Source organism: Homo sapiens, chromosome 4, assembly GCF_000001405.40.
Source record: "Homo sapiens chromosome 4, GRCh38.p14 Primary Assembly".
NCBI lineage: Eukaryota > Metazoa > Chordata > Mammalia > Primates > Hominidae > Homo > Homo sapiens.
The window spans coordinates 147,594,877-148,073,742 of NC_000004.12; the positions used below are offsets into that span (position 1 = coordinate 147,594,877).

At 40.8% G+C, this 478,866-nt stretch overlaps 3 protein-coding genes, 1 long non-coding RNA gene, 1 other non-coding gene and 3 pseudogenes across 17 annotated transcripts, besides 28 other annotated features; 4 read left to right on the forward strand and 4 right to left on the reverse strand.

The window, feature by feature from the left end:
• Nucleotides 1-11,842: 11,842 nt before the first annotated feature.
• Nucleotides 11,843-22,369, reverse strand: TMEM184C-DT (TMEM184C divergent transcript). Its single transcript, NR_186679.1, has 2 exons — nucleotides 22,212-22,369; nucleotides 11,843-15,085 (listed from the first exon to the last, which is right to left on the reverse strand). It is a non-coding gene; the product is annotated as a TMEM184C divergent transcript (long non-coding RNA).
• A 151-nt stretch (nucleotides 22,370-22,520) lies between these two features.
• On the forward strand, nucleotides 22,521-41,845 carry TMEM184C (transmembrane protein 184C). Of its 2 annotated transcripts, NM_018241.3 has the most exons (10): nucleotides 22,521-23,203; nucleotides 28,958-29,088; nucleotides 29,186-29,222; nucleotides 29,928-30,133; nucleotides 33,485-33,559; nucleotides 34,723-34,816; nucleotides 36,517-36,629; nucleotides 38,027-38,126; nucleotides 38,889-39,060; nucleotides 39,293-41,845. In NM_018241.3, the coding sequence occupies exons 1-10, from the start codon at nucleotides 23,081-23,083 to the stop codon at nucleotides 39,556-39,558; spliced, it is 1,317 nt and encodes a 438-aa protein (NP_060711.2). In that variant the 5' UTR covers nucleotides 22,521-23,080; the 3' UTR covers nucleotides 39,559-41,845. The 2 variants fall into 2 exon arrangements, with proteins under 2 accessions (NP_060711.2, XP_047271914.1); XM_047415958.1 differs by lacking the exons at nucleotides 38,889-39,060; nucleotides 39,293-41,845 and having other exon boundaries at nucleotides 37,997-38,072.
• Nucleotides 22,741-22,860: an enhancer, noted in NCBI's record as "active region_22001". NCBI's record gives its function as "activates an Ori minimal core promoter by ATAC-STARR-seq in GM12878 lymphoblastoid cells {active_cell/tissue: GM12878}" and the evidence as "EXISTENCE:reporter gene assay evidence [ECO:0000049][PMID:35858748]".
• Nucleotides 22,891-22,940: an enhancer, noted in NCBI's record as "active region_22002". NCBI's record gives its function as "activates an Ori minimal core promoter by ATAC-STARR-seq in GM12878 lymphoblastoid cells {active_cell/tissue: GM12878}" and the evidence as "EXISTENCE:reporter gene assay evidence [ECO:0000049][PMID:35858748]".
• On the reverse strand, nucleotides 42,909-89,287 carry PRMT9 (protein arginine methyltransferase 9). 7 transcript variants are annotated; one of them, NM_001350142.2, is made up of 13 exons: nucleotides 88,923-89,287; nucleotides 85,447-85,595; nucleotides 82,745-82,879; nucleotides 78,762-78,998; nucleotides 78,083-78,250; nucleotides 75,765-75,867; nucleotides 73,663-73,769; nucleotides 65,970-66,162; nucleotides 62,916-63,099; nucleotides 58,976-59,690; nucleotides 47,911-48,064; nucleotides 44,084-44,206; nucleotides 42,909-43,871 (listed from the first exon to the last, which is right to left on the reverse strand). In NM_001350142.2, exons 4-13 carry the CDS (start codon nucleotides 78,995-78,997, stop codon nucleotides 43,656-43,658), a joined length of 2,199 nt encoding a protein of 732 aa, NP_001337071.1. In that variant the 5' UTR covers nucleotide 78,998; nucleotides 82,745-82,879; nucleotides 85,447-85,595; nucleotides 88,923-89,287; the 3' UTR covers nucleotides 42,909-43,655. The 7 variants fall into 7 exon arrangements, with proteins under 7 accessions (NP_001337071.1, NP_612373.2, NP_001337073.1 ...); NM_138364.4 differs by lacking the exon at nucleotides 82,745-82,879; NM_001350144.2 differs by lacking the exons at nucleotides 75,765-75,867; nucleotides 82,745-82,879; nucleotides 85,447-85,595 and adding an exon at nucleotides 65,629-65,726.
• Nucleotides 60,623-61,281: an enhancer, noted in NCBI's record as "NANOG hESC enhancer chr4:148576650-148577308 (GRCh37/hg19 assembly coordinates)". NCBI's record gives its function as "activates a minimal SCP1, AML or CMV promoter by ChIP-STARR-seq in naive H9 embryonic stem cells {active_cell/tissue: H9 hESC(naive)}" and the evidence as "EXISTENCE:reporter gene assay evidence [ECO:0000049][PMID:30033119]".
• Nucleotides 103,548-104,048: an enhancer, noted in NCBI's record as "H3K4me1 hESC enhancer chr4:148619575-148620075 (GRCh37/hg19 assembly coordinates)". NCBI's record gives its function as "activates a minimal SCP1, AML or CMV promoter by ChIP-STARR-seq in primed H9 embryonic stem cells {active_cell/tissue: H9 hESC(primed)}" and the evidence as "EXISTENCE:reporter gene assay evidence [ECO:0000049][PMID:30033119]".
• Nucleotides 123,357-123,406: an enhancer, noted in NCBI's record as "active region_22003". NCBI's record gives its function as "activates an Ori minimal core promoter by ATAC-STARR-seq in GM12878 lymphoblastoid cells {active_cell/tissue: GM12878}" and the evidence as "EXISTENCE:reporter gene assay evidence [ECO:0000049][PMID:35858748]".
• Nucleotides 136,823-137,715: an enhancer, noted in NCBI's record as "H3K27ac hESC enhancer chr4:148652850-148653742 (GRCh37/hg19 assembly coordinates)". NCBI's record gives its function as "activates a minimal SCP1, AML or CMV promoter by ChIP-STARR-seq in naive H9 embryonic stem cells {active_cell/tissue: H9 hESC(naive)}" and the evidence as "EXISTENCE:reporter gene assay evidence [ECO:0000049][PMID:30033119]".
• Nucleotides 136,909-137,428: a silencer, noted in NCBI's record as "silent region_15741". NCBI's record gives its function as "represses an Ori minimal core promoter by ATAC-STARR-seq in GM12878 lymphoblastoid cells {active_cell/tissue: GM12878}" and the evidence as "EXISTENCE:reporter gene assay evidence [ECO:0000049][PMID:35858748]".
• Nucleotides 137,212-477,900, forward strand: ARHGAP10 (Rho GTPase activating protein 10). Of its 6 annotated transcripts, none has more exons than NM_024605.4 (23): nucleotides 137,212-137,579; nucleotides 227,851-227,946; nucleotides 228,020-228,081; nucleotides 252,275-252,346; nucleotides 262,677-262,778; nucleotides 269,970-270,080; nucleotides 271,836-271,940; nucleotides 280,145-280,274; nucleotides 284,356-284,462; nucleotides 286,962-287,056; nucleotides 311,762-311,843; nucleotides 314,856-314,901; nucleotides 318,198-318,263; nucleotides 344,949-345,023; nucleotides 351,741-351,828; nucleotides 360,440-360,498; nucleotides 370,148-370,253; nucleotides 371,804-371,963; nucleotides 428,387-428,537; nucleotides 452,016-452,175; nucleotides 468,272-468,424; nucleotides 469,540-469,631; nucleotides 477,117-477,900. In NM_024605.4, the coding sequence occupies exons 1-23, from the start codon at nucleotides 137,426-137,428 to the stop codon at nucleotides 477,203-477,205; spliced, it is 2,361 nt and encodes a 786-aa protein (NP_078881.3). In that variant the 5' UTR covers nucleotides 137,212-137,425; the 3' UTR covers nucleotides 477,206-477,900. The 6 variants fall into 6 exon arrangements, 5 of the variants coding, with proteins under 5 accessions (NP_078881.3, XP_005263272.1, XP_047272116.1 ...); XM_047416160.1 differs by lacking the exon at nucleotides 137,212-137,579 and adding an exon at nucleotides 213,194-213,316; XM_047416161.1 differs by lacking the exon at nucleotides 137,212-137,579 and adding an exon at nucleotides 227,515-227,604.
• Nucleotides 137,716-138,608: an enhancer, noted in NCBI's record as "H3K27ac hESC enhancer chr4:148653743-148654635 (GRCh37/hg19 assembly coordinates)". NCBI's record gives its function as "activates a minimal SCP1, AML or CMV promoter by ChIP-STARR-seq in naive H9 embryonic stem cells {active_cell/tissue: H9 hESC(naive)}" and the evidence as "EXISTENCE:reporter gene assay evidence [ECO:0000049][PMID:30033119]".
• Nucleotides 137,739-137,818: a silencer, noted in NCBI's record as "silent region_15742". NCBI's record gives its function as "represses an Ori minimal core promoter by ATAC-STARR-seq in GM12878 lymphoblastoid cells {active_cell/tissue: GM12878}" and the evidence as "EXISTENCE:reporter gene assay evidence [ECO:0000049][PMID:35858748]".
• Nucleotides 137,929-137,998: an enhancer, noted in NCBI's record as "active region_22004". NCBI's record gives its function as "activates an Ori minimal core promoter by ATAC-STARR-seq in GM12878 lymphoblastoid cells {active_cell/tissue: GM12878}" and the evidence as "EXISTENCE:reporter gene assay evidence [ECO:0000049][PMID:35858748]".
• Nucleotides 139,127-139,256: an enhancer, noted in NCBI's record as "active region_22005". NCBI's record gives its function as "activates an Ori minimal core promoter by ATAC-STARR-seq in GM12878 lymphoblastoid cells {active_cell/tissue: GM12878}" and the evidence as "EXISTENCE:reporter gene assay evidence [ECO:0000049][PMID:35858748]".
• Nucleotides 143,182-143,907: an enhancer, noted in NCBI's record as "NANOG-H3K27ac-H3K4me1 hESC enhancer chr4:148659209-148659934 (GRCh37/hg19 assembly coordinates)". NCBI's record gives its function as "activates a minimal SCP1, AML or CMV promoter by ChIP-STARR-seq in primed H9 embryonic stem cells {active_cell/tissue: H9 hESC(primed)}" and the evidence as "EXISTENCE:reporter gene assay evidence [ECO:0000049][PMID:30033119]".
• Nucleotides 147,032-147,081: an enhancer, noted in NCBI's record as "active region_22006". NCBI's record gives its function as "activates an Ori minimal core promoter by ATAC-STARR-seq in GM12878 lymphoblastoid cells {active_cell/tissue: GM12878}" and the evidence as "EXISTENCE:reporter gene assay evidence [ECO:0000049][PMID:35858748]".
• RNA5SP165 (RNA, 5S ribosomal pseudogene 165) lies at nucleotides 150,427-150,541 on the reverse strand (annotated as a pseudogene).
• Nucleotides 184,031-184,270: an enhancer, noted in NCBI's record as "active region_22007". NCBI's record gives its function as "activates an Ori minimal core promoter by ATAC-STARR-seq in GM12878 lymphoblastoid cells {active_cell/tissue: GM12878}" and the evidence as "EXISTENCE:reporter gene assay evidence [ECO:0000049][PMID:35858748]".
• Nucleotides 185,553-185,692: an enhancer, noted in NCBI's record as "active region_22008". NCBI's record gives its function as "activates an Ori minimal core promoter by ATAC-STARR-seq in GM12878 lymphoblastoid cells {active_cell/tissue: GM12878}" and the evidence as "EXISTENCE:reporter gene assay evidence [ECO:0000049][PMID:35858748]".
• Nucleotides 186,023-186,072: an enhancer, noted in NCBI's record as "active region_22009". NCBI's record gives its function as "activates an Ori minimal core promoter by ATAC-STARR-seq in GM12878 lymphoblastoid cells {active_cell/tissue: GM12878}" and the evidence as "EXISTENCE:reporter gene assay evidence [ECO:0000049][PMID:35858748]".
• Nucleotides 187,719-187,792, forward strand: MIR4799 (microRNA 4799). Its single transcript, NR_039962.1, has one exon. It is a non-coding gene; the product is annotated as a microRNA 4799 (primary transcript).
• Nucleotides 205,293-205,592: an enhancer, noted in NCBI's record as "active region_22010". NCBI's record gives its function as "activates an Ori minimal core promoter by ATAC-STARR-seq in GM12878 lymphoblastoid cells {active_cell/tissue: GM12878}" and the evidence as "EXISTENCE:reporter gene assay evidence [ECO:0000049][PMID:35858748]".
• Nucleotides 214,050-214,333, forward strand: RN7SL254P (RNA, 7SL, cytoplasmic 254, pseudogene; annotated as a pseudogene).
• Nucleotides 225,725-226,225: an enhancer, noted in NCBI's record as "H3K4me1 hESC enhancer chr4:148741752-148742252 (GRCh37/hg19 assembly coordinates)". NCBI's record gives its function as "activates a minimal SCP1, AML or CMV promoter by ChIP-STARR-seq in primed H9 embryonic stem cells {active_cell/tissue: H9 hESC(primed)}" and the evidence as "EXISTENCE:reporter gene assay evidence [ECO:0000049][PMID:30033119]".
• Nucleotides 226,226-226,726: an enhancer, noted in NCBI's record as "H3K4me1 hESC enhancer chr4:148742253-148742753 (GRCh37/hg19 assembly coordinates)". NCBI's record gives its function as "activates a minimal SCP1, AML or CMV promoter by ChIP-STARR-seq in primed H9 embryonic stem cells {active_cell/tissue: H9 hESC(primed)}" and the evidence as "EXISTENCE:reporter gene assay evidence [ECO:0000049][PMID:30033119]".
• Nucleotides 236,531-237,730: an enhancer, noted in NCBI's record as "CDK7 strongly-dependent group 2 enhancer chr4:148752558-148753757 (GRCh37/hg19 assembly coordinates)". NCBI's record gives its function as "activates an origin of replication core promoter dependent on BRD2, BRD4, P300/CBP, MED14 and CDK7 cofactors, with strong dependence on CDK7, by STARR-seq in HCT116 cells {active_cell/tissue: HCT116}" and the evidence as "EXISTENCE:reporter gene assay evidence [ECO:0000049][PMID:35650434]".
• Nucleotides 248,407-248,466: an enhancer, noted in NCBI's record as "active region_22011". NCBI's record gives its function as "activates an Ori minimal core promoter by ATAC-STARR-seq in GM12878 lymphoblastoid cells {active_cell/tissue: GM12878}" and the evidence as "EXISTENCE:reporter gene assay evidence [ECO:0000049][PMID:35858748]".
• Nucleotides 271,922-272,599: an enhancer, noted in NCBI's record as "OCT4-NANOG-H3K27ac hESC enhancer chr4:148787949-148788626 (GRCh37/hg19 assembly coordinates)". NCBI's record gives its function as "activates a minimal SCP1, AML or CMV promoter by ChIP-STARR-seq in naive H9 embryonic stem cells {active_cell/tissue: H9 hESC(naive)}" and the evidence as "EXISTENCE:reporter gene assay evidence [ECO:0000049][PMID:30033119]".
• Nucleotides 272,029-272,253: a silencer, noted in NCBI's record as "fragment chr4:148788056-148788280 (GRCh37/hg19 assembly coordinates)". NCBI's record gives its function as "represses an EF-1alpha promoter that drives an FKBP-Casp9 reporter gene in an ReSE screen in HepG2 liver carcinoma cells {active_cell/tissue: HepG2}" and the evidence as "EXISTENCE:reporter gene assay evidence [ECO:0000049][PMID:32094911]".
• Nucleotides 272,052-272,101: a silencer, noted in NCBI's record as "silent region_15743". NCBI's record gives its function as "represses an Ori minimal core promoter by ATAC-STARR-seq in GM12878 lymphoblastoid cells {active_cell/tissue: GM12878}" and the evidence as "EXISTENCE:reporter gene assay evidence [ECO:0000049][PMID:35858748]".
• Nucleotides 272,600-273,276: an enhancer, noted in NCBI's record as "H3K27ac hESC enhancer chr4:148788627-148789303 (GRCh37/hg19 assembly coordinates)". NCBI's record gives its function as "activates a minimal SCP1, AML or CMV promoter by ChIP-STARR-seq in naive H9 embryonic stem cells {active_cell/tissue: H9 hESC(naive)}" and the evidence as "EXISTENCE:reporter gene assay evidence [ECO:0000049][PMID:30033119]".
• On the reverse strand, nucleotides 321,660-322,488 carry RFPL4AP4 (ret finger protein like 4A pseudogene 4; annotated as a pseudogene).
• Nucleotides 338,860-339,359: an enhancer, noted in NCBI's record as "H3K27ac hESC enhancer chr4:148854887-148855386 (GRCh37/hg19 assembly coordinates)". NCBI's record gives its function as "activates a minimal SCP1, AML or CMV promoter by ChIP-STARR-seq in naive H9 embryonic stem cells {active_cell/tissue: H9 hESC(naive)}" and the evidence as "EXISTENCE:reporter gene assay evidence [ECO:0000049][PMID:30033119]".
• Nucleotides 386,451-386,500: an enhancer, noted in NCBI's record as "active region_22012". NCBI's record gives its function as "activates an Ori minimal core promoter by ATAC-STARR-seq in GM12878 lymphoblastoid cells {active_cell/tissue: GM12878}" and the evidence as "EXISTENCE:reporter gene assay evidence [ECO:0000049][PMID:35858748]".
• Nucleotides 457,133-461,246: an enhancer, noted in NCBI's record as "VISTA enhancer hs2100". NCBI's record gives its function as "enhancer in: facial mesenchyme[3/5]" and the evidence as "EXISTENCE:transgenic organism evidence [ECO:0001131][PMID:17130149]".
• Nucleotides 477,901-478,866: the final 966 nt, after the last annotated feature.

Sequence of the window (478,866 nt, forward strand, 5' to 3'; positions counted from 1 at the left end):
GGGAAATTGATGCTCAGAGGGTTTTCCAAAGTCACACAGTCATAGAAATGCCATCTTTGGTTAGGGAGCAGTGCCTCACACCTGAAGTTTCAGCACTTTGGGAGGCCAAAGCTGGCAGATCGCTTGAGCTCAGGAGTTTGAGACCAGCCTAGACAACATGGCAAAATCCCATCCACACAAAAAATACAAAAATTAGCTGGGTGTGGTGACATGCCTATAGTCCCAGCTATTTAGGAGGCAGGATTGCTTGAGTCCAGGAGTTCAAGGCTTCAGTGAGCTGTGATCACGCCACTGAACTCCAGCCTGGGTGACAGAGTGAGTCTCTGTCTCAAAAAAAAAAAAAAAAAAGAAAAGAAAAAGAAAAGGGCCGGGCGCAGTGGCTCACGCCTGTAATCCCAGCACTTTGGGAGGCCGAGGCGGGCGGATCACAAGGTCAGGATATCAAGACCATCCTGGCTAACACAGTGAAACCCCGTCTCTACTAAAAATACAAAATATCAGCCGGGCGTGGTGGCGAGCGCCTGTAGTCCCAGCTACTTGGGAGGCTGAGGCAGGAGAATGGCGTGAACCCGGGAGGGGGAGCTTGCAGTGAGCCGAGATTGCGCCACTGCACTGCAGCCTGGGCGACAGAGCGAGACTCCGTCTCAAAAAAAAAAAAAAAAAGGAGTGCCATCCTCCTGCAACACACCACCTCCCTGAGACCCACAGACAATAATACAACAGGCTTTAGGACACGCCTCTCTTGAAGTACTTAAAAGTGAGTTGAGAATACACAACACTTATACATGAAAAAATAACTCATGACACAAGAGAGTAAGGGAAATGTGTGACAGGCAGCTCAGAGAAGAATCCCTATGGAGTTCAGAAGAGAGATAAGGGTCAACTGGGAATATTAGAGAAATCTCATGGGTGGCTGGACTTAGGCTGAGCCGGAGTGAATGAGTTAGATTCAAATGGGAGACTCAGGGAAAGGAGAGAGTTGTGAGTGAGAAGGATGAGTAGGCACCGTGCAGAAGCAGCACTGGGCATGTTTACTGTGACTGTAAACAGAAAGATGGCCTGAGGACAGGATAGCAGGAACCAGGCCATATTATAGAGGCCTGGGGATGCCAAGAGCTATGGTTTGAATATGTGTCCCCTCCAAAACTCATATTGAAATTTAATCCATTGTGGCAGGATTGAGAGGTGGGGCCTTAGGGAGGTGATTAGATCATGAGGGCTCCATCCTTATCAAGGAATTAATCCGTTCATGGATTAAGGGGTGAATGGAGTAATGGGTTATCACAGGAGTGGACTCCTGACTTTATAAGAAGAGAAAGACCTGAGCTAGCACATTCAGCCCCTTGCCAAGTAATGCCCTGCACCACCTTGAGACTCTGCAGAGAGTCTTCATCAGCAAGAAGGCCCTCACCATATGCAGTCCCTTGACCCTGAACTTCTGAGCTTCTATAACTGTAAGAAATACGTTCTTTTTCTTTATAAATTATTCAGTTTCAGTTATTCTGTTATAAACATAAGATTATTGATTAAGACACCAGGTAAAAAATATGGAGTTCATCTGAATATATATGTGGAGCAAATGCAGGCTGTGAAAGTAGAAAATTGACATGATCAGAATAAGATTTTATCAGATTCATCCGGCAGTAGAGGGCAGGATTGCTTGAAGTAAAGAGAATAGTTAGTAGACTCCTGACAGGCTATGCCTATGGTAATAAAGATCTAACCCAGAATAATGAACAGGAAGGTGTAAACTACATTACAAAGCAAGAGTTGTCAAATCTGAGTCACTGATGGGTCAGAGAGGAGAAAGAATAAAGAAAGCTCCTTTACTGTACCTGGATAATGGGGAAAATGGAAACATGAACAAGAAACTAGAAAGTTGTACATAAGAAAATGACTAAAATAACTCAATATATCATCATTTCCCTAAAAATTATACATTGGGAAGATTTTTCTGAATGATGTGGAATTATGGATGTGTTCCCCCTTGGTGGACAAAAGTAACTCAAACCTTTCGGTGAGGAGCTATCTCTCCTCCACTCTCCTCAGCCCTCTCCATGACCTTATAGAACTAAAGCCAATAGTTACTGAGTGTAGAAGATATCTGCTGTTTCTGCCTGCTAAACATCCCCTCCCCCTGCACCTGGAAACACCATTTGTATTTCTTGTAGAGATTGCATTCCATGCAGCACAGGTGCAGTTGGACCCATTCTACCCCGCCCCCATCAATCTCCTCCTACCCCTTGTCCAGCTACAAAAAAGGGCACATAGCCCAGACCTGGCCAATTTGTTTACCCCATGCCATGTGCATAGCACAGTGATTCAGAAAGAGGTATGTGGCTGGAGCCAAGCCAATCACTATCCATGAAATTATTCTAGAGAAGTAACAGGAAGCACTTCTTTCTGCAACAATTAAAGTCCATATTAGGAGGTAGGAGCTCAAAATTAACACTGAAAGATTACAGAATGAGATGCAGACTAGGAAAGGGCCTGGCTAAAACTGGAGAAGAGAAACTCTCTCAGGCCTGCCTCTCTGTAGACCAGTCTGTTCCACTGTAGGAAACCTAACTGCTGACAATCCCCAATTTGTTGTCGGTGTCAGGGAAATCTGAGACAACACGTGTACCCAGCCACACTATGAACCCCTAGACCCAGCCACATCTGAACTTGGCTGAGCTTCTGAACTTTCCAACTACGTCAACAAATTTTTTTTCTTTAAGGAAATAAAATTAAATTTGGATCACTTGCTACCAAAAAAAAATGTTTAATGTAGCTAGCTTTACTAGCTTGTTATCAAAATGTGTTCTGCTTGTGCCCACAGCTCAATCTTAAAAATCACATTCCTGAAGTTCTTCCTTCCTTGACCACCCCAAGTATGTTACTCCTCCCCTCTCTCTGCCTTCCATGCCTAGTTTGTTTGCAGTTACCTTGAGGAACTTGTAAAAGGTTGCTCTAGTTGCACACCCTCCTATGTGAGGCCAATAACAAAGGAAGATCTCCAAAACACCTTCCAAAAAAGCAAAGCCACAAATGGCCAAGCCCAGATGACAATCACAGTCCCAGCTAATATCTTTATTGCATCCGAGTAAATACCTGGCAGAGAAGCCAGCCATGCCGTGCCCCAACATCTGACCTACAGAAACTGTTAGATAATAAATATGGGTTACTTTAATCCATTAAGTTTCTGGTAATTTGTGACTTAGCAATAGAAAACTTATAGAGGACAGATGCAACAACTTGTCCCTCACCTCGGAAGGGATATTTTCACACGCCCAAAATGAGTAGGCCCTTAGAAAATTGGAATGGAGACAAATTGGCAGATTCCAGTGAAGTTGGGGACCTGAACCTCTAAATTTGGTTGAGCCTTCTTTGTCAAGAGAAGCAGCTCTTCCAACTGTGTTTAAGGAAGTTAGTACACCTTGGTCTGAAGAACTTTCCTGGTATACTGCGGAGGAAGGTATCAAGCCTTAGGAAGATTGGACTTGGAGCTCCATCCTCAAACACAAATACAAAAGCCTTTAAAGAGACTATTGAACCAGCTATTCCAAACACATCAGGTTAAATAACTGTTAAAATAAAATAAAACAAAATAAAAAATGGTGTGAGTGTGTGTGTGCGCGTGAGCGTGCATGCACATGCACACATTTCCTGGTGATTCTGCTTCTCTGGCTCAATCTATAGTGGTAAAGTTGAGGACATTGTCACTAATCCATGTTCAAAGTGCATCCACCTTACCCCAAGGCTTGATGTTCTCATAATGTACCTTCCTTAAAGTGTCATTTTCTACCTGCCTGGGAAAGGCACAAGTCACATCTATCTTTCTCAATTTGGTTCAAGAATTTCAGGACATATTAGGCAATTTTAATAAAATCACTATGAGTTATCATCAATCTGTCCTTTATATATACAAAGAATGTTGACCGGGCACGGTGGCTCATGTCTGTAATCCCAGCACTTTGGGAGGCCAAGGTGGGTGGATCACGAGGTCAGGAGTTCAAGACCAGCCTGGCCAAGATGGTGAAACCCCGTCTCTACTAAAAATACAAAAAAATTAGCCGGGCATGGTGGCGGGCACCGGTAATCCCAGCTACTTGGGAGTTTGAGGCAGAGAATTGCTTGAACCCGGGAGGCAGAGGTTGCAGTGAGCCGAGATCACACCACTGCACTCCAGCCTGGGAGACAGAGCGAGACTCTATCTCAAAAAAAAAAATGTTGCAAGAAAATCTAAAATTTGTTTCCTTTAAAAACATTGTATAAAGTCAAGTGCAGTGGCATGCACCCGTAGTCCCAACTACTTTGGAGGCTGAGGTGGGAGGATCTCATGAGCCCAGAAGTTCAAGGCCAGCCTGGGAAACATAGCAAGCCCTGTCTCAAAAAGATTATTATCACTATTATTATTATATATTTTCTCAAAGTGTTGCCTTGATGTTTCCCTTTATTTTGTGTCCTTTTGTTTAAGAATGCAAAATATCTAAGATTGCAAAATATCTAAGATTGCTATCATTTCGGCTTGTGAAAGAAACACAAACTAGCTATAGCAGTTAGGGTTAAATCAGAGAAGCAAAGCCACTAGATTATTATGGGAATAAAAGATTTATTATAGGAATTTAGATCTCACACAAATGTGAGAGCAGCTGAGAAAGTGAAAGTCAGAGAATTTAAGAAAGAGTCATAAATGAATCCTCTGAAAGCACTGGCATGAGTAGGTAAACTGGAGCTTTCAGGGAAATCTGCGACACCAGATATACCCAGCCACTTTAGTGAGATTGCAAAGCGGGAGCTCTCAGAGAGGTCTACGGGAAGATGTTCCCTCTGTGTAGCTACCACCTCTATGGGTTTGCAGCCAAGCATCTGGGTAAGGGGGAGGAGGGAGTAGGTCTGCTTTTGGTGAGTTGGGCTGGCAATCAGGAAGCCGAGCTGGACAGTGTGGAGGAGAGGAAGAACAAGTGTGGACCCAGACACCTCTGTGTCTATCTATCTGACCATGAGACCTTCCAAGAATAATGGTCGTTGCTTCTTTTCCACCTTCCAAATCTCGTGCATCTTCCTCTATGGCCAACTCTAACCCAGAACCATGCATGGAATGTAATTCCCAGCTTAACCCACCTACCATGGTGTAATCCAGCACAATGACTAAGCAAAAGATGAATTTGTTATTAGAGTCCTGGGGCTCCTCACAGAACTGAGGACAGGAATGAGATTGGATCTCAAATTAGCTGGAAACAGGAGTTCAGATGCCATTAAGCTCTCTGGGTATCTTGCCTCTCTTGCTGCTCTCAAGTTACCTGCTTGTTTACCTGCCTCCCTTTAGACCGGCCTGTTCCACGGCAGGAAATCTAACTGCTGACAACCCCTAAGCATGATTCCCTGCAGCTTCTTCAGACATGTCAAGGGAAGAGAGACTCTCAGCTCTGTCTCTTCATGCCCAGTCCAATAAATTCTGAGAAGGGACTCATTGGCCAGAGGACTGGGTCACATGGTATCACGGCTGCTCCTGCTGTGCCATGTGGATAGGGAAGGGGAGAACAGTTTTCAGAAGAAAGTAAATGTGGAGCAAAGCAGCTCCATAGGCATCCACTGCAGGAGGAAAGATCTATTTATTAGTACTTACAATATAACAGATTCTATGCTAAGAGTTTTGCATACATTATCTCACTGAGTGCTTATCTCAAGACTTTGAGGTTGTTACCATTATTGTTCCCATTTTACAGATAAGGAAATTGAGACACAAAGAGATTATATCTTACTTAAGTCCCAAAACTAGCTATAGTAAGATTGGCCTGGCTCCAAAGAGGGCTCGTTGACTTCCAGTGTTCCAAGGGGCTCCAGTCACTCTGTTTGTCATTATGCCGTGGGCTTTCCCCCAATGTTGCATATTGACAAACTTCCCAAGCTATACTCTACTGTGTCCTTTCTCATTTCACAGGTGACAGAGACACAAAATTACCACCAATCTATACACCTGGAAATAACTCTGCCTCCTGGCACAGTGCTTTTTTCCTTATTACACACTGCCTTGCACCCTTGATCATCCACTGCAGTAAATATGATAAAAAGATACTTTCAATTTCTTTCTCATAGAACAAAATGTGTTCACTCTGGAGTACATTTAGTTTAGCATAATCAAAGCTAAAATTCCTATGTGCTATAATCATGTAAATTGCTATTGACACTACTTCAGATTCAAGAACTTCTACCAGAAAGGTCAAAGCAAAATGGAACAACAGCTTGGAAGTTCATTATTGTCCTCACAGAATTTCATTATCAACAACTAATACATATTGAGCATGCTATCACAAGACACCGTGCCAGGCATAATGAATAGATGTAAGTGTGTAAGACATAGTCTCAGCCTTTTAAAATCTGGCTGAGTGGGCTGGGTGTGGTGGCTCACGCCTGTAATCCCAGCACTTTGGGAGGCTAAGGTAGGTGGTTTACCTGAGGTCAGACTTTCAAGACCAGCCTGGCCAACATGGTGAAACCCTGTCTCTACTTAAAAATTACAAAAATTAGCCGGGTGTGGTGGCAGATGCCTATAATCCCCAGCTACTCGGGAGGCTGAGGTGGGAGGATCATCTGAACGTGGGAGGTAGAGGTTGCAATGAGCTGACATCGCACCACCGCACTCCAGCCTGGGTGATAGAGCAAGACTCCATCTCAAAAAAAAAATCTGGTTGAGTGGATAGAACACAGACATAGACTGTATAATCAACCATTTATGGTAGCCTATGAATGAATGAATACACTCAGTGAATCATACAGAATAGGAAGTAATCTCTGGAGACTGCAACAGTCAGAAAATTTATCAGGAGGAGGTAGGAATCGAAGCCTGGATTTTATCTAACATGTATTCCTTCAGTCATTCAATAATTTGCTCATTCACTCAATAGTTCTTCAGTTGGGCATCATGCTTAATGCATGTAAGAGTAAAGGGACAATGGTGTATAACCTGGATAAGAGGCATGAGAGTTATGGGAGATAATACGATTCCACTGGCAGAATATTTCAATTCAAATGTGCAGTGTACTCTACTCTTGCATCCACCTGTCACTTGTTGAGTGTCTCTTACCTGCTGAGAACTCTGCTAGATCCCTAAATGAAGCAAAATTCTGGTCACTGTCTGCAAATACTCACAAAACATTTAAATAATGTCTTTGTCCAAATAGTCCTTGTTGTGTAGCAAGAGGACTTTGTATCACACAGTGTAGGCTCAAAGAAATGGTACAAGGGGAACATGATGCATGCGTACTCAGGATTCTTGCCATCCAACTGTTGGAAAGAATATAACAGGACACACCATGGTTGTGCTCCAGGAAAAGGACACAGGTCCCCTGACACCTTGCATTCTTACAGAAGCATTAAGAGGGGCAGGGACCACTCAAACAATTTGGGAAATCCAGCCTAGTTAGTACAAGAAAAAAAAAATGTCCTTTCTCAGATATTAATTTGCATATCAGCACTGGGTTCAGCTAGAGGCCTTGAAACTTATACCCCTCCCTGCTCAGCCATCTTGTTGCCTTGTTGAGGGAGGGCCACTGTGCTCATCCAGGAATGAGATAACTTAAGTCTTCTCAGAAATGTAGTCCAGAGTAAGGTGAGATGGGAGGATAGACTCACAGATGGAAGTTGGATAGGTGAGGGGAAAGGGGTTGGGCACTTTTTTTTTAAGACAAGGTCTCTCTGTGTCACCCAGGCTGAAGTGCAGTGGGTGCTATCATGGGTCACTGCAGCCTCAACTTCCTAGGCCCAAGCAATCCCCCCACCTCAGCCTCCCGAGTAGCTAGGACTATAGGTGCGTGCCACCACACCCAACTAATATATATTTTCATTTTTTGTAAAGATGGGGGGTCTCCCTGTGTTGCCCAGGCTTATTTCCAAAGGCTTTTTTTTGTTTCTAAGACAGGGTCTCGCTCTTTCACCTAGGCTGGAGTGCAGTGATGCAATATAGCTCACTGCAGCCTTGAACTCCTGGGCTCAAGCAATCCTCCCACCTTAGCCTCCTGAGTAATCAGGACCACAGGCATGCACCACCACGCCTGCCTAATTTTTTTTTAGAGACAGGGTCTCACTATGTTGCCCAAGCTGGTCTCAATCTCAGGCTCAAGAGATCCTCCTGCCTCAGTCTCCTAAAGTGCTGGGATTACAGGCACGAGCTACCATGTCCGTCTGGGCATTCTAAACAAGGGGCAGACATAGGCAGATGTGCAGAGCCAGGAAAAAGGACGTCTAGTTCCCCACAGTAACTTAAGTGCTCAGTACAGTGCTGAGCAATAGTGGGTGCTCGGTAAATATTTTGTTGGATGGCTGAAAGACATTCAGGCCACCTGCATGCCCAGGGCCTCTCAAACTTGGTGCATAAAAGGAGTAGCAGTGTCTTAGGGAATATCCAGAGCACCAAGACAAAAACAGACATAGTTTTACCAGATTTATTGGTAAGTAAATTAAAACTCTAAACAAATTAAAACAGGCCGGGTGCGGTGGCTCATGCCTGTAATCCCAGCACTTTGGGAGGCCAAGGCGGGCAGATCACAAGGTCAGGAGATCGAGACCATCCTGGCTAACACGGTGAAATCCCATCTCTACTAAAAATACAAAAAATTAGCCGGGTGTGGGGGCGGGTGCCTGTAGTCCCAGCTACTCAGGAAGCTGAGGCAGGAGAATGGCATGGACCCGGGAGGCAGAGCTTGTAGTGAGCCGAGATTGTGCCACTGCACTTCAGCCTGGGCGACAGAGCAAGACTCTGCCTCAAAAAAAAAAAATTAAAACAAACATATATTCATATATGTTATATATAAGTGCATGGGTATACATATGTACATAAATCACAAAGTTCCAATAAATTATTCAAATAAAATATAAGATTTGAGATAAATTTGCCTTTTGTGGAATCTCCCTGCAATACTCAGACCCCTGGGAAACAGGCGTTCAATCTTCTCCGCCATTAGGGATATAAAAGTGGAAAAGCTTGAAAAGTAGTACTGGATTCCTATTGAGCAAAAGAAAAAGAAAAAAGCGGTGGCTCACGCCTATATCCCAGCACTTTGGGAGGCCAAGGCAGGTGGATCAGCTGAGGTCAGGAGTTCGAGACCAGCTTGGCCAACGTGGTGAAAACCTGTCTCTACTGAAAATACAAAAAAAAAAAAAAAATTAGCCGGGCATGGTGGTGGGTGTCCGTAATCCCAGCTACTTAGGAGGCTGAGGCAGAAGAATCGCTTGAATCTGGAGGTGGAGGTTGTAGTGAGCTGAGATTGCACCACTGCACTCCAGCCTGGCAACAGAGTGAGACTCCATCTCAAGAAAAAAAAAGAAAAGAAAACAGTGATTAAAATAGCAACTAAGAGATAAGTTGTAAGATTTCTAACCTTTTCCTGAAAAAAGAGCTGCCAGGTAAGGCTAAAGAAATTTGTTTATTAAATCAGCAATAAACTAGATTATGTGGTTTCCAAAATAAATATGATCTTTCATATTATACATGTAATATGTAAGATATGTTTATAAAAACAAATAATATAAATATTATAAACAGAAATATGAGTTAATATCAATAAGCTTTCACAACAAGAAAGTGTCTAGTGTCATAAACCATCTTTGGGGAAAAAACAAAACCCTGCTAGATCTAAGAGTTTGTGACTGTATATTCATATGCACACGCACACATATAATCTCCCACACTTAAACTAATCTAATTAAGAAACTACAGTCTCCTCTTAAAGCTGAAATTCTTTCAGGTCATGGATAAAGACAACAATGGTATGGCTAATGCAATATACAATAATATACAATACAATACAATGCAATGCAATACAATACAATAATGGCTCATTACTAGAAATATTAGGAATTACCTATAACTCGAAAGAAAACTGGGCCACCAGGCTTCATTTTGGTATTATATTTTTTTGCATAAAAGTATACTAGTCTTCGGTTTCAAACTTTGTTTTCGCTCTGCCTTCCTTCGCCTCTTTCAGAAAATACACAAGGCACGGCTCTGGGTTCCCTGAGCAAAACCAGACTGGTCAGCTTCGTGTTGCTGTAACCTTCAGATCTGGATATTGTCACCCATTTGCTCTTTCCAAAGACAAAGGGGGCCTATTTCAGGACACCTGGCCTGTTGTTTTACTTTTTTTTTTTTTTTTAATGCTGGTGAAAGTGTAGCTGAAAATTCAAATGGAAAAGAATTTCAACAGGTCAGCATCTTCTTTTCCACTGATTTTTATCTAAACAGAGTCTTGAGAATGCTTCTGTGCCAGATTATTATTCTGTGGCACAGCCAACCTTATCCCTGCAAGCCCCTTCATAATCAGTGTCGATGGCCACAGAGTTCATTCAACCCATAGTGATGAGAATCAAACGTGAAGATGGTTGAAATAATTGGGTCAAATCTGCAGCAGGCCACAGGAGAATGAGGGCACATTCAAAAATCATAATGAATCACATTCTCTGTGGGTAAAATAGGAATGATGATGATGTGGTATCAGCCAATTTCAGATGGACACTAGCAAGAAAAATGTAAATAATTAATATTTATATAGGTGCAGAATAAAAATAAATAATACTGTATCATATGAATGTAGGTAGATTTATGTCCCAAACATCTGATTTCCAGCTCATTCCCTTTCACAAAAAAAAAAAAAAGGAAAAAAATGTTATGCAGTAATGGAAGCATCAGGGAATTGGAATATTTTCTGTTACAGTATGTTTTAAATATTTTCTGTTACATTATGTCAGGTTGGAATTCTTCCATTTTTCACACCAAATCCATCCTCTCCCCTTCTCTGCTGTGCTCCATGCCCTGGGAGGCTGATCTGTTTGGACTACAACAGGCTTCCCTGTCCTCTGGCTTCCACCAGGTTTGGCCAAGAGCAGGCAGTAACCAGAGATCAGACAAGGGAGGAGAGTGAGGTTGAGCATTCATTGTTTCAGCTCCCCTCTAAGGGCTCATTCTTGCACAGAAGGTCACAGCTCTTTTCAGATGGCTCATTCACACAGCCTGTCTACCTCCCTTTAGAGGTCATTACTTCCTCCTTTTTGTCCCATTACTGCACCATCCCAAATGGTTTCCATACTCTTCGCCCACGCCTTTGTGAATAACCTGTTAAACTCTCTTCAAATCACTCAATTTAATTTACCATGTGTTTTCAGCTGGACTCTTGACTGAATCATATGATCACTAATCGTTTCTAAAAATTATTCCACAGTGTTCACCCAAAACAATTCTTTGACAACAACATAAAGTGTGTCTACTTCCCTTCAACCTGTACATGGTTTCCACTTTGACCATGGCCTGAGTCACTTGTCCTAAGTGACTCTATTTTGATATTTATGATCACAAACATCACTATATATCAGGCCCCTTCTTGGGGAGATAACGTTAGAGGGAGGGTGATTGGGTGGGCTACACATGAAAAATCTACTCTAGTATCTTTATTTCCAAAATCTTTACATTTCTCCCTCTATGTTATGCCAAGGAAATTTTAGCACCTTATCTTCTCTTTCATATGTAGGCTCATAGAAGCAGAGAGTAGAATTGTGGATATTAAAAGCTAGAAAAGGCAGGTGGGAGAGGAGGAGGGGAGAGGTTAGTTAATGAATACAAAATTACAGCTAGAGAGGAGGAATGAGTTCTGGTGTTCTGCAGACATTAGGGTGAAAATAGTTAACTATGATTTATTGTATATTTTCAAAAAGCTAGAAGACAGAATTTTGAATGTTCACAGCACAAAGAAATGATAAATGCTGGAGGTGATGAATATGCCGATTACACTGATTTGATCGTTACACATTGTATACATGTATCAAAATATCACATAAATATAGACAATTATTATGCATCAACTAAAAATAAAAGGAAAGATTTTTAAGTACTTTGACTTTATTTAGTGTTGACCAACACATTACACGTTTCAGTCATCTAGGATCACTCCAGCTGCTCCAGATAGCAAGATTTGCCGAAGTAAGAGAAGAGAGTGCAAGAGATTATTACACCAGCAATTAAATACTTCAGCCTGAAAGTGATATATGTGACTTCACCTCATAACCTATTGGCCAGGACCACATGGCCCCAACTGCGAGGAGGACAGCAAAGTGTAATCTTTCAGGTTTCTAAGAGGAGAAAAAAAACTAGATATGTGTGAGCATCACAACCATGTAACTTAGAGCTGTCAAAGGTGATGAAAAGTTACAATATTCATACAGTTTTCAACTTGGAGGATTGTAGTCACTGTATTTTGTGTTATTTAGTTGTTTCTCCCTCCCAACTTCCCACATCTTAAATGTAACTATACTAATATTTCAGGTTTCAGGTGACAGTATGTCTGAATTGATACCAACTCACAATAAGACATGAGTCTGAGCCTTGTGCTCATGCTCAGTTTACAAAATAGTTTATCGGTACCTTCTGGACCTGTTAGGGCTGCGTCTCGTAATTGCCATTTCCATTTTACAATGGAATACTACTGGGCATGCCCAGTTTTATGGTTGTGATCAGATGATAGTTAGTTTGTGGTAGGTGTTTTAGGTTGTCCAGTCACTAGACCACCAAGTGCTTTGTTCTGGGACTTGCCAGAGTCTCCAAACAGCATCTCTGCTGCCATGCTACAGTTCCAATGCCATTGAATCCATTAGGTCATAAGACTCAAGTGGCATGTCAACTTTCAACCCAGCCTGGACATGCTGCAGGTCTTATTCTTGTTCCAGGACTTCCTTAAGACTGGAAGCTTATAGGTTATTTCCTAAGTAGGTTAGTGCAGCATGCCCAAATGTGGTATATGTTGTCACCAAAATCCAGAGGCTTATCAAATACAGTGCCTTTTTCTTTGTGGTGGAGGGTGCAAAGTCCTGCCATTTGTGATTTCCTAACATGCTACAAACCACTGGCCTCTTTTCACACGTCACCAAAGTGGTGGCAGGGCCCTGAACTTTCAGAGGGTTTATCTCCCACCCTTAGCATATATATTTTCTACTTCCTTCTCACTAGGTCCAACAAACAACATGCTTATCAATGTAAAGAACTCGTGTGATGTTCCACAGAATACAATAAAGATATACCCTTGTCTCTGCTATATAAATGCAAACTGCTTCTGATTTTGCCTACTGGTTAGGATGGGAAAGAACGCATTTTCAGGACAACAGTTGTATGTCAGGTGCCTGGGGGGATCATTTGTTTCAGTAAATATCCTGTATCCAAAACCATAGCTGCAACTAACTTCACCACCTGATTAGGTTTGCAATAATCCACTGTCATTTTCAAGGCCCGTTAGGCTTTTGTTCCAGCCAAACAGAAAAGTTTTATGCAGATATAGTAGGAATTACTACCCCTGCTTCTCTCAAGGTCTTTATGGCAGCAGTAATTTCTACAATTCCCCTAGCAGGATCACTTACTGTTTAGTAGCTTGGTGAATTGTTTGGGAAGAGCTCCAGTGGCCCTAGATAGTCCTTCCTTTCATAGTAGCCTTCACTCAACAGGACAGGGAACCAGAATGGTATCCTGCTAGTTACCAACTATATGTGTATGCATATGCATGTACATGTGTATGTGTACATGCATGTGTATGTGTACCTGTATGCATATGTGTGTGTGTGTGTGTGTGTATGTATTCCCACCAGATATCCTGGGACTGGGATAATATACACTGGATGGGCCTGCAATCCCAGTAGGTCCACTGTTACATGAATTGGAGCCACAAATTCATCTAACACCTGACATCCATAAGCCCTACTTTGGCAGATGATTGTAATGTTTTTGGTCTGTGGCATAAGTGTAAAATCAGAGCCAGTATGTGATACTTCCCAGTAGGTTTTATATTCCCTTCTCCCCGTCCACAGACCCCTGGGTGAATAGCTCCAGGTCACCCTGTGGAAGACTTGGGAGGAAATCCACTGGATACACTATGGCTAAAGTACAGAGTTCTTCTTCAGAGGCAACTGGCCTCCATCTCTGTTGAGGGGCTTCATCCGTCCACTGGCTGAGTTCTGAGACTCTGGTAGGAAGCCATGAATCCTAACATGGTGTCTAGTTTGTTTCTGCCCAGTAGTCCTAGAGGTCTAGGTCTACTCAGTGGACCTCAGTAAGCTGCCCCTTGATTTCATGTCAAAACACTCCTATGACCATTCCTTCTCCATGATGCATTGTGCTAACTGCACATAAATTTGTCTTTGTCTATTAACAACTCCCACCTACCCTCTACCTCTCTGGAATCCCATTTTCTCGTTGTAATTGGGACATGCCATTTTTGCAGCATTTCCATTGTCTTCTCTGGAAGTCAGAGGACAGCTACCAAGGAAGGCCCCTTCCCCAGTGCTTGGTGAAGAGGTGTTCTCCAAACCTCCTGCTAGGTAGTAGCAGAGCTGGTTGCTAATAACAGGGCTTTAAAGAGACAAATTTAAAAGCCACTGCCACAAGTTTCTGAATGCTGAACCCTAGCATTCCACCGGAAGACCACAACTGTGCTGGATACCTCATTCTGCCTTCCAGCATACCAAGAGAGTGCATTACTAGGGGAACCTAGTCACTATTCAGACCATTAGTTGCAAGGAGTTTGGGAAATGTAGTTTCTAGCTGGATGGCCAGGTGCCTAACTAAAACTCTTTTACTATGACAGAAAGGAAGAACAGATTCAAGGAATAATTTCCAGTTCCCCACATTCAGCTCTCCTTCTCTACCAGTTCCTTCCCATCAGCATTTAAACATGTTCACAGATTGTTGTTATTTTCTTCCACTTTGGGAGGAAAAGTAAAACTCATTTCCATATCCCCCCTCACTATTTCTCTCCCTTTATTCTATATAATTAAATATTATAAAAGAATTGTCAGCTAGATGTGGTGGCTCACGCCTGTAATCCCAGCACTTCGGGAGGCCGAAGTGGGTGGATCACTTGAGGTCAAGAGTTCAAGGCCAGCCTGGTCAACATGGTGAAACCCCATTTCTACTAAAAAATTACAAAAATTACCCAGGTGTGGTGGTACATGCCTGTAGTCCCAGCTACTTGGGAGGCTGAGAGAGGAGAATGCTTGAACTCAGGAGGCAGAGGTTGCAATGAGCTGAGATCATGCCACTGCACTCCAACTTGGTCAACACAGCAAGACCCTGTCTCAAAAAAAAAAAAAAAAAAAGAATTGTCTTCGAATGCTTATCAGTGTATGTAGAAAAGTCTAAATTTAGCATAGGAAAAGGAGCTCTGGATATTAATACACAATATACAAAACTGAGACCTGTGGAATGATTGAAAATTGAAGACTTATTTTTTTTAACATCACCAGTGTGGTAAGCAGGATAATGACCATCCTCCCCCAAAAGATGTCCATGTCCCAATTCCAGAAACTGTGCATATGTTACCTCACAGAGCAGAAAGGGATTTTGTAGACATGGTTAAAGTTAAGAACCTTGAGATTAAGACATTGACCAGGCACAGTGGCTTACATCTGTAATCCCAGCACTTTGGGAGACTGAGGCAGGAGGATTGCTTGAGCCCAGGAGTTTGAGACCAGCCTGAGTAACATAGCAAGACCCATTTGTACAGTCAATCAACCAATAACAAAGAAGAATTGGGGAAAATATCTTGGATCATCTGAGTGCGCTCAATCTAATCACGTGGGTCCTTAGGAGTATAAGATGAAGAAGAAGGGATATTACATGAAAGGGACTCCACTCTCTGTTGCTGGCTTTGAAGGTGGAGGAAGGGGACTGACCATGAACCAAAGAGTGTGGACATTCTCTAGAAGCTATGAATGACCCTCAGCTGACAGCCAGGAAAGAAAGCGGGGCCTCAGTCCTACAACTGCAGGGAACTGAATTCTGCCACTGACTTCAATGAGCAAGGAAATAGGTTCTCCCCTACAACCTCCAGAAAGGAATGCAGCCTGCTGACCCCTTGGTTTTAGCCCTTTTAAATCCATGTTAGACTTCTGACCTCCAGCACTGTAAGATACTAAATATGCATTACTTAAGCCACTAAGTTTGTGTTCATTTGTTCTGGTGACAATGGAAAACAGATGTATCTTATACATCAGATAAGATACTTTTCCCCTTAAATCTTCTTCCCTGGGGACATTGATCACAAAGCGGTATTTCTGAGAATAGAGAGCATTTTAAAAGCTTGGTTCTAGGGCAATTGCCAGATTCTTATATCCTGACCTACACATGGTTCCAGGGAGAGGATGAAGCAAGAAGAGAAAAAACAAAGACCTTGCTCTTCTGTTTCCCTCTCATTTCCCAAACAAGAAAATTGGAAAATGCAAATCATAGAATTTATACTATTGGAGAAAAATATCTAGTTCTACCTCTACATAGTAAGGATACCTCATAAGTAGAGGCACCATTTATGGCCCAAGCCTGATGGACTCTATTCAGAGCTTTGCATGCACAGAACATTCCTTTTACAGTGTGGGAGGAGTTACACAGGCATGCGAACACACACATCCCACCCATAGAAAACCATCTAGAACAGGTGTTCATGAGTTTACACAAGGATGCTCAACAGCCTTAAATACACAAACAAAGTAAAGGTAAAACTCAAACTTCATAGAGACCACTCCTCATGTTCAAAGAAGAAAACTCCTCCACACTAGGACAAAATTCCCCATGAATTCTCTTTACCTTGTGTAAGTCAAAGCCTTCTTTCTATGGGGATCACCACAGGCTAGCATCTAATGGACAAATACAGTGCATAATAATTTTGATTTAAATCCTAAAAGAATTTGTCTCAGTATAAAAATATTTTTCCTTTCTCACATTTTTAATAATACACAGAATCTTCTTCCTAACCAGAAAGACCTTTGCTCCCAAATCTACTGAATTACCTAGTTTTAAATCTGTTAAAGTAATTTAAGTTTTTCTAGTTCCTTTTAACCTGAAACTTGATATTCTAGAAGTATCACTTAAATTGGTCTGAAAATAAAACATCAATGGAGATAAGAAAGAGAAAAAAAAAAGAAACTTCCCCACCAGATAGAGCTACTAGAAAGCTTACTTAGTGAGTAATAATTTATAGAAAAGGTAATTTATTATTTACTATGTTAAGTTGTTTGCACCGTTCAAAGTATCTTCTTCGCTCAGTGACAAAACACCACATATACTTCTAAGGCCTATTGGGTGCTCAAACTGCTTTATCACCTTTCTTGTGAGGAAACTAGACAGCACTATAGTGATTAATCCAGTAATTCTAGTAACACATCTTTAAAGATGAGGGCAAATGTTCTATTCATTTAAATATTTATTTCAGTAGTTTAAACAAAGAACCTTTATAAAGAAAACCCAATATAAAAGTTAATATACTGGGGGAATAAATGTGAATCAAGAATGTAAAATTTAAATCTATAAAGCAGAGGAAGCCATGAGAAACAATTGTTGGGCAAGCCTGAAAATGTGGGGAACAGTATCTGGAATAAAATAAGAAGCAAGGCCAAGGACAAAGGCTAGTCCAGGTCAGAAGCACAGATGGGACTGCAACTCCCAAATCGTGTGCTGAAGAGCGACAGCGTGCTGGAGTGAACTCACAGAAGCACCTTAGGATGTTTTATACTTTTAAAAGAAACACAAAAACATCTGTCAGATCGTATGCGAATGTCTGTAATTAGGTGTTTGGAACTAATTACTTAATAAGTGAAACTATTAGAATTTCTTTGGCTAAGGGACACCATGAAAAAACTAGTGAGATTCTAAGGGCACCATGAAACAAGAAAGTTTGGAAACTTCTGCCTTAGGGACATGCTAGGATTCAAAGGACATTGCCTACTCAGAGTAAAATTAGAGTAGCAGATGAAAAGTGGAAAGGACAGTGCCTCTAGCTTCTGCATACCTAATTATACACAGTGGGGCCTTTTCATAGCTCAATGCTAGCTCTAAAAACTCTTGTGCGCTCTCATTCTAAATTCACTGCAGGAGCCCCTTAAAATCACTGAATCTTGCTTTCAAACCAGCGAATTTCGTTCTTCCTTAATAACAAAAACAAAGCAGTAATTTTTCAGTGTTGGTCTTGGGACCAAACAGAGTTCCTCAAATATTTAGAGAAACTCTACTAAGACTTAAGTATCACCTTCCTCATGAAGAAATGAATGAACTTTATGGAAAGATTCACTCAGCAACTTCATAATAGCCCATTATCAAAATTTTAAAATTTACTCTAAATCAGGGGTTGGTAAACTTTTTCTATAAAAGTTCCATAGTAAATATTTTAAAATATTCTTTTACAACTCTTTAAAAATGTAGAAACCAACTGAAAGCAGGCACTTGAGCAGATATTTGTACACCCATGTTCACAGCAGCATTATTCACAATAGGCAAAGGGTGGAAACCTAGTGTCATATCAATAGATGAATGGATAAACAAAATGTGGCATATACACATAAAGGAATATCATTCAACCTTAAAAAGGAATGAAATTCTGATGTATGATACAACATGGATGAAATTAGAAAACATCAAGCTAAGTGAAATAAGCCAGACACAAAAGGGCAAATATTATATTATTCCATATATGAGTTACCAAGAATAGTCAAATTCATAAAGAGAGAAAGCAGAACAATGGTTACCAGGGCCAGAGGCAAGGGCTAATGGGGAGCTGTTTCATGAGTACACATTTTCTCTTTGGGTGATAAAAAAGTTCTGAGGATGATAGGGGTGATAGTTGCAAAATGTAAATGCAGTTAATGCCACTGAAATACAGTGGTAGGTAAAGTTGAAGCTTAGAAGTGGACAGAAACAGCTTAAAGGTTCAGATTTGAAAGTTTAATTTTACCACTTGTGCTACTTTTATTTTCTTCTGCACTCATTTGGTACACAGTAGACCATTTCCCCTCCCATGTGTTGGAAAGGAGAAAAAAGGAAACATTGGAAAATTAAGCATACTGTAAAGACTCAGATCTCTCCCCTGCATGCTTGCAACCTTTAAATCTAAAACTCACTTAACTCATGGATTAGTTAGCACAATCTCAGACTCTGGAGCCAACCTATCCCTAAAAAAAGAAAAACCTAACGGACTGTATGTAGGCTGCAGGCAAAAAAAAAGTCACTATAAGCAAGAAACTTCTTTCAGATTAGATAAATCGTACATAAATGTATAGACAAAAGACAACTGTTTCAGTTATCTATTCACTGGAAGAGATGTGTAACAAACAACCCTAAACTCACTGAAGTAAAACGACAATCATTACCCTCATGAATTCTTCAGGTCAGGACTTAGGACAAGGCAGAGCAGGCATTGTATGTCTCTGGCCATGATGAGGGCCTCGGCTGGGATGACCCAAATGGCTGAGCGGCGAGAATGGCTAGGAGCTGGAATCAGCTTCTCAGCTCACGTGACTGGCACCTAGGCTGGGCTGACTCAAAGCCTGGGCTCAGCTGTGACTGTTGATCAGTATTACCTTCAAAGGGTCTCTCTGTCTGTCTTGGGCTTTCTCACAAAATGCCAGCCTCAGGCAGTGGAACTTCTCACAGGAAGGCTGGGAGTTCCAAAAGGTAAATGTTCCAGCAGACAAGGTGGTACTGCATGGTCTTTTATGACCTAGCCTCAGAAGTCACATATGGTGACTGTGACCATTTTCACCAACTTCTATTGGTTAAAATCAATCACAAGCCCACATACATGTAAAGAGAGGGAACACAGACTCTATTTTGTTATCAGATGAGTATCAAAGAAGTTGCAGCCAGGTTTTAAAACTACCATGGACATATTTATAGAGAAATGGAGATACATGGCAAAGGGTTAACAGTGTCCATCCCCCAGGATCCCTCAAAGTGCATTTAATCTATTATCTTAATTCAGATTAATCCAAACTTATCCTTCAATAATAGCAAATTCCACCTATTTGCATGTGATGCAGCAGTAACAAACTTCAATTAACCTCTATAACTTGCATCAAAATTGACTAATAGCTTGTTTTTGACCCTAGCACCATCTGCCAATTTTAACCATTTCTTATTTTTCAAACACCATCAAGCTCAGATCCACCTTCAGGCTTAGGCTCTCATATCCAGAAAGAATGCAGAGAATGCCTATAGCAAGCAAAGCAAGTAGATTAGGATCACATCAGCATTATGGCCTATTCCCTATCCTTACTAGACTTTAGGATCTTACAGGTCAAGAGAAAAAAATGAAACAAATGGTAGGCAAATAAAGCTATCAACTTTTTATTCTCCAAAGTAAAAATATCTGAAGAACAACTACTATCTATTATCATATTAAAAAATAGGATAGACAATTTCAAAATAAAACATGGTCCTTAAGAGTGAAGAAATTTAACTAAATGAAAAATTCATATATCTCATCTGAAATGCTTTGGACCAGAAGTGTTCTGGATTTCAGATTTTTTCAGATTGGGGAACATTTGCATTATACATACCAGTTGAGCATCTCAAATCTGAAAATCCAAAATCTGAAGTGTTTCAAGGAGCATTTCCTTTGAGCATCATATAAGTACTCAAAAAGTTTTGGATTTGGGAGCATTCTGAATTTCAGATTTTCAGATTTGGCATACTCAATCTGTAATTTTGTTTTTAATTTCTCTGCTGAGCTGAAGAAATTTCACCATAGAAGAATTCCAGTTCGCAAACTGGTATGTGAAATCATTTGTGCATCTGTCTCATCTCTTCTCTCTTTTGCTTTTTTCTAATGGATTTAGATTTTTGCTTTAGGAATTCAAAATCTAAACAAGACAAATAAGTAAATGAGTATAATACCATATAAATGCTGTAAGAATACATGGGGAAACAAAAATAAAGGAAGGTCTCACAAATTAGGCAAAAAAAGTTTGCCCATGAGAAAGAATGGGAAAGATTATAGGCAGCAAAAACGCTGTAGCTGAAAGCACAGAGACAATCTACGCATACGGCATATCCAAGATAGCCTCTACTGTGTACCAAACAAGTAAAGAGTAGTTATACTTGGCCGTAGAGTAAAATTAACTTTCTCTTCATTATTCTTCTTTTTTATGAACTTTAACAACAGAGCAAGCATTAATTTAATGATCAGGAATTTTTTTTAATTAATTTTATTTATTTATTTATTTATTTATTTTTTGAGACAGAGTCTCGCTCTGTCGCCCAGGCTGGAGTGCAGTGGCTTGATCTCGGCTCACTGCAAGCTCCGCCTCCCGGGTTCACGCCATTCTCCTGCCTCAGCCTCCTGAGTACCTGGGACTACAGGCTCCCGCCACCACAACTGGCTAATTTTTTGTATTTTTGGTAGAGACGGAGTTTCACTGTGTTAGCCAGGATAGTCTCGATTTCCTGACCTCATGATCCGCCCACCTCCGCCTCCCAAACTGCTGGGATTACAGGCATGAGCCCCTGCACCCAGCCTTAATTTCCATTTTTAAAGTAAGCTTAGGAAGAACAAACATAAGGCCTATTTTTCCGGTAGAAAGTAGTTTGGGTCAGGTTGTAAAATACAAATGTTAACAACTGAGAAGTAGGCAGTGAAGTCAAGTCCAAACAGACGATACCAAAAAAGGGGCTCATAATATTCCTTAGGTGTCTCTGTGAGACTCCTGGGCTAGGTGTACTCAATGTTACAAGCCTCCTTATCCGTATGGTCATTAGGCGGAAATTCCCCAGGTGGCAGGTACTAGCAGGTCAAATGCTTAAATATAATGCCCTTTGGAGTCACAAAGACCAAGGTTGCTATCTCCACACTACCACTTAACTAGCTCAGTGAGCCTGGGCAAATTTATCAGCCACTTGACTTTTTTATCTGTAAAGTGGAAAAATGCCTACCTCTCAAAATTTTTGTGCAGAACAACTTACATAATGTAGGTAATGAACTTAGTACAGTGCCTGTCCCCCTGAAAATTACAATTACAATATAAAACGCATTTGTATATGTAATTGAGTAGTAGATATTTGTTTACTCTATTGGTTTAGCTAAAGGCTTTAAGCATATGAAACTCCTTTGTCAGATGGAATGTCAACTTTTTAAAACTTAAATGAGTGCAAATTTTTAACACAAGTTCCAAATGTAGAAGGGACATTCCCTATTTGCGGTTAATTCTAAAATGAAGCTACCTTTAGAATGATCCTTCTGTAGGATCCAGAAATAACCAAGCGGCCTAGCCCCTAGATTCTAGCAACTGACAGAAAACTAGGTGGAGGTTTCCCATTCTTCCTTGTCTTCTTACTCCAGCGGGCTTCTGTATCCACTCTAGATTGAATAGGGGATGTTTTGTGTAGAGATGGGCCTTCTCTCTTCCAGTCCAACTCTGAAGTAACCGCCCCTTACCCAAGCTTTCTTTAAACTGGAATAACGCCAGCAGAAGAATGTAGTAGGTGTGCTTCAAGTGTCCTCAAATAATTCCCGCAGCTTCCAGAATCCTTGCAATAGCCCGCTGGACCATCTGCGGCAATTCCACCCACTTCCACGCACCTGCTCTTCTTTCTAACCCCAGTACGCAATCCTGCAGCCCCGCCCCCACAGCTGACCAATCAGAGGGCGCAAAGTGAGTCGGATGGGGCGGGCCCAGTTTGGCGCTGACGACGAATCACCTGCCTCAGACAGCAGGGGCGGAAGCGGAAAAGAGCTGAAAGTCTTGGTTTGGCCTTGGGTTCCGCTGTAGGGGAGGTCCCGTGCGAAAGAATGAGGAGATCCTGGGGCCTTACCTACTAGCGGAATCGACTGAAGAGACGCCTGCCAGTGCGGGAGGTAGGAAGCTCGATCCCCAAAGAAAAGAGCGAGTGGGCAGGCAGCTGCGAGACAGAACCGGAGTGTGCAGGGTCCCTAGAGGCCGGTTCCTGGTCTGTGCTGCTCTCCTGGAAGCCATGGTACAGGCAGAGCTCAGGGCGATCCCCAGGTGAGGGCAGCGGCTCTGCCTGGGATTCCACCGCAGTACAACCGGGTAGATGCGGGGTGGAGAAGAAAGGATGTTGCCTGCACTGCTCGCCAATAGCACCCTGAGAGGCTACATTTGCAGAAGCAGCAGCAGCAGAAGACACAGCGCCGGTCCAGGAGGCGGCTCGAGCTGTTCGTAAAGTCGCCCGACAGCTTTTTCTCCGTAGTATGCGAGTTGACAAAACAGCCAGAGAACAGGGCTCCCCATTACAATCTTTTCGAGATCTTTTCCCTTGCTAACCGGATCTGATTTGTGCGAAAACATGCCTTGCACTTGTACCTGGAGGAACTGGAGACAGTGGATTCGACCTTTAGTAGCGGTCATCTACCTGGTGTCAATAGTGGTTGCGGTTCCCCTATGCGTGTGGGAATTACAGAAACTGGAGGTAAGAGGGTTCTGCACCATCAGCCTGTACACTTTCTTCTACCCATCTATGGTTGGGAAAGAGACACCCTTACCCCATTTCTGCCCTGACAGTCCTGAAAACCATCTAATGTAAACGAGCCTACTCTTAGGATATAAACCTGTCTAATTTCTTGTTCACGGTTCTTCAAGTCATGCTACAGGTGGAGGTGGGACCGGGTCGAGAAAATAGAATATATTAATATAGCTGCTTAGAAGGGCACTGTTTTGCAAGTATTCATCAGTTCCCTGAAAGTAAGGTAATTTTATTGCTGAAATCTGATCTGTTCAGACATTGGACGAAACTAGGTCAAATAAACTACCTTGAAAACCATGTATTGAATTTTATTAGCTTTTAACTAGCTTCTTGAATCAAAGCGTTCTAGTTGTTTTAACTTTGGTGTCTGTTTTTACTGTGGAAATTAGCTCTTACCCAACAAAGGTTTTGCAAAAAGTCCCTTATATATATTTTTTGATGTCATATGCTTATTGTGACATCAGTAATGTACTACAAGCTGGAAAACCCCAAGGTAAATAACTCAGATATAAATATTATATAATGAACTTTAAATTCGGAGTTAATAAAACCCACCAAGTACTTTTACAGAGGAACACCTATTACAAGAACTATAATAAGACCATGACTATTTTAGGCCCTTCTTTATTGTGGAAATGATTTTTACATAAACTGTATTTAATATACATTTGTGTTCTCTATTTACACTAAATTATTTTCTGATGACTTTCCCATACTAGCATAGTCCATATAGTTTTTTGTTTGTTTGTTTATGAGACGGAGTTTTGCTCCTGTTGCCCAGGCTGGAGTGCAATGGCGAGATCTCGGCTCACCGCAACCTCCGCCTCCTGGGTTCAAGCGATTCTCCTGCCTCAGCCTCCCGAGTAGCTGAGATTACAGGCATGCGCCATCACGCCCGGCTAATTTTGTATTTTTAGTAGCGACGGGGTTTCTCCATGTTGGTCGGGCTGGTCTCAAACTCCTGACCTCAGGTGATCTGTCCTCGGCCTCCCAGAGTGCTGGGATTACAGGTGTGAGCCACCGCACCCAGCCCCATATACTTACTTGTTGTTGTTGTTGTTTATTTTTATTTATTTATTTTTGAGAAAGAGTCTAGCTCTGTCGCCCTGGCTGGAGTGCAGTGGCGCGATCTTGGCTCACTGCAACCTCTGCCTCCCAGGTTCAAGCGATTCTCCTGCCTCAGCCTCCCAAGTAGCTGGGATTACAGGTGCCCACCACCACACCCAACTAATTTTTGTATTTTTAGTACAGACGGGGTTTCACGGTGTTGGCCAGGCTGGTCTCAACTCCTGACCTTGTGATCCACCCACCTCGGCTTCCCAAAGTGCTGGGATTACAAGCATGAGCCACCGCACCCGGCCCATATAGTTATTTTTAATGGCCATGTAATATTCTGCTACATTCAATATTTCCCATTTGTTAGATATTTAGGTTCTTTCCACAATTTGTCTACAAAAACTTAGGTATAAGCATCTTAATACAAATGGGATTTTCTTACTTTGAAATATTTCCGTGGAGTATAGTATAGGAACCACTTTAAAGGTTAATAATATGCATAATATCAGTCCAGTTTAAGACTTCTCTTAGTTGTTAGTTTCAAATGTAGTTTTTAGGTACCACTAGCTTTTAAGAAAAATTGGAATCTGTAGTCTGTACTTGTCCTAGCCAAGTTCCCAACATGTCTTGCTTGGACTCTTCTCAACACACCAGCCAGAGTAACCAGTTAAAACTTGGCACATTATGTGTGTCATCTTAAATCACTTCTAGTCCTAGAGTAAAGGCCAGTATTCCTCACTGTGGCCATCAAGGTCCAACATGATCTGACACCACTCCCACCTGATCCCCCTCTGACTTTTTCTCCTCAAGTCCTAGGCTTCCACTGCACGGCTTTGCTCAAAAATCCCAGGCATGCTCCCTCCTTGAAACTTTGCACGATGTTTCCCCTTCACAGAATTTCCTTTCCGTAGATATTATTCTCATTCCTTTATGTTCTTCAGGTCTTTACTCAAATGTCACCTGACTACTCTATTTAACATTGTCAACTTCCCCCCACCCCAACTCTTCATATTCCTTTCTCTGCTTTACTTTTTCCATAGGACTTACCACCATCTACCACGATACATATTTTACTTTGTTTTCTTTCCCCCTCTTTCTGCCCAAATGACTGAGTCCCAGTGATGAATCAGGCTTTGTATACTATATGAGAGAACATTACCTCCATAGAACTTGGTGGAGACAAAAGGGACCAACAAAAACAAATCAATAAAATTGTATAAAATGCTGTGGAGGAAACCAGAAAAGATCTGAGAAGTTACCATGCAGGGCAGTCTAATTGCATAACTTCAAAAGACCACTCTACCAGCTATGGAAAATAAAGCAGAAGTGAAGGGAAGTTAGAAAGCTCTTTATGGTAGTGAGAGGTGTTGGGTGCCTGGGCTATGATGGTTTATGGCCCCGGTAAGGATAGCAGGAGTGGAAATGGAAAACTGAATTGTAAGTATCCTTAGAAGTGAGCAAACAAGACGTAGCAGGAAGATTGGATTCCAGAGGAGAAGCAGTGAGAGAAAGGAACAAATCAAAGATGATTCTGAAGTTTTTTGTTTGAACAACTGTGTAAATGGTGGTGCTAGTTACTGAGATAGAAAATTGAGGGTTAGGAACAGGTTTGAGAGAAATTGAGTTCTGTTATGGACATTTAGTTTAATAAGAGACATTCAATAGGCATGTCAGATATGCTGTTGGATATGCACATCTAATGCTCAGAAAGATATGAGCTGCAGATACAAATGTGAGAGTTTATCTTGGTGTCCCCAGGCTGCCGTGAGAAAATACCATAGCCTGAGTGGCTTAAACTACAGAAATTTATTTTCTCACAGTTCTGGAAGCTCATCCCATGCCCATGGTGGGGCATATACCCATTTATTGGAATGGTAGGGTGACCATCTGCACTGTTTAAACTATTTTTCCCACTCACTTGGCTGACCATGTATACCTGAAGTGAATGTGCATGCTGCTCTAGTCTTTTTACCTCAGCACACTTTTTTTTTTAACCTCAGCACATTTACCTCATGCCCTTAGGTCAGTTCTACTCTCTCCCCTCAGGAAGACCTGGCCCAGAAAGCACTCTCTCCTATTCATCTCCACTCTCTGTTTTGAAGCATTTTGCTGAGGGAGAGTTAACTTATTCTTGGATGCTTGTCTTTAAGGGTTTTTTCTTTCCTCTCTTCTTTCCTAAAGTTACCCATGAAAAAAAATCTGTTTATCTCCTCCTCATTTCGTGAGCCCAAAAACTCAACTCATGGCTGATAAAGATTAAGAATAATATTACTGGTATCTACATCAATGTGTCTCAAATTTGAATAAATTATTTAGAGGTAAACATAAAATTAAAAAATTATATTGATAATTTCTGCAGATAGCTAGTGTTGAGTTATTCTATTACAATGTTACTTAAATATATACACACATAAAATAGGTTAAATTTCTTGTGCATGTAACTTTTATATAGCTCAAAAATCAAAACAACTGTAAAACCAATAATTAAAATTAATGACATTAATGTGGAGAGATGATGTTTTTCTGAAACTAAATTACCACTTGCACTGTAAAAATGATATTATGTGGTACAGGATTTTAAAATTTGGCCTGCAGTGACCAAGTCTCTAGTCACTTGTTTTATGATTGTTTAAAAAACAAAAACAACTTTCTTCTTTATAGCACACTGAGGACACTTGACCTTCATTAGTCACAAGCACATCATTTTTCTCTTAAGTGTACCACCAAGTTCTAGTTTTTGGAACTAAAGCAATCAAAATAAGCAATTACTTGGCAATACTTTTTTTTCTTTTTTTCTTTCTTTTTTTTTTTTTGAGCCAGGGTCTCGCTCTGTCACCCAGGCTGGAGTGCAGTGGCGCGGTCATGGCTCACTGCAGCTTTGACCTTCTGGGCTCAAGTGATCCTCTGGCACCCGGCTAATTTTTTGTATTTTTTGTAGAGATGGAGTTTTGCCATGTTGCCCACACTGGTCTCACACTATTGGACTCAAACCATCTGCCCTCCTCAGCCTCACAAAGTGTTGGGATTACAGGCATGAGCCACCGCGCCTGGCCGCAGTACCATCCTTTATAATAAAGGAGATCTAGAATATGCTTATCCTATTATTATTTTCTTAGATCATCACTGAAATTTCACTTCCCTTGGTTTCAGTAACCTGTTGTCCACCATGGTCTGAAAATATTAAATGAAAAATTTCAGAAATAAGTAATTTGTAAGTTTTAAATAACTTATTACAATATATAATTGTTCTATTTTCTTGTTAACCACTTACTGTGTGTCCAATTTATGAATTAAACTTTATCATAAGTATATATGTATAGGAAAAAACATAGTATATGCATATAGGATTTGGGACTATCTATAGTTTTAGGTATTCACTGGGGGTCTTGGAACCTAATCCCCACATATAAGTGGGGACTACTGTACTCAATTTTAAATGAAATGGATAAAAGCAAAAAGCCCTGTAATATGAGTGCTCAGACATTCCTTTTAGAGTCTTACGTCCATATATTTGCTTTTCATTTACTGTTTGATTAACGCCCCCACAATCAGTAAGACTTTGTATTAGCTTTTGGTTTGTTTTTGTTTTTGAGACAGGGTCTCACTCTGTTGCCCAGGGTGGAGTACGGTGGCACAAATCATGGCTCACTGTAGCCTTGAACTCCTGGGCTCAAGCAGATCTCCCACCTCAGTCTTCCTAGTAGGTAGGACTACAGGCACATGCTTCCACGCCTCGCTAATTTATTTTTTGTAGAGATGGCATCTCGCCATGTTGCTCAGGCTGGGCTGGATGGAACCCCTGGGCTCAAGCAATCATGAGCCACCTCACTCAGCCCTTTTCAAGCTTTCTATACATTTTAATGTGGAAATTTGTTGTTGTAAAAATGCATTTGTTCTCCATACTTTTGTTTTCTACCTCTTTTATCTTTGGCCCCTGGTAGAGGAAGAAAAAGTCCTGTTCAAACAGTGAAACTGGGCCGTGCACGGTGGCTCATGCCTGTAATCCCAGCACTTCAGGAGGCGGAGGCGGACGGATCACTTGAAGTCAGGAGTTCCAGACCAGGCTGGCCAACAGGGCGAAACCCCATCTCTACTAAAAATACAAAAAAATTAGCTGGGTGTGTAATCCCAGCTATTTGGGAGGCTGAGGCAGGAGAATCGCTTGAACCCCGGAGGCAGAGGTTGCAGTGAGCCAAGATCGCGCCGCTGTACTCCAGCCTGGGCAACAGAGCAAAACTGTCTCAAAAAAAAAAAAAGAAAAAGAAAAGAAACAGTGATACTTAAGGTTGTAGACCTTAGTTCTATTTTAATTGTAAACTGCTCAACCCTTCAAGCATCAAAAATAAATGCCCACCTTTTCCCCTTAAAAAAAAAAAAAGATTCATACTCTTCAAGGCAAGATTACAAGTTAATATAAAAGTCCCCCCTCCCCCACAAATTTTTTTCAATTTTTTAATTTTTTTTTTTTGTAGTGACGGGTTCTCACTTTGTAGGCCCAGGCTGGTTTCAAACTCCTGGCCTCAAGCGATCCTCCCACCTCGGCCTCCCCAAGTGCTAGGATTATAGGCACAAGGCACTGAGCCTGGCCAAGCTCTTTTGTTTTAATATCAGAATTTATATTAACATGTTATTTTGTTTCTTAAGGTTGGAATACACACCAAGGCTTGGTTTATTGCTGGAATCTTTTTGCTGTTGACTATTCCTATATCACTGTGGGTGATATTGCAACACTTAGTGCATTATACACAACCTGAACTACAAAAACCAATAATAAGGTATGTCTTAATAATTTTGATTCCACTACTGTTGTGTTGGCTTATTTCATAAATATGACATAAAATGTTTTAAATTTCTGTTTTCCTTTTCCAATAGGATTCTTTGGATGGTACCTATTTACAGTTTAGATAGTGTAAGTATGTTTCATTTTTATCTCATTAACTAAGGACTTGTTTGATGATACTATAATTACAGAATGCTTAAGATAATGAAAGTATGTTATTGACAAGGAGTCAGATTAATAAGTAAAAAGGTTCACTTGTTTCTAATGATAGAGAATATAAAGTATAATTAAAAATGTAAAATGTTATATTATAAATGTTTAAAAATCTATAGCTGTTTGCTTTCTTTTAAACTTTCAGATTGTTAAAGAATGTAATATTTTAAATTAATATACTACTCTTTTTATTTATTACGTCTTTTATTTGAATCAAAAATTTAAAAACCTTCCCCAGTGGATACACATGAAATTGTTGTAGATGACTGCTTCTAATATGAGTAAATATTAAAGGAAATATCTTTAGCAGCATTATCTATGATCATATTAAGAAAAACTTCAGATTTAAGAACACAAGTACTTACTTTAGCTTCTCTCTTTATTCATTATTTACCCCTCAAACACTTGTTTTTGTTTACCAATATCTAAGATGTTTATTGCTTTTAAGCATTCATTTCACAGATTGATAGCCCTCATAATGATAAATTTTAGAGAGTCCCATGTAAGTATATGACAAGACATCTCAAGCATAAAAATTAGCTTATTGTGAGTACCATGAATGGAGTGGTGATTCATTTTATCTTAGCTGCAACTATCTTTAACATCTGTGCTTTTTCATAGTGGATAGCTTTGAAATATCCCGGAATTGCAATATATGTGGATACCTGCAGAGAATGCTATGAAGCTTATGTAATTTACAACTTTATGGGATTCCTTACCAATTATCTAACTAACCGGTATCCAAATCTGGTATTAATCCTTGAAGCCAAAGATCAACAGAAACATTTCCCTCCTTTATGTTGCTGTCCACCATGGGCTATGGGAGAGTAAGTATGTTTGGTTTAATTCTTTTATGTTTTGGTTTTTCATTTAAGCAGAGTTTTTAAGTAGCAATCAGCTCTTTACAAGGCAGTGCATTAAGTATTAATAGCAGAACAATAAGTATAAGACAGCTCCTGATGCAGTTCATAGTTGTTTGAAGGCTAACAAAACAGTTTTGTAATCCCACATATATGTTAGTCTTTTTTACATTATTAATCCCAAATCCAAAAATTAAAGTATTGCAGGTAAAAACAGTAATCATTTAATCAATATGCTTTTGCAGTTGAGAACCAAGGTCTGCAGATCTTATGTAAGAACACACAGCTAGTTAAAAGACATAGACAAGATAATGTAGGTTGTAGAACCACATATGATATGAAGTAGGAGCAATAAGTAACAGTGTTTGGTAACATAATACATCAGCTTGCCTTATTATATGTTCATGTAGGACATTAAAACTTATGTCATTTCATTTTGAAAAATAAATTGAGTTTACAATTGCATTTATTATAGAAATGAACCACTTGGTATTTTTCAGCAAGCAAACATTTGGAAACAGTGTTTTAGAAAGATTAATTTTGCAATATCATAAAGGATGAATTGGAAGGAAGAAGATTCCAGAGATGGAGAAATAAATTAGGAGTTTATAATAATCTATTTGTGAAATAAAACTGAAAAGGGGGATGAGATTGGAATAGAAAAGAAAGGCAATAAGAGAATGCAACTGAAAAATCAATAGGACATGTCCACTAATGCAACCGCCCAAGGGGTTCACTTTGCCAGCCACCTAGACAGAACCGATTCATCAAGACGGGAATTGCAAAAGATAAAGAGTAATTCAGACAGAGCCAGCTGTGCGGGAGACAGGAGTTTTATTATTACTCAAATCAGTCTCCCTAGGCATTCGGGGAGCAGAGTTTTAAGGATAATTTGCTGGGTAGGGGGAAGCCAGTGAGCCATGAGTGCTGATTGGAGAGAGGTGAAATCATAGGGAGTCAAAGCTGTCCACTTATACTGAGTCAGTTCCTGGGTGGGGGCCACAAGGTGAGATGAGCCCGTTTATTGATCTGGGTGGTGCCAGCTGATTCAACAAATGCAGGGTCTGCAAAATATCACAAGCACTGATCTTAGGAGCAGTTTAGGGAGGGCCAGAATCTTGTAGCCTCCAGCTGCATGACTCCTAAACCATAATTTCTAATCTTATGGCTAATGTTAGTCCTACAAAGGCAATCTAGTCCCCAGGCAAGGAGGTTTGCTTTGGGGCAGGGCTATTTCTATAGCTTTGGGAGAAACTATAAACTAAGTTTCTCTCAAAGTTAGTTCAGCCTACGCCCAGGAATGAACAAGGACAGCTTGGAGGTTAGACACAAGATGGAGTCGGTTTAAGTTATCTCTTTCACTGTCTCAGTCATAATTTTGCAAAGGCAGTTTCACTAATAAATGAGGAATAAGGTGGAAGTTACAAGCCAAGGTAAATGGAGGTAGAGTGATCAGTGTAGACATACAACATAAGAATGGGTGCATTGCCTCCTATGCAGTACAGGACCATTTGTACAACGTCCTGACAAATTTTGTCTCTATTTACACCCTTGAAATGACAGGGAGCTACCTGGCTTTTTAAAAAAATAAGCTACTAATGTGTTCATTTGACAAATATATGTTGAGCACCAAGTACGTGCTAGTATAAAGAAATACCTTAGTGCACAGAACAGACATAGACCTCATGGAACTTAGTTTGGTTAGGAGAGTTAGGAATTAAGACACAAATATATAGTTAGTTATTTCAGGAAATGCAATGAAGGAAGAAGGACAGGAGGCCATGAGAGAATAGTAATGACAAATTAATATAGATTGGTTATCAAGGGAGACAGATTGTGCTCAACTCTGAAGGCAACAAGGACAAATGGGCATTTATAGCTAGAGCATGTTGAGGGGGTCAGCGAATGCAGAATTACGAAGAGGGGACATCAGGGCTAGGAGGATTCTCACTAAACTGAACAGAATTCTTGCTAAAGGCAGGCCAAGGCCTTAGTCATCCAAGGTGGGTGCTGAGGAATTTGATCGGATGTCAAAGGTGATCAGATATCAAAGGGGGCTGGGGAATGACTTAGCAAGATTCTTTTAGATTGACTGACACAGGACAAGGACAAGGCCCAAGGATGAAGCCAAGTTGAAAAGAGGCATCAGAGGCTTGTCTAAAGTTTGTCTAAATGAGAGTCTTTGTCAAATGAGAAACCATTTATAGGATATTATGCAGAGAACCGGTATCTAAATTTCATTTTCAAAGATTACTGTGTTTTTTTTTTGAGATGGTCTTGCTCTGTCACCCAGGCTAGAATACAGTGGCGTGATCTCAGCTCATTGCAACCTCCACCTCCCATATTCAAGCAATTCTCATGCCTCAGCCTCCCAAGTAGCTGGGATTACAGGCGTGCCCGGCTAAATTTTGTTATTTTTTTTGTAGAGACAGAGTTTTGCCATGTTGGCCAGGCTGCTCTCAAGTGATCCACCTGCCTCGGCCTCCCACAGTGCTGGGATTACAGGCGTGAGGATGGCTTGAGCCCAGGAGTTTGAGACTAGCCTGGGCAACACAGTGAAACCACATCTCTACAGAAAATTTAAAAATAGCTGGGTGTGGGGGCACACACCTACAGTCCCAGCTACTCAGGAGGATCACTTGAGCCCAGGAGGTCAAGAGTAGCCTGGGCAACATAGTGAGACTCCCATGTCTATAGAAAATAAATTAGCCAGGTGTGGTGGTATGCAGATATAGTTCCAGCTACTCAGGAGGCTGAGGTGGGAGGATCACTTGAGCCCAGGAGGTCAAGAGTAGCCTGGGCAACATAGTGAGACCCCATGTCTACAGAAAATAAATTAGCCAGGTGTGGTGGTATGCAGATACAGTTCCAGCTACTCAGGAGGCTGAGGTGGGAGGATTACTTGAGCCCAGGAGGTCAAGAGTAGCCTGGGCAACATAGTGAGACCCCATGTCTACAGAAAATAAATTAGCCAGGTGTGGTGGTATGCAGATATAGTTCCAGCTACTCAGGAGGCTGAGGTGGGAGGATCACTTGAGCACAGAAGGTCAAGGCTGCAGTAAGCCATGTTCACACCACTGCACTCCACCCTGGGCAACAGAATAAGATCCTATATCTCAAAAAATAAAAAAGGTATTTAGATAATTTGTTTCCTGCCATCCACATTCTTCTGCCACTGCTATTAAGGATGACTACATTGAAAGAATTAACTGTAAATATGGTATCATTCATCAAAGTGATTTTAATTTGGAGGCTTTGGGGAAAATCTGATGCTATTTAAATGAGTAGTTGAAATTCTAAGTTCTTTTTCTTTTGCAGAGTATTGCTGTTTAGGTGCAAACTAGGTGTATTACAGTACACAGTTGTCAGACCTTTCACCACCATCGTTGCTTTGTAAGTACTCGGATTTTATATGAACTTTTTTTTTCATCCTTGTGATCTTATGTGGGAACAACTAAGTAGAAAACATAGTGTTAATGTGCTTATTTATAATGCAGGTCTAGTCTGTTGTAAAAAAAAACACTGTATAGAAACTCACTCTATTAAAATAAATAACATGACCATTTATAGGCAAAGAGTCACCACAGGGGTCTCCTAAATATTCACATCCTCTCCAGAGCTAGCTGGCCGTAAAGCACTTTGAAAAAAAAATACCTTCTTTTTCAGATACATAGCTTGACAGAAACCCTATTGCATGAAGTTAAAGTATGCTACTTTAGGTTAATTACAGTTCTATTTTCTACATAGTTAATTTAGAATATATTAGAAGTACTCTAAGAAAGAAGTCATATTTTCTTTTAATATATTCTATCAAGGCTTAGAATTGAGGTAAAATGGGGTATCATTAAGCTACCTGGCAAAACTATTCCCTAAAAATTCAAGAACATCAAATACTTTAATGCCAATAGATTACATGTTTTATCTCCTAGTTGTTACTAACATTTTGCATGCTCACAGAGGAAAAGTGGAAAGAAAGACTTGTGAAAGAATTCTTTATTCTGCCTTTGAGCTAGCAATTATTTAGCCATTTAATTATGAAGGCATGCTTTATTTCCCTGCAGCTTAGAAATTGGGTAAGATTATAACAATACTGATGGTCATACTTACTTGAGGGGATCTGGGTCTTCATAAAATTTACCTCCAAGACAATTGAGGGGAAAAAATTAACAACTACAGTTATATACACCTGCATTATATTATGTTTAACAATCAAGCTTTCCCAAAATTAGACAGCATAGTTGTTTTTTTTTAAATTTAGTACTCTTTCTAGTTAAGTGTTATGTGTCTTATTTGGGATTTCCTTCAAGTTGAAGGAATATAGTAATATTTCTAGAAAAAAATGGGTTTTTCATTTTTGAACCACCTCTAGATCCAAAGTCAAGTGATTGTCAATGGATCTCTCAAATAAACTGACTTCTAAATTCTCTGTGTCCAAAGTCAAGTGATTGTCAGTGAGATCTCAAATAAACTGACTTCTAAATTTAAGTATTGCTATTGCTGTATTTTGAAGTACGATTTTGATTTAATCAGAGATATCTCATTTTTACTATTTTTAGAATCTGTGAGCTGCTTGGTATATATGACGAAGGGAACTTTAGCTTTTCAAATGCTTGGACTTATTTGGTTATAATAAACAACATGTCACAGTTGGTAAGTAAAATGTTCACTTTTCTTAAACTGTACTAAATTCGTATCTATAACTAAATTTCTTTAGACAAAGTTTCTTCTTAGGATAAGGCTTGCTTCTTTTTAATCTTCCTATAAATTAAATCTGAAATTTAATTTATAGAAAGACTTGAAAAAAATTTAATATATATCTTAATACATATATAAAGATATAATAACATCTTTGTTTATTATTTGGCAACTTATACCCTCACATGTTGACCATGTTTGTTCATTTATTTCTGTTGCTCATTGCATAGCTGTATGAGTATGTCATAAATAAAAGCACAGTGCTACATAAAAAAAAAAATACACACACACGCCCACATATACTGAACATATTCAGAAGAGAAAATATCAAATTGGTATTTGATGGTACAGGGTTTGAATAAAAATGTGAGAATAAAATTCTCTGTTATCATATATTTGAAGTTAAAGGAAAATTGAGAATGCCAAGTTTAAAAAAATGGATGATGTTCTAGAAACTGTATGTTCCAAAGACCTATGATGTAATGTCCTATTTGATCTTACAAGCTTAAAAAAATGTGCATTTTATTTAAATTCTTTGACTAATGCTGTCAGCAAAATAATTTAGATGCAGTGGTATGCATGGTTGGTATTAGAGCTTTATAATAAAAATTAAATGTCCATGTAGCTAAAGTTTTCCCACATGTTCATCCTCTTTGGAACCAGTAATTCTGTTTCTGGGAATGTATTCTAAAGAAGTGTTCAAAAGTATGTTTGCCTAAAGTATCTTTGTATATAAAGCCCATTACTTGTAAATAACAAAAGGCTGAAAGCAATCCAAAACCCAATGTTAGGGACTAGTTGAATGCACTGTGGTCTTTCCATTGGCCAAAATATTAGGCAGTTACTAAAAATAAGCCTGATGAAACATATAGAAGTTATGTATTTTAAGTGGAAAAAACATTAGGCAATAAAATTTTATAATTAGTTCATGACAGTTATTTAAAAACTGGCTTATGTGTAAAAAGGATGATTGGACACCATGAATCACTTTATTCTTTCTTTCTTTACTGGTTTCATATTCTAAAATACTTTGAATTTGCATTTTATATGATTTTAATAGGGAATAGTGAACTTTCAGGAAAATGTTTATTGTTATTCAGCACTACACTAGGTTATTACAGATTTCTAAAAAGTTAGTAAGTCTTGTTCATTTTAAAAAATAAATCTAGCTGAACTAATACACCGCTCTCAGGAAAAATTGTTTGATTCTTTACATTCAGATTTCATAGTCACAATTTTATTGAAATTGTACTTGTTTAATGGGTTACTTTAGTTACATAGGATAGACTAGGTAATAAGCTAAAGCCTCATAAAATGAGTGGTCAGAAATTTATGTTTAAAAGCCGTTACAGATGGATTTTTTTATTTTGGCTGAACAAGAGCCATTTCTTCCATTTATGTCAATCATTTGTTTATTGTTCCCTTTATGGAACCCAGGAAGTGAACACTTAAAAACATTTTTACGGAAGATGTTGTATGTAGTATATATTCATCTATAGTAAACTATGAAAGCTTGTTAATCTAAAAATAGAATAATAAAGCCTAGAAAAGTTTGCCTGAAACATTACTCTGTACCAGGTCTCTGGTATGTAACTTTAATATTTCTATTACCATATCTATTACTGAACAAGTTTAAATGTTAATCTTGTTTCTAGTTTGCCATGTATTGTCTCCTGCTCTTTTATAAAGTACTAAAAGAAGAACTGAGCCCAATCCAACCTGTTGGCAAATTTCTTTGTGTAAAGCTGGTGGTTTTTGTTTCTTTTTGGTAAGTGTTACTTTTTTTTAAATGTTCTCATTTTTTTAAGGGCAGTAAAAACCGTTGATTAAGGAGGATTTTTAAACAGTCTTAATGCGGAAGATAGATTAAAATGTCTCTACTTCTCTTTTTAAAAGTTCATCTTTTTAGCCCTTCTACAATTTTCAAAAGAAATAATTAGATGGTCGCTGTAACATTTATATGAAGAAAATAGTTTGAGACAACCTAAATATGTCAATACTAGAATAATTATTAAAATAAATCATGGCCCTGTCATATAATAGAATACTATGGAGTTTGGAAGAAAGCATGATGTAGAATATTTAATTATATGGGAAAATAATCAGTAAATCTTTTTAAAACAGAAGGTAAAACTATACATAGTTCAATATAGTAAAGAGGGCCGGGCACAGTGGCTCACGCCTGTAATCCCAGCACTTTGGGAGGCCAAGACAGGTGGATCACCTGAGGTTGGGAGTTCCAGACTAGCCTGGCCAACATGGCTAGTCTCTACTAAAAATACAAAAATCAGCCAGGCATGGTAGCAGGCACCTGTAATCCAAGCTACTTGGCAGGGAAGGCAGGAGAATTACCTGAACCCAGAAGGCAGAGGTTGCGGTGAGCCAAAATCATGCCACTGCACTCCAGCCTGGGCACCAGAGTGAAACTCTGTCTCAAAAAAAAAAAAAAAAAGAATTTAGTAAAGAGGTGGGTAATAGGGGTCCTAGAAACAAATACACCAAATTTAACAAGCTAGAAACAATACAAAAAGGGAAAAAGAAAAATCCCTGAAATCCCACCACCCAGAAAAGAATGATTAACATCTTGGTAAACCTGTGTCACATATAAAACTCCAGAGAAAGTTTCATACTATAAAAATTTTTGGAATTCGACAATGTTCAGTAGTATATTGTAGATACAGTTCTTTGTCAGTAAACAGAAATATTATTTTGTTTTGTGGAGGGGGTGATTTTTATTTTTATTTTTATTTTGCTTAGTATTCTGTTATGTGGATATAACTTTTTACTAATCTCCTTTTGATATTCAGGTTGTTCCTAATTTTTTTACCATTATAAGAAACACTGAAGTGAATATTCTTATGTATACAACTATGAAAGCATGTCCATGTCATTATTTGCTGTTTAAATTTTACCTGGGGCCATTATCTCTAGATTTGCTTGAAATGCTCAGCTTGACTCCCTATCTTGAGACAAAACTACTAGAAAAATGAATTTGTAAAGCAAATTAATATATTTAACATAGAGTTTCTTCAGCAATATGCTGTAAAGGCAGGGTGGTGGTGGTACACAGGTTGCACTGGATTTTTTTTTAATGGCACATTTTTAAAACTACTGCTCATTTTATGCTTGATATAGATTTGGCGTTTACCTTTTCCTAACATATAGGCAAGCAGTAGTTATTGCTTTGTTGGTAAAAGTTGGCGTTATTTCTGAAAAGCATACGTGGGAATGGCAAACTGTAGAAGCTGTGGCCACCGGACTCCAGGTAAGTAGTGCCATCTCTGAATTCAATAGAACTTTACTATTTGTTAAGCATTTTTACATATCTCCACTAAACCTGACAACACACAGGGTATGGGGCTATTATCCTCACTTTACAGGTGAGAAAACAGGGGAACCCTAGAGAAATTGGCCATAATTACTAATTTGTAGCAGATCCATGAATAAAACCTGGATTTCATTATTCCTAAGTCCAATTCTCTTTCCACATTTCTCCTTGTAGTCCTTGGGTGGTGGAATGCAATATACTTGATGTGATTGAGAATGAAATGTACTTTGCTAAGAAATACTTGAGGCTGGCCTGGTGCAGTGACTCACGCCTGTAATCCTAGCACTTTGTAAGGCCAACGTTGGGGGATCACTGGACCAGGCATTCGAGATCAGCCTGGGCAACAAAGAGAGACCTCATCTCTACAAAAAACTAAAAAATAAAATACTTAGCCAGGCATGACAGCACATGCCTATACTCCTAGTTACTTGGGAGGCTGAAGTGGGAGGATTGCTTGAATGCAGGAGTTCAAGGCTGCTACTTGAGGAAGTGCAAAATAGATTCACATTTTGGCATTTTGTCTTTTTTTGAAGGGGTCAAAAATAATTATTTTAGAAAATGGAAAAATGAATATAATCTGAGAAGAAAAAACACAGCTGTTTATCTTAGCACTTTTGAAAAGCAAGTAGAGAAAGATAGCACTCTACAAACCTAGATTTAAATCCAAAGGTGGCTGTTATCTTATTGTTGTTCTCATAGGATTTTATTATCTGTATTGAGATGTTCCTCGCTGCCATTGCTCATCATTACACATTCTCATATAAACCATATGTCCAAGAAGCAGAAGAGGGCTCATGCTTTGATTCCTTTCTTGCCATGTGGGATGTCTCAGATATTAGAGATGATATTTCTGAACAAGTAAGGCATGTTGGTAAGTACCAGCTATTTAATTCAACCAAATAGGTTGGGTAGGATATTGAATTTCTCCTACTAGGGCAATTTATTATCTATTTAGAGATGAAAAAAGACTTTAAAGCAGTACCACAGTGCAGGCTCATCAACTTTGGGGAGTGGGAGAGGGGGAAGTGGGGAGCTTATTTTTAGAATGGTAAGTTTATAATGGTAAAAATAACTTTTGACTAACAGAAAACTTTATATTAAAGGACGGACAGTCAGGGGACATCCCAGGAAAAAATTGTTTCCCGAGGATCAAGATCAAAATGAACATACAAGTTTATTATCATCATCATCACAAGATGCAATTTCCATTGCTTCTTCTATGCCACCTTCACCCATGGGTCACTACCAAGGGTTTGGACACACTGTGACTCCCCAGACTACACCTACCACAGCTAAGATATCTGATGAAATCCTTAGTGATACTATAGGAGAGAAAAAAGAACCTTCAGATAAATCCGTGGATTCCTGAACAGTATGGAAAAGCAAACTGTGCAACTACTACATTATATCATTACCTGGTATCCCATGGATTTTGTGCTTGGGACAGACCATAAATGATGGAAAATGTCAACACAAAAATAGCTGAAAGCCAGGTACAACTACTGCATTTATATATGTAAGTTTTGTATATCAAAAATAATTGGTCTAAATTTCCTAGACTTAGACTTGATTTCTTAACATTAGGGTATCGCATACTCAAATGGTAGACAATGACCCCAACTAAATCTTCCTGATGTTACACTGCTTTATCAAGAGGATGGACTTTTTTTTTTTTGAGACAGACAGAGTCTTGCTCTGTCACCCAGGCTGGAGTGCAGTGGCGCAATCTCGGGTCACTGCAAGCTCTGCCTCCCAAGTTCATGCCATTCTCCTGCCTCAGCCTCCCAAGTAGCTGGGACTACAGGCACCTGCCACCATGCCCAGCTAATTTTTTTTTTTTCAGTAGAGACAGGGTCTCACCATGTTAGCCAGGATGGTCTTGATCTGACCTCGTGATCCGCCGACCTCGGCCTCCCAAAGTGCTGGAATTACAGGCGTGAGCCACTGCGCCTGGCCAAGAATGGACATTTTTTAAAAAAACATCAGTACTTCCTACCACTGCTGCATGAGTATAATGCTCCGGAATTATCAGAAAGCATAATGCAGAAATACGAATTAGTGGAACTTAATCATGTGCCATATAAGCTTACCTAACAAACAGTTATATCCCTATTCCTCAACTGAATGTCTTTCAATAAATAAGAATTTATCATTTATTTTCTGCAACTTTTTTATGTCTCATTCTTTAAACATTAAAAACCCTTAATATTTTAACAAAAATTTCTTGATTAGAGGCACAGTGAAAAAGAAGTCAAAAAAAAAAGTTCTACTTTTCATCAGTGCTATTAAAGGTGGCAGCAAATGTAAATCTTGGCTGAATGGTCTTAATTACTCATTAAACCACAGTCAGAAAGACATATAGGTGCTATTTGGGAAAACTTTTTATTACCTAGGATGGGGTTTCTCTAATTGCTAATCACAACCCCACTGGGTCATGTTTGACATTTTATAATGAAAATAAAACAGAAAGTGCCATAGTATGTTACAGAAAGCAAAGATGAGTATTGTTTCTCAAAGCCTTTGCTTTATGTATTTATACACATACTCATTCATATCTATCTATATATATAGAGAGAGATAGTGGTTCACAGTAATCATACAAAGTCTTTATTCCATCCACTATTATAAACATTTCTATTAAAACTAAAACTGGGCTCTATGTAAAAACCCCAAAGATACACACACAAAAAAAATCTGTTTGTTAGAACTCAAGTGAATTCAGTAAAGTTGCAGAATACAAAATCAACATACAAAAAGCATTAGCATTTTTATACATAAATAATGAAAATAATGACCTAACTGAAAAATTAAGATGCCATTTATGATAGCATAAAAAAAATACTTACTTAGGAATAAATTTAACACCAAGGCAGTAAAAGATCTGTATGTACACTGAAAACTATGAAACACTGATGAAAGAAAGACACAAATAAATGGAAAGGTATCCCGTGCTCATGGATCAGAATAATACTGTTAAAATGGTCACACTACCCAAAGCAATTCAGAATCAATGCAATCCTATCAAAATTCCAATGGCATTATTTACACAAACAGAAAAAAATCCTAAAATTCATATGTAACGATAAAAGACCCTGAATAGGCAAAAGAATACTGAGGAAAAAATGTTGGAGACATCACATTTCCTAATTATAAATTATACTACAAAACTATAGTAATCAAGACAGTATGGTACTGGTATAAAAACACATACACAGGCCAGTGGGACAGAAGAAAGAGTCCAGATATAAATCCAAACATACACAGTCAACTAATTTTTGACAAAGACACCAAGAAGACACATCGGGGAAAGAACAGTCTTCATTAAGTGTTCTTAATGAAGATGCTGGGAAAACTGCACTTCCACATGCAAAACAATGAAATCAGACCCTTATCTTAGACCTACACAACAATCAATTCAAAATGGATAAAAGACCTAAATGTAAGACCAGAAACTATAGAAGAGAACATAGGAGAAAAGTTCCTGGACACTGACCCTTGGCAATGATTTTTTGGATATCACACCAAAAGCTCAGTCAACAAAAACAAAAACAAATGTGACTACATCAAACCAAAAAGCTTCTGACAGTAAAAGAAACAGTCAACAAAATGAAACAGTAGCCTACAGATTGAGTAAAAAATATTTGTAAGGCATATATATGGAAAAGGGTTAGTATCCAAAATTTATAAAGAATTCATACAACTCAATTTTAAAAATGGGCAAGACCTGAAAAGACATTTCTCCGAAGACGACACACAGATGGCCAACAGGTATATAAAAGGGTGCTCAACATAATTAATCATCAAGGAAATGCATATAAAAACCACTCGAAGTACTACCTCTCACCAGTTAGGCTAGCTGTTATCAAAAAAAACAAAAGACAACAAATGTTGTGATGGTGTGGAATAAAAGGAACTCTGTGCACTGTTGGTGGGAATGTAGATTGGTACAGCCATTATGGAAAACAGAATGGAAGTTTCTAAAGAAAAATAAAACTACCATACGATCCAGCAATCCCTCTTCTGGGCATATACTCAAAGTAAATGAAATCACCACCTTGTAAATATATCTGCAGTCCGTGTTCATTGCAGCATTATTCATAGTAGCCAACATGGAGACAACTGAAGTGTCCGTTGACAGATGAATAAAGAAACTGTGTATATATATGCCTACACACAATGGAATATTATTCATCCCTAAAAAAAAAAAACCAACGATATCTTGCCATTTGCTACAACATGGATGGGCCTGAAGGACACTGTGCTAAATGAAATAAGCCAGACAGAAAAAAAGATACTGCATAATTTCACATATATGTGGAATCTAAAAAAAAAATTTAAATATATAAAGAGCAAAACTGGTTATAGGGGGATAGGGAGAAATGGGGAATGTAGGTCAAAGGATTCAAGGTAGCAGATATGTAGGATGAATAAGTCTAGAGATCTATTGTACAACATGAGGATTTTAGGTAACAAATTTGTACTGTATTTGGGATTCATGGTAAATGAGTAGATGTCAGCTGCTGTTGTCAAAAAACAAAAAATATGTGGGTAACTGAGATGATGGATATGTTAATTTGCTTCACATTGTATACCTTAAATGTATGCAATAAAATTTATTTTAAAAATAAAGCTGGGTAGTATAATAATAGAGGTAACAAGAACGGGTAGTCTGGAGCAAAGATCCGTCTTATTTGTGACTTACAAAGAGCACGCAGTGTATAGGAGGCATAATAATGATCTTCCTTTATTTCAAAAGTTTGTAAAAATTGGATCAATTAATGTACTTATTGTACATCCAAATCAAAACTTTGAAAAATAGTATAGGATTAAGTCTTCCTTCAATTTAACTTTGTTTTGTTACCAGCTTTTAAATGTTCTTTTGCCAAAGTAGACCAAGAAAAATGCTGCCTCCTGAAGATGTATTCCCTAACTCCTTTACTGTTTTAATTACATTTAGCTTATAGCTTAAATTCTTTTTCAAGCTTGCATTCTCAAAACAAAACCTGAGATGTTTCAGATGTACACTGAGTATTTAAAGGAAGCAAGATTGGAATTTACAGGTAACCATAACCCTCAGTCTTCAGTGGAAGCCTTTCAGTGTTTCCCAATTACAAGTTTGGATTTAAGAAAAAAGGCCAAGATGCCTACAAAAGTAAAGTTTTGCTTTACTTACACATGTCAATAACGATAAGACTTTTAAAATCCCTATTCTGTAAAATCGAGCAAAAGAAGTTTCCTAATTTAAAAAACTAGTGATGTATCCTTTTCCAGAAAGCAAATCTGCAGCAGTATTTCTATAATAATGCTACCCTTTTATTTAGAATCTTTTAAAATATGCTTTATTAATGTCAATTTTAAAAAATATTTGACCATTACAAGGAATTTTTATATACCCCCACTAATTAAGACAAGAATTTTGTACTTGTTGATGCTCTATTTACACAGTTTTCATTGGAAAACTGCTCTTCATTGCTTTACTGTGATGCTGACATTGCTTTTGTGATGCTGAATGCTGAGTACAAGTTCCTCTCCCATTTCAACCTGGATGGGATTATCTAAAACAACTGCAGCTTGTTTCCAGTGGGAGGCTTCACTTGAAGTATCCAACCTAATCTCTTCATCAAGGTACATATGATACCAAAATGGAATAGCAGTCAGTCTTCCAGATTTACAAACGTATACCTATGAAAATAAAGAAATTAGGAAAATATCAGAGTGCATAGAGTAGACTTAGATAAGTCTCTTTTTAGTTACTTTTAAATACAAAAATTTAAAATACATTTCACTAGATTTAAATCTTTAAAGTAGCTAAAAGTATGTATAAAAGTATTACCTAATTTAAGATAATTATTCTAAACAATAACAAACGAAATCATTTTGCATGTTGTCCTTACCTTTACTTCTCTGTTAGAGGTGTTCAAATACGGAGTCATTAAATCTAGTCTTAAGAGTTCCACTGGCTTGCTTAAAGGTATACAGGGCAATGAGGATAGGTCCAAAAATACACGTATAGGTACCTAGAGAAAGTATAAATTTTTCACTTTCACTTTTTCTTTTTGTGGTCAGGGCTCAAGTTTTTCACTTTTACACATTCCTTTTGTGGTCAGGGATTGCTTTGTACTTGACTCAATAGTACTTGACAGAATGCTTTTTACATTACCTCCTTTATATTCCCACATCAAGCTAAGGCTGGCTTTCATTAGAACTTTCATTGTTCCAGTACAAAAAGAATGAACAAACCAAGGTTTAGGCAGGTTAGATAATTTGCTCTGGTTTCCATTACCTGTAGATCTTTCATTTGGATGAGAGCAGATTAAATTTTTTCTTAAGCCAAACAGCTCTAAAATTTTTAACCCAAGGATTTGCTTATGAAATAATGGTACAACACTAATTGAATTGTCTCAGAAATGATGCCAGATTCAATCAAACAATAGTTGATTTCATTTGGAAAATAAGTTTATTTCCAGAAGGCAGTGGCTCTCAATCTTGGCTGCAAATTAAAATCACCTGGGGAGGTTTTTAAAAGCCCAGCTGTTCAGGCCACACCCCAAACCATCTGGCATTAGGATCCCCAGATGTTTCCAATGTACAAAGTTGTGAATCACTATTAAGTGTTCTATCAAGTTTAGTAGCAACTGAATGCTACTATTAATACTAATGATTTTTAGCCTCATCCTCATTTGAAACAAAGGAAACTGTCATTTAAAAACCACTTTTCCTTGTATAAGGCGAAACAGGACACAGATACATTCACCTCTCCCTGGGCATCCTTGAAAGCATCCAGCCTTTATTCCCCATAAAAACTCAACAGTAACCCCACACCATTTCTAAGACTCCTTGTTATGCCTTTTGTTCCTATTTTTACATCAAACCAGAAGAAGCCTTAGATTCTCATGTCACCTCTTATCACCTGCCTCCTAATCCCCACACTGCTGAACCCATACCTCATAGTCGGCCCCCACTTTTATTTCTCACACTAACTGGTCCACTCCTGTCTTTTTTTTTTTTTTTTTTTTTTTTTTTTTAATATAGGGTCTCACTCTGTTCCCCAGGCTGGAGTGCAGTAGTACAATCACAGCTCACTGCAACCTCCGCTTCCTGGGCTCAAGTGATCCTCCCACCTCAGCCTCCCAAGTAGCTAGGACTACAGGTGCCCACCACCACACTTGGCTAATATTTGTATTTTTTGTAGAGATGGGTTTTTGCCATGTTGTCCAGGTTGGTCTCGAACTCCTGGACTCAAACAATCTGCCCTCCTTGGCCTCCCAAAGGGCTAGGATTATAGGCATGAGCCACCATGCCCGGCCCTCCTGTCATCTTTGCCAGTTCCTTCTATATAACCAACCAAACCAAGCTCATAACTTTATGAGTTCTCTAGAGTTCAGTTCCCAGCCCTCTCTATCTACATGCCCCCAAGCTATTTCATCCAGTCTTATGGCCTTAAATACCAGCTACATGCTGCTAACTGCCAAATTTAAATCTTCAGCCCAGAGCTTTCTCTGAATTCTTACCCAATTGCTCAGTGACCACAGCTACACACAAAGCCTGATCCTATTTTCCCCATTATCAGTATGGAAACTATTCTTCCAGCTGCTTTCACCTAAAAAAAAAAGGAGTCCTCTTTCATAGCCCACATCCAACTTATCAAAAATTCTACCTTTATTTATTTTTAGAGACAGGGTCAGTCTTGCTGTTGCCCAGACTGCAGTGCAGTGGCACAACCTTGGCTCACAGCAGCCTCAGCCTCTTGAGCTCAAGCCGTCCTCCCACCGCAGCCTCCCGAGTAGCTGGGACTAGAGGGGCACACCACCATGCCTAGCTAATTTTTGTAGAGAGACAGTCTCACTTTGTTGCCCAGGCTGGTCTTGAACTCCTGGGCCCAAGCAATCCTCCCACTTTGGCCTCCCAAAGTGCTGGGAATTCAGGCATGAGCCACCACACCAGCCCTACCTTTAAAATATATTGAGGATCTCACCATTTTTGCACCACTTTCACTGCTACCACTCCAGTCAAAGCCACTGACACCTCTCACCTGGATTACTACAATAATTTCATGCCTTTGCCTGGTCTCACCAGTGTTTTATTCCTAACACAGCAACCACAGCAAGCCCTTCAAAACATAAGTCACATCATGTCAAGCCTCTGTTCAATACCCTCCAGTTGTTTCCTACCCCTTTCAGAGCAAAAGCCACAGTCCTTACAAATGGCCAGAAGGTCAACATCTGGCCCCTAATACTCTGACTGCATCTCTCATCACTCTCCCTCTTGGTTGCTTCTTGCTGTTTTTGATACTCCAATCGTGATCTTGCCTCTAGCTATTTACACTTGCTGATCCTTTGATTTGTGTGATTTGCTCCCTTATTTCTTTCAGGCCTCTGTTTATCACTTACCCATGAGTCCTTTCCTTAGGTGTAACCTTTATAAAATAGTATATCCCATACGCCACACTCCCTTAACCTGCTTTATGTCCACAGCACTTCTCACCATCACAGCAGTCTTTTTACTTGTTCATTGTCTCTTCCAATGTAAATGCTAAATCCACGAGAGAGTAAACTTCTCTCTTTATTTCATAGCCCTATTCCCCAAATCTAAATGTACATGTAGTAGACATTCAGTAAAAATTTGTTACTCTATCACCCAGGCTGGAGTGCAGTGTCGTGATTTCAGCTTACCGCAACCTCCACCTCCCAGGCTCAAGCAATTCTCCTACCTCAGCCTCCCAAGTAGCTGGGACTACAGGCATGCACCACCACACCCAGATAATTTTTGTATTTTTTGTAGAGACAGGGTTTCCCCATGTTGCCCAGGCTAGTCTTGAACTTATGAGCTCGAGCAATCCGCCCCACCTTTGCCTCTCAAAGTGCCAGGACTACAGGTGTGAGCCACCATGCCCAGCCCATTTCTAAGTCTTGACTCCTTATTTCCTAAACAGAGGCTAACCCCCTTTTCCTTGAGCTCTGTTTTCCTAGGCTCCTGCATTCCTGCTCTCTGCAGTCTGATTTCTTAGAATCTGAGCATTAGCTGCTGATACTTATCAGCTGCCAGCCTGAGGTCTCAATGTAAGGGTTCAAGTTTAGAACATAGATCTTTTTTGGACAAAGACCACTCTTTTTCATAAGATTAAAACCTAGGACCCTTCTTCCATTTATGACAGTGATTCGAAGGCGTATCTAAAAACTTTTTTTTTTTTTGAGATGCAGTCTCGCTCTGTCATCCAGACTGGAGTGCAGTGGCACGATCTCGGCTCACTGCAACTCCTGCCTCCTGAGTTCAAGCGATTCTCCCACCTCAGTTTCCAGAGGAGCTGGGATTGCAGGCACGCACCACCACACCTGGCTAATTTTTTTGTATTTTTAGTAGAGGTGGGATTTCACCATGTTGGCCAGGCTGGTCTTGAACGCCTGACCTCAAGTGATCCACCCGCCTGGGCCTCCCAAAGTGCTGGGATTACAGGCATGAGCCACACACCTGGCCAAATATCTATAAACTTTTATCAGCAGTCATGACAAAATTCCTTGGTTATTGTAACCTCTAGGTTGATTTTTACCTATAATAAGTTCCTTTGTTCTAGGAACTTATTATAGGTAAAAATCTAAGTCACTGTGATTAATCCAGCTAAACTTTAGTCACTGTGTTTAGCTAGATTAAACAGTGACTAAAGAGAGAGCGATGGTAGACTGTTCAACAGCATCCTGGTTGAACTTCTCCTCTAGACACTTACCTGAAACTGGTTAATAAAAGGTGCTATATTTAATCCAAGAGTACGTTCTGTTCCTTGAACAGCATTCTCCTCTAGGAGTGTCTGTGATTCCACAAGCAACCCAAACATCAGCACATACTGAGGAAAGATCTTGCCTCCAGATTGTAGTAAACACCTAAGAAAAAAAGTACATATTTTAAAAAGCTCTTGGGGCAGGGCGACAGTGGCTCACGCCTGTAATCCTAGCACTTTGGGAGGCCAAGGTGGGTGGATCACTTAAGCCCAAGAGTTCAAGACCAGCCTGGGCAACATGGCGAAACCTCATCTCTACAAAAAATACAAAAACTAGCCAACTAGATCCACAGGTGGCATGCACCTGTAGTTCCACCTACTTGGGAGGCTGAGGCAGGAGGACTGCTTGAATCCAAGAGGTAGCAGTTGCAGTGAACCAACATCCCGCCACTGCACTATAGCCTGGGTGACAGAGTGAGACTCTGTCTCAAAAAATCATAAAATAAAACAAAAAAAAACCCTTTGTAATCCCCTACATTGTATAAACATCAGTAACTAAGAATCATGATAAATTAGTAAAGAGCTACAGATTACATAGAGTCTAATGGACTTTCTGTTATTCATGGCTGGTATTTCAGAATAGTAAACCACTAGAAATAATTTCCCAAGTCAAAGTAACTACTGATCAGTGAAAGAGAAAAATGACAGGTTAGCTATTTAAATGGACACACGTCTTTAGATTCAGGAAAGAGTCATCAATGGATGCTAAAACTAGTAGGTCAAAGTTTGATTAGGAAAATATCCTTTTACAGTCTCCAAGTATCACCCCCAAAAATGACTTATCACAAAGGGGGAAACAGTAACTTACTGAATGGAGAAATGTGTAGATACAACTTAAACCATGTGATTGTATTAACATCAAAAACAATGGGACAGGCTGGGCATGGTGGCTGATGCCTATAATCCCAATACTTTGGGAGGCCAAGGTGAGAGGATTGCTTGAGCCCAGGACTTCAACCCCTGCCTGGGCAACATAGCAAGACCCCATCTCTACAAATAAATAAACTAGCCAGGTGTGGTGGTGCACACCTGTAGTCCCAGCTACTCAACAGGCTGAGATGGGAGGATCGCTTGAGCCCAGGAGGTCCACATTGCAGTGACAGTGACTGCACCACTAAAGAGACATGAAAACTAAATGGAATATATGATCCTGGATTGGATTCCAGACCAGAAACAAAAAAGCTACAAAGGACATTATTGTGACAACTGGTGAAATCTGGATAAGATTTGTAGCTTAGATAACAGTATTGTGTCCCTGTAAATTTCCTGATTTTAATAATTGTACAGTGATTATATCAGTGAATGTCCTATGCATTCCAAGGTATTAGGAGTAAAGACACATTGTATCTATGGTTCAGGGAAAGAGCCTGAAATGTTTTTTCCTGAACAATTTAGCAGATGTGGCAAAATAGTAATAGTGTATTACTATTACTGAGTGTAAGGTATATGGTAAGTTCTTTGTATTATTCTTTAACTTCTCCAAAGGCTTAAAAATTATTTCAAAATAAAAGGTTACACACTCCAAATGCAAAATTTAAAAAAAAAAAAAAAGTCCAAATACTCTAATACTGGAGGAGAGAGAGTCAAGGGTTAACAAAATCCTTTCTCTTCCTACGTTGACCTTGGGTTTACCTTCTCTTTCCCTGAAAATCTTATAAGAATAGAATGTCAGCTGTGTTTATCAGGAACACTGCTTATGGTTAAAAAAAAAAAAAAAAAAAAAGAATGCCTCTTAATAGGTAGACTATATCTGGATGGAGAGAACTACGAACAAAGGATAAATGCCTGACGGGAACCCATACCACATGTGGGCTTCCCTGAGAGTGTAACCAGGTGTTCATATTGCTAGGCCGTGGAAGCTGTGCCCATGGGAGAAGAGTTGCTATATGAAGCTAAGGGCTGTTAAGTCAAGGCAGCTTCCACACCTACCTATGTAATCTTGTTTCCTCACACCTGAGCTATGTGCTATGTGTGAAGGGAGAGAAGGGTGGGTGGGCCACCTACTGACATCCAGTGAAATGGAGGTGGAGGATACTTTAAACCAAATAATTATTTTCATTTGCCACATTTACAATCAAATGTCAAATCTACATTTTTACTGAATATTCCAAGCTTGTTCCTACTTGAATTTCTAGAACAGGATACTAGGCAGGTGAACTTTATATTATCATATGTACATTTCACAGTATGTTTTTACTCCTAAGTTAAATAGAGTAAGAATCCACTTATAAAAATACAGAACTAAACATTTCACCAACACATTTTTTCATATCTTAAAAAGTAATTCATATACATTTCCAAAATTATATACTATGTAGTCTCCCTAAATAGATCATTAAAACCTAAACAAGCTAAGCTATAAAACACCCCATTCCTCAAAACTACTTTGGCACTACTGCTCTTGAATTAGATTTAAATTAATTCTCTGGTCTCTTACTAAACTGATTATCTCAATTTTATAACCACTTAAAAGATATCTAAAGCAAGGACAATTAAATTATAATGACAAGACATGGCAACTAAATGCAATGTAAGACTCTTGATTAGAACTAGACTGGGAAGAAAAGCAATGAAGAATATTACTGGGGTAATGGAAAATTTTAATATGCACTATATATTATATAATAGTGTTTTATCAATGTGAAATATCCTGAGTGATAATTTTATTGTGATATGTAGGGGAAAACATTTGTTCTTAGGAAACACATGCTAAATACTAAAGAAAATATGAAGTTTATGATGCCAGCAATCAACTATCAAATGGTTCAGTAAACTAAACAATAATCTAGTGTTCTCTGTTATTATTCTTGCAATTTTTCCTAAGTTTGAAAATTTTCAAAATAATACATTTGAGGAAAAGTTAACAAGGAAACAGTCTGCTCTTGTAACAGCTCACTCTCTCCTAAAGACAAGCTAACCGGAAGCCATATCCCCAGCCGTGATGTGAGGAGCACAGATTCAGCAAGGAAAGTTAGAGATGACTCCTAAGTGTAATGGCACCAGACTGATAAAGATAAGTCATGTTCCTGAACCAGGATAATCTCTCTTTACCCACTAAATGTAACGACATGATCCTTCTGAGTTGTAATAAATCCTATATTCATAAATTAGCCTAAAAATGGACTCCACCCTGACCCCAGTGCTTTACTCATTGTTGCTATTCCTTTCCTATCAACTTTTTGTCATAATAGGTAGTCTGGTAGAAATTCAGTCTCCACAGTTAGTGAAATTTCACACATCTTAATAAGATTGCACAGCTCTTAACCAAATTGCAATCTATGCCTTTACCAAACTGGCTAAAATTTTATGTCTTCCCAAATCACTGGAAAAATCTTTTTTCCTCAAAAGGATCAAGTTTAATCCTGAAAACTCATGTTATTATCTGAACAACTGAAGTTATCTGCTAACTGTGATCCATTTAAGTGAAGATCAGATCTAATTTTCTTCAAGATCACAAAGGTCTCTGAAAGGAGAGACTAGCCACAGAACTTTATGTTGCTTGACTAACAACCCTCCACTCCCCAAATAGCCAAAGAGGTATCATTCTATGAAATTAGCAAGCTAAAAAAGCACACAGGTTAATAAAAGCTAACCTTGTAGCTATGTAATCTATGGGAGAAAGAGAGTTGGAGAACGATACCATGTGAGTCACTTAGGTAGTCTTAGGAACCATTTCTATTTATAAAACATAGGTTGAGCCCAGGAAGTCAAGGCTGCAGTGAGCCATGATCATGCCACTGCACTCCAGCCTGGGTGACAGAGTAAGAGCCTGCCTAAAAAAAATAAAAATAAAACTTCTGACACAAAGTGGTGGTGGGCTGGGGAGGGGGGGGAGGGGGGTGCAGGGAGGAGGTTCCCACCCCAAAAAAATTCTCAGACACCTTTTGAGTGTACTACAATTCAAATCAATTCTGACACTACCTGGAGTTAGCATCAGGTGCTATAAAAGCTCAGTCCCACATGAATGCCCCCAGTTCTGATGCCAATTGTAGGTCCTAGTACTTTTGGCCATCTATAAATCTGAAACCACCTTTGCAAAAATTATGGCAGTGCAAGAAATCTAACATAGCTCACTCCATCTTGCTTCTAACCTCACAAACTGACGGACCCAGGCATAGGGTAAGCTAACTGTGGGAGAAATTTTAGTTTATAGTTTAACTTTAAAGCACGGATGGTAATAGTCCCTTCCTGAAATGAACCCCCTCCTTGTTCAGGGACCAAAACAGCCACTGTAAAACTAAGGAAAGGCCACAAGGTTAGGATTATGGGAGGAGCCTGAATTCTGCTAAAATGTAGGCACAGTTAAATGATACCCAGTCATTGTACCCTAGCTTGTTTTTCTATAATGCCCTACTGCTCAGGAATCATGGTGCCAGAGGTCACAAGATGTATAACTGCCCCAATTGCTCCTATAGATAACATCAGTATTGTAAAACCTAAGATTGGTCTTTGAGACATTTTTCAGACTCAAATACTTCTATGACTCCCACCCAGAAAGTTGACTCAGCACAGGAAGATCGTTTTTGACATCCCTATGATTTCATCCCCAACCAATCAGCAGTATCCATTCCCTAGCCACCAGTCCACCAAATTATCTTTTAAAACTAGCCTCTGAGTTCTCAGGGAGGTGGATTCGAAAAACATGTCCCATTCTTCCACTTGCCTGCCTTGTGATAATTACACTTTTCTTTTTTTTTTTTTTTGAGACGGAGTCTCACTCTGTTGCCCAGGCTGGAGTGCAGTGGTACAATCTCAGCTCACTGCAACCTCTGCCTCCCAAGTTCAGGCGATTCTTCTGCCTCAGCCTCCTGAGCAGCTGGGATTACAGGCACACATCACCATTCCCAGCTAATTTTTGTATTTTTAGTAGAGACGGGGTTTCACCATGTTGGCCAGGCTAGTCTCAAACTCCTGACCTCAAGTGATCCACCCACCTCGGCCTCCCAAAGTGCTGGGATTACAGGCATGAACCCACCTAAACTTTCCCTACTGCAACTCCTGCTGTTCTCACTGTATTGGCTTTTCTGGGCAGTGGGTAAGAAGAACCCATCAGGCTGTAACAAATCAAGGGTTCCCACAATGTCCTCTTTGAGTTCAATAATTTGCCAGAATGGCTCACAGAACTCAGAAAAACACTTTACTTATATTTACGGATTTATTACAAAGGATACAACTCAGGAATAGCCGAATATAAAGTATACATAGGGCAAATATGATATTGTGATTATAATAAGATACATATATATCTGGTCTTCATCTTGTTTCCTGCCCCAGAACTCCTAACACCCTTGGAACCTACAGAATGGTAAGAGTATCTTCTGTATGCTAATGAGATAAATGATGACTAAGGGCCCCTACCTAGCCCTAGGTTGGGGGCTAAAAGACCATGGCAAGATTAGAGGATTGGGACTTTCCATCCAACCCACTAGCCTCCAGAGAGAGGAGACACACTGAAGGTTGAGTTGATCACTAATAGCCAATGATGTAATCAGTCATGCCTACATAACAAAGCTTCCATAAAAACCCAGAAAGACAAGGTTCAGAGAGCTTCCAGGTAGCTGAACACATGGAGGTTCCTAGAGGGTGCCCAGAGAGGGCATGGAAGCCCCATGCCACTTCCCACATGCTTACTCTATGCATCTCTTCATCTGGCTCTTCATCTGTATCCTTTGTAATATCCTTCATAATAAATGAAATGGGCAAACATAAGTAAAGTGTTTCCCTGAGTTCTGTGAACCACTCTAGCAAAGTAATGGAACTCGAAGAGGTGGTCTCAGGAACTTCCGATTTACAGCCTGTAAGAAGTACAAGTGACATACTTGTAACTGGCATCTGAAGTAGGGGGCAGTCTGTGGAACTGAGCCCTCAACCTGTGGGACCTGACACTATCAACTAAGTGATAATCAGTTTAGTTGTCTGTTATGTATGCTTGCAATTTTTTTTTTCTCTGTTATTATCCTTGCAACTCAACTTATGTATGTGAATGAGATGAATGGTGACTAAGGCCCCCTCCCTACCCTTAGGTTGGGGGCTAAAAGATAGTGTCAGATCTTAGCTATGTTCAGATAAAATGACCATTGCCTTGAAACTCTGCTTATCTTTACTAACATTAAGTGTTTTGTTGTTACTTACATTACTGCAACTGCTAGGCTCCTCAGAAATCTTTTGCAAAGCTAAATGATACTTCAGAACCATCCATGCCTTCAGCAATGAAAAAAATAACGTTGTAACTCAAAAGTCTAACAAACTACAACAGACTGGGTAATTTATAAAGAACAGAAACTTATTTGGCTGACTGTTCATGGCAGAGGGCAGAGAGAGAGAGAGAGAAGAGGGGGAGAGAGAGAAGAGGGAGAGAGAGAGAGAAGAGGGAGAGAGAGAGAAAGGGAAAGAGGGCTGACCTCATCCTGTAAAAAAAACCCACTCCCATGATAATGGCCTTAATTCACTAATGAGGGCAGAGCCCTCCTGACCTCATCCCCCCTTAAATATCACACCTCTTAACACTGTTGCACTGAGGATTAACTTTCCAACCCATGAGCTTTGGAGGAGACACTCAAACCATAGCCATGGTTTTTTAAAAAAACAAAAAACGAAAGAGCTTACCAAACCTTCAAGCTTTCATCTGTATTTTAAACTAGCATGAGTGAATAGAACTTAAGAATGAACTTTTTTTTTTTTGAGATGGAGTTTCACTCTTGTTGCCCAGAGCTGGAGTGCAATGGCGCGATCTCAGCTAACAGCAACCTCTGCCTCCAGGGTTCAAGCGATTCTCCTGCCTCAGCCTCCCAAGTAGCTGGGATTACAGGCATGCGCCACCACGCTTGGCTACGTTTTTTTTATTTTTAGTAGAAACGGGGTTTCTCCATGTTGGTCAGGCTGGTCTCAAACTCCAGACCTCAGGTGATCCGCCCGCCTTGGCCTCCCAAAGTGCTGGCATTACAGGCATGAGCCACCGCATCCAGCAAGAATGAACATTTAAAAACAACTGCAGGCCAGGCACAGTGGCTCACACCTGTAATCCCAACACTCTGGGAAGCCAAGGCAGGAGCCCAGTTACTACAATACATCACATTAACAGAATGAAGACCACATGATCATCTCAATGGACGCAGAAAAAGCATTTGACAAAAATCACACTTTCATTATAAAAGCATTCAACAAACTAGGAATAGAAGGAAACTACCTCAACATAATAAAAGCCATATATGAAAAGCCCACAACTATCATGTTAACATCACCACACTTAAAGACTGACAGCTTTTCTCCTAAGATCAGATACAAGGGAAAGATGCCCACTCTTTCCACTTCTGTTCAACACAGTACTGGAAGTCCTCACCAGAGAAATTACACAAGAAAAAATAACATATCCAAATTGGAAAGGAAGAAGTATAATTATCTCTATTCATAGATGATATGTCATATATAGAAAACTCTAAAGAAAAACAACAACAAAAACCTGTTACAACTCATAAATGACTTCAGCAAAATTATGGGATACAAAATAAACATGCAAAAATCAGCTGCATTTGCATGTACTAGCAAAGGCTAAGCTAAATAGAAAATTAAGAAAAGAATCCATTTATAATAGCATCTAAAAAATAAAATACTTAGGAATAAACCTACCTAGGAATACTTAGGCAAAAGACTTGTTTGTACACTGAAAACTATAAAACATAGCTTAAAAAAAAATTTAAAGACACAGATGAATGGAAAGGCACACTGTGTTCATGGATGGGAACACCTGCAATCCATATCAAAACCCCAAGAGTGTTTTTTGTAGAAACAGAAAAATTTACCCTAAAATTTATATGGAATCTCAAAGAACTGTAAACCGCCAAGACAGTCTTGAAAAAGAACAAAGTTGGAGGCCTCACACTTCCTGACCTTAAACAAACTACAAAGCAACAGCAATCAAGACTGTGGTATGGTACTGGTATAAAGACAGACATACAGACCAACGGAACTAGAAACAAGAGCCCAAGGCGGGCACGGTGGCTCATGCCTGTAATCCCAGCACTTTGGGAGGCCAAGGCGGGCAGATCACAAGGTCAGGAGATCGAGACCATCCTGGCTAACACGGTGAAACCCCGTCTCTATTAAAAATACAAAAAATTAGCCAGCTGTGGTGGCATGCGCCTGTAGTCCCAGCTACTCGGGAGGCTGAGGCAGGAGAATCCCCTTGAACCCAGGAGGTGGAGCTTGCAGTGAGGTGAGATAGCGCCACTGCAGTCTGGCCTGGACAAAAGAGTGAGACTCCATCTCAAAAAAAAAAGAAACAAGAGACCATATAAATAAACCCACAAATTATGTTCAGAAAACATATCCGAAATATGTTTTCCAAAATATACAAAAACATGTATATTTTTATATACACCATATACAAAAATTAACTCAAAATGGATTAAACAACTGAATATAAGACCTTAAACTATAGAACTTCTGAAAGACAATACAGGAGAAAAGCTTGAGGACACTGGATTCAGCAATGATTTCTTGGATATGATATCAAAAGCTGTTTTGCAACCAAAGCAAAAGTAGACAAATAGGACTAAATCAAATTTTAAAACTTTTGCACATCAAAGGAAATGATCAAAAGAGTGAAAAGGCAACCTATGAAGTGGGAAAAAAATATTTACAAATCATACATGAAATAAGGGGTTAGTATCCAGAATACAGAAATAACTCCTACAACTCAATAACAAAATAACCCGGTTAAAAAATGGGCAAGACTTGAATAGATATTTCTCCAAACTATGTACAAATGGTCAAAAAGTGTATGAAAAGATGCTCAACATCACTAATCATTAGTAAATCCTGACACATACTACAACATGGATGAACCTTGAAGACATTATGCTAAGTGAAACAACCCAGTCAGAAAAGGAAAAATAAATACTGTATGATTTCACTTGTTTGAGGTCTCAAGAGTTAGTTAAACTCATAGAAACAGAAAGTAGATTGCTGGATGCCAGGACCCAGGGTGGGAGGGGAGTATGGGAAATTGTCATTTATTCAGTATAGAGTGTTTTACAATATGAAAGAGCTCTGGAGATAATTTATGTAACGAGGTGAATATACTTCACACTAATGAAGTGAAAAATGACTGACTAAATTTTAGGAATATTTTATCATAATTTCAAAACAATTTTTAATAAAATAAAATGTGGCTATAAAGTGATTATACTGAATTTTTTCGCACACATAGAAGAATTTGCAAATTCATGTGTCACCATTCTCAACAGTCACACTGCAACTACAAAAACAAAAACAAAAGAAGATCCCCAAAATGGTCCATTATTCAAAACATGTCTGAAATACATCTTTGGTACTAATTTAACCAATTTCTTTACTTTCTAATTTAATTAATTTAAAAAAAACTGAACTTACCAAATTTGAATAATGACATTATAAAAAGGCCTCCACAAAATTTCTGGCTATTTACCAAAAAATAAAAAATAATAAATAAAACCACCTTTGCCACTGCTGTTTCTCCTAATCAATGTATTGTTATGAAGGCAATTTCAAAAACAAACTTTTTGATAAAAATCACTCAATTAGCTGAGATCACGCCGCTGCACTCCAGCCTGGCGACAGGGCGAGACTCCATCTCAAACAAAAAAAAAAAATCACTTAATTATCAAAACTTACCTAATTGTACACATAGGATTTCATCAGTATGTATACTTTAAAACCTATGAACCTATAAGCAGTGGCACATGCCTGTAACCCTAGCTACTCAGGAGGCTGAAGTGGAAAAATCACTTGAGCCCAGGAGTTCAAGACCAGCCTGGGCAGCACAGTGAGAACCACCACAACCCCACCCTATCCCCACCCCATCCCACCAGACCCCATTCTACCCTACCCCGTGTCTAAAAAAAAAAAACGAAAAAACAAAAAAAAAAAATCTATAAACTAATACTGAACTCTCGTTGGTAGTTTTGCTTTCCACAGTAGTATGTGTTACCAAGTTTGAAACAATGTTATGTGGATTCTCCCTATGAGCAAATGAGTAAGTATATTCATGTTAGTGAGAGCCAGGCTGTTATTGCTGGAGAAAGAATATAAATATGAAAAAAGGGAACACTATAATGTACCATGTGATAGTGGATTAGAACTGAAGGTATCAGTATTCACTCATGATTTTATATAAATAGATAAATTAAAAATACCTGTATGTGTGATTGTGCACACATATATGGATTCATGCGTGTGTACATGCACACAAAAACACACACATCCTCTTCCTAGCCTTTTCAACTCAGAGAGCCTAAAAGCAATGACCAGTAGCAATAAGCATACAGACCTATCATTAAGATCTTGGTTTCAGCCGGGCATGGTGGCTCATGCCTATAATCCCAGCACTTTGGGAGGTCAAGGGGGTGTGGATCACTTGAGGTCAGGCGTTCAAAACCAGCCTGACCAACATGGTGAAACCCCGTCTCTACTAAAAATACAAAATTAGCTGGTGGGGTGTGCCTGTAATCCTAGCTACTTGGGAAGCTGAGGCAGGAGAATCGTTTGAACCCAGGAGGCGGAGGTTGCAGTGAGCCGAGATTGAGCCATTACACTCCAGCCTGGGCAGCAAGAGCGAAACTCCGTCTTAAAAAAAAAAAATATATATATATATATCTTGGTTTCAAAATATGGTTCTCCACTAAAAGGAACCAAAAGGAACCAGAGTCCCTTGGAGAAAGACTAATCCTAAGGCTGGGGTTGAGAAAAATTCAAGATGAAAGTAAAACATCTGGTTGCACCAAAGTAAGAACATGCTTAAAGAATTATGGGAACGTGTCAAAAAGACACAGGAACTAGTTTAGAGGACCTCCCACTGGCCAAACCAGCGATGATTTTAGCAGCAAATGAAGTCACACGTCCTGAAAAGTAATGCTTGAGGAGCATACAGTGATCTTGACTTATTTTTACAGTTAAGCGATTAAAGAACTTAAGGAATTTACATAAAATCTGACCTCAAAAAAAAAACAAAGCCAAAAGTTATTATTTTGTGTTTTACCTGGATATTGCAGCTTTTTCCATTATTTCCTGCTGAATGAGCCCAGATGGCTCAATGACATCCAATATAATTATGCTCCATAACTTGTCTGATTTTGGCCTTTGTAACATAGCAGATTCATCCTCCACATGTCTCAGCCAAAACTCAAGTGTTTCTTTAGGAAAGTGATTGGCTTCAGATATGAGGTCCAGAGCAATACGATGCTGGTCTTTCTCCACAGAACTGTATGGTTTAACCTGCCCAAGTGTGCCAGCAATAACAGGCAGAACAGAGAAGCCTTCGGACACATCTAACACGTAGAAAGGTTCAAGGATGTTCTGTACAGTATTACTCTGTCCAGTTCCAGAGCTCATCTCATTCTGACAGTGAGTATCCATGGTCTGATACAGTTTCTCTGGAGTCAGTGAAGACAAAACTTTGCTCATTGCCATTTTAAAGCCTTCATGATATGGGATGTTGTTAAGCAAAGCAATTTCTGTAGATTCCAATATACATGTCTGCTCTACAGCATCTGGTTTACTGGTCTGAAGGTTAGCGAGGGCACTACAAAGTTCAGCCTCATTTCCTAACGATAACAAGTCTTTATTCTGGGTAAAACTTTTTGCAACATCCATTTCACATTCCAAACCCAAGACACTAATACTCTGGATTCTTAAGTAACAGTCTTGACAAGATACTTCCATCATCACATGGTCTCCAGGCTTTATCCAGTAGTCTTCATTAAATAGTAAGGAAGAAAAAAAATATGGAGTACTTATAAGCCAGAGGATCACATAAACATCTCCATCCTCCATCTAGCCCCCCATTCTTTAGATCACTATAGAAAGGATTACAAATACTCATTTAATATACAAAAAACTAGGAAAACTCTACCAGATTTACTTAGGGAAAAACTGAAATTTGAATACTCAATTAACCAGTAGCATAATGGAGACATTTGAGAGCTCCATTATTGACTCTGAGACTATCAGTATGATAATGTTTTTAATGCCATCACTAGGTCTCTCCATATCCCCAAATTGGGGTGTTGGTGGAGTACTGCAGGGGACTCTATCATCTTTGGTAATAAAGGCTAACAACAACAAAGATAAAATTCAGGGATAAATATCAAACCTCACTTTAGCTTAAAGGGACATTCTTTAAGAGAAATGTCCAAAAGAACAAGGTAACATTCAACAGAATCGTATCAGTTATATTTGTTAACTGTAAGTATTTTAGACATTCTTGCATGTCTAGGAACTTCAAAGTATAAGGAAGAACCAAGTCCTACAATAAAGACCATATGATACTCCCTTCATATATGGGAAAACTTTTGTTTGTTTTGTCTTTTGAGACAAGATCTCACTCTGTCACCCAGGCTGGGATGCAGTGGTGTAACATGGTCCCCTGCAGCCTCCAACTCCTGGGCTCAAGTGATCCTCCTGCCTCAGTCTCCCAAGTAGCTGAGACTACGGATACATGCCACCAGGCCCAGCTATTTTTTTTTTTTTAAATAGAGATGAGGTCTTGCTATTTTACCCAGGCTGGTCTTGAACTCCTGGGCTCAAGTGTTCCTCTTGCCTCAGCCTTCCAATGTGTTGGGATTACAGGCGTGAGCCACTGTGCCTGGCCTACATGTGGTAAAATTTTAAAATGTAAATGTATAATCGCAATTCCTTCTCATTAACCCTGGAACCAGTTGAAAATACAAATTGTTATACTTTTTTGGGTTTTTTGGAGACAGTGTCTTGCTTTGTTGCCTAGGCGGGAGTGCAGTGGTATGATCACTGTGGCCTCAATCTCAGGGCTCAAGCTATCCTCCCCACCTCAGCCTCCAGAATAGCTGGGACTACAGGCGCTCACCATCATGCCTGAATTTTTAAATATTTTTAGTAGAGACCAGGCTGGTCTCAAACTCCTGAACTCCAGCAATCCTCCTACCTCAGCAGGAGGATACCAAAGTGCTAGGATTACAGGCATAAGCCACTAAGCCCAGCCATAAATTGCTATTCTTATGCTTAAACATGTAAATGTCCTTTCTCTAAGAAGGTTTAAAAAACAAAAGATCATCTGTCTAAGTTACTACAGGTATAAGAGAGTTAGAATAAACACAAGTAAAAAATGTCATTCACTGAGTGCCAGTCACTGTGGTCGGCATTTTATACCCACTATCTCTAAGAATCCCTATAACAGTGCTGCAAGATAAATGGTATCATCCCGTTTTTATATATGATACAACAAAAGCTCTGAGAAACAAGTGGCAAGGATGGCCAGGAAGGAATGAGTAAGTAGCAGAGACAAGAACTGAATCCAAATCTACCTAACTCCAAAAACAACATACTGGCTACAACAATATACTGATTCCAGGCCTTTATGACCTTGCCAAATTAGATCCTTGATTAAGAAACTAAACAGAAATAGATGTATTAACTTCCAGTTTAAGAAGGGTAGAGTTTTTCTGTGTGTGTGCGTGTGTGTGTGTGTCAGGATGTCCCTCTGTTGCCCAGGCTGGAGTGCAGTGTTATAATCTTGGCTCACTGCAGGCTCAGCCTCCTGGACTCAAGCGATCCTTCTTCCTCAGTGCCCCAAGTAGCTGGGACTACAAGCACTTGCCACCATCCCCAGCTAAATTTTTTCATTTTGTAGAAATGAGGTCTTGCAGCCGGGCACGGTGGCTCACACCTGTAATGCCAGCACTTTGGGAGGCTGAAGTGGATGGATCAAGAGGTCAGGAGATCGAGACCATCCTGGCTAACACAGTGAAACCATGTCTCTACTAAAAATACAAAAAATTAGCTGGGCGTGGTGGCATGCACCTGTAGTCCCATATACTCAAGAGACTGAGGCAGGAGAATCACTTGAACCCAAGAGGCGGAGGTTGCAGTGAGCTGAGATTGCGCCACTGCACTCCAGCCTGGGCAACAGAGCGAGACTCTGTCTCAAAAAAAAAAAAAAAAAAAAAAAAGAAAGAAAGAAAAAAAGAAATGAGGTCTTGCTATGTTGCCCAGGCTGGTTTAAACTCCTGGCCTCAAGCAATCCTCCCACCTGGGCCTCCCAAAGTACTAGGGTTACAGGTGTCAGCCACCATACCCAGCCTAAAAAGGGTAGTTTTTCTATATAATTCAACTACTTTAAACTTACTGAAACCCATCGAATCACTGTAAAAAAAATTTCCATACAAAAAAAAAATCTTTATACAGAACTTCCCTAGGGAAGTTCAGATTCATGAACTCTCTAAAACTGAAAAATTTTGTGCTTATATGAGTGTGTACATTTTTATGATGCAGGGCTCCACAGACGTTATCGGCTTCTCTAAGGAGTAAGAACTCCTGCACTAAAAGCAATACTTTTCCAGTACTTTCCATGAAATAATGGAGCAGGATTTCTTTCATCTACTGATAACTAGAAAAATCGGCCGGGCGCAGTGGCTCACGCCCGTAATCCCAGCACTTTGGGAGGCCGAGGTGGGTGGATCACGAGGTCAGAAGATCGAGACCATCCTGGCTAACACGGTGAAACTCGGTCTATACTAAAAATACAAAAAAGTAGCCAGGCGCAGCAGCGGGCGCCTGTAGTCTCAGCTACTCGGAAGGCTGAGGCAGGAGAATGGCGTGAACCCGGGAGGCGGAGCTTGCAGTGAGCCGAGATCAAGCCACTGCAATCGGCCTGGGCAAAAGAGCGAGACTCTGTCGTTAAAAAAAAAAAAAGAAAAAAGAAAAATCAGAGCTGAAGAAATAATGATAGGTTTTTCAAATGCTATGCAACAGAGTTGTGTTTGTCTCTCTTAACCACAAATATTACCTATTTCAAATTTCTTTTGAAAAAAAATGAAGTTCTGAAAGATTTAACCAACCTCCTTTGACTGAAACCTTCATATCCAAAGTAATTTTTTTTTTGCCACTGACTTGAATACTTAGAAGATTAAAGCAAGAGGTTAAAAAAAAAAATGGACAAGACCTACCTGCAAGGTCCTGTACGGGGTAGACAGCCTGTTCCCAACATGTTTCCTCACTAGGACTTGTGGATAAACTATGTTCATCATCAAGCTGGAGCACAAACCAAACCATAATAGCATCTAGTATGCCTTCTTTAATAACAGGAATACCAATCTTATCAGGCTTTTTAGTTGCAAGACTTTTTAATTCCTGAGAAAAATGTAGAAGGAATGAAACGGTTTTATATATTTCATATATACTTGCCTCAGTATCTTACCATTTTCCATCTCTGGAGTTCTTAGTCCTGCCCAGCTCCCTTAGGGATTCAGTATCTTGGCACACCTATAACCATGTAAGGCCCACTGGTTGGGAAGCTCTGACCTATTTTATTGGAATACCATGCAGCTATTATTAAAAAGAATGAAGCAGATATATATTGCTGATATGGAAAGAAGTCCATAATATATTGTTGAATTGAAAAGGTTAAGTGACAAAGCAGTGGAGATTGTTTTGTTTAGAAAATAGAGGGGGATGGAGGGGGGTAGAGAGAGAGAGGGAGTAGTGAGAGAGAGCATGTGTTTAAGAGAGAGAGTGAGAAAGAGAGAGAGTGAGTGTGTATGTGTGTGTGTGTACAGAAAAGAAAGTCTGGAAAGATGTACTTCAAACTAGTGACCTGGGGAAAGGGTTGAGATTTTAAAAAGGAAGAAAAATACTAGGACTTTTTCCTTTCTATCCTGTATTGCTTGAAAGTCTTAAACAGGCAGGCATGACTTTTGAAATTAAAACCTTAGTAAGATTTGTGTGTGGCTAAGAAAAATTAAAATTTTAAAAAGCCTTAAAATAATAAAAGGATAGTTCGGGGGTAAATGGCAGCTACAAACGTGTTACTTGCTATTGAAAGTCGTAACAGGTAAGGAATGCTCTTGAAGCTCAGAAAGCTCAGCCTCAGTAAGCAAGGCCAAATTGTTAAATTAGTTCCAGATCTCCTCAAGAACAATGTGGTAACAAATAATAAAGGAAAGCTTCTATTAAATTATAAAAATCTTAGGCTAGCTGGGCATGGTGGCTCACGCCTGTAATCCCAGCACTTTAGGAGGCCAAGGTGGGTGGATCATTGAGGTCAAGAGTTTGGGGCCGGGCACGGTTGCTCACACCTGTAATCCCAGCACTTTGGGAGGCCAAGGCGGACGGATCACGAGGCCAGGAGATTGAGACCATCCTGGCTAACACGGTGAAACCCCGTCTCTACTAAAAATACAAAAAAGTAGTCGGGCATGGTGGCGGGCACCTGTAGTCCCAGCTACTCGGGAGGCTGAGGCAGGAGAATGGCGTGAACCCGGAAGGTGGAGCTTGCAGTGAGCCGAGATCACGCCACTGCACTCCAGCCTGGGCGACAGAGTGAGAGTCCACCTCAAAAAAAAAAAAAAGAGTTCGAGACCAGCCTGGCCAACATGGTGAAACACCATCTCTACTAAAAATACAAAAATTAGCCGCTCATGGTGGTGGGTGCCTGTAATCCCAGCTACTCGGGAGGCTGAAGCAGGAGAATCACTTGAACCCGAAAAGTGGAGGCTGCAGTGAGCCAAGATCGCACCACTGCACTCCAGCCTAGGCAACAAGAGGGAAACTCTGTCTCAAAAAAAAAAGAAAAAAAAGAAAAAAAAATCTTAGGCTAAAATTACCCTCACAGAGTCTTCTATCTCCAAACAGGTTTCACTTACAACATTTATGTACTTGAACATTTAACCTTACCTATTAAAGATCTTTAGAGAATTCTATGTAACCTTTCCAATTTCTTTGGGCACTTTCTTTTCTTTTTTTTTTTTTTCTGAGACGGAGTTTCGCTCTTGTTGCTCAGGCTGGGGTGCAATGGCGCAATTTTGGCTCATGCAAACTCCGCCTCCTGGGTTCAAGCAATTCTCCTATCTCAGCCTCCCAAGTAGCTGGGATTAGAGGCACCCGCCACCACACCCAGCTAATTTTTTGTATTTTTTTAGTAGAGACAGGGTTTCACCATGTTGGCTAGGCTGGTCCTGAACTCCTGACCTCAGGTAATCCACCTGCCTCGGCCTCCCAAAGTGCTGGGAGGACAGGCATGAGCCACCTCGCCTGGCTGGGCACTTTCTTTATACAGAACATCCTCACGCCATTCACTAACACACACACTAGAGTGATAAGCTTCTCTTGCTTTTCCTAGGAATGTCTTAGTTTCAAAATAGAAAGTCTCAAGTCTTGGAACCCCCTTCAGTCCTGGACAAACCATGAAGGCTGGTCACCATAATGCACATACAACCTAGAGATTTGGATTATTGTTCATTTTGTTAATTTGAAATGGCAGCATGATATAGAGATAAGTCAGAAAGACCTAGGTTAGAATTCCTGCCCCTGTATTCACATATTGAATAACTTGGGGGGAAATTATTTAATGTGAGCAACAATTTCCTCATCTGTGTAACACAAGGATAATTATAATTGTATGGCAGTATGTCATAAGAGCTGCCTAAGAACACAAGTGAAAGCACCTGGCACCCTATATATTCCCAACAATCTTAGGAGGGGTTTTCTCTGTATTTAAATAAGCAGGCTGGCACAGTGGCTCCTATGCCTGTAATCCTAACACTTGGGGAGGCCAAGGTCAGCAGATCGCTTGAGCTCAGAGTCTGAGACCAGCGTGGGCAACATGGCAAAACCGCATCTCTACTAAAAATATAAAAATTAGCCGGGCACAGTGGTACATGCCTGTAGTCCCAGCTACTTGGGGGACTGAGGCAGGAGGATTGCTTGAACCTGGGAGGTCGAGGCTGCAGTGAGCCGAGATGGTGCCACTGCACTCCAGCCTGGGTGACAGAGCAAGACACTGTCAAAGAAAGAAAAGAAAGAAAGGAAAGAAAAGCAAGGAAACCAAGGAAGAAAGCAAATAATTTCAGGAAGAAATTCTAATTACCCTTTAATCATTTTCTTTACATACAATAAGTGGAATCTTCATGCAAACTCATAAAATAAAGACTGTCTGTCCTATATATTATTTTAAACAATGCATGAAATTTAATGCTTGAAAATAGTAACTGAATTTTTTTCACCTGAAGGTTGTTGAAATCTACTGTCATAATTTCAAAGCACTCTGTCAAAGCCAAATATCCTCCAGGAACTCGACTCATCTTTTCAGTTGTATAAGGTTCAATTGTTTCTTCAGTATCTACAGAAGAATAAGCCGGACTCTGAAATTTCACATTTGTTGGCAAATGGATACCAGCAATGTCCTTAATACCCACTCTGGAGAGAGAGAAAATAGGGGAGGGGTAGGAAGATGGATTTTTTTAGAATCAAGTAACATATCTAATACTGAGTCCAGAAAAAAATACAAAAATGAAATAAAACCTCATGAGCAAAGATTTCTTAAACATAACTACATAATACACACACATATAAAACCACTAACTATAAAGGAAAACAACTATAAATAGGTCTATAATAAAATTAAGAATGTCTGCTCACTAAAAAAAAAAAAAAACACCCTGTAATAAAGTAAAAAGCAAGCAACTAAGATATTTGTAATAACTATATTCAATAAAGGGCTCATGTCCAAAATATATTTTAAAATTCCTACATATCAATAAAAAACAAAAATGGGCAAAAGACTTAGACACTTCACCAAAGAACATATCCAAATGGCCAATAAGCACATGAGAAAAGGTGCTCAGCTTCAACAGCCACCCAGGAAATGGAGTTAAAATCACAATGCAGGCCAGGCGCGGTGGCTCATGCCTGTAATCCCAGCACTTTGGGAGGCCAAGGCGGGTGGATCACGAGGTCAGGAGATCGAGACCATCCTGGCTAACACAGTGAAACCCTGTCTCTACTAAAAATACAAAAGATTAGCCGGGCGTGTTGGCGGGCGCCTGTAGTTCCAGCTACTTGGAAGGCTGAGGCAGGAGAATGCAGTGAACCCGGAAGGCTGAGCTTGCTGTGAGCCGAGATCACGCCACTGCACTCCAGCCTGGGCAACAGAGCGAGACTCCATCTCAAAAAAAAAAAAAAAAAAAAAAAATTCACAATGCATACTACGCATCTGACAGAATGGAAAAAAACAAGTAGTCAATAGCAAGTATGGTAAGGATACAGTCTCATACACCATTGGAGTATAAAATCAGTAAGATCACTTTGGAAGACTACTTTGTAGTACCAATTCGAGCTGAGCATACCTATTCAGATTCATTCTTAATGTAGGAACCTCACAGTGTTTGGCATTTCCACTTCTGAGAATATAGTCAACAGAAATTAATACATATTATCACCAAAAGAATGTTCAAGAATGTTTATAGCTACACTGCTTCTGATAGCGAAAAAAAACTGATATAACCTAAACATCTATCAGTAATATAACAGACAAATCTAGTATAGTCATATAATGGAGTATGATTCCGCAATGAGAATAAACAAACTAAACACAAAAGAAGCTAGGCACGCAAAAACAAGTCACACTGTATGGTTCTATTTGTATAAAATTCAAAACAAGCAACACTAATCTACGGTGTTAGAAGTCAGATAGTAGGTGCTCTAGGGAGAGTGGGGCACTGGTAAAGAGATGGGGTTTCTTCCTGCACACTTTATATTATATAGCGGTAATATTCTGGTCCTTGATGTCAGCACTGATTACCCAGGTCTATCAACTTCATGAAAATTCATCAAATCATAAACTTATGGCTTACACACTTGCTATAACAATGTTTGATGTCAACAAAAATTTACATTGGGCCAGGCATGGTGGTTTACACCTGTAATCCCAGTACTTTGGGAGGCCAAGGTGGGAGGATCACTTGAGTCCAGGAGTTAAAGACCAGCATGGACAACATAGCAAGATTCTTCTAAGTAAAATAAAATAAAATAGCCAGGTATGGTGGTGTGTGCCTAGAGTTCTAGTTACTTGGGAGGCTGAAGCAGGAGGATCACCTGAGCCTAGGAGTTCAAGGCTGCAATGAGCTATGATCACATCACTGCACTCCAGCCTAGGCAACAGAGCGAGACCCTGTCTCAAAAAAACAAAAAAAACAAAAAAGAAAATTTACAATGAAAATTTAAACATTTTGTAAAAGGAAACTACTCCAACCTCATCTCACCTTACCTCATCTCAGTGGCACTTTTTTAAGAGAATTTGCCTTTATAAAATTTCAAAAGTTCAAATAATCTACTTTTACAGATTATTACACTCTCAAAAGATGAATCAGCAAATGGAACTACTAATAATTTTTTTTTTTTTTTTTGAGACAGAGTCTTGCTCTGTCGCCCAGGCTGGAGTGCAGTGGCACAATCTCGGCTCACTGCAAGCTCAGCCTCCCCAGTTCACGCCATTCTCCTGCCTCAGCCTCCCGAGTGGCTGGGACTACAGGCGCCTGCCACCACGCCTGGCTACTTTTTTGTATTTTTAGTAGAGACGGGGTTTCACCATGTTAGCCAGGATGGTCTCGATCTCCTGGCCTCATGATCCGCCCGCCTCAGCCTCCCAAAGTGCTGAGATTACAGGCATGAACCACCGCGCCCAGCCTACTATGATTTCAATAACTCAAAATTAAAAGTCACAAGTTGAAACAAAAAAGATGTGACAATTTTTTGTGTGTGAGACAAGGTCTCATGCTGTCGCCCAGGCTGGAGTACAAAGGTGTGATCTTGGCTCACTGCAACAACCTCCATCTACCAGGCTCAAGCAATTCTCCTATCTCCACTTCCTGAGTAGCTGGGACTACAGGTGCATGCCACCACGCCCAGCTAATTTTTGTATTTTTTATAGAGACAGGGTTTCGCTGTGTTGCCCAGGCTGCTCTCAAACTCCTGAGCTCAGGCCATCTGCCCACCTTTGCCTCCCAAAGTCATGGTATTAAAGGCGTGAGTCACTGCGCCCAGCCAGACAATTTCTTGCTAATGTATTATAAACTACGTGAATATATATTGTCAAAACTTCAAGCCATATGGTAAAAAGTCCACCTTCACAGTACTCGTCCTCTCATTTCTTCACTGTTAAAAGTTTAATGTGTATCCTTCCATACCTTTTTTTAATATTTGTATATAACACTCTATTTGTACATTACTGAAACATTCTGTATCATTTGTGAGTAGGTTATATTCATCATGCCTATTTATCTCTCAAAAGATACTTGTGTATCTTTATTAAAAATGAGAATATTCTCTTAATCACAGCAATCAAATTCAGTATTATCTAACCTACAGTTCATATTCTGTATTTGTCAACTGAATCAAAAATCAATAATGCAGGCAGGGCACAGTGGCTCATGCCTGTAATCCAAGCACTTTAGGAGGCTAAGGCAGAAGGATCCCTTGAGTCCAGGAGTTCAACACAGCAAGACAGCAAGACCCTGTCTCTATAAAACTTTAAAAAATTAAGCAGACATAGTGGTGCACACCTGTGGTTGGCAGCTCCTCAGGAGGCTGAAGTAGGAGGATCACTTGAGCTTGGGAGGTCAAGACTGCAGTGAGCCATGATTGAGCCACTGTGCTCCAACCAGGGCAACACAGCAAGATCAAAATATACATATATAGTTTTTTTCCCCAATACAGGTCATAGTTTCAATTTAGCTGTCCTGTCTCTTTAATCTCCTTTCATCTTAAACAGTTCTTCATCTTTGCTTTGTCTCTCATGTCACTGACATTTTTTAAGAAGGTAGGCCAATTGTTTTACAGAATGGTCCCAACTAGGGTTTGTCCAAGGTTTTCTCACAATTAGATTGCAGGCTGTACATTTTGGATGTGGTACTATATAAGCAATGCATCCTCAAAGCATCAAATCTGGAGCAATCTTACTGTTGATGTTAGCTTTAATCACTTGGTTAAGATGTTGTGTGGTCACCAGGGCCTGTTGGGGGATAGGGGCAAGGGGAGGGAGAGCATTAGGACAAATAACTAATGCATGCGGGGCTTAAAACCTAGATGATGGGTTGATAGGTGCGGCAAACCACCATGGCACATGTATACCTATGTAACAAACCTGCATGTTCTGCACATGTATCCCAGAACTTAAAGTAAAATTAAATTAAATTAAATTTTTTAAAAAAACAGGCCGGGCACAGTGGCTCACACCTGTAATCCCAGCACTTGGGGAGGCCGAGGCAAGCAGATCACCTGAGGTCGGGAGTTCGAGACCAACCTGGCCAACATGATGAAACCCCTCTCTACTAAAAAAAAATACAAAAAATCAGCCGGGCATGGTGGCAGGCATGCCTGTAATCCCAGCTACTTGGGAGGCTGAGGCAGGAGAATCACTTGAACATGGGAGGTGGAGGTTGCAGTGAGCCAAGATCGCGCCACTGCATTCCAGCCTGGGAAACAAGAGCGAAACTCTGTCTAAACAAAAAAAAAAAAAAAAAAAGATGTTGTCTGGCTTCTTCCCTATATACTTACAATCTTTCCTTTTGTCGTAATTTGAAAGATACTTTGAAACTATATAAATGCCCTGATCCTCATCAGATTTCCCTCCATTGATTTAGGATCTATTGATGATTCTTGCCTTCCAAAAACTAATTCTGCCTCATTTTTTCTATACTATTAGTTGGCATTTACTGTAAGGACGAGCTGTACTTTTATCCCCATTTATGTATTTATTAATCTGCTTAAGATACATAGAAATTCAGGGATTCTTATTCAGTGGGTTTCAATCCATTAGGGCCCTTATTTATTTTGGTGATTAAATTGTCCCAGATTTGGCCAGTGGGAGAGTCTTCAAGCATGCTGCTGTGTCCTTTTGCTCCCCTTTCCCCCACCAAATCCCTTTTTGAGCACTTCCTCACTTTCTAATACAGGATGCCCCAGAATCATATTGAATCTATTCCACCCCAGTACTGGAATCAGCCATTGCTCCAAGAAGCTATAGTTCCTTTTGGTGAGAAATGGTATTTAAAAACCAAGATCTGGGTTCTAGGTATGCTCACTGCTCCTAAGATTATGCCTTGTCTTTCTCACTTAATAGTATGCCATAAACTTCCTTCCTTGTCTATACATGTACCTTAACCATTTTTTTGCATAATACTACATTAGGTGACTGTTACATCATAATTTATTGAAATACTTTCTTACTAATATAAACATTCAGATAATTTGTTTGCTTTGATTTTTCCAATTACAGTATTATAGTGAACATCCTTGTACACACATCACTGCACACATGTATGAGTATTTATCAGGATAGATTCCCAGACACGGAAATGCTAGATCAAGGACACAAACATCTTTAGTGTTGCTAGAAAAGGCCAAATCAAGCTACTAAAATGTTGCACTAACAGTGTATAAATTTTCCATAAACCTATGAGAAAATAAGATATCAAACAACTTTAATGTGCTAACATAAGCAGTTAGAAATTGTTATCCCATTGGTTTTAATTTCCATTTCTCTGATTAATAGACAATTATATTCATGCTTTGTTATAAAAGTTGCAAATATTTATCTCAGTCTGTCACTTGTTTTTTAACTTTATAGTATCCTTCACCAGATAGATTTTTTTCAATTGTTTTAAAATGTGGTCACATTTGTCAATGTTCTGTGGCTTCTGGGCCCTACTCTGTGTTTTGCTTTGGAAGGTCTCCATCAAATAGATTTTTTGGCCCTCAGATGTTTAACTCACCCAGAATTAAAAGTAGGGATCTAACTTTTTTCCCCAAATGAAGCACACCATTTCCATTTCCTGAATAGTTTATCCCTTCCCCCAATGATCTGAAATATCACACCTGTATCATATACTAAATCCATATAAATTCAAAGGTCTGTATCTAGATTCTTTATTGTGTTCCACTGATGTATTTGTCTTTCTGCATCAATACATTGCTGTTTTTTACTTCTAGGTTTTTATATCTAATAAGGCAAGTTTAGTTTCCTTGGATATTCTTAAACATTTGCTTATTGAGAAGAGCATTAAATTCAGCTGATTAGGTGCCAAATGGCAATTTTTATAATAATGATTTATAAATGTTTCTACCAGGTAAAACAGTAGCACTCACATTTATTTTGTCAACACCTTTCTTCATAGTCCTCAACCCATAATGCTGAACTTTGTTTAAAAAAAAAAAAAAAAAAAAAAGATATTGGCCTCATTCATCCAGACCTACACCTATTCAATCAAACTGTAAACCCTTTTTATTTTTACAAAAGCTCCTATGGTGCTTCTACTGTAATCAGGCACTCATTTGCTAAATAAGTGAGTCAATAATAAAGTTATTCTTTTTCAAAATGTAGATACCAGCCATTTAATTTCTCCTTTGCTTAGACAAACAATATTAGTGGTCTCCTAAAGAGGAACTATTGAGGGAAGGGGTCCAGCCATGTTACAGCAAGAAATCTCAGCAAGACACAACCTAGCTTTTCTGGTGGGCAATGCAGTAAGGCATCCCTACAGCCTGAAAACTGTACATATTCTTTAACCCAGTAATTCCTTATTAAGGAATTTATCCTAAGAAAATAATAGAAACAAGTCCACAAGACATAAGTGCAAAGATGTTTATCCTACTTCTTAAAAGCAGAAAAGTGGAAGCAATCCAAAAATTCTAAACTCCAGTAACTACAACACCAAGAAGTTGATTTTTTAAAGTCATGAACCAAATCTATTACATGAAAAGGCTCACAAAGGAAAAGCAAATATATTTACTGAGTTTTTAAACAAAATTAAATTTACACACACCTACATTTACTTAAATGGAACTAATATTCAACCAGTACATTCTAATTCAGCCAATCTGCTAATTAAGTCCACTGTCTGGTTAGTGCCCTGTGTCCTACCAATCTCTAAACATTTTTACTATCTCCCTGTAACATACAAAGAAAAAGAGTAAAGGAATATATAACAAAGATGAAAAGTAGTTACTTACTGGTGAGGGGTTCACAGTGGTTTTCATTTTTTTCAAACCACTTATCAGTATGTCCTAAAATATTTATATGCTACATTTACGATTAAGTTATTGGAAGAAGCTTAGAAAGATCCTAAAATTCCATCCAGCCCAACTACAAATCATTACAGTATTAGTGAAATTATTAAGAAAAGGGAAATTGAAGTAATTAGACCAAAATTTATTTTCACAGTGGAATCTTTCATTCCAACTTCACCTAAAATCAGTCAGAACTTAATATTTTTCTACATGAATATATCACAACTAGAGTCCTAAGTTGTATCAAAATTAATTTTCCATTAAAAAAAAACTGGCTTTAACCATGAAGTTTCATTTAAAATAGGCAAAAAAAAAAATAAGACCAGTGTAAGCAGCATGAATTTAAAGGTCACAAAACTACAAATCCTCACCCAAATACATATTCACTAACTAACCTCTGTAATATTCTCTTTATAATTACTATTTTTCAATATTTACTATTTAAATAGTCACTTACTGATATGGTTTGACTCTGTGTCCCCACCCAAATCTCATCTCAAATTGTAATCCCCACAAGTTGAGGGAGGGAAGTGACTGGATTATGAGAACGGTTTCTTCCACACTGTTCTCATGATAGGGAGTGAATTCTCACAAGATCTGATGGTTTTACAAATGGTAGTTTTTCCTACACTCACCCACGTGGTCTCGTGCTGTCTCTCTCTCTCTCTCTGCCCCCCATAACCTGCCTGCTGCCATATAAGACGTGCCTGCTTCCCCTTCTGCCATGTTTGTAAGTTTCCTGAGGCCTCCTCAGCATTCAGAACTGTGAGTCATTTAAACCTCTTTCCTTTATAAATTACCCAATCTTGGGAGGTGCTTTATAGCAGTGTGAAAATGGACTAATACACTTACCTATGATGTCTTCTTATCTCTGCACATTCTACTGCCATCCCAAATATAACAGCACTTGCTGGTATAACTTTCCCATACTTTTCACAATTAGCACTTTCACCTTTGGTCTAAAAAAAATAACAATAAGAATTATGTTATCACATGTATGTAAAAATGTGTGTGCATAATGATAAGCTATGAAAATATAATTTAAAAAACCTAAAAAGACAATAAGTAAGGATAAAGTAAGTTAAAGGTTTTTTTTTCTTCCTTAAAAAATATTTTTGGGCTGGGCACTGTAGCTCACGCCTGTAATCCCAGCACTTTAGGAGGCCAAGGCAGGCGGATCACGAGGTCAGGAGATCAAGACCATCCTGGCTAACACGGTGAAACCCCATCTCTACTAAAAACATAAAAAATTAGCTGGGCGTGGTGGCACGCGCCTGTAGTCCCAGCTACTTGGGAGGCTGAGGCAGGAGAATCGCTTGAACCCAGGAGGCAGAGGCTGCAGTGAGCCGAGATCACGCCACTGCACTCCAGCCTGGGCTACAGAGCAAGACTCCATCTTTAAAAAAAAAAAAGTATTTTTGGCCAGGCCTGGCAGCTCACACCTGCAATTCCAGCACTTTGGAAAGCCAAGGAGAGAGGACCACTTGAGGCCAGGAGTTTGAGACCAGCCTAGGCAACATAGCAAGACCCTGTCTCTACAGAAAAAAAATGTTTTTTTTAATTAGCCAAGTGTGGTGACATTGCGAGGCTGAGGTGGGAGGGCCACTTGAGCCCGGGAGTTTGAGGCTGCAGTAAGCTAAAAAACGTGCCACTGTGCTCCTACCTGGGCAAGAGAGTGAGACCCCATCTCAAAAAAACAGAATAAGTATTTTCATTGCTATATATGTATGAATATATATATTTTTTTCTCACAATACAAATGCAAAGGATACAAGAAAAGAGGGAGGATGGGGGGGAAAGGACTGTAAGTCTGCATAGAAAAAAAGACTTGGGTATGACTTTGATCAAGAAATCAGTATCAATACCTACTTAAAAAATAAATTGCTTGGCCAGGAGCGTTCGCTCACACCTGCAATCCCAGCACTTTGGGAGACCAAGGCAGGTGGATCACTTAAGGCCAGGAGTTCAAGACCAGCCAGGCCAACATGGTGAAACCCTGTTGCTACTTCAAAAAAAAAAAACTGCTCTTTTCAACCTTTAACTAGCAATTTTAAATCCAAATAATTTTCTGTTAATATTGAATTTTTATTACATATTAAAATCCTTTCATTGATAACACATATCATATAAACCAAATCAATGATTTGTGGGCTACAATAGAGGATTTCAATGCAAAATATAATTTGGCAATTATAATAGTCCTGTCCAAGCCATAGCCTGGGTTCAACAGGTACCTGAAAACAGAACCAAACCAGCTATTACTATACTCCCTTCTGATAATTTGCCAAAATTCTAGGCAGTGAGGTCTGTAAGACTGAAAGTACCTCCGTTTTTCAACCCTACTCAAGAATTCCATAGTCAGTCCGTCCATAAAGTAATCTCAATTCCTATGAATTCTTCCCTGGAGTATTTTTGCCTGTATATCTCATTCAGGCACATAATTATACATTGAATCATGTTGTTAGTAAATGTTTTTATGTTGTTTTGTTTTGTTTTGTTTTGTTTTGTTTGAGACGGAGTTTCGCTCTTGTTGCCCAGGCTGGAGTGCAATGGCGTGACCTCAACTCACTGCAACCTCCACCTCCCGGGTTCAAGCGATTCTCCTGCCTCACCCTCCCAAGTAGCTGGGATTACAGGCATGCGCCACCACACCCGGCTAATTTTGTATTTTTAGTAGAGATGGGGTTTCTCCATGTTGGTAAGGCTGGTCTCGAACTCCCGACCTCAGGTGATCCACCCACCTTGGCCTCCCAAAGTGCTGGGATTACAGGCATGAGCCACTGCACCCGGCCAGTAAAAGTTTTTTGCATAGATTTCTTTCCAACCACACAGTATGTACACCTTGGCAATGGAAAATATATTTCATATTGTTTTGTAAATATACTAAGGATTCAATAAATCTCTGATGAAATAACGAATTCTTAATCAGTTGTAAGTATTTTCATACTGCTTACCTTTGGCTGTAAAAGTAAATGCTCCCATGCATGAATCAAACTCTCCACAATTCCTTCTCCAAATAAACCTGCATCGACAGTTTCTGTTACAACTAGGGACACTCTATAGAATGATTTTTTAAAGATATATGTAAGTAAAATATCATGCTATTATATAAAGATGTCAAAGCTGAGAGGAGAAAGGAAGAGTATATTATAGAAACAGTCCATATGTAATATATCCTAATACATTTCATTTTTAAGATCTACTACTGAATCTTGAGGAACTTTACTCGAATGTTCCTTAAGCTCCTTTGTTCTCCACTGGCTCCTTCTCCTTGGTTTGGAAGATGGAGGGTGGGGGGAGGTGGGGAATGACAAACTTCACTTGGCCTTGTTCTCTCTCCAGGCTATTTTTTCATTGCCTACATCTTTAAGAGTGGTTCACACCCATTACCTTTATCAGTCTCTTCCTTAATGCCAAGCAAGAAGACTTCCAACTCCAACAGTCTATAAAAATATTCTCTACCATCAATAACTCCCTACTTATCAAAATGAATCCTCTTTCTCAGTTATCATTTTTTTATCTCCAAATAACACTGATTGCAGGAGAGAGCCCTCCTTCTCAAAATCTATCTCTACCTTCTATGATACTGCATCATCCATGTTTGCCTCCTATATGTTGACTGTGCCTCTCTTATCACTTCTCTTGCTTTACCCACTGCCTGAGTCTTAGAAAAAGCCTCGTCCACAGAACTCTGCTCTTCTGTCCATTCTTTCTTTCTAGAAAACTTTACTCAAAGACATACGAAAATAGTTTCTCCCTTCTCTGAACTCCTTCAGCATTTATTGCCAGTATCACTCATTTATGTAGTTAGAAGATAAGAAAAGTTTCATGAATATTCTTTATCTTCCTATCTAGACTGTAAGTTCCTTGAGGGTAAGAATGACTTTGGTATCCTCCACAGTGGCTAAACCCAACTTCTTATATACAGAAAATATCCAGTATTTATGATTGCATACACTTAGAATGTGAAAGGTGTTTCAAATCATCTGGTCCAATACCTTGAGGTCTAGACATTTGCTTAAGGTCAAAATAAATTAATAATAGTCTAATCTGGAATCCATAGCTCCTGGTTCAAAACCAATAGATCTTTCTACAACATTATCTGTGAGAAAAAGGTAGATTAAATTAAGGTAACTTTGATTCATGCTGACTCATGTCCCTCTCAAAATTCATACTGAAGGCCTTAACCCCGAAACTGACTATACTGGAGAAGGAAAGGCCGTGTAAAGACACAACAAGAAAGCAGAATCTGCAATCCAGGAAGAGAATCCTCACAAGAAACCAAACTTGCCAACACCTTGATCATGGTCTTCCAGCCTCCAGAACTGTGAGAAAATAAATGCCTATTGTTAAAGCTACCCAGTCTGTGGTATTTCGTTATGGCAGCCCAAGTGGAACAAGACAACTGAGGACAGTGTTTTTAGTGTTTTTTTCTATAAAATGGGTATGACATTTGCATTAATCTAATAGGAATTTTTTCATGAGAATAAATGTAGAGACGATTGAAAAGTGTTAGGTACTATGTTAAGATAAATACTATTATATGTATGGAAGAAAACTTTTTAAAGTCATAGTTGATATAAGGCACAAAAACATCTTCTTTCAATACAAACTGAATTGAAGTAAGATTGGAAGTTAAACCCAGAAGAGACAGGTAAAGTAAGTGCTACATAAAGAAAACTTTGTCTCTAAAATGACTAGTGTGGAACCAGATCATTTTCAAATTCCTTCTAGCTCTAAAATTCCATCACCCTTGTGATATGGATCGGAGTGAGAAAACATACTAAAAAGCCAAGACTTATATGACTTATATTCAAATCATTTAAAGGGCCCATGCCAAAATATACTGACAGCTGACATTTCCAAAGCTTTCATTTTAAACAAGTATATTAACACAAAATGTGATAAGTCCATTGAATCTGAACTGCTTGTGTTTTCTTTTTAAGTACAACTTTTTAGCAGTTATTGACCACACAGGATGAATTATCCATTTTTACAATGAGAACACTGAAATTAACAAAGGTAAAGTAACTTGCTAAGATCAAGTTTATTTGATCCCTTGCCACAAATTTTTCTCAAGATCTTTAAATATTTTTAATAAAGAATATAATTTTATTTAAATATGTCTTATAATAAACTATCTTATCCTATATCCATATCTTTACAAAATAAGGGTTTTGTAGCATTTTGTTTGGACTAAAAGCTAGAAATATATCTTAGTTTTTTAAAAATAGAGAAGTATAAACACTAAAATTAGTTTACATGATAATACCTTTCGGGAATATGTTTTGGAATCTCTATGTCAAGTGACTTCGTATGTAAGAGTTTGATCCCTGCTTCCATCTTGTTTGCTGCCACGACATCACAGGCAAGTTCATACATGGTCTTGGATAACTCACAGGCATACACGGAATGTGCTCCAGCTTTTTTAGCAAACATGCTACAAGGGAAAAAAGTTCTCCATCAAGAAAAAATAATCTACTGTATTTTCTCAAATTTTAAGGAAATGATGATGCTAAAATGTGGGGTTTTTCCTTTTATTCTTTAACACAACCATTACTCACTCTGCATTAAAAAATAAACTAATATTCTTGTCTAGAAACAAATCATACAATAAACCATGGGATCTACTCTATTAAAGACACAACTGGCATTGTATCTTTAATGAATACTAATGGGCTTTAACTTAGACAACTAGATTCCATCAGAATGTTAACATAAAAAAGACTCAAATTCATTATTCAAAATTTCAATAATCCCAAATTTTTCTTAGCAGTTATGTCCAGTTCTTGATAAAAGTTATAGTAAAAAACATAATAGTTACATAAATAACCCTAACAAGATTATAAGAAATACTTTTAAATTCCAATGTTAAATTTTCCATATCTGGCAAAATCTTTAATTTACATTAGAATACATGTATATACCATTAAAATGCAATTACTACCAACCTTAGTATTCCAGTTCCTGCTCCAATGTCCAAAACACTTTTGGACCCCAAACAAACTGCCTTTTGGATTGCTGCATTATAAATTGTATTCCTCTTGGTGTCATTAAGCATGATAAAGTGCCAGCGTTCCACCAACCAGTTTGCAACACGATAAAAATTCTCCTTTGCATCACTGAAATCAGGGTTTAGCTTCACTGCTTTATGAAAATACCCAGCTGCTTCATCCCTAAAGCCCATTCTAGAGTAAAAAATGACAAAAGACAAAATATATTCAACTATATGCTACCAACTGCAGTACCTTTGTTTATGCCACTCACTTGGCCTGGGAATTCCATGCCAGCACCCCAAATCCTGCCAATCCAAGTGCTACCTCTTTTGGGAAGCTGTCTGTGAGGACTGCAAGCCTCAGTATTTCTTTCTTTTCTGAACCACTACATTTATATATTCCGGGAGACAAACAAGTACCTGACTATAAATTACTGTTATACTAATGTATAGCAGAAGCTCTCACAGTCATCCTCCATTTAGCCAACTCCATTCCCTCTGTACAACACACTAATGCCTATGGCTTAGTAGGCTCCTCTTTGTGGGGGCCGGCATGCCTTTTGTCTCAGCAACTGAGTTGAATAGTCATCAAGAGTCAGTTGTATTTGCTGCCAGATCAGTTTATGTCAGTTGTACTTGTTATTATAATTACGTATTTTAACTAAATATCATACTAAGTAAATAAATATCACCGCAGAAAGGGAACCATTGTGCCTACAGACACTAAGCTAAATAAATGCTCTGGAAGAAAATCAAAGGCAAGTCACTTAAAATTAAGTACTATTTAATTATATGTGAGCAAATAAAAAATAAAAGGAGAAAAAAAAACCTATCCAACCCTCTAGAACAGTGCTTCTCAAACTATCTGTAATGAAGAACCTCTCCTCCCTTTTCTTCTTAATTTTTTATTTTTAAGACTAGTCAAGTGCAATACTGAGAAGGAGAGAATCCTCCCTTTCTTAAACATCTAATTGTTTGCAGACTGATATGGCTGTATTGCACATGATTCATATGGAGCTCACGTAATATCAGATTTCACCAGCACCCAAACTGATCTATATACTCTCTTCTGCATTACAGTTTCCTAACCATATGCTTGGATTTACAGCAATGTCAAGTTGCTACACCCATTTCCAAACACTTACTCTCAATTTCTATACTTACCTGTCATTAACCAGTAATCTGTGGGTGAGCAGCAATGTGTGGACCACACATGGAACAGAACTGAGCTAGTAGAACCCTCTTCATTCACAGTTCTTCATAAGTACCTTTAAGCATTCTGCCAAGTTTAGAGAAACTTTTTTTTTCTTTTTTTTGAGACAGAGTTTCGCTTTTGTTGCCCAGGCTGGAGTGCAATGGCACGATCTCGGCTCACTGCAACCTCTGCCTCCCAGGTTCAAGCGATTCTCCTGCCTCAGCCTCCCAAGTAGCTGGGATTACAGGAATGCGCCACCACGTCCGGCTAATTTTGTATTTTTAGTAGAGATGGGGTTTCTCCATGTTGGTCAGGCTGGTCGCAAACTCCCGACCTCAGGTGATTCACCCACCTCGGCCTCCCAAAGTGCTGAGATTACAGGCGTGAGCCACCGTGCCCAGCTAGAGAAACTTAATCATACTATTCATTCCAGGTATGGTTTAAGCAAAAGAGACATTCTAGAAGTCCAAACGGGACTGCACTCTAACAAAAAACAATGGTCCTATGTCAAATAAGAGACATTCATGATTTAGGTGAAAATTTCAATGTTTTCAGTTAATATATGTTATTTTAAGTTATCTTGAAGGTAGAACTATCTTGTTCTTATTTGCAACTACCATTGTACATAGTATAGTACCATGTACATTGTATGTAATCATTATTTTTTGTGAGACTAATTCAGCAATGGGTATTAAACACACCCCTAATAATTTCCTGGGTTTGTGCTTCCCTTAGGTTTGATATTTAATACATTATCAATTTCCTTAAACTGAAATTCTAATCTAAAAAATATATAATCTACTCCATTAAAGCATATCTCATTGAAAGACCCAATATGTATCACTGATATGATACAACGTATCAGTGAAACATAAGAATGCCAGAATGCCCTTTTTCTTTTAACTAGGAAAAACATTATCTTCTTGATTAGCAATTTAAATACATTTTGTTTAAATCTGATGCTACTGGACTAACAAAAGGTTGTGAAGTTGAGACACTCCAGACACATTTTATTACACAAATAAGTGTCAGGAGAAGCAGCTATCATTTACTTTGGAAATATTTTTCTCCTGGAAGATTCTTTTGGTGGGGAGTAAATGATACGCTATTTTTGATGACAAAAGGAGTATAGAACAAGAACCATTGTAAGTCAAGAACAAAGGTAAATTCTATAGCAAAAGCCACATTCACACTATCCCGAATTCTGAACTGCTACCGTCCAAATTAGAAATTTTGCTTAGTTACATCTCCCCAAAGCAAACTAATACCAAGTATTTTTTGTCTCAATGACTGGTAACTGCTCAGACTAATGTCCTACAACAACAGGTCACCAAAAGTTACAATCTGTCAAAAGTATGTAGAGTTCCACTTTTCTGTTAAATTGAGTTTATCCTGAAACATAAGTCTTGGAATGTTATGATCACCGTATGTGTATAATCTGGAAATATAATTGAATCCTATAGAGTAACTCTCATTATATAAAGAACAAAAGAAAACTTTGGAATTAAAATATAGATTTTTTTAACTAATTTGAGGAGATTATTCATAAAAAAAGATTTTTAAAAATATTTTCAAACAAATTTCATTTAGGTGGAAAGAGGTTGCTAATTTGTAGAAAATGGATGCTGTAGCTGATCAGGTTAGCTGTTAACATGAACAAGTAACCCTCAGTTAATTATCTGCCTTATTTTTCTAATTATTAACATACTCTACAATTAAAAACTATCAAATATTTGTTTTTTAAAGGAGAATTCATTGTCACTCCCTAGGCCATGTTAATTAAGACTATTAAAATGCCTTGCAGTTACATTACTGAGACTAGCTAATAAAGTTTGGCAAAGTGTTTCTTATATAGAACTTTTCATTGAATAAAACTTAATACAACTTGGCTGCACGTCATAGCTCATGTCTTTGGGCGCCACTTTGGGAGACCGAGGCGGGTGGATCACTAGAGGTCAGGAGGTCGAGACCAGCCTGGGCAACATGGTGAAACCCCATCTCTACTAAAAATACAAAAATTAGCCGGGCGTGGTGGCATGTGCCTGTAATTCCAGCTACTCCGGAGGCTGAGGCATGAAAATTGCTTGAACCTGGGAGGCGGAGGTTGCAGTGAGCTGAGATCCTGCCACTGCACTCCAGCCTGGGTGACAAAGCAAGACTCCGTCTCAAAAAAAAAAAAAAAAAAACTTAATATAACCAAATAAGGAAAAGAATGATACTAGAGAACAATTACTGAACATGTAAAGGGATCTTTCTATATAAAATAGGACATTATAATCATGTTTCCTAAACAAGAATTCTCCCATTATTTTGTACAAGGCAGTGAAATTAGATGTATTAAAACAAACCCAAAACAAAAATTTTTTGTTTTCACCAGTTTTTCCTAACTATAAAGTTTCTATGGAGAGTACACAAAAATTCCAAAGAAAAAAAAGGCTGTTCTATGAAAAAGTTACATTTCATTTACAAAAACACTTATGTATACATAAAAAACTCACTACTACTTTGTTTATATTTTCAATTTATTAAGCAGCCTCAACAGAAAGTCATTCTGTCTTGACAGGTAGAATTTTTTTTTTTTTTTTTTTTTTTTTTGAGATGGAGTCTCTCTCTGTCACCCAGGCTGGAGTGCAGTCGCGCAATTTTGGCTCACTGCAACCTCCACCTTTCAGGTTCAAGCAATTTTCCTACCTCAGCCTCCCGAGTAGCTGGGACTACAGACACGTGCCACCACACCCGTTTACTTTTTGCATTTTTTTTAGTAGAAACAGGGTTGCACTATGTTGGCCAGGCTGGTCTCGAACTCCTGACCTCAACTGATCTGCCTGCTTCGGCCTCCCAAAGTGCTGGGAATATAGGCATGAGCCACCATGCCCGACCTAGAATTTTTTCAAATAAGCAACTGTTAACAAAAAATTCTACACATCAAATCTCAAAATTTTTTCTGAGGAGAGACATACGATCCAAAATTGTAATAAATATTCATACAACTTATTGTGAATGACCATATAAAGAGTTTACATTAATTATCACAGGGGAGTACATTTGTCAGGTTAATGATCCATGTTCTTCTTAAAAGTTATTTATAAAACATTATTTCTCCACACTGAAAAAAAAAAGCATAATACTGAGTTGATTGCTCTATTAATTTAATGTCTTAAAACTGTACAGAGTACATACACTGCATTCCCAGAGCCCTAGCCCTGCACAGTCTAGTGAGCCACGCAAGGGCCCCATGGGCACCAGAGACAAAGGTAGCAGATTGATTGTTAAGAACTAATGAACTCGAGATACGTTTAATAAGAGAAATTCTGTGGTCACTTAGGAATTTTGTAGTTCATTATTCATAACATTAAGGTTTTTTTTAGCTGGATGTGATTTGAGGGAAAGAGAAAGCAATTAGTGAGGAAATGCATGAAAATACCTAAAAGGAACATTTAAAATGAGATTAACTAAATTCCTACGAATGTGAGCAATTGTCACTTTCAAACTTGGCAGAACCATGCTGAGTCCCCATCACTCTGAAACGTTCAAACTCAGAAGCAATGTTAACCATTCATTTTATTTCCTGTACTTTCACAGAATTCTTCACGCACATGTACTAGTATGCAGAGTTAACATAGCAGGCCTGACTGCCATCCTTTGAAAGGCCTGATTACAAAACTGTCCCTTGGCTGGCATCTGGGAATTTGGATTTGGGGAGGGTTCTCACTATCCTAACTGATAGTATTCCTAAACTGATTATACAAACAATGTGGTTTATGCTCAACAGCTGACCTGCTTTTCTTCTGGGAATCTAGGATTTTAGTATATGCCAGGCAGAGGGTACCCAAGTGTCCAGCTCCCAGTAGAAACCCTGGGCACTGAGCCTCTAATGAGTTTCCCTGGTTGGCAACATTTCACGTGTACTGTCATAACTCACCGTGGGAATGAAGTGCATCCTGCGTGACTTCACTGAAAAAGGAACTTTGGAGGCTTGCACCTGGTTTTCCTTTACACTTTGCCCCATACACATTTACCCTTTGCAAATTTTGCTTTGTATCCATTCACAGTAATACACAAGAGCCATGACTAGGACTACATGGTGAGGCCTGTGAGCCCTTCCAGCAAATCAGCAAATCTGGGAGTGGTTCCAAGACTCCCAACATGTAAGTTATCAACTTATTGCCAAATTCACCCTTTTTTGCCTGCTCTGTGAAAACTGTATCTGGCCCTTTAATATTCTCCCACCAGTTGGCACAAGGGTAAGCTTTGTTGGTAAAAAGTGCGGAGAGGCCGCGTGCAGTGGCTCAAGTCTGTAATCCCAGTGCTTTGGGAGGCCAAGGCCAGAGGATCGCTTGAGCCCAGGAGTTCCAGACCAGCTTGGGCAACAACATGGCAAAATCCTGTCTCTACAAACAAGACAAAAAATTAGCCAGGTGTGGTGGCATGTACTGCAATTCCAGCTACTGGAGTGCAGGTGGGGGCGCTGCTGAGGTGAGATCACCAGAGCCTGGGAGGTCAAGGTTGCCATGAGCCATGATGGTGCTACTGCACTCCAACCTGAGCGACACAGTGACACACTGTCTCAAAAAAAAAAAAGTGCTGGAGGCCAGGCGCAGTGGCTCACACCTGTAATCCCAGCAGTTTGGGAGGCTGAGGCGGGTGGATCGCTTGAGGTCAGGAGTTCGAGACCAGCCTGGCCAACATGGTGAAACCCTGTCTCTACTAAAAATACAAAAATTACCTGGGTGGGGTGGCAGGCGCCTGTAATGCCAGCTTCTCAGGAGGCTGAGGAACGAGAATCACTTGAACCCAGAAGGTGGAGAGGTTGCAGTGAGCTGAGATCACGCCACTTCACTCCAGCCTGGGCTACAAAGTGAGACTCTGCCCCCAAAAAAAACAGTGCTGGAGAGACACTGTAGCAAGAAAGAGTTTTGCTTCCTGCACAGGGCTTGTCTAGCACCAAGCTCCTGAAATGCATGGCAGCTAGCAGCATCCAAGGGTCAGCAGCTTCCCCAAGGCTTCTTACCCTACTACATGGTTTTGTAATGGAGTACCTCTGATAAGATACTTCCCCATGAGGCTTTCTCTGGCATCCCAAGAGGCAAAACTATACCCAGGTCCAGAAAACAAATTTACAAGAAGTTCCCTGGCAAGGCACTACAGTGACTTTTCTGCCATCCTAAGAATCACAGCTGTGCCCTCTCCAATAAGGGGTGGCACTCAGCCCAGTGAGGGGAACTCTTCCTTGGATATTCTGTCTTACTCCTAAGGGCAGTGGCTATTATGCCGTATATTACAAAATATTAAAACTGCTATGATTATTATATATCTGCTATTCTTTTCAATTCTCCTTAATAATTCTCCATATTAAACTTTCCCTGTTAAAATTACAGTATGATTTATCCCTATCCAGACTAATACAGAATAATTCTTAACAAGTAATACTAAAATCACTACAAACCTGAAGAGATGCTCCCCCATACTATTGCAAATCACTTCATCATCAGGAAACAGTTCCAAGGCCTGCTCATAGCAACCAAGTAAGTCTTGTATCCGACTGAGAGCATCAAGCTCTTCAGCCCATCTGAAAAGTGTGTACTGAAAAGTTTCCTTTACAAATAAGAAAAAAATTATGAATTAGTCAATAACATAAAAGATGAAAGAATATACATCATTAGTTGAAGATTCCAAGCAATCGAACTTAATCACTATTGAACAATCACCTTAAACTTCATTTAACTTTAGTAGGCACTGTTTTCTGAACAAGTGCACAAATGAATGAATTTTACCACCTACATGGCAATAATAAGCAGAATTAGTCTGACCACTCTCTAAACTCCCCCCACTCTTAGCTGCTGTATCACATTCTCCTTATTCTCCAGAACTGCCTCACTTTTGTCGGCTCCTGTGTTTTTGGAGTTTGTCCTTGGCCCTCTTCTTTTTTCACTCATCCATCCCTAACGCATTTATTATCACCCATGTGTTAATGGATGCTACATTTACATCTCTAGTCAAGACCTTCTCTTCTGAACCTCAGACTCATAGATACAGCTTCCTATTAGTCATTTCAACCCGGCAATGGATCTCCAGCCATTGCAAATGTAGTCCAACTCAAATATTTCCTGAACAATCCTTGTGCAAAGAACTGAAGCAACATAAATCTTGTTCTTATCCTCACAGAGGCCCTATAGAGAGAAATTTAATTTTGGAAAAGTTCAAAATGTTCTACACTGAACTCATCATACTCCTCTGACACAGGCTATAAGATTAAGACACCACTCAACCTCAAACCACAAAGTCACCTTATAATGGTACCTTAACTCCACATACACTGTTTCAAACCTAGCCAATGCTCTCTCAATATCTTTAAATCTGTTACCTCCTCTCCATTCCCACAGTTACAACCTAATCTGGCCCTTGTAACCACTTGCTGGACTACAGCAACAGCCTTAACGCTGTCACTCTAATTCCAACTGCATCTCCCTCCATCCATTCTCCATGCTGCAATACTGTGGAAAGAGGGAAAGCTTTAGTCATTAAAACATTTTAAATCATCTTCACATATTTTATACAAAAGCGTTGATATTTGGAACTGAATCTTGAGGGAGTTTACTAGAGAGACAAGGATAAGAAAGGAGATTCTGGCCGGGCACGGTGGCTCATGCCTGTAATCCCAGCCCTTTGGGAGGCCAAGGCAGGCAGATCACCTGAGGTCAGGAGTTGAAGACCAGCATGGCCAACACGGTGAAACCCCATCTCTACTAAAAATATAAAAATTAGCCAAGCACGGTGGCGAACACCTATAATCCCTGCTACTCAGGAGGCTGAGGCAGGAGAATTGCTTGAACCCAGGAGGTGGAGGTTGCAGTGAACCGAGATCGCACCACTGCATTCCAGCCTGCGTGATACAGTGAGACTCTATAAAAAAAAAAAAAACCCCGCACAGATTATATGAAATGGATCAGAGGGTCTACAGATAAGTGGCTTGGTGTGGCCGGAGTTTGGGTATGGGGAATAGAGTAGCAGGCAATGAGCATTTTACAGGGGGCCCATACAAACAAACACAGACTTTGTTCGGCAGGAAACAGACTAGTTGCTTACCCTACTGAATGTCAGGCATTGCACTACAAATTTTAAATATACTTTTTTATTTTTTCTTTTTGAGATGGAGTCATACACTGTCGCCCAGGCTGGAGTGCAATGGCACAATCTGGACTTACTGCAACCTCCGCCTCCCGAGTTCAAGCAATTCTTCTGCGTCAGCCTCCTGAGTAGCTGGGACTACAGGCACATGCCACCACGCCCAGCTAATTTTTTATTTTTATTTTTTTTTCTGAGACAGAGTTTCGCTCTTGTTGCCCAGGCTGGAGCGCAATGGCGTGATCTCGGCTCACCACAACCTCTGCCTCCCAGGTTCAAGCAATTCTCCTGCCTCAGCCTCTCGAGTAGCTGTGATTACAGGCATGCACCACCACGCCCAGCTAATTTTGTACTTTTAGTAGAGACGGGGTTTCTCCATGTTGAGGCTGGTCTCGAACTACTGACCTCAGGTGATCCACCCGTCTCTGCCTCCCAAAGTGCTGGGATTACAGGCGTGAGCCACCGCGCCCGGCCTAATTTTTTAATTTTTAGTAGAGACAGGTTTTCACCATATTGGCCAGGCTGGTCTCAAACTCCTGACCTTGTGATCCACCCGCCTCCGCCTCCCAAAGTGCTGGGATTACAGGCCTGAGCCAGCACACCCAGTCTAAATATACTTTTAATACCCAGTAAACATTTTTAAGAGAGGCTGCGTCCCTGTTTCACAGAAGAGGAAACTAAGAAACAAGTAACTGAGGAAAGATCACTTGAGTTGATCCATTTTTCTATTGCTGCCTACCAAGAGAAGCAAACTGTATCTCAACATATCATCTCCTCCTCAAGTAGGACAGCTGGTCCTGAAATTTACACTAAGTTTACATGAACTACAAACATCTAGACGCTACTGACATTTAGTGGGTAGAGATCAAGGATGCTGCCAAACATACTGCAATGCACAGGACACCTCCCCTCCCCCATAACAAAGAATTATCCCATTCAAAATGTCAATAGTGCTGAGGTTGACAAACCCTCAGTCTAAATGAAGCAAAGTAATTGCAATTTTAAGTTAAATCATTTTTCGTAATTTAGATTCTAAAAGTACTTCAAAAAAGAACAGCATTTCAACAGAGTAATTGTTGCAAATAATCCAATAATTGAAGTTTAAAGAACGCATCATTAAATGATAATCACTTTAGGCTAATTACACACTTTATTCAACTAGAGGCCCACTATATTCCTACTACACACAATATAACAAATCCAAAAGCCCTCAAGCCAGGGCATGCTTAAATTAGATATAAGGAGAAGAGGATCACGTGAGACCTCATTTCCAATTCGAGGGCCTTTAAAATTTTAAACGAGATGAAAGTTTTGAAACTGAGAAATGACAACATTTGACTTTTGTTGCAAAAAGCTAGCTATGTTGACACAGACTGCAGGAGAGAGCTCAGTTGAGAGCCGACTGCAACAGCCGGCAGATGACTGAAGCTCGAACCAGGGTAGTAAAGGGGAAGATGGTGAGAACTGGTAAGATTCTGGACATATTTCGAAGGTGAAGACGGCAGGATTTTCCTCTGGGCTGGTCGTAGGTGTGAATAAACGAAAGATGTCAAGGTTGAACAGTAAACATTAATAGCAAACACCCAACCAAGCACCCTAGCCCCTCCGCCTTTTTTCTTTTCTTTTTTTTTACGAGGACGTTGGATCGGCCAGCAAGTGAGAAAAAAGGGCCCTAAATATTAACAGCAACCACCCACCCAGGCACCCTAGCCCCTCCGCTTTTTTTTTTTTCTGTTTTTTTTTTTTTTTTTACGAGGACGTTGGATCTGCCAGCAAGTGAGAAAAAAGGACCCTCACCTTCACGTCGTGTTTCAGCTCCGGCGCCAGGCTGAGCACGAGGAGGTAGTGGGCATAGGCAGTGCCGAAGTCCTGGACGCCCAGACAGTGCTCTGCGCTCTGCAAGGACCGCGACACCAGCTCGTCCCGGCCGGCTGCCCCAGCGCCACCCCCGGCGTCTCGGCGGGACCTGGGCCGCGAGTTCGACATGGCAGTCACCACTTGTATGGCCAAAGGGAAGATATTTTGTAAACGTAATTAGAAAACTCTCTCGATGCTACACTTCCAGGGACCAGACAACTGCTCAAAAAACAGCACAGCAAAGTTACCCTCCGCCGCGGGTGAACTCGCCAACCCCAGCCCAGGCGGAAGCTCCGCCCCGTCCTGGCCCCGCGGGCGGCGCAGACCGTGACGCATACCCCACTATTGCGCACCTGGCCAGCGGCGCACGCTACGCGAACGTCAGCGCGCCCGACGTGGGCACGTCACTGCTGCCCATTCCCGCAGGAGCGACCACTGTGCGTGAGCATAGGAGAACGTCTGTGGCAGGACCTGTCCGGTCTTGCGCCCTTTTTTTTTCCCGGCTGAAAGCAGAGCTTTCTCTCCCTCTTGCACTCCGGGAGTGTGTGGCTTTCGACTGCAAGACCCTGTTGTACAGACCCAGGCAGCGCGAAGCGCCACCCGCTCATGAGGGACGGTCAAGCATTTGTGATGATGCTTAAGACATTTTGGATCGTGATGCACAAAATTTCAAGACCTGAAAGAACCTGGAGATAACAAAAGCATCTCAGACGTGGTAGAGGAAATGCTTTCACAGGCATTTCAAATCATTCTCACAAAACCTGGCTAGGTGGACCTTTGGATCACACTCGTCTTAATGATGGCAAACGTGGTATCTTGAGAAGTGACTTGCTGGAGGTCACACAACCAGCTAGTGGCATAGGCATGGTTCAAATCCAAGTTCTCTGACCACCTATCTGTTCAGTTATAAGATGAGCTTAGGGGTTATTTCACTGTTCGTGTCTTATCACTGTATAGTGTTTACATTAATACAAAGTTTTTCCACATTCAAGTGTGGCCTCTAAGATACAGATTCGAAACTCAAAGGGAGGGGAGCATAGTTATTACGGCTGAAAAGTTATTTTTGTCCCCATTTTCAAATTCATTAATGGATAATATCTTAAATCGAGCATTTTGCATATCACACTAATACATTTTGAGGGCTCCTCTAATTCTCAAAAACACGTCATGCATTTTTGCCTTCTCTTCTGATCCAATTATCTGAACTACCCTTTTTTCTGAGCACTCGCCTGTGTAAATCCTAATCCGTTTTTCAGGTTCCAGCTCACTACATTGTGAGCTATTCTTAATCACTTTTGTGACCTTTGCACCTAGCGGATTATGATGCAAAGTAAGGACTTTGATTTTTTCTTCTTTCTTTTCTTTCTTTTCTTTTTTTTCTTTTTTTTTTTTTTTTTTTTTTTTTTTTTTTTGAGACAGAGCCTCACTCTGTCGCCAGGCTGGAGTGCAGTGGTGCGATCTCGGCTCACTGCAACCTCTACCTCCCAAGTTCAAGCGATTCTCCTGCCTCAGCCTTCCGAGTAGCTGGGATTACAGGCATGCACCACCACGCCCGGGTAATTTTGTCTTTTTAGTAGAGACAGGGTTTCTCCATGTTGGTCAGGCTGGTCTCAAGCTCCTGACCTCAGGTGATCCGCCCGCCTCAGCCCCCCAAAGTGCTGGGATTACAGGCATGAGCCACTGCACCAGGCCAATTATTTGCATTTTTTCGTGGTTTATCTATAACTTCAAGATTTTCTGTACATAGAATAGGTCATTTGAAAAAATGGAATGACACAAATAACATGGAACATCTGGTCACCTTAAGAAACTGGAATTGGCAACAGCCTTTCATGCTAAAAACTCTCAATAAATTAGGTATTGATGGGATGTATCTCAAAATAATAAGAGCTATTTATGACAGACCCACAGCCAATATCATACTGAATGGGCAAAAACTGGAAGCATTCCCTTTGAAAACTGGCACAAGACAGGGATGCCCTCTCTCACCACTCCTATTCAACATAGTGTTGGAAGTTCTGGCCAGGGCAAACAGGCAGGAGAAAGAAATAAAGGGTATTCAATTAGGAAAAGAGGAAGTCAAATTGTCCCTGTTTGCAGATGACATGATTGTATATTTAGAAAACCCCATCATCTCAGCCCAAAATCTCCTTAAGCTGATAAGCAACTTCAGCAAAGTGTCAGGATACAAAATCAATGTGCAAAAATCACAGGCATTTCTATACACCAATAACAGACAGAGAGCCAAATCATGAGTGAATTCCCATTCACAATTGCTTCAAAAAGAATAAAATACCTAGGAATCCAACTTACAAGGGACGTGAAGGACCTCTTCAAGGAGAATTACAAACCACTGCTCAATGAAATAAGAGAGGACACAAACAAATGGAAGAACATTCCATGCTCATGGATAGGAAGAATCAATATCGTGAAAATGGCCACACCGCCCAAGGTAATTTACAGATTCAGTGCCATCCCCATCAAGCTAACAATAACTTTCTTCACAGAATTTGAAAAAACTACTTTAAAGTTCATATAGAACCAAAAAAGAGCCCGCATTGTCACGACAATCCTAAGCCAAAAGAACAAAGCTGGAGGCATCATGCTACCTGACTTCAAACTATACTATAAGGCTATAGTAACCAAAACAGCAAGGTACTGGTACCAAAACAGAGATATAGACCAATGGTACAGAACAGAGCCATTAGAAACAATACCACACATCTACAACCATCTGATCTTTCACAAACCTGACAAAAACAAGAAATGGGGAAAGGATTCCCTATTTAATAAATGGTGCTGGGCAAACTGGCTAGCCATATGTAGAAAGCTGAAACTAGATCCCTTCCTTACACCTTATACAAAAATTAATTGAAGATGGATTAAAGACTTAAATGTTAGACCTAAAACCATAAAAACGCTAAAAGAAATCCTAGGCAATACCATTCAGGACATAGGCATGGGCAAGGACATCATGACTAAAACACCAAAAGCAATGGCAACAAAAGCCAAAATTGACAAATGGGATCTAATTAAACTAAAGAGCTTCTGCATAGCAAAAGAAACTACCATCAGAGTGAACAGGCAACCTACAGAATGGGAGAAAATTTTTGCAATCTACCCATCTGACAAAGGGCTAATATCCAGAATCTACAAAGAACTTAAACAAATTTACAAGAAAAAATCAAACAACCCCATCAAAAATTGGGCGAAGGCTATGAACAGACACTTCTCAAAAGAAGACATTTGTGCAGCCAACAGACACAGGAAAAAATGCTCATTGTCACTGGCCATCAGAGAAATGCAAATCATAACCACAATGAGATACCATCTCACACCAGTTAGAATGGCGATCATTAAAAAGTCAGGAAACAACAGGTGCTGGAGAGGATGTGGAGAAATAGGAACAATTTTACACTGTTGGTGGGACTGTAAACTAGTTCAACCATTGTGGAAGACAGTGTGGTGATTCCTCAAGGATCTAGAACTAGAAATACCATTTGACCCAGCCATCCCATTACTGGGTATACACCTAAAGGATTATAAATCATGCTGCTATAGACACATGCACTCGTATGTTTATTGCGGCACTATTCACAATAGCAAAGACTTGGAACCAACCCAAATGCCCATCAGTGATAGATTGGATTAAGAAAATGTGGCACATGGCCGGGCACGGTGGCTCACGCCTATAATCCCAGCACTTTGGGAGGCCAAGGCAGTCGGATCACGAGGTCAGGAGATCGAGACCATCCTGGCTAACACGGTGAAACCCCGTCTCTACTAAAAGTATAAAAAATTAGCCAGGCATGGTGGCAGGCACCTGTAGTCCCAGCTACTTGGGAGGCTGAGGCAGGAGAATGGTGTGAACCCGGGAGGTGGAGCTTGCAGTGAGCCGAGATCATGCCACTGCACTCCAGCCTGGGTGACAGAGCGAGACTCGTCTCAAAAAAAAAAAAAAAAGAAAAAATGTGGCACATATACACCATGGAATACTATGCAGCCATAAAAAAGGATGAGCTCATGTCCTTTGTAGGGACATGGATGAAGCTGGAAACCATCATTCTGAGCAAACTATTGCAAGGATAGAAAACCAAACACCACATGTTCTCACTCATAGGTGGGAATTGAACAATGAGAACACTTGGACACAGGAAGGGGAACATCACACACCTGGGCCTGTCGTGGGGTGGGAGGAACGGGGGAGGGATAGCATTAGGAGATAAACCTAACGTAAGTGGCGAGTTCATGGGTGCAGCACACCAACATGGCACATATATACATATGTAACAAACCTGCACGTTGTGCACATGTACCCTAGAACTTAAAGTATAATTAAAAAATAAAAAAACAGAGCAAACCAGAAACAGAAGGAAAAAAAAGAAACTGGAATTGGCTGGGTGCGGTGACTCATGCCTGTAATCCCAGAGCTTTGAGAGGCTAAGGCTGGAGAATCACTTCAGGCCAGGAGTTCAAGACCAGCCTGAGCAGCATAGCAAGATTCCACTTCTACAAAAAATTTAAAATAAAAAAGTTAGCTGGATGTGGTGACACACATCAGTGGTCCTAGCTACTCAGGAGTCTGAAATGGGAGGATCTCCCAGGAGTTCGAAGCTTCAGTAAGCTATGATTGCACCACTGCACTCTAGGAACAGAGCAAGACCGTGTCTCAAATAAGTAGATAAACTGGAATAGTAAATATATTTTGATTACTATTTTTTGTTCCTTTATTACCTCAGTACTGGTTGAGGCTGAGTTACTTAAGATTCTTCATCTTTATGAAGATTAACTGAATTTATTGTAATTACCTTTCATGCCTTTTGGAAGAGCCCTATATTCAGAGAACCCAGAAGTACAATGAAAAACAAAGGCAGAATGTAGGTTATACTTTTTTATTCTTTTTTTTTTTTCGAGACAGAGTCTTGCTCTATTGCCCAGGCTGGAGTGCAGTGGCACGATCTTGGCTCACTGCAAGCTCTGCCTCCCGGTTCACGCCATTCTGCTGCCTCAGCCTCCGGAATAGCTGGGACTACAGACGCCCGCCACCATGCCTGGCTAATTTTTTTTGTATTTTTAGTAGAGATGGGGTTTCACCGTGTTAGCCAAGGTGGTCTCGATCTCCTGACCTTGTGATCCACCCGCCTCGGCCTCCCAAAGTGCTGGGATTACAGGCATGAGCCATCGTGCCTGGCCTACTTTTTTATTCTAAATCAAAGATTTCTTTAGAGACATTGAAAGCATCACTTTTTTGTTGACAATAGCCGTTTTGCCCCTCACAACTATTATCTTTACCTCTGAGAGTCTATTTGGTTCCTTCCTTTGCATTTCCTTTTTACCCTCTTTTAGGATTCTAAGAAAAACCTCAATGATATAGAAGACCACTGCTGACTGGGAGGCAGGTCCAAATGTGGTTGTGTTTCATCGTATTCTGGGCACCTTGTCAGCAAACCACACATGCCAAACACAGAAGTAAAACCAGCTGAAGGGCTCTTAGTCAAATTTCCAATGTGCAAAAGTTTAAGGTTAACAGGTGGGAAAAATGCTCGTAGAAAGTGTATTAAAAAGGAGCCGGGAGCAGTGGCTCATGCCTTAATCCCAGCACTTTGGGAGGCCAAGGTGGTCAGATGACTTGAGGTCAGGAGTTCAAGACCAGCCTGGGCAACATGGTGAAAACCTTGTCTCTACTAAAAATACAAAAATTAGCTGGGCGTGGTGGCGTGAGCCTGTAGTCCCAGATATTCGGGAGGCTGGGGTGGGAGGATAGTTTGAGCCTGGGAGATGGAGATGGAGGTGGCAGTGAGCCCCAATCATGCCACTGCACTCCAGCCTGGGTGACAGAGCCAGACTCGGTCTCTAAATAAATTAATTAATAAAAAAGAAAAATATAGCATATTAACAAGGGACAAACAGCTTGTTGGACACAAACTATCCTGTGTTTATAAATGTGGAAGTTCTTTTTTTTTTTTTTTTTTTTTTTTTTGAGATGGAGTCTCACTCTGTCACCCAGGCTGGAGTGCAGTGGCGCTATCTTGGCTCACTGTGTACTCCACCTCCCATGTTCAAACAATTCTCTGCCTCAGCCTCCTGAGTAGCTGGGATTACAGGCGCCCACCACCATGGCCTGCTAATTTTTTTTTTTTTTTTTGGTATTTTTAGGGGTTTCACCATCTTGGCCAGGCTGATCTTGAACTCCTGACCTCATGATCCACTCGCCTTGATCTCCCAAAGTGGTGGGATTTCAGGCATGAGGCACTGCGCCCAGCCTGGTTCATTCTTTTTTTCTTTTTCTTTTTCTTTTTTCTTTTTAGAGACAAGGTATCTATCACTCTGCTGCCCAGGATGGAGTGCAGTGGCACGATTATAGCTCACTGCAGCCTCAAACTCTTAGATCAAGTGATCCTTCTACCTCAGCCTCCTGAGTAGCTGGGACTACAGGTCCACACCACCACACACAACTAATTTTTTAATTTATTGTACAGATAGAGTCTTAGCATGCAGCCCAGGCTGCCCTCGAACTCCTAGCCTCAAGCAATCCTCCCACCTCAGCCTGCAAAAGTCCTAGGACTGCAGGTGTGAGCCACTGTGCCCTGTGAGGTTTATACATTTTTCTGTGATCTGGTTTGTTTTATTTTTGGTTTGGAGCCCTGTTCGCAACCCTTTGTGCATTTTAGGATTATTTAGGGAGCTTTTAAACAGTATCAGTGCCTAGACCTCATCCCCAGAGATGCTAATTTAGCTAGCCTGGAACAGGGCTGGGCATGAGTATTTTTGCTATGGTTATCTATAGATTTAAAGATGTGTGGTGGCTCATACCTGTAATCTCAGCACTTTGGGAGGCTGAGGCAAGTGGATCACCTGAGGTCAGAAGTTGGAGACCAGCCTGGTTCAACAAGGCAAAACCCCGTCTCTACTAAAAATACAAAAATTAGCCGGGCATGGTAGCACGCACCTGTAGTCCCAGCTACTTGTGAGGCTGAGGCACAATAATCACTTGAACCTGGGAGGTGGAGGTTGTAGTGAGCCAAGATCGCACCACTGCAAAAGAAGTCATTAAATATCTGATTAACCTGAAATGGAGGCGCTAAGGAGAACTAGAGAAAGGAAGAATTGAAAAATGTGACAAAAACAAAGACTACAGGACTTAAAACAACTACATGATAGGAGTAGCAGGGACATAAGAAAAAGAGACAGAGTGAGACTCTGTCTCAAAAAAAAAAAATTAAAGATACTCTCTTTAAGAGATATGTTATAAGACATAAGGCCAATGTAGGGAGTGAAAATATAATTTTTATGACCTGTTAGAATTGTGAGGATTCTCTCAATTGAATTATTTTGAATTTAAGTAATTATTATACGATGAGGAATAGAATGTTCATCTTACTGAATTACCTGTTGAAGAGAAAATTTTATAATTGGATCAACAAAATACTATGGCTACAGACCAACTGTTGGGATTGAAATTTACTTTGATACATTCTCACTGCTAAGTATTTCCAGCTTATTCAATATATTTAACTAAAATTAGGATACTTTGTTGTTTTATAACAGCCCTTTTCTAATTATTCCATATGCAATTTCAAAATCTAGAAGTCAATTTAAATATAAAATTGTAATAATGGCCAGACTAATGCTGGGTTTGGAATCTGAGTGTTCTCAGTGTACAAGGTCCTATAATAATATGACAGCAGAGTTCAGAGATGATATGAGGGAAAATCCACTTGAGCGCTACTCTGTACCAGGTCCATTCTCACTCTGCTATAAAGAACTACCTGAGACTGGGTAATTGACGAAGAGAAGAGATTTAATTGACACACAGTTCCACAGGCTTAACTGGAAGCATGACTGTGAGGCCTTAGGAAACTTATAACCATGGCAGAAAATGAAGGGGAAACAAGTACCTTCTTTACGTGGAGGCAGAAGAGAGAACGAAGGGGGAAGTGCCGCACACTTTTAAACCATCAAATCTCATGAGAACGAGAATAGCAAGGGGGTAATCTGCCCCCATGATCCAATCACCTCCCACTAGGCTCCTCCCCTGACATGTGGGGATTACAATTCAACATGAGATTTGGGTGGGGAGACAGAGCCAAACCAGATCACCTGGTTTAGGCAAAGCATCCTTTTTAAAATTTCTCATTGTCCCCTGATCATAATGCTGTCTCAGCACTTAACCTATTATGTCCAAATGGTCTGTTTGTCCTCCTGACTAGAAAGTGAGTTCCTAGGCCTCAAGGAAGTATGTCTTATTCATTTTTCATCACTAGCATTCAAAATAATAACTAGAACAAAAGAAATCATTAAATATCTGATTAACCTGAAATGGAGGCGCTAAGGAGAACTAGAGAAAGAGGAAGAATTGAAAGATGTGACAAAAACAAAGACTACAGGACTTAAAACAACTACATGATAGGAGTAGCAGGGACATAAGAAAAAGGGAGAATTAGGCCGGGCGCAGTGGCTCACGCCTGTAATCCCAGCACCTTGGGAGGCTGAAGCAGGTGGATCACCTGAGGTCAGGAGTTCGACAGCAGCCTGACCAACATGGTGAGACCCTGTCTCTATTAAAAACACAAAAATTAGCCAGGCGTGGTTGCGGGTGCCTATAATCCCAGCTACTTGGGAGACTGAGGCAGGAAAATCGCTTGAACCCCGGGAGGCGGAGGTTGCAGTGAGCCAAGATTGTGTCATTGCATTCCAGCCTGGGTAACAACACTGAAACTCTGTCTCAAAAAAAAAAAAAAAGAAAAAGGGAAAAATTGAAGATGATGCCAGTACTTTTGGCATAAGCAACCAGGTGGTGCCATTAACCAGGATATGAAGTGTAGAGAAGGGAGATGAACAGATTTGAAGAGAAAAATGATTAGTTATGTCAACCAAAATTAAGGCTGTTGAGAGAGAAATAATTTGATAAAGGTTTACTGAAAGCCAAATACGAAGATTGACCCAGGAAGACACATCAACAAAGTTGGGAGTGTTCCAGAGTCTGTTACAAGTTGGAAAGCTTTTATAAGACAGTGTAGGAGAAGGTAGGGGGACTTCTCATACCGGAGTTGTGTTTTTTCATTGATGGGTGTAACACAGAGGTTATAATCATTGGCCACAGACTGCAACATATAGGCTAAAATGTCTGCGTGCAATACAATCAGTAAAACTTTATGATTCTGGCCAGGCACGGTGGCTCATACCTGTAATCCTAGCACTTTGGGTGGCTGAGGCGGATGGATTGCCTGAGCTCAGGAGTTCGAGACCAGCCTGGGAAACATGGCAAAACCCCGTCTTTACTGAAAATACAAAAAATCAACGGGGCACGGTGGGGCGTGCCTGTAATCCCAACTACTGGGGACACTGAGGCACGAGAATCGCTTGAACCTGGGAGGCGGAGTTTGCAGTGAGTGGAGATCATGCCACTTCACTCCAGCCTGGGCAACAGAACGAGACTCTGTCTCAAAAAAAAAAAAAAAAACTTTATGATTGAAAAATAAATTGGCATTCTTTTTAGTGTTAGTAGGTTATACATTAATCAGTAGGTCAACAATTTGAGGAAGTCATAAGATTCTTTATTCAGGGACAGATGTCACCATGAATCACAAGACCTTAAAGAAAACTAACAAATGTGACCCATAGCTTATCAGTTAAATGGCTGTGTTTGAGGTATCTGGACATCAAGTGAAGATGTCCAGTGGGCAGGTAAGAAAGTATGTTTAGACCTCACTGGAAATATCTGGTCTAGATATAAGTATTTGGATGGGTTTTGTTTGTTTGTTTGTTTTTAGAGATGGAATCTTGCTGTGTTGCCCAGGCTTGGTGCAATCATGGCAAACTGCAGCTTCAACCTCGCAGGCTCAAGTAATCCTCCTACCTCAGTCTCCAGAGTAGCCGAGACTACAGGAACACGCCATCACACCTGTCTAATTTTTGTGGTTTTTGTAGAGATGTGGTCTCTCCACGTTGAATGGGCCAGTCTGGAACCTCTGGGCTCCAGTGATCCTCTTGCCTTAACCTCCCAAAGTGCTGGGATTACAGGCATGAGCCACTGCACCCAGCTGGAAGTTTTAACTAAGTTGGTAGGTTGAAGTTGTAGCAATGATTATAATTCTCCTGGAAAAGTGTGTAGAAGGAGGAAATATGCATCACAAAATGCAGAATGAGGAAAGAGTGGCAAAGCCTCCTCTGAAATTGCTAATAGAAGAAAGTAAGATATTGGATAAAATGAATAAGATTTTATAGAAATGAACAATCTTAAGAAATGGCTTATAAATGAGTTGCCAGTAGGACCAGGGTCTCTCATAAATCTAGTTAGAGCAATAGCATATAGAATAAATAAATATAAAAAATGTGAATAATTACATTTTTCTCAATATAGTAGTTCTCCTTATCCATGAAGGATACATTCCATGACCCTCAGGTGATGCCTGAAACCACGAATAATAACAAACTCTATATAGACTATGTTTTTTCTTATACATACATTCCTATGATAAAGTTTAATTAGGCACGGTAAAAGATGAAAATTAGGCTGGGCGCAGTGGCTCCTGCCTGTAATCCTAGCACTTTGGGAGGCTTAGGCAGGTAGATCATTTGAGGTAAGGAGTTCAAGACCAGCCTGGCCAACATGGTGAAACCCTGTCTCTACTAAAAACGCAAAAATTAGCTGGGCATGGTGGTGCGCGCCTGTAATCCCAGCTACTCAGGAGACTGAGGCAGGAGAATTGCTTGAGCCTGGAAGACAGAGGTTGTGGTGAACCAAGATCGCACCACTGCACTCCAGTCTGGGCAATGGAGTGAGACCCTGTCTCAAAAAAAAAAAGAGATGAAAATTAATAATAAAATAGAATAGTTATAATAGGGCGGACCCGGTGGCTGACACCTGTAATCCCAGCTCTTTAGGAGGTCGAGGCAGATGGATCATCTGAGGTCAGGAGTTCAAGACCAGCCTGATCAACATGGTGAAACCCCATCTGTACTAAAAATATAAAATTAGCCGGGCATGGTGGTGCATGCCTGTAATTCCAGTTACTTGGGAGCCTGAAACAGAAGAATAGCTTGAACCCGGGAGGCGGAGGTTGCAGTGAGCTAAGATTGCGTCATTGCACTCCAGGCTGGGCAACAAGAGCAAAACTGTGTCTCAAAAGAAATTAATATTATTATTATAATAATATACTATAATAAATGTTATGTGAATATGGCCTCTCTTTCTCTCTCTCTCTAAATATCTTATTGCACTATATCATGGGTAACCGAAACCACAGAAAGGGGGGATCTACTGTATATTATAATTCATCTTTACGATAAGGATTTTTTAATGACTTGATAAAAGTAAAAGTTGAAAAGTTAGAATTTTGTGGTTTTTCTCCAGGACAGTCTGTGTTTTGATTCTAATAAAAAGTGCTAGTTATCTATATAAAAATATAATTTAATATATTGATATTTGTTGAATGCATTCTGTATAGTAGGCAATGTTTTAAGTAATTTAATGTTTTACCAGCCAGTATCTTTCCCTCTTTTTCTGGGAACTGTTTACATTAGTCAGCTTTTATTAGATTATACTACATAACAAACAACTCTGAAAATTCAGTGCTGTCTTAGTCAATTGGTAAAAAATAGCTGAGACTGGATAACTTATAAATAATAGAAATTTCTTTCTTACAGTTCTGGAGGCTGATAAGTTGAAGATCAGACCGATGGCAGCTTTGGTGTCTGGTAAGGGCCCAGGCTCTGCTACCAAGATGGCACCTTCGATGCTATATCCTGTAGAAGTGATAAACTCTGTGTCTTCACATGGCAGAAAGGATGGAAAAGGCCAAAAATGGCCTGGGTTGTTTCCACCGGCATTTTTTTTTTTTTTTTTTTGAGACAGAGTCTCGCTCTGTTGCCCAGGCTGAAGTGCAACGGCACGATCTCTGCTCACTGAAAGCTCCACCTCGCGGATTCCAGCGAATCTCTTCAGTCTCCCAAGTAGCTGGAATTACTGGCGCCCCCCCCACCATGCCCAGCTAATTTTTGTATTTTTAGTAGAGACGGGGTTTCACCATGTTGGCCAGGCTGGTCTCGAACTCCTGACTTCAGGTGATCCGCCTGCCTTGGCCTCCCAACATGCTGGATTACAGGAATAAGCCACCGCACCTGTCCACCACCAGCCCTTTTAAAGCATCACTAATCATATTTACAAGTGCAGAAGTCCTCATGACTTAATCGATCTCCTAAAGGCCTCAACTTTGAATACTATAACACAGGTGAGTAAATTTTAACATGAATTTTGGACACATTTAGACCATAATAAGTACCTTAGAAAAGAAAGGACTATTTCTTGCTTATATTACATGTAGACTACAAATTGCCTACAATGCTGCTCAGATTTTGAGAAGGCTATGACTCTGCACCATGTATTCTCTCATCCTGGATTGCAGATTGAAAAAGCAGTTCCTATGTGAAACCTGCTCATTCTCATGGCAGAGAGGGAAAGCCATGGAACTGCTAAAAAATCATGATGCTTCTTAAAGTTTCTGCAAAACTGTATGTATGTCATGTCCTCTCTAGATCGGGTGCAGTGGCTCACACCTGTAATCTCAGCACTTCGGGAGGCCAAGACAGGCAGATCACAAGGTCGGGAGATCGAGACCATCCTGGCTAACACGGTGAAACCCCATCTCTACTAAAAATACAAAAAATTAGCCAGGTGTAGTGGCACGCACCTGTAATCCCAGCTACTCAGGAGGCTGAGGCAGGAGAAATGCTTGAATCAGGGAGGCAGAGGTTACAGTGAGAGGAGATCGCGCCACTGCACTCCAGCCTGGACAACAGAGCAAGACTCCATCTCAATAAATAAATAAATAAATAAAATAAAAATGTCCTCTCACACTCTATTGGTGAAAGCATATTATTGTGGTTAAGTCCAACCCCAAAGGGAAAGGGATATCCACTCTTCCTGCAAGGAAGAGGGCACTTCAGTTTGCATATTCATGGAAAGAACAGAGTGAATACTAGAGGACGATATTACAATTTACTACACTGTTCCTCTGTCAGCTTAAGCTCTGTTCTATCTCCCACTCCTCAGATCAGTAGTAGCATGAAAATAACAGCCCAAATTCCTGGTACCAGAGATGGAAATATGCACATCATGTACAAATTATCTGTTCTGACCTGTTTGGTGGCTCCCTGGAATACTGATTGAAAGGCTTGTCTTTATTTCACCTAACTTCTAACTAGCCTAGGGCTAAAGCTTCTTGCCACAGGGCATTTGCTGAAAATATTTAGTCTAACGTCTAAATATTTTCCTAAGATGTCTAAATAGGTTCCTGCTGCCTGTGGTGATAGACAATAGCTAGGTCAATCAATAGACTAATCAAAATGCTTAGGAGGGAAGGCTGGAGAATGAGATGGTCTATAAGGGTTTTCAAAAGTTCTGACAGATTCCTGAGAATCAAGAAGGTCAAATGCATGCTTAGGGCTATGCAAATACCCCGGGAAAGCTGAAAAAGACCCTAAACTTACCCCTCCTCCTGACCATGAGGCTCTAAAAAAGTAGCATGTGAAGGCTAAGGCAGAGTTGTAAAATGCCTGGTGAGTCTTGAAAGCATGTCACAACGAATACACAGAGCCCCACTGCAAAGACTGGAAGATTTTTTGGTTCTAGGTGTTTAAGAAAATCTCTGTTCTCTCATTAGCTGACCAGTAAGCTAATGTAACAGAGACTTCAGGATCCACATGTAACAAAGAACAGACTATAAAATTAGTTCAGAAAATTCACTAAACAAACTATAACTACAATACTAGCACAACAACACACCCTAGGGAAGGGGGAGGAGCTGATTTCTAGAATTGCCATATTATAATATTTAAAATGTCCAGTTTTCAACAAGAAATTATAAGGCATGCCAAGAAATAAAAAAAAATATGGTCTATAAACAGGAAAAATAAATTTATAGAAACTATGCCTGAGAAAGCCTAGACATTTGGGCTTTTTTAGGCAGACTTTAAACAGGCTATTTTAAATATGATCAATAGCTAAGCCATGTCTTAAGAACTAAAGTAAATATACGAATCATGTCTTGTCAAATTGAGAATATCAATGAAGAGATAAAAATATAAAACTGTCACGTCACAGTGATTTTTAAAAACAGGCTGGGCTGGGCGCGGTGGCTCACACCTGTAATCCCAGCACTTTGGGAGGACAAGGCGGAAGGATCACGAGGTCAGGAGATCGAGACCATCCTGGCTAACACGGTGAAACCCCATCTCTACTAAAAATACAAAAACAAAATTAGCCAGGTGTGGTGGTGGGCACCTGAAGTCCCAGCTACTAGGGAGGCTGAGGCGGGAGAATGGTGTGAACCTGGGAGACGGAGCTTGCAGTGAGCCAAGATCTTGCCACTGCATTCCAGCCTGGGCGACAGAGCGAGACACCATCTCAAAAAACAAAACAAAAAAACAGAGGCCGGGCTCAGTGGCTCATGCCTGTAATCCCAGCACTTTGGGGGGCCGAGGTGGGTGGACCACCTGAGGTCAGGAGTTCGAGACCAGCCTGGCCAACATGGTAAAACCCCGTCTCTACTAAAAATACAAAAATTAGCTGGGTGAGGTGGCAGGCACCTGTAATCCCAGCTACCCAGGAGGCTGAGGCAAAAGAATCGTTTGAACCTGGGAGGCGGAGGTTGCACTGAGCCGAGATTGCGCCATTGCACTCCAGCCTGGGGGATAAGAGCAAGACTTCGTCTCAAACAAACAAACAAACAAAAAACACAGAATCCAGGCCGGTATGGTGGCTCACGCCTGTAATCCCAGCACTTTGGGAAGCCAAGGTGGGTAGATCACCTGAAGAGTTCGAGACCAGCCTGGCCAACATGGTGAAACCTTGTCTCTACTAAAAATACCAAAAAAAATGTAGCCGGAATTTGTGGAACACACCTGTAATCCCAGGTACTCGGGAGGGTGAGGCAGGAGAATCACTTGAACCCAGGAGGTGGAGGTTGTAGTAAGCCGAGATAGCACCATTGCACTCCTGCCTTGGTGACAAGAGTGAGACTCCGTCTCAAAAAAAAAAAAAACAAAAACAGAACCCAACTCCCAACTATATGCTATCTTCAAGAGATTCACTTTAGATTAAATACACAAATCAGTTGAAAGCAAAAGAATGGAAAATGTATTTCAGGCAAACAGTACTGATAATAGAGCTGTTGTGGCTATACTAATACCAGACAAAATAGACTTTAAAACAAAAATTGTTAGACAAAGAAGAACATTATATAATGGTAAAAGGGTCAATTCATCAAAAGACATAACAATTATAAGTATATATGCACCCAACAAGAGAGCCCTGAAATACGTGAGGCTAAAACTGACTACATTAAAAAAGAAAAGGACAATTTAAAACGATAGTCAGGGGACCTCAATACCTTACATTTAATAATGGATACAACGATTAGACAGAAAATCCATAAAGAAATAGAAGATATGAACATCACTATATATCAACTGGACTTAAACATGTGTATAATGATCCACTCAACAACAGAATACACACTTCTCAAGTGCACATAGAAAATTCTCTGCAATAGTCTATAATTAGCTCATAAAATACGTCTAAATAAGATTTAAAAATTAAAATCAGGCTGGGTGTGGTGGCTCATAACTGTAATCCCAGCACTTTAGGAGGCCGAGGCGGGTGGATCACTTGAGGTGAGGAGTTTGAGACCAGCCTGGCCAACGTGGCAAAACCCCATCTCTACTAAAAATGCATAAACTGGTCGGGGGCGGTGGCTCACACCTGTAATCCTAGCATTTTGGGAGGCCAAGGCGGGAGGATCATGAGGTCAGGAGATCAAGACCATCCTGGCCAACATGGTGAAACCCCATTTCTACCAAAATACATAAAATTAGCCAGATGTGGTGGCATGCGTCTGTAGTCCCAGCTACTTGGAAGGCTGAGGCAGGGGAATCACTTGAACCCAGGAGGCAGATGTTGCAGTGAGCCGAGATTGTGCCACTGCACTCCAGTCTGGGCAACAAAGTGAGACCCTGTCTCAAAAAAAAAAAAAGAGATGAAAATTAACAATAAAATAGAATAGAATTATTTATTAATAATAGAACAGAAAAATAATAATAAAATAGAATAGACTCTACCTCAAAAAAAATAAATTTTAAAAACAAGAGCAAACTAAATCCAAAGCAAGCAAAAGTGTGGAAATAAATTATTTAGAAAATAGAAAAACAATAGAGAAGATAAATGAAACTAAAAACCAATTTCTTGAAAAGATTAACAAAACTGGCACCTTTAGCTAGTCTGAACAAAAAAAAAAGAGAAAAGAGTCAAATTACTAAAATCGTAAATGAAATATGAGACATTACTACCATTCTTACAGAAATAAAAATAATTATAATGAAATGCTAGGAAAAAATTGTATGACAACAAATTAGACAACCTAGATTAAATGTACAAATTCCTAGAAATACACAAATTAGCAAAACTGACCTATGAAAAAATAGAAAATCTAAATAAACCTATAACAAGGAAAGAGATAAAGCTAATTTTTAAAAACTTTCAGCAAAAAAAGCCAGGACTCGGCTTGGTACAGTGGCTCATGCCTGTAATCCTAGCACTTTAGGAAGGCAAGGTGGATGTATTGCTTCAGTTCAAGAGTTTGAGACCAGACTAGGCAACATGGCAAGACCCTGTCTCTACCAAAAATAATTTTTTTTTTTTAATTAGCCAGTCGTGGTGACACTTGCCTGTAGTCCCTAGCTACTCAAGAGACTGAGGTGGGAGGATCACTTGAGCCCAAGAGGTTGAGGCTGGAGTGAACCATAATCATGCCACTGCACTCTAGGCTGCGTGATATGGTGAGACCGTGTCTCAAAAAACAAACAAACAAATCCCAGGACCAGATGACTTCACTAGTGACTCTATCAAATAGTTTAATAAGATTAACACAAACTGACATCAGCAAGACAGCCAAGAGTTGCCTGATGCTCATATTCCCCATAAAAATGGAATAGAACACCATCCTGGTTAACATGGTGAAACCCTGTCTTTACTAAAAATACAAAAAATTAGATGGGTGTGGTGGTACCTGCCTGTAGTCCCAGCTACTAGGGAGGCTGAGGCAGGAGAATCTCTTGAACCCAAGAGGCAGAGGTTGCAGTGAGCCAAGATCGCACCACTGCACTCCAGCCTGGTGACGAAGCGAGACTCCGTCTCCAAAAAAAAGGAATAGAACAATAAATAAACAGCACTATTTCAACTCAAGTGACTGAAGAAGTACACTGGAAAGCACAAGGCACCTTGCATCTACAACACTCTCTCCATCAACAGGATTGGCTCAGAGCCAGGGAAGTCTTTCTATGGGGAAAAGATAAGCTGGAGACTTCATTACCACCACAGATGTCAGTAGTCCTTCTACAGGAGGGTCCCCCAGTTTTCACAGGTTCCATATCCAGTTTAGAGAGTTGCCAGGAATTTACATGGCTGCATTGCTCCAGAGTAGGAGCCCATATTGTGCACCCACATCCCCACAACCTAAAGTGCTGCAGCATGGTGCCATCTTGAATATGGACCCACTGCTAAAGTGTGTCCTGCCCTGGAGGCCAATATCCACTGCCTCTCTCTATCCCTGAGGCCCTGTCATCATTCTACCACAAAAACACAGGTGCCTACAGCACCACTACACCAGCTTCCTGGAGTCTAGGCCTGACAGAATGACCGAGACATGGGGGCACACAAACCCATGTTTCACCCCGCCCCCCAAAAGATGAATCTGCACAGTTGAAGGCTGGGCGCGGTGGCTCATGCCTATAATCCCAGCATTTTGGGAGGCCAAGTTGAGTGGATCACTTGAGGTCAGGAGTTGGAGACCAGCCTGGCCAACATGGTGAAACCCCATCTCTACTAAAAATACAAAAATTAGCTGGGCATGGTGGCGGGCACTTGTAATCCCAGCTACTCAGGAGGCTGAGGCAAGAGAATCACTTGAACCCGGGAGGCGAAGATTGCAGTGAGCCAAGGTCACCACTGCACTCCAGCTGCACGACAGAGTGAGACTCCATTTCAAAAAAAAAAAAGGAGAGAGTAGAGCAGTGGTTATCAGAAACTGGAGATGGGCAGGAAGAGAGGAGGGTAGGAAGAGAGGAGGGTAGGAAGAGAGGAGGGTAGGAAGAGAGGAGGAGGGGATGACTTTGGTCGAAAGGTACAAAGCTACAATTAGATTGGAGGAATAATTTCATAACTTCTGGTATTTTATTGCACAGTAGGGTAACTATGGTTAACCATAGGGTATTGCATATTACAAAATAGCTAGAAGAGAGTGTTTAAATGTAGTAAGCACAAAGAAGATCAATGCATGAGATGATGGATGTGCTAAGTACCCTAATGTAATAATTATATAATATATACGTGCATTGAACTATCAAATCGTACGCAATCCTTATGTACAATTACAATGTGTCAATTTAAAAAAATTTAATATTAACACAAGTTTTTCTAAAAGTCTTCCAAAAAAATAGAAGGGAAAGGAACACTGAACTCAGTCTATGAGTCCAGTAATACCCTGATACTAAAGCCAGACACAATATTTGAAGAAAAGAAAATTAGAGAATAATATATCTTATGCATATATACGCAAATATTCTCAATGAAAAGCTAGCAAACCAAATCCAGCAGCATATAAAAAGGATTATACATGATAATCAAGTGGGATTTATCCCAGGAATGCTAGGCTGATTTAACTTATAAAACTTAATCAATGTAACATATCAAAGAAATAGAATGAAGGGGGAGAAAACCCATGCAATCCTATCAATAGACCCAGAAAAAGTGACAGAATCTAAATCCTTTTTATGACAATAGCACATAAGAAACTAGAAATAGAAGAAAGCTTTCTAAGTCTGCTAAATAGCATCTATAAAAAGCCCAGAGATAACATATGTAATAGTGAAACATTAAAAGCATTCCTCCTAAAATCAGAAATAAGACAAGGATGTCAACTGTCACCATTCTATTCAACATTGTGCTGAAGATTCTAGCTAGGGCAATTAAACAAGAAAAAGAAATCAAAGGTATACAGATTTGAAAGGAAGAAATAAAATTATCACTGTTTGCAAGTGAAATAATCTTACATAGAGAAAACTCTAAAGGATCTACAAAAAAAACTCTTAGAGTTACTAAACAAGTTCAAGAACATTGCAGAATACAATATTTAGAAATCAGTTGCATTTCTATGCATTAATAATGAACAATCTGAAAATGAAATAATAAAACAATCCCACTTATGAAAGCATTAAAAGAATAAAATACTTGGGAATAAATTCAACATAGTAGGGTTGTACACTAAACACTAAAAAATATTGCTGAAAGAAATTAAAGATCTAAATATATGGAAAGGCATCTACTGTTCACAGATTATAAGACTTACTATTGTTAAGATGGTGATACTCCAAAGTGTTCTATAAATTCAGTGCAATCGCTGTCAAAATTCCAACTGTCGACCAGACACGGTGGCTCACACCTGTAATCCCAGCTCTTTGGGAGGTCGAGGCAGGTGGATCACCTGAGGTCAGGAGTTTGAGACCAGCCTGACTAACATAGCGAATCCCCGTCTCTAGTAAAAAATACAAAAATTAGCCAGGCATGGTGGCGGGCACCTGTAATCCCAGCTAATCGGGAGGCTGAGACACGAGAATCACTTGAACCCAGGAGGGTTCAGGTACCTCACTGTACCTCACTGCGGAGGCTGCACTACAGCCTGGGTGACAGAGTGAGACTGCCTCAAACAACAACAACAAAAATGCCAATTGTCTTGTTAAGAAATAGAAAAGTTGATCCTAAAATTTATATGGAATTGGAAAGGACACAGAATAGCCAAAAAAACTTGAGAAAGAACACAGTTGGAGTCCTCACTCTTCTTCATTTTGAAAGCTTACTACAAAGCTATAGCCATCAAGAGAGTGTGATACTAACACAAGGCTAGATCAACGGAATAAAACTGTGAGTTCATAAATGAACCCATGCTTTTATGATCAGTTGATTTTTGTTTTTGTTTTTGTTTTTGTTTTGAGACAGGGTCTTGCTTTGTCACCCAGGCTGGAGTGCAGAGGCACAATCACGGCTCACTGCAGCTTTGACCTCCCAGGCTCAAGCAATCCTCCCACCTCAGCTCCCCAAGTTGCTGGGACTACAGGTGCATGCCACCACACCCGGCTAATTTTGTTATTTTTTATAGAGACAGGGTTTTGTCGTGTTGTGCAGGCTGGTCTCAAATTCCTGGGCTCAAGTGATCCTCCCACCTCAGCCTCCCAAAGTGCTTGGATTATAGGTATAAGTCACCATGCCCAGCCAGCGATCGCTTGATTTTTTTTTTTTTTTTTTTTGAGACGGAGTCCCACTCTGTGGCCCAGGCTGGAGTGCAGTGGCACGATCGCAGCTCACTGCAAGCTCCGCCTACCGGGTTCACGCCATTCTCCTGCCTCAGCCTCCCAAGTAGCTGGGACTACAGGTGTCCGCCACCACGCCCAGCTAATTTTTTGTATTTTAGTAGAGACGGGGTTTCACCATGTTAGCCAGGATGGTCTCGATCTCCTGACCTCGTGATCCACCCGCCTCAGCCTCCCAAAGTGCTGGGATTACAGGCGTGAGCCACTGCGCCCAGCCTGATCACTTGATTCTTGTCAAGGGTACCAAAACCATCTGGTGGGGAAAGAATTGTCTTTTTCACAAATGCTGTTGAAACAAGTGGGTATCCATATCTAAAATAATTCTGAAGTTGAAAACTTGCCTTAAAAATATACAAAACTTCAAAGTGGATCAACAATCTAAATATAATAACAAAAACTACAAAACTTATAGAAGAAAACATAGGTGCAAATCATCATGACCTTGGAATTGGCAATTTTTAAGAAGACTTTATTCTTTAGACCAATTTTAGGTTCACAACGAAATTGAATGGAAAGTACAGAAAATTTTCACATGACCCTGACCCAGCAACATGCAGCCTCTTTTAATATCAACATCCCATACCAGAGTAATGCATTTGTTACCATCAATGAACCTACTGTAAAATAAATAAATACTAAATAATAAATAAATAAAAGTGTAGGACTTCCAAATTTATTTTGATAAAGAGAAAAGTTAAACCCTAAAAGCTGACTCACATAACACGACTGTTTTTCTTCTGTGGTGCATGACCATTGCTTTCTAAACTTTGTGTTGAGATGTTATACATTAACCAGAATCCCTATTCTTAATTCAAACCTAGACTAAATGCTGTAAAAATAGAGACCCTATGACTGTTACAATAAAATGTTAAACAACCCTGTTAGAGTGTAATCAATAGTAGCCCATCAAATCTCATATCTATATGTTAGTCTTCATATAGAAAATGTTATTTTGTTCAACACCTCTATTTTGCCTATATAAACCATCCTCATTTCTCATTTTTCTCCACATCAGGTCACTAATCACCATTCTTTTATTTTCCCCCCCGAGGCTGGAGTGCAGTGGTGCAATCTCGGGTTATGGCAACCTCCATCTCCCAGGTTCCTGGGTTGAAGCAATTCTCCTGCCTCAGACTCCCAAGCAACTGGGATTACAGGGGCCCACCACCACACTCAGCTAATTTTTGTATTTTTAGTACAGACGGGGTTTCTCCATGTCGGCCGGACTGGTCTCAAACTCCTGATCTCAGGTGATTCACCTGCCTTGGCGTCCCAAAGTGCTGGGATTACAGGTGTGAGCCACGGCACCCAGCAACTAATCACCATTTTGTGTGTGTGTGTGTGTGTGTGTGTGTGTGTGTGTGTGTGTGTGACAGAGTAGTGCTCTGTCACCCAGGCTGGAGTGCAGTGGCGTGATCTCGGCTCACTACAACCCCTGCCTCCCAGGGTCAAGTGATTCTCCTGCCTCAGCCTCCTGAGTAGCTGGGATTACAAGTGCCAATCACCATTCTTTGGTGTAGCTCTGCTACCCAGATGGCTGCCCTCACACTTGGCTTTTAAATAAACTCTTTTAACTAGATCCTAAGCTTTTTGACTATTTTAGGTTGACACTATATTGCAAATCATCTCCTGCTCTGTTGGTTTCATCATACCTCAATAATAAAAAAAGACATCTTAATTTTAATTTTAATTTTAATTTTATTATTTGTAGAGATGAGGTCTCCCTATGTTGCCCAGGCTGGTCATTATTGTTTTAAAATATCATTTTTAGGCCAGGTGTGGTGGCTTACCCCTGTAATCCCAGCGCTTTGGGAGGCTGTGATGGGAGGATCACTTGAGCCTAGGAGTTCAAGACCAGCCAGGGGGAAAAATGTGAAAGATCTTAAATTTCTGGCCAGGTGCAGTGGCTCATGCCTGTAATTCCAGCACTTTGGAAGGCCAAGGTGGGCAGATCACCTGAGGTCAGGAGTTTGAGACAAGCCTGGCCAACATAGTGAAACCCCATCTCTAATAAAAATACAAAAATTAGCCGGGCGTGATGGTGCATGCCTGTAATCCCAGCTACTTGGGAGGCTGAGGCAGGAGAATTGCTTGAACCTGGGAGGCGGAGGTTGCAGTGAGCCAAGATCACAATTGCACTCCAGCCTGGGTGACAGAGCAAGACTCTGTATCAAAAAAAAAAAAAAAAAGTTATGTTTACACTACCCTGTAGTCTATTAGGTATGCAATAGCATTATGTCTTTAAAAAAACGTGCATGCCTTAATTAAAAAATGCTTTATTGCTAAAAAAAAAAAAGGCAAACCATCACCTGAGCCTTCAGCAAGTCGCAGTTTCTGCTCATGGAGGCTCTTGCCTCAATGTTGATTGCTGCTGACTGATCGATCATGGTAGATGTTGCTGAAAGTTGGGGTGGCTGTGGCAATTTCTAAATAAGACAACAATAAAATTTGCTATATTAATTGACTCTTCCTTTCGAGAAAGATTTCTCTGTAGCACATGATGCTGTTTCATAGCATTTTACTCACAGTAGAACTTTAAAACTTGGAGTCAATCCTCTCAAACTCTGCTGCTCCTTTAGTAACCAAGTTAGAATATTTAGATAATATTTCATAAATATTCTAAATGGTTTGTTGTCATTTTGACAATGTTCACAATATCTTCACCAGGAGTAGATTCCATCTCAAGAAACCACTTTCTTTGCTCATCTATAAGAAGCATCTGTTCACGTTCTGTCATGAGATTGCAGCAATTCAGTCACGTCTTCAGGCTCCACTTCCAATTTTGCCATTTCCACCACATCTACAGTGACTTCCTTTAATGAAGTCTTGAACCCATCCCCCCAAAGTCATCTATGAGGACTGAAATGAACTTCTTTCAAACTCCTGTTAGTGTTCATATTTTGATCTCTTTTCATGAATGTCCAGGCAATAGCATGATCTCAGCCCACTGCAACCTCCGCCTCCCAGGTTCAAGTGATTCCCTTGCCACAGCCTCCCGAGTAGCTGGGACTACAGGCACGTGCCACCACGCCTGGCTAATTTTTGTATTTTTAGTAGAGATGGGGTTTCACTATGTTGGCCATGCTGGTCTCAAACTCCCAACCTCAGGTGATCTGCCCACCTTGGCCTCCCAAAGTGCCAGGATTATAAGTATGAGACACTGCGCCCAGCCTGAAATTTAAGATCTTTCACATTTTTCTCTTGCACATAGCAATGATCGGAATGACAGTGGGAACCAGGAGAATAATTTCTGTGCATTTCTTTTTTTTTTTTTTTTTTGAGACAGAGTCTCGCTCTTTCGCCCAGGCCGGACTGCAGCGGCGTGATCTCAGCTCACTGCAAGCTCCGCCTCCCGGGTTCACGTCATTCTCCTGCCTCAGCCTCCCAGGCAGCTGGGACTACAGGCACCTGCCACCACGCCCGGCTAATTTTTTGTATTTTTAGTACAGACGGGGTTTCACCGTGTTAGCCAGGATGGTCTCGATCTCCTGACCTTGTGATCCGCCCGCCTCGGCCTCCCAAAGTGCCGGGATTAGAGGGTTGAGCCACCGCACCCGGCCATTTCTGTGCATTTCTATAGGAAACTGGCTAAGCAAGTTCAGAGTCAAAATCCTTAAGCCACTTCATGGATTTAGGATACAAGAGGAACCTGAAGTTAAAGGACAGAACACCTAAACATACCTCCTGGTGAGACACCTTGCTTTTCTCCCAAACAACTCAGGCTGGACAGACACAAAGATGTTATGGGGCGGGGCGGTGTGGGGGAGTCAGGCTAGTCCCAGGGAATTGTGGAGAGGAAGAGTCAGGTCTCAGAAGTAAGCAAGTAGGACCTGATGCCTAAGCAGAGGGCCCTGGGGCTGTGTCCTATAGTAACATGGATGGGGCCAGAGACTGGAAAAGCCCCAGCAGAGAAGAATGTTTTTCGTATTTTTATCAGGGAGCTATTGACATTGTATATGGACTTGTTCTGCACATTTCAGTATATTTACTATCCCTGCCCTATGCCTACTAAATGCCACTAAATCCCGAAGTCACTGTGACTAGAAATGTCATGCACAGTTCCAAATGCCCACTAGGGGGCCTGTATCACCCTTGATTGCCATTTATCACATATTTGCTAATAAACACACTTCCTGATTAATGTAGTGGGATACAATCGGATATCATAATTACTATTTCTCTTCTTCACAGGTTTTACAGTTTCTCTCCCAACCACCAGGCATCCCTCTTCACCCACTAAATCAAAGCAATTGGTTGCTTCAGGATAAGGGTGACATAGCCAAGAACGAAGATGACAACTGCGTTTCTGAATGGAATTTTAAAATCAAAGGTGAAACAGTAGGCTTTTTATTATAAGAGCCAGGTTTTTGTTTTGTTTTGTTTTGTTTTGTTTTGTTTTAAGAGAGGAAACAAGTTTTCAAAGTTCTAAATAAGTTAGAGCTGGGAGGACTCAGGGCGGAGTGATTATACCATAAACCAAATCATCAGGAGGTATGAAGTTGTTTACCAAAAGAAAATAAAAGTTCAACTTGCTGAAAGAGAATCTGAGGGCATGTTGTCAGAGGCATTTGAACCAGAGTGCCTCCATCTTGAATAGGGGCTGGGTAAAATGAGGCTGAGAGCTACTGGGCTGCATTCCCAACAGGTTAGGCATTCTAAGTTACAGGATGAGAAAGGAGGTCAGCACAAGGTACAGGTCACAAAGACCTTGCTGATAAAACAGGTTGTGGTAAGGAAGCTGGTGAAAACCCACCAAAACCCACCAAAACCGAGACAGTGACGAGAATGACTTCTGGTCATCCTCGCTGTTCATTATATGCTAATTATAATGCATTAGCATGCTAAAAGACACTCCCACCAGTGCCATGACAGTTTACAAATGCCATGGCAATGTCAGGAAGTTACCCTATATGATTTAAAAAGGGGAGGAACCCTCAATTCTGGGAATTGCCCACCCCTTTCCCGGAAAATTTATAAATAATCCACCCCTTGTTTAGCATGTGACCAAGAAATAAGGCTGGGAACAGTGGCTCACGCCTGTAATCCCAGCACTTTGGGAGGCCGAGGCAGGCGGATCACTTGAGGTCAGGAGTTTGAGATTTGCCTGTCCAATATGGCGAAACCTCCGTCTCTGCTAAAAATGCAAAAATTAATGGGGCCTGGTGGCGCGTGCCTGTAATTCCAGCTATTTGGGAGGTTGAGGCTCGAGAAGCATTTGAACCCTGGAGGCAGAGGCTGTGGTGAGCTCACTGCATTGCACCACTGCATTCCAGCTTGGGCAACAGAGTGAGACTCGAAAGAGAGAAAGAGAGAGAGAGAAAGAAAGAGGGAGAGAGAGAGAGAGAGAGAGAAAGAGAAAGAGAGAGAGAGAGAGAGAGAGAGAATAACCATAAGAACAGCCCAAGCAGCGGCCCACGGGGCTGCTCTGCCTATGGAGCAGCCATTCTTTATTCCTTTACTTTCCTAATAAACTTGCTTTCACTTTATGGATTTCTCTCGAATTCTTTCTTGCGTGAGATCCAAGAGCCCTCTCTTGGGGTCTGGATTGGGACCCCTTTCTAACAATGTGACTAGAATGTAGATGCTGGTAGGTGCCCAGGAAAGAACTGTACCCCCTTCCCACTTTCCTCAATCAGCTAAGAAGGCAGGAAATTCCCCAGGGGGATAGTGAAGACTTTAGAGCAGAGAGGGTCTTCGCCTTGCTTCCAGCAGGCCTCACTGAGAGGCCCCCGCTCACCACACACGGAGGAAGGTGTCTCAAACAGATACTCCTCCCCACTCTCCAGGACACTGAACATCCCACAGTTTCAGAAGCCTCCCCACCAAAGCAATACAGAAGTGGGTAAAAGTGGGCAGGGCCTTGTGGTGGGAGTGAGGCTAGCAGACACAGAGCTGCAGGGAAAGGGGCTGACCGCCAAAGGCTAGCGGGAATGGCCCATGCCAGCACATCCTGAGTCAGATGCCTCTGAGGTCTATACAACATAAATCCCCAGGAAAAAAGAAGGAAAAGAAAGATGGGCGAAACCTTGGACCAACTTAATTTAAATATGTAAATTGCAAAGTTCTCATAGAAGGTTAAGTTTCTGTGGGAAAGGAACTGACTTAGTCCATTTTCTATGCTTAACAGAATACCTGAAAATGAATATCTTTTTTTTTTAAATAAAGCCTTTTTATAATTTATCTTTTTTTTTTTTTTTTTTTTTTGAGGAGTCTCGCTCTGTCGCCCAGGCTGGAGTGCTGTGGCACGATCTCAGCTCACTGCAAGCTCCTCCTCCTGCGTTCATGCCATTCTCCTGCCTCAGCCTCCCTAGTAGCTGGGACTACAGGCGCCTGCCACCACGCCCGGCTAATTTTTTGTATTTTTAGTAGAGACGGGGTTTCACCTTGTTAGCCAGGATGGTCTCGATCTCCTGACCTTGTGATCCACCCACCTCGGCCTCCCAAAGTGCTGGGATTACAGGCGTGAGCCACTGCGCCTGGCCTAATTTATCTTTTTTTTTTAAAAGAGCCATCATACGGTGAAGGAGCTGAGCCAGCTCAGGTTTCTCTTCCTCTTCTCTTAAAGCCACTGGTCCCACTTGCATGAAAATCCATTAATCGATTAAGCCATGAATTTGTGAATTCATGAATGGACTAATCATTTCATGAGGGGAAGAGTTCTTAAGAGACTGTCACCTGTTAAAGGCCCTCTCAATACTGCCACATTGTGGATTACGTTTCAACATGAGTTTTGGAGGGGGCAAATATTCAAACCATAGCAGAGGCTTAGCAACCAAGAGCAGTACTAAGGACATAAAGAGTCCATGAAATTTATCCTCAATATACCAGTGAGTATTTATACCATCTTTTTTTTTTTTATTTTTATTATGACCATTTTTTTGAGACAGAGTTTCGCTCTTGTTGCCCAGGCTAGAGTGCAATGGCATGATCTCGGCTCACCGCAACCTCTGCCTCCTGGGTTCAAGTGATTCTCCTGCCTCAGCCTCCTGAGTAGCTGGGATTACAGGTGCACACCACCACACCCAACTACTTTTGTATTTTCAGTAGAGATGGGGTTTGTCCATGTTAGGCTGGTCTCAAACTCCCGAACTCAGGTGTCCCAAAGTGCTGGGATTACAGATGTGAGCCACTACACCTGGCCTATCCCCTCTTTATTTAAGCCCTTTAAATTCGCAGGGAGTACCTAATGTCAAATATCAGCAGTTTAGTTTGTTCAGGATTAATTATTTGTGTAGTTTTGATGACTATGTATTGAAAACAAGTGCTCCTTTTACTTCTGTGTGATTGCAAATACCACTGAAGTAGCCCCTAACTATATAGGGGCCGAAAATTGCCATTATCTAATCCATTGATCATCTAATCTATTGATAATGGCAATTTTCAGCCCCTATGTAGTTAGACAGATTGCAGTCTGTCCAATTTTATTTTTATTTTTTACACTTATTGAATTAGAAAAGCATGTCCATTTTTAAAGCAATGAAATATCTACTCCATATTTGTGCTAAGTATAGTTTTAAAATTAACTATCACAAATAAAACAGCAACAGCTTAGACTTCAGGGTAGTTTTCTTCCTAAGAAATTCCTAAATTTCTTAGGAATTCTCAATTTCTAAATTGCAAACCACAGTATAAATTCAGAAAATTCCACTTTAGATTTGAATACAGCTCCAGGAGAGGATGATTGTCTCTTTGTTATACTCTTTAGAGGTTTGTTTTTTTTTTAATCTGTCATTACATTCAGATTTTAAATTCAATAAACATACACGATATACATCTCTTTGGAGGTGACCAAAACAGACATTCCTCTTATTTCACACACACCAAGTAAGCCTACAGTTAATGTTGCTTTGATACTGATGAGAAACTCGTATTTTATGTTAGCAATTTCTACTTTTCTGTCTCTACTGAAAATTCTTCTGAAAAGAATTTTAACTTCTTTTCAAAGAATGCCAAAATAGTCTGGAAAAAAACCCAAAAATCCAAGAAAACAAAACCCCAAAAAACAACAAAAGTCTTAAGCTTTTGGCCGGGCGTGGTGGCTCATGCCTGTAATCCCAGCACTTTGGGAGGTGGAGGCAGGTGGATCACCTGAGGTCGGGAGTTCGAGACCAGCCTGACCAATATGGAGAAACCCCCGTCTCTACTAAAAATACAAAATTAGCCAGGCATGGTGGCGCATGCCTGTAATCCCAGCTACTCAGGAGGCTGAGGCAGGAGAATCACTTGAACCGGGAGGCAGAGGTTGTGGTGAGCTGAGATCGTGCCATCGCACTTCAGCCTGGGCAACAAGAGTGAAACGCCGTCTCAAAAAAAAAAAAAAAAAAAAAGTCTTAAGCTTTCATAAGCACATAATCAGATCTTTCCATCTTTCATGGGGACCGTTGATTGGTAAATTCTGTTTTATGTTACAAAAGAGCAAAGTGGCTGTGTTCTAATACAGTTCTAGTTTTGCAACAAAAGTCTTGTAAAATTTTATATTCTCATTATTAAACGTGGATTTTAAGGGGCAGCCTCCATGCCTTATGACAAAACTAAGTGATAAAGGAATGTGCTGGTCAATCTGTTTTATTGTATACTTGATACCTTTTATGGTTGCATTTCATTACCTGAAATTTGGGGAAAAAAGACTAGAAGCTTGGCTTTTAGGTCACTTTTTTTTTTTTTTTTGAGACAGAGTCTTGCTCTGTCACCCAGGCTGGAGTGCGGTGGCGCGATCTCGGCTCATTGCAACCTCTCCCTCCTGGGTTCAAGCGATTCTCCTGCTTTAGCCTCCTGAGTAGCTGGGACTACAGGCATGCACCACCATGCCCGGCTAATTTTTTTGTATTTTTAGTAAAGATGGGGTTTCACCACGTTGGCCAGGCTAGTCTGAAACTTCTGACCTCAGGTGATCCGCTCGCCTCGGCTTCCCAAAGTGCTGGGATTACAGGCGTGAGCCACTGCGCCCAGCTGCTTTTAGGTCACTTCTGATAGCCTTGTATTTCATTCTATTGCTTATGAGCTTTGTATTCTGCTTTTGTGTTTGTTTTACTTTTCAGTGAAAATAAATAAATAGCTCAAGTGGGATCTATGCTTTAGTTATGTAAAGAATAGATTGCAGCAACATGGAATCAGCTGGAGGCCATTATCCCAAGCGAATTAACGTGGAAACAGAAAACCAAATACAGCATGATCTCACTTATAAGAGGGAGCTAAACATTGAGTACACATGGACACAGAGATGGGAACAATAGACACGGGGTTTACTTGAGCGCGGAGGGTGAAAGGAGGGTGAGGAGCAGAAAACTACCTACCGGGTACTGTGCTCACTACCTGGGTGATGAAATCTTTGTACATCGAACCCCAGCAACACACAATTTACCCACATAACAAACCTGCACATGTACCCCCAAACCTAAAATAAAAGTTAGAAGGAAAAAAAAAAGAATAAAGAGAGAAGACTTCTTAGACTCCTTAATCATATTATTTTTGTTGTCTGGGTAAAGATGGCTGAGGCCTGATGGCCTGATAGACTGATAGAAAGACAGTTATGAATTTAGAATTTCTTCTCTTCTTTTGATCACTTCATTCAGCAAGTAACGAGAGACACATAAAACAAAATTCTAAGGACTAAGTTAAGCTCAATATTTAAAGTCCAAGAAAACTGTGAGTTAAAAACTGGATATTAGGCACTGAACAGGACAAGTAACATATTTCTTGTACTTTTAACTGCTTTTTCAAACAAATTAAAACGGATAGGAAGCTCTTGGGAAACTCTTTTCAGTCATTGCAAAAAAATAGCTCAACCTATCCTAATCTGGCAAAGATTTAGAGGGCCTAAATTCCTAAAAGCATTAGGGGATTTTTTTTCCCCCTAGTTCCCAAGTATGCTGTATAAGAGTAATTTCTGTGGCTGGTCACGGTGGCTCACGTCTGTAAATCTCAGCACTTTGGGAGGCTGAGGCAGGCAGAGCACCTGAGGTCAGGAATTTGAGACCAGCCTGGCCAACATGGCAAAACCCCGTCTCTACTAAAAATACAAAAATTAGCCAGGCATGGTGGCGCATGCCTGTAGTCCCAGCTACTCGGGAGGCTGAGGCAGAAGAATCGCTTGAACCCAGGAGGCAGAAGTTGCAGTGAGCCGAGATCGCACCATTGCACTCCAGCCTGGGCAACAGAGTGAGACTCAGTCTCAAAAACCAAAACAAAACAAAAGAATGATTTTTATTATACCAAATTCAGAGTTAAAACATCTTTATATTCATTTGATATACTCTATGAGTGCATTTGCAGCCTTTAAAAGAGACGGTTGCTTAAGCTGACACTGCAGAGCATTGCAAGAAGTGTTGATTAAAATCTCCACATTTGTTCTGAGTTTGTGAATTCCAAGGAGGTTGGCTAATAGCAAGTAGTGGCTCTTCCACAGCTACTCAGCCCTGGATCATGGCCACCTGTGTGTCATTCCTATGCAATGACTGTTGTTAATATTTTGGTGCATATCTTTCAAATCTTTTCCTTTCATTGTAGATATTTTTTAATTTGCAAAGTCGATCTCATAGCCTTACTTTCTATTTTATAATTTTTTTCACCAACAACATGTGATTGATTTTTTAAAAACCATGTTCAACACTGTAAGATTATTCATCATCTCTCCTAGTTATAACATAATTTATTAGTTTCCTGTTGTTGGACACTTAGGCTATTTTAAATTTTTGCCTAGTGTAAATATTGTTGTGATTCACATCCTTGAACTTAAATCTTTGGGTACAGCCTGATTATATTCTATAGATAAGTTTCTTGAAGTAATGTTACTGAGTCAAATGGCAAATGTTACCACCATGAGATAATCATTGGAAATAATCTGGTGCATATTTTTGCTCTGTTTTGAAAAATTAATGTGTATGTACACAAATGTAAGTTTATATAACCTTTTATTTATTTATTTATTTATTTATTTATTTAGAGACAGAGTCTCGCCCTGTTGCCCAGGTTGGAGTGCAGTGATACGATCTTGGCTCACCACAACCTCTGCCTCCCGGGTTCAAGCGATTCTCCTGCGTCAGCCTCCTGAGTAGCTGGGATTACAAGTATGTGCCACCACACACGGCTAATTTTTGTATTTTTAATAGAGACGAAGTTTCACCATGTTGGCCAGGCTGGTCTCAAACCCCTGACCTCAAGTGATCTGCCCACCTCAGCCTCCCAAAGTGCTGGGATTAGAGGAGTGAGCCACCATGTGCGGCCAGTTTATATAACTTTTATTTTATTTTATTTTATTTATTTATTTATTTTGAGACGGAGTCTCACTTTTGTTGCCCAGGCTGGAGTGCAATGGTGAGATCTCGGTTCACTGCAACTTTCACCTCCCTGGTTCAAGCGATTCTTCTGCCCCAGCCTCCCAAGTAGCTAGGATTACAGGCACACACCACCACCCCCAGCTAATTTTTGTATTTTTAGTAGAGACGGGGTTTCACCATGTTGACCAGGCTGGTCTTGAACTTCTGACCTCAGGTGATCCACCCGCTTCGGCCTCCCAAAGTGCTGGGATTGTAAGCATGACCCACTGTGCCTGGCCAACTTTTTATTTTTATTATTTATTTGGAGACAAGAGTCTCGCTCTGTCGCCCAGTCTGTAGTGCAGTGGCAGGATTTTGGCTCACTGCAACCTCCACCTCCTGGGTTCAAGAGATTCTCCTGCCTCAGCCTCCCGAGTAGCTGAGATTACAGGCGCATGCCACCACACCCAGCTAATTTTTGTATATTTAGTAGAGACCGGGTTTCATTATGTTGGCCAGGCTGGTCTCAAACTCCTGACCTCAGGTGATCCACCTGCCTCGGCCTCCCAAAGTGCTGGGATTACAGACGTGAGGCACCGCACCTGGCCTATATAACTTTTTTAAAAAGTTGTTGTGTTATGTATGGGGGGCTGTATTGAAGGTTTTTAAGCAGAGGAATGACATGATCTGATTTTCATTTTAGAAGAATCATTCTGGCTGCTATGCTTCAAATAGACTGCAGGGAGCAAAGATAGAAGAAAAGATAAAAGCAGGGAGTCTATTTCAGTAATCCAGGAGAGAGATAATAGTGGCTTGCAGCAGGAGACAGCAGTGGTGGGAGTGAATGGTGGTCAGATTCTGGATATATTTTTGCAGGAAGACAGATTGCACGTGGGGTATGAGAGAAAGAAAGGAGTTCAGATTAACTCCAAGTTTTTTAGATTTGAACAATGAAGGATGATGTTGACATCAAGTGACAGGGAAAAGGCTAAAGATGGAGCAGGTTTGGAAAGAGAAAAGAACAAGAGGTCAGTTTGGAGATAATAAGTTTGAGATATCAATTAAGTATCCACATGGAGATGTCCAGAAGGCTGTTGAATAGATGAGTCTGGAGTTCTGGAGTGAACAGGCAGGCATTAGAAATATAAATTTGGAAATTATTAGCATATGGATGGTTTGTAAAGCCAGGAGACTGAGTGAGATTACAAAGGGAGATACAGACAAAGAGAAGAGAACCAAGACTCAGAAGAAGGAGCATTTCAACATGAAGAGCACTTACCATGCACCAGGTAAGGTTCTATGTGCTTTGCATAGATTCTAGGTTGACTCGTTTAATGTCTAAAAGAACTCAGTGAAGAGGTATAGTTTAGTATAGAGGTTCCATTTAGCAGAGGAAGAATCAGAGGCACAGAAAGATTGTCAGTAAATGGATAAATTATTTCATGATATGAGTTGATAAATCAGTTTTACCTTCCTTATTGAATAATGCAAAGTTAATCTGAAATAAGTCATGTAAAATTTTTTTGCACAGGTTTTCTTCAGTATGTTTCAAAAATCTTAGTAGTACTAGAAGACATTTCAGTTATATTTTAAATAATTAGCATGACTAATCTGTTCAAAGTACTTTTCTTTCCAGCTGACAACACGTTTTAGGAAAGAAGATTGAAGGGGGTAAAGAAAAAATGCTTATGTTCAAATTAGAAAAAAGGAGAGCCATTTTTAGTGTTCAGCATTTCTAAAAGACACTGTCTTTAATTGCTTTCACATATATCTTCCTTAAGAACCATGCATTCTCTAATTATATTTAGGGATGGGAGAGGTAAATCAATAAAGAGAAATTGTCATTACTCCTACTACCTCACCCCATAATATATATTCAGAACTTCGCAAAGGGGCAGTTTCTAAGGCTATAACTTGTCCTTAACACAAATGTGCATTAGGCAGGGAAAGACAAAAAGCATGATGGTGGGGTAGTTCCTACAGAAGGCTTCCAGTTGAAAAAAATATTTCAAATCATCCCTTTGGTACTATGGATATTTTTATATCTTGAGACCAAGATACAGGATACATAAATTTGCAGTGCTCTCTTCTACCTTCTCCTCTTCCTTGGGAAAAAGGTTAATGTGAAAGGGGAGGTGGAAAAGGAGAATCTGCAAGACATTTTTTCAGGCAGATCAATTTTGGGAAAAAGGAGAAATAGAAGTTGAGGATCTGGAAATAAATTACCCATACCAGTTGTCCTTGGAAAGTCTTTACATATATTTGGGGATTCCTATAACTCAGGTTAAATACTGTTGTCTTAAATAACCCCAATATGGAGGGAGAAAAGAGAGTTATCTAAAAAAACCAGGAGTGATTGTAGAAGCATTCCTCTACTGAACACAAAATATGAGACAATGGACAGGTGTGTAAACTTACCTGATACTAGACAGCAGCATGACCCTTGAATAATAATACCAGGAAAAGCAGAATCCAGGATGAGTTTAGAGGTGTGAAAAATAACCAAAAATCCCCAGAAGAGTCTTTTCAAGGTCATGCTCTTACAGAAGAACAAAAACAAAAAGACTCTGTTCAGGGAAAGATGATGTAATATTGAAAAGATAACAGAGAAAGCAGAACTAACATCTCTTTTTTTCTGTTCTCTCAGTAACTATCTTCAAATGGAAAGGTTAAAAGAAGAACGGTCAAGAGTGAAACTAAAGCCAAGGCAGGTAAGAAATAAGAGGAGCTTTTAAAAACACTTAGTTATTTTAATAATGTATTTAATTTATTCCCAGATAAAGTATATCCTAAGATATTGAGAGAACTTGGGTTGTAATCATGCAACTAATGTTAAGTCTTAGAAAGTAATTTTATGGGGGTTGGGTGTGGTGGCTCACACCTATAATCCCAGCACTTTGGGAGGCCGAGGCAGGCAGATCATGAGGTCAGGAGTTCGAGACCAGCCAGCCTGGTCAACATGGTGAAACCCCTGTCTCTACTAAAAATACAAAAATTAGCCAGGTGTGGTGGTGCATGCCTATAATCCTAGCTACTGGGGAGGCTGAGGCAAGAGAATCGCTTGAACCCGGGAGGCGGAGGTTGCAGTGAGCCGAGATCGCGCAACTGCACTCCAGCCTGGGCGACAGAGCAAGAATCCATCTCAAAAAAAAAAAAAAAAGTAAGTAATTTTATGAACAGAAAGTCAGCATAGATTCATTAAGAATCAATACTGTCAAACTAACCTTACATAAATCTAAGTAATAAAACGTAATAAACTCAACACCTAAGAACTCATTACTCAACTTAAGACCTAGGCTTTGTATCTTTTTTCACTAAACATTATATTGGAGCATTTCTCCTATGTCATTAAGTATTCTCCTACACTGTAATTTCAAAGATCCACATAGTGCCCAATTATATTAATATTTTCTAAGTTACTTAAGCAATTCATCTTGGTCAAGTCTAAACTGTTTCAAATTTTTGGCTTACAAAAATCAAGCTGGCAAGCCAAGCACTGTGGCAGGTTCCATAGTCCCAGCTACTTGGGAAGCTGAGGCAGGAAGACTGCTTGTGCCCAGGAGTTTGTGGTGACAGTGAGCTAAGATTGAGGCTATGACTGAGCCTGTGAATAGCCACTGCAGTCTAGCCCAACCAACATATGGAGACATGGTCTCTCTCTCTCTCTCTCTTTTTTTTTTTTTTTTGAGACAGGGTTTCTCTCTGTCACCCAGGCTGGAGTGCAGTGGTGCCATCTCAGGTCACTGCAACCTCCACCTCCCAGGCTCAGGTGATCTTCCTGCCTTAGCCTCCCGAGTAGCTGGGACTACAGGTGCGCACCACCACACTCAGCTTGTTTTTTGTAGAAGCAGGGTTTCACCATGTTGCCCAGGCTGGTCTTGAGCTCCTGGGCTCAAGCAATCCACCCACCTCAGCCTCCCAAAGTGTTAGGATTACAGATGTGAGCCTGTCATTAGTTTTTTTTAATCATGTAGGAGTTATGATCATTTTACATAAAACTTCGTAAATTATTTTTAGAAATTTAGGTTAAATTCTCAGAAGAGGAATAAATGAATCAAAGGGCAAAACATTTCAAAAGTCTTTTAATAAGCACCATCAAAATTGTCTCTAGAAAGATGTACCTATGTATAGTCTCACCAACAATATATGAGTGCCTATCTTTCTAACTCTTATCAATAATGGAAAACTTTGGTAGAAAAACCCTTCTTTGGTAATTTTTTATTGTGGTAAATACACATAATACATATTTTACCACTTTAACCATATTTAAGTGTATAATTCAGTGGCATTAAGTACATTCATAAGGTTGTACAACCATCACTACTATCCATTTACAGAACTTTTTCATTATCCCAGTAGAAACTCTATACCCACGAAACAAAGAAAAAGTTAAAAATATTTCTTCAATTTTGCCACTCTTTTGCTACATGTTCTTCAATCCCATCAGTAGTACTCTTCCCTCTTCCTAAGATATTGGAATTCGAATGAATTAGTCAGAATAGGAAAGGCTATTCTGTGGTAACAAACAATTCTAAAATCTTCTGGCTTACACTACAGAAATCTATTTCTCACTCAAGTTACAAATTCTGTGCCAGTCAGTGAGTGTCTCTGCTTCACACAGTCTTTCAGAGTTCCAGGCTAATACAGGGTCCAAACATTTCATAGATTTTCTATCAGGAACTGGGGGATTTCATAGTTACAAAGGCAGGACAAGAACATACCGGAGAGCCTTGCACCAGAAATTAAATGCTTCGGTTGAAAAATCACGCATTTCCCTTCCACTAGAGCCAGAAGAACACAGTTAAAATGAGTAACACAACAGGGGCTAGAAAGTCTATCCCTCCCTTGGGCCCTAGAAGAGAGAACTGGATATGGGTGAGTACCAGAAGTCTCTATATCTTCATTCACATCCGCATTATATAAAGCTGGCTTCATAACTCCTTAGAAAGTTCTCTTTTCTTTTTTTTTTTAAGACAGAATTTCACACTTGTTGCCCAGGCTGGAGTGCAATGACACGATCTCGACTCACTGCAACCTCCACCTCCCAGGTTCAAGCGATTCTCCTGCCTCAGCCTCCCGGGTAGCTAGGATTACAGGCATGTGCCACCACACATGACTAATTTTTGTATTTTTAGTAGAGACGGGGTTTCATCATCTTGGCCAGGCTGGTTTCGAACTCCTGACCTTGTCATCCACCCACCTCAGCCTCCCAAAGTGCTGGGATTACAGGCATAAGCCACAGTGCCCGGCCCAAAGTTTTATTTTCTATTAATGGAGATCACACATTAATGTTTCATTTTTACCCAAGAAATCCTGAAATAAGAAAATAAAATAAAACAATTAATTTAGAAGAACAGCCATTTGACATAAGTGAAAAGTCACGTTTCACAGAGTGGTATGTAAACATCCTGTTGTAGCTAAACATGTTAAATTGCCATCTTTGGGCCTAGCTTTCTTAATAACTTCTACTTTTTGAAGTAGATGCAGATGTTTTCCAGCAGCCTTGGACCCTCTGGTTTTCATGTGATTAGTCATGTCACAGAAGAAACCCCATGGTGGATGATAAACGTTAAAACTCTTTACAGGTTGGGTGCGGTGGCTCATGCCTGTAATCCCAGCACTTTGGGAGGCTGAGGCGGGCAGATCACAAGGTCAGGAGATCGAGACCATCCTGGCTAACACGGTGAAACCCCACCTCTACTAAAAAAATACAAAAAAATTAGCTGGGCATGGTGGTGGGTGCCTGTAGTCCCAGCTACTCGGGAGGCTGAGGCGGGAGAATGGCATGAACCTGGGAGGTGGAGCTTGCAGTGAGCCGAGATCGCGCCACTGCACTCCAGCCTGGGCTTCAGAGCAAGACTCCGTCTAAAAAAAAAAAAACACAAAAACACAAAAAACTCTTTAAAAATTCATGAGCAGCTTTTTTGAGAAATGGGATATCAGTACTTCATTTTTCGTTAAATATACTCTCTTCCCTTTAACACATTTCTGCCAAAAGCTTTTGTTTTTGCAAAAAAAAAAAAGTATTACCAAACCATAAAGATTTTAATAGCTGTAGATTTGTATAATATAATAAAGGACAAATAGCTATAGCAATAGGGTTCTACCACTCTCTATGAGCTCTATGGCAGCTCTGCTCAGCCTCCATTTTCTTGTACATCTTACACTCAACCTGTAATTTTCTATGCTTCCTGTTGACCCTGCTGACTGGCCTGGCAACTTCGTTCATCATGCAGGTTACTGCCCGGGCCACTCTGAAACTAGTTGGTACACCAAAATAGCCAGCAAGGTTAGCAGTATCAACTGCTTCTCCTCTGGCCAATAATACTGCAAGGGGTAGCTGTCTCTACCCGATTGTATCTCAGAGAGCTTCATTTTATCAGCAAGTATCCTTCTTACTATTCTTAAAAATAAGTGTTGGTTACCTTGCTTCTGGAAACGTCAGAAAAAGAAAGATGGGTTGGCTGGGTGTGGTGGCTCACGCCTGTAATCCCAGCACTTTGGGAGGCTGAAGTGGGTGGATCACCTGAGGTCAGGAGTTGGAGACCAGCCTGACCAACATGGAGAAACCCCATCTCTACTAAAAATACAAAATTAGCTGGAGTGGTGGCACATGCCTGTAATTCCAGCTACTTGGGAGGCTGAGGCAGGAGAATCACTTGAACTTGGGAGGCTGAGATCACGCCATTGCACTCCAGCCTGGGCAACAGAGTGAAACTCCATCTCAAAAAAAAAAAGGAGTGAAATGGGTTATCCTTGGTCATCTGTCAGATTATCCACGTGTTAAAGTGAGAACTCTGTTCACTGCACATGTGTCTCACGCTACTACTAGATGTCACTACTAGATGAGACCATGGTAGGAGTTAAAAACAGAATGACGGTCCAGCAAACCCATCCTGGCCTCTTTTTTCTTTTCTTTTTATTTTTTTTTGAGACAGAGTCTCACTCTGTCACCCAGGCTGGAGTGCAGTGGTGCAATCTCAGCTCACTGCAACCTCCACCTCCTGGATTCAAGCAATTCTCCTGCCTCAGCCTCCCAAGTAGTTGGGATTACAAGTACCCACCACCATGCCTGGCTATTTTTCTATTTTTAATAGAGATGGGGTTTTGCCATGTTGGCCAGGCTGGTGTTGAACTCCTGATCTCAAGTAATCTGCCCACCTTGGCCTCCCAAAGTGCTGGGATTACAGGCATGAGCCACTATGCCCGACCTCTTTTTAAAAGCTTCTATGCATTATTTGTAGTAGAACCCCATTTAAAAATGAGAAATCCAGGCCAGGTGTGGTGGCTCATGCCTGTAATCTCAGCACTTTGGGAGGCTGAGGCAGGAAGATCACTTGGGCCCAGCAGTTCAAGGCTGCAGTGAACTATGGTTATGCCATGATACTCCAGCCTGGGCAACAGAGGGAGACCTTGTCTCTTAAAACAAACAAACAAACAAACAAACAAACAAACACACAAAATCCAGGGGAAACAGGCCAAACGAAGCGCATGCCAGGACAATAGGTATAAAGCAGACCAGTTCCAAACAAAAGAGGATTTAAGGTCATGCTACTTAGAACTAAATAATCTAAGATGATAACTTAATGACTTGTTTCTCCAGTGTGTGCCATGAACCACCAGATTCCCCTTTTAGAATATAAATGGGAGTGTTCTGTTTTCTGTTCAATCTCAGCCAGATAATCGATTCTAAACACCCCATGACTTCCCTGAAGGTCTGTTTCCTTCTACTACCAATCTAGGAGTCTACTAATCTCTGGTTGCAAGGAAGAAACACTGATTCTGTCAACTTAAGCAAAAGGGTATTTGATTTGAAGCATACGGAGGTGTTAAGGAAGTCTTAAAGAACCAGCTTTGGAAGAAGCCTGGTAGCCTCCCCAGCAGCAGGTCTATTTCAACACTCCTGGCTGGAAAAGATGAACTCTGTTTCTTCTGTCAGTGCTTTACTACGTTCAAAAGTCAAAGTCTTGGGAAAGTCTGGTTGGCCAAGCTTAGGTCACGTGCCCAGCCCTTGGCTGTGGCAGGTCTGAGAGGAAAGATTTATAGAACAAACCTCTAGGGATCTCTCTGGATTCCCTAGCATGAGGCAGGCACAGGAATTTTACAAAGACTACATGTTATGTGGGAAAATGATTACCCCGGTGGAAATCATGGTAAAGTTGGGAAGTGGGAATGAATGCTGGGCATTCCGAAATGCCAGTGTCCATTATTTAGAGTAAAAACGATCATTTTAATGGCATCAAAGCACATAAACCCAGGATTCCTATTGAATTAATATATGCTGATTTATTTTACTATTTTCTAATTGTTAAGTGGCTGCTGCATTCTTTTTTTCTTTACTGCAACAAATAGCCTTAAGCATATACTTTTTTTTTTTTTTTTTTTTTTTTGAGATGGAGTCTTGCTCTGTTGCCCAGACTGGAGTGCAGTGGCACGATCTCGGCTCACTGCAACCTCTGCCTCCAGGGTTCAAGTGATTCTCCTACCTCAGCTTCCCAAATAGCTGGGAATACAGGCGTCCACCACCACACCCAGCTAATTTTTGTATTTTTAGTAGAGAGGGGGTTGCACCATGTTTGCCAGGCTGGTCTCAAACTGCTGACCTCGTGATCCTCCCACCTCTGCCTCCCAAAGTGCTGGGATTATAGGTGTGAGCCACCATGCCTGGCCTTTTTCTTTTTTAAGTTTTTATTTATTTATTTATTTATTTTTTGGGATGGAGTCTTACTCTGTCACCCAGGCTGGAGTGCAATGGTGCGATCTTGGCTCACTGCAACCTCCGCCTCCAGGGTTCAAGTGATTCTCTTGCCTCAGCCTCCCAAGTAGCTGGGATTACAGGCACCCACCACCACGCCCAGCTAATTTTGTATTTTTAGTAGAGATGGGGTTTCTCCATGTGTGTCAGGCTGGTCTCGAACTCCTGAGCTCAGGTGATCTGCCCGCCTCAGCCTTGCGAAGTGTTGAGATTACAGGCGTGAGCCACTGCACCCAGCTGAGAAGATATGAATTTCAATGTGGGAGGACTGGAGAATCTCCCCCACATACCCACCCTCCCTCTTCCCCATCCCAGTTTCAGTAGGAACGCCCACTTCTCAACCAGGCTGTCAGGCTGGCTGGAGGAAGCAGCAGTGTGCTTTGTTTTAGAATTATCCTCTTGTCAGCTTATTCTGCATGGCTAGAGTATATCAGATTGTAAACGCTTGAGTTGAGGGACTTTTTCGCCTTAGCACTTGCTTACCACAGTGCTTTCCCCACCCCGTGTACTCAATCAATATTTGCTGACCAAATATCCCTAGTTAATTGTACTAGTTCTAAAACTTCCTTGAGGTCCTAAACTCTTCCAAGCTTTGATGCCCAGAAGTACTGGAAAAGGTGAGCTCTCCTGAGAAAAAAAGCAGCGAAGCCCGAAGCCCACGCTCAGTGTTCTCAAGGATAGAAGCAGGGCTGGTGCTGAGCAGGTAGGATGGGCCCTCACTCCCTCTTCAGCCTCATCTCAGCCCGTGCTGCTCCCGCCACATGGCCACAGTTTCAGCTACTTGTACTGGTTCTTCCACAAATCCTCCTCTGGGAACGCTTCTTCCCTCTGCACATCACATCCACTTCACCTCTGTCCATTCACTCTTGGTGCTTCAGGTCTCAGCTCAGTTGTCACATCCTCACTGACATCTCAGAATAGTCCAAAGTCCCCTGAAGAGCAGGCTTCTTCCTAGTGCTTACCAGAGATTTCACTTGACATTTATATTTGCAATGTTTTGATATATTTTCTTTCACTCTGATTGGAGGATATTAGTCCATGAGATCATGAATCATGCTAGGTTTTTGTTTGTTTGTTTGTTTTTGCTATTGCTGTCCCAGTTCTAGGATAGTACCTGGCACATAATGGGTGCTTAGTAAATGCTGGAGGCACAAGTAGTAGTTTCTTTTTTTTTTTTCTTCATGTCTGTTTTTTTTTTTTGGAGATGGAGTCTTGCTCTGTCACCCAGTCTGGAGTATAGTGGCCACGATCTCGGCTCACTGCAACCTCTGCCTCCCAGGTTCAAGCAATTCTCCTGCCTCAGCCTCCCAAGCAGCTGGGACTACAGGCGCATGCCACCACACTCAGCTAATTTCTGCATTTTTAGTAGAGACGGGGTTTCACCATATTGGCCAGGCTGGTCTTGAACTCCTGACCTCGTGATCCACCCGCCTCAGCCTCCCAAAGTGCTGGGATTATAGGCAAGAGCCACCACGCCCAGCACAAGTAGTAGTTTCTGCACACCACACTGCACTGGTGCACCCACTGCAATCCTGGAATATACAGAGATCCTGGGGTGACTCTCAGCAGAGCATACCCAGCTTAGTGTTCATAGCATAGCCTTTCTCAAATTTCATTACTCAGACTGCTAGTCACAAACTCTCAATAGAGGTGGTATGAAGAAAAAGGTTCTTTTAAAAATATAGGTGTAATTAAAATGTCAAACATATTTGGACCATTATTATTATTCTGTGAGACCATATGTCTTTAAGGAAAGGGTATGGCTGGGTGCAGTGACTCACGCCTGTAATCCCAGCACTTTGGGAGGTAGAGGCGGGTGGATCACCTGAGGTCAGGAGTTCAAGACCAGCCTGGCCAACATAGTGAAACCCCGTCTCTACTAAAAATACAAAAATTAGCCGAGCATGATGGCGCATGCCTGTAATCCCAGCTACTTGGTAGGCTGAGGCGGAAAAATCACTTGACCCCGGAAGGGAGGCGAGGGTTGCAGTGAGCCAAGATAGCGCCACGGCACTCTAGCCTGGGTGACAGACAGAGACTCCATCTCAAAAAAAAAAAAAAAAAAAAAAGAAAAGGTTATTATAGGAAGACGAGTGACATAAAGGGGGAGATGAAGGAGTCCTTTACTCTTCCTTCATTATGCTTTCTTTCTAAGCGTGCAGTTCAGTGGCATTAAGTATATTCACATTGTTGTACAAGCATCACCATTATACTTTTATAGGTTACCAGTTCACAAACTCGTTGTGTAGTATCCTCATATCTTGTTGGATCAGCCTGCCCCATGCTCAAAGGTGACCCCTTAATGGCCCAAGCTACTTGGCATTACCCCCTTCTTGGGCTCAGTGATCAATTGAGCGGCAGGCCTCCAGGTCCAAGGGACTCAGGGAATGGCAGTCTCCTGAAATGCTTTGATTCCCAGATTAAAGTAGTTGTGATAAGGGAGCAACTTTCTAGCTCAGGAAGGGGTATTGTCTCACCTGTAGGTGAGTCTGGAAATGTTGATGCTATTTGGTTCTCATGAAGGAAGCTTTCTGGAGGCTGAAGTCAATTCCTAGAAGGCAAGCAGAGCCAAGAGAATCATAGAGAAATGGAGCTGGAGTGCTGATAACTGCTTCAGAAGCTTCAACTACCTCGCTGTGGAGGTTTTCAGTGATGTGTTTCAATAATTAAGCTATTTTGGCATTTTTGTTTCTTTTTGTGTTTTGTTTTTAATACTTGTGAGAGAAAGCAGCTTTACACAGTCTGCAAGAGACCCAAATAATTATTTTAAATTTCTTCTATTTACATAATTTAGTTTTTGGCATAGCTGTAATTTATATACCTCACTCACAAAGGTGTCAGCCTGCAGCAGAGACTGCTAGGTTCCTGCTCAAAATCTACTATCCCTTTTCTCTTTGTAGGAAAATTCACATTTCACTTATGTACCCGGGAAAAAGACCACATTTTTCATCTTCCCTTGCAGTGAGGTGTGGCCATTTGATTAAGATCTGGTCAATGAGATAAAAAATAAAATGTTGTGTGAGATGCACAGGAATGCTGAGAAAAGAAGCTGATTCAGTGAGGACAGGGGCCCTTCTATCCTTTCCCTTCTTTCCTCCCAGAAGGACCTCTAGGAGCCATCTTGTACCATGAGGTGACATTGAGGATGGAAGCCAGTGCTTCCTTGGGGACTCTGGAATCATGGACTCCTTTTTATGAGAGAGAGGGAAATCTAAACCCCTTATGGTTTAAAAACCAGTGATTTTGGATTTTCTGTTATAATGTGTCTGAACCTAATTCTGACTCACAACCTGAAACATATCCAAGGATTCAGTAGACCCATATTTAACTTTACAGGTAGGTACTTTGTGAGTCATCACAACACAAAAACTACAGTATGGTATGCAGCAGAACCTACATCAAGGGAAGGTTTCCTATCTGTTAACCTCTATTTCATGTAGACTGAAACTTGACCAGCTTGCATTGATTCAAATCCCTAACTAATCCAAGCACTGAGTAAAGCATAAAAATGCCATTTGGGTGTCAGTGCCTACATGACTTAAGTACTTGAATGTCTCCCAGGCATCTCAAACATTTCATGAGTTTATACTGAAACGCATCCTTCCAACCCAGTCATCACCAACACTGCCATGACAGCTTCTTACCTCATGTTATCCTTTCAGTAAGTGGCATATCCATCCACCTAACTTACCATGCCACAAGCCTGGGGGCCACCGCTGACCCCTTCTTCCTCATTTCCAATATCCAGGCTATTGTCAAGTCCCAGAATCTCCTTCTAAAATATACTTCATTTCTGTCTATTTCTCGCTGTTTCCTTGGAGGGTCACCTTGGAGGATTGAGCTATTCCATTTCTTGCCCAGACAACTCCAACCACCTTCTGTCTGGATTTCCATTCTCCACACAGCAGCTAGAGAGAAAACACAATCCGGATCATTTTACTACATGCATAAAACTCTTTAAAGGCTCCCAACAGTGTTGGGATACAGTCCCAAATCCTAAATAAGACTTAGAGGCTCTGCACCATCTGACCCTGCCTATCCTCCACCACCTGGCATAGTTGTGAGCCAGTCTCTCTCACTGGGCTTCAGCCACCGACCTGTTCATCTCTTGAGTGTGCCATCTCAGGGGCCTGCACAAGCTGGTCCCATGTCTGTACTACTCTGTTCCTACCCCTATTTAACAGTTAACTCCTACTGATATTCCTGGTCATTGATTAAATTATCATTTTCATATCACTTCCTCAATGAGGCCTTCCTTGACCCAGCCCCAATCTCCATCAGGTGTTCCAATTATAATCTCTCACACACCCTTCACTTTAACTGCATGGTGCTTCAATTTTCAATTGGATATATATGTGTGTGATTTTTCTTTTTCTTTTTTTTTGGGATGAGGCCAGTCTCCCCCAGAGACCAAAAGCACGGTGAGGACTGTTTTGTGTGCTGCTGCATCATGAGCACCTAATACGGTGCCTAATACATATAAATGATCAGTAAATATTTGTGGGAATAATTGATTAATTAAGATGAAACCTGGAAACTCAGTAGCATCTGCTTTTGTGGCCACTTTTCTTGAGTTCTGTCTTACATGGTTTAAAACCATGATTTAAGGGCTCTCCTGCCCCGAAAATCTTTCCCACATTGATGGAATGTAATCTGTCTCCTCCTCTCCCTCATCCCTCTCTTCAGCCCATCCTCCACACTTCCTTCTTCCTTGAGTCTCATTATTATCATAATTTTCAGCAGGCACTTTACAAACACAATTTCATTAAATCTTCTCAAGCAACCTGCAGCTGCAATGTCATCATCTCCATTTCACTGATGGTAAGTCTGAGGTTTACAGAAAATTACCTTTGCTAAGGTTGCACAACTGTTAAGTAGTAAAGCTGGAGCTGGAACTACTAAATATCTATCTTTCCACTGTCCACTGTACAGAGATTTCTCTTCAGTTAGTTATACTTATTCATTCCACATTTACTGATCACTTGTATACCAGACACTGCATAGGCATAGCTGAATAAAACAAAATTAATCAGGCCCCTCCACTCATGGTAATTATTGTGGACCTATTTGGTAATGAATTAAGATTCATATTCACTAGCTCTTTAACACTGGGTGTACATGTGTGTGAAGTGATAAGTAATATTTTTTATGATGTTTTGACATTGTTTTAAACAACTTTTTTTTTTCTCCAAATATCTAAAGAACTGGGCACACTGAATAAACCAGAGTTTTTACGGCTTGAAGTCTAATGTGGTAAAGGAGAAGCAGTTCTAGAGTAGTTCATCTTAAAAAAAATTTTTTATTGAGATATATTTCACAGACCAAAAGAAATCCACCCATTTATCACATACAATTAAGTGATTTTGAGTATATTCAGAATTGTGCAACCATTACCAAAATGTAAATTTAAATTGTTTTCGGCCAGGCTCGGCGGCTCACTCCCATAACTCCAGCAATTTGGGAGACCAAGGTGGGAGCATCATTTGAACTAAGGAGTTTGAGAAAAGCCTGGGCAACATAGTGAGACCCTATCTCTATGAAAAATAAAAATATTAATAATTTTCATCACCCTGAAAATAAACTCCTGACTACATATACCCTCCACTCTATCCCCCAGTCTCTAGCAACCACTAATCTTTCTGCCTCTATAGATTTACCTGTTTTGGACATTTAATATAAGTAGATAGTATTGGCCTTTTGCAGCTAGGTTCTTTTACTTAGTATAACGTTTTCACCGTTATTGTGCCGTAGCACGTGTCAGTACTTCATTCCTTTTTATTGTAGATTAATATTTCATTTTATGGACAAACATTTTGTGCATCCATTACACAGCTGACAAAGGACATTTTGGTTGATTCTACTTTTTGGCTATTACGAATAATGCTGCTATGAATATTTGTGTGTAAATATTTGCGTGGACATATATTTTCATTTCTTTTGGGTATATATCTAAGCGTGGACTTGCTGGGTCACACGGTAACCTCCATGTTCAATATTGAAGAAGTCTCAGCAGCCCCTCTATGAGAAAAGGTTTGGGTTTCTGCTCTGAGGATTGAGTGTGGTCAGTGCTTGGCTGTTTCGCTAGGCCCTCATTTTTGTTTACACCCCCTCTCTTCTTGTCTTTCTTCCCCTTTATTTGCCTCTTTTATTCTCTTTTCTGTAGACTCCAGTCTCCTGCTGGTTTTAGTAGGAACTGAAGCTTTCACCGCCTAAAAGTTATTTGTAAAACACTTTGAACTCTCTGGAGGATGGACATTAGAGTAATAATGTTTATCTGTGGGTTAGGCACTCCTGGTGCTGTTTTGTAACAAAAGGGCTTATTGAGTAGGAGGCTTATTTAACTTGTTCGGGAGGGTTACCCTCCTACAACATGCTGTCCAAACAGATTCTTAATTACCCAGCTGAGAGTCTGAACGTCTTGAGGAATTACTTTGAAGTTTCTCGTTAATATTACCATCATATCATGTAAGTCTATATCGCGAGTTTGTAGATGTATGGAGTTCCTAGTGGGTGCCCGGCACATAATAATTGCTTAATAAATTGCGATTATGAAACGTTACTCTAATGAACTATTAGTGTTTTTTTTTAAGAAATACTTTTTTTTTTTTTTGAGACATTGTCTCGCTCTGTCGCCCAGGCTGGAGTGCAGTGGCACCATCACGACTCACTGCAACCTCCGCCTCCTGGGTTCAAGCGATTCTCCTGCCTCAGCTGGGACTACAGGCACGTGCCACCGCACCCGGGTACTTTTTGTATTTTAAGTAGAGACGGGGTTTCACCATGTTAGCCAGCTGGTCTCCAACTCCTGACCTCAGGTGATCTACCCGCCTCCGTCTCCCAAAGTGTTGGGATTACAGGCGTGAGCCACCACGTCCGGCCTAAGGTATACATTTTAATACTTTAAAATGCCTAACTTTTTTTGGGACACACTGGAGTTGTTTCATAACACACAAAATAGGCTTTTTGAGGGCACTGACATAAATTCTCATTGATCGTCACCCCCACGCGGTGAAAACCACACGTTACCTGGCATGTTTTCCGGTAGTTATTTTTAGAATAATAAAGATCGTCTTCACCTACCCCAGCAAATTTAATGTGCTGAACACAACAGAAACAACTTTTCTGTGGTTTAGCCAGCCCTCTCTCTTCAACTAAGTTATTTAGTGCGGATACGCAGAGAAGTGTAATAGGAGCTGCTGGGCCACCAAGAAAACGCTCTTGCCATTGTAAGGCTTCGATCTCAAGCGGAGATTTACCACGCATCTCACTTTAAACTGGGAAAGGAACCGGGATAAGGAAAAGAGCCCCCTGTGCGAGTTCGTTCCCAGCTCGGGGTTGGGGGCGTCCCAGGATAAATGAGATAAATGAGTTAATCATCTCCTGCAAGGCAGCCACTTCAGAGTTATGTCGCCCGCCTGCGGGGACTAACGACTGCAATTAAGACGCTCCTTCTCGGTCCCGGTCGGGTTCCGTGCAGCGGGGAGCCGACTGTGAGTCACCCCGGCCCCGGGAGCCCAAGCAAAGGGGAGGGGAGAGCGCCCAGGGTGGAGGGGAGCCGCGGGGCGAAATTCTAGCCCCAGGACGCCTCGGAAGGAAGAGGAGGGGCAGCTGCGCGTGGGGAAGAGAAGGAAGAGGCGTCCAGGGAAGGGAAGGGAGGAAGAAGGAAGGCGGAGGAAAGAGAAGGGGACGAGCGGGAGCGCGGGCCCGGCCGGGTGGCGCCTCGGGGAGTGTCTGCCGCGCGGGGGCCGGGCGGGGCGGGGCCGCGGGCGCTCAGAGCTCGGCGGGGGCTGCCGGGATTGGGGCGCCGCAGCTAGCGCTGGTCTCGGTGGCAGCTCCTCCGCGCCGCAGGACTCGGCTCTACGGGACATGTCCGTGCCGCGCTCGCCGCGCGCCCGGGCCTGCTAGCTCCTCTGTGCTCCCTGAACGCGCGGCGCCGCACCTGGCAGCGGCCTCGGAGCTCGGCTCGGGCAGGAGCGCGCGGCCGTGCGCACCGCGCAGCGACCGCTGCCGTCATGGGGCTGCAGCCCCTGGAGTTCAGCGACTGCTACCTCGACAGCCCGTGGTTCCGGGAGAGGATCCGCGCTCACGAAGCGGAACTCGAGAGGACCAACAAGTTCATCAAAGAGCTCATTAAGGACGGGAAGAACCTCATCGCTGCGACGAAAAGTAAGCGGGGACGCGGGCGCGGACGGGCTGCGGCGTGGCGAGGCGGCTGGGGGAGCCTCTCTCGGCAGGAGACGGAGGGTCTTGTGTCCGGGGCCAGCAGCCAGAGGAACGGGGAATTCATTCCGGACCAGCCCAGCTCTCTCGGAACCCCGGGGGGTCCCTGGAATCATTCCTCCTCGAGGCAGCGCGGCGAGTCCCCATTCCCGCCCCTGCGGCTCTGCGGCGGCGGGAACCAGCTGCCAGCGGGCCCCGCCTGGGCCCCGCCTGGCCCCGGCCGAACACCCCTCGCTGAATGCGCGCTCCGCTGGACCGACCCTAGGCACTCCTGGCCCGGAGTCAGGTTTCATTGCTGCCTAAAGCTACTCACAATCTCTTACAAAACCGAGGCATCTGTTTGCCTAGTTTTGTTTTGTGACTTCTCAAAAGAAATTTCTTGGGGATTCTTTGAAACCCTGCGGGAGTGTTGAGTTTTCCAGAGTCCCCTTAAGCTTCACCTTTTCCCTCTCATTGTCTGATCTTCCCCGACAGTCCTGTTCCAGGTCCTTCACGTGCCAAACCAGAAAGTCCACCTGGCTTTATGCTGCTTCCGCACATTCCTCCCCTGCCGTGCTGAGGAGGGTTCAAAGATTGGGGTTTGGAAGGGTGAGCGGACAGCCTGCCCTCTAGCCTAGGCGGGCACTGCTTGCAAATAGGGAATTCCACCCCGGTTAGGCTTGGTGCCTTCCTCCCCTGAACTTCTGTCTCTTAAACTCGGAAGAAGACACGAGATACAGGAGAGATAACTGTATTTTAGTGTAGTTGAGGAGAGTCTTTCTAGGAGAGAAGGGGCCAAAATTCATGCAGAAATACTGAGTTAGTGATGCTACTGGAAAATGGGGCGGAATTAGCCCCAGTGAGGAGCTGGGCAGCCTGACCATCCCTTGGATCCATAACCCCTTCGGAGGATGGCGGTGAATGTCCCCTTTCCCCCTTTAAAAGACCTGTCCATACAGCAGACAGGGACTTGGGCAGTATCCAGCCTTGAGGGGCTGGGTTCTTAGGGCCTTCATCACTCACCTAGATTCTCAGTTCAGTAATTCTCAGCCTTAGGTATTCGTCCCTTGTACATTTGTTTGTAGATACCACCTCTGGGGAAAATCCCCCATCTCACTGTTCTCCCGACCGCGCCCCGCCCCATTTTTCAGTAAGGGCGATTAAAACATATTGATTATACTGTCTCGGGCACCCAGCATGGTGCCTGGTACAGTAAATATGCATTTAATGAATAAGTTGAAGTACATTTCTGTGGGAAGAATTTAGTGAGCCATCCCTGTAATTTTGGAGGCAAGTCACTCAACTTCTCTGGATGATCTCCAAGGTTCCTTTTGGTTCTCTGACCTCTTTGGTGTTGCAAAATCAGGACTGGGACTCACTTAGGGTTTTTTTGTTTTGTTTTTAAGTCTCTGCTGCTTGAATCAGAAATGGGACTCTGGGACATGTGACAAGTGGGCTTATTTGGTTGAGGGCTCTCCAGGCCCTTGGCATCTGGTATGTGTGTTGGGTGGGAAGTAGGGGGGCGCCTATACATATGGAGGAGTGAGCATAGAAAGGAGGAGTTGGGAGCGGGGGTGCAGAGTGAACACGAGAGAATGAGGACTGAGGACTCTTTCTGTAACTTGATGTTAACCAGAGTCAGTGGCCGGGAGAATGTACCTTCTCTCTCATTGGTTGTAGTAGTTCCCTCTGGAGCTAGAGAGGTGTGGAGAGAGGCAGAGGGCAAAGCCAGTTTGGCCACTGGTAGAAAGCTATTTCTGTGACAGCATATTAGCTTTCCTGCCATCAGGACACATGCGTTAGGTTCCAGCAGCAGCCAGTGCATCTGGGGGGCCAGATGTCAGCTTTCCTCCAGACTGTAGACTTTCTTGAATTTGTGAATTAGTATCTTACTCATTTTGATTCTCGTCCTTTAGCATAAGAAACATAACTTGTAATCATGCTTTGAGAGTAATTGGGAAGTGTCTTTTTTTCTCGTTATGTTCATTAAGAATTTATGTTTAAATTCTTTCCCAGAAGGTGACAGGAACACAGCTGTAGCTCACATGCCTTTTCCCGCTTGCTCCATAAAGTTTACTTCTAGTTCCTATCAAAGACTAAGAGCCTTGGACTAAAGTCAGGGGACCTGAATTTAATTCTTCTTCACTGGTTAGGGCGTGGCTATAGGAAAATTGAGCAGGTCTTATTCTTTTGCGTCCAACTTCCCCTGTCTACCTCTTAGGGGAACTAATAAGGTTCTGCAGCATTTGAAAATGGCTTGATGAGGTTATTTGAAACTGCAGTCTAGGTAAATGGTTCATCTAACCAGTTGAGCTTTTGTATAACATCAGAGAGTCAAGGGATGACATTGGGTGGAGGATCTACAGAAAGAATAAAACCCACTAGGTCAGATTATTTATATTTCCAGATATTTTATATTTTATTTTACAAAAATGACCTTTTGAGCATTTCGAGAAGTGTGTATTTAAGTGATTTCTATTTTTAATTGCCCTGCACGGTGTCTCCTGTTTGCATTACATTCTTGGAAGATTTCAATATGTAATTTTGATGGCTTGATGCTTTGAAGTCTTCCATAAATATTTAGAGTTTTGAGGCCTATGCGACCTGAAGGCTTACTGCTGAATTCAATTAGGTAGCAATCTGCAAATATTTAGCACCTATAATTTGCTAAATACTGGAATTAGATACGGATTTATAATGGGGTAGAGGCCCTTGCCCTTGAGTTTACTGTCCTGTAGTTGAAATTACTTCAATCTAAGGAACATTTTTGAACTCCTTCCTGCACTGTGCTAAATTCTTGAAGAAACAAAGGATATAGACACATACCTGTGACAAGGTTAAACATTTAGTGACAAGTATTCTAACTTTTCCAGGGACAAGGGTTTGTATGTTAGAGTGGAGGAGGTTTGTGAAAGTTTTGGAACTCACTGGTGATAAGGAGTAGAACCTTATCATATTGGAAACCAGAAGAAACCAGAACACTCGAGTGTTTGAAGAGACTAGTTTGGCTGGAATGGTGGTTTTTCAGGGAGTAGTAGACTGGGATGGATGGAGAGGTCAGTTTTAGATTATGGAGGGCCATAAAAACAAGGTTAGGAATGTGGACTTTATCTTGTGGAGAGTTACTGAAGGCTTTTCAGCAGAAGGCTGACATAATAGCAAAGAGATGGTTTAGAGACAGTATCGCACATTTGTGTGTAGGGTGAAGTTGGGGATAGCGCTAGGGGTGGGGAGGAACTCCAGAGAGAAGAGCCAGTCATTTTAGTGGTGGATTTGGAGATTATTCACTCAATTCAATGAATTCTTTGTTCAAATGGCTTTTTTAGTTTTCTTTTTAAAGTACTTTCTTTTCTTAAAATAACCAGTGTCTTCTTTAAATGCAGTTTAAACTTTTGTAAGCCTTCGTGATGTCTATGTAGTTTCAGTTGCTTATGATTCATACAGGTAGATAGCACAGTTGCCAGAAACAGCAATAAACCATATATGCTTTTCTCATAAATTTTACGTTAGGCAGTCTTGAGAAAATGTATCTTGTTCTTTAGAGAAAATTTTTTAAAACTAACAGTCCTTACAGTTATTAAGCACTAATACAGTGATATAAAATGCTCTGTAGTGAACTTAAATTGTCTAGCTGTGTGTGTGTGTGTGTGTGTGTGTGTGTGTGTGAAGCTAAAGGGGCCCTCATTAATGAGTCTGCTGTTACTAAACATGCATGGAAAAGGATGTAAAGGGCCTTGTTAGTGGCAGAGCCTGGACAAGAATTTAGGTCTTCCGACTTGGTTTTGGTACTTCTAGCCTTGGCATTTTAATGGTTTTTGCTTTGTTCCTCTTAGGAAAAACATAAAAGTTCTCTTTGGCTGTCTTTATGTTTACTGTTTCAGAGAAATATTCTTTTGGGGAAATTTCTTAAGTTGCCATTACATTAAACCCACTGAGATTTGGAAGACTAAAAATAATTTTCCTATTTTGTAAACTTGAGCCTTGGTTTCCTTTTTTTTTGTAAAATGGGACTGATACAGAAAGCCTTGAGGAATAAATAAAATGGTGTGAAAGTGTTTTGAAACACAAATGTAAAATGGTTGTGTAGACACTACTGCTGGTTCAGCCAACATTCCTTTTCCCCTCTGACAATCCAGATTTCATTCAAGTGTCTGCATCCTTTTCAGATGACTCAGGGGAAGGCATTTCAGGGTAATTCTGATTAATCTAACTCAGTGGTTCTCAATCGTAGCTGCTCAATAAAATCACCTGGGGGAACTGTTAAAGCAGTCAGGGTTAAGAAACTATAAGTCCGTTATGATAAACCCATTTTCTGGGTTGGTAATTATTAGAAGAATGAGGTTGTATCCCAGTTCTGACCAAGGAGACGTGACAGGAAGTCTGGGTACTGCAGGGGGAGGCTTCCTTTTGTCATAGGAGACGCGAAGAAGGATGGTTTTCTACTTTTCTGTATTCTCTCATGATGCCTGGGACTGCTACCCACTATCTTGGGCCTGAGGGTAAGTGGCATAGCGCGCTAACTGAATCTGGGTTCTTGATGCTGTTGGGAGACCTGTGGGATTTTCTATGCTTTGAATGTCTTGTTAAATGACATAAGACAGTTTTGAGTTGGGTTTTCTGCTACTTAATGCCCTAGGTTTTTTATTTATTATTATTTTTAGATTTTTAAAATTTTATTTGAGATGTGAGTCTCGCCCTGTTGCCTAGGCTAGAATGCAGTGGTGCAATCTTGGCTCAGGGCAACCTCCGTCTCCCGGGTTCAAGTGATTCTTGTGCCTTAGCCTCCCAAGTAGCTGGGATTACGGGCACGCGCCACCATGCCCAGCTAATTTTTGTACTTTTTTTTTTTTTTTTTGTAAAGACAGGGTTTCACTGTGGTTGGTCTTGAACTCCTGGCCTCATGTGATCCGTCCACCTCGGCCTCCCAAAGTGCTGGGATTACAGGTGTCAGCCACTGCGCCTGGCCTTAATGGCCTAATTTTGATAAAGTGGTGTAATTGTAAATTTTGTGATTATGCTCCCATCAAGTGGAATTTAGAGAGATACAGAAAATAAAATGCTATTTTAAAAAGTTAATAAATTGCAGGGTAATTTTTTCCCGAATGGAAAGGAATACTCATCTACACTCTTTGCCTTGAAGAAGTTACCATAGAGCCCCTACAATTTGGGGCATCACCTGGGATAAGTCCAACTGTCACTTGGGGCTTTATTACAGTGGCTGGTCTCCAGTGTGAATGTAGACCGGCTGTGAAAATAATTACAATCAGACTTGAGCCAGGGTGGGGACCCAGACAGGCTTGAAAAGCTTGAAATGCTTTACTCACTGCAGGTGGTCTTTGACTCCATTTAGAGTTGTTCCTATTTAGAGCTTCCCACCAGGCCACCAGCTGAGCCATGGTTATTTAGAACAGATTTTTTACTAGCCAGTCAGCAATCTAATGTTCTCAGTGTCTTTTTGTCACATTGCCTTTCTCTGTCCTCCCATCTGCTGGGGTTCCTTTGACCAGCTCCTTGTCGCTGTGTTGTTGTTGTTTTTTTTTTTTTTGAGGGGACTAGGGTACATTGTAGACTTTTGGATAAAGAATACAGAGAGGAGGGTATTTTTGTGTTTAATCTTTAAAATAGCTGATGGAATATAATATAGAAGATTAAGAGCATAAGCTGAGGTACTAGCCTGGCTGGGTTCATACCCAAGCTCAACCACCTGCTAACAGGGGATCCTTGCTCAAGCTGCTTAGCTTTTCTATATCTGTGTTCTCGTCAGTAAAATAGAAATTGTAGGGCTGGGCGCGGTGGCTCACGGCTATAATCCCAGCACTTTGGGAGGCCGAGGCGGGCGGATCACGAGGTCAGGAGATCGAGACCATCCTGGCTAACACGGTGAAACCCCATCTCTACTAAAAATAAAAAATAAATTAGCCGGGCGTAGTGGAGGGCACCTGTAGTCCCAGCTACTCGGGAGGCTGAGGCAGGAGAATGGCGTGGACCCAGGAGGTGGAGCTTTCAGCGAGCAGAGATCGCGTCACTGCACTCCAGCCTGGGCAACTGAGTGAGACTCTGTCTCCCCCCCCCAAAAAAAATTATAATACGACCTACTATATTGGATTAAAAGTAGGATTTGTTAATACATGTAAAGCATTTAGTATAAGTGCTCAAAGGTTAACAATTATGATGACATAACTAAATTACAGGCATATATTTTATTATCAAGGCCCTGTTCTTGCCTCAAAATAGCTGTTCTGCACCCTAGACCAGGTATCTAACCTTTTAGTGTTTATTACCCCTAACAGTATATTTCTCCAAAGCACCATTACCAGTGACCAAGAAGAGAGACAAAATTGTCAAACCCTGGAAAGGCTTCCAAATTTTGATTGTAGTTCGGGATGCTGGAAAATCTTGAAAACACATTGGTGGCTGGGCTCAGTGGCTCACGTCTGTAATCCTAGCACTTTGGGAGGCCGAGGCGGGTGGATCACTTGAGGTTAGGAGCTCAAGACTAGTCTGGAGAACATGGTGAAACCCCATCTCTACTAAAAATACAAAAAAAAATTAGCCGGGTCTGGTGGCAGGCGCCTGTAATCCTAGCTTCTCGGGAGGCCGAGGCAGGAGAGTTGCTTGAATCCAGGAGACGGAGGTTGCAGTGAGCTGAGATCACGCCATTGCACTCCAGCCTGGGCAACAGAGCGAGACTCTGTCTCAAAAAAAAAAAAAAAAAGAAAAGAAAATACATTGGCAAATCAGAGCTCAGTGGTATCTTGGGAAAATATTTTCTAGAATTTATTTTTGATTCACAAAGATTTGAAGATAAAGTAGAATGTGTTGCTAAGGTCATTGCAAAACTAGTAAGCAATCTATAGTCGAGGTTCAGGCAGTCAGCAGCAGGCCTTTCCTCCAAGTGACTGATAAGGAAGAGTTGATGACAGAGTTCATCTCAAGGTATTGACATGACAATATAAGTGACTGCAGCCTTCAAATACTTCAAATTACAGAGATACTTTTTGAGGACGTGAACTCAAAATTAGGGTTTCTAGCGTCTGACATGCTGGAAATCCTAACAGCTTGTATTTGCTATGGTAAATTCACAATAAAAGAAGACGACCAGAGACATCCCTAAGAGGGATTTTCCTAAGAGCTGTTAGGTAATCCTGTTCTCTACAGTGGAATACTCAAAAGTGCTCTGGACAAATTCCCAAAGAAGCTGTTTTGAATTCTGTGACTTCAATAGCTGTTTGTCACCTTATATCTTGGGCTTTTTTTTTTTTTTTTGACGGAGTTTCGCTTTTGTTGCCCAGGCTGGAGTGCAATGGCATGATCTTGGTTCACTGCAACCTCCGCCTCCCAGGTTCAAGCGATTCTCCCGCCTCAGCCTCCCAAGTAGCTGGGATTACAGGCGCCTGCCACCACACCCGGCTAATTTTTGTATTTTTTGTAGAGATGGGGTTTCACCACATTGGCCAGGCTGGTCTCGAACTCCTGACATCAGGTGATCCAGCTGCCTCGGCCTCCAAAAGTCCTGGGATTACAGGTGTGAGCCACTGCGTCTGGCCTTACTGGGTTACTTTTTTTTTTTTTTTTTTTGAGACAGAGTCTTGCTCTGTTGCCCAGGCTGGAGTGCAGTGGTGTGATCTTGGCTCACTGCAACCTCCGCCTCCCAGGTTCAAGCAAGTTTCCTGCCTCAGCCTCAGCTGCACACCCTGTAGCTAGTATTATAGGTGTGTGCCACCAGGCCTGGCTACGTTTTGTATTTTTTGTAGAGATGGAGTTTCACCATGTTGGCCAGGCTGGTCCTGAACTCCTGACCTCAGTGAATTCAGAGAGATTAGTAGCTTGTCTAAATCACAATTTGTCATTGATGGAGCTGGAATGTGAACCTAGGTTTGTCTTCACTCCAAAACCCTGAACCACAGTAATGAGCTGTCTCTGTAAAGGGGTGTAACCGTGGTCTTCTGCTAGGGAAGTGATAATCGATCTTGATTATCTAGAGTGTGTGTACATTTGATCTAGTTAGGATATTCTTTTTACATTAGTATGATGACTGATTTAAATTTTGTTAAATTTTAAGACCCCTCTGGGGCCATTATTATAATTTAAACTGATTGCTAATTTGTATTATGAGTACAGTATAGACATTCCAAGGTCGGGTTGATTTAGTATCCATTACAAGACACAGACCTCCACTCTGTCTCTCTCAATCTCCACCTTCCTCTTTTCCTCCCCATTCCTTGTCCTACCCTTCAGTAGAGTAACTTTTAACTTATTCTTTTAGTATTAGGCTTGTTTTTCCTTTGAAAAGTTTGAGATACTTTAGAAATATAAAAAGATAGTCTCACAATAAACATTCATTTATTTTTCCCCCTCCCCCCAGCTTAATGAAAGCATCTTGTATACCCATTCTTTTCCCCAAGGGGTAGGACCTATCTCAGATCTGGTGTTTATTGTTCCTAGGCATTTTGATACAGTTGGGCACATCCATAAACAATATATAATGTGTTTGCATGTGTTTAAACTTTATATAATGGTTTCATCCTATACTTTTTTCCCTCTGAATATATTTGTGAGATTCATCCAATTGGATGTATGTAACTTTATTTCATTTAGTTCAACCTTTTTTTCCTACAAGTGACATTTAAAAGGACTTTGTTAATTGATGTTCTATGATGATGTACCTTCTACCTATGCATTTTTTGGATGATAAAACTAAATATATTTAGGGAATATTCATGATGAAAGCCTTATTGAAATTTGTTTTATAAATTTAGGATACTAGCTTTCAAAACAGTCAGTAATTAATAAATCCATGAATCTTAAAGACATTTAACCCATTTTCTTTTTGGTATTTTGTTACCAGCCCAGCATGGATAATCAGAGTAAGCCAGTTCATGTCTCAGGACTATATGAGAACTGGTTTGAGTCAGAAACAAAAAATCTTTAAAAGCCATTTTGCTTCATTGAAATTAGACTTCTGATTAGAAAGAGAAAAATGATGTTTGTATAAACACAATGTACATGGAGAATTCTGGTAACTGTCAAGCTAGTTGGGGCAGATGAACATGATTTTCAGGCAGGGACTGGATGGTATCTTGTGGTAAGCCCCAAAGCAAACACTGGCAGGTCTGCTTCCCTTACTTATCCTAACACAGGAATGTAATTGCCAGGGGGATGCTTTTGTATTGAGAAGGCCTTGATATTGTTCTCTTTATAAACACATACACACACACACAGAGAAAAACACCAGACACTTTACATTCTAAAGGCAGGCATCTTGATATCGTTCTCTTTACACACACACACACACACACACACGCACACACACACACACACACACACACACACACACACACCAGGCGCTTTGCATTCTAAAGGCAGGCATCTCTGTAAACTCTGAGATGGACTGGAGTCACACCCCAAGTTGCTGCCATAGCTAGGCCTGACTCCCTGGTCCAACTAGAATTTCCTCCCTGTGTTTCCTCAGAAAGACATTAATCCAGTGCCACTTAATATTTCAACGGTGAGTGTGATTTCTCCTGACTTGTTGACTTGTTTACCCACAGGCATCTTCTACCCTCACTCTTGGTGGCAAGTCATGGTGAGATGTGTGGCTGGAAGAACTCAATTTGGCCACAGCAGTGTCACCTCAGGTCAGAATACAGGATGTGGAATGGTCTCTTAAAAAAAAAAATGAGTGCTTTCTTTTCTGACTGTAAAGTTGGCCTCACCGTTTATTAGCTGTGTGACTTTGGGCAAGTTATTTAAGCCTTCAGTGCCTACATTTTTCTTTATTAGTAAAATGGCCCTAGTAAGAACTCTGCCTCACTGGTGGTGGTATTTAATCCTCACATTACATATTAAAAGATCTTAGGACTCTGCTTGGCTATGGTAGGTGCCTATTATTTTTATTATTATTATTAAAATAACTATTTTCCTTTGGTTGAACTTGAGCACAGTTGTGGCTTTACCCATAGTTACAGGAGAAATAGTCTGTGAACACTTTTTTTTTTTTTTTTTTTTTTTTGAGATGGAGTCTCGCTTTTGCAGCTCAGGCTGGAGTGCAATGGCACAATCTCGACTCACTGCAACCTCTGCCTCCCGGGTTCAAGCGATTCTCCTGCCCCAGCATCCCGAGTAGCTGGGATTATAGGCACCTGCCACCACGCCTGGCTAATTTTTTTGTATTTTTAGTAGAGATGGGGTTTCACCATGTTTGCCAGGCTGGTCTTGAACTCCTGACCTCAGTGATCCGCCTCTCTCGGCCTCCCAAAGTTCTAGGATTACAGGCATGAGCCACTGTGCCCAGCGCATGTTTTTTTCTTCCAATCTAATCATATTTTGAAGCACAGAGCTGAATATAGGCCTCTCATTTATACATAGGAGAAATCATCCATAATAGTGTTGAAATCTGATGTATTACTGAAAGCCTTTTTTTTTTTTTTAAAGTTTTGGGGACAAAGCCAGAAGTACAAGGGAATACAGTGTCCTTGACATGACATTACATTTATTTGAGAATCGGGCAGATTCTCTGCCATACTGATCGATAGTTTTTTTTTTTTTTTTAATTTTTATTTTTGGAGACAGTCTCACTCTGTCACCCAGGCTGCAGTGCTGTGGCATGATCTCGGCTCACTGCAACCTCTGCCTCCTGGGTTCAAGCGATTCTCCTGCCTCAACCTCCCGAGTAGCTGGGATTACAGGCGTGCACCACCATGCCTGGCTATTTTTGTGTATTTTTAGTGGAGATGGGGTTTCACCATGTTGACCAGGATGGTCTCGAATGCTTGACCTCGTGATCCACCCGCCTCAGCCTCAAAGTGCTGAGATTACAGGTGTAAGCCACCGCGCCCAGCCGATAGTTTTGTTTTTATTTTGTGAAATGCGAATCAAAGGCAGCACAGCAAACATACTAAAATAGATAGGTCTTTGAAACCAGGTTTACTTACTGTGTGACCTTGGGCAAGTTGTTTAACTTCTCTGTGCCTTGATTTCCTCCTCTGTAAAATGTGGATAATAGTCAGCTGGGCACAGTGGTGCACGCCTGTAATTCCAGCACTTTGGGAGGCTGAGGCGGGCGGATCACCTGAGGTCGGGAGTTGGAGACCAGCCTGACAAACATGGAGAAACCACATCTCTACTAAAAATATAAAATTAACTGGGCATGGTGGTGCATGCCTGTAATCCCAGCTACTCTGGAGGCTGAGGCAGGAGAATCGCTTGAATCCGGGAGGCAGAGGTTGCGGTGAGCCAAGATTGCGCCATTGCACTCCAGCCTGGGCAACAAGAGTGAAACTCCTTCTCAAAAAAATAAATAAATACATAAATAAATAAAGTGGATAATAGTTACATGTTTAAAATGTTGCAAGGCTTAAATTATTTTTAAAGTACTTAAAAAAATTGCCTGAACCATAGTGAACTCTCTCTGTGTTTGCTAGGCGTAGAAAAAAAATTAAAAATATATTCAGTCATCACTAGAACAACCTTATTTATGACAGTGGTGGAGTGGTGTCATCTTGTCACTGAACTCTAGCTATGGTGGGCTAGTTGCTAGAGGTTTGTGAGAAGAAACGTGTATATTAGTGCAGAAGAGTTCTAGTGCAGGAGACAGCAAATTTATTTAAAAAGCAATTACATTCACATTGTTGAATCAGTATGGGATGCGATGACTGTAGTTAACAGGACTACCTAGTTTGGGGGTTCCAAGAAGACTTCAAGAAAATAAAACTTCTAGGCTGAGACCAAAAGGAGGGATCAGAGCTTTCCCTGCTGAGAGTGGGGAAGAAGTATTCTCCAAGTGCAGGGAAAATGCATCTGAGAGGTCAGAGAGAGCACATCCTGTGGATGGAAAAATGGTGCTCAGGTGGGCCAGGGAATCTGCATTGAGGATAAGAATGGTGCTGTCGAGGGGGTGGGGGAGGGTCAAGAAGGCCCTTGGAAAGCAGGTTGAGGGCTTTACTCTAAGGACAGTAGGAAGTGATCGAAAAGTTTTGTGTAGGGGAGTGGTGTGAGTTGAATTGTTGTAGAAAGCTTTCTCGGAGTGCAGTTGTGCAAATGAATCGGAGGAAAGCAGGACTGGAGGTTGGGGGGTCAGTCATCCAGGCCAGAGACTTTGGTGGCAGAAGAGGAGTCAAGACTTAGCAGCTGCAGGCTATAGGGGGTGATTGGGTGTGGGGGCTGCCCTGACACCTCAGGTTCTGGTGTGGGCTGGTGAGTGCAGTTCACTGAGGTCCTGCCACAGCAGCAGCTTTTGTGGGAGAGAGGATGAGTTTTTGGTTTTGGATGTGGAGGGCAAGGTATTTCGTAGTAGCCAGGAGACATGTTCAATAGTGTGTTTCTTTTATGGGTGTGTATTTCAGGAATGGGGAATACAGCTGGAGATAAAGATTCTGGAGACACACCATATGGATGGGAAACGATGCCATGCAGCTGAATACCGAGGCTGCCGAGAGAGAATGTAGAGGGAGAAGGCAGGGAGAGGGTCAGGGCAAATCCGGAGGAACTCCATCTTTTAAGGGGTAGGTGAAAGAAGAACTTGAAATCTGAGAAACAGTAGCCATTGACAGAGAGATGGAAAACCAGGAGAGGGTCTCAAAAGCCAAGGAGAAAGAGTGTTCAGAGAGCAGGAGGGAGTAGACAAGGCCATGCCACAGAGAGGTCAAGTAGCTTGAGTCAAGGTGACATTGTGTTGGCCACACACTGTCATTGGTAATAGTGGGAGAGTAGTTTAGGTGGCCAAGCAGAACTGGGAGCCTGCTTGCAGAGGGCTGAGAAGGGAGTGTGAGGAAAGTCAGTGAACTTGGGTACGGATAGCTCTCCTAAATTATTTGGCCTGCCATCCAAATACTTCAAAACATTCAACCCTGTCTTCAAGCAGGCTTGACCCTGCTTAGCATCTGAGATCAGACAGGGTTGAATGTGTTCAGGGTGGTGTGGCTGTAGACCCAGATTACGTGGTCAGTGGGAGAGGAGGAGATGGAAGATTCAGGGGTCCATCTCAGAGCACAAAGTGTTTGTTTGTTTGTTTGTTTGTTTTGAGACGGAGTCTCGCTGTGTCACCCAGGCTGGAGTGCAGTGGCGCAATCTCAGCTCACTGCAAGCCCCGCCTCCTGGGTTCACGCCATTCTCCTGCCTCAGCCTCCCGAGTAGCTGGGACTACAGGCGCCCACAACCACGCCCTGCTAATTTTTTGTATTTTTAGTAGAGACGGGGTTTCACCGTGTTAGCCAGGATGGTCTCCATCTCCTGACCTCTTGATCTGCCCGCCTCGGCCTCCCAAAGTGCTGGGATTACAGGTGTGAGCCACTGTGCCCGGCCTTTTTTTTTTTTTTGAGATGGAGTTTCGCTGTTGTTGCGTAGGCTGGGTGCAGTGGCGTGATCTCGGTTCACGGCAACCTCCACTTCCCAGGTTCAAGCGATTCTCCTGCCTCAGCCTCCTGAGTAGCTGGGATTACCGGTGTGCACCACCACACCTGGCTAATTTTTTGCATCTTTTTAGTAGAGATGGGGTTTCACCATGTTGGTCAGGCTTATCTCGAACTCCTGACCTCGTGATCTTCCCGCCTCTGCCTCCCAAAGTGCTGGGATTACAGGCGTGAGGCACCGTGCCCTGCCACAAAGTGCTTCTTATTTATTTATTTAATTATTTTGAGACAGAGTCTCACTCTGTCGCCAGGCTGGAGTGCTGTGGCGTGATCTTGGCTCACTGCATCCTCTGCCTCCGGGGTTAAAGCGATTCTTCTGCCTCAGCCTCCCGAGTAGCTGGGACTACAGGCATGCACCACCATGCCCAGCTAATTTTTGTATTTTTAGTAGAGACGAGGTTTCACCATGTTGGCCAGGATGGTCTTGATCTCTTAACCTTGTGATCCGCCCGCCTTGGCCTCCCAAAGTGCTGGAGTTACAGGTGTGAGTCACTGCGCCAGGCCTGCTTTTTTTTTTTTTTTGAGATGGAGTTTTGCTCTTTGCCCAGGCTGGAATGCAGCGGCGCGATCTTGGCTCACTGCAACCTCCACCTCCTGGGTTCAAGTGATTCTCCTGTCTCAGCCTCCTGAGTAGCTCGCTTGCCACCACTCCCCGTTAATTTTTGTATTTTTAGTAGAGACGGGGTTTCACCATGTTGGCCAGGCTGGTCTTGAACTCCTGACCTCAGCTGATCCGCCCACCTCAGCTTCCCAAAGTGCTGGGATTGTAGGTGTGAGCCACCGTGCCTGGCAGCGTGCTTCTTAATATAGAAGGTGGGATTCATATTCTAGGTGAAGAAGTGGTGGGAGGGTGTACCTTTCACCTGTTTCATGACAGAGGAGATGGTAAATGATGTCTACACACTCAAATTGTAGATTTATGGCAGGACATCGAGGAAACTGTCAACTGATGGATTTATTTTCCCTGAGGTAGATGACAAGATTCAGTAATTCTGTTTTAATCTCTCCCCCACCACATTCTTTTTCTGGTTGATATTAATACTACATGACTTGTAAGAGTGGTTTTCCTCATAGTCTGTTTGAACTGAGTGGGATGGCATACAGATGTTAAGCTGAGAAGAGGTAATGGGGTTAGGGGAGAAAAAGGAGTTAAATGTTTGGGTAAACAACCCTCATGATACCCAGAAAGGCCGCTGTTTCAGGCTTTATTTCACACTTTGTTCTGTTGCACTTAAAAGACCCAAACGGTCCTTCATCTTTTTTTTTTTTCCCCCAAAGTATTAAAACCGATTTTCTCTTTTATCTCACCGGAGTCATGCTGATTCTCTTTGGATGTCTACAGGGAATAAAATGCCTCTGGCAGCACCTGGGAAGATTGTAGGACTTCCAAGTGTCTGCCTCTTTGTCCAAGAGAAGAGGAGGAATAGAAATTGTAAGAGTTAAAAATGGAATAATTATCTATTATCTAAAAATATCTTCTCTTGCTCTTTTCTAGCTAACTACTTAGGTTCAACCTAGTTGAAGAAACAATGCCTAGAAGAAATAAATGCTTACAAAAGATACCCATCAGTGGGTGGTATGCAGATAGCCCTTGTCTTCCCTTCAGGGCTGGACACCCTGACCGCCATGGAGGTGGCCACACAGCATCCCTTCAGGGATGTGGAGTGTGGAGACCTTCAGATGCTTCAGAGGGAGGATATGAGTGGAGAAGTTCTTTGCATGTGTTTCTAGAGCTAGAGTTGGTGTCCTGTTTTTTTGTGGAAAGGATAGAGTTTAAAAATTAATCTGAACTTTTTCTTCCCCTTTCTTCAGATTATTGTTATAAAAATACTATGGATGCTCATTTATTTCAGCTGTCAGTGAGAGGAATCAGACTAAAACCTTGTTGAAGCAAAAGAAAAAAAAAAGAAATTTTGGCTTGTGGGTGAAGACTGAAGACTAAAGACCTTTCTTACTGCACTGGGAATTCCAGAGAATACTGACTCTTTTTCCCTAGACCAGTGGTTCTCAAATGGGTGATTTTGACTGTCTAGAGACAATTTTGGTTGTTACTTTAGGGAGATGCTATGGTTTCTAGCGGGCAGAGGCCAGTGATGCTGCTAAACACCCTGCAGTGCACAGGACAGCTCCCCTACAATGAAGAATGATCCAGCCCCAAATGTTCGTAGTGCTGAGGTTGAGAAACTCTGCCTTAGAAATAGGGAGCCCATGTAATCTAAACCCAGATACTCTTGAGAAGTACAGTTATGCTAAGACAATAACCATGAACTGGAATTGCTACAAGTATACCTGGACCTGTGGTTGCTCTACATAAAGGCCTTATCAGTCCTGGGTCACTTGCCCGGCATAGACCAGTCACTGAGATGTGGTGGATGTTGTACTTTGGCCAGCCTGAATCATGTGCCTACCAGTCGGGTGAAGAAGTGGGCAGCAAGTGATTGCTCGGACAGAATGCCACAGCTCACAACAAAGGGTATAGAAACTAGTAAAAAAAAGCTGATGTCTTGTACCAAGTTTTAGTTTTAGAAAATAAGATCTGGAGATCTGTATAATATGGAGCATATGATTAACAATATTGTATACTTACAATTTTCCTAAGAGGGTAGATCTTATATTAAGTGCTCTTTCCACAAAGGGAAAAGAAAACAAAAACAAAATGATACAGGGAGTGGGAGGAAACTTTTGGATGTGATAGCATTGATAATGATGGTGGCTTGATGGTTTCACAGGTGTATGCTTATCTGCAAACACATCAAGATATGTACATTAAACACACAAAAAGCAGTAGATAGGCTGGGCACTGTGGCTCAGGCCTGTAATTCCAGCAATTTGGGAGGCTGAGGCAGGAGGATTGCTTAAGGTTAGGAGTTTGAGACCAGCCTGGGCAACATAGACCCTATTTCTAAAAACAGGGTTGGGGGCGTGGGGGCACACACCTGTAGTCCTAGCTACTTGGGAGGCTGAGGTGGGAGGATTGCTTGAATCCGGGAGATTGATGCTGCAGTGAGCTGTGATCATGCCACTGTATTCCAGCCTGGGCAGCAGAGTGAGACCCTGTGTCTTAAAAAAAGAAAGCTGATGTCCTATACATAAGATAACTTTTACTTTTGAAACTCACTTTATTAGACCTGTTTTGATCTGGGCCTAGGGACTGCACATGGCAAAACAAATGAGGACTATATGAAAACAGTCAAAATAAGTATGCCTTCTATTTTTTTCCCCGTTGCTTGGTTGATTAATTTTAACCATAATAGAGGAGGTGAGAGAGATGAAATTGGCAAGAGGGTGGAAATGAAGACTGTGATTCCTGTAGCTTGCCTGGATACAAGGACAAGGTTGTTGGCACAGTGAGGTATCTATGCCTTATAATAGAACCCCTGACCAGAGGAAAAAATTTAGATTAAAATACTTAATATTTATAACACCTTAGCTTGTTGTAGGCCAAGAAAATATTTAAAGAATTAAATAGCAGTTTACTGGCTTAATTTAAATTTCTGACACTGATAGTTCTCCTATTTATTTTTGAAGAAACAAAGCATTGTTAAGAAAAACTAATTTTTGTGGGTATCATTAATCCAGCAGAATGGATTGAATAATTTTACATTCTTTTTACCTTTAAACAAAGAAAACATTTCTTGAATGGAAATTAGAACATATGTATTTTCTAATTTTGTATGTTCTTGATTTAATTTTAAATTTGAAATCAATTGAGAAATCCTTTAAGCATCTAGAAAAGTTGTCTAAATTATTTTCTTCTGAAACTGTATTATAGTCTCTGGAAATATTTTCCATCTTTCGAGTTTATTGTGTATGCAGGATAAAATCCAACGTAAGGATTTGACAGTAGGTAGCTATTTGCACTATTTTCTGTTCATTGCAATAAGAGAACTGAGACGGTCAAACTAAATATTTGTTATGTAAACTCTGAAATCTTTTAGAATCGACTGTTGTGGCTTAATTGATACTGTCTAAAAGGCTTGAATGGCTATGCAAATTAACCTGTTGATGAACAGCCATGTATCCAGAAACAGAATGTATCACTTAACCACAGCGAACAGTGTTTTGTTTGCAATAAGATGGTTGAGTGCTTTTTGGCAGTGTTTACCTGAGTGTGGCAGGACTGATTTATCTTGACAAGCAAAGAACAAAAAGATTTTAAAAAGTGCTTCTTTGTCCAGAAAACAAAGAGGCAACTTTGTAAAGACCTTTGTATTTTTTGACCTTAAAATTTTCATTCCAAAAGCTTTAAATTTGAAAGTGTAGTTTTGAGTCAACACAGTTTCTCGGTTTAATGTATGCAGTGAGAACAAAATGGAAAGGAGTGGAGAGGGAGTTGTACCATGGTGGAAGTGAATGCATCAGGGAGCATTTGACCCTTGGAAGGTGTTGGAGGGTCACCTAGAATGAAGGGAGGTGTTTAATTTCTTTCTGACTGTGGCGTCAGTTTAATGAATGCATACCAAAAGTCAGAGTGTACATTAGGAAGAAAGAATGGAACGGGATTAATACATAATTCAGCTTTGTGTGTGTGCATTGTGTTTGTGTGTGCATAATCTAATCGTAGTTTACATATAACTAAATTAAGAGGGATTGGTGATGATTTCTTTAAAGGGAATAGTCATCACCCAACCTATTTGTTTTGTGTGCATTAATATCCGTTTTTATGTGTTGGATTTGCTTAAATGGAAGTACATATAAAATATCTTTTTTTTTTTTTGGGGGGGGTTGTAATCTCACTCTGTAACCCAGGCTGGAGTGCAGTGGCGTGATCTCAGCTCACTGCAACCTCCGCCTCCTGGGTTCAAGCGATTCTCCTGCCTCAGCCTCCTGAGTAGCTGGGACTACAGTCACGCACCACCACGCCTGGCTAATTTTTGTATTTTTTAGTAGAGATGGGGTTTCACCATATTGGCCAGGCTGGCATCAAACTCCTGACCTCGTGATCCGCCTGCCTCAGCCTCCCAAAGTGCTGTGATTACAGGCGTGAGCCACTGGTGCCCGGCCATAAAATATCTTCAATTTAAAACAATGAGCTTTGGAGGGCTCATTGTGGGCAGGTCGCGTGAGGTCAGGAGTTGGAGACTAGCCTGATCAACATGGTGAAACCCCATCTCTGCTAAAAAATATAAAAATTAGCCGGGTGTGATGGTGCGTGCCTATAGTCCCATCTACGTGGGAGGCTGAGGCAGGAGAATCTCTTGAACCCGGAAGGCAGAGGTTGCAGTGAGCCCAGATCTGGCCACTGCACTCCAGCCTGGGCAACCGAGTGAGACGCCACCTCAAAACCAAAAACAAAAAAAACAAACAATGAGTAGATCACTATTGTTTTAGATTAGAGATGTTAGATTTTAATTGACCTGATATATAAGTTTAGCTATTGTTAAACATTATCTGAGAAGTACTAAAACAAGTTTACTGGAATTAATGATAATAATGGTGGTGTTTGTAGTAGGAGTAGATAATAGTTGTTGTTTTTTTTTTTTTGAGACAGAGTCTTGTTCTTCCACCCAGGCCAGGGTGCAGTGGCGTGATCTCGGCTCACTGCAACCTCCGCCTCCTGGGTTCAAGCAATTCTCCTGTCTCAGCCTCCTGAGTAGCTGGGATGACAGGCGCATGCTACCACGCCTGGCCATTTTTTTTGTATTTTTAGTAGAGATGGGGTTTCACCATGTTGGCCAGGCTGGTCTTGAACTCCTGGCCTCAAGTGATGTGCCTACCTCCGGCCCCCTAAAGTACTGGGATTACAGGTGTGAGCCACTGCACCTGGCCTTTTTTTGCTTTTTTTGGAGCACTTGTGTTTCAGAGACTGTGCCCAGTGTTTTCACAGGAGTTAGCATTTCTCACAGCAGTCCTCTGATAGTTAATCTCGTAATAATTGCCATTTTGCAATTTAAGAACGTGGGTTTAGAGAGGTTGACATTTGCCCGAGGGTACTCATCTAGGTAGCTGAGGCTCCTGCAAGTTATACACTTTCTGAAGCCTTTAGTTTTTTTTTTTTTTTTTTTTTAAGATGGAGTGTTGCTCTGCCATCAGGTTGGAGTGCAGTGGCATGATCTCGACTCACTGCCACCTCTGACTCCCAGGTTCAAGCAATTCTCCTGCCTCAGCCTCCTGAGTAGCTAGGACTATAGGCGTGCGCCACCACACCCAGCTAATTTTGTATTTTTAGTAGAGACAGGGTTTCACCATATTGGCCAGGATGGTCTTGATCTCCTAACCTCATGATCTGCCTGCCTTGGCCTCCCAAAGTGCTGGAATTACAGGCATGAGCCACAACGCCTGGCCAAGCCTTTAGTATTATAGAAGAGCATGCATTATTGTCATTGATACAGTATTTCACAGATCTGATTTGGGGTGTTATCTTGTGTAAAGTCGTGGGGTTGTAATGTCTGCAAAGCTTACTTTCGGGAAATTAAAAATTTTCTATCAAGTGATAGAAACTTCCTTTAAGCTATTAAAAGTTATAGGAAAGGAAGTCATTTTCATATAATCTGGAATAGTGGCTGTGCTATTTTATTTGCATTACAAAAAATTGAAAAAAACGCTATTGTTTGCTTTTAAACAAAGCAGACTTTAAAAAGTAATGTTACTGTTAATGATTTAATAGAGGGTACACAGGTTTAATCTGTACTCACAGTTTGATCTTTTTTTTTTTTTTGGTGACGGGGTCTCATTTGTTGCTTAGGCTGGCGTGATCTTGGCTCACTGCAACCTCCACCTCCTGGGCTCAAGTGATTCTTGTGCCTCAGCCTCCCGAGTAGCTGGAATTACAGGTGTGCGCCGCCATGCCTGGCTGATTTCTGTATTTTAGTAGAGACGGAGTTTTGCCATGTTGGCCAGGCTGGTCTCAAATTCCTGACCTCAAGTGATCCTCCCACCTTGGCCTCCCAAAGTGCCGGGATTACAGGCGTGAGCTGCCGCACCTGGCCTGCTTTACTATTAATGCTGATCTGGGCCTTTGATTAAATTTGCTGCTTATCTCATGCCTGTGTTGCCATTTTATTTTCTTCCCAAATAATAGCCATTCCTTTTATTTTTAGAAGTATTTTTATTCTCTTTGGTGATGGTATTCTCAATGTATTTAATCTGAAGTAAATTTTCTCCAGATTCACCTATGAGGAGCCTGCTACCCAGAAGGTTAAGAATTTTGTCCAAAGTCATATGGCAAAGTAATAGTATCAGTGAAGACACTGTAGTCAGTTTTAAAACATTTCAGAGTTTAGCCAGTAAATACTGAATTTAGTAAACCTCAATTTGCGTATGGAAAGCTGGAAATAAAACTCGTCTCCTGACTGCTGTGTTGGAGCTGGAAGGAATGTCCAACCTTCTTACACCATAGATAAGGAAACATGAAACATGCCTGCAGCGGCCACTTAGATATATCTGCTCTGTCCTGTCAGTTCAGGAAGCTCATTTCTAGTGTTGAGTTTACTCTGAAGTCAATTTTCTTTTCTTTTCTTTTTTTTTTTTGAGACACAGTCTGTTGTCCAGGCTGGAGTACAGTGATGTGATCTCGGCTCACTACAACCTCTGCCTCCTGGGTTCAAGCGATTCTCCTGCCTCAGCCTCCTGAGTAGCTGGGGCTATAGGTGTGCACCACCGTACCTGGCTAATTTTTTGGTTTTTTTTTTTTTTTAGTGGAGATGGAGTTTCACCATGTTGGCCAGGTTGGTCTTGAACTCCTGACCTCAGGTGATCTGCCTGCCTCAGCCTCCCAGAGTGCTGGGATTACAGGCGTGAGCCACTGCCCCTGGCCTGAAGTCAATTTTCTTATGTTTGTTTGCAGTGAACAAGTAATTAAGGAAATGAACCAGTAAATGAGAAAATTATATTTGAGAGAATGATTTTTTTCCCCTTTCGAAACTATTTTCATGATGCTCACGTATTCATGAATGTTGAAAATTTACATTGGGATGAGAGTGAGAGAGTATTGAGGCTGCACCGTTTAATAATTCCACATGTATGAGAGTCCTTCCTCTTGATGCTTAATTTGTGGTTAGAGAGATTAACAAATTGAGCAAAGATGATGTGACATTATTTCATAGTTTGGGGCTTCCATTCATCTGCTACTACTCGTTCTAAGAAAGACCTAACGTTCCTAAAAACTTTGATACCCCTCACCTTGCCTGTGTTCCAGGTTCCAGTAAACTCCTGGCTTACTGAGGGCAGTGTCTGTCTTTCGTCCTCCAGCAGTGTCTAGAACAGTGCCTTGCTCATAGGCACTGAGTCAGTACCCATCTGGCTCCTGGAATGTTTGAGTTGGAAGTCCCAGAAGTCTAGAATGTTTATTTAGGTTAAGCTAAGAAGCAGATGCAAGTTGAGGGAATTCAGGGCCTTTAATTCTTGTTCTGTTTCCAGGTGTCATTTACATAAGGCATACGATGCCTTTTGTAAGTAACTCCATACCATTTGTTGCTATTGTAGTTCCTCTTGCAAATTCCTGCTGAGTACTTTGATGCACAGGAGGTGAAAGGGGCTAGAAAGCTGTTTTGGCCTTAGTTGAGTTGATGAAACTTCAGAACGTTAAGACAGGCTTAGAAAGGAGTCAGTGTTCTGGGGCACAGTTGGGATAGTGTTCAAAACTACTGAGGGCCCCAAACTGCCTCCAGATAGAAAGAAAAGCTCAGTGGGGGTTGTTAGAAATTTAGTTCCTTTGGATGAATTTCTGTTGTCTTTCCTTGATGATAGTTTATATTCAACATACTGAATGTAATTGTATTCAATTTTTTTTTTTGTCTTTCACCAGCTAGAGAATTTGGGTGAAATTTTACTGTTACACATGTGCATTAGCACTGAATTTGTTTAACATAAAGCAAAATAACAGGAAAAAGACAAATATAAATGATTTTGCTACATAAGTTGTACATTCTTCTGTTAGAATTATAATGAAGTCCCTGAAGAAATATTAAAATCCGGCTGGGCGTGGTAGCTCACGTCTGTAATCCCAGCACTTTGGGAGGTGGAGGCGGCTGGATCACCTGAGGTCAGGAGCTCGAGACCAGCCTGACCAACATGGTGAAACCCTGTCTCTACTAAAAAATGCAAAAATTAGCGGACGCCTATAGTCCCAGCTACTTGAGAGGCTGAGGCAGGAGAATTGCTTGAACCCAGGAAATGGAGGTTGCAGTGAACCGAGACTGCGCAGTTGCACTACAGTCTGGGCGACAAGAGTGAAACTCCGTCTCAAAAAAAAAAAAAAATTCTTTCAAAATGACTGCTTTAAAAACATTCCAAACAATAAGGATATAATAAAAGCAAACTTATTATTTAAGTAAAACCAAAGATGTAACATTTGAAGTTTTTGTTATTTTAAGAACAAAAATATCATTTTGTTCTCATTAAAATTTTTACTTATTTTTACTTGTTAAATTTTCTCTTACATAACCAGTCTTTTGTGATCAACTCAGTCTGGGCGTTCTGTGTTCATGGCATTTCTTCCCAGTTAATTCATTCTAGAAAACTGCAAGGTGTTTTGTTCCATCTGACTGTTTGTAAACAGGAAGGGACCCTAGCTACTCGGGAGGCTGAGGCAGGAGAATCGCTTGAACTCAGGAGGCGGAGGTTGCGGTGAGCCGAGATCACGCCATTGCACTCCAGCCTGGGCAACAAGAGTGAAACTCCGTCTCAAAAAAAGGGAAAGAAAAAAAAATACCAGTTCCATGTTATCAAGAAGAAAGAGAGGGCTGTTTTGGAAAACACTAACATCATTGGCCTTTTCTTTGGCGAGCTGCTGGAATATTTTAGGAAGTAGCTGTACTTTTGCTCTTATAAACACAGTTAAATAGATACTGCCTCTTGTCCTTCTCTTGCCCTTATATAGTGTAGGTGATATTTTTCTATTTGGCTCTTTTAGAAGCTGGACTATCACGAAAGAAGGTGGGGTGTGGGTGTGTGTGAGTGGTTGTGGGTGTGTGTGTGTAGTGCATTATGAGTCAGCCTCTGTGGCTGTTTGCTGTGTATTTTGTCCTTGTTTTGTATTATTTCACATATGTGTTGAGGAGCAATGCATCAGTAATGAATGTAACAGAAGAGCTGCATGTAACAGAATAGCCAGTTATCAACTGGCTTTTAGACCTTGACCCTGTTGGTAATTTTTTTTTTCTGTCACATAATAAGTCAATAGTAGGTGGTTGCTGGCTAGTTGTCAGTGGTGAGGATTCTAAAAATTTCTTGCCTTTTTCCTCATGGTTGCAAGATGGCCTAGTCATTACACCCACCCACTTACTAGGAGGCAAAAAAAAAAAAAAAGAAAAAAAAGAAAGGGAGGATCTGTATCCAAGGCTTTCCCAGGACTCTCCAGTCAGCTTCTGCTAATACCTCATGGGCCGCAGTTCTTAATTGCTCTCCCTAGCCCCAAGTAAGTCTGGGAAAAATTTGTTTGTGGTCCAGCCCTTGTTGTAGAGGAAGGTGTGGGTGGTGGGGGGAGTATAAAATATTGGAATGGCTGTTGAATAAACCATTTCTGGATCTTCTAAAAACAGTTACACACTCTAGAGTGGGCATCTCAGGAGTGTTTCTCCATTAACTTCAGTTAATCAGCAGGTCTTTGATGAGCACTGTTAGTATGAACTATACCATAGTCCCCCTTATCCGTGGTTTCAGTTACCCATGATCTGAAAATAGTACATGAAAAATTCCAGAAATAATTCATGAGTTTTAAATTGTGTGCTGTTCTGAGTAGTGTGATGGAATCATGTGCCATCCTGCTCCATCCCACCTGGGATGTGAATCATCCCTTTGTCCAGGGTATCCACACTGTATGGTTGTATGTATAGGAAGAAATAGTGTATATAAGGTTTACAGTGCTATTCATGGTTTTAGGCATTCACTGGGGATCTTGGAATATATCCTCCCTGGATAAGGGGGGACCACTATATTGTTATTGGTCTTAGGGAGTTAGAGGGAGAAATGCAAATGTGTAATGTATTGTCTTATTAGAATTTACAGTCTGGTTATGGGAATACAACACAGAAGGTTGTGTAATTGTTTTTTTTTTTTTCATCAGATTATAAGAAGAGGGAAGGGCATTCATGAATGCCTGGTATAATGGAAAAGGCTCACCTTGAGGAGAGGGGCCTTGGTTGGTCTAGGCTGGTGGCAGTGCAGTTGCAGAGAGAGTGAGAGCGAGAGAGAGAGAGAAATGAATGATGCCAGAGGGAACCTGGGCTATAGTGGCTTCTTTAAATTTACGGAAAAATATAAATCAAAGATGATAATCTTTTCAGCTTAGGAGATGAGGCAAACATTGGATATCAGAACCTGAAAGTTAATGGGAACACAGGACAGTCTAGCCTTTTTTTTTTTTTTTTTTTTTTGAGACAGAGTCTTGCTTTGTGGCCCAGGCTGGAGTGCAGTGGTGCCATCTGGGCTCACTGCAACCTCTGCCTCCCGTGTTCAAGCAATTCCCCTGCCTCAGCCTCCCGAAAGCTGGGACTACAGGCGTATGCCGCCATGCCCAGCTAATTTCTTTTGTATTTTAGTGGAGATGGGGTTTCACAGTGTTGCCCAGGCTGGTCTTGAACTCCTGAGCTCAGGCAATCTGCCCGCCTCGGCCTTCCAAAGTGCTCGGATTACAGGTGTGAGCCACCGCGCCTGGCTGGGGCAGTGTAGCTTTGAGAGAAGGCTTGGTGACCCAGCTGGTCCTCCCAGTTTTGCTGCCATGTCCATCATCTAGATTTCCCTTTACCAGCTTTCCATCTGCTGTAGCATTGACAACTTCCATCCGTTCATAGCCTCTGCTTCCTCTGAACATTGGCTTACTCACGGGCCTCTACGGTGAGTGTCCTCAGCTTCACCTTCCACGACTGCACACCTGGGTACTTAACCTGTTCTTCAGTCACCTTCCTAAGAGAATCTGGTTGGCCCAGCTAATTACCATTGTCCTTGTTTCGGAAGAGGCTGTCAGGCCTGGCTCACGCTGGTCATTGGCCAACCTGTCTGTTCCCTTCCCTGGGATCTGGTGCCCATCCCTGTCCAGTCACCTGTGATACAGAACAGGTGTGCCCGAGACTGCTACCTCACCAGGGCCAGGGAGAAGAGGGGCAGGCACCATACAAATACAAGCCTGGTACGTGTGCCATAGCTTGCTTTGTGCACCCCTATTGGTTTTATAAACGTTACATTAGATAAAGGAACTGTTTTCCACCTCTATAAAGAATTTGGTGAGACCAGCCTGGCCAACATGGAGAAACCCCGTCCATACTGAAAATACAAAAATTAGCTGGGCGTGGTAGCACATGCCTATAATCCTAGCTACTTGGGAGGCTGAGGCAGGAGAATTGCTTGAACCCGGGACGTGGAGGTTGTGGTGAGCCAAGATTGCGCCATTGCACTGCAGCCTGGGCAACAAGAGCGAAACTTCATCTCAAAAAAAAAAAAAAAGATTTTGATGTAGTTATGTATGAATAAACCTAAACCTTTGGCTAATTTTTTTGATATTTTAATTCTTTTAGCAGCTTATTGAGATATAATTCACACACCACACAGTTCATCCATTTAAAATGTATAATCAATGGCTTTTAGTGTAGTCACAGATTAGTGCAGCCATCACCACAGTCAATTTTAGAACATATTCATCACCCCAGAAAGAAAGCCTGTCCCCTTTTGGCTAATACTTTTTGATGCTGATGATAACAGGTCCATGCCTCAGTGTGTTGCTCAGGGAGGCCTTTCTGACTGTGCTGTTTAAATGTGCATTCCTTCTCCATTCTTTGTCCCCTGTGCCTGCCTATTTTTCAGGCAGGTTGTTAGAATACAGGTGGTGTATTTTTTTTTAATTTATTATTATTATTATTTTTTAGGCTGAGTGTGGTGGCTCAGGCCTGTGATCCCAGCACTTTGGGAGGCCGAGGCAGGAGGATCACTTGAGGTCAGGAGTTCGAGACCAGCGTGGCCAGCATGGTGAAACCCGGTCTCTACTAAAAATACAAAAATTAGTTGGGGGTGGTGGTGCGTGCCTGTAGTCCCAGCTACTTGGGAGGCTGAGACGTGAGAATTCCTTGTTCCTGGGAGGAGGAGGTTGCGGTGAGCAGAGATCGTGCCACTGCACTCCGGTCTGGGTAACAGACTCTGTCTCAAAAAAAAAAAAAAAAAAACCGAAAACAGGTGGTATATTTTTTATGCATCTACTTTTTGTCTATTTTCTTCAATGCAAGGTTCATGGAGGCAGAGGTTTTTGTCTTAGAATAAGTAACACATGGTAGATACAAAGACAATTTGCTGAACAAATGGTTTATTACTTTGCTGATAGTAATAAACTATTGTAATAAAATAGTGATAACACTGTGTTACTTTGTTAAACTTCCACTTACCAGTTTTATCTGAGAACTCCGTATGTTGTCTCATTGAAGAACTGTTATCTCCATTTTACTCTTAGAGAAACAGAGGCTCAGAGGTGAAATAACTTTCCCAAACCAGGAAACTGCCAGAATGAATTTATAAGTCATTGTTGTCTATGAATACAAATATAATGCAAGGCACATATATAATTTAAAATTTTCTAGTAACCCCATTAAAAAATTAAAAAACAGGTGAAGGTGTAATGGCATGTGCCTGTAGTACCAGTTACTTGGGAGGCTGAGGTGGGAGAATCCCTTTAGGGCAGGAGTTCGAGGCTGTAGTTTGCTATGTTTGTGCCTGTGAGTAGCCACCACACTCCTGCCTGGGTAGCATAGTGATACACCGCCCCCCCCCCCCTTTAAAAAGGAAACAGGTGACATTAATTTTAATATTTTACTTAATCTGGCGTATCCAAAATATTATTTCAACGTGTAACCAGCATAAAAATGATTGAGATATTTTGCATGCTCTTTTTTTCAGATAGTCTTTGGACTTCACTGTGTATTTAATTTAATTTGATTAATTTATTTTGAGACAGGGTCTCACCCTGTCGCCCAGGCTGGAATGCAGTGGTGGGATCTCAGCTCACCACAACCCTCGCCTTCCAGGCTCAAGTGATTCTCCTGCCTCAGCCTCCTGAGTAGCGGGGATTACAGGAGCCTGCCACCATGCCTGGCTAATTTTTGTATTTTTTAGTAGAGACGGTGTTTCACCATGTTGGCCAGGCTGATCTCAGACTCCTGACCTCAGGTGATCCACCCGCCTCAGCCTCCCAAAGTGCTGGAATTATAGGCATGAGACACTGGGCCTGGCCTTTTACTGTGTATTTTATACATATAGTACAAATCCATTCAGCCCAGGTACCTTTCAGTGCCCACTAGCCCCATGGTCTTGCATCTGTAACCTTGCTGCTTCCCTGTATTCAGGCTGTCACTCTTCCATTTTGGGAGGATAATACGCAGTATCTACACCTGACATTTGTGGAGGCTGACCATTTACAAAAAGCTTAGGTTTACACACTCAGCTCATTAGATTTTCACAATAACTGAAGGAGGTAAGTGCGTCGGGTTACAATATCCAGTTAGTATAGAAATGTTTACAGATGACTATGTCAATATCTAGAGAGCTTAACCAGCTTGTCCAGATTTATCAGGTTTCTACTTGGCAACGTCAGGGTTTGAATCCAGCAGCTCCCGTGAGTCCACATCACTGTGTGCTGCTTGTGGACAGAGCGGCAGATTGGGGAGAGGCAGAGTCTGGGTGGGAAGGTAGAAGGGGAGGGGCCATACTTTTCTAAGTGTGGGGTAGTCCTTCAACATAAAGGGTTTGTCTGTCCCCCAAGTCCATACCTGGTGTTCTGATGGACTTACTCTGTTGGACATACACAGAGATTCCTTGTGCATGATTTTAGCCTTGGCTCATTTTGACCTCTCCCATTTTTCCCTCTTGTTTTGAACATTGCCCTTTATTCCCTACCCTAATTCATGTCTTATTTCTTCTTTTAGGCTCATTCAGGCTGGTTTCCCTAAGTCCCAGTTGAAGGGGGGCTATGTTAGTCTCCTCTGGGAGGGATAGGAAAACTGCTCTGCTGTGAATGGCCGGTGGGGCTTTCAGTGGCTGAGAGATGGTAGTTCCTGGGTGGCTGCCAGCCTGCCAGACTTGGGCAAACTATGTGTATTGGAACAAAAGGCTGAGTGTGAAATTAATAGCTCTCAACTGAGAACTGTAAAAGAGCTGGTTGTAGGTAAAAAGAGGCAGTTTATTTTGTAAGTTAGAGTTAACTTTTTTTTTTTTTTTTTGACACAGAGTCTTGCTCTGTTGCCCAGGCTGGAGTGCAGTGGTGTGATCATAACCCACTGCTGCGTCCACCTTCCAGGCTCAAGCAATCCTCCTGCCTCAGCCTCCCGAGTAGTTGGGATTACAGGCATGCACCACCATGCCCAGCTGATTTTTAAATTTTTTGTAGAGACAGGGTCTTGCTATGTTACCCATTCTGGTCTTGAACTCCTGGCCCCAAGCAATCCTCCCTCCTTGACCTCTGAACACTCTAGGATTACAGGTGTGAGCCACTGCACCCGGCGTAATCTCTATATAGAGTTAAATTTGTTTAAAATTTTAAAAATCTTTTCTAGGTTTTTCTCCTTTTAGTAGTAATCGCTGTACTGACCACAAGTGGGTTCTGTGTATGTTTCACATTTGTATGTGGCTTCTTTGGTACTTTTGGGTGGCGCCAACAGCATTTGATTTCAACCTTGTGGGTCTGAAGCATTATTTTAGTGGTTCCTCTCTGATTCTCAAAACTTGATATTTGAATTTATCTCTTTCTCTTTTCCACAGGTGAAGGAGCAGTCTTTCAGGAAAGGAAGGAATGTTTTTGTTGAGTTAGCAATTATATCAGGCATTTAAATTTACTCTCCATAAAATATAATTGCCTGGAATTCTGTAACCAAATAACAGCAAACAGAATGAATTGGGAAATCTGCCCATTTGGAATATACGGGCTAGTTTACCTTTCATAGTAGTAGAGTTTTCTTAAGATTTTGTGCTGATTGGCACTAAGTGACTTTGAAGGTGATTTTAAAGACGGCATTACTAGGAAAAACGAAGGAGAAAAAGTTAAGTGAATTAAATGAGTAGCCACTTGCTTTGGACTTTATGTAGCAGTAACAGCAGCAACAGCATCTTTTCTTGTTCATTCTCTTGACTCTACTTTTCATGCTTACACCCAGATCAGAAACTGCCAGATTCTCCATTAGAAATTCATTCCCTCTTTTTTTATTTTTATTTTTTGAGACAGAGTCTTGCTCTGTCACCCAGGCTGGAGTGCAGTGGCACAATCTCAGCTCATCGCAACCTCTGCCTCCTAAGTTCAAGCTATTCTCCTGCTTCAGCCTCCCGAGTAGCTGGGACCATAGGCATGCGCCACCATGCCCAGCTAACTTTTGTATTTTTAGTAGAGATCTGGTTTCACCATGTTGGCTGGGCTTGTCTTGAACCCCTGGCCTCAAGCAGTCTGCCTTCCTCAGCCTCTCAAAGTGCTGGGATTACAGGTGGGAGCCACTGCGTCCTGCCCAGAAATTCATTCCTTTTGAAATCTAGGTATGCCACAAATTAATGTTATTTCTAACTGGTTATACTCTTTAGCATTGGTAGACCTAAAGATAATTAGTTTTAGAAGGTATGGAATTATAGCCTAGTGGAGGTTTAACAAAAGGAAAACAAGAGTTGATTGGGTAGGTGAACTAGCAAAAAAAAGATAATTGCTTATTTATTTATTTATTTATTTTTATTTATTTATTTATTTATTTTTTTTGAGACGGAGTCTTGTTCTGTCTCCCAGGCTGGAGTGCAGTGGCGCAATCTCGGCTCCTGCAAGCTCTGCCTCCCGGGTTCACGCCATTCTCCTGCCTCAGCCTCCCAAGTAGCTGGGACTACAGGTGCCTGCCACCACGCCCGGCTAATTTTTTTTGTATTTTTAGTAGAGATGGGTTTCACCGTGCTAGCCAGGCTGGTCTCGATCTCCTGACCTTGTGATCCACCTGCCTCAGCCTCCCAAAGTGCTGGGATTACAGGTGTGAGCCACCACACCTGGCCGCTTTTTTATTTTTTAACTTGACTAAGTGGACTGTGATGGGGAGTGGGGTAGATTGTTGCTCATCAGAACATCTGTCGCCCTTATCTACTCTGGATTCCATTTGCTAGGGGTAATGAAGGATAACAAAAGACTTTTATGGTTAAGGAGACAGGACATAAACTTTGACAGGACATAAACATAAGGAAAGTAAAAGCAGAATGAGCTAATTATATAATATGAAAACAGAAAACCCATAATAAAACTGTATAAGATTTATTGCAAGATGGCTACTAAAGAACAGTGGTTCTCAACTTTCAGTATGTATTAGAATCACTTGAGAAACTTAAATACTAATGCCTTTAAGAAAATGACTGTTTTTTTGTTATATTTTAATTGGTCTGATAATCTGTAAGTTTAGCTATTGTTAAACATTATCTGAGATGTACTAAAACAAGTTTGCTGGAATTAATGATAATGGTGGTGTTTGTAGTAGGAGTAGATAATAGTTTTTTTTTTTTTTTTTGAGACAGTCTCGCTCTGTCGCCAGGCTGGAGTGCAGTGGCGCAATCTCAGCTCACTGCAACCTCCGCCTCCTGGGTTCAAGCGATTCTCCTGCCTCAGCCTCTCGAGTAGCTGGGACTATAGGCATGTGCCACCATACCCAGCTAATTTTTGTGTTTTTAGTAGAGATGGGGTTTCACCATGTTGGACAGGATGGTCTCGATCTCCTGACCTTGTGATCCGCCTGCCCTGACCTCCCAAAGTGTTGGGATTACAGGTGTGAGCCACTGCGCCTGGCCTGGCCTGGCCTGGCTGAGTGATTTTATTCTGCCTGCTTTGGGATGAAGGCTGGGCATTGGTTTGTTTGAGAACCCTGCAGGTAATTCTAACATGTAGTCAGGATTGAGAATAATTTTTATAGACAGATGGTGATTCCTTTTTTTTTTTTTTTTTTTTTTTTTAAAAACAGAGTTTTGCTGTGTTGCCCAGGCTGGGGTGCAGTGGCACCATCACGGCTCACTGCAGCCTCAACTTTCTGGGCTCAGGTGATTCTTGTGCCTCAGCCTCCTGAGTAGCTGGGATTACAGGCGTACGCCGCCATGCCTGGCTAATTTCTGTATTTTGAGTAGAGACAGGGTTTCACCATGCTGGCCAGGCTGGTCTCAAACTCCTGACCTCGGGTGATCTGCCTGCCTCGGCCTCCTAAAGTCCTGGGATTGGGATTACATGGTGAACCACCATGCCTGGCCCAGACAGTGATTCTTGATCTTTAGTGGGAATCAAAATCAGCTGAATAGAGTTGGATAGGTTTCCTGGAAGGTAGGACGTGAGCAAGTTTCTGAGTAATGTATAAAGCTTGTGAGAAAGCTGGGTGGGAAAATACAAGGTCTGTTTGGGGTATTGATCGAGCTAATTTTGGTGGGGGAGTAATGTGAGATGAGGGTGGGAAAGTAGCCTTCAATACCACTTTGAGTTTAGATTTCATATTTTTAGACTTGGAGATAGGTGAGGCTGGAGACCCTAGTCTGAGCTTGCCAGGAGAGAGGTGGGTCAGTAAACAGCACCTGAAGACCAGGCACACCTAACACTATAGGAAGTGCCTGTTCTGTGGGAGGTGACTTTGAAGTGTGGCTGATCTCCCATCGGCTCCCATGCAGTAATAGTGACTTTGAGGTAAAAAAAAAAAACCTCCAAATCTGGAATCAATTAAAATTCAGCAAACATTTATTTTTTTATTTTTTGAGATAGAGTCTCACTCTGTTGCCAAGGGTGGAGTGCAGTGGCGTGATCTCAACTCCCTGCAACCTCCGCCTCTTGGGTTCAAGGGATTCTCGTGCCTCAGCCTCCCAAGTAGCTGGGGTTTATAGGCGTGCACCACCATGCCCAGCTGACTTTTGTATTTTTAGTAGAGACGGAGTTTCGCTATGTTACCCAGGCTGGTCTTGAACTCCTGGCCTCAAGTGATCCACGTGCCTCGGCCTCCCAAAGCGCTGGGATTAGAGGCATGAGCCACTGCACCCAGCCCAGTAAACATTTATTAAGTGTGTTTTATATGACAGATGTGCTGAGGAGCTGTAAGTTTATTTTTCAGTAACATGCTGAGAGTGTTTTTAAAAGTAATATTTTGGGCCATGGAACCCTTTGAGAAATAAAAGTAGGAGCTGCTTTTCCACAAAAATGCCCAAGTACAAGTAATCTTGCATAAGTTTTAGGGCTTTTGGATACTCTGAAGTCAACTCATAACCTCTGTAGGTGTTCGTAGATTCCAAGTTAATTTTTAGAATAGACTGTGGACTAATGATGGACCATGTTGGACAGGGAAATGGGGAAATCTAGGAGTCCACGCTATTTTCAGTTTTTCTTGTTAGGCATAATTTATCATTGTGAGTCATTTAAGATCTATTTAGCAAATATTTTTGAATGAAGTTTACATAATTCACAGCCAGGTGTTTCCAATATCATACCTGGAAATATAAAGTACACATTAGAACAGGGATGGGTGTGTGTGCTGTGGTGTGTGTGTGTGTGGGGGGGGGGGTGTGAGTGTGTGTATTTCAATGTGCCACGCCCATTTTCATTCCTGACAGACTGCAAAGTAATGGGTGTGTCTATTGTGTTACGTCTTCTGATTAAAACACAAGGTGGGATATAACTCAGCAATTCTGAGCATTTGCTGAAGAATGCTAGTGCTGATAGAAGTTTCATGAGGTTGGGTGTGGTGGCTCATGCCTGTAATCACAGCACTTTGGGAGGCCAAGGTGGGCAGATCACTTGAGGTCAGGAGTTCGAGACAGGCCTGACCAACATGGTCAAAGCCTGTCTTTACAAAAAATACAAAAATTAGCTGGGTGTGGTGGCACATGCCTGTTGTCCGAGCTACTCGGGAGGCTGAGGTGGGAGGATTGCTTGAACCCAGGAATTTGAGGCTGCAGTGAGCCATGATTGCACAACTGCACTCCAGCCTGGGCGACACGATGAGACCCTGTCTCGATAAAAACAAAAGAAGTTTCATGCAAACAGTATCTGAAGTCAGAATTCTTCTATAGCTCATGACATGTTCTATCCCATTTTGGAGATACACAATGCTGTGATTACAGTTATCCCTCCATATCCTCGGGGGATTAGTTCCAGGAACCCCTTGAATACCCAAATCTGCAGATGCTCTCAAGTCCCTTATGAAATGGTAGTATTTATTGGCTGGGTGCGGTACCTGTAATCCCAGCACTTTGGTAGTCTGAGGCCGGTGGATCACTTGAGGTCAGGAGTTTGAGACCAGCCTGGCCAACATGGTGAAACCCTGTCTTTACTGGAAAAAAAATAAATAAATAAATTAGCCAGGTGTGGTGGTGGGTGTCTGTAGTCCCAGCTACTCAGGAGCCTGAGGCAGGAGAATCGCTTGACCCTGGGAGGCAGAGGTTGCAGCGAGCTGAGATCATGCCACTGCCCTCCAGCCTGGGCGACAGAGCAAGACTCCATCTGAGGTGGGTAAAAAAGGTCGTATTTGCATATAACCCACCCATGTCCTCCCATATGCTTTAAATCATCTCTACATTACTTACGATACTTAATACAATGTAAATGCTATGTAAATAGTTATATTGTATTGTTCAGGGAATATAAGAAGAAAAAAGTCAGTATGTAAGCAACCATCAGTTTTTTCCCTCAAATTGTTTTGATTGCAGTCAGTTGAATCCATGGATGCAGAACTCATGGATATGGAGGGCTGTCTGTATAACTGTGTGTGGGTGTGTGTGGGTGTGTGTGTATATATACACATACATATATGTATGTGTGTATATGTGTATGTATACACATATATATACGTATATACACACCCACCCACACACACCCACACACACTGCACTCCAGCCTGGGCGATAGAGCAAGACTCCATCTCAAAAAATATATATAATATAAATATATATTATATACGTAACTATATTCATGCATATATATTTTGAGCTCATATATATTCATACATATATTCACATATATATATATATATATATATATATATATATATATATATTTATTTATTTATTTATTTATTTTATGATGGAGTCTTGCTCTGTCGCCCAGGCTGGAGTGAGTGCAGTAGTGTGATCTTGGCTCACTGCATCCTCCGCCTCCCAGATTCAAGCGATTCTCCTGCCTCAGCCTCCAAAGTAGCTGGGATTACAGGCGCCTGCCACCACGCCCAGATAAGTTTTTTGTATTTCTAGTAGAGATGGGGTTTCTCCATGTTGGCCAGGCTGATCTCAAACTCTTGACCTCAAGCAATCCACCCACTTTGGCCGCCCAAAGTGCTGGGATTACAGGTGTGAGCCACCGCGCCCAGTCTACCTGTATGTTAAAGCAAATCCAGCAGCAAAGAAATCTGTTCAGCTTTGTTTAAACCCATCAGTTCCTAAGTTTATTTAACCAGGGCCTCTCTTCTCAAAGCATTCTTTTCTTTCTCAAAGGACAAAGATTGGTAAATACTAGTTTAACTTCTAATTAAAGTTGGCTGGGTGAAACATAAGTGAAGCCTTAATATGTGTGGGCTGCAGAATTTATCTTTTTTTTTTTTTAATCCACATGGCAAAAATCATATAGGGGTTCTGAGTGGTAACTTAGTTTCCCTGCATGTCTAGTATCAGAATTTTGAAAAACATTGTGAGGACTGAGAGTTACCTAAATAATAACTTTAAAAAATAGCTGGTTTTGCTCCTATAAAGAAGACTGAGCCTATATTAAAAGATTATCAAGAATCGTCTTGAAAATCTAGGCATAAGTGTGCACCTGTAGTCCCAGTTACTTGGGAGGCTGAGGTAGGAGGATCGCTTGAGTCTAGGAGTTCGAGGCTGTAGGGTGCCATGGTCATACCTGTGAATAGCCACTGCACTCCACTCTGGGCAATATAATGAGATTACATACCTGAAAAAATAAAACATGTTAGTTTTCTTCTAACCTGTGGCTTTTGTCCAACTGGAGTCCTTTCCCTAGCAAAAAGGCAAAATTGAAAATAATTGTGATGGCAGTGGAGGACCAGTGAATAACATATTTGTATTATCAAGGGAATAGCTCTTAAATAACAGGACAGACACATTAGAGCCCTTTAGAAAGGGAGCAAAGATATGAGATTATCAAATTATGAAATGTGTTATATATGAATATACTAGGGAGTACCTTTCCCTGCACCCATGGTGCAGTATAAGTCTTCAGGCATGAAACATATATTTGTTAATGGACTATTCCGGGATGACTTTTAAATATTTACACTGAATAAATACCTGTATCTGGTTGGCCCATGTCCTAGCTGCTGAATATTCAGGAAAGAATAAGGGATGGCTCCTGACCTTGAGAAGCTTAGATTTCTGGTGAAAGTAGCTTTCTCAGTGCAATTATACTGTGAGTGGCATCTTCTTCCTCTCTGGGCCCTCCCCCTGGTTCCTGCTCCCCACTACTATTGCCACAGCTGAGTGTCAGGCTGAATGAATCATGGAGCTATCTGAGGATGGCAGTACTTACATTACTTTATTACGTTGTAAAATACTTCCTGATAAGAACGTACTAGTGGTTTTTTGAGTGTCTGGAAACATTGTAAACCTGTCAAATAATTCTAAAGATTCCGCTGTTAACATCAGCTTAAAGATTTGTTAGTAACGTAACTTGCCAAATTCCTTGCCCCATCACAGTGGTCTCCCTAATTAAAAAAAAAAAGTAATTAAAGGTTGAGATTTAATGAATTTTACTTACTAAATTTTCTCTGAAGCCAGAGACTTGAACATAATGAAATAATTGTTCATTTTTCAAAACCATAATATTTTTGTCCTTTTAAAGTAGAAATGGATGGTAGAAATTGTAGAAGCTGAATAAATTTGGTGACAACTTTGTTTTTGAGTTTGTTTAAACATTTAAGTGCTTAAAAATGGGGGCAAATTTTCTTGTCTTTTTTTTTTTTTTTGGCAGGGAATCTTGCTCTGTCACCCAGACTGGAGTGCAGTGGTGCCATCTCTGTTCACTGCAGCCTCCGCCTCCTGGGTTCAAGCGATTCTTCTTCCTCAGACTCCCAAGTAGCTGGGATTACAGGCACACACTACTATACCTGGCTAATTTTGTATTTTTAGTGGAGACAGGGTTTCACCATGTTGGCCAGGCTGGTTTTGAACTCCTGACTTCAAGTGATCTGCCTGCCTCGGCCTCCCAAAGTGCTGGGATTACAGGTGTGAGCCACTGCGTCCAGCCTTCATTCAGCATATGAAAATTAAAAAAACATAAAAAAGGGCAGAAATGAATTATGCAGCATGATTTCATTATTGCTCTCAGGAACTGGATAATGCTTTAAGGTAGGACTAATCTGTTTCAATGATGAGACATTTTCTCACTATACATAGCAGTTCTGGTCATTAGTGAAATTACTCAGTAAATGTTGAAGAAGAAGGAAAAATGAAGGTATCCATCATGATCCTAATTACCACCAATGAAGGTAATTAGGGAAATTACTCAGTAAATGTTGTTGAGGAAGAAGGAAAAATGAAGGTATCCATCCATAACTCAAGATGATCCCCTATTTAGAGAATAAGTATACATTCTACAGGCATCTAAGGTTTTCATGTTTCTCTGTTCTGTTTGGTTTTAATGGTATAATATACATTAAAAATTGTGCATCAAGGATTTTATTTCAGGTATGTGCTGCATTGCTTCTCTTTATGTAATAAATTCCTTGTTAACTGACATTGTTTCCCGGGGATTTCCGTATGTTAACAAGTTCTTTCTACAGAGATGATTAATACTTACGGTGATCACCCTGAGGTTCCACAAAACCCTCTTGAATCATCAGAGATGACATTCTACTCATTGTAACTTTAATGCCATGTATTTATTGTCTTTTAATTGTTTTGAAAGTTGGGCATCTGTTTGAGATATTTTTTTCTTTTGGTTATAATGACCCGTTTCCTGAACTTTTCAGATAAGAAACTATAGGATACTATCATGGAACCTGTTTTCTCCTGTACCCTGGTTTTAAAACCAGTGGCTGGAATTAAGACATGTGTTGAGGGAGGAAAAGGGAAAAGAGAGGAGCCTGAAGGGACTGCCACTTTTCTCTAGCAGTGGAATAAGGAGTACTTCATTGAGCTAAGAATAATTAATGTGGAGTGTTGAAAGATCATTCTGTATTTTATGCACATGTTCCAGATAACAGCATAAGGACCTATGAAAAGCAAGAAAAAAGTTTTCTGGGGCTGTCATCTTTGATCACATAGAGATGGAGTGTGTGTTCATACACCAGCCATTCCTGTCCGTCCTTGCCACCACTGACTTAGACCAGGTGACACATGGGCCTTAGTATGAATGTTGTAATTGGAGAATCTGCCTCAATTTTGAGCTCAACTCCAGTCTGTAGACTTGCTGATACAGTAGTATTTGTCTATCACAGCACTTAGAAATGATAGCCTGTGGTCAGGTGCCAGTGGTTCACGCCTGTCTGTAATCCCAGCACTTTGGGAGGATCATTGGAGGTCAGGAGTTAGACACCAGCCTGGCCAACATGGTGAAACCCTGTCTCTACTAAAAATGGAAAAATTAGCTGGGCATGGTGGTGGGCGCCTGTAATCCCAGCTACTTGGGAGGCTGAGGCATGAGAATTGCTTGAACCCGGGAGGCGGAGATTGCAGTGAGCTGAGATTGTGCTACTGCACTCCAGCCTGGGCAATAGAGCGAGACTTGATCTCAAAGAAATGGTAGCCTGTATCACATTGTTTTATGGCTATATCTCTGTATCCTGTATTTAACTTATAGTCATGTGGTGTTATGAAAAAAAGTAATCAGTATATATTGAGCACTTCTTTGTACCAAGCTAAGTAATTTGGAAAGACTTGTTTGTATTTTGACCTGGATTCAGATTCCACCTCTGCTACATACTGGCTTCATGACCTCAGTCAAGTTACTTAGCCCATCTGAGCTTCGGTGTTTGTTTTTTTCTGTATGACAGTTGTATGATTCTGCTAGGACAGCCATAGCCGAGTACCACAGACTGGGCAGCTTAAATAGCAGTCTTATTTTCTAGTAATTCTGGAGGCTAGAAGTCTGAGATCAAGGTGTTGGCAGGATTGGTTTCCTCTGAGGCACCTCTCCTTGGCTTGTAGGTGGCTCTTGTCACATGGTCTTACCTCTGTGCCTGTATCTTTGTCCTAATCTTCTTTTCTTTTAAGGAGACCAGTAATACTGGATTAGGGCCCACCCTAATGACCTCATTTTAACTTAATTACCTCCTTAAAGACCCTATGTTCCCTGTAATCCTAGCACTTTGGGAGGCCCAGGTTGGAAGATCACTTAAGCCCAGGAGTTTGAGACCAGCCTGGGCAACAAGGCGAGACCCCTGTCTCTGTTTAAACAGAAAAAAAGAATCCCGTGTCTGAATACAGTCACATTCTGGGGGGTAAGGAATTCAACATGAGTACTTGAGGGACATGTCCAGCCGCCTGTAACAGCAGTGAAAATGACATGTGCTCAAGTGGGTTTATTTTACTTTTTAATTTTTGTGGGTACACAGTAGGTATATATATTTGTGGGTTATCTGTAATATTTTGATACAGGCATGCAATGTGTAATAATTACATCAGGGTAAATAGGGTATCTATCACCTGAGGCATTTTTGTTGTTGTTCTTGCAAACAAATATACTCTTTTATTTTAAAATGTATGATTATTTTTGACTATAGTCACCCTGTTGTGCCAGCAAATACTAGGTGGCACAATTTTTTTGTACCCATTCAAGTGTTGTGTTGTTGTGAGGATTAAATGAAATAGTATATGCATGTGAGCTTAGTGCATGCATAATGTTAGCTTTCTCCTTGCTAGAGCGGGGTAGAATCTTGTTTTCTTTATATTCTATCCAAGTATAAACAGTAAATAAATGTCAGTGAAATTGTGTTTTAAGTATGTAGGTGCCCCTTTTCATAATTCTCATCTTCCTCGCCTCCACTCTTGCAACTAAATTAGTATTTTTTTCTTTTCTTGAGATGGAGTCTTGCCTTGTCACCAGGCTGTAGTGCAGTGGTGCTATCTCGGCTCACTGCAACCTCCACCTCCCAGGTTCTAGCGATTTTCCTGCCTCAGCCTCCTGAATAGCTGGGACAACAGGCGTGCGCCACCACGCCCAGCTAATTTTTGTATTTTTAGTAGAGGTTGGGTTTCACCATGTTGGGCAGGATGGTCTTGATCTCTTGACCTCGGGATCTGCCCTCCTCGGCCTCCTAAAGTGCTGGGATTACAGGCGTGAGCAACCGCGCCAGGCCCTAAATGAGTAATTTAATGCTAATTTAAGGGGATCTCTCCTGAGAAGTTCTCTCTACTTCTGCTCTCTGCGCACTGGGACGTGCCATCTCCACCTTTAAACTGCGCTAGGCCCTTGTTCCCTTCCCAGTTGGCAGGATTATCTGAGACTTCTCTAGATAAGAGCAGTGGACTTCAGCTCCCTCTCCCTAGGTTCCGTGTTTCCACCTGGCGGTAGTGTGTATCTGCCAGTTGACACTTTACATCACACAGTTTGTGATTTTTAGGTCTGCTCTGCCTTTCTCCTCTCTCCTCTCTGCAGTTTTTTATCTTTTTTTTAAGCCACAGTTCTACAGACAGATGGGAAGTTTAGAGCAAGGTAGGATAGGCGAGTGAGAAAGCAACATGAGAAAAATGAGTATAGGCTTATTGACTTAATGTTCTAGCTCAGACTTGTACCACAGGCCTGTGCCTTGTGGCGAGTGAACTGTAATTCCTCTGAGGATGTCTCTCTTGAATGTTTGACAAGGCATTAGCAATCATCTGTCGCCCAGGGAATTCCAAACAAAAACAGATGAGTTTAAAATCCTAGGGTATAAACGGCCACAGAATTGTTTAACTTGTTGACTTCTAGGGGAAAATATGTATTCTACAAATGTTATTACAGAGTTTTTACAGGCATTTTTATTATTAATGATGGGAAGCTTCCTGGAGCATTCTCTTAAGTCTAGTGGGGTTACTAAATGTAGTTTTCCAACTGGAGCTTGGTTTCCTGAAAGCTATTCTTGGTGGGGTGGATGAGTGCAGCTGTCGTATCTCTTAGTATTTCAGTTTGAGTCATTGGGTGGGCGGAACTGATTAGAATTCCAAAAGCAATACATATAGGAGTTAGGTGGAACTCTTTTGGAATTAAGTAGGAAAGATTTTGACGGAACTCCTGCATTCCAGAGTTCAGTGGTAAAAAGAACACTTTATGTACAGAGTATTTGGGTAAATGTCTTCTGCATTTTGCTTTAGTTTTTTCTTTGTTGGTAGAAGGGACACTTTATATTAAGAAGCTGTTACAATGTATTGTCAAGATAGAGTTATTTGAAAATATTTAAAAATAGCAGATTTCCCTTCTAAACATGCTGACTTCTTGTAGGTTAATGTGACGTTACTTTCATTAATGTACATATGTATGTATATATTATCATGTCTTCTTTTAAACACTTTACAGAGCTTTATAGTAAGTTCACCCAGTTCATCACAAGTTAGAATTTTGCTGCATCCTATATGCCTCACGGGAAGAGACATTATCTTGTGGAAAGTGGCTTTTGTGCTAATAAATAAACATCCCTTGGAATGTTACCCTCCATAGCAAAGGGGCCATGGAAGGCTCTGTGTTTTAGGATTACAGCTGCCCAGAGACAGCTTGGGAAACAGTGTTATGTTTTACAGCATCTATTAGAAATCAACTCGATGTACACTTAAATATTGTATTCTGAGTTATAACACAGCAAACTGACATTGTAATGTTTTCCAATATGTGATTTTCATTGTTGCCATGATGTCATAAGGATTTAAAAACAGTTATCTGTTTTTCGTGGGCAGAACTTAAAACAGTGTTAAAAAGCATGCACTCTGTGTACCAAAAGCCTTAAAGTGGAATGATAGGGAATCCCTATGGGGTAAAGAGAAGATTCTTGATTCTCTACCTTGGTTCTTTAGAATGTGAGTCAATACATTAAGAACCTGGACTGCTCTGAAACAGAGGCACATTTGAGAGCTCCTGGAAACCCCTTTATAGGATTATTTCCTTGTCTTTGTTCTTTAGTCCTTGATTTGTTGTCAAGTGAAGCTTGAGATATGTCTTGCAGCCATTTGAGAAGCAGCACATCTGGTTAGAAGCAGAGACTGGGGAACCTGATTGCCTGGGTGAGTCATTCCTGGCTCTGCCACTCCAGCTTTGTGATCTCAGGCAAGTTACCTCTCTCTGCCCCAGTTTCCTCAGCTGTAAAATGGGATAATAATAATATTCATAAGATAGTTGTGATAATGAAATGAGTTAATAAATGTAAGGCAATTTAGGATAGTGCCTGGCACATAGTTAGCCCTGTATAAAAATGTTGACTCTTATTATCTTGGTACATGTTAAATTCCTATATTTGACCATGTTCAGACCAAGTTGATATCCACTTCCATTTGTTCCACATTCCTGACCTAATTTGTCTTGGGGTCTCCAGCCAAAATCTAAGATTCCCCAGGCTAGGCAAGCATGAACTCTTGTTCTTAGTGGAATCTGTGTGGCAGAATTTATTTCTGCAGGTATCCAATGTTGTTGGATGGGTTTGGTTTGCCTGTAAGAGTGTGCAGGTGGAAAACATGACCTGGGTTTGTGTCTGTAGGGTTTAAAGTATGTGTTTAGGACAAGGGTTATATAAGGACAATTTTGAAGTCAAAGTTTTAATCTCTTTTTCTTCCCCTCAGGTTTCTTTATTCTATAACATATTTACTTATTTATTATAACCTTTAGGGCTCAGCCTCTTTATTTCCTGTGACTTTGTTTATTTCATGAGAGGGTGACCACCCAGGATTTACAAAGCTTCTTGTGTGTTGTGGAAGATAGTATAAAATTCAAATAATGCTTTTACCTGAGCACTAGTGTGTGTTTCGTTTCTTCCTTGAACTTGCTTAAAGAGGTAAGCAAGATTACCTCTTGGGGCAAAGATTCTTGGCAGAGATGAGAAGAACATTTTGTCATTGACAGAGTCTCAACAGGACCCCCAGCTGACATAGAAACACTTGTTTTGCTGTCTTCTCCATGCTGATCCTTTGCCACAGCCCTTTCCTCCTTGATGTATTTTTTTTTTTTTTTGAGACGGAGTTTCGCCCTTTTGTCCAGGTTGGAGTGCAGTGGCATGATCTGGGCTCACTGCAACCTCTGTCTTCCAGTTTCAAGTGATTCTACTGCCTCAGGAGTACTCTACTTCTGAGTAGCTGGGATTATAGGCTCTCGCCACCACGCCTGGCTAATTTTTGTATTTTTAGTAGAGACGGGGTTTCACCATGTTGGCCAGGCTGGTCTTGAACTCCTGACCTCGTGATCCACTCGCCTCGGCCCCCCAAAGTGCTGGGATTACAGGCGTGAGCCACCGCACCGGCCTGATGGTCATTAAGTGCCCTCAGCATTCTCACTCCTGGAGTCCAGGCCTAAAGCTTGCATCCCTCCTCCTGGCCAGTCCCCAGCCTTTAGAAATAAATAGGCTTTAAATGAGTTCTGCTGTTTGCTGTTCTGCCCTAGGCTGAGGCTAATGGAGGTGGTCTGTCTGCATGAGCAGAGCTGTGTGTGAGAGGCTGCTAGGAGAAAGCAATACCTGTTGTCTTAGGGGCCAGCTTCAGGGGCCAGTGACAGTTAAGACTCTTCCTCAGAGCTGCATTAGGGGCCTATCAAGCCTTGCTCTCACATATGCAGAATAAGCACCTTGTAGCCTGGCCTGGTAGGAGAAAGGTGATTATTGTCAGTACCCCTGGTCCTTGTTTCCTTTTCACCCAGAAGGCAGAGTGGGTATATGGAAAGATCACAGGCTTTTTGGCTACGCTGACCTGGTTTTGAATTCTGGCTCTGCCACTCAGCCTATTAGTACAAATAAATAATGCACACTGAGTCTTAGTTTCCTCCTCCCTAGGCATGGGGGCTCTAAATCCTTTTGCACAGAATTATGGTATAAAACAGCATGTATGCAGCACATCTGGATAGTGGCAGGCTCTGATGATGATAATAATATCACTAATACTGATAGAATGCTTACTATATACCAGATATTGTCATGAGATATAATGTATGTTATTTGACCCTTCCCACAACAACATCTCCGTTTTACACACTAGGAAACTGAGGCATAGAAAAGTTCCGTAAGCTGGCTATGATGGCACCGAGCACAAAGCCCAGATTTAAATCCAGGCTCCGAAAAGTTAGCTCCACAGTTTTTCAGATGGAGAATTTTTTGAGATTTCTAAGACTTTTGATAATATAAAATACCACTACTTGCAATCATTTATGGCCTCCTCGTAATCATTAACTTGTAGCTGGTGTATTTATCTTGTGTAGACCTGCTAGTGGCAACAGATACAACCTACTGCTAATGAGGAAATTGCCCTTTTGCGAATGAATGATGGAAAAAAAAATTCTAAGACGGAGTCTTGCTCTGTCGCCCAGGCTGGAGTGCAGTGGTGTGATCTCGGCTCACTGCAACCTCTGCCTCCTGGGTTCAAGCAATTCTCCTGCCTCAGACTCCTGAGTAGCTGGAATTACAGGAACGCGTCACCACACCCAGCTAATTTTTGTATTTTTAGTAGAGATGTGGTTTTACCATGTTGGCCAGGCTGGTCTCGAAAGGCTGATCTCAAGTGATCCACCCACCTTGGCCTCCCAAAGTGCCAGGATTACAGGCATGAGCTACCGTGCCCAGCCTGAGTGATAGAATTTTAATACTTGTTCTGGTTCAATGTGAAGCATATTTCTCCCTTCAGAGACTTACCTGTGGGGCTCCCCCAAGACAGCAAGCTGACTAGAAATCATTGTTCTAGAACTTTTGATAAATGTGCACAAGAGAGACTCTCCTATTCCCTTTGTTTCCTTGCCCATGTGACTTGAAGCTCTGCTGCTTCTGTTGGGTGAAGGTTTGATAGGGAACAGCTGCCTCGCTCATGGGGCAGCATTGGGAGCTTAGTGCACTGGGACTTGTATCGCAGCATGGACTTCACCTTGCCTGTTGGAGGCTGAGACAGCAAAATGCAGTTCGTCCAGATGCTGTGAAGAGTTTCGAGGACTTTCGTTAGGACGATAGTACTATGGTAAAAGCTTTGGGGTGGGCTCTGTCCTACGAGAGAGCGTGTCTTTCCTTCCTGGTGGCCTGCAGTGACATTGACGCTCTGGAGATAAGTGGCTATATTCATCACTGATCTGAGCAACCTATGACTGGGCGTGTCCTGGCAGCAGAAAATAACTGCTATGCTGATAGCTGTTACAGTCAGTTTTCTTCTTGGACATAAATTTACATTAATGTTAAACTGTTTTAAGGTGCATATGCATGATTTGCGTTTCAGCTATGTATCTCTGGCCTTTTACCATTAGGAAATTTGGTTTTCTGTCTTTGCTAATTGAACTAGAGTCTGTGTGGCTGGATAGAATCGTCTGGGTAGGGTGTGATTTTCTTTTTTTTTTTTTTTAGACGGAGTCTCACTCTGTCACCCAGGCTGGAGTGCAGTGGCGCGATTTCGGCTCACTGCAAGCTCCACCTCCCGGGTTCACGCCATTCTCCTGACTCAGCCTCCCTAGTAGCTGGGACTACAGGCACCCGCCACCATGCCTGGCTAATTTTTTTGTATTTTTTGGGTAGAGATGGGGTTTCACTGTGTTAGCCAGGATGGTCTCCATCTCATGACCTCCTGATCTGCCTGCCTCCCAGAGTGCTGGGATTACAGGCGTGAGCCACCACACCTGGCCGGGTAGGGTGTAATTTCCAAAGTTGACCTCACGTTGAACCTAAGGCTTAAAGATATAACCTTCCTGTCAGACGGTCAGATCTCTTAACACTGGATCACACTGACTGACCTTTAAGGGTGACTCATGTCTGTGTCATTTCCAGCAGCATCTTTAGTATACCTCTGGAGGGATAGTTTCCTTCTCTAAGTAGTAAAAGGTGAACCAGGAGGTGTTGGGGGAGTGGACTCTGCTTTTCATTTCTTTGAATAATATACATGAAATTATACATTGTGGTCCTTATTGTGCCATCAATTTTGTGTTTTTAATAATCCAAGTTTCTAAAGACACTCTTTCCTATAGATGGGGAGATAAAACTTGAGGAATTGGAATCCTCATGCTAGAAAGGCACGTTGCAGGTCCAGCCAGTGTGTAGTTACTGTTCATTAGTCTATGCATGGCACTCAACTAGATGACATGAGGATCCAGACAAGTCTTGCTTTCTGCCTTCAAGTTGCTTATACTTTAGGTGGAGGTATCAGTGATGTAAAAACTACATGGGTTTGTGACAGGGGAGATCCTGCTAGAAGTGTCGGTTTAGCGCTGAGAGGAGCAAAATGATTTGAAATAGATGGCATTTTTTCATGCCTGCTCAGACAGGATTTTTGCATGTGTGTGAATTTCCTCACCTTTGAAAGAGTGGGTGCTGCCTGTTGTATGATAGATGTCTGACATAAAATGCCTCTTTTTGCCCCTCATATCACGTGGCCTAGTGTAATTGGGGGGTTATTCTGGGAAAACAATTAGATATGCATTGTGTTTACAGTGTGCTACAACTCTTTAACCTGGGACATAACTTACCGAGATCTGCCATGACATGAGCCGCTTTCTCACAGTCCTGTTGGAGACCTGCCTGCCAAGGGCACAGAGCATTAAATGGTGGGCAAAAGTTATGCTAACTGAAGTCTGTTTTGTCTTAGGGTCTTTCACAGCCCTTTTTCATATTTCAGTTTTGTTAAAGCCCTAGAGCAGGGATGAGAAATTTGTAGTAAATATGCACGTGTTCTCTCCCTCATACCCCAAGAAGCTGCTCATAGGGGTGTTGCTAATCAAAATGTCCTATTCCTGCCTGGGTATAGCCTTAGAGTATTTCTTAACACATGATTCCTGGATGTCGCTCCTTTTTGCTCCAAACTGGCACATTTTATAAAATCTGTTTGTAATCTCCTTTGCAGTGTTATCCTCTTGCTCCATTTCATTTTAATAAGTGTTGAGTGAGTGGTACAGGGAATGAATTCTGTTGGAGGCCAAAAAATAAGAACACTTAGAATGACCAGTAAAGAGTTTATGGTGGAAGGACTTAAACTTTAATTTGAAGGGTAGATAGGATTTAGGTAGGTGGCGGGGAGGAAGCTGTCCTGTGAACTAAGGTACTGAAAAGGAAAGTAGAAATCATGACGTGGGAATAGCGAATATGTGTTTGGTAGATGTGGAGGGTTTCTTCCGGGCAGTGGTTCCCAGGGTTTGTGTGTATCAGTCATCTGCTGGACTGCATCTTCAGTTTCCATTTCAGTAGGTCCTGTGGTAGCGCCCTGGAATTTGCATTTCTAGCAGGTTCCCAGGTGATGCTGATGTTGCTGGTTCAGGGGCTGCACGTGAGAACCACTGCTGTGGGGAGCATGTAAGCTGCGGCCAGAGGAGTCATGCTGGAGCAGAGGTGGAGGGTAGGACAGCCTGGCACCCACCTCCAGGGACCACTCTTGGCAGGTGTGCACTGCGTTGTGACTTGTATGAAGCAGTGGCCCTGGGCCCAGGGATCTTGAGTACCAGCCTAAGGAGCTGGCACTCTCTTTAGGCAGTGGGAAGCCATTGACAAATTTTGATCAGGAGAATATTATTGGCATCTCCTTTCAGTTAATTTGGTAGATGGGGAAGGGTCCTGAGGGGGGAAAGCAAGCTGTAGCATAGTGCAGTGTCCCCCAGATGGATTATCTCAGGAGTGCATTTGGGAGAGAGAATTGGAAGGCTGGATGTTCAGTGAGGAAGGTAAGGAAGAGAGAAGAATGCAAAGGTGACCCAACATTTCCTTCAGTTTGGGAGTCTGGGGAGTGGTGATCACATTGACAGAAAGGGGAAGTCAGAGCAAGAGCACAAATGATCAGTTACTTTAAAACTGAGTTTAAGTTATTTTCTTCCAAAGATGATTGCCTATCCTGTTTTCAGAAGGGTCTATGAATGTACCATGCCTTTTGTTTTGTCTGTAATGTTTAAGCTTTTCATGATTCTAAATATGTAATCTGTTGACCCTGAAATTTCCTCTTATTCTGAGGTTTAAATGGAAGAATGTTGTTTAAAAATGCACTAAGCCATTTCACTGTAATTTTCCCTAGACACTTACACCCTTATAGTCTTGCCCGAGTATGAGTGGGACAATGTCACTTTTGCTCTTCGTACATAAGCCTTGTTACATGGGATTGCAGTATCTTTAATTTTTCTGGAAGTTACTAATTTCTAATTATCTGAACATTATGAACACTTACAGATTTGTTTATTTCAGTTTTCCCCTCATTTTCAAAGTAATATGTGCTCATTGTAGAAAAGTTGGAACATAATTATAAAATTAAAAATCTGTGAGCTACCCATAAATTACTCCTTTGATGGCTGCACTCGTTTCACTTCCCCTTTTCTGTGGCTGTGGGTGGATCTGGGAGCAGAGCTGGTCCCGTGTCTGGATCAGGGCCGAGGCTCAGCATGCCAGTGTGTGGAGTTAGGTGACAGATTCTGCCCTACCTCTCCTCTCCTACCCAGTATCTAGCTACACCCCAACTTTGCATGCGGTCACATTACTGGGAGTGACAGTAGCCCCGCTAAGGGTGAAACAAAATGGTACCATAGTGGAGGAGGGAGCCCGGTCAGCAGGCTTGAAGGAAAGAGGGCAGTGTTTATAGAGGTGATGAAATGCTGTGCTCAGCTTGGTCTCATTTGCGTGTCTTTTTGAGACTTTAGGGCCTTGGGAAGAAGGAGACTAGGAAAAAAAGACTGAACTGTATTATCAGTGCAGGGAGCAGGCAGCCCTGTTGTGGGATTCCCCTCTTCTCCTTTGCATGGAGAGGGACTTGAGAAGGGGAAGTCACTTGCCTATCCAGAGAGAAGGAAATACCCAGGTCATAACAAGCCTGCCTCATCTTGTGGGTGGTATAAGCAGGGCAGCAGCCATGGGGTGACAGAAAAGGCAAGTAGTAACAGAACTTGAGACACAGCAGGGTGAGCAGGTACCTAAAGGAGTGCTGCCGGCATGGCATCCTCTGAGAGCAAGTCCACCTAGGGTGGACTGGGCCAAGGGAAGATGCCTCACTAGGCTGGTATCATCAATTTTGTGTGGGTTAAGCCATTTGTCCTCCACCTCCCACTTTTGGGAGAATGAGAGAAGACGCTCCAGAGAATGAGAGAAGACGCAAGGGCTCAGATTTGCATTTGATGGTGGGAAACTTAACCCTATAGATTTAGGGAGTAACTGTTAGTGACCTAACCTAGGACTACTGGCGGGGCCGGGCAAGGTGATTCACGCCTGTAATACCAGCATTTCGGGAGGCTGAGGCGGGCGGATCACGAGGTCAAGAGATCGAGACCATTCTGGCTAACATGGTGAAACCCCGTCTCTACTAAAAAATACAAAATTTAGCTGTGCCTGTAGTCCCAGCTACTCAAGAGGCTGAGGCAGGAGAATCACTTGAACCCGGGAGGTGGGGGTTGCAGTGAGCTAAGATTGTGCCAGAAACTATTGGGGGATAGGTAGGTGTGGCAACCGTTTAATTTTTGACCAAACTGGGACATGATTTCATATTTACATTGGGCTGGACCTGGCAAGCCAGGATGTAGGCTCACCCTACATATGGGGAATATGCAAGTCATATATACACATTTAAAAATACGGGGAGCTACTTTTACATCTTAAATACCGCCTTGTCAAGACCCTCAACTATGTTCATACTATGACATTTTTGTTTTGTTCTCCATTTTTAAAAAAGGGTATAGTAGTCCTTATTATGACTATGTTGCCATACTAAATGTTTTACTAAGAATATCGTTAATGGCTAAGTGTTTCACCTTCTAAATGTACCAGTTTTCTTTCATTTTTTTCTTTTCTTTTCTTTTTTTTTTTTTTTTGAGACAGTCTTGCTCTGTCGCCCAGGCTGGAGTGCAGTGGCGCAATCTCGGCTTAGTTTTCTTTATTAATTGCATACAATTACTAATCTAGATTTCTTTCCAGCTATTTGTTATTATAAGTGATAGCAAAGTACATCTTTACGCGTCAGTATTTCCATAGTTAAATTCTTAGTCAGATTTGTATAATTCTTGATACATATTGCTAAACTCTAGGTATCTATTTTAAATCTGAGTTTCCACATTGGAAAACTGACAGTTGAGTTTCATTGATTTCTGAAATACGGTAAAATAAGTGGCTTTTAAAAAGTCGCTGAATAGTTTTACCGCTTAGTATGTCTCTTGTGACCTTGCCTTGCAAAGGGGTAATATAGCAAAGTAACAACTTGAATGAAGAGAACAGTTTTATTGCTAGTGCAGCATTTGCCACATTGCCATAAGGTGAATGTCCTGCAGAGAGACTGAATCATACTGAATTTAATTGTGGTGGGTGTGTGGGGTTTAGGCATACAAATACTTGACTCTGAAAATTGACAGTTTGGCACAGTATGGTTGAAAGATCATGTATTGGGCGTGTTGAACTACGTTGAGTTTTCATGAGGAGCAAGACTCTATGTCTTTGAAGTTGTGTAGTGTCATGGAGTGCTGGTGGCATTTTCCACATGGCATATGCGTTTTATTATCAGCATGAAATTAATACATTTTCAGGAGTGGGTTCTTCCGGTATGAGTCATTTACTAGTTAGAGAATACTTTGTGGAAACAGTTGTCAGCAGAAAGAGTCGTCTTAACATCAGCAAGAACTAAAGCTGAGAAATCTGCTTTGTGAGAACTGTGTACATCGCTGGGTCAAATGACCTGAAGGTGTTTTGTAAAGCCCTGTGTGGTAATCGGTTCAGTCACTGCTAATATCTAAATGCAGCATGCCAGTCCTGAGATGCAGGGACTGGCATGCTGCATTTATATATTAGCAGTCTGAGATGCCCAGTACTGACTGTGGTACAACTTGTTCTGAGGGGTCAGACCAGTTTGCAAACAGGAAAGAAGAGACTTCTGGAAAATTTATGTGTGTAAAGACTTCCTGGTTAGTTTGACAGCATTCCTGAGTTATTCACAGCTCAGCTAGTCTCTAAAGACTCCAAAGACCCAGGAAAAATTTTCATATATATATAAAAACAACATAAAATATATATAACATATATTACGTATTATATATAATATATAAATTATATAATATATAAAATTATATATTATATAAATTATATATAATATATTAAATTATATATTATATAAATTATATATATTATATAAATTATATACTATATGTTAAATTATATATATAAATTATATACTATATGTTAAATTATATATATTATATAAATTATGTGTTAAATTATATATTATGTAAATTATATGTTAAATTATATATTATATAATTTATATAACACACATTAAATTATATATTGTATAATTTATATAACACATTAAATTATATATTGTATAATTTATATAACACATTAAATTATGTATTGTATAATTTATATAACACACATTAAATTATGTATTGTATAATTTATATAACACACATTAAATTATGTATTGTATAATTTATATAACACACATTAAATTATGTATTGTATAATTTATATAGCACACATTAAATTATGTATTGTATAATTTATATAGCACACATTAAATTATGTATTGTATAATTTATATAGCACACATTAAATTATGTATTGTATAATTTATATAGCACACATTAAATTATGTATTGTATAATTTATATAGCACACATTAAATTATGTATTGTATAATTTATAGAACACACATTAAATTATGTATTGTATAATTTATAGAACACACATTAAATTGTGTATTGTATAATTTATAGAACACATTAAATTGTGTATTGTATAATTTATAGAACACATTAAATTGTGTATTGTATAATTTATAGAACACATTAAATTGTGTATTGTATAATTTATAGAACACATTAAATTATGTATTGTATAATTTATAGAACACATTAAATTATGTATTGTATAATTTATAGAACACATTAAATTATTATATTTATATAACACACATTAAATTATGTATTATATTTATATAACACACATTAAATTGTGTATTATATTTATATAACACACATTAAATTGTGTATTATATTTATATAACACACATTAAATTGTGTATTATATTTATATAACACACATTAAATTGTGTATTATATTTATATAACACACATTAAATTGTGTATTATATTTATATAACACACATTATTATATAATTTATATAACACATTAAATTATTATATAATTATATAACACACATTAAATTATATATTATATATTTTACATAACATTAAATTGTGTATTATATAATTTACATAACATTAAATTGTGTATTATATAATTTACATAACATTAAATTGTGTATTATATATTTTACATAACATTAAATTGTGTATTATATATTTTACATAACATTAAATTGTGTATTATATATTTTACATAACATTAAATTGTGTATTATATAATTTACATAACATTAAATTGTGTATTATATAATTTACATAACATTAAATTATATAATTTACATAACATTAAATTTTATATTACATAATTTACATAACATTAAATTATATATAATTTATAAATTATATAATACATATTAAATTATATATAATTTATAAATTATATAATATAAAGTTATATATAATTTTTAAATTACATAATATATAAGTTATATATGATATATATTATATAATTTATATTTATATATATATTTAATTTATATATAATATATACTGCAAAATATATATAATATAAAACATATATTTTATAGTATATATTATATATATTATGCAATTTATAAAATATATATTATAAATATATATTATATATTTAAAATAGAATAAATATATATTATATATTATAAATATAAAATATATATTATAAAATATATATTATATATTATAAATATAAAATATATATTATAAAATATATATTATAAATATAATATATTATAAAATATATATTATAAATATATATTATAAAATGTATATTATAAATATAATATATTATAAAATATATATTATAAATATAATATATTATAAAATATATATTATAAATATATTATAAAATATATATTATAAATATATTATAAAATATATATTATAAATATATTATAAAATATATATTATAAATATAATATATTATAAAATATATGTTATAAAATATAAAACATGTTATAAAATATATTATGAAATATGTTATATTTTAAAATATATATTATGAAATATATGTTATATATTATAAAATATATGTAATATATATATGCAGTTGATTCCAAGATGATGAAATGTATGGACGACTATTTTCTAAAAAAAAAAAAAAAAAGAATAACATCTAAGCTAAAGGGAAAGAACAGCTCTGAATATTGACTTGTTTAGCTTTCATTAGTACTTAACATTGAAACAGAGTTTTTGAATGTTCAGGCATCACTAAATCTAAAAATAAAATCACAAGGCTGTAGTTTTGCTTTTAGATTTCCCAGTTTTCAAGTGATGGCTTGTTGTGTTTTATTTCTTCTGTTGTGTCTCCAATCCAGTGCTCCATTTTTGCTTCTTTCTGTTCTCTGGTCCCGGATTTGACATGTATTGGTACAGATTCCCAGTTGCTTTCAAAAGGTGCCTTGAGAACTTTAGGCATAAGTGAAAGCTGTATTGTGCCCGTCAGATCAATAGTGTGTAACTTTTAGAACACAAATATTGCAAAGATAATGTTTATGATACCATAAGTCCTGCCATGAATTCCCTGAGCATCCCATGGGTGTATGTATATGATATCTAGGACATAAATGACATGTAGTTTATGCTTTCAAACAGAAGTCATCCAGACAACCTTCCCTCCCCCTACAACATTATCATGTCTGAGCTCTTTTTTCTTAAAATGAAAATACTAAGCTGCTTGAAGAAATGTACTGCTAAGAGGACAGGCATTTGATTTTCACTCTGTCATTGTTAGCTGTGACTTTGGCCAATTAGTGTGGATTTTCAGCAATTATTTCATATAAGGAAGATTGTACTCTGAGATTTTAATATAATAGATTTCTAAATAATTATAAAGGCATAGCTCATAGTTGACTTAAGTGATGCTCATTTTCTTTATCCTTTAGATAGGCAAACCACTCCCTATTTTCATAATTTGTCACCAAATACATTTTTCAAGTCTCTAGTAGTGAAAAACTGAGTGTATTAACTCCTTTTACAGGTCAAACTTCTTTCTGATTTCGGGAAAATTGAGATTTGTGTGTTTATTGACAAGAATTTTTCTGAGGTAGATTGTTGAAAAGCTGTTGGTTTCCTAATTTCCAGGTGCATGGTTGCTTTTTTGGTTAAAAGTAAGACAGGGGGAGACCCTGGGCTGAGGAGCTGTGAAATCTCTAAAGAGGTCTGTGAAGTAGGTTATTAAGAGGAAGTAACCTTATTAGCTGGTAGCTGGAGAGCCTGGAAGCCTCTCTTAAGCAGCTGCATCATATCCAAGAACTGATTTGCATTCATGTTACTATGAAAACAGATCAAATTGTGTCTCTAAATGTGTTTGTTTTGTGAATCTGGAAACAACAACATTCAGGTTATGTGACCACCTGAGTAACTGCCCGGTGAGACTGGGAAGTCTAGGAGCCTGCTGCGGCATCCTGAAAAGCAGCTTAGTTCTTAGCAATGGCAGGGAGAAGTGGCGTGAGTCTCAAAATCTGTAGGAAGGATTTTCTTTTTCCGCTTTTTCATTGATCTCTTTCCCTTAACCCAGATACTTTCCCATCTGCAGGAGCAAAAGGGGGGAAAATTCCATGAAACGTTGAGTTTCAATGTACAGCAGTAGGAAAAAAGTTTTAATGTTTCAAAGGATAATGGAGGATAAATGGTAACTTAAAGCATTGGTAAATATTATGCAGGTCGTGCATATGGGATGGCATACATATGGGATGGCATAGATTAGTTTTTGTGTTGGAATTTATTCAACAGTGATTACTATCTTGAACCTGTAAGACCTGTTAAAGCTATTTGAGGGTATGGGTGGAGGAAAGGTGGGTTACAGAAATGAGTCTGTATTCAGCCTGTGCTGTCTTTCCTCCTGCCCTTTCTTTGTTCAACACTCCCTGCTCCACAGTTCTCTGCTGTCCTCACTCTTGTGACAGTGGCCTTCTCCAGGGTCACACCTCTGACCTCCCTGGACTCAGTTTAGAGGATGCTTTTCATTTCTTATCTCCACCTCTTGGGAGCATGTGATATGTTGTCAGTCACTTTTTTGTTCCTGAAGTGCTTTCTTCTCTATTGTGAAGGGACCTGGAGTGCTCGGCCTGTGTGCTGAAGAATGTGCAGCTCTTCTCACTAGTCATATCTCCTCAGCAGATGACCAAGGTGGAAGCTAGAAGATCAGGGTTGTCACATAATCGGGTGCTGGAGGCTTTAGAAGCAAGGAGGGTATTTTCAGTGGGAGGATCAGGTGTGACATTCTGGTAGAAGTAGTATTTATTTATTTATTTTTTCTTTTCCTTGGGATTTGAGATGCACTTGGCACAGTGAGGGCTCAATATTTGAATGAATAAAGGCAGGGTTGAAACACACAGATGAGGGAGGAGTATTTTCAGTTTAGGAAACACATGAACACAACATCAGCAGGGGGAGAAGATGAAGCTCATGAAGGTGAAAATGAATCACTCTCTTGGCTGAGTGGAGTGATGGAAGCGGTGGGGGAGGAGGCTCGCAAATGTGTTCTTGCCAGACTGTGGAAGGCTGTGAGGATCAGCTAAGGAATCTGGGGGACTCTGGGCAGGAGAGGTGGTTGGAATTGGGAAAACTAATCTGGCAGCAGTTTGTTGAGTCAGATGGGATTAGAATGAGAAAAACCTCATTTTGGTCTCAGCTCTGGAGGGGACCAAAGTCTGAGCCCACTGCCTTCGTGCTTCCCTGGCTCAGCCCTCACAACCAATTCCCCTGTTGTCCTTCTCATTTCACCTGGCCACCTGGTGCCATGACCAGTGACCACTGAATCCTGTCGCCTTGTGTGCACAGCCTATGGAGTAGTAACAGAACCTCATCTTTGGAAGTCATGATGCCTGGGGGGAAGACAGCAGCAGCGTGACTGGAGTTAATGTGAGGCACCCGACCTGTGAGGGTTAGAGGGTCTGTGACTTAGAAAGTGAATAAGGAGGGTACCTTTGATAGGATTAGGAATAAGGGGCTTAAGGCAAAATCAGGGCTAAGAATTTAAAACCCAAATAGTTCCCGGATGTGAGAAAACTTCGTGAGAATTTACTTTAGGATTTATCATCGGTTCCTCTCCACATCTCTTTTCCTTATATCCACAAACCAAACACACCCCTGCCGTTCCACATGGACACCATAAATAGCTCCTTTTAAAAAATTTGATTTTTTTTTTTTAAAAAGCGTTTCTGAAGGGCCAGGCATGGTGGCTTGCACGTGTAATCCCAGCACTTTGGGAGGCCTAGGTGGATGGATCACGAGGTTAGGAGTTTGAGACCAGCCTGACCAACATGGTGAAACCCTGTCTCTATTAAAAATAAAAAAAAATTAGCCAGGTGTGGTGGCATGCGCCTGTAATCTCAGCTACTCAGGAGGCTGGGACAGGAGAATTGCTTGAACCTGGGAGACGGAGGTTGCAGTGAGCTGAGATCACGCCATTGCACTTCAGCCTGGGTGACAGAGCAAGACTCCTTCTCAAAAAGAAAAAAAAAAGTGCTTCTGAGGTCCAGTGAAGGTATGAAGGAAAACTTGTGAAAGCACTTTTGTTTGTCCAGTCCTTGGTGAGATTAGGGGTGAGACCAAGGGTAAGGAGATCAGCACATGGGGCTGGGAAGGGCAGGTTCCTCCATTAACCTCTACCAGCCTGCTCTGCTCCTTTTTACACATTTGCGGTATTTGGTGTGTAGAATTTGCACAGTGGGTTATAAACAGTCTGATTATCTCAAATGATATCCATGCTTGATCTCTCTTGTTGGTAAAAATGGGGAACAATATTCTTGAGGTATTTGCTGAGAGCTCTAATTATCAGTACTTTAGCAGATTCCCATGACACCAGGAAATCTAGATATTTTCACATGCTTGAGAAAACATTCATGCTTTATTAAGCTACAAGCTGTACAGCAACATCTGGAAAGTCACTCAGATGGAATAAAACCAGGTTTTGGTTGAAACATCAGTTAATATTATGAAAGAATTATAAACATGATGTTCATGCCATAAACTTATCCGGTTCTTGCAGCAGCAGCTCTCTTCAGCTAATGAAATTTTCACAGAACTGATGATATCACTGAAAACTGCAAGGTGGTGACTGCTTTTGTGAGTGTGACCTCCCCTCTTAGCGTCTCCCACTGTCTTTGGGAGTGAGCACTGGGGAAGGAGGCTATTTTTGTGAACACTATCTGCTGCTTTCCATTCAGTCGTGGAGAAGTCAATTCAACTGTAAGCTTAAGTTCAGCATGGCATAATTATTATCTAAGCAATATTTCATCAAGGTGCATTTCTATTTAAGTGGGCTGAGGGCCACTTGGTTGTGTTTTCCACATATTTTATTTATGTTTGAGTCAGAGTCTCACTCTGTCACCAAGGCTGGTGTGCAGTGGCACGATCTCAGCTCACTGCTACCTCTGCCTCCCCGGTTCAAGCGATTCTTGAGCTTCAGCCTCCTGGGTAGCTCGTATTACAGGCATGTGCCACCATGCTTAGCTAATTTTTTTGTATTTTTAGTAGAGATAGGGTTTCACTCTGTTGACCAGGCTGGTCTTGAACTCCTGGCCTCGGCCTCCCAAAGTGCTGATTACAGGCGTGAGCCACCATGCCCGGCCCACATGTTTTAAATGACATATTTTAAATGACATTCCTAACTAATGCAATATTCTGATTTAGAAACTGAAGACACTTTGGCCACCTGGCCAAATCTCACATTTTAGATAGTTTTCAGGTAAATGGAGACTAACTGGCCTGCCCAGTGCACACAGCTAGGTGGTATCAGAACTCTGACCTTTTGTATTTTCACTTCCTATTTGGGTCTTTACCAAATAAGCAAAGCTTCATCTGTAAAACAGATGGAAGTCATTAAAAATCAGAGCATTCCTGTTGGTCCAGGGAGACAGGATGCAGATGATGTGTGGGAGTCTCATCAGCTCCCCAAGGCAGGGATTTATGAGGGCTCACATCGGAACCTTTCCTATTAGCAATTAAGAAGGTGTGTTCGTAATGAACAGAAAGGTGTGTTGGTGTGTGGATTTTTTTTTTTTTTTTTTTTTTTTTAAATCCTAGTCTCTTAGCTCAGGCTGCCATAACAAAATACCACAGACTGGGTGGCTCCAACAACAGACATTTAGTTCTCACAGTTCTGGAGGCTGGGAAGTCCAAGATCAAGGTGCTGGTATATTCGGTATCTGGTGAGGGCCCACTTCCTGACTTGCACGCCACCTTCTTGCTGTGTCCTCACTTGGGACACGGGAAGAGAGAAAGAGAAAACACATGCTTGAGTCTCCTTCTCTTACAATAATTCCATAAGGTGGGCTTCACCTTTGTGACCTCATCTAAACTTAATCAACTCCCAGAGGTGCCACCTCACATGGGGGTTAGTGTTTCAACATATGAATTTTGGGGGAAACGCAAACATTCAGTTCGTAACACCTAGTAATACCTTTAAAAAATGGGCTGTCTGGCAGAAAGTATGTTCTCAATTGTTGAGAAGATCCAGTGTATCAGTAATTATTATTCATACTCTCAAATATTCTAAGATGTAACAAAACATTTGAAAATATTCAGAGGTGACTAGATTAATAATTCGACTTTTTTCTACCTGCTTGTCCAGTTCATTAAGCAAATATTTACTTGAGCACCTCTTATGAGTCAGGCCCTGTGCTAGATTCTGTGCCAAAGGGATAATAAAAACCTGAGCTAGAGTAGCCCACATTTGGTGGCCAATGTTAAAGTTATATGCTGTTATTTTCTAACTATCATATTCAAATAAGTTTTATCAAGTTTCCTTCTGGTCGTGTCTTTCCTTTTGGATGAAATATTGTAAACATAGTACATAGAGAATACTATACTGAATACTTCAGTACTTGCATTTGGCCTTATCAGATTTTAATATTTGAAGGAAACAAGTCAAAATATTTTTTAATATAAGTAAATCTCTGTGAGAGTTGAAGGCTCCTGTGACCCCTCCTCATCCTGTGTCCTTACCATTCTATAAGTAACCACTATTGTGGATTTGGGATGTTTCATTGCCACATATGTTTTTATATGTGTACATATTATACATATTATATATGTATGAGTTTATGAGTAATGTAAGGTATATTGTTTTGAAACTTTATGAAAATAACAGCAAACTGTACATATTCTTTACTTTTTTTTTTTTTTTTTGAGACAGAGTCTCTCTTTGTCACCAAGGCTGGAGTGCAGTGGTGCGATCTCAGCTCACTGCAGCCTCTGTGTCCCAGGTTCAAGTGATTCTCCTGCCTCGGCCTCCTGAGTAGCTGGGATTACAAGCGCCTGCCACCATGTCTGGCTAATTTTTGTATTTTTAGCAGAGACAGGGTTTTGCTATGTTGGCCAGGCTGGTCTCAAACTCCTAGCCTCAGGTGATCTGCCTGCCTCAGCCTCCCGAAGTGCTGAGATTACAGGCATGAGCCACTGCGCCCGGCCTCTTCTGTACTTTAGGAGGAAAAAAAGCCACATTATTTTTTCCTTTTTGCTACATTCTGTAGTTCTTTTTTAAAAACCTAACATATAGCATTCCATTGAATGGTTATTCCGTGTGTGTGTGTGCGCGCGCGTGCGTGCGCGCGTGTATATATATATATTTTGTTTGTTTGTTTGTTTGTTTTTTGTTTTTCCTCCCTGCGGGGCATGGAGTTGCCCAGGCTGGAGTACAGTGGTGCAATCTCAGCTCCCTGTAACTTCCGCCTCCTGGGTTCCAGCGATTCTCCAGCCTCAGCCTCCCGAGTAGCTGAGATTATAGGCACCCGCCACCATGTCCAGCTAGTTTTTGTATTTTTAGTAGAGATGGGGTTTCACTGTGTTGGCCAGGCTCGTCTCGAACTCCTGACCTCAGGTGATCCACCTGCCTTGGCCTCTCAAAGTGCTGGGATTACAGGCATGAGCCATCGTGCCCAGCCTGTCCTACAGTGTCTTAGTCTGTTCTGTTGTCAGATATTTTTGGAGTGTTTCCAAATTTTCATTAATGTAAATAGCACTGCTGGTGAACATTCTTATACATGTCTCCTGACGCGTGTATGATGTGTATGTGCGTTTCTCTGGGGACATCACGTGAGAGTAGAATTGCTGTGTGGTAGCACGTGAGCGTCTTTCACTCCAGGGTTGTCTTCACCTTTACTCGATAGTACACATTGCTTTACACAGTAGTCAGATTACATTCCCTCTGCATTGTACTGGTGATTTTGTTGAGCTGCATCTTTTCCAGTATTTTGTATTGTGAAACTTTTGAGTTTTTGCTCATCTGTTGATGTAAAAGTGATACCTTATTGTTTCTAACTTGAATGCTGCATTTTCCTGATTGGAGTGAGGTTGAATATCTTTTCACGTATTTATTGGCCTTTCAGGCTTTTTCTTTTTGAGCTGCCTATTTATAACATGTCCTCTTCCTTCCCTCCTTCTTTATTGGTGACAGGGACTCAGGTTCAGAGAAGTAGATTAATCATAATCCTTGATTCACAACCCATTATTATCATTTGTGTTTGCATGGCCCTTTTATTTGCTTTATTTATAATATAATGAACACCTACGAGCTCATCAGGTTCTGAGACATTACCAACAACTTCCTGTGCTTCTCCTCACTCCGTCTCTCGGCCTCTTCCCTCTTTATATATGCTACCTGAGCTTTATTATTCCTTATCTAGTTCTCTTTGTGGTCCTCTGGGGCCTTGCTTTTCTTATTCTCCATTATTATGATTTATCCAAGTTGTTGTGTTGGCTTTGGTCTCATTCCTGTTCTTTTGTAGTGTCTGCTCTGTTTTGCTTATGGGGGATTTTTTTCTTTTGTGTTTTTAGTTTCACTCTGTGAACTCCTTTTCAGCTGAGCTTTCTCTGTAGGAGTCCTGGGGAATGTGGGTTGAAGGTGTATTAAAAATACAAGGTAGTTGGCCAGGCGAGGTGGCTCACTCCTGTAATCCCAGCACTTTGGGAGGCCGAGGCAGGCGGATCACTTGATGTCACCAGCCTGGCTAACATGGTGAAACCCGTCTCCACTAAAAATACAAAAATTAGCTGGGTGTGGTGATGCATGCCTGTAGTCCCAGCTACTCTGGAGGCTGAGGCAGGAGAATCACTTGAACCTGGGAGGTGGAGGTTGCAGTGAGCCAAGAGATTGCACCACTGCACTCCAGCCTGGGCGACAGAGTGAGACTCTCTGGAAAAAAAGAAAATGTGTGTGTATGTATGTGTGTGTGTGTGTGCATATATGTGTGTGTGTGTGTATATGTGTGTATATATGTATATATGTGTGTGTGTATATATATGTATGGTAGGTGTTTCAGTTCACAAAATACTTAGCAATATTGGGGTAAAATATAACACACACATATATATATATATATTTTTTTTTTTTTACAAATGTACAGTTGTGATTATAAATTCTGGAAAGAATACCCAGGATGTGCCAGTGAAGAAAGAACAGAATTTCAGAGCAATATCTTAGGAGTTGAACTTGCATCAGAGTGAGAAACAAAATGCCTGGAGCCTTAACAGTTATATCTAGAAAAAGAATGGGGCCTTGAAAGGAGGAGTTGGACCTGGGATCTCCCCGCATAGCTATTTAGCCAAAAATACAAAGAAGTTTGTCCATCTCAGCCTGGACTCAGAGTAGGGAATAAAAGTACTCAGATCCCCTCCTAAAATGAGAAAGTATCAGCCTGCCCTCACTTCTGAGGCTTCATGTGTATACTGCTCAACTGTCCAGGAATCACCAAGTCAGGGAGTTAACATAATGCGGAGCCATGGATCCTCCTCTGCTGAGGCGCCTTGCAGAAACAAATCATCCGTGCCTGTGTACGTGCCTTCCCCCTTAACAGTAAGCTTCTTGACCTTTGTACATTGATACGTATTTGTGGAATGAAGAAGTGAACAAGTAGAAACACATAGGCATTCTTAACAGAATCTAAAGTTCCACCTGCAAAGTAGGTTCAGCACCTTAAAAAATAAAGTGTAGAAGGGACATTATTTTGCCCAGTAAAATGTTTAATTTTCAAACAGTTCTACTATTCTTAAAATGTTCTGCAGATCACAGACTGCAGTGATTGAGTAGCCTGCTGTTGTGTGTGTTGTGAAGGATACAAAGACTGCCAAGTGTTTTACCCTTCGGGAGCTGTAAGTGTAGGGGAGGGACAGGCTCGAACACAAATAATTATGGTGGAAAGTGCAAAGTAAGTGCCACAGGAAATTTACAGAGCGGTTATGGTTTTGCAGAGGTTGTGAGTGATTCATTTCACTTCAGAAATTTGTTCATTGAGAGAACACTTAGTAGAGCTTCTTGTGTTGTCAGCATTAGGAGGATTATAAGAATACCTAATATTTATTGTGCACTCACTCATGATTAGGCAGGCAACATTTTATGTCAATCTTTGCAACATAATGTTAATTCTCACAACATTCCTATGAAGAGGATCCTATAATTATCTCCATGAAATTTTTTTTATTGAAATGTACCACATATATATGTGCACTTTTATGAGTATACAACTGGTTAGGTTTTCATGAGTCACATTCACCAGTGTAAGTAGCATCCAGAGCAAAACAGAACATATACACACTCGACAAGTGTCAGGGCTTCAAAGCCCCCAAGAACCATAATCTTGACTTCTAGTAGCAGATTTTTTGGGATTGGTTTTTGTGTTTTCTGGAAATTGAGTTATATGGTACATATTTTGTTATGTTTCATGCTATTGCATGTAGTTTGGGATTGTTCATTCCCATTGCCATTGAGTATTCCATTATCTCCATTTTACAGATGAGGAATGTTGAGACTGAGATGTTAAAGTAGCCCAGGATCATGCAGTAACAAACATGTTACAGTACCATTTAGTGTTTTTTGAAACATGATTTTAATGTTCTTGTGGTGTTCTATCATGTAAGTATAGGACAGTGTAACCAGTTCCCCTTCTGATAGACATCTAGGTGGTTTCCAACATGTTATCACTCATACTTTACCATAAAAATTCAATATTTAAAGTACGTTTTGAGGTTTCCAGCTGCTTTTGCAGTTGACTATAGTCAGTTCCATATAGTGTGGCAGCTAGTGAAATATTAATTTCCTTTGTGGCTTTCTTTGTAAGGTAGCAGCTGCCGGTCAAGGGTGGCCTTTGTAGTTTTTTTCCTTAGAGACAGGGTCTCACTGTGTCACCTACGCTGGAGTGTAGTTACACCATCATAGCTCACTGCAGCCTTGAACTCCTGGCCTTAAGTAATCCTCTTGCTTTGGCCTCCTGCAGCGCTGGGATTACAGGTGTGAGCCACCATGCTATGCCCATTTGAGTTTTGATATGTAATCTACTTGCCTTTTGAAAGTGCCTTGTAAGAGTACTACTAGTGTGTTTACTTTTTTACCTTTTATCCTACGTTTGTCTTTTTATACCTCCTCTCCCTTTTTCCTACAAAACTTCCTGTAAGGAGATCTTGGTTCTGCTGCAGTCAAAAATTATATTTTTTCCTTGAGGGTTAGCTCTGCTCTTTGGCCTGCTAATGAGTCTTACAGGGTCTCTGTGGGTCCTTCAGAGGAGATATATTTTTACGAAACATTCTCCGGTGCAGCAGTTTACAAACGCAACTTCTGGAGTGTGAGCTCTTTGAAGGTAGGAGCTGTGTAGTATTCACGTGGTGCTTGGTACGTAGTAGGTGCTCAGTAAATGTGAGGTGACTGGATGAGGAGCTGCTGGAGCCTCAGATTTTTATTTATTTTTTATTTTTTTAATTTAATTTAATTTTTTTTTTTTTGGAGACAGTCTCACTCTGTTGCCCAGGCTGGAGTGCTGTGGCGTGATCTTGGCTCACTGTAACTTCTGCCTCCCAGATTCAAGCTATTCTCCTGCCTCAGCCTCCCGAATAGCTGGGATTATAAGTGTGTACCACCACCTCCAGCTAATTTTTGTATTTTTAGTAAAGATGGGGTTTCACCATATTGGACAAGCTGGTCTCAAACTCCTGACCTCGTGATCCGCCCACCTCGGCCTCTCAAAGTGCTGGGATTACAGACATGAGCCATCATGCCCAGCTTCCTTTTGATTGACCTTTACAATATTATGTTTTTTTGCTTTTGGGAACATGATTAATTTTTAGACTTCTCAAACAGAAATAGAAGACCTAGAGCTATTTGTTTATAATTTCCCCCCCTTCTTGTAGTAGAGGAGGAATTATTTAGTAATGTGATAGAAAATAAGTTTATAATAGTTTTGTAAAAATATTAAGTTTCTTCTATTTTCTCCATTCATTGAACATTTGTTGAAACCTTGCTGGGTCCCATGCAATAGGGATAGAAAGATGAATATAATTAATCCTTGCCCTTGGGGAATATATAATCTAGTGGGAGAGACAAACACACGTGTACTTACCCATTGTGGTAAAATATATTTATATATCTGTGAGCATTTTTTTTAAAAGCGTAGTGGAAGGAGACACCTGGGAGGTTGGGAGGAGGGCCCTCCTGGAAGAGACAACAACGGAGCTTCCTCTTAGAGGAGGTACATAATTCCTCCTCAGTCTGGTACCCAAATACTGGTTCATCTCTTTTTTTCCTTATTTCTTTTTTTTTATTTTTCTTTTCTTGAGAAGGAGTCTCACTCTGTCGCCCATGGCTGGAATGCAGTGGTGTCATCTCGGCTTAACTGCAAGCTCCGCCTCCCAGGTTCAAGCGATTCTCCTGCCTCAGCCTCCCGAGTAGCTGGGATCACAGGCGCCTGCCACCATGCCCGGCTAATTTTTTGTATTTTTAGTAGAGACGGGGTTTCACCGTGTTAACCAGGATGGTCTCAATCTCCTGACCTTGTGATCCACCCGCCTTGGCCTCTTAAAGTGCTGGGATTACAGGCGTGAGCCACTGCGCCCGGCCTGTTCCTTATTTCTGGAATGCTAGTACTGGCCATAGTTATAACATTCTATGATTTCTAATGTAAAAACCTCGTTCTTGTCTTTTCCCTCATGCCATAGAGCCCTTCCACGGAGGCTTGTTGATTTTAGCTCTGAAATGATTGTAGGATGTAGTTTTCCTCTTTCTCTTCCCTTCTCTCTGCTTACATTGCTGTCTCCTTGGTTTGGAAGGACAGTGATGGAAATAATCTTTGTGTTTGAAGCATCCGGCCTGGAGCATGGCATATCATGGGGTTCAAAGTTGTTAAATCAAAAGGAACTGAATAGCCTGTAACTGGTTTTCTCTCCTCTAGTGGCCTTTTCCTTTCATTTAATTCTATTCAATGTCCTCAAAGTTATTCAATTTTTTTTTTCTTTTGGTATCACTTCTGTGTTTAAAATTCTTCCATGACTCCTTATTACCCTCCAGATGAAGATCCAACCTCTTAGCCAGGTCTTTACACTGACCCCAGCATGCCTTCTATGTTCCTCACCCTTCCACTGCCACCATTTTACTGTGTGCATGTCTGGAGTTGTTTGTTTTTCTCATGGTCCAACGTACCCTCCCCACTTTGTTTTGTTTTGTTTTGTTTTTGTTTTTTTGGAGATGAAGTAGGCTGGAGTGCAGTGGCACTATTTCTGCTCACTGCAGCCTCCGCCTCCCAGGTTCAAGTGATTCTCCTGCCTCAGCCTCTGGAGTAGCTGGGACTACAGGTGCGCACCACCACACCCAGCTAAATTTTGTATTTTTAGTAGAGACGGGGTTTCACCATGTTGGCCAGGATGATCTCGATCTCTTGACCTCGTGATCTGCCCGCCTCAGCCTCCCAGAGTGCTGGGATTACAAGCATGAGCCGTTGCGCCTGGCCAGCCAACACGCCCGGCCCCCTCCCCATTTTTTATTTGTCACTTCGGTCTGATGTTTTGAGATCCAGTCTTAACCCTGCGAAACCTTCTCTGCCTTTCCCAGAAAGAGTTAATTGTGCCCTCTGCTATGTTCCCTGAGGGTCTGTACAGTCAATCTTTTTTAGTGGCATCCCATCTCATCTAGCTCATCCCACCCCAACCCATCCCATGCCATCTCATCCCATCCCTCTCCTCTTTGTCCTGTTTCCCCATTTCATCTGTCTCTTACATTTTCCTCTGCATTTCTGATTAGATCGAGGACCAAGAATTGTGACTGATGCTTCTTTGTCCCCTGTTCAGGTGTTTCTTAAGTGGCAGATGAATAGTTCCTCCCTGTACTCTCCTGTAAACATACTTTTTGCTTTTACATCTCTTCAGTTTTGCTTTTACTTTTTTTTTTTTCGTAAGGGATACATTCTTTCAGTAGCTTTATTTAAATGTAGTGTGTGGACCGTTTGTTGTGACCTTCTTTGAAATTTTCTCTGATCATGGCAGCCCAAAATATCGGTACCTGCCTCTGAACCATCTTCGTTGTCTCTGGCTGTGTTACTTATACAACACCTGCTATTATTATTTGTATTTTTGTTTTATATGTTTCATCCCTCCTTAGATTATAAACTCTGAAGTTAGAGGTCATCTTATAGACAATTTTGAATCTTCTGTGTTAAAAAATATAATTTTGGCCAGGTGTGGTGGCTCATGCCTATAATCCCTGCACTTTGGGCAGCCTAGGTGGGTGGATCACTTGAGTCCAGGAGTTTGTGACCAGCCTGGCCAACATGATGACTTTGGGCAGCCTAGGTGGGTGGATCACTTGAGTCCAGGAGTTTGTGACCAGCCTGGCCAACATGATGAAACCCCGTCTCTACTAAAAATACAAAAGATTAGCCTTGGCTGGGTGCAGTGGCTCACGCCTGTAATCCCAGCACTTTGGGAGGCCAAGGTGGTGCATTACGTGAGGTCAGGAGTTTGAGACACTCTCTCTCTCTCTCTCTCTCTCTCTCTCTCTCTCTCTCTCTCTCTCTCTCTCTCTCTATATATATATATATATATATATATATATATATATAGACTTTTTACCCCCCCACGCTTGAAAAATGTGCTACTTCCTTTAGTCTCCATGGTTTCAGATGGGAAATCCATTGTTCGAATTGGTGTTCCTTACAGATCATGTATCATTTCTCACAGCCTGCTTTCAAGCAGATTTTTTTCTTTGTCTTTAGTTTTCAGAAGACTAGTTATTGATGTTTACCATTGATCCTAGCCTTGGCCTGAATTTCTTTTTGTCCTTTTTTTTTTCTCTTCGAGATGGAGTCTCACTCTGTCACCCAGGCTGGAATGCATTGGTGTGATGTCGGCTCACTGCAACCTCTGCCTCCCGGGTTCAAGCGATTCTCCTGCCTCAGTCTCCTGAGTAGCTGGGACTACAGGCATGCATCAGTATGCCTGGCTAATTTTTGTATTTTTAGTAGAGACGGGATGGGGTTTTGCCATGTTTGCCAGGCTGGTCACAAACTCCTGACCTCAAGTGATCTGCCTGCTTTGGCCTTCCTAATGCTGGGATGGCCTCTCTTTGTTTATTCTGATCATAAATTTGCTCAGCTTCTTAAATCTGTTTATGTCTTTTACCAAATTTGGAATGTTTTCAGCCATTATTTCTTTGAATATTCTTTTAGCCCTATTCTCTTTTTCCTCTTGGGGCTCAATGATACAAGGCTGGATGTTTTGCTGTTCCACAGGTCTCTGAGGCTCTGCTTATTTTCACAGCCTGTTTTCTATTGTTCTGATAGAGTGAATTCTGTTGTCTTTCCTCAAGTTCAGTGATTTTTTTTATCCTGTCATTTTCATCCTACTATTGAGCATATCAAGTGAGTTTTTGTTACTGTACTTTTCAGTTGTATAATTTATATTTGGTTTTTAAAATAATTTCACTTCTGAGATTTTCTAGTTTCTCATTTGTTTCAACAGAATTTATAATTGATTATTGAAGCACTTGTAAGAGGGTTGCTTTAAAATCCTCATCAGATAATTTCAACATCTGATTTATCTCAGGGTTAGGGTCAGTTTTTTGGCTAAAATGGGAATTTGACTTGGGATTTTCCTGGTTCTTGGTATGGTGGGTGATTTTTGACTGTATTCTGGACATTTTGCCTATCTTTTTTTTGGGGGGGTGCGGGCAGTGGGAATGTTCTGAATCCCATTTAAATCTTTTGTTTTAGCAGGCAGCCACCCAGTTAGTCTTAGCACACAGGTCCTGCCCTACATTTGTGGGCTGTGGTTCCAATGACAGTTTAACTTTCAGAGCCTTTGTGGTGTTTGTCTGCTTGGTGGTTAGATGCCGCTAGGGCTGCCGTCTCATTTCCCCCTGCTGTTATTGCTGGCTGTGGAGGCAGAAGGGATTTCCCTAGGCTGGGCTACTAGGTGTCTCCCAGTGGGGGAAACGTAGTCTCAGGACCCTGGAGACTGAGGGACTTTCCTGACTGTGGCATAGTCCCCCTTCCTGTGGGGGACAGAGAGCTCTTGAGCCAGACACTTGTTGAGATGGAATCTCTCTACCTGTGCCCCACGGTTTTCCTCATGTCTGTGTGCAATGGAAGGGCGTCTTAGGCCCATGTGACCAGAGAGGCTTCCTGGGCCAGGTCACTTGTGGCTGGGGAGTCTTGTGTCTGCCCTATTGCATATGTCGAGGCTCCCCTAGTTATTGTTGGTGGGGCTTTAGGTTGGTCCTTCTTTTGGATGGTGTAGGACTTATCTGATGTGAGGGGGACTCGTGTTTGATCTGGGTCATAGGAATGAGCCTACCTGAGCTGCCTTTTGTTCTCATGTCATGGGTTGGGAAATGGTGGGTCTGGGTGACCACTTTGCATAGGGGGATGCAAGATACTGTTTCACTGAGCTGTTCTTCCATTTTTGGGGTCACAAACTGGTTTGTTTTCTTCTTACCATCTTTCAGAGTTCTCCTTTGGTTATCTCCTCTGCTATTTCCAGGGTTTATAGCGCTTAGTAGGGAGGAGCAGAGAGACATAGTTTTCTATGCTGTCTTGTGCCTTGTCATTCATTATTTTTTTCCTTTTTCTTTTTTGACACAGCGTCTTACTCTGTCACCCAGGCTGGAGTGCAGTGGCACAATCTTGTCTCACTGCAACCCACGCCTCGTGGGATTAAGTGATTCTTGTGCCTCCCAAGTAGCTGGGACTACAGGTGCCTGACACCATGCCTGGCTAATTTTTGTATATTTAGTAGAGACAGCGTTTCGCCATGTTGGCCAGGCTGGTCTTGAACTCCTGGCCTCAAGTGATCTGCCCACCTCTGCATTTGAAAGTGCTGAGATAACAGGCGTGAGCCACCGTGCCCAGCCTTATTCATTCTTAGATGTTGGAATTTTAAAAAGCAATGAAAAATGTCAGCAAAATTTAGCATTTATTTTTCTACGTTCAGTAAAACATATCTCTCAGGGGTCTTATGGAGGTAAGGAAACATGAGAACCAGTTAGGTTAAATGACTGGTCCTGGGGCTCTATTGGTCGTTAATTACAGAACACAGACTAGAGTTAGACTCCTCTTAATGAATCCACTATTTGTTTCTTTGTAGCAAACTAAGTTGAAGACTTCTCTATAAGAAAAGAGAAGAGAACCATTGCTGTGCTGTAATGCTCTGGGCTTTATAATGTTAACACACAAAATAATTTATATATCAAGTGGAAAACCTCTCAGAATACAGGAAAAGAATCCAGTGTTCAATTATATTAAGAGTGAATAACATGCTGTGTTTGTTCCAATTTTAGTATTCATCATTTTTTGTAAAGTGTAAAATAACATACCGTCTGTTTTTTACTATAAAACATTTGAATGGCCTTATAAAATGTTTCTTGCAAAAGAAAGTTCTCTCACTGGTTATCATCACCATTTGTATTATACTTCAAAGAGAGTAAAGAATATAATGAAGGTTGGTGGCACCACCCAAGCGAATTAATCTCATAGCTTAGCATTATGTGGGACTTTTCATCAGGTCATCGCTGTTTACTCCACAGACATCAGATACCTCTCAAAATAGTTCTCCATGAAGCTTTTTTTCCTCTGCTGCAGAGATGGAGAAATGGAGAAACCCAGAAGTTAACTGTTAAGTTGTTTGTAATGTTTTTTGAAGTCCCCAGGGATTTTACAGAAAATGGAGCCGGAGTTGAACTCATCCCAAAACTCTTTGGATGTCTGGGATGGGAGGCATTGATTTCTCTCCCTGAGGCACAGCAAGAACTAGGCAGAGTAAATAGGACTAAACACTGGCCCTGTTTAATGTCGCTTGAGTAATGATGCTTGAGTAATGATGACTGACAGGTCGGAGGAGTGGGGCGTATGAGGATGGACTGACTCTGTTTTTCTTCTTTCCATATGGACTTATTCCTTTTGCTTCTACTTTTGTTTTTCCTTCCTGTTCCCTACTTAATAGTCTTGCTGAAAAATATATCTGACCTGTATTGAAGAATGGAATTAAACATACTGGGTTTTGGAGAACTTTTCCCATCACTCATAGTAAAACTCCAACATAGGTGATCCATAGGCTAAAATGAGATGTTCAGAAGTTAGGGTGAAGCTTCTTAAAAAAGTGATAGTGTGATGATGGTTGATTTTGCAAACTTGTTTTCTCTAAAGCATAATATAGCTGAGCTATGATCCTAAAGGTAAGGTGGTAGGTAGTATTAATGCCAGCAATGTACTGACTGTTTACTGGCTCAGACTCAAAGACTGTTAGCATTGGGCAGGGCCCCCTTTGGACCATGTTTGTAGCCTCTCTGTCCTCAGCAGAGTGTCTCTACAATATAAATAGTGGTATTTGTGTCTCGTAGTTACTTGTAATGAAGCAGCCTGTTGTATTGCAGGTGGCCAGCTCTGCTTCGCAGGAAACCAGCTCTGCCTCCCTGTAACTTCTACTTACACTGGTTTTTTGTTGGGTCTCTAGGACCATGCAGGGTGAATCTAATAATTGTTCTTGTTAATATCTGTCAAAATTCAGAACAGATGTTGTGACTTTACCTTCTCAAAGTTGTTTCTCATCAATCTTGAAGACTCCTTATCCTGCTGTTTTCTGCATGTTCTGTTTTGCCGGTATCCCTTCAAAATGTGGTCCTCCAAATGAAACATGGTGCCCCCAAAGTTTTGGAGAACTCCTTTGCTGTGTGGAAGTGCGGACTGTGACATGTAAGGGTTTGGGGTCTGTAAATTCTATTTATCAACCTCTCTCCACTTTTTTTCCCTTAGTTTTGTTTATTGCTTTTTTTTTTTGAGATGGAGCCTTGCTCTGTTGCCCAGGCTGGAGGGCAGTGGTGTGATCTTGGTACACTGCAACCTCTGCCTCCTGGGTTCAAGCGATGCTCATGCCTCAGCCTCTCAAGTAACTGGGATTACAGGTGTGCACCACAATGCCAAGCTGATTTTTGTAATTTTAGTAGAGATGGGGTTTCACCGTGTTGGCCAGGCTGGTCTCGAACTCCTGGCCTCAAGTGATTCACCCGCCTTGGCCTCCCAAAGTGCTGGGATTACAGGCATGAGCCACTGCATCCAGCCTATTTATTTTTCTTTTTTTATTGATACATAACTGTACATGTTTATGGGATACATGTGATATTTTGATACATGCATACAATGTGTAATGATCAAATCAGGGTAATTGGGATATCTATTGCCTCAAACATTTATCATGTGCTTTGGGAACATTTCATATCTTTTCTTGTTATTTTGAAATATTTTTAATTATAGTCAGCCTTCTGTACTGTCAAACACTAGAAGTTATTCCTTCTGTCTAACTCTGTTTGTACCCATTAGCCAACCTCTTTATTGCCCCTCTCCCATGCTTCCCTACCTCTGGTAACCACCATTCTTCTCTCTACCTCCATGAGGTCAACTTTATTGGCCCACACATTTGAGTGAGAACATGTGATACTTGTCTTTCTGTGTGTGGCTTGTTTTACTTAATATAATGACCTCCAGTTCCATCCATGTTGCTGTAAATTACAGCATTTTATTCTTTTCTGTGGCTGAATAGTATTCCATTATATCTATCTATAGACCATGTTTTCTTTATCCATTCATCCATTGATGGACACTTAAGTTAATTCTATGTTTTGGCTGTTGTGACTACTGCTGTAGTAAACATGAGGTGTGCAGGTTTCCCTTTGATATGCTGATTTTCTTTGCCTTGGATAAATATTCGATAGTGGGAATGCTGGATCATATGGTAGTTGTATTTTTAGTTTTTTTTTTTTTTTTCTTTCAGGTTCAGGGGTACATGTGCAGGTTTGTTATATAGGTAAACTGTGTGTCACGGGGGTTTGGTGTACAGATTATTTTGTCATCCAGGTAATAAGCATGGTACCCAATAGGTAGTTTGTTTTTGATCCTCACCCTCCTCCTACCCTCCACCCTCAAGTAGCCCCCCAGGTCTGTTGTTCCCTTCTTTGTGTCCATGTGTAGTCAGTGTTTAGCTTCCACATATAACTGAGAGCATGCTATATTTGGTTTTATGTTCCTGCATTTGCTTAGGATAATGGCCTGCAGCTCCATCCATGTTGCTGCAAAGGACATGATGGTGTTCTTTTTTTTATGGCCATATATTATTCCATGGTGTATATGTACCACATTTTCTTTATCCAGTCTACTGTTGGTGGACATCTAGGTTGATTCCCTATCTTTGCTATTGTGAATAGTGCTGCGATGAACATAAATGTATGTGTGTCTTTATGGTAGAATGATTTCTATTCCTCTCTGGGTATATACCCAATAATGGGATTGCTGGGTCAAATGGTAGTTCTGTTTTAAGTTGAGAAATCTCCAGACTGGTTGAACTAGTTTATATTTCCATTAGCAGTGTATAAGTGTTCCCTTTTCTCCACAGCCTTGCCAGCATTTGTTATTTTTTGACTTTTTGGTAGCCATTGTGACTGATGTGAGATGGTATCTCATTGTAGTTTTGATTTGCATTTTTCTAATTATGAGTGGTGCTGAGCTTTTTTTTATATGATTGTTGGCCACATGTATGTCGTCTTTTGAAAAGTTCTTGTCCTTTGCCCACTTTTTAATGAGGTTGTTTTTTGCTTGTTAATTTAAGCTCCTTATAGGTTCTGGATATTAGACCTTTGTCAGATGCATAGTTTGGAAATATTTTCTCCTATTCTGTGGGTTGTCTGTTTACTCTGTTGATAGTTTCTTTTTGCTGTGCAGAGGCTCTTTTGTTTAATTAGGTCCCATTTGTCAATTTTTGTTTCTGTTGCAGTTGCTTTTGGCATCTTCATCATGAAATCTTGGCTAGGTCCTCTATCCAGAATGGTATTTCCTAGGTTTTCTTCAAGAGTTTTTACAGTGTCAGGTTTTACATTGAAGTCTTTAATTCATCTTGAGTTAATTTTTGTATATGGAGTTAGGAAGGGGGTCTAGTTTCAGTCTTCTGCCTATGGCTAGCCAGTTGTTCCAGCACTGTTTACTGAATAGGGAGTCCTTTCCCCATTGTTTGTTTTTGTTGACTTTGCCAGAGATCAGATGGTTGTAGGTGTGAGGCTTTATTTCTGGGCTCTCTATTCTGTTCCATTTGTCTGTGTGTCTTTGTACCAGTACCATGCTGTTTCGGTTACTGTAGCCATGTTGTACAATTTGAAGTCAGGAAATGTGATACCTCCAGCTTTATTCCTTTTGCTTAGAATTGCTTTGGCTATTCAGGCTCTTTTTTGGTTCCATGTGGATTTTAGAATAGTTTTTCTAATTCTATGAAGAATGTCAATGGTAGTTTGATAGGAAGAACATTGAATCTGTAAATTGCTTTGGGCAATATGGCCATTTTAACAATATTGATTCGTCATATCCCTTCTCTTCATTTTTTAAAAAACTAGTTCTTAGAAAACCAAAGCAAAATAATAATTTATAATTTAAATTAGGCCAGGCATAGTGGCTCACACCTATAATTCCAGCACTTTGGGAGGCTGAGGTAGGAGGATCACTTGAGATCAGAGTTTACGGCAACAGTGAGCTATGATCACACCACTGCATCGTGGGCAACAGAGCAAGACCCTGTCTCTTTAAAAAGATATAAAAAAGGTAAATTAACTATCTTACTCATGTAATATTGCATACAGTGTGGATAACACGCCTATGAAACTTTATGCTAACACAAAGGGCTAATAATCCCAAACTGTCTCAAATTTAAGATTATTTACTCTCCAACCCTGAAGGCTAAAAAGAAGCCCATGTTTGTACTTATACAATATTTTCCACCCAATGAGCCCTTTATTATAATAAAATTTTTATTTATAAAATCCATACTTTAAGCCTTTTGTTTATATTTATTTAACTCACAAGAACTACCATGCACACATACTGACGGAGCTGAGTGACTGAATCCAGGCAGGGCAGATTTGCAATGCTGAGAGCTCTCCCCACCCATCTTACCACCTCAGTGTCCAGAGTCCAGGCGGCTTTCCAGGTCGGATCAAATTTACTCTAAATTTGTCTAAATCGGCTCTCCAGACATTATAGTTACATATATCTATTATCTCACTTTTCATAATGTTAGTCTCATTTAGACTTTTGTGTTAGTTTGTCCAAAAGTGTTTCAATACCAGATTATAGTAATGCCAGATTATAGTAATCAGATAACATATATTATTATATATGAATATTGTATAATATATAATTCATTATTAATATAATCTGGCATTATATAGTACCAGATTAAGTAATCAGGGGCTTTTTTTCTGTTTTTGGGGGGGCGGGGGATGGAGTTGCTGCTTATAGATCAATGCCTGTCTGAAGACTGTTGCTTATGATAAGGAGTTTGCTGCTTTCATCAAGAAAGTATTGCTGTGGGAAAATGTTAGTTAAACTAAACAAAGGTGCTTAGTGACTTGGTTAATTTACATTCTATACAGATTCCTTGTCTGGCAGGTACCCTGTGACAAACCCTTCAGGCGCCAGCATATTATCTTTTTTGAGACAAGATGTCATTCTGTTGCCCAGGCTGGAGTGTGGGGATGCCATCATAGCTCACTACAACCTTGAATTCTTGGCCTTAAGTGATCCTCCTGCCTCAGCCTCCTGAGTAGCTGGGACCACAAGTGTATGCCATCCTGCCCAGCTAAAGGGGCCAACATTTTGAATAGCATTGCCTGTAGGTGCCACGAAACTGCCCCTGCCACCCAGTTCTAAGAAGTAGATCCATTGGTTTTCCAAGTCTCTAGTAAGCGTGAAACCCGGTGAAAGGATGCTACGCCTAATTCATATGTCAAATTAAACCTAACAGCCCAGTGCCATTTAGTGTGGGGGCAGGTAATTCTGCTGAACAGTTTGAGAATGAAACTTTGAAAATGGCAAGGTCATGAGTTAGGAATTGGAGAGACCTGGCTTTGATTCTGGTTTTACTGTGTGACATATTTTGCTTCCCTTGAGGTCTGTTCCCACCCCCCAATTCATGAAATGGAGACATAAGATCTACCTTGTAGGATTTCTAAGGATTAGGAATGATTTTTATATGAAATATCCTGCATAACAGTAGATGCTTACTATTGTTAAGAATTTTGAAATGATAATTAAAGCTCTAAAAAAGAAAAAATATAGGTGATTGTATTAGGTAATAAAAAGTATGACATGAAACTATTGTTCAAAAGGTGATACAAGAAGAAAAAGGAACAGAAGAACTTATATTCCAGAATTATTTTTTTTTTAAATGTAGGAAAATTAGAAAATTAAAGAGAATTTTTCTGAAATGGTCAGGAACGTAAAGAGGTCGGTGTATTTTAAGTGTGTAAGTGACAGAAGGAATTGCCTTCTTCAAAATAATGGAAAAACATTTGACTACCTAAAAATAGAGAGTTCAAAAGCATAATCCAAAAAAAGGCCATAAAGAGGAAAATATTTGAAACCAAATTATTATATATCAAACTTGTAATAGAGCAAATAAAGACTGTATATCAATGGCATTTTATACCAGAGACATAATTGTAATCAAATAAGAAAAAAGCACACAAAATCAATTTTGAAAAAAGTTGAACAAATAGAGTAATGAACCCCATATCACTTGGTGACTAGAGGATGCTAGCAGTCTCCTGCCTAGTGTCCTTTGAACTGGAGCCTGAATTGTATTAATGGTCCAGAAAAAGTTCATGAAGGTCCTCGTCCTCCTTTGGTTGTATGGGTGTATAGGGGAAGAGAGAATCAATGATGAAGTTAAATCCAGAGTATCAGTAATAAAAAGGTAACGGGAAAATGTGCTTTATAGGCATGTGGATCTTTGTTCAATGAATAATTATTTCTTACATGTCTTTTTGTGGTCTTTTCAGTAATCTACCGATTTAGAATCAAAGCTAGTTGAAGTTAGAAAGTATGGATCACACATCCTGCCACTGTGTGCATCTACTTTATATACAACTAACAACTGTGGGACCCCAGTTACAAAGGCTGTCGGAGGTGAGCCCACTGAGAGCTGGCAGGGGGTTTCTTATGCAGGTTGTATGTGGGTTTTGGAGAAGGTGAGAGAAGTGCATTCTAGGAGGAAGGCAGAGCATGTACAAAGACTGCAAGGAAGGAAAAAACTTTGGCATTTTTTTTTTTTTCCAGGAACAGAAGGGAGGCTGTTGAAGCTGGAGTTAGGTTAGCTTAGGGGTTGATGAGGCTGCAGAGTGAGCAGAGGTCAGATCATGCAGGGTCTTTCAGGCTCTAGGAAGGAATTGGATTTTATCCTGAATACAACAGAATGATACTGAAGGTTTTAAGCAGGGGAGTAAGGAGATCCAATTCATATTTTAAGTTAAGTTTTGCTGCTGTGTGGGAGTTGGGTTGGAGGAAAGAGTGGGAGCAGAGTAATGTGTTCACAGTGGAGATAGAGAAGTGAGCAGATCCGTGGGATGTTTGCATGTAGAGTGAATGTGTAGGGGGTTAAGGGAAAGGCAGGAATCAAGCATGATTTGTCATAGAATGATTTCTTGCCAAAAATGACAACCTAAAAACATTTGGCATTTTGGAGCATTCTCAACTCTGGGCCCCCTCTGGTTCTGCACTCTTCTAGGACCTCATTTTAGCTGCCTTTTCTCCCTCTGCCCCCTCCCTTCTGTTCTGCTCTCCATTTGTGTCTCCTTCTTAGTTTAATTCTCTATTTTCAACTCTAGATTTCCTCTACTTTTTCCTTTTAAAAACTATTCTTGCCAGCTGCCCTGGTGGCACCTGTTGTCCCAGCTTCCCAGGAGGCCAAGGCAGGAGGATCTCTTGAGCCCAGGAGTTCCTGGCTGTAGTGTAGTGTGCGATGTTAATCAGGTGTCTGCACTAAGTTTGGCATCAGTATGGTGACCTCTTGGGAGCCTGAGGAGGAGCCAACTGGCCCAGGTCAGAAATGGAGCAGGTCAAAACTCCTGTGCTGATCAGTATAGCATCATGCCTGTGAATAGCCACAGCACTCCAGCCTGGGCAACATAGCAAGACCTCGTCTCTATAAAAAACAAAACACCATTCCTTATTTAATTTTAATCACCTTTCTTCAAATAATCGACAGTCAAAATTTCTGGCCCTGACCTCTATCTGCAGCCGTTTGTGGAATTTGTGTAGTTAATCTGCTGCATTCTGAAATAGCTAACATGCATTTTTTTTCTTGATCTTAAATTAGCTTCCTCTCTTGACTTCCCTTTTTCTTTTTAATGGTTCCACCAATCTTTGTCATCCAGACAGGATAACTTAGTAATATTTGATTCATTATTTTCCTTCACTGCAATTCAACATGTAAACTCCAATATTGGTTCTAGGTTGTTGATGAAGAAACTAAAGCTCAGAAGCATTGTCACCTGCCCAGAGTCACACAGCTGGTCACTGGTGACACGGGTTTGTGAGCCCCACTCTGACTTCAGACCCACATTCTCAATCATTGCACTATACTGTACACCAGCGGTCCCCAACCTTTTCGGCACCAGGGACTGGTTCCATGGAAGACAGTTTTTCCATGGATTGGGTTGGGGGATGGTTTTGGGATGACTCAAGTGCATGACATTTATCATTAGATTCTCATAAGGAGTGTGCAACGTAGATCCCTCACGTATGCATAGTTCACAATAGGGTCACGCTCCTCTGAGAATCTAATGCCCCTGCTGATCTGGGACCCAGGGCTTGGGGACCCCTGCTATACGCCAAGGAGATTTAGGATAACGCTTTTCCAAAAGATACCTAACTTTACTTTGTTTTTAATATATGCTAAATTTTAAGGTTGAGACTACTGCTATTAACAACTGTCATTCTATTATTTAGTATTTTCTCTATAAGTATGTCACATATAGTATCTCTTTATAGAGATTTTCAATTTCTTATAGCAGCTTATTTACATTCACCCTTTTTGAGCGGGAAGAAGAAAGGAGTGATATTGAGTGGTGGGCACAAGATTCTCCCTTTTTTCTTCCCTACCATTACAGGCGAGAGATCATTTACCCTTGCTCCTGCAAATACTGTTTCATTGTTCGAAACATAGTTGGCCATCTGGCAAAAACTGTTATTTAAAACTTGCATTCTTTTATTACTAGTGAAGTTGGAAACATTTTTTGGTGTTTACTAGTGATTTCTATTTATTTTGTGAATTGCATTCATTGTTCACAGTTAACATTATCCCCATTATTATCATTGGCCCTTAGCTCTGAAACTTGGTAGAGATGAATTAAAAGGTGCAACCAGTCTTCTAACTTCTGCATCAGAAATTGGGTTGAAGATGTCTTACATGAACCTGTGGCTTCTGAGTATTTAACAAACTTTTATATTAACCATCTGAACGTTTACATCTCATCTTTAATACAAATTCTGGAAGTGGTGGTGCAGAGTTGCCAGTCTGAGAGATTCAGGCTCAGCTGGAGAATGTGTTGGGCCTGAAGTAACACAACTGTAAACCTATTTGTGGAGAACCTAAATGCACATACAGTGATTTGCCTCCACATCAAAGACCTCTCTGTAGTGCCTTAGGGTATGGTGAGGGCAGTAGTCCAGATAGAGGGCCCTCAGTGACTGTCCCATCTTTTAGAACAGAGCCCACAGGGTTGGGTTCTTGCAAGATCTATCTGGGGAATCTTCCTAAAGCCATCATGACAGGGTCTGTCACTTCATTAACTCAACAAATACTAATTGAGCATCTACTCTGTGCCTCATTTTGTTCTAGATCCTGTGGTTATGGCAGTGAACAAAATGAATAGAAATATCCCTGACCTCAGAGTTTCCCTTCGGGGACAAGTTTAGCTCCCCTGGAGGCTCTCCATACTTGACTTTCTCAAGTCTAACTCTTTCTTTGCTTCCTAGCTCCTCGCCTTAATCCTCTTTTTCCTGTGGCCCTTAGATCAAGCCTGGCTTCCTCTTCATTTTCAGTGTTCTGCTACTAAGTTCAACAGCTTCTGTTAATAAGGGACTTCTTTTATTCCTGGCTTCACCATGTCCTAGCTGCAACCCTCAGTCCCACCCAAGTCAGACTGGTAAGTGCGGGCCCCAGGCCCCCAGTGTCCTCTTGTGAGAATTCTCTTTGTCTTCTAGTAGCTCCTCGTTGGAATACTGGCCATTCTTTTAACACATTGGCTTCTGAAATAAGTGTAGAACATGTGTGAACCCACTGTGTATATTGGGGTTCACTGCTCCCTAGGGAGTTTGGTCTACCTGAGGCATGTGATTTGTGTAGATCCTCAAGTAACAGCCCAGGGATGACAATCTTGACTTGTAAGCATGGCCACATTATCCTGCAGCCCTGACTGTCCTGATAATTGGGTACCATCCATTCTTTTTGTTTTACTTAAAAGCAGTTTATGCTCAGTGAAGAATATTTGAAAAATACTGACAAATATGCAATGGCTTTTTTTAAAAAAAAAAAACAAAAAACAAAACACTGGTTAAGGTTTTCTTTTGAGGGGGGAGCTTACCTTCTAAACAGCTGTTTTATGTGCAACTGCATACTTTTCTCCTGCTTTCATTGATGTTTTACAAGTTGACATTTGTGTCTTATCTGTAACCTGCTTGCAGATTGGTCGCTAGCCACTTGCAGAGTGCAATTAACAAGAGTGAGCTCCGATATAAAGATGGTGATTTATTTCCAAAGCTAGCTTAGAGGAAGAAGCACAGGTGTCCCACCTCCAAATGTACCCCTTAGCTTTTGGAGCAGAAAGTGGGCACTTTTAAAAGTCAAGGGAGGGTGTAAGCAAGGTGGGGGATACCTGTGTTAGCTTGGTGCCTTATCAACGAGGCGGCTGAGCTGGTGACTGCTGGGGTCTTCATGGGTGTGACTAGGCCCTAAACCCCTCAGGTGGGAGAGAGTAGTGGGAATGTTTTTCGACTGTTCTCTCGAGGCAACCTCCTGATGGGTGAGAGTTGCATAGCAGGCATGCCTTGGTCTGTAAATTGACTAACTCTCGAGGACTTGGATGAACTTAGTAGGGAATGGCTGGTGAAGGAGGGAGTAAAAAGCTATTTTTTAGCATTTCTAAAAGGCTGCGTAGGAAGTGGGGAATGAAAAAAAGAAAACATCTCTTTGAAAAATGGGGTACTTGGTTACATATTTATGTAACACCTTCTCCCTCTTTGAACACAGCTAGTTTTCAGGAGGTCCAGGCCCGTGTCAGTATGCTCTAGGGTGCTGTGGATGATGTTGATTCTGGGGTCTAGCTTGACCTTGCTTGTGAGGAATACTTCACAGACCTCACTACCCAGCCAGCACATTCATTTTCTAACAGCCACATTTCCAGATTTCCTTTCCTTCCTTCTTTCCTCCTGTTGGCTTTGTGTTCCTCAGTGTAGCTCTCCGTTTCCTTCCAGTCTTCCTGGGAACTGTTCCTTCCCCAGGAGCTGCCCATAAAGCCTTTTCCCCACCTCTGCTTCTTTCTTCTCTTCTAATATTTCAACATAGTCAAGATATTTTGATTATTCACATACATTTTACAAGGACATTGTAAAGAAAGGGCTTTGTGGCCCAACTGTGGTCTGAGCAGTGTTTGTTCCCCACACCGAGGCAGCATATTTTGATGGTTTAGACTGAGAACTGAACCCAGGACCCAAAGCCTGGCTTTACCATTTAATGTGATCTGACTTCTGTGCCCCTTCTTATGCTTGTCTCTAAAATACAGTGTGAAAATGTCCATGTAATTTGTTATAGTGAGCATTAAATGCACTAGTACATGCAGAGTACTCACTTGGAGCAGCGACTGGCACAAAGGGAGTGTTAAATAAATATTAGATGGTTATTGCACATACTTAACCTGCTTGGAAGCACTGGTGTGAAACAATTTTCCAGTTAATAATGAGTGTTCAAATTTCTTTATGTTGAACACAGTTCCTTATGTTTCAGTGGCCCATCTCATGGACTCAGGTACTGCCTGTTGCAATTTTTTACATGGATTGGTTTCTGCCTTTAGGAGCCTTTTTTTTTTTTAAATAAAAGAATTGTATGTGTTAATGTAGTAAAGTCTTCAAACATAATTTTGGCCTTTAAGGGATGTTTTTATACTCACTGGCCTATACCCGAGTTGTCACTCATGGCCTCTGCTAGCTACTTCACAGCTCCTGTGAAGGACACTGCTCTGCCCACAGCCCCTGCTGGGGAGAAAGCTCTCTGAGGACTGTGTCCTCCCTCTTCTCCTTTTCCTGGGGTGGCTGATTTGATTGGGATGGGACACCAGATAGCTACCTCTGTCATGGCCTTCCGTGGGAAAAACATGAGCCAAGCCAATTTGATTCTCTTGAGAATTTTAATTTAGGAAATCAGAAGGAAAAAGCCGTGGGAGCCGAAATTGAAAGAATGCCATGAACTAATGGCATGAGGACAGGCCTGCCAGGCAGTGACATGGCAGCAAACCCAGAGTCTGACAGCAAGAATTAATAGAAGTAGAAGAGAAGATGTGACAATTGCACGCGACAGAGAAAACTAAACACACAGAGAGAAGCCAAGTTAGGTTAATGGCAGAGGCCCAGGGAGAAGATCTCAGACATAGCTGTACTGTGAGTTTTTTCTCAAAGCAAGTTGCTCACATGTTTTCCTGGTCTCTTCGTAATTGTATTCTCATTATTTAAGGCTTTGCATTCAAAAGGTCCTAACTTAACAGCAGCTATATAGCATATGTAGTCCTTTCCTTTCCCATCGAAAGGATTACTCTCATTTTGTTCTTATTGCCTTAATACCTCTTCTGCAATTTAAAGTGATATAAATTTAACTCACTTTTTAGTACTATCTTCAAGTCTCCATATTCCATGCTGTGTTTTCCTGATAGCAGTAATTTATTTTCTTCTTTTTTTTGGAATATGTCTTCTATTGCACTCCTGTGAAATTTGCAAATCTGGACCCCTCCGTTCCTATGCAACACGGGCTGGTGATTTCTCTCAGATCTAGGGCATGGACTCCTTAGGGCAGCAGCCTCACCCTCTTTGTATTCGTACAGCACCATGGGCTGTGCTGAGCAAGTGATAGATGCCCAACAAGTCGTTGGTCGTTTCTTGTGGTTCATTTAGTTCTTATCATCGTGGCTTGTCTTGGATCACAAAAGAGGATGTTTTAGCCCTTTGCTAGGATGCATCTTTTTTTTTTTTTCCAAGCTTTAAATTTATTTGAAGGAAAATAAATATTAAAGAATTTGAGAGAAATGAGGGAGTTATACAGTAACTGTTGGCTTTGATTGGGAACTAAGTTTCTCATTTGTGCCGTGAATGTTGTTACTCCAATGGCAGAGGAGTGAACAAACTCATTTGTTAAGCGAGATGAACACCTGACAGCTAAATCCCTACTAATATTTGCTTTGGGCCCTAAGTGTATTCTGTGGTTAACAAGGTAACTTGTCTTGACATTACTCCCACATGTGGGAGTGTTTTTCTTTTGGTATTCCCTTTCTTAGCATATTTGGGAAACCACTTTATTTGCCAAGTTACTATATTTGCTACCAAAATGTTTGAATAATGCTGTGTTTTGTCATTGAGCGTAACTTCCATGATCTTTAAAAACAATGCTTTGAAATAGTGTTCTCATCTGTATATTGTTTCTCTTGTGTCCTAATTTCTTCTTTTTATAAGAACACAAGTCATATTGGAGCAGGGCCCATTCTTAATGACCTCATTTTAACTGATTACTTCTGTAAAGACCCTAGTTCCAAATAAGGACACATTCTCAGGTTCTGGGGGTTTGGATTTCAGTATATAAATTTGGGGAGAACACAGTTCAACCCATAATACAGAGGAACCACCACCCTACTAATTACCATAGCACCCATTAAACCAGGCTTTCTTGGCGTCGAAGCCAAGAAGCTTAAAAGATTTGTTTGCCCCTAGAGTCCACAGTCATTAGGTTGAGACTTCTGAGTCTCACTAGGTGTTGGCATAGTTACCAGAAAATCCTTAAAGGACCCTCCTCATCTCTCACCTGGATCAGGACAGGAGCCTCCTAACTTGTCACCCTGCTGCCGCCCTTGTCCACCTTCAGTCTGCTCTCAACACATCTCTGGGTTCCACTACTTCCTGGTTGTATGACCTTGGGCAAGTTGGGTAACCTGTGTCTGTGTCCTCTTCTGTTGTAGTGATAGTTAACCGAATCTACAAACGTAAAGTGATTAGTAGAGTACCTGATGTTATAAGGTGTGGTAGCCAGAATGGTGGCCCTCCAGTGATGTCCTGTCCTAATCATCCCTGGAACCTGTGAATATGTTATTTTACATGGCAAAAGGGACTTTCAGATGTGATTAAAGACCCTGAGATTATTGGCCGGAGGCGGGGGGCGGGGGGAGGAGGTTATCTTGGATTATCGTAGGGCCCATTGTAATCACAGTGGTCCTTAAAAGAGAGAAGAGATGTGATGACAGAAACAAAGGTCAGGCTGGGCACTGTGTCTCACACCTGTAATCCCAGCACTTTGGAGGGCCAAGGCAGGGGGATCACTTGACCCTAGGAGTTCAATACCAGCCTGGGCAATGTAGTGAGACCCCATCTCTACAAAAAATAAAAAAATAGGCGATAGGCGTGGTGGTGGTGGTTTCATGCCTGTAGTCCCAGCTACTCAAGAGGTTGAGGTGGGAGTTTCTCATGAGCCCAGGAGTTCAAGGCTGCAGGGAGCTATGATAGTGCCACTGCACGCTAGTCTAGGTGACAGAGTGAGACAGTCCTGCTGACACCTTGATTTTAGCCCCATGAGACTTCCCCCATTTTAGACTTCTGACCTCCAAAAACTGTTAGATAATAAGTTAGCGTTGTTGTAAGCCACTGCATTTGTGGCAATTTGTTACTACAGCAATAAGAAATGAATACGTAAGTGTCAGCTGTTTTATCTGGTTTTCCTGTTCCTACTGTAAATGAGATTTTCTTTAAACAGAGGAATCTGTGGCCAAAGACAGTTGGAAAATGAGTGGGCTAGGTGGTCGCCAGCATTCTCGTCCTATCTCCCATCCTGATGTGGCAGGTACTCTCTCCAGACAGTGCCTAGCCCCAGTAGTTTCTCAGCATTTGTGGAATGTTTAGGGAAGGCTGGATGGTGGTCTCCAGTGTGGAGCTGCCTGTGGGATTCTCTCCAGTCCCCACATCACTCCTGAAGGATTCTTCATAATTATTTGGCTATTTTGGTGTTTGGTTGTCTGTCATGTGCAATATTGGCCTTGAGCTCTGTGCTCCAGGTTTATGGGTTTCTTTTGGGGCCTATGCACCTTTGTGGGCTCTCCTTGTTTTCCTTTTACTCCATAAATTTGTCACTTCAAGTCATTCAAGTGACTTCAGATGTGTATTCTGTGATAAGAATTCATTACACAGACACCCCAGGCAAGCTGGACTCAGAGTTAGGGCCAGGAATGCTTTACCAGAATAGAGCCAGAGACAATGTTGGCCCATGAGCTGCTTCTGGAACAGCCTGTGATTTGGCCTTTAGGCCTAACCTAGCCCTGTGATGCATTCTGGGCTTATGAGTTGTTTGCAGCATTTTTTAAATCTAAAAAATGAGTTAGTTATTTGCTTTATTTTTTAACCTGTACAGAGAAGCCATAATGCCATTTTTGCATATAGTACCACTGCTGGTTTTGTAAAACAGGAAAACGTGAAGGAAAATATGAAGCTAGTCTACAATCCTAGAGGAATTTCATTTCACTTCCAAGTTACTTGGATTAATGTCAACATTATTTCACTGGCATGAAGGGTACTAAATTCTTAGAGTCTGTACCCTGTTCCTCTTTAGATAAAACATGAAAGAATTTTGGTGCGTGTTTTGATGTGCAGAGTCAGGGGCAGCTCCCTCAGCAGACCTTTGCGTAGTTGATAATCTAATTATGTGGCTCTCTACATAAAGAATATGAGCTTCCAGGTGCAATTTGTCTATTTTAAAAAGGGCTATGGAATCTATTATGATTTATAAAGAATCTTGTATTCAGATTTAATGAGTGACAAGAGTATATTTATTAACCATACCCTTTTTCTTTTCAAGCCCAGGATTATAGAACATGCTGCATTTCTAAAAGCATCCCCATTAGTGCTTTCGTTGCTGGGGTGGGAAGTTGTAGGAGTTAATAGTGACAACTTCATGACGAGGGCTCAGGCTTGTAACTTAAGGGGTTATCCTGCACTGACAGTGCTGCCTAGATGGGCAGTCAAGGTAGGGTGACCCAAACAGAGATGCTCCCCATCCCCCCAGCAGAGTGTCTGTTTGTCTAATATCTCATGGTCTTAACTAAAAATTGTTGATAAATAGGTGGCTCTGCTATAAGAAATAATTTTCTCAGTTGTAGAATCAAGGACAAGCAGTGGCAGTTCAGGCCAGAATCTGGAGGCTGTCCACACCTGAATTCAAAACGAGGTTGGCTCTCTCCATGTGGTATCCTACCTCTCAAACTCAGCACATCTCAAATATAACCCCTCATCTCTCAAACTGCTCCTAACCCTGGGAAGAATTAGATCACCTACATTGTCTCTCCTATTTGCCTGTGGATCAAGACACAAAAATTCAAGTCTGGAAGACTCTGAAGTGGCAAGTTCATTTGAAGGGTGCAGGTCACATTCATTCTTTTATGTTAGCTGTGCTTTTTGTGCACAGTCAGACTTGGCATTATCCACCAATATATAACAGCCTTGAGGGTATCTCAAGAGCAGTATTAATTCACAATACTCAGGAATTAGCAGGCAGAAGAGAATAGGGGGCATGGAGTTACAAATAAATGATTTTTCCATTTAATTGCAATTCTGCACTAGAGTCATTTAGAGAGCCTGATGGTTTCACACCAGTTGAGATCTGGGCAAAAGGACCTGGGAATAACGTGAAATCTCTTGAAAGATTGAATGGTGTAATGGAAAGGACATTGGTGGGAGTCTGAGAAACCAGGGAGTTGATCCTTTGCCTCCAGGACTTATTACCAGCAGTGTAAAGAGGTCTGTGACTTGACTGAGTCACTAAACTATCTCTGAACCTATTTTTTTTTCTTCTTCTTTTTCTTTTTTTTTTTTTTAAAGGTAACAGCAACACCTACCCTGCTGGTGTATTAAGAATAATTGAAATAATATTTGTAAGTCAATTAGCGTAGAGCAGGCGCTCAATAAAGGTTAGTTGGTTAGGCTGGGCGCGGTGGCTCACGCTTGTAATCCCATCACTTTGGGAGGCCGAGGCAGGTGGATCACCTGAGGTCGGGAGTTCAAGAGCAGCCTGACCAACATGGAGAAACCCCATCTCTACTAAAAATAAAAAAATTAGCTGGGGGTGATGGCATATGCCTGTAATTCCAGCCACTTGGGAGGCTGAGGCAGGAGAATTGCTTGAATCCGGGAGGCGGAGTTTGCGGTGAGCTGAGATCTTGCCATTGCATTCCAGCCTGGGTGACAAGAGTGAAACTGTCACCAAAAAAAAAAAAAAAAAAAAGTTAGTTTGTTAGTTTCCTCTATTCTCCCTGCCCTGCATCTAACCCAGGCAGAGATGTTGCTGGTCTTTGTAACTAACTTAGTCAGAAACTGCTTGAGTTTTATGTGCAATGATATTGGAAAGAAAATACATTTAATGGACTGCATTAAGTTTAGCAAACTGCCTTATGCTTTTGTTTTGAAAAGAAGAAGACATCTATAAAATATGAACTGCATGGGAAAATAAATTTAAAATGTATAAAGTAATGGAAAGGAAATTACATTTATAATTATTAAAAGAAATAGAATATGGTGTGGTCAGATTTTTAACAGTGGAAATTTTGCATAATGAACTCTGGTAAAACCCTAAGAGGAGATCACCAGAAAGGGGAAAATGAGTGATAGAAATGCTTATATTTTAAAATGAAGAAATGATATAACTATAATTCTTAGCACAGGTACAAAGCATGCTCTTTACATAGGGAGAAATACATCAGATTAGTTATGCAAATGAGCCCCAATTTAATCTGTTACAAACATTTTCAACTAATGAAATTAGGCATGAAATGCTGAAAAATTGGTGCATTTCAGTTTTAACTTTCCAGAGAACCTACTATTCTGACCATATGAAACACCATCTTTAAAATAACCTGCAGCCTTTGATCTAGTGATTTTGGATAAAATAATGAAACAGCTCCAATGGAAGACTATATAGCTTATGCCAGTCTATTCATAGCAATATATAAAAAATACATAGGTAAGTAAATATAAACAAACATGTTCGTATATATTATGTGTAAATGTGCACATATAAACAAGATCCTGTTGCGATCTGGCAAAGCAAACAGCAAAATAGAATAATGTGTATGTGACTACTAAAAATTATAAGCCCACAAACTATCAGTATTTGGAAATAGGTACATGAAATAAAATCATCCTATTATATCTTTTTTTATTTTTATTTTTATTTTATTATTTATTTATTTTATTTTATTTTTTCTTGAGATGGAGTCTCGCTCTGTCACCCAGGCTGGAGTTCAGTGGCGCTGTCTCAGCTCACTGCATGCTTCGCCTCCCGGGTTCCTCCCGGGTTCACACCATTCTCCTGCCTCAGCCTCCTGAGTAGCTGGGACTACAGGTGCCTGCCACCACGCCTGGCTACTTTTTGTATTTCTAGTAGAGATGGGGTTTCACCGTGTTGGCCAGGTTGGTCTTGAACTCCTGACCTTAGGTGATCCGCCCGTCTCGGCCTCCCAGAGTGCTGGGATTATAGGCCTGAGCCACCGTGCACAGCCTATTGTATCTTATTTACAGGTTTGGCTGCTGTTTCAGGGATGTAGAGAAGCATAAGACTGACAGCCGTCGCTTCAGGGAAATGAGGTTCCGGAGTGGGAAGATAGGTGACAATGCGCAAATATTGACTAAATAAGTTTGGGTGAATGAGTAAGTGCTATGAAGGAAATAAGACGGCAGTAGAATGGAGAGGGCCACGGTGCCTAGGACTAGCCCTATCCTAGGAAGGCTGAGGTGGGGAGGATTCCTGAGCTGAGCCATGGTGTTGGAGGAGTGGGCTAGTAAAGATGTAGCCTCAGGGAATAGCAAGTAAAGGGTTTTCAAACTGGAGTGAGTTTGGCATGTGTGAACCAAGAGCAACCAGTGTGTCTAGATCTTAGAGAACAATTGCATGTTTGCCTGGTTTACATTAGGAACTAAGTTATTTTATTTATTTACTTTATTATTTTGAGACAGTCTCATTCTCTAACCCAGGCTGGAGTGCAGTGGTGTGATCCTGGCTCACTGCAACCTTCGCCTCCTGAGTTCAAGCGATTCTCCTGCCTCAGCCTCCCAAGTAGCTGGGACTACAGGCAACCGCCACCACGCCCGGCTAATTTTTGTGTTTTTAGTAGAGATGGGTTTTCACTATGTTGGCCAGTCTGGTCTCCACCTCCTGACCTCAGGTGATCCACCTGCCTTGGCCTCCCAGAGTGCTGTTACAGGCGTGGGCTACCTCGGCCAGTTTTTTTTTTTTTTTTTTTTTTTTTTTTTTGAGACAGGGTCTCCCTATTGCCTAGGCTGGAGTTCAGTGGCATGATCTTGGCTCACTGCAACTTTCTCCTCCTGGGTTCAAGTGATTCTCGTGCCTCAGCCTCCCAAGTAGCTGGTATTAAAGGCATGCACCACCATGTCCAGCTAATTTTTGTAATTTTAGTAGAGATAGGGTTTCACCATGTTGGCTGGGCTAGTCTCAAACTCCTGGTCTCAAGTGATCTGCCCACCTTGGCCTTCCAAAGTGCTGGGATGACAGGCGTGAACCACCACACTGGCCATATTTTACATTTTAACACAACCAAATTTTATTAATTTTTCTTTATCAGTTATCTTTTCAATTACCCTCAAACCTAATGGCTAAAATAGCAGCCATTTATTCCATTGTGCGCTTTACTCACTGGGCAGTTACATGTCCCTCCAAACAGCCTCATGCATGTACAGGGCTGGCTGGCTGGCTGGCTGGTGGGCTGCTGCTGCGGCAACTATACGGGGCCACTGAGCCAGGAGTCATTCATCAGTGAGCCGGCGAGCCTGGGCTTGTTCTCGTGAAGGACTGAGGGTTCCATGAGAGTGGAGCAGAGGTGTGTAACATTCCTTGAGGTGGAGGCTCTGAATTGGCACAGTGTCACTTTCTCTGTATTCTATTGGCTACAAGACTAGCCCAGGTTCAAGGGGTGGGAAATAGATGAGTTTCCATGGGAGGAGCTGCAATGTCAGTGCACTGAGATGTGCCTGCAAGGAGGGCTGGAGGATTGGTCCATGCTTGCAATCCATCCCATTTCACCTTATGCTTGGTGCTTTTCTTCTATACTTTAGGTGTAAGAAATTAAAATCCTGTATGATCCAAAAGTTTTACAGTTTTGCCTTTTCATATTTAGGTCTTTCAGTGTTCACATATTATTTTTAAAAATTGCAAACAGCACGATAAACATGAATTAGAGGAAAAATGAAGTTTCAGAAACTTACAGTGGGGAATGTTGAACAAAAGGTTAGAGGCTGTGCACGTGGTGGAGCAGGGGCTATATGGGGAGCCTTTGTATCTTCAGCTCAGTTTTACTGTGAACCTAAAACTGCTCTAAAAATAGTCTATTAAACAATTTTATTACCATAATATGACTCAGTCTTCATTATGACAGTAATGTGTGAAGGAGACACACAGGAAGACAGCAGCTGTGTGAAGTGCAGAAGTCAGTCAACACCTTCTTAGAAAGTGCTTTAAACCAGAGGCAGGATTGTATACTGCTCAGGCCATGGCCTTTGGACCAGTGGTTCTGAAGAAGAAGCAAGCCTTCGCTGCTATTGTTTGTAGCTGTGCCAACCTTATGCAAATTACTCAACATCTTTGAGGTTTGGCTTCTTTGTTTGTAAAATGGTATAATAATCTTTATATATCTCTTGAGAATTTTTGAATGAAATGAAATGTGTATCACCTAGCACGGTGCAAGGCCTGTAAAATAAATGTTAGCCTATTTTAGAAGTAGAGTTTTCCACTATTAATCTCCAATTAAGATGAGGACCTCTGTAGGTCTTTTGCAGAATTAATTCTTCCTACCATTTCTTCTTGGCCTTCAGTTACTTCTCTGATGCTGTTTTCTATGAACATTCTTTTTGAATCTTCTGGGTTTCTCTGGCTGGAGTGGTTATTTGGCAATTGGTTAAGAGCAGCTGGTTGGCTGACCTTGGGCTTTTGAGTTCCTTATGTCTGAAACCATGGCAGGCAGCCAGATTGCATCAAGCCACTATCAGGTGTGTGTGTTCCTAATCACAGCCTGAACTTCAGAATTGGGCAAGTCCTGACTGGAGTGAGCAGAGAAAGGGAGAATACTTTAGGGAACAATGTGAAATAATCAGATCTGAGGAAGAAGGAGGTAGGGGAGGGAATAAACATTTTTTCAGCATCTGTTCTGTGGCAGGGTATGAACTAGAAGTCAGAGGCTACCCAGAGCGTGCCAGGTTGAAGATGGCGGGCCATTTGGCAAGGGAGTTGGGTCATGCCTTCTCATAGATTGAGCGGAGGAGAGCTCTACAGCTTTACCAATTTTAGGAAGAATAAATTTCTTTTATGCTTTGACATAAAACAAGAACCCAAGTCATCATTATACTTTTCTTTCTAGGTCTGTCAGTGGCCCAGCGGAAGTTTGCTCATTCACTCAGAGACTTTAAGTTTGAGTTTATCGGTGATGCTGTGACAGATGATGAACGATGCATAGGTAATTAAACATGATATTTTGGTTTGTTTTCCTTTGCCATGGCCACCAAATAATCACTCCTTTCTTCTTACAGATGCTTCCTTACGTGAATTTTCAAATTTTTTGAAGAATCTGGAGGAACAGAGAGAAATTATGGTGAGTTGAGAGGGGTGTAAATTAATAAGTCAGCTTTCAAGGGGGAAAAAAATCTGGATTTGGAAGCTTGTTCTGGTAGAAGTTGTGAAGCATTTATCCCTGGGTACAGTAGTGCATTGTAATGGAAAGATGAGGTTTCCGGAGCCCTGATTTCTAGTTCCTTGAGGGTGCTGACCACGGTCAGAACTTGGAGAAGCTGCTGGGCCTCTCGACCAAGGCCTTACTTCTTCATCTGTAAAGTGGACAGTAGGACTACATCACTGCTTTCTAGCTTTTTGTTGCAGCAGAGCACTTTAATTTATGTAGGCTCTCATGCAGAAGCTTAATATATCAGCGGGATAAAAGCAGAAAAGCTTATGTAGAAACAGAGGACAGCTGGGCAATGTTAGTGCCTGACTCATACTCCTGTAGATTTCTAGGCTGTGTGGAAAGGGAGAGAACTTGGGCCTTGGAGGTCTTTGAGATCCCACTTTGCATCAAGATTCATGATCATAACAAGAATAAGAAGAACTACCCTTGGCCAGGCATGGTGGGTCATGCCTGAAATTCTAGCCCTTTAGGAGGCTAAGCTGGGTGGATTGCACAAGCTCAGGAGTTCGAGACCAGCCTGGCCCACATGGTGAAACCGCATCTCTACAAAAATACAAAAACTAGCCAGGCATGGTGGCATGTGCCCATGGTCCCAGCTACTCAGGAGGCTGAGGTGGAAGGATCACTTGTGCCCAGGAGGCTGAGGTTGCAGTGAGCCGAGATTGTGCCACTGCCCTCCAGCCTGGGTGACAGAGCAAGACCCTGTCTCAAAAAAAAAGAAAAAACAAAACAAAAAACAAAAAACAGCTGTCCCCCATGGGGTGCTCTTCATATGCAGTGCTGTGCTGAGTGCCTTGAGTGTATGATCTCATTTGCACTCAACTGTAAATTTTGGGGTTATTGAATATTGTCTGCTTTTCTTAAAAGCTTACATTACCTTCCTAATGATATTCTTTAATTAAACCAGATTTACAGCAGAATTGCTACCAGGTTGTGACACACCATCTATTCTCACCATTTATTTCAGGCTTAAAAAAAAACACAGATTCAGGCTGGGCGAGGTGGCTCATGCCTGTAATCCCAGCACTTTGGGAGGCTGAGGCAGGCGAGTCACCTGAGGTCAGGAGTTCGAGACCAGCCTGGCCAACTTGGTGAAACCCCATCTCTACTAAAAATACAAAAAAATTAGCTGGGTGTGGTGGCATGCACCTGTAATCCCAGCTACTCGGGAGGCTGAGGCAAGAGAATTGCTTGAATCTGGGAGATGGAGGTTGCAGTAAGCTGAGAGTGAACCACTGCACTCCAAACTTGGCAACAGAGTGGGACTCTGTCTCAAAAAAAAAAAAATACGGATTCTTTTTTCTATATTCTTGAAAATGAGTACTATCTAGAATTACGTTATAGTGTAAGTGTATGAGTGGGTCTAGATGTGGTAGAAATAATACTGGACATATTAGCTAAGTTGGTTTACCTTGACTGTGTGCCAGTGCATTAGTCCGTTCTTACAGTGCTATGAAGAAATACCTGAGACTGGGTAATTTATAAAGGAAAGAGGTTTAATTGACTCACAGTTCCGCATTGCTGGGGAGGCCTCGGGAAACTTACAGTCATGGTGGTGGAAGGCAAAGGAGAAGCTGGCACCTTCTTCACAAGGTGGCAGGATGGAGTTGAGTGCAGGCAGGGGAAATGCCAGATGCTTATAGAACCTTCAGATCTCACAGGAACTCACTGTCATGAGAACAGCATGGGGGAAGCCACCCCCATGATCCAATTACCTCCACCTGGTCCTGCCCTTGACATGTGGGGATTATGGAGTTTACGCTTTCGTGTAAGATTTGGGTGGGGACACAGAGCCAAACCATATCAGCCAGGAGCTGTTCTAAGCTGTTTACCTAATGCTAAGTCACTGAATTCTCACATCAACCCTATGAGATAGATTCTGCTGTTGTTCCCCATTTAAAGGATGAGGAAACTGAGGCACATTACCTTGCCCTAGATCACATGGCATCTAGGAGGTAGAGCTGGTATGTGTTAAGAAGCAGGCACTCTGAACTGCCCTCCCTGTCACTGCAGCTGGCTTCGTAGGTGTCACTCTAATTTCCTGGGTGGTGGCTGGTGGGGGTTTATGTTGGCTAGGGCTGCGGGAGGACACTGATTTGGATTTAAAAAGTGACAGAGGGCTGGGCGCAGTGGCTGATGCCTCTGTAATCCCAGCACTTTGGAAGGCTGAGGTGGGTGGATCACCTGAGGTCAGAAGTTTGAGACCAGCCAGGCCAACCTGGTGAAACCCCGTCTCTACTAAAAATACAAAAATTAGCTGGGTGTTGTGGGCACCTGTAGTCCCAGCTACTTGGGAGGCTGAGGCAGGAGAATCAGTTGAGCCCGGGAGGCGGAGGTTGCAGTGAGCTGAGATGGCGCCATTGCACTCCAGCCTGGGCGACAGAGCGAGACTCCATCTCAAAAAAAAAAAAGTGACAGAGACATATGTCCTCAAAAGCCCTAATATAATTTGCACTCATTCCTAAATTTTGAGGTAATTTGTGTGTATATATTGTAGATACTGTAGAGGGTGTGTGAAGACAGTGTGGTCCCATGAGGTTTTTCTGGCACACACTGACAGATACAGTCATTATTCATGTGATCCTGTAGTCATCAATTTTTCAGCTATTTAGGAAAGACTAAATAAGATGGTGAATAAAAATAGTGCCATGACATCACCTTTCTAGTACATGGAGCCGATGTGTGGGCTGGTGAGGTACGTGTTCTTAGTTTATGTTAATAGTGTCAATTTTTTTTCTTAACCCTCTTTGATAGTTGTACTTCCCTGGCATCCTGAACATTGAGCGCATACCTATTGATCTCTTTTTATGTTCCAGTTGCTGTTGAGAATCTCAGGACAAAGGTAAAGGCAAAGAAAGCAAAAGTCTCTGCCTTCATGGAGGTTAGATTCTAGGCGGGGGTAGTGAAGTAGAAATAAACCTGTAATCCATTGGCAGGCAGTGAAAAATGCTACAAAACAATACAGGGCAAGGAGCCAGGTGGGGCGGGGCTACAGCATATCTGGAGTGGTGAGGTGCGGACTGCCTTTTCAGTAGGATACTGCACAAAGGGCATCATCCTGGTGTCTGGAGGAAAAGTTCTGAGCAGAGTGGTGCTGGATTTTAGCTCTACAGAAATAGCGTGTGACCATTGTTAGGCTCAGTATTCTGTTTCTGTTTTAGGTTCCTAGAAATAGAGCGATGAGGTCCAAAAACAGGAACATGGTATTGGCTCCAGGCTGTGTGGAGTAGACAGCATGGTTTGCAGAGCTGTTGTTAGCCAACTGGCTGGTTTAAGCTCCAGCTGTGATGGAGGTTGATAGGGTCTCTGTGTTAGACAAGGTTGGGTTCCCATGCAGGGTAGGAACGAGAATAGGGTGGTGTCTGTATAAGGCCATGAACCTTAGGAGTGGTGTGGTGTGTCATACACAACTCATTGTGGGAACAGAAACACCTGCTGGAAAGCAGGACGCTGTCCAAAGCTGGGGTGGGTGGCAGCCACAGCCAACCACGGAATTAACAGGACACCTCCTAATGCTTTCTTCCTTTTTAGCTTGGAAAATTTCAAACATGTACCAAAGTCGAGAGAAATATACAATGAAACTACATGGACTCGACATCCAGCCTCAGACCAGTCTCGTTTCTCCTGTGATCCCTACTCCCCTTGACCCCCTGCTCTCCTCATTATTTTGACAGAAAGCCCAGTTTCATTCACAAATACTTCAGTATATATCTCAAAAAGCAGACACTTAAAAAAACACAGTATCCTTATCACAATCAGTAATTTCTTAATTTTGTGAAAAGTTAGGTCATATTCAAGTTTTCCTGATACTCATTCCAATTCTGCCTCTTTCCCTCCCCAAGCCCCGCCCTCAATAACAGTTGGTCTGTTTGAATCTGAGTCCAAACATATTACATTTGACTGATACATTTCCAAGTCACTTTCAATCTATAGGTTCTTCTCCCCATCCGCTTTTTTTCTCCTTTACAAGAATTCCTGATCCTTTTATATTTGCCTCGGAAACCTTTAAAATAGTACTTTCCTAAGTTATCAGTGAGTTGCAATAATGAAATTAGTAAAAGTTGAAAAGTTGGATTCTTAACCCATATTGACATTGTTTGGGTACTTCTCATCTTGATAGTCACTGATCACTTTTTTTTTTTTTTAAAGTGGAATCACTGTGGCTACCTTTGTTTCTTTAAATACCTTTGAATGCTTACTAAAACATAACTGATGCATTGCAGAACACTCGCCTGAAACTTTTGAGGAAGAATAGATACTTGCCTCAAGAAATTTCCAGTGTGATACTGGAGAGTAAGTGGTAAAGAGCTAATTAAATAGCCTATACTAAGTGCTTCAGACAAGGAATGGGAAAAGAAAACAATATACAAAGTGCGCCAGCAAAGATAATGTGGCTCACATGGAGTGGGCAGCCCCTAAGCTTGTGGCTGTTAGGAAAGGGTTTATGGAAGAAGTATTGGAGCTAGAGTTTGTGGGGTGGAGACACAGCAGAGGGCCTTTGTATAGTTTAGTAAGCCCATACCCCCGACACCGGGACAAGGAGAAAAGGAATGTCTTTAAGCAGCTAAAATGGTTGCCAGTACATTCTGAGAACTTTGAAAGACTCTTGTTTTACTTAAATTTTTTTTAACTTAAAAGTTTTAGAAACCATCAGCATGTTAAAAGCCACAGATTAAGAAAGGAATGCAAAATGACTGTAAAATGGAGGTAGAAATAGTCTAAAATTGGTTCCAAGGATTTCATAGTGGTCACTTAATCTTTTTTTTTGTTTGTTTTTGAGATGGGGTCTCGCTCTGTCACCAGGCCTGAGTGCAGTGGTGCAATCTCAGCTCACTGCAGCCTCCGCCTCCCAGGTTCAAGCGATTTTCCTGCCTCAGCCTCCTGAGTAGCGGGGACTACAGGTGTGCGCCACCACGCCCAGCTCATTTTTGTATTTTTAGTAGAGATGGGGTTTCACCATGTTGGCCAGATGATCTCAATTTCTTGACCTTGTGATCTGCCCGCCTCATTCACCCAAAGTGCTGGGATTACAGGCATAAACCACTGTGCCCATTCCACTTTATCTTTAAAAGCAATTAGTTTAGTATTTTCTGAAATCCTAAATTGAATAATGGTGCAGCATAATATTAATAATTGGATATTCATAATTAAGACTGAGTCATTAAAATGTTAAAACTACATATGTCTATTTTAGAAGGCAAACAGTAATGTCAACTATTTTAAAATGTTTTCTGAATCTTAAGGGTAAGATGAGACTTTAGGTTTTAAGGGATAAAGTCATCTGTGTGTATGCTCAGCAATCCCTGTTGGTTTTGAGCCACCAGTTATATAAGTTCATACGCCTCATCTCTATGCTTAAATAGGCTGTATTAAGTATACAGTTCAACAAATAGTGTGTGCCTGCCACATGCCAAGCACTGTGCCACATGCTATAAAGATAAAGACATAAGTAGTGATTCATCCATTGGAGGAGATGGCTGAAAGAAGGCATGTAATTTCCAACATGCTTCGTGGTAATCAAGTGATTGAGAAATTCAGGGAAGGCATCTTGGAGAGGTGATATCTGGGCTGAGTTGAAGGATGAGCCTTAGCTATGTCTGGTTTCCTCCTTGAGGGGAAACTGTTGAAATTTCGAAAAGAGGGAAGGATATGTTTGCATAGCCCCTTCCTTTCCCCCCTACAATGTCCAGCTTTGTTCCTACTAAAGTGAATTGTTGGAGAGAGAAGTAGAGCAATTGCCAGTCTAAGAAAAAAAGTCAGTGTTTCCCTCCACACTCAAAGAAGTGTAATTTCTATGAATACACATGCCTCACCCTTTAAAAAGTCAAGATAGTTTTTTTTTTTTTTGAGATGGAGTTTCGTTCTTGTTGCCCAGGCTGGAGTACAGTGGCATGATCTCAGCTCAGCTGCAACTTCTGGCTCCCAGGTTCAAGCGATTTTCCTGCCTCAGCCTCCCCAGTAGCTGGGATTACAGGCACCTGCCACCATGCCTGGCTAATTTTTTTGTATTTTTTTTTTTTTTGAGATGGAGTCTTGCTCTGTTGCCCAGGCTGGAGTGCAGTGGTGTGATCTCAGCTCACTGCACCCCTGCCTCCTGGGTTCAAGCGATTCTCCTGCCTCAGCCTCCCGAGTAGCTGGAACTACACGCGGGTGCCACTATGTCCGGCTAATTTTTTTTGTATTTTTAGTAGAGACAGGGTTTCACCGTGGTAGCCAGGTTGGTCTCGATCTCCTGACCTTGTGATCTTCCTGCCTCGACCCCCCCATCGTGCTGGGATTACAGGTGTGAGCCACCGCGCCCAGCCAATTTGTTGTATTTTTAGTAGACATGAGGTTTCACCATGTTGGGCAGGCTGGTCTCAAACTCCTGACCTCGGGTGATCCACCCGCCTCGATCTCTGAAAGTGCTGGGATTACAGATGTGAGCCACCGCGCCCGGCCAGGACAGTGTTTTTGAGTGAGTAGTTTTTGCTGATCATGTTGCCACCCTTGACTCTGGAGGTGAAGAACTCAACCTGGGGAGTCAGATCTGATACAGTTAGTGGCTGCAACTGCTCTACTCACTTCTGCGCGTGTTCTCAGAGGAAAGGGCTGTGTGGTGTGTTGCTGCCAGAATTCCAGAGATGTTCTCTCTGGCATGGCAGGACATGTTGTACTTATCTGAGGTGGGCAGCTGTCCAGGAATCTAAGGACTTTTAAAATAGTGCTGTAGTGTTTATGTTGTTCTTTTAAAAGCCCTTCATATTGCGTTTACTTCTCTACATGTATTCTTTTATCAGATCATTGAGTTTCATCCCTAGCCTAAAATGGTTGCCCAGTTTCTCAGGATTCTGGCAAATAAGGGCAATTGGTTGAGACCCAGAGGTTCAGGAAAACTGCGGGGAAGCGGGAGTGCCAGGAGAGAGAAGGTGGAGCTTGCCTGATGGTGCACAAAAGGTGCCTGAGATGGAGCTGTTCCGCCTCCCTCTCATCCTGGGGGTGCTGGGGGCAGACTGGGCTGCTAAGGAGATGTGAGGAAGTGTCTTGTCCACGGCTGCACCCCTTTCCCCATTTGGGCAGGAAAGCCCTTTGCCTATGCAGACTCTTCAGGCTTTTGAGACCCTTTTCTTTTTCTGTTGTTTTTCTCTACCACAGACTTTACCCTTGTGAAAATACCAGGCCAGGGATCACTTCCTGGGTGACCTGCCCTGACCTTTTGCCCCTATAGGGAAGGTACTAAGCTGCTGCATACCAAAGGCTTTTGTTAGCATTTAGATGGTCGGTCACAGGCAAGACGTGATGCCTGCTCTCTCAGCCCTGGCCTGTGCTTTACTGCACCCCCTTCTCATCATCCTTTCATGCTCTCAAATCTCCTCCATAAGTTTTTGGACTTTTGACACGGATTTTTGTTCCAAACTATTAGGTTGGTACAAAAGTAATTGCGGTTTTTGCCACTTTTTTTTTAAATGGTCAAAACCACAATTCCTTTTTTTTTTTTTTTTTTTTTTTGATGGGGGGAGCCTTGCTTTGTCTCCCAGGCTGAAGTGCAGTGGTGGGATCTTGGCTCACTGCAACCTCTGCCTCTCATGTTCAAGTGATTATCCTGCTTCAGCCTCTTGAGCAGCTGGGACTATAGGCACTTGCTACCACACCCAGCTAATTTTTGTATTTTTAGTAGAGACGGGGTTTCACCTTGTTGGCCAGGCTGGGCTCGAACTCGTGATCTCACGTGATCTGTGCGAATTGGTCTGCCAAAGTGTTGGGATTACAGATGTGAGCCACCGCACCCAGTTGAAACCACAGTTAACTTTTGCACTTACCTAAATATTTTTTAAAAAGTGTTTCAGAGTATTACTAAAAGAATGTATGATGGTTAAAATGAGTTAAATGCATTCCACCTTTTAGGAGCAAATATGCTATTCTTTCTTTAGTATGCCCTAGGGCACTTGTCATCAAAGTATGGTCCCTGGTCCAGCATCACTTTAGGAACGTGCAAGAAATGCACATTCTCAGGCCCACCCCAGAACTCTACTGAGTCAGAAACTCTGTCAGCTGGTCTTTCATGAAACTCTCCAGGTGATTCTGAAGCAGGCTGAAATCAGAGCTACTGGCTTAGGGTGCTAGTGAAATCTTGGCTGGCAATCCTTTCCTTAGGGTTAGATCTGTCTGGACGTTGGATACACTCTAAATTGTTTCGTGATGACTGTGTCCCTGTCAGGAGGTTAAAATAGTGATGGAAAGCCTAAGCTTTGACTTCTCATTTCCAAAGGATTTGAGACTATAGCTGGTTTGTGTTAATGGAATAGGTTTAGTAGGATTTTTAGTGTTACTTACTTTGTATTTAATATTGCTTGTGAGTTCTTATAGGATAAGTACCTAAGGCATTAGATGCCATTAAAAAGATTATGCCTTTAGTTTCATCTTATTATATTTACAGTATTTTATATGGCATGTGAAGCTTGTTTTAATCAGTTCTTTTACAGTTTATGTGGATTTCTGTTGGCAGGCACATTCAGAATGGAGGAAATTCATCTTGAACTTATTTGTGAGAACATTTCTCAGTTTGGTTTAAAAGTTGTCAGTGACCTAATTTTATGAAGACTTTTTCCTCCTTGGAACTGACCTTTACAATTGGACAGCATTGCTTTTTCTTACAATTCTCTTTTTCCCGTAAGCCTGTTATTCAGTCAGATAGGGATGTCTTTGTAAAACCTGTTTTTCAGGAATGTACCGTTTGAGAGTTTAATTTACTGACTCAGAATCCTATAGAGATCACAGTCAGGAATAACTCAAATCAAAATTCTAAAATGAGTGAAGATTATCTTAGGCAGGAGGCCTGTCTCCTTCTTGGACCCCTTTCCCTGCAAGGCCTTGCCCCATGACTCAGTGTCCTCTCTGTTGGTGACTCATTATCATCTGTGGCCTTCCAGCCTTGTCATCATCAGATTCTACTTCCCTGTTGAAACTTACATTTCCTGAATTTCATATCCTTAGGGTGTATTCTCTGCTTCTGAGGAATCGGCCAACTCTGCTCTCTTCTTCCCCCTGACTGCCCCGCCCGACATACACACACCCACCCACACACACACAAGGGACCCTAGAATGTAACCAGCCCATTTAATTGTCTAATCCAGAGGAGTGATTCGATTATTGGGAATGTGTGCAGCTGAGTCTGCTGTTTCACTAGGGAAATATTTCGGGATGAGCCAAGGTACCTAGGATCAGCCTTTAGACCATGTCATGAAAATATTAGATGGTATAGCCTTGAAAACAAAGAACTGAAGAGAACTTAGGGAGACATATTTGACCACTTAATTTTTTTTTTTTTTTAAAAAGAGGAGTCCAGGCACGGTAGCTCACGCCTGTAATCCCAGCACTTTGGGAGGCCGAGGTGGGTGGATCTTGAGGTCAGGAGTTCAAGACCATCCTGACCAATGTGGTGAAACCCTGTCTCTGCTAAAATTACAAAAATTAGCCAGTCGTGGTGGCGGGCACCTGTAATCCTAGCTACTTAGGAGGCTGAGGCAGGAGAATCGCTTGAACCTGGAAGGCGGAGGTTACAATGAGCTGAAATCGTGCCACTGCACTCCAGCCTGGGTAACAGAGCAAGACTCTGTCTCAAAAAAAAAAAAAAAAAAGGAAATTGGAGCTCATTGAGGGTGGAGTTTCTACATCACTAAATAAGGTTGTGACAGAGATGAAAATAGAATCTTTCACATCTTCTAGTATCCTAACGACATTATGCCTTACCTTTTTCTCTTTGTAAGACATAATATTTTTCCTTCCACCTTTGAACATTAGTGAAATGGATATGTATCTTATAGTTGCTATCCACCAGGCAGCAGTCATGAAACGGACATGAGGTTACTTCTCTTTTACTCTTTGGACAACTGTAGCTCCTCAGTATTTCAGTCCACAGACCACTTAAGGAAGAAATATGAATGCTGGTGGTGGTTTGAAAACCTTCCGTTGAGACCTGGTTAGGTCAAGGAAGTGCTGGTATCAGTATCCAAAGAGTGGGTGCCTGCCATCATCTTGGAAGAAAATCCTGGATACAAGAATGGAGCTCCTTAAGAGCACCCTTTGAAGAAATGATGCATCTCCAGTATTTTCAGTGGCACAGAGGAAAAATATGTGTGGTGATACGGTTTGGCTCTGTGTCCCCACCCAAATCTCACCTTGAATTGTAATCCCTATGTGTTGAGGGAGGGACCTGGTGGGAGGTGATTGGGTCATAGGGCCAGTTTTCCCCATGCTGTTCTTGTTATAGTGAGGGAGTTCTCACGAGAGCTGATGGTTTAAAAGTGGCAGTTTACCCTGAACTTGGTTTCTCTCCTGCCACCATGTAAGACGTGCCCTTCTTTCCCTTCCCTTGTGCCAAGATTGTAAGTTTCCTGAGACCTCTGCAGCCATGTGGAACTGTGAGTCAGTCAAACATCTTTTGTTTATAAATTACCCAGTCTCAAGCAGTAACTTCATAGCAGTGTGAAAACAGACTAATTCATGTGGGAAAAACCAGATTTTGATGACTGAGATGAAAAGTGATTCAGAGGAGTTGGACTTTGAAGAAGTTTTAGAAATATCTTAACAAAAGTAGTTTGCTTACTTCTTTATGCACAAGAGGGATACATGATGAAAACATACCTTTCAAAGAGCTTTTTCAATGTATATAAAAGTGCTAAGTGTTAAGCTATTATTTCAAGATTAGCAGGATTTTTTTGTGGTAGGATATAAAATAATGGAGTGTTTTACAGTTGGTGGTGATTAGATTCAATGATATATATATTAAGTTGGTGGTAGAGATTGTGTTAGATATTCAAGAAAATGCCAATGTAGTGGGAAAATATGGTTTCGAAGCTGTGGCAGCCATGGGCACCTCTCAGATAGAGGAAGGAGGAGTGACATTGACTATCAGGCCCAGCTGCTCTGTGGTACAGTTGTGTTAGTGTGAAAGCCATGCCTCCCACGTTCTGCCTATCTTTGTCTGTTTTCTGTTGCTTATAACAGAATACCTGCAACTAGGTAAATAAAAGGAATTTGTTTCTTACAGTTATGGAGGCTGAGAAGTCCAAGAGTGGGGGACCCAGGTCTCTCTTCCTTTTTCTTTCTATAAAGTCACCAGTCTACTCCTGTGATAACCCATTAATCCATTAACTCATTAGGCTGGGAATGGTGGCTTACACCTGTAGTCCCAGCACTTTGGGAGGTGAGGCACGAGGATTGCTTGAGCCCAGGAGTTCAAAACCAGTCTGGGCAACATAATGAGACCCCATTTCTGCAGGGGCAGGGGGAAGCCAGGTGTGGTGGTGGCACGCATCTGTAGGCCCAGCTACTTGGGAGGCTGAGGTGCGAGGATTGCTTGAGCCTGGGAGGTTGAGGCTGCAGAGAGCTATTATTGTGCCACTGCACTCTAGAGTCTGGGTGATAGAGTGAGACCCCATCTCAAAAAAATTAATAAAATTCATTAACCCATTAATTCATCAGTGGATGAATCCATTCATCTTTTAAGGCCCCACCTCTCAATAATGCCAGACTGGGGATTAAGTTTCAACTTGTTTGAATGTCCCAAGCCTTCTAACGGCAGCCTTGTTAGACTTACCCCAGAATGGCACTGCAGCCTCACCCACACACACAAACACACAGACACATCCACCCACCCACACTCACACCCACACCCATACACATACCCACCCACTTCCACCCGCACACCCACCCACCTGCCCCCACCCTCACACCCATACACACCCACCCATCCGGCTTGCTTTCCTTCCCTGTCTCCTTCCCCTGGGTCAGACCTGCATCACTGTCTGATGGCCCCTCCAGTCTTCCCTGGCTCCCTCCCCATTTTCTCTCACAGATGTTTCCCCTAATAAATTTCTTGTGTGTCTCATCCTGTCTTGGTGTCTGCTTCTTAGAGGACCTGGACTAACAAAAATGAACCATTTGGAGTAAAAGATTCAGGGTACTTAGCATTGTCATTCATCGGTTGCTATTATCACTATAAGCAGAAAATGTTGCTTTTATGTAGAAATGCTGTTCTTTAAATTATCTAAATTTATAGGAGAATCCCACTTCATTTATAAATATTTTGAGTGCCTACTATGAGCCACCGTGTTCTCACACCTGAGGATACAATGAGGAAACCCTTGTCCAGAGTGCTCAGCTAGTGGCCGCCTGGTAGAGAATGAGTTCCCAAGAGTTTTTCAACCCTGCAGCCCTTGTTTTTTACTGTTGACTGCCACTTTTTTCTCTTAACCCGTGCATCACAGATGGGCTGGAAAGAAAAGCTTTTGTCATTGATTAAAGCCATTCTTTTCTGAATGTTTCTTTTCTTCTCTCACATTTTTTCTTTTTCTTTTCCTTTTCCCTTAAGTCTTGCTCTGTCGCCCAGGCTGGAGTGCAGTGGCAGGATCTTGGCTCACTGCAGCCTCTGCCTCCCAGGTTCCAGAGATTTTCCTGCCTCAGTCTCCCTGAGTAGCTGGGGTTACAGGCATGTGCCACCATGCCTGGCTAAATTTTGTATTTTTAGTAGAGACAGGGTTTCACCATGTTGGCCAGGCTGGTCTCAAACTCCTGACCTCAGGTGATCTGCCCGCCTTGGCCTCCCAAAGTGCTGGGATTACAGGCATGAGCCACTGCGCCTGGCCTATTTTATTTTCTTGATTTAACAGTTTATTGCCTTAGTATGCACGAGGTTCCATTTCTAGCTGTGCCACTGAGTCATACCATTCACTTCAGAAACTAAAATTTTCTCTTATGTAAAACAAAAAAAAAATTCAAAATTGCCTCATGAAACTTTAATTTCTATGGGGTTTTTATTTCCTCTCATAATAATATTCTTCCCAAGTATTTATTTTGTTTAAAATATCGAAGCGAGGTTCTTACTGTCCCTTATGCACAGAGGGAAGGAAGATCAAGTTTCAGCATCTGCTGCATATCCTTATTAGGCAGACTCATTCCTTAAATACTCAGTAGCTTTTGTTTTATGATTCTCATTTTTTCCTAAGTGTACTTAAAAACAAATCTTTACAGGTAGATTGTGTTTGATTTAAATAATCTGAATAAAATTTCTGCTATCTTTTTTCAGTTAATGTCCTTCAGAATGGATGCTAGCTTTTCTTTTGTGGGAGGCAAACACACCCTAACATACTTGTTCGTAGAAGATAGATACTAAGAGAATCGTAGACTTTGGTGATACATTGACCTTTTTTTTTATTTTTATTTTTTGAGAGAGCCAGGTCATAGGCAGATATTCAGGGAATTAAATCAGAGACCAGAAGTTGTCAGAATTTCAGCCTTAATCCTCTTTAATAGGACTAGGTTTCAAGTTTTTCACAGTTCAGGATTGAAAGTTGATAAAATTCTTACTGGGGACATTTTATTCTTGGATTATCTGTATGAAAGCAGAAGTGTGATAATTGAACTAGTCGATTTGGGATATATACTTTAAAATCATAGTTTCTAGCTTATTATGTGAGTCGTCTTTGGTCTGAAAGAATGAGGCATTATTCAACAGCCATTTCCTATTAATCGGCTCCTGATTTTCAAGTTTGAACCCTGTGGAATTAATTTATAGCACCTGAGCACCTGTGTCCCAGTTAGAGCTTTGTGCGTGGGTTCCTTAAATCTAAGTACCAAGTAAGCTAGTACTTAGCTAATGAGTGTGAGCTATTGCCATCATAAAATTGAATTTCGTTTTTACATTAGTTTCTCTACTGGGAAAATTAGATTAGCTTGAGCTGTGCTTGAAAATAAAATACCATACTGGGATTTGTTGGGAAGTTACAATTGCTTCAAGTATGATGTGCCTTTTTTTTTTTAAATTGTTTTAGGTAGGGAGAAAGTATTATTCCTGGCTTTATAGTTGAGAATATTCAGGTAACAAAAGGAAATTGTTATTTTCTGTCATCTAAAAATAGAACTAGTTAGGGCAGAGCCAAAATGAAAACACGTTGGCCTCCTATTTTTCCGTGCTGGAGGGCCCTCGTAGCGAAATCGATTGTGAAACTTTTTCACTTTTTGTCAACATTAGTCTTTTGACTCTTGTTCTTTCTCTTATGTCAGGTATTAAAGTGGGGGAACTTTATTGGCCATCTTAATCTTTCTATTTAAACTTGAGCCTAGAATGATGGGGAAGGTATAGGCCGGGGGAGGCTGGATAGATGGAGAAAGAGGTACCAAAGGGTGAGTGTGGAGGGAGAGTGATGTAATTAATTGATAATGAATTGGTTTAATTAGGGGAACTCTTGTGTTAGGAGTATAGAGAAAAGAATACGAAAGCATTTTGTCAAGATTGTTTATACGGTTCTGAAATTCTAAAAAATACTAATCCTTTATTAGTCTGGATTCTCAATTGCAAGCACTAGCTAGTTTGAACATAAAGGAAATTCATTAAAGGGTATTGGGTTTCTTGTAGTATCTTTAAGAGATGTGGGGAACCAGGAATGATGCCCAGGTTGTACCACAGAGCTGGGCTTAGAGCAGATGCCACTATTGCTACTGGATGTGGACACTACAGTTTGCACCAAGAGCCTCACTGCCCTGTGGCTGTTGGAAGAACTGCTGCCTCTGGAAATTAGACTAGTTGCTGCCACCTCGCTAGAATCTCTGGTCACTGTTTTTTTTTTTTTTTTTTTAAAGCAGTAGCTTTTGAATCCAAGTCTTGGATGGGACCATCTCATTAGTGGAACCCTAGCTAGGTGTCATTACCTTACTGCAAGCCAGTGTCTGTCATTTTTGGCTTTTATGGTGGGAGGTGGACTTTGTTTCAGTGGGAAGGAGAATTCCTCAAACATAGGAAGGGGTTTCAAGTGCTGGGCAGCCCAAAAGGACTGATGTTCCTGTATGTGCCTGATTGTAAGACAACATTATTTTCCCAGAAGATTAAACATAATAAAATTGTTTCAGACAACTTGAACACGTATACTTTTAGGTATGCATATGTACATCTGCTAGATAATCAGATGTCTCCCTTCATCATTTACTTGATTAAATATGTGTCCATATTTAAAATCAAATAATAGGCAAAGTCAGCATATATTTTAGAAACATTTTCTGCACTTATTTAATAAAAAATTTGTCCCAGCTCTTGGCACCTTTGAGATTAGTATATTCATCATGGATACATTCTGAATTTTTCAGTACAGCTTTCCAGAGCATTGATGGCCACATCTGCCTGAGTTCTTTGAGCTATAGCACCTAAAATCTTTCTGATGCTTTCACTGGAAATTTTATCTCAAGCCAAAAGTATATGTTAGCAGCCCATTTGGACAGTCTCTTTAAAAAACTTATTCCTGAACCTGGCACAGTGGCTTGAATCCATAATTCCAGCTACTTAGGAGGCTGAGGCAGGAGGATTGTTTCAGCCCATGATTTCGAGGCTGTAGTGATCTGTTATCACACCATTGCACTCCAAGCCTGGGTGACAGAGTGAGACCCTTGTCTCTTAAAAAAAAAACACACACACACACACACCAAAGACTTAACTCTGGGATATGTTTCCATGATTTCTCTTCCTCCTCTTCTTCTTCACAGGGTCTAACTGTTGCTTGGGCTGGAGTGCAGTGGTGTAGTCACTGCTCCCTGCAGCCTCAACCTCTCGGCCTCAACTAGCCTCCCACCTCAGCCTCCTGGGTAGCTGAGACTACAGATGCATGCCACCCCACCTAGTTAATTTTCTGTATTCTTTATAGAGATGGGGTTTATGCCTTGTTGCCCAGGCTATGATTTGTTTAATGTAACCACTGATCTTATTCCTTTTAAAGTGAGCTTTATAAAATTACTGAATACAAAATTTTGAAGTCATCTCTGGAATTGTAACTAAATATCTTAAATTTCTTAGTGTCCCTTTGTTTTTGTAACTTAGTCCTGTTTGTAATCTCTAAGTATCTGAAACTAAATGTGATTAGGGCTATTTTAGGCTAAGATTCCTCAAACAGTTGTTGATCAAAATAATGGGAAAGTCCACTCCTTTAGAAGACTCTTAAGAACTCTTACACGAGGCAAGTTCTTTTTTTTCCTAACAGATCATTTTGGGAAAAAGATTCCTTTATGTTTAGATCTATCGTATCTATCTATCTATCTATCTATCTATCTATCTATCTATCTATCTATCTATCTGTCTGTCTGTCTATGTATATATAAAGTTTCTAGGCACCATTTAAGATTCCGTTTCAAGGAAAAACAAGAGCTGTGTTTTTGCTGAATGGTTTCTTTGCTGCTATTCTTGACATTAGAATTGGAAAACAGAATTTTCCCTTTAGTTTAATGAAATGGGAAGTATCTGGAAGGTCATGGGAGAAAATAGGGGAGATATTCCTTTGTTCTCAGATTATGCATTCCTCTGGGGTCAAAAACACGTGGAATCCAGGCTTAAAATAATGAGTGTTCTGGGGAACGGATGTAAAATTCCTTCTGTTTCACTATACTCAGCCTATCCTTGTTAGTACTGAGTGATTAGAAAGGCATGATTTAGTAGTTATACTGACTTACTCAGTTTTACCTAGACTGAGACTTTAGAAAATTGTTACTAAAGATACTATAGGATGTAGGTATGCCTTTGTTGTGTTTTTACTGGGTATGGGGTTATAGCCCTAAGTCCTATTGTCTTTAGAATTTATGACATCAGAACTTAGACTTTGATTTCCAGTGTGGGGGAATGTAAAGTTGTTGGAGTGGTTCCTCCCCACAGTGGAGTCTGATTCTCTGCAGGTTGGTTGTTATTCTCAACAGATTTTTTAGCTCTAGCGTGGACTGTGGAGGATAGATTAAGATAACATAACTTTCCTTTCCTTTTTAGACATTTAAGATCCTTACATCCGAATGTCTGACGAAAAAGGATTTCAGACTTGAGTAATTGTGGGAAACATTTTAATCCTCCACACTGTTACATAATACTCTTTTTACTTTGAATTGTGAAGTTCTAATGGATTCTCTAGTTTGCTGTTGTAGCATGATTCTCAAAACTACAGCATGGAAATGTACTTTGTACTTCTGTGTCTCCCAGCTCATTTAGAATCCCAGATTGATAGAGATGGATGAGGACCTCCGCTGTCCTCTTGGCCAGCTTTCTCCCAGTGCAGGCATGTGTGAGAGGGTATTCCTGGTCATGGGTCATCTAGTCTCTGCTTGGTTATGTGGAGGGAGCTGGAGGTCACCACCTTGCCAGGCAGCCTGTTTCATTATAGTTCTCTTGAGTCCCTATGATAGGAAACCCAAATCTGCTACTCTGCAGCTTCTACCCATCAAACCTGGCTTTGCTCCCTTTAAGCAAATCAGAATGATTTTTTTTCTTCTCTCATGCAGTACCCATTTAAATATTTAAAGACAGCTTTCATGTTTCCACTAAATGTTCTCTTCCTCCCCACTCACATGAAACATCTAGTTTTTTTTATTTCTTCCTCCTAAACCTTTTTAGCATTCTGGTTACATTCCTGCTTTACCCCAGTTGGAAATGGCTGTTTTAAAATGTGGTAACCATGCTATTGAGGTAAGCTCTAATCTAACGGGGGATGCAGTCGAGTGCTTACCTTGTTTGGATTCAGGCGGTATGTGTCATCAGTGTATGTTACAGGGTCAATTTGTGGCTCCATTGGCTTATGTTAAACTTTCAGTTAAGAGAACATTTTAGGAGATTTGAGCCCAGTATGAAATTCATGTGACCTGTTCTCGAGACATCTTGCACACCTGAGCAGTTGCCTTTCAGCATCCTGTAGATTGCTTATCCCAGGCAAATCCTAACGGCGCTACTTTTGAGTCCCTCTCTTTAGCTCGAGAGCTCCTTGAACTGTGATTCTTTTATCCAGCATTCCTTCTTCCTTCCCAACTTCTGATTGGCTGCAAATATTGTAAATGTATATTTTTTAAAAATACAAGATAAGCGTAAGAGCATTGTTTTGCCATGATACTCAAGATGATCCTTTCAGGCAGGGTTTGGCAAACAGTGACCCATGGGCCTGACCTACCTTGCTTCCTCTTTTTGTAAGTCAAGTTTCGTTGGAACACACTTGGACCCATCATTCATATGCTGTTTGTGGCTGCTTTTGTGCTACCACAGCAGAGATGAGTAGTTGGAACTGCAGCTGCATGGCTGCAAAGCCTAAATTATTTACTACCTGGTCTTTTATGGAAAAAGTTGGCTGACTTCTGCTGTGAGGAGAGAGCATCTGATTATTTCATGTTCAAGAAGCTTCCTTTTGTTTCCAAGCAGAGCTATCCAAAACCCTTTCCAAGGCTCACTAGCCAAGGCATTTTGCGACTTCTTTTCTTGGCTGGTTCAAGTATTTTATAGGAATATGATTATGTAATCTGTATGTGTGGTTATAAAATCACATTCTGTACTTGTTCTCTTATCTAATTTCTAATATGTTAGTATTTGAAAACTTCTCAATATTATTACTTCATCCATCTCCTTGACATTGGGAAACTGTCATCACTGTAAATTGCCTTTTAAGTTTTAGGGACAGTCCTAGATTTGGTATTCATTTGTTGCTGGGGAAGAAGGATCATGTTTCACCATTAGGAAACATCAGTAACACTTACTACTAACAAATATTATATAATATTTCTGTGAAATTATAGCAGGAAGTGAGAGATTCCGTGGAGCTTCCAGTCTATTTTGAGAAAAGGAAATTCTTGTTGCTCAGTTGACATTGCCTTATTGAAACATTTATTGGCTTCTTTATTATTTTGTTCTTAAATATAATTTTTAGGTTCAGTTTAGAAGTTATAAAATCAGGCTTTGCTAAAGAAGGAAAATCATAATTTTAAGCTCTTCAAAGTATTTTTAATAAAAAAGTTTTTTATAAATGAGTTGGATATAGTGTTATTTGCCACAACTACTACTATCCTTGTTTTGGAAATTTGCTTACCGATCTGAAGATAGTAAGGCAGAAACCCTTATATTCTTCCTCCCACGTCACCCCCAAGATGGAGTCTTGCTCTGTCACCCATGCTAGAGTGCAGTGGTGCAATCTTGGCTCACTGCAACCACTGCCTTCTGGGTTTGAGCGATTCTTCCTGCCTCAGCCTTATGAGTAGCTGGGATTACAGGTGCCTGCCACCATGCCCGGCTAATTTTGTTGTATTTTTAGTAGAGATGGAATTTCACCATATTGACCAGCTGGTCTCAAACTCCTGACCTCAAGTGATCCACCCGCCTCGGCCTCCAAAAGCGCTAGGGTTATGGGGTGTGAGCCACCATGCCTGGCCGTGAAACCCTTATATTCTTTTTCTACTCTAGTGTTAGCCTTTGGGGCTCAGACGGATATTGCATTGAATTCTCCAAATGAAGGAAAAATATAATGACCTAAGATTGCTCTTGTGTAATCTTTGTAGCCTGGTTCTTTTGGTGGAAGACAGTGTTTACTCCAGAGTATGGAGTTTTGGGGTTCTTATTTTAAAATGCCTTCATGTGTCTATATTATTTATAACCTACCTCTACTTTCTGAGCATTTCCTGGGTCCCATTCTGATGGCTAATGGAGACCATCCGATATCTCTAGCCTTGTCTCGTGATCCTCTCTGATTTCCTCATCTGCTTTAGTGACACCGAGCTGCTTAGGTTCCATGCCCTGAAATTGCTGTTTTCCCCTCTCCACATGGAAGGCCTTTGCCTGGAGAACACCGTCCCTCTGTTTCAGGCTGAGCTGTGCATAATCTCCTTCAGGAAGTCTTCTCTTACCCAGGGGGCCTTCCTCCTCTGCTCCCCAGAAGCTCTGCGCAGCTTGCCAGCACTTTGTCTGCCACGTCATACTGTGCTGACGTGTTCACATCTCTTAGAAACACTCGCCTGGGATGAACTCAGCCACCCACCTTTTCCCTTCCTTGCTGGAGAAAATCCCACAATAAGGCAGATGATAACTTCATAAACTCCTCCTCACCTATCTCAAAAGGACTTCTTGTTTCTCTAAGAAGTGTTGTCTCATTTGTAATGATTCTTTCATTCATTCTTCAGTTAGTTGGGCGTGAAACTTCTCATGTCCAAACTCTCTGCAAGTGACCTTGTTTTGTACTTTATGGAAAAAATAGCCATTTGGTAGCAACTCTCAGCTTTTTGTCATGAAGCCCACAAACCCGTTTGTACTGGGCACCCCTTTTCTCCTTCTATCACAGGGAAGGAAGGATTTTGACTCGTATGACAGGCCAACCCTCCATGCATGCTCAGCATCCCATCTCCTCCCGTGTCAGAGATTTTGAACCATTCTTTCTGGATTCTTCACATGGGCATTTAGACATGCTCTCATCTCTTAAATACCAGCTGTCTTAAAAGAATACATGCCTTTACTTTATGGCATGTTCTCTTTCAGCAGTCATCCTCTCTCTCTACTGCCCCACCTGGTCATTCTTTGAGGAAGGGTTGTTCCCCACGTGGTCTCACCTGTCAGTCATAAATCAACTCCAGCCCAGCCCTTTCTGCCACCTTGCCATGGATATTGCTGAGCTCTCATTCTTTCTTTAAAACGTCTCTGCAGCCCACACAGCTGAACTCCTTTTTTTTCTTTTTCTTTTTCTTTTTCTTTGAGACGGAGTTTCGCTGTGTTGCCCAGGCTGGAGTGCAGTGGCACGATCTCAGCTCACCGCAACCTCTGCCTCCTGGGTTCAAGCGATTCTCCTACCTCAGCCTCCCGAGTAGCTGGGATTACAGGCACTGCCCGGCTAATTTTGTACTTTTAGTAGAGACAAGGTTTCTCCATGTTGGTCAGGCTGGTCTCAAACTCCTGACCTCAGGTGATCCACCTGCCTCGGCCTCCCAAAGTGGGATTACAGGCGTGAGCCACTGCACCCGGCCTGAACCCCTTTCTTCTTTTATCCAACACCTTGGTAGCTTTCTCCAGTTTCATTGCCATCGTTTACCTCTGTTCTTTCATTTCCTGATCTGAGTACTTGGTCTGAGACATTTCCATTTTTCTACCGTCCTACCTCTCTACTTGCATGACTTCAAATGCCATCTACTTGCTGATGAGGACAAAATTGGTATCTCTGACCTAGGTGTCTCTTCTAGGCTGTGGACCTGTGTCTCTGACAGCTGGTTTTACTAAGATCTTGGGCGTTTCTCAGCATCTGGGATTTAACATGAGCCCTTAGTGTGTGCTCCCAGCTGCTTTCCCTCAAGATTTTCCCTGTTGCAGTAAATAGTGTCCTTTATTTTTTATTTTTAAATTTATTTTTATTTTTAGGATTTGTGAGTACATAATAGGTATATATATTTATGGGGTTATATTAGATATTTTGATAGAGGCGTGCAATGTATAATAGTCACATCATGGAAAATAGGGTATCCATCCGTTCAAGCATTTATCCTTTGTGTTACAATCTAACTATACTCTTTTAGTTATTTTAAGATGTACAATTAAATTATTTTGAGTATGGTCACTCTGTTGTGTTATCAAATACTAGGTATCATTCATTCTTTCAAACTATTTTTTTGTACCCATTAACCATCCCTACCTCCCCCCTACTATACTTCCCAGCTTCTGGTAACAACCCTTCTACTCTCTATCTCCATGAGTTCAATTGTTTTGATTTTTGCATCCCACAAATAAGTGAGAACATGTGATGCTTGTCTGTCTGTGCCTGGCAATAAGTAGAATTGTTATCTCTTCATTTGTTCATGCCAGAAATCTGGGAGGGATCCTGGAAATCTTCACCTTTTCCATTCGGTCAATCTCTCATTACTTTGACACCACCTGCAAATATCTCTCAAATCTGTCTACTTGTCTTTACTTCTGTTGTTGGTTGCCTTCATTTGAACCACCGCCATCTCTTCGTGTACCACTCTAGAAGCCTCCTAACGAGTCTGTCTTCCGGTTTTCTGTACCTTTCATCTCTCCCTCAGCAGCCAGAGTAATCTTGAAAAGCTCTAATTATCATTCTGTCAATTCACTGCTTGAAAACCCTCCTGTGGCTTTCCACTGTACCCCCAATAAAATGCTAACCTTTCCCAGAGCCCACAAGGCCCGGCACGCTCTGATCCCCTGCCATCACTCAGCATTACAGGCTCACTTCATTGCTCCTTACGCTTCAGCCATTCTGGCCTTTTGACATTCCCTGTAATGCTCAAACTCCTCACCTTCATCCTTTGCCTCTGCTGATCTCAGCAGGAAACAATTTCCCTTGCCCTTTGCACCACGGATTCCTTCTCACCTTTTAGGTTTTAGCTTAAATGTCACTACTTTGAAGAAGCTCTCTTTGCACACATTTCTCCTTAGACCTCCTCTAATGCATTCCTCACTGTACTCCTACTTTTCTTCATTGGAAGGAATTACTAGAATGTGCGCTTATATATCTCCTTAGGTGTTCATGTATCTGGCTTACATCTTCTCTACTGAACAGTAATTTCCACGAAGGCAGGGGGCTGTGCTTGTTTTGTTCATAGCTGTATCCCCATCACCTGGCATTGCATGCTTAACAGCTGTTTATCTCGTAAAATAGATAAATATTTAAAGTTTATTAAGATGGCAACTTTGGAGAAGCACCTCTTTGGTACTTTTATTGCCATGTTGCATGGTGGTTATGCTTGGTGGGCCCAGACCTACATGACTTGGAATCCCTATTCCTATCTTCTGTGAACTTGAGCAGTTGTTAGCTTCTGTGATCCCTGCAGTTCATTCTGGGCCGACTTCTTTCTTGAGTGTACCAGTTTCACAGAAGACATATTATATGGAGGTTTATTTGGGATCACTAGTTGGGTAGATCCAGATGTGGGAGCTTAAAAAATGACACAGGTGCTCATGTAAGTGTGCCTTAAGTTATCTATGAGACACTGTGTGTAAATTCATGCACTGTGAAAACGTATGCTAGCACTTCTTGTATCTGTACTCTCAAATGGAATGTGGGACATTCCATATTATTTGGGGAGTCAGGATTCCTGGCTGGTGGTGCTTTGTAGGACTCTTTGGTTTGCCATTGCTGTAGGTCACATGGTCTAAAATGTAGAGAGGATAAAATGATATTTTGAAAGATGATCCCTTTTCCCTGACTAGTTGTTGCTCTTAATTCTTTCTTTTAGAGCTTTGTTGCCCCAGCTATTTTACACCCAAGCAGCAAATTATCCAGGTGGGAGTGAGGGGAATCCAGGGGTCAGCCTGGGGTAGAAAGTTGAAACTGAGCATCCTGAATGTGGGCATAGTCGCTTATTTTGAGTGTTCCCTACGTTAGAGTATGAAGGTCTCTTTGGGAGAAACCCTCACATAATGAAACACTGCTGAGGAGCCTTTGGTTACATTAAGAATCTTTTCCTATTCCAAATCACTTATTTTTTCTGTAATGTTAAGCTTGGATTTTTGATCACCTTTCTAAAAAGAGGGATGGCACATTCTTAAATAGTGTTTCGAGATTTTCTTTTCTATTTTGGATATTTCTGGTCTCCTGGAAGCAGAGGGTGAGAAGCCACTACTCTCACCACTATATTGTTACTAAGTATGTTTTCTTTTGATGAATATTTTCTTTTATTTGCATTTTCAGCATTTTGTGGCTTAACATGAAAATCCCCAAACCAGCCAACATAAAAAGAAAATGTGGTTGTGGCTGGAGTTTGTGTGTGTGGCTTCTCTCATGTGAGCTTCCCTGATGTCATGTTTGCTAGCACGCCCAAGCATTTGACTTTTTCGTGAGCCTCCAGTGACTCTACTTTGCTAATATACCTTAAATCCTTAGGAGGTTTCTGTAATGAAGGGCAGACTGGTTGTATTTGAACAAGTAGCTACAGTCCTAGTTCTTTACATAATGTAGTCTGATTATCAATAAAGGAATGTAATTGAATTTTAAATTTCTAAGGAGGGGGAAGGAAAAAAACAATCTCAAACAGAAGTGTTCTGTTAATGAATGTGATAGACCCCTTTGTTGTTTACAGACAGCCGTCTTGCTGTTTTGTGGAAGAGAGTTGGGGCTGTGTTGTACATTTCACTGGCAATCTGCCCACCTCCTCTTCCCTGAAAATATTTATGGAGTTCTAGTGCTTTAATAAGTTGAGAAGTGATTTAATTGTTGCATTGGCAGAGTGAGATAAAGCCGTTAAATACGTTCATTTTCTTTCTGGGTGGGATGGAAGAGGGAAATGAAATACTAATTTTTTCCTTTTTGGAAACCTAATGCTGTGCTCTTTTGTTATCACTCTTGTTCTCTAGGCATTAAGTGTAACTGAAACCCTGATTAAACCCTTGGAAAAATTCAGAAAAGAGCAACTTGGAGCTGTAAAGGTTTGTGTCTAATTTGAATACACTCAGAAAACATAGATGCCTCTGCTGCTTCATGGTACACTTTATTCACATTTGGCAGCTTTGAAGGAGATGCCGGAGCAAACCATCTGTTGTTTTGTTTGAAATGTGCTTTTCCCCCTTTGGGGGATATGGAATTGGAAACAAAACAAAAACACCTGGACAAGATGGTAAAACCTCTAGTAATCTTCTTGGGCTACACCTTTCCATATAGAGTTTTAAAAATACCTGTAACCAAACAACACATTTGCTCTGAATAGAAGGAGCTTATTACTGGGGGGAGTGTAGTTATTTCTGTGCGCACCTCAGTTTTATGGAGGAGTGTAGCATTACAGTAGGGTTTAAGATTATAGACGCTGCCACACTGTGATGCCGTTGAAACTAGGAAGAGACTATTAAGTTACTGGGATGTAATTTCCTTCAATTTAACAAAAATTTATTGAGCCTCTATTATGTGCAAGTATTGTTATGGTATTGTGCATTATATTGTGTGTTGTATAGTACTGTGCTGGGGATTCAAAGGTGAGTGAACCACAGACTTTGTACTTAAGTATCTGGGATTTAACCGTGATTTCCAGGAATAATGCAGTGGTTTTGCCACAAGGAGCCTGAGATATATTTAGCAACTTATTTAAAATGTGCAATCTGAGCTTTGAAATTACCCCAGAGAAATAATTTCCACCGGTCTTTCCTGAATTTTGTGTATGTACTTGAGAAAGAAAAAGTAACATTTGCATGCTGTTGACCATTTTTGGCTTGGCCCAAGGAGAGGGGAATTAACATCAATTTTAGGTAGGGAAGGGAGTTTTTATATTTGTATTTTTTTCCCCCCACGTGGCTGGGGATGTGAGTTTTTTTTTTTTTCTCTTCCTAAAAGAAATGACTAAAATCCCTTGGTGGAAATAAACACTGTGGCCTCAGTAGCTTAACCACACAGATGAACCCAAGGAGTTCCAGCTCTGTAATTGCTGTTTATGGAATGAATTCTCATTTAAGTGACTTGTGAAAATATTAGACATTTCTTTTTGGCATACCGTATTACAGTTTTTAATGAAGGGCTACGAATTGAGGCTCAGACCCTGTGAACAGTGGGAGATCATTGGGGGCACCACCCCAGGCTCCTTCCTTGGATAGTTTGCCGTGCTGCAGGCAGCTGGGTTGTCCCCTCTGGCTTTGCAGCAGGAGATCGGAGGTCAGCTTTCACTTCTGCGACCTTGACTAAGTAATTGGCTTTAGTTTCTTATATGTAAAATGAAGGACTTGGGGGATCTGACTACTGTTTTATAGTTTTATGATTTTGTTTTGATTGTGTCTCTTTAAGCTCTTTAAAGCTTGTTGCATTTTGGTTCATTCTCTTTTAACATTTCATTGGCAGGTATTCCGTGTAAACAACATCCATTTCTTATTTTTCTCATTTGAATTGGATGGTGCTATATGTGTGACGGTTATATTATGGAAATGAAAATTGAGTGCGAGTGAATATATTTACTTTTACTTGCCATCTATTCTACTGGAATTTAGAAATGTCTGACCTTGAATCTTCTATTGACTCATTTTCCCCCCTAAACTTTCCAGCTTCTGATGTTAACATTTGTTCAGAGTATATCCTGCAAAGCAACTTGCACAATAAGTAATCCTTTTAAAAGGAGAAATGGTTACAATAGTTTATTCTGTGCTTTGAGCTGTTTAATGACCAAATTCTTTCCTGAAGTCCTATTTCTGTATCCCTCCCTGTTCTTCTGGCTTCAAGTTTATAAAGAGTTTATGTTATGTGCAGTCTTGCTCAGTACAGTATGTGTGTTGACTGTTGTACCTATGGATGTCACCTGTGAAGAGCCCGTCATTGTAGGTCATAGGGAGAAGCCCTTTTTCCTGGTAGTTTTGTGTACCATAATAAACAGTAGAGAAAGGTGGTTGTCTGTGTTCTGTAATGATATGTAAACTATGTAAACATCTGTCCTTTTCATTAGGTTGTTAAATCTTTAAAAGACTCTGCTTTTTTTTTTTTTTTTAAATTCTCTACCAGCCCCTACCCTGCCTTAATACATAAAGTATCTAATAAATAGCCTATCCAACTGATAATTCTAGAAGAAACAGGAAAGGGCTTAAGTTTGGGTATTTGAATTACTTTCCACATCTGTGCTGCCTAAACATTCAGTCATATTTTGTCAAGCACACAGTCTTGTTCCTCTGATTAAATCTGCTTACATGGGATACTTCAAAAAGACTTTACTCTCTTAGGTTAAAGAGCTTTTTGTAAACAGCATAAAACAGTTTTCACGTGGGGATTTAAGAAAAAGGTCTCTAAAAGTTGACCACATCAGAATTTTTAGATATGGGGGTCAACATTTTGATCTTTCCCCGTCTCCTGTTTCCCATCTGATAATGTTGTAGCCCTTGCCTGAAGCTCTTTCAGTTCCCTGTGCTTTTACCTTCTCCGGTTTCCAGAAGCCCAGTTCCATGTTTAACTGTGGTTTAAATCTATTCTAAGTGGCTAGGTGGTTTTTGTAAATTGGATTTTGAAAAGCCCCCAGGTATTGTCTACTGTTTTGCTTATATTTGGATATGCTCTCCTTGAGCCCTATCTGTTTGGTTTGGACGTATCCCTCCATTTTATGGGTTCTGCTGCATTTTCTTATGTGCTTGCTAGGTTCTAGCTTTTGTTCAAAAAGCCCTTTTGCTATCACAGTGAGAGGTGAAGCCAGCTGGGCTTCTGGGTCGGGTGGGGACTTGGAGAACTTTTCTGTCTAGCTAAAGGATTGTAAACGCACCAATCAGCGCTCTGTATCTAGCCAAAGGTTTGTAAATGCACCAATCAGCACTCTGTAAAAACACACCAACCAGCACTCTGTGTCTAGCCAAAGGTTTGTAAATGCACCAATCAGCACTCTGTAAAAATGCACCAATCAGTGCTCTTTGTCTAGCTAATGGTTTGTAAATGCACCAATCAGCACTCTGTAAAAATGGACCAATCAGCACTCTGTAAAATGGATTAATCAGCGCTCTGTAAAATGAACCAATCAGCAGGCCGTGGACGGGGCCAAGTAAGGGAATAAAAGCTGGCCATCCAAGCCAGCAGGGGCAATGCTTGGGTCCCTTCCCATGCTGTGGAAGCTTTGTTCTTTCACTGTTTGCAATAAATCTGGCTGCTGCTCACTCTTTGGGTCCACACTACCTTTATGAGCTGTAACACTCACCACGAAGGTCTGCAGCTTCACTCCTGAAGCCAGGAGACCATGAACCCAGCGGGAGGAACAGACAACTCTCTATGCGCCACCTTTAAGAGCTGTAACAGTCACTGCAAAGGTCTGCGGCTTCACTCCTAAGTCAGCAAGACCACGAACCCACCAGAAGGAAGAAACTCCGGACACATCTGAACATCTGAAGGGACAAACTCCGGACACACCATCTTTAAGAACTGTAACACTCACTGCGAGGGTCCGCGGCTTCGTTCTTGAATTCAGTGAGACCAAGAACCCACCAGAAGGAACCAATTCTGGACACAACAGGACACAGGTTGTTGCCTGATGCATCACGTCAAGAGTTTCTCTAAGGCCTAGCTGAGTTCTTATTTTCTTTTGAAGCTCCTTCACCCTTTTTGAGCTTGGCACTTATTGCCAAATGTCCCACAGGACTTTGTGGGTAGCTACAGGAACCAGTACAGATCCTGAACAACTTAGGGGCCAAGTATGTTGAACAAAAACTCTGAGAAATACCAGAACGTGATAAGAGTTAACATGGGATAAATTGCTTTTTTGGACATTTGACCAAGTAATGAAAATATGGGTTTGGGCAAGCAGCAGCACACAGATGACAGGTGGATGCAACTAACTGGATTGAGAATGGAATCTATTCAGATGCTATCTTGGAAAGAGCCAATTATAATTTTATCCAAATAGAAGAAGAATTTTAGGCAGAAAACTTAATAGATGTTCATTTCACAAATTATGACTTATCACCTAAGCTCATTACCAGACCTCTACTCCAAATTTCTTTCCAAGACTATGACTAATAATTTTTTTTTTTTTTTAAAATACAGGATTTCATTCTGTTGTCCAGGCTGGGCAGCAGCCTTGAACTCCTGGGTCAGATGATCTGAGCAGCCAGGACTACAGATGCCTGCCACCATGCATGGCTAATTTTAAAATTATTTTTGTAGAGACGGTCTCTCTGTGTTGCCCAGGCTGGTCTTGAACTCCTGGGCTCAATTGATCCTCCTGCCTCGGCCTTCCAAAGTTCTGGGATTACAGGCTTGAGCCACTGTGCCCAGCCTAATGAATACATTTTAAATACAGACTTCCAAAGATTCTATAAATTACTACAAAACATGAGTAAAACTTAAACCTGTCTGGATAATTTCTCATATTACATTGTATTTAATAGAGCAGAAACAATATTGATTTAGTTTAATTACATTTCTTTCATTCAGTAATAAAACACACTAGTGCCTATCATACAGCATAGTATTAGAGGCCCTGAGATACAACTAGGAATTACAACACTGGCCAGCCTTCAGGAAGTTAGCAACTTTTTGTGAGACTGTCAAAAAAGCAATAAAAATATATTGTGGAAAGTGCTGTAATAGCGGTAAGCATAGGTGTCCTGGGATGTACTCTACCATCTCATCTTTGGAGCACCAGAAAGTCTTTCAGGAAGAGTTAATTCTTCCTGGTTTGAATCCTCTTTCGGTGCCTTAATTAGCCATGTGATTTGGGACAAGTGACTTAAGGCCTCTAAGTCTCAGTTTCCTGGTCTGTAAAATGAGACTTACGACACTTGTCTCAGGAGGTTATTGTGAGAGTTGAGTGAATTTGATAATGTACCTGAAGTGTCTAGTTTGGGACCTGGTATCCATAGAGTAATTTTATTATCCCATTCATGACTTGCTCCCCATCACCTTGCCAAACAGGAGTTGCTCAGCTTTTTGTCCATTCTCTGCATTCTGGGTTTAGGGGTGACAAGCCATAGCATGTGGCTTATGACCTTTATGGACAAATAGTGCTAAGGCACTGGATTAGTGACTCTGGAGCCACCACTGAGGAACCGAGGTGGCACTTTGCCAGCGTTGGTGCTGCTGCAGTCCTGTGCTGGCCGTTCACTTGTGCTCTGACAGGTGTCTGCCAGGCACCCTTCTGGGTCTGGATTCAAGTGCTCCATTCTGTGAGGATGAAGTTGAATTCTCATCTCTTTAGAGAGGCTAGAGGAGCTTAAAGGAAAGGGGTGGGTTGGGGTAGGATAGGGCAAATGAAGTGTCAAGTAGGAACGAGTGACACTTGCCTTGGGAGTTAAGGGAGGGTGTGCCTTCTCCCTGCTGGAGTGGGGAGTCCTCACTTAACATTATCAGTAGGTTCTTGGAAACTGAATTGAAGCAAAGCAACACATAAGGAAGCCAGTTTTACCATGGGCCGATTGACGTAAACAAAAGTTTTTATGTCATATTTCTGGTCTCAGAACATCACCAAACTTTTTTTTTTTTTTTTTTTTTTTTTTAAAATGGAGCGGAGTTTCGCCCTTGTCACCCAGGCTGGAGTAGAATGGCATGATCTTGGCTCACTACAATCTCCGCCACCCAAGTTCAAGTGATTCTCGTGCCTCAGCCTCCCAAGTAGCTGGGATTACAGACATGCGCCAGCACGCCAGGCTAATTTTGTATTTTTAGTAGAGATGGGGGGTTTCACCATGTTGGTCAGGCTGATTTCAAACTCCTGACCTCAACATCACCAAACTTCTCAATACCACAACACTTTTAATATTAAATATTGAAATAAATGTGAGCTATACATACATTTAAGAAAGATTAATGAAAACAAGATAATCATTTACTCACTCCTGTTCAGGGTCGCAGGTGGCTAGAGCCCATTTCAGCAGCTCAGAGTGCAAGGTGGACACCAGCCTTGGACAGGGCATGATCCCACACTCGCTCACACAGTACTATTTAGACATGCTGGTGAACTGACCTAAGAGATGTGGGAGGAAATAGTAGATACCCAGAAGGAATCCACACAGGCACGGGAGAACCTGCAGACTCCACACGGACAGTGGCCCTGGCCACGAATCGGTTTTTATTTTTCCCTTATTAATGTTATAATGAAATGATGCTATTCAAGGACCTGCCATATTTAAGTTCTTCTCTAGACGAGTCCAACAGTAAACATTATTTAATTTTGTAGTTTGAAAATAAGCCTTTTCCATCTCCTCATCCTAAACAATTGGAAAATAAAGAAAATTCAAAAAAAGTCATCTAGTAACAAATTCTTTCCTCTTCTAAAGCAAAATAATCTGGTACCCTATAGAAAAATGGGCAATTCACAATTATGTTTAAACTTTTATGAATTCTTTGTGTTCTTTATCCATTTTTCAGTGGAAGCATTATTGTGTGTTTTTTGCAAAAAACTGCTTAATGAAGAATATATTTTGTGTTACAAATGTTTCCCTACGTTCTTACATATTGGTTGTAATCCTCCCCCCTTTGCTGTGTGCCCTTTGCTTGATTATTATGATTTTTTTTTTATATTGGCAAGTTCTTATGGCTTCTTTCTTTCCTTTTTTGCTTAGAAGATCCTTCTCTATTCTGAGATTTGTTGAAAATACTCTCTATGGCTTCATTGTTTACTTGTGACTCTTTCAATCCATCTGGAATTAATTTTGATATGAGATGAGGTTCTCTTTCTGCTTCCCAGTAAACAGTCATGCCAGCACCAATGGTTGAATCGTCTCTTCCTTTTTTTAAACCCAGTGATGTGTAATGACAAATTTATATAGTTTTTGACCTCTAATGGTATTCAGAAGATCTGGTTATTTGAATTGGGGTTCTTAGGTTCTTCTCTTCTACCATTTATATAACGTATGTCTTTTTTTTGACCCAAAATGCTGTTCTAAGTAGTAGCTCTACTTTTAAAAAAGGTTTTGCATGTGCAATTTTATAACAGATTAGAAAGCTGACTTCTACCATATTCAACTTATAAATTTTGTTTGGCTTCCTCGTGTTGTTACAATTAAGAAAAAATGTGTTGCCACCATAAAAATCATTGGATTTTTCAGCAGTTCCAGAGAAATCAGAAGACATGGCCAACATACTGGGCTTGTGTTCTCAAGAGGCAAAAATGTTCTGGCGCTGAGTAATGGCTGCCTTCTTCTCTGGAGTAGACGAGGACTATCTGGTTTTCATTGCCTACCACTCCTGATTGCATTTCTCTCCCAGCCTGTTTCACTCATTAGATTACTGCCTGGCCCAGACTCATTTCAGTTTTTGTAATGTCTGATTTATAAGAAAAGTTTTCATATTGTATTTAACTTGATCCTTGTTGGAACTTTTTGGATTACGCTGTTACATTTATATATTTTTTTCTGTAATGCAGTATTGGGGGAAAAAAAAAGCTCCATTCTTTATTGAATGCTACTTGAATAGTTTCCTTTGAAATTTGTATCATTTCAGCACAAGAAATCATATGAGCACAAAGAAACAATAATACTCTATAATGACATTAAGAACAAATGCAGGAAGAAATAATTACCTGCGTTTTAAGATTCAGAAACAAAACACAGCAGCATTTGTATAATACCATACCATATATGGACGAAGATATTTCTATTCTAAGCTTGGTGGGTGTGATGTTGTTATTGTTGTTTCTTGGCTAAATTCTTTCTTCATAAAGGCTTGATGTCTCCTTTTTCTTTCATTCCCAACTTTACCCACATGTTGATTTTCATAGCCTTCTATTGCTGAGTGTGCTGGGTGTTTTGACCGCTGATTAAAGCGTCACCCCTTCCTCGGCCCCTTTCTGTGATTCAGATTAAATCAAATAAGGTGGTAAAAATGTTTTCCATGTTCCTGGTAAGTACTAGTCTGCAGTGATAGTGCTTCTTACTATGTGACCTTGCTTTGCAGCAGTCTTGTGGGCAAATGCAGGGGCCTGACTTCCATTTGTCTTTTGTTTAAGTCTGAGAAACAGATGCTCAGAGAATGTTTGTGACCTTGCTACAGAGTCACAGAGTAATGAGTGGCTAGGACTGCAGCTTGGGTCTTCTGACACCTAATTCAGTGTGTACTTCACAGCATCAACTTTTTAAAATAGTGGACATTTTTAGGTAATGGGCATCTGTTTGTTTCAGTTTATTTTCTGTTAGTTGTTAAAATAGTGGAAGAGCATAATGAAAAGCAGAAAAGAGAGTAACTATGTAATATCAATACATTGGACTTAGTTGTAAATTAAAAAAACCTAGAGCGTAAAGAAAAATAAAGTCTTCTGATCCTCTGTATCAACAAAAGAGTGACTATTAAGTAAAAGAGGTTAAAATACAACTTCTGCTTTTTTTTGGTTCCATTTCTACACATGGGTGAACCATAGGATCACAGAATTTTAGGTCTGGATCTATGAGGCAGTTAAAGAAAAGTCCCTGATCTTTTTGGTAAGAAAACTTAGGTTCTATATTGTCAGATGGTTTTTTTTTTTTTTTTTTTTTTAAGTTGTGCAGCTAGTTGGTAATTAACCTTGGAGTAGAAAAGGGAAGAAACCTCAGTTCCTGAGTCTCTCCTCCTCCATCAGTGTGGGGGAGTTAATTGAGGGCTTTTAGATGACCTGACAGGGGACATACTGTCCTGGGTTTCCAGAAGAACAGCGTGTGGTCCCATGTGGTGAAAAAAGATAAATAAAAGAAGTAGAGAATTAACATGCTTTGTTTAATCTCTTTGCCTAACAGGAAGGAAATCATACCAGAAAAGGCTGGAATAGTTCATTATTTTTGCTTTGGAAAATACAAGTTGGAAAATTAGGGAAGAGAATGTTCCTTTTTTAGGAGGTGTGGAGAGTTAGGGAGAATTTGAAATTAATGGAAACATTTTGACAGCATGAGGACATGGTGTGCTCTCATTGATACTCAAGAATGTTTATTAAAAATCTGTCAAGTTGGCTGACAGCTTTAGGGGAGACACCCATCTTCTCTGCATTTATAAATGTGTATACTTATTTTCTCAAAAAGCTTCTATAGCAAAAGGAATGCAAGTATGTCCTAATTCTAGACAGTACCTAAGAAATGTTTGTGATGTTAACCAAAGGGTGAGTACTGGTATATCAATATTATTTTAGGCCCTGTTGACCTATTGATACGTATTTTAAATAGCGTTACAGAAATCACTGGAAAGGTTTGGGAAAGTAGATGACATTTCTGGTAGACAATCTTATTGCTATACAGGTCGATCATCCTGAATCTGAAATCCGATATGCTCCAAAATTTGAAATGACACTACAAGTGGAAAATTCCACACCTGGCCTCTTGCTCTCTGATGGTTCAGTGTACATAAGCTTTATTTCATGTACAAAATTATTAAAAATATTGTATAAAATTACCTTTAGGCTATGTGTGATAGGTGTATACAAAACAGAAATGAATTTCACGTTTAGACTTAGGCCCCATACCCAAGATACCTCTCTTTGTATACACAGATATTCCAAAATTCAAAAATATCCAAAAATCTCTACCACTTCTGGTTCTAAGCATTTCAGAGAAGGGATACTTAACCTGTATTCATACTGGACCATTAGGGAAGATCTTTCCCAAGATGTTTTTTTTCCAACACTGATTATGTATTATGATTTTTTGAAAATCTAGAGTAAAACATACTGATTGATTGAGACAGAGTCTCACCCTGTTGCCCAGGCTGGAGTGCAGTGGTGTGATCTCGATTCACTGCAACCTCCGCCTCTGGGGTTCAAGTGATTCTCACGCCTCAGCCTCCTGAGTAGCTGGGATTACAGGTGTGTGCCACCACACCCTGCTAACTTTTGTATTTTTAGTAGGGACGGGATTTCACCACGATAGCTGGCTGGTCTCGAACTCCTGACCTCAGGTGATCCGCCCGTCTTGGCCTCCCAAAGTGCTGAGATTACAGGTGTGAGCCACTGGCCTATTATTCCATTTTAAACGAATTCCACGTCTGTGCCAAAATCTGGAGCAAGTTTGCTTTTTTAAGCTTTATGTTATTTTTCTTACGTATTTTGTTTCATTCGGTTGGTGAGGGGTGAGTGACGTGGAATTAATTTTTAACATTGCTAAGTCTGAAGAACTGAAAAATAACATAGGCTTGGAAAAAAGTCCATTAAAGGAAGAAATAAAAGTGTCTCTTCTATCCTAATGCTGTCTTGATGATTAAGCAGTAGGCTTGGTACAGATATGTTTTTTTAGATAGCTTTATCACATTCAGAGTGGTGCTTTGTTTTATTTTCAGATATTTTTCATAATTTGAGCTTCCCAGTGGATTAACCATGTGTATCCTTTTGTTTCTGTTTAATCATAGTTTTTTTTTTATTTGTAGGAAGAAAAAAAGAAGTTTGACAAAGAGACAGAAAAGAATTATAGTCTAATTGATAAACATTTGAATTTATCAGCAAAAAAGAAAGACTCACATTTACAAGAGGTATAATTTTTTATTTTTCTGTTACGTTTTCAAAATTTGATAAGCAATACATGTCTTTTAAAAATGTGCTTTAATTTGGATAACTTTTCATCTGGCATTATATAGAGATAACAAAAAGTGAACAGGTATTGTCATAAATTAAGAAAAAAGTCCTTGTGAAACAAGAAAAAATAATGAATACATCTTATAGTGATTAATGAGCTATGGATTCATAGTAGTAAAATTTTTGTTTCTGAGCATTATTTTATAGGAACATAACTTTAAACCAGCATTAGTGAAGAACAGATATATTATTTGCAGGAATAGATCAATTAATTGGCTTTTGGGAGTTCTTGAAGAAATGAATTGAATTTAATAAGCTCATATACCATTATGCGTTTATGTGAAGGCAGCATTAATCTTATTTAATGCTGAGGATTCAGGAGGTTCAACTTTGTTGGAAAGAGAGCATCTGTTTTACTTGTATTAATAGACTCATTTATTTTGGAGGCAGCCATATGTAAGCAGGAAGGAATTTATATTTTATTTTTCATTTTCTCTTTGTTTACTTCTAAATCCCCTGCCATTTGTTTCTCTCACTCACACACTTGGATGGAAACTCAGTTGTTTACAATTCAAAACAAAATGCTTTTATTAAAAATAATGCTGTTTGCCATTGTTAGGATTTAGTCTCATCCCACAAAATTGTATTTTTTTTTCTTGTTTTTTTAACACATAAGGAATCTGGACATTATGTACTACTGTCATAAACACTTATTGAAGTATTATCAAAATGACACAGTATTAAGTCTTGTGTAAACCTGGATTATATTTAAATGTTAGCTATTTAGTTACATACTCTGTGTGTGTATGGTTTGTTTGACATTATCCACATGTGACTTTTTCTTTTGTGTCTCTAATACCTTTGACTGACATTTGGATGGCACTTGACAGTTCATAAAAGAGAAAAGAGCTTTTACACCTCTTCGTCCTTACTGCAGTACTTTGGGTAGGGCTCTGTTCTCTCCTTGTTGCATATTATTGTGTGCTCCCTCATCTCCTGCCCTCTGTCAATTTTGAGATGACAGCTGCAGCTTTTACAGGCCCCCTTTATGCTAGCAGTTCTCTACCTGTGTTTGCTCTCACCTCCATTTTCAGGTATCCAAAAAAAGATCTTCATTCCCCAAGTGAATTTCCAAATCCACTTCACTTTCTCATTAGGTATTTCATTTTAAACTTTGCTTAGGCAACATCTTTGGAGTCACCTTGGCCCTTTCTCTTACACTCCCCATCTAGTCCATCAGTATGTCATCTTTAGTTCCAGAATATAATCAGAGTGTGTCCACTTCTCATGACTCGCTCTTCTCCAAACCCTCCTAATGGCTTCTCCAGAGGCCCCAGGGCCACAAGATCCTATATGTTCTGCACCCAACCCAGCTGGGGTCAGCATAGCATATACTCAGGGCCGTTGTATTTGTTTTCCTTCTGCCTGGTATGTTTTCAACAGGGATCCATGTGTCTCAAACCTTCAATTACTCTTCCAAATACTCTCCACTCAGAGGTCAGTTTATTAAAAGTTTTTCCTGACCTTCTTATTTAGAATGTCCCCTTTACTCTGCTTTATATTTTTTTCATATTCCTTTTTTTTTTTTTTTTGAGATGGAGTTTTGCTCTTGTTGTCCAGGCTGGAGTGCAATGGTTAGATCTTGGCTCACTGCAACCTCCACCTGCCGGATTCAAGCGATTTTCCTGCCTCTGTCTCCTGTGTAGCTGGGATTACAGGCGCCCACTACCACGCCCAGCTAATTTTTTGTATTTTTAGTAGAGACAAGGTTTCATGATGTTGGCCAGGCTGTTCTTGAACTCCTGACCTCAGGCGATCCACCCACCTTGGCCTCCCAAAGTGCTGGGATTACAGGCACGAGCCACAGGGCCCAGCCTATTTTTTTTCATAGTCTTAAAACTGTTTGACAAACTGTGCATTTGTTACGTGGCTTCTTCCACTAGAATGTAAGCTTCTTGAAGGCAACAACATTGTCTTATTCAGTGTTCTATCTTCAGTTCCTAGAACAGTACCTGTTAAGGAGTAGGTACTTAATGTATATTTATTGAATGAACTAGTGTGGAGATGCTTGTACAGTGAGCTGGGGCTCCAGCAATTTATCAGTCCCAAGGATAATTAACCTCTAGAAACATGAAGAGATCCTAACGATGAATAATTTGTTTCATTTAAATTACATACACTTTTTAATCTTGCTCTGTTTGCTTTTTACAAACTTACATGCTCTCACTGAAGCAGCCTTCTATTTTAAGTGTGAAGCCCTTAATAGGGGGGATGCTTTTTAAAGGGGAAAATGTTAGGTTTGGATATTCATTACTTTTGGCAGTGGTTAATGTAATGCTAATTTTCAGTGAATTGAGATGCTCAAGAGATTCATAAGAGTTGCAGAGAATGATACTGAACAAAGGCTTAGAAACGTACATAATTCATTCTCTCCTCTTGCTTCAATTGAAAATAACAGGAGAAGGCCGGGCGTGGTGGCTCACGCCTGTAATCCCAGCACTGTGGGAGGCCGAGGCGGGTGGATCACGAGATCAGGAGATCCAGACCATCCTGGCTAACACGGTGAAACCCCGTCTCTACTAAAAATACAAAAAATTAGCTGGGTGTGGTGGCAGGTGCCTGCAGTCCCAGCTACTCAGGAGGCTGAGGCAGGAGAATGGCGTGAACCCAGGAGGTGGAGCTTGCAGTGAGCCGAGATGGGGCCACTGCACTCCAGCCTGGGCGACAGCTCCGTCTCAAAAACAAAACAAAACAAAACAAAACAAAACAAAAAAAACCAGGAGAAAATTGTGGCATATACCATGCTGGCTATTTTGGCAGTTCTCTGAGGCCTTGCTGCTATACCTCTATGTTTATTGGGCATAATAGCTTCTACCTCCATCCACACCCCTACATTCTACTTAATAGTTGTACTGTAACAAGTATTGGATATTTGAGAAAATTCCATTTCTGTTTATTTTTGAAGTCTATTTTTTCTTCCCAAGTAGCCAAATGATATTTCAGTATAATAATAATCTACTTGAGAAGCAGATTTCCTAAATAACTTTATGTGAGACTTGTCTACTTTCTTACATATATTTACAGCAGGAATGGCTAGAAATTAGTTGATAATCAAATTGAAATTGTGTATTTGTTAAAAACTAGTGATTTGCTTGGAGTAGTAAAACGTATAGTGATTGCCTTTTAGATTTGGTCAGGCTGAAGGAAATCATTTTGTGACCCTAGTTACAACTTGGACGTCCATGGCATTCTTGTAAGTGAGGGCTGTTGTCACGGAATTTTTAGGATGTCTCTTTTCCAGCCAGAAATCTCTGTGTCTGGTGATGCCTTTGCCCAAGTTTTGCTCTGGCCCGCTGGGCTTGTTCTGCCTGCTCTTCCTGGCAGGCTGCACTCGGCTTGTGCTACTGGCCTGGATCTCATGCCTGCCAAGGGCGAGCCAGGCACGGAGTGGCGAGGAGTTCGTGAGTGAGTTCAGGGTCATCCGGCCACTGTGCACAGCCGGGCATGCCGACTGTGGTGGGGCAGGCAGCTCCAGGCACAGGCACTGGCTCCGTGCAAGGCTGTGGCTGGACCAGGCATACTGCAGGTCGCTTCCATTGTGGGCACTGGGAACACGGTGGCACCCGGAAACTTGGAGACACCAGGAACCGCAGAGCCCCAAAGAGGATGTCACAGCCCTGGCTTAGGGAGCCCCTAGGTCTGGGCTCCCCGAAGGGCCGCAGCTCTTCTCTCCTTCTCGTCGCCCACAATGTAGTGAGCAGGGGAGGGGGAGGATCACCCCTGTTTGTGTTACAGCTCTTTCAGTCTGGCCATTCCTTGGGTCCCAAGTTCTTGTCCCACATCCAAGAGGAATGAGGTATGGAGACAACTGGAGGGTGAGCAAGGTACAGGGGAACTTCATTGAGCAACAGAACAGTTCTCAGGAGACCTGAAGTGAGTAGCCTTTTTCTGCAGGCAGGTCGACGTAATGAGTGTCCAGCTCTCACTGGAGAGGAGACCTGTAGTGCATAGCTCCTTTCCACAGGCAGGTCATCCTGACTAGTGGAGGAGACCCCCAGAGGGTTGCTCCTTCCAACAGCTGGTAGTCCCCATGTCTTTCTGAGTCTGGCTGAGTCCAGAGTTTTTCTGGGCTCAGAAGGGAGGAAGTGTGCTGATTGGCCCATGCGCAGCCATGAGTGGGCCTGGAAAAAGCACCGTAAGTTTTCATCCCAGGCTGCAGACTCCACCTAGAACTGGCAGCCCAGCGGCTCCCAGGCTTCAGGCCATCCCTGGCTTGAAGCTGGGGTTTCACCAGGGACCTGTCTGTCCCTTCCCACCTAGGAACCTGTCTCCCGCAGCTGTCAACATGTCATCCATGGCGCCCAAGGTATTTGTGCCAAGAGGTGCCTGCAGGCCCCTGTTAAGCTGCTCTCAGCCCCCTGGCCTCCCTCCTGTGCTTGTTGGCATCCAAAGTCCAGAGGGGGCCGAGCTGGAGGTTGGGGTTACCAGGGGCGCTGGCATGTCAGAACCACCCTGTGTGCATGCATACCCGGCTGGGTGGCAACAGTACCTGGGCTTGGCTACAACTTTGCTCCACACTGCATCAGGCGCCGGGAGCCGGGAGAGGCCAGGGAGCAGGAGCAGGCACTTCTTGAGCCTGCTGGTGGGGCAGTGGGCCTTCGCCGGCCCCCAAGAGCACAGGGATGCCCTGGTCCAGAGCTGTGGCTGCACGGCTGCAGCTGTGTCTGGGAGCATGGGGCTCCTGCCCTGATAACTCTGTAGAAGTTGGGGCTCCTGCCTGTTTCTGGCCCCCGCGGGCACCATGGAGTGCGCAGCCCTGGCTGCACTTTGCCCTCTGCAGCTGGTGTCCTCACAGCGGCTGCTCCAGACTGGCCGCTGCTGCCATCATTGCCAGTAATCCCAGGGATTCTGGTGATTTAATCACAGAGCATGTGGCACAACAGTTCTGGATTTTCAGAACATTAAGGGGGTGGTGATAGAGGTTGACTGGTAATGCAAGGGTAATTACAGTAGCAAGAACAACCAGGAGAGAGAATTTACTAAAAGATAAAATCAAATTGATAAATCTGATGCTGGTATAAATTTCTTCAAGAGCCTTTGCAGTAATAACAAATGAGGAAATCACCCTTCTTATGTCTTTATTAAATAGTCAACAAAATTACAGTGTTTTTGCTGGGAGATGTGCCAACTAACTGCTGATGGCTGAACTATCAAACTCTGGTTATTGGAGGCACAAAAATATGATTCAGATGAGTGTTAGGTAGAAATTCTCATTTTAGCTTAGTAATATATATTAAAGTATTTGCTGAAATGGTTTTTATTACATTTTGAAATGTGTTTCAAATGTGTTAAATGCTTTTCAAAAACAACACATTTTTGGTTATAAAACGTGAATAAAATTTCAATAAAATGTATGATTTTATTTTAAAGTCTATGGCCCAGTGGTATTAAGTACATTCACATTGTTTTGCAACTGTCACCACCATGCATCTCCAGGGCTTTTTAAAAAATCTTCCCAGACTGCAGCTCTGTACCTATTAACAATAACTCTCCATTCTCCCCTGCTCCAGCTCCTGGCAGCCGTCGTTCTGCTTTCAGTTTCTATGAATTTAACTACTCTAGGTGTCTCATGTGAGTGGGATCATATAGTATCTGTCCCTTTGTGACTAGTTTATTTCACTTAGCCTGATGTCCTCAAGGTTTATCCATGTTGTAGTATGTATCAGAATTTCCTTCCTGTCTAAGGCTGAATAATATTCTGTTATACATATGGATTGGCTACATTTTATTTACTCATCCATCCATCCATGGGCATTGGGGTCACTTTGCCCCCTGCTGCTATGAACAGGGGTGTACACATATCTGTTCGAGTCTCTGCTTTCAGTTCTTTTGGGTATATGCCCAGCTGTAGAATTGCTGGGTCATGTGGTAATACTATTTTTCATTTGAGGGAAAAATTTATTTTAATTTTTTGCTGGGAGTTGTGCCTGTTAACTGCTGGTGGCTGAACTATTGAATTCTGGTTAATGAAGCCACAAAAATATGATTTTGAGGAGTGTTAGGTAGAAATGTTCATGTTAGCTTAGTAACACGTTATGTTTCAATATTATTTTACTTAAAGCACTATTTTTCACAGTGCTTGTACCATCTTGCATTCCCACTAATGATGCACAAGGGTTTCAGTTTCTTGACATCCTCACCAACACCACTACTTTTCTTTTTTGTACAGTAGCCACCCTAGTGAGTGTGAGGTGGCATCTCCTTGTGAGTTTGATTTGCATCCTAATGATGAGCGATGTTGAGTGTCTTTTCACATGCTTATTGGCCTTTTGTATATCCTCTCTGGAGAAATGCCCAGATAAATATTTTTAAGAGTAAAATTAGCTAAGTTAGGAAAAATATCACATGATACCTAGTAAGAATGGTTTCTTGGACATGAGTTCTCTCTCCACTATTCTCTGTGGAGTCCTGCTCTTCTCCCAGTTCCTTTCTAGTTAGGCAAGCTAAGCTGGAAGCTTTTTTTGGAATAGCGTCCTGACCAGCTGGTGCCCCCTTCTCTCCCAGGGGATCAGACGTTCTGAGGGCCGCAGATGGGCGTCCAGCCCTGGCCCGCCTTTGAGAGCCGGGTTCTTGAGATGCTGCCATGGCTGGCTCCTTCTCACTTGCCGCCATCACTCCCTGAGCGCTGAGGTGCTGGGCCCTTTCTCAGGCAGACTTTATTCCTAGAGGATTTGTTCATCGAAATGTTTGTTGATTGTGATTGCATGTGGTTCAGCCTTGGGGCATCAGTTGTGGTTGGGGTGAGTTTTTCAAGAAGAGAAGTCCCTTTGATCTTCAGTTCTTGGGGGTCAACTTCAACAAACAGAGTAGGAGTCACAAGCTTTTTCTGCAAAGAAACTGATAGTAAATATTTTAGACTTCTGTGGACCATAAAGTTCCTGTTGCACCTGCTCAATTCTGCTGTTGCAGCAGGAAAGTAGCTGCAGACAATACATAAATGAATTGTCGTACCTGTGTTGCAATACTTTATTTACAAAATCAGGCAGCACACCGTATTTTGGCCCATGGACCACAGTGTGATGACCTCTGATGTAGCGTTTCACTTTTCACCATCTCCAGTTTGACTAACCTCTGTGATTTTAACATAGGCAGATATCCAAGTAGAGCAGAACCGGCAACACTTCTATGAACTGTCTCTCGAGTATGTGTGTAAGCTGCAGGAAATCCAAGAAAGAAAGAAGTTTGAGTTTGTGGAACCTGTGAGTATTGCCAAGTTGTTTGCTGGTGGATTTTTGCAATGTAAGATAAGTATTTATTTTCCTAGATCTGATTTATGGTTTATAGTTACTAGAGGCCATAGTGCATAAACATGAAAGAGACATATTAAAAAGGGCAGACACAGATAGCCATGAAGTCAAGGAATTGCCTCTAAATCAGTGGTTCTCAGCTGTATTTGCACTGATAATACACGTAATATTCCCATTGCTACATGATCTCAAGGAAGGCAACCATGTGCAATTTCTGCCACCTTAGCCTATAGCTCTATCTTTTAAAAATTTCTCTGAAATAATTTATACTAGAATGAGTGAACATGGGTTGTTTATACCGGTTCAAACTTTGGTACTTTAAACAATCGTTTGTAACATGACTTCAAACACAATTCACAATGCTTATGGCAATCTAAGTTTAGAAGCAGGATATGGAACATTTGAGACAATTTTGTGAGTTACTCTAACATTTCTTTTTACTTATATTAGAAACACATGATTTTTGTTTGTGATTATATAGATGTTTTCTAGTAGCTTCAGTTGTTTATATATGAAGATGTATGCACATGAATGTATATATCATAATGTAAAGGATATTTCATGTGGATTTCAGCAAAAAAACACTGGATCTCATTCTCAGGATTCATTTTAATTTTAATATCGACTTATTGAATGGTTTCTTTTTCTTAAACAGCTTTATTAAGATAATATTCACACAGTATACAATTTACTCATTGTGAGTATGGTTTATAGAAACAAGAATAACCAAGTAATGATTAAAAATGAGCATTTGTGGAGCTATGGTTTAGTTGGAGCGATAGTCATTAACCTAAACCATTAGAGAAAAACTCAACCTCCTCAAAGCTTTCTTTTTAATGTGAAATAATAATAATGGCCTGCTTTTATTGGGCATTTATAATGCTCAGTCTCTGTTCAAGCCATTGTTCTAAGTGTTGTACCGAACTCATTATTCCACACTATAACTCAATGAGGAGATAAGGAAATAGAAGTAGAGAAAGGCTGAGTAATTTGCCTAAGGTCCCATAACAGGTCATGGCTGACGTTGGGAATGGAGCCTGCTGGGTGTCAGAGCCCCAGATTCCTAACCACCCACGGTGTGGCATTTGGAAGAAAATGAATCTCAAGATTTCCTTAACTGTCTCCCCAGATCACTTCTTTTTACTTCTAGATTTATTGACTTACATGTGGAGCAGAGGCAACAGCCCTCTAATTCAGAGACAGGTTGGGAGTTGGTAGGAAAGTAAAGGTTTAATTACGGGTTTGAGGCTGCCCCTGGCAAGTCATGGAATATCTTTGTCAACAAAACACAGGGGTTGCAGTCTGCTGGATGTGGCTGGGGAGAGCCTGGAGCTCTTTGATTCTGTGATTTTACTTTCTTAAAGATTGTGTCAACCTATAGTGATAAGATTTCAATTACAAATATTGGGATTCTCCTGACTAAAGAGGACAAATGGATGACTTAATAATTCAATTTTTCCTGCAGAACATGCCATATAAGCTGTCTAATGGCTGTGATATTTAAGGGAAAAAAGCATCATTTTCTATAAAGACCAATTAATAGATAATATGTACTTGTGTTTACTTGAATATTAGTGACTTCCCTTTAATCAGTTTATTTCAGTGGAATAACAGTGAGATGGCGGGGGGAACACTTGGTTGTTTATATGATTCTTTTTTTCTCCTGAGTTTTTTTGTGCTAATATCTCTTTTCTTCCTGTGTCTTAGATGCTGTCATTTTTTCAGGGGATGTTTACCTTCTATCATCAGGGCCATGAACTTGCCAAAGACTTCAATCACTACAAAATGGAACTACAGATCAACATTCAGAATGTAAGGAAGTGAAAGCTTTCTTTATAAAAAGATGTTTGAAAAGTATTTTTCATTTGTGTGTTGTATGAAAAGCCTTAATTAAATGAAGACAATGCTGATCTGTTTGTACTGAGAAACTGAGGGTATGCTGCCACCTGCTGGTCAACTCTTGGTGTGACCAACTGCTCTACAGTTGGTTGAGGCTTGGGAAATTCTGCCACCTGGCGGCTTTTCCTGCAGTTTCTGGGTCAATTCTAAGGATAAGCTTTGTTATGTTAACTCTAAATCAGCTATGTCTGCTACAGACAAAAGAGCACTCCACTTTAAGGCATTGAATTTATAATGCACTACTTAACTGGGCATCTTGATTTTTGTTCCCAGATAGGCTTATCATTTGAGTAGAATTTCTTCCCTACATTTTATGCATATTTACTAATGCATTGGTGTTTACAGTTGCTATTGGTCTTGAATATTTTCCTTTGGAAAATGTGTGCTTTCTGCCAGGTCTCGGATAAAGAGATTTAGGAGAATGTTATTAAGCAGTACACTATATGTCATTTTGATCAGGTGGTATATGTTTTTCCTCTCAGTGCTAGTTGATCCTGGAAGCGTCCTCACTGACAAGCTGGTCAGGGTATGTTGAGTGTAATTTGAGGTCTCATTAGGAATGTAGTGAGATAGCTTTGTGACAGACTCACAGCACATAGTGAAAGACACACAGGTAGATGGATGGGAAGCTGTGGTTGTTGCCTGCTCTTCATTTCTTTCACAATTAGAAGTTGAGAGTGGGCCGGGCACAGTGGTTCATGCCTGTAATCCCAGCACTTTGGGAGGCCTAGGCGGGCAGATCGCGAGGTCAAGAGATTGAGACCATGCTGGCCAACATGGTGAAACCCTGTCTCCACTAAAAATACAAACATTAGCTGGGTGTGGTGGAGTGCGCCTGTAATCCCAGTTACTCGGGAGGCTGAGGCAGGAGAATTGCTTGAATCCGGGAGGTGGAGGTTGCAGTGATCCGAGACCGTGCCACTGCACTCCAGCCTGGGCGACAGAGTGAGACTCTGTCTCAAAAAAAAAAAAAAAAAAAAAAAGTTGAGAGTGAATACCTTTTGTGTAGATTTTGTTTCTAACTTTTTTTTTTTTTTATGTACAGTTCCTTATACTAAGGAGTGTAGCTGATAAAACCTTATTTTTATAATTTATGTGTCAACTTGTATTTGAGGATTGTTTGGACATTCAGCTGGGCTAATGATAGAGTTCTGGAGTAGATTCTTTTTCTGCTGCTGTGGTCTCACAATTTGTGAAAACAGTTATAAAATATGTGGTATGACTATAATGTGACAAAACTTAAAAATCCAAAATGGGTATGTGTGGATTCATTCTAGTCACCCCAAAATTGTCCCTGCAGGTAGTAGAATATTGAGTCTAATGTTGTTGAGTTTTTTTTGTTTTTTTTTTTGAGACAGGGTGTCACTCTGTCGCTGAGGCTGAAGTGCAGTGGCACAACCACTGCTCACTGCAGCCTCAACCTCCTAGGCTCAAGTACTCCTCCTGCCTCAGCCTCCTGAGTAGCTGGGACTGCAGGTGCATGCCAGCACACCCAGCTAATTTTTTTTCTTTTTGGTAGAGATGGCATCTCATTGTGTTGCCCAGGCTGCTCAAACTTCAGGGTTCAAGTGATCCTCCTTCCTCAGCCTCCCAAGATCCTGGCATTACGGGGGTGAGCCACCATGCCTGGCTGATGTTGAGATTATTCAGAATATTTTTGCAGGCAGCAGAAAACAGTTATGTAAAAAGAACAGTAGATAGTTCACGTAAGTGGTCCCCAACCTTTTTGGCACCGGGGACTGGTTTTAAGGAAGACAATTCTATAGATGCAGTGGGGGTGGGAGAAGGTAGGGGATGGTTTCGTGATGAAACTTTTCCACCTCAGGTCATCAGGCATTAGATTCTCATAAGGACTGCACAATCTAGATCCACGTGCGCAGTTCACAATACGGTTCATGCTCCTATGAGAATCTGATGCCACCGCGGATCTGACAGAAGGTGGACTCAGGCTCACCTGCCGCTCACCTCCTGCCATGTGACCCGGTTCCTAACAGGCCATGGACCGGTACCTGTCGGCAGCCTGGGGGTTGGGGACCCCTGCTTGAGATTATAACTTATGTTTTCCCCTCTGCTTACTGGCTATATAATCTGTGGAAATTCACCTTGTCTGTCTGGACCTCATCTGTTAAGTGCAGGGCTGGCCAGAATGAGAACCTTCAGGCAGGACTGTATATACAACTTCTAGAATCAAGGTAAAATGAAGAAGATAGTGCCCCTTATTTAGAGATAATTAAGAGTTTCAGATCAGAGGCATTTGATCATTAAAGCAAGCAGAAGCTCTTCTGAGCGCAGGGCCCTGTGGACTGCATAGGTGAATGCCCTGAAGCCAGCTCTCTGCCTCAGACTCTGGGGTGAGCTGTGGGGAAACATCAGTCTCTTGGGATGTTGAGTGAAACTCCTTGCACGGCTCGTTTATTTGTGGAAGTGTGTTTATAACACACCTGTTGGGGGGGCGTCTGTTTACCTTATATAAACCAAAAAACTTTCAGAGGCATTAAATATTTAGATGGGAATGAGCAATATTCTGTCTGGAAATCTTATGAGCAAACCTTGAAGCTAAGCTATCATTTGAAATGTTTCACAAAATGACCTGATTGGAATCCTTAATATATTGAGAACTTACACAATTGACAACAGTGATCATTTTCTGTAGAGAAATGGGGAAATGACAGTTTATTGAAAAAAAAAAAGCCTTTTTTGTATTCTCTGTCACTTAAGGATGTGGTCATCAGTAAATCTCCCTACATTCTCAACTTTTTCTCTAAATATTCCTCTCTTGATTTTATTTGGCTGTTTCTTAATAAACACTCTTACAACTCAGAGTTTCTCTCTGCGTCACCTTCAGTATTGAGAACACCTGATCTAGGTGGCGTCTTTGTTCTTCAAAATTTTAGCTTTTAGCTAATTTTTTATCAGAAACACAAGCACTTATGAAAAGCAGGTCACTCATTCTGTATCATCTGCTATACCTCAGTGATGTTGTAATTTGCTCATTTCTTGGCCATTCATCTCATTCCTTGATGTCAGTTTTTTATTATAATAAAGAGAAAATGCTGGGTATATAAAACAACATATTGTTGAAAAAAGTCCCAGTTTGTGTGTGTGTGTGTGTGTGTGTGTGTGTGTGTGTGTGTGTGTGTGTTTCATTTATTTGTTTGTTTGAGAGGGAGTCTCGCCCTGTCACCCAGGCTGGAGTGCAGCGGCCCAATCAATCTCGGCTCACTGCAAGCTCCGCCTCCCGGGTTCATGCCATCCTCCTGCCTGTAGTCCTAGTTCATGCCATCCTTCTGCCTGTAGTCCCACCTGCCACCATGCCCGGCTAATTTTTTTGTATTTTTTGATAGAGACGGCGATTCACCGTGTTAGTCAGGATGGTCTTGATCTCCTGACCTCGTGATCTGCCTGCCTTGGCCTCCCAAAGTGTTGGGATTACAGGCGTGAGCCACCGCGCCCGGCCGCATATATGTATTTTAGGAAACATAATCAAATGTTAACTGCCTCTGCATTATAACATCATAAATATTTTGGTCATCTTTTAAGTATTTAATTTTAGTAAAAAAGCAAAACTTTATAATCAGAAAAAGGTAAAAGGTATTTAAAAGCGAAAACCTATTTTTCCCCATCTGATAATACCTATTGTATTGTAAAAGTGGCTAGACTTTTTTTTTTTTTTTGAGAAATTGAGTCTTCATTTTCTATAATCTAGAGTAATAAATGGAAATCAAGAAAGCAGCAAGATGGCTTTTAGGAAATGGGTTTTCCAGAAGAAATTTGGAAATTGCCTCAAATTTAAAGAATATTTTAAGAAACTAATTTTGCACTTTTGTGATTTCTGTCTCCCGAAGAATGTGGGGAAGAAGAGACTAGAATAGAATTCTTCCTGGAAGGAAATACAGTGTGCAAAATTTTAGGATTTGTAAAGAGTCCCTAGAAGATAACAAGAATGGGTAGGAAGTATTTAAGAATATGGGCAAAATATTTTTGTCGCAATGTTCTAAGGAAAGTAGAATACCAAAACTACAGACTGTGTGTGTGTGTGTGTGTGTGTGTGTGTGTGTGTGTGTGTGTGTGTTTGAGATGGAGTCTTGCTCTGTTGCCCAGGCTGGAGTGCTGTGGCCCAGTCTCGGCTCACTGTAAGCTCCGCCTCCTGGGTTCACGCCATTCTCCTGCCTCAGCCTCCCGAGTAGCTGGGACTACAGGTGCCCGCCACCGTGCCCGGCTAATTTTTGTATTTTTAGTAGAGACGGGGTTTCACCGTGTTAGCCAGGATGGTCTCGATCTCCTGATCTCGTGATCCGCCCACCTCGGCCTCCCAAAGTGCTGGGATTATAGGTGTGAGCCACCACGTCCGGCCGTGTGTGTGTTTTTAAAAGAGATTAGAAATGGCCACATCAAAATATAACAGCAGTTACTTGAGGGGTGGGCTTGTGGTTAGCTTTAGTCTTACTTATCCCTTTTGTTTTTGCCCCCCAAGTAGGACTATTCGTGTCCGTCTCTCTATTTTACAATGATATGGTTTAGTTTCTATAATCAGAAAAAAGTTTTTTAAAGATGTTTTCTCTTTCAATCAGATTTAAAATACTAAAATAATAAGGCTTAATTTAAAGCTAGTTTATTTGGAAATGTTTAATTACTAAAGGATGTAAAGAAAACAAGGCAGCAGTGATCTTTTATTGGAAAGATAGCATTAGACAGTGTCCTACCGTATAGATTATTGTGAGGATTAAAGAACCATGTAAATGCTCAAATGTTACCTATTGTAACGTTTGGGGTCTAACATTATTGTAATTAGAAGATGCCTTCATATGTACTTGGAACTTATAATTGGAAATTGCAAGGTTTTAGCCATTCTATTGATTTTATGCAAAGTTTTCAATTCATAATTTACCTAAAAATGGTACATTTAAAAAATAGTGGCTGGGGATGGTGGCTCACGCCTATAATCCCAGCACTTTGGGACATTGAGGCGGGAGGATCACTTGAGCCCCAGAGTTCAGGACCAGCCTGGGCAATGTAGTGAGACCCTGTCTCCACAAAAAATAGAGAAAAATTAGCTGGAGGTGGTGGCACATGTGAGTAGTCCCTGTACTCGGGAGGCTGAGGTGGGAGGATCATTTGAGCCTGGGAGGTCGAGGCTGCAGTGAACTGGGATTGTGTCACTTTACTCCAGCCTGACCAACAGAGTGAGACTCGGTCAAAAAAAAAAAAAAAAAAAAAGCCTTCCATTCCCAGTGCAGAAAATAAACCTCTGAGGAAGTTGGGTGGTGAGGGAGAGGGGGACCTCATGGAGGCGTCTGCGGCAGGGATGGTGGAGTGGTGATGAGACAGAGGTGGCTGCTGGGGCATTTGGGAGATTGCTTATGCTGAGCAGAGATGTTAAGTGAGCACGTAAGCAGACATGTTGAGAATGAGAACCAGGCTTCTTACTGTCTGGGAAAAAATTCACAAATTTGGAAGGAGAGAGGCTGGAAAGAAACCTGAAGAACTGGAGTAGAATTAGATTTCTTGGTAGGAAGTCATGGGTTTTCAAATATATAGGTAGATAAAGAAGTAGTGATTGTGTGTTTATATAAACACGTGTGCTCTGTGTATACAGTTGACCCTTGAACTATGTTGGGGTTAGCACCCCTGCGCTATTGGATGTCTGCGTGTAACTTTTGACTTCCCCCAAATTTGACTACTAATCGCCTACTGTTGATCAGAAGCCTCACCCATAACAGAAATAGCTGATTACCACACATTTTGTGTGTTCTATGTATGATATACTGTGTTCTTACAATGAAGTAAGCTAGAGAAAAGAAAATGTTATTACAAAAATCATCAGGAAGAGAAAATATACTTTAAGTGGAAGTGGATCATCATAAAGGCCTTCATGTGTGTCTTCATAATGAGTAGGCTGAGGAGGAAGAGTTGCTGTCACAGGAGTTGTAGATGGGGAGGAAAATCCATGTATAAGTAGATCCACAAAGTTCAAGCCTGTGTTAAGGCTCAGCTGTATGTACATCTGCTTCCTAAGGCTGTCTGCTGAGAAGACTTAGAAGTGAGCACACTGTGCCCAGATCTTGTCGCAGGAGTTGTAGATGGGGAGGAAAATCCATGTGTAAGTAGATCCACAAAGTTCAAGCCTGTGTTAAGGCTGAACTGTATGTACATCTATTTCCTAAGGCTGTCTGCTGAGAAGTCCTTAGCTGTGAGCACACTGTGCCCAGATCTTGGTTTCCAAATATTAAATACCCTCCACTAAAAAGAACAAGAGCTCCTTTCCAGGACTGGCGCAGGGAAAGTATAAGATGAGCCTAGGGTACCTTATTGGACCAGAAGGTAAGGAACTGGTTGAAGAATCAAGGGGACCAGTCAAAAGACAGAAGCCAGTTCGAAGGGACCTCCTGCTGCTCAAATCTAGGGCAATTTGAGCATGAACATAAATAATAGCATTATTGGCTTAAATAGAAGTGTGTGTACATGTTCACACCTGTGATAGCATCCATACATGTATGGCATGCACATATATGCATATGTGTATATATATTATACACACATGGGGGGAAATGAGGGTTGATGAGGGTTGGAAGGAATCTCAGCAAAATGACCAAGGAGGGGAATAAAGTCAGGGTGAAATTATTACAAAGATGGGGATAAGGGTGGGGGATGGTGGCTCATGCTTATAATCCCAACAGTGTGGGAGGCTGAAGCGGGTAGATTGCTTGAGCCCAGGAGTTCGAGACCAGCCTGGGCCCCATAATGAGACCCCTGTCTCTACAAAAAAACAAAAAACAAAACACACACACACACACACACACACACACACACACACACACACTCTTGGCCTGGTGTAGTGGTGTGCGCCTGTAGTCCCAGTTCCTCTGGAGGCTGAGGTGAGAGGATGACTTGAGTTCAGGAGGTTGAGGCTGTGATGAGGTATTATCATGCCACTGTACTCCAGCCTGGGAGACAGAGTGAGACCCTGTCTTTAAAAAAAAAAAAAAGGGGGGATAAGAAAACCTGGAGAAATGGAAGGCGAGAGGGAACCTAGCCGTCAACAACTGAGTTCTACTTTCTTTGCGGGCTTACACTTTCTTACAGGACATAAGCTGATATTTCTCGCAGCTCTTAGTTTGTGTTTAAAAAAAAACAACAAACCTCTGCAGACAGGTTTTCCCTTTTACAATCTACATTTATCAGACTCTCCATCCCTTTACAAAAAAGATGTGCCATTCTAACATTTTGCCACGCTTAGGACCCTTGGCAGCCCCTTTTATTGTAGGGAGGAAAGAGGAGAAATTTCAATAATAATTTTCTGTCTCAGTTCCTCCACAGTTTCACATCAGCAGTTTTTTGGTATTAATACAATTATTTTTGAGCCTGGATGAAAGAAGTGTCCAGGAACACGGTGGTGCTGACTCGTCACAATTGCCTTGCTAATTCTGTCACTTCACCTTGTATATATGTTTTCGGTGTAGCCGTTTGACAGATATTGGCACACCAAGTGTCCTGGGTTTCAGAAATGTGATTTGTCTCTTCAGATATCAAAGACATTATTTGTGTAGGTGAGATTTTTTTTCCCCCTTCTGTCTTCAGGGAAGAAATGTCATTTTCAAGTGCAATTGCCATGACCTGGAAAAACTGACACTTGTATTTATTAGTTTGCAAAGAAGAATTAAACTTTTTCAGATTCTGAGTATTTACAGACTGCTAATGTAACAGTAACAAAACAGATTGATTGAGTCAGATTGGTTGTTGCAAAGGAAATTCTTCTCAGGTAGCTATATTAAAACCTAACTTATGTTTTAAACCTAAAATTTAGTAATAGTGTGAGACCTGAAGGCAGGAATTTTTATGTTGAATAGTAAAATTATTAATGGTGTTAGAAAGCCTCCAAAGTAACCTGTAGTAACCTTGGCTTATACTCCTCTGGTAGCTATTTTACTGCTATTTTTTTTTCTTTGCACATGAATCTCAGGAGGCACACTGGAAAGAATGGGGGTATTTTGAGAAATTTATAAAAAAGTTATTTAGAGTTAAAAAATGTAATTACATTTATGCAGAGACTTTAAAATGTTCATGAGAAAACTCATATGAGAACTTAACATTTATGTGTGTTTTTTAATCCATTTCAGACACGGAATCGATTTGAAGGAACAAGGTCAGAAGTGGAAGAGCTCATGAACAAAATCAGACAGAATCCCAAGGACCACAAACGAGCAAGTCAGTTTACAGCCGAAGGCTACCTGTATGTCCAGGAAAAAAGTAAGAGGCCCTCCAGCAGTGGCTGCGTGGCTGCTTAAAAATGCAAATTATTGAAAACTCTGCTATTCTTGCCATTACTGTGACATTTTGGGCAATTATTCCTACCTCTTTCTCTCCCTGCTCCTATCACCTAATGGGTGTATATTTCATGTTTAGGAGAAACACATTCCAGCCCTGGAGAGAGGGGGTACTGTGAGGTTAGGAGTGGCTGTGAGCACCCTGTTCTTCAGACACCCCACTAGCTTCTGTTTTACACTGTGTGCACCCCAGGAACATGCTTGTAAGAGAGTCAGAATTTGGTGTAAGGCTGAAAATGAGCCAGAGTTACGAGGGTATGATGTTTTTTCTCCTTCCCCCTCACCTCTACCCTCATCACCAATGCACACAGGCACACACATTCATTCATACACACGTATACGTCCTCTCCCTCCCATAACCCTGCCTCTCTGTCATCTTAAGGTCAAGAGGGACATATTAGTATTTTTCTTCTTCCTTCATACCATTTTTGTTCCCACCAGTCTGAGATAGCTGGTTCTTACTAAAATCATCAGGAAGATTGCAGATGGTGATAAAAGATATTCCTACGTGGCATCCTAACTTGTAGGCTTTTTAGTCTTTGTTGCTGTCTTAGCAAATATGCAGTGCATAGATTGTTCTCATTTTGAAAATTAAAAGACCTGTATTTCTTTCAGACTTTGAACATTTGGTCTTATTTTAACAGCTAAGTTCTTAACGTTTACTACGTCAACTGTACAACCCAATTGCTAGTTAGCAGAAGGGATGAGAATGTGAAATGGGTCTCTTTACTATTTCCCTCCCTCTCCACCCTTAACTGTGATTAGGGTGTTTTACAGTTTTCACTTCATTTAAGTGTGGCTGATTTACAGGACTTTCAATCCGACCTAAAAATTTAGTGGTAGACATGACTCAGGGAACGGTTACAGGGTATCTGTGCTTTGAATAGAAGTTAATGTTCTATGCAGGCAGCAGGATGGTTGTGCCTTTTCCATTTGCCCTTATTTAATCTGGAATCTCGCAGCCTTCACCTTTTGTGAGCAGTTGTATGATATGGCAGAAGTCTCCATTTTTCTCATACATTATCTTCTTAATCTCAGTTTTTAAAATTGAATTTGAAAGAAATAAATTAAAACTCAAGATAGGGCTGGGCGCGGTGGCTCACACTTGTAATCCCAGCACTCTGGGAGGCCGAGGTGGGCAGATCACGAGGTCAGGAGATCGAGACCATCCTGGCTAATACAGTGAAACCCTGTCTCTACTAAAAAATACAAAAAATCAGCAGGGCGTAGTGGCGGGCACCTGTAGTCCCAGCTACTCGGGAGGCTGAGGCAGGAGAATGGCGTGAACCTGGGAGGCGGAGCTTGCAGTGAGCCAAGATCGCGCCACTGCACTCCAGCCTGGGTGACAAAGCAAGACTCTGTCTCAAAAAAAGGAAAAAAACAAAACAAAACAAAAAACCACCTCGATAGTCTTGAGAATGTTAGAATTATTTGTATTATATGCCCAAGTGAAAATCACAGGAAACTTTAATTTTTAGATTCATCACTGTTGCCTTTGAGAGAAATTGGACTGAAACAACATAACAGTAGTGGTAAAATTCTTTCCTCATTTACTGTATACCCAGCACTGTGCTAAATTCGTATACAACTTGTCTCATTTATCCATAAAACAGCCCTATGAAGTATAAGGTACTATTACTGTTGCCCATTTATAAATGAAAATGGAGGCACTGAGAGGTAAATAATGTTCCCTAGGTCATACAACTACTAAATGCTGGAGTTGTCATTCTGAACCTGGAGTCTGTGTTGGTAATGTCTCCCGTAAATTGCTTGGCGCTTGAACAGGCGTGAAAGAGCATCATTAGTGTGTATGCCCAGAGCTGGTTGAATAGGCCCTGTTGGTTGTCAGAAGGGAATGGTGGCTTAAGTAGTGGAAAGACCTTGATATTTGGGGCCAGAGATTCTGATTTAAGGTTTGGCTTTGTCATTTTCCAGGCATTTGGGCTAAGCTTAAATTTTTTTTGGATTAAATAGACAGTATCATCCTCTCTGGGCAGTTTTTTTTTTCTTAGAGTTAAATAAAATATCTGTGCAATATTTTTTTTGTCAACCATAGAACACAGTACAAATGCTGGTTCTTTAAAACACAAAGCAATGTTTCCCAAATTCAGGTCTTTGGACTGATGATGGTCTGAGATAAAATTGATAGTGGTCTGGTAACCCTTTTCATCTATTACCCCTGTCCCAAATAATGTAATTAGCTTTTCCTAAAGCTAGCTAAAAGCATTCCTTTTACATGAGTTATTTTTCCCCTCCTGGGCTTTTTTGATTTTTAGGTGTAGAAACTTTGTTTGTTTGTACATGAAATTACTGTGATAACAGATGTTAATTGCTTTTTTAAAAGTGTCTTGACTCAGTAAAGTAAGAAATTGTCAACTTCTGCTGGGCCTAACCTTTAATTTGTTATGGTTGGACTTTTATTGGCATGTGAAGTTCCAGATGCTAGAGGTCCCTCTGACATACAGCATTGTCCTGTGAGCCCTGATGGTGGTACTGCTGACTTAGTAAGAGTGGAAAAGGGGTTCAGAGAGTGTTCTGGGGCATACTTGGACAGTCACTCCTATTGAGTCTTAGATTTCTTATTCTTCATACTTTTTTTTTTTTTTTGCTGAGATTACAGGCATGAGCCACGAGGCCCAGCCATTCTCTTGGTTCTTAAGATTTTTTTAGACCTTACTGATTACAGTAATGTTAAGCCAGACAATACCAATGTTATTTTATTTTATTTTTTGACAGTGTTGCTCTGTCACCCAGGCTGGAGGGCAGTGGCACGATCTCATCTCACTGCAACTTCCGCCTCCTGGGTTCAAGCCATTCTTCTGCCGCACCCTCCCCAGTAGCTGGGATTACAGGCACGCACCACCACGCCCAGCTAATTTTTTTTTTTTTGGAGACAGAGCCTCTGTCACCCAGGCTGGAGTGCAGTGGCGCGATCTCAGCTCACTGCAACCTCTGCCTCCTGGGTTCAGCCTATTCACCTGCCTCAGCCTCCCGAGTAGCTGGGACTACAGGCGCGTGCCACCACGCCTGGCTAAATTTTTTGTATTTTAGTAGAGACAGGGTTTCACAACGTTGGCCAGGATGGTCTCCATCTCCTGACTTCGTGATCCACCCGCCTTGGCCTCCCAAAGTGCTAGGATTACAGGCGTGAGCCACTGCGCCTGGCCCATACTTCATTTTTAAAGGCTAGCTTTCAATCATCAGTAAGAGCAGCTGCTTACTAGGATGCTGTTCATGGACTTAAAGCACTAGGTGGATTTTTAGACTAGATGCTTCTTAGCACTATGATTCTATAATTCTATCATTTTGAGAGGCCAGAATTAAATCCCAAACCATCTCATATATGGGATGGAACTTTTGAAACCCTTGTGAGCTCTTAATACCTAGAAACAAACAAAAAATAGAGCTTACAATTAAGAGATTTTCAGATAGGACATAACTGTTGATTTTTCTAGCAAACTATTTAAACAGTATGTCTTTAAATCACTTCTGTCTTGCTAAATCTTAGAGGTTTGTTTCAAAGTATCTCTTATTTTCCTTCTTCCTCTTTTTTTTTTTTTTTTTTTTGAGTCGGAGTCTCGCTCTGTTGCCCAGGCTGGAGCGCAGTGGCGCGATCTCGGCTCACTGCAAGCTCTGCCTCTTGGGTTCACACCATTCTCCTGCCTCAGCCTCCCGAGTAGCTAAGACTATAGGCGCCTGCCACTATGCCTGGCTAATTTTTTTTAGTAGAGATGGAGTTTCACCGTGTTAGCCAGGATGGTCTCGATTTCCTGACCTTGTGATCCACCCGCCTCGACCTCCCAAAGTGCTGGGATTACAGGCGTGAGCCACCGTGCCCGGCCTCCCCTCTTCTTCTTAGAACTAGCAGTATTGCTGATTTGTTTCATTGATTCAGCTGTATTCGTTGCTGCGTTTTAGACATTTCCTCTTTAGTAATGTGTTTATAGCTCTGCAAATCTGCTTATTTATGAGGGAAAATATAAAGGGCTGTTTTTTTGTTGAAGGGCCTGCTCCGTTTGGTTCCAGTTGGGTCAAACACTATTGCATGTATCGAAAAGCAGCAAAGAAGTTCAACATGATCCCATTTGAGCACAGATCTGGAGGGAAACTTGTAAGTATTTGATTCAACATAGAATAGATTATAATCTGTCAGAGGTAGTGTTTGAGGGTGTCATTTTAATGGTTTATATTTTAATGGTTTATATTCATGGATGGTAAATAAATTGTTAGTATTAAAATCTTTGTTTTGTTTTTGAGTGAAATGGGCCAGAAGACAGAACAATATATATGTTTTCTGAATTACATGCATGGGTTTTAAACCACTAGATTTTTTTTTTTTTAAGTTCTGGGATACATGTGCACAACGTGCAGGTTTGTTACATAGGTATGCATGTGTCATGGTGATTTGCTGCACCCATCAACCCATCATCTACATTAGATATTTCTCCTAATGCTATCCCTCCCCTAGCCCCCAGCCCCCTCACAGACCCCAGTGTGTGATGTTCCCCTCCCTGTGTCCATGTGTTCTCATTGTCAGCTCCCACTTAAGAGTGAGAATATGTGGTTTTAACCACTAGATATTTTTTAGGTGAACAATAGAATCCTTTTTATGCCACTGTTTGGAAGATAAAGGTAACACTGACAGCAAGCTTTCATGACTCAGTGGTTCCTCAGCATTTATACAATGGAACTGACTTGCTGTTCATAGCCTGAAAACAAAGAAGAGTGATCTACGATAAATTTTACTGTTGTTCTGTTCATCTTACAAAGTTCTCACATAGGTATTCACCATTTAGTTAACTGTTCCCCCTGAAACTAAAACAGCAAAGCATGATAGTAAGAAAAGAGCAAGAAGACCTCACAGAGTTGGCTGTGTAGGAAAGGTGATCTTTATATGTATTTTAAATGGAATCTGCAGCTTATTACAATAATTAATGGCCTAGAGACAAAGCTTCCCACCAATGTTGAACATAATTGATAACACATTTTAAGAAAGCAGCTTAATTCATTGCTTACTGGGTGAATGGGTATGGTTTTGCTTAGGTGAATAAAAAAAGAAAAACCTATGTTCACTTCTATTTACTTGTACTATGCCTTTCCCTGAAAAATATTTAAAGCAGCTTTTAATAAAAACACATTTATATAATAATGAAACAGACATGGAAAATTAGTCATGGTGAGGAGAAGGAAGTGAGGAGATGGCTCTTGAAGCATCAGGTTTGAGACTGAGTTTCCTGTCAGAGCCAGTTCAAGTCCTAAGATATTTCTGCTTAGTGATATCTTTCTGTTTTAGCCTCCAAATAATAATGATAAATATGTTATGGAATATAACTGTGAGATTTTGAATATTTGTGTATCTTAATGTTTGTTACTTAGAGATCTTCACGTTCTGGAAAATGTTAAAATGTTCAATAAGTGTGTACTCACACTTTATATAGTTGTTCTTTTACTGAGCACTTGTATTTCTGCATTGCAAATTAAGTAAAGATAAATTCAGGGTGATTCACATAGGGAAGAGAGAAATTGCATAGATTAAATGGTTCTAGCTTTAGATTATGAAAATATTTAATCTAGGGTTATCGGTGTACTTTTAGGCTGACGTGTATGGAATTGCAATTTTTATAGGCCAAAAATAGTCACATATTTTTTGTGACATGTGGTAAGAAATAAATTTTTACACTAAAAAAAAGAGTACAATAAGAGACTAACAGTATTCCAGTATCTTAAAACTGTACTGTTAATCTACCTTTGAAAATTAACATTTGGCCAGGGACACTGGCTCACGCCTGTAATCCCAGCACTTTGGGAGGCCGAGGTGGGCAGATCACTTGAGGTCAGGAGTTTGAGACTGGCCTGGCCAACATGGTGAAATCCTGTCTCTACTAAAAATACAAAAATTAGCCAGTCATGGTGATGCACACCTGTAATCCCAGCTATTTGGGTGGCTGAGTCACAGAGTTGCTTGAACCCAGGATTCGGAGTTTGCAGTGAGCTGAGATTGCACCACTGCACTCCAGCCTGGGCAACAGAGCAAGACTGTCAAAAAAAAAAAAAAGTAACATTGGTATTGTCTGGCATAACATTACCATCATCAGTAAGGTCTAGAAAATCTTAAGAATCAAGAGAATGGCTGGGCGCGGTGGCTCACGCCTGTAATCCCAGCACTTTGGGAGGCTGAGGCGGGTGGATCATCTGAGGTCAGGAGATTGACACCAGCCTGGCCAACATGGTGAAACCCTGTTTCTACTGAAAATACAAAAATCATCCAGGTGTGGTGGTGCATGCCTGTAATCCCAGCTACTCTGGAGGCTGAGGCAGGAGAATCACTTGAACCTGGGAGATGGAGGTTGCAGTGAGCCAAGATCCTGCCACTGCACTCCAGCCTGGGTGAAAGAGCGAGGCTCCCTTCTCAAAAGAATCAGGAGAATGACAAAAATATTAATATTTTAGATTCTAAATAGCATTTAAATAAGCCAGTTTGAAAGAGGATAGGGTAAAGAGAAGGACTTAAGATCTTGAACCTTGCTCCCCTGCTCTCCAGTATAGAATGGCTGAGTGTGTATATACTTATCCTGTAGGTTTTGAGAATGTTCAAAATGATTATTTGCAGGGGGACGGAGAGGTGTTCTTTTTGAAAGAATGTACCAAGAGGCATACTGACTCCATTGACAGAAGGTTTTGTTTTGACATAGAAGCTGCTGATCGGTAAGTTATTGGAATTATTGGACATGGTGAAAGAGTCGTTTTAAAAAAATGATTTAAAAAAATAGAGGTTAGTTGCAACTGTGATTTCTGTGGCCTGGGAGAATGTTATCTTGCTATATTTCCAGGCTGTGTGTTCATTATAAGCTGTTTAGTCTTGATCACCGGGTTTAGCTATGGGGTGATAGTTTCATCTTGATTTAGTTAGGAGTCATTCTAACCAGGGTTGTCACTTAAAAAATAACCTTGGAGGCCAGGTGCAGTGGCTCACACCTGTAATCCCAGCACTTTGGGAGGCCGAGGTGGGCAGATTATGAGGTCAGGAGTTCAAGACCATCCAGGCCAAAATGGTGAAACTCTGTCTCTACTAAAAAGACAAAAAAATTAGCCAGGCGTGGTGGCATACACCTGTAGTCCCAGCTACATGGGAGGCTGAGGCAGGAGAACCATTTGAACCCAGGAGGCGGAGGCTGCAGTGAGCCAAGATGGTGCCACTGCACTCCAGCCTGGGCGACAGAGTGAGACTCCGTTTCAAAAAAAAAAAAAATTGCCTTGGAGCTTTTCATTGTTGATCCAAGCCTAATTTGTAGCATGAAGAGAACAATGGCGAGAGGAACTGGGTGACAAAGCTAAAAAGGGGTGATAGGTAGCTAGCTACTAATACAGAACAACATTCATTTGTGTGTGGGGGGGTTTTCAGTGTCTACATCCTGTACGTGATGGAGGGTCTTAGGCAAACTCCTTCTGTTTATTCAAAGGTGAATTCTTTTTTTTCCTTATTGCATGACTTCCAGTTATTTAGTTGTAAAAGAATCTTTGCCAGAGAGGAAGAAGTAGAAGAGAAAATTTTGTTCATCAGTATTACTACTTGTCTGGCATTAATTTCTATGTCCTCCAGTAGCATTAAGGAAAATCCTAGTGTTCATAGAATATTTGCTTTTTAATGGCTGACAGTACAGTGATTCCTTGCCAGCCCTGGTTTTGGCAGTGATAGTTTTTAGGTAAGGCTGTTCTATGTTTGTATAATAAAAGCTTATGAGATTTGTTAAAGCAAAAGTTCAGGTCAGAACCCAGGAATACAAAAGTAATTAATGCTGCTTCCTCTCTTAGATGATATAGTTGAGTCTCTGGGAGTAGTGCAGAGAGGAAGGATTAGTGGTTCACTTTGTAATAAATGAATTGAAGACCATTTATTGTACATAAAAACAGGCCCTTAAGCACCATGATAAGTTTGGCACTACTGTGAAAAGGACAAGTGGTTAAATAAGCGTTTTGCCAAGATAGGAAAAATATGAAAGAGAATGTCAGTGAAAAAGAGGTTGGGTCTTGCTATGTTGCCCAAGCTGGTCTCAAAACTCCTGGACTCAAGCAATCCTCCCACCTTGGCCTCCCAAAGTCATAGGACTACAGGTGTGAGCCACCATGCCTGGCCTAAATTTCAAGCCAGTAAGAACTCTTCCAAACTTTAAGAAGGGAATTAGTCAGTGTAACACAAGTCGAGCATACATCTGTGCGCACACACCCATGGGTGGCATTGGATTCCTTTCTGAGTGCCACTGTTCTAAATGCTTCTGTGTTTTATCTCAGCTAATTCCTTGCCATAGCTCTCTCAGGTAGTTGTTACTGTTTCCATTTTATGATGAGAAACTGAGGCACAGAGCATTTGAGCAATTTCCCCAAGGTCACGTAGCTAGTGGGTAGTTGAAGAGCTGAGATTTGAGCCCCTGCATTCTCCTCCTAGAGCCCCACATCTTACCTTTTTCTTTTTTCTTTCTTTTTTTTTGAGACGAGTCTCACTTTTTTTGCCCAGGCTGGAGTGCAGTGGTGTAATCTCGGCTCACTGCAACCTCTGCCTCCCGGGCTCAAGTGATTCTTCTGCCTCAGCCTCCTGAGTAGCTGGGATTATGGGGGCACACTACCAGACCCGGCTAATTTTTGTATTTTCAGTACAGACAGGGTTTTGCTATGTTGGCCAGGCTGGTCTTGAACTCCTGACCTCAAGGGATCCACCTGCCTTGGCCTCCCAAAGTGCTGGGATTACAGGCAAGAGCCACTGTGCCTAGCTTGAGCCCTACCTCTTAACCACTGTGCCATAAGTCTCTGCAGATTACCATATAATCAGAATGTTTTCTAAATAATTGACAAAGATGAGCTAGCAGTCTACTAGAGAATATGTTAAGTGAGGTGAATCTGATTAGTTGTGAAAGCAGGGTACTTCTATAATGCAATTTAATCATTTTAATCATCCAGAGTCTCTGGTTTTCTCTGAGACCTTGATCATGCCCAATTTTCTTTTCTTTTTTTGTCAGCCATGATCCTAGCTATGATTGGAACCACTCTCCACCCCTCAAAGACATTGATGAGGGATTCCTATGGAGGTGCTTACACATACGAAGGATAATACCTGTAGGGAGACTCTTGGAACAGGGGAGGACTTTAGGTCAGGGATCTATTCTAGTGGTTTTCAAGTACTTTATAGGGAGACTCTCTTTTCAAATAAAATTTCATGTTAATGTGTATATAAAGCAAAAAAAGTGGGTTCCCTTATTAAAGAGGCATAGGGGCCTGGATTCCTCCCCACCTTTTAGCTTCCGTCTTTTTTCTTGCAAAAGTCTCTAATTTACTTCCATTGAGGCTCACAGCTCCTTTCTGGGAACTCCTGGCAGGGGGACCTAATCTAGTTTAGGTGGCTAAATAAAGGCACACAGAGGATCTGACATCTAAATTCATAAACTAAAGGGTTATCTGGAGTCAGCTGGGATTGAGAGTCATGTGCCAGGTAGAGTGAGTGTCACATGTGGAGGCCTGGAGACAGGAGAGAGCATGATGTATTTGAGACACCTAGCGTCACTAGTGCAAGAGCCAGAGAGAGTGGGAGAAGAGGCTTGAGATGGGGCAACGGCCTGAACTTGAAGTTTTTGAACTTAATCCATTAAATAGTTTTAAGCAGGGCAGTGAGTGACAATTATATTTGTATTTCTCAAAGCTCATTCTGGCAGAGTAAGAAAGATTTGGAGGTAGCAAGAGGGGACAAGAGGAAGTAGTTTAAGGACAGGGTGAGAGGGCCAGGATTGGTGTGGTGGCAGTGGGGGTGGAGCCAAGTGGGGTAGATTTCTGGGGATAAACTGGATGTTGCAGTAGAGGGTGAAGGAGTGGGGAAGGTTTCTGGCTTGAGTAGCTAGATGGTACCATTCACTAAGGTGGGAAACAAAGTGGGGGCATAAGGATGGGGGAAGACAGTAAAATTAGTTTGGGTCATTGTATTAGTTCATTTTCATACTGCTATGAAGAAATACCCAAGACTGGGTAATTTATAAAGAAAAAGAGGTTTAATGGACTCACAGTTCCATATGGTTGGGGAGGCCTCATAATCATGGCAGAAGGTGAAAGAGGAGCAAAGGCACATCTTACATGGCAGCAGGCAAGAGAACGTGTGCAGGGAACTGCCCTTTATAAAAACTATCAGATCTTGTGAGACTTATTCACTGTCATGAGAATAGCATGGGAAAAACCCATTCCCATGATTCAGTTACCTCCCACCAGGTCCCTCCCACAACATATGGGGATTATGGGAGCTACAATTCAAGTTGAGACTTGGGTGGGGACACAGCCAAACCATATCAGTCATGTTGAGTTAGATTGCTGTGGGTCATTATGAAGAGAAACCTGGGAAGAAATTGGGTACAGAGCTTGGCGGCTATGGCAGCATTTGATTTGTTATTCACGTTTGACCTCCTGAAACTCTCTATCCTTTTACTTCCATGACAGTTAACCATTCTGGTTCTCCCTCAGATCTCTTGGTCCTCTCCAGTTCAGCTGTTGCTCCTTTAAATGTTGCCATTTCCTATAGTTGTTTTTCTGTATCCATCCATTCTCATGGTTTCACACTTGAAAGTATATCTCTTGTAATATGTAGTTTCCTTACCCTTTTCTGTGTTTTGAACTGCTTCTAGAATGTTTAGCTCCCTAATCCTAAAATCCGAGATCTATAATGCTTCCAAATGCAAAAATTTTTTAGCACTGGCATAATGCCACAAGTGGAGAATTCCATACCTGACCTCATGTGATGGGTTGTAGTCAGAACTTCATTTCATGCACAAAATTATTAAAAATGTACAAAGTTACCTACAGGCTACAGGTATAAGGGGTATATGAAACGTACATGAATTTCTTGTTGAGATTTGGTTTCCATTCCCAAGATACCTCATTTCGTATGTGCAAATATTCTAAAATCCAAAAAAAATTGAAATCCAGAACCCTTCTCATTGCAAGCATTTTGGATAAAGGATACTCAACCGGTGCATTGCCAATTCTGCTCTTTTTACAAGTCTTGGTAATTTCAGTATGGCTTCAGATGATGCTTTCAGCACTTGGCTTCTTGACTTGTTAAGTTCCTCTCCTTCAGTGACCTTGTTCTTTACCGTACCTCAGCCATTCTCTCCGGTGTTCATTCCTTAGACTTTGTCATTGCAAGGAACTGCAGTCCTCCGCAATCCTGATTGCAAGACTTTCTCTTTCTACCACCTTCTTTCCTAATAAGTACCCTTAGATTCCCCAGTTAAGCCCTACAGTCTGTTGTTCGTCGTGCACTCACTTTCTTCCTTAACTAGTTGAAATTTCATAGTCACTCATCACAGTCCCTTTTTAATACCCTTCACTCCACTGCTTCTTTCCTTCTTTATTTTGCTTGTTTGCACAATCCCAACTTAAGATTCAGTTCTGCCTTCTCTCTTTCTAGAGAAGCAATTTCTACTGTATTCATGGGATCACTTCAAATACATGACCACTGTCCAACAATAGGCGGCCATTCATGGTAGCCACTGATCATACTGTGTTTTCTTTTTCTTTTTCTTTTCTTTGAGATAGAGTCTCGCTCTGTCACCCAGGCTGGAGGGCAGTGGCACCATCTCTGCTCACCGCAACCTCCGCCTCCTGGGTTCAAGCAATTCTTATGCCTTAGCCTCCTGAGTAGCTGGGACTACAAGTGTGTGCCACTATACCTGACTAATTTTTGTATTTTTAGTAGACGGAGTTTCAGTTTCACCTTGAACTCCTGAACTCAAGAGATCCACCTGCCTCGGCCTCCCAAAGTGCTGGGATTACAGGCGCGAGTCACCCTGCCCGGCCCATGCTATGTTTCCTTAGTTGCTGTATACTCCCAGTTGAATATTTTATATTTTCCTCTCTCTCTTAAGCTCTGACACTGCCTTCCTTTCCTGATGACTTTGTGTCCTATTTTGTTGTGAAAATAGAAGCTGTAACAAGAGCTGTTTCCCGCTCTAGACACCCACCTCCACCCTCAGTGCCCAGACACCCTGCCTTTCCTCCCTGCCTGTGGGAGCTGCCTGTGTTCCTGATGGAGGCCAACTCCTCTGTTCAGGTGTTTCCATTTCCTCTTCCCATCTTCTCTCCACTGCTCCAGGATATTACTCAAGCAACTCTACTTTTTCTTTCTTGTTAACATTAGTTTTGGCTCCCGGCAGCAAGTGAAATGCTCTTATTTCATTCATCTTAAAAAAACAAAAGCCACTACAGCCACCATCACCAATGAAACCACCCTTCCCTTTCATTTACTGCCCATTTTTTAACTCCTATAAACATAACAATTCTTCAAAAAGCTATCATATTTATGGTCTCACATTTCTTTCCTGGCCAGGTGCGGTGGCTCATGCCTGTAATCCCAGCACTTTGGGAAGCCGAGGTGGGTGGATCACCTGAGGTCAGGAGTGCAAGAGCAGCCTGACCGATATGGTTAAACCCCATCTCTACTAAAAATACAAAAATTAGCCGGGTGTGGTGGCGGGCGCTTGTAGTCCCAGCTACTCAGGAGGCTGAGACAGGAGAATTTTTTGAACCTGGGAGGCGGAGGTTGCAGTGAGCTGAGATGGCACCACCGCACTCCAGCCTGGGCGACAGAGCGAGACTCCATCTCAAAAAAAAAAAAAATTTTTTTTTTCCTATTTCTTCCCTCTTCTCTTTTGAGCTGTCTACTGAGGCCTTTGCCCTTTCTCTCCACTGCAGTTTTTGTTGAAGCCATCAGTGGTCTCCCTGTTGCTGTGCCTGGTGGTCGATTCCCAGTGCTCATGGTCTTTCCCTCGCAGCATCCCTGACATTGCCCATCACTCTCTCCTCCATCATACACTTGCTTCAAGGACATCACACTCCCTCTCGCATCACTGGCTTCTTCACTTTTTGTACTTCTTTGCCAGTTCTTCATTTCCCAGACCCCTGGATGTTGGAGTTCAGCCCTTAGATGTTTTCGCTCTTCACTCACACTTTTTTATGACCTTGTCCAGTCTTACGACTTTATGTGCCATCCGTATGTTGATAACTTGCAAATTTATTATCTCTACCTGGATCTTGTCCCTGACCTCCAGCTTCTTATATCCAGCTGCCTACTCAGTATTGCTTCTGGGGTGTCTAAAAGGCATTTCAAACAGTGTCGATGTGGTGAATGGTGATTGTTTTTTGAAAGTTTTCCAATAAGTCTTGGGAGTGGGAGTGGGGGTAGTTACATTCCTCTAACATGTTATATAGGTAAATGAATTCATTCCTACCATATAAATACTAATATGTAAATCTTTATTTTTTCTTAAAAGTCATACATGCTTATTTTAAGTCCAAAATTTTCTAAAGCTCCTTGGTTAACTTGGAAAATAATTTTTTTGTTGTGTTCATATCCTTTAGTCTAAAAGATGAAGCTGCTTTTTAAAAACAATTACAGACCCCCCGCCCTTTAATGGTTTATTTCCTCATTTCTAAACAGAGAAACATCTATTCTGGTTTGCTGTTACCAGTAGATACTGTTTGGGGTTCCTTAATTTCCTGCCATTTTCCACCGTCTGTGTCTTACAGTTAGTCTCATGTGGAGCAAAATCTGCTGGCAGAAGGTGAATGTACTTTGAGATCTGTGATTTTGGGGCTTCGAAAGCATTATTTAGTGAAAAGTGTGAATGAGATAGGCTCTTCTCTTGTCTACTCTCCTGATTCCTAGGTAGAATCAGGAATCAGGGAATTATAAGAAATTTGTTCCTTGTCTATTAGATTATGAATTCCATGAGGGTAGGAACACTGTCTTACTTAGTGTTACTTGGTATCACAATACCACATGTAATGCTTTATACATGGTGGACATTTAACAGATTTGTACTGGATTAAACGAAATTGAATTGTTGCTCAAAAGTGACTGAACTGTGATTAGATTCAATCAAGCAACTGTCAGTCAACTATCCTTTTCTTCTGCACCACACCGCTATACTGTGAGCTCTAGTGTCTTCATTCTGCTTCAAGAAAAATAAACCTAACTTGTTGTGGAGTTTGTGGGTATTATAAATGGATTTCTGATGCAGTTTGTACAAGGTTCGTATTGGGTACCTTCTTTTTTTTTGAGATGGAGTTTTGCTCCTGTCACCCAGTGTGCAGTGCAATGGCACGATCTCGGTTCACTGCAACCTCTGCCTCCCAGGTTTGAGTGATTCTTCTGCCTCAGCCTCCCAGGTAGCTGGGATTACAGGCATACACCGCCACGCCCGGCTAATTTTTGTATTTTTGTTAGAGATGGGGTTTCACCATATTGGCCAGGCTGGTCTTGAACTCCTGACCTCAGGTGATCTGCCTGCCTCTGCCTCCCAAAGTGCTGGGATTACAGGCATGAACCACCACACCTGGCCCTCATATTGGATACCTTCTTATAGCAATTTCTCAGTTGATTGTATATGTCTAATGTAAACATACTTTGTCTTCTTTACAAGTATCTGTTTTTGCTATTTTTTTTTTATTTCCTGTGTTGGGAGGGCAGCTGGGTAGCATTTTGAAGTAGATGATATTTAATAAACTGCACAGTGGAGGCTGGGCTTGCATTTGATCTGTGTAGATATAAATCAAGAGCTTTTACTTATTTGTGGCGTTATTTTAGATCAGATTTGGTTGCATGTAACAGAAAAAGTCAAAACAAAATGGCTTAAACGGGGTTAAAGTTTATTTTTTTCTCTTGTTTGGGAAGCCCAGAGGTTGCCAGATCACAGCTGATATAATCCTGCTCTCTCGAGCATAGTTTACTTTTATCAGTCACCTGAGGCACGAGACAGCATATAGCACTGTTCCATTTATCACATAGCACTGTCTGTGGTTGTAGGGACATTTTCCAGTGGTTGCATAGACTACTTTTGCTCACAGACCATTGGCTGGAATGGAGTTATGTGGTTATACCTAGTTGCAAGGGAGGCTTCTAAATCCTAAGGTTGGGAAATTGCTGTCTTTTGTTTTCAGAGGTCCATGAGTTGTTTTAGTACTTTACTATTACTGAGAACCAATGGGAGAATGGCTAATGGAGGGTGGGGCGGAGCTCAGCTAGCCATTACTACTTTGATTATCAATGGTTAGATGGATGTGTGCTTCATTTTTTTCTCCCTCAATTTACCAAAGGGTTACTTTGAATTTTTCTTAGCTAAGAGACACCATTTAAGACCACAGATTTGAAAATAATGTCTGATAAGGGACTTGTTTCTAGAATATATAAAGAACCATTGTAACTCAATAATATATAGACAAATAACAATGAAATGGTCAAAAGACCTGAATTTAGACATTTCTCCAAAGAAAATATGCAAGTGGTTGGCTGGGTGCAGTGGCCCATGCCTATAATCCCAGCACTTTGGGAGGCCGAGGTGGGCGGATCACCTGAGGTCAGGAGTTCGAAACTAGCCTGGCCAACCTGGTGAAACCCCATCTCTACTAAAAATGCAAAAATTAACTGGGTGTGGTGGTGGGTGCCTATAATCCCAGCTACTCGGGAGGCTGAGGCAGGAGAATCACTTGAACCCGGGAGACGGAGGTTGCAGTGAGCTGAGATCACGCCATTGGACTCCAGCCTGAGCAACAGAGCGAGACTCCATCACAAAAAAAACAACAAAAAAAACCACAAGTGGCCAATAAACACATGAAAAAATGCTTAATATTGTTAGCTGTTAGGGAAATGCAGATCAAAACCACAATGAGATACCACTTTATATCTACTAGGATGGCTATAAATAAAAAGTCAGATAATAACAAGTACTGGCAAGAATGTAGAGAAATTGAAAATCCTCATACACTGAGAGTGAGAATTTAAATGGAATGCTGCTTTGGAAAACAGTTTGTCAGTTCTTCAGAAAACGAAACATAACATTGCCCTCTGACCCAGAAATTCTGCTCCTAGCTATACATTCAAGAGAAATGAAAGCATATGTTTACACAGAAACTTGTGAATGAGTGTTCATAGAAGCATTATTTATAATAGCCAAAAAATAGAAACAACCTAAATGTCTGTTAAGAGATGAATGGATAAATAAAAGGTGGTATAGCCATATGATGAAAAATGAATACATGCTACTGTATGAATGACACTTGAGAACATAATGCTAAGTGAAAGAAGCCAGTCATAAAAGGCCATGTATATATGATTCCATTTATATGAAATGTGCAGGACAGACACATCTATATAGATAGAGAGTAAATGAATGATTTTCTAGGTCTAGAGGTTTGGAAAGAAATGGGGAGTGATGGCTAATGGGTACAGGTTTTCTTTTTACTCCCTAGGGTGATAAAAATGTTCTAAAATTGATTTTGGTGATGGTTATGCAATTCTGTGGATATGTTACAAGCTGTTGAACTGTACATTGTCAGTGGGTAAGTTTTATGGTGTGACTTACATCTCAATAGAGCTATTTTAAACAATGGAACACAGCTGCAAATGAATACCTACCATAGCTAAAAGAAGGGTCTTAAATCACTATAAACTATCACTACATGACGTCAGCCACATTTCAGAGACCATGGGCTATGAAATGATTAGGTCTCTCATTTTTTTAGGTTGGAGACATTGTATTTTGTATGGATGTTTTCTCCATGGCAAGTTGTAGTCTGTCAGGAGGTGTAGCTTTCTTCCCTGAAGGGTGGAATATCACCCTTCCCCCGCCCCAACAATTGTGTTATATAACATGCTGTTAGCTTCGCTGGCATGCTTGCCACATGCCACTTTGTGCTGTGACCCCCCCACACATTTGCTTGATAAATAATTACCCGTTCTGTGAAAGTTCTCCCACACATCACATTCAGGCACTGCTTAAAGAAAATGCTTCCCGTTTTGCTCTCATTAATCTGACATTTCGAATATTATATTTGGTTTCATTTTGCCTGGTTCCCATATCACTCTTGAAAGGATGGCAAGATGCTTCTGACTTGTAGAATTCACTTATTTATATTTTTATGTTGAGGAAGAGAGGAGGAAATCACCTATGTATCTGAAGCACTGGCGTTTTACAGTGATTTTATACCAGCAACTTTATTTAGTATCTGTTTGCATGATGCTGTACCGTTTCTCAATTTAAAAGAGTGAGTTAAGAGCATGTTGCCTTCAGAAGCCCATGCAATTTGACTGAATATGAGAATGTTTGTATAACACATTAACTGTACTAATATTTGTAAGCATTTTATAGAGCCTCACATCCAGGCACCTAGACAATTGTTGACTGTTTTTGGCACTGAGGATACAGCAATAAACTAGAAATTAAAAGACTTGAAATTGAGGGAACTCACAGACCAGGAGGATTTAGAAGCAAGTAACAGTTCAGAGGTCTAAGGTGCTGTGGGAGTTGAGCAGCATGGGGGAGTGTGGGGTTGGCTGGGAGTGTGGGGTTGGCTGGAAGAGCTTACTAAAGAAAGTGATTTTTAAAATTGACTCTTGAAGATGAGGTAACCAGTTTGGAGACTCAGAGGAAGGGGGGCCCAAGGCAAAAAGGAATCACAGGAAGTATGGAGAACACATGTTGAGATAATCCTTTAAATCAGAGGTTCTCAACTGTGGGCGATGTTGCTCCTAGGGGACACTGGGCAATATCTGGAGACACTGATATAATGTATTTTAACTGTGTGTTTGGGGGCTGGGGGTTAGAAGAGGGCAGGGAGTTGCTACAGACATCTAGAGGGTAGAGGGCAGCTGTGCTGCTGAACACCCTCCAGGGCACAGGGCAGGCTTCTGCAACAAAACATCATCTGCTCCAAAATGTCAGGAGTGCCACTGTTGAGAAGTCCTGATTTAATGCATGTGATAAGATAGAGACCCCTACAAATACTTGTGGAATTGAATGGAAGTAAATTTTTTTTTTTTTGAGACGGAGTCTTGCCCTGTCCCCCAGGCTGGAGCGCAGTGGCGTGATCTTGGCTCACTGCAACCTCTGCCTCCTGGGTTCTAGCGATTCTCCTGCCTCAGCCTCCTGAGTAGCTGGGATTACAGGTGTGAGCCACCATGCCCAGCTAATTTTTGTATTTTTAGTAGAGACGGGTTTCACCTTGTTGGTCAGGCTGGTCTTAAACTCCTGACCTCAGGTGATCCACCTGCCTCAGCCTCCCAAAGTGCTGGGATTACAGACGTGAGCCACTGCTCCCGGCAGGAAGTAAACTTTTTAAATGTAAATTTTTTTTTATGTAAGTGGAATTATACCTTTTTATTGAAATATATATATTTCAATATATATATTATTATTCTCTCTATATATAATACTATTCTATATATATAGAAATACATATTTCAATAAAAAGGTATAATAAGAATATATATATTTCAGTAAATATATATCACATGTATTTCACATATTTCATATGTATTTCATATATATTTATATATTTATATAATCTATATATAGAACTATATATATATATTTCAATAAAAAGTAACCATAGTTTAATTTGGTTATAGTATAAGCAATGAAGTAAAGCCAGATGGAAAGGGCTTTGTGTCTTGACTCTTCCATGTGATTTGTTCAATGATGATCAGTTACTCGGGAACTACCAAGATACCAGTGTAGAAAGAAGAGCAAAGTAAGTTATTTTAACAGAATTTTAGTGGAACTGATAGAACATGGAGTGGGTAGAATTAGAAACAGCATTTCTAGTATATAGGTCTCTGTGTTTTTCATAGAATGTAAGAATTTTCCCTAAAGATGATACTGTTGATGGTGATGTATTGAAAGACACATTTTATATGGGCTGTGATATTTAAATGGAAATCTGAATTGACATTAATATGGATTTATTTTTAAATTGTATGCTGAAGGATACTGGAGCATGGGCCATAGAAAAATTTTTAGCTTTTCTGAAAATAAAGCCAGAATAAAAAGTTTTCTACAAGAGTTTTTGTGGAGATATGTTTTTATTAATCTTGCATAAATACTTTGGGTGTGGGAATTGCTGGGGTATGGTATATGTATGTTTGACTTCTCAGGCAATTAAGGTTACAAAGTAATTTTACCCTCCCATCAGCAGTGTATGAGAGTTCTATTTGCTCCACTTCCTTACTAACCTTTGGTTATGTTACTCTTTTTCATTTTAGCCAATTTTGACTAGAGATGTTGAGCACTTCTTCCTGTGCTTATTGGCCATTTATGTTTCTTCTGTCATGAAGTGTCTATTAAAATCTCCTGCCCATTTAAAAATTGTGTTGTTGATCTTTTTGTTACTCAATTGTAGGAATTATTTAGAAACAAATCATTTACCGGATATAATAATAGTGAATATTTTCTCTGATCTGTGGCTTGCCTATCTTTTTCTTCAGTGTCTTTTGATGAGAAGAACATTTTAACTTGAGGTTGAATTTATCAGTTTAAAAACATTTTATTAAGGGCTTCTTGCACCAAGAAATATTTTTTTTACTCTATGGTTTTGAAGAAATTTTCTGATGTTTTCTTTTAAAGCTTTATAATTAGTCCATGACTCATGAAGATTTTTGGGGTATATATGGTGTGAGACATGAGGGTTGAGGTTTGTTTATTTTTTCCCCAGGTGAATAGCCAGTATTTCCATCACCATTTATTGATAGACTTGCCTCTCATTTAATTGTTTTGGCACCTTCTAAAAAATCACTTGACTGTGCATCTGTAGGTCTATTTCTAGATTCTCTACTCTGTTGCATCTCTTTGTCTGTTCTTTTGCCAGTAACACACTTACCTTGATTACTGTGTCATTAGTCAGGTGGTACAAGTCCTCTGTTCTTTTTAAAACAATTTTGGCTATTGTAGGTCCTTGGTGTTTCCATATAAATTTTAGAATTAATTTATTTTTATAAGAAAACCCCCAAAACCCATAGGTCAATATTGTGAATATAGAACCTTACAGTTCATGAACTTGATTTTCCATTTATTTAGACTTTCCATTTATCCCAGTAATGTTTTACAGTTTTCAGCATAGAAGTCATGGGCATTTTTTTTTTGGTGTTAAATTTTCCTAAATATTTTATGTTTCTGCATGATAATTTAAAATATTTGTTTTACCTTTAATTTCCAACTGGTCACTATTAGCATGTAGAAACATACTTGGTTTTTGTATCTTACAATATTGCTAAGTGCACTTATTCTGTTAGTTCTGGCAGTTTCTTTAGGATTTTTAAATGTACACAGTGATTTTATATGTGACAAAAACAGCCTTAGGGCCAGGCATGGTGGTTGACACCTGTAATCCCAGCACTTTAGAAAGCTGAGGCAGGAAGATCACTTGAGCTCAGGGTTAGAGACCAGCCTAGGCAATGTAATGAGATAATGAGACCCTGTCTCAAAAAAAAAAAAAAAAAAAAAAATTAGCCAGGTATGGTGGTATGTGCCTGTAGTCCCAGCTACTCAGGAGGCTGAGGTGGGAAGACAGTTTGAGCCCAGGAGGTTCAAAGCTGCAGTGAGCCATAATCGTGTCACTGTACTACAGCCTGGGCAACAGAGAGAGACCCTGTCTCAAAAAAAAAAAAAAGACAGCTTTATTTCTTCCTTTCCAATCTGTATGCTTTTTATTTCTTTTACTTGCCTGCCTACACTGCCTGAGATTGCCTGTAAAACGTTTGGCAGAAGTGGTGTTATTGGCCATCTTGCCTTGTTCCTGATCTTAGTAGGAAAAGTGTTCATTATTTAAAGTGTAATATTAGCTGAAAATTGCTTGTAGATGCCCTTTTCATTTTGAGGAAGTTTTTATTCCCAGTTTTAAGCATGAATTGGTTGGAATTTTGACAAAATGTTTCTCAGTGTCTCTTGAAATGATCATTAAATATGTTTCTTTAATCTTTGGATGTGAATTACACTGAATTTTGTAAGTTAACCTCACATTTCTGAGATTAAACTCTACTTGGTCATGATGTACTAGCTTTTTGTACCTGCTTCATCCATTTTGCTAGTATTCGGTTAAGGATTTTTAAATTTATGTTCATGAGAGATGTGTGCGTTATGATCTTCATTTTTTATGTCCTTCTCTGGTTTTGGTACCAAGGTTAAGATGGCTACAGAAGAATTGGGAAGTTTTCCCTTCTTCACTGTTTTTTCATAAATGTGTGTGTCATATTGGTATTAAGTGTTTGAGGTAATTCACCTATGAAGTCATCTTTGCCTAGAGTTTTCTTGGTGAGAAGTTTAAAAATTTTAAATTCATTTTATTTAGAGGATATAATGATATTCAGATTTTCTATTTTTCTTGGGTTTTGATAAATTGTGGTTTTCAAGGAATTTATTTTCTCTAAATTGTTGACTTTATTGGCATAAATGTCATATCTACTTGTTCCTTTCATATCTATAGGATTTATAATGGTAACTTATGCTTGGTAGGGATTTTTGTTTCATATTTTCTTGATAAGTCTTGCCTAGAGGTTTATCAATTTTGTTAATATTTTCAGAGAATCCATATTAACCACTTTTTATTTCATTTGTTTCTGAATTTATTTTTTTTCAACTTTGGATTTAATTTTTCTTTTCATTCCCTAAGTTAGAAGCACAGATCATTAATTTTACACCTTGTTTTTGAGATGGGCATTTGAATCTATAAGTTTTCTCCTAAGGACTGTTTCAGCTGTTTTTATTATAATTCAGTTAAAAATTATTTATTTCCTTATGTGATTAGGCTATAGATCGAAAACGTGATATTTAGAAGTATTTTTTAAAAATTCCAAATGGCTGGAGATATTCCACATGTAATATTATTGCTTTTTTTCTACTTAAGTATTCTTTTGGTCAGAGAAAACAGTTTATAGTCTATCAATATGTATTGAATATCGAAAGGATTTTTTTGCATATGTGCATAATGACCCTTTTATGAAATATCTCTGTGCTAATAATTATCTTAAACTCTACCTCTAACAGTAATATAGCTACACTTGCTTTCTTATACTGTTCGTACAGCATGTCTTTTTTCACCCTTTTCCTTTTATCTGATTCTTTATGTTTAAACTTTTTTTTATAAACAGCATATACTTGAGTTCTGTTTTTAAAAAAATATGCTAGCCATTGCTTTTTAAGCAGAGTTTTAGTTTATATATAATAATTATTATTTTATTATTATTACTATTTTTTTGTAGAGATGGGGTTTTGCTATGTTGCCCAGGCTGGTCTTGAACTCCTGACTTCAAGCCATCTTCCTTCCTTGGCTTCCTAAAGTGCTGTGATTACAGGCATGAGCCACTATGCCCAGCTGATCCATATATAATGTTTGATACGTATGGGCTTAAATCTGCCATCTTGATTTTGATTTCTAGTTTCCATGTTTGCTTTTCTTAGTTTTTTTTGCTGTTGCCTTTTCTAATGATTTTTAGTTATGCCTTTTAATGTATTTTTTAGATAGTGTCTCAGAGTATAACATGCATTTTAAAATAATCATAATATCTGCCTTCTCAAAAATAAAGACCCTTAGAACAGTGGATGACTTCCAATCATCCTTTCGCTCTCTGTGCTCTTGTTACTATATATTCTAATTCTACATACACTATGAATGTGGGAATTACATAGCATTTGAACTACATATGTTATGAAGTAATTATACATGACTACTTTTATTTTATGAAATCAGTAATCAGTGGTCTTTTAAAGAAATTTACTGTTTATTTACATACAGGTATATGCATACATGTGGGTGTAACTTTTTTTGGCTATATGTGTATATTTATTTATTTTTTTGAGACAGAGTCTCGCTCTGTTGCCCAGGCAGCGTGTTCTCAGCTCACTGCTAGCTCTGCCTCCTGGGTTCACGCCATTCTCCTGCCTCAGCCTCCCGAGAAGCTGGGACTACAGGCGCCTGCCACCACGCCTGGCTAATTTTTTGTATTTTTAGTAGAGATGGGGTTTCACCATGTTATCTAGAATGGGCCATATTTTTTTTAACACTAACGTATTTGTCCTTTATGGTTTTCTTTATTCTTTTCTGCAAAACTGGGTTTTTATCTTGTTCCATTTCTTTTAAGTTCCTTAGGCTGCCTTAGGCTGCATTTCTTGTAATGCAGGTCTGCTAGAGAAGATTTCTTTCCTATTTTGTCTGTCTGAAAATGTCTTTTATATTGCCTTCATTTTTGATGGATATAGAATTGTTTTCATAGATTTCCCCTTATACATCTTAAAGAAGTCATTTCATTGTCTTCAGGCTTCCGTTTATTTTCTGATGATAAGTCATCCATTTTTCTTATCAGTCTCTCCTCTCTCCTCTGTTGTCTTTCTCTCTTGCTGCTTTCCTTATTTCTTTTTAAATAATTTTTATGATTTTTTTTTTTGCCTTGCCCAGGGTTCCATTGAGGTTCTTGGATGTGTAGGTTTGATATTTCTTACTGCCCGGTTTAGAAAATCTTAGTCATTATCTCTTCAAATGTGTCTTCTACTCCATTTTCTGTTTATTTTTTGGGATTCGAATTACCTTATGTCAGAGCATTTGATACTGCCCCTGGAGATTTCAGATTCTCTGTTTCACTTTTCCCACCTGATTTCCATTTGTGTGTGTTTGGATCATTTCTGTCCATCTTCAAAACCATTCAGTAGGAAGTTTCAAACCTTCCCACATCTTCCTGTCTTCTTCTGACCCCTCCAAACTGTTTCAGCCTCTGCCTAGGTTATCTTTAGAGAGAAAGAGAGATGGGGTGGGGTGGGATGGGTTGAGGAACTGCCAAACACTTTTAAACCACCAGATCTTGTGAGAACTCAATCACTATCAGGAGAGCAGCACGGGGGAACCACTCCTGTGATCCATCACCTTATACCTTACACCAGATCCCTTTCTCGACATGTGGGGATTACAATTCGAGAAACCCTCCAGGCAGGCCATGCCATCTCTGAGTAGGACACAGAGTAGGTGGATTAGGACACAGAGTAGCCCATTGGATCCACCTCAGGGTGGTCTCTCAGTCCTGCTCTCAGACTTCCTCATGAGCGCTTGAGGTCCCACGGACAAGAGTTGGAGGGCGGGTTCAGACTCTCTGTGTCTAGGTCTCCTAGGAATTCTAAACATCACACCAGCCTGTGTTCTACCTTTAAAATTTTGTTAAAATTCCACTGTTTTCTTTGTCTGTGATGGTTTCCTCTTTGTCTTGCTGCTCCACCATGGATGAAAGCAGCTGGGGTGTGTGTGTGTGTGCATGCGTGTGTGTGTGTGTGTCTGTGTCTGTGTCTGTGTGTCTTTGTCTTCTGTCCAGGGAGTGGCTTGTCACTCTTTGGATTTTCATTCATTAGGTCTTTTTTACATCTTTGCTCTTAAATGAGTTTTTGAAAAACAATGGTTTCATAGGTTCTCCGTCTTGTTCTTATTGGTAGAGTGGGAATGATGTTCTCTGATAATTTTTTACATTCCAGGTGGAAGCAACAGTTCTCTAATGATTAATTGCTTGAATTCACTTTCATTGGAACATACAATCTTCTGACTGTCATTGCTCGTGTGCTCTATTAGAAACTTTTTTTTTTGGTGAACAGAAGAAAGAAGTTACTATAAAGACTTGACCTTGAGTAAAATTAGGCAACATGCTTTTATCATCTCTGGAAAAAATGCATGATTCATAGATTTATACTTTGTTTTTTTCCCAGAAACTCTATGAGAAACTGATTACATTTCTATAACTTTAAAAACTTTTTTTGGCTTCAGCAGTTTCCCCTTCTCATAATAAAATGTAGGGCAGAACTTGTTACGTGCTGGGTTTTTTTTTTTTTTTCCTTTTCAACATTCCTCTTAGAAAAGCAATAGAATATTCCTGATTGTTACCATTATAAGTTTTGATATCTGCTTCTTTGTTTATTCACTTAAGAGCTACTCTGTTTACAATAATGTCTCCTTAGACTTGTGAATGTTTCTCTCTGCTTTTTTCGTTGTGTATTTTCTGAATTTATAAGCTCAGTAATCTGTCACTTAAAACACAAGGGTAAAGCCTGTCTTCTACATGGTTTGATAGAGCTATAGAACATGCAGTTGAAAGAGACTTAATAGATACAGAGTGAAATGTAGAATACAGATAATAGGCAGTTTCTTATGCTTGGGCTGAGGGTGGTGCCTGATTGGTGATACCATGTATTTGTATTTGTATTTTTTTTCTGAATGAATGAATGAAAGAGGTTGAGATGCTGATTTATGAATTTAAGAATTCTTTTAAAAAGAATTTATGAATTTAAGAACTTGTTTAATATTGTTTCTTCAGATTCCAATTCCCAAACTTAGGTACTACAGATAATAATTAGGGTTTTAGATAAAGATTATCCTGGCAGCTTGCCCTTTTTCACTTGGTTTATTTTTTTCGTTCATGAAATTTATACTTTTGCCTGTGTATTCACCAGGAATCAGTTCTGACTTGCTGTATGTGATGAGTTATCCAGAGCTTAAAATGGTATCTGGAACTTAGTAGGTACTCAGATTGTAGTGTGGTTTAAGTGAATTATTAGGTGAGTGAGAAAATGGCAGTGTTCTCAGCTGAACCAGTAGAATGCATTGCAGCAATATGGCTCCAAGAACCCCCAGTCGGAACTTTCTCAGTTCTAATTCTTGCTCTAATGGAGTCACTAGTGTTAGCTTCTCCATGAAACAAAGATGTGATTGCTATTTTTTCCCTCCTTCCTCCCTTTCCACCCTTCTCTGTCTATAAATAAATTCAACAACAACAACAACAACAACAACACGCCTTGAGACAGGTTCTTGTTATTTTGCCCAGGCTGGTCTCAAACTCCTGGGTTCAAGCAATCCTCCTGCCTCAGCTTCCCAAAGTTTATTTTTTATTTAAATGCGAATAATCCAATATACTTTGCAAAGTTTTCTGTTCTTTACTATTCTGAGATTCACCATATTTCCTTTACATCCATTAAATTTTATTAATAAAATATGTCCTTTGTTTCAAAAACTACAGAATTTTTATATTTTGGTTTAACAGTGTGTTGCTATTGATTTTGGCAGTTTGAAATGTGTCCAATGTTTCTCAAAGTCTCATTCTTTCTTAGTGATGTCCTAAGCAATTGATTATTAGAAAAGAAAAACTTGAGAAATTTGAAATGGTTGAAACATGTTCTAGCAAACGTTTTATTTTTCCTACACTAATACTTTAGAGGCAGGGAATCAGTAAATAGAAAATGAATATGAGCAGTCTTTGTGAGAGGGTGGGAACCCAGCCTTATTTAATACTAGTGGCTGATCCCTTTAATGTTAAAGTAATGCGTTGCAAGTGTGAAGTGTTCTGAAGAATGTAGACTGTGATGAGTTAATTCTCAATAGTGGAACTGTTTTGAGTTATCATTACATTATTTGCCAAAATATAAACAAATGGAATTCTTTCCTTGTGAATGATCCATTTCTACTTAATCTCTCATCTTTCAACAAATTTGTTCTCTGCTGGCTTCCACAAAGGGCTGTGTGGCTCAAGTTTGAGTCGTTGTGCTTGGAGGCAAGACATATAATACTACTTTACTTTTTACGCTTCTTTGGATTTTTATCCAGAAATAATATGGCTGTTTAATCTGAAGCCTGATAATTGCTTTTTCCCTTACTTCAGTATTTGTACTTCTAGTCATAACTCTTTAAGCCCTTCATCATTCAACAGTTATTTCTGTGTTTTAGGTTACTAGAATCAGTCATTCTTCCTGTCCAGCATCTGTATTTGCTGCTCTATGTGTAACTGGTGAAGAATATACAACCATCTATCTTGAGTTAATATTATTTTTCCTCCACATATGAGCATCAGTGGAAAACTTTAGGGGAAAACAAAAAGGAACTAGAGAGGACAAGGAATTTCCTTAGGCTCATGGCCGACTTTGAGAGTGTAAGTATATGTAAGTATATTAGGTCCTTACTTGCTGCAGTGGTTCGTGATTGTCACTGAATTCCTTTACTAGTTACTGATGGTATATTGTAGTTGATCTGTCTTCTATTTGTTATTCTTGGAGCAACAGCTTTCATACTCATCATTTTGTTGCCCATGACATGTAGAAGCACTTCTGGAATATTTCCCAAGCCCATTCATTGTTTCTTTTTTCATTTTTGCCATTTTGTATCATCCTTTTAGTCTTCTAATATGTTTTTGCATTCAACTCTTGCCTATCTTCAGTCCATTCTCCACCCAGCAACCAGACTGTTCATGTGCAATTTTAACCTGATCTGGCTGTTCCCCTACTAAAAACCTTTAGTGGCACTTAGGATAAATTAAATCCTTAGCATGGTGTATTAATTCATTCTCACACTGCTGCAAAGAACTGCCTGAGATTGGATAATTTATAAAGAAAAGAGGTTGAGGCCGGGCGCAGTGGCTCATGCCTGTAATCCCAGCACTTTAGGAGGCCGAGGTGGGCCGATCACCTTGTCAGGAGTGACCTGGTCAGGAGTTTGAGACCAGCCTGGCCAACATGGAGAAGCCCTGTCTCTACTAAAAATAGAAAAATTAGCTGGGTGTAGTGGCTGTGCACCTGTAGTCCCAGTTACCCAGAGGCTGAGGTAGGAGAATTGCTTGAACCTGGGAGGTGGAGGTTGCAGTAAGCCGAGACTGCACCACTGCACTCCAGTCTGGGAGACAGAGCGAAACTCCATCTCAAAAATAAAGAAGGGGAGGGGAAGGGAGGTTTAATTGACTTAGTTTTGTAGGCTGTACAGGAACAGGAGGCATGGGTGGGGAGGCCTCAGGAAACTTATAATCATGGCAGAAGGCAAAGGGGAAGCCAGTATGTCTTACATGGCCAGATCAGGGGGAAGAGAGAGAGAAGTGGGAGGGGAGGGCGGGGGTGTGTGGGGCAGGCTATATACTTTCCAAAAACCAGATCCTGTGAGAACTCTCATGGAAGCAAAAGCAAGAAGGGGGAAGTCTACCCCTATGATCAAGTCACCTCCCACCAGGCCCCTTCTCCAACTTTGGGAATTGTAAATGCTACATGAGATTTGGGTGGGGACCCAGAGCCAAACCATCCCACATGGCCAGGGAGGCCCTGTGTGGCTGGACCCCAGTCTGCCTCCACAGCTTTCTGTTGTGCCACTCTCCAGCAGGCTCATGGCGCCAGTGAGGAGGCTGATCTTAGCTCCTCCAGAGTGTGCTTTTGGTCTTCTATGCACCTTCTCAGCTTAGGGGACAACTCTGCATTCAAAAAAAACTTTTCTGAGAGACTACTTTTTAAAGAATAGTTTTCAGTTCACAGTCAGAAGAGGAAGATAGAGATTTTCCTGATTCCCCCCAACTCCCACACATGCATAGCATTCCCCATTATCAACACCCCCACCAGAATGCTGCATTTGTTAGAACTGTGGAACCTACCTTGACATATCATAATCACCCAAAATTCATAGTTTACATTAGGGCTCACTCTTGGATTGTACATTTTATGGGTTTGCCCAAATGTGTACTGAATGTATCCATCATTCTAGTATCATACAGAAGATTTCACTGCCCTAAAAATCTTGTGCTCCACCTGTTCATCCCTTTCCCTCCAGTCCCTGGCAACCAGTGATCTTTTTACTGTCTCTGTAGTTTGACCTTTTCCAGAGTGTCATCTACTTGAATCACACAGTGTGTAGACTTTTCAGATAGGCTTCTTTCACTGAGTAGCATACATTTAAGCTCCCTCCATGTCTTCTCATGGCTCAGTAGCTCATTTCTTTTTAGCACCGAATAATACTCCATTGTCAGGATGTACTACAGTTTATTCATTCACCTTCTGAGGACATCTTGGCTGCTTCAAAGTTTTGGTGGTTGTGAGTCAAACATAATTTGGTAGTTGTGAATAAACATCCATGTGCAGGTTCTTGTGTAGACATAGTTTTCAGTTCCTTTAGGTAACTGCCAAGGAATGTGATTGCTGTGTCCTACAGTAAAAATGTTTTTACTTTTGTAAGAAACAACCAGACTTTGAAAGTGTACCATTTTGCATTGCCACCAGCAATGAATAAGAGTTCCTGTTGCTCCACATCCTCTTCAACATTTGGTGTTGTCAGTGTTTTGGGTTTTGGCTGTTCTAGTGAGTGTGTTGTATTTCATTTTAATTTGCATTGCCTTGATGACATCTGATAGGGTGCATCTTTTCTTTCTTTCTTTCTTTATTTTATTATTATTATACTTTAAGTTTTAGGGTACATGTGCACAATGTGCAGGTTAGTTACATATGTATACACGTGCCATGCTGGTGTGCTGCATCCATTAACTCGTCATTTAGCATTAGGTATATCTCCTAATGCTATCCCTCCCCCGTCCCCCCACCCCACAACAATCCCCAGAGTATGATGTTCCCCTTCCTGTGTCCATGTGTTCTCATTGTTCAGTTCCCACCTATGAGTGAGAACATGCAGTGTTTGGTTTTTTGTCCTTGTGATAGTTTACTGATAATGATGATTTCCAATTTCATCCATGTCCCTACAAGGACATGAGCTCATCATTTTTTATGGCTGCATAGTATTCCATGATGTATATGTGCCACCTTTTCTTAATCCAGTCTATCGTTGTTGGACATTTGGGTTGGTTCCAAGTCTTTGCTATTGTGAATAGTGCCACAATAAACATACGTGTGCATGTGTCTTTATAGCAACATGATTTATAGTCCTTTGGGTATATACCCAGTAATGGGATTGCTGGGTCAAATAGTATTTCTAGTTCTAGATCCCTGAGGAATCGCCACACTGACTTCCACAATGGTTGAACTAGTTTACAGTCCCACCAACAGTGTAAAAGTGTTCCTATTTCTCCACATCCTCTCCAGCATCTGTTGTTTCCTGACTTTTTAATGATCGCCATTCTAACTGGTGTGAGATGGTATCTCATTGTGGATTTGATTTGCATTTCTCTGATGGCCAGTGATGGTGAGCATTTTTTCATGTGTTTTTTGGCTGCATAAATGTCTTCTTTTGAGAAGTGTCTGTTCATATCCTTTGCCCACTTTTTGATGGGGTTGTTTGTTTTTTTCTTGTAAATTTATTTGAGTTCATTGTAGATTCTGGATATTAGCTCTTTGTCAGATGAGTAGGTTGCGAAAATTTTCTCCCATTTTGTAGGTTGCCTGATCACTCTGATGGTAGTTTCTTTTGCTGTGCAGAAGCTCTTCAGTTTAATTAGATCCCATTTGTCAATTTTGGCTTTTGTTGCCATTGCTTTTGGTGTTTTAGACATGAAGTCCTTGCCCATGCCTATGTCCTGAATGGTAATGCCTAGGTTTTCTTCTAGGGTTTTTATGGTTTTAGGTCTAACATTTAAGTCTTTAATCCATCTTGAATTAATTTTTGTATAAGGTGTAAGGAAGGGATCCAGTTTCAGCTTTCTACATATGGCCAGCCAGTTTTCACAGCACCATTTATTAAATAGGGAATCCTTTCCCCATTGCTTGTTTTTCTCAGGTTTGTCAAAGATCAGATAGTTGTAGATATGCGGCGTTATTTCTGAGGGCTCTGTTCTGTTCCATTGATCTATATCTCTGTTTTGGTACCAGTACCATGCTGTTTTGGTTACTGTAGCCTTGTAGTATAGTTTGAAGTCAGGTAGCGTGATGCCTCCAGCTTTGTTCTTTTGGCTTAGGATTGACTTGGCGATGTGGGCTCTTTTTTGGTTCCATATGAGCTTTAAAGTAGTTTTTTCCAGTTCTGTGAAGAAAGTCATTGGTAGCTTGATGGGGATGGCATTGAATCTATAAATTACCTTGGGCAGTATGGCCATTTTCACGATATTGATTCTTCCTATCCATGAGCATGGAATGTTCTTCCATTTGTTTGTATTCTCTTTTCTTTCATTGAGCAGTGGTTTGTAGTTCTCCTTGAAGAGGTCCTTCACGTTCCTTGTAAGTTGGATTTCTAGGTATTTTATTCTCTTTGAAGCAATTGTGAATGGGAATTCACTCATGATTTGGCTCTCTTTGTCTATTATTTGTGTATAAGAATGCTTGTGATTTTTGTACATTGATTTTGTATCCTGAGACTTTGCTGAAGGTGCATCTTTTCTTAACGCTCCTCTGCCATTTGTATATTCATATGTATATTCCATATGAACCATTAATTCCATTTCTTGATATATACCTGAAAGAATTGAAAGCAGGGGCCTAAACAGGTATTTGTACATCCATGTTCATAGCAGCACTGTTCACAACAGGCAAAAAGGTGGAAGCAACCCAAGTGTCTGCGGATATTGTGAATGGATAAGAAAAATGTGGTATATACACACACAATGGAATATTAGGCTTTTATGTAGCAATTGAAAGTTATTGTTCAACAGGTACAGAGTTTCAGTTTTGCAAGATGAAAAAAGTTCTGTTAATGGATGGTGGTGATGGTTATGTAACATTGTGAACATATTTAATGCCATTGAACTCTACACTTAAAAATCGTTAAGATGATAAATTTTAGGTTACATGTATTTTACCACAGATAAAAGTAAAAAAAAAATGGTTACAACAGTTAAATCTTAGGAAAAACTTGCCTTTTAGTGGCCAAGGGGTAACCTGATATGTTACTGGTGTCTTTCAGGCCTGGCGTTTCCTTGACCATGCAGGCATTTTCCGAAGAGGAAAGGAAGCAGTGGTTGGAAGCTCTGGGTGGAAAGGAAGCTGTAAGAATAATCAATGGTTGAGTTTTATTTCAAAGCCTTTAGAGTTGACTTGCATTCATTTTTATGTTATTTTTGTGTAGTATTTGAGAAAAGTTCCCTTCTATAACAGGTATTCCAAAAATCATCGTGGAAGCATTCAACATTCTAGTAATTTGGGTTGGGCAAGCAGCAGTACATATAAGACTAGTGTATCATTAGTTTTTATTTCTGTATTTTCTTGACTTGCCACTCTGATTTGCTTTGCTTGAGGAGGTCATCTAAATTCTCAATTTCATCTTTCCTACTTGACAGTACTTTGGATGATGAACACAATAAATGCCTGCAATGCATTTTGATCTCAGTGGAGATGGAACAGGAAATGTGAGATAGTGCAGGCAATATTATAGGTGACTGCTGTAATTGTTTTGCTTGATGTAACAATTTAAAGTTTCATCTAGTAGTTTACAGTATGCAGTATTATGTAGCCTTAGTGGATGGGCCTCGGTATTCAGAGTGCTTTGAGGAATAAATTGAAGGTAGTGGTATAGATCCAGAGGCACCAAGATTCAGTCTGTTGGCCACTATTGAAACACTACTTTCATTTTGATGGACTAGTGGCTTTTGAGAGTTGAGAATGTGGCAGATCATGTATTGGGGATTTAGTGAGGATAATTGTAGAAAACGCCACAGAACCAATTTAAATAAACTCTACTTAAAGTATTATGTATGACTCTAAATAAACTGCCATTGCAGGTGCCAGGCAGGCTTATCTGGAAAGCATTTGCCAGTTCAGCATTGTTGAGGGAAAAAAAAAGAGAATGGTTTGAAAGTAGAGGAGGGATCATGTAGAGCAGAAACAGGTTTCAGAATAGAGCTTATGAAATGGGCAAAAGCTAATGTTATCTTGTGGTAACAGAGAGCGCATTGGTGAGTGTATAGGAAAAGAGAGCAAGGAGGCTGATCAGTAGCGCATGTGGCAATCTTGAAGTACTTGGAAAATGAAAACCTAAATTAACATAGTATAAAAATTGATGCTATATTGGGGAATGTATCACTCTTACACCACCCCCGCCAAAAACAAAGCATCCTTGGTCAGATTTGGGTGTCGTCTTACCATATTTGGGATGCATTTAGCCTCTGTAGTTTTACTTCTATTGATTGATCGATGGAATCTCACTCTGTTGCCCAGTCTGCAGTGCAGTGGCGTGACCTTGGCTCACTGCAACCTCTGCCTCCTGGGTTTAAGTGATTCTCCTGCTTCAGCCTCCCAAGTAGCTGGGATTACAGGTGTGTGTCACCATGCCCAGCTAATTTTTGTAATTTTTAGTAGAGACAGGGTTTCACCATGTTGGCCAGGTTGTTCTTGAACTCCTGACCTCAAACGATCCACCCACCTTGGCCTCCCAAAGTGCTGGGATTACAGGCATGAGCCACCACACCCAGCCTTATTTCTATTTATTCTTAATTTGTTGTTGAAATTTTTAGCTGTGAATCAAGAGTATTTACAGTGTTTATGGTTACTGAGACTCCAAAACAGGTTATACTAGTCTTCTTTAGTAAAGACAGCACACTCACTGGAATGTATCGCCCCAGAGATGCAGGAAGTATATTGGATTTGCATCCATTAAAATACAGAAAAAAAATAATGGTACTTTGGAAAGTCAGTTTGCGTAGCGAAAAGACTAAGTCATTGAAAAATGAGTCTGTTGGCAATGTCAGTGTAACCTTCAAGACGTATATAACCTCTCTTTTAGAGTCAGGAGCCAAGTGATTAGTTCAGAGATACACAGACAAAGGCAAGTCTGCAGAAAAACAATATTCAGCTATGTATTTATATGGGGACACTGAAGGGACTGCATATTTTTGGTGGGTGTTGTAAGCCTTGCAAATAATTTGCCAGCCTTACAGTTCTTAAAGGTTGCCTAGAATTATCACCGTGCTATTTCTGCTGTACTTACTTAAATTATGGGCAGGAGTTATCTCTTTAGGTAAATACTGATTTTTTGAAATATTGGTGAAAACATGAGCTCCATCTTAATGGTTAGAATACAGCAGTTTCCTTATCACTCCATAGCTGTACGGCTGAGTATTTCAAGTATACACAAATTTTCAATAAGTCCCTTTTAAGGACCCTGCCCCCTTTATCTTATTTTTGCTCATTTGGTATACCTCAGGGAGAGAAAAAGTAGTCTCAGAGATGTTCCTTTTTGTTATTTATCTTTGCATCTGAGCATATGATAGTGTGTTATTAACTGAGAAAACACAGCGCACTATCTGCCTGAAGTTAGTGTTGGATCCCACATGTTTAGAGCTCACTCCCACAAGACTGCCTGAGTTCAGGTGCCCATCACAAGTCTGGACCCTCCCATACTTCTGGCTAACTGGCTATAAATTGGGGGTTCCTGTGAACCCCTCATCAGTTTAATAATTTGCCAGATTAGCTCACAGAACTGAGAGAAATACTTATATTTAGTAGTACATTATAAAAGTTACAACTCTGCAAGGGCCCAGTGGAAGAGATGCATAGGATAAAGTCTGAAGTGAGGTTGAGGTGGGTGCACGGAGCCCCCATGCCCTCAGTGGGTACACCAGCCTCCCAGCACTTCCTCATGTTCACCAACACGGAAGCTTATCAGAGCTTGTTGTTTCAGAACTCAATTGCCAGCTCACTGCTGAAGAGATTGGTGGGTAGGGCTGAAAGAAATATCAGTGGGTCTTTGTGGTATTCAGCCCCATCCTGAGATGGCCTATCCAGGGGCTCTATAAGAAGTCACCTCATTAGCATAAACTCACATGTGACCAAAAGGATCTTGTTATGAATAACAAAAGATGTTCTTATTACTCAGGAAATCCCAAGAGTTTAGATGCTCTGTGTCAGGAAGTGGGGATGCAGACCAATTTCTTATTCTATCACATTAACCAGAATCAAGCTTATAAAAATGTATTTTTTTTTGTATGGTCCTCAGTGTGCCTACTTGAATAATTTTTGCTGATTTGATTAAAAAATTCTGTTTTTCCATTCTCTTTTATTAGCTGTCCCATAGTTTTAATACAGCCATCATCCCAAGACCAGAAGGAAGTAAGTGCTCATTTATAAAAATGATTGTATCCTCCTTTTCCATCTATTACTTTGTGTACATTATGCATGTCAAGCTGTTGCTGGGAGCTTACTCTCTGCACCCTCTATTAGACAGAGGGGTATTACACGTAATAATCCTCTATTGCATGTGTTCTGTTTTACTCAACGGGGACCTCCTCAACATTTCTTGGACTACTGTAGCCCTTGTTGATCTTTCCCATCTGTGGGCTTTTCTTTTCTTTTTTTTTGATACAAAGTCTTGCTCTGTTGCCCAGGCTGCAGTGCAGTGGCATGGTCTTGGATCCCTGCAGCTTCAACCTCCTGGGCTCAAGTGATCCTCCCACTTCAGTCTCCTGAGTAGCTGGGACTACAGGCATGTACCACCATACCTGGCCAATTGTTTTTATTTTTAATTTTTTTGTTGTTGTTGAGATGGGATCTTGCTATGTTGTCCAGGCTGGTCTCAAACTCCTGGGGTCAAGTGATCCTCCTACCTCTGCCTTCCAAAGTGCTGAGATTACAGGCGTGAGTCACCTTGCCTGGCCTATGGGCTTTTTTGTGAGTCTTTCTCAAAAAAAAAAAAATTGTACAAAATACTTTCTCTACATTTACTTTAATGTTTATTAACAATCACATAAGAGTTTCAAGTATGCAACCTTCAACTTCTTGTCTGAGTTAACTCCTGTGGGTAAGAGCTGTTTATATCGAGGCCCTGTTTCCTAGCCTTGATATGCTTTATCTTTGTAGTGTTTGACTACAGGCTATACAGATAGTTTATCAGTGCACCTTGGACAATAGCAACAACAATTAAATTTATTCAAATATTCAAGGACAACGATCTTCACATGCCACTGCTGTACTTGAAGAAAATGAAACATGCCCAGCTCTGTACCCTTGATTTTTTTTTTTAACTTACATAAAAACGTGATCAGATCTGCTGGGTTCCTGATGAATTTACTTTTGACATATTTGGAAAAATTAAGCTACATTTATCAAATGTCCACAGTTTGTAAACACTGTGGTTATGTAACATAGGATTCCAATATAATTGTGATCACTTGAGCCAGTGTTTGAATAAAACACAACTCTTGTAGCCTGGCACTGGTGATGGACAGGATGCCACAAGCAGCACATCCCCTGAGGCACCTTCTTACCCCTCTTCCTTCTTCCCTTCTCCCTCTCTCCTTTGTTCTTTTCTTCTTCTGACACCTTTTCTTCCTTCCTCCCTCCTCCTCTTCCTCCCTTTTCTTTCCCTTTCCTCATTCCCTCCTCTCCCCTTTCTCTTTCCTTCTTTTCTCTTTTTCCCTTCTTATTGCAGAGACGTTAAAACATGTCTTTTTTAGAAAACACGGTTTTGCTAAGCAGAAATAAATACTTCCATTTTATAAAGCTTTGTGAATAGTGAATTCTTGAGCAGAAAACCACTGCCCAATTCATTAAAATTCTCTTCAAGCTTAGCACTATGGGTTATGTATGAAGTTTATATTCATGGATTGTTCTTGTAACCCTTCTGAGAGCCAAGGATTAGTGTTACTGTTCCCTAGGTTCTAAATGCAGTGGCTAAGGGTACTTAACTTAATTTTTGTTGTTGTCGTTGTTGTTGGAGACAGAGTCTTGCTCTGTCGCCCAGGCTGCAGTGCAGGGGCGCAATTTCAGCTCCCTGCAAGCTCCGCCTCCCGGGTTCACTCCGTTTTCCTGTCTCAACCTCCCGAGTAACTGGGACTACAGGTGCCCACCATCACGCCCGGCTAATTTATTGTATTTTTAGTAGAGACGGGGTTTCACCGTGTTAGCCAGGATGGTCTTGATCTCCTGACTTCGTGATCCGCCCACCTTGGCCTCCCAAAGTGCTGGGATTACAGGCGTGAGCCACCGCGCCTGGCCTCTTAACTTAATTTTTGAAACAAGAATTGTCATTCATTAAGGATATACAGATATGCCAGCCTAATCATAGATAAGCATCTATATTAGAAAAAGTATAAAAATTATATTTCCAAAATAGTTTGCTCTGCCATATGAATCATCTGTTTTAAATTTATTATGAAAATAATAAAATATTATTTTAAAAGCTTGGAGCATGGTGTAAAATATCAAAATTTTAATTCAAGCTTATTGCCCAAATATTTTTAAAAAGCTTTTCTTAAAATTTTTCCTCCTAGGTTTTTTTTTTTTAAAGGATTGTGTTCTTAGATTCTCAAGTAATTTAAGAACATTCACGTGTGTGTGTGTGTGTGTGTGTGTGTGTGTGTGTGTGTGTGTGTGTATAGTTTTCTTTAACTGAGCTGCTGTTGGAATTTTTGGCAAAATATATCTTAACTGTGTCTAGATAGCTTCCCTTAGAGATTTGTATCACTTTCTTTTTGACTTTTAAAATGAATTGTAGTTATTAATTTTAAAATTATTTTACATTACAAATATGTATACTATTGGTAAATAGAGATTCTGATATTCCAGCAAGTGCTCTAAATATATGAAATTCCTTCCAGGCACAGTGGCTCACACCTGTAATCCCAGCACTTTGGGATGCCAAAGTGGTCAGATCACCTGAGGTCAGGAATTCAAGACCAGCCTGGCCAACATGGTGAAACCCCATCTCTACTAAAAATAGAAAAAATTAGCTGGGCTTGGTGGCGGGCACCTGTAATGGCAGCTACCTGGGAGGCTGAGGTGGAAGAATCGCTTGAACCCAGGAGGTAGAGGTTGCACTCTAGCTTGGGTGACAGAGTAAGACTCCCTCTCAAAACAAAAACAAAAAACAAACAAACAAACAAATATATATATATATATATATATATATATATATATATATATATATATATATAAAATTCCTGTGTATATTATTTAAATAGGAAATACATAGCCTTAAGCTTTTTTTTTTTTTTTTTTTTTTTTTGGGGAGACAGGGTATTGCTCTGTCACCCAGTGCAGTGGTATGATCATAACTCACTGCAGCCTCTACCTGCTGGGCTCAAGCTATCCTTCTTCAGCCTCCTGAGCAGCTGGGACTACAGGCACCCATCATTAAACCTGGCTAATTTAAAAACATCTTCAGTAGAGGTGGGGCCTCACCATGTTCCCCAGGCAAGTCAGGAACTCCCAGACTCAAGTGATCATTCTCCCTGGGCCTCCCAAAGTGGTGGGATTACAGGTGTGAGCCAATGTGCCTATCTGCCTTTAGCTTTTTAATAGTAATCTAAAAATTAGTTTGGATTTAAATAATTTTTCCTATTTTTAAAAGGAAGAGAAATGTGATAAATAATAATTGTACACTTAATGTTTTAAACTGTTTCTTGTAGATGCACAGTTGGATAAGATGGGGTTCACAATTATCAGAAAATGCATCAGTGCCGTTGAAACACGAGGTAATATGATTGAATCATTTCATTCATGAGAGGCTATAGGTATGTAAAATCTAAAAGTCATTAAAAATACTTCTTGCTTTTAAGTGTTACAGAATGAAACGTGTTAACACAAATGCTCATTCTGAGTATCAGAAGGATCAGTTATTCATTTACTATGACAATGAGGGATTTTCCTTTTTATTTACATATTTCTTTCCTATATGAAAACATGAGGTCAGTGTTGAAATGAGAATTGTCTTAGTCTGTTAGATCTGCCATAGCAAGATACCACAGATTGGGTGGCTTAAAGAATAGAAATTTATTTTCTCGTGGTTCTGGAGGCTGGAAGTTCAAAATCAAGGTGTCAAATTCAAGGTTTCTTCTGAGGCCTCCCCACTTGGCTTGCAGGTGGCCCCCTTCCCGCTTTGTCCTTAGAATGCCTTTTTTCCTTTGCACCCATGTCCCTGGTGTCTCTTTTACATGTCGAAGTTTCTTCTTATAAGGGCCTATTAGATTAGGGCCCACCCTAAAGGCCTCTTTAAAGCTCCCATCTCTAAATACAGTCACATTCTGAGAAACTGGTGTTTAGGGCTTCTACATAAGAATTTTAGGGGGATACAGTTCAGCCCATAAGAATCCTTAGAAGAATCAGCAGTGATGTACAACTCATCGTAATCACTTTTGGTTGAAGCACTCTGAAGATACTCTCCACCCTCCATTGTTGTGTGGGTCCCTGTTTAAAAAAATCAGCTTGCCAGACGTGGTGGCTCACGCTGGTAATCCCAGCACTTTGGGAGGCTGCGGTGGGCAGATCACCTGAGGCTGGGAGTTCGAGACCATCCTGGCGAACATGGTGAAACCCCATCTCTACTAAAAATACAAAAATTAGCTGGGTGTGGTGCATGCATCTATAATCGCGGCTACTCGGGAGGCTGAGGCAGGAGAATCAGTTGAACCTGGGAGGCAGAGGTTGCAGTGAGCCGAGATCGTGTCACTGCACTCCAGCCTGGGTGATAGAGCGAGATTGCATCTCAAAAAAAGAAATCCGCTTTATTGAGGTATAATTTGCAGTCAGTACAATTCACTGATTTCAGCTGTACAAATGGAAGAGTTTTGAATTGAAAACATACACAATTGTGATACTTTATTACATACACAGAAAATTTCTGTTTCCCTCACTGAGTTCTTTTCTGGCACCTACCTTCCTCCTTTCCTGTATTTGCTGCGTTGCATTTTTATTTTTATTTTTATTTTTTTAAGATAGGGCCTCACTCTGTCACCCAGGCTGGAGTGTGGTGGTGGAGCCATAGCTCACTGCAGCCTCAAATTCCTGGGCTCAAGTGATCCTCCTGCCTGGGCCTCCCAAAATACTGGAATTATAGACATGAGCCACCATGCTTGTCCCTGAGCTATTTTTTAATTACGCATGTTCTGCGCTCCCCCCCCCCCCTTTTTTTTTTTAACATCTTCAGCATTTTTGTACAAATGGAATCATGCAGTTCATAGTCTTTTGACTCTGGCTTTGTCTGTGTAATGCTTTTGAGATTCATCGGTTGGGTGGATACTTAGCTCTGTAAATTTCTGTTTATTGCCTGGTAGTATTCCATTATATGGATATAGACCACAATTTGTTTATCCATTCACCTATTGATAAATATTTGGGTTGTTTGTGTTTCTGTTTTAAATTTAGGGAAAACTAATTCCTCCGCTGACCAATAACCCAAAACATTTTTTTTTAAGTCTCTAAGCAAAAATTGGGCCCTTTTGCTATGCAGCCATTCCAGCAGACTTTGGAGATACTAAATATTAAACATTGCAAAACAGGCTATTTCTGGAGGTTGACATTCTCTTTGTTTAGCGATCTAGTGAAGTATGTATAAATGGAATATTTAATTCACTCTCATATATTCTGTATTCCAGTCCGACTTTGGATGCCTTAGTGGGGTGAAGTACTGCCTTCACATTCTCTCTCCAAACAAGGTCTTTGTTATAAAGACAGGACTGCCACCTATGAAACTAGTGTGTAGGATATCGGCGGAGTAGGAGCTGTTGTATGATTTGGGGATTTGCCCATCAATAACAACAACGTATGCCACAGAAAGCCATTCTTCCCACATTCTCTTACAGTGGCAATTCACACTGGCAGGTTTTCATTCATTTCAATCTGCACTGAAGCTGAGCTGGCAATTTGTTTCTTATCCTGGTACCTCGAAAGAATTTCAGAAAAAATCCCTGCAATTTTAGTATCTTTCACTTGACACTCATGTTTCTTTTTTTCTGAGTTTCTTAAGTAGAACTTTGTGTCATTTGCATGCTTATTAATTTGGATAAATTCTTTCCCAAAAGGGCATGTTTTATACATACTTATTTCTGCCTGAATAGATGCAGATCTATCTAGAAGGCTTTCTGATTGGTATGTGTAGTTTTATGGAGTGTTACATACATTGAATGGCATAAATATATATTGGAATCTGGAGGCATTGAATATGTTTTTATAAGTATATAGATGTTGAATAGGTCTACACATTTTATGTTAGCTTTTCTCATTTAAAAATAAGAGACAAAAAGCATATATTTTTCTTTTTGAATATTTTTCCCCCCAAAGGTCTTCCATTACTGAAACTTTTGCTTTCAGTGGAGTAATAGACTAAAAATAAGAGTTTAAAAGAATCAACAGAACTTATTATTGAAAATGATGAGGACAGCTGGGGGCACTGGCTCACACCTATAATCCCAGCACTTTGGGAGGTTGAGGTGGGAGGATTGCTTGAGCCCAAGAGTTCAAGACCAGTCTGGGCAACATAGCATGACCCTGTCTGTATAAAAATTTTTTTAAAAAAATTAGCTGAGTGTTATAGTGTTTGCTTGTAGTGACAGCTACTCAGGAGGCTGAGGCGGGAGGATCACTGGATCCCAGGGGTCGAGGCTACAGTGAGCTTGGAAAACAGGTAAAGAGATGGAAATAGTTGGTAAATAGCATTAATAACTATTGTACACTTCTTGAGTCTATGTGACTGATGACCAGAAGCATTTAATGAGATCTAATTGAAGAATTACTTCTAATCACCGTTTCCATGTTCTAAATATGATTATCTAAAAACTAGTATTTCATATGGTTCGGTTAAAGCCATTAGCCTTTTTCTTACCTTTTCATTTCATGTCTTTCTGTTTTTGATCTGACTGCTTAGAACATATTTATTGGAACATAAACATAAACTCAAAAGACTACTGTGACAATACTTACTATTTTATGGCATTTTTCTTAAGCTATCTATTCAGTATGTGTATGACTTATGAAATGTTCCATATTTTCCTCTTGTAACTTTGTCCCATGGGTTGCACCAACCGGAAAAAGTTTTTAGCTTTGAGCACGAAGTAATTTTTCTCTAATTGTTTTTGTGGCCAAAAGTTTATTTGCCTTGGCTCAGAATAAACTGGAGAACTGGCAGTGCCCAGATTATTCACAGGACAAATACTCAGGAAGCCTGAACATCATTAATTGCATTCACAGGAGCAATTTCTGTGGCTCTGTAGCAGAAACTTCAGTGAATGGTAAAGATACGGGGTCCATCGCTGATGTTATAAAAGGAAGTGATTCCAAAAGTCCACATCCAGGAAAATTTCTACATGGTATAGCTGCGGGGGCATATCTAGAGGGTAAAGGCACAGTGTACTGCCTGAGAGGAGCTCTTTTCGCAAACCTAGAGCCTGGAAGCCAAGTTCTGAAGACAGTGGAATTGCCCCTTGTTAGTATAATTAACAGATTGTTAGCAAACTCCCAGATCCCATTCTTTGCTTGCCCCTACATCTGCCTCCCAGTAATGGTGGCCAGAGGTGAACTGAGGGGAGCCAGGATACAGATTATGTGTTTGAATCTCTCAGCGTATTCTCTGTGATTCTTTTAGAAATGTCTCCAACAAACATAACTCTGGTCATCAAAAATTAGAAATTGATTGTTCCTGTGTCACCATCAAAGATCGCATGCACTTGGAACATCAGCATCCTTTGATTCAGGAGTAGGATAGCTCTCAGCTGGGGCTCTACTTCCTTTATTTGGAAACTGTCTTCCCCAGCTGGTAATTGGGCCTGATGGCATTCTTCAGAGTGACCACAGAGCAGAAGAGCCACAATGAACCTCCCCCATCAGGTTCCTTGAAAATTGAGCTAATGTATTGAAGGCAGCAGACAGAGCCACAATTTAGGGACATGGGTTTTTCAAGATACGATAAACAGACAACACATGTACATCTCTAAATTGTTCTGTCATAGCCACTTGTCTCCTCCACTAGGGTCGCCTGTGTCCTCCAGCTGCTTCCACTGACAGCTCGATTGTGAAGTGAGCTCCACTTACAAGAGGCTTGTATATAGAGGGTCCCTTCCCACTGTGTTCACATTCTACTAATCCTCCTTAATTCAATCAGATTTTGATTTAATTCTGCCATAAGTTAGTTTTTTTCTGAAGCCATAGACAGATTAGCATAAACAAAGGAGATCATTTTAACTTAAGAGTTTCAGAAAGTAGTATGGACAAAATATTATCTTATTCTAGATTAGGTTGTATATTTTATAGATGTTGATAGAAGAATAGGATTATGACTAAAACTTTTGAAATGAAATATTTGACTTTGAAATTAATTTTTATGAATGGAGCTAATTTCATGTAGTTTTTGATCATGAAAATAAAATCTCATTTTGATTAATTTATCACATTTACTCAGAGGTCTTAAAGTCGCATTTATTAAACCAGTCCTTTATTCAAAATGATGAATAAGATGATGAAGATACCCACTTAGAAGTTTATTGTAAAAAAATCATAAAACTGTTCACCTGCAATCAGGCAGCCTTAGGAGAGCCTGTATTTTGTTTGGTTTTGTTTGGTTACGGTATCAAAACCAAGATATTTTTATAATCTTACTGCTTCTACAACATATGTATATATAAAATGAGATACATTTATTTAAATACACTGGATTTTGGAGGCTGAATAAGAAAAATAATTTAAACTCTCATTAAGATTTTTTTTTTTTTTTTTTTTGAGACAGAGTCTTGCTCTGTGGCCTAGGCTGGAGTGCAGTGGCTTGATCTCGGCTCACTGCAAGCTCTGTCTCCTGGGTTCACACCATTCTCCTGCCTCAGCCTCCTGAGTAGCTGGGACTACAGGTGCCCGCCACGAAGCCTGGCTAATTTTTTGTATTTTTAGTAGAGACAGGGTTTCACCGTGTTAGCCAGGATGGTCTTGATCTCCTGACCTCGTGATCCACCTGCCTCGGCCTCCCAAAGTGCTGTGATTACAGGTGTGAGCCACTGCACCCAGCCCTCATTAAGATCTTTGAATAATGTTTTTATGATCAGTGTAAACCCATATCGAAAAATGATAACACATTTTGCCAATTGAAATCATTTTGACTTGGTTCCTTTTACTTTATTTAGTATGACTACTGGAAAATGTATAATTGCATAGGTGGGTCACATTGTCTTTCTGTTGGCCATCCCTGGTCTGGACTTAGGGGCCCTTCATCTCCCTAGCTGTCCAGCCTACCTGGGGCACAGACCTATCACGGCAGCTGTGAGGTTGAGTAAGCCAGTTGGGGAAATTTAATTCACTATCACTGGGAGTAGCCCAAGCTATGATTGAGTGAGAAAAGAAAGAATATGTCATGTCTCTCACATGGGTACTGAGAATCTAGTTCTGTCTGTAGCTCCTAGAGCAGAGGACCAAGCATCTCTGAGGACACACGTTGTGCCTGGCATTGAGCTGGCCTCACACAACACTTGCTCTATTAACTATTCAATTATTGGGACCTTACTCTCTCATACTTACCTTTTGTAGAAAACTAAGAATTAGAAATTACATAAGATTGGACTCATTTTTCCTCTTCTACTAAATTCTCTTCTGGCCTCCAATTGCTTCCGAAGGTGGCTCAGTTCTCCTTACCTCTTTCTTAACATGTTCTTTTGAAAATGACATTTGACGTTTTTATTAAAAACTTTATTTGTGATATTATTGCAGTATTTGCAAGGCTTCAGACAAATGTCTAAACTGTACTATCGTTCTCAGTACTCTTAAGATGACATTTTTAGTGTATAACATATCTTAAATAACAAATAATAAATATATGACCTATGGATATTAATATATTTTGGTAGGACTGGCAGTTACTTATAAATTATTCTAGTTTTGAGATAAGAAAAAACTCCATTTTGCTACAGTATCAGCATAAATTAACAAACCATACTTTTCCATAGAGTAGTTTGCTCATGATGTTTTGGCATGTGTGGGAGTCACATCAACTCGTCTTTCATCCGTTTACCAAATATTTGCTAATAATACATACCGGCTCTACCACTAGGAAGTGACTGCTTTTTTACACTGAGCTAAAAGACTTCCTAAAGCAGTTGTTCCCAAACTTTGCTGCACATTGAAATTACCTGGGATCTTTTAAAAACAATTTTTTTTTCTTTTTTTTTTGTGGAGATGCAGTCCCTCTCTGTTGCCCAGACTAGAGTGCAGTGGCATGATCTTGGCTCAGTGCAGCCTCCGTCTCCGCCTCCCGGGTTCAAGTGATTCTTCTACCTCAGCCTCCTGAGTAGCTGGGATTACAGGCGTGTGCCACAATACCCAGCTAATTTTTTTGTATTTTTAGTAGAGGTGGTGTTTCACCATGTTGGCGAGGCTGGTCTTGAACTCCTGACCTTAAGTATCTACCCTCCTCTGCCTCTCAAAGTGCTGGGATTACAGGCATGAGCCACTGTACCTGGCCTTAAAAATGTTGATGCCAGGCTCTCATACCCTGTCAGCCTGACTTAATTGCTATTGGATGTGGACTGGGAAGTAGGATTCTTTAAATTTCCGCAGATGATTCTAATATGTAGCAAAGTTTGGGAGACCACTGTCCTAATGGGAGAGTTGCTTGTGTGCTGGAGAAGTGGGATACACCATTGTTATCTTCATGTTGATAGTGTCCTGCTTCATGGGGAGCTTTTCTCTGAACGTCTTTTAAAAAACAACATAACCTCGCTGGGCACAGTGGCTCATGCCTGTAATCCCAGCACTTTGGGAGGTCGAGGTGGGTGGATCACCTGAGGTCAGGAGTTTGAGACCAGCCTGGCCAAGATAGTGAAACCCTGGCTCTACCAAAAATACAAAAATTAGCTGGGCATGGTGGCGGGTGCCTGTAATCCCAGCTGCTTGGGAGGCTGAGGCAGGAGAATGGTGTGAACCCGGGAGGTGGAGCTTGCAATGAGCGGATTGCGCCACTGCACTCCAGCCTGGGGACAAGAGTGAGACTCTGGAAACAAAAACAAAAAACCCAAAATCCCTGCAACCTAAATCCAAACAAATCATCAAAGTCCCAAAGAAAATAGCAGAACGTTCTTTTTGTTCCCTCAATAGCAGAAGACTTATCGTAGCTAAACCCTAGTTCTAATCAGAAGCCAGTCAGTTAACCAGTATTTATTAGCATCACAGGACATGCATAGTCATGCTCTAGGCCTCTGGGATACGTGTTCAACGTTGGTTACATACAATCCTTGATTTATTAGTGGCTGACAAAACAAAAGATTTGTAAGTAATTGAAGTGTACCAGATGATCAAAATGTTGCAAATTTGCACCGATTAAGAGAATATGAGTGCATGTTGAAGGATTGGGAAGCATGTGATGTTAATTGAGGACTGTCTTTAGGAGTAGGCTTCCTCAGATTTAAAGGATGGGAAAGTATATTTTGGCGTTTAGAGGAAACTCAGCAAAGATACAGAGAAAGGGTGACTGAGAAAAGACAAACTTGGTTGTGAAGGAAACATGGAGAAACAGTAAAAGCAGGCAATCAGGCTTATGCATTTGATTGTAAAGGAACTGGGTGAATACTAGAAGGTGATACGTAGCAAAGAAACAGGCATTCAAAAAGTAAATATGAAAACTAATATTGGTAGTCATGCATGGGATGCCCCAGGGTTCTGCTTAGGATGCAGTATTTATAAGCGAGGTAACTGATTCTGGATAATAGGTTTGGCAGTGGGGTAGATAGTGCAGATACAGCCGAATGATTTTGCTGAAGTTGTACCAGTCACATTTAGCAGTTGGTTGTATATAGAGGATAGGAATTCTGCAAGGAATTTTACCTTGAAGTGTTAGTTTGGGTAATGAAGGATGTCAAGGAAATTGAGAGGTCCATGATCTCATAACGTATATCAGGAGCACTAGGGGTGCTTCTTGGAAATTCAGATAACTGGTCTCAGTCTACATCTGTTGAATCAGAATTGTTGACGATTGGGTCTCTCTGCTTTAGACGATGAGAGATCCAATAGGAATAGTCAGGTGGAGAGAAGAATTTTCTGATCTTCTGCCTTTCGGGGACAGAAGATGCCCCAGGGGCTTTCCTGAGAGAGTAGGGTTTATGAAGGCTCTGGGTCATGGTGCCATATAGCATTTGGGATAATGACAGAGAGCATGTGGATGTAAGGCAGAACTTCTATCCTAAAATGTGAGGTTGAGGGAAGAAATAACAAAATGGCTAAATGTAGTCATGTTTCATTGTGTCAGAAGCCAAAAGCAGTTACAATTTCAAATGTGTTTTAGGTGAATCCCAGACAGACTCAGAAGTGTTCATGGCAGCTCCTGTTCACTCATCCCACCGTTTTACCTCCAGTCCCTCCCACCTGCCGTCTCTGTGTGACATCTGGCTTCTGGTGCCCCTGTAGTCGTTTATTCCTATGTGGGAAAACATTCCCCTTATTCTCAAGTAGCTTTACACCACCTTTCCTCCACTGTCTTGGTCTTGCTGAAAACCAACATTACTAACATTACTGTGCAGCCACCATGATTTGTAGCTCTCTCATGATGGAGTCATCTGCTCTGCCCACATCTCTGGAAAAAGATAATGGGCTTGGCCTTCTCCCCTGCCCCTCCTGCACCTCCTGCACCTCCGACATCTCTCACTCTTGAGCTGAGTTCTGCAGGGCAAGAGGAATTGTCCAGGTTTGCAAGGATGTGGGGTGTCAGAAGGAAGGAATTTTGGCAGAGGGGTGAACGAGGGTCAAAGGGTAGATGATGGAAACAGTGTGATACATTTGGGACCCGAGGGCCATCAGGCAAGTTAGGAGGAGTGGTAGGAATGGAGAGTGAAGGGAGGGAGGGAGGCAGGCACTCAGATTACTCTGCTGAAGGGTTGCCTTGCCTTTGAGTGATAAGGACCTATCAGGGTTAAGTTCCAAAGTGGTGCAATAAGATAAGCATTTGGAAGGATTCTTAACCTCTCAGACCCTTAGTTCCTTTAAAAAAAAAAAAAAGTTGGCCGGGCGCGGTGGCTCACGCCTGTAATCCCAGCACTTTGGGAGGCCGAGGCGGGCGGATCACGAGGTCAGGAGATCGAGACCATCCCGGCTAAAACGGTGAAACCCCGTCTCTACTAAAACTACAAAAAATAGCCGGGCGTAGTGGCGGGCGCCTGTAGTCCTAGCTACTTGGGAGGCTGAGGCAGGAGAATGGCGTGAACCCGGGAGGCGGAGCTTGCAGTGAGCCGAGATCCCGCCACTGCACTCCAGCCTGGGCGACAGAGCGAGACTCCGTCTCAAAAAAAAAAAAAAAAAAAAATTTTATTCATACTACCTCCCACCCAGCTTTGTGAGGATTAAAGAGTGAGTCTTTGCACATAGTAGATATTCATTAAATGCCTATCTTCATTTCCTTCTTCATCCTTCTCCTGATTTGTTTTAATCTTGAAATGTGCATGTGCCTCATTTGGCAGTTATATTGCCTGGTATTTTAAGTTATATTTCCTATGTTTACTTTGTTTCTGGAACTTTACTGTTTACTCAGAGAAAATGTCTTATTTATCCTTTGCTTGCCTCTTCTCATTTCTAAATACAGGCATGCCTTGCACACATAGTAAGCACTCAGTAAGCATTTGCTTTTTGCTTCAGTATTCAGATTTGACTAAAATTCCATATTGGTAATATTGTGTGTCTCAACAATTTCTAAAGTTATTGGAAGAATTTATATGTGGTTGGAATTGGTACTTTCACATAACATGTAGGATTGTTTTTCATTCCTTTATGAATTTATGTCAGCATCTTTCTGAACTGTGGGTAATATATTAGACGTAGAAAAGTACATCATGTTATGTGTGAAAGAGTCTTATAGTTTCAGAGATTGGAGTGTAATTACATCATTTCTTTGAGTAAGTACAAATGAGCCGCCCCCCATGAGCAGTGCATTGTCTCTTTCTGGGCCTGCATGACACCTAGGTGCATGTACTGTATGATATGCAAAAACAAAGTAACACTCTTTTGCTTAAAAACATCTTTTAGTTGCTATTTTTAAAATAGTCATTACCATTTAAAACTAAATTTGGATGCCACTTTTGTTTATGAAGTTTCTCTTAAAAAATCTTCCATATGTGGATAATTTGAATATTCACTTTAATTTTCTAGAGTATGGCATTAAAATGTCGATCTAGGCAAGCTGTCAGTTATCAAATTCAGCATTGTAACAAGCTGTGAATTCATGGGATAGAAGTAGGAAGCCACATACAAGATTTGACAATCTTTCATTTGTTGCATGTAAAAGCAAATTTATCTTCCTTTGCAAAGCAAAGTTTTAGATTTTTGGAAAACCTTACCGCTTGAAGATTGCTTTGCCTCCAGAGCACTTTAGAATTGTATGGGGTTCTCAAGATGGGCTCTGGTAGAAGATTACAATGTATAATTTCAGTATTAATCTTCAGGGGTATGGAAAGGAAGATGTCCAGAGTGAACCTGAAACATATTTTACCAATTGCGCATTAATTTTAAATTGCCAAGGGCAATGAAGAAAATAAAGAACAGCTGTCCTCAGAAAATTTACAGCAAGTAAACTAGAGTTTCTCTCTGTCTCTGTTTTAATCAAAATGGGTGTGAGGTGAGCGTGGGTGGAAATAGAGGACAGTCTTCTGTGGGAGGGAGTTGAAGAGTCTTGTGGTGTCTGCAGAAATGCAAATGCAAAATTGAAATAATAAATCCAGGCACATCAGGACTGAATATTCATTTTCACAATTAGTAATCTTATTTGTTTTAAGGAAACTCTGAGAAACTATTTGTTTCCAAATGAATGGTCACATTAAATTAATAGGGGCACATCCTTCCTCTGAGACGGCGAACCCCGAGTCCTTGCCTTTACCCCTCGTCCATGTGGTTTAGGGTTTGGTTTAGGACTGTTACTACTTTCCTGTTGTCCAGTGACTGTTTTTTTTCAGCCCATGAATTAAACCTTCTTTTCTCTTTGTTACCTATGGTTTTATACGTTTTCCTCCTCTTTAACGCATCCACAGAATAGAAATGAAGAAAATTAATAGGACTTTATTCTATCCTTACAATAAATCATCTTGCTTCTGGGTGTATTTGGGGTTGGAGGTTGGGTAGTTGTCAGAAAATGACAATGGTATATTTTCAAGTAGTGCTGAAGGTGTTTTTAGAACAGAAGAAACTTGGTGGAACTGTCTTGCTACAGAGTAGGCATGCTAGGCTTTGTTTTTGCATTACATTCTGATGAGGTCTGTGACATTTTATGGTACACTGTTAGCATAGTGGTGAAGAACATTAGCCCAAAAGACTATCTTGATTGTAATCTCAGTTTTACTCCTTATTAACTCTGCCTGTAACCTCTCTGTGTCTTTATCATCTGTGAAAAGGGATAAGGATCAGATCTCCTTCATGGGGTTGTTGTGAGAACTAAAAGAGAATGCTTAGGACATTGGCACCTGTTGAATAGCCAGTAAGTGTGAGTTGCTTATTTAGAGATAAATCCAGTCATTGAGGCCAATTATAATTAAGTAGTCTCATTATTGATTTAAGGCTCTAGGAGATTGAAGAACTTTCTATTTTTTTTTTTTTAAAATAGCAATTTACATTGGGAAATAAATCACCCAAATTCACTTTATCTGTTAATTTTATATGGCTCTTAGAACAAACAGCAAAATTAACTGGTTTGGCTTTTAACCTCTTCCTCTTCAGTGATTTGTGGACATTTGAGCATTAAGATATCCTGAGCAGTAAAATAGCCAGAGGCTCAGGAAGAACACCACGGTTTTCAGATTATCTCAAGCTTTTCCTCAGAAGCCAAACAAACACCACAAAACACCCTGAAAACCAAAAGCAGGCATTCTTCCTCCTGGGATTTAGTACCTGCTGCTACAGCTGCTCTGAGGTGGAGAGGCAGAGGGCAGCAGCGAGACACAACATTAGGCCTTTTCTGATGTTTCCCATCTCTGCAGCAGAGGAATGAAAAGGAATCTTGCAAAAAGCAACGGCCCACTTTTGCCTTGAGTTTGAGTCTCTTTTTGATTTATTGTAGTAAAATTTTGCTAGTACTTAAACCTGAGCTACATGAGTGATGAGCTTGAAAATTTATTTAGCTGTCCCATCCTTTCCAGCTTACTTTAATACTTACCTATGCCTGGGCACACACATGTTAGATGGATTTTAGTTGTAATTTTGGGGTATTTCTTACAGGGAAGGTATTAGAGGAAAAAATACTAGAAATATGGTTCCTGTTCTTAAAGATGAGCTTCAATCTAAATTCAAGACAGAGATTTTACTCTACTTTCATGTTAACCAGTTATCCTGCATAGTTCCACGGATACTAGTAGAAGACACAAGACTCCTGGATCTTTGACACAGGACAGTTTATTACTGTCAGTAGCTAGAGCAGTGCATTTTGTGCTCATTCCCTGAGCCCTGATTCCTCAGGGCACTGCAAAGATGGCCAGGTGATACTTATGGATGATACAGTTGGTTGTGTTATAGGAGGAAAAACTCTGAATGCAGAAAACTCAGATCTTTTATAATGGCCAGCAAGGAAGCCTTTTGCTCTAGGAGACACCATCTCTATTTGCTAAGGCTGCAAGCAACCCTGCTCTTTGCTCCAGAGGGTAGATATTGGAACAGAGGGTGCTTCCACCATGCTGGGGTGGTGTTGGTAGTGGTGAGTGGGTGGTATGATGTGGGGAGATGTTTGTGAGCAGTTGTATCCAGAGGGTGGCAGATCCCAGGTGCTGTGCTGCATTGTCTGCCTTAACTCTTTCTGTAGGCTGTGGTGAGCTATTGACAGATTTGGATGGGAGTGTGTCTTGAGATCTTTGACAGAGAATAGAATTGGTGGGAATAGAATGGGGGTAAGATGGAAGGCAGGGCGGTTGCTTGAATTTGGGGAGTAATTCAGATAAGAAATGATGGAGGTTTAAACTAGAATATTTGCAGTGGAAAGAAGGGATGGATAGGAAGAGAGACTTCGCAGACAAACAGAATTTGATGACCTGCTGGATATTGGAAGTCAGGGAGAGAGGAAAGTGAAAACGAACTCTAAGCCTCCCAGACCAGGTGGATGAGACCTTTAGCCAAGGCAGAATGCAAGATGAGCAGTAGGTTTGGGAGGGATAGAGACTGGTTTTAGATATTCTGAATGCAAGTGGCATGTTATAAGAAATAGAATGAAAGCAAGAGGAGAGATGGCAGGAATTATTTTTAAAGAGGTAAGGTTTTGAGTGTCTAAGTCAAGATGATAGTGGAGAAAAGGACAGAATCTTTGTGAATGCTTCTATTTTGATGATGAGAGGAAGAAGAATAATGGAGACATAAGACAGAGGGATAGGAGGCGAAGGAAGAAGGATGGTTGTAAGGGAATCCATAAGAGGGGAGATTCCAAGAAGGAAGAAGTCAGCTGTGCCAAATACTCTAGAAAGGTCAGGTTGGTGGAGGAACAAGAAACAACCATTGGGTTTAGTGGCTGGAAAGTCAAACTAGATAATAGCGAGGTTGTACTTGTTTTTTTCTTAGGTGTTATTTTCTCATAAGAACCATGTGAGACAGGTGGTATTATCCCCATTCGCATGAGCCCCTGAAGTGAAGAAACGTGATTTGATTTGTCTAAGTCTCAGAGGTAGAGAGCAGTATACTACAACTTGCTTCCAAGACTGTGTTTTAAATACCCACGCTCTTAACCACAGTGAGCATGAGGAGATGGAGACACTATAGTCTGACCTTTTTTTGAGGATGTTGGAGAGATGAAGGAAAGAAAAACAGAAGACAAGCTGTTAAATAACAAAGTTTAAAAGTTTGAGAGTACTGTAGGAAAGGGAAGTTGGGAGGGAAGATTTAAGTATCACCCACTGAAAGTGTTCATCTAGATTCAGGATTAAGCCATTCTAAAGTTAGACCTGCCTTTTTTCCATAACAACTGCTTCATGGATTCTGAAGGTGCATCCTTGGCCCAAGAGAGATGCACTGTCTTTGCTGAGGATTGCTGCAACACCTCGTGAGGTCTCTTCATAGCAGGCAAGATGTCAATACAGAATCTGCATATGACAATATATTAAAAATTTTAACGTATTGCATTTTATGTTTTTGGAGTATATCACACTCTCTCACACAGTCTCCATAAAACTCGGTAGCTGAGCAGATATATATTAATAGGCTCAGTTGCACATGTGGTATCAGAGGCCAGAACAAGGTAGGATAAACCTGTCACAGGTCACACAACTAGGCAAAGCTGGGGTTTGGAGCCTAGTCTCCCGACTCTAAGCCAGACTTATCCTATGGCAGCAGAAACAGGGTGAGAGGAAGAGTTGGTGGACAGTGCAACTTATTGGTGATAGGGGAGCTTGATCCTAAGGGAAGGCGCAGAGGCTGTGAGATACTCCTTTTGCCAAGGTTCATGCTGTGAGGAAAAACTGAAGGGCACATTGAGTGAGTCACAGCCAGTGCCTGTATTAGATACTGGGATCGGGAGACCTCTGGGAGAGTGTGGGGCCCCAAAGGTTACTAATGAAATCGGAAACTCCCTGTTACTCCGTCGCTTTCCTCTAGGCCCTGTCTCGGCACTTTGCCAGTAGCTTGGGTAGAAAGAATAGCAACAAGTCTAGGGCATCTGGTCTGAAGCTAAAATGCTTTCTCTTGTGTTGCCTAGAAACTGAAAACGAGGCCAGCCACCTGTAGTATACAGTCCATTTTGACCATAATACAGAGGTTACAGCTAGTAAACTTTCTACCTTTCGTATTTGAGACTTGGATTCGGGAGGATGAGACTTAGCATCAAGTCTTAGGTGTATCTTTAGAAGCCTAAAATTGTCAGTACTTCCAAAAATACGGGTTTAGACCCAGAAGTGAGTATTTGCTTTGCACTTTTTAAAATATTTCTCACTTTTCTCCTGGGATGGGACAGTAGTGAGTGGATGTGACAGACAACCCCAGTGGGCACAGCCACCCTTACGTGCCAAACTGTCTGGTTTCTGTGTTGAGTCTCTGGTTTGTTTGGGAGTGGGAAGACTGTGGGAATGAGATCCTAAGACCTTTCCTGAAAGTGCCTGCTGGTGGGGAGGCTAATCATCACAATACAGAAATGCGTTTACACAAAGAGTAGGAGAAGGCGAACATGCCAGTGAAAGCAAGACTTATATAGGAAAGGGAAAAACAGATTAGTTGGTGGCAAATAATAGCTGTCTGTAATGTTTTTCTATCTGCTGTTCAAATAATTATCATCCGGGGAAGAACTTACAAATGTTATTGGTGAGCAGGAATTGTATATTTTCCATGAGTCATTCTCGTTAAATAAATTTTGACTCTCTTCCCAGCATGTGCTTTATTTTATGAAAATGGGCTTATAGATTAAAGGCCTTGGTTAGGACATTTATATGTATCGTGCCTGGCTATTTTGAAATTAATTTTGAGTTTTATACTACAATTAAAGCTTGTAATGATTGCTTGGTATGTGTGAAGCTCATGCACTTGCTTTGTAAACATTATCTCCTTTAATGTTCACAGCAACCCAGTTCCCATCATTAACCCCATTTTCAGATGAAGAAGCTGAGCACAGAGAGGCTGAATAACTTGCTAGGTCACATAGCTAGAAGGTGGCAGAGTTGGAAGTTTTCAGGATGTCAGTAACCTTAACTTGTAATAATTTATATTTTGTAACCTTAACACATTTGTATTTCCAAGATATGTTTGTTTTTTATTTAAATGGAGGTACCAAGGTCCAGAAAGTTTAAAATGTTATTCAGTATTATGTTGAATCTCATCTTTGTACAGCTCTACTTTATCTGCTGCCTCAATGCTTAGGAATTATCCCTTACCCTGCTGCTTGGCAGTATTTAATGCACTGTAAGTGTTACAAATAATGCATTCTTTTCCCAAAGCTTTAGAATTATGTAAATACCGTATCTTAAATTTATGATGGTGAATATGTCCCTTTGATGGAATAGAGAGAATCATTCTTCTGTCTGCTTATATTTAAAACCATTTTAATATAAATACACATTTTTGACAGAATGTTATAATGTTATGAATTGCTGAGTATCTTGGAAGAGTATCTTTGTGTATGAACCTGTTTATTTTTATGTAACCCAGTGCAGCAGATAGCCTAGAAAGTGCTTACTATACTTAAACAGACATTTAAACATTAGTGCTTACTGAGGACTAGTTATAAATATATGTAAGGAACACATTATCACATTTTTGTAATCCACCTATGATCTGAAACAATATTCATGAGTCTCTTCATTGCTTTTCTTAATATTACCTTCATAATACATCATTCTTAGCCAGATTGCTAGGTATTTCCTCACAAGTTTTTCTAATTATTTCATGAAGAGTGCGTTTTTCCTTCATTTTCAAGAATATTTCAAGATTAGCTAATGTTAGTAATTATATATGAAAATATATACATATAAGGCATCTAAAATAATGATTAATATTTTTATGTGCATAAAAGCATGTTTGTTTGTTGTATAACCCATAGAGAAATCTGTCTTTACAGTGCTAGAGGGATATGCAAACCTATATTTGCATTTGTGCATACACATGTGTGTATATATATGCACATGTGCCTCATTAATGATGAAATGTTAGACTTTTGATGTAAATCCTGTGAATGCCAGTATGAACATTAATGACCTTTTGCCCCTGTTGTCAACACACGTGAGTGCAAATAAATGATTCAGTCCCTCCACAAATATTGATGAAGCATCTCATTCCATGCCAGGCAATCTGCTGGTTACTAGATGAGAGCTGAATGTTAGTTTACAGAACCATGGAATTTGAGAATGTATTTCTGTAGAATCATACGGCTGCAAAATCCTTTTTAATCATTTCATGCCTGTTACCATCAAAGGTGTTTATCTTTCACTTTGAGCCCTTCTCCTTTGTTGTTGTATCTTTTTCTGTCATGTATTTTATTTCCGTATTTCCCTTACTGATTAATCATCAATATATTAATTGTTCATTTATTTTTCAATTCATTTGTTAAATATATACCATAGGCTAAGGACAAGTTGAGGTATTAAGAATATGGAGCTATCGGGTATAAAAACTGCCCCTGAAGCTGAAAAGATAAGAAAGAACTTCTTGGCCTATTTAGTTTCAAGTTACTCTCTTTTAATTTTAATTGTCTGTTTAATTTTACCCTGTGTCTTCACTTGATTCCACCTCACTGCCTAAAATATAAGTACTCAGCAATTCCTGTGAAATTAACAGGAAATTAAATGTTATGTAATTTCTAGCCTATCTTCTCATTTATTTCCAATTTTTCCTCCCTTTTATTTTGTATTCTCCCTGTTTACCATTTCTATTTTTTAAAAATTACCTGTCTTTTCTCTTCTGCTTCCTTTATTCTAATGGTACTTTGTTTTCAAATTCATCACATTTATTTGCCAGCTGTAGCTACTCTAGCCTTTATCTCTACCTCTCTTGTTTACCTGCATTTATCAGCCCTCTTAAGTTTTATTTTTCTTTTGCATCTGATTTTTTAACTATCCCAGAACATCTTATTTTCTGTGTTGCTTCTCCAGCCCACCTACAGGGACAGTGGATGCCTGCTAGTGCTCAGTAGTTCCATGCAGGTGTTTTCTGGAGCTGTGTGGTCTCTGGCTCTGGTAACACCATTTGGGTTTGAGAGGGAAACAGCTGAGCAGAGATGATGATGAAACTTGACTGCTTCCCACTTTTTGACCCTCTCCTCTAGGAAGATGTGGGTGATGTGAGTAGTGCTCTATGACAGTGTTGTGGGAGATTGGAGGAGACAGATGGTAGGAAGTAAGACACATTTGATTTTACCTTATCCATTTTGCCCAGAGACAGCTGTCATCAGCTGCTCATCACTCTAATGGAGATAAGCTTACCTTTTGTTTGCTAACTATCAGAACGAATCTCAATCTAATTTATTAAGAGAGAAAAAAAAAAAAAACTTGGGGCCTGTAAACACATTGACCAGGTTACAAATTTTTGTTAAAAGTTAGACAATATTGATATCAATATCATCACTGAGCATTTATATCTGAAAAATCACAATAATTTGGATATTTTAACTTTAATTTTTCAGTTCTAAATTGTGATGTCCATTTTGGCCCAAGTCTATATCTATAGTTCTATATCAAATTCAAGTCAGATCAACCTAGCTATACCTATTCTGTGCCCACCTATTCTATACAAGGCACCATAAAAGCTATTAAAAGCAAAAACCAAGGTTGACCAAGTATCTTTCCAGGCAATACCTCTGTATTTGGAGAGAAGGTGGAATACAGGTTCACGATTCTTCATCTGAAAATTCCAAGGCTAGGTGTGTTTTGGAATTCAGACCTTTTTAATTAAAAAAGATAATAGATCATTCAGAACATAGGCACAGGCAAAGATTTCATGACGAAGATGCCAAAAGCAATTGCAACAAAAGCAAAAATTGACAAATGGGATCTTATTAAACTAAAGAGCTTCTGCACAGCAAAAGAAACTATCACCAGAGCAAACAGACATCCTACAGAACGGGAGAAAATTTTTGCAATCTATCCATCTGACAAAGGTGTAATATCCAGAATCTATAAGGAACTTTAAATGAGAAAAACAACCTCATTGAAAAGTGGGCAAAGGACATGAACAGACACTTCTCAAGACAAGACATACATGTGACCAACAAACATATGAAAAAAAAGTTCAACATCATTAATCATTAGAGAAATGCAAGTCAAAACCACAATGAGATACCATCTCAAGCCAGTCAGAATGGCTATTATTAAAAAGTCAAAAAACAGATGCTGGTGAGATTGTGGAGAAAAAGGAACACACTATCGGTGGGAGTGTGAATTAGTTCAGCCATTGTGGAAGACAGTGGCGATTCCTTAAAGACCTAGAGGCAGAAATACCATTTGACCCAGCAATTCCATTACTGGGTATATACCCAAAGGAATGTAAATTGTTTTATTATAAAGACGCATGCATATGTTCACTACATTACTTTTCACAATTGCAAAGACATGGAATCAACCCAAATGCCCATCAATGATAGACTGGATAAAGAAAATGCCGTACATGTAATATACCATGGAATACTATGCAGCCATAAAAAGGAATGAGATCATGTTCTTTGCAGGGACATGGATGGAGCTGGAGCCCATTTTTCTTAGCAAAGTAATGCAGAAACAGAAAACCAAATATCTCATGTTTTCACTTACAAGTGGGAGCTAAATAATAACACATGGACACATGGGGGGAACAACACACACTGGGACCTGTCAGAAGGCGGGGGTGGGAGGAGGGAGAGGCTCAGGAAGAATAGCTAATGGATGCTGGGCTTAATACCTGAGTAATGGGATGGTCTGTGCAGCAAACCACTATGGCACACGTTTACTTATGTAACCTGTACATCCTGCACATGTACCTCTGAACTTAAAAGTTGGAGATAAAAAATGGAAAAAACAATAAAAAGGTAATATGGGACATACACTGAATAGAATATTACATCTCCAGGCAGGTTTGGTGTGGAAATTACTTTTAACATGTGAAATATGAACATTCAGTCTGAGTGGAAAAAATACTTAAATAACCTGATTTCAGGTCATGCATTTATACTTTTTCAGCTTCAGGATTTCTTTTTGATTTTTAAAAATTATTTCAATCTCTCTGTTAAATTTCCCCAATAAATTTCTGAATTGATTTTCTGTATTTTCTTGAAGTTTGTTGAGAAGGAAGCTCATCTTCTTTAAATTTCTTTGAGAGATTGCATGTCTTCATCACTTTAGGGTTGGTCTCTGGTGCCTTATATTGCCTGTTAGGTGAGGCCATATTTCCCTGAATGTTCTTTTAAAAATTGTTTATTTTTTTAGGGACAAGGTTTTGCTATGTTGCCCAGGATGGAGCCCAGAGACTATTCACAGGTGCAGTCATAGCACACTATGGCCTTGAACTCCTATACTCAAGCAGTCCTTCTCCCTCAGCCTCCCAAGTAGCTGGGATTACAGGCACTCGCCACTGTGCCAGTCCCTGAATGCTCTCGATGCTTGTGACAGTGTCTGTGCATTGAGGGATTAGCTGTTTATTTTCATCTACCCAGTCTGGCTTTGTGCCTGTTCTTCAGAGGGCCTTCCAGGATTCTAAGATGACTGACTCTTGGGTTTCCTGAGCCTGTGACCACTGTAGCTGTCTCAGCACTAGAGGATGCTCTAAGCCCAGGCTTGCCACGAGTCTCTTCAGGACTCAGAAGTTGACGTGGCTTTCTGCCCCAGATGGACCTGGGGAAGACCCAAAAAAGATACTGGGACTGTGTGGGAATACTGGCCAAGACCTGAGTCCAGAAGACTGTTCTAGTGGCCCAGATGGATGTGTCTCCCAGCAGGTCTCTGCATGGGTGGGATGAATTTCTGACTATAGCAGAATGGGCTGGAGTTGATATGAGGCCCTCTTGGTATCTGCTGTGGGGCAGAGGCTGGAGAGCCAGGCTCTTTGGGTGTATGTCTCATAGTAGGTCTCAACATGAGATTGTTCCCTGATTGCAGTGGGAGGGGCGGGAGCTGAGCCTGGGTCCCCTTAGGATCTGTTGTGGGGCAGAGGTTGGCAAGCCCATCTGGAAGCCTCAGGCTCCCAGGCTGCGAGACATGGGTGAGTTTCCCTCTGGGTCCCTGTGCAAGCAGCTCTGAGTTGGGACCTTGGCTGAGGGGCCCTGGAGCCAAGCCACAGGGCAAGTCTCAGGTTCACTGCTGAGACCACTGTTAGTATGCAGACGAACCTTTCTGCCAAAGCACCAGTGTGCAAGATTCCTTTTGGACCCCTTGGCAGATAGTTTCAACTGCAGGCTCAAGGCCAAAGAGGGCTGTAGCTAAGTCCCTTGGAGGACTGGACCATTGTCAAGCTTGAATCTAGGAGCAAGCTTGTGGCACATCAGCCACCTGGATGTTGGTCTGCACTCTCAAAGTGACCCTCCCAGGTCTTGGGCTCCACCAAGGTTTCACAAACTTTTACCTGAATCCTGAGATTCCCACAGAGAGACTTTGATGGTGGATGGATGCAGAATTCTTACTGTCATATGGGGATATGAGCAGGTTACTTTCTGTGCCACCATCTTGGTGATGCCACTCCTCTATCCGTTAACGCTTTTGATTTTGGGAGTTGTGACTAAGATTGTGGACTTGTTTTAAGATGTACCCTGGTGGGTGCAGTGGCTCTTGCCTGTAATCCCAGCACTTTGGGATGCCCTGAGGCAGTAGGACCACTTGCACCAGGAGTTTGAGACCAGCCCAGGCAACATAGTGAGACCCGCTCTCTACAAAAAATAGATTCAGCCTAGTGTGGTAGCATGTGCTTGTAGTCCCAGCTAGTCGAGGGGCTGACATGGGAGGATGGCTTGATCCAAGGAGGTCAAGGCTGCAGAGAGCTGTTATCACACCACTGCATTCCACCTGGGTGACAGAATGAGACCCTGCCTTAAAAATAAAAAATTTTAAATGTAATCAAGTGTTAAATTAAAAGGAATCAATTATGAGTTATGTTTAGAAGAAGGGAGTATCACTGTGGGCTGGTGTCAAAAAGGGGATTTTTATCCGGTTTTGAAGGTTTAGATGGGAATTTTACTCACTGTCGAATCTTGGGCAACCAGAATAGCACCTGGCACATATCTGATGAATAAATATATGACAGTTGAATAAATCTGTGAAGAGAAGGGGAAGAGCATTCCTGCTGGGGAGACTTCAGCCTGAATGTAGCCGCAGAGGATGCAATGAACTTGGTTATTTGTGGGTGATGGTCGAGCTGTCTGTTGTGATTAAGTTGAATACACTGCAGTCCCTGTAGGAAGATGAGGTGAGGCCCGTCATGGATGTGTGCGTGTGTGTGCCTTACATACTTGTTAAGGCTAGAGGATGTGGGCTGGATCTGAAGGCTGGCTCTTAAATGGGGATCCAGGGGACATTAGATAATAATAGTGGTTTGAAAATAAAAAGATAGAAGACAGTGTTCAGAATGGATTATAGTTGTGTGTTTCTTTTTAGGGATTCCGTAATAAATGTGTGTGCATGAAATTCAGGACTGTGTTGAAGAGGCAGACATTAGTCTGAAGTTTGAAGAAAGAGTGGACATTGACTTGTTGCATTTGGAAAGTGACAGGGAAGAAGTCAAAGATTTCAAATTTCTAATACTTGTTGATCAGAAATAGTGATCCCTTTGGTTGACAGGGAAATTTGGAAAAGAAGCTGGAAAAGGACATGATAAACTCACTAATATGCCTTGGCATATTGGTTGGTTTATATCCTTAAGATGTATTTGATGCCTTTTATATGAACATATATGTGTTCATAGATAAAAAGTATGTTCCAGCTCTCATTTAGTTCAGAGCCTTTGAGAACAGTGTAGCAAGAAATAGAAAATCGAACAAGACTTGAGTGTATGTATTTTACGTGCGATTTCCAAGCTGCTTTTGTGCAAGGTTTATTTAAATTTCATTTAAAAATGTAGAAACTGTGTTGAGTAGCTTTAATTCCCCCTTGCACCTCTCAGTATGCATTAGCAATTACTTCTCTCAGGTTGATGAATTTGAACTTGATCAATTATTTGATAGTAATTACTGGCACAGAGTGATTATTATTGCCGAAGTGACATTCTTATTTCATCTCTCCATATAATTCAGGCCGTTTTCACAGAGGCATGTTTGCTTGAATGCAGAGTATGATTTGCTCTTTTGGCTTCTACCACTGAGGTCAAACTTTTTAAGCTTTCTTAGCTAGAGTAGTACTGAAACCCTCTGGTATTTTAAACTATCTGGATGTGCCCTTCTGGCTTCCAAAAAGAAGGAAGGATTGAGGCTCAATCTTTTTTCCTGTATCGGGCTCAAAAGGTCTCTGATTTTTGTGTTTCTTAGCAACTTTCTTTTCTTTTTTCCAACTCCTGGCAGGGCTGTGCGGCCTCCTTTTCCTCTCTTTTTTTTTTTTTTTTTTTTTTGAGATGGAGTCTTGCTCTGTCGCCCAGGCTGGACTGCGGACTGCAGTGGCGCAATCTCGGCTCACTGCAAGCTCCGCTTCCCGGGTTCACGCCATTCTCCTGCCTCAGCCTCCCGAGTAGCTGGGACTACAGGCGCCCGCCACCGTGCCCGGCTAATTTTTTTGTATTTTTAGTAGAGACGGGGTTTCACCTTGTTAGCCAGGATGGTCTCGATCTCCTGACCTCATGATCCACCCGCCTCGGCCTCCCAAAGTGCTGGGATTACAGGCGTGAGCCACCGCGCCCGGCCCTTTTCCTCTCTTATAGTTGCTGAATGTTCGCCCTCAGGAAGGTGTGTCTCTGATGCTGTGACTCCTTAGTGTTCTGAGTAGACTTAGGTAGACTAAGGGCTAGCCTTTGCTCTTCTGGTTCTTTAAGCTCTAATGAGATGGAGAGTAATTATTAGCTTGCTTGGGCTGCCATAATAAAGTATCACAGGCTGGGTGACTTAAATCAGGGGTCCCCAATCCCCAGACCGTGGCCTATTAGGAACCAGGCCTCACAGCAGGCGGTGAGCAGTGGGCAAGCCTTATGGCCTCAGCTCCGCCTCCTGTCAGATCAGTGGCGACATTAGATTGTTATAGGAGTGCAAACCCTATTGTGAACTGCACATGTGAGTGATCTAGGTTTTGTACTCCTTATGAGAATCTAATAATAAATGTAATGCTCTTGAATCATTCTGAAACCATCCCCCCCACCCCAATCGGTGGAAAAATTGTCTTCCATGAAACCAGCCCCTGGTGCCAAAAAGGTTGGGGATGGGGGCTGCTGAATAAACAATAGAAATCAATTTTCTCACAATTCTGGGGGCTACAAGTCCAATATTAAGCTATCAGCAGGGTTAATTTCTTCTGAGGCCTCTCTCTGGCATGGGGATAGCTGTCTTCTCCCTGTGTCTTCTCATGGTCCCCCTCTGTACATGTCTGTGTCTTCATCTCTTCTTACAAGGCCTCCAGTCATGGTGGATTTGTGCCCACCCTGGTGACCTCATTTTAATTTAATTACTTTTTTTTTCAAGACCTTATTTCTAAATACAGTCACATTTGGAAGTACTGAGGATTAGGACGTCAACAGATGAATTTGTGGGGATACAATTCAGCCTATAACAGAAGGAAAAATAGGACATTTGTAAAACTTAAAAAATAAGGAATAAAAAGCAAAGAGGATTTATATTCCTTTGGGTATATACCCAGTAATATAAATCGTCCTGTTATACACACACATGCACATGTATATTCATTGCAGCCCTACTCACAATAGCAAAGACATGGACTCAGCCTAAATGCCCATCAGTGATAGACTGGATAAAGAAAATGTGGGGTCAGGCGTATTGGCTCATGCCTGTAATCCCAGCACTTTGGGAGGCGGAGGCAGGCGGATCACCTGAGGTCAGAAGTTCAAGATGAGCCTGACCAACATGGTGAAACCCCATCTCTACTAAAAATACAAAATTAGCTGGGTGTGGTGGCATATGCCTGTAATCCCAGCTACTTGGGAGGCTGAGACAGGAGAATCACTTGAACCTGTGAGGTGGAGGTTGCAGTGAGCCGAGATTGCTCCATTGTACTCCAGCCTGGGCAACAAGAGTGAAACTCCATCTCCAAAAGAAACAAAATGTGGTACATAAAGTACCACGGACTACTATGCAGCCCTAAAAAGGAACGAGGATCATGTCCTTTGCTGGGACATGGATGGAAGTGGAGGCCATTATCCTTAGCAAAGTAATGCAGGAATAGAAAACCAAACACTGCATGTTCTCACTTATAAGTGGGAGCTAAATGATGAGAACTCGTGGACACATAGAGGAGAACAACACATACTGAGGCCTATGGGAGGGTGGAGGGTGGGAAAAGGGAGGGGATCAGGAAGAATAATTAATGAGTACTAGGCTTAGTACCTGGGTGATGAAATAGTCTGTACAACAAATGCCATGACACAGGTTTATTATCTATGTAACAAACCTGTACATGTACCCCTGAACTTAAAAGTTAAAAAAAATAGTATATGTAACTATAATTTTTAAAAAAAGCAAAGAGAAAAAGAAGGAACAAAACTTGACAAGGAAGAATGAATGCTTTTGTGTGTGTGCTGTGAGTTACAATCTGTAGGACATGTGTTAGTATCATCTCATTTCCCTCCCAGCATAACATAGGGTATAGGATGCAGTCCTTGATCTCAGATACAGCATAGAGACTCCGAGAGGTTTCCTCTCTTCCTCATGAGTGACTGAACTGACTTGAATCCAATTCTTTAGACTCTGACTAGTATTCTTTTCATCACTCCGAGCAGGGAGGTGAAAAGAAAGTAAACCCTCGTGGTCAAATTCCATGGCCTTTTGTTGTGTTATTCTGTTTTGGAAACTTTGGGGATTAGAGGCATCATCTGCCTGTCAGCCAGTTGTGTTCTTGTTACCTTTAACATTCGTAGCGGAGAAAATAAACACACAGCCAGAAAGCTGCAACTCATTTGAGAAGTAAATATAAGTCACATTTTTTGGAAGTCATTATTATGAAAATTTTCAAGCATAAAAAAGTAGAGAGATTGGTATAATGAATTCCCATATTCTCATCCAGATTCAATAATTATCAAGATTTTGCCACAGTTGTTTCATCTATCCCTTTTTCCCTCTTAAAGCAAATGTAAGGTTACTTTTAACCCTTTCAGGATGCAACTTTAAACAAATGGAGATTTTCTTACCCTTAATGCTACTCAGTTTGCTAATTGCATCAAAAATGTCTTTTCGTCATTGATTTGTTCAGATCAGAATGCAAATGATAAGGATATTTGTTCAGCATACCAAATTAGGTTTGACAATACATTTTCTTTTATATGTCTCTTGTTTTCAGGGACAATTTGTTTTCAGATCTCTGTAGAGAGAGAGGATGCATTGATTTGGTTCATTTTGCAGTATACTTTGTGGTGATATTGATTTGAAGTTTCACAGCTCCTCACTGGACAGGACATGTAACAACTTTAAAAAAAATTACAGTTTTGCTTTAGTTTTGAATGAATTTCTATGGTTTTCAGAAATCATCCAAACAATGATTTCTATGTACTAATCATCACCGTATTTTTAAAAGGCTAAAACTTTTGAAGAAAAATGTAAACAAGTAAATACAGTAAACATAAAAGTTTTAGTGCATCTTTACAAATTGGATTGGTATTCATTTCAATGTATCCATGATACTTAACTAACTTACTAACATTGAGGCATTTCATTTTTGTCCACATGGAACATTGTTTGCTGAGATTATTTTTTTAACCACAACTTACAGATAAAAAGCTAGTAAAACAAGTTGTTAAACACTTGATTTTTTCAAAGGTTATTTTTATAGTTAACAGGAATGCTGCTAATGTTAGTTAGCAAAGATTTTGAATGCAACTGTTTGATGGCTTTTAAAATATGATAGTCTTCTATTTTGCTAATAGTTTGTTTCTTCCCATAGGTATAAATGACCAAGGATTGTACAGAGTTGTGGGGGTGAGTTCAAAGGTCCAGAGACTTCTGAGTATGTTGATGGGTATGCCTCTTTTCTAATCATTTTTCCATGTGTTATTTGTGTATGTTCATTGACTTCACAGCTTAATATTTCATAATAATGTAGAGAATACTTGTCATTCCATTCCTCTACTTTCTACAGGAGTTTTCTGCTGAGCAGAGACAATTGACCCACAGAAGTAGATTAGTATTTGCATCAGCATAGATTGTCTATTACCTCTTATTAAGAAATGAAAAAAGAATGCACCCCCTGGTTGACTATCTTCCTGTGCTTGCTTCTCACAGGGAAGTGGCAGTCAGGCCTCTATGATTTGCGTGGCTTCCAAATAGCCTGTCCAGAATTGTGACAGTACATTTGGTTGGACAAGACCACTGGGACTCGCTCATTTTTATGGAGCTTCCAAAACTGTCATTTGACAGCAAGGGTCTGATTCTCAGGGATTCATTGGTATTCACAGTGGCTTGTTTGTAGTTCACACCAGGCTCTCCTCCAGAACCATGCATGCTCCATCTGTGCTGATAACACAGTGTTCTTTGGCATCGCAGACTAGAGGAAGCCAGAAAGTGAATTCATTTCATTACCCCAGACATTATGTGAATGACAAAGCGCTTTTACATTACACACTGCTGTCAGTTCATTGCCACCTGTAAGACACTCCACTTCTCCCCCACCCCAAAACAGGCTGCCTCTTGAAGAGTGATGATAACTCATCAGGCTAGAGGGCCTGTGTATCAAACCAATCTGTCATTATGATCTTGCTACATATTAATTTATTTGATACCTTACTTTAATTAATCAATATTAACAATGCCCTCAGGTGTGCTGTGAATGCATTCCAACCTGTCTGCATCTTAAAACATTACAGCAAAGAGTCATTTTTAGGAAGCATGAGCCAAGTTGAATAAAATCAACTGCCATGCTACAGATAGGATTGCTTGTTTGCCTATATTTGAATTAAGGATTTAATAAGCAACAATCTTTTATAAGCTATTAACCACAGGAGAAATTGCCCGTCATCAGTTGGAGAGCCTTATTAGAATACATTCACTTCCATAAGCTGTTTTCATTTTCTGCCTCTCTGGTTTAACTTGGGTGTGCAATTTTGGCAGTCAGATTTTCCTTTTTACCAATAGTGGTCTCCAAATTAAATAGACTCAGGTTGCCAGTGGTTCAGTAGCAGCTGGAAGAATTTAATGGGAGTACAGCATCTGCTTTTACTTAATTTTAAAATTGGAATCACTTCTTTCATTTCCAAGATGGTGTTATGATGATTAGAACTGGAAGAGTATATTGATAACAGAATGGGAAATGTGGACTGAAAGGCACATTTTGCTGGTAAATTGGTCCTAAGGACCTGGCATTATTTTTATTATCATCTTGTTCCTGTTCAAGGAAAGTTTGAACAAGGGTTTTTCTGTGGTCACCTTGAAGTGCTAAGCTGTCTCAAAATTTGTTGGTCATCTCATAAAATTCTACGTGTACAGCATTGCTAAACTCAGCGTGGTAGTTTGCTCTGCTCATGGGAAATGTCCCAAGCCAGTCCTTAACTTACAAGGTGTTTTTAAATATCTAAACCCTCAAAAAATTCGTGACCTGGAAAACTGTTTTTACTTTTCATGGGCCTCAGAGTAGAGAAGCCCAGGACATGAGTGTGACACAACCTCACACATATTGCTGGCAAGGGAAATGCTTATGTTTTCAGTAATACCATTCTGCAATCAGAGGAAAGTTAGAGAATTGATGTGAGACAGATACTGACTTGTTACCTCCTCATTAAGCCATTCATTTAAGAGGGTTACACAATATACATTTGTTTTGAGTAATCTATAAATAATTCCTAGTGTGAATTTAAGATTATCAGTCAAAAACTTTGGATTTTCATTAGCATTAATACCATTTTCTTATTACCTTATGCTACCAATACAAACCTTAGCCCTTGACAAAATATATTTATTTGCTATTTCCTAATCACTTAAATGTTTCCTTATTTCTTTCCTTTTATTCTGATGGAGTGGACTTGTCTCTTTTTTCTGGTGTGTTTTTTCCCTTCATATTGAACACTGATTGAGTGTTCAAATGGAAATAATTTAACGCCTCTTCCAAAAAAAGGGTTTTAGAGTTTTGAATAGTCATGTCTACATAATCTTAGGGGCATTTTTTTCTCCAACTTTTCCCATTTTGCTCATTGTTAGAGGGTTACATGTATATCCTGAAGAGGAAAAAATTGTGTGGGTCTGCCAAGTTTTTAACTTTGCTTTTTTAAAGCAATTAGTGTTTATTATTATTCCTGCAGGTAATAGGTTTATTTCAAATTTGAATTTTTTCAAGGAACATTTTGTTTGTAATGCATTGTCTTTGTAGAAATGGGAAATAATTTAATTTTTAAGTATTTGAGAAACAGTCCCAAGCCATGTACTATTTTTTGAGGAGAGCTGCCATTTATCCAATTCTCTGTAGTTCTTGAGAGCTAATTATTTACTTTAGAATTTTTTATTGCCATTTTTACACAAAGTACTTTGTATTGTTTGTTAAAGTGTTTTAAGTCTTATTTAAATACTCATGTAAAAGTTTATAATGATTTCTAAAAGGGTATATGCTTAATCTCTTGCATGTTTTTTCACTTGTCTCTTTTTTCTGGTATGTTTTTTCCCTTCATATTTCATATTAAAATAGCAAAATGTTTCTTTCCACTATCCTTCTCTCCGTCCTCCTTCTCCTGCCCCTTTGTTCCCTCCTTATCCTCTTTATTCTCTCCCCCTTCTTTCCTTCTCCCCTAATTCCCAGCTGGCATGAAATAGCAATGACATTGACCATAGAAAACTGTCTAAATAGAGAGGCAGTTATTCTCCTCGAGGCCAGGTAAAGGAGCAGGCAGCTGCCTTCCTCCATCCGGTGATGAGAGGGTATTCTTAGTTGTCTTCCCCTCTGGGAGCCTAAGGCAGCTATCCGCTGGATTTCCAGCAGCCTCTAAGCCTTTCCCTGGACCAAGCTTCTTAAGCTGCTGAAAGAACATGCCCATATAAGCAGATGCCTGCCTTTTTCTTCCCCTTTGCAGCCTCTAAGACAGGGCGCACAGATTTGGTAGAAGTTGTTATTGTTTTTGTAAAGTAGAAACTTAGCACAGTTTGGAAAGGCAGGGAGAAATATCAGATGAGTTGTCTTTAGGTGAGTCATGGTTTTTTAGTAAATGGAGTGAGAATGTAAAATATCAATTACAATAGTTCATGGTAGATTAGAACTGATACGAGGTAGAATTGTTATACATTCTTCCTTCTTCCCTACTTTAGTTTAAAACATCAGAGTGGAAGAAGAGGAAATTGTGAGAAAATGTGGTAGTAGTTTGTGTGGTCTGGTGAGCTCAGTGGTTAATTCTAAATCTGATTTGCAAGAAGGGCTGGATGACCTTATTTTCACACATAAAACCACAGAAAACAAGAAATGAGAAGAGTTTTACTTGAAAACCATTACCTTGTTTCCTTTGTAGGACAGCTTTGTTGCATAGATTGGGGAAAAAAGTGAACTAACGTAGCTGAAAAGTATAAAACATATTTTCAAAATTCATCCATTCACTGTGCTTTTTCAAGTACTTTAAAATTGGACCTAAGTCAGTGTTGAGTAGGGTGCTAGCAGCTGCATAAAATTGCACTTTGCATTTAGGTTGGACTGCAGATTTTCAGTTTCAAAAAAATGACCAGTGGTTACGTAAGCGTGAAACATTCACCCAAATAAAAAGTCAACTCTTTTTATCTGTGCTTGTTAGTTTAGATTTTTAACAAACCCATAAAGTGTCCTTCCTTGGTCAGAAAGGAAGCAAATTGTTTTTATCTTTCTTATGGTAGAACATGTATTCTGAATGAACCCTCCAAATGTATTTTCACATTTGAATCCCAAATAATTATTAAATTCTGCCTAGTCCCAGTGCATTCACTGATTCTAAAGGACTGCTAGGGATGATTGAGCTATTTGAAAACAGTGAAAATTTAAGAGAGAATTAGTAACATAGACACTGTGTAGTCATTTGCTTCTGATGTGACAGCTGCTTTTTATTCCATGAATTTAGAATGATGGCTTATTTTTCCATAGACAGAATATGATTCTCAAAATACGGAATCATAATTTGGTAGAAAGCTGGAAATAAAAGATTTCCTTTAGAAGCCTCTTGGATTTTAAAAAGGTGGTTTGCTGGTAGCAAGTTGATTGAAAATGTTATCTGACTTGTATGTTAAAACGAGATTTAAATAATTGATTTAATGAGAGAGAGAATATTCAGTTACTGAAGTAATTGGTTGGCAAAGTCTTTAGAACAGAATTATTTAGTCCTAGTTATAAAGGATTGCACCTTTAATCAGGGGGCTTAATTTGATTTCTTGAATGTATCTGTGGCTTGTCTGACAAGCTCAGTAACAAATGAGTTCAGAATTGTAGGAACTGATCAAAATGTAATCAGTGTCAATTGCCATTGTTGTAGTTTATTGCATATTGCTGTCAGTTGCTGTAATCAAGAAATGTTGAAGTGCTTTAAAAGTCTTCAGACCTTTGAGTAATTGACCTCATATGTATGATGCTATGCCTGTGAAATAACCATCACTTCCTGTTTTACTTTATCTTCAGAAAGTTTCAGCCCAACATTGAGTTGTCATCCACCCTTCATCATCCCAAGCCTAAAACTTTTTAAGTAGCATGCACGACTTAATGTGGTGGTACCATTTTGACAGGTTTTTCTTTTTAGTGTTTTTAAAAAGGAAATGCTAACAAGATGTTGCCTTCTCTATGAAGACAAATACAGTATAAGGGAGGGAAAAAACCCTGAAACAACGAGGTTTTTTTTGGTCTTAGTTAAGACATCATCGTGGAGTGAGGGAGAAATAGTCTTTTCCATGAACCTCTTACTTTCTCCTTTGCATAGTAGGTGTGTAGAAAACCAGGCAAATTGATATTGATGGCTCAATATCATTCGTCGTAACCCATTTCCTGCCTCCTCCCTTTGGGTAGGTACCATCACTGCTTGCTTATACTTTTCAGTGACTCAGCAGTGGCAATAACCTGCTACGTTTAATTATTTATGGAAATCTGTATACGTTCTTCATTTGCCTTGATGCTCTCAATCGTTCTGTGAGAGCATTTACATTATCTCCATTGTGCAGATGAAGATCTGAAGTTCAGATAGGTTTGCAACTCGCTTGTGGTGGTATGGCTGGGCCAGGTTGTTAGAAGCGTGTAAGCCCAGCTTTGTGATACCCATGCTGCATTCCTCCCTGCCGCCATGCCACAGCTGAGTGTACCAGCCCAGAGTTCTAAGAGTCAAAGAAGCCATCATACTCCTTAGGGGTTTGCCTTTCCTGCCATCCTTTCATTTTATTTCTACCAGAATTGACACTTTCCATTCCACAATTTACTAACTCTCCCATCTCCTTTTTTTTTTCCTGGTGCCATATACCTTTTCTTTAGAACTTACTAGCCGTTTTGAATTTTCTTCTTTTACTTTATAAAGAAGCAGCCCTATTAACTGACTTACCATTTGAAAGGATGTTTGTAAGAAACACATAATTACACGCTATTTGGATAAAGAAAACTAGTTTAAGTTAGAATGAATGTCTAGAGTGTTGAACAGAGGCTTCCAATAAATATTTCCCGGATGACTATATTATAGTGTTAATGTGAAAGGTTAACTGTAAATGACTTTTTAAGTCTCTGTGTAGTTATTTTCTGTTTTGGTTGATCATATGTTAATTTCAGAAAGATAGTCTAATGAACAGAAATCCTGAAAATCTGAGACCAAGTTTATCATCCTTTCACCAGTTTGTTGCCATTCTGATAGTCATTTGGCCATTCATGGTGCCACCCTCGGTTTTCTGTGTCATGATGATGCAGGATTTTTTTGCTCCTTGGTTCAGCTAAATCCGTGTTTTTGTGTCATCACCAGGAAAAATTAGACATGCGGACACAGTGAAGGGTGAGGAGAGTGGAACTTATTAAGCTTAAGGGGAGTGCTCAGCAAAGAGAGGGGGTCCCACCAGCGGGCTCCCACCTCTCATATTGAACGCAAGGCCACCACACATGAATTGAAGAGGTCTGGCTCCTCCTTTGCATAAGGCGGGAATTCCCAGTAGCTCCACCCTGTTCCCCCAGTGCGCGTGTGGGCCCTTAGTCTAAGCCACTCCACATTGATTTATTTCCCTTTCTAAGCATGTGTTAAAAGACCGAAATTTTTACCGTGGGCATGTATAGGCAAGCCTTATGTGCACAATGACCTGGGTGGATCGGAGGTTCTCTGGGGACTCTACCCTACTTAGTTGGCTGTCTCCTGCCTCTATCAATACACAGTATGAGGGCAACAATGCCACCTAAAACACCTCAAACCATGTGCATACAACTGAAAGTGCCGCTTGCTATAAGCCAAGGCTACTGAGTGATACTGTTAACGATGATGATGATAATAGCTATACATGAATTACATTGTGGATGTTGAAATAATATACTATGTCTAATTCTTCCTTACTCCCAACCCATCTCTTATTTTTTGCTTTGATCTCTACTACAGATTTTACGAAGTGCCAGAAGTGTCTAGTCATAGAACATAGCTTATAGTATTTTAGAGAAATCATATATATAATGTTTTCCTAGGAAACTGCAGGATTGTGGTTTGCCCATTTAAAAATGGAAGCTTTGTGAGCTAGACAAGAGGACCTTTGATGATCAAGGTTTTAATTATTTTTTTCTTGTTTGCTTGCTCACTAGATGTAAAAACATGCAATGAGGTGGACCTGGAGAATTCTGCAGATTGGGAAGTGAAGACAATAACAAGTGCCTTGAAACAGTATTTGAGGTAAGCTCCTCTCAGTAGCAAGAAAGAAGAATGGACTATTTGGATCTGTAACATAAAACAGATGCCAATTGTGTACATAAATATCAATAGTTAAATTAAGCCTTATTTTAAAAAGGGAAAATTTATCAGGTGTCTCAGTGTCCCAGAAAGAAAGGTAACTAGTAGATGCACATCAGTAATTAAGTAAATTGCAACAGAACAGAAATTGACATAGACTTGGGTTTTGAAATAGACATTTTTTGTGGATGTACATTTTAGGAATTAAACACTATGAAACAACTCGTCGAGGCTGATGATTGAATGAAGGCTATTTATTGAATTCATTGTGTCTTTATATTTTATGCTGAAATGATTTTTTAAAGTTTAAATGATTTGAACTTAGGCTTATGACAACATGTCAATGCAAAGCTCTTTGAAAAAGAAGTTTACTTGGTGAGGTTTTAAGATAAAGTTGTTTTCTATTTATAATAGAAAACATTTAGGACTAGAGTTAGAGGGTAGCATTTTTTTATGAGTCACTGTCTTTTTTTTTTTTTTTTTTTTAAAGAAAAGAACTTAATGATAAGCTCAGGGTTAGATGAAGAACAAGTATATAGACAGTTAAAAGAAAATGAAAAAAGATCACAACTGTAGTTTTTTTATATGCTGTGGTTCTGTTGGGAACTTAGATTTTCCATGGCAAACGAATGGCCTAGGACCAGTTCTTTTTTTTTTTAAGATGAAGTCTCGCTCTTTTTGCCCACGCTGGAGTGCAGTGGCACGATCTTGGCTCACTGCAACCTCTGCCTCCCAGGTTCAATCAATTCTCATGTCTCAGCCTCCTGAGTAGCTGGGATTACAGGCTTGCACCACCACGCCTGGCTAAGTTTTGTAATTTTAGTAGAGGTGGGGTTTCGCCATGTTGACCAGGCTGGTCTCAAACTCCTGACCTCAAGTGATCTGCCTCCTTTGGCCTCCCAAAGTCCTGGGATTACAGGTGTGAGCCACCATACCTGGCCTCAGGACCAGTTCTTTTTAACCATACATAGGGTTGTTTTTCAGGTAAAAGTTATTTGGGTTCCAGTGGATACATTCGAATCAACTTATATGACGTATTTTGTATTTTTAAAAAATTATGAAAAATTTCAGATACATAAGATGAGAGTTTAGTGTAATGAACCCTCATGGCTCTATTATCCTGCTTCTTGAGTTATCAACATTCCATCCTTCTTAATTCATTAATCTTCCTACCTGCCACTGTTTTTTTTTTTTTTTTGAGACAGAGTCTTGCTGTTGGCCCGGGCTGGAGTGCGATGGCACAATCTTGGCTCACTGCAACCTCCGCCTCCCGGGTTCCAGCAATTCTCCTGCCTCAGCCTCCTGAGTAGCTGAGATTACAGGCACTCGCCACCATGTCCGGCTAATTTTTTGGTATTTTTAAGTAGAGACAGGGTTTCGCTGTGTTGGCCAGGCTGGTCTCCTGACCTCAGGTGATCTATCCGCCTTAGCCTCCCAAAGTGCTGGGATCTACCTGCCACTTTTTAAAGATAATACTTTAAAGATTTTCTGAAACATCATATTACTGTACCCATAAATACTTCAGTATTTATCTCAAAAAGTCATTTTTAAAAAGTCAGTCAAAATATAATTATTATGCACAACAAAATTAATATCCAGCATTCAGTCCATGTTCAATTTTTACCAACTGTCTTCAAAAAGTCTTTTCATATTTGGTTTAAATCCTGCAGGATTTAAACTGTGCCAACTTTTCACTTGGTTGATAGGTTTTAAGGCTATTTTAATCTCTACATTTCCTCCCTTCCTCCACCACTGGCATTTATTTGTTGATGAACCTGGGTCATTTTTGATTATATCTTCATGATAACATTTAACATGTTTCTTTAGCCATGCTGTGTCCTGTAGATAAAGATTTTTCAAATGGGCTTTGTTAGAGTCAGGTTTTATTTTCTTTATTTCAAGAATGCATTGTAGGCCGGGCGCGGTGGCTCACGCCTGTAATCTCAGCACTTTGGGAGGCCGAGGCAGGCAGATCACAAGATCAGGAGATCAAGACCATCCTTGCTAACACGGTGAAACCCCGTCTCTACTAAAAAATACAAGAAAAAAAAAAAAATTAGCCGGCATGGTGGTGGGCGCCTGTAGTCGCAGCTACTCGGGAGGCTGAGGCAGGAGAAGGGTGGGAACCCAGGAGGCGGAGCTTGCAGTGAGCCAAGATCCAGCCACTGCACTCCAGCCTAGGAGACAGAGCGAGACTCTGTCTCAAAAAAAAAAAAACAAAAAAACCCCCAAAAAACAGAATCCATTGTAGTGGTGGTATATTCTTTCTGTTGTTTCCCATCAGGTAGCCTGGGTTGTCTGGTTGTCCCACTTTTTAATGATATAAAATTTATCCGTGGGTGATAGTTATGTATTACCTATTTTCAAGTGCTTTGTGTAAAGAAGATGTTTTCAGCCACTGTTCTAAATTTTTTCTGAAACTGTTATGTGCACTATTGTTATTCCTGATTGATAAAGGGATGTATACTTATATCAGTATTGCCACTGATAGTGACTAATTGTGGTTTAGATGAGGATTATGGTAAAAATGAATCTTGTTACTCCCAACTCTAGGATAAGAATTTAAGTTCCCTGAAGATAGGCATCTTTTAAGTCTTGTTCACTGCAGTATCCCCAGCAACTTGGAGCTGTGGCTGAGAAATTAGAACAGTGTTTCTCAACTGAGGATGGTTTTGTCCCTCAGTGGGATGTTTGGCCATGTTTGGAGACATTACTGATTTTCACCATTGCTGGTTTGCAGTGCTCCTGGCATCTGGTGGCATCTGACATCCTGCAGTACATAGGACAGCCCACCCTCCCCCCCACAAATAATTATTTGATTCAAAATGTCAATAATTCTGAGATTTAGAAAGCTGTGTTAGACACATGAAGGAAAGAGTAGGTAAGGGATATAAACATATAATGAATTGCACATATTAACTTGACCAAGAGACGTACTGCCACTCTAGGAGATAGCTTTAAATCCATTTTACTGTTTAGTAGACTCATAGCTAGTGCAGGTAAAGGGATTGACTGAGATGACTCAGTTATTGGTGGAAAACTAAGGGTGGAAATCCACCTTTTTGGCAATAAATTGCATTCTTTTTTCCTCCATTCCGTATGGTTCTTTTCTTTTGCTGTGTGGGAGGAATTTGTTTAATAAACTAGAGGCCCTTTTTATTTAGTACATAGGATTTCTTTTTGGATCTTGATATTCTCGGAAGCTGGTTCCTTATTGCCCCTGGTCTTGTGTTGCTTTTTCTGTCTTTTTATTTTATTACCTTGCTTCATCCTATGGAATTTCACTTTTAAACAAACATTGCCTACAGAACGACATTATGAAATGTTATTATTATATAACTTCACTTCTAACAAAATACACATTCTGCCTGAATGTGATAAAGTGAATTATCATAAGATGGCAGATGCCTTGGGAGATTTGAAAGTTGGGTTGCTGTTCTTTTCCCCTATGTTATTTTTAGCGATGGAAAATGCAGTAATTAGGATTTAATTGACCCTTTTTTTTCTCTAAATTTTGGTGATGCATCAAATGGGATAAAACTGGGTTTTTATCTACCTCCATTTTGGCAGCAGGGTTCTGGCCCAAGCAAGTGTATTTCTTTCTGCATGAGAGGTAATACAGTGTGATGGTCAAGAGCAGGAGGTCTGGAGCCAGCCTGCCTGCCAGGGTTGGAGCCCCAGCTCTGTCACTCATGGCACCATGGCGTGAAGCTGAATATAGCTTTTCTCACCCAAAAAAGCTCTTGCCCTTGAATTCTTCTCACTGCAAATAACCCAGCTATCTTATTGGATGGGATGTTGGAGGTGGAGGGAGGAAAACAGCCAAAGCCCCAAAGCACCAAACTAAAACAAGAAGCAGGTCCTCCAGGGTCTTGGAGAAGGAAAAGTATGTGCAGTGGACCGATGTGTGGCATCCCTCTTTTTCTTCTACTGACGAGGCAATTTTTTTTTTTAACTTCTCATGTTTTAGAGAGCTGAATACCAGCCCTCTGAATGATTTCTTATCTATGCAGACCATTATTTCGATTTTCAGAGATGTGTTCATTACAGCAGTTTTCTGTTGTGAGGGGACAAATGAGTGGTTTTGTGATGTTTCTAGTCAAATGATTTTACCTGGAGGAAACTTCTTTTAAGCCTGGAAATTGTAATGGGACTTTTTGGGAGGGAAATGCCAGCTTAGATAAATATTATGATTTATATCCCCCAACAGATCCCAACGAGTGGCAAAGAGAGGTGGCTCAAAAACATGTCGGGTGGGAGGCTGAGAGTTGCAGTGACTCAGCATAATACATTCTGTATGGGGAACTTGTCATTTTTATGGCTGCTTCCCTAATGTTAACAATATTTATTTTTTTATGCTGCATTGCCTAGCTAGACATATGGCAATGATATAAGTAACTTGTAGAAGATATTCAGATACAAATTCATTTTTATTGGAAAAGAAATGTATTTCTAAGGTTTCTCATTCCCCCCCTCCCTCGACCCCACTTTTCTTTTTAGCACCCTTTAACTTTCCTTCTCTGCTAGATAACCATTTTTCTTCTTTGTTACCTCCTGCTTGTCTATATTTTGAAACAAACCCCCTAAAGACTTACTTCTGATTGGCCCTTCTTTCTCCTTATTTAGGCTGTGGTATAGTTGATTTTTTTTTTTTTTTCATTTTCTTTGTGAAATGGGAATGTAGGGGGAAAAGGAGAGGGAGGGGAAATAAGAGCAGGACTTTTTCACTCATGCATTAAATTTTAGTTTATGGTTGTCATTTTGTGTTTGTATGTATATACTATAGCATCGTAAATTGTATGTAAGGAATATATGTACCTTAACATTTTTTTCTTTTATTTTTCAATTTTCTTTTCAAAACATTAAAAAAAAATAGAAACAGGGTCTCACTTTGTTGCCTAGGCTGGTCTTAAACTCGTCGTCTCAAGTGATCCTCCCACCTTGGCCTCCCAAAGCACTGGGGTTACAGGTGTGAGCTACCATGCTTGACCTATTTTTATTTGTTGTTTAAAGACAGCTTTATTGAAACACAGTTGACATACAATAAGCTGCATATATTTATAGTGTAAGTTTCGGTAAGTTTGATATATGTATACCTCTGAAACTATCACCATAATCAAGATAGTGACCCTGTGCATTATTACCCCCCAAAGTTTCCTCCTACCATTTGAAATCTCTCTCACACCCTACGGAAGTAGCCTCATCCACTAAAATGTTACTTTGCAATTCCTGTAATTTTATATAAATAGAATTATATAGTATATACTTGAAGTCTGTATTATTTCACTTAGAATAGATTCTTCTATGTTGTAGCACATACCAACAGTTCATTCCATCTCACTGCTAACTAATGGACCATTTTATAGATACACCAGCATTTTAAAAAATCAGTTCATCTGTTGCAGGATATTTAACTTGCTTGTAACTTTCGGCTGTTGCACATAAAGCTGCTAAAAGCATTTGTATACCTATATTTGAGTGGACGCAGGCTTTCATTTCTCTTGGATAAATCCCAGGAGTGGAATATTTAGATCATGTGGTAATTATGCTTAACTTTTTGGGAAACTGACAAACTTTCTTCCCAAGTTGATGTATTTCTTTACATCCTCACCAACAATATACAAAGGTTCCATTTCCTTTTCATTCTTGCCAACTCTTAAGCTGGTCAATCTTTTTCATTTTAGCCATCGTAATAGGTATTTGGTAGTGTTTCATTGTGCTTTTAGTTTGCACTTCTCTAATGACTAGTAATGTTGAACTTTTTTCCATGTGCTTATTTTCCATTTATATATTTTCTTGGGTGAAGTGTCTGTGCATATCTTTTTCCCAATTTTTTACAACTTAGATTGTCATATTATTATGTTTTAAAAGTTAAAAAATATATTTTGAGTACAAGTCCTTTCTTAGATACCTGCTTTACAAGTATTTTCTTCATTCTGTGACTTGTCTTTTTGTTCTCTCAATAGTGTCTTTCAAAGAGAAGTTTTAATTTTGATGAAGTCTAGTTCATCAGTTTTTCTTTTTATGGACTGTGCTTTTGTGGCTATATTAAGAAACCTTTGCACTTATTCAGGGTCACAAAGGTTTTCTTTTTTTGTTTTCTTCTGTAAGTTTTATAGTTTTAGGTTTTACACTTAGTTCTGTGATCCATTTTGAGTTAATTTTTACATAAGATATGAGGTATGAATTCAAGTTCATTTTTGCATAGGGATCTCCAGTAGTTCTAGTACGATTTGTAGGAGTGGCTATTTCTCCTAAATTGTCTATTGATATGATCATACAGTTTTCTTTTCATTTGGTGAAGTACATTGATTTTTTTTTTAGATATTATGCTAGTATTGTATTCCTGTGATAAACCCAACTTATGATATATTATTTTATTTATCTTGTGGAATTTGATTTAGTAACATTTTATTTAGAATAGTTGCATCTATGTTCATGAGTGATATTGGTCTGTAGTCTTCTCATAATGCCTTTCTCATAATGTCTTTAACTTTGATATTAGGATAAAGCTTACCTCACAGAATGAGTTAGAAATTATTCCCTCTTCTATTTTATGGAAGAATTTGTATAGAATCAGTAGTTTTTCTTTCTTAATTGTTTGGTAGAATTCATTCAGTGACATCATCTGGCCCTAGAGTTTTCTTACTGGCAAGATTTTTAACCACAAATTCAATAGGACTACTCAGGTTATCTGTTTCTTCTTGAGCGAACTTTGGTAGTCTGTGTCTTTTCAGACATTTGTCCATTTCATCTGAGTTGTTGAATTTATGGGCATAAAATTGCTCATAGTATTTCTTTATTTTATTTTTAATATCTTTAGAATCTGCACTGATTCTGCAGTCACCTTTCTCATTCCTGGTGTTGTTTGTTTTCTCTCTTTTATTTCCTAATCATTCTGGCTGGATTGATCAATTTTACTGATTATCTTAAAAGATATGGTTTTGGATTAATTTATTTTCTTTATTTTTCTGTTTTCGATTTAATTGATTTCTGCTTGATTTTTATTATTTCTCTTCTTTTGCTTACTTTGGGCTTAATTTACACTTCTTTTTTTTCCTCATAGCTCATTAAGGTACAAAATGAAGTGCTTGGTTTACCACCCTTCTTCTTTTTTAATATAGGTGTTTAGTAGCATAAAATGTCATCTTAGTACTGCTTTACCAACATCCCTCAAATTCTGATATGTTGTGTTTTTATTTCGTTCTTTTCAGAATACTTTCTAACTTCTCTTTGAGTTTTCCAGATATCTTTCTGTTATTGATTTTTAATTCAGTTTTTGTTGTAATCAAAAAACAAACTCTGTGTGTCTTAAACCCTTTTTATTTTTTGAGATTTGTATCATGGCCCAGAATATGGTTAATCTTGGAAAATAAATGGCCTGTATGCACTGGGAATGTGTGTTCTGCTTTTGAGTGGAGTGTCATTTAGGTGAAGGACATGCCAGTTGGATTAAGTTGGTTGATATTTTTGTTCAAATCTTCTGTATCCTGATTTTTCTACTTGTTCTGTTACTGAAACAGAGAGGTGTTTAACTCTCTGATTATAGTTGTGGATTTGCCCATTTCTCCTTGTAGTTCTGTCAATTTTTGCTTCAAGTGTTTTGGGGCTCTCTTATTAGATCTGTTAACATTTAATATTGTTTTGGCTTCATGATGAGTTGACACTTTTGTCAATATGAAATGACCTTCTTTATCTCTGGCAATATTCTCGGCTTTGCATATGTTAAAAAATTTTGTTTGTGCATCTTTGATTTTTTTTTTAAACATTTGAAGCAGAATTTCTGAGTTACAGGATTGTAACCTTTTAAAAGTTCTTAATATCTTGCGAGATTACCCTCCAGAAAGGCTGTACAGACCGACACTTGTCTAGGTATTCTTTAAGTGTTTATAAAGCTAGTTGCTCTGATCTTTTATAATTTTAAGATATGTAGCAAGGTGGACTGAACTGTAGCATTTCTGTTGATCACAGGATAAAATAAACTACCTTATGTAACTTGTTTTGTAGACTCTGAAAATGCTGTGTATATTTTTAAAGTTGTCATCAATTTTATTTCATCTCTCATCTTATAGGAATAAAGATAAATTCTTATTTTTATAATATATTTAATCAGAGAGGATTTGAGTTTGTTTAATCTTTTCTATGTATTTTGTGTGGAATCTTCAGCTAATATCTTAGAGATGAAGTTTCAAAATTGTTTGCTTACATTTGGTTAGATGGTATGTTTGGCTTTAAATACATTAATGTGTAGAAGGAAGTTTTATATATAAAACCAGATGTTCACAAAGCTACTTTCCGTGATTAGATATGAAATACTGTATGCTTAGGTCTAGTAGGGATTTGTGGCTCCCTAGGCTTTGATAGTGCTTGGTGCCAACAGCAGTTAATAAAGTGATCCGTTTATGTATCTTTTTTGATATGTAAAGGTATTCCCTAGGGAAGTTTTACACATTAATTAAGAAATGCATAACAAATTTAACATCCTTTCATAAAAAAACTCAGAAGTGACTTGTTTGGATTTATTTGATAATTCTGAGCTGTTCTTTTCACACAGGAGTCTTCCAGAGCCTCTCATGACCTATGAGTTACATGGAGATTTCATTGTTCCAGCCAGTAAGTATTATGTAAAGGTATATAGGAACAGTTTTGTAGTTGGTAGTGAGCATAAACGAAAAATTTCCATATGAAAAATTCAACTTGTTATTGCAGTTTGTGTTAAAAATAGAAATCGCTTTAAATGATGTTTGGTGCCTCCCCTCATCCTTGGGAGGTGAATAAAAGGGACAGTATATTCTTTCATTTATTCACATACATTAATTATTTCCTATTATGTTACTGGATATGTAAAGCCAAGACAGGATTCTTGTCCCATGAGACAATTCTATAGCAAGTACTGGGGCATACTTCTCATTATACTACAAAATGTACAATAATGGCATGAGCAAAATGCTGAGGGAACACAGAAGTATTTAATTTGCGAAAGGTTGTGGAGATGAACAGATTTGGAGAGATTAGTAGTTTGGAGGTGGCTTCACATAGACAGATACTCGGATCTAAATTACAGACAGAAGGAATATTATGAGATAATGCCAGAACTCCAAACAGTATTTGATACAGACTGAATAATATACAATCAAATGTTAAATGAAAAAGGCCTATAGTTGGTAGAATTTTGTGATTGAATTTTTTGTGAGTCATACTCATTTGAGGCTTTGTTTTCTGTTATATGGCTCACTTTCTATCTTTGACACGTGTTGTTTAATCATCATAGTCTTCTGAAGTACACTGGTGTTAGGTATTTAATAGTGAAGGAAATGAAGGTTGAGACATGTTAAGTAACTTGCCAGATTATAGGGAGCCTTATTTAAAATTCAGAACCCTAGTTCTACTAGCTAAAACCTGCAGTATTGGTTTTCACAGGTGCACTGACAGTAGCTGTAATTGTATTTTCATTTCCTTTTATTTTCTCCTCTTGGATGTATTCCATAGTTTAATCTGTTGAAAAACTTAGAGCATTCCCTTTGGGACCAATGTTACCGCTGCCTGAACATTGCTTTAAATGTTACCTTCTTGTGAGGTCCTTGCTCCAGCCAGTGTAAAGGTTCCTCCTGTGTTGCAGGAAGGAGGAGTGTGTAGGCCCCATTAGACTCTACATATAAAAGAGGCTTTTGGAAAAGCAAAAACTGGTTCTATTCGTTTTTGTTTTCACATGGGGAGAGGATTTTTTAAAAAAGAGAATTTGTGAGATCAAGGGAGTGGGGGAAAATTTTTTCGGCAAAAACTCAAGTAAATGCTTAGTTGTTTTGATTTCTTCCCTGTGGCATTTTTGGCAAACTGGGGAAAGAGAAATTAAACTTAGTTGGAGGACAATTGTTTCATGTTGTTTGCCTTAGAGACTGGAAAAAGCAGAAGAGTGCCAATTTTAATCTAGAATCCTTTGAGAATTAGAGAAAGATAAAGTGATTATGGAATAAGGTTTTTTTTTTTCCTTTTTTTTTTTCTTTTATTATTATACTTTAAGTTTTAGGGTACATGTGCACATTGTGCAGGTTAGTTACATATGTTTTAAATGACCACAATCATTAGTATTATTACGCCCCATAACTGATGGCAGTGTTTTTGAAATTTGAATATCAGTGTGTTTTACCAAATGAAGAGGTTCCTAAGAGGTAGGAGCTTATATCTTAAGAGGTAATAAAATCTATGGTGGTAGAAAATAAGTTTAAAGAGTTTGTTGAAGGCATCTTTGAGCAGAGTGGTGAAAACGATTGCAGAAACGCAGACAAGATCATCACCTGTTGGACCAGTACCTTGTGTTTTGCTTCCTGACTTTGTGGGAATGCTGTGATAGTCTTCACAGTGATTTGGATGACAGGACCGTCAGAAAGAAATACTGTTTCTACTGTAATCATTGGCATGGATTTGCACCTAAGTGCCGTTGTGGTTGGAATGGGACCTGTAGTAACTTGATTTAATGAGAAAAAGTACATGTACTAAATGGGTGTATTTTAGGGGCCAAGGTTTCCAATGTAGACTTTAAGTTTTTATTTTAATCTCTTGAGTACCCTTCTCTGCACTCATTGCCTCTTTTAGAGAGTGTGGGAACAGATCTCCTAATCTTTTGCATATGGACTTTTAAGGATCGAATAAAATAGTTACAGAAATCAGGTGGCCAAAATTAGTCTCCCCTTTTGAATGCTGTTGGAAAATCGGGATTGTGGTTAAGCTGTCATTTTCCGTGAACAGTGACACAGCTTACCTGGTTTTGCTCAAGTGTCTGTTAGCTGAGCTGACTGCTAAAATTACTAAGCATCAGCAGTCTTTGTTACCACCTCTCACACCAACTTGAAAACTAATTTTTGATTCTTCTCAGTCATGTGCAGTGGTTTCCATCTGTTCTGTGGTGATGAGATAGTTTCTTCTCTTCTACCCTCCCTGCTGAGAGTTCTCAAGGTTTCTCCTGGGTCCCATTGTTTTCTCTCATCAGTTTCTTTCCTGTAGTTTCCTGTTGTGAACCTCCGTGTTAATTTCTAGGGTTCATGATACAAATATAAATTTCATTTCTATTTTGTCACCACAAAAGGCACATTTGTTTTATGTTCCTTGTTCTGAAAAAAAGATCAACTTACTTTTAAAGGTTGACTGCATTGGAAAAGTTAAAACATTTTTTTCTTTGAGAAAATTAAGAGAGTTAATGTAACTTTCTCCGTTAGCTGAATTCCAAACTAAACTTATAAAAGGAACCCAGTAGACGATCCATCTTGGGGGAGACTATAATGGACTTTTGACATGGAAATTTATAAGACGAAAATGTAGTTACCTGGTCTATGGGGAATACAAAAGATTGTGTCCACCACAGGCAGGCATCTAGCTGGATGTCTTACTGCGTGATGTCTGTTACCTTTGAGAAAGTTGTAGGCTATGATCTGTGTGTCAGCCTTTTGGCCTCAAAGTCCTTGCTGTATCATTTTGATAAGAGTGGACTCATGCCTCAGGGTTGGAGTCATGGTGCTTAGTACGAGAATGACAACTAAAGGCTGAATGCCTGTTGTATCAGAAGAAAAATCTCTTCACTGTCAGTTAAACCAAAACACTTGTGTTGCTATGTTCAGTGTATTTCTTCCTGTAGTCAAGTTAGTTGGGAAGCAAAATGATTACCACAAAGGTCTTTGGTTATTTATCATGAGAAACATAACTATAATCGGATCCAAGACATTGGTGTTTACCTAACCAGAATGTTCTATCGTTTTTGATAAACATATCTGGGAAGCAAGACAAAAATCATGTGATTCTTGCTGGGGAAGGGCTTAGGAACCCAGGAATTAAGGGAACTGAATGCTTAGTGGCATGCCTCCCTCTTAGCTTGATGTATTCATTTCACGGTAGATACGAATGCCACAGGAGAAATGCAACACTTGATGTCTGTTGACTGAAGCCCTTTATCCCTTGGGAAGTGCTTGGATGGTTACTGCTAATGCCTTTCTAAAATTACAGTATCATTGACTTTTGACATTTCAATATTGAAATAATTTAGCATTTATCTGCCTCTGTGTCTTCGATAAGCTCCATGATCACATCTTTTTCAGTTTCTGTTAGTTGGCACAGCATCATAAGCAGATGGACATTACAGTGTGGTAGATGCTGATTTGTAGTTACACAATTAAAATGCCTTTTCCACTACAGTAAGCTCCTAATTCCCTGGCATATTTCAAGAATTTGGTATTATGATTAATTTAGTATCCTAGTTTTTTTTTTTAAGGTAGGCTGTTCATTCTTTGTCAATCAGTAGCAATTAAAATAAATTGCATTAGCATAAGCAACTTTAGATGATTTATCTTCAAAAACTTTTTTTGGAGTACCTTAAAGGTATTATGTTGTAGCTACATAGAAATGATTGCGAATAGAAAGCTCTGATGATTAATGTCAAAACAAGATAGAGAAAAAAATGGTTTTATTTAAAAAGCCCAGAGTATTTTTTTTTTTGTTTTTGAAGAAGAGGGAAAAAGACTTGGCAGAAATGGATGTGTGATTTTAAAATAGATTAGGATGGGCTAGCAGGAGAGAGACTGAAGATAGTGAAAGGTTTTGACTCTATTTTTCTTTTTTTAAATTTTTTAAAATTATACTCTAAGTTCTAGAGTACATGTGTACAACGTGCAGATTTGTTACGTATGTATACATGTGCCATGTTGGTGTGCTGCATCCATTAACTCGTCATTTACATTAGGTATATCTCCTAATGCTATCCCTCCCCGCTCCCCCCACCCCACGACAGGCCCAGGTGTGTGATGTTCCCCTTCCTGTGTCCAAGTGTTCTCATTGTTCAATTCCCACCTATGAGTGAGAACATGCGGTGTTTGGTTTTCTGTCCTTGCGATAGGTTGCTGAGAATGATGGTTTCCAGCTTCATCCATGTCCCTACAAAGGACATGAACGCATCCTTTTTAATGGTTGCATAGTATTTCATGGTGTGTATGTGCCACATATTCTTAATCCAGGTTTTGACTCTATTTTTCAAAATCAATTCCACTATTTTAAGAAATGAAGAATGTAATTCATAGAGTGTGGGAAACTGTTTCTCTAGCTTCTGTTTCTAAATAATGAATCCTAAAGTATTTAAACTAGGTTTTCACTGGAAAAAGATGATTATTAATGGCAAGATAGACTCACAAGTTAGTAGGTTTTTAGTGCAAAGTTTTCCAGACTTTTTAATTTTTGCGATATAAAATTCTTATCCTCAGTAGTTGTCCTTTTACTCCTTTGGAATTTCTACTATTTTGCAGAGTCTCTGCTTTAAGTCTATTTTTAAAAATCAAAGCTGTGAATTGAAATTGTTATATTGTTTTTATTTTCTCTAGTGTTGATTAGTATCTTGTTTTTTATACCAGATTAAGAACTGGATTATAATTTATTACCTAACCCTTTAGACAGTTGTGTTTTTGTTTCTGGTGATAAATTTAGTTTGTATCTAGAAGTTTTTTTAATGATATAATATGATTTGGTTGTGTTATTTATGTGCCTTTTAATTTCTTAGCCTTTTTGCATCCTTTCTGTTTAGCAACAGCTGTCTTAGTGTCCTCAGTTGTAAAATATCATTTCTCATTCTCAAATACTATTATTAGGGGTGTAAACTGGAACAAACTTGTCTTTACAAACATTGGAAACAATCTAAGTGTTCATAAAATCGATGGTAAGGTGTTCCATTTAATGACACTGAAAAATATCTGTGATACATTAAATAAAATAGGTTGTTTAGGCATTTCATTACCAAAAAAAGGAAGGAAAACTCTGCAGGATTTATACTTAAAATTTACCAGTTTATTTTAGGATGAGATTTATTATGGGTAGCTTTAAGTGAACTTTTTGTTGAAATATAACATGGGCTCAAATAAGTATACAGCTTAATGAATTTTCACATGTAATCAGCCCCAGATCAAGCAATCAAACATCATCAGAAGCCCTTTCTCTTGCTCATGTGGTCATTATCCACTCCCATGAAGTGTGATCACTCTCCTGACATTGTAGGTTGAGGCTGCAGCATTTGGACTTTATGTAAATGGAATCAGAGTATATTCTTCTGTATCTGGTTTCTTTTGCTCATTTTGTGAGATTCATCTCTGTTGTATGAAACATTCATTCATTTTCATTGCATTCTGTTTGAAGAAGCCACAATAGATTTATCTGTTCTACTGTTAATGGACATTTGGGTTGTTTCCAGTTTTGGGCTAATAGAACGCTGCTGTGAGTATAGGAGTATGTGTCTTTTAATGAGCATTTATGTGCATTTTTCCTGGTTATATACCTACGAGTGGAATTTTTGGGTCGGTCATAGGGTATGTGTTTGTTCAGCTTTAGTAGATAACTGCCAAACAGTTCTTCAGAGTGGTTGAACCCTTTAATGATTACCATCTAGTTAGCATGTGGAAGTTTCAGTTGCCTCATGTCCTTGCCAAAGCTTAGTATTCATTTAAAGCCATTCTGGCAGGTGAGTATTACTCTTTCATTGTGTTGTTAACTTCTGTTTCACCGATATAGGTTTATTCTGTTTTCATAGGTTTTTTGGTCACTGGAATAAATATTTTGTGAAATTCCTGCCCCGGTCTTTTGCCCTTTTGTCTGTTGGATTGTCTCTTTTTTCCCTGATTGGTTTGTAGTTCTTTCTAATCTGATTGCATGCTGTTTCTTATGTATATATGTATTTCAGATATTTAGTACTTTGTACTAAGGTCATTTTCTCTGTGTTGTCCAAGATTTTAGTATTACAGGTATTTAACTTTTGTCATAAGGAAAACTATTATCCTTTTGAAAAAATAAATGCCCCTTTCTTGATCTGCTTTACCTCTCTTTCCCATTCTCTTGTTTTTTTTTGCTTTCTGAACAGGTGTTCTGAAATCCCACTCTTCTCCCCTTCTCCAGCAGCTTCCTCTTTGTTTAACCTCCTCATTTTAGTAGAAAGGGGCTCTCAGTTGATAAAACTGGTGATACCCAGGGCCCCTTAATCCCAGTGTTTCCATTCCTTGACCTCTCCTTACCTCTCGAGTCCACTGGCTGTGCCCAGCCTTTGCAGATTTCTTCTCACTTGCCTTCCTGATGACATCGTACCTCCCTGGTCCTCCCACCTCTTCCTCCTCCTTGGCTGCATTGCCTGCTTGACTTAGCCCTTGACTTCACATCTCCCTGTACATCTTTGGAGCCCTTTTCCCCACAGTGCCCTCAGTTAGCTTTCTGTAGAAGTTCGGCAGCTTTGTCCATGAGCTAGTGGTCACACCTCCTGGAGAACATTTCTAGCCTTGATCTCTAAAGCCTCCTACTGTTTCCAGCTACTGCTAAATACCAGCCATTTGAATGTCACTTCCTCCATTCCCTCCACCATCATCTCCTTCCTCAAGACAGCTTTGGCTGCTGTGTTTCTGTCTGTTGGTGGAATTGGCCCTGTTGCCAGACTACCCAGATGTGAAACACTGCTCGTCTCTGCCTTCTTCCTTCTGACCCACTGCTAGTCTGCTGCTAAAACCTGTCAGTTCTGCTTCTTCCATCGTAGCGCTCAAATAATAATAGTAACACGAACAACAACAGTACTAATGGCTAACAGTGATTGAGTGCCCACATGTGCCAGCCACAGAGGCTAAGTGCTTTATGTATGTTACAGCATTGAATCTCATAATGGCCTTTTAAGATATTGTTTCATTTTGCAGATGAGGGAGCTGAGGCACAGAGAGGTTAGTTAGGTAATTTGTTCAAGACCACTCAGCTATCAGTTAGAAGCAACGACTCCCAGGTGTAGTGACGGTCCTGACATACAATCTTTTGACTTTATGAGGGGCTTATTAGGATGTCCCCCCATCATAAATCATAGGGCATCTATATTTCTTTGTTCTACTTCCCTCTTTGTAGTTCTACCACCTACCTCACTCCCTTTATTTTTATTTTTTTGAGATGGAGTCTCTCTCTGTTGCCCAGGCTGGAGTGCAGTGGTGCTGCAACCTCCGCCTCCTGGGTTCAGGCACTTTTCCCACCTCAGTCTCCTGGGTAGCTGGGATTACAGGTGCACACCACCACACTGGCTAATTTTTGTATTTTTAGTAGAGATGGTCTCACTATGTTGGCCATGCTGGTCTTGAACTCCTGACCTCAAGGGATCTGCCTGCCTCGGCCTCCCAAAGTGCTGGGATTATAGGCATGAGCCACTGTGCCTGGCCACCACTCCTTTCATTTCTTTTTTCTTATCTCCCACATAACTTTTTCCTCCTAATTAGTTCTTTTTCCTATTCTAATCCATCCTTTAAGAAAAATATCAGGCATACCTTCCCCAAATATAACTCTATTCATATCGCTTTCTTGCTTTGTTTTCACTTGACTAATTTAGAAGCCAACAGTGAGACAACTTCTTCAAACTGGCCTTTGCAGACCAGAGTTGGCCTCGGGCTACCTTTCTATCTATACCCTCGAAGAGCTGTCTCTGCACAGGCTCTGTGCTTTTTGTCATGCTATTTACTGAATTTGGAATGTTCCCCTTGCCCCTCAGTCCTGCCTTTCCTTGAACCCTTCCCCGTTCTTCAGGACCCAATCTCCAAGGGCTCTCCATTATGAGACCCTTCCTGAGCTTCCCTGGCCAGCCCTAAGTGAAACTACAAAACCGTTTCTAACCTTCTTTTCTGTCAGCAGTAAATTTAGAACCTAATTCTCTTTTGTCACTTCTTTGACGCCTGTGAAAACTAGCAAAATCTTCAACAACAAACATTTTATTGATTTATTTGATAGTTTTCCAATCAAGAACACAATAAAGGGAATTGGGGTACACTGTTAATAAGAGCCACGTATAATAATTCCAAAGTTTGGGGGTTAAGGGATTGTGTTTTCCAGGGCTGTTGGAACAAAGTACTTACTACTAACCAAGTGGCTTCAAAGAAGAGGCATTTATTCCGTCACAATTCTAGAGTCTGGAGGTCTGAAATCAAGACGTTGGGAGGGCCGTGCTCCCTCTGAAGACTGTAGGAGGGATCCCTCCTTGCCACTCACAGCTTCTGGTGGTTGCTGGCCGTCCTTAGTATCCCTTGGCTTGTGGGTCCTTCATTCCAGCCTCTGCTGTGACAGGACAACCTCCGCTGTGCTGCCTGTACACGGTCACTATCCCTCTCTTTGTTTTCTTGTAAGGATGCCAGTCATATTGGATGAAGAAGCCCCACCCTACTTCAGTTATGATCTCATCTAAACTGACATCTGCAACAGCTCTCTTCCCAAATAAGATCGTGTATTAAGCACGCCTTTTTATTCTGATGTTTTGACATCTGGGGCCTCACTGACCCGAGGAAACTGCCCCTCCCAGGGCTGGCCCATTCCTGGAGATATTAAACTTCTGCAGGCTTTTCACATGGAACTCTCCAATCCAAAGCCCCGTGACCCCCCTCCCTACGAGCCTCCTCTGCGGGCCCTTACGCTACAGGCTGTACTCTCCTGCCCTTGTCACTTCAGTTCCGAGTATCAGCAACTAGGGACAGCCCTTGTGCTGCAGTGCCCACTGAAATAATTTAAACCAGCCGGTCCTCAACCTGCGCACCCTGCCTTGCCCATTCCTTCCTGCAGAAACTACAGTAGAGGCTTTGCCCGCATTCCCCGTTCTTCCTCTGCCTCTTGATCGACGCTGGTGCTTCCCCACGTGGCTGTGCACAACATGCCATGCCTTCTGTTTCTAGGGCTCTGTGAGTCTAAACTTTTCCCTTCCTGACAGTCATTTTCATGCATGCCTTAGCATACCTGATGTCATTAAATCCCAAGTACAGTTTAAAACAGCCACACTGCGAGTTCTAAGGGCTAGAACTTCAACATATTTTTTGAGGGGGTTATCCTGTTCAACCTGTAACATGCAATAGCCTATTTGCTGATATTTTACTTGCATTCCATTGTGGCGTGACCCAGTGACTAGACCCCATCGAGTAAACGATGAACAGACATGAAACACAGCATGTCAGAAGGAGAAGCTTAGCAGCTGTCCGTTCTGTAATATAAACCAAGGAAAAGGCACCGATTGCAGCCACACTGAAATTACCTCATTAGGGGAGGCATGAGAAGATTCATCATAAGGAGAAAGATTTTTTTTTCCTTTTAACGGTGGCAAAATATGTTTACATTCTCCATGTTTGATAATCTTGAACAGAGGAGCTGTTGTCATTGTCTTGGGAAATATATTTGATTCTGAGTTCTCTATTAACTATTGTTTTCTTTTTCTTTATTTTTTTCTTTATTATTATTTTTTTTTTGGAAGAAAGCGGCAGCCCAGAATCTCGTGTTAATGCGATCCATTTCTTGGTACACAAACTGCCAGAGAAGAATAAAGAGATGTTGGATATTTTGGTGAAACACTTAACAAAGTAAGCCTCTTTTTCTTCGTTTTAACTTTCTTCACTTTGCTCTAGGTGCTGGGTAGTGCTCTGGGATTTGTGACGGGTGGAACTGGGGACCACACCTGGAAGGGCAGGCTGAACGTTTGACTCATTGTGTGTGTTTTGGATAAGACTGTTGAAATATGCTTTCATGAAGCTGTATAATTATTTGCTTAACATCTCTGCCAGCAACTCAGGGTTTGATTTGAAGTGAAAGAAGAGAATATTATACATTACCCTATACACAGATTCTGGAAGTGTGAATATAAGTTTGTTAGAATATTTAGCTTGGTTTCACACCTACCTACCTCTAAATTTGAACATGTCCTTTAAGTTGGCTTAATTCAATAATGGGTAGTTATTTTATAGATTTCATTCCCTTTTCCTCCTCCTTTTAAAAACCGGCAAAATCAAATCAGTGGAGAAATTAGCCCTTTCTTTAAGTATAGAGATCATTCTAACTGTAGAATTTTAGACGTGAAAGGAAGCTGAAGAACGCTATATTTTAGAACCTTTCTTTTACATATAAAGAAAATGAAGGTCAGAAGATACTGTGATTTGCCAAGGGACCTACTGCTAGTTTAGCCATTTATTCATTTGGTCAACAAATATTTAGTGAATGCCTTTCTTAGGTGCTAGTGGATACATAGTTGAATAAAATAGTCTAAGTCCCAGCTTTCATGAAGCTTACTTTCTAAGGGAAAATATGAAAAACAGATTACAAATAAAAATATAAAACAGCTTCAGATGATAAATAGCAAAAACACAAAGCAGAGTAAGGGGACAGAATATATTGAGTGTGAGACTATAAAAAATGTTATGCAAAGGCTTTTTGAAGATGGTATCTTTGAATTGAGACCTGAATTAAGTTGCAGGGCTGCTGAGAACAGTTGTCTATGTGATTCACTGCACAGTGATACTGGGCTGAAAGAGTGATTGTGGGTGCTCTGACCAAAGTCTGCATGCTTTTACAAAGGTGCTACGCAGTCTAGTATTCCTTGGAAGCAAAAGTATAATATTCTGGGGAAAGAGTGAGTTTTCTAAGAAGAGGGGAACAGTAAACTAAGGCTTTTGGGGGAAGCAAGATTAGCACATACAGTTGGCTCTTTGTGAGTCCTGCATGGGCAGATTCAACCAGCTACTGATCAAAAATCCAGTATTCCCTGTGGACATGAGGGTTGACTTTTCTTTATCCATGGGTTTCCTGGGTTGACTTTAGAACTTGCACATCTGCAGACTTTGGTGTCTGTAGGGATTCTGGCATCAATTCCCAGGGGATACTGAGGGCCAACTGTGCATGGAATTATTAAGAAAGCCATTGTGGTTAGACTAGAGCACCAAAGAGAGGGAAGTAAAGGAGTAGGCAGGAGCATCTGCATGGAGGGTTTCTCAGATCTGGTTATTTCAGAGGTAGATGTTGAGGGTGGTTAAGTCTCTTGACCCCTTGCTTTTAAGGAAATACAGAGTTGCAGACTATTTACAGTCCACAATTTTTGCTCCTTTGGTTAAACAGATTCCTCCCCCCTTACCAATTTCAGTGTTTCAAATCACTCCAAGCAGAACCTGATGACTGTGGCAAACTTAGGAGTGGTGTTTGGACCAACTCTGATGAGGCCACAGGAAGAAACTGTCGCTGCCCTCATGGACTTGAAGTTTCAGAATATTGTTGTGGAAATCTTAATTGAAAACCATGAAAAGGTAAAATTTTTTTTTTCTTTAAGAGACTTTGTTTTCGGCTTGTCGCCATGTACTACACAACGATCCTCTTAGATTTCCCTTTTCTCTCTCTCTGTTTAAAAAAATTCTTTCATTCTCACTGTGATGAGCTTGGTTCTAAGAAGTTCTCATTGAGCTTCTGTCTTCTGATGGAGTTCCATAAATCTGAAATTTATCTGGTCTTTTGTTATCTCCCTGGTTTAATGAAGAAGCATTTAATCCAGATGTAAGTGAATATCAAGGCAATTGTGAACTATTTAGGACTTTTGTTGCTTTTATTCCCATCTTTGGATTTCTCACTCAAATTCTGTGTGGCACAGCAACCCTGTACTCTTGATAAAGTTAGGGCTTTGCAACTTACAAGAGAAAATAAGGCAAATAAGGTTGAAGGGATGTGAGATGGGGCCAGAGGACCATGAGCATCATTGAGAGTAGGGGTTGAGGGGCAGTGAAGCCAGCCCCTGCTCTGCACCTGGGAAACCGCCTGCCTTGCAAAGAGTCTTTCTGGTTACACCTAGCTGTTGTGAATGACAAGTAAAGGAGGAGAAATTGGGGAAGGGTAAACTCTTCAAATATGCTTAGGCATTGCATCTGGGGAGCAGGGAAGGGTAAATATTCCTGGGGTGTGGTGGATGGGGTTGACCCAGGTGATCCATGTTGGGGTGAGCAGAAACTGCTTTAATATACTCTTCCCTCCCACCATACCCACTCAGCATATTAACTACTAGAAATAAGTACTGTTTATGATTGTCACTTTGGGATCACTTTCCCAAATTACTGTTATTTTCTCCTTGATTAGATATTGTCTATGGCTACTCTTACGATACAACAGAAGAGTCTGGTACTTGCAACAGAGACCAGATAGCCCGCAAGGCATAACTATGTACTGCCTGGGGGATCTGCAAGGCTTTTCTGTAAAGGACCAATCTAGAGCAATAATTTTCAACCCCAACAAATCAGAATCACCTGAGGGCCTCTTGTAAGTGGCTGCATAGCCATGCGTATTCTGTTAAATTTTTGCCTTCCCAAGAATTATGATAAGTAGCCAGCAAGAAGAACTGCTAATCTAGGGAGGAAACGTCTCTTCTTTATTAAGAACTTAGGAGAGGACTTCAGTCTGGAACACGAAAAGAAGGTTTCATTAATATTTGAGAGGGTTTTGTTCATAAGAGTTAAAACAAGACCTGAGTATGGCATTTGTTGGTGTTAGAGCTGGCCCATGGCAGTTTGTGTTTGAATTGAGAATTGCAAGGAGCTGGTGTCTATTCAGTTTAGCTGGGCTTCATTTATATGTAGGGATGAGATAATCTATGGGGGAACATAAGGAAAAAATGGTTTTAGGATGCTTTCGGAGTGCTGTTCTCAATAGGACCACCTTGAGGGCCTGCCTCTCTCCCGCTGTCTCAAGCCCCCTCAAAGTAAAGCTTCCACTTATTAAGAAAAATGCTGCTGACTCATAGTTAAAAGTGTACCTTTATTTTTATAAGGATGTAAATACAGTTTTTAAAAACACTTATTCTTTAGGGCAGTACTTTTCAATCTTCTTGGGATCACAGGCTGCTGAGAAGCTGACAGAAGTTATTACCCCTTTTGTTAGTAACCCAGATAAATGCACATAAATCCTTCTTTCCCCTTAATTGTTCTAACAGTTTCAGTGGGCTCACCTGCATTCCTGAATCTGTGGACTGTAGGTTAAGTATTTCTGGTTTAAAATGAATAATCTCTTAAGTGACTTGCTTTCTTACTTGTTTCTCTGTAATCAAGGGAAAACATGATTTTAAATACCACATTATTTTCTTTCAAGAACTTTTAGATTTTTTTTTCTTCAGTCACCTGTAGATGAGCACTTTGCTAATAACATTCCTGACTTCTGCCTCTAAGATGGGGAGCTTGAAAACTGTTAGAATGCTTGGTCACTCATTTGTTTATTAAAAAGATTTTTTTAAATTGAGATTGCATCATATGCCAGACATGTAGTAGGTGCCGGATGTGCAGATGAATATTCCAGCTCCTGTGGGAAAGCAGGTCGTCATCTGGGGGCGGAAGCCATGTTTTGGGACTCGGATCCTATAAACGTACCCCAGTCTAATATGTTACATAACTTATTTTCTTGTCTGTTTCTCTCTGCTAAGATCCTTGAGGCCAGAGATCTTTTTGTCCACTTATAGTAATACCTGGTACATATTAGGTGTTAATACTTATGGAGTGAAATAATGAATTCAATACATTTTGAGGGGGTTGAAGGACTGGGAAAGAGACAGGCAAACAGAAATGTAGTCCCTTTGGGGAAGGCATAGCAAGAGTATTTCTTGGGTACTTGTTGCATTGGCTGTTTGCTGGAGCAGTTCTAGCTTGTTGCTAATGTTGGGTTCTCATGGAAAAGATAAGCTTGAAAGCTGATTGGGGATTTTCTTTACCATTATGGTAAAAGCAGCTTGTTTATGGATGTGAGAAGTTTTGTTTTGCCTTTTTTTTTTTTTTTTTTTTTGCCAGTGGTGGTGAATTTATGCCTCCTTTTATGATCCTGTCAAACTGTTATTAAGCCTCATTAGTGTGCACTAAGCCATCCAGACAGCTCATGGAAAGATGGCTACTGTTCATTTTTAGAAAGAAAAATAATTAGACTACAAGCTTTGAGACAATGTTACAGTAGCTCAACAATCATTTGATTAAATCCTAATTAGGAAACCTTTATGCAATTTATTTGTGAAAATACTGGCTCTGGGTCTTGCTCTTGGATAAAAGGATCTCCATTTCATGCTGCAACTGCCTGTTTTCTTCCCTTTTTGAAGCTGGGGAGATAAGTACATGATTTGTCTGCTGGGAAGTAGATAGTGCTGCTTTCACCTTGTTAATAAATCTTACAGGAATTTTCCAGTAGCGTCGGCAAGCCTGTTACAATAGTTACAGCAGACGAAAGTGGCCTCGCTTTCAGAGCTTTATAGAGCTAAGCAGAGGTCTTTCGGTTTTCCTTCTCTTCCTTTCTGTGGCTAGATAGTTCTATGAATGCACAACCAACGTTAATTAAGTGCTCTCAGGCTTTCTATTCAGAAGGGAGCAATGGACATCGAGTTTCAGATTCTTCACTGTGTGCTTGGGTTTAGGGTTGGAAGCAGGGTTGTGTGGCAGGGTTGGAGGGTTGGAGATGGGGGATGTCAGTTTGGATTAGTTAACAGTTCTGAGAACCTAAATTTCCCCATTACCTCGCCTTGTCTCTCCCATTTCATCTTTGAACACTTCTACTCCCACTCCTGGCTCTTTGTTCCTGCTCAGTTGGACTTCACTGCAGAGTCCAGGCTCTGCTATGAGGAAGAATATTTTTGCTGACAAGGGTGCTTGTGCAGGAAAACTTCATATGGATGCGTGGATCTATGTTAGCCACGGGTTTCCCTGGCAGCTGACCTAAGTATACCCTTCAGAGGATCCTAACATTTGACTGTAGAGTGGGGAGGGAAGGATCTAGTCCCTCTTAGTGTTTCAGGACAAGATGAAAACGAGAGAGGGAGTAAGGACAGGAAAAGTTGAAAAGAGTAGTCTGAGAAAGGAAAACATTACAGTAATGGATGGCGGTGGGGGGAGGGTGCAAAAAAGGAAGGTTAAACTGGGGAGGAAAGGAAGAGGCCTATGTGTGTCACTGACAGTGGCTCTGACAGGCGAAAAATGGCGAGAAGGAAGTCATTTTCTTTTCCTCAGTTATTTGTTTTTCCTCCCTAAGAATGTGAAAAATGTTGACTCCAGGAAAGTCACTAAAGCAAAGAGGAAACTTCAACATGTAATTAAAGCAAGATTGCTCTAGATGAATTTCGGAGTTAGAAAAAGGCTCCTAGTTAATCTGCTTTGGAGATGACAATTTTTCCTAGCCTCCTTGCTGTTTTTATAAATCTGTGTATACTTTATAGGAAACTTAATCCATATGTTTTAGCTTTATTTACACATAATAAAGATGTAGACTGAGCATGGTGGCTCATGCCTGTAATCTCAGCACTTCGGGAGGCCAAGGCGGGCAGATCACCTGAGGTCAGGAGTTCGAGACCAGCCTGGCCAACATGGCAAAACCCCATCTCTACTTAAAAGAAAGTACAAGAATTAGCCAGGCGTGGTGGCGGGCACCTGTAATCCCAGCTATTCAGGAGGCTGAGGCAGAAGAATTGCTTGAACCCAGGAGGTGGAGGTTGCAGTGAGCTGAGATTGCGCCACTGCACACCAGCCTGGGTGACAAGAGCGAGACTCTGTCTCAAAAAAAAAAAAAAAAAAAAAAGAGTTCCTGGGCCAAAATATTATTAAGGTCTTTCTTCCTTTGTTAACGAGAAAATTTTATTTCCCAGGTGGCAAAGGGTGCTGTGAACTTTTCAAGGATTTTCAAATTGGGGTTGTGCCTTAGGATTTGTGAGTTTTGCATAAGTTCTGTTCTTAACAGAGTATACTTGTTATGCATTAATTTGGTGCATTTTTTCCCCCAGTGCCTGCTGTGAGTCATTCATGGTGTGAGATTTGGGGGAAGTAAAGACAGTCCAGTAGGGGAAAGAAGAAATGTCCAAAAGTAGCTACAAGATATGGCAGAGAATAAGCGCTTTGAGAGAGAGACAGAGAGAGAATGAGCGAGAAAGTGGCGGAGACTTCAGAGGAGAGTTTATGTTCAGCTGCAGGGAATCTGGAAAGTTTCCCCAGTAAGTGTTTTGAATCAGTTTTATAATGGAGTTTGAACAGGTGGAGATGTTTTAAGAGGACATTTCGGGTATGGGAGACCATGTAATCAGAGAAACACAGAGAGGAGGTACGTGTTCTGGGAATGCAGCTCTTGTTGGAACATGGGCAAATGGCAGGAGATGAGATTGGAAAGAGATTCGGGCCAGGTGTGGGAGGTTGAGAATGCCGCTTTAGGACTTTTGCATTTACTTTTATAGGTACTGGGGCCACTCATAGTTTTCAAGTAAACTGCTTCACAAAACTTAATCTGACAGCAGGATTTGCAGTAGGAAGTAGAGGAATGAAAGGCTAGGAGAGAGGTTATTTGGCATAGTCGAAGGGCATGGGAGTGAGAATGGGGAGTTCCAGGGTGGACAGCATCATTTGGTGAGGTGGAATAGGCAAAACCCGGGGACTGGGTTTGTAAGGGGTCTTGGGGAAGGTGTGATAGAGATTCAATCCTGGGACAATATGGGTGTCACTAATAAAAGGAAGGAACAAAGGGGTTTGGGGGAGGAGTAAGATGAGTTCAGTTTGTCACATGGTGAATTGTAGTTATCTGTTCAAGATAAGTCCATTAGACAGAGATTTGGTGCTCAAACTTATGAGTGAATTTAGGGGTAGAAAGTATAACGTAAGGTATAGTTAAAGACATGAGATTGGCGTAAGAAAATATTTATTGGATGCTCATGATGTTACATGCTTTGGGTCTACTATAAAGGGTATTAATGTAATTCTAGTGTATGAGGATGCTTCTTTGTGTATCCATACACTTAAAAATATATATATAAAACATAAAATTCCCATTGCATAAATATATGTAATAGTATCCCTGTATGGGTGAAAATTCTTATGTATATTATCTCTTTATACATCTGAGAGAAGTGAGGGGTGAGAGCTTAACTTGCTCATGAGCACACAGCTAGTAAAAGTGAAGTGCTTGGGTTTGAACTGAGATTGACCCCCAAAGCCTTTGCTTTTCATCACTAGGAGAAGACAGTAATATCCTTGAGAAACACCAAGATTTTCCTGTTAGGGGTAATAGAGGAGCCAGAAGAAACCCAGGCAGGATCAGGTCAGTGCTAGTGTCAGGGTTGTCTAGGGCCTTGTCAAGGATGCCAGATACGTCCCATGAGATGGGCAAGTATGAGGACAGGCTAGTGATGTGAGCTCATGAACCAGTGGCATGAGTGAGCTCTTTCAACAGTGACATTTCTTTTTTTTTTTTGAGACGGAGTTTCATGCTTGTTGCCCAGGCTGGAGTGCAGTGGCATGGTCTTGGCTCACTGCAATCTCTGCCTACCGGGTCCAAGTGATTCTCCTGCCTCAGCCTCCCAAGTAGCTGGGATTACAGGCATGTGCCACCATGCCTGGCTAATTTTGTATTTTTTAGTAGAGATGGGGTTTCTTCATGTTGGCCAGGCTGGTTTCGAACTCCTGATCTCAAGTGATCCACCGGCCTTGGTTTCCTAAAGTGCTGGGATTACAGGCATGAGCCACCGTGACTGGCCTAATGGTGACATTTCTGTTGAGAGCCAGAGTGTGGATCAACTTGTAAGATGTATGTGAATGAGTGTTTCGGAATGAGTGATATTCAGTGTCAATTTTTTTTTGTTGTTTTTGTCATATGACAAGAATAAAGCAGGAGGAAAAGCCAGAATAGACATGGAGGGGAAGGACAGAGCAGGACCACTAGTGCCTGAGTTTTACATGGCTCACTGGTCACCCTCAGAGTCTAGTGACCTGTTAGCTTATGTCTGAGGTAGGGAGTTCTTTAGAGGAACTTAAACAGGGAATGAACCCTCTCAGGAGTCACTGAGTCTGTGTAGATTGAGTCTATTATTTATTTTTAATTTTCGTGGGTACATAGTTGGTGTATGTATTTATGGGGTACATGAGATATTTTGATAGAGGCATGCCATGGGTAATAATCACAGCAGGGGAAATGGAGTCTCCACCACCTCAAGCATTTATCCATTCTTTGTGTTACAAGCAATCCAGTTATACTCTTTTAGTTATTTTTAAATGTGTAAGAAATTATTGTTGACTTCAGTCATCCTGTTGTGCTATCAAATACTGAATTTTATTCTATCTAACTGTATTTTTGTGCCCATTAACCATCCCTGCTCCCCCCGCCACTGCTCACTACCCTCCCCAGCCTCTGGTAACCATCATTCTGTTCTCTATCTTCATGAGTTAAATTGTTTCAGTTTTTTGCTCCCACAAATAAGGGAGAACATGTAAAATTTGTCTTTCTATGCCTGACTTATTTCACTTAACATAATTACCTTCAGTTCCATCCATGCCATTGTAAATGACAGGATCTCATTCTTTTTTAAGGCTGAATAGTACTCCACTGTGTATAAGTATCACATTTTCTTTATCCATTTGTCTGTTGATAGACACTTAGGATGCTTCCAAATCTTGATGATTGTGAATAGTGCTGCAGTAATCATGGGAGTGCAGATATCTCTTTGATATACTGATTTCCTTTCTTTTGGGTATACACCTAGCAGTGGGATTGCTGGATCATATGGTAGCTCTATTTTTAGTTTTTTGAGGAACCTCCAAAGTATTCTCCATAGGGGTACATTCCCACCAAGAGTGTACAGGGGTTCTCTTTTCTCTACATCCTTGCCAACATTTTTTATTGCCTGACTTTTGGATAAAAGCCATTTTAACTGGGGTGAGATGACATCTCATTGTAGTTTTGCTTTTCATTTCTCTGATGATTAGTGGTGTTGTGAACATTTTCATATACCTCATTCTTATATTTTATACATTATAATGTAATAAAAACTTTTGTTTGTAATTTGACTCCCTCCTCATCTCCCCCCACTTCCTAAGGGCCCTTGAAGATTCTGAAGAGCCTGTGAAAAGCATCAAAGATCATATTAATCAGGGTGGTTTTCTTTTAATATCTGTCTTAATACTGAAAAATTGGCAATTTATAAAGTAAGGAATATAATGTTACTCTCAGAATTACTTAATATAAGAATACAATTCAGATTACATTGATCTTATTGAGGGTTTTAATTGGATTTTCAATGAGATATGTAAAATGTGCTTTGGTTGACCTTAGCTTTGTGTGGTACTTCAGTGTGCTCTGATGTTTCATTGATTTCCTGATGATCAGGAGGTTTTTTCCTAGTACTAGCCTGTATTAGTCTGTTTTCAGGCTGCTGATAAAGACATACCCAAGACTGGGAAATTTACAAATGAAAGAGGTTTAATGGGCTCATGGTTCCACAGGGCTGGGGAGGCCTCACAATCATGGCGGAAGGGGAAAGGCATATCTTACATGGCAGCAGACAAGAGAACTTGTGCAGGGAAACTCCCCTTTATAAAACCATCAGATCTCATGAGACTTACTATCATGAGAATAGCACAGGAAAGACCCACCCCCATGATTCAATTATCTCCCACTGGGTCCCTCCCACAACATGTGGGAATATGGGAGCTACAATTCAAGATGAGATTTGGGTGGGGACACAGCCAAACCATATCATAGCCTTTATGTATTACAGTTTTTGTGGATGACTTTGTGCCAAGGGACAATTACATTTCATGTACATTAAACATTTCCTGGACAAGGATTCTTTATAACTTTGTAATAAGCATTTTAGCCTTTGTAATAGGGATTGTGGTAGAATGTGTCTTTTTTTTGGTGTGACAGTGGAGGCCATTGTGGTGGTCTTGCTTTGTTGAAATGGCTGATGGCCTTGTACTGCCCAGAGGTGTCTTCATGGCACTTTGATTTATCCTTGTTTGTAACATGTGCTTCAAAGTCCCCGAGTAGTGTGTGTCCTCCAGTCACGGAGGAGCCTAGACAGAGCAGTAGGGAGAAGGGCATATGTGTTTCCCATATGTCTTAGTCTGTATTGTGTTGCTATAACAATACTTGAGACTGGGTAATTTTGAAGGAACAGAGATTTCATTTCTTACAGTTGCATAAGCTGGAAAGCCCAAGGTTGATGAGCTGCATCTGCCAAGGGCCTTCTTGATGCATCATCTCATGGCAGAAGGACAAGAGAACATGTGAAAAAGGAGTGACAGACAGAGTGCATGTGCAAGTGAGTGAGGGCCAAACTTGCTTTTCTAACGAACTCTCTTGATTACAAACCTATGCCTGAGATAACATGAATCCATTTGTGAGGGCAGGGACCTCATGACCTAATGACCTCTTAAAGCTCACATCTCTCAACACTATTACATTGAGGATTATGTTTTCAACATATGAACTCTGAGGGATGCAGTCAGACCATAGCAGTGTCCAATGTAATCACCAGAATAATGTTACGTGCACATATAGAGGAGTATCACACTGTGTTGTTTCACTCTTGTTAACCCTGCAACCAACTTTATGACCTGCATCTACCTCTCTTTGCCACGATCAGTAGAATGCATTGGTGCTCCTAGGTTCATTGGTGTAATTGGATTCCCATTCAGTCTCAACTTGCTGCTGTCCCAGTGACAGCCACATGTGGGCTGTTTTTGATGAGGAGTATCCACTGCTTCATTCCTGTGGCTACAAACACAATATATGTCCTATCCCTCTTCCGTAGGTTGGTCTCTGTCATTCTTTAATATATAAAGAGATTGAGTGAGTAATATCCAAACCATTTTCCATCAAGTGCAAGAGTCTTCCAGTCTTACAGCATGCTTGCCATTTAATGGGAAAAAGAAATCTCTTTAAAAAACATCTAGCCAAAAATGCTTCTTGATTTAGCTTTGCTGGCACTGGGTTGCTAGGCAGCACTAGTTTTTATGTGAGAGAAAAATAAATGTCTTAAACAACAACAACAATAGCAGCAGCAATAATAAAGCTGCAAAGTTTCTAAAAGCTTTGTGTCTGCCTGAGTATTGACTGTTCAGTGTAGAAGTCAAAATCCCATAGCAAGAATATTTGACAAATTTTCAGACTCCCCCCCATCCCCAGTTTTCATGAATGTTGACTTGTTTGGCATTGCTATGAAAACTTTACTGTTTTGTGTGTGGTTTTTTTTTTTTTTTCTTCTTCTCAGCAGGGCTTTGCATTTTCTGGAGTGTTTAAAAAGAGACTTTAAAAGCACAGGAAACTTTCTGTCTTCCTTTCTCTTTCCTTTAAGGAGAGAAGGAAAATAATAATGACATTGTCTTCCTTATTCTGTTTTTCTTTAGCTGTGGCATTGGAAGCTTCTGCTGTCATGTGGCTCTGTAAATGGTAGATTGTATTTTCCCTTGGGACCAGAGTGGTTTGATAAGAGCAAATTTAGGAGAGAGTCATTCTGCATCATTTTAGTGCCCAGTATAGACAAAGCACTGGGGAAAATTGAAGGGCTCCAATATAAAGTGTGCATAGATTTATTCTGTGTTGTCTGAGAAAGCATACTGAGTACAAGTGAGCAGTACTTGCCATGAGGTGAGTTTTTGATTCACTAGAAAGAAGAACTTCGTAATATTTATAATAATGAGAACATGTTCATGTTAGGGATGGGATTGAGGTGGAAGAAAGCAGGCCTCTGAGGTCCTGCCCACTCTGAAATTTTCTGCCCAAGCATCTGGAGATGCGGAGCTGCAAAGAGAGCTCCTCGGAGCCTAGCTTAGTGTTTAGAACTTGGCATTCAATCAGTATTTGCAGAATAAAAAATGATGATGAAGAATATCACCCTATTCTTCATTGCATTTTTAGGTTGTTTATATTCCCAGGAACAACAAGACTACTTGGAAGGGAAGATAGGAAGGAAAGAATGAGAGGGCGAGTGTGGTGGCGTATGTGTAGGTCGGCTCCAGGGAAGGCACCATCAGGTGCCTTTTCTTGAGGGGAGAGGGTAGTTTGGGTATATATGGGCTTGGTTTTTTGCCTTGAGCTAGTGCTCACTATGTATTTTTTCTTTGTAAAATAAAGCTTTTAGAGCTGTCTTTTTTGTATCTCTCAAGATAAAATTGGGAGCAATAATAATTATAATAGCTAACACTGATTGAAAGATGATTGTGTGCCAGGCACTAGGCTGGGCTCCTTATATGACATTTAATTGGACATTCCATAGACAGTTTAGTATAATATGGCATAGTAGGCTCTAAAGTGGAATTCCTGGAGTTGAAATCTCAGCTCCACTCAATTGTGTGACTTTTTTTTTCCATTTTATTTTAGATTTGGGGGTACATGTACAGGTTTGTTACAGGGATATATTACATGGTGTTGAAGTTGGAGCTTTGATCCTGTCACCCATATGGTGAACATAGTACTCAACAGGAAGTTTTTCCACCCTTTCTCTCTCTCTCCCCCTCCCCCTCCCCTTTTGGAGTCTCCAGTGTCTATTACTTTCATCTTTATATCTGTGTAAACCCAAGATTTAGCTTCCACTTATAATTGAAAACATGTAGTAGTTCGTTTTCTGTTTCTCCATTAGTTCACTTAGGATAACAGCTTTTAGCTGCATCCATGTTGCTGCAAAGGACGTGATTTTGGTTTTTTAACTTTGTTGCTGCATAGTATTCCGTGGTGTATATGTACCACATTTTCTTTATCCACTCCACTATTGATGGGCACTCTATTGATTCCATGTCTTTGTTATTGTGAATAATGCTGCGATTAACATACAAGTACTGCATGTGTCTTTTGGGTGGAATGATTTATTCATTTATTTTTTTTGGATATATACCCAGTAAGGTATTGCTGGGTCGAATGGTAGTTCTATTTTTAGTTCTTTGAGAAATGTCCAACTGCTTTCCACAGGGGCTGAGCTAATTTGCATTCCCACCAACAGTGTATAAGCATTCCCTTTTTTTCCCACAACCTCACTAGCACCTTATTTTTTGACTTTTTAAATAATCGCCATTCTGACTGGTGTGAGATGGTGATATGGTTTGGCTCTGTGTCCCCACTCAAATCTCATGTTGAATTGTAATTCCCAGTGTTGAGGGAGGGACTTAGTGGGAGGTGATTGGATAATGGGGGTGGATTTTCCCCATGCTGTTCCTGTGATAGTGAGTTTTTCTCAGATCTGATGGTTTAAAAGTGTGTGGCACTTCCCCCCTTGCTTGCTCACTCTCTCCTGCTCCGCCACAGTAAGGTGTGCTTGCTTTTCCTTCGCCTTCCACCATGATTGTAATTTTCCTGAGGCCTCCCAGCCATGCTTCATGTACAGCCTGTGGAACTGTGAGTCAATTAAGCCCCTTTTCTTCATAAATTACCCAGTCTCAGGTAGTTCTTTATAGCAGTGTGAGAATGGCCTAATACAGATGGTATCTCATTGTGGTTTCAATTTGCATTTCTCTGAAGATTAATGATGTTGAACAATTTTTTCATATGTTTTTTGGCCATTTGTCCGTCTTCTTTTGAGATGTGTCTGTTCATGTCTCTTGCCCACTTTTTAATGGGGCTGTTTTTTCTTAATTATTCATTTCAGTTCCTTATAGATTCTGGAAATTAGTTCTTTGTCAGATGCATAGTTTGCAGATATTTTCTCCCGTTTTGTAGATTGTCTGTTTCCTCTGTTGAGAGTTTCTTTTGCTGTGCAGAAGCCCTTTAGATTAAGTCCCGTTTGTCTGTTTTTGATTTTGTTGCATTTGCTTTTGGGGTCTTCATAAATTTTTTGCCTAGGCGACTATCTGGAAGAGTATTTCCTAGGTTTTCTTCTAGAATTTTTAGAGTTTGAAGTCTTACATTCAAGTCTTGACTCCATCTTTAGTTAATTTATTGTATATGATGAGAGGTAGTAGTCTAGTTTCATTCTGCTGCATAGAGTTAGCCAGTTTTCTCAGCACCATTTATTGAATAGGAAGTCCTTTCCCCCTTGTTTTTTGTCAGCTGTGTCAAAGGTGACTTGGTTGTAGGTGTACGGCTTTATTTCAGGGGTCTGTGTTCTGTTCCATTGGTCTATATATCCTATTTTTGTGCCCATACTATGCTGTTTTGGTTATTGTAGCCTTGTAGTATTGTTTGAAGCCGGCTTTGTTCCTTTTGCTTAGGATTGCCTTGACTGTTGAGGCTTTTTTTTTCATTCCATGTGAATTTTAGAAAAGTGTTTTCTAATTCTCTGAAAAATGACATTGGCAATTTGATAGAAGTAATGCTGAATCTGTGGATTGCTTTGGGCGGTATGGAGATTTTAATGATACTGATTCTTCCAACCCATGAGCATGGAATGCTTTTCCATTTATTTGTATTGTCTGTGATATCTTTCAGCAGTGTTTTGTAGTTCTTCTCACGGACATCATTCACTTTCTTGGTTAAATATATGCCTGGGTTTTTGTGTAGGTGTGTGGCTATTGTAAATGGGATTGCATTCTTGATTTACTTCTCAGCTCAGATGTTACTGATATAAAGAAATGTTGATTTTTATCTGTTGACTTTGCATCCTGTATCCTGAAACTCTGCTGAAGTTGTTAATCAGATCTAGTAGTCTTTTGGCAGCATCTTTAGGGTTTTCCAGGTAGAGAATCATATTGTCAGTGGAGACAGATAATTTGACTTCATCTTTTCCTATTTGGAATGCCTTTGCTTTCTCTTGCCTGATTGCTCTGGGTAGGACTTCTAGTATGTTGAATAGGAATGGTGAGAGTGGACACCCTTGTCTAGTTCCGGTTCTTAAGGAAAATGCTTCCAGCTTTTACTCATTCAGTATGATGCTGGCTGTGGGTTCATCATAAATGGCTTTTATTATTTTGAGGTATCTTCTTTCAATGCCTAGTTTGTTGGTTTTTTTCTTTTTATCATAAAGACATATTGGATTTTATCAAATGCTTTTTCTGTGTCTATTGAGATGATCATATAGTTTTTGTTTTTAATTCTGTTTATGTGGTAAATCACATTTATTGATTTGGGTAGATGAACCACTGCTACATCCCAGGAATAAAGCCTACTTGATCATGGCAAATTAACTTTCTGATATGCTGCTGGATTTGGTTTACTAGTATTTTGTTGAGGATTTTTGCATCTGTGTTCATTGGAGATATTGGCATGTAGTTTTTTGTTGTTGTTTTGTCTTTTCCAGCTTTTAGTGTTAGGATGATACTGGTTTCAAAGACAGGGTTTGGAAGGATTCCCTCCTCTATTTTTTGGAATTGTTCCAGTAGGATTGGTACCAGCTCTTTTTTGTAAGCCTGGTAGAATTTGGCTGTGAATCCATCTCGTCCAGGGCTTTTCTTGGTTGGTAGGTTTTTTAAATTACTGATTCAGTTTCATTACTCCATTATCGGTCTGTTCAGGATTTCTCTTTCTTCTTGATTCAATTTTGGGAAGTTGTGTGGTTGTATGTTTCCAGGAATTTGTCTACTTCCTCTAGATTTTCTAATCAGTGTGCATAGAGATGTTCATAGTAGTCTCTGGAGATCTTTTCTATTTCTGTGGTATCGGTTGTTATGTCACCTTTGTTATTTTTGATTGTGCTTATTTGGATCTTCTCTCCTTTTCCTTTGTTAATCCAGCTAGCAATCCTATCAATCTTGTTAATCCTATCAATCTTGTTTATCCTTTCAGAGAACCAACTTTTCATTTTATTGATCTTTAGTATGGTATTTTTGGGTCTTGGTTTCATTTAGTTCTGCTCTGATTTTAGTTATTTCTTTTCTTTTGCTAACTTTGGGTTTAGTTCTTGTTTTTCTGGTTTCTTTAGGTACAAGGTTAGGTTGTTAATTTGAGATCTTTCCACTTGATGTAGGTGTTTTGTGCAGTAAACGTTCCTCTTAACATTGCTTTTGCCATGTCTCAGAGATTTTGGTATATTATGTCTACTTTTGTTTGTTTCAAAGAAGTTTTTGATTTCTGCATTAATTTTGTGGTTTACCCAAAAGTCATTCAGGAGTTAAGTTGTTTAGTTTCCATGTATTTGTGTGTTTTTTAGAGTTGCTCTTGGTATTAATTTCTATTTTTATTCCATTGTGGTCTGAGAAGATGCTTGGTATGATTTCAGTTTTTAAAAAGTATATTGAGACTTGCTTTATGATTCAGCATGTGTTCAGTCTTTGAGAATGTTACATGTGCAGATGAGGAGAATGACTATTCTGTGGTTGTTGGGTATTCTGTAGATGCCTATTAGGTCCGGTTAGTCAAGTGTTGAATTTAAGTTCAGAATTTCTTTGTTCATTTTCTGCCTCTGTGATGTGTCTAATGCCATCAGTGAAGTGTTGAAGTCTCCTCCTATTATTATGTGGCTGTCAAAGTATTCTCTTAGGTCTAGAAGTAATTGTTTTATAAATCTGGGTGTGCCAGTGTTGGGTGCAAATACATTTAGAATAGTTAAATCTTCTTGTTGAATTTAACCTTTTATCATTATGTAATGCTCTTACTTGTCCTTTTTTTTACTGTTGTTGGTTTAAAGTCTATATTTTCTGATATATGTATAAGAGTAGGGACCTCTGCTCTTTTTCGATTCCATTTGTGTGGTAGATTTTCCTCCATCCCTTTACTTTGAGCCCAGGGGCGTGATCATATGTGAGATGGGTCTCTTGCAAACAGCAGAAGGACGGATCTTGGTTTTAAAATTCAATTTGCCACCCTATGTCTTTTATTTTTAGTCTTTTTTCAAAAGACAGGGTTTTGCTCCATCACCCGTGCTGGAAGTGCAGTGGTATGAGTATGGGTCACTGCAGCTTTGACTTCCCAGGCTCAAGTGATCCTTTTGCCTCAGCCCCCTGTCTCTTCTGGTTTATAAAGTTTCTTCTGTGAAGTCAGCTGTCATTCTGATGGGTTTCTTTTTATAGGTAACATGATCCTTTTCTGTAGCTACCTTTAAGATTTTTTCTTTTGCGTTGATCTTGGAAAGTCTGATGACTATGTGCCTTGGACTCGGTCGTCTTGTATCTCACAGGAGTTCCCTGGGTTTCTTTTCTTTCTTTCTTTTTTTTTTTTTTTTCTTTTTGAGACAGGGTCTCACTCTGTTGCCCAGGCTGGAGTGCAGTGGTGCAATCACGGCTCACTGCAGCCTTGACCTCCTCCCAGGCTCAGACAACCCTCCCATGTCAGCTTCCTAAGACTGTAGCTGGGACTACAGGCATGTGCCATCACACCCAGCTAAATCTTTTTTTTTTTTTTTTTTTTTTTTTGGTATTTTGTGTTGAGATGGGGTCTCCCTATGTTGCCCAGGCTGGTCTCGAACTCCTTGGCTCAAGCAGTCCTCCTGCCTTGGTGTCCCAAAGTGTTGGGATTACAGGTGTGAGCCACCACACCTAGCCTGGATTTCTTATATCTGCATTTTAACCTCTCAAGCAAGATTGGGGAAATTTTCCTGAATTTTATCCCCAAATATGTTTTCCAAGCTGCTTATTTTCTCTTCTTTTCTCTCAGGAATGCCAATAAGGTATACATTTGGTTGTTTTACATAATCTCGTATTTCTCAAATACTTACTTACTTTCTTTTTTTTCCTGAATTTTCGAGACAGGGTCTTACTCTCGCCCAGGCTGGAGTGCACTGGTATAATCACAGCTCATTGCAGCCTCGACTTTCTGGGTTCAGGTGATTCTTCCGCCTCAGTCTTCCTAGTAGCTGGACTCCAGGTGTGCATGACCATGCACTGCTAAGTTTTTGCATTTTTTGTAGAGATGGGGGTCTCACCATGTTGCCTAGCCTGGTCTTGAACTCTTGGGCTCAGAAGATCCACCCGCCTTGGCCTCCCAAAGTGCTGGGACTACAGGCATGAGCCATGGTGCCTGGCTGCTTTGTTTTTTTTTTTTTTTTGAAGCAGAGTCTCACTCTGTCGCCCAGGCTGGAGTACAGTGGCACGATCTCGGCTCACTGCAACCTCCACCTCCCGGGTTCACGCCATTCTCCTGCCTCAGCCTCCCGAGTAGCTGGGACTACAGGCGCCCGCCACCACGCCCAGCTAATTTTTTGTATTTTTAGTAGAGACAGGGTTTCACCGTGTTAGCCAGGATGGTCTCCATCTCCTGAGCTCGTGATCCGCCCGCCTCCTCCTCCCAAAGTGCTGGGATTATAGGCGTGAGCCACTGCACTCGGCCTGTTCATTTTTTAAAATTCTTTTTTTTTTTTTCAAATTTTTGTCTGGGTTCATTTGAAGCACTGATTTTTGAGTTCTGAAATTCTTTCTTTTGCATGGTCTCATCTGCCGTTAAGACTTCCAACTGTATTTTGAAATTCCTATAGTGAATTTTTCAATTCTAGAAGTTCTGTTTTGTTCCTTCTTAACATAGCTATGTCATCTTTTGAATCTTGAGTCGTTTTTGTGTTGTTTCTTGTCTTGGATTTCAATTTTCTCTTTGATCTTGTTGCATTTCTTTGCTATCCATATCCTGGATTCTTTATATGTCATTTCAGACATTCATTCCGGTTAGAATCCATTGCTGGGGAGTTAGTGGGATCCTTTGAAGGTGACAAAACAGTCTGGCTTTTTCTACTGCTGGAGTTCTTATGCTGGTTTCTTCTCATTTGAAAGAACTGATGTTTTCTTTTTTTTGATTTTGTTATTGTTTGGATGAGAGTTCTTGATTTTTTTATTCTTTTTGTCCTTGGGGCTGTTACTGTGGTGTATATTGTGTGTGATTGTTTGGCTACGTTTCTGGGTATTTTCAGAGTTCCAAGGCTGTTTATGAGTTCCTTGGTTGCAGAGAGGTTCCTACAGTGGCTTTCTCCTTTGTTGCTTGTAGGGGTGTAATTTTGTTTGGTGGTGTTGTTTAAGCTGCAGTCCAGTAGATGGCGCTTAAGAGTAATAGCTGCCTGGGGAATGGGCAGAGGGAGGCAACAGAGAAGCATGAAAAGCGCCCTCCCCCAGTACACATTCGCGTTCAGCGGCTGGAGCCACTGGAGAAGCCCCAGGAAGCAGTTTCTTTCAGCCCAAACTCTCCAGGCCCCAGCAGGAGGACGCACTGCCAAGTCCGCCACAGCACATTGAGGAGGCGGGAAGGGAGTATGAGACGACCCTCTCTCCATGTTCGTTCCAGGGCTGTGGTGGTGCCACCTTTAGCGGCTAATGCCATGCCCGTGTTTCCTTTGACCCACGGTGGCCTTTGGAGGCTGTGCTCCCACCTCCCTTGTGGGAGGACCACACCAAGAGTTGGGTCTCCAGATCTGGCTGTTTTCACTGGCAAGGTGTCTGTTTGAGTTCTGTGGTTATAAATAGCATTTCTGTGGTGGCTTGTGAGCAGGCTCACTGCCTCCTGTAGGACCAGGGGGCAGTGGTCTCAGGAGACTAACCTCGTTCCTGAGTGCTGTGTGCTTATGTCTGATTTCTTATTGTGTTGTGCCATTCAACGTCCAGGCCAAGAAGTGGCTTTTGGGTTAAGAGCCAGCTGTGGCCAATATAGTTGAGTAGAAACTTGATCCTTGTTTACTGGGGAAACTCTCTGTTGCCTCAGGGCCAATCTGTGGAGTGCACAGTGGTCTGAGCGCCCTGCTCCAACCTGGAGGAGGGCTTCAAGATGGGCAGGCCAGACCAGGCAGGCCCACCTACAGGTCCCCCAATGGCAGGTCCGAGCATCAGCTTTGAGGGGTGGTCCAATGGGTGGCTACTAGGCACATAGAGATGTGCCTAGGTGTGGAGCTGGGAACCTCACCTGGTCTCAAGTTCTCTGCATGAGGCAGTGGAGCTGCCTAATCTCATCCAGGAGAGTGGGTCCTCCAGGTGCCAGGAGATCTGCTTGGGTATGGAGCAGAGAGGGCCCTGCTGCACCACAGTCTCTGCACAAGAAGGGAAGGGTAGCTCTGGCTGCAGATCCAGGCAAGTGGGTGCTCTGAATGCCTGGAGATACTCCTGGGTGTGGGGAAGAGAGGGCCTCACTGTACCACGGTCTCTGCACAGGAAAGATGGGTGGCTCAGGCTACTGATCCAGGTGAGCAGGTGCTCTGAATGCATGGAAATCTGCCTGGGGGTGGAGTGTAGAAGGCCCTGCTGCACCATAACCTCAGGAGAGGAGGCTGGGCACCCAGCAGGGACACATGCAAACCAGTTCCAGGCCACCAAGCTGGCTCTGTCTGCACGCCTCATTGCCCAGATAAACCATGGCTACAGCGACTCTCCTCTTACTTTTGGACCTGTGATGGGGGAGAGCACAATTCTAGTACCTACTGTTGGGTTACTTTCTATATTTGTTGCTCAGTTTTGGCTGTGGAGGCCTTTCCCCTGCTGCAGAGCAAATGCTGCAATATTTGATCCAAGACTAAATTGTCTGCATGACCACACTGCCAAATTGCTGAAGAATGACTGCCTTGTTTGAGCCTGGATTAAAAATGGCATCCCCTTGTCATTCCTGGTTCTGAGAAAATACATGCAGCTTTTCTCAGTGTGTCCGTCTCAGCGTCTGTAAGCTTTTCCCCAAGTTAGCTCCAAGGCTGAAGAGAAACAAAGTGCTCTCCCTCGGCCTGGGTTGCGCGGATCCCTAGCAGTAAGGGAAATGACAGCGGGAGGTCCTCTGCCTCTTATGTATTGAGGCTTCACTCACTTTTACCAGCCAGATGCCATCATGGAGGCTGTTTGCCCACCTTCTCCTCTCTGGAGTCTGGGGTGTCCTTTGCTGTTGAAGTGGATTTCCGTTTTCCTGTTTGAATTAAAGCTCACAGGGTTTATCTTTATGCACTATTTTGCTATTTGCAAGTGGCTGAGGTATGCGGAAAGCCTCTCATCTGCCATCTTGGGAAAAAAGGTCATGTGACTTTTGAGGGACTTAAGTGACCGGTTTAACCTCATTATCAGTTTCCTCATCTATGAAATAAGAAAAACGGAACTACCTCCCTGATGGAGTGGTTACAGGGATGAAGTGAGCTACTCCATGCCTCTCACTGCCATTTCCAAATGAGACACATGAAGCTCATGGAGGGTCATCAACTTGCTCGAGGTTATAGAACTAAAAATGGCCAAACTGGGATTTGAGCCCACTCTGTTTCCAAAGCCTGTCCCTTAGCTCTTCCACTGTTGTTGTCTGATGAAGTATATACAAATATATGCATTTAATATTAAATGACTGCAATTACTTGTTTGCTTTTCGAGAAAATCAAGGGGTTAACTGATTTTTACAGCTAGAGGGTAATGACAGGAAAGCAAACTCCTCTCCCCTGGTCACCTACCCTCTCCTCATACTGCTTTTAGTGTGCTGTCTCCAGGGTGACGTACACCCCACAGCCAAGACAGTCTCTCTAGGATCTTCAGACAGTGTCAGGCCTCTCTGGTTACCATCTTCCTCCTCATCTTCATCACCATCAATATAATTCATATAGAATAAGAGTATGTCTCACATTTACTAAGTGCTCATATTCTGTAAAGTACATCATGATTCAGATCCTGCTCAACAACTCTGAAAGGTAGACATTACTTTCATCCCTGCTTTACAAACGGAGGAAACTGAAGTTTAGGTGAAGAATTTTGCCAAATTCACATAGTTGGTAAGTGGGGATTCAGACCCAGGCTGCCTGGCTTTGGAGGTGGATTCTTAAGCCCTAGACTCTGCTGCTGCTCCTTCCATTCGAAATGGCTTTAGGTAAAAACCTTTTGTCTTCATTGTGACTGTTTAATAGGCTACACTGATCCTCAGAAACAGCAGATAACGGGATTATTGCGGATTGAACTGAATCACTGAAAATAGAATATTTTGATGTCTCAAATATATTTTCAGAAATCTAAAATTATACCAGATAGACTAAGTGGGGAAAGATAAACATGGAGTATCACATAATATATGAAAAACTAACTTTTCTAAACTGTAAACAAATGTATTGAGAATAAGCTACATGCTTTCAGCAAAATCATTGTAATTAAGAATGATAAAGTATACATTAATACATATACTGTTGAAGCTTCTATAATCATATAGCCATTTACATCAGACTAGGATACTTGTAGAGAAGTTTTTAAAAAATTTTTTCTGGAATGATTTCCTTCCCCTTCTAGATCGGCAGGATTGGGAGAAGGGTATTTTTCTAGACTCTGAACGCATAGCCACTTCCTCTTTTTACCTTTTTCTGGGTCCCTCCTCAGTCTGTAGTGCCCTGTAGTCATTTGGTACAAGTATTTCCTTCAGGCGACAGCCCAGCAGCACTGAGAACTGCTCACTGTGGACATGAACCCCTCCTGCTGTGTTAGTGAGGCTTGGTGCCTGTCTTCTCTGGGTCTGCTGCTGACACAGAGCTAAGCACATGAATTATCAGACTGCGATCTGAGCTGAGACAGATTCTCTCTGCTAGAAATTGAGAATTAGGATTTGGGGAGACTGAGCCAGTTACTATGAGGTTGTCTCTGGGCTTTGGGGCTGAAGACATCTCTGTGCTGGGTCAGGTGTAGGCAGAACAGAGAAAAGGCAGTGATGGGGAGAGAATCTGGCAGCTCCTCAGGAGGGAGAAGAGGAGTGGGAGAGAAGTGGAGACTTGCTGCCTTGACTCTTGATGGCCTCTCATTACTAATCCAAGGCAGTCTTGAGTCCCAGCTCTTGTTACTTCCTGCTGATTCCTTTTAATAAATCCACTTTTACTTATGCCACTTTGGCAAAGTTTTGGTTGCAACCAAATCATCTCTCCAGCAGTGTGAGAAAATACAGAGTGTGAGGCACTTGCAGTTCAATAAAGTTACAGATACATAGTTTACTCAGTGAGTTTGGTTTAACTCAGTGTAGTTTTTATTTCCCTTACTGCAGGTGTCTCCTGCCTGTCCCTGAGGCTGGCTGCTTCTTAGGCCCAGTCCTTAGGAAAACAGATGGAGCGTGTGTGTCTGGTCAACATAGTTTTAGGTAGAAACTGGCTCTTTGAAGCCATTCAAACCTGAGCCTATTGGTTGACTCCCAAAATTTTATGGCTAAAACTTGTTTAACTTTATTTTTCAGTTTTCTCAGCCCACAGTTTAAACCAGAAGTAGCTTTCCTCTGAACTTCCACTAATTTCATTTACTAGATCATGTTTTCTGAGATCTTAGTCTCTATTCTGTGCCTTGCATTCTTCCACATCTCCTGGCTGGTCCTCTGGCCTGCCGGTCCTTTGGTCAGGTAGCATTTTACAGTTCCCTCCTCCATCTGACAGCCTTTTCCTCTATCTAGCTCTGAAGCTTTAGTACATTAAGACCCACTTTAAAAATGTGATGAGAGCTTTGGGTTCTGTTTCCAGAAAATTGAATGTTTATATATACACACACACCAAAAAGTGTACACTTTCAGGAATTTTGGGGACTTCTCAGGTTAGGAACCTAGAACCCTGGGGAAACCAAGAGCTGCAACATGATCCATAAAAAAATGGGGTCTAGAACATTTCTTCAGAGTCAGCCTTTGTGGCCTTTTAGTGTTGACTTTTCCCCCACACTTCCGTGTAGGAACTGAGAGGAGAGGAGGTAAAGATGCCCCTCACCTCAGACTCATGCTTTATTCTGTCAGTGATGCTGTGTTCCTTTCCCCACCTGGGGCCAGCCACCAAGGAAACCTCCTATTAAAATAATCATTCCTGAGTTTGGCCATGGAAGGTATGAGCCTATACCAAAAGACGTTCTACTTAAATAATGTAAGATACCCACCTTCCATTGTTTTGGATGCTCCTTATCGGGGACCTGCCCCGATAATCACGTAGGTTCTTCTCTATTTTCCTAAGTGTCGACTGGCTTGAGAAATAAAAGGACAGAGTACAAAAGAGAGAAATTTTAAAGCTGGGCGTCCGGGGGAGACATCACACATTGGTAGGATCCGTGATGCCCCACAAGCCACAAAAACCAGCAAGTTTTTATTAGGGAGTTTCAAAAGGGGAGGGAGTATACGAATAGGTGTGGGTGACAGACATCAAGTACTTAACAGGGTAATAGAATATCACAAGGCAAGTGGAGGCAGGGCGAGATCACAGGACCACAGGACTGAAACGAAATTAAAATTGCTAATGAAGTTTTGGGCACCATTGTCATTGATAACATCTTATCAGGAGACAGGGTTTTGAGATCAACCGGTCTGACCAAAATTTATTAGGCGGGAATTTCCTCTTCCTAATAAGCCTGGGAGCGGTATGGGAGACTGGAGTTTATTTCACCTCTGCAATCTTGACCATAAGAGACAGGTACGCCCTGGGGGGACCAGTTCAGAGACCTACCCCTAGGTGCGCATTCCCTTTCTCAGGGACGTTCCATGCTGAGAAAAAGAATTCAGCGATATTTCTCCCATTTGCTTTTGAAAGAAGAGAAATATGGCTCTGTTCTGCCCAGCTCACCGGCGGTCAGAGTTTAAGGTTATCTCTCTTATTCCCTGAACAATTGCTCTTATCTTGTTCTTTTTTCAGGGTGCCCACATTTCATATTGCTCAAACACACATGCTGTACAATTTGTGTAGTTAACGCAATTATTACAGGGTCCTGAGATGATATACATCCTTCTCGGCTGACAGGATTAAGACATTAAAGCAAAGACAGGCATAGGAAATCACAAGGATATTGATTGGGGAAGTGATAAGTGTCCATGAAATCTTTACAATTTATGTTTAGAGATTGCAGTAAAGACAGGCATAAGAAATTACAAAAGTATTAATTTGGGGAACTAATAAATGTCCATAAAATCTTCACAATCCACATTCTTCTGTCATGGCTTCAGCTGGTCCCTCCGTTTGGGGTCCCTGACTTCCCGCAACACTCCTGATATTCAGCCTTCTGCCTGAATGAGGAGGAGGAAAGAAATTGATTGGAGGGCAGATGAAGAAGGCACCCCGTCCTTCAGGTCAGGTCTTCATGGTGCAACCTCATTATCTCATTTGAATTCTTACGAATGTCTCCCAAATTCAAAACATTCAGAAGCACAAATGCTGCATTTAGTTAGTGATAACCAGTAGGTAAGCGTTTGCACAAATCTCAGTTCCTGTATCTTTGGAATGGCAAACAGTAACATCCTACCTAACTAAACATTTTGACGAATGAATGTTAGCCAGAAAATGGCTAAACTAAGGGCTAACAGTCTTAGCTCAGGCACACTGGGGCATGACAGTTCTAGTTCTGCTAGACTTCAATTAATCTTCCAATTTCCAAGATAACTAAAAGTCAGAGTGGGCAACGTGGCCACTTGATGAAGCGGGCCTCTACAGAGGGTCCTCCAAATAGGAGTCTTTCGATGGAATCAATCCAAATGCCCATGAGTGGTAGACCAGATAAAGAAAATGTGGCACATATACACCATGGAGTACTAAAAAGAACAAGATCATGTCCTTTGCAGCAACATGGATGGAGCTGGAGGTCTATTAAGTGAACTAACATAGGAACAGAAAATTATCACATGTTCTTACTTATGAACAGGAGCCAAACATTGAGTACATAGGGACACAAAAAGGGAACAACAGACGCCGAGGTCTACTTGAGGGACGAGGGAGGTCGGAGCACGAGGATCACAAAACTGCCTATTAGACCCTGGGCAACATGGTGAAACCCTGTCTCTACAAAAATACAGAAAAACGGGCCTGGTGTTGTGGTGCATACCTGTGGTCCCAGCTACTTGGGAGGCTGAGGTGGGAGGATTACTTGGGACCAGGAGGTCGAGGCTGCAGTGAGCCATGATCACACCATACACTGCAGCCTGAGTGACAGAGAGAGACCCTGTCTCAATAGAAAAACAAGAAAAACTACCTATTGTTTACTATGCTTTTCACCTTGGTGACAAAATAACCTTTACACCAAACCCCCGTGACACACAATTTGTCTATATAACAAACCTGCATGTGTACCCCTGAACCTAAAAAAAAAAAAAAATAAATAAAAGAAAACAAATAGAAGTCTTTCCATTAGGTCTAGGGCCCGCTTCTCTGGGTATGTTAGCGGTCCTTAGGGCCACGTCTTTGTCTGGAGATTTACTGGAAGGACCCGTGAGACTCTGCATTTAGTTGCACTCACAGTTAGATTGAAGGCAGCCCTGTAGTGAGAATATGCAGCCAGATCATAAGAGAAAAAGACACAGGTGGCATCTGCAGCAATCCAAATCCACATCCCGGCTTCCTCATGTTTTTTCCCAGGAGGGGCCTTACGGAGCTTACTCTTCCCCAGCAACAAAAATGTAGCCCCAAGTGGATGATGTTTCAGTCCAAGAAAGCCCAGGTATTAGAGACTAAGTGCCCAAGGTTTTTGTTGGGAGATAGTCACATGCGCATCCTTTACCTAGTGTGTACCAAAATTCCAGGCTCCCAGAAGGCGAGGAGGTATTCAGCATGACAACTGCACATGCACAGTTTTGTACAAACAGTTTGGGCACATGGGATACACCCTAACCATTTAGGGAATGTTTTATATCAGTTTATAGAACTGTGTACCAGCCAAGTTCCCAGATGCCAAAACAGGTCCAAGTTTGCAGGCAGGCCTTTCTAAGGATAGTAGGCTCAGGCCTGCTGTGTTTACTCTTTTTCTGCACGCTGAGTACCTTTTAACTGCCGTAGTGAGGAACTTAGGAGCAGGGAAGAGGATGACATTCTGGTTCTCCTGCAAGGATGCTGTCATAAAGATTCATAGCCTTTCCTCTTTTGCTTTGGCAGGGTCTCCCCGTTCTATAGGTGAAGTGCGAATTGTCAGCCACATTCAAAAAGTGCAGGATTAACTTCAGTGTGGAGCCTGGGAATCCAGAAGAATGTGGCCATTACGGGTTAAGGAAATTACAAGCCATGCAGTCTTATGTCACTGGATTAATTTGGCACAGGATGAAAAGTCCCTCAAAAGCGCTCCTTGTTTTAGCTTTCCAGTTGGTTGATTTCTCTTTGAGAGTGACCCTGGAGGGCAGAATCAGCTCTGTGAGCTTTCTTTCTCCTTCCACCCCTAAGCCTGATTGCATGCTGTCGTTCGGTCCCCACATTTTTTGGAGAAGCCAGGTGTTGCCACGTTTGTCCTGCTCTCTCGTCTACATCTGGTCAAACTTCCCCCTTCACACTGAGTCACACTGACCACCCCTCCCAGATCTGCTCCCTCTATTTGTCTTTTGGATTTTTCTCTAAAAAGCGTTTTATTTTGTATTTTTAAATTTAATTTTTTTTGTGGAGGAGTCTCGCTCTGTTGCCCAGCGTGGAGTGCAATGGCGCTATCTCCGCTTACTGCAACCTCCGCCTCCCGGGTTCAAGCCATTCTCTTGTAGCCCTCCTGAGAGGCTGGGATTACAGGCGCCCACCACCAACCCCAGCTAATTTTTGTATTTTTAATAGAGATGGGGTTTCACCATGTTGGCCAGGCTGGTCTTGAACTCCTGATCTCAGGTGATCCACCTGCCTCGGCCTCCCAGAGTGCTGGGATTACAGACGTGAGCCATTGCACCTGGCCGAAAAAGCCTTTTAATAAAAAGGTTTAAAACAATTTCTAGACTTCTGCCATCCAGTATTAGTGCCATTTTCCTCCTCCCATGAGCCATCTTCAATTCATTTAAGATGGCCATGGAAGGTATGAGCTTGTACCACGGGACTTTCTACTTAAATAATGAAAGACACCCATCATCTATTGTTTTGCGATGCTCTGGTATTCAGCCTTCTGCCTGAATGAAGAAGAAAGTAAGAAACTGATTGGAGGGTGTATTGAAGAAGGCACCTCTGTCTTTCAGGACATTATTAGTCATTAGTCATTACTACTTCTTATGCAGATATTTGTAGAATTACCTTCTTTCTAATATCTTACCTATGCATACCTAATTCATAATGATTTGGGAGCAGGGTTTGGCTTTTGCTTTTGTTTATATCTTGTTCTTTCTTGACCAGATAGTGATGAATTCTTTTGATTGTCATGCAGTATTCTGTAAGTTTTTCTTGATATGACAGAGATACATTTATCTAGAATTCTAGAGCAGAGTCAAACCTAATCATTGGAAGCTCTAAAGATCTGTACTCTGCCTGGAATTTGCTTCACAATAATTTTAAGGGTGGGAATATAGATGAACTAAGATTGGTCATGAGTTAGTAATTGATTCGGCTAGGTGATGATGTATGTAGGAGTTCATTATATTATTCTTTTTCCTTACATTTATGTCTGAAATTATTCATAACAATAGTTAAATGACCTGATACTTGTTGCTAGCATCCTTGTATACAATTATTAATTTATTCAGCAAACATTAAGCTGCTATGTGAACAGGTACAAAAGATTAAAAAAGCATGTCATGCTTTCTAGAAGTCCAATATTTAGTGAGAAAGTCAGCTGTGCAACTGTGACACAGTAGAAACCCAGTAGCATGGTCTGGAGATCGTCTGAGTTTGGACCTACAAGGAGCCTGTCGTTTGCTTTGTTCAAAGCCAGGTTAACACCATTTCTGCAATTTAAAGACTTCGTGTACTAAGCATTTATTTGTGAGTCAACATAGTTGTGTCTTCAGAAGATTTACCTATTCCATTCACAGTAGTAGGCCTGCAGAGGATATAATGGATATAATTATGAAATACAAAACTCTTTTTCCTAAGCATTCTAGTCTGCTTGGGGGAGAGGGTAGGCATTAAAGGCTCAGTGAGGAGCTGGTGTTTCAGACATGGGCAAGCTCTAGTTCATGCAAACCGTGAATCAACAGCCAACCCTGAAAGGGTAGATAGTATTGATGTATCTGCAGTTTACAGATCAATGCAAGAAAATGAAGCTTGGAGAGCTGAAATTAACTTGCCCAAGGTCACACAGCTTGCTTTATTCATTTATAGCCTGACTTCTTCCAAAAGGGATTTCGGGCAGCTAAGCCACACAGTTAGAAAGTTCCTTGTGGTCTTTCTACTGTCCCAAGAAAAACAAGGCTGTATTTTTTTCCTTTTGAGCTTAAATGATGCATAGTGTTTCAGTCAACATTACTACATGGATGGCTTCAAGTTTAAATTGCACAAAAGTGCTTATGTATGTCTCTGTTGGAATGTGTGGGAGTAAGAAAGGAAATCCCTGTATTTGATTTCATAAAGTCATGAGCTTTATATAGTTGCTTGAGCCACACATGCCGGTGCCTGGCTGTGTGCACAAGAAAGTTCTTGTTAATCCTTGCACAGCTGGTGTGGTGTTTGTCGTCATTATTACTTATTCTTAATTACCAGAAGTGCACATGGGCTACAGATTTTAGCCTGTGCCAAAGTAAATCTCTAAAGTAGTTGGATTAATAGGTTATGGGGAAGATTTATAATCCTTTGTGAATGATACTAATTCTGTATATGTTCATATAAAGAAACAGTTGACATCAGAAACTCAAAATGTAGATCGTAATCTCAATGTTATTCTCAATATCCATCTCCTGTACTCTTTAATTTGTTGCTGAATCAACATTGCTTTATTCGTAGATTGAAAATGGAATTTATTTCTAGGCTATCCCATTCTTAGGCAATTGTCTGTCTTTCTCTGCCCCAGCAATACGTAAAAGTTGAAACATTCTCCTAGGAAAGGCTTCAAATACTTGATTTCTCTGGAATGTCATTTATGTTTAGGTGGAAATGGGGGGAAATGACCGCTAAGAGGATTAGTCATTATTTTCATCATTTAATGAAGGAATTAGATTATTTGTGCTTAATGTGCTAATAAGCACAGAGTAAGCTGTACTTATTGATGGGTCGACGTGGAAAGGTCCTCTGAGTGAGAATTGTTTCTTGTGTGTAATCGTATTATTCTGTGGTTCCCGCAGAACTGTGTTTCTAGGGCCACAGACAGATCCACAGTGTAACTTTTTTGGAAGTCTATGTGTTTTTATCCACATTCTATGTAACTTAAAACCCTTTTACTTTATTTTATTATTGAGATAGATCCAAACTGTTATAAATTGTTTTTCATTCTCCATTGCTACCCATTCTTGGCAGCCTTCCCATTCATTCCTCTAGGTCAGTGATAACCAGTTTTTATGTTTCACATCCTTTTGAGGATTTGATGAAAAATAATCCACTTTCTGAAAACATACCAGTGCGTATACACCATTCATATACGATTTAAGGGCACACAGTACCTCCAAAGTCTATGAATAGACTTGGTTAGAAACCCTGGCTCTAGGTGAAAACAGCAAGGGTGATATTAAAATACTGTAATAAAAATATGTGATCTACTTACAGTGTGGAGTGTGGGAGGAGTAGGGAAGCTTATCAAGTTAGAGCTTGCCACATGTTACCGTATATTATGTTTTCCTTATGTATTTACCAGCATTATTTCTTGTCTACTTATTATTATCTAAAACAGATATCTCAAACATGTTTTAAGATGACAGAGTAAAGACAGATTTGTCAGCCTTACAATACAGACCACCAGTAGGTTAGAAGAAAAAATAATAACCTGGTATCAGTCAGAGACAAAGGCTAGAGACCAGCAAACAAAATTTCCAAAAATTTGCATGGTCCATCTCTCTCTCTTTTTTTTTCATGACGGAGTCTTGCTCTGTCACCCAGGCTGGAATGCAGTGGCGCGATCTCTGCTCACTGCGAGCTTCGCCTCCTGGGTTCACGCCATTCTCCTGCCTCAGCCTCCCGAGTAGCTGGGACTACAGGCACCCGCCACTACGCCTGGCTAATTTTTTTGTATTTTTAGTAGAGATGGGGTTTCACCATGTCAGCCAGGATGGTCTCCATCTCCTGACCTCGTGATCCGCCTGCCTCAGCCTCCCAAAGTGCTGGGATTACAGGCATCAGCCACTGCGCCTGGTGGTCCATCTCTTTTATACTCCCAACTTGACCTTCCACAGGGGGCCTGTATGTGTGAAATACTCAAAAAGCTCTTCTTTAGAAGTAGGTGCAGGAGATGGTTTGGGCAGCTTTGGGTAAAGACTTGCAACTTCCACAAAGGTACAGTCTCCTCCTGATTGTCCTCCTCTTTTCAGAGAAAGGAGAGAATAGCTAGGATATGGCCTATGGAAACCTCTATCATAAACACCCAGAGTTAGCCATCTCCAGCAATAAACAGAAAGGCAGTCGAAAACAAAACATCAAAATGGAAACTAAATAAAAAATGAATTGCCTCAGGAGAGGAAGGTGGGAAAGATGAACCCTGAGATAGAGGGGGATGTTTTGTTTCCTACCCTCATAACTTCCAATGTGATTGTCTTAACATGACCATCTCATACTCTGTCCATCTTGTGCCTTGAGAATGCTAGGAAGTGGATGATAAACTGGCCCAGACTGGCCATCTGAGACTGAGACTCCCTGGGGGACTGAAGGACCAGAGCTTCTGTTGGAATCGTGTACAGCCCAGTCAGGGGAGTGAACACAGCTTGAAGTGTGTTAGCAAAACCACAGCAATGAGGGCAATGACCAGGCTGCATAGATGCCTGGCTGAATCCTCATCCTCCCTGTACCCATTTGTTATGGACTAAACTGTGACCCCTCCCAAAATTCATATGTTGAAGCCCTAACTTTAACCATTGTAACTGTATTTGAAGGCAGGGTCTTGAAGGAAGTAATCAGGTGAAATGAGGTCATGAAGGTGGGGTCCTAACCCTATAGGCCTGGTGTCCTTAAGAGGTACATGCACAGAGCAAAGGCCATGTTGTGAGGGAACAGGGAGAAGCAGCCATCCACAAGCCAGGGAGGGAGGCCTCAGGAGAAGCTAGCCCTGCCAGCACCATGGTCTTGGACTTGCAGCCTCCAGAAGTGTGAGAAGATAAATTTCTGTTGTTACCCTGTCTGTGGTATTCTGTCATAGCAGCCCCAGCCGACTAATAACCATTCTCTCATGTGACAGAACACTGAGCAGGCAAAACTGTAGTGCACGGAAGAATAACACAGATATCCAAAACATGGGAAGAGATTCAAGAAGTTGTCACCCCTGGTGTAGTGGTGTGAATAAAAAGTGTTAACAAAGCTGTCCACTTAAAATATTTGTGTAATTGAAATTAACTAACCAAAATACCCAGTGTGGAATCTACAAACGTATTGCAGCAGGAGGGAAAAATGTAAACTGTACATCAATAATCTATTTTGGAAGAAATAACTGATCTAAGAAAGAGAAGAAATGAACTTACTAAAATTAATCTCTATAGAACTATTCAGTAAAATGGGAATTCAAAAATAAAGTGACTAAATATGATTCTTTAAGGGAGCTTGCTGAGCTAAGACAACAGACATCCAAAACAACATTTCAAAACAAATGAACAATTTAAAAATGGAAATGAGTAGAATCAAAAGTTAAAAAATGATCGTTGATGAAGCAGTCACAGTGAATGAAAGGAGAAAGACAGATGAGAAGATGGAGAAAGCATTGGATGTGGAGGACAAAGATGGCCCATCAGAAGGCATCAACACAGGTATAGAACCAGACACGTAGAACAGAAATAACTTTAATGGTAAAACAACAGAATTTTTTTTGTCAGAATCAAAGAATAACTTAACCTGGTCAAAGAATCCACTAAATTTCAAGAAAGATTAATTCTGAGGTTGATAAGTCTTGAGTATCAATTTCTGGCCACAAAGGAAAATGCCAGATTTCAAAAGGCAGAAATAATCACTTTTTTCTCATCCATAATAGTTCTCAAATTTAGGAATTACCAACAGTAATAATAGGAGCAAAAAAATTAGTCCCAGTAATAAGGAATTTTTAAAACTTTCATGTTTCATGGATTGAAGTAGAAACCTTAAAAATTATAGAATATCTAGAAAAAATATTACAAAAACAAGCATATCAAAACTGAAATGGCAGGGCAAAACTTACATTCTGAGAGAAGTTTATAGCCTTAAGTAACTGTATAGCTGAGTCAGAAAAAAATGAAATAAGCATTCACCTACTCCCCAAATTAGAAGATAATAACACATACAAAAGCAGAAATTAATGAATTAGGAAAGAGAAAAAAAGTAGCGTTTATGAATCCTAAATTTCAGGGGGGATTGGGAAGGATAAAAGAGATAAACTGTGGGCTAGTCAAGGAAAGGGATGGGGAGAGAGGGCCTACATGTATAAAAACAAATACAGAAATAATAGATATACAGTGCATATAATTTTAAAAATCTGAATGAAGTTAGTGAAATAAACTGAGAGAATTTTCAAAGAGCAATCATCTATTCCCCAAAAAGCACCAGAGTCAGATATTTTCACTGCTGAATGCTTTAAAACTCAGAAGAAACAGTTAAATCTTTGGATATTGAAACTGGTCTACACCATAGTGAAGGAAAACTGCAAATTCTTTTTGTGACGTCAGCAGGGCACTAATGCCAAGTCTGTGAAAGATAAAGTTGTAGATCAGTTTTACTTACCAATATTATATAGAGTTCTTAAATAATATTTCAGCAAATAGAATCAATACTTTATAACATTGCAGTTTAGGTCGTTTTCATCCCTGAAAGGGGATGATATTGAGCCACAAGCATGGCTCAGGATTTGAAAATACATTAGTATATCCTACTATTAAGTGAAAAGAGAAAGTCAGCAGATTCCTAAAAGCATTTGAGAAAATTTACATTAATTCGTGATACCATACTTCAATGAAACAGAAATTGTAGCTACTTCCTAAATATATCTTAAAATTTGTATTTTAGCCCTTAATTTAGTATTCTGTTTAATTGTTGAAATGTTTATAATATTGACAACATGACTTACTATTTCTATTAACTATTGCCCTGGAAGAACTAGACAAGAAGAGAGAAGAGAGGGAAACGAGGTGGTATCTAAAACCTGGAAGGGGAAAATTTTGCACTATCCACAGATATGATTGTGTACATAGAGAGCCCTGGAAAACAAATGGAAGAACTGTTATGCTAACATTGAGAGACAGGACTAGCTGGATTTCCTAGGTGGACTAAGAATCCCTAAACCTAGCTGGGAAGGTGAGGGCATTGACCTGTAAACACGGGGCTTGCAACTTAGCTCACACCTGACCAATCAGGTAGTAAAGAGAGCTCACTAAAATGCTAATTAGGCAAAAACAGGAGGTAAATAAATAGCCAATCATCTATCACCTGAGAGCACAGCAGGAGGGACAGTGATTGGGATATAAACCCAGGCATTTGAGCCATCAATGGCTACCCTCTTTGGGTACCCTCCCTTTGTGAGCTCTGTTTTCACTCTATTAAATCTTGCAACTACACACTCTTCTGGTCCGTGTTTGTTACAGCTGGAGCTGAGCTTTTGCTGGCTGTCCACCACTGCTGTTCGCTGCCATTGCAGCCCCACCACTGACTTCCATCCCTCCGGATCCGGCAGGGTGTCTGCTGTGCTCCTGATCCAGTGAGGCGCCCATTGCCGCTCTGGATCAGGTTAAAGGCTTGCCATTGTTCCTGCACAGCTAAGTGCCCATGTTCGTCGTAATGGAGCTGAACACTAGTCACTGGGTTCCACGGTTCTCTTCAGTGACCCACAGCTTCGAATAGAGCTCTAACACTCACCACATGGCCCAAGATTCCATTCGTTGGAATCCGTGAGGCCAAGAACCCCAGGTCAGAGAACACGAGGCTTGCCACCATTTTGGAAGCGGCTGGTCACCATCTTGGGAGCTCTGGGGCAAGGACCCCTGCCCTGCCCCCCTCGTTTACAACATGATGGGGGATTAAAAGGAATTACCAGAATGGATAGCTTCCTTACTACAAGAATCAGAAAATACAGTGGGAAAAATAGCTCCTATTAACAGTGTTTTTTTTTTTTTTTAAATTATACTTTAGTAGGGTACATGTGCACAACGTGCGGGTTTGTTACATATGTATACATGCGCCACGTTGGTGTGCTGCACCTATTAACTGGTCATTTACATTAGGTATATCTCCTAATGCTGTCCCTCCCCCTCTCCCCACCCCATGACAGGCCCCAGTGTGTGATGTTCCCCTTCCTGTGTCCAAGTGTTCTCATTGTTCAATTCCTGCCTATGAGTGAGAACATGTGGTGGTTGGTTTTTTTTGTCCTTGCGATAGTTTGCTGAGAAGGATGGTTTCCAGCTTCATCCATGTCCCTACAAAGGACATGAACTCATCTTTTTGATGGCTGCATAGTATTCCATGGTGTATATGTGCCACATTTTCTTAATCCAGTCTATCATTGATGGACATTGGGGTTGGTTCCAAGTCTTTGCTATTGTGAATAGTGCTGCAATAAACATAGTGTGCATGTGTCTTTATAGCAGCATGATTTATAATCCTTTGTGTACATACCCAGTAATGGGATGGCTGGGTCATATGGTATTTCTAGTTCTAGATCCTTGAGGAATCGCCATACTGTCTTCCACAATGGTTGAACTAGTTTACAGTCCCACCAACAGTGTAAAAGTGTTCCTATTTCTCCACCTTCTCTGCAGCACCTGTTGTTTCCTGACCTTTTTAATGATTGCCATTCTAACTGGTGTGAGATGGTATCTCATTGTGGTTTTGATTTGCATTTCTCTGATGACCAGTGATGATGAGCATTTTTTCATGTGTCTGTTGGCTGCATAAATGTCGTCTTTTGAGAAGTGTCTGTTCGTATCCTTCGCCCGCTTTGTGATGGGGTTGTTTGTTTTTTTCTTGTAAATTTGTTTGAGTTCTTTGTGATTCTGGATATTAGCCCTTTGTCAGATGAGTAGATTGCAAAAATTTTCTCCCATTCTTTAGGTTGCCTGTTCACTCTGATGGTAGTTTCTTTTGCTGTGCAGAAGCTCTTTAGTTTAATTAGATCCCATCTGTAAATTTTGGCTTTTGTTGCCATTGCTTTTGGTGTTTTAGACATGAAGTCCTTGCCCATGCCTATGTCCTGAATGGTATTGCCTAGGTTTTCTTCTAACTTAGGTTTAACATTTAAGTCTTTAATCCATCTTGAATTAATTTTTGTGTAAGGTGTAAGGAAGGGATCCAGTTTCAGCTTCCTACATATGGCTAGCCAGTTTTCCCAGCACCTTTTATTGAATAGGGAATCCTTTCCCCATTTCCTATTTTTGTCAGGTTTGTCAAAGATCATACGGTTGTAGATGTGTGGTATTATTTCTGAGGGCTCTGTTCTGTTCATTGGTCTGTATCTCTGTTTTGGTACCAGTACCATGCTGTTTTGGTTACTGTAGCCTTGTAGTATAGTTTGAAGTCAGGTAGCGTGATGCCTCCAGCTTTGTTCTTTTGGCTTAGGATTGTCTTGGCAATGCGGGCCCTTTTTTGGTTCCATATGAACTTCAAAGTAGTTTTTTCCAATTCTGTGAAGAAAGTCATTGGTAGCTTGATGGGGATGGCATTGAATCTATAAATTACCTTGGGTGGTATGGCCATTTTCACGATATTGATTCTTCCTATCCATGAGTATGGAATGTTCTTCCATTTGTTTGTGTCCTCTTTTATTTCATTGAGCAGTGCTTTATAGTTCTCCTTGAAGAGGTCCTTCACATCCCTTGTAAGTTGGATTCTAGGTATTTTATTCTCTTTGAAGCAATTGTGAATGGGAGTTCACTCATGATTTGGCTCTCTGTTTGTCTGTTATTGGTGTATAAGAATGCTTGTGATTTTTGCACATCGATTTTGTATCCTGAGACTTTGCTGAAGTTGCTTACCAGCTTAAGGAGATTTTGGGCTGAGATGATGGGGTTTTCTAAATATGCAGTCATGTCATCTGCAAACAGGGACAATTTGACTTCCTCTTTTCCTAATTGAATACCCTTTATTTCTTTCTCCTGCCTGATTGCCCTGGCCAGAACTTCCAACACTGTGTTGAATAGGAGTGGTGAGAGAGGGCATCCCTGTCTTGTGCCAGTTTTCAAAGGGAATGCTTCCAGTTTTTGCCCATTCAGTATGATACTGGCTGTGGGTTTATCAGAAATAGATCTTATTATTTTGAGATACATCCCATGAATACCTAATTTATTGAGAGTTTTTAGCATGAAGGCTGTTGAATTTTGTCAAAGACCTTTTTTGCATCTATTGAGATAATCATGTGGTTTTTGTCTTTGGTTCTGTTTATATGATGGATTAAGTTTGTTGATTTTTATATGTTGAACCAGCCTTGCATCCCAGGGATGAAGTCCACTTGATCATGGTGGATAAGCTTTTTGATGTGCTGCTGGATTCGGTTTGCCAGTATTTTATTGAGGATTTTTGCATCAATGTTCATCAGGGATATTGGTCTAAAATTCTCTTTTTTTGTTGTCTCTCTGCCAGGCTTTGGTATCAAGATGATGCTGGCCTCATCAAATGAGTTAGGGAGGATTTCCTCTTTTTCTATTGATTGGCATAGTTTCAGAAGGAATGGTACCAGCTCCTCCTTGTACCTCTGGTAGAATTCGGCTGTGAATCCATCTGGTCCTGGACTTTTTTTGGTTGGTAGGCTATTAATTATTGCTTCAATTTCAGAGCCTGTTATTGGTCTATTCGGGGATTCAGCTTCTTCCTGGTTTAGTCTTGGGAGGGTGTATGTGTCAAGGAATTTATCCATTTCTTCTAGATTTTCTAGTTTATTTGCGTAGAGGTGTTTATAGTATTCTGTGATGGTAGTTTGTATTTCTGTGGGATCAGTGGTGATATCCTCTTTATCATTTTTTATTGCATCTATTTGATTCTTTTCTCTTTTCTTCTTTATTAGTCTTGCTAGTGGTCTATCAATTTTGTTGATCTTTTCAAAAAACCAGCTCCTGGATTCATTGATTTTTTTGAAGGGTTTTTTGTGTCTCTATCTCCTTCAATTCTGCTCTGATCTTAGTTATTTCTTGCCTTCTGCTAGCTTTTGAATGTGTTTGCTCTTGCTTCTCTAGTTCTTTTAATTGTGATGTTAGGGTGTTAATTTTAGATCTTTCCTGCTTTCTCTTGTGGGCATTTAGTGCTATAAATTTCCTTCTACACACTGCGTTAAATGTGTCCCAGAGATTCTGGTATGCTGTGTCGTTGTTCTCATTGGTTTCAAAGACCATGTTTATTTCTGCCTTCATTTCGTTATGTACCCAGTAGTCATTCAGGAGCAGGTTGTTCAGTTTCCATGTAGTTGATCGGTTTTGAGTGAGTTTCTTAATCCTGAGTTCTAGTTTGCTTGCACTGTGGTCTGAGAGATAGTTTGTTATAATTTCTGTTCTTTTACTTTTGGTGAGGAGTGCTTTACTTCCAACTATGTGGTCAGTTTTGGAGGAAGTGTGATGTGGTGCTGAGAAGAATTTATATTCTGTCGATTTGGGTTGGAGAGTTCTGTGGATGTCTATTAGGTCCACTTGGTGCGGAGCTGAGTTTAATTCCTGGATATCCTTAACTTTCTGTCTCGTTGATCTGTCTAATGTTGACAGTGGGGTGTTAAAGTCTCCCATTATTATTGTGTGGGAGTCTAAGTCTCTTTGTAGGTCTCTAAGGACTTGCTTTATGAATCTGGGTGCTCCTGTATTGGGTGCATATATGTTTAGGATAGTTAGCTCTTCTTGTTGAATTGATCCCTTTACCATTATGTAATGGCCTTCTTTGTCTCTTGATCTTTGTTGGTTTAAAGTCTGTTTTATCAGAGACTAGGATTGTAACCCTTGCCTTTTTTTGTTTTCCATTTGTTTGGTAGATCTTCCTCCATCCCTTTATTTTGAGCCTGTGTGTGTCTCTGCATGTGAGATGGGTTTCCTGAATACAGCACACTGATAGGTCTTGACTCTTTATCCTATTTGCCCAACAGTGTCTTTTATCTGAGTGTAAGCCTAAATCAGCAAGTGAAGAACACCTATGTGAAGAAAGCTGCAAAATTATGCTAAGAGACGTGAGAGAAATCTCCTTGAGGGGAGGAACTACGTGGTTTTCTGTACTGCTGGCGGGGGTGTGAACTGGAACATCCTTTCTGTGAGGGTTTGGCAGTGTCTATCAAAGCTTGAAATGCACTTAGAGCCAGGTCCAGTGGTGCACGCCTGTAATTCCAGCTACTCAGGAGACTGAGGCTGGAGGAGCCCAGGAGTCTGAATCCAGTCTGGACAACATAGCATGACCCTGTCTCAAAAATAAAAAATTGACTTAAGCTTTGAAGGGCATCTCTCTGCTATCAAATACTCTACAGATATTCTCTCAAAATTTTGCAAAAATGCAAAGCACCTTCACTGCCACATTGTCTTTTAATGCAAAAGTCAGAAACAAATAGTCTTCAACAGGTGGAAGAAACATTCTGTAGCCTTTTGAAAAGAATGAATAGATTTAAATAGTGATAGTGATTGTGGCAGACTCACCCTAAGATGACCTCCAGTGACCCAGGCCCTTGTGTGCAAGTACCTGTAACTTGATTCTACCCAGTAGAATACAGCAGATGTAAATCTTTTATTATATAAGATTGTCTTAGACCAGAGAGAGAAATTCTCCCATTTGCTTGGAAGTAATCAACCACGTGAACTGTCTGTGGAGAGGGCCACGTGGCAGGAAACCGCAGGCATCCTCTAGGAGCTGAGGCAGCCGCCAGCCCATAGTCAGCAAAAGCCACGGCCTTTAGTCCTGCAACTGCAAGGAAATGAATTCTGCCAACAACCTGAATGAGTTTGGAAGCAGATTGATCCCCAGTTCAGCGTCCAGAATACAGCTTGGCTGACACCTTGATTATAGCTTTGTGGGCTGAGGACCTCCAGAGCAGAAGACACAGTTTAGCTGTGCTTAGCCTCTGGACCCATGGGAACTTTGAGATCATTGATAGCTTTCTTATTTAAAGCATGAGTCAGAAAATATAATAAGAGTAAGCATTTTGTTTTCAGCTGCTGAGATTATGCTAATTTGTTGCACAGCAATAGAAAACTAATACACTGAAAAATGGAACCATCTCCAAGACACTGGTATCCTGTCTCACTCTGCATTAAATTTAAAAAAAGAATCTCATGCCACTTGCTGATCCAACTTGCTCTTCATACCCTCACTTATTACACTTCAGGCACACTGGCCTATTTGGTATTCCTGGAACATGCTAGGCACATTTATGCCTCAGGGTCTTTGCACTTATTTGTTTATTCCCAGTGTCTATAACGCTGCATGTCCCATATTAGGCATTCAGTTAGTGTGTGAATAAATAATAAATATTTAAGTGTGGAACCGTATCTACTAGGATCCCTTGTGTATTCACATACATATATAAGCTAGGTGTGCTGGCTCATGGCTGAAATCTGATCACTTTGAGGGCTTGAGGCAGGAGGGCCACTTGAGCCCAGGAGTTTGAGACCACCCTGGGCAACATAGCGAGACCCCATCTCTATTTAAAAAAACATATATAGAAATATATATACAATAGTGAATTTTACAATATTCTGTATGTATCAGTATTATCAATTATTATGGCCCTTTTGTGGTTTTCTTCTTTGACTAAAAAGCCAACTAAATGGCTATTAAAATGTATATTAAAAAACAAATATTCTAGTTCTGTATCTCAGAGTGTAGAAATATGTCAATTTGACTAATCTGTTGGGTAAAACTAGAAGTTGCTGGAGGGACCAGGTTTTAATTTGAAGAAACTTTAAACAGTGAATCTGATTCTTCTTTGAGTTTGTACACCTTAAATTCTTATGTCCTTTCTCTTTCATGATTGAGGTTCTTGTGTCTTGTCCTTCGATGACAAAAACGTGAAGCAGTGAGAGAAGTATTTACATGTGTATGATCTATTTAATGTATTATGTTAATTGTGAAGCATTTACATGTTGAAGTTACTTTGGGAATGATTATTTTACTCATGCAAATTACCGTCTCATTACACAATATTAGGTGAAACAAATACATGTATCTCTTAGTGCAGATTAAAAGTAGCCACAAATTTCTTTCACACTCCTTCCGCAGAGATATGGGGGTCTAAGTATCTCTTTCCCTTAAACCTGAGTAGAACTCGAGACTGTTTTGATCATTATACTATGGCAGGAGTGACTCTTAATTAAGGCCCTAACACTGGCAGCTGCCACTTCTTTCCTCCTGGAACGTTCTTTTCTGGAGGAAGCCAGCTGCCGTGTTAAAAGTTCAGCCACCCTGGGCCTGCCAAGCATTGAGGAAGCCCATGCTCACCGTGTAGAGAGGCTACAGAGACGGGGAGAGATACCCGGCCTGCCCTAGCTGTTCCAGCTTTCCTGTCCAGGCACTGGACATGTGAAGAAACCTCTTGGTCATCCCAGACGTTAGCAGACATGACGTGGGGAAAACGGAGGCACCCAGCTGACAACGAAAATGGTGGGAACGTCAAATATATGACCCTTGTCAGCCTGTTCCAGCTATTTCCCGTCTTTTGCCTGACCCCAGCAGCGTCTGATCATTGTTGCTGTGCCATGCCCACATTCCCAAGCCAGAATATTCCTAGCATAATAAAATGGTGGTGGTCTGCCACTGTGGAGCATTAGAGAGCTCTTTCATCAACATACAGAAGCTATGTCCCACAGTTTCACTGAAAATGAATTTTGGTTTTGTGAATTTGATTTCCCTGTTGACTTACTTCCTATTGACTTCCAGAAGAGAGTACTTTTAAGGGGAAAAAAGGGAACATTTTAAAAAGATTATGTGTTTAAAGAAGAATAACCATGTTATCTGCATCTTTTCATGTGATAAAAAAACTCTGACAGTGAAAATGCAGTGAGAACCTGCCAGGTGATTAGTTACCCTCTCTTCATATTGTCTCACCCTATCAACAGCATTTGGGAGAGTCAGCTCCATGGCTAAGATTTCCATGCACCCTTTCCTTCCTCCCCATCAGCCCACCCCAGCACACATGCTTTGCTTATCAGTGGACCTTTGTGGCCTTTTTCTGAACAGCACTCAGCAGTACTATACTACCTGGATAGCTTTTCTTGATTTACATATTTTTGCATAATAGGATGTAGAAAAATTAGACGAAATTGCCTGTAGGTGCGGTGGGAGTTAGCGCACTTCAAGGAGGTTAATCATCCTATTCTTGGACAAAAATCTGTATAGAAGAAGAAAAGGGTTACTGTTTAGAGAGCTAAATAAGAATGACTTTAATATATGTGTTTGTGAAATGGTTACAGTTTATTAACCTTTTTTGTGTACTTACTATCTGACACGCTTTTCTTTCGGAAAGAGATAATCAGAATAAAAGGAACATTAAGATGAGATGAGATGACTGTTACAGGTCCTCCCTGAAATGATCAGGGCAACCCCATTGGCATGTTCACATGGTTACTCTGTGGATGTCATCAGGGAAGGAAGGGAGCTCGGATTCCAGCATGGTACAGGGAGTGTTTATCAGGGATGGAGGAAGAAGAGTGTGACAGGTCAGCTTGACAGGATTGCTCAGTAGCGAGAAGTATGAGTCACTTGGCTTACGTAGCTTGATGAGGATATCTTCTGGGGATGGGTATGTATTTTCTCCTTCAGCGATTCATGAGTCAGCTATTCAAGCCCTTCATGCGGTGTGTGAACCTCTTTGGAAAGCTCCCAGTCTTAACCTTGTAAAACTTTGCTGACACAGAACTCGCTGTCTCCCAAGTTAAACTGCTCAAGCATTGTGTAACTTCAGCAATTCGGAAGGCTTTTCCCCTCCTTACATTCAGCTGAGATATACTTTCTTCTCAAGCTAAATTCCCAGTTTTAACCTCTGGGGTCAAATACAAGGTTTACAAGGTTATTCCTCTTCCACTTGATATGGTTTTGGAACTTAAAAATTGATACTGTGGCTTGCTGGGTTTCTTTCTAGTTCCTTCAGTTGCATGACTTAGCTTTGAATGTTCCCGGTCACAGTCTTCGGAGACACTTCCGTTTCTCAGTAATTCTCTTACTGCAGAACTGAAATGTAATGCCCTAGCATGTCCCAGTCAATCAGGACTGCAGTTGGGTTAGCATCTTCCTCCTTCTGGATGTGCCCTGTGTTTGTTAATCCTGTCTAAAAGGTTATCAGCTTGCAATCATGGCCTGTGGTGGCCTCATCCTAGGCTTCCTGTTTATGTTGACCTTTTGCATTGCTCCTCCTGAGGCATACAGTCTCCATTGCTTGTCTTGTGTAGCTGCTTTTTAAAACATAGGAACTGCTTGATAGTTTTTTCTGTTGAATCTAGTATTACTGGTCTCTTTGTTTCCAACCTGCTGAAAGCATCTTGGATGCACTTCTTGCTCAGGAAATTAATCAGTATCTCCCCCAGTTTCATGTCCTCTGCTGATGAAAACAAAGCCGGTGCTAACAGTTACTGAATTAGAGCTCTGACACATGCTATTAGAAACATTTTTGTAGTTTTAAAGTGGTGGATCTCAACCTCAAGCAATTTTGGCCCGAAGGGGACATTTGGTAGTGTCTAGAGACAGTTTTGGTGATCCCCACTGGGGGTGGTGGTACTGCTGGTATGTATCTAGTAGGTAGAGGCCGGGGTGATGTTGAACATCTTACAGTGCACAGGGCAATCCCTCCACAACAACGACTTAGCAGTCCCCAAATGCTAATAGTGCTGAGATTGAGAAGCCGTCAGCAGATTAATGTAGTTCTACTAACAGTGTCTGTTGGGTTGGATGTTTTTAATCTTGTTAATCAGACGTACTATATCAGCATGTAAGACTGAATTCTCAAAGTGTGAACTGGGGTCACCTGAGACCTTTTCAGGGTTCTGTGAGGTGAGAGCTATTTTTCTGATAATTGCCCTTTTCACTCATTCCTTAAGATTGTAGTGTGGTGTTTTCCAGAGGCGATGATATTAAGACATTGAATTAAAACATTGAATGCAGAAGGAGACAGAGAGTCCGCTGTCTACTGTTAAGTCGGACGTTAAAGAGATTTGCAAAATGTGATAAAATGCCCTTCTCACTAAATTATTTTTGCTTTGGAAAAATCATTATGTTAATATGTAATGGTTTAGTATTAAATAATACATATATTTAAAAGTTTTAAATTTTTTTTACTGTCAAGATCAACAGATAATCCACATGATCAGAAGTTCTTTGGGGGAAAAAAACAAAAAAGTTATTTGAGATCCTCAATACTTCTCTTTTTTCTCTTTTTTTTTTTTGAGATGGAGTCTTGCTTTGTCGCTCAGCTGGAGTGCAGTGGTGTAATATAGGCCCACTGCAACCTCTGGCCTCCCAGGTTCAAGTGATTCTCCTGCCTCAGCCTCCCATGTAGCTGGGATTACAGGTGCACACCACCATGCTTGGCTAATTTTTGTATTTTTAGTAGAGACAGGGTTTCACCATGTTGGCCAGTCTGGTCTCCAACTCCTGACCTCAAGTGATCTGCCCACCTTGGCTTCCCAAAGTGCTGGGATTATAGCCATGAGGCGCCATGCCTGGCCGAGATCCTCAATAATTTATAAGAGTATAAAGTCTTGAGGTAAAAAATGTTAAGATCCTCTGATCTAGGCTATATTTCTTCATTTTATGTGCAAGGATATAATGTGTTAACAATTTTAAAGGCCTTGTTAGAATGTAGATGTACAGAATTTTGATGTTTCCCAGTCTGGAAGCCCTGTACTGAAAGAAATTAATTCACATGTTTCTAGTGAACTTGTAGTAGTTTCTGGTTATCTTTTTCTACATTTCCAGATGGTCACCGTTTTTTAAGTAATCAATCCAGAGCCTAATTTGGGATCTCCATCTAGTCAGATGGACTAACTCAGCTTCAATTTCCTCTCCTCACTTTGTGCATAATTTTTGTTGCAGTTAGGAATGAGTGTTTGAAATTGCCTTTGGCCCTTTGAGTCGAGTTTCCTTTTGGGACCTCAAGTGTTGGAAGCGTAGGTGACTTTATTCAGAACGTTGTGAAGGCTGCTTTTGTGAAACCTCAGTTTCTGGTATCTGAATAAGGAACAGTTCTGTTCCTTAGAGTGAATATATACCTTGATTCCCAAACATTTTTAATTTTTGAAATTAAATTTCCTATAGTTAACTAATCAAAACTTAATAGATGTCTGTGTTTTGGTCTTAGTTTAAGTATACAGTTTTTAGTTATGTTTTCCATTCCCCTCCACTTTTTTTTTGTCATGAGGTTGGAGGGAGAATGAAGTTCTGCCCTATGAATGAAGTAGGTGAGGAATATAGTGATTAAATGGTATACCTGTGTTAATAACATGATGTTGGAGATTCCAGATATCTCTGGTCTGGTGCACCCCTTTTAGCTGGATCAGGAGACTGAGCTATAGAGAAGTTAAGTTACTCTTTCAAGACCACAGTGCATTTAAATAGCAATGAACATTATGATCTTGTGTCCTTTTATTAGTAATATTGTGTACCAGTGTTTAATCCCTTTAACCATTGGTTTTTTCATCTATATCATTAGAATAAAACTATCAACCTTGTAGGGTTGATCATATTATCTTTCATACCCTTTTTTTGGTTGAAAAATTTTAGACCCACAGAAAGGTTGCAAGAATGTTTACAATAAACATTGTATACCCTTTATAGTATAATTCTATTATTGCTATTTTTGTTGAATAATTTGAGACTAAGTTCCTTTATATCATAACCCTTCATCCCTAAATATTTGAATATGTGTCTCCTAAAAACAAGGACAAATTCAGGAAATTTGACATGGTCACAATACTGTTATCTATATATCATGACTCTAATTGTGGCCCGTAGTCCAACACATTGACATTAACTGGGAATTTGTTAGAATTGAAGACTATTGGGCTGAATCAGAATCTGCATTTGAATAAGAACACCAGGTGATTTGTGTGTGTGTAAATGTTTGAGATGTACTGCTCTAATGGTAGTCCATATTTATACTTCCCCGTTGTCAAATGACATTTTTAATAGAAAAATTGCCCCAATCCAGGATCATACATTATATTTAATAATTGCCATGCCTTCTTAGTCTACTTTAACTTAGAATAGTTTCTCAGACTTAGTCTTTCATGACATTGGCACTTCTGAAGTGTACAGGACAATTGTTTTATAAAATAATCATTACTTTGACTCTTCACAATTAGATTCAAGTTACATATTTTTGGGAGGTACATAGATGATGCTGATTGTTCTAAGTGCATCACAACAAGAGGCACATGACATCAGTTTGTTCCATTATTGGTGAAATTGATCCCTTGGTTGGGTGTTACTCTGGTTATTTATCAGAGCATAGCACATCACCCCAAAATTTAGTGTTTTGAAACAATCTTGTTATTTTCATGATTATAGAGACAAATTCAGGCAGGGCAGGGCGAGTTTAGCTTGTCTCTTCTCCTTGATGTCTAGAGCTTCAGCTGGGAAATTTTGAATAGCTGTGGGCTGGAATCATCTGGAGGCTTCTGCACTCACATCTGGTGCCTAGGCTGGGCTGACTCACAGGCTGGGCTCCCCTGGGACTGTTGAGCACGGCACCTATGTGTGGCATCTTCATGTAGCTTGAGCTTCCTCACAGACATGGCTGCCTAAGGGCTCCAAGTGAGTGTTCCAGCAAACAAGCTAGAGACTGTAGGGCCTTTCATGATTGAGCATCAGAAGTCATATATAGTTCACTTTCACATCAGCTATTGATTGAAGCAGTCAGGAGCCTGTGCAGATTTGGGAAATCTGGGGCAGGGAGATAGACTCCACCTCTTGACGGAAAGAGTGTCAGAGAATTTGTGGCCATGTTTTAAAATTGCCACAGGTAGTGACTGCTTTATTTCCTAATTGTAAATATAGCCATTTTCTCTTTGGAATTAACTGTAATCTATCAGGAGACACCCTGAGAATATTTAAGAATCCTGTTCCTTGGCATCTTTAGCCAGTTAGTTTTAGCATTAATTGTTGGCTCCTTTATGTTTATTAGTTGGGATTTGAATTACATAAAAATCTATGTGCTAATCCCCCAGTAACTAAACGCGTAAGAATAACAGATAGTGCTGGGTTCTTAAAATCCCTTCTTGGACAAAGATAAGCATGCATGACCCAATTTGACAGGTGGGCCATGTCTTACTGATGATAGTGCCAAACAATTATTAGCATGTCGACAGTAATACAGATGAAGGCATTCTACCTTCCTGTGTGTGTGGTTCTATGCCTATTATCCTGACTGTTCTCTCTCCTTTCAGTTAAGGGGATGTGCCTGACAGTGTGTCATTACTTCATTTATTATGATTGCAAACATTTATGTCAAAGCTGGTCCAAGGCCTAAGTGAAGTGATACCCATTGAGAGAACTCTCCCCCTGTGCTTTTGAGACATGGCTGCTATGTCTGAGAGGCAGTGAGTTCCAAACCAATAGGTCATCCAAGAATCTAAGCAGGAACATTTATACCTTTTAAGGTGCAGGAGCGAGGTAAAGATTATGCTTTGTCGTCATATATAAGACTTCTTAAACTGAATTGTGCAGTTCACACTGAAGGAGAGGCTGGTGCCTGGCACCAGTATGTGTGACCTCCACATAGACTTAAGTTGACAGGAGTGAGAGGGGGAACAGTGTGCTGTTTGAAATGTTTTTAAAATGTATTACTGCAGATTTTCTAAGCCCTTGTTTAGAAACATTTCGGTTGGATGGTAAGATCTACCTGTGTCCTAATGTGTTTAGAAATTGAATCTTGCCTCAAAGTTTAGTCTTAATAGATATATTAAGTTGGTGTAAAAGTAATTGTAAAAACCACAGTTACTGTTGCATCAACCCATATATTGCAGAGGCCACGTCTCATGTATAACCAGGGGCTGAATAAATTCTAGGAACCTGAGGTCCATATATAGTTGTATTAAATATATTGACTGTTTTCTTCCTTATGATGACAAAATGTTTTAAGAAAAGAAAAAGACCCTAAAGAATAGTCACCAAAATTTTGTAGAAATGTTCCTTTGTAGGGGATGGTGGGTATCTGTCTGGTTTTTTTTTTTTTTTTAAACCTTCTTTAAAGAGCTGTTTTGTGTTTGCCAACATTTCTACAAGGAATATAATGTGTATTATCACCTTTGTAACATGAATAAATTGTAATTTGGGAAAAAAATGTTTATCAATTAAAGCAAAGTGTTCCTATAAATTTTAGAAACAGTAATTCAGTATGAAGGCTGATACTAATCTGCCCCCCACCTTCAGGGCAGCCTGTCCTAAAGTGCCACCATTGACCACTTTCAAAACATGGATTTACTTTAGGCATTTTATTTTTATTAGAGCTGAAATGCAAATGGAAAAAAGAAAGTATTGGATTCTCTCTTAAATATGTAAGTCATTCCTGTAAACGTGTACTTGGAAAAGGTTTCAGATGATTCTGATAAATACATATACCTGCCTTCAGGGGATGTGTTCTTCATTGTGACTAAAATTCACACATTTCCTTTTGGAGAATGAAGAGGTCCATGGCTTATTTTTTCTTTCTAGGAAAAGTTATGCCTGTAATCCCAGCACTTTGGGAGGCTGGGGCAGGTGGATCATGAGGGCAGGAGATCGAGACCATCCTGGCTAACACGGTGAAATGCTGTCTCTACTAAAAATACAAAAAATTAGCCGGGCATGGTGGCGGGCGCCTGTAGTCCCAGCTACTTGGGAGGCTGAGGCAGGAGAATGGCGTGAACCCGGGAGACGGAGCTTGCAGTGAGCTGAGGTTGCGCCACTGCACTTCAACCTGGGTGACAGAGCGAGACTCCATCTCAAAAAAAAGGAAAAGTTACTCTAGCCTACCCAAATGACTAGGGGTCATGGCTTGTATTCCAAAAGAAAAATAGCATTCACGTTGGAAATTTCATGAGATGATGAGTCAGTTAATTCTAAATGTATTTACTTATACTCAGTTTAAAGTTTCACCAGTGTCATTTAAGGAAGACTCTTTTTTATCAGGGTTCTCACTAGCCCAGGAGAGGAAGTCCTCTTCTTGGGTATCCTCAGGACTTTGGGACTGCCAATTTTACATTTACTACTTTTTGATCTTCTGTGCTGCTAGTGGCACCCAGTGATTTTTAAGGGAAGGCTTGAGGCTCTGAAAGAAGGGTGAAAAGAGAGGAGAAAAGGAACCTCAAAAGAAGTTGTAACCAACATCAAAGAAGGAGGAAGAAGAGGAGAAAAAAAGGAATGTTGTGTATGGACTATACCTTATAGTTGACATAGAGTATATTTTATTAATGTTAGTCTAGGCGTTTATTACTGAAATGTAAACTTTTTGTTTGCATGTGAGCAAAGGACACATTCAAAAAAGGCTTTGGCTTTTTACTCAGCGAAGAGTATTTGTAGACATTTGGGTTATGAAAGTCAACATTACAGCTATATTTGGGGAAGTGTATTCTTCTGACTTCAGAAATCGTATGCTGTGTTTTCCAAATGTTTGCAGGTGCAAATTGATAAAACTGCACCTGGAGTGTTTTTAAAGGTTTGCAAACCAGAAAACAACATTTTATAATTGGGGATATATGTTCACACCGTGAACATAACAGTGATGCAGCTTTGGCTTAATCAGGAGAGGTTCACCTGATATAGATGGGGAGAAAGTTTACATAGTGAAAATTTCTTTAATGCCATTTGGTTCTGAGCGTATTATCAAAGTTATTATTCCTTCTGTTGGTCTTTGTGAAACACTGGAAGAAGCAGGGCACTGATGTTGCATCCCTAGTTAGTGGCACTGAAAATGCTATGGGTGCAATAGGTAGTTCTGGAATGTGTTGTACTTTATAAAGTCTGGTTGATAAAGATTGTCAATATGCTGAAACCTTTAATGCAAAAACCAAAGTCTGCTATGCATCACTATTTAGCGTATAGAGTGCTACCGAAATCAATATGGTATGTCCCACTGGAACTTGGGAAAGGAGTCTAAAAATGTTTCCTGAAATAAAACATAAACAAAATTAGAAAAACAGAAACTCTACCAATTTGATATATTGTAGAAAAGTACTTTTTTCTTCTTTTAGTTTTAGTTGTAAACCTAAGTTGAAGTTGTTTTTTGAAAAGCTTATGCTGAGTCAGGGCCTGAGCCTGTGGGATGGGTGACCACTGGCAGGGAAATATCTCCTGTTCCCTTATTCCCTCTCTTTTCTCCTGGCTGCCTTTCTCTAGTCTCCTGTGACATGGTAGAGAGGGCCTCATACTGATAGGTAGCAGCAGGACTCCAAACAGGGCCCTTCATTTGCTCTAATGTCAGCCTCTTGCGTCTGTAATGCATAGGAAATCACTATGAGGAATTTCAGCTATTCAGCAAAATCTCCCCAGAAGAGGAAGTACATGCATGAGGGGTACTTTGTTGGAAAGAAGGGGTCAAAGCCGGCAAGATAGGAAGTAGCAGTTGGCTGTGAGGCCTGTTCTGGGAGTAAGGTCTGACTGCCACTGACTAGTGGTATGAATATGAGCAAATCTTTAACCACAGGGCCTCAGTTTGCTCAACTGTGAAATAATGGGCTTGGCCTAAGGGATAACTAGGATACTTTCCAGCTCCAAGATTCTGAGTTTTAGTGAACCAGAACAAACGTGAAACTGTAGAATATTTCCAGCCTCAAGCCTGAACCCGACTGGTATTTTACTGTCAGACCCTGTCGTCAATTCTAGTTAAATTTTCTAGAAAAGACCCTCATTTAGTCATGGTGATTCAAGGACAGAGAGTCGGAAAAGGTTTTCATTGCTTTCTCTCTGTACTGTTCACGTGGTAGCTACTCTGAGGTTAAGTCGTAGGTCGAAGTTCAGGTTGCCTGGGAGTGAACCTAGTCAAACAACCCCAAGGTGATCAGGGTTTGCTTAAACCTGTAGACTCCAAAGCTCAAAGTTGTATTTGGCCATTTTGTAACTATGCTCTTTTAGAAAGAAGATCGGACATTTTATTTCTGTCCCTCCTTTCTATGTTAACTTAGGAGAGCCTGCGTTGATTTCTAGCTGTCTTCTGGAAGTACCTCTGTCTGCTTATGGATAAGTGTAGTTCTGTGAAATAAGACATCAGCACAGAGGACACACTGTGAATGGGGCTTGGTATGACTGGGTGATGTTGGAGGCAATGGAACACATTGGTCAAGACATGTACAGTGGAGTGAGGGAAGTGGGTTCAAATCTTTGTAAGTCAAGCACTTGGCATAATGTCAGGCATGTGGCAAGTACCCAAAAGTTGCAACTGTTATTATTTGAGATCATAGGAATATACAAACATAATCTTCTATCATAATAAAGACCAGTGAACATGTTAGTAGAAACATCTTTTTAAAAAAGAATTACTGGAGCTGGATGCAGTGACTCATACCTGTAATCCCAGTGCTTTGAGAGGCTGGGGTGGGAGGGTCACTTGAGACCAGGAGTTTGAGATTAGCCTGGGTAACAAAACGGACCCTGTCTCTACAAAAACGTTAAAAATTACTTGGTTGTGGTGGCACGCGCCTAAAGTCCTAATTACTTAAGAGGCTGAGACAGGAGGATTGCTTGAGCTCAGGAGTTCAAGGCTGCAGCGACCTGTGATTGTGCCACTGCGCTCTATCTTGGGCAATTAGAGCAAGACCTTGTCTCTGAAAGAAAAAAAAAATTGAGGGAAAAAATGCAAATTGTTTTTTTCTCTGTTCTTATAACACAACAATCAACACAGAAAACCTTTGTGTCCAGATGTGTGGGGGTTTTTCCTACACACCAAGCAAGCAGTCAGCTCTGCAGCAAGCACCAGCTAGGTGTCCTCCCATTCAGTTCCAACACCGTCTACCTGGAGGTAGTGCCAGATGCCACAGATTGAGGGCTTAGTCCCCAAGACTGCCCCCTTTTCAGATGCTGGTCGCAGGTCCGGGCCTCCAGAAATTCTGACTGGCTTCCACTTGGGGTTCCCACAACCCCTGCTTTGGTTTTGATTAATTTGCTGGAGTGGCTCACAGAGCTCAAACACATTTACTGATTTGTTATAAGGGACATTGCATACTTTGGGAAGCTGCAGCAGGCAGATCACTTGAGGCCAGGAGTTTAAGACCAGCCTGGGCAACATGGTGAAACCTCATCTCTATTAAAAAAAAAAAAAAAAAAAAAACCAGCTGGGCGTGGTGGTACATGCCTGTAATCCCAGCTACTCGGGAGGCTGAGGCAGGAGAATCGCCTTTTATGGAGACTTCATTGGATGGGCATGATTGATCATCAAGCAGAAATATAATTGTACAAAAAGGGTCTGATCTAATGCTAATGGACTGAAAGAGAAACCCAGCAATGCCTGACTGTTCAGATTCTTCTTGGCCTCTCTGTGCAGCATTCCCTCCTCCAGAATATAGAGCGAGATGCCTTCCGAAATGGAGGTCTTACGACCTAAAGTCAGACAAGGAAGGTCAGAGAATTTATTTTTTTAATAGAAGATTCCAAAATAAAATCTCTGATTAAATTTAAGTCAAAGCAACATCAAATCATTATACATCAAATAATTCATTCCAAAACTAAACAAGTAAAACTATGTTTACCAGGTATAGACAGTACCTGATACCCCCTCACTTGTATCAAAGGTTGTGTGCTACTTTTTCTTTTAATATAAATAATTAATAGGTAAGCCAGGAAGGCCAGCTCTTTAATGCAGGGGAAGATACCTACTTTGGGGAGAGCAGAGAGAGATTCTGTTTTCTGAGGCCTGCTTCCAAGGCCTAAAGCATCCCAACATTATAATGAGAGCTGTGACAGTTATGAGCCAGTAACTATATATATATATATATATATATATATATATGTGTGTGTATGTAAAGGAATTCAGGGAGAGGAAGTGTGATATCATTACATAGATAGATACTGTGGACTTAAGTATTTATTAATTCAGTTCAATCAAATGCAGCAGGTTTAAGTTGTGTGCTAAAGCAAAATTTGCAGAGACCATCTTATATCCTGTTATTGGCAAAGTATTTCTGGCAGAAGTGGTGTAGTCATTTCCACATGTGGTCCCTGGTAACAGAGCATGAAGGACTTGGGGAGGGATTTATATAAATGGCTGAGTCCCATGAGCATAAACATCCATTGTGTTGTGTCTGAGGAATCTGTCACTCTGAACAGCGGTGCCAGACTTCTGTTTGTGCTGGCACTCTTAGGAGACCCGAGTAAGCAAGCACTTCCTTACCTGGCATGCCTACGCGTGGAGTGTTTTTTGTCATTGGATTGTCAGACTTGAGTTTTTCTTATGTTGTAAATACGTAGGTGCTGTGAAGAAATTTTCACCCTGTGGGGAAAAAGTTTTGAATAGATGTAATCTCTTGATTCTCAATATTGCTTAAGATGAGTTCATCTCTCTTAGAACAAAGGCAATGAGAGGTTTGATGCCAGGAAAGTTGGGAGAGCTGGGCAATCTTAGAAAGAGACCTGGGCACTAAGAGGAATTTGCATCCAGGCAGTAGTTCCAGAATTGGCAAATCAGTATTATGTTTGTGTATATATTATATACACATCTTGGCAATGTAGAACAAGATAAGCTACATTTTATCTTCTAGAATTTGATAGCCAAAATCACAGGTCAGAATTTTAAAGTAAACAGTTTTACTATTTCCTCTTCTTGTAGATCTAAAAACAGTGTCCCTTTAAGTCATTCCTGGTGTTTCAGAGAGACCATCAGAGCATGGCTTTGTATCCACAAAAAAAAAAAAAAAGGCTTCAGAACTGGGGGCACTGGAAGACAAAGTAAATGCACATAAAGGTAATGCATTCTCAGAACATGTAGAAGGGGATGGTGAATTTATGTAGCTATTCCCCATTTTACTCTTTCTAAACAGATATAAGACAGTACTAGCTGGTAGTATTTTTCCCTAAGAATTAAATGTTGTTTGTTTCATAAACCTATAATATTTTTATAGTTTGGCAGCAGTGACTTTGGAATGAAAGCCAACTTCAGATGCCAACTCTACCATTTTGAAACCGTGGAGACTTGTGCTAATTGTTTAATTTTTGAGCTTTGTTTATTTGTAAAATGTGTGGAACAGTACTTACCTCAAAGGCTGTTGAGATTATTAAACTGCTTATGAGAAAGCTTGCTACCTAGTAGGTGTTTGTTAAATGTTAAATGTATTCAATGAATTAGGAAGTAATTTATATCCAAAATTTCAGTGCTAAAGTGCAGAAATAAATACAGGAAACAGTTGTTTGATTCCAGGTTACTTGGGAATTTTGAAAAGGTGCTCCACTTGTTACTTTTCTTTAGCCTGTTACTTGATGTCCTTTTCCAGAGCACTTTAGAATAACTTGGCTCAGAGCACTGAATTTGGGGAATATTCAAGACTCCAAGAAATTAGTGCCCTCTAAAATAGCAGTTGAGTGGAGTCATGAGGTCTGAATTCATTTTTGTAATTATTTGCTGTTACAATTATATTATGAATACAAATAGCTACTATTTATTTCTGGCTACTGTGTGCCAGGGACTGTACTGAACACTTTATAAACATTATGTCACTTAATCCCTGTAGTACAGGCATTATGGTTCTCATTGTGCACATGAGAAAATGAGATACACTGTGTTAAGAAATAAGTCTGGCCCGGCATGGGCATGGTGGCTCACACCTGTAATCCCAGCACTTTAGGTGGCAGAGGCGGACGGATCACGAGGTCAGGAGTTAGAGACCAGCCTAACCAACATGGTGAAACCCCATCTCTACTAAAAATACAAAAATTAACTGGGCATGGTGGTGCGTGCCTGTAATCCCAGCTACTCAGGAGGCTGAGGCAGGAGAATCGCTTGAACCCAGGAGGTGGAGGTTGCAGTTAGCCAAGCCGAGCTGAGCCGAGATCGCGCCATTGCACTCCAGCCTGGGTGACAGAGTGAGACTCCACCTAAAAAAAAAAAAACAAAACAAAAAACAAAAAACGTCTAACCTAACCTTCCATAGCTGTTAAGATTTAAAAGCCAGGATAGTGCTGTCTCAGATGAGCATCTGTGATTTGCTACCTGTGTTAATCGGGATGATAGCTTAGCTTTCTGAAATGCTAATACAGGTTGAGTATCCCTTAATGGAAATGCTTGGGACCAGAAGTGTTATGAATTTCAATTTTTTTTGAGCTTTGAATATTTGCATTATGTGTAATAGTTGAGTATCCCACATCTGAAAATCTGAAATTCAAAATGCTCCAATGAGCATTTCCTTTGAATGTCATGTCAGCGCTCAAAAGTTTCAGATTTTGGAGTGTTTCAGATTTCAGATTTTTGGATTTGGGATATTCAGCCTATACAACATAGAGCTTATTGAGGGTGTGGTGTGTATTTAGAATCTTTGACATATTTTATACCTCAGGGCTTGGCAAGGTTCAAGGAATTGATTATATATGTACAGTGACAAATTTTATGAAATAATTTTTCTGGTGTTTTTTTTCCCTTCAGCTTTTAAGTTCTGGGGCTACATGTACAGGATTTGCAGGTTTGTTACATGAACGTGTGGCATGCTGGTTTGCTGCACGTATCAACCCATCACCTAGGTATTAAGCCCAGCATGCATTAGCTATTCTTCCTGATGCTCTCCCTCCCCCTGCCCCGCTGACAGGCCCCAGTGTGTGTTCACCCCAGGTGTCCATGGGTTCTCTTTGTTCAGCTCCTACTTATAAGTGAGAACATGCGTTTTTTGTTTTTTTTTTTATTCCTGCATTAGTGTGCTGAGGATAATGGCTTCCAGCTCCAACCATGTCCCTGCAAAGGACAGGATCTTGTTCCTTTTTATGACTGCATAGTATTCTAATATATATACACCACATTTTCTTTATCCAGTCTATTATTGGTGGGCATTTGGGTTGATTCCATGTCTTTGCTATTGTGAATAATGCTGCAGCAAACATACTCGTGCGTGTATCTTTATAACAGAATGATTTGCGTTCCTTTGGGTATATACCCAGTAATGGGATTGCTGGGTCAAATGGTATTAATATTTCTGTTTCTAAATCTTGGAGGAATCACCACATTGTCTTCCACAGTGGTTGAACTCATTTACACTCCCATTTTCTGGTGTTTTGATTTTGACTTTTGTTCATCCAAGATAAGTGTAAAATAGCTGTAGAATACCTATATCTAAATCACTGTTTCTTAGTCTTGGCTACACAAAAGAATCACCTGAGGAGCTTTAAGATGTAAACCAAAGAAAACAAAACAGACTCCAAAGCCTGTTACTCATTCCCAGATATTCTGATGTGAGCTAAACAGTGCCTTAAGTCTTCTGGAGACCAACCCGGGTTGGACCCAGCCCTGAGATTTGGACTGAGGTGCTGGGAAGGACTGAGATCAGTCCTCTGCAGGGTCTCATTTTGCTTGGTAGTCTGGCTCTGCAGTTTGGGGTTGCCTCCACACCTCACCCCCCACACCCTTTCCCCAACACCCTCACTTCAAACTGGAGGAAAGAGGTGGGGCAGTTTTCAGCATTTGCGCTGTTCCAGTCAGTATGATCCTGTAAGAGGGTCTGTTTGGAAGGTTTTCATCTGTCCATCACCAGTTGTTGGGATATAACTTTTTCATTGCTAATTTATGCTTTGGATATACTGGCTGTGTGTATGGTTTGGTTTTCTATTCTGGTGACATCCTAGAGGCATCTGCCATATTTGTAAACATCAAACATATTAGTAGGTAAGCCAGGGAGCTGTTTTAAATGTCACAGGTGCCATTTTTTTTATTTTTCCAGTGGAGTCATATTTCCTGGCTTTTCTTCTCTCCTTCACTGTTATCGGACTTCTCAATTTAACTGCTCTCCTGTTCCCACCACCCCACAACCTTCTTACATCTGAACAATGACAGATGACAGTAAATCCAGCTGTGGATAATAGTCCAGGCAGCAGAGGATTTTTTAGGCAGATAAGTAGTTTGCTATTGGCCAGAGTGGTCTATTGGAACACAGATTTTGTGGAAACATGGTGTTGGCAGGTTACCAGTTGGAGCAATAAATTAAATTTTCACTAGCACATATTTGTCTACAGTAACTTAAATCATTTTTTAAAAATTTCATTTACACATGAGGGGGCAGTATGGGACTATAAAGCAAATGCTGTCTTTGAAGTAGCTTATTTTTATTGGTATATAATAGTTTTTAGGTGCGAACTTTTTGACTGTGCAATTAAAACTCCAGCATTGTTGTTAGTTGTTCAGCAATACACATATGTAAGTGATATACCCTCACTTGTATCGAAGGTTGTGTACCACTTTTAATATAAAAAATATAAAACAGTGAGACATTCTCACAGTGCTTTTTGTTTTTAAATTATACATGTGCAGAACGTGCAGGTTCTGGGATAGATGTGCAGAACGTGCAGATTTGTTACATAGGTATACATGTGCCATGGTGGTTTGCTGCATCCATCAACCCGCCCTCTAGGATTTAAGCCCCACATACATTAGGTATTTGTGGGTTTTATATTCATGTTTTGTTTAAAGCTGGCTGGCTTTCTTCCTGTTTTCTGCTTCCACCTGAGGAACGTCAGCCCTTTGGAGATGCAGCTTCTATTAGGTTGATATCTCTAATGTATTTTACTTTATGACTTTATTGAAGAATGAAGGGCCTGCAGCATTGCTGGAAGGAAGCCTCTGAACTGGGGTCTCACAGCTATGGAGGGTCTATTATCAGTCACCTCTGTGTGATATGCTTTCTTTGTGGCACAAATTGCTTTTCTCAAAAGAAGAAATTTGCTAAGCAAAGGAGCAGCACATTTTAATTAATGTTGTTATTACTGATCTGTGAATGACATTATAGATAGATCAAGGTGCTAATATTCTAGGTTTCATAAATGAAAGGGGAAATAAAAGAGGGGTTAGAGGGTATTAAATGAATTGATAAAATCCAGAAAACATTTTATGAAAAATGTAAATGGGAAGCTAGAAAGGTAATTTCATAAGCATAGGCTATTTTTAAATGTGTAAAAAGTATTTGCAGTCATATGTTTCTGTTTACGTAGTTTGGAAAAAATTGAGGCCAACGTTTTGGTGTAAATATAACCTTCCATAAAATTTAATGGAATACTTGTTTTTACTGTTTTATCCTGGCTGCCTCCTTTGGAGATGAAGGGCTGTGGTACTGTCTATATCTGCTAAAGATAGTTTTATTTGTTTAGTTTTGGAATGAATTATTTGATATATAACAATCTGATGTTGTTTTGATTTAAATTTAATCAGAGATTTTATTTTGGAATCTTCTGTTAAAAAAATAAAAGGCTATGACCTCTTCCCTTCATTGGAAGGAATGGATTTTGGGCTCTAGCCTGTCTTGAATGAACTCCAAATCAAATGTTGTGGTGCTGGTTTACTGGAGTAACACACAGGTTTCTGTTCATGGTAAATAATTCCTGTCCTTTATGCTTTGTTGGAAGATTTTTCGGACGCCGCCCGATACTACATTCCCTGAGCCCACCTGCCTGTCAGCATCACCCCCAAATGCGCCACCAAGGCAGTCGAAGAGACAAGGCCAGAGAACCAAGAGGCCCGTGGCCGTCTACAATCTTTGTCTGGAGCTGGAAGATGGTAAGATGTTAATGATATTTTTTGCTTGATAGCATGTTGAGAGTATGGCGTATCATATGTCGTCAGGGCAGGCCACAGTTTTCTGTCATCTGTGTTTTAATTTCTTCTTCCCTTAAGATTATAATTTTGAGATTTACAGGGAGGGTGAAGCTTTTTTGTAAGGGAGAAAACGCAAGTTTCGGTTTTGTGTTTGTCTTTGTTATGCATGGTTCTTTTTTTATTTTTAAAAGACAGCTTAAATTTCTTTTTTGGGAGACTTGTGTGACCTCCTGTGAGGTTACATAACCCTGAGACAAATGGAAGGGGAACTAAAATTAAAGCAGATCTTTTATGAGAGGAGCGGATGGAGTCTCATGTTAAATGCATCTAGATTAAAGGCACAGTTCACCATCGCTCTGGGGTTTATGGCTTGTGTGCCTTACTTGCCCCATTTTTCTGACTTGTTCATCAGGCAGAATGCTTCATCTTATGGCAGGGGTGGCAGGTTGACCTGCCTACCTGGGCCAGGCTTGTGGGAACTGGGCTGCAGTGGAACTCTGGCCAGTGGAAGTTCTCACGTCCCTTCCGAGCCATGCTGTTCAGCTAATCGTTGCCACGTGGCCCTGTTGTTTCAGTGTTGCCAGATTGCCCAGTTTTTACAAAGCCTAGAAATCTGAGTTTTCAACACTGATCCATACAAAACAAGACTGGGAGCTGTGCACACGCCTCCCATTGCTAATTTGTAATCATATGGTTATTGGTGTGGAGAATAAGATGATTCTGGTATCCAAACCTGCGTTTTCAGTATGCAGCCTGAAGCTGTGACTCGTGTTGTGAGGCCTTCCTCTTATTGAGAACATTTGCTGAATTTGAAAGTAGTCTTCATTCTTCTTCTAGTCCTCTTTTTCAAAAAAGAGAATCTTTCATTTATTATCCTTGAGCTACCCAGGTTACCTTAGTTGGGAAGTGTGAGATTAGCAGAGTGAGGAAGGGGATGAGGATGGTGACAGATACCATGCCTTCATCATAGGCAGCTGCATGCACACACCAGGTGGTTAATATCCAGAGATCCACGCAAGCAGGTGACAACTGTCTTCAGCTTACCTGACTTAGAGGTATCTCTAGGAAGACTCGGAATGCCTCCTGTAATGACACAGGGGGACTAAAATGTGGGATTCTTTTATATTGCTTAAGACGTAGGTACATATGATACAAATATTAGTTTTACAATTGGATAGTTAATTTCCAGAGGAAGGGCATGAATCATTACAATTAAGCTATAATTTCAGAACTTCCTTTTAGACACTCATTTCAACTTCTGATCCTAGCTAACTTTTTTATTCTGTCTCTTTCTTACGTTCATTCTTTCTCAGCAGAGTTGTTAATAAGGAGTAAAACTGACTGTTTTGAATTGCACCTTCTCTTACACCTCACTTGTCCTCTGATGGAAGTGTTAATAAATAGTGAAATAAGCAAATGTTGGAAAGTAGGAAAGGAAAAAGAAATCAAGAAGACACAGAATACCTCAAATGGCTCATTGGCCCTTGAGCAAAATGGAATTGACTGTATTTCATGAGGTAGATGACTAAAGAAGGACGTTTTGGTCTTAGGATCACGTCTACTATTTTGATGTTCTTAGCAATGGAATCGTAATATCCAGTCAAATTTATTTAGTGGATTAACCTTTTGATCATTGGATTGCTAAGTGATTATTAATGGTAAGAAGTTTCTGTAGTGGTATTTAGCATATCTCTTATGGGAACACTCAAGCTAGTGTACAATCACAGCCTTCCTAACTTGTAGGTGATAAAATAATTCGTTAAAATTACTTGATTTTTAAGGGAAAGGATTGTCAGCTACTTAACTTCTTTAGTCTGGTTTTTATGTTCATTATTTGCATGATGTTTTGTTCTACATTTTGTATTTCATGAAGTATTTTATAGCTTTATATTCATCCTTGGTTGCAACTTTGGGATTTTTTTTTTTAAGTTGTCAGAATCAGGAAAACTCTTAAGTTTGGTCATAGTGATTTAATCTTATGTTAGAGGTTATATGATAAGATAAAGCAACTTAAAACTATTATTCTCCCTTGCCCTCAGTTTTTTGTAGTTAAGTTTTAGTTGTGTGAAAAAATAGTTATTTCAGAGAGAACAGAGTAGGGTCTATATTTTGTCATAGGCTTTTTATATTTTACATATTCTAAAAAAAAAAGAAAAGTGAATACATTTATTTGAAAGGAAGCATATAGGAAAAGAATACTAAAAAAACTTTCATGTTATTGAATGTCACTTAGCATATTGAAAATTTTACTGCCAGAAGAAGATGTATTCTTGTCATTACGACTTAATTTTTTTTAAAGTAGCTTGAATCATATAATTGTCAAAACGACTTGAAGGTTTCAAAAAGTTTAATTTTTTTGTATTTTTTTCTTATTTTAGTAGTGAAGTGACTTCCCATGTTAATCTAGTTTGTGTTAAAATATGCATTATTATAGACAACTTTGGTTGATTATTTTTCCAAATGTTCTAGTTTATATGGGACAGATAGAAAATGTGTATACAAATATGCTTCTCTCTTCCCTGCCCCCGCCCCGTGACTCATTGTAGTGTAAGTTAATTTGAATTAATTAAATACAGGATGAATAGTTTTTGCTTATAAGTTAGGTGTAGACTATCTGCCAAGATTTGAGGAACTGGATTGGATGACTGGAGATGTTCTTCAGGCCTATGATTTGGTCAGAGATTTGGTATTTGAGTGAAGTGGTTTGTGGTATGTTATTTCTTCTTCTGCACTGAGTAGAGTATGAAACTGTGTGATGTCCCAAACAGCCAGTCTTGGAACACACTCGGAATTGGTTTCAGTTCAGCATCAGGCAGATCAAAAAAGCATCAGCGAAGAGTCAGCAAGCCTGTTAGCATGTGTCACAGTAGGATGGGCCTGGATGCAGAAAACCCAGCATGAAGCCGGAGGGGAGATCCTCTGCTGGGAGACATGTTTTCTGTTATGTTCATTCAACCTCACCCCCACTCCCAATTGAGAGATGACCAGTTTAACTAAATAAACCGAGTGTCTTTACTTTAGTAAAGACTTCCATCGGCATTGGCGCATCTAGCCATACTGTGTATGCTCATTATTTTTCTTTGCAATATATGATTAAATGATATTAAATTTATTTGCAAAAGACTGTAAAATTCTAGTTACTTGCTTAAGCTTCTTTATTGATGATTAATATGAACTAAAATGGATATAGTATCTGGCTAGTTTTCTTAAATTAGAGCAGCTGTTAAATCTTTGTGAGATTCTCATCTTTTATTTTGTTGAAGCCATATTGCTCATTTTTCATATAACATTTAATCTCAACATCAAAGCTGAGTAGATTTGGCTAAGTCAGTTATGAAAAAGCAAAATATGACGTAGGCTGCTAAGTGCTGAAAAGATTAGAAATCAAAGGTTTGCTTTCATTTCATTTTCAAGTTATATCCCATGTTTTTATTTCTTTAGAACTACTAGTAAGATAACTCTAAAAATGTTAAATATATGTTATGTGTTTATTTTCTCCTGCCCCCACTCCAAGTGCATGTCCTTACAATCTCTTACATAAAGAGGGGCTGTTGTGTTTATTGTAATTCCCCCAAATACAAGGAAAGTTCAGGAGGCTATATGAGATCAAAGTGATCTTTGTTATTTTTCATTCAAGGCAGAAGAAATTTTAAGCAAAGGTCTGGGGAGTCGGGGAGAAGAGGATTACCATCTGAATCTCTTTCTTCATGCTAGTTCTAATTTTAAACAAAACTAGACATTTACAGAACTAGGTTTTATATGTATCTTCTGGTGTAATTAAGTATTCTTTGCCTGTCTTCTTTTGTAACATGATACAGCAGCTTATTTAGGCAACTTAAAAAAATATGACTTATAGTGAGTTGAAAACAAAATCATCTTGCAAGCCAATTGGCAAGATTTAATAACATTTGAGTGTTGGTCTTACTTGGGTATCGTCGGGTTGGCACTTTAACATTTGGATCACGAATGTGCTAACTGCAGCACATTTTGTTGAGCATGTGTTATTGTAGTCCTACAGCGTGGTAGATACCGTGATGAGGATACAGAGCCTTCTCAGCAAAAAAATGAAAATACTACTGTTGAGCGGGGCAGAGATGGATAAACAATGACACGTGATCATTTCCTTGTATCCTAAGTAGGAACATATCTTGATCTAGGTGAGTCTCTAAAATCAGAGTAGGACAAATATGTCATATATAGATGTCCTTTCAGCCTGAGTAATATCAAATTAGAACTTTGAATAATTAGCTAAAATTTAAATGTCACACGTCAACGAGAGCAATGCTGATGATATAAATTAGCCGTCTTAGGTAGGTTGAAAGAATTTGGTTTGATTTTGAGGCATGAGCAAGAGAACAGAAAACTAGAAAGCAGGCCACTGTGCGGTCTTTTTAAATGTAGATTTTTAATTCTAAACGATGGAATGCTGTTAGCCATTTGGAAGTTTTTTTTGCCTCTACCATTTATTAGTGGTTTTTATTATACTAGATATGAAAATCAGAATTATACTGCATATCAATTGAAGAGCTTTTATATGCTCCACATCCTGCCACATACGGTTTTTCCTTTAAAGGAGCTAATTTTCTGTTCCCATTCTGTTTGTCACTGCAGTGAAATAAGAAACAACGTGGCAGTAAGTGCCCAGTGCTAGCTCTGAGGAAGGGAAGTCTGTAGGGGGTGCTTTCTGGTTTCCTTGAAATGAGCTGTTTCGGCAGTTGGGTGGGAAAGGGTTTCAGGTAAGGGGAGTAGCGTGACTGAGGCATGGCAGGAGCAGAGAGCCGGAGCCAGGTGTGAGGGTAGGAGATTCCCTGATTAGAAGGGGACAGTGTTGACAGTTGTGAATGATGGGCGGAACTGATGTGAAAGACTTAGACCCAGGAGAGACAGCTTAAGGGACAAATGGGTGGATTGGAGCCTGGGCTGGGGAATATGTATCCTGACTGTATACTCATGGACAAATTGCTTACCCTCTCTAAATCTATTTTATTAGCTACAAAATCAGGGTAATAATAGTATCTACCACTGAGGATGGTTGAGAAGGTTCAGTTGTTAATGTGTTTAGCCTAACGTCTGGCACATAGTAAGCACTCGAACTCTAGCTGCTGCTGTAGGGTAGTATTCTTAAAGCCAGGGAAAGGTGCTTTAGGTTTAAAATGATAAGAGGAACCACTGAATATTTTTCAGCAAGGGAGAAGAGTTGTAACATTTTGAAAATAATACTTAAGAAACTTAATCTGACTTAATCTGCCAGTAGAAATCTGAAAGGCAGCCATGGTAAAAGGCTGATGAAGTAATTTAGGCTGAGGTTGAAGTGGGCTTGAATTAGCACTAGAAAGCAAAAATAAAATGGATATCTGGGAGAGATGTTAAAGCAAATCGGGGACTTCTCAACTGACTAGATGGAGAGATCAAGGCAGATAAAGTGGACATTATTCGCCACAGATTAGGCTCATAGGTAAATCTATCATTGTGTTTATGTTTTTGTTTTTATCTTCAGTTTTTTCCTTGCAGCTTAAAAACAGACCATCTTTCCATCAAAAGGAAGGAAACATGCCATTTTGTTAGTGTGTTCAATACGTATTCTTATGCGTAACTGCTTTGAAAAATAGGTTTAGTAAAAAATGGTGTAGAATGTCTTGGTATAAATAGTGTATATGGAAATAGTGTATATGGGAAAGTCAGTAGAAAGAGAGAAATAGTAAATAGTTACTAAAATATTCCATGTGCTTAGAAAAAGAACAGTCCTATAACTATGAGCAAAGTACAGCTCATTTTTCTCCAATTTTTCCTCACAGGCACATATATCCACGTTCATCCATAGGCTCATATTAAGGGATGGGAGGCCACTCACTCTAGTGAGACCCTTCATTAGAAGCCAAGGATAGCTCACATTCACGGCAGCGGTGCACTCTGTAATCTCAGCTCCCAAGAGAGCATCTATAGAATGCCTCTTTATGAAAATGTGCTTTCATAAGTGAATTGTAACTACTCTGTCTTTCCCACGATGTTAGCAGGACACAAACTATGTGGAGGTGTGAGAAGGACAACTGGAAAACCATTGTTGGCATGGATTTTCGTTGACATTCTGTAGCTATAGATGTTTCCTTGTAAACATGTGATCAGCTTGATGCAGATTATAATCAATCCAGGTAACTGGACTAAGCAGACCTTTGCATTAAGATGGGCAGTCTGTCTTTTCTCCATGCTTACCAATTTTTTTTTGGCATGGCATTTCATGGGTGGGCTCTGGATAATAACTTCCCAAGCCCAGAAGCCCTTTGCCATCTCCTCACAGCAGTGTTATGATTCCTTGACATGGAATTACTGTGTTGTGAAGTTTAATCTAAGACCAGGCTTGAATGTGTGACAGTATATGTAGACAGATTATTTCTTAACTCACTTTTACAATGATGAGATCAATGGGTTGGAAAAGGCAGCCAGAAGATTCAGGGCTGTAATTGAGTTGTGGCGTGCCTAGAAATTATGTGGGATGCCTCCCCTGCGTTGGTGTCTCCCCAGAAACCTCCCGTGAGGCTCAGCATCCCCCCCCCCACCAACCCCAATGCTAGTGACAAAGTGAAAGGCAACTTCTTCTATTGCTTCCTATGTAATTTTAACTGTGCTTCTGTGTGGGATGAACATTTCCCCCTTTCTGTGGAGGAGGAAAAAAAAAAAGCTTATTTAATGCCTTTAAAAAAAATACATAGCTGCTTCTGTGGTGAAAATAAGTTCATGGCAGGTAACTCAGATTTATAGAAGAGAGAAAAATTCTTTAAAGCTTCTCTCCCTGTGGAGTGGGTTTTTTCTCCACTTCTAATAGCTTTTATTTTAATTTCTAGTTCTGAATTCAAGCAGCTGTCACTCTCTTTATAGCCCCCTTTGAAACTCTTGTGGCGTAGGAGGTAGCTGGGCTGTCTAAGAAACATCTTTTCAAACCAACCAAAGTATTGTTTATCCTGAATGAAATGGAATTTTAAGGCTGTCAAGAGTGACTGATTTGAAACGTTTTCTTTGATAGCCAGGAAGATGAGCAGAAATCTTGAGGGAGAAGGTATTTCTCTGTGTAACCAATTCCAAGTGACTTCTGTTGCTCTGAAAACTCTATGGCCCATGATTAAAATGACCATGATCTAAGAGTGTTGTGTACAATTAATAGAACAAAGCCAACCTGTGGCCAGTTCATTTTTACTTACTGAATTCTTACCAGCTGTTGAGGAAAAAGAAATGATGCAAGACTGAGGCAATGCCAGAGAACACTCCTTGTATTTATCATCAGTTGTCTTCAGTTGGCTTTTCTTAGTTCTGGGTTGCATCTTTGCAGCCTGGTTCCCTCTGCATGCTCATTCTACCTTCCTTTGTGCCCTCCTAGGCTGTATTAAGAAGCAGTACAGGGTCACCTTTAGATGAAAGAAAAAAAAGAAAAAAAAAAACCATTTAAGCCTATTAAAATGAAATTTGGGGCCAGGCCTAGTGGCTCACTCCTATAATCCCAGCATGTTGGGTGGCCGAGGTGGGAGGATCAGCTGGGCCTGGGAAGTTGAGGCTGCAGCGAGCCGTGATTATACCACTGCACTCCAGCCTGGGTGACAGATCAAGACCCCATCTCCAACAACAACAACAAAAAAATGAATTTTGAGACTGGCATTTTGGATCTACTAATAGTCTTTAAAATCAGCAGCACAAGTTTTTGAGCATGAAATGTGCTTATGGTAATGATTTTTATTTTTAAAGAGAAATAGTGATTATTTAAGTCTGTTTATTATCTTGGCTATTTTTTAAAAGGTATATTCTTTTTCTTAAAATCTTTAGTAGTTCATGCAGGAGTATGATACAAAATTCAGAGAGTAATAACTTTGAACAGTTATGTATTAGCATATTATATACCAAGTACTGTTATTGGCAATATTTATTAAACTTAGATAATATCCAGAACAATCCTATAGGTAGTATTATTATCCCTATTTTATAGTTCAGGAAACTGAGGCATAGAGAAGGCCAATAACTCACCCACATCTGTGACAAAGCTAGGATGGAACCCAGGCAGTCTGATTCCAGGGTCTGGGTTCTTAATCACTCTACTAGAGTGCTGAACATAAGGGCAACTGTGAACTTCTCTTCCCTGGAGTCAACAGACATTGCCATTTGTCTTGTGGTTCCTTTCAGAGTTACTCTGTGCATTTCTAACAATGCTATTTATTTTTTAATTTTAAGAATGATTCTTAGTTTTTCCATTTAAAAAACAAATGTTTAGTGTTGTAAGGGAGTCACAGCTGTGGTCTTGATCCAGGAGATAAAGGAGAAGGAAGAGCCAGAGAGGACTATGGTTTTCAATGTGGGACATAAAACACTGTAACAAGCATGGGCCCTCCAGGAGAAAAATCCAGGCCTGTTTTTTTATGAGAGAAAGGGGAGGGAAGTGACCCATTTTATTTCAGTGATATTAAGTACTGCAAAAGCATTTTATTGTAATTTATGCCACCACTTACCTAAATGAACAAACATCTGGTCATGGATTGGTTGTAGTGAGGATATCTCAGGTACCTTATGCTTTAACAGGCTGTTAGAAAGTGAACACAATTTGGAATTTGATGCTGCCCAAATATATGAGATTTTGCTGTTGCTTTTCTGTTTTCTCCTCCCACTCCTCTCCCCTTCTTTCTTTATTAAAAATAATTTAAAAAATAAATAATATATTACCATATATGAAAACTCAAAAAGTATAAAAAGATACAAAGTGGAAAGATCTATTCCATCCCATTGACTCAGTGCCTGCGTCTGCAAGCCAGATCTGTAGCCATTGATGTTCATGGGTTGAACCACATAAAATTGCCATCTTTTAGGTAAAAAATTATCTAATATTGGCAATTTCAACTGTCCCCCCCCCCCCCCCCCCCATATTGTAGGCCAAACGTTGTAATCATTGAGAATTTCATGTAGTTCAACTTGTGGTTTCTCAAATCCTTCTAGAGTTGAGATGTAAATTGGATTGATGATCAGTTATTAGCAAGTCTGTACCTTGTGAAACTGCTGTAGGTATATGCCAAACATGATTGAATATCATCATTTTTATATGGTTCAACCTATAGTTTCCTGTCCTTCTAGAATTCTTTATTTTTATATATAAGTGTATTAGGGTGCTCTAAAGAGATAGAATGAATAAGATAGATGTATATATTGAAGGGGAGTTTATTAAGGAGTATTGACTCACATGATCACAAGGTGAAGTCCCACAATAGGCCATCTGCAAGCTGAGGAGCAGGGAAGCTAGTCCAAGTCCCAAAACCTCAAAAGTAGGGAAGCTGACAGTGCAGCCTTCAGTCGGTGACCAAAAGCCCGAAAGCCCACTGGTGTAAGTCCAGGAGTCCAAATCTGAAGAACTTGGACTCTCATGTTCGAGGGCAGGAAACATCCAGCTTGGGAGAAAGATGACGGCTGTGGAAGATTCAGCAAGTCAAGTCCTCCACCTTCTTCTGCCTGCTTTATTCCAGCTGCTCTGGCAGCTGATTAGGTGTTAATCTCCTTTGGCAACACCCTCACCGACACACCCAGGAACAATACTTTGCATCCTTCAATCCAATCATGTTAACACTCAATATTAACCACCACAATAAGCAAATATGAATATGGATTCTTATTTATTCTCTTCTTCACTGAAGAGTCAGTTTGGTACCTTTTTTGTTTTTTTCAAATTTTATAGTATATCTTGTGTTGCTTTTTATGTCAGTACAAAGAGAGCTTTCTCCTTTCTTCACTGCTGTATAGTACTCTCTGCATTCTATTGTATGGATGTACTTATAAGAGGACCTTGTATTCTACAGCCCAGCCAAACACAGTCAGATGATGCAGATGTCTTACTCATCACACATAGGCTTCCAGCCATCCTGGGATGATAAAGATTTGTCCATAGAAATAATGTACAGTATGCTTTTGAATGAAAAAAGCAAGTTTTAAGATGGAATTTTCAAAAATATTCTCACTTTTAAAGGAAAACCTATATATTTAAATATAAGCATACAAGTAAATCTGGAAAAATAATCAGTTATAACAATGGTTATCCTTAGGTGGTTAGAGTTGGTGATTTTCTTTATACATATTTGTATTTCCTATCTTGTCTATAGTGTATTACTTGTAATACATACATATAAATACACATATACACACATACCGCATACATTTATATGTGTTTAGTTTACAAATGTTTCAGCTTAACTCCGAAGCAAGCTGTGTTTCATACTAGTGTGTTGGGTATATGTTTAATATTTTGTAATGGAAGGACTGAGAAACAGAGTCTAGAAAGAAAGGGAATGGAGTCCCTTTAGCATGAGCTGGCCTGGAGAGACTTCATTGGCACTAACTGAGAATGACTGTCTCTCACTGCTTAGTGTTTTCCTGTTAGACTTCACGTGACTTTCACCTTTTGCCCAGGCTGCTTTCTCATGGTTACGTTGTCCCGGCGTTTTGGGGATCCCTATTACTGGAAATACTTAGGCAGCAAAGAGTTTTATTGAATGGTTGACTTGCTTGTAACGGTTAAGTTTGGATTTAAATTTCTTCCCTCCTCTTGATGTTGTTTATGATCTCAGCAAATCTCTCTCTAAGCCTCACAAATTTGGACAATAAAACTTTGACATGGTTTTTGCCTGGAACAACTGAGTTAATGGATGTAAACCAGCCAATATATGGTAAATATTGAATAGTTTTCGCTTATATTTTCTTGAGAGCCTGATATCTGAAGCAGAAGAGCTTCAGATACGCTTTCATGTTTGGTATGCTTTCAAATAAAATGTAATTTAGTCTTTTATTTCTGGTTATTTTTGTCCAACATTATACCTAAGTTTGTTGGTAACTAGCATCTCCCTCTGGCAATTACTTATTTATTTTTTTGAGACCATTTCGCTCTTGTTGCCCAGGCTAGAGTGCGATGGCGCGATCTTGGCTCACTGCAATCTCTGCCTCCCAGGTTCAAGTGATTCTCCTGCCTCAGCTTCCTGAGTAGCTGGGATTACAGGCCCCTGCCACCACTCCCGGCTAATTTTTTTTTTTTTTTTTGTATTTTTAGTAGAGACAGGTTTCACCCTGTTGGCCAGGCTGGTCTTGAGCTCCTGACCTCAGGTGGTCCACACACTTCGGCCTCCCAGAGTGCCGGGATTACAGGTGTGAGCCACTGCCCTGGCCTCCATCTGGCAATTAATAATGAACTTTCCTTCTTCTTAGATGAGAGGAATAGGGGAGGACAGGTGAAAAGCAAGGAGTCTGGCAATCCTCATTGTCTCAGCTGTACTGGAGGTTGTACTCTGAGCACAGTGCTCTAAATTTCCTGAGCTGTCAAACTGGCAGCTTCCTCAAAGTTTATGGAAGACAGTTTAAGTATCTGAGTAGTTTTGGGTTCCCAAGAATAATAACACATGGCTGTTATATTTTTTGTTTATATGGGCAAAAATTTTAGTCTTTAAACAATGCCCCAGGACTGTGATTATGACATAAAAATGCTCTTTGCTTTGTAGAGTAAAGCAATTTGCTTTGACTTCTATTGACATTGCAACTGAACTGGTCTTACTTGCTTTATAATTGAATTGCTGCAGATTTCCATCGACCTTTGCAAGAGGTAGAGGTGGTTCCTGGAGTTGTAACCTGATGCCTATTAGCTGTTGCTATAACTTTATAATGGGGTCTTTATTTTTTGTCATGTGATTGGTTTTAACAGCTGATTCTCTCATCAGCTTTTCCTGGCATGTACTTTTGGCATATTTTAGCTGTCATAGTAGCTTTTTGGGCAAGCATTATGCTTAATTTCTTTAAATCTTTGGGCAACAGAAAATAAAATGTACTTATTAAGTTTATGGCAATTTCATTACATCTTTTCATGCCTTAATGTGACATTTTAATTTATAGTTCAGGAGTTGCCTTTTTAGTTTTGGGGGGAATGCAGAGCTGTATGTAGTTTTGTTTCTGTGCTTTTGGGATTGTGGAGTAGGAAGCTCTTTTCTTGAGAAGTCACATTTTTCTTTTTCTAGAGAGAATTTCAGATACATTATATTAGCCAAGTGAATTATTATCTAGCAACTGACTGTCATTCATCTGTACATTATTTGGCTTCATTATAGTTCCCATTTTGTCTTGCCATGTTTCAGAGGGAAAATGAAACGGGAGGAGTGAGGTCGTTCTGCCCCTTACCCTGGATGGCATTACTTGAGCTTGCAGTGTAACTGAGAATTGGACTAAGTGGAATTTTAGGAAGCTCTACCATGCGGCAGTTATAACCTGCATCTCAGTGCACCTGCCCGTGCTGAGAAACACAGTTAGCTTCTTTCCTTAATGGGCAGTTGGCAGGGTTAATGTCTTAATCTTTCTCCCTTTTTCCCCCTAATGTAAGACTTAAGGAAGATTTTCTGATCAAAGAATCTGGACTTTTTTCTAGCAGTAATCATGCAATACTTACTACTCTATGGACAGTAAAGAAGAATTTCCTTTGGATGGTAGGGTAGAGTTGATTTTCTTTTTTAAAAAAGATATCTCTAGGTTCACAGTTTTTAAAAGGTTTCATTTTAATGTCAAACTTAGTATTCCGTAACCTATCTTTACTATTCTAATTTGTTTAATAAAGGAGCTGCCTCTGTGTGTGTGTGTGTGTGTGTGTGTGTGTGTGTGTGTGTATACTTTTCCAGTTAAGGAAAACTAATGTATAAGATAATATGATATAATTCCGTGACCTAGGTTTTATAGAGGATGAGAATAAATACCTGGGCTGAAAAATATCTCAATTTTAATTTTTATCTTGCTTTGGACTGTTTCTTTCTGTAGATCTTATCTGTTTGGTGCCTCTGTTGATAGTGCTTCATGAAGAAAATTATCTCACTCAGTTCCTTAGCCATTTCAGTTGAATTTGTGATATGATTTGGTGTGTCCCCGCCCAGATCTCATCTTGAATTGTAGTTCCTATAATCCCCACGTGTCGTGGGAAGGACCCAGTGGGAGGTAGTTGAATCGTGGGAGCAGTTACCTCCATGTTGTTATTGTGATAGTGAGTGACTTCTCACGAGATCTGATGGTTTTATAAGGGGGCTTTCCCCTTTTGCTTGGCACTTCTCCTTCCTGCCATCATGTGTAGAAGGATGTGTTTGCCTCCCCTTCTGCCATGATTGTAAGTTTCCTGAGGCCTTCCAGCCATACTGAACTATGAGTCAATTAAACCTCTTTCCTTTATAAATTACCCAGTCTCAGGTATGTCTTTATTAGCAGCCTAAGAATGGACTGATACAAGTTGACTAGCATACGGATAGATGGAGAGGGAGTGCCAGGTTTTCTTTGGCTTGTTAGGGGTTGATTGGGTTTTGGACCTGACTTTGACCCTTCTCAGCCATGCTGCTCAGACTGCTCTGTGTGTACTGGTCATTCCATGTATAGATTACAACTTCTAGGTAGATGAGGTCCTGGAACACCATGACATTTTGGTCCAGCCAAGCATCTGGGTAAGCTGTGAAGAAACAAGGCTGTTCAGTTTTCTTCAAAAACTGAGGAATGAGCTACTTGGAAAAAAAACAGTCTTAGATAATCCAGCTAGGTGAGATAGGTGGTTTTTCTGTGTTCTTTGGTCATGATCTTTTTCAGTTTCCCTCAGTCTTATGGTAACTTTGGGGATCTGGTCACCCAGTTTCTGAAAGCTAATAATTATTGGAGTACTAGTGACAAGATGCAAAATCAAAATTTTGGACAAAACTGTAATCCTGCCTTTGGGGCAGTAAGAAATCATAAGCTGTTCTGGAAGTCATGCTCCTTTCCTCAGAATTGGAAGTCTTGAATGTTCCACTGTCCATGACAAACTGCTGCCCCAGTAGTTTCAAAACAAGTGGATGTTATGATGTACTTCTAAGTCTTGGGTAGGGAGGAAGAGGCTGTGGACAACTAAAGCATCTTTGGATGTCCTTGTTAAAACAGAATGCCATACAAGATGAGTCATTGTTCTGATCCAATATGACAGTCTGAGATGTCTCTTTTTGCAGGGAGTAAGTAGGATACTTTGACCTGTATGTACCACATTTGAGGAAACAGTATGGTGCACTCTACTCTTCCCAGGCACTAGATCATTAAAGAATGGATGTTGGCCGGGCACGGTGGCTCACACCTGTAATCCCAACCCTTTGGGAGGCCAAGGCAGGGGCGGATCATGAGGTCAGGAGATTGAGATCATCCTGGCCAACATGGTGAAACCCCTTCTCTATTGAAAATACAAAAATTAGCTGGGTGTGGTGGCGTGTGCCTGTAATCCCAGCTACTTGGGATGCTGAGGTACGAGAATCGCTTGAACCCAGGAGGTGGAGGTTGCAGTGAGCCAAGATCACGCCACTGCTCTCCAGCCTGGTGACAGGGTGAGACTCCGTCTCAAAAAAAAAAAAAAAGAAAAGAATGGATGTCAGCTATATCCTTTGATCTCTGTCAATCTTAAAATTCAATTGTTGGTTCCATCTCATATGCTGGCTGAAGCTTTTCACCAGCTCCTAGACAGATTTAACTTTATTTATATAGGTCACCTCTGGATTCATTGTTAAGAATTAGGTTTTATTTACAACATCAAGTCCAAAAACATTTGAACTGGGGTAGGAAAATACAAATTTTGGTTTATTTTAGTTTTCACTATTCAGTGTAGCATTAGGTACTACTTTTTGACATGGTATAGCAACCCAGACTTTATTTTAGCAGAGTAGAAATTATGCTAGAATATATATGAAATGAGTTTGGCAGTTCTGTTTCTTGGTACTAGATACCACTCTCCTTTTCAGTGGCCTGAATGTCCTGGGTAACATTAGGAGGAAAGGCTGCCATGGTTAGGAGATTTTATTGTCATAGTATTTGCCATGTGGTAGAAATTAGGACATGACTATCTCATGCTTAGTTCAAAGATTATGTTTTAAACAGGCTTATACTAATTAGCCAAACAAAACTCTCATCCTACTGCAACATTTTATAATCCCCCCCATTTCAGGTTCTTCCTGTAGATTTTCTTCTCAGAGCTGTTAGTCTGCCACTGTGACTTTTACCCAGAGGTGTTGATTCTTGAGGGTATCCTTTCTCCTCCCCTACCTCCTGAACCCTCGTCTTCCAATACAGACATTCAGCCACATTGTGGTTGCTTTAGTCCTCCTTGGGTACAGCATCATTAGAAGAGACACATCATTTGGGCAGAGAAGCCACTGAAATACTCAAAGCAAGAGATTATTGGTTTTGATTGGGTGGCCCTATTTAAAAGATAGAAAATGCAGGGTGACAGGAGGATGAATTCAGGCACAAGGGGATATAGGGGCATGAGGTGGATGTTAATTGGAGCAGTTGTGCTCACCCTCCGCTGGTGAAAGAGTTCATTTAATTTTGGTTGAAGTCTGTTTTTCCCTTAATGAATTTTGATACAATTGCTGCCTTCTCTTCAAAGAAGCAAATGTTCTTCTGCTTTTTAAAATGACAGTTTTTTTTGTTTCTAAAGTGGTGCCTTTGTTTTGAAACTTAGTGTTATTTCTCTGTTACTTTCTTAAACTATATTTCTCTCCCCACTTCCAATAAGACAAATAATTTAATGGGCTATCAACTCCCTCTGATCTACCCACCCCCACCATGTTGGTATTTTCCAGAATTTCAGTTCTGGATTATTTTGGTTATGTTATTTTCCTTTTCTTTTGTCTTAGATTTTTTAAAAGACAACAATGGACATGATCAAGTTAGCTGAACATCTTATATTGCTTCTTTTATTTAAATACTTAAGGAATTTCTCTGAGAGTGTTATCAGTATAGTTCTTCGTGTGGCCATCCTTTGGGGATTTTTATATCTGGTAATAGTTTTATTATGCCCTCACATTTGAAGGCAGTTTGAATATATAATTCTCTGCTCAAATTTTTTTTCTTTAATACTTTAAGAATACTACTTCAATTTTTTTTTTTTTTTTTTTTTTTTTTTTTGAGATAGAGTCTCACTCTGTAGCCTATACCATTACAGGCACCCACCACCACGCCTGGCTAATTTTTTTTTCTTTGTATTTTTAGTAAAGACGAGGTTTCACTGTGTTGGCCAGGCTGATCTCGAATTCTGGACCTCCAGTGATCTGCCCACCTCTACCTCCCAAAGTGCTGGGATTACAGGTGTGAGTCACCACACCCGGCCTAGGATACTACTTCAATTTCCTTCTGCACTTAGCATTGCTGTTGAGAAGTCTGATGCCAATCTGATTCTTTTTCTTTTTATATGATCTGCTTTTTCCATATGGGTGCTTTTTTCTTTGTATTTGATATTATTAAATGTTAAAATAATATGTCTTACGTGCAGGATTTTCCTTACTCCTCTGTTTGGCACTCTCAGTCCTTTATAATTGAGGTCTTTGATGTTTCTTTAATTTTGAGACTTTGATTATTATTTAAATATTTCCTCCTCTGAATTTGTTTCTGGGATCTAGATTCTGGCAATTTCACTTCTATTCTCTATATTACAAATCTCTAAATCTCTGAGTTTTCTTATTCATTGAGTTTGCTGTCTTAGTTTTCTGTTTTTAGAAGTTCTCATTTACAAGTCCATGGTGAAGGAGGATTTTTTTGTGTGTATGCATGGTTAGGGTGTGTTGGATCCATCTTCTCCCCTTTCTTTTCACTGTCTGGCTATTGCCTCCACTGGGGTCACCTAGGTGCTGGTTCAGAGCCAGGTCTATTATTGCCAGCACAATGTTCTTGTCCTTGGGATAGGCCAAATCATCCCCCAGGCAAGTGGGGAACTTGGTTATAGGTTCTTGGCCTCCATCTAGGGTGGAGGGCTTCTCCCAGTCCCTATTTCCACATGAAGAGCCTGGCTGTAGCCCCTCTGCCCCATGCTTGGTATATTATTATAGATACTAGGAACCCTACAGGTTTTTTTGTTTTTTGTTTTTTGTTTTGAGACAGGGTCTTGCTCTGTTGCCCAGGCTGGAGTACAGTCATGCGATCTCAGCTCACTGCAGCCTCCACCTCCTGGGTTCAAGCGATTCTCCTGCCTCAACCTCCTGAGTAGCTGGGATTACAGGCGTGCACCACCACACCTGGCTATTTTTTGTATTTTTCGTAGAGACTGGGTTTTGCCATGTTGGCTAGGCTGGTCTCAAACTCCTGGCCTCAGGTGATCCACCTGCCTCGGCCTCCCAAAGTGCTGGGATTACAGACATGAGCTGCAGCGCCTGGCCAGAACCCTGCAGGGTTTAAATGTCTAGGTGGTTCTGTTGGTTTCAGTTGGTCTTGGAACCATAAACCTTTGGCTAATGGTCCCTCTGGTTGTTTCTTTTTTGTTTCTGTTCGACAGAAATGTGTAACAAGTTTATCAGGGAAGTTATGTATTTTTATTTATTAAAAAAGATTTGGGGGGGGTTATTTGGTGTATGTGTGAGGGAGAGGTAGGTTTCTCCTTAATATTCCGTCTTGGCTGAACATTTTCTGAATGAACTTTATCACAAGAGTGTTTCTGTGTTATAATTGCAGTTACTTTGTTCTCAGCAAAACTTTCTTTTGATCCTATTAACTACTTGTTAATTAGAAGTAACTAAGTTTATTCTGATCTGACAGGAAGAGTATTTGTATACCAAAGTAGGTTTCAGCGTCCCCCAGCTAGCCAAATGCATGACTGTGAGGTTTGCTTAAATTAAATTCAACTAATATATTAGATCTTTTCTTTTTATGCATTTTTCTTTCCTCTTTTCTGTCTTCTCCTTTTCTTCCTTACTCCTGCTAATACATAAGCTAGATGTTTAAGAATGAGGAGCATGGGATAGCTTTGCTGATGTGGGAATGGTCCATCTGTGAGGAATAACAGAAACTGTCTGTGATTTTATACCATGCCCAAAAAATCTTCAGCTACGTGGAAGAACAGCAGGGAAGGGATTTCAGGGGGGAACTATCTCTGACGTAACTGTTAGGAAATATATTTGAAAGGAGACAAAGAAGAAATGAATGAAATGGCAGGGAAGCCCAAAGCTTTATTCCTTCCAACAATCCAAAAGCAGTTCTGTTCAAGTGAAATGACCAGAAAATGAATGAAGAGAACAGTTTGTCATCATCACAACAAAAAGTTAAACTACCTGAAGTGTAAAAGCTTATCATTAGATTAAAATAAGATATAAACATCCTCTAAATTATTAGAAATGGTAGAATTATCAAGCTCTTGTTTCCTCCTCTTGGTCTAATTTTCTGCCAATCTTTGAAGATGATTTTAGTCTGTCCTGAAAATAAAGCACTTGTTCATGTGCTCAGGCTCATAAAAAATCAGATTAAGTGAAATGTGGTAGCTATCACCAAAGACATGTCCTCTTGACCAATTGTGGTCAGTTTTTATGAGAATTGATGTTTGTTCAGGAATCCTAAATATTTGCAAAAGAACACTGTGTTGTATTTAAAACAACAAAACAACAACAATATTGCTTTAAAGAAAAGCCAGCTCTCTTGGCCGGGAGATCCCTCAACGTTCTTTTACTTTTCCGCATCTTCTTCCTTGCTCTCTCCATCCAGTGCTGTGACTTCAACTCTCTGTGCGTGACTTTCAGATCAATAAAACTATCCCAGGCTTCTCTTCTGAGCTCTAGGGTTGTATAAGCAACTCTCCCTTAGATACTGCCACGTGGATTTTTTATTGACACCCCAAACCCAACATGCCTACAACCGGTCTTATTATCTCCCTCACCCAGTATGCTCCTTGTTTTTTTATTCCCTATTTCAGTTAATGATTCTACCATACACCCAGTTCCTAAGCCATGAACCTGAGGCTCATCTTAAGTTTCTCTCTCACCCTTCACCTTTGTTCACTGAGTTCTAATGACTGTCATAACTGAATATCTTTTGAAGCTGTTCTCCAGATCGTATCACTTCCCTGCTTAATCCCTGCAATACCTTCCCAGTGTCTGCAGAGTAAATTCATATGCCTTTACATTAGATACAAAGTTCTTTACCCTACATCATGCACCTGCTTTCTGCATTTGACCCTGTTCTCCAACAAAATCCAACAACTACTGTGGCTCTGAAAATGGCCACATGCTCTCCTGTTTCTTTTCTTTCAGTTTTGATACTTTCTCGACCAGAGGCTTTTTCCTTGAAACTGGCAATAATTTCTTCCCTTTCCTGTTGCTGCACTCCCACCTGTCTTTCGCTCCTGACACTGGTAACTCTGAAAACTCCTTTTTCTGGGTCTGAAAGCTCCTTGACATAACCATATTACAGCAAACACCACCTTGTTTGTCTTTGCCTGTCTTCTGCATTATACTCTGGGCATCTTTGGGTTAGGGACTGCTTGTCTGCCTGTATAATTCAGCATCTGTGGTATGCCTTTGTACATAAGGAGAAGCTCAGTAAATGCTAGTTGGGTGAATAAAGTGGATTAGAGATGCTTGTGGCTCAAAACGGGAGAGGATGAGAATCCAAAACTGTGTGCAGGTTTTGTAAGAATATGTTGGGGTCTTCAGATTTTTTTTCCCTCCTCAATTTGTAGAGGCAGTGGCTCTCCATGCTGATGCTATTTCTTGTGGCAGTGGCAGTCCTGATGACTCCTGGATTGCCTGGCACTGCTTTGTGTTCTCTAAGGCTTCCCAAGACCAAGACGTGGTCTGCACCCTGACAAAATGTACAAGGGAAATGGGCACCTAAAACCAGGTTATAAAACCAGTATATGATGGCGAAATGCAAAATTGATGGCTGCAGACAGCTCTGAGAAAGGAGAAAAGAATCAGGAGAGGAGGGGTTTGGCAAGTACCTTGTGGGAGTTAAATCTGAGGATGCTGCAAGGAAGTCATTTTCTCTTCTAATCGGCGGTAGTTCATTTTCCAGAGTGTCTTAGAGTCTGTTCATAAATCCTTTGGTACCATTTTTGTTCACTCACTGGAACAACCTTTTTACCCAGAGGTGATTTGTCTGTTTGTAGATGCCTGTTAAAGGGTAACACCTAAGGGAAGAGATTGTGTGATCACTCAGAAGAAATGATAGGTGAAAAATAATGAGTGTATCTGACTTTAATTCTCAATTTTAAGTTAGCTTTGTGGGATTTAAAATCTTTATTCCCAGCCAGGGGTGGTGGCTCATACTTGTAATCCGAACACTTTGAGAAGTCAAGACAGGAGAATCACTTGAACCTAGAAGTCCGAGACCAAGCTGGACAACATAGGGAGACCCTCTCTCTAATATATATATATATATATATATATATATATATATATATTTTAGGTGTATAAATATAGATATGTAAGTATATAGGAAAAATGTATAAGGAAAAATGTATATGCATTTTTCATATATATATGTGTATATATATGTATATATGTATATATATGTGTATATATATGTATATATATATGTATATATATATGCATTCATTCCAGAAGTTGTTGAACATAGAATATTTTTTAAGTTTTATTATTTTCATAGTAGTTAAAAAATGCTAATTTGATTTTTGGTTAACTAAAGTTTCAGAAATGGTTGTGAGTATTTAATGTTTGTGTACCTGATGATTTATTCTCCCTCAAATTCAGTGATTCTCTCAAGTAGGTAAGCTCATTCCTGAACAGTGAAGGAGGAAGGAACTCTATACACTTGGAAAGTAGGGTGAAGTGTCTTCTCCTTTGATCAGGCTGTGTCAACATTCCCTTCTACCAATGTTATTTTCACTTGAGGGTTCAAATTGCCACTGTTTGGCAGGAAGGAAGAGAGAACTCTCTTAATAGAATGTGATTTAATATGTTGAATGACAATTTGTGCTGTGTCAGTCTGCTTGGGAAAAGGATTAGAGGCAGTGTAAATGATCTGCTCTATCTGGTTGTAAAAACATTTCAGGCATCTTTCAAAAGTAACATTAAACCCCTGGTCTCCAGTTCCCCAAAGTTGCTTCTCATTGACAGGTTTCTCTCGGTAGGAGTAAGTCAGGGAATAAACCGGTCCCAGACTCTCCTTTGCTGCTTCTGCCATGTCATGCCTTGCCCAACTGTCAGGGCACACAGCCCAGGGAGGACTGAGGGCCTGGGTCCAGCCTCCTGCAGCCAGGGAGCTGCTGGCATCTGACTTGCTGTGAAGGTGATCCTGTTCTGCTTCAGAACTGATGACAGTTTGCTATGTCTAGCTGAGCACTGAGGGCAGCCGTCATGCCAGGTCAATGTTCAGGTTTACTCTGGACTCCGTTCTGGGGTTCCATTTGAGATTCTCTTAATTTTGAGGGGAGTCATTGCTCATGATGAATGAAAGACACAGGGAGGGGCTGGGGAAAGCTGGAGGCCAGCCCCTCGCGTCACTTGGGCTCTTTCACAGAAAAGAACTGGACGGAGTTGAGCTCGCTGGGCACAGGGGATGATGTGGTCTTTGTTCCAAAGTGGATGGATCCCAGAAAGAAAATACATTAAAAGGAAATCATAGCAGTGGTCTACCAGTGGGTTTTGGTCCATTTGCCTGAAAATTGGCCCTTCTATTGGCGCTGAGTTTCTCCAATTAGCTAAACGTTTTTTGTGGTGAAGCGCTGTGGAAAAAGTGGCTTCACTGAAAGAGCAATCATAGTCTTCTAGACTTTATAAATAGACTCAGACAAGAAGAACTGCCCTGTGGAGATACGGTTCATCTCTTGCTCAGCCATCTCCCCCACCCTCCCCGGGAACACACTTATGAAATAAAGAGCTCAGAAAACTCTTCCTTGGAGTTTCAGTGGTACAGTTGGTTAGTGTGCAGCACTTAAACAGAAACCTCTTCTTAACAGAATGTTCTGCACAGTGTCCTCCAGGGGTCCCCCTCAATACTCACCATAAACAATTTCTTCTTCCAGCCATCACCACCATCTCTAACTCCTGCTTGTCTGGATTCAGTTGTTCTAGATCTCCATTTCTGAGATTTTCTCTCTTAACCCTTAGTTGTAAGCTGGGTCAGGAGTCAATAATAATTATTTTGTACAATCAGTTTTCAAGATTCCCCTGGAGTCTGGGGAGCTAGCTTAATCAGAGCCTGGAATTTCTCTTATGCTTCGTTTTTAGGAGAATTGAAATCCATCTGGCTGGGTGCAGTGGCTCACGCCTGTAATCCCAGCAATTTGGGAGGCTGAGGCAGGCGGATCACCTGAGGTCAGGAGTTCGAGACCAGCCTTAACATGAAGAAACCCTGTCGCTACTAAAAATACAAAATTAGCCGGGCGTGGTGGTGCATGCCTGTAATCCCAACTACTCGGGAGGCTGAGGCAGGAGAACTGCTTGAACCTGGGAGGCGGAGCTTGCGGTGAGCCGAGATCGCGCCATTGCACTCCAGCCTGGGCAGCAAGAACGAAACTCCATCTCAAAAAAAAAAAAAAAAAAAAAAAAAAAGAAATCCATCTAAGATGTTTTTTGAGAGCAAGGTCCTTGCTGTTGCTGGTGTTCTTGCTTGCTTTGTTTCTAGGACCTGGGAGTGAGGAAACGTGAAGCTTTAATCAGCTACAAGCTGTTGGGGGCTGGGGTTATGGACCTCTATGTGTGTCACATTTGCTTCCATAGCAGTTTAGGACCATCACCTATAAAATTAAGGCCAAGTCAGTGCCATCTTTGTAGAACATTGCTGCCTCTGCAGGGTTGCCTGGAGCAGTTAAAATTTAATGGGGACTGAGGATTAGGCCAAAGGGCCAAGCCTTGATGGGTGCAGATCAGGTGCATTTTATGGTAGCTGGGAGGACTGTGAAAGCAAGAAGACCAATAGAGGGAAATAACTGCTCTTGTGAGCTCTCTTGTCCGTCTTCTGCATTTTCTACCCAAGCCCACAATGTATACAAATATTATACTAAACATATTTAATAAAATGGTCCCCTGTGAATGGATACATTGTGCAACTCATTTAAAAAAAAATTTAGCTTTGGTTTAAATTCATCGTGTGGCATTACCACAAAAGCCTAACTCTCTTGTAGTACCCTCCCTGATATCCAAAGGGAAATGGAAGTTTGTCTATGTGTGGGATTTTAATGTTGGGGTATTAGAAATTATAATCCAAGATACCAGCTCAGTAAGACAAGTCCCTTTTAGAGTTGTCTAATTTATTATGCACTAAATGGCAACTGAGAATGACTTAAAGAACCAATAGGTGACCAGAAAGGAAGAGGTTGGACCCCACAGGGCTGGTGTGCTGCTTGGAGCTATTCTTGATTTCATTGGTTTATACCTGGACTCCGTATAGTGAGGAAGTCATTGTGGCTGCCATTATGCCTTTTATCTTCCATTATCTGATTTTGATCATTGTGTTTTCTTGTAAGGAAAACATTCCTCGCTGTGTATTATCTGTGGTTTATTTTAAGCATCTTTGATTAAAAAAAATGTAAAGACAGGACACCCAGATACTGTCAGGCTGAACTGTAAATGTAATTTTATCATTTGATTGACTAATCAAGTAACACCATATAATTATTAGTGGAGTTTTTTCTTCTCCAGGTATTTGTTTGATATTCAATGCTTTTTTTCCTCCTAGGTGACAATCCTTACCCTTCCAAGGAGGACACCCCTACCAGCAGTCTGGACTCACTTTCCTCCCCGTCTCCCGTGACTACAGCTGTCCCTGGGCCTCCTGGACCAGACAAAAACCACCTTCTGGCAGATGGAGGGAGCTTTGGAGACTGGGCATCCACTATGTAAGTAACCGTGCTTCTGTTGGGTGCTGAAGGGTGGAAGCCCTGACTTTGTTCATTTTAAAGTTTCCATGAGCAGTGACCTGTGGGTGCTGAAGCCATTAGATCTAGGAGCCCTTGTTTTCTTATCAGAAGGGCCACCAAAGGGAGAAGGGTCCTTAAAACAGAGCCTTCCTTGAATACTGTCTGTGTTTCTAGTATGGAAGGGGTAGCTGGATGCTATGTCAAATCTGATCGAAGTTCAATTCCTGGGCAGTTTTGGATTCTGCAACGGAAATTTGTTACTGTCCCACCCAAGATGTTTCCCCACTAGTTATGCAAACTTTAGAGATGTGAGAATGCATGCTGATGGACAGACTCTTGAAACTGTCTGTAGAATGATATTTTACTTACATGAATTTCTGAGAGCATTATGCTAGCATTCTGCTCTGTTTTGCTCCATAGCATCCTGCAGAGTTGAGACTTGATGGTTGACATTTGATTTTATCTTCTCAGTTTGGTTTAGTGCCAGGCATGTGCAGATCAGCTCAAGTATATTAGGACAAATAATATTAATACAAATAAAGTACCTTGAACCTGTGAGGGCTTGTCTGGCTGTGTTGACCAAGGCTGTGGAGTAAAGGCAGGATGGTGGTGATGTGGAACCCAAAAGGGCATCACGTTTCAAACAAGTGCTCAGAGAAGAGAAAACTCCAATAATAATTACAAGGCAATACTTGATTAGTCAATCAAATTTTATCTAAAAATACATTTATAATTCATCCAGAGAATCTTTTTTTTTCTTTTTTTTAAAGATGGAGTTTTGCTTTTGTTGCCCAGGGTGGAGTGCAGTGGTACCATCTTGGTTCACTGCAACCTCCGCCTCCTGGGTTTAAGTGATTCTCCTGCCTCAGCCTCCCAAGTAGCTGGGATTACAGGTGTCTGCCACCACAGCCAGCTAATTTTTATAGTTTTAGTAGAGACGGGGTTTCACCATGTTGGCCAGGCTGGTCTCAGACTCCTGACCTCAAGTGATCCACCCGCCTTGGCCTCCCATAGTGCTGGGATTACAGGTGTGAACCACCATGCCCAGCCCATCCAGAGAGTCTTCAAAAAATTTTGTTGAAGCCAAAGTTGCTTAAAATAAATTATAGATAATGGTGTCATCTGACCCTAGCTGGGCATTCTGGGGACTTTAAATGGACTGGAAAGTGTTCCTCAGATTACGTGGCTTTTTATAGTTACTGCTGGATTCACATGAAATGATTGTGAACTTATTAAGTATTAAGAGAGGCTGGGAGACATTTGGTATGCCAAAATTTGGGGGTGATCTGAAGACTTTGAAAATCTGAGACTCCAAGTATGGAAACACATTCTCCAGATGAGATTTTTCCTGCCAGTGTTTTCATCTGTGCATATTTTTTATGCTGAGGATTGTGGATTTAAATCCTACATTACTAGGTATGCTTGTCACCTTTACTCTTCCTTTTCCACAATAAAAATTCTGTTTCACCGTAGTACTACAAGCAACAATAACAGTAGTTACCTAGGCACGCAGAATCTATAATCCTGGTTACACTCGAGGTGGAATTTAGCATGTGTGTATGTTTTAGTGAAAACCAGATCTCTAATTATGCCTTTCAGTAAGTGAATATCACAGGCAGTGGAGTGCAGTTTAAGCAGTCATCTTTCTTCTGTAGCAGTTCTGCAGAAAACTGACATTATGAGCCACGGTACAGCCAACACTCAATTCACAACACGTCCATGCCTGAAACAAGAAGGGCTTGATATTTTTGGTCATAAATCAAATGAGGAGTGAATTCCCCAGCTTCCTATTCATACGCATTTTAAAATGTCATGAAAAGCACTCCAACCTTGAGAGGCCAAAAAGGGGGTTGGGGGGAGTAGTTGAAGCAAGCCTGGAAAGGAGATTTTTTTTTTTTTTTTAATGGAGACTTTCTTCTATTTCAGAAACTTGATTTATTTTTTTCTGTGCCATGGATGGAATACATCTATGTTTCTCTGAAGTATATACTAAAATGTTTCTTATGTATCTTTTAAAGGATTTACTGATGAGTGTGTATCAGTCCAGATTTGTCATTATGTTAGGAAGTTTGTATATAGATGAGTGCCTCTTGGACTTGAGTATGCACCAGAACCTCCTGTAGGTCTCACTGAGACCCACACTGCTGGCCCCACCCTGGAGCTGAGGATTCTGTAGGTCCGAGAAGGGTCCTGAGAGCTTGCCATTCTAAGGAGTTCCCAGGTGACGATGAATGAGCCTTGATATGGAAGACCATCCCCTGCTCCTTGCCTGCCTCCAGGGCTGTGCTGAGTATAAGCTGCTTCTCTGAGGAGCGTAATTAGGATAAGTGATTGCTCCACCTCTTTTGTGTAAAACACACTCTTCTAGGGTCGTGCGTTGCTGTCCTCCCAGTAGCCGGTGTGTGCTTCCCACATGGTCTGGTTCTCTTTGCCTCAAATATCTGTCCTGCTTTTTTGCTCAAGCCAATCCTGACCTATCTTAACGGTCTAATTTAATCTTCACCTCCGGGAAGTCTTCCCCATGCTGTAATCTACAGGGAGCCTCTAAAGAGATTCCTTGTCCGTATTTCTGCTGATACTTATTATTTGGCGCTAAGAAATTCAAGTTGCCTTTGAGTGTTCTTTAATATTTGCCTTTTAGTATTATTTGATATTTATATGGAATAAATGTTTCTACCTATCTAGCTAATCTTTCCCTTACCCCAAGCTAGATCATAAAATTGTTTTTTTTGTTTGTTTGTTTGTTTGTTTTTTTTGGGTGGGGGGGCGGGGGGCGGGGGGCGGGGGGTGGTGGTGGCGGTGGGAGGGTGGGGAAGACTGAGTCTCACTCTGTCACCCAGGCTGGAGTGTGGTGGCATGATCTCGGCTCACTGCAACCTCCGCTTCCTGGGTTCAAGTGATTCTGGTGCCTCAACCTCCCCAGTAGCTGGGATTACAGGCACGTGCCACCGCACTGGCTACTTTTCATATTTTTGGTAGAGATGGGGTTTCCTCATGTTGGTGAGGCTGGTTTCAAACTCCTGACCTCAAGTGATCCGCCTGCCTTGGCTTCCCAAAATGCTGGGATTACAGGCGTGAGCTACCGTGCCCTGCCATAACCTTGTTAATGATAGGAATTAGATCTTATATTCTTTGAACTTTTTTGTGATATTGATGTAATTATTAGTGAACATTTAATTTCTTATTTTAATGATGTATTTATAGAAATGCTGCCTTTTGGAAATCTCATTTCTTTCTCTGTGTTACTGAATGTCTCTTAGGCTACTACATTTGGTTTCTTACTCATCATCATCTTTTTTTTTTTTTTTTTTTTTTTTTTAAGATGTAGTCTCGCTCTGTTGCCCAGGCTGGAGTGCAGTGGTGCCATCTCAGCTCACTGCAAGCTCCGCCTCCTGGGTTCACGCTATTCTCCTGCCTCAGCCTCCCGAGTGGCTGGTTCTACAGGCGCCCACCACCACGCCTGGCTAATTTTTTGTGTTTTTAGTAGAGACGGGGTTTCACTGCGTTAGCCAGGATGGTCTCGATCTCCTGACCTCGTGATCCACCCACCTCGGCCTCCCAAAGTGCTGGGATTACAGGTGTGAGCCACCGTGCCCGGTTGATTCATCTTCTTTCTTATAAAGATTACAAACTCTTCCTCTAGGAATTCCACACAATTAATCTTACCATTTGCTCCTTACTGTGTTTTGTTTCCTTAGCATTTATAAGTTCTCATTGTATGTTCTCTTCTTGTCTTTTCCCCCTTTATCTCTGCATACCAGCTATACAGTATTAAATATCATAGGTTCTAAGTAAATGCTCATTAAGATTCCTTTTAACCAAAGTTGCTATGGAGTCATTGAAACTCTACTCTGGGCTCTTAATAGGAGGCAATGCCTTTACTGTGGTCTCAGGTCCTAAGGAATGGAGTCCAAATGTATGTGGATCACATAGGACCCCAGTAGATCTGTTGAACAAAAATGCTAAAATCTTGTCCACTGGGAAGCAGTTTGCAGAGGAAAACTTACAGCAGCCGTGGTTCTGACATAGGTGGTGTAGCTGTTGCCTCTGATAGGTAGAAAACAATGCAGCAGAATTGGATTCCTTGGATTTCTGCTGATGTTCATGACTTGTGGGTGTTATTCATTGCAGTCAATCAATCTGTAGCTCTTACTTACCTGTACCCTCAGTAAGGCGATGGGTGACTTCATTGCCAGTGAAGAATTGCTAGCTCAGTCTCCTTGGAGGACATTGCATCATAGGTCAAGGTATTTCGAATGTTCCAAAGTCATTTTTTCCCCACAATAAGGTAGTTTTCGCTAAACAGGTTTTCTTCTATTGTAATTGATGGAGCCGGGTCCTTGACAAGTAATCCTTTTAGATTCTCTGCCACAAAAGAAAATCTCTTTTAAGAAATATCGGGCATTGCTATCTGCTTCCTCTACAGATTTCAAATGAAAAGGAACACCTCCTTTTCTGCTGGCACATTCTCAAATTCAAGATGGCATGGTCTCAGAATAGCTCACTCTAGCTGGGGGTGCCGGCACCCTGAGATGCATCTCACTGTGTGCCCTGGCAGGCCAGGAGGGCAGTAGATTCCCCTCTCCCACCCACTGAGAGGCTTGGCTTTGTTTATCCTGAATGTTGATATCTCTAAAGCATCTATCCCAGCTAGTGCCTCAAGCTGTCGTTGTGCCACTGAGATTTGTGCCTACTCAGACTTGATGTCAGTTATTTAAAATCACTAGATAACACCTTCCTATTCCCATATACAGCCTTGTGCATGTCATCATATACTTTGTGTGCACTCACTGGTAACCATTTTTATTCTCGTCAATGCAATCACTTGTTTCCTTTAAATTGGGCAAATGAATGGGGGGTTTCTCAGAGACAGCTGCTTGGCATTTCAAATTACTTGACTGTTGGTTCCATGATTGCTTTTCAGGAAGTCAATAAATTTTGCTGGGAGATACCAGAGTACCCCGCTCCCCCAAATATGATTTGTGGCTTAGTACACCACAGTAAACTGTGAATGATTTGCCTAAAGTTCAGAAAAATAATCATTTTAGATCATTTTTAATAGATTTCTGTGAAGTCTGGTGCCTACTGAGAAATTACAGGGTGGGAGTCACTGGCAAACCCTGTCTTCACTTCCTCCTTTCCTCTCTCTCTGTCTTTCCTTCTTCCCTCTCTCTCCTCCTTCAGAGAGGGCTTCCTCAACCCCAGCACTCCTTGAGGGCCAGGACACTCAGTTCACCCTAGAAGTTGGTATCTTAATCTGATTATGTAAAAAAAAAAAAAAAAAGATTTATCTTTTAAAAGTGTTTTTTTGCACATTTGCTTTTTTTTTTTTTTTTTTTTGGGCTAATTGACCAAAATGAACATATACTGCTTTTGTAATAAGAAGTGGGAAGCTCTGTAAATTTCAGGTCAGGAGAGGGTGATAAGTAACCTAAAGGAATGAACTTCCCATTGCAAAAACTTCCTGCATCTTTCTTGGTTAGTAGGGGGATGATTTCCTAATAAGATGAGCAGCTTTACTCTGTTTACTTGTATCTGGGCCCTGGTTACAGAATGCAGTGGGTTACACTGAGATCTCTAGGAGAGCCTAGTGCCTTCTTGTGGAAGGATGTGGTCTCTGATTCTGGGTACTGTGAAGAATGAATTGGCAGCCAGTACCTGTTACCATACCTAAGTAAACAGCAGGGTCACTTAGATAGTGGAGGTCTAAGGGAGCTCAAATCTAAGGAAGAACAGGGGCCAAATGAACAGGAGGAACATGCTGCCTTGCTGTGAGCCCACAGCAGCCTGTTAAATTCTGCACAGAGGTTAGCTCCTTCCCCTACCTCTTGGGGGTCTGGGGATTTGAGGGAGTAGAACCTTTGGCTTTAGCAGAGGCTGGTGGTTGAGGCTGCAGAAAAAGTATTAGATACCCTCTTGGCACTTCCAGGCTGAGAGACCATGGAGCATTTAGTATTATGGGCCACCAGACTTTGTTTCAGCTATTTTGTAGATGACGTTTCATCTTAATGCTTGCATCAACCCAGTGCGGTAGATATATCTTCATTTTTAAAAAGATTGGAAGGCGCAAAGGACATAGGAAAATTGGCCCAAGCCACACAAGCAGTAAAGGACAGGTGAGTTTGACCCCTCATGTGTCTGCCCAGTGACTTGTTTTACTGTAGAAATTGAAATTGTGCAGTTGCATATGGGGACATTGCTTGAATTGCAGGTATTCTCCACCCTGCCCCGATTCTGAAACCCAGTGAAACAGCCATGGCTGTCAACTGGTCAGTGCCCTTGGTTTGAAGAGGGAGCACTGACCTTACATTAAGTCATGTGGCTGTGGTTTATAATTATCTATGGGGAATAAACACTTGAATCTGGTTGCTGCGCATTTATCATCTAACACCTTGGCTGAGATGCGGGCGGGAGGGCCTTCTCCCCCACAGCAGAGCTTGAGAGACTTGGAAATTTGATCTATGCAACCAGGCAGCATCCATAATCTTTTTATGAGTAATATGATATTCGGTTGTCTCCCTTCAGCTTCAGAAACGCTCTGGAAGTGATTCTCAGGGCCTGTATACTTGGCCATCTACCATCACATTGTCTATTCACATTCAGTCTGGGGGTACAACTTTTGTCCTGTGTGTTTCCTTGAATTTCTTCTCTCCAGCTTTGTATAGAAATTATGCTATGCCGACTGCCTGGCCCCTTACATGCTTCGATACACATCCATTGTGGCTTGCTGGGGTATTTTTGGTATCTGCGTTGTGTACTTGGCACTTGCGTGTGGCCTAATTCGTGCCTTCCTTTGCTGTGCTGTAGCTGCAGGTGCTGAAATTTGGAGGTTTTATTTTTAAGTCAGAATGTTGATAGTCCATGTAACTTTAAAGCCCTACCATGAAAAGATGACTTCCCAAAATAAAGACATGTCTGAATTTTGTAGTAGCTTTTCCACTGCTTAAGACTTAAAAACAATTAAGTCTTGCATCAGTCATTTTTGGTTTTTAGTTTAACTGGTTTTTGTTGTTAAAGATTTTCTTACTTGATGCCATTGTTGTAATTTATTATTTGCTATTCATAAATTGGCTGTGTCTCAATATCTAAATAAAGTAAGGACCTCATGGGCTCTCTCCGTAAGTTCGAGACCGTTTACATTGGTAAGTCACTGATTTCAAACAGGCCTGGCCTTGCATCCACGTTCTTTTTCTTACAACCTTGAAGATCTTTTATATAAGTGATTTAAGCAAACCAGGGATTTAAGCAAACCAAGGCTTAGCAAGATTATCTGTAAAAGGGGAATAATAACATCTGCCCCTCTGGGCCGGGGTGAGGTTTCCAGATACCACATGTAATAAAACCCAATCACTGCTCCCCTGAGAGCTCGAGGCAGCCACCTGCTGGGATTTTCCTTTCCTCTGAGAATGTAGTTTAATATTCTTAGTTTAACTTGACCCCAACTTCCTGGTTCATCAGTTACATAATCTCCTCACTGACTAGCTCAGAGAGAGAACCTTTCTAGCCTTGGAGAAGCTCTAGATGTTGACCTGAAGTTGTGTTGTTTTTAGCAGTTACTGTATTTATTCCCGGAGGACTCAGCTGGGGCTTCTCTCCTAGCCTCTTGCTTTGGGGATCTGCTTTGTCAGAGCCTCTGAGAATAGACCCTTGGCTATCACATGATCAAAGCATGGGGAACCTACTGAGACCCAACCACATTTATAACTTATTCTGAGCCGTATACCCAGGTAGCTCACCCATTACAACAAGTAACCCATAAATCTCTTTGTAAGTGATTGGTGGATTTTTCTGAGCGGAGTATCTGTGTCCCTTTAGAGCTGTGCTTGGCCCTGTTGAAGATGTTCAGCCTTCACATTGGGTGGCAGCTGGTCGAAACATTCCTGTCAGTGACTGCAGGACAGTAACCTTCAGACCTCGAATGCCCCCTAATTTTCTGAAATGAAGTTACAGTTCCTTTTCTGTTCAACTAGCAAGCTAAAGTTCAGCCCTCTTACCTGATTCCACACTGATCATCTGGAAGGAAGGTAGGATTCAAGGAGAACTCTTTGAGTGGAAGAGCAGTCAGAGATGTAATTCTGCGCCTGTTCTCTTACAGCAAAACCAAGAACTTTTGCTCTAAGAGAGTGGACTTTGGGAGTGAACTTTGTCAGATGATTAGATGGTGATGTCCTTTCTTGTTAAAGGAGGAAATCCATGTAGGAGCCTCAGGATCGCACAGGCTGAGGACTGAGTGTTAAACATGGCAGGCCTTCCTTCATGGGGCTTGAGGGATTTCCTGCAGTGCCCTTCCTCCTCTCCCTGACCGCCTACCTCCTGCAAAAGATATTTGTTCTCAGCTGGGCGCGGTGGCATACGCCTGTAATCCCAGCACTTTGGGAGACTGAGGCAGGCAGATCACTTGAGGTCAGGAGTTCGAGAGCAGCCTGGCCAACATGGTGAAACCCTGTCTCTACTGAAAATACAAAAATTAGCCTGGCATGGTGGTATGCACCTGTAATCCCAGCTACTCGGGAGGCGAAGCACGAGAATTGCTTGAACCTGGAAGGCGGAGGTTGCAATGAGCCAAGATTGCGCCACTGCACTCCAGCCTGAGTGACAGAGCAAGACTCCGTCTCAGGGAAGCAACAAAATAAAGATATTTGTTCTCAAAGGTGAACAAGTTACTGCTTTTACGTGCTGGCTTCATGTATTGGCTGGCTCCCTGCTGCTTGAGAGATGATCTTATACAGTTGAAGAAGGCCTCTGCTGCAGGAAAGCACTGGGTATGTGTGGGTCAGCCCCAGGCACGAACAGGGGAGCCCCGCACCACAAAACCAGTGAAGATGGAGGGGATTCTCCATCCGAATTGTCTTCATCTCCCCCAAACCCCACGTCCCTTCCAGGCTTCTTATCTGGTCTGTTTAATCCAGGGGTGAGCAAACCGTGGCCCACTGCCACCTGTCTTTATAAAGTTTTATTGGAACACAGCTACACTTAGTTGTTTACGTTTTGTCTGTGGCTGCTTTTTCACTGACAGTGATAGCAGAATTGAGTAGTTGCAGAAGGCCTGCCAAGCTTGAAGTATTTACTCTCTGGCCCTTTACAGAATAAGTTTACTGATCTTGAGCTAATCAGTAATCAAAACAGGTCTGTTTGGAAGGGCCCACCTTTCTTAAAACCCAGCTTTAGGAAGTGCAGTTAACCACTGTGGTGGTAGATGGAGAGTGCCAGGTGATTTTCAGTGTAAGCTTCACACATCTCTTCTTGTCATTAAACCAACCAGACATTTTCCCTATGGGTTTTGGATGCCCTCAAATGTTTATTTATAATTTCAGAAGGCTTTTAGTGTTTCAGTGACTGAAAAACCTATGTGGGGTTGTTCTTTTTATAATGTATCATTTAAAATAAATTTTTATTTTGGAATAGTTTAAGGTATGCAGAAAAGTTACAAAGATACTACAGAGCTTCCGTAGACCCTTCACTTCCCCTCTTCACTTCCCGCCCCCACCCCACCTCCGGCTCTTAGCATCTTACAGAACTGTGGTACCTTTGTTAAAAATAATGAAATTAGTGTTGATACAGTACTGTTAACTAAACCACAGACTTCATATGGACTTCACCAGTCTTTCCAATAATGTTCTTTCTCTGTTTCAAGCTCAAATCCAGGATGCCATGTTTCTATAAGCAACTTTAGATTTTTTAAATGATGACATCTACTTAATATAGTCATACTTTTTTCCCTTTGCATAGCTGATTTGCTGTCTTTTGGTAAATTAAATGGTTAGTGATGATATAACCCTAGAAATCAGAGGTAAGATCTGACCTAGAAATATGTAATAGTAGTGAGGGCTTCATTTATTGACTGCTTGCTATGCTTCAGGGCTTTACGCCTATCATCTCATTTAAACCCACAGTGACCCAGCCGATGAGTCATGACTCTCTTCACGTTAGCTGAGGGAGTTTAGGTTGCTCAGCCAAGTTTCAGTTGTGGATGACACTAAGTGCAGGCTAATGATGGCAACTGTGGGCCAACCTCTGGGGGGCACTCGTAAGTCATTCGCTTCCTTCTCAGCATAGCCTCTAGCTATTGACAAAAAGAGGAACAAGCCTAGGGGAGGAAGAAACTGCAAGCTGGCACTCAGCCAACAATGATAGTGCCAGCTCTGGCACCCAGGTCTCTCTGCAGAGTGGCAGAGTCTTAGGCATTTGTAATTTGCATGCGTACAATCCTTCAATGGCCCCTCTTTGCCTTTAGGTTATGATTGTGCCTCCTGAATATCCCGGTACTTGCATCTCTCACCATTCTTTCCATATTCCATTCTAGTCACTGAAAAGGACTTGAGGGTCTGAGATCTGTGCTGTCTTGTCAAAACAGGGTTTACTAGAAACATGACCTTGAGTAAGTTGCTTTCACCTTTCTGAGATGGTCTTCTCATATGTCATGTGGAATAATAGGGTGGTTGGGAATAAGTGTACTAGTGCCTGCCTGTTGCATCTAGCACAGGGCTAGATTGCACAGTTGTGCCTCACATGAGCCTGGGTGTGGGGAGGTGATGACGATGTTGACTATGGTAGCATCAGCTTCAGCATTAGCTCCGCACAGATGCTGCCTCCTCCAGGAAGCCCTCCTGGCTATCCCCATGGTTATTAGGTGCTTCCTCCACTCTTCCTCTGAGGGACCTTGGGCAGATCGCTACATGGCTCTCAGTGCCTGTATTATGGTTATTAATTGGGCATTCTCCACTCACTTGGCTGCAGAGCAGGTGGTGTCACGGTTTCCTGGGTGTCCCCAGGGACTAGCACAAGGCCTGACAGGAAGTCCTCAGACTGTAAATGATGAGCCAGTGGGTCTACTCCGAACCTTCCTGATGGGCAGCAAAGTCCTTCTCCCCCAACGCCGTGGGTTATGGCGACTTGCATGTCACAGGCCTTTGTTTCTCTGCACTGCTGTTGTCCCTCGGTGTGCTCGTGGGGAGCCAAACAATGTGCTTGCGTGTGGAGTTCTCCCTCTCCTGGCACTTAAGGAATAACTGGCATTTATTTGAACAGAGATTTTCCCATAATATACAGATCTACAATATTTCCTTCTGTCTTTATTAACATTTTCAAACACTCTTGCCCAGGACAGCTGTTCTAGACTTATGCTGTATGTTTCCCAGACTGGCATGAAAGATCATTTCACTAATGTGTTAGCTTCTGCTCAGAGACCTGGCAAATGAGAGTTTAGAATCTTTCATTGCAGTGCAAACTTCTGATTTGATCTCGTATTGTATAACCGTAGTGAAATATCTTGGTATTTGGGGGATTTAGTCACTTCAAATAAGCATTCATTTCTTTTCTTAATGCGTATTCTCCTCGCTCTACCCTTTTGAATTTAGATTGCATTCAGTGCTTATACAGGCTGGAATCAGGGGCTTGTATCTCTAGTGCTGCCCAAAGCCTGACCTGTGTATATTATGCAAGAAATGTTTGTTAGATGCAGGAGTTCTCTGGTGATTGGTGCAACTGGTGTCGAGTTTTAACAGTTAAGGCCCCTACTCCCTTCCCCCTTTCTGAAATGTTTGTGATCTGTCGCTGCCAGAATGTTTTTAATATGCGTGGAGCGTAGAGTCTGGTACTGGAGGCGACTGGATCACAGTTTGAATCAGAAGCAGCATGGACTGCTGATCTGTTCCATTTTCTAAAAATACACTTTGTAAAGTAACCACATATACAGCACTGTCATAATTTCATGTTTTGGGGTTTGGCCCCACTGCTGCACGTGAAAGCTACAAGGTCTTTCCCCGAAATTCAGGCCCATGTTTCCAAGCAAGAGTGTTGACTCTTTTTAAAGAAGAGAGTTTCCTCATCCTTTACACAAATGCATATTCTTTCCCTGCTTACTGTCTTCCCAGCTCTTCCACCCACCCCACCTAAACACAGGAAATGCCTCCGTGGCGTCAGGAACAGTCAGGTAGACTTTCAGTCTGTGCATTTTCAGGAACGTGTTTCCAAGTTAGCAATTTGAAATCTTCATGTGCTTTTAGTGAAACACTCTTGTTTCTATTTGTCCCCTTTCTTTGAGAAAGAAGGACGGTGATGTTGGCCTTCCGTGCTGAAGATAGAGAAGAATCCTGTTTTAGGAGATGCCTTTTGCAGTGTAGTGTGTTAAGTTGGGAAGATAGCGAACAGATATTAGCAGTTCTGTATATTTCTTCTGTCTTGGTAAACGTGGTTTCTGAGCTTTTTAGGAACAGTTGACTTCTTCCTCCATTTTCGCAAACTGCAACTTGGCTTTCAGGAAACTTGTGGCACTTAGGTACTTTTTTGTACTTGGTCAGTAGCTTGGCATTAAACAGAATTGGTGGTTTGTGCTCATGCCAGTCTTACTAATCAAAAATCCGTAGTTAAAGGGACAACAAGAAAAAAAGGCAATAAATAGATTTTTTAAATGTTTAAATTTGGGAAATGGTAGGAAAGGACTCTCAAAAATTTCATTATGTTCTAGCACATAATGAGCTTTTAATTATTATTTCACTAATCACCTTTGATCTTTTTCCCAAAGATGTTCTTTGGGAAAAAGCTGGGGCTCTCCCCTGAACCACAGAGTACAAAAAAAATGATCTGGTGAGTGTTTTAGTTCTCCCAAGGATGATACTGTCAAGAACTGTGAAGGGTCTGAAACCGTACCCTGCTTGCGAGCTACCAAATTAGCCTACCATCGTTTCCGGGATGCTGGCAGAAGGCGTGGGACTCGCGGTCAGAGCCAACAGCCTCTATTAATCACAGCAATGACAGTATCAGTGTTTTCTTGTGCCAGTTCCCTGAGTTCCAGTTCCTACAAGGCAATGCAGCTTGGGCCAGGTCACACCTACATGCCTCAAGAGAGAAACCTGGAGCTTAGAAAACCCAGATCTTTTATGATGGGTAAAGCCCACTCTTTGAGAGAGAGAGAGAGAGAGAGGGGAGAGAGAGGAGAGAGAGAGGGGAGAGAGACGAGAGAGAGACGAGAGACAGATATGCCTTAGGGCTCAGTTCTCTCTTGGAACCCAGGTTGAGGAAAAGCTGTTAGTCCTTTGCTTATGGGCTGCCATTCCAAAATGCCTCGTGTTCCTTCAAAATGTTTTAAATAAAAGAAGGGAAAGAGAATATCAGAAATTCTCTTCTAAAACTAATACTTTCCTCTACCGTTTTTTGAGAAAATGTAGGTATTACATTTTAGATGATATTTAAAAAATGTTTCGATTCTTCTTATTAAAAAGTAACCCAAAGTTTGGAAGGTAAGAGATGGTTACATAACGAAGCTCATGTTTAGTTTTTTTTTTTTTTTTTTTTTGGCCTTCCAAAAAATATGGACAGGTTGCTTTTGGGAGACACTGTGAAACATGGCATCATCTGACGTGTACTGGCTTTAGATGTGAACCCATTACACGACTTAAGTATATTTACTCACTTGCCTCACCTGATCCTTCCCAGCCGACAAGCCTCTGAAAAATTTCCTCTATCCAAGCAGCTACTGTGCTGGTTCCCAAACCTTGTTTGGCTGCACAGGTCTCTTCTTTCACAGGCTTCCAGTTGTCCACACATCTCATTGCCTCATCTCCATAGACACTGTCTCCAGCCTTGCACGTTGCCCCGTCTTGTGAATATTCCAGCTTACAGTGTGTCTGCCCTTGTGGGGTTCTGAAATCAAAGGAGTTACCTAGTAGAGGCTTCTGAGACACACCCAGGAAATCACATGCAGAAACTTAAGTCTACATGGGAAGTGTGGGAGGTAATCTTGGTGAACCGGTTAGTGCTAGATCACATAGCGCATGTGTTAAATAGCAACAGAAAGATCACAAAAAAACAAAAAAGGTGAATGTGGAGAACTTGACCCTGGACAAGGACTGCTGATTCTGTGTTCCTGTTTTGGGATGAGATGGAGAAAGCCAGGGTGCGGGACAGGCAGGCTTTTCTGTTGCGTATCTGTCATTACAGTGGTTCTTTCACTTTCTAAAAACTGAGGGGTATTTTCCCTAAACAAACACACCCACCCACCCGCGGGTGTTTTCATGGAGGTTTCCTTTTTTTTTTTTAAAGAAAGATGTGAGGATCAAGCAGACAATACCTATAAAATTTATGCTCTTTATTTTTCAAGGGCCACATAAGTGTAGTCACATAGTTACTTTATCTTCTTCCTGTAACTGTCCTCCCTCTAGGCAGAGGGATGGCAGTCATTGACGATTTATGACTCTGAAGAGCTGATGGGGGGTGTGGCAAAACATCTCATCTTCCTCCATTCACACCCTCCAAGCACCTTGAATAATTGCTGGGAGATAACTTGGCAATTGTTTGGCTAACTGTGGCCTTAATTTCCTGCCAGGGCTTCACTCACGCCTACCTGTCCTTTCCGTTCCTGATTAGTAAGACAACATTCAGCGTTCCTTTTCTGCTAAAAAAAAATGGAGTGACTTTTGTGACTGTTGATACAGATCACTTTAAGATTTATAACAAATCTTGCCTTGGGATAAAATAGATTTTATGACTCCCAGATGAATGGCTGGATAAGGGAATTGTAAATAAGCTCTTAGAAGAATAATGTTTTTTTTTTTTAAATGACCCCCTTTTTTTCCTGACCAAAGCATAGGAAAGCTTCTGTGTATTAAATACCTACCAAGTCAATTATGCACCAGATTTGTAAAATCCACTTTTGGTTTTAGAGCTTTCTAATTTGGTTGCTCCGATGTTGGCTGATGGCTCCATGTCCCCGCCAATCTGCCTGGCTTCGTGAGATCTGGAAAAAGAGTTAAAGATCTTCCTGTGGAGGCAAGAGAAATACTTGAAGGCATCAGAGAACAACCAGTATCAATGTGCCCTTTCATTTATTGGTGTCGCAGGCCTTCAGGGAAGGTGTATGGGTTAGAGAGGCCACAGGGGGAGTATTGGGGGAGGTGGAACTGGAGCTGAGCCAAGGAAGGGCAAGATTAGAGCAGGGCGGGGAGCTTGAGAGGAAAGGCAAAGCTTGAGGCGGAGGTGGGAACGCCAGGAAGCAGAGCTGTGGCAGACAGGGTAGGCTGCTGGGGCGGGACGGCCCCTGGTAGGTGAGCAGGTGCAGGAGCATTGTGTATAGGGAGACAAGTGGGTAAACTTGGCCCTAGGTTGCTGAGTGTCACCGTGTTGGAGGATTGCACCTAGGGGCTGGCCAGGAGACCATGCTGGTACTGAAGAACACGGTGCTAGTTCTCCGGCAGGGGAAACAATCTGAGAGCATGCTGAGGAGTGCAGAAGCCTCGGGAAACTGCTCGTGGAAACTGGTGTACTGGTTTAGCAGAAGACGGGGTATCTTAGGTGAAGAGCACCTGGGTGCTGCAGACAGGGAACACGTGTGTGTTCAAAATGTCACTGAATGAAACGAGACACTTCTCAAGGGAATGTCATAAACCATAGTCGCCTCCAGTTCTGAGGTCACTGAAGAGTAATTCAGATTAACACGCATCAATTATTTGAACTCTCCCTCTGTGCTTAGAGGCCATTCCAGGTGTCTGTTCACTGACCTGTTTACATTAACTTTAAAAAAAAAGGGAAATATTAAGAAATGCTCTGGTCACCAGAAGTTTTTGCTGTTCATTGGTTTCGAAGTCTTTGGCCCTCTCTAGAGGAAGCCTGAATCCAGTGGCATTTTCTTCTGAATTGCCACACGTGTAGGAGCAGGTGAAAGATCTTTAAATGTTTAGCTGATCTTTTGCAGCTGCCGGTCATGTGCTTGATGCTAGATTCCTGTGGTTTTCCTTATAATTAGAAAAAGTGAATACCTTGAATGTCCCACTACTCCTTTGATCAATTAGATTCTGGTTTTCTAATTAGTGAACTCATAGGGTGCTAGCAGGTTGGACAGATTGGAGAACCTGGAGAAGGACAGTAAGACAGCTTGAGTTTGGGGCTGTGGCTGGTTTCTGGGTTGTTGGTATCCGTAGTTTGGGCTGCAGCCCCGGCAGGATGCAGAGAGGACTCTGTCCCTACTGGTCAGGCATGATAGGGGAATTAGTGACCTAGTCATCTGGGATTGGGATGTTGTGCATTTCGTGTTCTGTGGCCTTTCTGCTATTAATCCTGTCCTTCAAACTCCTACCCTTAGCCCAGGCCAGACCCGATCGTCTATGGTCCAGTGGCTTAACCCACAGTCTCCAACCACAACAAGCTCCAACTCAGCTGTGACACCTCTTTCACCCGGGTCGTCCCCTTTCCCCTTTTCTCCTCCTGCTACTGTAGCGGACAAGCCACCTGAAAGGTACGTGGTTTGGAGTGGAATGTGGAATATGGTGGCAGCACACACAGGGGGCTTGATGAACCTGAGCAGGTTCTTGTGTTCTCTGCTGGCAAAAGCTTGCCCAGATACCCCCAGCATCCTGGACTTCATGGACAGCACTTACCACCTTGTATCAGGGCCGTGCCTCACCCAGTTCAGTAGCAAGGACGTTCTTTGGAGAATTTGCCTTACATGAGACTTGCTTGAGCCTACTCTGTCTTTGTGGTGCTGGTTGTGCATTTATGAAGAAGTTCTTATTTTGGAAGAACTTCTTGCTCATGAGTATAAAGCACATTCTTCGTTTTAAAAGTAGGCAAGCTGGCACTGGAAACATTCGCTTCCATGGCATCCAGTGGCCAAGTCCATAGAGGACAGAGCTGCTGCCCTCCAGCAGCCTCTTCCACCTGTAGTGGCTCAGGTGCTTCTTCCTGTCAGTGGCTTCCCCCACACCAGTGAGGTGAGGCGTTTCCTTTGGATTTGATTAGACTGGCTAAAAGCATGGTTTCCGTCCTTTCCATGAACGGACACAGAGGTTGCTTTAACAAATGGTGAGAAGCTGGGCCTGGTGTGCCTTTCTTGGGGCGGAGGCAGGGTGTAAATACAGAAGACTCAGGCAAGAGCAACAAGCCCCTTCTAGAGCGGTGGCCACCCGGAGTGGATCTGGGCCAGTGGTTTCTCACCTGTGGAGTGTGGCTGTGCCGCCTCCTTCTGCCGGCTGGCCGTGTGTCTCCAGGTGCGTGTGCTTTTCCTAATAGACCAACTGAAGTGCTTGGAGATAAACATGTCCTGTGGTTCTAACAGTGCTGAATGGTAGGAAAGGGCATCCCACCAGGTAGGGAGGAGAATTAGGTGAAGTGGTTCAGTGACAGCTCCTCAGAGAGGCTCCCTGAGGAAAGGCTTGAATTGGAAACCCATCATTTACTTGAAAATCAAGTACTGTTCTTAGCCTGATGTTCACTTCCACGTTAATTTCTCTTTTGGGAGGAGTTGCCCTACTGGTGACATCAGTGAGATTTGGGGAAGGGGGGTTGGGGGGTGAAGTTTCTCTCTGTTTTCCACATTTTCATTGGTGTCTTTTGTATTCTCTTTCTTTTCAGCATCCGCAGTCGGAAGGCTCGAGCCGTGTATCCGTGTGAAGCAGAACACAGCTCGGAATTATCTTTTGAAATAGGAGCAATTTTTGAGGATGGTAAGTGTTAGTGGGAGCTTCGTCTGTTAATCCTGTCCGCAGGATTAATAAGTCTGCAGCATGGAGTGAGCAGTCAGCGATGGTGCTGTTGTCGGGAGGGCGAGTCTCCCCCTTGATGCTTTGGACTGGATTAAGCGGCTGCGTTAGGCTCCCAGACCCCAATGCCAGGGGCCTGTTGTTGATGGCTGGAATGCCACTATGCTTGCTTCTTGATTACTCTCTGACCCATCTCATCTTGTGGGTCTTCATTCAGGTCATCTCTCTCCTGACGGGAAGAAGCTAGTGTCACTTGGACTTAAGAAATGTTTCTGATTTGCACACTTTATTTTCTTTGTTCTCCCAGAGTTGCTAACCAAGTCCTTTAAATGCTTCGGGTTTACCAACTCTGAGTCAACAGAGGATACTACTGTCCTTAAAAATTTTTGATTTCTATTTCTCTTACCATTTTTGTGCTTTACATTTTTGCTGATTTGAACAGTGTGTGAGTCTCCAGATTCGGGTATTGACTTTGCATATTGAAACAAGGGTGTAGCTTTTGAGGATTTAATATTCATACACAAGCATTTAGGAGCTATGCCTGGTTAAATATTTCAAAAAGTTCTCTTATGGCTCAGTGTCTTTTTTCTCCTGCTCTTGCTTTCTTCCCTCCCCAGTCCTGCTCATTATGAAATGCATTAGTTGCTGTGGAAACCGTGATGTCGTGTGTGGGTGGAGCTCCTCAGAAGAGTTCCAGGGAAGCAGTAGGAACCTTAGCTGCTTGGAATGGAATGGTTGATTATCCAGAATGTTTGGGATATGTGGAATGTATCAACACGAGGCACAGTGGTGTACTGTCAGTAATGCAGCATTTGCTGACGATTGTTTTTTAGAAAGCAAGTTGCCTCATTTAGAATAGATTTCTATATGCGTGTGATATGTACTCTTCAGAGACAGAGACTCCTGGTAGTGTCAGAAAACAAACAACAACAACAAAACCCCACATGGAACAGAATTAGACTTTGTGGAGAAATTTTGTTCTTGGAATAGAAGCAAGATCATTCCTCCATCACCATAACATACATGCAGTTTTGCCAAGAGAATGTGGAACGTAGCTGCCCTGCCCCAGGCCTGTCTCATGTTGGCACACCATATGGCTGAAGGGGAGGGTGCGATGGTAGTATTGAAACGCACTCATTTGAGAAATGTGATGAATTTTTATTTTGTGTGATTGGATTTGTTTAGAAGACTCTGAACTCCCTCCTGCAGTATGGTTTGTGAGATAGTTACCTTGGTAGAAGGTGTATCTACTAGGATACCTTAGGCTGCAGGTAACAAAAATTGACACAACTGTTTGAATCAATCATGAAGATGGATTAAAGTCAGGTGCAGTGGTGCACACCTGTTGTGCCAGCTACTGCAGAGGCTGAGGCAGGAGGATCACTTGTGCCCAGGAGTTCGAGGCCAGCCTGGATAACACAGTGAGACCCCATCTCAAAAAAAAAAAAAAAAAGGGTTGAGGGGATTAGTTTACACAATAGTAAGTGTGGAAGTAGGGAGCTCTAATTTTAATTCATAGTCTCAAAGATGTTATCAAAGACCAAAGTATTTCCATCTCTCTGTGGAACTGCTCTCTGCTGGTGGACCTGGGCCTCTGTCTTGTTTCCCTGGCGGGAGCGAGATGACTACCACAGTTCCATGTATCATGGCCACACTCTGGCGGAAGGAGGTGTCTCATCCTTGTGTTCCTTTAAGAATGAGAAAACTTTTCCAGGAATTTCTTCCTAGTTTACCCATCCTCACATCCCAGTATGCAGAACTGAGTCACATGCTTACCCTACATCCATCATTTGCAAGGATTTAGACCAATGAGAATCACACGGGGTATAGGATACCTGCTCTGGGCACACAGCCATGTGAATGAGGGTCAGTGCCTAAAGCCAATGCAGATCTGCCAGTTTGGATAAAAGAGGACAGCCTGGTAGGCGTCTGACCCAGGAGACTTACGTTCTCCAGGTCTAAAGTCCCGAGATGATTTGGAGTCTTCCTAAAAAGAAAGTGTGCGTGTACACACGTACACATACATAGTCACACATTTGTACATATGTACACACATGTGCACACAAATACCAGTGTCTCCGTGTGTTTTGGAGGAGGAGAGCCACTGACTGCAGGCAACGTGGATTCTGAACTCTGCAGGTATTTTGCCTGGGCTCACACCATGGCTTTCTTATCTTCTGTGTGACCTGGGACAGGCTCCTTTAGGACTCTGTGCAGCTGATTCTTCATCCTAAGCGGCAGGGATGGCCACAACATTGATGTTGTATTAAGATAGCATTGGGGCTACTAGAAAAAGAGGTTTCTGAGTTGCTATAGACGTATGGGGGAGAGGCTGCTGACCACGATGCCACACTGGGTACATTGTAGTGTGCCATAGACGAGGCTACGCTTTGAGCCAGTTTGTGTCTCCCTTGGTTCTGTGCTCTGCGGTGCTGGTATCCAGCTCTGTCAGGACTTTGCTGGCTGGGGCACCCCGGGTGTCTCAGGAGCTCCTCGTTCTGTCCCTCCCCTAAGGCTGGCTACTTGGAAAATACCTTGTGGATGTGTTGACACTCTCTCCCTACCCAGGGATGTGAGCGTCTCATTTAATGTGAGCTACTTGTCTTGTAGGTGCCGCCCTGATTCTTTTGCAGCAGGGCAGATAATAGTGGAAGGTGTTCAGAATCAACAGCATTAGGCTTGCTGCTTAATAGGAACACTTCTTCAAAGGGTACAGTAAGTTTAAAGCCCTTAAGCAGGGTTTATCTGTGTGTGTGTTTGCACCTTACATCTTCTGTGCATAGTTGATCTCTTAGCTAGTTAAAAGCAGGTGCTTGCCCAGAACACATCTAGTGAAGCCCTTCCTTAAATGGCTATGGGGTCTTCCTGTCTGACAACTGACACTGAGAAGACAGACTGGCAGGTCATCTGACCACGGCTTCTGTGGAGCCAGGCAGTGTTCCAAGTGGCCACTCTAGACAGCTCAGCCCACAGGAGTACTGCCGGGAATGCTCCCTTTCTGCAGACCAGCAATACTTAGTGTCCCTGGAATGCCCAAGACATTTTTCCTGTGTTCACTTATCCATTTGGAGTCTTCCAGCCTCCATAGATGCTCTTGCAGTGCAATTCCTTTTTGTACCTCATACAGGCAACAAAGGAAATTGGTTTATGCCACCCAGTGGCCTTTGGAGAAAACAAACTGGAGGTCAGAGTGACCCCTGGGCGGCCTCGTCAGTAGTTATGCGTTTGGGATGTGTGCAGCTGTGAGATATCCTGACCCAGAGTGTGGTTGGCACAGGGGTCTTTAGCAATTGTGTAGCTCCATGACTGTCCTTGTTCTTTGCTCTTACTGGGTGGGCCTGGACTTAAGTTATGAGTTCCAGTTCTAGGCGGAAGATGTGTTTCTCTAGTAGACTCACTAATGCCTAGCTGTTTCTCTGGGGCTATGCCTCCCAACTCCCCCGCCCCCCACCCTCGGGAGAGGGCTGTGTTTGTAAGGTCTCAGGGCAGTGACGTTCCTGTGATGGCCAGAGGGACCTTTCCCTTTTCTCTGGGCCTGGGGAATCCTGGAAATAGGTTTTGCTGGTGACCACCAGCCAGTCCTGCTGTGTCTTTCCAGTCAGGTGCGCTCCAGTTAGATGGGCAGTGGTTGCCTCCTCAGGGGCAGGGTTGGGAGGGGTGCTGAGGCAGGTGGTTTCCAGGAGCGACCCCACGTGGCAGCGGCAGCAGCAGCGGGACTGCTTTCCTGGCTGTCCCAGGCTCTTTGTCAACATCCACATGTAGATGTGGGGGAGCAGGTGTGGCCCAAATTAATCCTTAAAAGCCTCTGGCGATTAAACTTTAAAGGTCTCAGATAGACACAGAATAATCCCTGGAAAACAATTTGGCATTATCTTGGAAAGCTGATCACATATAGACCCCACAGCCCAGCGATGTGGTTGCCAGATAGATTCCTAGCACAGGGGAATCTGAGAAAAAAATATCGAGTGAAAAAATAAGTTCCAGATGACTATGCGCTTCTGACTTATGTGCTTCTGGTTAAGCTCACACATATGCAAAATAAATAGGATATTATTAGGGATATGTGCTTGTGTGACAAAACTGAATTTTACCCATAGCCATGGTAAGATAATGAGAAACACAACATTCAAGCTACTGGTTGCCTCGGGGTGGGAGATAGGACAGAGCCCAGGACGCAGCCTCCCTGTGGGTCCTGTGGCAGTTCTGAAGTTGAGTGTGGGTTCCTGGCACTCACCGTGTGATGATGACAATTCAGTGATTTCAGTACTTGTCACATACACTGTCTACATTATGCTGAAAACTGAGTTGGTGGAAGGGACCTGCCTCTCTTTGGTGCTACTTGGGGTCCCTGCCTCACACCCGTCTTGTTCCCTGTTGTGGTCTAAAGGCTGTGAGGACACCGTGGCTGAAGCAGGGTGAGGTTCCTGGACTGAGACCTGCAGGCATAGGGAGGGTGCGTGGGAAATGACAGACACTGAGACTGCCATGTTCTCCACCCATAAGAATGGAAAAGCAGAGCCCTGTTGTCCGCGTAGACACTGCTTGGGGGAGGAGTGGTGTGATAAACTAGGAGAGGAGCCCCAGATGGGTATTTTGGGGTTCGATGCTACTGAGAGAGGTCAGATCTTCAGAGAGGGAGGGAGAGCCTGCCAGCCTTATCTGCAACTGCGGAGCCACTTTTCCTGTGCTTGGGGATGCCTTGCTGTTGGTCTCCAGACCCTTGTAGCCCACCTCGCCCACTGCTCAGCTGGGTCCACTTCCAAGGCTCTTGGATGTTACAGGATCCCCCTTGGTCGCCTCTGTAAAGCAGTGACATCTCTCTCCCTACTGGCTTCTGCCTTCCAGGGAGGGGAGGGCTGGGGAGGTGGTGAATGGGGTTGTGGAGGCGTCTCTCTGGTTTGTTGGTTGGGGAGATGCAGGATTCCCGGCCTGGCCTTGGTTTCCCCAATCAAGCCTCCTTTCACCTCCAGCGTTGTAGAAAATCACCTTTTTCCTCCTCTGTTCATCCTGTCTTTTATTAATACCGAGTCTGTGCTTGCGCAAGTGTGTGGTGTGTATAGGGTAGGAGGAGAAATAGTGAGCATGTGCAGGTGAGACTATATTTGAGACTCTCTTACTGCCTCCTCATAGCAGGTCCTGCAAGCTAAGTGCTAGTAACCCCGTATTGCAGGTAACAGCCGAGCAAGGCCCAGGGGTTAATTTCCCAGATGCATCTAGGTAGCCAGGAGTCTCCTCTAGGGCTCTGACTTCAGCCCTGGGCCCCTTGCCACTCAGGCCCCCACATTGTTACAACCCTGAGGGCCTGTTTTGCATAGAATCCAAAGCTTTTCCCTGATGGTGGCTGCACACTAGTAGCACTGCCAGCTGGGGTGTTTGGATGAAGTGAGAAGTCTCTAAAAATCCTGGTATGAAGAACAATGTCAGAGTCAAGGTCAGTGAAGGCATGAAGGAAGTAACTTGCTGCCAGATCGCTTTGAGAGCACATCTCTGAATTTGCTTACTCAGTCATTACACAGATAATCATGTGTCTGACACGGTGCTAGGTGCTGGGTCTCATGTTATATGTGTTACATGCTCTCATAGTCTGGACTAGAAGAGAATGTCTCAGTGTGTCTCTCCTATATATACACGTATGCCTGCACACACGCACACAGAACATGTAGGGTGCATAACTGGGAGCCCCGACCTGGTCTGGAGCCAGGAGAGGAGTCCTGGAAGTGGGGGGATGCTGAAGCTGCTCTTTGAAGCATGAGTAGGTGCTGTCCAGGCATAAAGGCAGGGAATAGCATTCAGGCCCAAGGGAACAGCTCCAGGGAGGCGTTGAAGCCAGAAGCTTACTGAATGTAAGGAAAGTGCAGGCGGTTAGTCTGCAGACAGCCGGAATGTGTTCCTATTCATCCAGGGGAGGGAAGAACAAACAGTTACCTTGTTGCAAAGGACAATTAGAATTGGATTGTCCCTGTCTTCCAAACTGTGGGCAGCTATACCTTAGAGGACCATGAACTCAATTCGCTGAGTTGCAATTAGCATTCAAAGAATAATACTTTTCTACACAAATCTATGGGGAAAAAAAGAGTAGAATACAGAAAGGAAGGCATTGCATGCGCGCAGTGAGGGTAAGAGTATTGCTTCATGAAACTTGTGTGTGTTACGGATGTGTATGCCTGTACTTGGTTTTTGATATGAAATTATTCTCCTGGGTTGTGATCAGAAGCCACCTTTCGAGTTGGTCCGCTGGAGTAGCTCATGCCTCCCCTTTCCTTTATGCCACGGCTGCCACGCCTGCACCTGACCATGGTTGGGGGTTTGAGCTGGGGCCTGCTCACAGCTGGGGGTTATGAAATGCTTCTGTATTGCATTTCCGAACACTGGTGAGGAGTGCTTGGACCTGTGCCCTTTGCTGTCCAGGCTGCAATTTTCTCGTTGAGTATCACGTGAATATTTATGAACAGTCCATTGTGCCAGGCACCATGCCCAGATGTATAAGGCTCAGGCTGCCTTCAGGAGTTTCCCATACAGTGTGGGAGTCAGACGAGACTCTGAGAGGAGGAGGCATCCAATCAGGTCTCTAAACAGGAGGAACTACCTGGTGAAGAGGTGGGGGAAAGGCATTCCAGTCAGAAGCCACTGCACTTGCAAAGGCCTGGAGTTGCAGTTGGGATTTCTCTGGATGATTCACTGCAGTTGACATGCATGATGTGCCAGTGGAGTGTGAAGAGCTCCTGGAGGGGCGGCTGGAGCCAGGTGCCCAGGGGCCTGTGTTACAGACCAGTAAGGAGCTTGAGTTTGAGGCTGGGAGTGGTGGCTCACGCCTGTAATCCCAGCACTCTGGGGGGCCAAGGCGAGTGGATCACCTGAGGTCAGGAGTTTAAGAGCAGGCTGGCCAATGTGGTGAAACCCCATCTCTACTAAAAATACAAAAATTAGCCAGGCATGGTGGTGCGTGCCTGTAATCCCAGCTACTCAGGAGGCTGAGGCAGGAGAATTGCTTGAATCCGGGAGGCAGAGATTGCAGTGAGCCGAGATCGCGCCACCGCACTCCAGCCTGGGCGACAGAGCGAGACTCCCTCTCAGGAAGAAAACAAACAAACAAACAAAAAAAAACACAAAAAGCTTGAGTTTGACTTTAAGCAGGGGAGTGATGTGATCAGCTCTGTGTTCTAGAGAGTTCACTGTGCATGTTCGTGCACAGTGGATTGGAAGGGGCCGGACTCTGGAAACTAGGACACTAGTTAGGAGGCTGCTTTGGGATTGTGTAGATGAGGATTGTGGTGGCCAGTGCAGGGAGGCAGAGCCTGTCAATGACCCTGGTGCAGACTTTGTGACCCAACATCCCAGAAGTGGCCCCTGTTCTCTACTGGCCACTCCCTGCTTGAGCTTTTAAGTGAACACCCAGGAGGCAAGTACTTGGGGGCATTTTGTAAAAGTGATTTTTCTCTTCCTTTTCAGTACAAACCTCCAGGGAACCTGGCTGGCTAGAAGGGACTCTGAACGGCAAGAGGGGGCTGATTCCACAGAACTACGTCAAGCTGCTGTAGCTCCTGGCCTCAGAGCCCCTGCTGACCCTGGCACCCAGGGACCTGCCTGGGGGCAGAGAGCTGTCTTCCTCCTCCGAGGCTCTGGGCTGCACCCACAGGTACCTCCACACTTGGGAGTTACCATCATCACAGTCAGCCCTGGGGGTGGGGGGTGGTGGGCAGGGATGGGACGCACCACACAGAACTGTGATTGTGGATCAGGAGGGGAATGTCAGGATTCGCAAAATGGACTTTTCATTTGTCAAGTATTGGGACTTGTGATTTTTAATTATCCAGCATATAGAATGAGAGGGAGGGCAGCCTTCTGCCACCTGTGTCGCCTCCACTGGCAGTCACGCCACCAGAGCCACCCTGGCTCCCTCTCCTCCCTGAGCACCTGCTGCTGCGATTTTAAAGGGAACTGTACTACTCGCAGTGATAGGTTTGCAGAGTGTGTGCTTGGCTGTGGCAGCCTAGCTTGGAGAAGCTGCTGTTGGTGCAAGGGAGATGGTCTCAAGTCAGAGGGAAGCAGAGACGCGCGTCTCAAGCCTGCCCTTCCTAGACGGCCACCTGCAGGACCCCACACTCACTGCACTGGCAGCGTGCACTGGCGTATTTGTAACAGGCTTCTCGGTGCTCCTCACCCGTGTGCTGTTTTCCAAACACCACCTTTTTGCCTCAAGGTCTCTGTAAATGAAATAAACTGTAATTTACTATTTGATTTGTCTGTCCTAATGTGGGGAAGCGGTCGTGGAAGTCATTGCCCCGTCTTGATTTATGAATTGGCAGCCTACGATGGGGACTCGTCTCTCTCTGCTGTTGGCCTGCTCACAGGTAGAATCTGTTAGCGGGGAGCCTGGAGTATTCGGGGTGGGGCGTGTTCCTGGGGGCAGCAGCAGCCTCTGATGTGTGCAATCCTGGAAGGGCATTCACACCTCCTCCAGTGGCTGCACAGGCCTCTCTACCCTGGTGCCTGCAGGACCTGGAGCAGGGCTGGGGCTTTGGCCCTGGGTGGTTTGTGTGAGCCATCTCAGTGCCCTGGGACCAGCCGTCCTACCAGCACCATTGTACACCCCTCTCCTACACCACCCAGCATGCCTCTGCCTTCCAGGCCTCCCTGCTAATCTCTCCATCTGGATTAATTTCGACGTGGAGGGAGGAGAGGGAGGCAGAGCAGACCTTCCTGGAGGAGCCTTCACCCTTGACCCTGCCCTGCCCCGTGATGATGGCCACCCCCAGCCTGGGCAGGCCTTGCTCTGATGTTTCCTCATTCTCCTCCACCTACAAGCCACAGGTGCAACAACCTCTTGGGGAAGAGGGGACTTGCCTTGGAATGTGGGGCTTAGTTTTAGTGGCCTCAGGATTCTGAAGCCAGCCCCATGCCCCAGAGGCTGCTCTGGGGCAGGCATGACTTTCCATGCATCCCCATGGGAGGTTCCTGGACCTGTCAGACTTCTCTCAAACATTTATCAAAGGACGGATGTGTCTGTTGCCTCATCCCCAGATGAACTGACTCAAGAGCTTGCCAGTTAACAGCTTGGAAGTCACCTCATGTGGATCACGTGAGGGTGTGGAGTTTGGGAGTTGTATGTGTATGGGGAAATGTGATTCTTGAAAAGTGTCCGTATTGTAAATAAAAATAAGGACAATTTCGATGCAACATAATTTAAAATAATCACGGG

Coding starts and splice junctions, on each gene's coding strand:
- PRMT9 (NM_138364.4), bottom strand. CDS start 89,111: ATGTCGAACTCGCGGCCCAGGTCCCGCCGAGACGCCGGGGGTGGCGCT. Junction 78,999..85,446: donor ATGGGGGAGCATCTCTTCAG/GTTTGTAGTGAT, acceptor TTTTTACTCTAG/AATGGGCTTTAGGGATGAAG. Junction 63,100..65,969: donor TAGATTTCAACAACCTTCAG/GTGAAAAAAATT, acceptor CATTTTTCTCAG/GAATTAAAAAGTCTTGCAAC.
- ARHGAP10 (NM_024605.4), top strand. CDS start 137,426: ATGGGGCTGCAGCCCCTGGAGTTCAGCGACTGCTACCTCGACAGCCCG. Junction 270,081..271,835: donor AGTTTGAGTTTGTGGAACCT/GTGAGTATTGCC, acceptor CCTGTGTCTTAG/ATGCTGTCATTTTTTCAGGG. Junction 318,264..344,948: donor CAGTGCCGTTGAAACACGAG/GTAATATGATTG, acceptor TTCTTCCCATAG/GTATAAATGACCAAGGATTG.
- TMEM184C (NM_018241.3), top strand. CDS start 23,081: ATGCCTTGCACTTGTACCTGGAGGAACTGGAGACAGTGGATTCGACCT. Junction 30,134..33,484: donor CCACCATGGGCTATGGGAGA/GTAAGTATGTTT, acceptor TTTCTTTTGCAG/AGTATTGCTGTTTAGGTGCA. Junction 34,817..36,516: donor TAAACAACATGTCACAGTTG/GTAAGTAAAATG, acceptor TCTTGTTTCTAG/TTTGCCATGTATTGTCTCCT.